The following is a 429,674-nucleotide window of genomic DNA, read 5'->3' on the forward strand; positions in this document are numbered from 1 at the left end:
CAAGATGTCAGCACGGAAAACAGGCATATTACGGTGAGTGAGATTGCATCAGAGATGAACGTTAGTATCGGATCAGCCCACCATATTGTTCATGACGTAGTGTGCGCAAGGTGGGTTCCAAAACATTTGACACCAGAAATGAAAGAAAGGTGCATGGATGTGTGCTGGGAGCTTTTGCGACAGTAGGATGATGAAGGGGAGGTATTTCTTCACCCTATTGTCATGGGAGATGAAAGTTGGGTACATTTTTACGAACCTGAACAAAAAAGGGCTACAATGGAGTGGCGACATTCTTCATCTCCAAAACCCAAGAAGGTGAGGGAACAATTCTTGAACATTACACACCGAGAGGTCAAAATGTAAACAGTGTGACATAAGGAAACCTTATGCGTGAAAATTTAAAACCAGCAATTTTGAAGAAGCGACGTGGTCTGGTGTCCAGTGGCATCCTGTTACTGCATGACAACGGGAGACCACACACTGCTAGTCACATTAGCTACTATCAATGACCTAAATTTAGTCTGCTTACCCCACCCCCCGTATCTGGCACCTTCAGATTATGACATTTTTGGCCCACTTAAAGATGCTCTTAGTGGCTCAAGGTTCGAGGATGATGAAGACGTCCAGGCAGCAGTGCATGACTGGTTACGCACACACCCAAAGTAATTATATTCATGTGGAATTGGGAGGCTTGTCGAGCGCTGGCGCAGGTGTATTGAACTTGAGGGGGACTACATTGAATAATAATCATGTGTTGTATTCCATTCTTATAACAGATTCTGTACAAAAAAATATTTCCGGTTATTTATTGAACGAACCTTTTACTTTCATCAGAATGCAATTCATAAACTGCGTAACAAGTTAAAAATCTCCGAAACCACGCTGATTTTTATGCCATCAACATCAATTGTTATTCAAGCAGGCAGTTGAATCACACAGTAGTGCTAGTCAGTAGCCTATTCCTTATCTAAGTGAGGTGAAAACTTGCTTACAGGACAAATGAGCATTGATTGTTGACCGTCAAGTAATTGAACCATCCCTTTGCTCACCAAGAGCTCAAATACTTGACATGCCCCTTCATACAATACTGATTGGACCACTGCAACTCATAAAATTTAAATAGAACATTTTCTTACTTCCACTATTGTTTAAACCTTTCTAAAAAAAATTAAAATTACTACGTATTCACTGACAGTAAACATCGAATTGGAGATACACCTTTCTGGTGTCGATAGCATAATAAGATTTTAACCACTTACCCACAGGTAATACTTATTCCTTTCTCAATCTCTGATGAATAACCTAGGTGGGTTAAAAAATTTGGATCATTACACTGGTCTACAAATTTTCATGAACTTTCTGCTTATGTATATTTTTCAGTCTTATTTTTATAATTTGGACCCGCTGAACACGAATATGACATTGGTTTTACAGTTATGTCCGTTTTTCGGACAATATGGGTCGTTTATTATTTCATATTGAAAGTGCAACGTGTAGCCTATGTGTCATATGTATTATGTAAAAAAAACATAAAATTACAAACACAGTACAGTCAGTACCCAGTAAATTACATATATAATGAACAGTATAACAACGAAAAATAGCTAAAGCAATACAATGAAATGAACAGAATACAATAATATTACTCATCAGTTCCTTCATTTAGTTCATCTTATGTGACAACATGCTCAAGAATGAATATTTGTTGTTCGTTGTCTCTTTGGGGAAACACTCCCTTCTCCTTCGTCACGAACTAATCCCCAAATGTAATCACCCATCATAGCACAGTCCCATCTTCCCTGGTATCTGCCTTCCATGAATTGAATGTTCTTTTGAAAGTGTTCGCCGTGTTCTTCGCTTATCTCTCCCAAATTCTGCCAAAGAAATCAAGATGCAAATGAAGCATGTGTAATTTTACAGATATTCTACAGCTCAGTGCTCTATATCTATCAATTAGTCATCTAGCTCTTTCTGGTTCAGTAAATGAGGTTTCTTGCTATCCTCATCATCAGTAACATGGTCAGCAGAACTGTCCAAATCACTACCTTCTTCTGCAAACATGGTTTGGATTGGAGGCGATGGTATAGGAAGATCTTCACTGTCAGGGACAGGTGCTCGGGAGGATGGTATGTCAAGGTACTGTAGCTGACGCCTGTTCTTCCCTCTCCTGAAATGTGGCAGGTCGATCATGCAAAAGTAACAATCATCATGATGATTTGTAGGTTCCCTCCACACTCGCAGAATAGCAAATGGCAGGCATTTCCTGCTACCATGCAACCAATGTTCCATCGTCGACCTGCAGTTACCACACGTAATATGTGGAGTTCATGGTTTGTCCAGATCACCAACAGCCATTCCAAAGTACGCTTGCTTCACAAAATTTTGTCCCTGGTACAATGACATGTTTAACTTGCTTGGGCCCAATATAGTATCCACATACATAACAGAACGAGACTGCATGTAATTTGCACTTCCGACCCGCTGACATGCTGTTCCATAACAAAGCAAATGAACTTAACGCAGATTAACACACATCCAGACTAAAGTAGTAGACATGGTGGCGAAGAAACAACCTTGAAACACACAACCACAATCCCCAAGTAGGAATTCAGGTGAGCGCTTCTATTCTTCAAATTTCCTACGCACCGATAAAAACGCACACAAAAAATAGATAAACCACACAGACGGGGTAGACATGAAGGGGGAGTTTCGAACCTTTACACGAGTTAAAATCAACAGCAACTGTGCTTCCATCTAGTGACTGTAAGAGTAAATACATCCATATTGCTGTGGCTAAGGCAGCAGTGCGAGAGAACAAAACATGCTAATATCTTTCAAAATGTTGATATTTCGACAAAATCGTTGCCGGATTCGTGTTTAGTGGGTCGAAATCTATAAGAATTCATCACAAAACAATGATAAGCAAAATCTTGTTGACCAGTGTTATTTGAGGTATGTGGAGACATTAATCTTCCACACTATTTCATGCTGAGAAGTTGTGTGTTGTCCAAACTGAAAGGAAGTCCTCCTGTCCAAAGAAACAGGCACAACAGTGTATTGCTCTTTAGTTGTACACCCCTCGAGCATGGTCAGAATTTTTCAATACTGACCGATGTAGGAAATGTTTAAGTTTTCTCTCATTGTAATATTTTCAGATACTTTTCCGTATTCTGTAAAAATACAGTGTTGAATTTTCATGGAATATAAATATCCTAGGAATTATGCAAAAATGCAGAATTCTAATTATTTTTACGTTACCCCACTCTCTTCCGATGTGAAGAAGGGACCTAGAGTCTGCATCAGAAGAGAATGACGCCTGGAAGAGTTAGGTACCTCCATACCTGCAAGTCCTTCCTAAGATGCAACTCCCATCATAAGCTATTAGGATGCCCTCTCTCTTTATTCCTGGAAACAAAAGATTTTTTGTTTTGTTTCTTGAGGATGCACAAGTAGCACCAACATCCCTTGGTACGCCCCACGGGGTGCAATACAATTTGAATAATAAGGCAAAACGTAAAACTCTGTTTTTTTTTACTCAAAACAGCGAATTTTAGCCAATTTGCATATTATTCATAAAATTGTTATAACTCTGACACTATGGGACCAATCTACTTCGGATAACTTTTGTTTTGCAGCTAGAACATCAGCGCATGCAACCATGTAAAATTTGGATGCCCCAACCACGGGGGGGGTTACAGGCAGGGGCTGCATCTCCCGAATGTCAATGAAAAAACAAAAATGTAGAGTTTGCCCCCTCTTCTCCAGCTACTTTGGGGAGAAAACCCAAACTTTTTTTTTTCTTTCAAAGAATGGACCTTTCGCAACATAATGAAACTTGTTTCATGTTCCTAGCTGCCATACAAAGTGAAATAAATTGCAATATGTGGAACAATGCAATGACTAAAATATTATGTTGGGTTACAATATTTGGCAAACCGTTCGAAAAAGAGACATGATCGAGGGCTAGTTAGTTATATATAACACAGCAAAATAATTAGGGTCATATAAATAGCTACTCACCATCAATTGTACTGTGTGATACTCCTCGACACAGGGATCAATGTACAGATAAACGAGACACTTCTTGCACTGAAAGGACGGCAGGCAGTAAACTTTTTTCTTGATGCATCTCATGCGCTTACTGGTCTTTCTAGGCCAATGCTTGCTAGCAGAAACTTCCAATCTTACCATCTCAGGGGGAGGTCGATGATCAACAAGCAAAGGTCTAGAAGGACCAGCCTGCTCGATAGATCCCTGCCGAGCCAGCTCTTCGTACAACGCTACGAAGTCTCGATGTCTGCGAGTCCGGGAGACCTGGTTGAGGAGGACGTGTGCATTGAGGATGCTTTGGTTTAGAAGGTAGAAAAACAGTTTGTTGGTCCACTTTATCGTCCTTCTATCAGTCAGGTATGTACATGTCATTCTGTCTGCCTTATCCACATAACCAACAGTATATCCCAAAGCATTACAAAGCAAGTACAGCTTTATGCCAAATCGCTTGCTTCTTTGGGATATATTGCTTGAAGAGCACCTCTCCCTTGAAAAGAACAATAGCCTCGTCAATGGCTACGTGTTCTTTCGGGTGATACATGTCGAAGTAACGTTGTCTCAGATGTTCTAGAACCTGTCGCAGTTTCCAAAGTCGATCGGAGTGGTCTTGAGGAGGGGAAGATTTGTCGGCAAAGTGCAGGAAACCTAGGATGTGTCGGAAACTGTTGCGTGACATAACATGCCAGACCCAAGGTGTGTGGAAGGAATTTGTCTGCCAGTAAGAGTCCATGTAGTCGTGCTTGTTATGTCCAAAATAGATCCAGAGGGCAAAGAAAAGGAATAATTGTCCAAGGGTGATGGGGAAACTGTCAGTGTTTCAACCTCAATATACAAATATAAGTGTGGCAAACCCTCGATAATTGTATCCAACTGTTTGTTGCACATCTGCAACGGTGGGGACAACGGACATATTTTTTTTTTTGTTGCATGTCTGCAACGGCGGCAGACTAAGGGTTAAAACACTTGGGCCAGTTTAACTCTCAACATGAGTACTTGCTTAACCCTTTCTTTATCAAGGATGATTTATTGTTTTATGCAGTTTCTGTCTCACAGTGAAAAAGATATTCTGAAGGTTATTTTTTTATATATATGTAAGTAAATAGTACAAAGTAAATAGCATTTTTCATGTAAGAAATTACACCTGTGTTCTGTCCGAGACAAAAACTCATAGTAGAATAAGTGATATGTCTGACCACTAGATTTGCTGTTCTTGCATTAATAACAAAGATGGGAAATTGTTAAAAGTCATTCCTTATGTACATGCATGTTACTTATGTTAGTTCTATGATTAATTATTTCATTTGTGATTTGTGACGACTTGGCACAGTTACGAGCAAAAGTCAATTTTACTTGTGATTGTGTCTAAGCATTGAAAATTTTCAACTTGTTCCAAGTTACATACATTCCACCAGATATTTTGTTTCTCTGTTAATATGCACGCCCCATTATTGTACCAATGTTACTGAAGTCATTATATTAGAAACATGTTATAAAACTCTAGTATTACATGCTACCCATACTTCGATCTCTTCAAGGTCAACAACCTGCTAACGATAGTTTTTCCTCAGGATGACATATTGCATAAAAAATTGTTTTCAGAATTAATTAGATTGCAGACCATTTAAAATCTCTGAATATCACTACTGAGTCGTTCCATGTCAAATCACCCAGAGGTGGTTGCTTGACCATTTTGTTAATCTTTTATATTTTCACCATAGGTGGTCTTGCTAGTGACCTGCTCAAAAAGATTTTTTTTTAAAAAAAAAATCTTCCGCCATCTTGGATTTCTGCTCATTTTTCATCACTGCGGGAAGCAAAAATGAGCGTTTACAAGGGTTTTGAAAAAAGGTTGCTGTGTGATTTCTATTACAGATGGAATGTTCTAGTTTTCACTGCCTGAAAGTAGAGATTCTGGCCTTTCAGAAAATGTATATATATGTAAGGTAAGATTTAAGTAACTGGGACTTTAATGGGTTTCAATATAACCACCGTAACGGGAAATTTTGCCAATTTTAAAGGTCTGTAAAATCAAAAGGGCTTGAAACCACAGGATGAAATTCTTTTTGCAAGAACTATGGGTGGAAGGCTTTTCAGCCATGGTGAAACAAGTCCGGGGTTGTAAGCCCTTCTGTCCGATTTTTAGTTCCGAAATCCGAAAATTTCCAAAATTTGTGAATTTCAAGGTCAAATATCTCTAAAGGGGGACCTGCCAAAAATTAGAAATTTTGGCCATGGATACTCCTACTAGTACTTAGTAACACCTGTGAATTTCATTTTGGGGTTCACACTGATGTTCATGTTACAGGCTGTCAAATATCTCTAAAAATGACATCGTGAAAACATAATAATAAATAGGCTTAAAGTGACCTGATTTCCATTATTTTATAATTAGTTATTTTATTATTTTAAACAGAAATTAAAATAGATAAACTAGTTAGTTACTAGTTGATATATTTCAATATATACTTAGTGTGCTTTTGTTAATAAAAATCAAATCAAATCAAAATCACTTTTTGGATTGAGAAGACAAATGTTAGTAAACAAACAAGAGTACTATTATGTCAGTAAGTATATACAAGTTGCATGCACATGTTTCTTAAAGGTTTATGAATATCCAATACTATCAAACCTTACTCAATACATCCACTCTGGTACATAACAAAATTGTATGCGAAATATAATATAATATATACAACAATTGTCTGCGAAATATAACATAAGCAAAAAAGGTAAAGTGCTCCGCTGTGCATAGCACCACGCCATGAAGGCATATAGGGGGTTTGGGGGTAACGCCCCACACTTTCTTGATCCGGTCGTGAGTGGGGGTGATGTGATCAGCATCACGCCCCTGACCGCCATTACCCCCCAGGGTTTTCCCCAGGTATCCATGTTATTCGATGCTGGGTGGGCGCCGGGGCCGCTTTGACCGTTAGAAAAGTTCCCAGATTTGAACCGGCTGGGGATCGAACCCGGGACCTTTAGCATGGTAGTCAGACGCGTTACCGACTGAGCCACCGCGGCCATTTTAAATATGACAAGCATTTAAACGCTTGAGAATATACGTATTCAAGTTCTTCCTCTATTTTTTGTATCCCAGTTACATATACACTGTGATATACACAGTTTACAATTACAATTACACAAGACTTAAAATTACATGAACTGAATCCTGATTTGGACAATTCTGATGATGACGACGAGAAAAAAATTACTTACAAACAATGGATAACAACAGATCGTTGCAATTTGATCACTGTTGTAGAAACAATTTCAGAATTTAAAGAAAATTTAGCTTCGAAGTTACTGCAATTAAAAAGTCACCACTTTATTGCTCAGAGTCAATCAGAATTTTGCAAAAGAACGAAAGAAAGTCTTTCTCCGGATGAATGTGTAGTGATTGGTGATTGCTCTGAAAACTTCACATTTGTTGTACAAGACGAAATCCAGAGTTACCACTGGATTAACGCTCAAGCTACTGTCCACCCCTTTTTGCGTCTACTTTAAGACTAATTCTTCAGATGATCTATGCATCAAAAGTCTTTGTATTATAAGTGACTGCATTGTACACCATACAACTGCTGTTTACGCTTTCCAAAAGCAGCTGATTCCATTGGTTCAAACGTTCGGTAAATATGCGATAACGCCCGGACACCTTTCACTCATTTATTTCCTTAATTTAACCACTTGTACTTACCTATTTTGCCTTGCGGAACATTCTTTAAGGTGAAGTTATGCCTTTTTCCATAAAATACTGTCAACTTTTCATATTACGATTGATTATTTGTCTTACTTGTTCCGCTTCTGTAATAGACAATATGGCGTGCACTCGTAATGGATCATCACGCGTCATGACGCACCACCTTGTGTTTTGTTGATTTTCAGTGTACAAGCTGTGTTTCAAACCTTCATGACGGAAAATTATGTACTACTTCGATTTTTTTTTCATGTTTACCTCCACAAACCATGCACGTTAACCCCAAAAACCAGATATTTTTTATCTTTTTTTTCATGGCTCCATGGATTAAGAGACAGACAACATCCCCTGTAACTTTGAGGTCCATGTGTAGATAGTGTATATCTATATATATATATATTGATGTAATGTTGTATTATGTGTAGTGATATATGGAATTGTAAATGTCATTGTGATGTAATATATTGAATTGTAAACTGTGTATATCACAGTGGTATATGTAACTGGGATACAAAAAATAGAGGAAGAACTTGAATATGTATATTGTCAAGCGTGTAAATGCTTGTCATATTTTACAGGTATCTTATGTTATATTTCGCAGACAATTGTTGTATATATTGTGTTATATTTCGCATACAATTTTGTTATGTACCAGAGTGGATGTATTGAGTAAGGTTTGATAGTATTGGATATTCATAAACCTTTAAGAAACATGTGCATGCAACTTGTATATACTTACTGACATAATAGTACTCTTGTTTGTTTACTAACATTTGTCTTCTCAATCCAAAAAGTGATTTTGATTTGATTTGATTTTTATTAACAAAAGCACACTAAGTATATATTGAAATATATCAACTAGTAACTAACTAGTTTATCTATTTTAATTTCTGTTTAAAATAATAAAATAACTAATTATAAAATAATGGAAATCAGGTCACTTTAAGCCTATTTATTATTATGTTTTCACGATGTCATTTTTAGAGATATTTGACAGCCTGTAACATGAACATCAGTGTGAACCCCAAAATGAAATTCACAGGTTTTACTAAGTACTAGTAGGAGTATACATGACCAAAATTTCTAATTTTTGGCAGGTCCCCCTTTAGAGATATTTGACCTTGAAATTCACAAATTTTGGAAATTTTCGGATTTCGGAACTAAAAATCGGACAGAAGGGCTTACAACCCCGGACTTGTTTCACCATGGCTGAAAAGCCTTCCACTCATAGTTCTTGCAAAAAGAATTTCATCCTGTGGTTTCAAGCCCTTTTGATTTTACAGACCTTTAAAATTGGCAAAATTTCCCGTTACGGTGGTTATATTGAAACCCATTAAAGTCCTAGTTACTTAAATCTTACCTTACATATATATACATTTTCTGAAAGGCCAGAATCTCTACTTTCAGGCAGTGAAAACTAGAACATTCCATCTGTAATAGAAATCACACAGCAACCTTTTTTCAAAACCCTTGTAAACGCTCATTTTTGCTTCCCGCAGTGATGAAAAATGAGCAGAAATCCAAGATGGCGGAAGATTTTTTTTAAAAAAAAATCTTTTTGAGCAGGTCACTAGCAAGACCACCTATGGTGAAAATATAAAAAATTAACAAAATGGTCAAGCAACCAATTGATTTAAAATTGGGTGATTTCACATGGAATGACTCTACTTACATAACAGGGTGTTTCAGAAAAAAATTAACAGACTTTTTATTTTCTCCGGTTTTCACATACATAAACTGATGGATGCACTTTTTATGATTTTCAATCATCTTAAAAATACATGTTAACTGCTAACATTATTGAGAATATACTATGCAAAAATCTAAAAACAGTAAATGAGAGAAAGTTATTGGCAAGGAATGCATTCAGCATGCTTCAAAAATGTAAGTACTCGAACATATTAGGAGGTTATTACCTGCCGATTAGTACATCAGAATTATAACACAAATTCAACTTTTTAAAAGATTTTTGATCACTTTGTATTAGGAGTAGCATTAAGCAACAGTCGCCTTTGTAATTTGCAAGTTATAAGCAATATTACTTTTCACAGCCCATATTTACCTGGTTAACTGCTAGTGAAGTTTTCTATGTACAACGCCGTATTAATAAATGTAGACAATTTTTTTTCTTTCACACAATTCCAAAGTTCACATACATGATTGTATAAGCCCTAGAAATAAAAAATATTTGCTTTCTTAGAATGGCCAATGTGCTTTTTGGCTGTGTGGTAAGATTCTGCACTACATGATCTAGTGAAAATGTACTGTTTAGCACAAGGATACCTTTGCTGCATTCACCTCTCAATCAAATCACATTTCCTACTCATTCTACACATGCACGCGCACAATGATTCCATGCAAAGTTCTTCCCATCACTGATATTAGTGTCTCCACCATACACAAACGAGTCAAAAAACCATCACGTTCAATCTCCAGCATTGCCTACTTTATTTATAAGTTCATCACAAATTGCAGCAAGTTCTGAGTTCTCCTTGTCCTTCTGCTCCAACATTTCTTCCAATGAAACAGTTTTCACTTCTGCCTTCTTCAGCATCGCTTTCAACTTTGCTATTTCACCTTGCTGGCTTCTCCTCACATTTTCCAATTCTTGATTTGCACTAAACAACAATAAATATAGGCATCAGTAAGAATATTGCTAAACTGTTGTATATAACAAGAATAAAATTTATCTTAAGGGGATAAGATACAGTTTTGCATAAGATGCACCTTAAATATTGCTTCAGCTTTATTGAGCTTTTAAGGTGCGCGTGCGCGCGCACACACGCACGCCCACACACACACACACACGCCCACGCCCACACACACACACACACACACACACACACACACACACACCACACACGCACGCACCACACACACGCACCACACACGCACGCACCACACACACGCACCACACGCACACACACACACGCACCACACGCACACACACACACACACACACGCATGCACGCTAAATGTAAATGTAATTCTGTATAATATTGTTATCATGAAGTACCCATATATATATACCTATATATATATATATATAGGTATAGATACAACAATATTATACAGAATTACATTTACATTTAGCATTAACAATACTACCATAAAATGTTATCAATAATGGTACAGTGGAACACCAATTTTACATTTTCCCACATTATATATTCAGTCTTGATGGTCCCAACATAGCAAAACGTTATAAAATTTTACATTTTACATTTTCCTGCATTGTAAGTTTTTCAACTTGGTACCCTGAAAAATGTAAAATCGAGGTCACACTGTATTTCTCTAAAACAGTGAGGAAAAAACATGATTATTGAAATTAGCAAATACTCCATCCTGTATTACACAAATGCCATGGTATATTTATACATATATATCAAGAATTCAAGGTAAAAAAAGGTAAAGTGCTCCCCTGTGCTTAGCACCACACCATGAAGGCATACAGGGGGTGTGGGGGTAATGCCCCACACTTTCTTGATCCGGTCATGAGTGAGAGTGATGTGATCAGCATCATGCCCCTGACCGCCTTCACCCCCCAGGGTTTCCCCCAGGTACCCATGTCATTCGATGCTGGGTGGACGCTGGTTCAAGATGTCATTGAATGCAAGGTGCACCTTAGATTCTAAGAAATAAGGTATTTCATTTGTCAAATTCGTAGAAAGAAAAGAGAACAGTTGGTCTATATTATGGATTTCTCTTCCCATGTACCTGTATGCAGATCTTTAAGATAATTATTAAGACAGTTAAAGCTTATTTACAATATATCTCGTGTATGGAAACTCTGATCCTTCAACTTTTCACTAATTAGAGCAACATTTTATCACATATCAGAAAGGCCAGTTCAACCATTCTTCAGTCTGTACACGTGCCTTGTACAGTTACCTTAAAAGCATTCCTAGAGTATTCAAAAAAGTAATACTTCCATAAGCAGCCACGTAAAATTCCAGCGCTGAGGTTCTTGTTAAATTCGTGCTTCGGGAAAGAAACTGTACCATTTGAGTATATGTGAAACAATAGCACACTTTGCATAACTGGCATTAGCTTTCCTATATTTTGTATATTGGTGCAATCACACTTTATTTTCGGGCACTTCATATGATAAGAAAAAAAAAAAGTTGAAATATGACTGCTAGGAGGGGTCTCCCCGATGCTACAGATCCATCATTTTGTATTAGTCTTGGGTTTGATACCCAATGGAGGCACATAAGAGGTTCGGATCCCACTTTAAACTGTAGGTCTAGTTCTAATTATCATAAAGTGGACTTTATGGTGATCTATGGAATCTTTTCACACTACATTTCATTAAGATGGTTTTGTTTGTTGAACAGTTTTGATTGTAATTTTTGTCATAATTAGTAAGTATGTGTATTACAGGCATAGCTCTCGCAACTTAAAAAAAATGTAGCATGTGAAGTCCTTCTTAAATGAAATGGAAGACAATTTAATATAAATTATTACCAACAGAGTAAATAAAAGATACATACTGTTCCAGCTGTGCTTCTGCATGGGTTTTCAATTTCTCATATCTCTGCTCCTGTTTCTTGACTGTTACTTGAAGATCTGCAACAGTAGCCTTCAATGTTTCTTCATTCTTCTTGAAACCTTCTATTACTGATTTAGAACGCTCGTACTTCCTACAAAATAAGATAAACCGTGCATTAGTCTGACCAACATATGTAACTATCAGTGGCGTAGCATGGGCATTTCGGGTGGGAACGCCAAGTCCGAAGGAAGGGTCTGCACTTTTTTGCTTAATAATTTACTTATGGTATTAGTCGCCACAGGTAATGTTTATTTTTTATTTATAAAGCATCATCCATGCATGTTTTAGCTAGAAAATGAGATGCCTCACTATGCAACAAATGTTTTGAACTCTGGTGTTTTATACCTTTCGGCATGACGCAAATCATTATAAAACCTACCTGAATCACTAGCGCCTCTGCACAACAGTAGACATCATTGTTGTGGATGATCCAACTACTGATTGGTTTGGTTTATTTTAATTCGCTTTGCTACCATTTTTGGTTAATCGCGAATATGAATGAGTGATGATATTGATGAAGGGACACTCACAAAGATCACCCGTGCTCACAACGGGATTTGAATCAAGGGCCTCTGTTATCTTGGTGCGCTGTGCAAAACACACTGACACGGAGGTGGGCGGATGATCCAACTTTCGTACACTCTACTAAGGTAACAGTGCCGATTAGTAATTCAGATCACTGTTTATTACGTCTTGAGAATGCTGATAAACATTTTAAAATAATTTTGTCCAGAGACCATTCGATGTTAAGAGTTTTCAAATGAATGCTAAACATTTCCATTGACACAATATTAAGCAGTTAGATAATAACGAAAAAAAAATAGATTTGCGGGTAAGTGGTAGAGCAGCCACAGGCTGAACTTCTACCACGAGGACTTCACCAACTTATTTGACAGAAACTGTGTTGATCTTTTAGTTTTTAATGCACATCACTGTTCGTGCGATAAATTATACAATGCAGTGCCCATTAAGAAGTGCTATATTTCAGTTTCATAAAGTTACGTCAGTCAATATTGCGTATTGTAGCAACACATAGCACGAGTGGCATGAGCTCGAAGAACCGGGTAGGAATTCTACCGCTGTCGTCTGCTTCAGAAGACAGGAAGGGTCACATGAACCAATCATGCACCATTTGAGCATTTGCGCACGTGCTTTAGAGATCCAAGCTTTTCCTCCAGAAAGGCAGCAAGGAATATAGAGTCCTTTATGCCGAACCTGCCCGGCATCTGGCCAGGAAAGGCATTGAAAAAAATGCTAGAACGAGTGTTGTAGTGGAGCGTTGCAAGCGGATCACGAAAAATAGCTATTATAAAACCATGAAGGTCAGACATATATGAAATTAGTCAAGATTTACTTTATACTTACAGCATTTACGCATTTTTGAAATTTTAAATATGGGAACGCTGGGCGTACAGAAGAAAACTACGTTAGAGAGCTATCACGGGGGTGAACACACATATACTGTACATGGCAGACCCATTGTGTCCAGCACAATTAATCTATTGAATCAGCATATTCATAATTTCATCGTGCTTGTGATGAACCCATCATTTTGACATCATCTGTCGCCTCATGCAGTTTGTTTTTTCATCAAAGTTTTATCACAATGGAGACAAAAATCAGGAGGCGGTGCTAGTCTGGTTTACCATACCACAGTAACCATTTTCCTGAGCTTCTGCTACATGACTTGAGCTGCAGGTCAAGCAAAAGAACAGGAGTTTATCACTCCACTGAAGCAATTATTACTGTTCGTAAGCAAAATTTACATCATGTACAACTTTTCCTGTGCTTTTTTGTCTCCTCCTCAAGTTTCTGTTAACTTTGTTAACAGAAAAAAATTTAAACTCATGATAGACTGAACACAAAACCTTAACATGTTGTATTTAGTTATTAAAGAGTATTTCTCTATAATTTGGGATGCGAAAGTTGTTCAATTACACAACCTCAAGCGATCTCAGATCAGATGCCATTATAGTACAATTTCTAAAATCCATCTCATCACCACCTATGTGTGATGAAAGTGGTGGACTGTGTAGAATGGTTGATGTGCATTCTGCACATTTGTTATTTCCTCTATGGAATCACCGATGGATCAATCACTCTCCCACCACCAACCTTCATGGTGAAAGTAAATTAATCTCAATCATTCAATGGTCTTTATTACAGTCTTACATACTCTAACGTTTTCAAAATAAAAGCATGGGAACAAAATATTTGTACTGCTAGGATGAAGCTCATACAAAAAAAAATGTAATGTGTAAACTGTGCACACACTAAATTTCTGTTGCTTTAAAACTCAATAATTTTCATAAGTAAAAAATAAACATTTTGTGCAGAATAACATACAAAATACTAATCACGTTAAACTGTAAGTAGAGTCATTATCTTTAAGCTCTAAATGAACATGGCAGCTGATAATATTTTGCGAACTAATCATTTAAAAAAATCGACAAAATAATTTAAGTTACAATTATATAGTACATCCAAAGTGTTTTATTTTTACTGGAAGAAAAGTTACTGAAATTATTATATAGTTTCATTAACACACTCAACAAACCTTTCTAAAGCAGGTTCATACATACAGAGCATGTGCAGTCGGTGTAAAATAAAAAAGGTAATCGGGAAATTATACAGCACAAACAATGCAGGGCAGGAACAAGACTTAACCTTTTGACACAGCACTAGATCAAGAAAACCCTCAACTTCTATGAAACTATGCAGGCAATCTTTTGCCACCAACAGTTCTTCACACTTCTACCTCCCGGCACTTTGGAACACAACTACCCTACCTAAAACTCTGATTTCACAATACCCATCCACGCCACTAACCTGTGGACATCGGAGAAGGCAATTTCTACATTGCTGAGATGCTCCAGGGCCTGGTCTCTATCCTTCATAAGCGACACTTCTTTTTGTTCAAAAGTCTGTTTCTCGTGCTCTTTTTCTGCAACCAGCTGAGAAATTGTTTTCTCATACTCTTCCATAATAATGCTGAAAAGGAAATCAGTAGATTTTATCGTGAAAATAAAAATTACTTCAATACACAGAAAGGATCTTGAATGTTTTGATGTCATCTGCTAAAGGTGTATTGGTAAAATTTGCTCACATTATAGTCAGTAAATAAATTCACCACTTTTCCATTCTTTTGATGAATGTAAAGCTGTAATTCACCTAGTTTTGTAAAATAAATTTCTATATACAATTTCTTTTTCTAATGCACAACCCATCAAAACCATCCATTGGCATTTAGCAAATTGTTTCAAACTAAACCAGCACCATGTGACAAGCAATTAACATGCCATTTCTTGAAAACTACAGGTGATATTTCAGTTCTGTATTCTAGTTCATTTACACACACACATGAAGGTATGGAAAACTGGATTGAACAATTTGAAATTCTGCAGATGTGCTCCAAATCTGAAGCAAAGAGCAACTGTGGAAAACATCTTTCATCCCTAAACTCTCTATAATTCCTCAGGTTTGACAAAAGGCTCATGTCCATGTCACTTATCTGGGGGGATACAAACTTCAAAAATATTGCCATAAATTCAACATGACCATACTTGCAATCCTTTGAACATGAAGCAAAATGTAGAAGGTTTCAAAAGACAATTGGAGTAATTATTTAATTTGAACACATTCTTCTTCTTCACTCATAGAGAACTGAAATGACACCATGCACACTACTATGAATCGAGTGGTGATGCAAGCTTATGAAGCTTTTTACGTGGATTTCTTTTAACACCAACCTTCAACATTTTACGACTGGGTTCCTCAGTTTCGAAGGATAAAACTGATTCTAATGGCTTGTTCACCACGTCATGTGTGTTTTATGTTTTGTAGCGTACGGTAACACAGCCAACTAGGAAAGAACTTTAGACCAATTAATATTTCGGTGTGACGTAATCTACATACCTCATTTGTTGAGCACCTTGTGCTTTCTCAGAAACTTGCTTCTTCAGGTTGTCTTGCAATTCAAGCAGTTCCTTGATTTGCTGCTGGAGCTGCTCTATCATGCTCTCCTTGTACTGAAGCCTTTCCACAAATGCATCCTCCTGCCTTTTCAGCAGTTCACGAGCAAAGGTAACGTCCTCCAGTTTGGGTTCTTCTGCTTTTGGCTCCTTTACAGATTCACTCTTGGAACTCTCCTTCGTGCTTGGAACTTTAGGTTCTTCTTCCTCCTGTGCAAGAATTCAAGAAAAATTGCACTGAGAAAAGTGTTCTTACTTCAAAATATAACAAAAATGACCGATAAGTTTCTTCACATAGAATGATATTATGAACTTAAGCCTCTTCAAAGGCGAAATTCTATAATATGCTCACAGTTTTGATGTATTGCATTTTACAGACATACTTTAGATAGTAAGTCTACTAAGTCACATTTTTAAAATGCTCACTCCATTTTCTAATATTCAATTCACATTGGCAAACTGCAGATGTTCAACAAAGTACTTTTCTGGTAGAATAATCAGCAATTTTACTAATTTTAATGGCCTGGTATCAATTAATCTGCCTCACTCCTAATATAGAATGTGCGATAGATTTAAAAATTTCAAATGTTTCAGTGCGTGTTGTTAATTTAAGAAAAATTTAATTGGGATTTTTAAGTCACTCTTAATTTCAAATTAATAAATTTCCCTGCAATCCCTTACCGTCACCTCCCATAACCTTCTAACAATCATCATCATGACTTAGTAGAATGTAATTTATGTACACTTTGCAACTTCTTAACTAATCCCCATGCCAAAGAAAAAAAAACACTGTATTGAAAGATATCAACACAAAAAACATCTATTATTAAGCTTTGAATTTTCCAACAGCACAATTCTTGTTTTGCCAGGGATGAGTGAAGAAAAGGCCTCCAGAATCTGCTACTGATGGGTGTATATCGTCATGTGGGAACCAGAAGGACATAACTCCGATTTTTCTAAATTTACAGGAGAAAGGAGGAAATAATGCATTCTTAGGAGTATATTTGACTCTTGAAAGGGGTCAAGTAAACTGGAGATACGCAACTCCAAATATAGCTTTCTCAGAGTTTATTTAACAAAACTAAAAACTGCATTTTTGGAGTTACAAGGTGTACAACTTTGCTTCTGCCGTTTTTCCCCAAAAATATGACGCTGTAATGAAAAACATTGCTTACCCAGGCATTATTCAAAGTATTGTCCATCACTGGCCACTACTTTCTCCCATCTTTCGGGCAGCGTACGAATGCCAGGTCTAAAAAATTGTTCATCTTTGGAGGCGATCCACGAATCGATCCACTTTTTGACTTCTTCGTAAGATTGGAAGTGTTGGTCAGCCAGTTCATGAGCCATTGATCTAAACAGGTGATAATCAGAGAGAGCGATGTCTGGAGAATAAGGTGGGTGGGGTAGGACATCCCATCTTAATGTTTCCAAGTACGTTTTCACCACTTTGGCAACGTGGGGTCGTGCGTTGTCATGCTGTAAAATCACTTTGTCGTGCCTCTCGCTGTATTGCGGCCGTTTGTCCTTCAATGCTCGGCTCAAACGCATTAATTGCGTTCGATAACGAGCACCTGTGATTGTTTCACTTGGTTTTAACAGCTCATAGTACATGACGTCAAGCTGGTCCCACCAAATGCAGAGCATGATCTTGGAGCCATGAATATTCGGTTTGGCCGTCGAAGTGGAAGCATGGCCGGGATATCCCCATGATTTTTTGCATTTTGGGTTATCGCAATGAACCCATTTTTCGTCCCCGGTCACAATCCAATGCAGAAATCCCTTCCGTTTTTGCCTCTGAAGCAAGCAACTGTTCACAAACACATTAACGCCGTTCAACGTCTCTTGGTTTCAGCTCATACGGGACCCAAGTTCCTTCTTTCTGAATCATACCCATGGCTTTCAGACGTTTTGAAATGGCTTGTGTGTCACTGCCAATGATCGTGGCAATTCTTCTTGAGTTTGACGCGAGTCTTCACTCAGCAATGTCTCCAATTCTGCATCTTCGAAAACTTTCTGTCTCCCACCACTATGCCGGTCTTCGACGTTAAAGTCACAGTTCTTGAAGCGTTGAAACCACTCACGTCAGGTTCTCTCACTTATAGCATCCTCACCATACGTAGTGGAGAGCATTCGATGAGCCTCAGCCGCAGTTTTCTTCATATTGAAACAAAAAAGGAGAACCTCCCGCAAATGGCGAGAATTTGGCTCGTACACTGACATTTTCAATCACGAACAACTTCACGATGCACACACCACTCGACTAATGTTTGAATGGGGTTATCTTGACAGAGGTCTAAGCTAACTGCGTGACGTCTGCGATCTGCTTCTTTCGACCGCTACTTCCTGTTGTTGCCACCTGTCAGAAAACGGCGGAAGCAAAGTTGTACACCTTGTACGTTCCTCATTTCACAATGAAAAATAAAATGAAAAATTATGTAATATGCATCCATCTACTTAAAATCTATTTGCGGTTTCTCTGGCAAAATTTTACTTATTTTTTGCACTTAAATAGACAAAAGTTTGCGCCTAAAGATATGGACCATAATAATTCTTACGGAAAATGTTAATATTAACTCCTTACCTGTTTAATCTCTTTCTCAACTTTTGAAACTGGCTTTTGAGGAGATGGTGTAAAAGATATAAGCTTTGAATCTTCACCTTCTGGATGAGTCACCTTCGGGGGTGTTGCAGAAGTTTCTACTGTGCTTGCATCCCCAGCACTGAAGGAAAGATTTAACCACTCAATAAGGAGTAATTTATATGATTACATTAGGGATAAATAAGTAGTCAGTCAATTACAATACAAATAGTAAGAATACCAAATAACTTACGTTATTCATTTCATAAAGTATACGTTACCAACCAGTAACAGTGCCAGAAAAAGAACAGTGTGTGGCGAGACAAGGGAATGAGGTGGGATCTGATTGATTGATTTGCTTTATTTTACTTTGCTTCTTGTGCCACTTTTGGCTAATTTGTGAAGATGGGGATGAGCGATGACATGATTAAATTGATGAATGGACACTCACAAACATTCATACCCAGGCTGTGATTCGAACCCAGGACTCCCGGCATCATAGCACGATGTGCTAACCACTCTGCCATGGGAGCTGGCATGAGGTGGGATCTGTTGGCTTTAAAAGAGTGATGACATTGACTGTCTCTTTTCTCCCAGCATACCTTATTATTTGTACCAAACAGATTCCATTGTGGTAGTACTGGCAGAGGCAATTTCACACAGGTAAAACAGCAAGAACAAAATTCAAGTGAAGCTAGGGTTGGCTCAGTAGCTCGGTTGGTGGAGCAATGGCACTGGTTCGAGTCCTAGTCGAGCCTGCATTTTTTTAATGGAATTTCTACATACTTTCATAATTGCATTTAAAGTGCTTCATTTTGAGGGGCCCCTCTCATCTTGGCAGTAGAATAGAAATTGAAGATTGATTGGTTTCATTTGCCTCTAGCTATAATAACCTAAGTAGTAATGCTCTGGATATGACAAAAGATGTGAATTTTCCATTGGTTTATCTTTCCCATATAGCTCTAAGGTCAATCCAGTCCTTAAGCCTTGTACACACAGAATTTCTAATGTTAAAAAAAAATATCTTGTGGTGAAGGATCTATCAATCTTTGGGTCAAATGCAATTCTGTTAATTATGTTCACACAGATCTTGACATAGGTCTGCGCAAATGACCCCAACATTGGGAGGACAACATTATTACTTAAAATAGTTCACCAAACAATGAGGCTGGGATAAATGTCTCCACAGGGTTTCTATTTATTTTGCAAAATAAAATTCCTTGAATTTTCTAAGTTTTCCACGTACTTTTAGATAACTTTACAATTAAAATAATGATGTGATGTACTAATAAATGTGTGTTCTGTTTTCAACTATGTAAATAAAATTTGTTCAATTAATGAAGATTATTCAAATGAAATTTTCCCTAAAGCTTTGCCTTCCTGTGCCCCCTGATCAAAAGAAAAATCCCTGGCTATTAAAGGCTTCTTAATGTTGATTGGAATTACAAAATATGTTACATAGAAAAGTTATCTGGTCCAAATAATGACACCAAATAAAATTACAAATATCACTATTACCTAACTTCAACAACATATTTATTCATGATAAGGGGAATAAACAACAGGGTTGATAATATAAGACGTAAGCGAATTACTAAAGTTATATCCGCGAAACTTACTTGTAAATTATTATTAATTTTGGTGGCCTCTGCCACCATCCACTTGGGAACTCGATGCTAAAGCTAAGTATCGCAGATATAACTTTAGTAACTTGCTTACGTCTTATAACATATTTATGTCAGAAAAAAAGAGAACCTTTATAATATAATATATTCTTCATTCCTTCTACCTCTTACATGTCACGTCACTCAAAGATGATCACCATGCTCTCCCCATAGTTGGATAAAGCACCTGTGTTTCATCTTACATTACATTCAACTGTGTACATTACAGTTCATCCTTAAAAAAAAAAAATAAACACCACATAGGTGAAGAATTGACAATGAACATTGCTGGTTGAATGCTCTATGCTTCTATTTCAATGCACTTTAAGAAATCTTTCCACTTAACCCCCTTCTCCCTAGTTGATAGAGCAAAATTATATAATTAATGCTGAAATAATAATTTTACGGGATATCTATCAACTATTTACAAACTTACCTTTTCTCTTCTATGCAAGGTGCTGGATGTGGTATGTTTTGGTCAGTAGTAGCCATGGCCCCTACTAAGGGGTCAAACTTCACATACAGTGATTGCTTTCTCAAGTCGCTGTGTATGTTGGAGCTTCCCAACTTGGCCAAGAAATCAAATGATGCTGCATCTTGGAATACTGAAACAATTGAAATCATTGTGACAAAGAGAACATTGCACAGTGTGAAGCACTGAGTAAATGTAAATGCTTGGGATTTGAACTCGGGACCAACGTTTTCTCATATCAGATGTAAACTGTTGAAACTGGGACAATAATCTCTTCTTGAAAATTAGGTAGACTTTGTTAACAATGTAAAAAAAAATCTGTTAGGGGTAATTTTGAACAAAAACTCAGGTCTCAGGAGTTGGCAAAGGCAATTTACCCCTTAGCCCACTCTCAGGTTCTGCACCTGCAAGTAGGTCATACTTTCAGTTTTATGTGGTTATGATGGTTATTAAAATTAACTCCTATAAATTGCGTAAGAGAAAAAAAATAAAAAAATAGCACCTAATGAAAACCAAACCATAGTATACAGCTACAGCAGAATCTACAGTAGCTAGCTCATGTAACTAATACGAAAAGTGCATTATACACTGAACAAATGAGAAAAACAATATTGTACAAAATCAATTTGTAGGCAATGTTAGGACCTATGATGGTTTAACAGTGCACACACATTATCTTTAAAGTAGACAATAAAGCAAGAACAAACAAGTTCTTACAAATCATTAGCAACAAATTATGGGTTCTACTATTTTTTAACAAATCATATATTCTTGAAAACCTAGACAGGATATTGCGGACATGCAAACCAAATTCACTGCTGGAAATATTACTCTGGTTTAAAAATATAACAAAGCAGTCTTTCACACAGACCTTCACACACATTAGAAATGGGAAGGGTTGCGTTTGAATCTAAATGTTAGAAAAGGTCTACTTTGTTGTTTGCCACTTTGCTAAATGAAAGCAAGTTAAGAAGTGAATTTAAAATGTATAATTTAAATGCTTACATAAATTGCAAGTTTTGAGGAAAGAGTATTGTGCATAATTTAGTTGGAAAAAAAAAAACACTGAATGAAAAGTAAAAATGGAAAGAAAGATACCAATCCCAGGTACGATCTTAATAGTATCTAAAAATTTGAAGAGTTCCCTGAAAAGAAGTGGCAGGCTTTGTTCTACAAAAATAATAAACAGAGATGAGACTTGATATACTGACCATGGATCACTCAACAAGACCTGCTAGGCCTGGATTCTCAAAGGGCTCCTATGCCATTCAAGAACGATCTGTTCAAAATGAATTGTTCTGTTAATGAACAAATGAATCAGCTGTGTTATATGCAAAAGTTGTTCACAGATCACTTGGAAACTAATAGGAGCAACATGAATAAATCAAAGTGGTGCTGTGAGAGTCAAAGAAGAGCCGTTACAGTGAAGTTGACAAAAATTATGAACAGCCTGAAGACTGAATGATGATGAGAATTATGTTGTTTTTACCTAAAGGGGAGAGGTTTTATAAGCGTTCACTCAATATCCTATTGCAATAGGAAGGGAATGGAAGAAGTGTTATCATGCAGTTAACTTGTTTGAACGATGCTTAAGCCTAATAAGCAGAGTTCAATGTAGTTTGCTGAAATTACTTGCTGGAAAAACCAAACATTATTTCAAATGAACCGTTAATGAAGTGGCTCTCAAGTATGACATTTATGTCTTACCTGGGCAGAGATGAAGTAAGCCCAGAGGTCCTATAAAAAACATGATTTGAATTAGGTAATGTTATTCCCACACGTTGCTTTGAAATACTATCCTGACTTCCTAGATAGTGCAGTTAAAATATAAAGTTTGAACATAGACTACTGTGAAAAAGTTAAATAGTAATAATAAAAATAATAATTAAAATCAAGATTGTAATGACTCCCTATGCCCTTCTTATCCAGTAAAGCAAAAAATCATTATAACAGAAGCAATCTATTTTCATCTTTAATCCATGAGCAACTAACTTAACTACAATTGAGTTAAATCATGCCAAGTATTTTCCCACAAGATCATTTGTTAATGATTTATGTTTGGGAAAGAAAAGATCTGGCTCTGACCCATTTGTTCATTTTCCTGTGATGAGACTTTCGTTGTGTCGAACAACTAGCATGCAACTTTTAGATCATTCATTCAATTAGTTTCTGGTTTGATAGAGACTCCTCATTCTTAGCTCATTTGGATGGCATGAACAATCGACAGACCCATTCAGTTTCACCACATGCCCCACTTGTATTAACTGCAGTTATTTTTGAGGTTTCAGAATCCTGAGTTTCTTACTATGCCATCATCTGTTTTAAGTGTTCTTGTTTCTCTCAGAAGAAAAATAATGTCATTACTATAATAGCATTTACTAATCTCTAATACCACTCTTCCCTCACAAAATGGTTTTAAATACTCTGTGTGTCTTCTCCCATTGGACAAAGTGACACACAACAAGGTCATCTTGACAATTCAAGTTATTTAAATTCAAAAGTCTAGTTGTTCTGCCCATCACTATATTTTTATATAGTCGCTTATACAGATAGGATGTTACTTTTGCACAATGGAAGTGTAATGCTACACACTGAAACTTGGAATCACAAAGCAATGTTCATTTGTCACGCAAATGTGATTCTTACCAAGAGTGAAATATTTGATTGATTGATTTGTTTCATTTTACTTTGCTTTTCTTCCACTTTTGACTAATTGCAAAGATGAAGATGAGTGATATGAAATTAATGAAGGAAAAACTCACAAAGAAAACCCACGCCCAGGCTAGGATTCGAATCCAGCTCTCAAGGTGAGCTGTGCTACGCACTCTTGCCACAGAGGTTGGTGTGAAATATTTGAGCAATACTACATGGAACCAACTGAATTACACTTCATACTAAATAAGGCAGCTGGCAAATTTGTTACTGTTATCATGACGATTTGCTTTGCTTTATTTTACTTAACTTTTTGTGCCACTTTTGGCTAACTTGCGAAGATGGGGATGAGTGATGAAATTGAGGAATAGACACTCACAAATATCCATGCCGCGATCCCTGACGTCGTAGCACAATGTGCTAACCACTCCACCATGGAGGCTGGCTCTATTAGCATGGCGACTCAGCATTGCTGCACGGTGGAAAAACTGTCACATCGTGTGCAATAAACAGTGATTCTTAACCTTCGCTCACTCTGCCTTTCTGCCTAATTCCACACCAAGATTGTATCATAAATGGCAGAACTGAACGTATGGATAAATCATATTAAAGACAACAGAAGAAACAATCCAATAAGTAAATGCTAATAAAATACCAGCATGCTTAAGAACTGGCCATGCAAGCCATGGAGTTCTTGTAAACTTGGATGGAGAGGGAGAAAAACAAGAGCCTTACCATCGTCTCCTTCATTCTCAGCTATATCTGGTCCAGCCTCACTGTGGTTCACTTCAGCATTGATAGATAACTCTTGACTGGCTGATTTTGGTGATGAAGCACTGTCTGAGCTTCCATCCTGGAAAGACAACATACATTCTCAAATGTAAATTATATTCACATCTAGTGAATCACAGTACAGTGGAACCTTGATTTTACATTCTGCAGGCGAAAATGCTGAAAAAACTTGAAATGCAAGCAAATGTAAAATCTGAAAATTTTATAGCATTTTGCTATAAATCATGAATAGGGAACGGATTTTAAGGTTCAGCACCTTATTCCTTCCTTTTCTTTCATGTTTTGTTGAAAAATTGGACAAAAAATAAATGATTTTCACTCTTCTTGAGCAGTTACATAAAATCCTATAGTCTCATTTTGTAGAGCAGAACAAGAGCTATAAAATGGTATAATATCATTGCAGTGCCAATAGTTCCCAAGATAATGTAGAAAAACCCACGAGAGAAAACACAACTTCAAAGAAACTTATTATTCGGCAGAACCCCAGTTCTCTACGTGGTTCGAGCGTATTATATACAGAAGGTGCAGAAAGAGAGAGAATTGAATAAAGGCATTTTATCAGCATTTTCTTTTTTTCTTGCACCTTTTTGAAAACATTTTTAGAACCTTTTATTTCCCTTTCCCGACCATAATTTTGCACCTTAAGATCCCTTCCCTAACCATAAAGATTGAATGTATAATGTGGGGTGAATGCAAAATCCGGGAACATAAAATCAGGATTTCACTTTATTGATTTTTCCTTCACAAATAAATTGCACAGTGCAAATCTGGCAAGTCTTACTTGTCAATATTAACATTATGTGCAAAGATCAAAGTGATGATATACAAAAAATGAACTTACTTAAAACACAGTCCCTAAATACAAAGGGAGTTTGTTTCAGATTGAAACTTTTCACCTGATCACCTTCAAGAATATAAAGGATAAACAGTTTGTCAACAACAGGATGAATGAAACGTTTGTACAAAGGTGAACTACAATATCTGATAATTACAGATAAATGGATCACATTTTCTTATCAGCATGTACAAAATGATAATACAAGGTGACCTTAAAAAGCTAATTTATTACACAAGGAATTACAATGTGGACACTTTCATACAGATACAGTTTGATATACACAATAGAATCATCAAGTAAGGTAATCATTTATGTAAGAACACAATTTTGTTGAAAATCTCCTTATGAGTTATAAAACGGGACTCATTACAGATATATTTATCATTTATCCATCTCACACAATCCACTTCTTCTGTTCTGCTTTGAATTAATGCAGCAACATGCTATCTTCCTGTGCTCTATTATAAGTATCTTAAGGTACAATCTATCAGTTATGAATTTGAACTCGTATAATATTCATACTATCAATGATACTTTATCCAATAATTTAAAAACAACCTTTCCATTCATACTTATTGTATACACCATCATATTATAATTTTATTTCATGTTCACTTGTGCTTACATATGAGAGAAATTCAACAAAATGTTTTAGTCAATTTTAGAATGACTGTTGTCAAGGCTTTTTCATACCATAAATGTTAATGTTTATGTATGAAGTCGCACATGTTGCAGAACATGTGTGGGAGCCAGCTTGTTTGCATGCAATCACTCTATCTTCAATTGGTGCAATTTCTTAAGCCCACGGCTTATCTGTGTGAAAGCAAGGGGGGGGGGGGGGGTATGGATGACTTCCTGGATCTGCAATGAGTCAACATTTCAAAGTGAATAGGCATAGAATCTTTATCTGGAGGGGGGGGCTGAAAATCCTAACCAAATACAACTAAAAAAGGATTCCCAAAGATCAATATTTCTTGCACAGTGCCAAACGAAATGTTTACAGGCCAATTCTGAAAAATAAACTGAGATGACGAACTGTTGTTCAGACATGGCTAAAGGACATTCTTCCACGTTCAGAATGGGTTAAGAACAGTTTTTCATATAGCTCGATCAGAATGGATAATGCCGAGGACTTGATATTCTCACCCAATGTGATTACTTTGGGGCATGTCAAGGACTTGTGCATGTGTGTGCAACCTCGACTTGCCAACATACCTCAAATGCAGGATTGCTGCAGCTGTCGAGACCATAACACAAGACATCCTAACCAGGATGTGGCAATTAAGACTTCACTGGGCCTATGGCTGACAGTAGTGAAGAAGTTCTTGTAATACCCTCGTCTTTTGAAAATCCAATATAATATTCCAAATTATGAAAAATTACATCGGCATAAATATCTTTCTGAAGCATTCCTGATAATCTTGTCACGGGCATAGATCATTTTATTAAGGGGTGTGATGGTTCTGCTGCAATACACACAGGCTATATTCATGAATTTTCATAGGGAACCATACAAAAACTAAAAAATTACGGATATAACTTTGGGTTCCTAGTGAGACAATCACAATTATTTATTTATTTTGCCCAGAAATTGCAGTTTCATCAATAAAATCTGTTCTAAGCAAATTTGGCAGCTTCCCCAGGCATGTATATGCTACCAGAAAAATGCTGTAATGATCGGGCTTCGAAAATTCACATGGAACAATGAGTTTAGTTTGTTCTTAAGCCTGCCTATGTGCAGAAAGGCCTGGGTTGGGCCTACAGTTTAAAGTGGGATGCACACCACTATGCTATCAGGAGCCACTCGTAAAATAATGACGAAGTTCATTAGACCAGGTATATTTTCCTGCATGTACAGCCAATGGCAGAGATAATGGTAGGCAAATTGTCCATCACTATAGTGCAGGAGGCCTTAGAAAGAGCATTTCGCAGGCTAACAGCAGACGTCGCTCGCACACTATTGCCGATACTCTCGCGTCGTCTGCTCCTCAGCCGAACAAACAGGCCAAGATAGCAAGAGGCAGAGGTCACTCACCCTTCCAGAAGGGTGCAGCGAGCTAGCTGTGGCAACCGGGCTCGCTCATTTGCGGACCTGATTGGTTCTCGCAGACACCCCCATATTGTCGTCTGCTGTAAGCCCGCGAAGCGATCTTTCTAAGGCATCCTGCACTATAATTTCATTCTTTTCTATTCTATATCCTGCGTCGTTCTTAGAAAAGGGAATTCTGTTCATGTGAAGCAGATGTTTTCCTCCGCTTATTGATGTTTTTATGTCAATTCACGATCATCATATTGTGGAAAACAGACAGGAGGAAAATGATGGACAATTCCCATACCATTTCTTTTGTTGTTGGGTGTACCAGCCAAACTGATATATAATGCAAAGGTAGACATTTTTCTCAGCACATGGTTAAGTTAATTAAAACAACACACAGATCCAAATTAGTACAAAAGATACAGTAATTACATGGTACTGCACATAGTTACTGGTATACACATTCCATACAGAATAGGAAAAGGTACCTCCAACATAAAAATAAATGCAATATCATTATCAGCATCATTAAAATTGCATGAAATATACAGCAAATATCACTAAATTGTGAAATAATTGTAGTTCTAAAATGCATATTTTAAAATTTTGAAATAATAAAATGCAATTTGATAATTCCCCAGGTTGCTGTTGTAGATTAAGAGTGAATCTCACATGGGAATTCCTAGCTAAAACAATCTTAAAGGTTACGTTAGGTGCCATCCCATGGGTTGCTATTTGTACTACATGCTGTAAAGGTTTTCTCACTGTGAAAACTGCATATTTAGATTCTGTAAATAACTACGATTAAAGACATGTTAGAATATTCATGGATATCTACATTTCACATTTGATTACTGCTGCAGATGGTCTCGTAATATCCTATTTTGTGAAGAAAATTTACATAGGATTCCTCCCAATTACTAGAGTTCAAGCAATTCACGATCAGAAAATGGTAGCTACATTTAATCTTGAATTGTTTAAAATGAAATTTTAGCATAATCACAGAAATATACAGTTAAAAAACACCGCAAATGGACAAATGAGGAAAAAAAAGTATATCGGGAACACAAAACCTAACAATATAACAAACGAAACAAATATTTACTTTGGGGAGGGAGACTGAATTTTACTATCAGAACACCACAAATGAAGGAAATAACTCAATTAACAAAATGTATATATTATGCTGAAGAGTCAAACAAACAACTACTGTACATCAAGGGGTGCCAGGTTCGATATCTGGTGGAGGTACATAGTGGTTCAGATCCCACTTTAAGCTGTAGGTCTAGTTTCGATTCGACTTCCTGTCCATAAAGTGGACTCAAACTCAATAAACAACTGCAACAATTATTTGGAAAAGACATTAGAATTAGCATACGTTACAAGACAAAAACATACTTGAGCACATTGTCACGGGCTAAAGTACTTTCTGCCTCTTCACTGGATAGCAGTAAGTTTCAGATAGCCATTCTGCATGGGAGGTAGTGTGAAATAAATCAAGCAGAAAAAGTTATATATTGATACTAATTTAGACATAAAAACTGCTGTATTCTTTTATGGCACTGTATTACTATGGCTCACTATTATATGGCCAAAATGTAGAGTATGCATTTTTCTAAAGTATGGGCTACAAAACATTTTAACAAGTTGCTTGCCTATGATCATGAGAATGTTAACAGTTATATGGTGGAAAACTTAAAATTTGGGTTTTGCTGTATCACACCTGGTCATACAAAATATTTAGTGTTCAAATAACAGTGCTCCTAGTGGCATCCAGGGAAACATGAACTGGAAGCCCATCCAGCAATGAAACAACAGTGGGGGCAGGGGTCATCGAAATTAATAGAACCACTAAAGTAAGTCTTGCAGATCAAGTTAGTAATTTGCTTATGTGTATTTATTGTACTACCGCATCTGTTATTCCCCAAACATGAATTGACTAACTTCGTTATCACAGAACACATTCTGTAGAAACATTATCTTCAGAGAAAAACAAATAAAAATCAATGATTTTTTACATTATATATATATATATACACACAAATAATGAAGGAGACAGTAAACACTTACCACACGAATAGAAATAATTCAATATTTCGCGATCTGAGTCGCATTTTCAAGAAGGTAGATAAAAGATCGACGACCCTATTCCTGTGTTATGTGGCTACAAACAAGCAGAAATGAAATTCCCTGACTTTTCCAGGTTTTCCAGGACAAAATTTACATTTTTCCCTGACAGTTACCAATTAAACTAAATCGATGTTTTTGCAAATGGAAATAATAAACTCAGACAGATCCAGGTATGGATTTGTTAAGTACCAATATTATCTTCTATGACACTGAATTAATATCTCTATTCTCTATGATTTGAATTCAAACAGCAAAATAGGGAATTGAAAATTATTACAATTCACAAGCTAGGGAAGGATTATGGAATTTTATCATACAGAGTAAGTTTAAAATAAAATACTTGATTATTTTTAAAGTTACGACTAAATGAGATTAGAGTGAATAGTGATTGATTAAGAAATACATTTTGTAATTTATCAGTCTCCTTTATCCATTCTCGGTATTATATGCTGATATTTCCACTGAGGTTTGGAACCCTCTGCTTGCAAGAACCATGAGTGCGGACTCATTTTTCGATGCATACAGCTACTTCTCTCTTCTCTGTAAAGCAAACAACTTAACTCTTGCATATAAGTGAAACAATTGAATTGTACAAAAGAAAGTGTCATATTTCTTTACATTATCAATGGGATTTCTGCTTCAGTACAGTATATCCAAGTGAAGTACTGTGAAACTGACAACATGCAGTTATACCAGTATTTTTTTTTTTCCTTGTATATACGCATTGCTTGCATGATAGAATTATTTTCCTGTAGTTTACGGTTATTACAATAGAATCATACAATACAATCCCAGTAGAATCATGGGAAATGGTTCAATGGTTTACTGTATGTGCAAATTACAATTACTTTATATTTGATGGCAAAATCTATCAGCAAAATAATGGTCTATCAATGGGAAACCCAGTATCCGGAATCATCTCCAGCATTTTCCTTCATTACATAGAATCTCCAATTGTTAATGCGATAGGTGCGGATATCAAACTCTACATCAGATATGTAGATGATGTGCTAATTATTGCTAAAAATGAGAACACCATCATGGACGTATTTAAATCGTTAAATGAATCACATCGTTGCATAAAATTCACTTGCGAACCCATGAATAACAATGTAATTTCTTTCCTTGATCTGCAAATTAAGACAACTGACTCAACAATTCAAACATCAGTCCATAGAAAAAAATTAGCGGGGGAAAAATACATCCATGCCAAATCAGAACATTCGCGTATAACAATGGATAACATATTTTTAAATTTTTTCCTGAGAGCACAAAGACTATGTTCTAATAATGAGGATATCAAAAATGAAGAAGAAAGGCTCTTTAATATAGCAAAAGAAAATGGCTTTCACACTAACAGAATAAACCAAATCAAAAAACAAGTTGCAAGAAAACTAAAGGAAAAGAGAAATACAGACAAAGATGAAAAATCTGTTGAAAAGAAATTTGTGTGCATTCCATTCCACAAGGCATTCTCACATAAAATTGCAAAAATTTTTAAAAGTTTTAATTTCAAAATTGTTTTTAAATCACCAAGAAGTTTGGAATGTACATTTAATGAATTCAAAATGAGAAACTCGCTACCAGATGTGGAAACCACAGGAATATATAATATAAGTTGTTCATGTTCAAAAGATTATGTGGGACAAACAGCAAGGAAAATGGCAATAAGATGGCATGAACATGATTTGGACATTATAAATATAAACCCAAGAACAGGTTTGTCAACTCATATCATCGAAGAGAAGCATTTGATTAAAAAGAGAAGGGTTTTAAAAAGATTAACGGGAAACACAGAGTTGAATGTCTGGGAAGCCTCGTTCATTGCAGAAGAACACTGGAATAAATTAAATAATGAAAATGGTAACATAGATCCAGTGTGGAGTTTTCTTTTTCACAAATGGAGTAAGCCACCATCTTTAAAATTTAATGTAACAGAAAACATCAAGAGACTTTGTGAAAACAATGATGAATTTGAATTACCTGATGATATTTGGGATTCATAATTTAAAAAAAAAAAAAAAAAAAAAAAAAAAATCTAAAATAAAAATAAAATAGACTGCTTTTTTCAGTCAAGTTGCTATATTACAACAATGTAACATTGACAACATCCATTATATAACAGATTCTTTTTGTTTAAAAATTACTAACCATTGTTATAACTGTATCTTTAGTCAAAATGAAAATAAATGTCTGATGAAAGGAGCGTGTGTTCTCCTGAAACGTCACAAAGAAAAAACTGTTTTCTTATGCTTGTAATAACCGTAAACTACAGGAAAATAATTATACCAGTATTGCTGACGAAAAGGGTATGTAGATATTAGAAATTTAACGCAAGCAATTTATAGAATTGCATTGTATAGGTAGGTACCTGATTTAGCTAACCAAACATTAAAATAGGAAAACTATGTTAATAACAGCTTCTGAAAGTTCATATAAGAGGGGCATCCTGAAAAAAGCTCCAATGGTGCGTGTACGCAGCACCAGTGGCCGGAGAGCAACACACACGTGGGCAGGAAGAAGTGGCATGTAGCTGTAATCTGGTAGTCACAATGCAGCCATTTTAGGACAGTTCTAGGTTAAAGATAGCAGCTCTCATACAGTCTGCCACTGACTGCGATGTACCCTACATGTAGTAATCAGATTTTTGCAAGCTCAGAATTTGGCACAGAGCCACCAGCAATCTTGTGAGGTGTGCAGACCCGACGTCGTGAGTGACCAAGTGGTCAGACGATGGTGCAGACAATTCACAGAAGGTCAATCGAATGTGCACAACCCCATACAGCTGAGTACACGTGGGCCCTTTGCATCATTTCAGGTGAGATATCTTTGATCACTCCCCTGTACAGCCCTGGCATTGCATGTACAGACTTTCATCTCTTTGTTCAACTGAAGAGGTTTCTGGCAGGACAAGGATTTGACAGCTACACTGCGGTAGAGACAGTTCCAGTCTTTGCTGTCAGGCACATATGCCATGGGCATACAAAATTTAGTACCATGCTACAACAAATGCCAGAACAATGGTGGTGATTATAAGTGACCATAAGTGGCGATGCACCCAAAAAATTTAAATCAATCAATCTGACATGACTGATATATTATGGCACCAAAAATTGGCATTAACTTCTTTTGACTTGTTAGTGTTACGTTTCCCAAAAATCATGTTTTTGTTTTAGAACATTTTTCTGCCAAATATACCAAAACTTAATACTCCATTGTGCTTTTAAACTATTATTTTAAATTGTAAGTCACATAGTCTACGTATTTTCGTGACAGTTTGATATGTTGGAACAAATTTTTGCTGAAGAAAAAGTAAAAGTAAATTGCTACCCTGCACTTTGCCATGAAGGTGTATAAGGGTGTGGAGTTTAGAGCTCCACACTTTCTTGATCACGGCTGAAGGTGGGGGTGATGTGATCAACACCATGCTCCTGGCTACCTATCCCTCAAAGTTTCCTCCAGGTACCCACTTGATATAACGCTGGGTGGGCAGCGGAGCAGTTTGATTAGGTGGAAAAGATCCCGGTTCTCGCCTGCAGGTGATCGAGAACTGGTCTCTCGCATGGTAGTCAGATGCCCTAACAACTGAGCTCCATTATTTCTTGATCGACAAAAATCGTGGGAAATACATGATTTAATGTGGCTGTCCGAATTGATTGATTGATTGATTTGTTGTTTTAAGTCCACTTTATGCACAATCAGGCTAATCGGGACTGGACCTACAGTTTAAAGTGGGATCCGAACCACTATGTGCCTCCACCGGATATCAAACCTGGGACCCTTTGATTACAAGGCGACAATGCTACCACTGCACCATCGGGGAGGCGGATGTCGGCATCCATGTATAACAAGCATTATAGTTTACTCTTGAATAAAATATTGGAAAACTTGCACATTCTATGTACACAAACATGGCCTAGAAAAGACAAGAATGTTGGATTTCACGGAATTTTTCGTTGTTTTAGAACATTTGTTTTAAAAAATTGCTAAAAACACCAATTTGCATTTTATGCCAAATTCGCATTATTTCGATATTTTGAACGGGCAAAAAATGTGTCTAGACATCACTGCACATTCATAATTCGCAGCAATTGCCATTTTTCACGGTTTTCGCGTTTACGAAAAATCAATGTTCATACTAATTGGAAATTACCTTCTGGCCACCCCTCGTATAAATCAGTAGATGGAAAGTGAAAATTTAGCAGGGCTGGCAGAGAAAAGTCAATTCTTGAAGAAAGTGATTTGCTTTTATGATTGAATGATTCGAGTAAATATGATATTAAAATATTTACGTATTTATTATTAGTATTTTTTCATAATATTGGACATTAACTTCACTCAGTGAGAGATTAACTTTACTCAGTGAGAGATTAATGACCATCTCTCACGAGTTTAAACAGACAGGAGAGATAGTGGCGTTAATTTCATTGCAATACTAAAGTGGTTCCGGCGAGAGAAAGGACTTGAAAATTATATTTTTGTCTTTTCCATCGAAAGCCAAGGAGGGTCACATGAACAGCTGAAACATTCGGCTTTGTCCACTTGCCATGGGGAGGGGGAGTTCTCCTGATTTTCTGCGTTACCAAATCTTTCATTTTGGGTCGTTTTCGAAACAGGTAGCACCCTCATCAAAGCATAATGATTGCCACCACGTAGAAAGCAAATGGGTCTCCGATTCCCTGCCTCTCCCTGAAATGCAAGCGAAGGGGTCTTGTAGACAGGAAGAGGTGTTGTGTAGGAAGAGGTGTTGTGTACGACTGGACAAAAATCAGGCGTGTAGCAACCGGTAGCAACACCGCTTCCCACGCCCCCCTTAAACTGGAGGAGGAAAGTCTGGGTTTCCTCAAGTCCATTCTCTCGCCGGAACCACTTTTTTCTTTTTAGTGTTGCAGTAAATTTGAGGTTGGGAGCATGCACTTGCCAATTACTATAACGTTTACCAAAGCAGATTTATGATTCACTTTTTCGTGATAGTATTCAATATATATCCCGTTTTGTTGGATTCTTCTTGATATATAAGAATACTGCAATATCATTGTAACAGTTTGTTAACTTGTGCGAAATCAGTAATACGTCAGGATGATGAAAGAAAACCTTCATAAGCACTGCTACATAAATAAGGTGAAGTGAGCCAGAAGAGGAATAAAATTCCAGCAGCATATTTGCAGTCTAAAGCTCTTCTTGTTTATGCAAACGATTTTTGTTGGATGTTGCAGTCCAAAGACATCCAACAAAAATCAATTCCATACGAGTGCCATGCATGCATATTCGACAAAAATCGCATGTATCAATGGAGCCTATTTATTTCCATGTTCCTGCAGTTTGTCCAACAACATGCCTTACTACCATGTCCTACAACTATCGGACGGCGCCACCTGCTCCCATCTTCTCCATCTGTTCGACAGTTCTTTCAACTTACTACTCCCATACGGACAAGAAAAAATGACAATTCAATGCATTTTACACGTAATATTTAGAGGCGTAACACATTTTTCTGCCCCTCTGGAAATTTCTCTCTCTCTCTCTTTCTCTCTCTCTATTCCTGCCATCTGCCATCACTGGTTTCTGGTGCCGTTGTTGTGTTGTGCATAAAAGGGCCCTCAACGTTAAAGCCGAAACTTAGCAACAAGATTTCCTGTTCCCGTGCCGAGTTCCATAACTGGGGGGAACAAAATCCCTGACTTTTTTGGACACCTCAAATTCCCTGACTTTTCGCTGTTTTCCAGGTCTGTCCCCACCCTGATATATACAAAGTATGCCACTTTCAATTAGAAAATTGTTTGCTCTAATGATTACAGACGAGTGAGTGGAACCAAAAGGTATTTTGTACAAAGGTAACAAAATAATCACAACTACTGCTTGCACACTTAAAATACCTCAGTCACTACCATCATGATATACATATAATAATTTTAAAAAAAAGCCCAAAACCAGTGCACACAAATACATGCATGAAGAACTACTTGAATAAGCTCTGCAGGATAAAGGAATACATACACTACAGTAACAAAAAGACATGTAGGAAGCTGGTCAAATGTAACATATTGCATTTACAATATATCAGACATAACAAAATGGAAAAAGAAAGTGTTCCCTTACAATTTTCTACTATGAACATACCTTCTGTAAATTTCTATCAGGTGTACCACATTGGAAAGTTGAGTTTAAAGTCCTGCTCATGTTGACCGAATTCCTTGCCACATCACCACCACTTGCTGTATCCTTGGGAGGAGAAGTGGACAGCCTGTTCCTTGGTTTAAAAGGATCTTCAATTTCATCAAAGTTCATATCTTTCACGCAAGAAAACTTCGATTTAGACTTCACAGAATCTCTGCCGTCCATTGCAGCATCTCTAGCACCTGGCACCACCTCTTCTGCAATGTCCTTTCTCTTGGCCTGTTGAAGTTTGTTTCTTGTCACGTTTGGCGAAAGTTTACCAGGAGAATGTTTTTTAACAAAAGCTTCCAGATTTTTCAATTCGTCATTGGCATTTTCTAACCCCTTCTTTGGGGTAGAATGGCTCGGAGTCGATTGAGTTCCACACAAATTAGTATTTTCGTCCCAAGTCCCATCAACCTGCTTTGTTTGAGATGAATGTAACACACCATTTCCTTCTTCGTCTGCCATTACGGCCTGTGCAGAAAATGTATTATTTAAAACCTTACTTTCTTCTATCTGTTTGTTATCTGTTGGCACCTCGTCTTCTAAATCAGCTTCACTCAAAATCTGTGAAGCGTTAATGATCTCCTGCGAAATTTTAGCTGCCTCAAGAGCTAAACTTTCATCAAACTCATCAAATTCTGTTTCTTCTTTGTAAGAATTTGTCAGCAAATCACTGTGATTCTGCTCAAGCTTCAAAGACAAATTATTCCCAACGGCACCAATATGCTGGAAACTATTATTTTCGCTTCTTTGTTCTAAAGCAATCAAATTTTCACCAAAACTTAACTGCTGCTGAAGATTCTTGTTGTCCTCTTCCTTTGCTAATTTTATATATTCTACTTGCTCTGTAGATTCTCTCCTTAAACCTGAAGCACACGCATCAGGATCTTGTTGCAATGCAATGGATCTTTGATCTGATTCGTGGCTTACAAGAGTACTACTAAATTCTTGATTGCCTGAAAGATTTTCTTCCACACGAACAGTTTCCTCAGATTTCTTATCTACTTCAGTAACAGTCACTTCTGGTTCTTGTTCTGCTGTGCAGACAAGTGCTTCTGACCCTTTCTCTGCTCTGTGGACTATTATGTCTGTTTCACAGACAGATGTATGTGCTTCTTTCTCTGATATACAAATAGTTGTTTCTGCTGCACAGACAGCTGTTTCTAATTCCTTTTGTGTTGCACAGACAGCAGTTTCTAATTCCTTTTGTGTTGCACAGACAGCAGTTTCTAATTCCTTTTGTGTTGCACAGACAGCAGTTTCCGGTTCCTTTTGTGTTGCACAGACAGCAGTTTCCGGTTCCCTTTCTCTTGCACAGGCAGCTGTTTCCGGTTCCCTTTCTCTTGCACAGGCAGCTGTTTCTGGCTCCTTTTCTGTTGCACAGGCAGCTGTTTCTGGCTCCTTTTCTGTTGCACAGGCAGCTGTTTCTGGCTCCTTTTCTGTTGCACAGGCAGCTGTTTCTGGCTCCTTTTCTGTTGCACAGGCAGCTGTTTCTGGCTCCTTTTCTGTTGCACAGGCAGCTGTTTCCGGCTCCTTTTCTGATGCACAGGCAGCTGTTTCTGGCTCCTTTTCTGTTGCACAGGCAGCTGTTTCTGGCTCCTTTTCTGTTGCACAGGCAGCTGTTTCTGGCTCCTTTTCTGTTGCACAGGCAGCTGTTTCTGGCTCCTTTTCTGTTGCACAGGCAGCTGTTTCTGGCTCCTTTTCTGTTGCACAGACAGCTGTTTCTGGCTCCTTTTCTGTTGCACAGACAGCTGTTTCTGACTCCTTTTCTGTTGCACAAACAGCTGTTTCTGACTCCTTTTCTGTTGCACAGACAGCTGTTTCTGACTCCTTTTCTGTTGCACACACAGTTATTTCTGGCTCTTGTTCTGTTGCACAAACAGTTGTTTCTGGTTCTTCATCTGTTGCACAGACAGTTATTTCTGGTTCTTTTGCTGTTGCACAGACAGTTGTTTCTAACTTTTTCTCTGCTCCACAAATAGCTATCTCAGGTTCTTTTCTTACACTGCAGACTATTGCTTCTAGTTCTTTTTCTGAAGCACAGACAACTGTTTCTGTCTCTCTATCTGTTGTACAAACAGTTACCTCAGGCTCTTTCTCTGCTCCACAAACAGGCACGTCTGATACTGTTTTCAGTACACAAATGGAGCCGTTAAGCTGCTGCTGTTCCACAGAATCTGTTGCTTCACATCCGTTCTGTACAGTGGATAATGTTGATTCATTTTTAATTTCTACGTTAGGAGCATATACTTTGGATTCATCTAATACAGAATCTACAGTTTCTAATTGATTTTCTACAAGCACTGAGTTTTCACTTTTCTCCTTCAAAATATCTGCATTATGTTGACTTTCCTGAAAGTCATTGCAAATCTCATTACCAACAAGATTATTTACTTCATCTGAATGAAGGTTGTCATGATTAAATGCTGGTATGCTCGTGTCACTTTCTGAATTTACTTGTAACTTAGATAAATCTTGGCCACCTTCAATCTCTTTTCTTGGTGAAACTGCATTGTATTTATCAGTGGAATCACTTATTTCACTACCATTGAAACTTTCAAATGCCTGAAGTTCTGCTTTAGCATCGGTTTTGTCTGCAGTGTGATTCTCTGAGACAGAACTTATCAAACACTGTTCCGAACTGCACTTTGTTTCACTGCTTGCCAAACACTGAATTTCTACTTCAGATCCTTTTTCGTTATTTGCTGTTGAAGAGTTTAGTTCTACAGTTTGTGGATGGGGACTTGGGAAGACCAAAAATTTACTATTCTCAGCTTCAACATTCAAATCAGTCTTCAGTGATAGTGGAGAAACTTCCAGACTATGCTCATGTGCAGCTTCTTCACAAAGCCCATTTGCAAGCTGTTCTTCATTCGAGAATTCAGAATCCTTAACACTTGTATCCTTGTCCTCTACCACACTATCTTCAGGTGATGAGATCTGGACCTCCTGCTGTGCATCTTGAAAACTCCCTACAATGTCCTCAGCAAGAAAACTACCAGTCGGAGACAGAAGGTCTTTAGTTTCACTTGCTGGTTCAGTGTCAGCAGCACTCTCATACTCTGTGGTGTCAGTATCTGAAAACAAAAATACAAACATGAAGCATGTAAATTCGCTCAATTATCAGCCAGTAGATTTTTACAAAACAAGATACTACGAAACTTTCATTTTCATTTAACTGCACTCAAATGAATTCTCTGCTGAAATATAAATTTCTACATTCTGAGTCATAATTCATAGAGTACTACCTACTATGAGCAATTAATACATATTAAACGTAAGAAAAATTAATAATATTAATTACTGCAAAATAAATCATAGTCCAATTATTGTAGAAGCTAATCTGCAATTACTGACACATTGACATCCATTTTAGCAACAAACTACATAATTCTACTCTCTCATAGCACATATGGATTACCTCAGTATTTAGCATGATCATTTCGCAAGGAGAGGAATAATATATTTCATATTTCTTACTATAAAGATTGCGTATCAAAAAGTTTGGGCATCCTTGGATGGAAGGTGCTAAGAAAAAGAACACAGTGGAGGTTTGACCCGTTTTAAGAGTTTTGTGAACAACAGCTATGGGTAATATGGGATTAGGAACAACTGGATAAGGGGCAACGTCGATTTATCCTCAATGTTATTTGATTCAATATCTTTAAATTATATTACTCAGATAAATAGCATGAGCTTCACTCGCATCTGCTTATTTAACAACAACTTTATGTATCCCACATAATAAAGGTTAAAATGAGTGCAGAGGAAGGACTAGGGGCCTTTTTCATGATCAAGGTGCAGAAAATAAATAGCATGAACAACCCTCCCCCAATTTTCCTCCCTGTCAACTTAATGTGCAACTTTCAGCGTTAAAAACAACTTGGATTTTGTTAGGTGAATAATAAAGTTTTAAAAATTCCCTAACAGGTTTATGTGGGTCTCTGGATATCAATACCATGATAAAAATTCACCCACTTAACCTGCAACTTAATGGGTGAAAAACAACTGATTATATTTATGATAAAGTATTATTTTATTAAAAAAAAATGAAATTACTTATAGGATGACCCAAAAATAAATAAAAAAAAACCATTAGATTGGTTACCACATACGAATGAAACTTTCTGAAAGCAAACCATGACATGAAAGGTAATTGTATAATTACAGAGAAACCTCGATTGTATGTTTTTTTTTCTGGGGACCAAGTTGAAGAAACTTAAAATGCAGGCAGAAAAAAAATGCTGCATTTGGACCACCAAGATTGAATGCACAGAAATGTAAAATCTGGGTTCCACTATATTAGTTCCAATTTTTGTTGCTGTTTCTTACCTCAACTATACTATAGAATCTATAAGTACAAACAAATAGTGACAATAATGAAATGCATATAAAATTATTCTATACTTGTGATTGTAATGAAATACATATAAAATTATTCTACACTTTTAACGTCTAATATCTTAATCATCTTATGACTAAATGTTTGAATCAGCTGTATGTCTATGGTACTGCAAACAGACCTGATACAAATTCCAAATGTTGCTGCTTGAAAATACCTTATTGGGGTATCAGTGATTGAGAATGGCAAGAAGAAAATCAGGGTAGCTACGATTTTTTGATTATGAAATTCCCTGACTTTTCCAGGTTTTCCAGACCAGAAATAATTTTTTTCCAGACATGTTTGTCGTCATGATATTTGCTTTTGAACCTCATGTTTTTCAATTAAATATGCAGGCACGTTAATTATTATGAATATGAATATACACAGTTATTAGCTGAAAATTTACCGAGTGATTAATATAATGCTATTCAATGAAAAAATAAATAACTATTGTACTTCCCAATTTTCAGTCATTACAATTTAAGTGGTGTAAAAAAATCAATAAAAAAATGTGGCATTTATCAAAGCTTTACAATGTAACCTGTATACAACCTCAATTAGCCTACATCAATACAAATGAGAAACAACAGAAAATTAGGTCATGTACCTTTAGAAAATATGCAATAAGTTTAATGATTATATTTTTTAATTTATTGAAAATAGTAGGCTACATATATTATGGAAATTCAGAACTTGAATGGGGCCGGTGACCAACCATACACCTAAAAAAAATATATACGCGGGCCATACTTTGGAATCAAATATCTCCATTATTTGAGTTTTCCACATGCTGGAACCAATTTTATATTACGGAAAACATCGAAATCTGTCTTCTAAAAGGTAACAGTTCCGAATGTTTTATGATTTTTTTTTTCACATTTTCCTAGCAGGAAAACTAATTATCATGTAATTTTTGCAATCATTGTGACACGAAATTTGAACCTTCCTTAAAATCATGAGCACTATTTGGATTCGAAAAAGTTATTTATGTTGAAAAAAACCTTCAAAATGACCTTAAAATAATCCAATAGCGCAACAACCCAATATTGGGCCAAGGCTTACCTACTGACTGCTGGCCTCCCTCCCACGCGAGCCACCAAGGGGGCGTGGAGATCTGCAGCCAGACTAGGGGGACGGGTGGTCAGCCCAACCGACCCCCAGCCGTTGTAGTACTTCGCGACCGGATTACGCTCACTCACTCGGAGCTCCCCAATTTCCTCACGATAGTGGGTTGCCACTGGCCCTATACGTAGGCCGAATAAACCAAACCTGACATTCCTAACCTAACCACAAAAGCATATATTAACAAAATCTTAAGTAATCGCTAAAACTCTGCAGTATGTGTTAACAGACATACATCAAAATCGAACCATGTAAAAGTTGCATTTGTAGCATGATGAAATCGTAATAAAACAAAAGGAACTTGGGCTCATTTTCACCACTTTTCAGCATAATTTCATTCTACACGCGAACAATACGTAAAATTACTATCGGCATGAAACCAACATTCCTAACCTAACACCGACGTGTGACCAGTGTACATATATTCGAATATTGACGTCACTGATACTGCATAAAATCACTAATTTCTCGGGTGTAACACATCTCTGCAATGTAAAAACTACGACAACGAGCAAATGAACTAGTTCATCAGGTTGCTTCTGAACGGGTCGCAAACGAAGGACTCAAATTCACAGAACGGGTTCAAGGGGGAATGAAGTAGTGAGTCCCTTTGTTTTTACTCGGCGTCCGCACCCATCCAGTGTGACGTCAACCACAGCCAGTTACGTGAAATTCTGCTCTTCAAGCTTTATTGCAGATCCAAAACCAATGAACTGTCCGAACACCAACCTGCTCCGCTTCACGTATCAAAAGAGAATGGGTTCCGAATGGGTGTGTTCTTGAAGAAAGGAAATTTCCTCACTACACACAAAGCTAAAGCAACATTTTTTTCCGCAAGAAATTCTGAGGATGGCTGGTGCGTAGGTTTCGTCTTGAGTAGCTTGTTCTCTAAGGAAAAATCTCACGCCTCACCAAATTCCGGTCTTGAACAGGTTCACAAGAACGAGTCGCAAAATGAACTGATCCAAGAACCTAGATCCGAGAGTGAATAAATATAGAATTGAAATACGAAGAAACCATAATTCTGTACGTAACAGACTAGAAGTCATAATGACGAGAGGAACAAGTTTCTGAACTGAATCTTTTGGGGGGACTGGAATCACAAGAACCGAATTCGGAAGTGGAAATGAACCGTTCGTTCATTTTTAACTGGTTCTCCTGCTACTCCAAAATGCACGTAAATTCCAGAAAATATGCAAAATTCCCTGACTATTCCCTGACTTTTCCCTGACCAACCAAATTCCCTGACTTTTCCCTGTTTTCCAGGTTTTCCAGTCGCGTAGCAACCCTGAAAATGATACAAGTTATTATGGACTAGATCAAGAAAATGATCATTATCTTTTTCTTAAAATATACCCTGCTTGAAACACTTCTTACTCAGTTTCTTTGTATGCCCAACATATTACTAAACAAGCTTCATTCTCATAAGGCATATAAATGTTTGGCCAGCTACATAAAATAGTGGTTGTCATACTGTATCAGTTACCTAAAAGTCCCAGGTTTGAATCTTCATCTGGGTAAAATTGAAGAAAAAATAGTTCACCTGAAAAGTACACCTGAGTATTGTTACTCGAGCTATACAGAGTTCTTGAAATCTGCATGTTCTTTTGTTTCTATTGAATTCTCTCTCTTTATATACAACTGCAATGCTACTTTAATATACTTGACTTGAAAGACACTTAGTAAATTCATTGCACACATATGTGGAATTAAGCCTCAAGAAATGTTGTATTTACCTTATCAGCAATTAGAATATACATGACACAAAGGCAAATCAACAACAGTGTGATGCTTGATTCAGAAGTTTTCTGCTCCAGGGCAGCAAATGCAATTGTAACAAGGTCAAATGACAAAACTAGAGTATACAGGACACATACATTTCTATGATTGTAGGTCACACACTGGATTAATTTAAAATATTCCTTTATTTTCACACTGACACTTATCTTGCAATGTGAAATTATTTGGATAGTATATTGCTTAGATAACCTGTCAATATGTTCTCCTTCAATATTTGACAGAGAAGGGACACAATATTTTGTGTTGAAAAGCTAACTGTTCTAGATTCCAATCCAGTCTACGATATTCTTTGTGGTTGTTCTCCTGTATATTTGATCAAGTATTCATTTACACATATATTTAGGATGAAATCAGCAAAGTATAAAATTGGTTGGCCAATGACATGTACAATAATCCAAGCTCCAGCATTTAAAAGATTCGAACAGTTGAGGAGTAGCGAGTCGGCCGCCAGACCAGTTTCAGGTAGAGCCTGCCTCGGAAAGGGAATGGGAAGACTTCGGTCTTTACTCCACCTCCCAACTACCCTCGAACTCTCCAGCCAGTGAAGTGGTTGAAAGCCCATGCTTTCAGGTACCCCAGTCTATCGCCTATATAGAGTGATAAGAGGACTGGTTTCCCTCGATTCCCTTTCATTTCACCCAAGAAGCTTGAGGTAGTAATTCCAATATTTACATCACAAATTTCACGCATTATATTTTTGTATAATAGTGTGTTTCAAGTCCTATTAATTATAAAGTGAGAAAGTGAGTATTTTGTGTGCAGACGAATTACTGGAAACTGTTCCTTTTTTTTATTATTTTTTTTCCACTAACGAATAAAATTGTTAAAAAAAAACTCTCTTTCATTTTAGTAGTATTATCTTTAAATACACTAATTTCTTGTCCACAAGTACGAGAACTCATCAATACATTGATAAGCCTAACACTCTGAAATTTGTATATTCGTGGTGGGGTGAGGGTGGAGGTACAGCGCCTAGAATAACGTAGTGGAAAACGGCATGGTTTTACTCTCTCTCGCTGGTTCCACTCGAAAATGAAATCCGCTAGAGGCGCTGGTGTTGACACCGGGGTACAGCGCTCGACTGCTTATAATGGAAGTAAATGGGGTTTTTGCTGCAACGTCTGATTCTTTTCTTTGTAACATTTCTTTGCATCAGAAAATTGTTATGATACTTGGTACAGTAATCGCGAAAATATTAAAGAATATTATGAACCGTCTATCATGACCTGTCCTTGAGTTTTTTATTAACAATACGGAAGAAAACATAGGTATGGATTGTAACACGTAACATGACAATTGCTGCAAGAATTAGTATTGCGTATGCATTATCCTGAAAGGTTCATTAATATTGTCATTGTCACAAATATTATTTTTATGTAAATTCACACAGACAATACTCGTTTATTTTAATTAATTAATTAATTTTATTATTAATTAATTTCATTAATTTGCGGTTTATTTTCATCAAGTACAAGGTAGACATTTTACAGCCAAGTCACGAGTAAAAATGCACAGTCCTTAACACCAAAGTTCTACTTACCAATCGACACGAATGTAAAGCAATTTGTTGATAGAGATGACAAGGTACATCGTAATCGGCTATTGCAACTCCATGGAATATGAAATTAAATTCTTTCGAATATCTGCATTTCGGGAAAATGACTTCATAATATGTACGCCACGAAACATTTTTTCCCCTTCATGACACTATTTCAATTTTATTAGTATACAAAAATAAACTTGTGTACACAATCCAATGTTTGACGTCCAGCCTCACATGCGATATGTTGATGCTCGTGTTGAGTTGCACATAAAACGTATTTATGTTACTTTTCTGTGTAAATTAATACCATTTCGTGACTGCAAATCACTCCACAAATATAACCGTTTCCATCAATTCACTTACCGCCTTTCTAGAGAAACAAATCTACACAATATATTCCAAAAACTAACTAAGCCGCATTACTTTCATAACAAAATTAGCCGCTGTGTCGAATCGCACTGCCATCTACTTGTCATCGTCTCGGGGAACCAGTTTCTTGGGTCGTTTTCCACACTACGTTATTCAAGGCGCTGTAGTGGAGGGTTGGTGTATTGTACTTTGTCAAAACTACAATGAAAAACTGTGGGGGGTTGGTGAATTGTACTTTGTCAAAACTACAATGAAACACTGTACAAGGGTCAAATTATGTACACGAAACCTCATCTGTTTTCTCGCTGTGCTAATTTACATTTTTGCCATTTCACATTGCACTTTTCTGGTTTTTGACCTTTAATTATGATGCGACAATAAATATGGCTAACAAACTCATGTCATAAACATTCACACTGTACTCAGAATTTGAACTCAAGGCCTTTCTTCCAAGTACTTACTCATTTCAAAGAGTGCTTTGTGTGTGTGTGTGTGTGTGTGTGTGCGTGTGTGTGTGTGACATTCTGCATTCGAACTGCGAATGAAAATTTTGATATTTTTGAGGAACTCATTGGCTTTTACGAGATTCCGAACACTGAGGCCAAAACTTCAAAAAAGGGAGGGAGTGAGTCATTCATTAATTTATTTCAGTGATCAGCGCCCCCGAATAATTTTGACCATCTGCTCTTTACACTTGGCTGCATATTTTTGAAATGCAAAAATCAAATCATGCCGGGTCCAACGAAATCCACAATCTGCTCTGGAAAGCATCTTGGAGGACAGGCCAGAGAAATTGTTTACAATGTTGCAACATATTTGCGAAATCAGAAGGAGTTACATAAACTTAGGTATAATGTTGTCGAGTCCACAAGCAACGCGACAGGAGTATCTAAATGGATGGTTTTTCAAGTTTTAAAAGAATTGGATTGGGATTGATTTGTTGTTTTAAGTCCACTTTATGCATAGCGAGGCTAATCATACTGGACTTACAGTTTAAAGTGAGATCCGAACCACTATGTGCCTCCACTGGGAATCGAACCCGGGATCCCTTGATTACAAGGCGACGACGCTACCACTGTTGGTAGAGTCGTTGGCGAAAGGTCAGCTGAAGTTCTGTACTCCAACAGGTAAAAAGAGCCCAGGAAAAAGCTAATACAAATTTCTTTGAAAATTCTCAGACCATTCCCCTCCCTCCAGGTTGCAGCACTGCAAACCAACCTCACTCCGAAAAGTGGAGTGGGGAAATGTGGTATGAGCTGCACAACAGCTATTTGCAGCGTCTTGTTTCTAAACTTGTCAAGTATAACGGGCAAAATTTTTTATTGTATTGGCAATAGTAATACCAGTTTCAAACAATTAGTTGTATTAAATAAAATTTTTACTGTGCAGGCTTCTGCCAAACAAATTACAAAAATAGAGAATTGGAGAAATAATTTATGGATTTTTAATGTATTTTAAGGGATAGTATTTTATTTGATTAGGTATGTTGTTTTGAATATTTGAAAGTATGTATTGATTTTTGGGAGTGTATATATTTTTAAAGGGAGTTATAAAATAGAGGGTGTTTTGAGAAAAATTATAAAGAGGTTTGTATAATGTTTTATTTTTGGTGTTATATATAATGTTAGAAATGGATAGAGGTGTAATGCAAGTTTTTTTTGTAATATTGAAAAGGTAATGGTTTAAAGTTATATGCAATATAATTTGCAATTTGTGTATAAGTGGTATTTAACAGCTATTAAAGCAGTTGTGAAATTGATAGTATATTTTATTATTTGTTTTTTGGATTATAGTTTTTAAGTGATTTTGCAATAATTGAAATGAAATTAATGAGATGTGGAATTTTATTTTGGCAAGAGGCAGTAAGAATATGAAATAATTTGGGTATGTTGTTTAGGGGTAAATTTTTAATAGTAATCCAATTTTATGCTGGAAAGTATTGTATGCGGTTGTAAATTTTATTAATGTTTGGGTTTTTTAAGAATAAAGTTTTTATGTGTGTTTCAGTGGTTTTAAAATAATTTCATTTTTGTACTGCTGGGTTAGTTAAAATGGAAGTATTTTTAGTGAAGCGGGTATTTTTTTTTAATTTAGATAGACTGAAGTGATGGGAGTATACTGCAATTGATAGGCTATATCAAGGGAATTGAAGTTTTATACAGAATGGGCGAGTCGAATTGATTTTTATATAGGCTAGAAGATATAAAAGTTTTTATGGTTAGTTTATTAATAGTGGTGGCGAGAGATATTATAAGGAGTAAATGTACGGTTAGTTATGCTGTTATGGTTAAATGTGCTGGAATGTGTTTAGGATTGTGTGTATGTGGAGCAGGTTTAGGTATTGGTTTCTTTTTAGTTGGAATATGGTGTTTAGGAGTTTTGTTGTTTAACAACAATAATAATTTTTTTTGCTAAACTATATTTTGTTATTTAATTGTATTGTTTATTAAAATAAAAATGGTATTTTTTTTTTTAAAAAAAAAGTATTGGATTCGCTATTTTTGTGGTTGTTTGGCAGAAGCCTGCACAATAAAAATTTTATTTAATGCAACTAATTATTTGAAACTGGTGTTACTATTGCCAATACAATAAAACAATTTACCCGTTACACAAGTTATACTAGATGTTCCGATATTTGTAAGGAACAAGTCATATTTTGATTAAAGTTGTTATACTAGGTTCTTCAATTTTGAAATTTATCTGATAAACTCAAATATTTATAACAAATATTTCAGCACACTGTTGCCAATGTCGTGCTTCCAAAGTTATTTTCAAATGGGTTGAAACGATAGTGAAAACAATAGAGCAATTTTAATAATGATACATTATAAACTCTACCATACCCTGGAAAAAAGAAAGAAAAAGTATTGGCCGAGTGGAGACTCGAACATGAGATCAAAATGTGAGTTTATAAGTAGGATGCCTTAACCACTTAACCAACTACTTTTTTTCTTTCTTTTATTACAAAGTAATACTCCTATGTGGTAGTATTCCCCATCTTTCACACGATTTTCACTCAAATCAATTGGACTAATTTCTTTGTTTTTCTCAGGACAGACAAACACAAATACCCATCCCATACCTGGGACTCTAACCCCTGGCATCGTAGCATGCTGTGCTAACCACTCCACCACGGAGGTTGGCTGCTACTCCAGCTCTCTCTCTCTCTCCCCTCAACATGCTCTTCAATGCTCGCTCGGCAGATACCATATGGCATGTTTCGTCCAAGAGGCCTGTTGACACATTTCTCCCATAAATTACAGTTTGGTTTGTGGCCATGAATATTTTTATATCCTTACGTATGATTGTTGTGGGAATGTAACCAGCTCCTTCAAGCCAAAAGCTGAGCCGGGAAAACTGCCACATTGATCGACAGTGTTGCAAACTGTGAAGAACTCTGACCATTTACAGTTTCATTTTTGACGTGGTAGGACACCTAGTTAAGAACATCACACGTGTTTATATGACCAAACATCCAATTGCTATTGTGTTCATTTGTGGCTATATGTGTGTTTTGTGCGTGCATGTTTGTGTATTTTTTTTTCATCTTATGCAAAAATTCAGCACGTAATGTTTATCAAGACGAAAATAAATATTTTTAATCTTTTTTTTGGAACCAACATACCAATCATCTTTCACATATTCACAGACTTTCCGAAGACGGATCCTTTAAGTTATCTGCAGCCATAGCAATGTTGACGAATGAAACAGGAGCAAAGAATGTGTTGTGAAATTTATCAATTGTTTAATAATTTGTAATTATTAGTCAGAAATAAGTAAATACATCAATTACATATCTGTTGTAGCATCACCAAGACTACGACATCCTGGCGATGCTATTTCCTTGCATGTGAGGTTTGCTACACTGCCCCACCTTGTCACATCCTCTAGATTTAGACTAAAGTTTCGAGGGTGAGCGGGTTTTTTTCGCTCAAGAGTGTACATGTCAGCCAACCGCATGAACTATATTTGGGAACACCTGCTCAATCTTCCCTCCTAGTGAGAATAAAGATAGAGAGGTAACAGAACTTAAAAAAAACATGCAAAAATATTGGAACATTCAAAAGCTACATATCAAGTGGAGAAATTGCTCACAATGTAGGAATAGTGAATGATTCATATAATACAATTCTTAATCACAGCATGATTGAGGAAACTAAAGGATTGGTGTGGCATTCAAATGAACACACAGCTAAAAAGAACTGATTTTATAGACTGCTTCATTAATGTTCATGATGTTTCACACATGAAGAAGTACAGAGACAGCTTGATAGTTGGAATGAGAAAATCAGAAAAGCAGGAATGAAATTCAGTGCAGAAAAGAGCAAGCTGCTAATAACAAGAAACAGAGCCAGGAATGTACAAAGAATAAAAATGGACACTGAAAAGTTGATGGTAGTGGAGAGCTTCAAATATCTAGGAAGCATAATTGAGAGAAGTGGAAGAATAGATGAGGAGGTAAACAGAAGAGAACAAATGGGTGTTGGACTCTATCGAAGCATTCAAAGATTAATATGGAACAGGGATGTACGTATGAAATGCAAGCAGATAATACATACTATGTACGTATGAAATGCAAGAAGGTAATATATACTATGTTCCCATAATTATGTATGGAGCAGACAATGACTTGGACAATGACAGAGAGAGAGAAAAAATAGATGCAGGCAGTGGAGATGAAATTTTTAAGGAGTATATTGGGGAAGACTAGAAGGGATAGAATAAGGAATGAGGAGGTATGACAGACAGTGGAGGTGGTGAAACTTCAGGACAGAATAGATCAGGCACAGATGAGATGGTTCGGACACATGAAGAGGATGGGTGCAGAAAGACTGCCAGTAAGAGCTTACAATGCACAAGGAGTGGGAATAAGGCCAAAGGGGAGACCCAAGATGTTGGTGGAAAGAGCAGATAGTGGAGAGTGTTAGGAGAAGAGAACAAGATTGGACCAACGTTGAAAGATAAGAGTGGAGGAAGACCAGAAGAAAACTGAAAGGCTTGACTTCTATGCCGACCCAGTCAGAGGCAGGAAACTGTGAAGGAGGATGATGTTTCACATAATGAACAATTCCTCACTAGTTAATGAAGTGGTCCCAGATGTTCTGTGGAGAGACACACATTTCGCTGGTTCACATTCTACTTGAACTGTAGGCCCATTCTTTATTAGCTTATCTGAGCATAAAGTGGGTTTAATCAACATGTGACAAATAACTGACATGACAAAAATATATATGGTGACTAGTGTGTGTTATATTCTGGTATTGTTAGATTGAGAAAGTTCTGAAAACTGGAACAAAATATCACTGTGTTATACGAGGGGCATGTAAAAAAAAAAAAAAAAAAAAGGAAGGCCGATTGGTTATTGCAGAGAATAAAATCAAGCGAGAAAATTTTTATTTTGATGCTATACAAGTGCATACCCTGCAAGTCACCATGGCACTCCAAGCATTTTTGGTACCGTGGAACAAGTATACGAAGACCCTTTGCGTAGAATTCGGCCGCCTGGGATCTCAGCCATTCGAGAACTGATATCTTGAGAACTTCACTATCATCAAAATGTTGCGAAGCAAGCCACTTTTTGAGATGAAGGAAGAGAAAGTAATCACTTGGGGCAAGATTGGGACTGTATGGTGGGTGATTAAAATGTTCCCATTGGAATTTTTGAATTGTCGCAACATTAGAGTCAGCTGTGTGGGCGGGCGTTGTCATGAATAAGCAGAATTCCAGACCGTAACATTCCTCTTCATCTGTCTTGGATGGCACGTCGCAGATTAGACAGTGTTTGGCAATACACATCTGCTGTGATGGTTCGTCCCGGTTCCAGGAATTCCACAAGGATTACACCTTTTTGATCCCAAAACACGGTTGCCATGATTTTGCGATGTGATTGTGTTTGCTTGAATTTCTTCAGTTTCAGTGAACCGGAGTGACACCATTGCATGAATTGCTGCTTCAACTCACCAGTGACGTACGATATCCAGGTTGTGTCTCCAGTCACTATGTAAGAAAAGGCATCACCATCCTCTCACAGCAGGCCAAAAAATCATGTGCTGATTTCATTCTTTCATCTTTGTGAGTGTTTGTCAACATTTTTGGCACCCACCTTGCACACAGTCTGTGATAACCCAGACTGTCCATTACAATTCAGTGCAATGTTTTATCAGACACTTCAGGAAACTCCTTGCCTAGATCAGTAATGGTGAAACGGCGATTGGATCGCACTTTCTCATCAACACGTTGCACAAGATCATCCTTCTGAAAACTAGGCCTGCCGCTCCGCTCGTCATCATGAACATTTGAACGTCCTTCCCGAAAATCACGGCACTATTGTCTTTCCTTCATTCATTACTGTAGGTCCTTCAATGTCACACAATTCCCGATGAATGTCATCTGCACTCAAGTCCTTTTGCGTTGAGAAATCTAATCACCGACCTCACCTTGCATTTGGCGGGATTTTCTATTACAGCAGCCATTGCAACTTCCTGCTACTCGCACGTACACACCTCCACACTGAGAAATATACCTCTGTTGCAGGCACAGAATACTAAAGCATGCTTCCATGCACATGCAGCTTCGTCAGCGTTGCCAGTCCCAAGTAAAAAATTATCGGCCCTTTTTTTTTTCTTTGACGTGCCTCGTAGTAATAAATAGGACTTTCCAAATATAATTACTGTATTTTGTTATATTTCACATTGATTGTACACACCTTTCAGAACAAGATTTTCCCCCTGTGGAGTTAAATTCTGAGAGACCAAAAGTGGCAGTGTATGGAATTCAGTTATATGGCCAGAAGCATTTATTCACTACATTCATAATGTCTGCAAATATATCTTGTTTAGATATTTGCATTTTATTGGGAAAGGAGAAGACAGCTTCTACAAGCATACCCCCAACTCCTCTTGGCCAATACTCAACTCTTAAGAAAAAGACATTGTTATAAACTTGAACAAGCAACTCATTCAACTGTGTAATATGAAAAAAGTGTAAATTACAATGAAGCAGAAACTTCTGAAGCAACTCACTGTAAATCAACGCAAAAGCACTTGACTTACTTTTTTATCTTGTTATTGAAAAATATTTATTTATGCACCATACTAGTAGCTTTGCAATAGCAAAAGATAAATAAGAAATAATACATAAATTTATTACCTGTATCTACTAAGGAATGCCGTTTGTAAACTTCTTCTGGCTGAAGAAGATCTGGAAGGTACACATTGACTTTTCCTGGATCTGCAGGACTTTGTATATTATCTTCTGGTAATGCTGTTAACTGACTTGTAATAGAATCTGTGTCTTCAACCGATTGCTTGAATGATTTCTCTAAGCTATAAAAAAATACCATGCTGTTAAGTGCACATGTAAGCCAACTAAGTCCTACAGTGAACAAAAAATTTGACGAAAAATCAAAAACACATTTACCATGCTTGTTCAATGTGCACTTCTTTCTTTAAGTCCCAGGAACAAAAAATTTAAATGGCACAAAAAATTTAATAAAGTAAAATTTAGCTGATGACTACTACTTCTAACTGCTGCACGTATAGTCATACACACAGATGAACAAAAATGACATCAAGCATGTAAAAAAAAAGTTCAGTTGAAGCATGTCTACATTTATTGAAAAAAAAAAATGTTTAAGCTTCTCGATTCCCAGAACTGCAAATCTCTTCATGTGAGAACTAGCATGTTATGCTACTTACTGGTAATAAACCACAGAACTGGAGTTATTTACATGATTTGTGTTCTTACTGCTACAACTTTAATGCACAGCATATTATTCAAGTAAACAATTTATTTAGATCAATTGCATCAAACAGAGAAGTCTCTGTTAAACTGTCAAATACAGTGATTACACTTTAACTGTTCATACACCAAAACACAAAAGTTCACCATGACAAGACAGTTTTCCAATATACATCTCAGATTACAACATAATAAATCCTGATGATCTTCCAAAAATCCTCACTAGTGCTAAAGAGGAATTATTAACTAATCAATAATCCATTATCAGTTTACACTTTTTATGAACAAGAGCAAACTACTGAATTCATTATAAACCATATAGCCTAGTCCTAGGCTGGATATTCCCTCTTCAGTGTTACAAATAACAGGGAATAATTACCTACTGGCCATGATTAACAGATCACAATGATGCCAAACCAAGAAGCAGATACTGTAATATTAAATTTATATATAAAAGAATACAGCTTAAGCAAACCTCACAATCTTGAATTTGTCAATTGTAAGAACTTCCTTAAACAAAGATTGATAATATTTGGAAAAACTATAGGAATATTTAAGGAAATTCAGTATTACTTCCCAATATATTGATTAATTTTACCAAAGTTTTATTATGCAATGGCCATATTAATTTTTACTTATCAGATTATGAAACGTACTTTACCTTATTTATAAGGGCCTAAAACAAAGATTATTCATAAGACTGCATTTGCACTGCTATCAGATAGAAAGCACCAACCTTTTCACTTGTGGTGTAATAAGACAGCTATGGAAATTTATTTTTGAGTTTGTGTGTTCAGAATCCCATTTCTCACTTTCTTAAAGGTTTTCTCCCTACCATTAATAAAGAACTCCCACCTGCGTTATCTACAGGCTTCAATAAAAATGTTTGCACTTGCCATTATTAACGTATCATCATTTACAACTAATGTGTCAACTAAATTTAATGTAGAAATTGAGTGAAAAATGGAGCCTGACCAAAACCAGTGGATGAAGTTAAAGGAAGTCTGGCCTTATCTTCTTCACACTCTTAACAAGACATGTGCCCACCACATGTCTCGCTAACGTTGTCAATTCTTGTTAAGAACATCCACATGAAAAGAACAGTGCTAGTAATTGGAAATTCACTTTGGTACAGGAATTTCAGAGGGAGGACATGGCTGAAACACAAAATAGAGCAGGTTGTAAAGAATTCCTGCAATGGCATTTTTACACTTGAGCATCTAATAGTTCGCACTAGATGGCATACAAAATTGACAGCTCCTTCGATCAAACAGGCAAAACTATCGGTATACGCTCGAAGCCCAGGAGTTCACATATAACTGCAATTTGTCTGTGGTAGTGTGCCCTGAAATATGGACCATGAAATGAAAGATGCAGTGAAACAAACTTATGTGAACAATGTCATCATCTCCATCTTAATATGTAGTTTAGACTATCCTACCAATACATAGCAAAATATGAAAATTAATAGATGATTAAGGACTGAAACTACCAGGGCAGATTTTTACACATATATTTCTATGATTATTGTCACATTGAAATAATATTTGATTCTATACAGTCAAGCATGGGAGACTCGAACGGGTATGATCGAGCGAAAGTGGTCCCACGCAGTGACCATAACCACGTGCTATGACAGGATTTTGTCAAAATAACCGTTCTGCACTGTGAATGGGGGCTGGGAGATAGTGTGGCCCGGGTATAATATTAGAATTAGAATTGAAATAACCTTCAATTATAATCCGGTCTATTAGAAATTACTAATAAAGAATATAATCCCTCATCTGAAATAAAAACTGACATTTCCTTCATTGCATTGTCATATTTGTTGATATCTAATTTGTCACATGACATAATGAACTTAACTGGTCCAATGTTCTTAATTATCTGGCTGCATTCTATTGTATTCAACTATACTGCAAGTTGCTATAATAAAAATCTTTATCATTAGCAAGTCAAGTTTTCACTACCATTAACAAGTAACACTTTTCCAAAATCCACTCTAGACCACTGGAGGGTACTGAAGAGACAAACTACAAAGCCAATCTGATTGTATCTGTAGGTTGCAGGTCAAGGTACCCAGATACAATGTATGTGTTAATCCAGCTTCTCATTCACAAATTGTTTAAATCAATGTAGGTGCAAACACATTCTGTCACAATAGTATTTTAATTGACTGATGTGAGAAATGGAAAACTTGTAACCACAAATATTTATTTAATTTATTAAATTAAAAAGAGAGGTACAATTTATTACATAAAATGAATTATATTCAATTCGATTATAATTAAAAACAATATCACGAAAATTTCCCCCTCAATAATTTTTCTCACATTCCCCAAATTATATAGAACACAATTCCTCCCCCCCTCTAAAATTGCCAGGTTCACAATACTTACTGATGTGCAGGTATGTTCTCAACTATTTCTTCAACGAACTCCCGTGCATACTGAATGTAAGCTTCATGTTCAGGCTTTAGGAGAACAACGGTCCTTTCCTTCCAGTCTTCTGCACTCTTCCGTGATGGCACTGGGCCAGTACCACTCTATAGCCAAACAGAGAAATGTTTTTACTACCAACAATCTTTTGAAATGATTACTGAGATTACTACCAGTGATTATGTCTATGAGGGCCATTTCAAAAGTTTTGGGTGCTGGAGCTTATCATTTAAAAAAATTGTATATTTTACAAAATACATTTACAGGCATTCAAAGAAATTTCTAATTTCTTATATCATAGTGGCCGACATTTGCGTAAGTGTTGTATTCCTGTCAGGATGATCACGTATCTAACTACTTGAGTCCACTAATCAGAAACACCTGAGTGGTGCTGAATTGTTTCCCATGGAGCAATTACTTTAGTTTTGGGAACAGTGTGGATGGGAACTGCTTTCCTCACCGACCACACACCTTCACAAAACTGAAAAAAACATTCTTTAGGAAACAATTCACTGTTATGCAGGTTGTTTCTGATGAGCAAACGAACTTGCCCAAATATTGCATTGTGGCAAAGGGGAAAAAGCATGGGAGATTTCTTTGAAGGCCTCTCAATGTATTTTATGAAATTAGTTTTTCTTTTGAAAGAGAACATACAGTTTCAAACTTTTGAAACAACCCTCATATTTTGCAATTTAAGCTAAGAAAAAAATTAGTATGAGTAAGTAATGTAAGTGATTCACCCTTTCCTACTTTTGTTGGTACTTTTTTGCTAACAACATAAGTGGGAAAAATCACTTACATTATATATTCATAACAGTGTTGGAACAAGAAGTAAGCTATGCATTAATTAAAACATTTAGTGTTGTTAACTTGTTTGTTATTTGGTTATTCAACAAAACATTAATTTATCAGTATGTTAATTTTAGTAAAAGGAAATGATGATGAGAAACACCTTTGATTTGAAAAAAAAAAAAACTCAAATCTGCATGCTATACACTGTACTATAGTGGAACCACGAGCAAAACAACCTGCGCAGACCCGCAACTCCTGTGCACCATACCCCCGAGAGTAGGGGAGAAGGAGAGTGGACCATGCTTCCTTATGGCCCGAGGTAGAGGAAAGAAGGGAAAGTTGCACGGGGACTTTTCGTCCCAAGGTTTTTTCCCTTGTGGTCGATCTATAGTGTTTCTCGGGGTACTGTCCAATGTAGTATGACATGTCACAAGACAGTTTAACATTCACAACAAATGGATCTCTTTAGCTGATGTAATTGGATTGATCCATTAAATACTACACACAAACCGCACTGAAAAGATTAAAATTGGAAATGGCTGACTGCATGCTAAAAAAAAAAAAAAAAAAAAAAATACTTTCAGCTAGTAGATAAGATTTTTACATATGTTACCTCCACCTGTTTAATAATTCTAGATAAATTGATAGTGGTTCAACCATTCAGAACAGAAAATAGAGCTCAAATATATTTTCTGTCGCTGTGTGCTCCTTTAGAAATTCCACCTTAATTACGTATTTTTACAGTGTTGTTTTAATTGTCTACACCTAAAGGAGCTTTCAGACCAAAGTGACAAGCGACACATTTCTCTTGGAAATTCCCTCTTGGTAATCAATGGAACATATCGAAATGAAGATGGATTGATTTGGTGTTTTAAGTCCACTTTATGCACAGTAAAGCTAATCGGGACTGGACCTACAGTTTAAAGTGGAAACCAAACTATGTGCCTCCACCAGGTATCGAACCCGGGACCCCTTGATTGCAAGGCGACTACGTCGAAATGAAGAGACAAGACAAGCTGCACATGATCAGTGAATACTTGCTTATAGACTGAAGGGGCCTATGTCGCTTGTCACTTCGGTGTGAACCCCCACGGTTGGATATCACTTTGGTCTGAAATCTCCCTTTCAGTGAACATCATGCAGTGATGAAATCATATTCCCTAAAAAAGCCTGCACAAAATGTCAGATCATCATCCAATAATGACTTTGTGCAATAAAAATAATACATTAGCTCCACTGAATCAAAATTGCCTCATGATTTATGCGATATTTGGAAATCTATTTTATTCAAAAATGCAGGCACTTCTTTCTCATAGATTCCTCTCACCATCCAGCATGGAAACCTGGTCACAAAATTCCTCAGTATGCAACACTGATGTTTTGTTATGCAGAATTGAATAAAATAGTACAATTCTTTGTCAGTGGCAAACACTGCAGATCATATGCCAAGAGTTTTCCTCCGTAAAACCATATTTAGAGGGGAAGGGTATAGATCAGGAAAACTATCTTAACTCAGTTAACAAAAAATAATTTATATTATCTACATATACGTATTTTGTATTTGTAATTCTTTTTCTTAACTTTTCAAGAATTTTAATTGAAATTGATCGTTTTTATTATTATTATTATTATTGTTGCAAAATGAAGTTTCACAAAGAAATATGTTACGTCACATAATACAAATAATTTGGCCCCGAATTTATAAAATTGCTACAGGAAAATTATCAATGGTAACTGTACGGGTAGGCTAAAATGTATGAATTAGTCTGATGATTCTTATTCAGATTTTACGCAAATTAGGACAGGAAAAATCAACAATCTTCTGAGAAACAGACAATTTCATTAAAATTCGGCACATGACTGTCTTCATTGATTGATTGATTTGCTTTATTTACTTCGCTTTTGTGCCACTTTTGTCTAATTGCGAAGATGGGGATGAATGATGAAACTGATGAATGGACACTCACATACATCCATGCCCAGGACAGGATTCGAATCCGGGACCTCTGGTGTCGTAACGCGATGTACTTACCACTCCGCCACGGGGGTCGGCACATGACTGTCTAGTTTACAAATCTACGTGAAGGCTAAATTTACACTCAGACACACAAAAAATCGCAACTGCTGTAGAATGTTGTGTTGAACAGAAATTTAACGCATTAAAAATATAAAGTACCGATAGGAAATCCAAGGGCCTATCCTATGTATGTATATGGCGCAATGCACCATTGCGATTCCCTTAGGTCTTCGGTTCGATACTGGGAAACTGCACTCCCTGCCAAGGTCTTACTTTTCGTAACAGCTAATCTCGTCGGGCAAATGGCCAGCGTCGAATCCTTGCTCGTAAATCTCAGGCGCTACGCGGAGGTTGTAAACTGATGCTGTGTGTTTTGTCATCCACTATAGAAAAATAAATTATTGCCCTGGCGTTATCCTCTTGATTCAGGTAAATGCACGCGTGCGAAAATGTAAATTTACAGTAAAACTGCGTCACATTTAATTCCAAATTTCTGAAAAACACAAGTGTGTCGTGGTGGACAAAACAACTGCGTGAAATATTTTTAGTTTCCTTGCGTATAGTTTGCACTACTCCTCAAGTGTGTTTGTACAGAAAGATGAAAAGTTAGCAATCGAGAGGACATTAAAATAAACTTAAACATTGGACGTAAATAAATGGAATAACGTATTGTGAGTACACGTCTCAACAGCCGAGTGAGGCTTGAATCACAACTACTAGGGGGATTTGAAAACCGGTTCAAATTTTGTGAGGCAATTTCAACATCGATATAATTAAGAAAAAGGGTCTCAACGAGATACAACTAAATTATTTTGAGTTTTATTACAAGTCCATTTTTATTCACAGATAGTCCAGGTGGGACTGAAGCTATAGTTAAAAGTGTGATACGAACCACTATGTCTCTTCACCGGGTATCGAACCCAGGACCCCTTGATTACAAGGTGATAACGTTACCACTACATAATACCTAAATTAATAGAAGAAAGGAGAAAAGTGCATTGATCAGAAGGTGCTTGGAAAACTTGAGCCGTAATCGCAAACACTATCCTAAGATAGAATCTTACTCCCACGCTAAGCGACAAAACAGAACACATACAAACAAACCTTCACAAAGAGTTTCTACGACGGCCTGAACACTAACCCTCCCTCCCCTTCCTGTCGAAGCAGCAGTTTATCCGTCAAAAAGTTGCACATGCAACTGTTCCATTGACAATGTGTTGGCGTCTTCCTTTAAGAAACCTCTAGCTGTTAAAACTGTAAAAATACCTCAAATTCTTCATTGAGAATTCACCATCAGTAAGTTAGTTGGGGTTAGTGAAATAGCGTGTTATTACATTTCACAAAAAGTTATTTTGGTACTGTACCTTCGATGTGCCTTTGAGAAGCCGATTGAAAAAATCCATTTCTATAACGCTGGATATTCTGCCGATCGACGACGTAGCAGATCATGCGAAATCTGGCTTCCCAAAATACAGCCGCTGTCCACACACATCTCTCTGGTCAAGAAAACTGCGCCTTGGCGAGCTTGAAACGAGGCCAGATTTTGGTGCCAAGCTGACTCGAAACATCCACGTTGCTCCATTTTACCACAGTTTACGAACATGCAGCCAAATCACAGACATGCAAAATTACGCAGAAAAATATGTCCGTGGAACTGTTTACGCAAAGCTGACGAAAATGAAGGAAACGCTGCGTTTGGTCTCCGCACCTGCGACGTTCCGTCCCTTACATTAACCTGCATGTCATTACTCGTTCGAACGATCACCTGACACAAATGCAAGAGCACGCAAAATTATTGCAGGCAATTTGCCATATCCCCTAGGCACGCGGGTACAGGCTTTTAAAATTGTACAGTCACAGACACTGTCGGCTTGTAATGAATCCACTGACTTTCAATAGAATCGTTACAAGCCGGCAGTGTCCGTGACTGTACTTAGTCAATGGAGGAAAACAATATGGTTGGGTGGGGGAACATGTTTAAGTTGAATCTTGCCCATAAATAAAGAAAATGAACCAAAAAGAAAAGTTCTTGCTCTTTTAAACAGCTTTATATGCACGATTTCATGCAAATGACCGTCTTAAATCGGTCCACTATACTCTCCCGCTTTTTGTTTAGTTTCAGATCAAAAACACAATGCGATATCATATTCTGGAATTTAAATCCTCATAAAACTGTTCACCAATAAAATCTGTCACACCCGAACCCCTACAGTTTAATGTCGTGCCAGCCACTCTCTAGGCTTCCCATCCTCTCGCACCCTGACACTGATGTTGACGTCGGGTGGTTCTGTCGGTATTCTGACTAATTATATTTACAAACAAATATTAACGTGCGACGAAGTACTGCTCAAGATTTCCACGTTTCCACCATATCAACTCAGAGACAGCATCAGAGGGCGGTAACTAGTCCTGTTTTATGCATGGTTGGGTTTAGTAACTAACAGCTCTAAACCTGGCCCTCCTAATCTAACCGCTCATGCGAAATTGTTAGGAGGGCCAGGTTTAGAGCTCTTAGCATTTAGTTTTAGCGTTTGTTGCAGGCTGGCTGTGCCCCACACCAGACCCGTACATGTTTCGAAATCCTGAAAGTCATTCGGTGCGACTGGTGGCGAACAGGGAAGCTTTTTATTTTCTTTTAGTGCTGTTTTTCTTGTAGTCTCGCGGTAATCTATCCCTGCAGGAGTAGCATTTCGCTCTCCACACACAGAAATGCTATTCACCTTTCATCAGTCTCTTCCACTGCGGAGGCTGCGACAGTTCGGTGAACCTGCTGGGTAAAGAAAACATACAACTGCTCCCGTTTTACGGTATTTGCTTTTCTTCGGTCTCCCGCTTCCAAATTGCTTACACAGGGTGGCTACACCATAATTCAAACATGGGAATCCTGATACACACATTTTCTGCTCGATCATGAAGAAACTGTGCAGCTATAGGGTATTTAAACTGAATTATATGCCGCCGTATGCACTTCGAGCGCGAAAACTAAGAACTTACCATGTATTAAGGAAATGTTTGCATAAATTGCATTAAATCTATTTTACCTCGCTGTTAATCGCGACGATGAGGATGAATGACGATTTCATGAAGTAGATGAGAAAAACAAGAACAAAGACTGGAACCTTCGGAACAGGCCAAGATTTATTTGGAAACCTGGGGCTAACAACACCGCGAGGTCCCTAAAATAAACAGATACGTATTATATGTGGAAAATTTTTCATGTTCTCATAACTATTGGTAAAAGGTAAAAAGGTAAAGTTCCTCGTGCATAAAGCAGCCATGAAGGCACATTTATGGGATGTGGGGGTAGGGTCCCACACATTCTCGATCTCTGCCATTTTAGGCGATGTGATCAGCACCACGCTCCGGTCGTCTTTAGCCCCAGGTACCCATTGATTTGAGGCTGGGCAAACTCCAGAGCCGCTTTATGCGGGAACAAGGCCGTAAAAATTCCGACATTACATCACCCACCCCAGGAATCGAACCAGGGTCTACGCGTAGCAGTCACACGCCCTACCGACTAGATCACCGCAGCACTATTAGTACCAGTTTTGTCGGAGTATTAGTTGTTCCTATTCCATGCTAGAATCTCGTTCACATTGCTGATGCATTTTACACCAGATTTTTATTGTATCTATTTGGCTGACGTCGTACAAGAATAACTATAAATTAATGTCTATTTATTACAGGGAGCTTTCCGTGTTGTTAACTCCGGATTCCCAAACAAATATTTCCTTGTAAACAGCGAAAAGTCAGAGTTCAAATTTTCTCCATAGAGTTCACATTTTCTCCATATACTTAACAATAATTCGCTAAAACCTTATTCGGAAGTTAGTGAAAGATGCCATGTAGATTGATTTGTTTATCAAAATCACGAACTCCTTGCAACTCTCACCTAATAAGAAAAACCAAATTCATTCACCAAATCAAAATAGAAATGACCAGACTCCCGACTTTTACGGAAAGCGAAGTCTTATTCAAAAACAGTATAAGGTACATGCTATTACATAGTACGTACTAGGGAACCCAGCAACGAGGACTGGTTGTGGGTCTAGGTGTCAGAAACTCGTTAGTCTCTGGGCCTCCCCGATGGCGCACCGTTAGCGCCGTCGCCTTGTAATCAAGGCCTGCACTATGTGGAGGCACATGGTGGTTCGGATCCCACTTTAAACTGTAGGTCCGGTCCCAATTAGCCTTACTGTGCATAAAGTGGACTTAAAACCAGGGGCTTTAAAGGTTCAGGAACCCATACATTCTATTGGGTTCCGCTGCGGGACCGGAACCTTTTTCTCACACAATTTAAATTCGGTGCAAGTTGCGTATTGTTACATTGAAAAAAGGTTCCTGGACCGTATTTAAATTGATCCTGGAATAAAGGTTCCCGGACCGAATTGAAATACTTTACAGATAAAAAGGTTCTTTACGGTCCAGAACCCATTTACGGTTGCTGATTTTCTCTCTTGGACCGGAATTGAATTTATTTAAAATTCCTGGACCTTTAACAACCATGCTTAAAACAGCAACTCAATCAATTGTTAGTCTGCAAGAGTGAGCTAAAGGAACAAAGCTTGACGCTTCTTAAGTGTCTTTCAAAAAGGCCAACAATTGCACACCAGGTGTTACTGAGATCTACGGTTTGAAACAATTCATACGTTTTAAACCCACTTTCTGTGGCTATAGGTTAATCGCGACTGGTCCTAGTTTAACGTGGTATCCGGACCGTTATGCACCGGGAATCAAACAACGAACACCTCGATTACAAGTTATCCGCTACGCTATAGGAAAACTGCAACACTTGGTAGCCGCAGAAACTCACTGTGCATATACACACACACACACACACAAACATACACATATATACACACACACACACACACACACACACACACACACACACACACACACACACACACACACACACACACACACACACACACACACACACATATATATATATATATATATATATATATATATATATATATATATATTATAAATAAGCTTTTTTATGGAAAACTAATTTAAGCGTTGATTTGACTGACCTCTAATAATATACTCCTCACAAAAAGTTTGTAATTGTTATATTAGGCAATAGGTGATAGGTAAGGTGGCACGGCGAACGTCAAGCAGACAGACAGATACCATGTGCTGTTGAATTCCAAGGCCTTACCTATCACCTATTGCCTAATATAACAATATTCCAAACTTTTTGTGAGTAGTGTATGTAATTAAAATATTATAAGGGACGATTACACTTTTGCAAGGCTGACCTTGTTTATACGTGTTTATCTTCATTGGTACTCCTTGTTCATGCAAGCCAATGAAGAAATTCTTCGCAAGAGTCTAGCACAGGGGTTTCCAACTGGCGGCCCGCGATGCCTTTTTCTGCAGCCCGCGAAGCCAGTTTGCAAAATACATTAATTTTATGTATTTTTATTAAAATACGTTTTTACTGAAGGAACGGAAGCTCTGTGAAGAAAGACAATATCACAGGTAGAATTGATTTTGCAGTCAATAATGATCATCAGAAGGATCTAAAATAACGCAACTTTCTTTTCACACCATGCATTCCACCCCTTCGCTATGCGGAATGTACTCGTCCGCTTCCCACCTCTTCGCTGGAACACAACTGGCAGTTTCAGAGTATGGACTTCCTTAAGCAACTGGCGTTTCTAACAGATATCACAGGTCATCTTAACGAACTGAACTTGAAACTGCAGGGAAGAAACCAGCTGGTATCAGATTTAATGGGAAATATAAATGGGTTTCGTAATAAACTGAAGATTTTCAACGTTACTTTGGAGAGGAATAATCTGGTCCATTTTCCAAGCTGTCGGTGGCTAGCAGAAGATGAAGAAACACTGGATGACTGGACTTTTCTGAATTCAGTGCAAATACTAAAGAAATAATAGAGGAGTTTGACTCCAGATTTAATGATTTTCAATAACTTAAAAGCAGCATCCAGCTATTTAGCAATCCTCTTGGCGTTAACACCGAAGAACAAGAAGCTTCTCTCCAACTTGAATTGTGTGATTTGCAAGGCGATGTGTTCCTTCAAACTAGGCAAGAAAAGGAGCCAGAGTTTTTCAAATACCTCTCAAAGGAATGCTTTCCAAACCTTCGTAGTTTTGGGCAAAGAATGACATCGATGTTCGGCAGAACATACACGTGTGAAAGCGTTTTTTCTTCAATGAAGTTCGTCAAGAACCACTACAGAAGCCGACTGGCAGATTCTTCACTGCTTTATCTTCCGAGACTTTCAAATACAGAAATTGAAGTGGACATTCCAATTTTAATAAAAGAAGTAGATCGGCCTCAATTTTCACATTGAACACTTACTATGAAGGATTCTTATTTGTATGGTGTGTTTTTCATTTCTTTCATTTCATCCATAAGTATTGGGTTTTTGTGAAATAAATTGTAATTATACAATTTTGATTTGTGATTCCATTGTTTTTATTGCCTCATTTTATAAATTTAGGTCATGCGAAAGTACTACACTTTCGGTTCAGTACTTACAATTTTTGTAATTTTTAATCCCCCAACCCCCAAAAAAATGCGGCCCACCAATCAACTGCTGGATATAATTTTGGCCCTCGGACCTTTTGAAGTTGGAAACCACTGGTCCAGCATATGTCTACATGTTAACCACACATTTGCAATCACTAGACGGTTTTTGATCACACAGGTTATTGATTTTGTATCCACTGTGACAAATTAAATAGAGAAAGCAGATTGGTAGTCAACTCGACACTAACAAAATGAATTAACAGGATATAATAGGACCGAACGTGAGCAACATTAGTTTTCTGATTATCACGTTTCACTGACCTGTTAAAATCACGTGTCTCCAAGCACCTAAGTGTTGTTCAGGACTGAATCTCTCTTCTACTCATACTTCTTTTTGTTTGTGTCGTGAACTAGTGAGTCACTGATTCGTGTTCACAAGTTACGCAATACTACTCTGACTAACAAGTTCCATCTACACTATTTACAACACAGTCGCATTATCAACCTCCAAACAAACCAAGCAGAACGTCTTCGCCCAGACCATCATTGTCTACATGTTTCACAATACGCAAGATATAAATCTTGCTTATCTCCAAAATATAAATTCGTTGGTTGAGTGGACGCACCCCTTGTCCAGTTACCATAATGTTAAGGGAATGAATCACAACAGCTTTCGCCCGAAAAGATCAGGTGTAACACAGTCACATGAAGTCAAATTACCATGAACTTTATGCATTCCTGTGTTGTGCCAGTAAACTTATAGAAAAGCTTAGTACTTCTACTAGCGTAATATAATTTCAACAGGTTTGATCTCTTAGAAACATCGGATTAGAAACGAACAAACATCAGATGTAAATATGAACAGAAAGATGCAGCAAAATGATGTTTCGCCGCTCCAAGTGATCAGGATCTTTTATACATAAGCGCAGACTGCAGGATATTTGCCATTGTACTCTGGTTATGTATGTTTGAAGGCCATTGCTACATCCGTCACAACGCAAACACTTACGTAGTTGCAAACTGTTAAAATCGCGGTTTACTAGAGATTTCTCCCCGCTGTTCAACACTATTTCAAAAAGGAAAAGTGCAAATAGCCACAGAAACACGACTTGCACACACAATGTTAATAACGTTATCCATCATATCCTGCTAAAAAATCGGAAAATATGACCAGGCCTTCTACAAAGTAACACATTTCGGTTGTATCATGCTATTTGGTGTCATTTCCCTTTCACTTTTGGCTAATCGCGACAATGAGGGTAAGTGGACCTCTGGCGTCGTAGCGGGCTGTGGAAACCTCTCCGCCACGGAGGTATGCGAAGTTGATGATGTGTGTTTGAGATTGTTTCAGGTCCACTTTATGTACAGTTAGACTAATCGGGACTGGACCTACAGTTTAAAGTGGGATCCGAACCACTATGTGCCTCCACCGGGTATCGAACCCGGGACCCCTTGATTACAAGGCGATTACGATACCTACCACTATACGCCATCGGTGAAGCTCATATTGTGATTTTTTTTTAAAATCAAAGATAACACGAAAAATGTTATTAAGTTTTGCATAAGAATCACATTTCGTGTGATTCAATCACACACACGAGTAAAGCATAGAAATAACCTACTAGCCCATGGTTTGAATCTCACACACAAGATCTGTTTCGTCGGTTCAGTTATGTTGATTAGCCTGTAGGTCGAAAACTGCGTGAGACGATTCAATAAATCAACTACAACGAGTGCGCTGATTTGCAAGATCGTGAATTTTAAACATGGAACAAAAAATACATCAAGTGCTTCACAAAGTAATTGTGAGAGATTTAATTTTATGTACTGCACTATCAAAATTTCAAACTAAATTATTTCCAGACGCCTAATTGCCACCCTGCTTTCAGAACGCAACGAGCCCCCCCCCCCTTTTCGTTTTCGGGTTTCGTTCGTATTCAACAGTTCACAAGAAACAGTAGGAGAATTATGTAGCAAACCAAGATCAGGTCAGAAGACAGGGGTGGAATCAGAACACGTGTTGGCGAAGTTATATTTGGAACTTGCCACACGTTCTAGAAAGAAAACCAGAAACACCCTCCCGAATCCCCGACGTAGGAAATTTGCTCGTCTGAATCGCAGTTCTCAAGTTCGCACGAACAGACTGCCTGGCTCATGCATTTACGATTCAATGCTTCACGGAGAAATTTTTATGACTCCGCCTCTGGTCGCATCGAAAAAAATGAACTTGATTTTTGCTTTACCTGAACCGCGGCACCGTTAGAAGGTTTCCGCCAAGTGGAGAAAATGCAATATGTGGATGACAAATACGCTGCACAATCAAAGCAGCTATTATCTTCACAAAACGTATCGCTGCTTCCGTTAACTTTGATAATTGGAATGGAATCCGCCACGCGGTATTACTACCGTACTTCAGTGCATGCTGAATAGTTCCTACTTATTTACTGGCCGTGGCGATACCTTTACGTACGCAGTCCTTGCCACAATGCTACGGAGCTTAAGGGAACCCCGTACAGTCAGGACCAAAAATATATGGACACAAATTCTCCATCAATATTTTCAATTCCGCTTGTTTTAGCCCATTGCAGTTCTCGAGTAATCGCAGACTGTCTCGTGCCGTCAAAACCATACAATTAGATCGCATCTCATTTCGCCTAAACCGGTTGGACGGGGAATATTACAAAGGAGGAAAAATTTGACGGTGATCAACATAATTACCAAACAATTCGAGGTAAATTACGAACAGTCTCACGAGCCAAATATTCAGGTGAAATACTGAAAACAAAAAAATTGAAGCAACACGAATAGCTACTTACACAAGATATTCTATTCTTTACGACGACAGTAGTTTTGCTTACCGATAAACTATTGTTTATTGGTAAGCAATTCACAGCAAACGTCATCAGTTGACAGAAAACTAGCCTACATCGAGGAGAGCTCAGGATGAATTAACAAAACAGAGCATATATCTTCCTGTTGAGACACCATTAACTTTCCCTCATTTCAAATATTTCCCTTTCAACCAGTTTAGGCGAAATGGGATTTGATGAAAGGGGGATCGGTCATAAATCACATTATCTTGTGCTGATAGGTGAAACATGATTTTTTTTTGTGCGTAGGCATATCGCCAAAAAAACATTCATTTTCATAGCCTACATGGTTGATAAAGCTCTGAGATGATTAAGATTTTTCTCTGAGGAAATTAGAATCAGCACATTCGAGAAGGATGTGCCGGAATTTAAAACGACATTACAGACTAGGCTAGAATATTGGACGTTTGTATCAGTTAGTGTGGTTAGGATTCTCGGGAGAATAATACTGCAAATAACAGTTACATAAAAGTATTTTTGAACTCGAGCGCCTTCCACATTTCGTATTGATTTGTGAGGACGATATAATTTTGCTTGACAGGAGATCCGAAGAGTAATTCTAAGTTGGAACTAAATGCAATGAAGATCGAACAAAATGCTATTCGGTTTAGGGTGCAAGATCACTGAATTGCTTTTATTATATCATCACTCCTATCGACCTATCTTCCATGTTTCAAAAGCGACGGTCTTCGACAGTTTCTCGCCACACCTATGGCGTTTCCTTCAGACGCTTCTATTACCACAGTAAATTCAATAGCTACATTTGTATTTAGCGTTGCTTTTCTGTCACTTTTGGCTGATCGCGACGATGAGTGGTGTGCTGATACTCAAAGAACACCCATGCCCAAGTCGAGACTTGAACCCTGGAATTTCGGAGGCGAGATCGAAAGTAGTGTCTCCCGATGGCGCAGTGGTAGCGTCGTCGCCTTGTAATCAAGGGGTCCCGGGTTCTATACCCGGTGGAGGCACATAGTGGTTCGGATCCCACTTTAAACTGTAGGTCCAGTCCCAATCAGCCTTAATGTGCATAAAGTGGACTTAAAACGAAAATCAATGAATCGAAAGTCTACCACTTAACGCGCTCGGTCACCAAGTCGCTATATCGTATGATTTTCTAATATTGTTAGTGTACTTACAGACTGAATACAATTACTATGTAATCTTGACCGTAGCACGCAATCAATGACACCAAATTAAAAAGGAAGATTGAATATTCTATTTCAAACGCACACACATTCAAACCCCTCCCCCTTTTCTTTCCTCTCTTCTCAAACTAAGTTTGTTGTCCGCGAATTGGATTACGGAAGAAAATGGAAACTTAATTTCCTCCAACGTATTTTAATGACGAAATATGAACCCAAGAGTAAGCAATTTCGTTTCTAATTTAGAGCTTAATGGAAGATATGAACCGTCCGCTTCAGTAGTTGACAGATGAACATGTGGCATTCAATTAATTCCACGCCCTCTTTTGGTCAAAGTGAAGGAAGCAAATGTGATCGCCATGGTATTGGGTAAATACTGGAGTCAGTATAAGTTTGTCTTCGAATGATAGAGTTGCCGATATTGAACAGCACGCAAAAAAACTATCAAAGAAAATGTCAATCTTCTGAAGGGCCATTTATTAATATGTATGTATGTATGTATGTATGTGTATGTAGCACATATTACCACTGTCATACGACAGACTTTAAAGTGTTGTACCCATTTAAATATTCACTTTACCTTCAATTGCCCACGAAGATCAAACTAGCAATAAATAGTAAACCGGAATTTGGACCATTAAACCAACTTCACAGAATGAAAAACGGTTCAGAAATATATTAACGATTGCAATTGGACTTCAATTTATCCCCAGATAAATCGACGTGACCATACAGTTCAAGTAAAGCTCGGAAAATAAATTGGGGGTTTTGGTAAGAAGTTGCGACGATATTTTCACTTGGGCATGCTAATCGATGTTAATATCTAAGGATAAATTTGATTTTTTAAGGGGGTACTAATCGACCAATAGACATAAAGTAAGTGAATTATTATTAACTGAATTATCCATATACTAATATATATTATATAAAGATTTTTCATTTATGTACTAACATGTCATTTTGAATCTCATACGTCACGGAATACTTGACGACTTGAACACCCAAACAAAGATCCTTCTAAAAAGGTTCATACAAAAATATTTTACGAATTGGGTCAGAAGTATGCATGCAGCAATGGGTGCGTTAACTAAAAGTTTGATGTTTACTGGAACAACAAGAAGAAACAGCTGTACACATGCACCACCGAGAAAAGACCTTGCAGAAACGTCCAGCCGCTGCTTGCACCCACCGAGGCCATGAGGATATTTTTAAAGTGTGCATCACAAGAGCCAATGTATTAGCACTGACAGTAGCAATATAGCCTTGTAAACTCGACAGTGACAATGCAATTTTGCCAACTTCCTTGCACAATGAGGATGCGACTTTAACCTCTGTTGTTGAAAATTGGTGCAGCATGAATAGAAAAAATATTATTCAGAATGAGCATTCCGTCCAACCAACAAGTAGGCTTATGATGAATTTTGTAACGAAGCCGTACGTTGCCAGCAATATGATTTGCTAAAAACTTGGCAGCTATTCAAGTCGAACTGGCTTGCCGACTCGTGCAAACATTATGTCATTCTCTTCCGCTACTAACGTGCATATAAAGCATGCCTATTCACACCATTAATTCAGTTTGCAATTCTATTCACAACATTACGTGACAAAGTTATTAAACGCTCGAGTATAATGAATTCTTAAGTACGAATCAAATGCCACTTACAAAACTTGCGAACTTTTATAAAAGAACTTGCCAGTGTGTTCTAACCCGAAATTTTGCAGCGCTGAGTTGAACGCTGGTGAATGTTAAAACCCGTTTGAAGAACTGTGTTATACTTTGTATTTCTACACTAGTAAATAACATGGAGAGGGCGGACTAGTCAACTGGAAGCTTCCCCATTGGCGTAATGGAACAAAAATAGAAGAATTGCGTCATCCACATCGTGATGTTCTCTCTGGGGGAATTTTTTTTTCCGAAATGACAGGAAAGGCAAAAAAAGGAGAAACATCCAAATATGTGTAAGAAACGGAAATTAGGCGTCACTACATAATTGCTTATTTCTGACTCACGGTCGCTTCTATTTTTCCTCTTCTATTGAAATATAAGTGCCTGAAATATATTTCGTTTCAATCTTAACTCAACTGATGATTTATTATGAAAAGTGTACTAAAAGTTTAATTAATAGTGAAGACTCAAGGTAAAGCAAATTTTGTAAATTCAAGATAAATTAAGTACATAGTACAAGATTTATCCCCCCTCCCAGTTTACATACCAATCATTTTGGGGGGACATGCACCCATAAGTAGTCACAAAGGCCTAATTTGAAGCTAAATTTGCCTCCACATCACCTAAAAATCGTTCGCACACCCTCCTAGATGGAAATCTCGGGATAAATTCTCAATAAGTGTTTCTCTTGAATTTATTGTTTGTGAGGGAATTTTAGGGCGGAAAAGGGGAATTTTTGAGAAAAGGATAAGGAAATTTCCCTTTGGGCGAGGAACATCCCCTGTCCATATCGAGATGGTTCCTTGAAGCTACAGAAGGTTGTTCGGGATCTCTGGTGACGATTTTGAAAGCCGCTGGCGGCGCTGTTACGAATGTCAGTCTGTCCAAACGGTGCATGCTGAGTCACGTCAGTACCGAGAATGCGTGTACAGTGTGTTGTGCCATTTACCTACAACGATGCCGAAGAAAATTGAACCATACTGGGAGGGCTACATAACAGCCCTTTCCGATGCTAAATATAGCTATTCGGCAATCAAAGGAATGTGCAAGAAGCGTGGTTTTGTGACATCGAAGAACGGGATCGGTGCGGTATTCAACGAAAAAGGCAAAGGCCGACTGGGCCTAATTCCACAGGGGAAGAAACAGGCAAATCCACGAGCAGCTACGAGTCGTACACCGCCTTGTGTCAGGTGGTAGCCCTGCCCCCCAAAGGAGTATCGCACGTAAGTTGAGAACGTCTGTGTCAACAGTGAACACCATAATCAAGAAGGACCTGCAACTAGAAATGCGGCATAAGCGGCGAGTTCACAAGCTGTTGCCTCGTCACATTGCGGAACGTCGCACGAACGCTAGAAAGCTCTATGAGACCTATCTTGCAGGGGAGAGATGGAAAAATGTGTGACATTAGACGAAGCATATGTCTACCTTAGTGGCTGTCACAAACCCCGCGCGATTTACTACCGCCCTCGCGACAAAAGCAATTATCACACATTGTATCGAGAATGCCAGGAAAGTTTTCCACGGGGTTTCATGATCATCGCTGGATACTGCTATAATGGCAAGCTAGCAATTCGCCGTGTAGCTAATAATGTGAAGGTGAACTCCACGTACTCTCAGGATGAGGTTTTAACACCCATTTATAACATAGATATCCCGGCACTGTATGGGGGGGAGGGGGGCAAAAAACCTGGTCTGGGTGCACCAATATAAAGCATCCAGCCATACCTCCCGTTCGACTCGTCTGTTCTTACAGCGAATGGAGGTGGAAACTGGCATCCGTGCAATTCCTTACAGCGACATTCCGGTCAAGACGCCAGATGGGTCACCCATGGACTTCTGTGCATTTGGACTCCTAAAACGGGCCTTAGGAAAGATACGTCCACGCACTCTCAATGGCCTCTGGAAAGCCTGTCAGGAGGAGTGGGAAAAGTTGGACATGATAACTCTTCGGAAAAGTCTGTTGCAATGGAAATTACGTTGTCGGGCTATAGCGCGGAATGCTGGTTTTCCAATTGAGCATGATCGTTGGTGGCAACATGGGTTTTCATGAACTTATCACCCTTCCAACATTGTCCTCAGAGATCCAGAACGACCTTCTGTATAATAATAAAAATAATTTTAAAATACATAAAATGTATTTCAATGTGGGAATACAATATTTATCTCACGACATAGCATAGATATACACTGCATATCAAGATTTGTAGATGGAGAATATATAAACCTGACAAGATGCTATCTGCCGTCCCCTCTTCCGCGCCAGAACACGTAAGGAATGTAAAGCACAGCAGTGAAACATGTAGACGCATACCTACAGTCAGTAATTGCACATTCTCAGACTTCAGCCGTCATTCCAACAGTTCTGGAAAGGGAGTGGGGAGAAAGAAGCAAGCGAATTTGGTTCTTGGTAAAGTGTTCCATACGACTGAACGACATGCTATGCACGGTTGCATGCACACAAAGCTCAACTTCACTTGCTCACTGCTACAGAAAATAAAGAAACTAGAAATAAGATGCAGAAAGTCCACCACTTATACAGTATATGTAGCGGGCTTCCTGAAACATCTTATGTCTGATTTCCCCTTCCTTAAACACAATGCATCGGGGGCAATATGGAAAAGAAAAGACGCAATCTGAATATATGCATACGAGATGCTCCTAGTATGTCACATTTACCTATGTCGAAGGTCTGTCTGTACTTTGTGGAGGTGATGTTAGTACGTGTATAATACGTAACAAAAAAACTTACTTTCCATTCGCTTTTTCTTCTTAGTAATTCTTACGGATTTCTACATTTTCCCCGCGCGATTTACTTGCACCAATTCCTAATCATTTTCCACAGTCGTATTACAAACAGTGGACTGCTTCTCGCATCATACACACATGCACATGCATATACAGGGTGAGTCACCAAAAATACCACCGGGAATATTTCGTTAACAATAATAAATACTGAGAAACTGCTTTCGCAGATATAAAGGTATGAGAGGGGCTCATGAAATTAGGTAAGGAAATATGATTGTCAATACAAACGTAGTATTTTATTTTTTTATTTTTTTATGGAAACCATTTTAATTTTAGCTCATTTGAAAGTACGGAAAAATAATTAAGAATGGCGTTTGTTACATTGTAATACGTCGAGCAGTTCTCAAGTAATTGTAATGTGAATTGGAGTGTGAAGGCGCATCCCCACTATGTCTGTCGGCAGAGCCGAGCGCAAATGCCGTCGTTCATAGTGCATACAGCCTGCACGCTTGTGCTGCATTTTTTCTACACTCGCCATAGATAAGTATCATCTCTGCCTTTTCTGAATTTGAAAATATTATTTTCTCAGCAACGTTCTGACGTACGTACACTATTGCAAACGTCTGGTTAATCAGTGTACTTTGTTACGCCCTTTCTTTATTTGATAAATTGGATAAATCAATTTGAAAGAAAGAAAGAGAAAATGTAATAAATGAAACGAGAAGAGTTGATTGTTCCGATGTACCAAAAATTATGATGTAAATGAATGAACGCCAATTAAAAATTAGAAAGATGTTAATGTACTAACCTTTATGTATGTAACTGATGGCGGAATGTTTAAAATTTATACTTTTTAATGTACAAATATTTGTTAACTCAGAAAGATTTACCAGAACCTTTTAGGTAATTTGTCAAAGCTTACTTATGTATAAACTACACATTTTACTGTAACCCGCAGTTGTTGGAACGTAACAACTTTCATAAACACAAAGCATAGTATGAAGAAGAGTAACATGTTTGTTACGATACACGAATGGCGTCAAAAGGAGGACATGTATGTTACGACACACGAATCAACTTGTGAGACTGTTTGTTTCAAGCGTCAACTTGAGGTTACAATTACTTGAGAACTACTTGACGTATTACAATGTAACAAACGCCATTCTTAATGCATTTTTCGTACTTTCAAATGAGCCGAAAATAAAATGGTTTCCATAAAATAAACTAAGTTTGTGTTGAAAATCGTACTTCATTACGTAGTTGAACGTGTTGCTTACTAATTTTACGAGCCCCTTTCATACCTTTATATCTGCGAAAGCAGTTTTCCAATATTAATTGTTGTTCACGAAATATTTCCGGTGGTAATTTTAGGTGACTCACCCTGTATATCTTTTATACACAATACATACAGAGTTAGTCAAAATAAATTGAACGATTACAATAAATTCTCTTCGTAATAAGTTGAGCACAAGTTACAATTGAGGGGTTCAGAACCCAAGTGGCGTAACTCCATTCAAGACAGTTTTGAAAAAAATAAGTGAGTACTATGTTTATCTGTTGGAGCACAAACATAGTGAGTGGTGCCTCTATGAGTAAGGATTTGTAATTTAGGAGAGACTTAAATGTTGATACTTCACACTTTAAAGTTATACATGTAACTTCATTTCCACGAAAAGTGGAGTTACGCCACTTGTGTACTGAACCCCTCAATTCTTATAGACGTGTAACGTTGGTACTAATGTTTACCCTATACGCCTTAAGAGTTAGATGTGTGCTATACAGCAAAAGCAGCATGTCTGCGATTCATCCAAAATCTGTTCTGTGGGAAGGACAAGGGGTGGAAGGACATTCAATAGAATCTGCCCCACTTCAAGAATAACATTGCAATTAGTAGCAGTGGAAACCACTAATGCTAATATGCTTCAAAGCACTTTGCAGAAACCAGATTTTCGCGCTTGCCTTTACAAAGCGGTCGTGGGGGATTCTCAGGTAAACCTTCACTTACTTTGCACATGTGCACACGAACTGTAGCCTTGTGTTCCAAATAATCGTGTGTTGAAATAGTTTCGTTACTTTTTTTTTTTTACCCTGTATGCATGTTCAGACCACTGTGATTACACAGCCAAATTATCTTTATATCTGATAAAGTATATATTATATCGCAATGTTAGGACTCATGTTTCGCAAACATGTACCGAAGCAATATACAGCCAAAATGAAGGGGGTGTCAATAATGCAAACATATTAAAGAAACACCAAAAATATATTTAACGAATTAATTAGGAACTTTACCCTTTTATACACATCGCAAGAAAACAAACAATCCCCGATGAGTCAAATAGCTTTATGCAAAGAAAAACTTTATCTCTTACCAGAAGAGATGCGTTGTCCACGAAATGTCTGCCTCACGATCGAGGTTAGCAGCTTACCTCGCTCATAACGAACACGTATCTCAATATTTCATTCTTGTTTCCTTTTCTTGCTAATATGTAAACCCAGGCATTCAGGTACACTCACTGGTGGTTTTCTCAATTATGGTATACACCTATCGTCTGAAAATATGTCACTTTCTAAACTCCACGTAGCGTTACAGAATATATGTAACAAATCACATTTGTTATTCGTATTCTATATATAAATAAGTACAATCGTGAATTTTATTTCGGAAACTGTGTTCCTTCGGCAAGCTTTGTCCAAGTACATCTTGAACTTCTCGAGAGGAGAGAGAAAGAGAAGTACATCATTCACCTCGCTTTGTGTTTACATGCGCACATCTCTGTAGGAAAGCAACGACGCAATTTTTCGTTCCTATTGGAAGAAACAAATAAAAGCATAAACGTACATTATTCGAAGGTGGTTGAAACGTTTGTCTGACATCAACCAACGTAGGATCGTAAAGTATACTTAAATATGCGCATCTACATACGCCGGTAATTTTGACGAAAAAGTTAACATTGGGTGAGAAATGCACCTTAGTTTTTCCCGTGGTTAAGAAGTTGACAATGTCAGTAGCACGGGAACAAAAAAAATAAAGGCATGAAGGAATATTACTAAAGGAATTTCTGAATTAAGAAAAAAAAGTAACGTTCTACTTGAAAAAATGTATTTTATTCACGTTTCGCTTCCTGTCACCGCTTGTGAATAGACATTGCCATTTTCTGGAAGTGTTTTGAGCCTGCTGAAAGAAGCCTTGATGGTGATGCCCTGCACGTCTGTTTACGAAAAAAACAATGTACACACGAGAGATTGCGTTTTTTTATTTCCTCGTGCAGGTTGGCCTGACGACGAAGTCACGTGTCCGAGTTCCGCGTCGAGAATCGATTTTGCTCCGTCGAGCTCAGCTGACGGAACAAGAGGTTTCAAGCAATTTTCGCCCCCTTCATCCTTCCGAAATTTTCGGTCGCCCACAAACGCTTCGACACTGCTGATAAAATTACAAGTACTCACCCGATGGAACACATTTCCCATGTTGAAGGCCGATGATACACCTCACCGCTGTAAGGGCAAGGAAGCCCGGGGCTCGCACTCTGGCAGAATCGTCGCTTCATCCCCCTCGACACGGCGAGCCGTGCGGGGTCTCAAAGGCGCCGTTCACCTACAACGCTGGATTACTGGTGCCGGTGCATTTCCTGTCCGCAGCACAACAGCCAAGGAGAAGGACGTGATGCACAACATCACCATGACTCGAAATCGTCTGCTGGAATACTGAGCAGCCTGTCTACGGCGGCTGCAGGACTGCGCACGCGCCCAATGCGCCACTATAACCCACGAAATGGGAAGTAGCTCCGGAAATGAGAGATGGGAGTGGGACGTAGAGACGAGAAATTCAAGCAATGACCCCTCTCCCCCTCCCCCGCTCTCCGCAACGTGAAAATGTTTCCGAGCTACAATACAATATATTCACGCTAGAAAACTTAAAACTGTAGGCACAATTACAATTTTCAAGTAAAAATTCTGCCCGGTAACATTAAATTACCATTAGCAAGGTCATGAGTTAGCGATAAACTGTAAAAAACCAAAACGCAAATCTATAAAATATGCAACTGAGATTGATCCACACGCGAAAAGCTAAAGTTTATCTACCTGCAAAATTGACTAAATATCAGACATTCAATTTTAATGATATTTCATGTTGAATGAATATAAAGTATCTTAAGAACTGGATTGATTGATTGATTGATTTGCTTTATTTTACTTCCCTTTTTTTTGACACTTTTGGCTAATTTGCGAAGATGGGGATGAGTGATGATATGATGAATGAATGGACACTCACAATACCTGGATTCGAACCCGGGACCCCTGGCGTCGTAGAGCGATGTGCTAACCACTCCGCCACGGGGGCCGGCGCTTAAGAACTGGAAGCTACTTTCTCAGTTACTTGTAAGTTTTACGAGTCCTTGAGAATTTGAGTGTACGGAATATTCTCTTTTTGAAGGCACGTTTGTGTAGTACGCATAAACGTTGCGGTTCGAGTTCTAAAAAGGGGCAAAATTCCACTGTCAAGGTATGCCGTTAAAAAAAATCGAATATGTAAATATACGTAAACTAACATCTCAAGGTAGTGATTTTAGGTCTGGTCGATGCCGTAGTCGCTTTTTAATCAAGGTGTACCGGGTTCGATTCTCGTCCACAGTGGTTTGGTACCACTTTACACAATAGGTCCAGTCCCGGTCAACCCATCAAAACATAAAATGGACTTAAACAAGAAGTCTTCTTTGACTACAGTGGGCGAACTTGGCAAAACATGTAATGCGGCAGTCTTCTTTCATCTTTGATTGCTTACTGCTTTGTAACTGATTATGACTTTGTTGAAAAATCCGTAATTATTAAGTCGCACCAACACCTCTTCATTAACATCTTCAAGTAGTAGTATCAATGAATTATAACGGGGCTTGGCGCAACATGTTAAACATCAAAATACGTATTTTTATTCGTGGTGTGCTCAGTGAGTGTCAGCGGGGGCCATATATCTATCCTCTTTAGGTTTAGATTTTCCCAAAAAAGAACACCATTGCAGGGAAAGATTGCAAATTGTAGGAGACTGCTTCAATAAGGTCTACCCGCAGCCTTCCGATCATATCCCCCCCCTTAAAATATTTTCCTAACATTTATCACAAAGGGGCAACATATGATGATTTTGGCATTAAGTTTACCCTTACACCCCTTAGATGGAAAACTCTGGATAAACCCCCTGGTGATGGATATTCTGGCGATGGGAATACAGCCCACGACAGACTAAGAAATATATTTTTATCACCATGGAACTCTGATGTATTTTAGAGGCCGAGGGCAGGGTTCTAAGTCAATATACAGCCTAATCAACACTACACTGCACCCACAGTTCATAGTCAAAATTTGTTTTAAGTCCACTTTATACTCGGATGGGCTAATCTGGACTGGGTCTGCAGTTTTAAAGTGGGAGCCGACGCACTTTAGACTGTACTTCCACCGGGGATAGAACTCCGGGCCCCTTGTTTATAAGGCAACAGCGTTACCACTGCGCCACAGGAAAGGACCTACAGTCCATTTGGAATCAGAAACATTAAATTGTAGGTGTGAAATATATCCCTCTACACTTAAACATTCAGGGCAGGTGCGATAATTGGCAAGAGATTTGGCAGCAAATTCTAAATTCGAAAATATGATAAGAGGCAAAAACATATTTCTCCTTACTTGCTCCTAAAACACGAGCAGTCTGCTCTCTCTCTCTCTCGTTCTCTCTTCTCTCATTTTCTTCTTCAGTGTATTTCGTTGTCTTCTTGAAGTGCATTTCCATTACAAAGTTATAAAAGATCTACTATGAGGACTGCATTAAATGTAGTGATTATTACCTGTACGTGTCGACTACAGTTGCATAATTCAAACCACATTAAAATATCCGCCGATTACAATTAAGGTCGAATTTCAACATTAAAGGTACATCAGGATATTCATGGATTGACCGTATGGCTGAAGGGTGGTTCAACAATCTAGTTTGGGTACTTAATAACCGCATCAAGTGCAAATTTCGTTAGGCAAACACAAATCATTAATTTTACGATCTTCTCCAGTTGGGATAGTTTCTTCCCTTCATTGCTTGAAGAGGGGGCTGATGCGTTGGATGATATCCCCCACTTTGGAAAAAGAATATGGAAAGTATCCTACCAGGAGACTTGCTGTTACCATGTCAAACCATACATCATCCCACCCACATCCAAGCCTTGAAAAAATATCCAAGCTAGCAATGTCCACTTTAGCACTGTTCTCTATGGATATTAAGTTACTGATTCAAATGATTTTCTGTCAATGAGACGTCAATTTGAAAGGTTGTAATTTCATTTTAAACCTTTCTAAGTGGATCTGACAGGTATGCAATCCTGCATATTTGCACTGCAATGTGAGTTGCCTGCCTATCAGGGTGCATATTGAGTTGACCTTCAGGGACAGTCACATCCCGAGTCTTAAAACGCGATATATACGCCTTTAATTTTTTCAGTAACATCACACACACACACACATAAGCACGCACAAAATTTATACCTGCTGCCCGTTTTTACTTGCAAAACAATACCTAGTTGAGATTTTTGGAGTAACACTCAGGAAATTTGGGCTATTATTTGGCATTAAAAAAGTTATTATTTGGTATTAAAAAGCTTAAAATACTAGTCAGGGCTCGAAATGGCATTCCGGTTCGTGAATATCTACCGTGCGTTTCGATCTTCAGCCGAGAGATCGGGAGAAGCGTGGCGGGCGGCGCTGACGGAGATGCCGACATTTGCGGCCTGTAATACCCACTTATTTTTATGGACGAATGCAGACATTTATATAAATATTGCAAAACGAGCACTAACCTGTGTTATAACACCCAAAAGTTATTCTGTAATTCATCCAAGTTCTGCACTTATATACACAAATAAATACGCTTTAGAAAGGATGTTAAGACCCACAGATAATAAAACATTTTAATCATAGTTTTGACCAGTAACGTCCTGCTTAAATTTATATCCTTGAAAGAGTTTTGTGTCGATGGGGATCGTTTGGAGGTTTCGAATGTGCAACACTGTATCAAGATTATGCTGCAGACGAAACCGTTAAAAGTCAATAGTTTTCGTGAGCTTCCTTGGAATCCGAAATCACGAGCTCGAGTTTTTTGTTCCTTCGCGACTAGATGAAGACAGAGCTTTGAATATAGTGGCGAGCAGATGTAAAGCAAGAGCGTGTTAATTTCGTACTGTGCACAAGAGTGTTATTCTTGGTTACTTGCCGTTACTTTTTGTGTTATTGCATTGCATTATGTATGTGTGTTGTGTCATTGAGACGATTGGAATGCCAGCCACAAGGTTCACGTTAGAACAAAGAACTTTTATGTATGACACTTACGTGAAAATAGACTCGTGTCGAGACGTGTGTAGGCAATTTGTACAGAAATTCCCAGGCGTTTCACCTCAACATAGAGATACGGTTAGACATCTTGTCCTTAAATTACGAGAAACTGGATCGTTAAATTTAAAACACCTAAGCAAAAACGACGGATTCTAACCGAAGCAAAACTCGATGAAATTTGTGCAGCGTCAGAACGTTCTCCAAACAAACCTCTACGCCGTGTTTCATAGGAGATGGGCATGTCAAAATCATCAGCACATACAGCCACTAAGCTACAAAAATTAAAACCGTACTCTTATAACACAGGTTAGTGCTAGTTTTGCAATATTTATATAAATGTCTGCATACGTCCATAAACATAAGCGGGCATTACAGACCGCAAATGTCGGCATCTCCGTCAGCGCCGCGCGCCACGGTTCTCTGGATCTTTCGGCTGAAGATCGAAATGAACGCACGGTAGAACCCTTCTGTTCCGTCTCGTCAGAAATGGCAACAGACCGTTCCAATTCGTTATTTTTTTTTTTGAATATTTCACTATTTTTCTATTCAGTGTGAACTAAATTGTTAATACTCTTTAATAGTACATATTCTAGTATTCGTACAAGCTTACCATCTACGTGGAGATGCATTGCTGCGGGGCGGCTTAGTAGAATATGATAAAATGACGTCTATGTTGCCATCATCTTTTGGTGCCTTGTGGTTATAGTTTTCGTTTTTTTAAAATTATTATTATTACTTCGATTCGATTGTTCTGACAGCGGTGTCCTCCTGCACAAGATCTTTACACACATTCGGATTCTCCTATTACATTAAGTCTTTTTCTTTAATATCTTCGTCTTCTATTTTCCCCGTTTAATGTACTAAAGTCAAATTGTTTGTGCGGCATGCTCTTTATATTTCTGGTATAAATATTTTAACTCAACTATTATTAATTGCAATACAGCACGTCATGTCCAAGTTGCTAATCTCGTCGCAGAAGTAATCAGGAAAAAAAACACCACCCTGTTAACGAGAGTAAAGCATTCCGTTTAGTGAAAATTTCCAGTGATTCTTTGGGAGTGATGGGGGAGAAAATGTGGCCATGCATTTTGGAGTTTTGAGCTGGAATTTTCTAGCTCGTTTTATTATTATTATTATTATTTTGTTTTCTAAACCCACTTTATGCACAGAAAGGCTAATGGGGACTGAACCTACAGTTTAAAGTGTGATCTGAACCACTAAGTGCCTCCATAAGGTATCAAAGCCGGGACTCCTTGATTACAAGACGACAACGCTACCACTACGCCATCTGGGAGGTCCCACCTTGGAGAGCTGGTCTGGTATTGAATTGTAGAGCGAAACCGATTAACGTGTTTGAAGACGACGAGGGGGAAAGAGTTTCTGTATTTTGCGCGCTCTGCAAATTTTGGGAAATGCGCTGCACCTAGATACTGTGGAAGATACACTTGCTCCGGTTGATGGGCGCAAGATGCATTGTCCTAACGATACAGATAATTATTCTAAAATGTATATTATATGTATACATTAATTTGCATCAATGTAAAAACACCGACACTTACTTGTCTGTGGTAAAAGGTTCCGCAATTTCCAGATTATACTTTACAATTGAAGGTAAAAAAAATGGACACATTTTAAATTCTAGGATAGTGTTATTTTTAATCCAAACCTTTTCATTGTTCTCAATATTTCAAGTTGTAGTGCCTACATCGTATCTTTTACGAAGATTGTATAATGTTTATTTGTCTATTTTTTCAGTTCCTAGTGTTTTTAATCGTTATGGAACAAACAGGCAGAATCAGGAATGGACGAAATAGCGATACCAACATCAGTTTTTCAAACGTAATAATATCAGAAGTAGAAATATGTTGATAATAAAACACAAAGAAACAGCATTTCGATACCATTAACTTTTCGCCAATTTTATAATCTCGATCAAGAGTAAGTTCACGAATTAGTACAGCCTCCTGCACGGATGACTTCTGGAACTTGCAGCATGTTGCAAATATATATTATTTAAAATTACGCATGATTACGCAATATCAATATTGACTAAATAATGTATCGAAATTCACTGTCTTAAATGAATAAACAACTTACGCGCTTTTCCTTGAACAAATATCGTAGAATAAAATCAATTGCACCGAATGCACGATTCATTTACAGAAAAAGAACCCCACATTTTTTCGAAATCAACTTTCATAAAGGTTTGGCCACAACTGCACTACGGCGTTCATTGGTCTCTACGATCCAATCATATCCAGTCAAGAACTCTGTGTTTTTTTCTTTGATAATGACGGATGATGCTGTTTTCTTAAACTGGCAAACTGAGTTTTTAGGGGGGAGAGGGACAATTTCCCCTAGGTCCTTCTCTCGTCGGCAGCTTCGCTCTTTTGGAACCAGATCTGGTTCTTTCGTGCACTCGTTTGGCTGTGAACTATGGCACCCACCCCTGCCCCACTATGATGCCATCACTGACTCCGGCTTACATAGACAACTTCTGTCATAAGTATACATTTTGCACGTGACGTGATAGTGTTATATTGGCTGCGTCGCCCCACCACCTCTTACATCCCCAGCTACTTTTCTTTAAAGCTAACTGTAATAACAGCGCCCCCCCCCACTCACACCCACACTCATTTGACACCTAAAATTACCCCAGCAGGCACTTTATCCAGTTTCGTAAATCTAGCTCCTTGAAAGTTTTTACTCTGTTTACGGTGAAATTTAGCTCTTTTATGTGCATCAGGTTTGGCAACACTGGCAGGATGGCCGTCCGCCCCTAGGCCAAACAAGCTCTGCCGCCCCCCCCCCATACCGTGTATCAATAATGAATAAAAAAATCATTCTTTTCTGTATTACAATTTTTAATATTAACGGCATGCAGTATTAATTAAATTATAGTTACATACAAAGATGTAACAAAGCGATATGACAAATTATATAAATTACATTTTAACATTTACCTTGATTTTCAGAAAATACTTTTTTTTACTTCATTTAAGTGATAGGACAGAACACACACTGGGCTCATCAACGGCACTTTCCTCACTTTTTTCCTGATAACATTTCTGTATAAAAAAGAAATGATTTTCGGAATCTTCTTCAGAAATGCTTTCTGCTATTCAGCTTTCTCCGCTTTTCTCTTTTTGTATTGTGACCCACTGAGTCTTCCTCTTTGATCACTCATAATGAACGTAATGATGTTTTAAACTAACCCCCAACAAACGCACGTCGGACACAGTGTTACCACAATATGATGGCACAATTTCCCTTTCCAAGGGGCAAAATTTCCCATTTTGGACCAATTTTTCCCTTCACCTAAGCAAATTATATAATAATAATTAGTAGTAGTAGCAGCATTATTAGTGATGGAATTATTCGTTAGAATAAAAAATATTTTTTAAAAATTTCACATTTCAGTTTCATCACTTCCTGACCAGATGTCCCAGGTTTGAATCCTTGTCAGGAATCTATTTAATCGTTAATCCTCATCGTTACTATTTATCCAAAGATGCATAAAAGCAACGTACAATAAACTTAAAGGGGCAGAAACAAGTAGGAATAGAAAAATAAATAACATAAAAAATGTGGATATGAAATTCGAAATTAACATAAACTGTAGTAATGTAGTCAAATGACTTTAAAATTTCCCTACAATTGTGGTATTTTTCATCGAAATTACCTTTTGGCTAAAATTTCGGTCCGAATTTCCCTGCAAGATGGCAACACAGGTCGGACACCGACACACGCGATACGCCATCTGCTTCTTGAATAATATTCTCAAGCAACTAATAGTAGAATAGTACAATGCGAAACCCCTTTAATATGCTTGCGCCGACAGTTTAATTCTCAACAATTCTACGCGAATCACATGCTTTTGATATGCGGCCAATGCTGGCAGTAACAAGGAACGGCGTTCCTGGAACGCAGCCAAGCAGAAGCCGGTGTTGTCTTCCAAAAGCAAGCGGCAGGCTCCACGTTCTTGCCGCAAGCGCCGACCCGGCTCAGCACAATACTGTACATTCGAAACAACAATGTTGGTAATTAAAACAACAAATTAGTAAACTAGTTCCGAGCCCTGCCAGCCTATCTCTCTTAAGAAACATTCGTCGTAAACTTATATTTACAATACAACTATACGAGGGTCACTATTTATATTTTGAGCCTAACAATGAAAAAACAGGAATTTGGCATTGAAAACTGCTTTATTGTTTTTCGAAGTATTCTCCTTTATGGTCAATACACTTTTGCATTCGTTCGAACCATTTGTCAAAGCAGTTTTTCCAATCTTCTTGAGACACCTCCATAATATGGTTTTTGAACGCATCAACGGTGTCTTCCGCCGACGAAAATAGTTGTCCACGCAATTTATTCTTGACATTCGGGAACAAGAAGAAGTCATTGGGTGCCAAATCAGGACTGTACGGTGGATGACCCATCAATTCGATTTTTTGACTGTTCATAAAGTCGGTTGTTAGACGAGATGTGTGACAGCTGGCATTGTCTTGATGAAGAATGATCCGACGGCGTTTGTTTGTTTTCCGTATTTGACCGAAGACCTCTGGCAAACAAATTGTTGTGTACCATTCAGAGTTGACCGTTCTACGTTCCTCTAAAGGCACAGTTGCCACATGACCAGTTTTCCCGAAAAAACAGGCGACCATTTGTTTCGATGTGCTTCGAGCGCGAACAACTTTTGTTGGATTGGGTTCATCTTGAAACACCCATACAGTCGACTGCTGTTTACGTTCCGGCTCATATGCATATATCCATGATTCGTCACCTGTTACAATCTTATATACGTCTTTTGAAGCACCACGATTGTATTTATTGAGCATTTGTTTGCACCAATTGACGCGAGCGTCTTTTTGAGTTTTTGTCAAATTGTGTGGGATCCAACGAGAACATACAACCTTGGTGACAATGAAGTTCGACCAGAAAGGAATACGTGATTAAATGCACAGAGGCATAGGCGGTGGAATGGGTGACCCGCAGAAGTGACGCATGTGTGTAAGAGGAGGCGTGTGAGCAGGCAAGAATCGTGATCCCAGCATGTTGCACCCAAGGTCACGTAAAGAACGAAAACGGGGAACAATACGCGTGACATTGAACTTCGACCAGGCACCAGACCCATACGGAAAAATTCCAGATAGTGGCGCATTCGACGGAAGCATGACGTCACGGACACGATAAGGGAGTCCGCCGTATATAAGCGCGTGCTGTGCACCGAGGAACCGCAGTGCATCATCACCATGGCCAGGCGAAAATCTATTGACAACACCGTGAGGAGAAGAGTGGTGGAGTTGTAACGGGATGGACTCAGTGAACGGGAAATAGGGCGCCAACTGACCTTACCAAAGTCAACCGTCCACTGCATCATTAATCACCACCAAAATACGGGTACTACAGAGCCAGGTAAGACCCCCGGTCGAAAACGCCTGCTGAGCGTGAGTGACCTACGGATATTTAGGCGCTATATCCAGACCAACTATCATGTTTCTGTGGCCGAATTACGACTGTGGACTCGAGAACGCTTTCACATTGAAGTGTCAACCAGAACCATTCGCCGTTACCTACAGCGATGCGGTTACCGAGTGTACAAGGCGAAACGTAAACCCTTCCTTTCCATGTTGAACAAAGGCAATCGACTACGGTGGGCACGAATGTACCGGGGATGGACATTTCGGCAGTGGAACAGGGTTTTGTGGACGGACGAATCCATTTTCAATGTTGTGTACGGGAAAATACGGAAAACAGTCACTTGTCGGAAGGAGGAACAGAATGAAGCAAAATGTTATGCACGTCGGGTACAGAAACCTGCGTCAGTGATGGTATGGGGATGCATGACGGCATCTGGGGTTGGCCCACTACACGTCTGTGAGGGCATTGTGAATGCACACGCTTATACACGCATACTGGAGCGGCATCTTCCCACAGTGCGAAGGCACCTGTTCCACAGGCGGCGTCTCATCTTTCAACACGACAATGCCAGGCCTCATACAGCGCGGCTGACACGAGAATGGTTGACTCGCCATCACGTGCGAACTCTGCCATGGCCACCATCGGGTCCCGACCTCTCGCCCATTGAGAATGTGTGACGTGTTCTTAAGCGACGTGTGCAACAGAGGGGACCCACGACAGTGGCTGCTCTTATCGCCTGCCTACAGGAGGAATGGCACCGCATCGATGTGGAATATCTTGAACGACTCGTCCGCAGCATGCCCCGACGCATTGCCACAGTTATTCGCCGACGGGGCGGCGTCACACCATGGTAAACAGGATCCCCTCTAACAGTGGTCGAACTTCAATGTCACGTGTAGATGGACGAAAATGTTTTATTTTGTGTGGACACCATACATTGCTGCGTTGCAGCGGAAATTTATGTTTTCCTTTGTTCCATGTAGCCTGCTGAATAAAATATGTTCAGCACATGCATGTGTTCTCCTTCTTTCACAACGCACTCCTATATTTGTGACTGGTCGAACTTCATTGTCACTTAGGTTGTACCTTTCTCACAGCTAAATGATCATGTAATATTTTATATATGCTGGTGGAACTAATGCCTATGGTTGCCTCAATCTCACAGTATGTCACATGACGATCTTGCAGTATTAGGTTTTGCACAGCATCAATGTTTTCGTGAACAACAACTGATTTTGGACGACCTTCGCGAATCTCGTCGGTGAGCGAATGGCGGCCACGATTAAATTCGTTATACCAGCGTTTCACAGTGGCAAAGGATGGGGCTTCATCGCCAAATGTGGAAGTAAGTTGATCGATGCACTCTTGTCTTGATAATCCACGTCGAAAATCGTAAAAAATCATCGCACGAAAATGTTCACGAGTTAATTCAATTTTATTGTTGTCGCGCAATCTCCAAGGCAACATAAACAACACAAATCAAGCTATTGACAAAACATTTGAAGTACGTTATGGTCAATAATGCCAGACGATTCCGCGCAAACGTCAAATCGCGCCTAACTTCAATCAGTGTTGCCAAGGCTCAAAATATAAATAGTGACCCTCGTATTAAGGCGAAGAGGGACAATTACGCACCAGGCATGCATTTATTCCAATATCGTCGGAATGAGCAATGCTACTAAAAATAAAAAGATCTCCGCCAGAAATGAAGAGTATGAATTTCTCCCCCATGTGGCAAGTGGAAGCGGTTTCCTAAGTTGATTATTAAGCTTACACGATTTTTGAAAAATATGATGAATTAGTATTTACCGAATCCCATGTATTCCTTATGGGACATCAACTTCAAGTTACGGCTCATCAAATGGGAATTTCGACTTTTCCTACTACTATGACATAGTTCAACGTGTCCTTTTTCCGTCCATGTATTTTCTACGTCATCGGATATTTGATATTCCCGAGAGAACGAATAAAATAATGGTCCCATAAGCCTAGTGCATTTCTCCTTGCCTCCTACGGCCATCCTGGCAGTGTTGCCAAACCTGATGAGCTAAATTTCACCATTAATATAGCTAAAGAGGACTTTCAAGGAGCTAGTTTAACGAAGGCTGCATAAAGTGTCTAATAAATTTAAAACACAATTGTGCCGCCCCTACCAAAGTGCCGCTCTAAGCCCGGCCTTGGGCCTATGAGGCCTATTGGGGAAATCCGGTCCTGTATGGAAGTATTATTTTATTTATGTGTTCTCTTGGGAATATCAAACTTCCCATGGCATAGAAAAATACATTAAAGGAAAAAGGACAGACTGAAGTAGTAATTGAAAGGCGGAAATGTCGAAACTTCCATTTGATTAGCCGTAACTTTAAGTTGAAGCTGATTCCCCATAAGGAATACATGGGTTTCTGAACATTTTTATTCAATCGTATTTTTCAAACATCGTATAGCTTAATAATCAACTTTAGAAAACACTTTCACTTGCAACACGTGGAGAAATTCATGCTCTATTGAACACCAGCTTTTCCCCTCAGTAGCACTGCCCATTCCGACGATATTGAAATAAATGCACAACTGGTGCGGAATTGTCCCTCATCCCCTTAACTGGGTTTTTGGACCGTGTATCTCACAATCAGTTGACATGAACACTCATTAGAATTATAATTTTCTTTCGATACGTCGCTCTTCTGAATCTACGAGGTTTATTATTTTTAATTAGGGGCCGTTTTGAAATAAAACTAACACATGCAAAGGAAGAAAATTAATTACCTCTGTGGATGTTCATATGTACATTCAGCTACTTCTCAACGTAGTTCTCATAGTTGTTGAGACACTTGTCGTAGCGGTAGATCGAGCTTTTGCAGACCCTCATGAAAGAAATTTGTCGCCAGGTCAGCCAGCCAATCCGTCAAGGTCTGTTAGGCTTCATCGGTGCTGTTGAATCGCTTCCCAGCGAGGAAAGTCTTCAAATGGAGGAATAGGTGATAATCGCTGGGGGCGAGATCTGGACTGTGCGGAGGGTGGTCCATCCGCTCCCAGCCAAATGAGTCAATTAGCGACTATGTGGCAGCTGCAGTGTGTGGCCGTGCGTTGACGTGCAGCAACATGATACCGGAAGACAGTATTCCTCGTCGTTTATTCAGTATTGCTCGGCGAAGTTTCTTGGGAGTGTTGCAATACACGGCTGCATTAACTGTTTGTCCATTCGTAGAAACAGAGAATACCGTAACCACAAAAATTGACTGCGCTGGCTTATTCATTACGTGCGTGTCTGGATATTTGTTATAAGCTTTCAACAAAGACTTTACAAGTGTAAAATGAATGATTCTGATAAACGAAAATATGTTTAATTATCATCTAGTAAAAAGATAATATGCTGAGAGTGATTATCAACAGGCAAAACAAAATAATAAACTGCATGTTTTCGCGCTAAATTTTCCGTAATTTATGCCGCAAATTCATTGTGTACATAATTTTCCTGGAACAGTAAGAAAGTTTATTTATATCTGTTAAAGCATTCTTGCATAGCCTATGTCAAACATATGCACTGTTCGCGTTTCCGGTCTGCGATTCACAAGTGACACAAAAATATAATTGAATGGCTTATTGCAGAAAGGGACCTGAGTCACTTTTGCACAATTCCGAGAAAAACAAGAAAAATCGTATAATATTGATAGTGTACGAAAGAAATGTACCGTTGTTCAGCATAATGAATAGTTAATTTTGCAACCCTCAATGCGCCCACCTGCAGTATACTGTTAGAGACGGTGGAGATGAAAAAGTTGTGACTCCGGTACCTTTCTGCAATAAAAGTGAAAACTGTGAGAAATAGGACGAGAAGTATCCTACAAACGCCTGTTAGTCGTTGCCACATAAGCTTGGTTAGGTTATGTTAAGTTATACATGTCACAGAAAATTATATTATAGATTCATCAATAAATGACAGTGTACAGCACTTTCTGGACTTTATTGTCGGTGTTTGAAGTACAATTATGTAGGAGCTCATACATGCTTGTGTTACTCTACATCTGAGTGTTTCGTTGGCGCGTGTAGTGGACCACTGAAGAATATCTTCATAAAATAGTTTGAGGTCGTCTGGTACATACGACAAGGCAGTTCGTATGTCCTTCAATTTAGGAAGCTTGATCGGCATACGTGCAACTGGAAACGTACGTGGCGTAGGAATTACATTTTCTTGAACCTTTGGACAGATAGAAGGTGTGAGACGTCAAACCTTTGATGAATTCGGAAACCTTGACGGTACCCTTATGTTCAACAAAGTATTCAAAGTAATGATACTTGGAAATCTGAATACACTGCCTATTCTTGTAGGAACACATGGTAGTTTCCACAGATGCCACATTTTTTGTAGACATGAGGCCATCACGTTGCGAAATCAATAATGTTACCGGTGTCAATAAGTTTGACAGTATTTTTATAACCCTGAGCTGCATTACGGATTAGCGTACACAGTTCGTACAACGTGAAAATATGGCTACAACGTCTGATCACACTGATCAAAATTTCCCTTAAAATACTTGTAGTAGAAACTGTATTTTATTCTGGACGTAGGATATTTTTCTTTATACAGTTCATACATCTTTTGAATTGACAGGTTTTCATGTAGGTATCTGATGTCTGCATAATGTCAACGTTTAGTAGGAAAAGACGCGATATGTCCATGCACTGCCTGTATATCCTCAGCCTTAATCATATTCCCACTTTTGCTCTGTCCGCGCATATCATGAGGTATTTTGCCCTCTAACAGTAACTTTCGCAAACGCCTTATTATTTTCTCTGACACATCATAAAGTCTGCAAAACGCCTCACAACACACTTGTGTTTTGCTACTTGCCAGTAGTACGTGGTACCTAAACGACTTTTGGTGTAACGTAGCATCTTCTTTGCGTGGACGATGTGTCTTAACATTTTCAACGTGGATCATTCTCTGCAAATGTATATCCTGTTCATCTTTACTTTGCATTCTAAACAATATGTCAAAAACTACACGTTGTTCGTCTTCGTTGAATTGTTCATAACATTTTTTTTTGGGCACTTACAAGGCGACCGCACTCTTATCGCAGGAGTTGTAACACCCCTGTAGTTCACATACTCCTGTCCATTCACCCTTGCACTTCTAACCACATTTCTGGTATATGTTTCCGGATGTCGAATTTCTTTCCGACGTTTCCTTGGACTGTCAACGCTCACGTCGCTAACACTACTCTCGTCCTGCATATCTGTAATACAAGCAACAAAACATCTCACAACAGTTGCCACCGCTCTGCACTAACTCATATCACCCTCTACAGACCACGGCTACAGACGCACTATTCTTACGGAAATCGCTTCGTCACTTGTTTCAGAGTTGCCAAGTTTATTTTCCACACAGTTATTTTTCTTTCTCTGTGGAAAGAGTCCCGGGTTCGAATCCCACTCGGGCATGGTTGTTTGTAAAATGTCCATTCATCAATTTCATCATTTCATCACTCATCCCCATTTTCGCAAATTAACCAAGAGGCACAAACCGCTAAGTAAAATTTTTTAAAAAATCTCTGTGGAAAGGGACCAGTGTCCGTCGCTACAGAGTAGCTAAGTTTATTGCAGAAGAGGACCCGAGTCAGTGACTCAGGTACCTTTCTGCATTAAAGTACACTTTCCACTGTGCATTTTCTTGGCTGTAGTCTCGTATGACTGACGTCCTTTCTGCACTAAAAGATGTGTCTGTAACTAGGAAAATCAAAAATACCATTAACTCCGATACCTCAAAAATGTGACTCAGGTCCCTTTCTGCAATAAGCCATTCAATTGTAAAATATGAGATGGAGATTTTTAACAAATGTCCACCTGTCGTTGGTATGTGAAACATTTTGTGTTTGTGTTGTACGTAAACACTAAAGCAGATAAGATAAAGCTGTTTTAGATTTTTTCAGTGAAGTTTTTTGTTTTCGAAGAAAATTCTCACAATTCCAGAAATTTCGGTCCGTCAACACCAATCATTTCACGTTAGTGTCCTACTTCACATGACTGCTTCTTAACTCAACTAATAACATGTTTATGCAAATTTGCAGAGAATATCTACACCACAGTAATAATATATACATAACAAGCATTACTGGAATTATGTCAAATAAAATCTATAGTTGTAAAAACTCTATATAAGACGAGACAACGTCAGGAATTAGAGGAGAAAGGCCTGAGTTACGTTTTAAGTCAACTTTATACACAGAAGGCAAATCGGGACCGGACCTACAGTTTAATGTGGGATCCGAACCACTACGTATCTCCACCAGGTATCGAACCCGAAAGAGAAGGAAGCCTTTACGCAGAAAGCATGGAGAGGATATATTTTGCAGGACAGAGATTGATATCAAGCTACAGTGCCTCAGAAGAATCTGGAAGCTCTTCCACATTCACGAATGAAATAGAAAATATCAACCGTAGTTTATTTCGGTGGTTATCGACTGAAGTCAAGAGGCTCCCGCATTATTTGCGGAAGTGGACATAGTTGAAGAAAGCTTCGTCATGGAAAAGATCAGAAGCTGTCAACAGTATACACCCCCCCCCCCCCCGACTTTTTCCAACAGATGAACAGGGGAACATAACTCTGGGCTAGGATTACCGTGCTGCTACATTTTTGTGTGTCAGTTGAACCCTTCCCTCTTCCGTCTCCTCCTGAACTTTCCAGACCAAAGTGAAGTCACTATTGGCCTTTCCACATGGGTGTTCTTACAGGAACTGGCAAGGAAAATGTGATTTCAGGGCAGATGGTTGCAAACAAAACCAGTACTACGAGTCAGCAATTAGCATGCCTTTCTCGAAAACGACAAATTTCAGTTCTACCTTTTTTGTGCATTTTTTATGCATATGAAGGTATGACATACTGTTACTATTTTTAACAACCGTATTTTGAAAATGACTATTTTTCAAGAAAAATTATGCAACGTTATTTAAAACAAACGTAAGGATGGGGTATTTCTTTTCAACAACAGTTTATTGCTGATGTGTTAATAACAACAAAACGACACAACGTGCGACAATTAGGAATCCAGCAGGAGACCCTTCATTTCTAAAAATTACCCAACAATTACGGCTTCTTCTCGTTAAGTGCAGATTTTTTCTTTAAAAAAAATGGGGAACCAGGATTAAGTGCCATTGAAAAGTGGTGTTTTGTCATGCTTCCTTGCAGATTTGATGCACCCAGCTGGCGTTAAAATCAACTTTCCGGATATCTATTCAGGGTGGCCATTCTAGGACCATGATAAATTGAAAGTATAATTCCCGGTTTTCAAGGAGAACTTTCCAAGAATTCAAGGGTACAATGAGATGTTTTCTCTATTTCAACCTTACGTATTACCGCATCTAACCACCTACACACATATACACACAAATATATTAACAATTTAAAGGGTCTGCGTGATTCCAACGTATCCAAAAAAATATATTTCAATTCAACTAAATGGTATATATAATTAAAATATTTAATTTAATGTGCGGAATATACATTTGCCATTTCATATACTCAAACTCTAACTAAATACATCTACAAACACAAGTCACATATGTTACTGGATATACTAATCTACGAAAAAAATGTTAATTGTACAAGAATTTCAACCTCAAATTTACCTAATCAACTTCAAGATATATTACCTTCTAATCATCTTGTCTCTCAGATAAAGACTGTTCTGCAAAGGACGCTAACAAAGTAAACGGATTGAGAAAACTCTCCTTTATTTTCCACGGTGTTTCCTTTTCCTTCCTTGATAAAAATAAAAACTAAACTGTGAAAAATATACCTCAAGGCAGATATAAATATATATTAATTACATCTGACTGGACTAATAAAAGTTGTAATTTTTCACGTCTACGGAGAAAAATTCACTCATAATTCCCGAAATTCAAGGAATTCCCGGCGAGTAGCCACCCTGCTATTCCATAAGATCTGGCTATTTACAATGCAACTTAGCACGGTTGTAAGAATGTGCCACTGCTACAAACTACAATTCTTCATTCACTTTAGTATACGAGGAAGTATTGAGACTACCCAGAAAAAATGAGTTAGGAGGCTGAGATTTGCACCGTGTATTGGCCATTTTTCTATATGTAATGGTTCAAAAATCAACGATTTTGGAGTGTTCAGGAGGCAACTAATGCTGCAAATGAGTGGTTACACCAACAGTCGGAAGACTTATTTGCAGGGACTTAAGAAGCTGCAGAACAGATGTCGCCAAGTGACTTCCTGGGGGAATATGTAGAATAGTGTGGTAGTTACAGCTTCCTAGATCATTTTTTTTCTGGGTAAGGCTCGTACTTTCCCCTCGTATCGCGGTGGTCACAGGGGGATGCTGAATACCAATTTTTGTGCAAGATTCTATTTCCCTTTCATTTTTCACTCTGTGACAATTAGCTCTCTTGCTATGGCCTTTTTGTGTATGTGTGTACTGTTTGAAAAGCTTGTAGCCAAAAAGTTCTGTCCCGAGAGGCTGACAGGCAGGAGAGCCTCTCCTCCACTGGACCTATAGTTTAAAGTGGGATCCTTTGGTTATTCCTTAAGAATAGAAACCGAGACTTTGAGGTACTTTCGAAGAGATTGGGGGTACTACACAAGTACAGAAAAATTGGACTGTCTTCAAACATAGGTTTACTCATGGCTGGCTGGGATAGAGATGAAGTGAAGTGGGTTCTACGTGGGGAGAACAGGTTGACACCTGGCAGATAAGTTCATTGTTGGACCTGAATCTATTACTGCATACAGTATTCAGGACTCCAAATATGAGTGGGGAGAGTTTAAACAGCAGCAGCTGGAAAAGACAAAGATTTCTTGGATCTGAAATAGACGTTTGTGCTTTACAGCAAGTTCCAGGAAACACACACATAAACAAAACATTGTCTTACAGGAAAATAGTCTTGATTTATTCAGTAATTCTCATGTTTGTTCCATATATTAAAAAGTAGAGTGAAATCACCTTGCATTTGCATCCCACATAGTAATTTATTTATTTTCATATTAAAGGACATTGATAGTAATATACAGTGTCTGACATTGATAGTAATATACAGTGTGTCTGAAGTTCTCGTACCTCTAGATTACATTACATAGTACATTACCCCTCCCTAGATATATTTGACATTTATTTATTATAAATAGGTACAATTGAACCTGAGGTATACGTATATCAAGTTGAAGAGAAAATAATATGTATAACGGAGAATTACTTACAAATCTGATTTGGGTACTATGCCACATCATTATCAAAATACTGTAATTGTATCTATTTTGAGGAACAAGATATACATAATACAGGTTATTTTTGTCACGAAGTGGTAAATTAACCCCTTAACCACGGTGCGACTATATATAGACGGTGTTTGAAAATTAACAGCTGTTGTATTGCTGCAAGTCATATATATAGACCCCTCTTTTTAATGTTTTTACAGGTCTGTGCAAGCAGTTTGCAAGCAAACAGTCCATTTTTTATGCATTGTTGGTACCGAAAAAAACAAACTTTGTATTGTTTGTTTTCCTGCATTTTACCATTGTTACTATATGGACTCTACTGATTATCGTATACTGCTTTGTGTTTGGTGGCTTTTCTTTTAGTTCGAGAGCTGCTTCCCAAGAGGAAGTTTCGTTAGTTAGTGGTGTCCATTGTGCAATGGTATATTTTTATTTTGTGTATTGCAAACAGAATTTTCGCAATGGCGGGGAGAAACCTCAGACGTACTGATATTCAGCATCTACTGGACCATGACTTAGATGAAGGTTTTTCTGGATGAAATCTCTGATGTTGAAAGTGAAAGTACTTGTAGTGAAGATATTGTTTCAAGTGATGAAGATGCTCAAGACGATAGGACAGGAATTGAAGAAGATGGTAAAACTAGCGGCAGTGAGTTGGAAGATGAAACTGCATCTGATACATGGACTGAATCTTCAATGGTAAGCAGAGACTCTTTCCCATTCACAGGTGACAGTGGTGTGAAGTTAGTGCTTTCGAATCCACAAAGTCCATTGGAAATATTTCAGTCTTTTTTTGATAAAGTTCTGATGGAATATATTGTGAGCGAAACAAATAAATATGCTAGTAAAGTAGGAGATGACAATAGAAGATCAGGTAAAATGAGACGGAAAAGCAGAGACCTTTTATGGAAGGACACAAGTGTTGGTGAGATGTACGCCTTCCTAGTTCTTATTATTCTGCAAGGGATTGTCAGGAAGCCGACAATCGAATCTTACCACTCTACCAAAGTGCATTAGTAGGGACAGGTTCAGCTTACTTATGAAATATTTGCACTTGTCTGATAAAGTAGAACAAGATGTGCTAAACCATAAAATTTCGAGATGTGCTAGACTTTCTTCTTGGAAAATTCAAATCCCATTACATTCCAGCGAAAAATATAAGTGTTGATGAATCATTGCTCTTGTGGAAAGGAAGACTGACGTGAAAAAGATACATCCCTCTCAAGAGAGCCAGGTTTGGCATTGAATGTTACATATTAGCAGACGCAGAAACTGGGTATGTTTGGAATCTTCTAGTTTACACGGGTAAAAAAACGACTTATCTCAGTAATATTCCAGGAATATCTGAAGAAATTAGCGAAGGATTCATCAAGCCAACGAAGATAGTTTTGAGTCTTATTGAGCCATTATTGAATAAAGGATACACTCTTGGAATAGACAATTTCTATGCCTCTCCTGAGCTTTATGAGATTCTTGTCACTAACAAAACAGATGCCATAGGAACAGTGTGTTTCACGAGGAAGAACCTTTGCAAGCAAGTAAATGACAAAGTAAGTAAATGACAAAGTGTTGAAAAAAGGCGAAACTATTGTTAGGTTCAAGAGTAAGCTCATGCACATGAAGTGGAGAGACAAGAAATATGTACATATGCTGAGCACAATTTATGATGACACGAAGGAAGAAGTAAAGGTTGCAGGAAAACCCAATAGCAAACCCACAGTATGTGTACAGTATAAAAGGTGTCACATGGGAGGAATAGATCTAATGGACCAAATTACATCTGCTTCCTCGTCTACAAGAAAAGGAGTTAAGAAATACTACAAGAAGATATTTTTCAGATTGCTTGAGATAACTCTTCTCAACAGCCACATCATTTACAGGCGCAATGGAGGTGGAAAGAAATGTCTTGATTTCAAAATGGATCTTGTTGAGCAGCTCATCAGTGCTTATGGAAAAGATGTGTACTGGATTAGAAAACCAATAGGTCCCCTCACCTTAGGAACATGTCCCACAAGGCTTACAGGAAGACATTTCCCAGTCGAAATTCTTACAGGTGATGCACCTGGTCCCAAGAAGCAGCTTCAAAGAAGATGTGTGTATTGCACACTACAAAACAAAGTTAGAAGAAGTATCTATTGATGTGACGTATGCGAGTTGCCATTGTGCATCATACCATGTTTTAAAGAGTATCATACAGTGGAGAACTTACCAAAGTAAATATGAGCCTGAGAAAAAAAGAAGGACTATTGAAAGTGACATTATATATTGAATGTAGATCACAATTGCAATTGTTAGTTTTTTAATTGTAAGTTAGGTATATACTGACTATAGCAACAAAAGTTTTTGTGGCATTCTATATTGTAATCAAAATATATAAAATTTCACTAATATTAATTTTGTAATTACGTGTATTTTGTTTGTTATTGAAGAAATAAACAAAAATTTCGATAAACAAAAAAACTATTACACATTTTACCCTATGAAAATAATTAAAAGTGCAAATTAAAAATATGTGCATTTTAAAAATATAAAAATAAAAATAATTTATGAATCCAAAAATTAATATATAATGGTAAATTGCGGCAGTCTATATATAGATTGTTTTGATTAACTTCATTTTGCGGAGAGAGTAAATATAGTTATTATTTATGAAGAATTTATTTTGCAGTGGTGTCTATATGTAGACAATCTTTTTTTTGTCGAACTTCTCTTCAAAGCCGCCCCGGTAAAGGGGTTAACAAATCTAAAAGTTTGGTTCTTAAATACATTACTTCATTACTGAACACTTCGGTGCTGAAATACTGGAGCAGACACTATAGATTGACTACCCAATTTTAAATAAAGCGTCAAATATCATTTCTTTTACTAATGACTGTGCAAAGTGTGGTTGGTATAAGTGATGTCTAACTCTCCTGCTATTTCAGTTTTAGTTTCATATGGATTAGCATCCACTTCCTGTATAAACTTTACTTTCTGGTCAAGCATGTAACTTTTTCTTTCTTTTCTCCATGGCCAACCAGTAGCTACTGAAATCTGTCACTTCTGTGACATTGTTGTAGCTTGATTATGTACAAATCAACTGTATTTTATGGAAATTAGTTAAGTATAACACTGAATTACGTATAAATGCATTACATACAAATAAGGTTTATAATATGTTTTTAAATTATATTTTGCAGGAACTTACAGTAATTTACGTATAAAACAGAATTAAACAGTTATGTACCTAGTGTTACCATAAATACTGTCACAAAGTTTTAAGTAAATTGACACAAAATGCTGAGAGATATTTTAATATCTTAATAACATTACTGAAATGGATGCATGACAAATCAAAATCACAAATCATTATTGAAAATGGCCACGCTTAGCACGCACACATTCCGTAAGTCTTTGTGGCCATGCATCAATTGAATTACGCAACACATTGACTGGAAAATGAACAACTGCCTTCAGAAGAGACCGCTTTAAACTTTCAATATTGGGATGTCTCTTCTTGCAAGCCATCTCCTGAAGTTTGGATCACAATTTGTAGTCCAAAGGGTATATTTCCGGACTTGCAGAAGGCCAATCCGAAGTGGAAATTAAGTCTGGTACATTTGCCTCCAGCCACTGCTGTGTTGTTCGGGCCCCATATGTTGGAGCTGAATCCTGTTAGAAGCTCCAGTTCTGACCATGGAAGAGAGTGTTGTTGACATTCTTGATTAGTCTCTCAAGCACTGTCTGCTGGTACACTTTGGCTGATGTTTTTACCCCTTTTTCACAGAAATGGAGCGTGCCCTATTAGCAAATGTTCCAGACTTCATTTCCACTTCAGATTGGCCTTTTGCAAGTCCGGACCTATACCCTTTGGACTATAAATTGTGGTCCAAGCTTCAGGAGATGGCTTGTAAGAAGAAACATCCCAATATTGAAAGTTTAAAGCGGTCGGTCTCTTCTGAAAGCAGTTCTCATTTTCCATTCGATGTGTTGCGTACTTCAATTGATGCGTGGCCACAAAGACTTACGGAATGTGTGCATGCTAAGGGCGGCCATTATGAATATTGATTTGTGATTTTGATTTGTCATGCATCCATTTCAGTAATGTTATTAGAATATTAAAATATCTCTCAGCATTTTGTGTCAATTTACTTAAAACTTTGTGACAGTATTTATGGTAAGACTAGGTATAAAGTAGAGTTGGAAGTGGTTGGAAAAAAACTGGCTTTTTTGGTTGGGCATTTTTCACAAAAGTGTTTTAAATCAATGAAAATACAGAAGTTGGCAGTATTTTTCCTGTTCCATGGTTTTTGTTTATCTCCCTACTGTAAAATAGACACTAATTTCTAAATATAAAATAGAATTTACAATATGAAATTCGTAGCTAGACAAAAAGCAGTGTTTTCAAGAAAGCTGGCTTTTTTGATGGGTGGTTCAATCTTCATATTTCAGTAGGCTTATTAAATATATATATGTAGTATAAGCACATTCACATAACTAGAGTAGTTTTGTATGTGTTTTTATAGTATGATTAGTATTTGATATGATTTTCAATGTTTGAATTTGTTATATGATTATGTACATGGAGCAAAAAATAAAATACTGCTCTACCTTTTGAAAGTCTAGTATCAAATATCTTTACATTAAATTTTGTGTTCAGTAATACATATTTGTATTCTGGCTTTCCACTACATCATGTATAATTTGGTGAAATGGTCGCTAAACCTGATCATGGAGCAACTAGTGATGTATTTTAGCTGCTTGTTCCAGTGGTTCTCGACCATTGTGAGACCACAGTAAATTTATTTCTTACAAGTCGATGCCCTGATCCCTACAATTTCACTCATAAATACATTTCTGAACTTTAAAGTGTATATGGAAATTAATATGCAACCTTAATTGACATTAATATATCGAGTATGGCATATTCAGAGTTCAAATATGTATAGACTTTATGTTAAATATAAAATTAGTTTTAAATTTGCCTTCAACCCCTGGGTGCAACGGAACTTTTGCGGCCCGCCAGTTGAAAAACACTGGCACTAAAACTGAAGTAGAAGCAAATAAGACTGGTCGCAAATGGGGAACAAAAATAGATAAAATAAATCTGGAGTGGACCTACAGTTTGAAATGAGATCCGGAGCCCTCTGCCTCTACTGAGTATTGAACCTCAGACCCCCTCTTATTACAAGGCAACAGCATTACTTTATTCCACTCCAGAGGCTTTCATGATGATAAAAGGAACATTCTAATAAAAAAGCAGGCCTTTTCCATCAATAGTACTAGCAATTGTTCTTGGTGATATACAGGCTAAATTAAATCTTAATCTCTGATGAAGTAGCTAGCAATCTTGTGAAGTATAGAGAATATTCAGACGGAAGCAACACATGACAGTGCGGGGGGAGGGGGAGGTCACATTGAGGTGACAAAGGCACCTTCATCCTGTAAGCAAGCATCCACCATGCATGCACAAACAAGACTAAGGTGACATGATGCATGGCATTGAAGGAGCTTTCAGACTGAAGTCACAGATGACAAGCGACACAGACTTCTTCAGTATAAAGCAAAACATTCATCGTGCATGTAAAAACAAAAGACCGATGCAACCGTGCATGATGCATGCCATTGAGAAAACAGTATAGTCCGAGCAACATGCAAGTGACATGTTTAGCTCATTGTCGCACTTCAATTCAAAGGTTGAATGGATTACTGATTCCAAGTGACACATGTCACTTGTTGTTTCGGTCTGAAAGTTCCCTGAGAAACCGGTACAGGCCAAGTGACAAGTGACACTTGCAACTTATGTTGCTTTGGTTCGAAAGGTTGCATTTACTTCTAGGGGTTGGTTTCCAAGAGTCACGTGTCGCTTCAGTCTCAAAGCTCCGTTAAACAGGATATATACACACACATTCATTTAATACGTAGCTATACTTCTGCATGTGTTGTGAACAGAAAAGATTTTTAATTGTCCCGAAACATCTAATATTTTGATACTAACATTTGTTTCATATTTTATGAAAACATTTAAATTGAGATCCAAACATGTAAAGGCCTGTTTTAAGTCGATTTCATGGTCAGATATACTCAATAGGACTTCACGTTTAGCTTTAACCCTAGCTGACCCGCTCCATACGAGAAACTTACATACCGGGGGTGGCTCACAGTCCACACTTTGTTTTATCACTAAATTTCAGGAAACCATTTTATAATTGAATCACTGCTTCCTTTGCTGATTATGTATGTGCAGATATTTATTAATTATAATAATTACAAAAATTACTATCATAAATAAAAAATAACCAATTATTTCATGGGTCTCTTGCATATGTATTATCATTCACTAAAACTCAGAAAATCCATAATAATTTTTATTAATGTTTTTTAGTTTGCAGAAGCGCAGCAGTTTATTAAATATGATAATTACAATAATTACCATCATAACCAACCAATTGTACACTGCCACTGGCATGAGTGTCTCGAATGAGACACATTCAAAGATGGCGGCTGATATGTCCACCAAAGTGAATTTTGACTCCTAAATACATTAAGTACATTTATGTTTTTATAAACAAAAGTAATAAAGAAATATTGGCAACATCCTAGGAAATGAATGTAATTTATTTTCAAACTATTGTAAAATATAAATAATAGAGGTTTTGTGCCTGCAAGGCTCTACCCAGTAAGCTCGGGTTAAAATTGTATCTGAACCACTATGCAATGTGTGTCCACTGGGATTGGCCAATATCTGCTTCTTTACTGCTACATCATGTAAATTTATTTTAGCTAGTTGTAAAATATGTCACTACAAACCTGTAAATCATAACAGTAACTTCAAGTGAAATAGGTTGGCTGTAACTGATAAAAAGCCAAAATTTCTGTTTATCCCCAAAAAAGCTGGCTTTTTATCGAAAAAAAAGTCCCTTCAAAAAAGCCGACTTTTTTGCAACTCTAGTATAAAGCAGCGTCAACTGTATCTAATAATTTTTCATTAATATATCGCCGAACTTTACATTACATCACTTGCTCCACACATTCCCATTCTAATGTTCCTCAGCACTGTAACTATGTCTGCTCAAATGGCACTTCAACTGACATACGAATTTGAGCGAGCATTTTATGTGACCAATCATGGAAACAATAATTCTCAATAAAAGAAATGCCAGCCAATTTTCAACATGGTAGCAACAGGATACAAGCAAATAGGGGTAAGAAGACTTCTCAGATATTCTGTACAGCACACTTTCTATTTCTATGTACATCTGTGTTGCCTGTATGTTACTCCTAAAAAAGTTTCTCCGGCAGGAGAGCTTTTTTTAAAATATGTAAAAAGATGGGAACAAAGTTGCCAGAGTGGTAACAGGAAGAGATATAACAGTACAGATCATTCCCATTTCGCCTGCATAAATTCATCTTTTGCTATATCACATTCCATAATTTGAACACTGCAATTTTGGCACACTAACTATACAAATATTATTAAGAATAATTACATCAAAAAGACTTATGTGGGCGGGCCATGTGGCACAAATGGGAGAGGAAAGAAGAGTTTACAGGAGTCTTGTTGGGAAACTTGATAGTAAGAGGCCTGTAGGAAGGACAAGATGAAGGGATAACGTTGAGATGGACCTAAAGGAAATCTGTAAGGATGGAAAAGATTGGATTGATCTTGCCCAGGATAGGGACAGATGGAAGGCTTGTGTTGCCTGCAGCCATTGACTTGCACCTTAAAAAGGCTAGAGTTAGTTAACTCTACAAACATCAGTCACATACTGTGAGAGTAGCATGTGTGCAAGGTGATAAATCAGATATCATGCAGTTTACAGTTAACATTAACAAAGCTTTTGCACTGCATCGTAAACCATAATTTTCGGTTGACTAAAGATCTCGTTTGAAGGTTAGTAAAGTCGGATGTAGATTCAGGTAGTCCATCACACACTACTACACCATACACGGCACTAGGGCCAGAAATTATATATAAGTGGTTCACAGGATATTTCCATGTATCTGAATATTATTTGCAAGTAATGAACAATATTGCATGTTGAAATTACATACATTTTCCAGTGTCCTTTCAGTTTTCCCAATGAAAAAGAAAAGGCGTATTCGTGGAAGATGGTAAAATATGAAATGCCTATTCAAAAAAGAAACATAACCCTTTACTGGAAATTAAATGGTAAGCTAACAACTGTAAAGCACCTTGTACATGATCAAATGAATCATGAACAAGTCGTTGAATTGAACGCAAATGAAAGGCGTTCCTATTGGAAATCTTGAATGGTCTGAAATTGCTCATGTACACGATCAAATAAAAATTGGGCAAGTTCAAATTTGACCAAAACGTGGCAGTAAGTACAGCATGAAAACAAATAGACAAGTGATTAGCTGTAACGAAGATAATTTTATTTCCAAAGGAAGAAGTAAGACATATTAGAAACTTGAAAGGAGTGTGATGTTGATGTATTTTCTAGAGTCTGCTTTAGACGGAAGCATTTCCTTGAACATTTCAGGTAGCTTTTGAGATTGTATAATACATACAGCACGAAAGGCACATCGAGTTACACCATCTATGGTAAGTGCATATGTGTATAGCTCATGCTATAAAGTATCTATATAAGCAGCCATTATTTTGTACCTAAAACCATTTGATGAGCATTGAGAAATGATGATGAACCATGGACAGTGAAGTGTACAATGTCTTCATTATTAATGCATATGGTTTTATTAACCGAAACAACATTTTACACAATCACAATCCGTGCATTCACCATTCTTCACATTACAGACATTTCTTCAATCAACAGAATATCCCCTGAAAACGTGCAAGTTGTCTTCTTCTTAACAGTGTAATATAAACCTATCACCATTTAATACAAGGCATTATTCCTCTCCGCTGAATAGATTGTATTTTAAAAATGTGAAGTGATAAATTGTTTACATCTCACACAGCCACCATTACATCTGCACTCGTGACCTAGAGGTCACTTTCCAATAAATAGCATGTGCTCTGATTGGTCGACAGTCAGGCTTGGATGGTGTTATTTAGAACTGTTCCTAATTAGAAAGTATTTGACCTAATCTTGGATCCAATGAGAAAAATTACATTGTCTCTGGCCTCATTTTCTTTTATGCGCTCAATTCAATGACTTGTTCGTGGTTTATTTGATCTTGTACAAGGCACTTAAGTGTTAATTGTGCACACTCCAGTCTCTCTTCAAAACTCTGATTTACCCAGCTTTACACTCTTATTATAATAATAAAAACACATTCAATGGTTAGAGAATAAAATATCAAGATTTCAGTACAAAAACTGAGCACATTTCAGGATCAAAAGTGGAATTTAAAATGGCAGTTCAGTGTTAATATAACCTTATATTTGATATAAAAACTCTGCTTATTACACAAAATAAACTTGTCCCTTCTAATAGCACATTTATGTATTTGTCAAAGATTTTTGTTGAAAGGGGTTCATATCTGCTTTTCAATTTTGCATGATTTGCATAACTCACTTCAAAAAGGGTCAAGTCAGTAAATAAACTCTAAATTTTGTGTTTAAGAGTTTATTTTGCATCCTTTCATGACAAAACACTTTAGGAAAATGCATTCACATCTTTCAAAGGTATGCAAAATAAACATTACAGTGTATTATTTCACATTTTGTGTTTCCATTATAAACGAAATATGCATGTCTCTAGCAATGGTATAAAGTATAAACTATAGAGTGTACAGCAAATATTGCCTGGGTTGTAAATGTATTTTTGATACTTTACATTGCTTTTCTGGCACTCTTGACTAACTGTGATGATGAGGATGAAATTGAAGGGACACTAACAACGAACACCCATGACACAACTCAAATCCAGAAACTTTGGTAGCGTAATCAAAAGTGAACCACTTGTCATGTTTGGACACCAAGGCAACTGTAACACTATGAATTCACCCTACAAGTGTTTATGTGAACCTTTATAGTCATGTTTCTGATTGTGTAATGTATTTTTCACTTTGTAGAGAAAGCCAATTAATGCATTTAGAATCTGGAAATGGTATTAAAGTTAGTTTAAATTTCAGAGAAACCAGTTTGAGCACTTTAAAGATGCTGGAATTAGTTTTATCCCTTCTCATGGAAAACATTGTGCATGCAGGACATGAATACCAGCATAAAAAACACTAAAACAATCAACTCTTGCAATCATAATCTACTAAAAGTGTATAACTAGTAACGTAGAAATCAAACAGGAAATGCAATGAACTCCAAAATTGGCTTACCTAACCTGCTCACATACAAATATATCAAGCGGGAGTAACACTTTGCCATGGCATACCCTTGAAAGGAACTAATCACAAGGAGGGTGAGACAGGGGGGAATGAGCTGACCAACACTCTGACACATGCACAAAAAACTGTCACACCAGTGGCGTATTCTGAAAATTTCACCAGTCTTGTTTACTGTATATATTTATTATACTTAGATATAATGTAAATAAAACAACAATGCAGGCATGCAAGTAAGACAAAAACAGAAGTCCAACATCTTCAAATTTTCCAGCAATTTCTAAAAAAAAATTGAAAAAAAAAGTTGCCAGCAGTAAACCAGATAACATGCAAGAATACGCCACTGTCTCACACCTGCCATTTTGTATAATGTAGACTTCTGTAGTGCTGGCATCAGTGGAAGTCTCTCTTTTCCGTTCTCTGGGCAGAATGCATACACGTGCAATCAAAATCAGTTTGATTTACATATTCCCTCCATTTACTTCCTGTGAAATATTATTCCTTCATGAAAATGCTTACTTGAGTTGGTTAGGCAATTTTGATTTGATTCTTTAGAATTTCTGTACTTTCTCTTATTTATGTCCATGTGTGACATTTTAAAACATGAAGAAAAAGAAAAAAATCAAGTGGTCAAAATTTACGAGAATGACATTTCTGCACAATTAATACAACTTCCCATTCATTTTGCCAAATCAAAGTCTTCAACCAAGCATGCTAACAACATGAAACAAGTTTACTCAATATTGTTGAACATAAATGAAGAAAAATAACAGTTTTACACGAAATATCAGTGAATTATAAGCTTCAGAAAATATGAAAATCTATTTCCGACACGCTATTGCTGCCGCCGCCATTTGCTTTCTGCACGAGAGCACAATACGCGCTATTGCTGCTTTTACAAGATGACGTGTCGAGGATGCATCGTGAAGTTGTTGCCGGGTGTGGAAGATGCCGTGGAATTTGTAATTCAACATGGAATCTTGAAGAAAGAAGTGGATTGCAGGACGTGGAAGGTTAAAATTAAAAGAATTCTGTGTATTTTCTTTCATCGAGAAAAACCGATGTTGTCCGTATATGCTGAATTGAACGAAAGGAGTGCTAATGGAACCTAACCTAACAGGCCTAACCTAACCTAGTAGGCATACCTCGTCCCCGCGATGGTTCGTGGGGCTATCGTGAATTTTTGGGGCTAACGTCAATGGTTTTTGGGGCTACCCGTGGATGGTTTGTGGGAAATAAGGAACAACAGTAAGTACTCGTAAAAAAAAAAAAAAAGGACATTATTTTCGTTAAAAATTCATTATTTCACCTATAGAAATGTTCCGCAATGCAAAATAGTATGTTAGCAATGTAAAAAATTGTGAAATAAATCATTGATAGGTGTCTCCGGTATAGTAAAGTAGTACCGAATGTTTTTCAGTCTCTGATCCTGGACCAAAACCACCAAATTTTCCATTTATTAAATATTTTTCCACCATTTTTTGCACGTAAGCTGATTTACTCAACACTGACAGGATTTCCAGAAAAGTGAAAATCCTGAAGTTACAGCATATTCTACAGACTACAAACATTAGCTTACACTCACATAGAAATGTTTTCTCCATACTCCCATAAACTTTGCAAAAATCATCTGGCATATTGAAGTCGGATGCATTATACCAACCCAATATTCTGGTAGCCATGATATGCATTATTCTGAACTTGTACTTTTGTCAATTTTGCTCCTCGGAGCTTCGGTTCTTTCGCTATAAGAAGAGCAGTTCCGCATTGTATATTTAAAATTGCCCTTCAAGCAAGCCTACATCATGTGATGATTTACGTTGGGTATGAAGCCTAATGATTATGTTTAACTTTTCACCACTGCAATGATTTGGTCCAAGTAGGGTGGTAGAGCAGAGTGGGATCTCATTTGTTTGTGGAGATAAATATATTGTTAATATATTGACTATACAAATACCGTGCATTTGTTTTGGCTCCTGGCTGAGACAGCACGTGACTGTGAGGTATGGTGTGGATGTTGGCATCTTAGACCCATGATGTCCTGCTTATTTTTATGCACATATAGCTTGCAGAAATTTGTATTCATATTGTATAGCAAGTACTAACCTGTGTTTTAAGAGTTGTTCAAAGTGATAGCCAACTGCCTTTACACATTCCTGGCATAATTTGATCAAATTTTGATTGACATGCAAAAGTTCCTCTTCCGTAATTTTTGTTAAATTCTGTTCTTATATTGTCTTTCAGTTCATCTGTATTGTGGGGATTGTTTCTATAGACTATTTTTAGGGGTCATCACAAATATAAAATTGCCTACAAATATCTTAACGTGATTTGGTTTTCACTTAAGTGTCACACACAAAAATTGTTTGTTTTAACATGAATTTTTCGGCCATTCATTGAAATGGTCTCACAATCTTATTAAACACACACTGGGATTACACAGAAAAAACTAACACTGGTGTGATCTATGAGACTGGACAAACGCACACACACTCACTTACATTAAACAGAAAAATACACCTCCACACTAAAATGAACAGAACTCAACTGATAAGTGAGCAACAATTTCGCCTGCAACGCGATCTTCAAACAGCTTGTGCGCTCTCCCAGTGCCTAAACATACAACTTTTGCATGTCAATGCGATGGCATTTTCTTTCACAGAATAGTCAAGAATAACAACAATGTAACTGCACTGACAACTTGAGTATAGTATTTAATGCGTAAGGATGCCCGCATGGGTAAAACTCTTTCTAATTTTTTGTCAACTTTATCTTTGCATAATGAAATAAAAATCGGTTAATCATTGAAGAAGATATTATTTACATGCTTTGAAAGAATTAATATTTGAGCTTAAGAAGCAATTTTCTGCTGGCATCTTGTTGGGTTAACAATGGCAAGAAAACAACTTGCAAACAGAACAAATCTGTCAATCAAAATTTGATCAAAATATGCCGGAATGTGTGAATGCAGTTGGCCATCACTTTGAACAACTCTTATAACATGGGCTAGTACTAGTTATACTATATAAATACAATTTTCTGCATGCTAAAATAAGCGGAACATCATGGGTTGAAAATTCACACTGTGCCTCGCCTTTCTGCAGTCACACACAATCCCAGCCAGGAGTCAAAACGAATGCACGGTAAATCTGCACCTCATATTAGGGATGGCCAGATCCGGATCCGCGGTTGGTTCCAAACACATATTTTTTCCTTTGGGCTGCTCTATACACCTGCCAAGTTTCACGGAAATCCGAGGGTTACACAAAGGTCAGATCCCCACTTCAATTTGTCCTCATCTTAACATTTGGGGGGGGGGGTGTTGCCCCCTAAAACAGTTTTTTAGCCGAAACAAAAAAAACACGTATTTCTTCCTTTGGGCCCATCTATACACCTGCCAAGTTTCATGGAAATTGGAGGGGGACACTTACATAACATCCCTTGTTAGTCTTACACTTTGTAATTATATAACACTGCATATGTTATAATGTTTTATTTTAATTTGTAAAACTGTAACTGTAGAACAATTGTATAATTTTTGTGTAACATTTCTATTTTGTTAAATGTGTTAATGGTTTCATCCTGGAATGGAATGTCTCACATTTATGTGTGTTTCCATTTCCAATACATTCGAATGAATACATATTCGTTTCAATGGAATTTACAAAATCACCTCTGACATTTTATGTTAAACAAGTAAGATTATTTTTGTGCACAAGTGTGTTAGCCAATGAGTAGCAAATTATTTTAGGAACAACACTTGAAAAAAAATCTTTTAGGACTAACAAATGAAAAATTTCTTTGTAATCGAAGATCATAATACCTTTTAAGTTGTGGTAATATTATAATGGAATTGAGATACGAAACTACGGTATTTCGAACCTGGATCCGGATCCAGAACTTTCGAATCCGGATCCGTTTGGCCATCCCTACCTCATATTTGTGATTTGAAGTATTTCATTTCTTCACATGCACACCGAAATAGATAATCATAATACTGTCCTCTGTAACAGTTCCAAATGTTTAATGATTTATTTTACAACAAGTTTTATAGGAGTCTTAGGAAGCTTCACTAATTATTATTTACTGGAATAACTATGATTTGAAAAGTAGAATTCACCATGGACTATGGTTATCTCACATATGCAGTTCAGTTTGATTTTCATGTAAGGTTAGATGGGAGTTTTTGTGCTTGAGACCAATATTGTGTGATCAGAAGTACTTTCGAATCCAGATCCATTTGGCCATCCCTACCTCATATTTGTGATTTAAAGTATTTCATTTCTTCACATGCACACCGAAATAGATAATCATAATACTGTCCTCTGTAACAGTTCCAAATGTTTAATGATTTATTTTACAAGTTTTATTGGAGTCTTAGGAAGCTTCGCTAATTATTATTTACTGGAATAACTATGATTTGAAAAGTAGAATTCACCAGTAGTTGTTCTTGGACTACGGTTTTCTCACATATGCAGTTCAGTTTGATTTTCATGTAAGGTTAGATGGGAGTTTTTGTGCTTGAGACCAATATTGTGTGATCAGAAGTTGGAAGCACTTAGGGACATTATTTTAATATGAAGATACTCAAATTTGACCTACCTAACCTAAGAATTATAGATTTTAGGGACTAATACTCCCTCATACCCCACACACAGGAAGTAGATGGCAGCAGCAGTTCATATCCAAGAAGACAGTAAATGAATGACTGCTCTCAAATAATCCCAGATTATATGGAAGGGAAAAATTGTTCTCCAGAAAACACAGTAAGTAATCACTAAGCCTCCTAAATGTATGTCTATAAGCAAAAAGAGAAATCGAACCATGTAAAAAAATGTCTATGTATCATGGTTAGTTCGGAAGTAAACAATCAGAACTTAGGCCTCCGCTTCAATCACATTTTATCATGGCTTTCAACTCTATAGCTTATCATGAGAAAACTGTTGTAAATCGAAAATTTGAGGTACTTGGCAAATGTAGAGAAAGATCCATTCTAACAAGCAAGCCCAAAATGTGTCTGGTAACTGAAATCATAATGAAATGCATACTGCGAGTAAATATATTTAGTATAGGGCAGTCCACTCACTTTTTCTTGTATTTCATAATGTATTTATTTGTGCATAGACTTTGCTACTTTCAGTCGCTCAAATAATAAATAAACGCTAAGTGTTGAAGAGAGCATTTTCCAAGCATATCACTACTACGGTAACATAAAAAGAATGTTTTATAATTATTATTATCACATAAAGTACGTCAGTTTTAAACATTCACGATATCTATGATATAAAAACTACATTGATGATAATAACCAACTTTCAATTTTTCCTCTTCGATTAATTTCTTCATATGTTGGAAAAACAACACACACATTTTCTTCTCCCAGAAATGTAATAAACTAGGGGCTAGAATCTACTTGCCGTCCTTTCTTTCCTTTTCGGTGGTAAGCGATGGAGGTTAACAACAATGCAGGCTCGTGTTTGCGTCTGCATTGTGAATGTGTGCGCTTCGCTTGTTTGCGCTCGGGGTGGTGATTGGTTTTTTTGCGTTTGTTGTGCGTGTGTATTATCAGAATGACGTATGTCTGGTTGGATGGCTTCTGAAACAGGAAGCGCTTGGCAATTACTTTTGGGACCAGACACAAGTGTTTGACATGGTGTGAGGAAAATGGATTGTTGAAGGAGGACAAGATTTGCAGGATACAAAAACGTCTAGACTCTACTTTACGTCCTTATTGCCTTTTGGTGGTAACCGATGGGAGTTAACAACACTGCAGGCTCGTCTTTGTGTCCGGTTGTGAATGTGTGTGCTTTGCTCGTTTGCGTTCTGCGTGGTGATTGCTTCTTTGTGTTCTCTGTGCGTTGTGCGTGTGTATGGTGCATGAAAAAGAACAGGTTCCAAAAACTTGTAGATAGTGTAAAATACCTTTATCCCCAGTAATAATTTAGTGCATCTTTCAAAACCGTGCTTGCAGACAGCCGGCATCTCTTCAGGTAAGTACCTTTCTCTTGTTACACTTTCTGTTCACGATAGCCCCACTAACCATTCACGTTAGCCCCACAAACCATTCACGTTAGCTCCTAAAACCATGTACAGGTAGCCCCACGAACCATTCACGGGGACGAGGTATGCCTATGAGGTTAGGTTACGTTCCATTAACACTCATTTCACCCCTAAATATGTGCATCATCGAAAAATTTCCTCAGTACGTTCAATTACGCTTATCCGGACAACATCGGTTTTTATCGATTTCCTCCTCCAGGTAATTTTTCCTCACTTTGGGATTTACGTTGTTGAATTCCTTATACAATAAGCTTTCTAACGATGCATGACACATATTCCTTAGGAAAAGGACGTAAAGTAGAGTCTTACCACAAAAACTTATAGATAGTGTAAAATACGTTTATCCCCAGTTACAATTTAGTCCATCCTTGAAAACCCTTACTGCGGACTTATTTCCAGACTGTGGCATTTCTTTTGGTAAGTACTTTCTTTCCGGTTTCTGTTAACGATAGCCCCACGAACCATTCACGTTGGCCCCAAAAACCATGCACGGGTAGCCCCACGAACGATTCACGGGGACAAGGTATGCCTACGAGGTTAGGTTAGGTTCCATTAGCACTCTATTCATCGAAAAATTCCCTCGTACGTTCAATTCCGCATATCCGGATAACAACGGTTTTCCTCGATTTCCTCCTACACCTTGATCTTCCTCGCATCAGGACTGACGTTTCTTAATTCCTTATACAATAAGCTTTCCAACGATATAAGACACGTATTCCTTAGGAAAAGCATCTAATATAGACTCTTACCAAACTAGGTCTATACATATTCTGCACGTCTCATCATCTTTTTCCAAACTGACTGAACATAGTGTAAAAAAATCAATCAACTTCGTCAATTAAGAACCGTTATTTCACACCTGCTACAAACATGTGTTATTGATTCTTCCCACCACCTTGCATTCGCCCCCGATACATTCTATTGCGAAATACTCACCTTAGAAGAATATGGTAGCAGACAAGTCTTGGGAATCGACCGGCTCTTATTATTAATGTACTTCTGTTGAACTAATTGTGGAGCACAGAACGAACTAGTTTACTCGATTATCATTCCGTCACGCACGGTTTATCGAACATTTCACGAGAAATCATTGTTGCACGTAAACGTCACACAACCTAAATTTGGGCAGACAGCCACTACCACAATCCGTACTGTAAATTTCTGCTAATACAGATTTTTATAAATACATTCCCGAACACATGTACACGTCACTGGCATTTTAAACAGTCGATCTCACCCTTAGCATTTCATCACCAACACCGATATATCATTGTTTTGGGTATCAAAATGCGGGAAAGGCCAGTTGCAGTTCCAACTGGGATAATTCGGTGGTCATAACATTAAATCAAGTGAACTTTGACCACACCAAAACAACCGCCTACTCGACCTAAGATTTGCCAATCAACGAGCCAAGAGGCAGACGACCCACTTCTTAAGCACGACGCCATGCCATCGACCGTCAGACACTAACCTCCTTCCCCCACAATATAACGATTGAACTTGCGCGGGCGCTCTGAAAATCCATAATATATTATCCTTCCCATGGCCATGTCCATCGAGACATTCTATACCCGCTAATCCCACACCTTCTAGGCGATATTTCGATCTTTTCGGTAAGTCATAAAATTTCCTCAACACATATTTAAACAGGTTTCCACAAGCGATCTATCTTTCAGTTTCGTGCAGATTTATCCTAATATGATTACGCTCTGTGCATGCAAATATTGAATCTAGTGCTTGCAAAATACATCCAGTATGTTTTATCACGGAAAAAATGAGCTACACGCGTTCGTTATCTACGTAACACTACTGATCATCACAGCAATCACTAAGATTCGTCTACGTATATGCTCCTGTATTATTTTCCATTCGGATTCCTATAATTTATCAGAAGATGAACACGTCTTTTATCATCAGCGCGCCACAAAATATATAAAAATATTTTCGAACTCTTCCTAAATAATTACTGCCGGCAATTTTTGTACAATAACAATAAACAGGTAAGTATATAGAAATATATTTGAGGGGGGAGGGGTCCGAAACAAGTAGCAGAGAAATAATAATATAAATATTTAAATACGTTAATATAATTTATAGCTATTAATAATAATAATATGTAAATCAATTAATATTCTGTTATTCTTACATGAACGAGTCAAGTCTGTACATAATCGAGATGTAACAGCGCGTATTCACTATCTAGCTTTACATGGAGTTCAAATCGTCAAAATTTGTACAAAAGCAACTGTCCTGGCAAGGAAATTAATGTCAAAAAGATAACTGAATATTTATTGAATAACAAAAAGGATGTTAGATTCAGTTGACGAAATATGCATATATAAGTGAATGTGTATAAATCTTTGGTACTGTCATTCAAAGCCGTGCGATCCCAATCTAATCTTTGCCTTCCGGTAAGTTCGTCGGAAATAAATAACCGTCGATTATACAACAAATGCTAATCAATTATATTTTCATTATTTAATTTGAGTACTTGCCAAGGTTTTCAGAAGGAGTGAGGGTCTTGACCTCCCTAAATACGTCCTTGACAAATTATTTTCGATACTACACCGACGAAATTTAGGAAAATGCATGTTTTTTATATAATAAAAAAACTAGTTTATTTCAGTTTAAAAAAATAAAATCAGTTTAACCCAAGACATGGAAAATTTATAATTAACAATTGCGATAATTTATATAATCAATAAAATATTTTAAGCAGAAATTAATAGCTGCAGTGGCATGTCCAAGAGATGTTGGTGGAGATTACGACCCCTCTGTCTATAAAGAAGGAACATAGTACAGAGCATTTACCTTGCACAGGAGAAGTGGTGAAACATTCATTTGAGATGGAAAAAGTCCTCACATTGCACTGTTGTTGCCAAATGTTTGGAGAGGATATAATTTGTGCAAGAACTTGTGTTTGTCGATGACCACCAAAAGTTAAAAATGATGACAGGGTACTATGGCAATAGCAGCTTCAGCCCTAATAGAACTTTAATCTTCCGGGGGGGGGGGGGTGCGACCCAGCCCCCATTATTCACCTCAAAGAATCAGTCATATGAACACCAGGATTGTAGCGCAGCTCCATTTCTAATACCACAAGTTAGTTGGTTAGTTAGTAAAAATATTTAGAATTAATGATATATTCTATAATGAGGCATTACTAGAGAGTACTTACCTTGGTATTTCAACAATTAAAAAAAAAGAAATTGCTAGAACTTACCTTTGCATATGTTGTCTCATGTGCTTGATTGTTAACATTTGTGTTTAGATCTTTCAGAACCACTCTAGTACCAGGCTTATTAAAAACCTGGTGGGGAGTCTTTTTCACCTGTGTGAATGACTCACTGATATTCATAGCCTGGTTCTCCTCAGTAACCATCATAGGGATGTGATTTTCATCCTTCACTACAATGGTTTTGCCAGTTTCTGAACTACTCTCCATCTCAACTGCATTCATGGACCTGCAAATATATCAACAATTCATACATTGACTATTTTCAATCATCTATTATTTTACAAATTAACTCGTACATACACACTGATGTTGAATTTTTTGTGTGAAAGTTCCAGCATCTCTTTATATTATACTGTCAATAGAGAGGAAATAAATGCAAATAAAATACTGGAAGCTTCATTTGCAGCTCAGATGTCTCCTGTGTACCAATCAAAAAGGCTAATTAATATAATGTGTGATATTTCTAAGTTGTATCAGAACATAGGTGTTCACCCTCTGGAAGTGATGGTAAGGGCAAGCCATGAGGGTGAGATATATAGCTAAAAGTAACAAAGAAAAATCTTTATCTGAGGACACTGAACCACAGTTGTCTAAAAGATATTGCCATCTCTTTATCAGCTACAGGTTTAGTTGTTGCACTTGGAATAACCATACTCTTGTCACAAACCACAGGCATGCTGGACAGACTGGGTATGAAATTGGAATACCCTGACGTATTCACCATCTGGAGCAGTGCACGGTATGAGGGTGGATGCGGGAGAATTGTATCCTCCCCGCTAGTAAAATTTTCACATTAAGCATCCTGCCAGCTGCCTCAGTCACCATTTAAACCATAGGAGCATCCCCCAGCTAACATCAAGGCTTGACCAAACGTTCCCCCCAGCAAACATTTTCCATTTCAAATGCTGATGTGGATGGTGACCCTCAGGGCAGACCTCACACTCACCCTCTGGAAGACTTCTGAGGGTGATGGTGAGGAAGGTTATTAAAAAAAAAAACTTTGATCATAAAGACCTTAATTTTACTCAGATGTTTTGGAGCCTTGATTTATCTCTATTTTGGGGGTAGGTTATTGTATTTATGCACTCATCTGTTCCACTTCAGTGTGATGTACAGTCTCAAAGAGAGAATTGTTGTTAGGGACTTGTTGAAAAGCACACACTGAAATTCCTACAACTTACACTCTATTATGAAAAACAACATTCCATCGTGTATTGCCTACTGATTTTTACTTACCATTGTCTGGCTTATGAAGAGTTTTAAGAAAATTTCATATTTAAATAACTTAGTAATATTTTCAGCTGTTGGAGCAAACATAGTGGTGCCTCGATGAGCAAGAATTTGAAACTTAAAAGGTACTTACTTGTAGCACTGAAATGTTGATAGTAGTTCAAAATTCTGAGTTATACATGTAACTCAATTTTCACGAAAAGTGGAGTTACACCACTTGTGATCTGAACCCCTCATGTGTACATAAAGTATGAGAATTTTAGTGTGTTTTAATGATTCCATATCAACAGAAATCTTCTCTCGACTATATATGTATCAAGGATTGGAATACACACTTACATGAATTCATCAAAGTACCTTATTATCCACATAGTAGCCCCCAACACCGACCACTTTGTAAGATGGTGTTAGAAACAAGGCCACATGCATGACTTGGTGCCAAAAATTGCACTCACCGTGGCCTCAGTAAGTACCATCTTCTCACTGCCATTTTTCTGCAGCTCAATACATATTTGAACAGCAAATTAAGAGTTTTGTTTTGTATGTACGTTATGTACATCATTAGTTTCCTTGCTCATTCTACTCATAGCAATTACCTTGAAGGGTATGTAAAGGAAAAGCTTTAAAAAAAATACAAACTAGCAGGGGTGCCCACAGTGGGGGTTCATGACATGCCTGCATCATGGGAATTTTTGGGGGGACAAAATTTTATAGTTTAGCTACCATTTCTATATACCTTCACACAAAAATGGGGGATCGTTTCATTTGATTGAATTGTTATCGATTTTTAGTTATCATTATTATGTACAGTTTTTCTACCTACCTGTTTGTGATCACGGCAATGGGAATCGGTTTGGAAAGGGGTGGAGGACGTGCTGCTCGCATTAGGCTAATACAAGGTTAGTCAAGCAGACAAACTATTGTGAATAAGGTTCTCACTAACAATGGTAATGAGTTATTTTCCTGTAGTTTACGGTTATTACAAGCATAAGAAAACAGTTTTTTCTTTGTGACGTTTCAGGAGAACACACGCTCCTTTCATCAGACATTTATTTTCATTTTGACTAAAGATACAGTTATAACAATGGTTACTAATTTTTTAAACAAAAAGAATCTGTTATATAATGGATGTTGTCAATGTTACATTGTTGTAATATAGCAACTTAACTGTGAAAAAAGCAGTCTATTTTATTTTTATTTTAGAATTATTATTATTATTATTATTTTTTTTTTTTTTTTAAATTATGAATCCCAAATATCATCAGGTAATTAAAATTCATCATTGTTTTCACAAAGTCTCTTGATGTTTTCTGTTACATTAAATTTTAAAGATGGTGGCTTACTCCATTTGTGAAAAAGAAAACTCCACACTGGATCTATGTTACCATTTTCATTATTTAATTTATTCCAGTGTTCTTCTGCAATGAACGAGGCTTCCCAGACATTCAACTCTGTGTTTCCCGTTAATCTTTTTAAAACCCTTCTCTTTTTAATCAAATGCTTCTCTTCGATGATATGAGTTGACAAACCTGTTCTTGGGTTTAGATTTATAATGTCCAAATCATGTTCATGCCATCTTATTGCCATTTTCCTTGCTGTTTGTCCCACATAATCTTTTGAACATGAACAACTTATATTATATATTCCTGTGGTTTCCACATCTGGTAGCGAGTTTCTCATTTTGAATTCATTAAATGTACATTCCAAACTTCTTGGTGATTTAAAAACAATTTTGAAATTAAAACTTTTAAAAATTTTTGCAATTTTATGTGAGAATCCCTTGTGGAATGGAATGCACACAAATTTCTTTTCAACAGATTTTTCATCTTTGTCTGTATTTCTCTTTTCCTTTAGTTTTCTTGCAACTTGTTTTTTGATTTGGTTTATTCTGTTAGTGTGAAAGCCATTTTCTTTTGCTATATTAAAGAGCCTTTCTTCTTCATTTTTGATATCCTCATTATTAGAACATAGTCTTTGTGCTCTCAGGAAAAAATTTAAAAATATGTTATCCATTGTTATACGCGAATGTTCTGATTTGGCATGGATGTATTTTTCCCCCGCTAATTTTTTTCTATGGACTGATGTTTGAATTGTTGAGTCAGTTGTCTTAATTTGCAGATCAAGGAAAGAAATTACATTGTTATTCATGGGTTCGCAAGTGAATTTTATGCGACGATGTGATTCATTTAACGATTTAAATACGTCCATGATGGTGTTCTCATTTTTAGCAATAATTAGCACATCATCTACATATCTGATGTAGAGTTTGATATACGCACCTATCGCATTAACAATTGGAGATTCTATGTAATGAAGGAAAATGCTGGAGATGATTCCAGATACTGGGTTTCCCATTGATAGACCATTATTTTGCTGATAGATTTTGCCATCAAATATAAAGTAATTGTAATTTGCACATACAGTAAACCATCGAACCATTTCCCATGATTCTACTGGGTTAACCTTCATCTCAATAAGCCATCTGTGTAATGCATCTGTGGCACCTTCTATTGGGACACTAGGATATAAATTTTCAACATCAAAACTTGCAATACGATACTCACTATTCCAAACAATATTTTTTAGTTTCTGTTTCACTTCATATGCATTTTTAACACTGAATGGTGTTTGTTGTTTAATTATAGCAAGTCTTTCAACTAAATATTTGGATAGTTTGTATGCAGGATGTGTGAAAGTTGCAATGATGGGTCGTATTGGAGTTCCCGGTTTGTGAGTTTTTGGTAGTCCAAAGGCAATCGGCAGGGTTGAATTTTTGACAATGAGTATTTTCTTCATTTCTCTTGGTATCGTGATACTGCTTTCAATTACTTTCTTTACCTCATTTATTATTTTAGTTATAGGGTTTCGAGAGGTTTCTGTGAAATTGTTTAATTTGAAACATTCTTCCATTTTTTCTTTATAGTCCTTAATTCGGATAAGGACAGGTTTATTTTCCTTGTCCGATTTTATTAAGAAAATGTTGTTTTCTTTCAACCAGATCTTGAAACCATGAACTTTTTTTCCCAACCTTATATGCTCTTTCTCTCGTTCTGTGTATTTTGGAACTCTGTTAGTTCTTCTGTTGTATTCAAAACTTAAACGTTCATCAAGAGCATCATGTGTGAGACTTCGTAATTTTCTTTTTTCCTCCTCATCATCTAAGAAATTCAGTGCTTTCTCTATTGAAATCACGAAATCTTCCTTGTGTATATAAGCACTACCAACTGAAAATTTCATTCCGAATTGAAAAATTTCTATATACTCATCAGGTACCTCAATATCCGTAAGATTTATAAATAATCTGTTGTCAATGTTCTTAGTTTCCTTAATAACCGTAAACTACAGGAAAATAATTCTATCATGCAAGCAATGCGTACATACAAGAAAAACTATGGTAATGAGACTGAGCAGTTTTGTATGTTTTATTTTCTTTGTTCTTTTAATTTCAACTGCAATGAAAGGTTTTGAATGTCATGCGCCTTTCGATTGTCGGCATCTCGGCCAGTGGCTACAACTGACTGGATAATTGTAAAAAAAAAGGTAAAGTGTTCCCCTGTGCATAGCACCACGCCATGAAGGCGTATAGGGGGTGTGGGGGTAACGCCCCACACTTTCTTGATCCGGTCGTAAGTGGGGGTGATGTGATCAGCATCACGCCCCTGACCGCCTTTACCCCCCAGGGTTTCCCCCAGGTACCCATGTTATTCGACGCTGGGTGGGCGCCGGGGCCGCTTTCACCGTTAGAAAAGTTCCCGGATTTGAACCGGCCGGGGATCGAACCCGGGACCTTGAGCATGGTAGTCAGACGCGTTACCGACTGAGCCACCGCTTGTCTAAATCTTGCTATTGTTGACTATGTAATTTTAAAATGAACAGTCATGCCAAAAAAAGTCTTACAAGTAGAGTTGGAAGTGGTTGGGAGAAAAAACAGCTTTTTTGAAAAGAAAAAAAATGGGAAGTTTTTTTCCGTGGATCAAGAAAGTGTAGGGCGTTACCCCCACACCCCCTATACGCCTTCATGGCGTGGTGCTATGCACAGGGGAGCACTTTACCTTTTTTTTTTTTTTCCGTGGCTTTTTTCACAAAGTGTCTCAAATCAATGAAAATACAGGAGTTGGCAGTATTTTTCCTGTTCCATGGTTTTCGTTTATCTCCCTACTGTAAAATACACACTAATTTCTAAATATAAAATACAATTTACAATATGAAATTCGTACCTAGACAAAAACAGTGTTTTCAAGAAAGCTGGCTTTTTTGAATGGGTCATCCGAGTGTCATCTTCATATTTCGGTAGGCTTATTAAATATATCCATGTAGTATAAAACATATTCACATAACTAGAGTAGTTTTGTATGTGTTTTTAATAGAACCTAATAGTATGATATTTTCAATGCTTGAATTTGGTATACGAACACATACATGAAGCAAAAAAGAAAATATTGCTCTACCTTTTGAAAATCTAGTATCAAATCTCTTGACAACACATCATGTGTCCAGGGATTGCAATGTGATTTAGTACAGAACATTCCCTGACATTCGCTACGAGACTTGGCGGCAAGCAGCCCGGCGCAAGCGCTTGTCTTTCTCGGTGAACAGGGTTCGCGACAATCGCTAGAGTCGGCTATTAAAATTACAGTGTTCATATTGTGTACTAACCTGACTACAGAAGGTGTTGAAAATGATGTCCCTCTGCTGCAACACATTCCTGGCATCTCCAAAGGAAATTGGATTTACACGTGCAAGTTCGTCTACTGTGATTCTCCCAATTTCTCATACAATACTCTCTTTTAACTCACGGATGGTGTGCAGATTATCTTTGTATACTTTATTTTTTAGATTTCCCCATTTTTCTTTCCACTTTTATTCAGAACTGACCCTGTTACTCTAAACTTTTTTACGAGGTTTAATATAGTGGTCCTATGTGGAACGGGAATGCCAGGAAATTTCATTGCAAAACGTCGTCGCACTTCTCCACAATTCCTCTTTCCGAAGTAACACTCAACAAGATAAATCTTTTGTTGCAATGTAAACTTTTGTGGTACCATATTAAGCCACAATCTTCAGCACACAGACACGACACAACTTCCGAGGGAGGATTATACTGACATCAGTCTGCAACGTCAACAGAAAGGGAAAGAGAGCGAAAAAAACAGACTGTAGCATACGACTGTCGCAGACCCCGTTCACCGGGAAAGACATGCACTGACGCCGGGCCGCTTGCCCGGCGAATGTTGGGGAATGCTCTGTAGATCACACACTACCCTGAAGACTGAGGCAGAATCAGCCTTCGAAATGTTGGTAATTTTAAAAATATCACAGTGGGTAAAAATCCAAAACTAAGAATGAATGAATCACCACTGATTAGCTACAAAGAAGAATTAAATTTTGTGTTCAGTAAAATATTATATTCTGGCTTTCCAGTACATCATGATAATTTGGTTAAATGTCCGCTAAACCTGGTCACGGAGCAACTAGTGATGTATTTTGGCTGCTTGTTGCAGTGGTACTCAACCTATGTGAGACCACAGCACAGTAAATTTATTTCTTACTAGTCGATGCCTTGAACCCAACAATTTCACTCATAAATACATTTCTGATCTTTAAAGTTTATATGGAAATTAATATGCAACCTTATTTAATATTAATATATCAAGTATGGCATAATCATAGTTCAAATATGTATAGACTTGCTGTCAAATATAAAATTAGTTTTAAATTAGTCGTCAACCCCTGGGTGCAACGGAACTTTTGCGGCCTGGTGGTTGAAAAATACCGGCACTAGAACTGAAGTATAAGCAAATAAAGACTGGCTACAAATGGGAAGAAATATCTATATAAGAAATGTGGAGTGGACCTACAGTTTGAAATGAGATTCGGAGCATTCTGCCTCTACTGAGTATTGAACCTCAGACCCCTTCTACTACATGGCAACAGCATTACTTTATTCCACTCCAGAGGCCCTTTCATGATTTTAAATGGAACATTCTATCAAAAAGCAGGCCTTTATCTTGTTACGTATTGAGAATATTCAGACCGAAGCAACACATGACAGTGCAGGGGGAGGGGGTGACAAGTGACATTGGCACCTTCAAGCAAGCATCCACCACGCATGCACGAACAAGACCGAGGTGGCATGTGTCATGCCATTGAAAGAGTTTTCAGGCTGAAGTCACAGATGACATGCGAGACAGACTTCTTCAGTATAAAGCAAAACATTCACCGTGCATGTAAAAGAAACAGACTGATACAACCATGCACAATGCATGGCATTGAGAAAACAGTATAGTCTCAGCAACATGCAAGTGACATGTTTAGCTCATTGTCGCACTTCAGTTCAAAAGATTGAATGACTTACTAGATTACTGCTTCCAAGTGACACATGTCAATTGTTGTTTCGGTCTGAAAGTTCCCCGAGACAACGGTACAGGCCAAGTGACAAGCGACATTTTAAGTTTATATTGCTTTGGTTCAAAAGGTTGCATTTACTCCTAAGGGTTTGTTTCCAAGAGCCACGTGTCTCAAAGCTCCGTTAAACAGGAAATATACACACACATTCACGTAAGATGTATACTTCTGCATATGTGTTGTGAACAGTAAAGATTTTTAATTGTCCCGAAACTTCGAATATTTTGATACTAACATCTGTTTCATATTTTATGACATCAACATTTAAAAGCCTGTTTTAAGTCAATTTCATGGTCAGATAAGCTCATTAGGAATTCACATTTAGTTTTAACCCTAGCTTACCCATGCCGTATGAGAAACTTACATACCGGGGGGCGTCTCACAAGCCAGACGGTTTTATCACTGTTTCAAGAAACAATTTTATAATTGAATCACTGCTTCCTTTGCTGATTATAAATGTGCAGTTATTTATTAATTACAATAATTACTATCATTAATAAAAAATAATAACCAATTATTTCATGAGTCTCTCGCATATATTCTATCATTCACTAAAACTCAGAAAATCCATAATAATTATTATTAATGTTTTTTAGTTTGCAGAAATGCAATTGTTTATTAAATATGATAATTTCAATAATTACAATCATAACCAACCAATTGTACACTGTCACTGGCATGAGTGTCTCGAATGAGACAAATTCAAAGATGGCACCTGATATGCCCACCAAGTGCATTTTGCCTCCTAATTACATTACATTCATGTTTTTTTATAAACAAAAGTATTAAATAAATATTGGCAACATCCTACGAAACGAATGTAATTTATTTTTAAACAGTTGTAAAATGTAAACAATAGAGGTTTTGGGCCTGCAAGACCCTCCCCGGCAAGCTAGGGTTAAGATCGTATCTGAACCGCTATACAATATGCATCCACTGGGATTGGCCAATATGTTACTACAAACCTGTAAACTCATAACAGTAACTTCAAGTGAAATAGGTTACCTATAATTGGTAAAAAGCCAAAATTTCAGGTTTTTTTTTTTTCTTCAAAAAAGCTGGCTTTTTTGCAACTCTACTTACAAGGCAGTTCAAACACAGGTGTATGGAGTACATGTGTAATACCATTCATCGCCAGGATAAGTGGAAGAAACACTGTGATCTTACACATGTACATAAAAGTAAAAATAATTTTCCCATAAAGTACAAAATTGTGGAAGTGGACCTTGGAAAAATTACACCAATGATGAAAGTGCTTGAGGTACAGGTTCAGGGCCAGGTGATCAAAATTAGCCTAATGATGTGAGCCACGAGAAACATGAAACGTAATTATTTTAAAACTTTTTAATATTATCCTTCCTGTTCACATGATTGGATTGTAAAGTGTTTTTGAAGCTTTGCAATGAGAAACATTATTCACCTTCAGGTATTTAACGTAGCTTTTCTACCTTGTGGTTAATCTCGACTGGGAAGATAGGATTGAGAAATGGATGGTATTCAATTTGACGTCATCTGCCCATTGCACTGAGGGAAGTTAGCACGTGAGTTCATCCAGTTCCGGCAAACAAATGATCAGCTGTACCGTACGAATGCTGTGCAAGATGATTTACGGAATCCGTAGTTTTGATGCAAGCACCAATGTTTAAGCCTAAACGTAGTTTTGATGCAAGCACCAATGTTTAAGCCTAACTTTTTGGCTTCCATAAACCACCGTCTGGTTGTCCAGTTTCCGACCTTTCCAAATTTGCAGGTATTGTATATAATTCTGATCTCCGTATGCAGAACGCACAATGAGTGTGTGTCGTAAGAATTATTAAAAACAGACTACGTTCATGCATGGCTGATGAGTGGTTAATATCTACCTTAATTCCATCCTGCGAGTCCAATATTTTAAAAGTGGTGCAAAATGAGGAAATTATCAATAAGTTTGCTGCAACAACTTTGCAACATCAGAAGTTATTATAATTTATGTAAAATGTTATTTCAATCAATGGCAAAGTAAAATACAATATACATGTAAATGTCTGTGTTGTAAACAATACCTAAAGTAAACATATATTGCTTAAATATGTCTATTATATTGTTGTGCAAATTTTATCTGACCAAAACAATGAGAAAATAATTCGGTATAAGGGGGGAAATGTTCTACCCTTGGGATGGGGGGGATGGGCACCCCTGCAAACTAGTAACTATGAAAGAAGAAATATGTTTCTTTGAACTGCATTTTGGACACCCTCCACACTGAAGCAAGGTGGATAATATTTTTTTTATTTAAATCTGATTTTATTTTAAAAAAATGTAGGAGACATTTATTAATGAAAGCCCAAAAACTGTTGTAGAGTATTATATGTGTGATATCAGGTAGTAATTTTCCAACAATGTTCCAGCATAAAATGGCTGACCCAACATAGGCCCTATCTTCTTACAGTACGTATCAATATACTCAGCGTAAAATGGCTGACCCAATGTAGGCCCTATCTTCTTACAGTACGTATCAATATACTCATAATTTGGAGCTTCCATAATGGATAGTTGCTAATGTTTCAAAAACTCATGTTTTCTTTTTAAAGGCACTTATTGCATGGCAGCTGGTCACATGCTAAGAAACTTGAAGGAATACCCCAAGAAACACTTGAGATCTACATTCAGTGTTTGGAATATTAAAGTGCATGCACACTGTCAGGAAACAGAACACACAGTTGGTTATGTACAAATGTACTCCAAGTGCATGTGAATCTTGTTATTTGTATTGGTTTTACGTTCTCCTGTTTGCATCAATATTGCCATGGCTGACTAATAAATGCTGCAATTGCATTTGTATCAGGGATGTCAACCTTACAGCTCTTAATACACTAGTGTATCACATTTAGTATTACTAAATGAAACAGCAAGTATATTGTCAAACCATTTTCTTTCAAAATTTAACTACAGTGCGTGCTCTCTTAACCAGCCTCTGTTCAACCAGTCTTCAGTTCAACCGGCCGCTCAGCAAGAAAAAAATATTAATTTATTTTATAATGCAGTACAACCTTGTATTTTTAAATATGTAATGTACAATTGTTCAATTTTAAAAATTTGTACATACTGTACAGTGATACATATGTAGTAGTTTTCTGAGCTTTTTTTTCTCGCTCATCTTGTGAAGTGATGTTTACTGTATTCCATTACATAATTCGGTTTAACCTGCCATTTCGTTATCTGGCCAAGGGTCCAGCCCCATGGTGGCTGCCCACTGTATTACATAATCATTTTCCAAGGTTTAGGTCTCAAAGTATAAAATGAACACTTTTCCCTGGTTCCCTTAATTTTTTTCCTTCTGCAGGGATATATCCAGCTTCAGAAGACAAACTCTGTGAGACTTCATTATACTCACAATTTAGCATAAAGCACTGGATTTTACAAGTGTATTGTAATAACATTCGTGTTCCCATTTTTTTTTTTTTTCAAATATAACTTACGAGGAGCATGCCGAAAGTTTTTAGCAGCGCAATAATGTAACATCGCAGCAACTGTGCATGTGTGGCATTTGACAGCCTGTTTATTGACCTTGAGCAAACAATGATTAGAGTGAGTCAGCGATAGTGGGGTGAGAGGTAAGAGCGATAAAGCAGCGCACGTCGTCCATTGTTGTTGTTAGTCATGGAGCTGTCAAGACGTGACTTTCGTGCCATGATTTTGTACGATTAAAAAAAAGGCTTAACCGCAGAGCAGTGCATTGAAAGTTTAGTGAATACTTTAGGAGAATCTGCCCCTTCACGAGCCAGTGTTGGAAATTGGTTTCGATCATTTAAAAGGGGTCGTGTGTCACTTGAAAATTAACCTTGTGCCGGACAGCCTAACACTGCAGTGACGCCCGAAAACATCAAAGCTGTGAGGCAAATGGTGAAAGATGATCCCCATATTTCTTTTTTGAAGATAGGAACGACTCTCAACATTGGGTCAACAGCAGCACAGGCAATTGTGCATGAACACTTGGGTCTCAGGAAAAGGTGTTCTCACTGGGTCCCACATTCACTCACGGAAATGGAAAAAGAGGGGAGGGTGGAGTGGTGTGAATTTATGTTGGAGAAGTTCAACCAAGGTGCAAGTCATGATGTTTACAACATCGTCATGGGTGACGAAACGTGGATTTACCATTACGATCCACTTACAAAGCAGCAGTCGCGAGTGTGGTGCTTCGAGAATGAAGAACACCCAATGAAAGGGAAGAGTTGCAAAGAAAATAGTGGCATCTTTTTCCTCACGGAAGATACATGTTGCGACAGTTGCACTTGAAAATCGGCGTACAGTGAATTCTGAGTGGTACTCAACAGTTCGCCTTCCCAATGTGTTCACAAAATGGAAGGCCCAGCACCCAAGATCAAAACTTGGTCATCTGCTGCTGCATCGTGACGATGCAAGTTCCCACAGTGCTGCAAGAACCGTAGATTTTTTCAGCCGCCAAGGAGTCAGATTGTTGCCACATCCACTTTATTTGCCGGACCTGGCCTTGTGCGATTTCTTGTGTTCCTCCAAGTGAAGAGACAGTTGCGTGGATGTCGCTTTTCATCTGATGATGATGCCATTGCTGCTTATTTGGAGGTTGTGAACAACATTGCCAAAAGTGTGTGGAATGAACAATTTTCTAAGTGGTTTCAAAGGATGCAAAAGTGTATTCGTGTCCATGGAGAGTACTTTGAAAAAGTGTAAATGTCTGGTTTCAGTTGGATGATTTTTGTGGGCAGAGCTAAAAACTTTTGGCATTCCCTATATTGCAAAGCTATATAGAAGGTATAACAATGATCACACTTGTATCATCTATCTTGGTAAACAATGAGTTTTGCTGAAGAATGGAAATAAAATGGTTCAAAGATCGAGATATGCTAACAAGCCTGTAAGAAGTTGATGTAAGACTTTTGGCAGAGAGATGTTTATTGATACACTGTTTAAAAATACAGCCATGTCACAAACGAAACTCATTCCAAAGTATTTTACTCCAATAAGTGACTAGTATATTGCAATAGACTCATATCCACTGGTACACATAAACGGAACTTCTATTAAACAGTCATGGGTCTATTGCTGACAAACTGCAAACATAGGAAAACTTTAAATCTGATAAATAATATTAACATAGTGATCTCTCCAGACTAAGATTTAAAATATATATATACAATGAAGGAAACAAAGTTTTCACTTTGTATTTTTATACACTCCTGGTGTGTAAAAATAATGTAATTTCTAATTACACTCTTAAATTATTGCATTAAATTTAACAAGCTAAAAACTTTCATTGGTCTGAAACTCTAAATCACATTTTTCACACTCTAGAAACTGTTCAATCTCATCACTAACTTCTGCCAGTTCACAGTCACTAATTTCACAGGAGTCAAAGAGACCACAGTCCTCATTTTGTGATGAACTTCGAAGCGGCATTCCACTATCTTCAAAAATACCTGAAAGATTAGTTTCACAAGTTGCACAAGCTTCTATTTCTACTAATTCCCTATCACTTATTTCACTAGAAAACAGTGTGTTGCAAGCATTATCAGTATATTCTACTTCTGCCAAATCAGTGTCACTAATTTCACAGTTGTCTAAAAGATCAGAATAATTTTCAATTCTTACACTTGTCTCGAATTCATTATCTTCAACACTGTTAATGTCCAAGGAAAAAAGGACTTCAGGGGGTAACTTCAGTTCTGAGGAGCGAAAATTCACACACTCTGGGTCGTGGCACTTTTGGTAATATGCACCACTTATGAGATCAACAACGTACATTACATTGTTACTTCGGTGTTCACGTTGAATGTTACTGCAGTACCTGTGCCCATTGATATCATACACTATTCGACTGCTTTGACTGAAGTACCACCATCTTCGTATAAAACCTGGCGCAACTAGTTCTGTAATGAAATTATCAACAACAGGATAGATGGATCTCGAGCTTGATGCCGAACCTGTACCTTCTGCACATGAACGCGTAGCTTTGCAAATTTCATTCTCCTCACCAAACTCTAGTATTTTCATACCATCTTTGTTCTCTACATATGTAACCAATGAATCCAAAAACATTGCTTCATCATCTGTCACGTCCAGTCCCTTATCTCTCTTTTGATGCTTATATCGATTTTCTTTACTAAGTATTAGTGGAGTATTCTTCTTATATTTAGTGGATAAATATAGTCTGAAATTCCTGTTCTTTGTATAAACACCTTCGTCACAAAATAAAGTTTGTTTACCTTTACTGTCTACTATAAATAAGTCACAAATATCCTGATCAGTAACACTACAATAAGAACACATTTCCTCCACATTGCTTTTCTTTGTAGAATTTGTTGATTCACCATTTATCACACTGTATCGTAAATGATTGCACACATTTCTCACAAAGTTCCCAACACAATAATTGTTTCTAAATGCAGCATTAGGTAGATTAAATATCAAATGCCTGCTAAATTTCTTGTCATTACTAGAGTCTAAATCAAGGATATGTTCTCTTGTACAGGTGATTTTAAAATACTTGTGCAAAAAGAACACAACGATCTTAGTAAAAATTTCAACCAATTTGACAGCAAATTTATTGGGATTTAAATGCCTATCATATTCAAGATCTAAATATAATTTGCAAACAGTTCCTTCTGGGATTACTTCATACGAACACCTTTCTTCTGGTTTCCTTCCAGCATGGTAGAACCAGAAAAATGATGGATGGGCAACAAGAAATAGTCTTTGCCCTGTCTGTTCAATTCTCTTTTCAAAAGCAAATGTCATTAAACCGCTTTTGCTATTTTTTGCAAAATTTAAAGCATCTTGCTGTTTACTAAACACTTTCCAAACTAAAGAGGGTCCAAAGAGGCCTGTCAATCTCCTAGGTATGGGGGTGTCTATAATTTCTTGTTGGATAGCTGTGATGTCTCTATCAATAGTGTGTCCTTTCTTCTCTTTAATTTGCTTTGTTCCATAAAATGTGCCAGCTGGGAAACCATCCAAAGTAGAATTCTCTCCCCTCATGTTTCTATTATTTTCCAAATCCGGAAGATCATCTACAGTACAAATGATATCCCCTTTTGATCCCTAAAGTATAAAAGAAAAAAGTCTTAGATCTTTAATCAAAATAAAAACTTCCAAATCACAAAGTGTAAATCCCTTCCATACTTAATCTTGCTTAAAATTTCGGAAATTAAAGTCTTTGCATGTAATGGATTTGATTGCAAATGCTATTAATATGCACAAGAAAAAGCATATTTCCAGCATGAAAAGTGGGTGGGTGGGTGAAGAACCTACTTTCAATTCACAAAACCAATATTTGACCAATTTTACACTTATGCAAAGCAGCACTGTCAAGGAGTTTTCCCTTAGTGTCCTAAAATATCTTCTCATGTCCATAAAGTATTATTTCGCATTTTTCTACTTTATGCACAGATAGGATAGTCAAGATTAAAAGTATAGCCTGAACTACGATGTGTCTATTGTTTGTTTGTTTATTAAAATTTAGAATGAATGCATGAGCACTTTAGGCTATTTGCACCCATCTTAAACAACCAGGTATTGAACCTGAGATTCCTTGCTTACAATACTCGAGGGGGGGAGGGGGCTAAAAATCATTCTTCACTGGATAAGCATGGCTGCCTGATCGTATGTAAGGAATAAATTCATATGAACTTAAAATGCCTAACCTTCATGCAGCAACAGCCTATCAAGGGGGTTAGTTCGTTTATATTTTCTAATGGAAGTTTCCTTTAATAATGCACAGAGGTTAAATTGCAATAAGTCCTTGCAATATACCAGATTCAAAAAATGGCAACAACATTTGCTGTTTTTTCACAAAAGTGGTTATATAAAATTACAATATAGGTACAAATGGTGGAATTTATTGAAAAAAATATTTTTCATCATGCAGAACTTGTTTTGCCTGAAACTTTTTCCTGGTGAAACAGGAATAAAAAACCTTAAACCTGACACCATTTTCAAATATGGCAGCAAAAGCTCAACTCTGTATTTTTGGATCTTTTAGTATGTTATACTGGGCAACATTCTGAACATCTCTGCAAAAATTCAGCTTTGTATGATTTTTCACCTATTTTATCTAATTTTAGTGGGTTAAATTGATTATGCAATCTGTGAAGCTTAGAGAACATAATTATGGCAACAGATCTATTAATTTTGGACATATTTGCTTCCAAAAAGTAAGTCGTGGAAATTACTGCCCTTAAGGCTTGGCATGACTTTTGGCCAATGCCAGAGCAGATTTTTTCTAAGCTTCATCTCCTTGCGAAAAGTAGTTATCGGTGTACTACATAGTGTAATTTGAGAGCAAGTAGAAATATCAACATTCAGTGTAACTACTGTTTTTTCTTTCTTCTTTTAATAATAATGGTAACATAAGGTAAAGTTCCCTGTGCACGAAGGGGATGTGCGGGTAGGGCCCAGACATTCTCAATCTCCCCTATTTTGGAGGTGATGAAATCAGCACTATGATCCAGCTGCCTTTACCCCTCCCCAGGTACCCATTGATCTGAGGATGGGTGAGCCCCGCTTTGCAGGGACAAGGCTGGAAAAAAACAGACCTTAGATCACCCACCCAGGGAATCGAACCTGTCTCTCCCACGTGGCAGTCAGATGCCCTACCAACTAGACCACCGCAGCTCTTCATTATTATTATTATGTTCAATTTCCATATACTCATGACTATCACAACTTATATATACTCAATCAATTACAGACTTACGACTTCTTGGTATGTGTAACCTGTCAGCATTTATGAACTCTAATATATTATCATTTTTATAGTAAAAATATTATTTTCTCATGGGTGTCCGGAAGGGGGAGCTACCCCATCCACCTCCGAAAATGAATGTCAACCTAAAATAACATTTTTCACACATATAATTTCATATCAGTCTCAGTAATTTAGGGGAATTATTAGGACACTTCAGGAAAATGATAAATTCAAACTGAATTAGTGTTTTTTTTCTTGAGGGTGCAACATCATTATAGTACAAAATATTCCTAGTCCCCCCCCCAAATCAGATTGCTTACCCCCCACCTAAAAAAAATCCTGATCCATGGTTTTTATCACGACCCTCACCTACAAAAAATCCTGATCCATGGTTTCTATCACATAAATCAGCATTGAAGTTTGGAACATTGTGCTGACTGCAATGCATATTAATAACAGTTTTTATACTGGTTGACAGAAATATTTATCAATCGTGGTTGAAGACTTTGTAATGATTTTCGCAAGTTGTAGAGGAGCATGAGGAATGCAGTTGCAACACTGGAAATTGTTGTGGAAGTAAGCTTGATGTTCAGAGAAAGTAATTTGTGCATTTTGAAGATGCACAAAGTACTAACTTGTCGGCAATCATGTTGCAAATCACCACTGTTCGAAGCGTTCTTTTCACATGAAAACATATACACATGCAGGATATGAGAGAAAGTATGGAAATACAGGAAAGCCTCTATTTTACATTTTCCAGGAGACATACTGAAATAAAACTTAAAATGCAGTAAAACGTAAACTCGGGGGGAAATATTCTAACACTTTGCTATGTTGTGACCATCAAGCTTGAGTGTATAATACAGGAAAATGTAAAATCCAGGAATGTAAAGTTTGGGTTCCACTGTACGTATAAAATCAAATGTAACTACACAAATAAATAGTAACATGGTAAGCACATAGTAGTGTAATTATGATTCTAAGAGAACCAAACCTATTCATATAAGCCTATAACAGCAAGATGTAAAACATTGTTCTGCACAAGATATCTTCTCAGTGCTTTTAGACAGGTATAGAATTCAAAACACATCTGTGTCATGATATCGGAATTGCACAATCGAAATGTGTACCTAATGATGCATCTGCAAGAAACCAGGAATATTAAATACCTCTAAATACCAGACTTCCCTTGATTGGAGCAGTTTTTCTATGTGCTTTACTCTGAAGAATGAGGTTGCATCATATATTATACTTTTTGCCACAGTATATATAGTGTCTATACCCATTACTCTTCTTGCTGAAAAGACAGTGCATGCCACGGTTGACAACCGAAAGCATTGCCACATCTTTTCTCCTTTCTTGTCTATTAGCAGCCAGGCTTCAGACACGAATGTTAAATAAAAGAGAGAGACTGCACCAAATCTTTCGCGACCCTCGAAAAGTGTTCAAGGAAACAAGGTAAGAACCTCCACCTGCACCACCCTCTCCCTGTCCTGTTTTATGGCCGAGAGTGCCAAGACACTTGGAAACTTCGAACTAACCTTCCTTTGTTGGTCTGCACTACACCCCTAGATTTATGGGTGTGGTTCTCTCTCGGATTGGAGAAATGAAGGTCGTTATGTCACGAGCTGGAAATATCACATCACAAAAATGCCAGCCAGCTCCCGGGTGACGAGAGGTCACCAAGGGGAGTCTGAAGAGAACAGGCAAGGTGAGTGGTTGGTCTAAGTGGTGTGACTCGTGAAGTGTGTACACACCGTCAACGGACCTCACAGTGCCGACGCGACCAGATGAGGTACAGTGATGACACTAGTAATTTAAGTATCAGTACTTAGTCGTTCAAATTCGGCTCAGGCATGTTCACCTCCTCACCTCTTCTGCCTATGCATAATAAATTGGTGAAATTGAGCATTAATCATTCTGCCTCCTGACATATGAATACATCCTCTCGCAGCTAAGCAGTTTAAGCCAGCGAACGGCCTAAACGTAACAGTTATACATTGACAAAGCGACTACACCACCATTGGAGAAAATAAATTGTCTGAGAAGTACAATTTCATAGTTAAAGTACACAAAAGTCAGATACTATTTCAAAGCTCCACCTATTTAAGCAGCAGTTCAGGATTATTACGTTCTCGGATATTTTGCATGGGAAACTTTATTGCACATAATTATGTAACCCTGATAGACACACACTAACAACACGTCATTGGCTCAAATGTGATCTACCTTATGGCAAAAAGGTGAGGAAGGGAGCTCCAAGACATTCCTAGTCTTAGGAAAGTAGAATACATTACATAACTTTAGCTAGAACTGTGTGCAACAAAAATGCAATTTCAGCCATCTTTGTGGAATAGACTGCAGAATATGGGCTGCTTAGGAGGAATGTGGTTCCTAATTTTATGGTAATGGTTTGAAGTTAGTAATCAGAAAAAGTAACTGTCAAGGTGCGGAAATGTGTAATTTTCGAAGAAAAAAAAAACTAGAAATACGAGTTCAGGTTAGGCACTTTTGAAATCGTAGCAACGAAGGAAAAAGTGACATGGTGCTGCACATTCCTAACAGGCCTAACGTAATCTTGTAGGCATTCCTCGTCGAAATAATGAAAGAAACTGTGCATAAACAATATGGACGCAAACAAATTGAGATTTAGGCCGAGAAATGCATTGCTTTTAGTAGCAGGAAAAACATTTTTACGCGCAAAAATATAATAGTAATCGGAAAAATAACATGGGAAAATGGAAGCAGAATGTACATACTTTCAGGGGATATAAATTTTGTTTGTCTATGTAGAGGAAAAAAGCAGCCCATGTTCTGCAGTGAGACCATAGAACCATATGTGCGAACATTTTGTTTGGATAGGCATGCATTTTGAAAGGCTATTTATTAAATGCTGAGAGAGTACAGTCATTGCTGTATGCAAAGGGTAATAACTTTCTGTAGCCCTAGGGCAGTCAAATTTCAATACATATAATATTAATAATAACTACTCCCTCTGTCCCATAACTATTGTCCAGTACACCTTTGTTTGTTGTCCCATAATAATTGGTAATCGGCTGGGCGGTATTTGTTGCTCGTTGCGATAAGGTCACGTTGTTCCTCTTCACAATCTTGAAGAGTGATCTACTGTGCCTCTCCTCATGCGTGTGCTTTCCATCTGCCTCTTCGTCTGTAATTCCTGTACTACAATTTTGGCATACCGGACTATAATTATGGGACAGAGGGAGTATTAATTATGGATGGTAAAACTTCGATAGCGTCCCAACACCTCTCACTCGTTTATTTAGTCATTTTTAACATTCGTACTTACCTATTCTGCATTGCGAAGGATTCTTCAAGGTGCTATTTTGCTTTTTTCACGAAAAAAGTTCAATTTTTGACATAAAGATTAATTATTAAACCATTGACATTAGCCCCAAAAACCATCCACGGGTAGCCCCACAAACCATCCACAGGTAGTCCCAAAAACCATTGATGTTAGCCCCACGAAACATCATGGGGACGTGGTATGCATACGAGGTTAAGTTAGGACTGTTAGGTTAGGTTCCATGAGCATATACGGACAACATTGGTTTTTCTCGATGAAAGAAAATACCAACAAGAACTTCTAAATGCTACAGAAACTCATTTCGGTAAGTAGTTTCTTGTGTAAAAATGAAGAAATCCTTTGGGACGCTATGGAAGTTTTACCACAATTTCAATATGTACACTTAGTGGCGTGCGCAGGATTTTCGAAAGGGAGGGGTTATGTATACTTTTCTTGGTAGTCAGCCCTCATTTTGTCATTTTCCTACCTTTGACGTTCTTTTTTTTTTTTTAAAGAATACTGGGCGACAGGTGGGTTATAACCCCCCTTGGGCACGCCACTTCTATTTTTATTTCCAAATCATTCAGGTTATTTATCTCTTGAAAATGTATACGATTATAATACTTAGATTATGAATAAAATGACTACTTGAACATAAAATCATTGTGTAGGGGGACCATCTATAAACCATAAGTTATCATTTTAAAAATGATTCAATTAATATATTATGATTTCAAACAAATTTTGATCCACTTATGCAATGCAATTAATGGAAAACCATTACTAATTCAGTAGGAGGGGTTCGGGCTCGTGAAATCCTTTCATTATTTACAGCTCTTAGTACAGTATACGTGGAACATAAATAATCGTTCAAAACAGCTTTCTACAATACTACATAAAATTGACTGATATTTTTCTTGTGACATTCGAATTACGAACACGTATCGTTAAAACCTCATATCACACCGTAACTAAAATTTCGGAACGAAGTTGTCAATGGATGCAATTTGTGTTTCAATATTACTAGTACAATGTTAAAGTTTCAAACGAACTGTCTATTAGTAAAATTTTGCAAGTTCATACTTACATACGAATGGTATCTTCAAAAAATCTTCTCACTAAAGTAATCACAAGAAAACTTCCTGCTCAGAAACTTCAAATAATGCAACAAACTTGTTTTTTGAAAGTCACGTGACAGAACGTTCCATCGCTGTTGCCAGTCATGTAGTTTTCAAGCACTTTCCAGAATCCGATATCACCAGCATTTTCTTTCTGGTGACACGCACGTGTCAGCAGTAAGAATAGACAAGCTTCAAATTTATTCCTGCCACGTAATTTGTCTGCTAAGAGGATGTTACAAATCTTAAGAACAGATTGAAACGAGAGAAATGCAAGTTTATGATTAGTGGGAATGAATGTACAGGTAATTTAGAACCTTTTTCTTTAGAAAGTATTTAGCGATATTATTTTAATGCTAACAGAACCTAACCTAACTACGAGAGCATTTAGGTTTATTATTAGAAGAACGCTAAGGGACATAATCTTAAAACATTTTTGTGAAAGTAATCGCTACAACTTCACAGTAAGTCTGCTGCCACGCGCATCTTTTTTGAGGTTCCAGCAGAAAAAGAACGTGGCAGCAGACACTACCTTTATTTTATTACAGCGAGTATGGATATGGAATATCCGGAAAGTTCAAAAGGTTTATTCTGTTGCTTCATTGATTGATTGAGTTTGTGTTTTAAGTCCACTTTATGCACAGTGAGGCTAATCGGGACGGGACCTACTGTTTAAATTGGAATCCGAACCACTATGTGCCTCCACCGGGTATCGAACCCGGGACCCCTTGATTACAAGGCGACGACGGGCTTATTCTGTTGCAAAGAACGAAGAGGTAAACAATGCCTGCAATTCTAATTCTGTCGACGGAGTGGCTTACCTATGAAGGGTTGGTGGAGGCGGAATCTTAATGCTATTACCCGTTTGAAGGGAAGACGTTGTCTCTGCTAAATTTGATTCTTGTATATACAGGGTGTCCTATAAAAATGCATGCACACGTTACCAGAAACATCAAAATCAAGTGTCCATTGCATTTTGAAGCATTGGAATTGTAAGATAAACAATTTCCGGAATTTCGCTTCTAGCGTCGGCTCTATGGACGCTGTGCCGTCTCCCTATTTAGGGGGAGAGATGGAAATTACTCAACATTTTCGAACGCATGTTGATTGATTCATTTGCTTTATTTTACTTAGCTTTTTTTGCACTTTTGGCTAATGGCGAAGATGGGGATGAGTGATGGTATGATGAAATTGATGAACGGACATCACAAACATCCATGCCCAGGCCGGGACCCCTGGCGTCGTAGCGCGATGTACAGTCAACGGCAAAGATAATGATAGGCAAATTGTCCACCGCTATTTTCATTACCTTTTTATTCTGCATTCTGTGTTACTTTAAGGAATGAAACTATGTTAGTTCGAAGCAGGCATTGTTCTCTGTATATTGACGTCTTTATTTCAATTCATTATCATCACATTGTGTAATTCAGACCAAATGAAAATGGTGGTGGACAATTCGCCTACTGTTTCTTTCGCCGTTGGGTGTACCAACCACTCCGCCACGGGGACCGGCATAATTATCGCATGTTCTTAAAATGCTCTTTGGTTCTCATTATTACATGTAAACGTGAAGTATATAAAAAGAAAGGGGGGTTAAGGAGGAGGCCCTTCTATAAAAACTATCCCATAATACAACAGAGGGAAACAAAGGACTTTTCCAAACGCCGCTTGTTAATGATAGTAGTAACAATGGATGTATTGTTTTGTAATTCGAGTATGTCACACCTTCATGTGTACTAATGAACAAAATAGACAACTGAAATATGTAGGAGTTTTCAAAAAATGATTGATTGATTGATTTGGTTTATTTTACTTCGCTTTTCTGCCACTTTTGGCAAATCGCAAAGATGAGGATGAGTGATGATATGATGAAATTGATGGAGACACTCACAAAGAACATTCATGTTCAGGGCGGGATTCGAACTCGGGACCCATGGTGTCGTAGCACGCGGTTATAACTACTCCGCCACGGAGGTCGACAGTTTTCAAGAAATGACACTTAATTGCTAACTACTTGGTGCACCTTTCCACTACAGCCAGTGGAAAAAAATTCCCGTCCGTCCACCAAAGTTAATAACAATGACAATAATAAATTGACAAAAAGTAGTAGTATTGATACTATTATAAACCCGAGAAAGTACGAGCCCCCCTCAAGCAGATTTGCTATACTTAAAACAGGCTCAACATGCCCATATGAGCTTTTTGCTCAAGTGTGGAACCCTTGCCTAATCCAAGATTTTTGTAAAAATGCCCTCATGGATTCCATGAGAAAGTACGAACCCCCTCAGATTGATTTGTCTATACTTACAAAAGGCACTTCTGTGAGATTGTTGTCCATAAACCTGTCAAAAATATGCCCCTCTTGGGCCATACTTAAAACTAGGCTATACCCACCTATATACACCTACACCCACCCACACCCACCCACGCATATTCACTTCCGGTCCACTTCCGGTCCACTTCCGGTTCACTTCCGGTCCACTTCCGGTCCACTTCCGGTCCACTTCCGGTTTGCCTACTTCCGGTCCACTTGTGGCCAAGTTGTGGCCTATTTCTGATATTTTTATCCAGCATAGAGTTTTGATTTGAACCCCAAGAAATTTTTATATAATATAGATACCTGAACATGCAAACATATTTTGAAAGAAGAAATATTGCAAGATATATAAAATCAGACCACCTGTTGGATTGTTTTAGGGAAAAATTTGAAAATCTATCAGAGTATGATTTTTTTAAAGTGCAAAATGAAACAGAGGCAAGATGGGTACTTGACAGTGATGTTGGGTTTGGGTATGTGAGCATAGAATTGGGTTCTGAATATGATGAATTTGAATCCAATACATACTGGCATAGAATTGATGCATACCTGTTGCATTGTTATTGGGGAAAATATGTTGCTTTTTTTACAAAAAGTACTTCAAGTTTAGAAAAATTTAGGTTTTACAAATTTTTTCATGATCATAGAATTTATACAAACAGCAGGTGGCCTGTTGATGACATAACATGGGACACAACAATTTCCATACTTGATGAGGCAGGAAAATTGGATGTAAATTCTTTTAATGAGTTGATTATGTACCTGCTTAAAAACAATATCAATTCTGGCTCATTCAATACAAGATGGACTTAAATAATTACACAAAATATTTTTTTTGTAGATGGAACCTCCACCAGATTATAAGTTAAGTCCATGGATTCTGTCACACCTATTCTAATACAATTAATATCACAAGTACTATTACAAGGCACGCACCGCATAAAATCATAATTCCAAGCGATGGCATGGATTCCACGATTCCATATCATACATACTGCAATTGGAGCTTCAGCAGTTCGGGACTGTGCAATATATTGTCTACAAATGTAGGATTGTACGGGTTGCAAACAAAACTCCCAAAGCTTATGTATTTCAGGTTTCTTAAATTTGAAACAGAATCCAAACTGTCTGGAAGTTCATAAAAGTGAAGCTATTCTACAAGCTGGTCTTTCTCAGCTTCTGCATGATATATTTGAGCAAGAGGTGATGTGTTTATAATATTTGTTGGTATAGAGGTTTGTTCTGAATCTTATCAATTATGAACAGCTCTGCTGCATGTTGTGATGATGAATATCTAGTCCCTAAACCTAACAGAGCTGTGCAGTGATGTTGTTATTGGGAACAGGATTCAAATCCTACACAGATTTATGGAAGAATTAATTTTTGCTATGAAATTATATCTAGATCCCTGTGCAATAATGCTGTTATTGGGAACAGGATTCAAATCCTACACAGATACAGATTCTTGCTGAGCTTAATAGGTGATTGTCATGGAAGATACTCAATATTTCTGCTGTTATTAGGTACAAAATTCAATTATACAGACACAGATATAATATCTAGATGCATACAGAACTATAAATCTATACTCAATATCCCTATACCTGACAGCTGTGCGGTGATGCTGTTATTGGGAACAAGATTCAAATCCTACACAGAAACAGATTTTTGCTGGGCTTAGAACTATTATGGATAGGTGATTGCCATGAAATAATATCCCTATACCTGACAGAGCTGTGCAGTGATGCTGTTATTGGGAAACAATTTTAACAGAGCTGTTGTTTCCATAAATCTATACTCAATATCCCTATACCTGACAGAGCTGTGCAGTGATGTTGTTATTGGAACAGGATTCAAATGCTAAACTTAGAACTATGCCATGAACAAAACTGTGCGGTGATATAATTATTGGGAACAAGCTTCAAAACCTCGCACAATGCTGAGCTTAGAGTGAAGATACCAGTGATATAATTATTGAGAACAGGATTCAAATTTTGGATAGGTGATTACCATGAAGATACTCAATATTTTTGTTATTAGGTATAAATATTATTTTATTCAATTCTTCACCTCCATATCTATAACATCTCTGTGTAATTCCATAACAGTTCCATGATCAGCTCTGTGTCTGTGTGAGGCAAGCACAGCTCTGTTAGAGATAGGGATTAAAAATTATTTCATTCTTCACAAATCTAACAGTTCCATGCTCAGCTCTGTCTGTGTGGGGATTTGTGCCTAATAACATCAAAAACAATACAGCTCTGTTAGTTCAATTCTTTACATCCACGTCCATAACATCTCTGTGTAATTCCATAACAGTTCCATGCTCAGCTCTGTGTCTATGTAGAGCAGATAGGGATATTAAGTATAAATTTAAATTCTTCACAAACAAATCTCTTCTAACAATTCCATAGCAGTTCCATGCTCAGCTTGTATCTGTGTGGGATTTGTACAGCAACATTAGAGACAGAGTAGATGGGTATAAATATTATTTTATTCAATTCCTCACCCCCATATCCATAACAGCTCTGTGTTTATAATCTAACAATTCCCATAACAGTTTCATGCTCAGCAAGGCTCTGTGTCTGTGGAGTTTCATAACAGTTCCTGTGTGGGATTTGTACAGAGCACAGCTCTGAGATAGGGACTAACAGTTAGGGTATAATTAATTCTTCACATCTAACAACTATAACAATTCCTCCTATCTATTGAGTGTCTAGATGTTATTTCATTCCTATGCCAAGACAGTTTCAACTCTGTATTTGTGTGGGATTTAAAGCTTGTCCAATTCTTCACATCTCCCAATGTGTGGCATGAAATTGTGTTTTTTGCCAAAAAATCTCAGCATGGCCCTGTGTCTGTGTGAGATTTGAGGCCTGTTCCCGGTATAGGTAGATTTGAAATAGGATCTGTGCCTCCCGGCTTGAGAAGAAAGGGACTATGCATATTGTTTTGAGGTGGGATCTGAATCTCAGCAAAAGCCCTAATTACAGCGGGGCTGTGTCAGGGATCATAATTGATAGGATATAATTGTATTCAGAACAAACCCCCCTATAAGATATGATAACTTTCAAGCTCTGCTGTTACAAACACTTCCCTGTATACATACTGGGCTATCACTATAATAATATTTGCCACATGTTCTGTGATCTTGTAATAATTATTCCTGTCGGTGATAAAAACATTGTTCAATTCTAACTAGTTCAATTCTTCACAATTCCATAACAGTTCCATGCTCAGCTAGCAGATAGGGATATTAAGTATAAATTTAAAAATTCACAAACAAATCTCATCTAAATTCCATAACAGTTCCATACTCAGCTCTGTGTCTGTGTGAGGCAAGCACAGCTCTGTTAATAAATTTTATTCTTTCCAATTGTATAATTGAGCATAGCAAAAAATCTCAGCATGGCCCTGTGTCTGTGTTTGAGGCCTGTTCCCGGTATAGGTAGGTACAAATCTGGCAATCACATAGGATCTGTGCCTCCCGGCTTGAGATATGTACATTGTTTTGAAACCCCACTGGGTGGGATCTGAATCTCAGCAAAAGCCCTAATAAAATATAATTTGGATGTGTTTCTGTATTTTTCAAGCTCTGCTGTTACAAACACTTCCCTGTATACATACTCTGCAACATATGGGCCATCACTATAATAATATTTGCAACATGTTCTGTGATCTGTAATCTTGTAATAATTATTCCTGTCGGTGATACAAACATTGTCACAAATTTCCTGTCTTGAGGAAATATCAACAAGGTTCATTCTTCACAAACAAATCTCATCTAACAATTCCATGCTCAGCTCTGTGTCTGTGCGAGGAGGATTTGTACCTAATAACATCAGTACAGCACAGCAGCTCTGTTAGAGATAGGGATGATTTAATTATATTATTATTGAAACATCTAGAAATTATTCTTCACAAACAAATCTCATCTAACAATTCCATACTCAGCTCTGTCTCTGTGCAAGGATTTGTACCTAATAACATCAGTACAGCACAGCTGCTCTGTTAGAGACAGAGCAAATAGGTATAAATATTATTTTATTTATTTCTTCACAACAGCTCTGTGTCTGTGTGAGGCAAGCACAGCTCTGTTAGAGATAGGGATATTGAGTATTGAAAATCTAGAAATTATTTTATTCTTCACAAACAAATCTCATCTAACAAATCCATGCTCAGCTCTGTGTCTGTGTGGGGATTTGTACCTAATAACATCAAAACAACACAGCTCTTGTCAGAGACAGAATATTCAATTCTTCACAATTCCATAACAGTTCCATGCTCAGCTCTGTGTCTATGTAGAGCAAAACTGTTAGAGATAGGGATATTAAGTATAAATTTAAAAATTATTTTATTCTTCACAAACAAATCTCATCTAACAATTCCATAACAGTTCCATGTTCAGCTCTGTGTCTGTGTGAGGCAAGCACAGCTCTGTTAAATATAGGAATATTAAGTATAGATCTAAATTTCATTCTTCACAAACAAATCTCATCTAACAGTTCCGTGCTCAGCTCTGTGTCTGTGTGGGATTTGTACAGCAACATAGCTTTGTTAGAGACAGAGTAGATGGGTATAAATATTATTTCATTCAATTTTTCACCTCCATATCCATAACAGCTCTGTGAAATTTATTCTTCATATCTAACAATTCCAATAATAGTTTCATGCTCAGCAAGGCTTTGTGTCTGTGTAGATAGGGATATTAATATTACATTCCTTCATAATAGTTCCTGTGTCTGTGTGGGATTTGTACAGAGCACAGCTCTGAGATAGGGATTAATAGTTAGGGTATAATTAATTCTTTACATCTATTGAGTGTCTAGATGTTATTTCATCCCTATGCCATGACAGTTTCAACTCTGTATTTGTATGGAATTTAGAACTTGTCTGAAAAGTGGCAATCAATGCCCATTGTTTCTATATAAACGTTTCAACGTATGTTCAACATAAGTGGCAATCAATGCCCATTGTTTCTATATAAACGTTTCAACGTATGTACAACATGTTGAACATACGTTGAAACGTTTATATAGAAACAATGGGCATTGATTGCCACTTATGTTGAACATACGTTGAAACGTTTATATAGAAACAATGGGCATTGATTGCCACTTATGTTGAACATACGTTGAAACGTTTATATAGAAACAATGGGCATTGATTGCCACTTTTCAGACAAGTTCTAAATTCCATACAAATACAGAGTTGAAACTGTCATGGCATAGGGATGAAATAACATCTAGACACTCAATAGATGTAAAGAATTAATTATACCCTAACTATTAATCCCTATCTCAGAGCTGTGCTCTGTACAAATCCCACACAGACACAGGAACTATTATGAAGGAATGTAATATTAATATCCCTATCTACACAGACACAAAGCCTTGCTGAGCATGAAACTATTATTGGAATTGTTAGATATGAAGAATAAATTTCACAGAGCTGTTATGGATATGGAGGTGAAAAATTGAATGAAATAATATTTATACCCATCTACTCTGTCTCTAACAAAGCTATGTTGCTGTACAAATCCCACACAGACACAGAGCTGAGCACGGAACTGTTAGATGAGATTTGTTTGTGAAGAATGAAATTTAGATCTATACTTAATATTCCTATATTTAACAGAGCTGTGCTTGCCTCACACAGACACAGAGCTGAACATGGAACTGTTATGGAATTGTTAGATGAGATTTGTTTGTGAAGAATAAAATAATTTTTAAATTTATACTTAATATCCCTATCTCTAACAGTTTTGCTCTACATAGACACAGAGCTGAGCATGGAACTGTTATGGAATTGTGAAGAATTGAATATTCTGTCTCTGACAAGAGCTGTGTTGTTTTGATGTTATTAGGTACAAATCCCCACACAGACACAGAGCTGAGCATGGATTTGTTAGATGAGATTTGTTTGTGAAGAATAAAATAATTTCTAGATTTTCAATACTCAATATCCCTATCTCTAACAGAGCTGTGCTTGCCTCACACAGACACAGAGCTGTTGTGAAGAAATAAATAAAATAATATTTATACCTATTTGCTCTGTCTCTAACAGAGCAGCTGTGCTGTACTGATGTTATTAGGTACAAATCCTTGCACAGAGACAGAGCTGAGTATGGAATTGTTAGATGAGATTTGTTTGTGAAGAATAATTTCTAGATGTTTCAATAATAATATAATTAAATCATCCCTATCTCTAACAGAGCTGCTGTGCTGTACTGATGTTATTAGGTACAAATCCTCCTCGCACAGACACAGAGCTGAGCATGGAATTGTTAGATGAGATTTGTTTGTGAAGAATGAACCTTGTTGATATTTCCTCAAGACAGGAAATTTGTGACAATGTTTGTATCACCGACAGGAATAATTATTACAAGATTACAGATCACAGAACATGTTGCAAATATTATTATAGTGATGGCCCATATGTTGCAGAGTATGTATACAGGGAAGTGTTTGTAACAGCAGAGCTTGAAAAATACAGAAACACATCCAAATTATATTTTATTAGGGCTTTTGCTGAGATTCAGATCCCACCCAGTGGGGTTTCAAAACAATGTACATATCTCAAGCCGGGAGGCACAGATCCTATGTGATTGCCAGATTTGTACCTACCTATACCGGGAACAGGCCTCAAACACAGACACAGGGCCATGCTGAGATTTTTTGCTATGCTCAATTATACAATTGGAAAGAATAAAATTTATTAACAGAGCTGTGCTTGCCTCACACAGACACAGAGCTGAGTATGGAACTGTTATGGAATTTAGATGAGATTTGTTTGTGAATTTTTAAATTTATACTTAATATCCCTATCTGCTAGCTGAGCATGGAACTGTTATGGAATTGTGAAGAATTGAACTAGTTAGAATTGAACAATGTTTTTATCACCGACAGGAATAATTATTACAAGATCACAGAACATGTGGCAAATATTATTATAGTGATAGCCCAGTATGTATACAGGGAAGTGTTTGTAACAGCAGAGCTTGAAAGTTATCATATCTTATAGGGGGGTTTGTTCTGAATACAATTATATCCTATCAATTATGATCCCTGACACAGCCCCGCTGTAATTAGGGCTTTTGCTGAGATTCAGATCCCACCTCAAAACAATATGCATAGTCCCTTTCTTCTCAAGCCGGGAGGCACAGATCCTATTTCAAATCTACCTATACCGGGAACAGGCCTCAAATCTCACACAGACACAGGGCCATGCTGAGATTTTTTGGCAAAAAACACAATTTCATGCCACACATTGGGAGATGTGAAGAATTGGACAAGCTTTAAATCCCACACAAATACAGAGTTGAAACTGTCTTGGCATAGGAATGAAATAACATCTAGACACTCAATAGATAGGAGGAATTGTTATAGTTGTTAGATGTGAAGAATTAATTATACCCTAACTGTTAGTCCCTATCTCAGAGCTGTGCTCTGTACAAATCCCACACAGGAACTGTTATGAAACTCCACAGACACAGAGCCTTGCTGAGCATGAAACTGTTATGGGAATTGTTAGATTATAAACACAGAGCTGTTATGGATATGGGGGTGAGGAATTGAATAAAATAATATTTATACCCATCTACTCTGTCTCTAATGTTGCTGTACAAATCCCACACAGATACAAGCTGAGCATGGAACTGCTATGGAATTGTTAGAAGAGATTTGTTTGTGAAGAATTTAAATTTATACTTAATATCCCTATCTGCTCTACATAGACACAGAGCTGAGCATGGAACTGTTATGGAATTACACAGAGATGTTATGGACGTGGATGTAAAGAATTGAACTAACAGAGCTGTATTGTTTTTGATGTTATTAGGCACAAATCCCCACACAGACAGAGCTGAGCATGGAACTGTTAGATTTGTGAAGAATGAAATAATTTTTAATCCCTATCTCTAACAGAGCTGTGCTTGCCTCACACAGACACAGAGCTGATCATGGAACTGTTATGGAATTACACAGAGATGTTATAGATATGGAGGTGAAGAATTGAATAAAATAATATTTATACCTAATAACAAAAATATTGAGTATCTTCATGGTAATCACCTATCCAAAATTTGAATCCTGTTCTCAATAATTATATCACTGGTATCTTCACTCTAAGCTCAGCATTGTGCGAGGTTTTGAAGCTTGTTCCCAATAATTATATCACCGCACAGTTTTGTTCATGGCATAGTTCTAAGTTTAGCATTTGAATCCTGTTCCAATAACAACATCACTGCACAGCTCTGTCAGGTATAGGGATATTGAGTATAGATTTATGGAAACAACAGCTCTGTTAAAATTGTTTCCCAATAACAGCATCACTGCACAGCTCTGTCAGGTATAGGGATATTATTTCATGGCAATCACCTATCCATAATAGTTCTAAGCCCAGCAAAAATCTGTTTCTGTGTAGGATTTGAATCTTGTTCCCAATAACAGCATCACCGCACAGCTGTCAGGTATAGGGATATTGAGTATAGATTTATAGTTCTGTATGCATCTAGATATTATATCTGTGTCTGTATAATTGAATTTTGTACCTAATAACAGCAGAAATATTGAGTATCTTCCATGACAATCACCTATTAAGCTCAGCAAGAATCTGTATCTGTGTAGGATTTGAATCCTGTTCCCAATAACAGCATTATTGCACAGGGATCTAGATATAATTTCATAGCAAAAATTAATTCTTCCATAAATCTGTGTAGGATTTGAATCCTGTTCCCAATAACAACATCACTGCACAGCTCTGTTAGGTTTAGGGACTAGATATTCATCATCACAACATGCAGCAGAGCTGTTCATAATTGATAAGATTCAGAACAAACCTCTATACCAACAAATATTATAAACACATCACCTCTTGCTCAAATATATCATGCAGAAGCTGAGAAAGACCAGCTTGTAGAATAGCTTCACTTTTATGAACTTCCAGACAGTTTGGATTCTGTTTCAAATTTAAGAAACCTGAAATACATAAGCTTTGGGAGTTTTGTTTGCAACCCGTACAATCCTACATTTGTAGACAATATATTGCACAGTCCCGAACTGCTGAAGCTCCAATTGCAGTATGTATGATATGGAATCGTGGAATCCATGCCATCGCTTGGAATTATGATTTTATGCGGTGCGTGCCTTGTAATAGTACTTGTGATATTAATTGTATTAGAATAGGTGTGACAGAATCCATGGACTTAACTTATAATCTGGTGGAGGTTCCATCTACAAAAAAAATATTTTGTGTAATTATTTAAGTCCATCTTGTATTGAATGAGCCAGAATTGATATTGTTTTTAAGCAGGTACATAATCAACTCATTAAAAGAATTTACATCCAATTTTCCTGCCTCATCAAGTATGGAAATTGTTGTGTCCCATGTTATGTCATCAACAGGCCACCTGCTGTTTGTATAAATTCTATGATCATGAAAAAATTTGTAAAACCTAAATTTTTCTAAACTTGAAGTACTTTTTGTAAAAAAAGCAACATATTTTCCCCAATAACAATGCAACAGGTATGCATCAATTCTATGCCAGTATGTATTGGATTCAAATTCATCATATTCAGAACCCAATTCTATGCTCACATACCCAAACCCAACATCACTGTCAAGTACCCATCTTGCCTCTGTTTCATTTTGCACTTTAAAAAAATCATACTCTGATAGATTTTCAAATTTTTCCCTAAAACAATCCAACAGGTGGTCTGATTTTATATATCTTGCAATATTTCTTCTTTCAAAATATGTTTGCATGTTCAGGTATCTATATTATATAAAAATTTCTTGGGGTTCAAATCAAAACTCTATGCTGGATAAAAATATCAGAAATAGGCCACAACTTGGCCACAAGTGGACCGGAAGTAGGCAAACCGGAAGTGGACCGGAAGTGGACCGGAAGTGGACCGGAAGTGGACCGGAAGTGGACCGGAAGTGAACCGGAAGTGGACCGGAAGTGGACCGGAAGTGAATATGCGTGGGTGGGTGTGGGTGGGTGTAGGTGTATATAGGTGGGTATAGCCTAGTTTTAAGTATGGCCCAAGAGGGGCATATTTTTGACAGGTTTATGGACAACAATCTCACAGAAGTGCCTTTTGTAAGTATAGACAAATCAATCTGAGGGGGTTCGTACTTTCTCATGGAATCCATGAGGGCATTTTTACAAAAATCTTGGATTAGGCAAGGGTTCCACACTTGAGCAAAAAGCTCATATGGGCATGTTGAGCCTGTTTTAAGTATAGCAAATCTGCTTGAGGGGGGCTCGTACTTTCTCGGGTTTATAATAGTATCAATACTACTACTACAAAACAATTATTCTTTGATATCAGTATATAATAAAAATATTTTATCATAATTGAAGACTAAAATTGGCAAACGATGTAAGTGCCAAAATAATTCAATCAACGTTTTCCACGTTAAACTGTGAAATGTGACATGCTTTATAATGTGGTAAACGTGACAAGTGACTGGTAGCCCTCTAAGCAGTTCAAAGGGCGTGTAAAGAGGTCACTAGTATGAACGTTCTTACGGGCTGATGTGCGGAGGAACGATGCGATTTCCCAACACTTTCGCTTTTGGCACTTACAACGTTTACCACTTTTAGTCCTGAATTACTATCCTCGTACTGAGTTTTCTGTCAAATGCCTGTCTCCGGTCCGGCTAGGCCCATGATCTAGATGGTTTTATTTTATGTAGTATTTTCCTCTTCGTTGTTAACATAATTGTAAAAAAACAAACGACATTACTGAAATCAATCAAGGTCATCATCACTCATCAATATATGTATACTCTATCACCTGTTCACGCACTGAAGAATGAAAATGTTCACCTTTGATCCTTTCCTCAGAAGCAGGGAACGCACCAGAACTGTGTTCTGGCAAATTAGTTTGCTGCAGGAACTCAGTTCCTGCTGCAAAATTGGTTTATTTAATACATTATACACAAAACATCCATCGTTTGTTACATTAATTCTCGTAAACAATAGATGAACGAGAAATATGTCTCCTATTGGTGAGCGGTCCGGAAATTTAGAAAACGACCGTAATATATTTCTGTCTGTGCTATTCGTTTAAGATGTAAATGAGAACGTAATTTTCGGAAATGCCAGACGCGATAGATCTTACGATTATATGTTTACAAGTGTTTTTTTTTTTTTTTTTTGAGGCAATCAACTGTACGTCGTACCGGCATCTTTTATAGGTGAGACTAAAACTGAAATTATTTTATGTTAGGGGAAGAAATGTGTGTGTGTGTGTGTGTCTACTTGGATGTACCATAATTTATGAGCATATCATAATATTTAGAGTAGATCTTATGATGAACGTGAACACAATAAATAGGATAATAACAACAAACTAACTTGAAGTGTACAGAAACCAGGAAAGAAGCACAGATAATAATAATAACAACAATAAATACCATTGTTATTTTAATAAGCATTTATATTATTGTTAGTAGCAGTAGTAGTAGTGGTGGTGGTGGTGGTGGTGGTGGTGTTAGTAGTAGTAGCATGGGCGTATTTCAGACGGGTTCAACAGGTCCAACCCCCCCCCCCCTCAGGTTCAGTAAAATTACAGATTACCTGTTCTATCCGCTATGCGCAGAGACTTGTTCGTAAAAATTTCTTCAGACTTATTTTGTTCTCATAAATTACAAGCGTATAGAGCGGGATACGGATGGGGAATTAATTCCACACACCAGATGGGACTGCAAAGCAAATGTCTGCAATTTCCTGATAGTTTCGGACTTTCTCTGGAAAATACTCAGAAAACTGACATTTCACAAATTCTATAATGCCACATGCAATTTCTGCCAGAAGCAGCTGCTTGTGAACTTATAGCGCGAAGATTATAATTACATTAGAAGTTCCCGATATGGTTTGTTACTATCCAAGATTTAAGTATTCCTTAGGTTCTAATTTTTTGATAATTTGAAATTTTCCAACTGTTTGATAACCCCGAAAGTCGATAAACCATTTTCCAAACTCTAGATCGGAATGGGAAACTGGTCCCTATTGGAGATTGTAACTTCATCTGGGTTAGCTTCAGCTACTCTCTCTAGGTTGAGTGGGTGTGGATTTTCTTTTTTTTTAAACTTAGTGAAGAATATGATAGTGCTGATGTAATGGGTGGTAGAATTAAGGGAGTGAGATAGATAGATAATTTCAGAGAAGTGTCCAGAAGCAATTTTTGTACATTCCTCAGCACATATTTTAACCCTGGCTATGGCCCATTTCTGTGGAATTTCTGCGATATTAAGACTGTCAAATAAGTTATAATTTTTCCCCTCGAGTCTTCTCAAAGGAGCATCCCCCGTGGTTAGCATATCGTGGGTCCCGGGTTCGAAACACGGAATGGGCATGGGCGTTTGTGGATGTCCATTCATCAATTTCATCATGTCATCACTCATCCCGATCTACGGAAATTAGCCAAAAGTGGCACAAAAAGCGAAGTAAAATAATGCAAATAAATCAATCAATCTTCTCAAAGTAATTTGGTTGTACAAAATGCAGTGCAAGATAGCTAGGGAAGTTCTGTAACGTTCTCAAGTTGTTTGACACAAGATGGACAGAAAAGTATCAATACTCAGTAGGGTGACTTGTGAAATCATATACACTAATAGTAGAAACTTTACTGTTGTCCAATTTTGGACCATTTTGTAGTAGAAATGAACCCAAGTTTCTCTGAAAACAGTCAACACATTGAAAAATTGCAACAACTTGTTCCAATATGAAATGCCTATTCCTCATTTGAACAGTGTGTCAAAATGTTGGATGGCCTAGTTGATATTTTTTTACATTTTCAAATCTGAATGAAAAATGTGGCAAACAGTAATTGAAGAGACATGTCCAGGGTCTGCATTGTAGGCAGTAGAAAATTGTGACAAGCTCTTGTACTCAAATATGCACAAATTGTTGGTGATCTTAGCTACACTGCCAGTTTCATCTTCAACACCAGAGAGGATGTGTTTAACATTAAGCAGGTTGAAATAATGTCCTTGCAATTCAACGGGAGATCCTCGACTAATGGACCCTGCACTGTTTAGTGTACATACATACAAATGTTAAAATAACACCGATGATATTATTTTCAATTCTGTAGCAAGGAGGAAAGACTAATTCTAACATTGTAATTCTTTTTTAATGAGAAGCTGGGTTTAGCTTTTTCAAATCATTTTCTGCTCATTTTATGTAGAAAAGTTAGAGGTTCGTAGATAGACTTAATTTAATAAATGTGTGACCTTTCATGTGGTGGCAGAGTGAATTTTGATAACCAGATCATACCTAGGGACGCTATACGTCCAGGATTTTCAGGGACAATCCCGGAATGGTATCATTTGTCCCGGTTTTCCGAATAGTTTCTTCGGGATGCACAAATGTCCTGGAATCGGATGGGAAAGAAGAAATGATTAAGACTATATTTTCCTGAACTTTTTCTTATATTTAAATGCGTGGACGTAATTTTAAAATGCTCATTTTACAAAACAATCTAACTCTACATTGAATCACTCCCTCTCCACAATATAAAGTTAACGAGATACAGACGGTACTGCAAACATCTGCTAGCAGTGCTGAATTTCAGTTACGATTCTCTTCCATTGTATAGTAACCTACTTACTATAAAGAGTACGTGCTAGGGTGCTTATCTGTTCAGTCCGCAGTTCTCAAATAAAGTTTCCACACAATGTGTGATGTAAATTACAATTATGTAGTACATACATACAACTTTAATGGGCCCAGCCCCCCTCCCCCTCCCCTCGCTCCCTAACAAGCTACCGGTCAATAGTGTCCCGGATTTTCACTTATGAAATATAGGAACCCTAATTGAACCAAAAGTTGAACTCCCATCCCTTACGTGAGCTGTATATACGCCCATGAGTAGTAGTGTATAAAGTATAATCATTTCAAGAGTCAGGGGAAAAAACAGGTAGGTAAGTCAGTTTTCTGTTTTAAGCGAGGTAGTGGTGTTCTTTCGATCTAAGAAGAAGAGATGCATAGCTGAGAGGTATGTAATGGGGAAAGAAGCATACAACTCATTACCAACCAGTGGCGCAACCACAGGGGGAGCATTGCCGCCCCAACCTCGGACGGAAACCAATTCTAGGGGGGCAAAGCATTGAAATAAAGAAAAGCAAGGCTATCAGAATCTAGCTGGAGAAAATATACTCAAGATGGAATTCGTTTTCATATATTTCTTGCATTTCAACAAGGAGAGATGATATCAAGAGGAAGATGAGGAAGAGGGATCGTTACTCTTCAAGTTCTTGCTACAGTTTCCTCTAGTTCTGATGAAACTGAAACTAGGAAAATTACAAAGCCCTGGAAGAGACATAATAATGGAAAGTCTGAGAGATGGAAACAGGATGAGATATCTCGTGCCCAGGCACGTATCCAGGAATTCCTTTCGGGGGGGGGGGCTGAACACCATTTTTTTTAAAGGGGTATAGATAGAACCTCACAATTGTATGTTTAAGGCCAGTGGTGGCAATTTGGTTCCAAAATTGGGGGGGGAGGAAAGTTTCCTTTCTCTTGGTAGGCTATAGTGTGATAGTGTGGAGGAAAAAAAAATGGGGAGCAACTATCCTCTAAATCATCGCCACTGTTTAAGGCTGTGAAAACGTGAAATCGGAACATTTTCTACCACTCAACTCCTCTGTTTTCATGCATTAACATTGTGTGCCGGAACCATCTTAGTATGTGTGTTTGTCCATTTCTTCTCATCAGGCATCAAACCATCTGTGTACCAGAAGTGTTTTTACGAAACTGTTACACATGCACGGGATACACAATCCTTTCGACAATGCGAGATTCAAAGTGTGTGCTGGGAACTGGACGCAGACAGTTCTCGAATATTTCTCTCTGATTCGAGCCTGAACACCACTAATGTGTCTTGTCCTCCCATGTTTGCAGCTCTTACAAAGCCGAAACCCACCAAATTGTTCATATTCAGACCTAAGCACTCGCAAGTGTTCAAAATTGTCTGTTGAGTGTGTGTCGAACCCAGTAGGCTTAAACTAAAATATTTTTTTTATGCAATGAAATTCTCGGATTGCATACACGAAATTTAGTCCTGGCACAACTAAATAATCACTCAAAACTTTTATTTTCAGTTGATCTGTGCAGCTTATTTCTTATTTAATAAACCGCTCCAATACCCCGTACTGCTGAAATATTCACTTTAGAGAGAGACCTTCAATCTCTTCGGCCCTCGACCCGAACTACTCGTAGCACTACACTGAAGCTCCGGACTTTCCGCGGTCATCAATGTCTTCAGCTTTGGCTCCGAACTGGAACTAGTAGTAGACTTCGTTACTTTACGGTATTTAGTCCTTTTCATTTTCGAATCACTAGATCTTATAAAGCAACCAATGGACACTGACTGATCACTAATCGACTGTATGAATTGTCACACTTACCTCTGAAGTCTAAACCGATTCTGTTGTACAGATCAACCGAGAAATTGAAGCCGCGTATTTGTATCCTCATTACATTCTAGAACGTTCCGCAGATAAAACGATTCGTAAATATTGCCAGTAGTTCGACTCCTTCTCTTATTCAAGAACTTTCCCTCTCGCACCTTCCAGAGAATAAAAATTTCAACGAATCGCCCTAAGTGCTACGTGGCGCTACCTTTGTTGTGCACTTTCCAAATGCTGACAAGTCTCTACATAGTGCCCAAGTTCGCTGCGACAACACTGAAAGCGCAAGGAAAGTTTACGTAGAATATTATTAACAACAGGGTTATAGAACATTTTCCGTCTTGCCTTGATAAGTATTTCTCTTCTCAAAATATTGTCACATTATTCAAGAAGACAAAAACCTAATTTTATCTAGTGTAAACTGAAAAAAACCGGGGAAGGGGGCTCGAGCCACCTGATGCCCACCTTGGATACGCGCTATTAACAATAACAGGGTTATAGAACATTCTCCATCTTGTCTCGATAATTATTTATTTCAAGTTATCATCATTCATCACATTATTCAAGAAGCCAAAAGCCCCCGCAATTTTATCTAGTGTAAATAAAAAACAATTTCCTGAAGAGGGGGGTGGGACTCGAGCCCCTGATCCCCACCTTGGATACGTGCTATTAACAATAATAGGGTTATAGAACATTCTCCGTATTCTCTCGATAATTATTTATCTCCTTAAATCATCGTCACATTATTCAAGAAGCCAAAAACCTAATTTTATCCGTGTAAACTGAAAAATTTCCTGGGGGAGAGGAAGGGCTCGAGTCATCTTATCCCCACCTTGGATACGCGCTATTAACAATTACAGGGTTATAGAACATTCTCCGTCTTGCTTCGATAATTACTATCTCTCTCAAAGTATCATCACATTATTCAAGAAGCCAAAAATCTAATTTTATCTAGCATAAACTGAATTTTTTTTGAAGGGGGATTTCGAGCCCCCTGATTCCTGCCTTGGATACGAGCTATTAACAATAACAGGGTTATAGAATATTCTCCGTCTTGCCTCGATAATTATTTCTCTCCTTAAATTAACGTCACATTATTTTATTTAACACCACAAGAAACAAAAAGCTCATTTTATCTAGTGTAAACTGAAAACTTTCGGGGGTGCTCGAGCCCCCTAAGCCCCCCCCCTCTTTGGATACGTGCCTGCTCGTGCCTACAAATCTTTTCGCATGTCTGATGTTAACGCTCTTTCAAAATTTACTGGTGAGGTTAATACTGTCTCTGCTAAGAGGTATTTAAAAGAGCTAGTAACATACCTGGATCTAATGAATGTCCCTATGATTTTTAGATTGAAGTTATTGCCCTCTCTTATGGTAGGAAAGGGTAAGGCGTGGTCTGTTGCAAATGAGAAGAGGTGGAAGACTTTCGAACATTTTTGTGCTGCCTTCAGAAAACATTATGCCTCTGCTGATGCCAAGCAAAGAGAAATGCAGACGCTGAGAAACAAAAGGTATTCAAGGAGCTGTGGCTTATCACTTGAAGAATATTGCTGGGACACATATGGCTCGTATTGTAATCTTGTGGATATTGTTGACCAAAGCGAAGTGCTGAACTTGGTTATTAGTCAACTTCCGCTGCGAGTGCGTCAGTTGGTACCTCGGAGCAACTCGAGGGATGGAGGACAGAAAACCCGAGATTCGAGGACAGAAGACCCAACCAAGCTAGAGTTAGGCAATTGACGTTCTCCAGAAATCAACCCGATTCGGCGAAGGTGCCTGCAGGTAACGGAAGATCTGATAATGAGAACTTTCAGTGGTAGAGCTCGACAAAGTAACAATCCTTCAGGCGAGGAAAATAGAAGCGGGTTCTACATAAGAAGGAACTGCGAGGGATCACAGCCAGGCACGTATACAGAGGGGGGGGGGCTTAGGGGGCTCGAGCCCCCCCGAAAGTTTTAGGTTTACACTAGACAAAATGAGGTTTTTTGTTTCTTGTGGTGTGAAATAAAATAATGTGATAATAATTTAAGGAGAGAAATAATTATCGATTCAAGATGGAGAATGTTCCGTAGCCCTGTTATTGATAATAGTGCGTATCCAAGATGGGGCACAGGGGGCTCGATCCTCTCCCCAGGAAATTTTTCACTTTACGTTAGTTAAAATTAGGTTTTTGGCTTCTTGAATAATGTGAAAATAATTTAAGGAGAGAAATAATTATCGAGGCAAGACTGAGAATGTTTTATACCACTATTATTGTTAATAGCACGTATCCAAGGTGGGAATGAGATGGCTCGAGCCCCCCACCCCCTTAGGAAATTTTTCTATTTACACTAGATAAAATTAGGATTTTGGCTTCTTGAATAATGTGATGATAATTTGGGAGAAATAATTATCAAGACAAGACGGACAATGTTCTATAACCCTGTCATTGTTAATAGTACGTATCCAAGGTGGGGTTGTGGTGGCTCGAGCCCCCCCAGGATTTTTTTTTATTTTTCACTAGATAAAATTAGGTTTTTGGCTTCTTGAATAATGTGACGATGATTTAAGGAGATAGAAAATTATCGAGGCAAGGCGGAGAATGTTCTATAACCCTGTTGTTGATAATATTGCACGTAAACTTTTCTTGCGCTTTCGGTGTTGTCGCAGCGCACTTGAGCACTATGTAGAGACTTGTCAGCATTTGGAAGCTGCACAACAAAGGTAGCGCCACACGTAGGGTGATTCGTTGTAATTTCTAATCTCTGGAAGGCGGGAGAGGTTACGTTCTTCAATGAGAGAAGGAGTCAACTACTGGCAATATTAACGAATCGTTTTATCTGCGGAACGTTCTAGAATATAATTAGGATATAAATACGCGGATTCAATTTTTCGGTTCATCTCTACAAAGAATCGATTAATGATAGTGATTCGAAAATGAAGACATTGACGACAGGAGAACTTCCGGGGCCTTGATGCAGTGCTAGTTCGGGTCGAGGGCCAAAGAGATCAAGGCGCCCTCTCTCTCTCTCTCTCTCTCTCTCTCTCTCTCTCTCTCTCTCTCTCTCTCTCTCTCTCTCTCTCTCTCTCTCTCTCCCCCTCTCTCTCTCCCTCCCCTCTCTCTCTCCCTCCCTCCCCTCTCTCTCTCCCTCCCTCCTCTCTCTCTCTCTCTCTGTGAAGTGAATATTTCAGCAGTACCGGATATTGGAGTGGTTTATTAAAACAGAAATAAACTGCATAGATCAACTGAAAATCAAAGTTTGCAGTGATGATTTAGTTTTGCCAGAACTAAATTTCGTATATGCAGTCCGAGAATTTCATGGTATAAAAAAATACTTTTGTTTGGGTTCAAAACACATTCAAACACTTAACTACCATAAAGAGACAGCCAAAAATTTTATAAATGTCGAGAAGAGAAACAAGATGATCCATATGTAGACATTTTAGGCGGAAATTGCAGGCTCTACCAGGACCCGAATCAGGGCTCTACCAACTGAGCCACCAGGCCATCCTTGACTTCAACCGATTTCTCGTTAAAATGTCTACATAGTACATGTCCTGCATATATCAAATCGTAAGGTGTTGCCTGTATAGTGAACAAGCACAGAAAATATAGGAGAGAGAAGAAAACTGAGGAGCATTCCCACCGGTTGAGGAGAATTTTTTTCTTCTGTGGTTAACAAGAGCTACTACTTCGAGGTGACAATGACAGTGGCCTAATAAGGGAGATTTCACAAGTCGAAATTAGGTTTGTGCGGCCTTTTGTGTCGCTACGGTGTGAAACGTTGCTGTTGATTGGCCCATTCCATGTATCGCGTGTTCCTTTCGGTCTGAAACCTTCCTAGTAAGTCTTGAAAATCCAAGTCACAAGGATGGAAAATTAGGGCCTTGTTAAGGTTAGGTGTGAAGGCAGGCAGACGACAGCACCCTAAAGGATCATAGCCAAACCTGCAGGAAGAACGCATCTTACTTTAATCTCCAATACGGAATGATAAAAACTTCTGGTGAGTTGATTTTAAAAGAATGTGTCCGAGATAAAGAGTGGCGTGCCCAGGATTTTCGGAAGGGAGAGGGGTTACGCATACTATTTTTGGAGGTCAGTCCTGATTTTGCCATTCTTTCCTGTCTTTCACTGGAGATAAATGAATAAGCATTTGATCATACTGGGAGACGAAACATTAGATGTGTTGGGAACGGAAGGGTTTTCACTGTGCATTAACTGTTTCGTGATCCAGCTGTATTCGAGAAGACTTCCTTTGTTTCGTGCCGATATATGACAAGACAGCGGAAGCTGTGACAGGCATTTTTGAACCCTTGTGAGTGCTAAGGCCTGAATCTGAACAATTTGGTGGGTTTCGGCTTTTATAAGAGCTGCAAACATGGGAGGACTAGACATGTTAGTGGCGTACAGGCTCGAATCAGAGATACATATTCGAGAGCTGTCTGCGTCCAGCTGGCAGCCCACAATTTGAATCTCACGTTGTCGAGTGGATTGTCCATCCTGTGCATGTGTAACAGCTTCGTAAAAACACTCAAAGACACCATAGATATTTTTATGCCTGATGAGAAGAAATGGACAAACACACATACTGAGATGGTTCCGGCACACAATGTTAATGCATGGAAACAGTGGTAAAAAATGTTCCGATTTCACGTTCTGATTAAATTGACAGCCTTACAGTGGCGACGATTTAAGGGATAGTTGCTCCCCATTTTTTTGCCTCAACATTATGGCCTCTTAATGTTAAGCCTTGTTTACCAAGAGAAAGTAAACTTTCCTTGCACCGCCCTCCGCCCCACCCCCCTACCTGTTTTGGAACCCAATTGCCACCACTGGTCTTAAACATACAATTGTGAGTAGATTTGGAATGAGATAGAACCAAACAATAGACCCTTTAATTGACATTAATGGCTTTTTTATTCATTTTCGAGGGGTGACGCTATTGTTAATTAATCTAGCGCCACGTGGCGACACGTGTCGGGGGTGGAGGAGGAGATGAGTCATCGATGACTCATGCACACGTGTGAGTTTGAAATTAATGGTTTTCCATTAGTGCACAAAAGATACTATTATGTATTCCGTTTTTGACCTAAGCTAACCTTTTGTTGTATATTATATATGCGTTTCTGCCGGATATGAGTCACAGATGATTTATACTGACGTTGGAGTTTGGAATTAATGGTTTTTCCATTAAGGAACAAAAGACACTATTGTGGATTTCGTTTTTACTCTAACCTAACACTATTGTTGTATATTATATATGCGTTTCTGCCGGATATGAGTCAGGGGTGCTTTATGCACACGTGGGAACTTGGAATTAATGGTTTTTCCATTAATGTACAAAAGACATTTTCGGCCATTTTGGCGTCGGTGGTGAGTCATATTTGGTATAATTAAGGATCCGGATTTACCCGAATTCATCCGGTGTCGACGCGTTCGATCGGAGGTAGAAGATATTATAACACATGTTCGCTTTAAAGGCGAAGAAATTGAACGATGTATTCTATATGCAAACGAAGTATGCGAGCGGAATCCATGTTAATAATATTAACCTGTTACGGAAGAACCTGTTATGTGGTTGCATTCATCGGCACCCCCAAACCGCGCGCGTTCATGGATACGCGTGGGGGAAAAAAGGGTCGCCATTGTTACGGTCCCCTTCGCTTGGTCTTCTTCCGAAGTTGAATGGAAGGCAAGTGTCGCCAAATTTTTACACATGAGTATTGATTTTCTTTGAGGTTCCAATTTTATTTGGTGGAAGTAATCTACGCGGTATTTCTGCCGCCTTTCGTAACATTGCAAAGACTATTTGACCAAAACCGTAAGGAATTTGGCTGAACTAAGAACATTCAGTTCCAGTATCTACAAGTTAAAGTGGATGGTATCCACTATTTGCCCTTATTTCGGGGTTGCGAACCACGGACCATTTGATTATTGCCTTATATACATCAGGATTCACGTAAAATTGACCAGATGTTTTTACTGTTAGGGACAATATTTCGCATTATTTGTGTATTTTTACTCAGAAAACGCTATTTGAACGATTCAAGCAAGAGTTCGCATGGCAATTTAGACACACAAACTGTGTTTCTTCAACTTTAGCTGAAATTTAGGTTTATTTTTTACTCTAATATCACAATTTCTTCTATTCAGACAACATTTTTTATTAAATTTTGGACTCACAAAGACATTTTTCAACTTTTAACTTGTTATTTTAAAAGTTTATTTCCATTTTTTACTCTAATATCACAATTTCTTCTATTCAGGCAACATTTTTTATTAAATTTTGGACTCACAAAGACATTTTTCAACTTTTAACTTGCTATTTTAAAAGTTTATTTCCATTTTTACTCTAATATCACAATTTCATCTATTCTGGCAGGAGTGTTTATTCCAGTTTAGACTTGCAAAGATAATTTTTTCAACTTCTTTTATTAATTTTTCTATTTATTGCCTTTTGTATCTTATATTTATTAATTCTTAACTTTGAGTTTTGTTCTTTATTTAAAGAATTTCTCTAACCACTAAGGAAGAAGTACTTTTAAGTAAAACTGTACCCACAAACTTTATTATTACTATTATTATTAGTATTATTATTATTATTGTTGTTGTTTTTTGTTTTGATGAAGTTGTTGAATCTTGTTGTTGTTGTTAGGGTTTATTGACTTCCACTACGGTATTTTTGGTTTGCTTCGTAGGAAAGTTTGTTTATTTTAGAGTTTCCTCGGTATTTTCTTACTGTTAGGGTAGGTAAAGTTTCCTAAATATATGAGTAGGGTTCCATATATTCTTGTTCTTGCATGTTTTTCATATGATGTGATCACCACAACTCTCCAAGTGCTTTTACTGCATGTTTCCATTTTTTATTGAGGCTTAGTGATTCCTAGAGCCACTTTATGCATGAGAGAAAGCTTGAAAATTTTGATCTCAGATAGCCGTCAACCTTATGTCAGAGTATTTTCGAGTATATTTTAGTCTTATTATGGCCCACTAGAATATCACGGCTTGCTTATTTTTTAAGTATGTTGCGCAGTTATTGTATTTTTGCTTTTGCTTTCTAGATAAACTGTATGAAATGTTTAATATTTGTACTTTTTGCACTTATAAGAGGCCAAACTTTTACTGTAACTAAAATTATTATGTCTCTAGGCACTGAAACCCCTTTACCAAGAGTACTATAACTGCATGTTTATTAATATTGTTTCTTTCATCCCTCAAATATAACAATTTAACAATATAATGACTAATCACAGGACAAGTCGATGTTAGCAGATGACTACGTGGCTCTTAAGTCCATCTGCCAAACTTTTCTTACCATGCTATTTACCCTTATAGTTTTTTATTCGGGGTACATTTCAAGTACTATTAAATTTTTGAGTGTTTGATTAACACCAGGGGTTATTTGTATCTGTTATGCTTTATTATTTGAGGCTTCTTTTTTTATTCTACAATCACTATATGTCCCTGAGAACTAAATTTCCGCTGACTGAAGCTTAAAGCTTACGCTCTGCAGCATGTTGAATGGTTAAGCACTGGTCAATATGAATTTTACAGAGGCTAGTAGGAGGCATAGGAACACACGCCAGAGCCTTATTAGCATGCAAGAAGCATTTTCAGGGAGTACTACGAGGAAACGAAGTTGATTTTTTTGAGTGCTTTACCAGTTACACAGCCAATATTTGCTATTTCAAGTAACTACATGTACCAAAACATTTTACAGCCCAACACTAACTAGACTTCAATTTATATTTTATTTGGTGCTAAATGTAGCAAGAACACTGATTGTACATATTTTTGAGAATCCAACTATATCAGGATTTTTTCTATGTAAGTATATTTTTATTGATTACTAACTTTAACAGACCAATCAGGAAGACAACAAAATTCACTAAACTTAGTACTATAGTGTAGGTGAGTGCCTACTGTAACGGAAGTAAGTATCTTTCCTTCTTGTGTTGATGTTCTCGTGTAGGTTTCCTATTTTCGGTCAAGTTGCAGTAGGGAACTTAACAGTTTTTTATGTTATGAAGCAGATTGTTGTAGAATATTTTGCATGGTCTTTTGTGATATTGAGTGGGTGCTGTAATGGTAGTAAGTATCTTTCCTTTTTGTGTTGATGTTCTTGTGTAGGTTTCCTATTTTCTGTCAAGTTGCAGTACTTAGAATAATCGCTATTGTCTTATTGATCTACGAAGCTCCTTTGAATAATCATTTCCAGGTGACCCTATACTCCACGCTGTACTTTGTTCTGGGAGCTATCTTTTGAAGCCTTGGCATTCTGCTAGTACAGCATTATTATCGTAGAGGTAAATTAGTTCGTGAAAATATGTATTTTTCTGATTAACTATAGTCGCTTAGTTGTTCTAGCAGGTATAAGTAGTTACTGCTGATGTTGTTAATTTTCTATTCGCAGGGGCTATGTATGATGTAGCGTATTTGTGTTGGCTGTCCCTTTTATTCCTATGTTGTTGAGTTTCTCCATAAGCATGTCCTGTTTTACTCTATTCTATGCCTTGTTGCTGCTAGATATCTGAGGTATGTTGCTGGTTCATATCCGAGCTAGCTTGTTTGACTATCTATTATTTTTGCTATGGCTGTGGCTATTGATGTCCCTTTCTGAATTCCATGTTGGTTTCTGTTTATCCTTGTTGCTGCTTGTTATCTGAGTTAGGTTGTTTGACTTCAGGACTATCCTTTTTTAACATTATTGTTGATTGCTGTTTTGTTTATTTCCTTATTTGTTTTTATTTGTTTACTGAATCTATTTGTTTTGTGTCTTGTAATATTATTTACTATAGTAACAAAATTATTTTTAAAAATTGATATTTATCAACATACTTGTATATTTCTTGTTCAGTATTTGTCAAAGTTTAATTTATTTTGTCCGCTATCTTTAGCAAATAACACTATTTTGAAATTTAATATATAAATTCATGAAAATTTACTGTAATTTTATATCATCTAACATATTTATTTTAACAACAATAACAAAATTGTACAAAAGTTCAAATAGCAGAAGAATTGTACTCTTAAATTATTAACTTTGAAAGAATAGTATTTTTAAAACATTAACTTTGTAAAAATTGTACTTTTAAAACATTCACTTTGAAAAAATTGTACTTTTAAATTATTAACTTTGAAAAAATTGTACTTTTAAAACATTAACTTTGAAAAAATTGTACTTTTAAACATTAACTTTGTAAAAACTGTACTTTTAAAACATTCACTTTGAAAAATTGTACTTTTACACCAGAAATAATCAAATATATGGGAAAGAAGGAGAAGTTCTGTTGCTCAGAATAATAAATGTGGGATGGAAGGAAAATAATTTTGTTACTATAGTAAATAATATTACAAGACACAAAACAAATAGATTCAGTAAACAAATAAAAACAAATAAGGAAATAAACAAAACAGCAATCAACAATAATGTTAAAAAAGGATAGTCCTGAAGTCAAACAACCTAACTCAGATAACAAGCAGCAACAAGGATAAACAGAAACCAACATGGAATTCAGAAAGGGACATCAATAGCCACAGCCATAGCAAAAATAATAGATAGTCAAACAAGCTAGCTCGGATATGAACCAGCAACATACCTCAGATATCTAGCAGCAACAAGGCATAGAATAGAGTAAAACAGGACATGCTTATGGAGAAACTCAACAACATAGGAATAAAAGGGACAGCCAACACAAATACGCTACATCATACATAGCCCCTGCGAATAGAAAATTAACAACATCAGCAGTAACTACTTATACCTGCTAGAACAACTAAGCGATTATAGTTAATCAGAAAAATACATATTTTCACGAACTAATTTACCTCTACGATAATAATGCTGTACTAGCAGAATGCCAAGGCTTCAAAAGATAGCTCCCAGAACAAAGTACAGCGTGGAGTATAGGGTCACATGCAAATGATTATTCAAAGGAGCTTCGTAGATCAATAAGACAATAGCGATTATTCTAAGTACTGCAACTTGACAGAAAATAGGAAACCTACACAAGAACATCAACACAAAAAGGAAAGATACTTACTACCATTACAGCACCCACTCAATATCACAAAAGACCATGCAAAATATTCTACAACAATCTGCTTCATAACATAAAAAACTGTTAAGTTCCCTACTGCAACTTGACCGAAAATAGGAAACCTACACGAGAACATCAACACAAGAAGGAAAGATACTTACTTCCGTTACAGTAGGCACTCACCTACACTATAGTACTAAGTTTAGTGAATTTTGTTGTCTTCCTGATTGGTCTGTTAAAGTTAGTAATCAATAAAAATATACTTACATAGAAAAAATCCTGATATAGTTGGATTCTCAAAAATATGTACAATCAGTGTTCTTGCTACATTTAGCACCAAATAAAATATAAATTGAAGTCTAGTTAGTGTTGGGCTGTAAAATGTTTTGGTACATGTAGTTACTTGAAATAGCAAATATTGGCTGTGTAACTGGTAAAGCACTCAAAAAAATCAACTTCGTTTCCTCGTAGTACTCCCTGAAAATGCTTCTTGCATGCTAATAAGGCTCTGGCGTGTGTTCCTATGCCTCCTACTAGCCTCTGTAAAATTCATATTGACCAGTGCTTAACCATTCAACATGCTGCAGAGCGTAAGCTTTAAGCTTCAGTCAGCGGAAATTTAGTTCTCAGGGACATATAGTGATTGTAGAATAAAAAAAGAAGCCTCAAATAATAAAGCATAACAGATACAAATAACCCCTGGTGTTAATCAAACACTCAAAAATTTAATAGTACTTGAAATGTACCCCGAATAAAAAACTATAAGGGTAAATAGCATGGTAAGAAAAGTTTGGCAGATGGACTTAAGAGCCACGTAGTCATCTGCTAACATCGACTTGTCCTGTGATTAGTCATTATATTGTTAAATTGTTATATTTGAGGGATGAAAGAAACAATATTAATAAACATGCAGTTATAGTACTCTTGGTAAAGGGGTTTCAGTGCCTAGAGACATAATAATTTTAGTTACAGTAAAAGTTTGGCCTCTTATAAGTGCAAAAAGTACAAATATTAAACATTTCATACAGTTTATCTAGAAAGCAAAAGCAAAAATACAATAACTGCGCAACATACTTAAAAAATAAGCAAGCCGTGATATTCTAGTGGGCCATAATAAGACTAAAATATACTCGAAAATACTCTGACATAAGGTTGACGGCTATCTGAGATCAAAATTTTCAAGCTTTCTCTCATGCATAAAGTGGCTCTAGGAATCACTAAGCCTCAATAAAAAATGGAAACATGCAGTAAAAGCACTTGGAGAGTTGTGGTGATCACATCATATGAAAAACATGCAAGAACAAGAATATATGGAACCCTACTCATATATTTAGGAAACTTTACCTACCCTAACAGTAAGAAAATACCGAGGAAACTCTAAAATAAACAAACTTTCCTACGAAGCAAACCAAAAATACCGTAGTGGAAGTCAATAAACCCTAACAACAACAACAAGATTCAACAACTTCATCAAAACAAAAAACAACAACAATAATAATAATAATACTAATAATAATAGTAATAATAAAGTTTGTGGGTACAGTTTTACTTAAAAGTACTTCTTCCTTAGTGGTTAGAGAAATTCTTTAAATAAAGAACAAAACTCAAAGTTAAGAATTAATAAATATAAGATACAAAAGGCAATAAATAGAAAAATTAATAAAAGAAGTTGAAAAAATTATCTTTGCAAGTCTAAACTGGAATAAACACTCCTGCCAGAATAGATGAAATTGTGATATTAGAGTAAAAATGGAAATAAACTTTTAAAATAGCAAGTTAAAAGTTGAAAAATGTCTTTGTGAGTCCAAAATTTAATAAAAAATGTTGCCTGAATAGAAGAAATTGTGATATTAGAGTAAAAAATGGAAATAAACTTTTAAAATAACAAGTTAAAAGTTGAAAAATGTCTTTGTGAGTCCAAAATTTAATAAAAAATGTTGTCTGAATAGAAGAAATTGTGATATTAGAGTAAAAAATAAACCTAAATTTCAGCTAAAGTTGAAGAAACACAGTTTGTGTGTCTAAATTGCCATGCGAACTCTTGCTTGAATCGTTCAAATAGCGTTTTCTGAGTAAAAATACACAAATAATGCGAAATATTGTCCCTAACAGTAAAAACATCTGGTCAATTTTACGTGAATCCTGATGTATATAAGGCAATAATCAAATGGTCCGTGGTTCGCAACCCCGAAATAAGGGCAAATAGTGGATACCATCCACTTTAACTTGTAGATACTGGAACTGAATGTTCTTAGTTCAGCCAAATTCCTTACGGTTTTGGTCAAATAGTCTTTGCAATGTTACGAAAGGCGGCAGAAATACCGCGTAGATTACTTCCACCAAATAAAATTGGAACCTCAAAGAAAATCAATACTCATGTGTAAAAATTTGGCGACACTTGCCTTCCATTCAACTTCGGAAGAAGACCAAGCGAAGGGGACCGTAACAATGGCGACCCTTTTTTCCCCCACGCGTATCCATGAACGCGCGCGGTTTGGGGGTGCCGATGAATGCAACCACATAACAGGTTCTTCCGTAACAGGTTAATATTATTAACATGGATTCCGCTCGCATACTTCGTTTGCATATAGAATACATCGTTCAATTTCTTCGCCTTTAAAGCGAACATGTGTTATAATATCTTCTACCTCCGATCGAACGCGTCGACACCGGATGAATTCGGGTAAATCCGGATCCTTAATTATACCAAATATGACTCACCACCGACGCCAAAATGGCCGAAAATGTCTTTTGTACATTAATGGAAAAACCATTAATTCCAAGTTCCCACGTGTGCATAAAGCACCCCTGACTCATATCCGGCAGAAACGCATATATAATATACAACAATAGTGTTAGGTTAGAGTAAAAACGAAATCCACAATAGTGTCTTTTGTTCCTTAATGGAAAAACCATTAATTCCAAACTCCAACGTCAGTATAAATCATCTGTGACTCATATCCGGCAGAAACGCATATATAATATACAACAAAAGGTTAGCTTAGGTCAAAAACGGAATACATAATAGTATCTTTTGTGCACTAATGGAAAACCATTAATTTCAAACTCACACGTGTGCATGAGTCATCGATGACTCATCTCCTCCTCCACCCCCGACACGTGTCGCCACGTGGCGCTAGATTAATTAACAATAGCGTCACCCCTCGAAAATGAATAAAAAAGCCATTAATGTCAATTAAAGGGTCTATTGTTTGGTTCTATCTCATTCCAAATCTACTATTGTGAGGTTCTTACTATACCCTATAAAAAAAATGGTGTTGAGCCCCCCCCCCGAAAGGAATCCTGGATACGTGCCTGATCACAGCGATCTTCTGGAGAAGAAAGAAGAACGCCATTCCGAAGAAGAAGTTCGTATGGCAATAATAATTTCTCCCCACATCGCGATAACCGGTATAGAGGTAACTACAATTGGAGGAAGAAAGAAAGTGCTACACAGACGGAAGATTTCGACAGTGGAGAAACTAGTGTTAAACAATTAGATGTTACCACTTGGAATACATCTGCCCTGTCCTACAGTCCAAGAAACTGAGAAGAAGTTGTTGAGTTGAGTGGATGGCCCTAGTGTTGCCCACGGGACGAGACGGGACAGGCTTTTAAAAATTCGAGACGAGACGAGATTGATCATGTGTCCCGAGACAAACGAATATTTTCGAGACGAGACAGCATTTCACAGCATTTCCACGAGACGAGACAGGCCAAAGTCTCGTCTCGTGGGCAACACTAGATGGCCCAGAGTTTTGAAAAAGAAAATTTACTCCATTTTCATTTTGCTATTTTTCTTTTTTGTTTGTGGGAGGATGCCATGATACGCACCCACTTAATGTATCAATTTTAGTGTTTAATATGTTAAATGTCTATGACGTCATAATCGGTTTTGTTCAGTTTGGTAATCTGTTACAGTGGTTATGGACTAACCTTAAGACATTTGAGTGTGGATTGCTAGGTGAGATGTGTGATAAATGTAAAAGATTGATGTAAGTGATTTTAAAACAGGCATGGAAATCATATTGTCAGTCTCTTGACCTTAACGTGCCAATTAGTATAATTTGGCGGAAATTCAATTCTCTCCGACATCCCCATGTTTCCCATCCACGTCCAATTGATACTTCCTGGGAATCAGATTTTATGGATCTTCTCACCCCCGCATCCGTCCCTATGCCTTCCCCCTTTTATGACCGTGAACCTACCGAATTTACTGATGACTTCCCAGCTATTTCAGTTAAAGAACTAAAAAATATCCTTGATAAAATCAAATCCACGGCACCTGGCTACGATGGTATTACCTATGAAATTCTAAAGCACTTACCAGTTCAAGGGTTCGAAATTCTTGCTGCGATTTATAATTATGTATATCGCAGAGGAAAAATACCACGTGGCTGGACCCAACATATTGTGATACCTATTTTAAAACCAAACAAACCAACCATGCAAGCCTCTTCATATCGACCTATAGTTTTGATACCAGTTATGGCTAAACTATTCGAACGTACACTCCAACATAGAATCGTTTGGACACTAGAAAAACGCCAATTTTTCCCATCCACACAATTAGGATTTCGCATCGCTCTTGGTAGTCAGGATGCTATTGCTACACTCACTGTTGCTATTCAAAATAGCCAACTCCTGAGACAATTTTGCTTCAGCTTATTTGTTGACATCGCTAAAGCATATGACTCCGTTGACATTTCAATATTATACAATCTTCTTGATTCAATAAACATTCACCCGATTGTGGCTAAAATAGCTTGGAATCTATATCAGGAACGTATTCTGGTCTTCTGGTTTCATAATGATGTGAAGGGCCCGAGACTGGTTCGGAGCGGAATACCACAGGGCTCCCCTCTGAGTCCCCTCCTATTTAACATTTACACCAAATATATACATCAAATACCAAGGGCCACTCACAACATCATTCAATATGCTGACGATTTTTGTTTTTATCAAAGTACATCAGACACCACACAAGGAATTTTAGAATTGCGCAACCTGATTCATACTCTACGTGTTCAATTATTATCTCGCGGTTTATCTTTTTCTGCCGAGAAATCAAAAATTATAATATTTAACCCTTATACATCAAACCGACACCCTAACAATCTGACACATATACTACAGATTCCGGTATTATCTTCCTGTACTTACCTGGGGGTTTCCTTTGATAGAAAATTAGATTGGAAAGTCCATATTAACAAACTGCTAGCAAAAGGAAAACAAATAATCAATATTCTAAAAGGTTTGGCGAACACGAAATGGGGTGGACACCCCTCCATTATGACTTTGTTCTACAAAAATTGCTATCGCTCTTTATTCGAGTATTCGGCACCCGTTTATGGTGGGACGATTGATACTTGGGCCGATAAAATAGACATTTTACAGAGACAGGCACTCCGTGTTTGTCTAGGATTAATGAAATCTAGTCCAAATATTAGTGTCTACAACGAGAGCGCTGAACAGGCCCTTTCATTTAGACGCCAGTATTCTACTACGAAATTTCTATTTAAAATATGGGAAAGACACAACCATCCTTTCAATAAAGCATTTTCAATACAACGAAAACTGGGTGAAACTTTACCCTTGGATAGATCATGTTCTAGATATTATTTTTTGTATTGTTACAACATAGATAGAGAAGCATATCACTTAAGTTACACTATAGAAAATCCCTTGATTTACACTTTGAGGAATCCTACCGAGTCACCTGTCAATGTCAATTATGTTGATTTCGGTCGACATGAATATTATAAAGAAATTTGGCCAGACTATGACTTCATATACACTGACGGATCAAAAGATGACGAACATGTCGGCTGCGCATTCTACGCACCCTGCCAAAACATAGTCAGACAATTCTCCTTGCCGCAAGACATGATGTCCATATTTTCGGCAGAATGTTATGCCATACACCAGGCATTGCTCTATGCCCGTGGAGCGGGATTTAAAAAAACTCTAATTCTAACTGACGCAATGAGTGTTTTATTTACACTCGATCGTTGTGGAAAAGATGCATACCGCATGCCCATTCTCCCGTCCCTGATCTTACAAACTACATTAAATCTCCGCCAAAATGATCAACGAGTGCAATTTACGTACGTAAAAGCTCATAGCAATCTTAATATATATCAGGATTTAGTGGACCAATACGCAAAAAAGGCAAAGAACACTCCTTTTCCTACTCCCTTTTGTTTATCCTATACTGATCTTCTACCCCGAGTTAAAATGAAACTTAATTCCCAATGGGAAGCTCGGGCACTTAATCAAATTGCAAATACGACCACTTATAAATGGTACGCAGAAAAAGTAGTCAGTCGACCCTGGTTTCATAAACTGAAACTTCCTCGTGAAGTGATAACTTTCACACTTCGCCTACGAACGGGACACGTTTGCACAAACGAACACCTAGCAAGACTGCATCAAAATCCCTCCCCTGCTTGTGATTGCGGAGAAAACAAACAAACGCCAGTTCATCTCTTCTTCCATTGCCCGTTAAGAAGCAAATACAGACACGCTCTTTTTAACTGTTTACACAGAGCCAAAATACCATTTCCCATATCCATACCATCCCTATTATCGTCTCCTTTACCGCGTACGATGTGGATATTATATAGTTTTGCCAGACAGAATGGTATTCAATTTTGAAATTTGTGTGTATGTTCAAGCTTCTGATCAGTACTAAAATACAGTGAAGTGTAATATTACAATATCTTTACGACCACAACTTACTATGACTTCGATTCAATGGTACTTCTGCTCACAAGTGTACTACATCGCAGACCTTTGACCATAACTGCCATATACCCGGCGGTAAGGGTCACGAAGAAGAAGAAGAAGAAGAAGTGATTTTAAAAAAGTAAATGTGTTAATTAATAGATATGGGAAAAACTGCTTAGCGGTAATCCCAAGTAAAATGTAAATAAATAAATGTGTTAATTTGTGTACTCGAAGAACAATTTTGATCTTAATACAGTTTCCTTTGTAACAAGAGGTTTTATTTCGAGTGCAAGTGTGGGATATTAACATCAACTGACACTTAAAGGTATTTTAGTGTGTGAGAGTTAGTATAATTTTACGTAAGCATACCCGTAACTGTTTCCCACATCCTGAGGGCTTCATAGTAGGCTGATTAGTCTCATGTTCGCCGTAGTGGATTGATAGTAAGTAGATCCACTGAGTATACAACGGGAACGTAACAGGTATTAAGAACTAATGAACAGAAAATAAACATGACGCTTCTTTAGATTTTGAACGTCCTTCTACTTATATAAATTCATTTGTCACACCTGTTGGACCTATTCCGAAATATAGTGATTCGATTTACAGAGGCTACTAATTGTAATTGAGCATATTTAGCTGTAATGTCAACAACAATCAAAGAACAATCTCACATCCACTGAATACGTCCACCTACCAGGCAGGCAGCAGACTTCGTAGCAAGTTTGGCGACTCGTGATTGGCCAATTCCTTAGTACAAAATGATCAGTGGCCCCTTAATTTTTAAACACACTGTAATAAAGTAACGTACGAAAAGAATTATATTTGTCATTTTTGTCTGAAAAATACAGTTTGTGTGCTTGTCTTCCATTATTACCTAACGTGAAATTTAACGTGTTGAAAAAAAAACAACAGAAAAAATGCCAATAATAATAATAATAATAATAATAATAATACTTTCTGACCTCCCCCTTTACGTAATGGGACAAATATTATATATATATATACAGGGTGTTGCAAAATACCTGTTACAACGCTTGGGAGGTGATTCGACAAGTAAAAACAAGGAAAAAATGCCATGTGAAAAAATGTCGAAATCGGCACCGTTTTCGAGTGACAGGCGTGCGAAAATCGCCTCACACCATGTTTATGGCACAATAACTCAAGAAGGAAGAAAGATATCAATGTCGGAATAAAATAATACAAACAAAATCGTACCTGGCGAATACAATGGTGCATCAATTGAGGCCCAGTGTAAATTGCGCAAGGGGACTCTCAAAGAAAGTGGGGAATCCTCTGATGGAAAATACAAGAAATTTACTACTATCTTCTACATAATGTTGAGATCGGAATGTAGCCAGTAAAAAAATTGCGACGTATGTCCACATATCCAACTACTGCTGGGACACCGTCCCACACTCGGGAAATAGGAAAATAACTGCAAATCTCCTGTTGTACACGGTTCACATTGAGGTACGAAGAAGAAAATAAACCAATTTGTTGCATGTCTCACTACTGCTGGGACACCATCCCAAATGGAAAAAAAATACGGGAAAATCATAAATAAACGTTTTCAATCCCTTAATGTTGACACACTACTTTGCAGTATGAAAAACAAAAGTTAAACAATGGCCACATGTCGTCAGTCTGTACATACTACAAGAGAGCTCCCCAAAGAAAGTGGGTAATCCTCGAAGGATATGAAGACAGAGAATGGCGAGAAAATGCACACAATGGCATGTAACATTTCCAGGCACAGCACATCTGGAAGGGATTCCACTGAGAAGCGCACAACCTCCGCACATGCAGATCGACGGTATGAAGTACAGCAATATCCAGCATCTTCACTCGCACCTTTCACTAAAGGACACTATGCGGTGCTGATAGGGGCTCACAAACACCGGTATACTCAGAGAGGTTGTTGAAAATGTCCGCCATTGACTTCAAGACAAAGATGGCATCGGCGAAGCACTGATTGTCTGGTACGCACTGGACTTGTCTGGCATGTCACCAATTGTCCCAGCAGCGGCACTAACACGAGCAACGAGGTCCTCAGCACTTTCCACATGGGTTTCATACACGAGCCTTTTCATTTCTCCCCACACAAAGAAATCCAGTGGTGTGAGATCGGGGGAACGAGGTGGCCACGGTAAAGGTCCATCCCTGCCAAGCCAACGATCGCCGAAAATATCGTTGAGTAAGGCTCTGACTCCCCGGTCGAAATGTGCGGGGGCGCCGTCGTGTTGAAACCAGATACGTTGTCTACCTGCCAGTGGCACGTTTTCCAAAAGTTCAGCTAACACGTCATGTAGAAACACCCGATAATTCCCACCACACAAAGTACCACACAAAAATTTGTATGGGTGCAATCCCTCCTCCTGAAGAACGCGGAATACATTGCTATGGTAATTTTGTTGAGTACGAGCAATGACACGTGTGCTGGTGTCAGGACGGTCTCGTATCGCGTCCAACACGTCCTCTTCAAATTGCACAGTGCGCACAGTGCGGGGTCTTCCACAATCCCACCTACGGGGTAGTAGAGATCCAGTTTCACGCAGTCGAGCATCAAGTCTTTGAAAGAGTGCATGTGCTGGTAACCGCCTATTGGGAAATCGTTCGTGATACGAACGCCGTGCTTCACGGCTGTTTCGGTTTGCCTCTCCATAAACGAGATGCATATCAGCAAGCTCGTGGGTAGAGTACTCCACCATTGTCCTGTTCGAGAACTGCCCAGCAACAGGGGCACTTTCCCTCCGAGTGACGGATCACAACTACCGTGATTAGCACCCACGTAATGTCACACAGGTGTCCACGCAGTTGTTGCAAACCGAGAAAGAACACGGGAATACGTACTCTACGTACAATATTCCTTGGCGCAATTCATCCATACACACACGCCAGACTAAACTCCACGCTGCGAGACGCAGAACAAGACAGGAAAAACAACGGCCGACTACACTCTCTACGTAGTATCCACCAACACTAATACGTAACAGGTGACCTACACTCACAGCGCCTCTAGTGGGGCTTTCTGTATCAATTAGCTGAAATCAATCTGAGCGTAATTTGACGGCATAGCGTCATTTTCGAGTGAATTTCCTATTTCCCGAGTGTGGGACGGTGTCCCAGCAGTAGTGGGACATGTGGACATATGTCGTCATTTTTTACTGGCTACATTCCGATCTCAACATAATGTAGAAAATAGTAGTAAATTTCCTATATTTTCCATCAAGGGATTCCCCACTTTCTTTGAGAGTCCCCTTGCGCAATTTACACTGGGCCTCAATTGATGCACCATTGTATTCCTCAGGCACGACTTTCTTTGTATGTTTTTAATCCGACATTGATATATTTCTTCCTTCTTGAGTTATTGTGCCATAAACATGGTGTGAGGCGATTTTCGCACGCCTGTCACTCGAAAACGGTGCCGATTTCGACATTTTTTCACATGGCATTTTTTCCTTGTTTTTACTTGTCGAATCACCTCCCAAGCGTTGTAACAGGTATTTTGCAACACCCTGTATATATATATATATATATATATATATATATATATATATATATATATATAAAGTATTGTTTATGCCAACTTTGTACCCCAAAATTTATTTTCAGTTGCCGGCCTGGCCTCTCTCTGTTCATCTTGGATCGAAAGAAGACCTCTCATAAAACAGAAAATTGACTTACCTTCTTTGAGCCCCCCGTGTTTAAAGATTAACATCTTTAAAAATGATCTCACCTTTTTGATGCACGGACACTGGAATTGCCTGTCCTTCGTCTTTTGAATGGTGACGAACGCCATTCTTTCCTTCTGCTTCTGTCGTTTTCTTTGCTCTTCCACTGTCTCACCCAGCTGAAACAAAGGCCAAAATAAACACTACATTTTACAACACGCATCTTGAGGTTTCATGCCGGAGAAAGCAATGACCACTGGAGCTAACGTAAAGGCCACATTATGCAGTGAAGTCACGATGTCGGAAGGAAGTTGTGTTCGAACGGTTGGTATTTGCACACCATGTCAATGAACGAACAATCCTTCTTCGAAAGGAACTACCCTTGAACAGTAAATCCTAAATCGGATATGTAATGAATATGAATATCATAGGGTATTTGCATAAACTGGAAAGTTCTTGAAATAAACTTCCTTATTGCGATCGCATTAGGAACGATGTTCTGTTAACAGTGGCGTACCAAGGGGCGTTGGTGGTGGCTAAAACTGTCCCATGTGGTCGAGCATTCCTAAAACAAAAGATGGAGAATGAGGGCTGACTACTAAAAATGTATATACGTAACCCTCCCCCTTTCGAAAATCCTGGACAAGTACATTAAGATTACTTGTAGATTGTATTTGTATAGAACTGTTACTGAAGGTTCCTCGGAACCAGGCCCGTGCCCCGTATTTTTTTGAGGGAGGGGCAAGATCCATATATATATATAAACAGGGCAGCTATTTGGGGGGCCTGGGAGGCAGTTGTCCCCGACTTCTTTACCACTTTTCCCCCATACTATGGCCTCTTAATACTTGTCTACCAAGAGAAAATAACTGTCCTTGCCCCCCTCCCCTTCCCCAGTTTTGGCACCCAATCGCCGATACTGGTCAGAAGTATTCGAATAGTTCTGAGTTTCGCAAATTAAAAATGTTTTCAAATTTCCTATATTTTCTTATACCAGAACTATTGAACAGCCACGATAATTCTATGTTTAGAAAATAATATATTATTTATAAATTAAATTATACGCATTAGCAATGATTATTACAATAAATAATTCTAAATGTGAGTTAACCCAAAGCCCGCTACAAAGAGTCGTATCGAAAAAAATAAGAGAGAGAGAGAGAGATTTTCACCTGGTAGCCTTGTATCAATGGTTATAAAACAAAAAGTACCCAATATCGCAGATTGTAGACTTCTGGAGACATCCTCTCTACACAACAAACATTCATTTATGCAAGGACAAAATTGAAATTTTTACATGTTTGAAAAATCGTCGATGTTATTTTCATAGCTTTTTATGGGTTCACATTTAAAAATTTCATGACACGAGGGGGGCATGGCTCCCATGGCCCCTCCCCTGGGTACGGGCCTGTTCGGAAATATTAAAAGGTTAGATACATATTTTCAGACTGTTTGAAAGAAAAAAATGTGTCCCGTCCCAGCGACTTCCACGCACAATACCTCCCCCCCAACACTACACACACATACGTACAAACATTTCTTGCCTGCATTTTTACATGCCCTAGAGGAAATTTTACGTTAAAATAGTTTAAAATCTCAATTTTAATTTTAAAAGCCAAGAATGGTTACCGGGGGTCTTTTTAAGGGTCTTTCATTTACCACTTCCAGAATTGAAGACTAAAATTGGTAAACGTTGTAAGTGCCAAAATAATTCAAACACAGTTTTCCACGTTAAACTGTGAAATGTGACACGCTTTATAACAGTGACGTGCGGTGATGTCGACACTTGGGGTAGCAATCAGTGGCGTGCCCAAGGGGGGGTTGGTGTGGGTCATAATACCCCTCCCCCCTTTAGGGCCCAGTATTCCTAAAAATAGAACGTCAAAGAAAGGAAAGGATTGCAAAATGAGGAAGGACTACTGAAAAGAAGCACGTGTTAATCCCACCCACTTTCTAAAATCCAAAACATGTTGATTTGACTATTAAGCCAGAGATCCCGGGTTCGAACCCCGACCTGGGCATGGATGTTATTTGTGTTTGTCCCTTCATCAATTTTATCGTATCATCTTGACGATTAGCCAAAAGTGTAGGAAAAGCGAAGTAAAACAAACCAAATGAAACAATCAATCAATGATTTGATTTATGCTACTAAGGGCCGGTTTTTCAATGTTCAGTTAAGGTTCATGTTAGCACGTAACTGGAAGTTAGTGAAAATTTCGGTTTTTCAATGTACAGTTAGCTCGTAACTGGAACTCTGGTGGCGATTATCTTTACTGGTACTTCTTCTTGCAGTTACCAGCCTAACTGGAAGTTACGAAGCAACATGGATGCCTCGTGCAGCTATCGATGTTCCACACTCGCAACTTCACTGTCAGATTAAACAAGATATGATTCACAAAACTTTTAAATTCCTACAGAAAAAGACTTATTTTGTTTGGCAGAGCTTACCAATGTCCATGCAAATATGTAAATTAAGCAGCGCAGTTACTAGAATTCACTTGGCAAGGTTGTGTTAAAGAATTTGTGGCCAGGATATCTAGTCTACCAGGCGGAACAACCTAGAAACAGTAATTTGGTGTAATGGTTAGCGGCACCACCTTTCGGAGCGTGTTGTTTCTTTTTCTAATACGAGTTCGAGTCCTGGTCACGTGTATTTTTTTTTCTTGTCAATTATTTATTACGTGTGTTACCTTCAATTCACGCTTTATTGTTGAATGATCTTCTGGAATAAATATTACAGTAAATTTTAAAATTATTTTTAATCGTACCTTCATATTTTTAAAAGTTTAGAAAGCATACTTACTATTAACATGTTGTTTTTTCGCTCAACAACATGCATAGAGAGGTACAAAGCATGCAGTCAAATGTACAATATTTACATATTAATAATAATAATAGTGTTTATATCAACAAACCGTTATTATTAATGTCTCGACTTTCGAGTTCTTCACGCTTCTTCTACAAGAAAGTATCTGCGCTTGCGCCTCATAACATCATTTCCCCGACGTGGAATTGGCCTTTATTAGAAGGAAACCAACCAAATTTGTAGTGCTGTCTTAAGTTAATTTATGTCGTAAGCGTACAAAATGGATACGCAGCCATTGTTCCTATCATTTCACAATGCAATAACGTGCTTTCGAGCGCGGCGTGCTTGTAGTTCTATATTTAAACGCCAGGCTGTGTGCCAGTCGACGCGGTTTGAAACTATACTAACAGATGGCGCGCAGATCGATTTCCTGTAATTTCCGTGCTTCAGAATTGCCAACACACTTTTTCGGGGAACGAACCATGGTTTAGTTAACTGGCAGTTACTTTCACATTGAAAAACCCGGTGCTGGTTAAGACTGGCTGTTATTCCCAACTGACAGTTAGTTAACAGAAAGATTAACAGGACATTGAAAAACTGGCCCTTTTAGGGCCGTTTTTTCAATGTCCAGTTAAGGTTCATGTTAGCACGTAACTGGAAGTTAGTGAAAATTTCGGTTTTTCAATGTACAGTTAGCTCGTAACTGGAACTCTGGTGGCGATTATCTTTATTGGTACTCCTTCTTGCAGTTACCAGCCTAACTGGAAGTTGCGAAGCAACATGGCTGCCCCATACAGCTATCGGAGTTCCACACTCGCAACTTCACTGTCAGATTAAACAAGATATGATTCATAAAACTTTTAAATTGGTACAGAAAAAGACTTGTTTTGTTTGGCAGAGCTTACCAACGTCCATGCAAATATGGAAATTAAGCAGCACAGTTGCTAGAATTCGCTTGGTAAGGTTGTGTTAGAGAATTTGTGGCCAGGATATCCGGTCTACTAGGCGGGACAATCTCCAATTGGTAATTTGCTGTAGTGGTTAGCGGAACCACCTTTCGGAGCGTTTTGTGTTTTGTAATACGAGTTCGAGTCCTGGTCAGGGGTATTTTTTTTCTTGTCAATTATTTATTACGTGTGTTGCATTTAATTCACGCTTTATTGTTGAATGATCTTCTCGGATAAATATTAGAGTAAATTTTAAAATTATTTTTACTCGTACCTTCATATTTTTAGAAGTTTAGAAATCATGCTTACTATCAACATAATTTTTTTCGCTCAACAACATGCATAGAGAGGTACAAAGCATGCAGTCAAATGTACAATATTTACATATTAATAATAATAATAGTGTTTATATCAACAAACCGTTATTATTAATGTCTCGACTTTCGAGTTCTTCACGCTTCTTCTACAAGAAAGTATCTGCGCTTGCGCCTCATAACATAATTTCCCCCACGTGGAATTGGCCTTTATTAGAAGAAAACCAAATTTGTAGTGCTGTCTTTCGTTAATTTATTTCGTAAGCATACAAAATGGATGCGCAGCCATTGTTCCTATCGTTTCACAATGCAATAACGTGCTTTCGAGCGCGGCGTGCTTGTAGTTCTACATTATAACGGCAGGCTGTGTGCCAGTCGACGCGGTTTGAAACTATACTAACAGATGGCGCGCAGATCGATTTCCTGTAATTTCCGTGCTCCAGAATTGCCAACACACTGTTTCGGAGAACGAACCATGGTTTAGTTAACTGGCAGTTACTTTCACATTGAAAAACCCGGTGCTGGTTAAGACTGGCTGTTATCTCCAACTGGCAGTTAGTTAACAGAGAGATTAACAGGACATTCAAAAACTGGCCCTTAGCGTCGCTGTCACATTTGGTTAATCGCGAAGATGGTACAATACAATTAATGAAGAGATAAACACAAAAAACACCAATGCCGAGGTCGTGGTTCGAACCCGGAACTCCTGGTGTCATAGCGTGCAGTGATAACCACTACCCCGCGGTTGGTTGATTTGGTGTTTAAGTCCACTTTATGTACATAAAAGCTAATCAGGACTGGACCCACAGTTTAAAGTGGGATCCAAACTACTATGTGCGTCCACCTGGTACCGATCCGGGGCCACTTGCACTCCCCCACGGAGGTCGGCCGACAACAAAGATGAGTGGAAAGCTCTAACTATTCGGATACTTGGGTATCGGTAAAGCAAACTGCGTATTTACTCAGTTGTACATAAATTTCAATTGGATTTTTGAAACAGTATATTTGCATATGATTAACGTTTTTCCAAAAAAAATTGCATTGCTTGATTTCCCTAATTTCTTCATATCACGATCTCGTTACTGAAGGATCCGGGCTCGAGCCCTGGCCTGTGCATGAGTGTTCCTTTGTAACCACTTTTCATCCCTTTAATTTAATCAACGTTCATCATCATGGCTGAACTTAGGTAAAGTGATGGAAAAGCAACGCTAAAGAAAGGAAAAAGAAAATACAAATAATTTCCTCCCAGTGCATCTGCAGGGCACTATGAAATCAGGAGTCCAGAGTTCTCTCTTTACGATTGTCCCTCGTGACGTCCATAAGCTCATTAGCTACTTATCGCGATTAAATCTATACAGCTAGAAAAAGTGATGGAAGGTGGCAAAAATTAAATATATTAGAGGGGATGAACAGGTAACAACCACACTTTTTTGTAGTTTCTTCAACAATATTAATTTGGCTTTTTTTAGTTCTGGGATACATTTTACATTCCAAATTATTTCATTATTCACTGCAGAGTATAACACATAGGAACAAGAATGCGCGCTCGTCACGGGTTCGAATCCCGGACTGAATTGTTCTTTGTGAGGTCCCTTCATCAATTTCATTATATCCTCACTCATCCTCATTTTCGCGATAACCATATGTGGCAGAAAGGTGAAGTAAAATAAACCAAACCAACAACAACAATTAGAACGCACGTTTTCTTGCCCAAATTAATACATCCGTATTTATGACTGTTTAGCTTACCCATTTTTTATTGGAGGTCAAATGCCGCTGCCACGAACGTGGGTGGGGATAAATAGTGGGCGAGTTGTTTTCATCCAATCACACTCAACCTTCAGCCTATGGGCGCAGCTGTCATTCTGCTCCTCTACTCTAATTGGAGTCTCAGTCACATGACTGCGGATGTGCTGGTGCCGTACTTTACAACTTCAATGTGGAGACTGTGGAGGGACAAGGTGGCGTATAGTAGATGTGTGGCAACACTGTGCGTTGAATGTGATTATTGCAGTTGGTGGGCGCGCTCCGTGGACTTCAAAGCCAGCCGGTTGTTAACGTAGCTAGCACGTCAACTATACCATCCTAATAGTGTTTAATGAAGCTATAAAACCTAATAAAATTGTTAGGTTTACAGTGCGATAAGGTCCAATTGGCACTTCTATGAAAATAGAGGTCGGCCTGCTCGCACTCGGCATGCACGACAGGGGTCATAAGTGACCCACGGACACCATGGATCCGCACGGATAATCCATGGATATTTTAAGTTATTTTTAGAATGCTTAAAAAGCTTAACAGATCCATAGAATTACCGCACTCGGCCTTAAACGTCATAAAAATTTAAGGCCTAGTCCAAACATTTAATTGCAACTTGCGCTTTGTCATTTATAATGTGTTACACAAAATGCTTGATATATACTTCAATTTTAGCAGCTGTCGCTTTGTCAGTTAGTTGATATAAATACAGATAACATCTTAATAATTTTAATCTTAAAAATTTGGCTATGTCTACTGACTGATCCATTGCTTCAGTGGTTCTTAAAATTCTGTCGTCCATCGAGACATATTTGATTGATTGAGTTGGTGTTTTAAGTCCACTTTATGCACAGTAAGGCTAATCGGGACTGGACCTACAGCTTAAAGTGGGATCCGAACCACTATGCGCCTCCACCGGGAATCGAACCCGGGACCCCTTGATTACAAGGAGACGACTGTACCACTGCGCCATCGGGGAGGCCATCATGACATATTTCTTCTTTCTTTTCACCCCTTCTAATTCAGCTCCATTCTTACAATCTATGCATCTGAATGTTCTACTTCTTTCTTCAAATACATAATCAAATCTTTCACTCGGGGGTGTGGTTTACCCACGACTGAGTTCAATCGGTGGTTCCACCCTTCAACCTCGTATTTGTCCTGTGTCTCCTTTGGTGGCAGTTCCACATGTCAATTGAAACCTGTGGATTTTCCAACTACTGGTCCACAAAGTAATCGAAAAATTCAGTCATTTTTTCCTTTTTTTCTGCCTCACTGTGGATATGAATCCATCCTTCCTCCACTACCGTTGGCTTTAAGAATGCTAAGGCAGCAAACATCCTGATGGAGTTCCGAACTTTCTGATTGGATTTGTACATGCTTGTAAGCCCAATGTTCTGTACACTGACGAACTTTAAAAAAAGGTCTCCCTCCTCTTAGTTAGATTGGAAGGCAGTTGGAAACACTTCATTACTCCTGTATTGGATAAGAAAGTGGGGGAAGGCAGTTGCAGACAAGGCCATCACTACCCTATGCACACGTAAACTTGTTTCCGGAAAGCTATCTGTTGGAGTCCTTGTCAAGCATGGTCTGGGCAGTTTGTGGAGGATTTTTGTGTTCCTACCGCCCCCCCTGTGTGTGTGTGTGTGTGTGTGTGTGTGTGTGTGTGTGTGTGTGTGTGTGCGCGCGCGCGCGCGCGCCGACACCTGTTTATTTTTAAGTTTGGCGTATTTTTATTGCATTGACTAATTGCTATTATGGCTGGGCATGACCCAGGTTAGCAATGGTCAAATAAAAAAGGATAAAAAATACCAAAATTCCTGGCATGAGTAGTTGGTAGTAGTAAAGGATAGGTAATGTTCCTCGTTCGTATAGCAACGTGCTATGAAGGCACATTTAGGGGATGTGGTAGTAGGGCACCGCATATTCTCGAGCTCGGCCATTTTGGAGGTGATACGATCAGCACCACGCTCCAGCCGCCTTTTTTCGCCAGGGTTGTAGTAGAAATGAGAAAATAGAAATGTTTTGCATTCTGCGTATGTGACAGTATTCTTTGAATATTAGTTGAAGGCCGCGAGTGGTTCCTGAGAAGTAATGAACATATCATAGAATGCGCAATAGTTTAGCTCACGTTTCTGGGGGGGGGAGAATGATATACAAATTTATTCTACGAATGCTTACGTCATTGTGACCATGGAGTGTATTTTGCAGACCAACGAGGATCGGGCGCCTAGGCACAAGGCCAGTATAATGGTCTGTGGAGTTTGGGCTGTGTCCTACGTTTGTGATTGCCTTTCACAAATTTCATCTTAACACACCTTTCATCCTTATCAGTGGCGATTTCTCTGGGTGTGTAAGTCGTGTGTCAACGGCCAAAGAAAAATGAAATAAAGATGAAAGTATCTGTACTTTTATAAATTACGATTTTGCGCGTTTTTCTTCAATTGTCAGTCTCGAGCGCCCGGTAGTTTTCGAACGCGGCGCAGCGCGCAGTGGTTGTCAGGTAGGCAGATCGGTCCGTGAAGGGCAGGGCGTTGCGAGAAAATCCAACGTCTTACCACTGCCAAAACATAGGATGAACGCGCATGCGCACCCTGCCACCCACCAGCATGGTTACCTTCTCAAGGCGTTGTATTTGTTCCCAACGATTTGGCTTTCATTCACCCCGCGTTCCGCGTTGTTTTGCTCGTGATTGTTGTGCATTATTTTTTAAACGTGTGGTGTGAAGTGATGTGATTATTTTAAGATTGAGAATAGTGAAAGTGTTGTGCAAAAGTATTTAAATAATTCATTTTCTTCGCTTTCGTATTCAGAGAAGAAACAAGTGATTGACAATGGTCGACCGAATCTCACGATGTCAACATGTGTTAAAGGAAAAAGTTGTGCTGGAAAAGGTTTTGAGAGACATTTTCAAAAAGAACTATGAAATTTCAGACTGGTTTTGCGGGTGTGATGTGGTGAATAAATTTTACTGTTGTACATGTTTATTATTCTAGACTAAAAAAGGTGTTGGGAATTATCAAGGGTATGCGGATTTGAATCATCTCAATACTGCAGAGAGAAAACACAGCGAGTCTGAATTGCATCTTTATAGTTTCTTTAAATTTAGTAGTTTTGTTGCCACCCCTACTAGAATTGACGTTCTTTTGAATACTCAACGAAAAGCTGAAATAGAGCTACACAATGAAAAAGTAAAAGAGAACAGGGAAATATTAAAGAGGTTGATTAACGCCGTCTGCTATTTAGCAAAGCAAGAACTGCCATTCCGAGGCCATGAGGAAAATGCAGCATCTCTAAATAAGGGTAATTACATGGAATTCCTTATTGCAAGTGCCGAGTTTGATCCCTCATTAGGTAAAAGAACATTTATTAAATTCTACAATTTTTTCGCGGTACTTCGGCAGACATTCAAAATGATTTAATAAATTGAGTTCCGGATGTTCTGAGAGATGAAATCTACAATGAAATTCAAAACACAGACTTTGTGGCTATCATGGTCGATGAAACATCAGACATTAGCAAAAAATCTCAGATGTCAACAGTATTACGTTTTTTTTCGGCCTCAGAGAAAAAAGTCATTGAAAGGTTTTCTTGGATTTCATGAAATGAGCGCCGATAAAACTGCAGGAGCTCTTTTTAGTCACGTGACTGAAATAATGGATAAGTATAAGTGTGGGGATAAATTAATTGCACAGACATACGATGGATATTCTGTAATGAGAATGGCCTTCAAACTAAAGTTTTGGAAAATTATCCGAAAGCTTTTTTTACGCATTGTTATGCTCATATCATGAACTTGTTGCTGCAACAATCGTTAGAATGTAACAAAGAGCTTAAGGTGTTCTTTTGTGGTCTTAAATCACTTAAACCTCATTCTCCAAAGAGGTTACACGAACTTTCTGCTTTCATGTCCTACCAGATGAAATTTTACCTCTAGGCTAGTGTGGACAGTCAATGACAACAGAGAAGCAATGCTTATGTTTTTTGAACATGTTAGTGAAAGTGGAGACTTCGATCATTTGACTGCAATGACTCCAAGAGGATTTTCTAGCTTCCTGAAGGACTTCGAAAATATATTTTAAAAAAAGGCTTTATCCAACTTGCTTGCCTTTTCAGACGTATTATTCAGTATATTGCAGTCTAAAAATGTTGATATTTTGTATTGCAGTAATAAAATAACTGAATTTCAACAACAGCTGCAAAAGGAAAGTGAGAATTTCGAAACACTATGGAATTCTATAACTGGTGCAGTAGAAGAGGAAGAGATTGTTGAAATGAAAAGGAGGCGACTGAACAACGAATCACAGAACAACCACTGCCGGAGGCATTACTTTGAAATCATTGATAATATCAGCAACCAGATAACAATTAGATTCGCATCATTTAAAAAATTGCAATATTTTGATTTACTAAATCCCACAAAACGGGGCTACTTGAATAAAAGAGAAAACTTTCCTCACCATCTCGTACATAAATTGCAGGAAATTTATGGCAGTCTGTTTAATTTAATCAAACTGCAGAATGAACTATATGTTTGGTATGCTTCCACTGAAGGCTCAGAGAAAACACCAATTGAGATTGTAAATTATCTACTGGACACGAATCTAGTGGGTGGGTTTACGGAAATATATAAATTAGCAGTGTTGATCGCAACAATTCCTTCCACGACGTCATCTGTCGAGACATCGTTCTCATCACTGAAGAGGATCCACACATTCTGCCGATCTACTCAAACTCCGAACCGAATGACGAATTTAAGTCTTATTTCCATCCAGAAAGAATTACTTTCCAAGCTGCGAGAAGGGGATAAATCCAAATTTTATGAGGCGGTGATCAGCGCATTTCTCTCTAAAGAAAGAAGAATAGACTGGAATTCAAGTAACTATAAGTAATGAGCAGTTGATTTTTCAAAATTTACTTTTTGGAAGGATAAATGAAGGGTAAGGGGAAAACTGGGAATGTGCATTTTAGCGATTTTTCAATGAACGGGTCATTCTTATGTCCACGGTGTTTTTTTTATGGGTGATAGGTAGGAGTTCCACCAACTCCTCTGGTTGCAAACTCGTGCTTTAAAAATTGATTGTATGGCGAAGTATTGAACATAGTATATTAATTTTCTCCTTACCCTTCAAATATATTAATACTTTAAATGAAGTATTTACTTCATTTAAAATAATTTATGTAATTTAATGTTTTTCTAAATATTTATAAAATTACACCACAAAGGTACGGAGAAAATTTGTAATATTGGTTCACAGAAATGAGAGGGGGAGGAGTTAACATTCCTCCTTTGACAACGCCTGAAGTTCAGGATCAGGAGACGCCACTGATCCTTATCTATGTGATTACTCAAAAGTGAAAGAAAAGCGAAGTAAAATAAATAAATCAATTGGTCATTGTGTCCCTGCGTTTTTCAATATTTCTTTCTGATCGAAAATTAATGTTCCACCGATGTAATGCATCACTATAGTCATGTGTATTATTATTTTCCGTCATCATAGTGTGCTTAATCATTCCTTAAAGCATAGACTTTAACGCTGTTGTCCTTAGCGTAAACGATCTTAACTGTGTGGAAGTTTATATGTAGGAAAAAAATGGTTAAGAGTAAATCCCAATTGATTGTTAGAAATTTAAAGTATTATAACTCTGACGTGACGCATATTACCTGTTCTTGGTTCGCTGTCAAGGAACGATTTCTCCTAACTAAAAAGGATTCCGGCCTCCGTGGTAGAGTGGTTTACGCAGCTTGCTTAAACACCGGCCTTGGCATTGTGTTCATTCGGTGTTCATTGTGAGTGTCCCTTCATCAATTTCATCATTTCATCGCTCATTCTCATCATCGCGTATAGCCAAAAGTGGCAGAAAAGCGAAGTAAAATAAACCAAATCAAACATAAATAAGAATCTGAAGGGAAAAATATTTCATTACCAAAAAAAAAATATATAAAGATACAGTAATTACTTTGTTGACACTGCAGTTTTTTTTTTGGCAGTGTCTTAGGGTCGTATGTTCGAATTAGCCGACCTAAAAAAATACGAAGAGTGAATGATTAATGGAAATGGGGATGCACATTTCTATTACTTTAGTAAGCATTCAGTCGTAAATCCTGTGGAAACAGTGTGATTTTCGTGCAAGGAAGGGTTCCTGGGACATCAACTAGTTCGACGTTTACTTATAACATTACGAGGGTATGGATTTCTCTCAACAAGTGCAACAAATCTTTATGGTCATGAAAATTATTTATACAATTTGTTTGAGTAACGTCGTTTTCTACCTCTTGAAATTAATGGTGACTGGAGATGAAAAGACACACGTGGCAGATTGTAACGTGCTTTGAAGACAGAGGTCTTAAGTTCGAACCATGATTAAGGCATGTTTGCCCCATCACATCCATGTTATCAATTGGTCTTCATGGCCGAGTGCTTTGCATACAGCTCTATGAAACCGGAGACCCTATGTTCGATTGATTGATTGATTTACTTTATTTTACTTCGCTTCTTGTGCCATTTTTGGCTAAGTTGCAAATATGGGGGAGGCCTCCCAGATGGCGCAGTGGTAACATCGTCGCCTTGTGATCAAGGGTTCCCGGGTTCGATACCCGGTGGAGGCGCATACTGGTTCGGATCCCACTTTAAACTGTAGGTCCAGTCCCGATTAGCCTCAATGTGCATAAAGTGGACTTCAAACACAAACTCAATCAATCAAACTCAATCAAATATGGGGATGAGTGACGATATGATTAAATTAATGAATGAACACTCAGAAATCCATGCCCAGGCCAGGATTCGAAGGCGGGACCCATGGCGTCGTAGCGTGATGTGATAACCACTCTGCCACTGGAGCCGGCATCTATTTTCGAAGCTTGGGTAATATTTAAGAGCTTATTGTGTTTCTTCATTTTTTTCGGTCACTCCAACATTCGTCCTTATCGTTGAAAGTAAACGAGAGGGATATATTATGGTCGTAAAAATAGCAAAGTTACCACATGCCTGTTACGTGCCGAAAGAAACGACCTTCTTTGCTCGTTTTCTTTTTATATTTGTTTTAGAGCTAATGACAAAAGATAGAAAATAAACGAAAAAATGAGCAACCTATTTTCATTCATGAAGGAAATAAATGGCCAGCTGAGAACCTGATTTCTTGAGAGCTCAAAATGGACAACAAATATTTCTTCCGAGGCCGAATGACCACAGAAAGAAACACTGTGCTAATTCCTTGATGACTCATGGTTAACGTTGCTCTGCTGTGTGGTGTTCACGACTGACAACTGTGCAGCTCTTCCTTATCTTGCATAGAGTTTCGGCATTGAAGCTGCAGTGTTTCCAATTCAATATCGGTTTTTGTTTGTTTTTTGTTTGTAAAAGGTGAGGCCTCAGTGAGGCCTTACTAAAGAATTACACGGTACCTTCCTCCACAGACTTTGTGAAAAATGGAAAAAACAACCTTGTACTTTAGCTCTTGGAAAGGCATGTTTGATTGCTTCAATAGCTCATCATCAGCCAGGCTCGGACGAAACGCAACTCATTAAACCATCGTGGACGAACTGTAGCATTTTTCTACGAATTTCGGTTTCGGACGAACTGCAACTCGGACGAAACGCCACGAAATCCTCAGTTTTCTCACGGTAGTGGGTAGCCACCAGTCCCATAAATTTGCCGAAACCTCAGAAGAAAATTTGTTATGCTTCCCTCCAGGAGACTCGAACCAGCGTACGTCTCTTAGATGGAGCCCAAAGCCTGACGGTCATGGTGTGGGACAATACAATAGGTTAGAAGAAGATAAAAGGAAATAGAAGGAAAAAGAGAATGCACAACTGCATTGATATTTGCATAAATTATATATGCATACAAAATTATACAGATCATAATTCAAAGAAAATAATAGCAGAAATATACGAGGGCTATTTTTTTTAACCTCCGATATGGCATAAAATCAAAACCACACTGAATAGCAAAATGGGTTTATTGACAAAACTTACGTACATGTATAATCGACTTTTCAACGTAATCACCAAGAAGATTCAGACATTTATCGAACTGATGCACCAGCTTTCCAATATCCTCTGTCTGTTGAGCCAGGTATGCACGGTGCCCCGAATCTCCTCATTGGCGTGGAAGTGCCATCCTCCCAACCACTTCTTTATCACCGGGAAAAGATGGAAGTCAGTCGGTGCTAGGTCTGGGATGTAGGGCCAGTGATTAAACACTTCCCAGTGGAATCGTTGAAGAAGGTCTTGAGTTTGACGCAGCAACATGTGGCCGGGCATTGTCATGAAGCAAGTCAATGAAGACAGCATGCCTCTCCGTTTGTTCTGGAAGGCTCTGCGTAGCCTGCGCACTGTCTCACAGTATGCAGCCGCATTGATTGTGATCCCCGGCTCCATAAAGTCAACCAGTAACACACCTCGCACTTGGCGGGAGAGTCGATTGTAGCAGACATCTCTACTTGCCCTTCGCTCAGCTTCAACTGAAGCGTTGGCCTTGTCAGTGGTGGTGGTAGTGGCAAGGGGGACGCCAATCATGCTGCCTGATGCCCCACTTCCTAGTGCTTCATGGGCCACCTGGTGGCGTCATAGGGGGTTGAAAAAAATAGCCCTCGTACATAAGTATAATATTAGCATAATTAGTAATATGGCAGTATTATCCAGTGTATATTGATTCACTTATTTATCACTCTTTGTGAACATGGTTAAGCTTTCTCATCTTCATTGATAAGAAAGAAAAATAGCTTGCAGGAAGATACAGAAACTATGACTTTGTCATAATCCAGTCATGTAAGTTGAATTGTATCTTTTGCAAATACATTGTATAAAGAAGTAAACTGCCAGAGTACTAAGTGAGAGGAGGGAACTAATAAAATGACATGTTTTATTTTCTATAATATGCATTCATTTGCATCTTCAAGTATTTGTGTGAACCATTTCTATTTTTTTTTCAGATAATATGTCTGATACTTCATGGAAGTTCTAGCAGTTCAGAACTCAGGCAAATGTGACGAAAAAATGACTGAAGACTTGGAACTAATACCTGGACGTTTCATTGGAGAACACCATCCTTGCTTTATTATTGCTGAAATTGGTCAAAACCACCAGGGAAATATTGACATAGCAAAGAAACTCATTCAAGTTGCAAAGGTGATAATGACCCTACATCTTAATGAATCATTGTGCAATGTACCTCCCTTCATTACAAGGCAATAGCATAAGCCACAACAATATTGGATCCTGCACCATGGTCTTGCGATATAAGGTGTTAGGCTTTGGGCTTGGGCTAGGGGATACATATTGGTTCAAGTATCCTGGAGAGGAAGCGTAACAGTTTCTCCTGAGATTTCAGCCAGTATATGGGAGGTGGCAACCCACTATCGTGAGGAAATTGGGTAGCTACGAATGAGTAGTGTAATGTAATGGAAACCTTCAACAACCACAGGGGGTTTGTTGTGTTGACCACACGTGCTCTCATAACTGGTTGGATGATCGCCCACCTCTGCTGAGGCATGTAGGAGTGCGGCTGGCAGTCAGTAGGTAGAACCTAGTCCTCAGGTGCTGTTGCATCATGGGTTATTATTGTTAGTACAAGACTGTTGGGGAAGTCCCTAACTATGTAATCATAAATATTTTTATGCTGTCACTTTTTGTAGGTAAGATTCTTATTTTTCAATTTTTCATATCACTTCCAAATAAAATAATATGCAAATCTACATGCACTAGAAGAGCTTCAGTGATTTGTAGCTAAATGTGTTGTATTTATGAAAAATGTAGGCCTACAACAATTACTAATTTAAACATTTTTTTCAGGATTGTGGGGCAGACTGTGCCAAATTCCAGAAAAGCTACCTTCTAGAGAAATTTAATCATGTAGCTCTTGCAAGGCCATACAATTCCCCAAATTCTTGGGGTCCAACTTATGGAGAACATAAGAAATTTCTTGAATTTAGCAATGAAGAATTCTTAGAATTGCAGAGATATGCAGAAGAAGATGTGAAAATTGCTTTCACAGCTTCAGCTATGGACATGGTAATAACAAACGCAATACTATTACATTTACATACTGTGCAGTTAAATTTTAATGGGAGAGTATTTGTATTTCCAGTGAAGATAGTAGAAAAAACAATTGCAATTCATACACTTTCCCTTATTTTGTTTACAATTTTAAAGAAGGCAGCTAGAACAATTCCCATCTGGTAATTTATAAAAAAAATGTAACAGAATATCAAATAAAACAGATTCATATAACAAATCATAGTATGCAGTGGCGTGCCCGATAGGTGTTGGTAGGGTCATAACACTTGTCCCCTTGGTCCACTATCTCTAAAGAAAAAAATGTCAAAGATGGGAAAGGATGGCAAAATGAGGAATGACTACTAAAAAAATGTATACATAACCCCCCTTCCCTTTGTAAAAATCCTGGACATGACATTGGTAGTAGCAGTTTAATATGTATATTTTTACTCATTGTACTTACTGTAGCTTTTTAAAAATTGCACTTTTATTTGAGTGACTCTCACGTGATCGACTGGCATGAAAGTCTGCACCTTTAATTTCTATCCACATTTGCTAAATAGTCAAATCTTTGCACTTTTCCTAATTCACTTCTGTCTTTCCCAAAATAGGTATCAGCTGACCTCCTAGACAAAATGAATGTTCCTTTTATGAAAATTGGTTCTGGGGATACAAACAATTTTCCTTTTCTAGAATATGTGGCACACAAGAATAGGCCCATGGTTATATCAACCGGTAAGTTTGTTGCAAATGTAAACAAATGAGTTAAAATACTTAGCAAACCTTTCCCCATGACCTTTTTGTTTTGGAATACTTATTTATACAAAAAAAAAATAACATACAATGTATCTTACTGTCACATGGGAGGCCAGGGTTTGATTCTCAGGATTTATGATCTCGTGGGAATTTTTCCAACACTATTCCTGCATAAAGCTGATCTAGAGCTGACCCAGCATCAAATCAGTGGATATCTGGGGGCAATTCTAGGATGTAAAGGTGGGAGAAGCATACCAGGTGTGCCGGTTAATAATTCTTCATTGATCCGAAAGAAAACAAGTGTATCTGGGGAGAAAGGTAATAAATGCTTTATTCAAAGTATGCACCATCGCTAGCTATACATTGTGCCCATCTGTCCGTCAAATTGCGGATGCCCTTCCAGAAAAATCGTTCACATTTTGAGGTGATCCAGTCAGCAAGCCATTGTTCGACATCTTCGTAATTGTTGAAGTGTTGCTGGGAAAGTAAGTGAGACATCGATGAAAACAAGTGGTAGTCCAAAGGGGCTAAGTCTGGTGAGTATGGCGGGTGGGGTAAGAATTCCCAGCCAAGTGCAGAAATGGTGTCTCTGACGTCTTTCGCTGTGCGTGATGAGGCATTGTCGTGCTGCAAAATCACTTTTCCGTGTCTTGTCGCCCAATCTGGGCACTTTTCGATCAATGCATGGTTCAAATTGATGAGTTGTTGACGGTAGCAAACGGCATTCACTGTTTCACCTGGTTTTAGAAGCTCATGGTACACCACACCCTTCTGATCCCACGAAATGCACAGCATTGTCTTCCTTCCGAAGCAATTCGGTTTTGTGGTCGATGTTGAAGGTTGTCCTGGTCAACCCATGACATTTTGCATTTTGGGTTCTCGAAGTAGATCCATTTTTCATCCCCAGTCCGATGCAAGAAAGACTTTCTTTCATGCCGAGAAAGCAACACTTCACACACCGTTTTTCGCTTTTCCATTTGTCTGTCGTTCAGATGATATGGGACCCATTTTCCTGCCTACTGGATCTTTCCCATGGCATGAAGATGATCAGATATGGTTTGGCGACCAACATTTAACTTCTCGCCAGTTGTTGTTGCATTTCGTCTTCGTCCAACAGTGCTTGCAATTCGGCATCTTGGAATTTTTTTCAGCTGGCCCGGGCGATCTTTGTCTTTCAAGTCGAAATCACCACTTTTGAATTGTCGAAACCAATGCACACACGTGTCTTGCGTTAGGACATTGTCACCGTACATTTCCACAAGGATACGATGGCTTTCACTCACGTTTTTCTTTTGATTGAACAAGAAAGCAGGATGTGCACCACATGCTCCTTATTTGGTTTGAAGGTCAACATGTTTCGCACACAAACCCAATATCACGATCACTCGCACTCGGTTGCACATCCACGGCATTTTAACAGGTACAGTCCTGGCAACACACTGACGTAACAGTTGAGACTGTGCACCAACCCTTGCTTCCAGCGCCATCCAGCGACAAAATTCAGAACTATTAACCGGCACACCTAGTAAGTGTAGTCAAATTTCAGTAACAAATACTTTCTTCCTCCTGACACTAAGACACCTGCCTCAACTGCCAAGTCGAATTGCACGGTATTGCTGTAACCTAATATTTTGGCAAGTGAAGAAAAGGTTTCTTAGTGGAGCAAAATGAGCACTCAGGTACCTGATACACTCCTGGTGGATTATTTGCAGAGTAAGCTCCATCTCTATCTGTGTATGTATTGCCTGCCGTGCTATGCCTAGATTGTGGTGCATCTTGATTACTTTTCTGTTTCTCATTGTTATGGTAGTTGTTATTATATCAAATCTGAATATCTCATTACATATTGCAAATATTTCTTTGCTGAAATATCAATGATATGAGTCAGCAATTGAATATTTATTCATCGATAAAATGTTTAGTGACAATAATCAATGTTTAAGAAGAGGGAGTATTTTTTTTTAATACTACAATTGAGTAAGGAGATAAATCTGAAATAAAATAAGTAAGTCATAATTATTTGTTATGTTAATTTCACATATTAATTAACTGTAGAAATGTGATTATACTATAAACATTTTGTGAAATTTGAAGTTTACTTTCTATGCAGGTAAACTAATTGAGTTTGAGTTTTTAAGTCCACTTTATGCACAGTAAGGCTAATCGAGACTGGACCTGTTTTTTTTTTTTTTTTAAGTGGGATCCGAATTAATATGTGCTTCCACCAGGTATCGAACCCACGAGCCCTTGATGACAAGGCAACAACATTACCTCTATGCCATTGGGAAAACCCTTAATTTAATTGAGTGAGTTTGTGTTTTAAGTCTACTTTATACACAGTAAGGCTAATGGGGATTGGACCTACAGTTTAAAGTGGGATCTGAAACACTATGTGCCTCTAGCGGGTATCGAACCCAGAACCCCTTGATTAGAAGGCAACAAGCGACAACGTTACCACTATGCTATCAGGGAGGCCCCTAATCTAATTGAGAGTAGAACTAAGCTCCTAAAGGAGATAAAAACTGTGTGATAAATTGTGTATCGTAACATATAGTAAAAATAGTTCATTAAGTAAATTGTGTACATTAATTTTCAGCCTATTCTGAGATAATTCAATACGACCAAATATTTAATTCCCTTCATAAGCAGAATGAAGGGTCGCTAATTGTAGTATAAACATTTAAACATTATTATGTGAAGTCCAGTCTCTGTTAAATATGCAACAAACAATTCTCTCGTTAGGAATGCAAATGATGTCAACAGTTCAGGAAGTTTATCGAAGAGTGAAAGCTATCAACCCACAGTTTTGTCTTCTCCAGTGTACCTCAGCTTATCCAACTCCTCCAAATGATGCTCACTTGAGAGTTATCACCACTTACAAGAAGGAATTTCCTGATGTTCATATCGGATATTCTGGCCATGAGCATGGAATTTCTATTTCTCTAGCAGCAGTAGCACTTGGTGCCAAGGTACTTTTTTAAAAATTTGTCTTTGTATTTTTCATATTTTGAATCACTTTTCTATCTTGGTTAATTGTGACAATGAATGACGTTGAAGGCACATAGACAACTCAATACTCATGGACCCAGCAACCAAGACCAATTAGTGTCAGGTTAGCCTCCCTTGTGCAATAGATCCAGTAGCATGCCGTGAATGGTGTGAATAGGCTTGTCTCCTTATTCTTTCATTTATTTCATCAGTTTATCATTGCTGTTCATTGTCACAATTAACTTAACTAGAGCAGTGTAAAATAACTAAAAATAATAATAAATGTTGTCCAAAAGAAATGCAGGATTTAATTTAGAAAAAAACATTTTATTTATTTATTAGTTGGCAAAGTTATTACATTATTTGAAAGGGTAAACATTGCCATTAAATGTGGAATAAGATATCTGACAAATGTCCTCCACGACACATTGTGCTTTTTGAAATGTTCTGTTGCAGTGAGCGATGGTGTACCGAGGTTTCGGGACACTCTGCTTCACTATTGGTCACAGCGTCAAAGTTTTCATCTGAGCGACCGATACGGGGTCGACCTGTTCTTTTGTTGTCTCCAACCTAACTTGTTTGTTTAAAGTTTTCAACTAGTCTTTCCACAGTTGTTTCATTTGGGACGTTTCTCCTACCAAAAATGTCACGTAATTTCCACACAGCGAAACATTCTCCATACTTGTAATAAATTTTAATGATTGTAGCTCGCTCCTCCATCGTGTAGTGCTCCATATTGCTTAACAGTGAGGTGTTTACTAAATGTGACCTCGTAGAATGCTGCCAACTGACAGGAAAAAAAAATAGTGCACAATTTAAATCCTGCACTAATTTTGGGACACCCTTTACTTTTAGTGTTGAATCCTGGACATAACTTCACTTATCTTATGTATATCTGTAAATATCATCTGATATTTGGTTCTGCAATGACCAAGGCTGTGCCTAAATTTGCAAGGATTCTATTATTATGTTCTTATTTGTCGATTAAATAGCAGAACAACACAGATTCTGCATTTTCACAACAGGTGTCAGTTCAAACATTATCAACCGACCTCCATGGCAGAGTGGTTAGCACAGCATGCTATGATGCCAAGGGTCCCGGCTTCAAATCCCTGTATAGGCATGGGTGTTCTACGGTAAGTGTCTCTTCATCAATTTCGTCATATCACTCATTCTCATCTTCGTGATTAGCAAAAAGTGACAGAAAAGTAAAGTAAAATAAACTAAATCAATCAATCAAACATCATCCATGATGTTCTGGAGCACAGGTAGACAACAAACATCAATCTGCAATCCAACAAGAAAATATCCCAGAATAATATAAGGCACTCACTAGACTTTACACCTATTTACTATTCAAATAGAAAATGAGACATGCTGTATCTTTTAGATCTTCTTACAACGTTATTAATAGAATAGCCAACTAACACCAGTGTCTATTCTATAATTTATAATTTGAATATTGCATACATGGCTGCCAAACATAACACTACAGCAAGTCGAAACATGCATTATAGTACTTCCCACCTATCCCCATCAATATTGCAATGGACTGGAATTCTAGAAATGGAACAGTCCTTTGGCATCTGAGAATTTGAAGTTGGCACTGGCTGGTGGCAAGATTATCAGTTTGTTCATTACTTGAACATCACTTTTCTACCTCTTTTAAATTGATCATGATTATGAGCATGAACAATGATTATATGACACAGAGACAAAATAAACACAAGCATCAATGCCCTGACTTGATATCGAATTAGAACCTTTGAAATTGGGATCAATCTCATCAAGGTGGCACAAGGTTGTGAATCAAAAATTCAATGCATTAGGTCACCAAGATGGTAGAACATGATTGGAATTTGCAAAAAACTTCATACTTGTTAAGTCACTACTAACATAAGAACTGACATACTAATCCTCTTCTATTGCAGGTTCTTGAGAGACATATAACGCTTGATAAAAACTGGAAAGGCAGTGACCATAAGTGCTCTCTTGAGCCAGCTGAATTTCAGCAACTGGTGGAACAAGTGAGGATAGTAGAGTCTGCTCTTGGAAGCCCTCAGAAAACAAGGCAGCAAAGTGAAGAGCCTTGTTATCGAAAGCTTGGCAAAACTATTGTAGCATCTAGAAGACTTGACAATGGAACAGTGTTGCAAATAAATGATTTGAAAATAAAAGTTGCTGAACCCAAAGGGTGGAGTGCTGAAAAACTTGATAATTTGATTGGCAGAAGAGTAAAACGATGTATTGAAGAAGATGAAAGCATATGTGAATCTGATATGATATGTGGTGAGTGGTTATGACTGCTAAAACATGGATAATTATAATTTCTTTCGGGTCTTGTGATGATAATTGTATTATCAGATACTTTATATTCAATTCCTACTATGGACTACCAGCATGAAGAAGGGAAAAGTACAGTACACAGGGTTTTCCGTTGTTTTTTTTAAATGGATATTACTAAAAGTCAGAGAACATGTGTGTGTGGAAATGCTTGTTCTTTATGTGACAAGATGATACTGGCAATATTAACGTTTGTTTACAAATTTACATTGTTTCAAAATATAACACTTATTTAATTAAGAAGTTTTATAAACAAACTGTCAATCCAAAAACCTGAAGAATTTAACTTCCTGGAGAGAGGAAAAAGATGATATATAATGAAGTCGCACACAATGCTGGGTGCAAAATCCCCAAAGTCGCAAGCAATTAAGAAGCCTTATCCAACTGCAGTACTATTTTTTTAAAATCGAACTTAATTTGCTATAATTTGCACTTCTTGGGTTCCTGGATGATTTTCACAATGATGATAATGTTGCTATTTACAAGGAACTGTGACAGAAAATTAAACTAAGTATGTCAATGTTGTTCTTAGTGTACTGGACTAGCCATATAAAGAGAGGGTGTGTGTGTGTGTACTGTTCCTCCACAGAGAAGAAAAAGTGTCACGAAATGAAAATATAACACTGGAATTTGACAAAAATATGAGAAAACCACACTAAACGATTCCAACCAAGGAAGGCGAGTTTCCGTATCATATTTGTTGTTGAAAGTTAATGTGTAGTTGCAGTTCAATCTCATGCAATGCTAGTTTTCATATTCTTCCTTATTTTTCAAGTTGCTTTTTTGCATCTTTTTATGCTAATCGCAATGGCAAGAGGACTGCATCTAGGATGAAAAGCATGCAGATATACTAATCCTTCTAGACCTAAGTAAAGCATTTGACAGTGTACAACATATATTTTTATGTAACTTAACTCATATGTAGTTTTATGGTTCAATTCATACCTTACAGATGCATCAAAGAATACAAATGCCTAGCAACATGCTATCATACTCCAGTGGCGGCTGGCCAAGTGCAACAAGTGCAGATGTTTTCACCTAATTTTCAAATTAATATTTACATTTTTCATTTGCTTGTTAAATTAAACTATTTCCCAGCAGAACGCACACGATAATACTCAAATAATACGCCGCTCGGCGCTACGCACGTGAAGAGTTCGTCGTAGCATAAACAAACCAAGAGCAGGTTGCGGAAGACTTTAGCCGGTTGTCATGGCAACGGTGACGTCACCTAGCGTTGGAATTGAACGGGTGTCGCCATCTAGGTGCACCAGTTCTCTCGTCGACAGAAAACATTGCATCCAGTGGTTGTGGCAAAATCGTTGCGGTCTCGCGAGATCTTGTTTCGCGTTTCCTATCGTGTGTTGTGTTCATGTGTTGAGCTGTGGTTTCTACAATGAACCCAGTAAATGACTTAGTGTGTAATTTGTTGCAAACACCATTTTCCAGATGGACGGATGAAGACAAAAAAGATGTTTTAAATTGGGGGGGGGGGGGGCACTGACACTTACTATTTGTTTTTCATTGCCTATAAATGTACTTCACCTGTTATTTTAGGCACGAGTCGCTACTGTCATACTCACAAAATCTACTTATAAAAGGTACAGTACTTAACGGAGCAGAGACTAAGACAATGACAGAGAGAGACAAAAGCAAGATGCAGGCAGTGGAGACGAAATTTTTAAGGAGTATATTGGGGAAGACTAGAAGGGATAGAATAAGGAATGAGGAGATCCGACACAGATGAGGTGGTTCGGACACATGAAGAGGATGGATGCAGAAAGACTACCAGTAAGAGCTTACCATGCGCAAGGAGTGGGAATAAGGCCAAGGGGGGAGACCAAAATGTCGGTGGAAAGAGCAGATAGTGGAGTGTTAGGAGAAGAGGATAAGATTGGAATACCGTGGAAATATAGGAGTGGTGGAAGACCAGGAAAAATGGAGAGGCTTGACTTCTATGCCGACCCAGTCAGAAGCAAGAAACGGCAAAGGATGATGATGAGTACTTAACATATAAATGCTGAGACCACTGTTTACTTAATTTATGTACTGCAAATTTATATAATTTCTTTGCTGATGACACCTAGTTATACTTCTCAACAAGAGAAAAATCAGTCAGATGCGATATACTTACGAAATTCACAACACCAGCATAATTTTTTGTGCTTGTTTTTGAAATTCTAGTTATTCGGAACATGTGAATATCTATATCTAGTGCAAACCTAGAAAACATGACTGAAACGTAGGCTAAAATTGAAATTGCTGTCCTGAATCTCGTGGTGGGTCATTTCAAGCACCAGTAATTTCTGACTGATTTGATTTGAATTTAAAATTTTGGGTGCGTCAGCAACTAGGCTATTTTGCACCCGTCACATTATACGGGGGCCAGACCTTTACCATTACAAATAACTCTAACGTTGCATAACTAAAATCTTAAAATATTCTGACTTCTGTTAAAAGCTGAGGCTGTAAACAGGCACTCTGCACACACAAGGACAAAAAAACAGGACAACACACACAAAATTATACTGGCCATAGTACCAGTCGCCAGAGCCTCGTTCGTCTGCAAAATGCAGCCCAGTAATTTCTGACTGAAATTTACACCACTCAATCAATGAAATGGGGAGCGTTTCCTCCATTGGGTGATTTTGTAAATTACAAAATCAGTGAAGAAAACTTTAGTATGATGATTGTAAGCCATTAAGATTAACAACGCCAAGTACATAAGAAAAATAATTTTTATTAATTCAATTAATGTTACATCATTACATTATGCACTTTTTTACAATAAAGACTAGACACTGACTAAAACAAGTTAATTTACCACACAAGTTTCATCTTATATACATACACATTATCAATATAAAATAATTTTGGCAACATCCACATGAAACACACACGGTCCAATATATCTAGTTCAACATGAACAATATTGCAGGAAGAAAAAATTACGGTAAAAACAGCTGTTAAGAATGCCACTCCCTTTGCCTGCTAATAACAAAATAATTAAATCTTCTGCTAAGATCTTCTAAAACAGTTGTGATATGAATCATCAACTAATACAAAAATGTGTGGTGGAGTGCATGATTCAGTGTTTCTGTATGTATTTATAAGAATTTGAAAAACATCTGGAAAAATTAATGTACAAATTAAGATTTTTCAATATCGTTTCAATAATAACTATTGGTGTTCTGACAAAATGTTTAAGGAACTGGATCTAATTCTCAGACAATGCATTTTAGATTTGCTGACTAGCAAGTTAACAAACAAAGTTATGTTGTCGAAATATAACAAATTGAGCAATATTTATAAACACTGTTCTTATGATTTCAACTATGATAATATAACAATTGTGGTATGTTTAAGCATTTTATGCATGGAACTAGATTTCATATGCTACTTGCTTTCCAATCGGCTGGGTAACTACTTTTGACTTATGTACTTAATGCCAATGATGGGAAGAGCCAATCACATCCAACCTTCGATCACTTTACAAAGATGATGAAGGAAGTTTATCCAGTTCAAGGCTTTGCAGAAACAAATCACTGTATATACTATTTGTTGATAATATGGATTCATATTATTATATCTTCAATAAACAAACAGCACTAAAAAACTTTCAAAATTCCCTTCGACATTTCAGAAACATCATATTTCTATATCCAGGAACTAAAGGTTTCAAAGAGTGAAAATAAAAAAAATTAAAGGAGGAATACATATGTTATACACAAAGGATAATATCAACAGTAATTTGTGAGAATTTGGAGACTTTCATTATTCTTCGGTGCCTACAGTGTAGCAAACACAAAAATCACAAGAAATACTTTTCAAGCAAATGAACACTAACAAGGGACATGGTTACATTATGATATCATATTCTTCTTCCTGTGGATGACTGACTGCCTAGTTTAAAAAAAAGGCAGACTTTTTTAAACACCTGATTTAAACAAGCCCCCCCCCCTTTCCCTCTTCTATGCATCCTATGAGAAAACTAAACAACAGTAACACACCTAGTCTGTCCAATCCTTCAGATTTCTATTTTTCAATTTTTTTCTAGTGATAATTATGGTAGGTCAGTCATTAGGGTGTCTGACTACCATGCGAGAGGGCAAGGTTCGATCCCCGGTGGGGCAGAACCGGGATATTTTCCACCTGTTCAAGCAGCTCCAGCACCCACCCAGCATTGTATAAAGTGAGTACCTGGAGGAAACTCGGAGGGGGGGGGTAAAGGCAGCCAGGAGCATGGTGCTGATCACATCATCCCTACCTTTGGCTGTCATAAAGAAAGTGTGTGGCCCTAACTCCACACTCCCTATACGCCTTCATGGTGTGGTGCAAAGCACAGGGGAGCACTTTACATTACTTTAATTATTCTTATATGAGTAAGGCAGGTTATGTTTGGTGCTTTTGGTAGCCCATTTTTCTGACGTGTAAAATTTTCTTTTAGCCTAGTTTGCATATAAATCCTTCTTAGTTCCTGAAGATGCAAATGTGATTTTCAAGAAAATTTGAAGTGCTTTAGTGCTGTTTATTTCCTCAAGATACATAAATATGTTCACTCCACAACATGCCAAAGTAGTGCATCTTTTAAAAAAAATATTCATTTCATTTTCACGCCTTGTCAAGTTGATTAGGAATTTTTTTTAACTTCACAAAGAATCGAAGCCTAACTGCACAAATCAAGCAGAAAATAGAACTTCAATGCATCGTAACTAGTGTCGTAGTAAGTAGTGCAAGTAACAAAAACTAATAGCTGAGTAGCAATTTGTTACCTAGTCAGAGGACAGAAGCCTTAATCAGAAATGTACTTTGTGATGAACAGGCACAGGCTTCATTGTGATGTCTCCTTCTCATGGACATTTCAATCCATGGTTATGACAAAGAATTTTTTTCAGGGATTTTAAAATAAATTTCGAAGACTTTCTGTAATGGTTCAACTTGCTTCAACTACTGGTACTCTGTATATTTTCACAAGCAGCATGATTAAAAAAAATGCACAAGTTGTAGCAAATTAATGTAAAATATCCATTCACAGCATGAATAATTATCCAATAATCCTGATCAATTGGATGTAAAAGAGTACTGAAATGTATTTTTTAAAAAAGGTTATTCTGCCAAAGAATCATGCTGGACAGGTAGTTTGAAATTAACAAATGCTGTGGTTAATTTCAATACTGGGTCTCCTCAATGGCTTATCTATTCCCTTACAATGAATATTTGTGTAGTTTGATATCTGAGACTAAAATTTTGTAATTTGCATCCCTTGTGCACTTAGAACAAACTTTGACAACATATGAAACTTCATATTTCAAGCTACCAATTTTGCAACATTTAAGATTTTAGTCAAAAGTACACACACTTCAAATACAAAATGCAATACATATTTTTTTTTCCACAAGTGACTAGTAAAACAAAACCCATAAAAATATACTTATTGTGCAGGAAAATATATATGTGCATAAAACTCAATTGTTACAAAAAAAAATACTTTTCCATATAAACAACTTACTTATAACTTGGCAACATAACTATAGTTTTTGTACTACAATTTTAAACATTTAGCTCCTTAATACTATTAAAAAACAATGTTACGAATAACAATCACTAATTTTAAATGGAAAGGTGTTTCAATGTGTTACAAAAATGAAAATCTCAAATTCCATTTTTTTCTCTCAAATTATGCATACAAGTAAATATAAAATAAAACTAAATATGTAGCAATAACAAAAAATTGAAGTATGTACAGCTCAATTACATTTTTGCAATATTGCAATATAAACTCTGGAAACTTAAACATAATCAAAACACACTAAAATAAAATATACTCAACATTAAATAACACTACATATTAAACTTAATTTACAAATTACATGTGCAAAGATCAAAAACAATACTTAAATCAAGATTACAAAATATGCCTTTTTCTTGATTTTAAGAACTTTTAAACCCATGGAACCATGAATGTGCATGAAATAAAATATATTACCCAAGTGCATACATAGTTACTGGCCTGAATAGCAAATATAAGTTAGCAATGGGAATATGAAATTAGTTCAACAATACAAGCATATGAAGACATTCTTATGTTATTGATAGATGGAGAAGTTTTCAAGTTTTTGAGAGTTAAATTACTCCCACTTTCATGGATGCAACGTTAGCTCTAAAAATCTCAGGAATAGGTACCAGACATCATCCAGTCTATAACACGAGAAAATCTCTTCACTGTATTTAATTTTGGTCCATTTCGAAAGGATGAACATGATATTTTTAAAATAATAAAGTTCACTTATTACACAATCGGGAAAGAGAGAGTGTGTGTCCTGTACTGTGGGAAGGACAAATGGGAGATTAGTTAATTGGGAATCTAATTAAGTAATGCAATGTTTAAAATGTTAAATTTAAAAAAAATACTTCTTTCATATTATTACACCAATCTGTCGTGACACAATGCTCTAATACTAATGAATGGTTATTGACTAACCTGGAAATTTATAGGGACTGTTATGTCAGCTGATTCAAATCTACGGTTTCTGTAGTGTAATTCAAGAAAGGTTTTCGAGATTTATGTTGTTACTTCCCGATTCCATGTTTTCTTTGTAAGTGTAAATTATGTGGAACTAACATCAGTGGAAGTTGTATTTTGTGTTGGCTGGCAGGTACTGTGGATGCTTGCGATATTTCATCCACTGTCTGAGATGGCCTCATCCAAGTAGGCTGGTAACGTCTTGATGTTCTCCATGGAAGGAGTGATGATAAGTTCTTTAAAGTGATTAAAACAGGGCAATGTACAAGCAATCTATCCAGAAAGCCATAAAAAATGTGACAAGAAAAGTCAATGGACTCACTGATGGTCACTCGATAAGCATGGTGATGTATGTAAATTGCATATATATACATCCACTTCCTTCTCATTATACCTAGGTATATACATACAACAGAAGGTTGACTTGATATTTTTCAGGGGACAAAAGTGAAAAAAAATTAAATGAGGGGAAATGTAAATTCTGGCAAAATTTTATAACAATATGCTGTGGTTGTTATCAGGATGACTAAATATACAATGAGGGAAATTGTAAAATCAAGTACATATTATGTAGTGTGCAGGTGCACCACTACATGAAATTAATCATTGCTACATAAGATTCTTAATTTTAAATGAAAATGGGCTAGGTTGATATTGTACCACTTTTGGATGTTAATGTATAAAAAAAGTACTGATGGCATTTATTGATACATTTCTGAGTCCTGGTCGACTGTGAGGGGTATAAAATGCAATCCATCACTTTAGAGTTTAGATTTCACAAACATATAATAATAATAATAAAAGCAGCAGCCAGAAATGCTATGCATTTTGTGAAAAAATTATGACAAGAATTGCATTGTGTTTTGTTTAACGCACACAGCCATTGTCCTTGGGTGATATCCCAATTCGTGTCTACTCTTATAAGTATTTTACATATTGCTCACCCCTTGCTGTTCAGATGTGAATTCTAATGTTGGCGTCTCCCAAAGACTTGCTGCCTTTCAGAACAAAGGGTTCCATAACTTGCTAAACCCAGTTCTGTTGGCGGTTGGTTTACAGGAATAGAGATTTTAGTGGCTCGTGTAAGAAGAAGTAGTACGTTTGTCCAGGGTAGCTGGGTTACATGTGGTTACATGCTGCATGTGTTAGATAATTATTGACTGCCTTTGGCATTCTGCATGTAGGGGCCAGCAGAGTTAATCTACAGGGATAGTTAGTTTTCCTGTAAGATAATCTGCAGCAGCAGGGGATACGTTTTTGCCATGGTTGAATACTTAATAGTGACAGTATTATGGTAAGACCTTTGTGTAGGATCTCCTATGCACTAAACTGTGGGAGTGAGTTAGTGCTACATGGTAAATAGTGCACTTGTAGCACAACGTAAGTAAATTGGACTTTCCAAAATAGGGCAAGAGGCAAGCTTGATTATGGATCCACTCGTCATAACTGGCAACTTGTAAAATAGAATAAACTTCATAAAAACAAATAACTTTTATAATACTGTATAATGTTAATAACTAAATATGAAGAACTCTATAGAACAATTCTTGATATTGTGCTTTGCTTCTTAATGTAACTAATATACAATTCAATACAAATAAAACACATGTTTGAACAATTACTTCAACAGAACTCTTTCGAAAAATCAAGTGGACACTGTGAAATATTAACACTTTTTAAAACAATTATTTAAAATTAATATAACAGATTTTTCAAAAGATCTGTGTTAAAGTAAAGGAGCATTGTTAGTCCATAATTGTAAAATCATTTATACGAACAAAAGCTTTCTAAATAAAGCTCAAATATGGCTATTGAAAAAACATTTTAAAATGTTTCCTGTGCATTAGTAAGTTTAGAACAAAATTCTATATGATTGATGATGATTAGGCAGGAAAGATCTGCCTAAAATGAGTTTTCATGTAGTTAAAAGTTGGAATATAAAAATTTTCTAAATTTCACACAGAATTTCACAGCTCATCTAACAAAATGTTGTTTTAGTTAGTACATAAACATTGTATTACACTACAAAAGCTATTCTGGTACAGATAACCTATTTAAATCACAATATTTCACGGCAGCCAAGAACAGAATCATGTCAAGCATGAAACAGCAAGCTATATGGGATTGTGGATCAGTGTTATATTATGGAGAATTTCTTGATACAACAGTATAAGACCATTTTTTCTTTAAAATCTTTTATGCAATGAAACATCACTTGAATATGATGTTGAAATTACTTATCATTGAGTATAATAGTTTCAGCCATAAATAACCAAGAAATGAGATAACCAAAATAAAAATAAGTAAATACAGAGTAATTATAAATGATTCATCGGGTTTTAAAGTGAAATATTTCCAAAACTATTAATATAATATGTGTGTGCTAATCATGAAACGAAAGAACACATCTGCAAGTTTAATTTCTCATATTTGTAACCTTGGTGCCTGACGACAGATGGCAGCACACACCTAGTTTCCAAAATGGCATCTATGCAGCAGAAAGCATTCTGTGTTTTGAAATATGAGAAGTGTTTTTCTGTTGTTACCGTACAGCGTGCATTTTGGAGACAGTTTGCAACTGCACTGCCAGGTCACCAAAGCATTCTGTGATGGCATCGACAGTTTAAGAAAACTGGTTGCCTGTGTAAAGGTAAAAGCACAGGACATCCAGTCGTTTCTGATGAAACAGTGGAGCGAGTTAGGGCGAGATTTGTGTGTAGCCCACAGAAATCAACATAGCGTGCCAGTCAGGAACTTGATATTCTGCAGCCAACTGTCTGGAAGGTTTTGCGAAACCCGATTGCGACTGAAACCGTACCACATACAGTTATTGCAAATGTTACAACCAGACGACCTTGTCAAAAGATATGAATTTTGTAATTCCATGCACGACACTATGGAGGATGATGGTTTTCTTGAGCTTCTGGTGTTTAGTGACGAGGCGACATTCCATTTGAGTGGTAAGATTAATCGCCATAATGTTTGTATCTGGGGTACTGAACAACCACATGCTACAGTGCAACATGAACGAGATTCCCCAAAAGTGAATGTGTTTTTTGCTGCAGTGTCTAAATCAAAGGTGTACGGTCCCTTTTTCCTCGCAGAGAACACTGACGGGTATGTCATTCCTTGATATGCTGCAGAGTTGTTCCAACTTGATGGGGCACTGCCCCATTGGCACACTGAGGTCCATTGCTACCTGAACAAAGAACTCCCACGTCGTTGGATTGGGTGATGTGCTGAAGATGATTTAGCGCTTTTCCCATGGTATCTCAGATCTCCCGACCTAACGGTTTGTGATTTTTTTCCTTTGGGGGCATGTGAAAGACAGTGTATCAGCCACAACTACCAAAAACTTTGGTTGAGCTGCAGGATCACATTACAGCTGCATTTACGACCATTAGTAGGGATATGCTAGAGCGTGTGTGGGGTGAACTAGACCAGTGGCGTATGCTGGTTCTAACGAGTGGGTAATCTCCGACCCTTGATCATCAAACTCCAAAAGTTTCCGTGCATTTTATATCAGGATCCATATGGGATTTAGGAATATTTTGTGGGAATGTTTGTCTTATTGTGGCGGCCACAATCAATTAATTCTCATTATTGCAGTTTAATATACGTGTAGAATTTCAAATAATAAAACAAGACAGTATTATAAAGCAAAATAAAAAAAAAACTGTGAAATATAAAATGAAAGACATACACTAGTGAAATAGAAACCCTCATTATTAATTTAAGTGAAAAATTCAACTTACTCCAGGACTCAGAATGAAATTCCCTATGAATGATAAAAAAAAAGTTCCCTTTCCGAGCTCCAAATTCCCTGCGATGACAGGTTTTAAAAGTTCGAATCAGTGCAGGCCTGAGCCAGAAATTTATTTCGGGGTGGGGGTGGAGAGGAGGGTACTCATCCTTTATTAGCAGCCGCCACGTAAAGTTGAAAAAGTGGGGGTAGAAGTTCTGAAGATAAATCTCAGATAATTACAACGTATTATACAAGGTGTTTAATCTGCAAATGAAGTAAAATTAATTACCACTATACACTTTTTTAAATTAGATATGAATGATTTCGGGGAGGGGATTTCAGCTCCCCGAGTCCTCCGCCTGGCTACGTGCCTGATGTGTTTGTTCCTTATGTTTTAGTTGTTCATCTTCATCACTATTAATCTAAAAAGGTGGAATAGTAACTTAAATAAACTAAAATATATGTAATTTATTTATATCTTTTCCTTTAAAAAATATTCAGTTCCGTGAAGGAAGTACTCTCGCTGCTTTTGAAGATTAGAGAGAAGAAACAATCACTATTTTTGCAAATACAAGACTGGGGGGGGGGGGAATCAGGTTATAGGTGCATTAATTGCTTAAGTTTTGAATTTTAATTTAGTTTGCTTCATCTTCAATATTTAAGCTTTTTCCTTTTGATAAATTTCTATGTAACAGACATCAGCAAGACAGAAGTAAATGTATAGTGAAAATTAGCGTACAATTGGCTTGCCTATGTTATTCATATTTTCCTGTTCTTCGCACTTTACCGGGTATGTTTTACCTTACAGAAGGCAATTTGTGGACCCAAAATTCCCGTTCCTGAGAAATGTCCCTGCCATTAAAAACACAGTTTCTATGTTTAGCGACGACATAGCCTTCGGGAGAGAATTGTGGAGGAGGGTTGTAGGAGGTCAATGGTCGCCAGCGGAGGGAAAGGCAAACTCTAGGGGTTGAGACCGGTGGACTCTCACCAGAAGGAGCTTACCCTGGCCACGGAATCGCCGCGCCTGAGAAGCAGAGTTTCCTCCCCCTCTTTTCTTTCTCTTCTCTCCTCGCCAAGGGTTGTAAAGGAAGCGGGTGGAATGACGTCAGGGTGAGATTCCCTAACGTCATTCCACCGGCTGGAGAAAGGTTCCCGGACATTCAGCGCCAAACGGTTGGAAGCATTCGCGGCGCGCTGGAAGCAAAGAAATGTATGCATCGAAATTGGTTTGGAAGAATATTGCGAAGAAATGTATATATATATAGTTTTTTTTTTTAAAAAAAAAGAAAGAAATACAGCCGGGTCATCTGCGATTACCTAGATGACCCAGAGTATACGCCGCTGAACTAGACTATCACACAGATGTGTGTCATGTGACAAAAGGAAGCCACATTGAACATTTGTGAAAGTATGTCTGAAACTTGGATAGTTTCTGTTTATTTTCATGTATCATTCTTTATTGTGTGTGTTTAATGCAGCCCTTTCAAACCAGATGAATCATATATAATTACCCTGTATAATAAATTAATGTAGTTGTAGAATACCAACATTTACAACTTAGATGAAATATAATATTATCTCAATATAACTTGTACATGGATGCACTTTTAATGACGACTAGAAGTAAACTCCATGCATAAATTCAATATGATGATTTTGCAATTCAAAAATTAACAAAGAAAAATATGTATTTTATCAGGTGGAAGGTACTGCAAATCAAATACTTATATTACCATTTTTGTACTGAAGCAGTAACGACAGGTATTGTAGGAAAAACCATAGATTACTAATGTTTACCAGTATTTCCTTCATCATTCGAATATTAGAAAAAGGTATGAAAAATACTACTGAATCATCAGTATAAGCTGAAAATGTGATTCATTCTGCTTACAATGTGCTAGGAATTAATGAATTGAACACAATCCTTCTGAAAGCTGTACAGTCTTTCTTATGAACTATTACATGTAGTAAATTTGTGCATAAAAAGAAGGGCTATTTGTGAATCCATTCATACTGATTGCACACACTTATTTTTACGATTGTCAATTTGTAAGCAGCTTAGTTTAAAACAGCAAAAACTGTTTCCGGAATCAGTTACTCTTTAACTTTTAGGGAGCTTTAGGACCAAAGCAATGAAGAGCACTTGTCACTTGAAAAAGGACCTTCAAAAATAAATGCGACCTATCATACTGCAGTGGCATAACAAGCTGCACATGTCATTCACATTGGGCATTTCATCAATAGCATGAAATATTTTTATTTTCCTTTTTTCAGACTAGAGGGGGAATGTCTATTCCAGTATGTGGCCATGTTGCTTGTTGCTTTGGTGTGAAAAGTCCCTTACTGTACATATATAATTCCACATTAGAAAACCCAAAAGGATAAAATGTGGGTTGAAACAATGTGAACAAATCTCAAATTAAAATATAATTGAAAAATTGCATGCGGTTGTAATTCTTTTTCCCTGTATCCTTGCAAGTAGGGAAGATGGTAAAAAAGAAAAATTAATCTCTTTAGTACACACTACTTTCCTATAAACATTTAAGGAGCTCCATCTGCTAATTAATTAGTGTAAAATATGTACTTACTACACAACAAATTTATTAATTCCTCTTCGTTGAATACTGATATGTTCTGCATTAAGTTTGATCACCATTATACACTGCTTTTGCATCTGTTGCTCTCTTGCTTTGTTCAGTTTGTTTTTTTATTGTATAATGTGTTTTCTCATCTGTTGTGACCTTCCTAAGGAAGCATGAACAATTTTGCTTTAATTGTGAAAAGATGATATATGCCGAAAAGAGTGTATTATTACCTGGGTTGAAATCAGGGTGAAAACCATCATAAATCGCACAGCATGAGAATTGAAACAATGTTTCTGAGATATTCCAGCCTAATCGTCAAAATATAAAGGAAGAGAAAGGCAAGAAGCACATATATTAAAAACTATGACATTCCCAAAATATCATTTTAAGGGTTCTCATGCTGTGTTGCTTGTGGTGTTTATATCCCACTTCAACCCAGGCAAGAATTTTAAAATGTTTTTTAGAAACACAATTACTTTCTGATGCATTACATGTAATTGGCATTTGCATACAGAATTTTCTTTTAGAAGAAACTGACATGAACATATTTGACAGCAATTGAGGTAATGGTTTTGTTGGAAGAACGTGATTTTTTTTCTTTACCAGTAACAATGCCCCAGGCTCATATAAATGATAGGTAAAAGGTAAAGTTCCCCGTGCATATAGCACTATGCCATGAAGGCACATTTCGTGGATGAGATGGAATGTAAGCAATTGAAGAGAAATGTTCCCAATCACATTTTCAAGTTATAGTCAATAAGGGACTGATTGTGTTAGACTGAATTGAAGAGAAAAAAATCTATGCAACACAATTTTCCTTCCTACTCATTTTCCAGCAAAATAAATGTACTTATTGACTTCAATGCTTGTAAGCAATAATATCCTGCATTATACTCAAATTATCTTTTAACAGATATGCTTGTGTTACAGTGAACAAACATCAACATACATGTGAGGATTGAATTGAATTGAGTTTTTAAGTCCACTTTATGCACAGATAGGCTAATTGGGACTAGACCAACAGTTTAAAGTGGGATCTGAACCACTATGTGCCTCCACCGGGTATCAAACCTGGGACTCCTTGATTTCAAAGTGACAATATGACCACTGTGGCATCAGGGATGCACTCTGTTATGAAAAAGTTGCACCATTGGAAAATGGCATATAAAGAAAAGAAAAATACCTTATTTAAGAGCTTAAAGTATTTGAGAAAATACAGTATTGTCAACTTGCACTCGCCATTCCAATATATTCCTATTCTTAGAACAGAATGAAATTCACAGAAGGACCCAAGTGTATCACATTCACAGTTTAAAATCAAACCCCATAAATGAAGAGAAGATGGGGTAAATTTCTTTTGCTCTCCCCCTTCATTTTGTCCTTACTATGTGCAATGTAAAAATTAAGCATAACTGTGCATTCTTAAGTGACCAACAAATAAATATATCAAGAAGTGAACACCCATTTATCATAAAATGTGCCATTTAATATAATTAATTATTCAGCTTGGCTGTTTGGCACTACAACAAAAGTCTGGTTTTATTCTTAACAGGAAACTGCTTGTGGAAGTCAATTTGAGAAAATTGTGCATGAATGGCAAGAGATACCAAATTTGTACTATTCATAGTTAGAAATAGATGCCTTTCCACAAAAGTTGATCACTGCTAGCATAACAATGAAGGTCTTAAAAAAAGTCATAGAAGCAACTTCACAATACATGGTTCTACAAGTCTCTAATTAAATAAACAATTTTTATTTAGTGTTTATCAATGGAAATGTTACCATTAATATCACTTCATTTATCTCTAATTACAAAATAACTTTGGGAATTATAATACATCCATACAGTTCCACTTGGTTGAGGGTAAAAAATACTATCAGATCACATTGAAAAAATTGGTCTGAAAAATATCAGCACCTGAGAAACATACAATTCTACATGTGCTGTCAAACCTACCTTTGATATTTATCACAGAATCATCTCACGACACAGAGTTCTGTCTTTGGCTGTACTTACGAACCATGCATAGAAATTACTACATGGGAAAATAATACTCATTTCCTGCTGCATTTATACTTGGCGTTCCTAAAATATTTCAACTGCTATGAGGAGTGGTGGTACTTAACGAATGTTATAGCAGCCAGCTCTTTGCAGAATTCTTCCAACACAATAAAACTCTCAAGAAGTGTGTTACTTTCCTCCCTGCAAACAAATAAATTAGTACTTGTTAGAAAAATTATCTTACAATTACTATATCTGTAAACAAAATTATAGAGGCCCATATATACTAGGGCTGATACCTAATACTGAAGGTACTGGGTTGAATTGTAAATTCATTTGGCTTTATTTTATATGTATATTTTTCAATGGATACTATAGAAATTTAAGTGCACATGGTGAAAAGGTATTTGGAGTTAAGTTTTTACATGCACATGAATATCAAGAGGTAAGGGGGCATTTCTGCTAGGAATTGGGCTCTCTGTTAATCTTTAGAGCCCAATTATAGTGCTATATATTATAACAGGTATTTTTTCTATTTTTCTTACCTGTATAAAATTGGGTCCTTAAAATAAAACACAGCACAACACACAGTTAAAAAACAATGTACGCGGTGGCTCAGTCGGTAACGTGTCTGACTACCATGCTGAAGGTCCCGGGTTCGATCCCTGGCCGGTTCAAATCCGGGAACTTTTCTAACGATGGAAGCGGCCCCGGCGCCCACCCAGCGTCGAATAACATGGGTACCTGGGGGAAACCCTGGGGGGTAAAGGCGGTCAGGGGCGTGATGCTGATCACATCACCCCCACTCACGACCGGATCAAGAAAGTGTGGGGCGTTACCCCCACACCCCCTATACGCCTTAATGGCGTAGTGCTAAGCACAGGGGAACACTTTACCTTTACCTTTACTGCCAACTTGTGCACTTCTGGTTCTTCCACCTTCCTTACCCATGTTTACCTCAGAATTCCACTGGGAGGCTGGTGAAACATAGATTTCTTTCTTTTTAACTATTTGTGTACTGTTTTATTTTATGAACCTGGTTTGGCAAAGGTACGTAAGAAGCAGACATGGACTGATACAAAATTTTTACTGATACTGAAAAAGGTAAAGTTCCCCATGCACTTTTTGCTCCATGTCATGAGGCACATATAGGGTGATGTGGGGGAAGAGCCCTACACATTCTTCTATCTCTGCCATTTTGAAGATTATGCGATCAGCCATCTTTACCCCCCAGGGTGGTCCACAGGTACTCATTTATTTGAGACTGGGTGAGCCCCAGAGCTGCTTTATGCAGAGACAAGTCCGGAAAAATACGACCTTAGATCACCCAACCTGAGAATCGAACCTGGGTCTCTCATGTGGCAGTCAGATGCCCTTCTGACTAGACCAACTCAGCTCCAATACTGATAAAAGTATCAATATAAAGTTTACCGGATATTCTACTGATCCAATATAAAATTGTAAATGTTCATTGAATAAATGAATGGTTCATTAACCTCCTTAATTAATGTTTGCAAAAATTAAATGCATGCAAATTAATGTTCGCAAAAAATAAAATTAAATATACTTTTAATTTCTTTTAAATATTTTTAAAAAAAGTACTGATACATTGGTATCACTTCAGCCCTACTTCAAACCCATTTTAAAGTATTTAACCCTTCCACATTTCATTTGTTTCTCTCATCTCTGAAGGATCAAGGTTGATCTGAAAATTCAAACAAGACAATATGGTACATGTGATTACTACATGAATGAAATATCACCTTTTTTAAAATCATGTTCTTATAGAGAGAGTTGACAGTATTTCAAGTGACTTTCAACTATGAAAAATCAGTCTCTATAAACTATAGAATCAAACAAGAGGAAAGTTAAAAGATTTCTAACACATATTAGTCTGCATTATACTACTTACAATGTTGGGTTCTCTGCACCATCTCCAAGTAAGCGATGCCGAGTCTCGCACAGCTGTCCATGATAGTTTGGCATCTGGCGAATCCCCAACATCATTCTACCAACAGCGATCTCCAGAGAAGAAAAAAGAGTCCGTGTTCCGGAAAACACTGGGAGCAAAGGATTGAGTAGAAACTCATGCAAATACGGGTGTGGCAAAAGGGCCAACCGAGACACAAGAGATGTCAACTGCAGGTTGATCTCGTAAGGCTGAAGGAAAGAAAAAAAGTTTTTGAAGACGTGAGTGGGAAAATACTACACAATGCAAAGCTGAACGAACACTTCTAGTTTCATGCTTTTGGCTCAAAGAAATTGGCTTGGTCCTACATCAATATAGAGACAGACAGCGTCAAGTTAAACTTGTAATGGAAGGTGACAATTCTTCTGTGTACAGTAACCCCCGAGTTACGTAAGTAATGTGTTTCGTAAACCTTTACGTAACTTGAATTTTACGTAAGTCGAATTTGTAAATTGCTTAAGTGTAACTTCGTAAGAAACTGCAATATTTATTATTATTTATATATGTATGTATGTCTATATATGTATATTATTTACACAGCATTATTGTATAAATGAAACATCATACAGCAGTATTTACTCGGATATAAACTATAAAAGTATGAATAAATATATAAAAGAATACGAAAACAAACTGAAATCACAATTTTCAAATAAAAAAAATGACTTGTGACAGCTACGTACAGTTATTACGTAACTGCAAATTTACGTAAGTCGCGTATTACGTAAGTTGGGGGGTTACTGTATACCTTGCAAAAAACAGCAGTACAGTAGTGTCTCGCTTATCCGAAATAAACGGGCCGGCAGAACGTCGGATAAGCAAAAATGTCGGATAATAGGGAGGTGTTAAGAAAAAACCTATTAAATGTCAAACTAATGTTATAATTTTACACATTACGAACCTAATACAGTAATCATGTTTTACAATATTACAGAAAAAAATAACTGGAAAAATGAACTTACAATTACAGAATTGTCTGAAGTTAAACACAGTACGTACATACAGTACTTCAAAAGTTCAGTCCTGTGATGATTGAAAAAAAAATTTGATCGTAGTCTGCTTTCCTGATGATTGCCGTTTCTTCGCTGCCAAGTCTCGCCATTTTTGCAGCATCATTATGTAGATTCCTGTAGCTTCTTCTTGTTGCTCAATGTATTTAATTGCAGTTTCTAGAGCCTTAACTCCGTCGTTGTGTGAAATTCTGCGAGGCTCAACAGTTGGTGCTTGATCTGGATCTTCAATTTTGTTGTCTTCACAATTGACAAGAGCGACAATTTCTTCATCAGTTATTTCATATTGATCACCATCATTCATCCAACTTTCGATTTCCTGAACTGTGTAAACCAAACATACAAAGCTTCACTAACTTTTCAAAGTCACATTTTTTCATAGTTTTTCTTTCTTTTAATACACCCTCCGTAACTCTTGATGCACACCATTTTCCTATTTCTATTCGTTTTCTTTTGCAGTCTCCTAATGTTACCCGTCCAATGCCAAAGTCGTCAGCTACCTTCTTCATTCTCTCTCCCTTGTCCAGTCTCTTGATTGCCTCAAGTTTTTGTTCCATCGATACCACAACTTTCTTTCTTTTTGTCGCCATTCTGTACTTGCGTAAATTTCAACTTTTAAACAACACAACAACGTTTGTCAAATCAACACACACACACACACATACACATATAACAGACGATAAACCGATCCGCATACAAAGATAAACTGCACTGCACTGAGTAGCGAATGACAGACACATAAGTCATAGTGTAGGCGGGTGCGCCATGTGGTAGTTGGGAGAAATTAAAAATAGACTACGCTCACAACATGCAGTTCTTGTTGCCGATTGATGATTTTTTTTTCCGGTGGTATGTCGGATAATACGGAATGTCGGATAAACGAGACTCTACTGTATTAGGAAAAAGCGAATACAGTGGAAACTCGAATTTATGTTTTTCAAGGTGCAAAGGTGAGAAAACTTTCCACAAAAATGTTGAATCTGAGAAAATTTTATAACATTATGCCCTACTGAGACCATGAGAATTAACTATATAATGTGACAAAAATGATAGACATCTTAAAATAGTGGTTCCACTGTATTTCTGGTTATTGTTCATCAAATTCATTGCTTGGTAAGTCACTTACTGCTTCTCTAAATCAACTAGAAATAAATCACAGAAAATTTCAAGGACAAATTGCTTATTGCTGTTTCAGCAATTATACAAGGCTTTCAGGTTAAGTGGTATTAATTCTTACAAAAAAAGATAACAATGCATCTTGCCCAACAATAACTGAAGAAAAACATTAAAATACAAGATTAATTTATTTATAGAACTAAAAGGAGTAACATTGCATGACAAACTAACAATAGTCAATTAAAGAAAAGAAGCAAAAAGCTACAAAACCTGGAAGAGTCATATCAGGTTATGAGACTGCAAGGAACACATGAAAGATATGACGGAGGAAGGAAAGATGGAAGAATGAAAATACGAGCGAAATACCTAGAGCAGGGGCATTCAAACTTTTTTTTCCATGCTATGCCAGTAACTACTTGAGTAATTGGTTGAAAGCCATATTTTATTTCACTCACAGTAAAATAATGAATCAAAATATAATGTGAGGTTTTATAAGTAAGGCCCTCAAAAATAAAAAAAAATGAGTTTGAGTTGATGTTTTAAGTCCACTTTGTGCACAGTAAGGCTAATTGGGACTGGACCTACAGTTTAAAGTGGAATCCGAACTACTATGTGCCTCCACTGGGTATTGAACACGGGACCCCTTGATTACAAGGTGACGACTTTAAAAAAAAAAAAAAGCTGTGGCAGCCTGAATGTGGTCTGCCAACTGTAGTTTGGATGACCCTGATCTAGGGGAACAATAGTTGACTGACAATTTTCACTGGAAATTTGTCAATTAGATGATTTCTATGTAGTCATGTGACAATTATTGTTAGCTCTGAATATGGGCTGAAGGACTGCAAGCACAATCTGTGCTTGAGATTTCATGCAGTTATTCACTTCAGTTATTTAAAGAACCAGTAAGCATTTCTTTTATGGTCTAGCTAATTATATACATGTTTATATGTCCTTAAATTAGGCACACACAGGAGATGTACTACATAGATTTTTCAGCGAAAAATGCAGGCTCAACCAGGACTCGAATCGGGGTCTCTGGCATACAGTGCCATTGAGCGGTATCCGAGTCCTGGTCAAGCCTGTATTTCTGTTTATATATGCGTTAGGCATGGATGTATGTAGATGGAATATATAAAGGCAAACAATTGATACTGACTTAAATATTATATTAGTAGAATAATATTCCATGCAATAAACAATATTGCTTGTTTCATAAAATGGCACCATATATTGGCATTATAGGTGAGAGACAAACTTTATAATACACAAATCAACCCCTAAATGCTCAAATGCTTATGCACCCTTATTTGTTCAGCAATCAAAATATACCACAAAAGCAATATTTCTTGCATGACCCAGTTGCATGATGAAGGCCAGGATATTAACACAGGTATGGTGACAAACAGTGTTCGGTCGATACAACCTGACTTTGCGTGACTCCTCTATCACATTGTAGATAATTGTTAAGAGCCATTATTTTGAAATTCGAACAAAGTGAGATAGTTGTATTTTTTGATTGGCTTGATTTTTTTATATGTTGAAGTAGGTCATGAGAAATTAATATTGTGCAATTTTGAGACCTTGAAAAATTTTTCCCTCCCCTGTAGAAAATATCAAAGTTCAAGGTCAGACCGCCCAGTTTTCATGAAAAGTGAAACATGGGTAAGTTCGGAGTGCTGTATCTTTGGAAATCAACAACATCCCAAACTTTTGCTTTGATATACTGTTAATACAAGACTGTTTGCTTATATACATTCAATTATTTTAATGGGACATTGTTGCTTTCCATTGTTATGTGGCAACAAAGAGGGTCCAAAATGCAGTTTATTCCTGTTTTCAGCCCTTAATATCTTTGTCAAGCAACAGTACCCCAAAGATTTGTTAACTGGGCATTGAAGCTCACTATTACGACAAGCTACCTGATATAGCACATTGCTTGGATAGTGATGCTGTTAGCAGATATAAACCTTTTGAATACTCAAAAATTGCGAAATCTGCAACTTTAGAATTAAGACTTATCTCAAAACAGCATCAAGCAAAAAATCAACTAAGTATGCCATCTTGTAGCTGAATATATTTACTATCACATGGAAATGAGAAAAATTTGGGGCCTCATCCCATTTTCGAGAAAAAAGAAAATAAAATGTTAAGAAATGTTAATGTAAATTATCACACTTCCTCCCCTATCAAAAAGTGGAACAGCTCTTTCTCCTACTTTCCTTGGTTCCAAATGGAACAGCACTTGTCTTGACAAGTTGTGGGACAGTTTCAGTTTTTTTTTCTTTGAAGGATAGCGTAGTGGTAATGTCGCATCCTTGTAATCAACAGGTCCCGGGTTTGATGCAAGGTTGAGGTACAAGTTGTTCGGATTCCACTTTAAACTGCAAGTCCCCAGTCCCGATTAGCCTTCCTGTGCATAAACTGGGCTTAAAAACAATGCTCTACTAAGCTCTATATACAGTGGCATGCCAAAGACTTTAAAAAAGGGATGGGGATCTATACATTTTCTTAGTAGGCAGTCATCTTTTGCCATATTTTCCTGCCTTTGACATTCATTTTACTGGGCCCAAGGGGGAGGGGGGTTATTATCCGTACCAAACCCCCCCCCCCCATCCCTTTAGGCATGCCAGTCTATATTGCGAGAAGAGTGCATTTGCAAAATATTCTATATTATTGTACAAAGAAAACTTAACTTTCTTGTAAAAGTCTTTACAGTAGCACTATGCTGTGTGTGCGAGGTTCCCAAAATAAACGATTTCAATTCAGATAGGCCTAAGAGCGGATCTTCATGGTGGAGTGTTTACCACAGCATGCCATGATGCCAGGGGACCTGGGTTTGAATCCTGGTTTGGGAATGATTGATTGTTCTTTGTGAGTGTCGCTTCATCAATTTCATATCATCATTCACCCTCATTGCCGTGATTAGTCAGAAGTGACAGAAAAACGACAAATAACCCAATATCAATCTCAAATAGGCCTAGGAAAAGCAGGCTTAGGATATTTCCATCATGTTTAATATTGTTACTGCAAATAACCAACGTGCTTTTTTTATGATCACGGCATTTGTTAAAATAAATTTTAGACTATCAGACACCAATTTATATTTTCGGGTGATTCACCTTGCAAGCAAAATGGGGTATTCCAGATGTGCTGGGGTTTTCTTTGAATTGGGGTGCTGACAAGCCTTCAAAAAGGGATCAGTTATCTGTCTGACAGAACTAGATGACAAAACGTACAAGTATTCCACAAAAGGTGAAACTATTTGGTCTATCCAAAGGTAAAATCAATTTTCTTCACAAATCATTGAAAGCCACTTAACGATGAATAGATGGGAACCTAGTTGAATTCGTTGAAAAAAGGAACTGAAGACCTGAGTAATACAGATTGTTCCTGAATCTTTCAAAATAATAGCTGTAATGAGGAAAAGTTGATGGTTTGTAGAAATTACTTATGTAAAATTCAGTATCACTACAATTAAATGAACTAAGTGTACAAAAATATACATGAAGAGGAAACTATAGTAGCATCCAGATGGAATGGCAAAACAATTACTAGAATGCAGAGCTTGAAGTGGAGATTTTTAGATGGGAGGAAATTTGATACAGAATTCTGACAAGCTGAGTGTTGGGGAATTTTGCTAACTGGGGGATACCACTCCCTGCATACTCCTTCACTTATAGTACTGTTTGAATGTTCACATCAAGATGGTTGCATGCTTTTCTGGAATGCTTGTTGTAAGTCTCATCATCTAGTTCTGTCAGATGGAGAACTGATCACTTTTTGAAGGCTTGTCAGCACCACAATTCAAAGAAAACCCCAGCACATCTGGAATACCCCATTTTGCTTGCAAGGTGAATCACCCGAAAATATAAATTGGTGTCTGATATTCTAAAAAAAAGCACATTGGTTATTTGCAGTAACAATATTAAAGATTTATTTTCCTGTAGTTTACGGTTATTACAAGCATAAGAAAACAGTTTTTCTTTGTGACGTTTCAGGAGAACACACGATCCCTTCATCAGACATTTATTTTCATTTTGACTAAAGATACAGTTATAACAATGGTTAGTAATTTTTTTTAAAAAAAAATCCATTATATAATGGATGTTGTCAATGTTACATTGTTGTAATATAGCAACTTAACTGTGAAAAGAACCAGTCTGTTTTATTTTTATTTCAGATGATTTTTTTTTTTTAATTTTGAATCCCAAATATCATCAGGTAATTCAAATTCATCATTGTTTTCACAAAGTCTCTTGATGTTTTCTGTTACATTAAATTTTAAAGATGGTGGCTTACTCCATTTGTGAAAAAGAAAACTCCATACTGGATCTGTGTTACCATTTTCATTATTTAATTTATTCCAGTGTTCTTCTGCAATGAACGAAGCTTCCCAGACATTCAACTCTGTGTTTCCCATCAATCAGGGGCGTGATGCTGATCACATCACCCCCACTCACGACCGGATCAAGAAAGTGTGGGGCATTACCCCCACACCCCTATACGCCTTCATGGCGTGGTGCTATGCACAGGGGAGCACTTTTTTCTTCTTTGTTTCCCATCAATCTTTTTAAAACCTTTCTCTTTTAAATCAAATGCTTCTCTTCGATGATGTGAGTTGACAAACCTGTTCTTGGGTTTAGATTTATAATGTCCAAATCATGTTCGTGCCATCTTATTGCCATTTTCCTTGCTGTTTGTCTCACATAATCCTTTGAACATGAACAACTTATATTATATATGCCTGTTGTTTCCACATCTGGTAGAATTGTCATTTTGAATTCATTAAATGTACATTCCAAACTTCTAGGTGATTTAAAAACAATTTTGAAATTAAAACTTCTAAAAAATTTTGCAATTTTATGTGAGAATCCCTTGAGGAATGGAATGCACACAAATTTCTTTTGAACAGATTTTTCATCTTTGTCTGTTTTTCTCTTCTCCTTTAGTTTTCTTGCGACTTGTTTTTTGATTTGGTTTATTCTGTTAGTGTGAAAGCCATTTTCTTTTGCTATATTAAAAAGCCTTTCTTCTTCATTTTTGATATCCTTATTATTAGAACATAGTCTTTGTGCTCAAGAAAATTTTGAAAATAAGTATTCCATTGTTGTACGTGAATGTTCTGAATTGGCATGGATGTATTTTAAATATTAAAGATGATGGAAATATCCTAAGCCTGCTTTTCCTAGGCCTATTTCAGATTGATATTGGGTTATTTGTCGTTTTTCTGTCACTTCTGACTAATCACGGCAATGAGGGTGAGTGATGATATGAAATTGATGAAGCGATACTCACAAAGAACAATCAATCATTCCCAAACCAGGATTCAAACCCACTGGCCTATCTGAATTGAAATCGGTTTATTTTGGGAACCTCGCACACACAGCATAGTGCTACGTGTAAAGACTTTTACAAGAAAGTTAAGTTTTCTTTGTACAATAATATGAATATTTTGCAAATGCACTCTTCTCGCAATATAGAGTGGCATGCATAAAGGGATGGGGGGGGGGGGTTGGTATGGATAATAACCCCCCTCCCCCTTGGGCCCAGTAAAATGAATGTCAAAGGCAGAAAAATATGGCAAAAGATGACTGCCTACTAAGAAAATGTATAGATCCCCATCCCTTTTTTAAAGTCTTTGGCATGCCACTGTATACCGCGTGAGGCACCTAAAAGTACCACCTGAAATAGCGAAGAAACCAGAAACAGTAGCGATGTGAGGTTTGCGGGAAACAATAATATCAAATGGGGCTCGTAAATTGGAGGTATGGGGTGGGTCGAAAAATATCGACAAATGGGGCATCTGGAGCAAAGTCATATTTTTTTAAATGGAACGATATACAATAACATGCATAATATAAAAGAGCACACGCAGAGAAACACAACGCCATTGGTCTCATGCATCTACTGAACATAGGAACGAAGATATGGCCATGTGAAAATATGTAAACAAACTAACAAGTGGCCCACTTGACCGTCAGTACCACGGCATGTACAAGTATGAGATGTCGGAAGCCATTGGACAAGATGAAGACAGAACGTGTTAAAGGAAGAAAAAATACAGTAGACATCGTCAGCACCCTGTATTTGACAGTGTTACAGCATAATGAAAATGACCATGACAGTATGACGAAGAACCACTGCGTAAGAAGCGAAAACCTGTCAAAGTGTGTGTTTCCACACATGCTGTAGCACGTCTTGCACTGTGAGCTGGGCACCCATCATGTTGGTACCACATTTCCCTCCTTGTCTGAAGTGGTATGTCCTCCAATAGTACAGGCAGTTCATGTTGTAAAAACTGTATGTATCGGTCAGCATTCAGTGTCCCTTGGATAAAAAAAGGGCCAATGAGATGTTCACCCACTATACCACACCACACGTTCACACTCCATGGGCGCTGGCGTTCCACTTGGCGAAGCTAATGTGGATTTGTCACCGACCAATAGTGCATGTTCCTTAGGTTGACATTTCCATTGGTAAAAGTTGCCTCGTCAGTGAAGAGGATACGTGACAAATCGGGTGTGTCGTGTCGTAACATCCATGTGCAAAACAGAACACGGTCCACAAAATCATTCCCGTGAAGTTCCTGATGGAGGGAGATATGATATGGGTGAAACTTGTGTGTGTGTGCAGAATGCGCAATACACTTCGCTGACTCATCCCAGCATCCCTTGCAATTTCACGGGAGCTAACGTGCGGATTCACAGCAACAGCGGCGAGAACATTTGTTGCACCTGCCTCACCTGTAGTTGGCTTGTTCCGCACACGTGCTCGTGGTGTTACACTTCCGGTGTCTCTTAATTTAATAAATAACTTACCAAACAGACGTCGAGATGGCTGTCGTCTGTCCGGATATCTCTCTGCGTACACACGGTAGGCTTCTGAGGCATTCTTTCGTCATTCCCCATAAATCAGGATCATGTCCGCTTTTTCTATGTTTGTGAACACCATAATCTTCGCTCTTACCACTACGACTGTTTGCTATCAACTAACACGATCTCGTGGACCTGCTATCAAAACTTGCTCTGCGTAAAGGCAGTTCTGTCAGGCACCTGAGAAGTCTTACATGCCGTGGTACTGACGGTCAAGTGGGCCACTTGTTAGTTTGTTTACATATTTTCACATGGCCATATCTTCGTTCCTATGTGCAGTAGATGTATGAGACCAACGGCGTTGTGTTTCTCTGCATGTGCTCTTTTATATTATGCATGTTATTGTATATCGTTCCATTTAAAAAAAATATGACTTTGCTCCAGATGCCCCATTTGGCGATATTTTTCGACCCACCCCATACCTCCGATTTACGAGCCCCATTTGATATTACTGTTTCCCGCAAACCTCACATCGCTACTGTTTCTGGTTTCTTCGCTATTTCAGGTGGTACTTTTAGGTGCCTCACGCGGTATAGAGCTTAGTAGAGCATTGTTTTTAAGCCCAGTTTATGCACAGGAAGGCTAATCGGGACTGGGGACTTGCAGTTTAAAGTGGAATCCGAACAACTTGTACCTCAACCTTGTATCAAACCCGGGACCTGTTGATTACAAGGATGCGACATTACCACTATGCTATCCTTCGAAGAAAAAAAACTGAAACTGTCCCACAACTTGTCAAGACATGTGCTGTTCCATTTAGAACCAAGAAAAGTAGGAGAAAGGGCTGTTCCACTTTTTGATAGGGGAGGAAGTGTGATAATTTACATTAACATTTCTTAACATTTTATTTTCTTTTTTCTCGAAAATGGGATGAGTCCCCAAATTGTTCTCATTTCCATGTGTTAGTACATATATTCAGCTACAAGATGGCATACTTAGTTGATTTTTGCTTGATACTGTTTTGAGATAAGTCTTAATTCTAAAGTTGCAGATTTTGCAATTTTTGAGTATTCAAAGGTTTATATCTGCTAACAGCATCACTATCCAAGCAATGTGCTATATCAGGTAGCTTGTCGTAATAGTGAGCTTCAATGCCCAGTTAACAAATCTTTGGGGTTCTGTTGCTTGACAAAGATATTAAGGGCCGAAAACAACATTTGCACATTTGTCCTCTTCTTGCAATTTCTACAACTGTCAAATTGACCTGACTTTACTTCCCCTGCCCTTTTTTCAAAATAAATTCTGTGATTTTTTTAAAGTCAAAGGTTTGTAATATTAATGTTATCGTTCATGGTGCAAATATATATTTATATGCATTTTTACCTGATCCGGCAATTGCTCAAGCCTGGTAAAGAGCATTCGCAGGAAAGCCCCCTCATAGAAATGTCGTGTGTGATCAGCTTCAGGACGAGAGTCTGAACTGGAAGTGTCGGATGGAGTCTCTGGAAAAAGTGCTTCCTGTGGCCAATTGTATGCACAGCACTTCACAACACATTCCAAATACTGTTTGTGAGCATCTTGCAAATACTGTTCATATCCACCTTCCTCACTATCGTCTGTTGAGTGCACTTGCTCAGGAAGTAAAAACAAAAAACTGGAAAGTAAGTAAAAACATGCCTATCAAAATATGCAACCTCAGTCTACTTCCTCATGATATGAAGATGTTATAGAATTAGTATTGAAATGGCATTTGCAGTTGTGTCTGTTCTGCTATTTCACAACTTTGGGTACTTAATGTAAACAGTAGAAATCAATTTAATGTGATTATAATAAATTCTGTAAATTGCTTCCTTACATGAGAAAATTACAAAAATACACGTTATATATGTTGAGTAAGTACTTTGCACAGATCATTTTTAAAGGAAGAGTTTAATTCATTTTTTTTTTACTACAAGCAAATTTATTAGTAGTATTATTGTTGCATCAAATATGAAATTTGAACTCTCTCTTCTGTCAATTTTTATAGTTTTCCATTTCTGGCAATGTTTAGGTTCTCTATTCTGATTATTTGCTGGAGTGATGTACGCAAGTTCCAATAAAATTTATACTTATCTGGGAGTAGAGCTATGACAGACAAAATACGGGATAATGTGGTTAAATTACTTACTTACCAATTAATTATTTTGTTAATGTTACTTGGTGCTAATGTCCGACTCACTGGAGATGAACCAGGTGATATATCTAACTCTGGAAAGATAACACACATGTATAGAGGTACTGAAATAATTTTGATTGATAGTTACAAATTATCACTATACAATGAACTGATTTTACATTTTGTGAAGAGGGATTTCTCACAGCAGCACGTTTCTCCTGGGTTATCACTTATTTTTGTCTTACATATTTCCCCACCTTGTCTGTTCTCTTCTTTTCATTACCTAAAGATCAGATATATATACATATGCTAGTTCTACAAACCCTGGCTAATGTATGAAACAACTTTTGTCTTTGTTAAAGAAACTACAAAGACATTTACCAGTAAAAATTAGGATACATATTTTTGTATTTATTTTTGTCAAAGTAATAACAAAATGGCAGAATTTTGCACTAAGTTACAGGTTATTTATGGTAATATAAGATCAGTAAAAATAATCAAATTATTGGAAATTTTACCAATAAACTGACATGCTTATTTTGTTAGCAACATATAAAATCATTTACCTTAAAATGGAGAAATTTATAATTTGAAATAACTTCGGGCATACACAGTAATTACTTATTTAAAAAGTTGACGAAAAATTATGACCTGACCAGGACTTGAATCTGTGCAAATTAGTGGCAATAATATATTAAGTATCAGACCAAATGTTTTGTATATATTTCAATGTATAAACGTTTTTCATATTGTCATAAAATCTGAGAAAATTTGGCAAATATAATTTCAAGCACACAGAATGTTAGAGCCTGCTGTGGTAGAATCCCAAGCTTCAATTGATTCATGATATCCATTCACTTTCAAACAGCAATTACAACTTCTCCTTGTGCCAGAAGTTGTTTCATATTCAACTTCAGACTTCAACCTGACACTATTCACCATTTTGTTGAACTGCAGGCACCATATTTTGAAATGAGCATCTTTGCAGTTACTAAGAATACCAGTTACACAAGAGAATTATACCTGAACCGTCTCTTCTCTTTTCTCGTTCATCTTCCTCATCACTCCAGCTGGCTATGAGAGAATCAGAAGCTAAGCTATCATAGTAGCCTCTACCAATCAGGTACGTCAAAACCAACGTGTAAAGTACATGTTCACCTGGTTTCTCTAACAATACCTGAAATAAAACAGCCTCTTGTAGAACACTATAACAATGTTTGCTCTGCATATTTTTTAATTCATTTTGATTACGGCTAAGTTGATGTTGATATTATTATTGATCTGTGCTGTTACTGATAACAAATTCTGCAAATTTAAAGTTGTTCACATATAAACCTTTATATGCACAGCACAAGAATTACACACAATAAAACATTATGGTTTAATTCCAGGCCTTTCTAACGTTTTGCAATGATTTCCAGTTCCTGCTTCAGACTGTCCAGGAAGACATTAAGACATTAAAAAGGTTTACAAACGGGAGGGGGAACAGAATCATGTTAACAGTCCTAGAAAACAGGCAGATCAACAGAATGAGTGTGTGTGTGTATGTTTTTGCTTTAAATGAATTGTTTTTTTAAGACCACTTGATGCACAGATAGGCCAACCAGGACTGGACCTACAGTTTAAAGTGGAATCCGAACCACTGTGTCTGTGTGTGCCTGAACCAGGTATCGAACACGGGACCCCTTGATTACAAGGGGATGACGTTACCACTAAGCCACCAGGGAGGCCCTAGTGTGTATGTGGATGTTGTGCTTCTAATGGCAAGCAAATACAACCAAGCAACCTAACCTGAAGTATGGAAAATGAGGAGAAAGCTGAAACAGGACATCACTTGTCCTGTGCATTCCATCTTTCAGCGTAAGATCAGTGGCTCCAAATGAAGTTAGTCTTTTTCATAAAAAAAATAAGTTCATTAAGAGAGATTGTTAATATTAAAAATGCACCTGCAGTACTTACTTCAAACAGTCTTAATGTCTCCAAACTGAGCTCATCTTGCTCATGCAAGCAATTGTCTAGCAGTTGCTGCTTCACTGGAAATGTAACAACTCCACAAAGTTCAGCGTCTCGATTTTCTCCAACTAACCAGCTACAAAATTCTGTAAAGATAATGGGTAGATATTGCAAGTGCTTTCACCTGAGAAGTTGAAAAAGTAAACACAAAATTATCAATTTATCATCTTCATATTGTGCTCTATTACTTTCTATGCAGATTAAGGCACACAAATTAAAAACAGAATAGAATACATTATAAGGCTGATATTTTGGGTGTGTATCATGGACATTATCAAAGAAAATAAAAGTAAAAATATGAACTAACAATAAAGCATGATGTATCCTCTATTACTCAAAGTTTTGTTTCAAAAAAACCTTGAAACTCATGGCCTTTTTATAACTGGGCAGTGACAACACAAACTACAGGTAATTTAAAATTCTGTTTATTCCCAAAGCGTGAGTTTTTATGAGATTACTAGGATTATATGTTTATTATTTTCTAGCTATGTAACACTATATTTTGTTGAGGAATTGCTATTATATATTTTCACTTTGGGGATTATGAAGGATGAACATTTTTAATATTTTGTTGCCATGGCAATACGGTGATAAGGTCCAGCACTCATCTAAAATACAGTTTTTTGAAGAATACTGGGCAAATGATCCTGGTGTTTCTTTTTTCTCTTTTAATAATTTCCCTTATAAAGCTTAATTTTGAGGAAGAATTGGCCAATATTTTTTACTCTTTACTACGCTGATATGTTCTTTACTGATATGCAATGCTTGTTTCATGAACAAAATTTGGCAATGTTGGTTTTAGGTACACTTGACGTTTATACAGGCTAATTGGCATTGGACCTACAGTTTAAAGTGGGATCCAAACCACTGTGTAATGTGTCTCTGCCAGGAATAACTTGGGTATTCTTGATTACAAGACAACAGTGTTATGCTCTTTGCCATGGGGGGCATCTAGTTTTGTGAAATTTGTGGTCTCAACACCTTCTCAAAAACCCAACTTATCACAGACTACTGATTGCATGCTGCTAACTTTGTGGGAAGCTTAAATACTTTGGTTGAACTGTAGCCAATTTAAGTTTCTGCAACAATGATCTGACAGAAAATATGCAAGTGAAACAGTTAAGTTGAGTTGGATTTTTTGTTTTAAGTCCACTTTATGCACAGAAAGGCTAGTTGGGACTGGACCTACAGTTTAAAGTGGGATCCGAACCACTAAGTGTAGGGCCATTGGGGAGGGCCCTACAAATGAAACACACTAAACAAATCACATGAGAGCACTAATGAAATCAACACTACAACTACCATGCAAACATGAATTACACCTGTACCGCATTAAAGAAATAAAAAAAAAAAATACTGTTAGCATGCTATCAATGTTTGTGAAAATGTAAAACCATCTATCATCTACCTGAACAATACACTATATAAAACCTAATTACCTGTTAACAAATATGGAGCTGTAACTTGCTTGAGGCATTTGGACATGTAAGCAGTTACAAGTACTTTATTGCTACTCTCATCTTGAAGCAGTGCAGGTTCCAGAACTCCTTGAAGAAAATGTATCTTAACTGCTTGAGCAAGTATTTCTCCTATAATAGGGTGAGCCTCACGGACCAACTGAAAAAAATTATAATATTGTAATTTAATTTAGTGATAATTTTATAATGCTAATTATAGCTATATAGTGAAAATAAAGCACTACATCAGATATATTTGCATACAAGGTAATATGAATCAGAGGCATATTCCTCAATAGTCACACCATAAATATATTTTTATTCTATTTGCAAAAGATGAGCACTGTACCATATCTTCAAACATGCAGATGAACTCACATCTACCTGCCTCCATGATGGAGTTGTCGGCATAATGAGTTACAAAGCCAGAGGTCACAGGTCCAGACCTTGGGTAAGGCATGGATGTACCATTGTGTTTGTCCAATCACACATTTCATCATTCATCCTCATTGTTGCAATTAACCCAAGAGGTAGAAAAGTAAATGCAAAATAACTAGGGTTGAGTTGATACTGGTTGCTTGGAATTTATACCGATGCTTCTCTGGAGTTAGAGTGCTTCGCTAAGTCTGCAACACTTTCACGCAGTCTAAATATCCTGAAAATTACGTAAAATGAATAATTTTCATCGTTTTGGCAACAACATTGTGGAGAGAAATGAATTAGGTGATTAAATGATTATTTCATGTGAAATAATGAAAATTTTATAAAGTAATAATGTAGTTCCATTGGAATACTTGCATATTAACATTAATCAATATTCTGAACTGCTTTGAACTGTTACAATTGTCAAGTATTGGCATTGGTATCAGTGGGAATTGGAGTTATCAACATTGGTAACAGTATCAGTTCAAAGTAGTACAGAGTCAACCCTAAAAATATCCCAAAACAGAAATACATCGGATCTATCCAGGTTGATCAACAGTTAGTGTGAATTCATATTTTTAGTGTGATCTTCATGAAATTTCTCCAGAATACTCTTCAATGGAGGTTCACAACAGACCTAACTTTCCCAGAAAATCAAAAGACATTGTTGATACAGGTTTCAAAATCCAACTAAACTCTAATGTTGATGTATTTAAATTTCCAGAATCTCGGTTAAATATTTCCTGGAATTAGTCTCTTGCAATACTTGCAACTGAGATAAAACTGTACTACAAATAACTTTTTACATTAACACTATAAATACATATTATATAAATATATATAAATACATATATTTTCAATACAAATACAACAAAAGAAAGGAAATATACTGATTATACCTGATCACAATAATCCAACCATGCCAGAAAACTTGAAACTTGTCTACAACCTGGAAATTTAGACCCATCAGCCCACTGAGGTGAATCTAATCTGAAAGATAGCATAATAAGCATTCACATAACTCATACATCCATTGTTCTCATTTTAACTTCTAAGTTACGAATTTATTTACTAACATACAAAAATATACCTTTCCCAGGTATATAAGGCCATCGGTAGAGAAACATGATATAGTCTGACATAATTTGGTAACATCTAGAAAAACAAATTCTGTTTTGAAATTACAGTTTTGAGAGTAAAATTTTGTACATCGTCCTTCAAAATATGAATATAATTAATATTATCACAACAAGACATTTCATCCTCTATGAAACCTAAAGACCTTCCTTGTTCTATCAGAATTATTGTTATTATTATTTTTTACATTTCTGTGTAGCCTGGATTATGTAGACTTGAATTAGGATGCATGCAACGTGGCTGAACCAACCTCATTATTTTGTATTACTAACACACACAAACAATGGAGAACAAAAAAAAGATGAAAGTTACACATTATAAAATCAAATGTCCAGTCATGCAACATGGTATGTGACACCAGTACATATCACACCGTAGACGTGAGTCGAACCTAGGACCTGGGCAGCATAAATAAATAAGCTAATCATGTTATAAAAAGGGTCCCGCTGAAGCATTGGAAAAGAGCTTCTTAAAAGGTAATTATGCCAGCGACATTCAGTGGAGTTGGAAAAACTCCGCTGACATTGCATTAGGCCGGCTCAATATGAAAATCAGAAAATCAGCATTTCTCCTCAGAATGGCCATTGCCAAAGGACGCGATTGAGTCAACTGTCTTCACGGTCGATAGTTCGAATTTCATTTAAATAGGTCGTGTGAGAAAATCTCTTTCTTAGTTGTCTTCCGTTTTCTGTCAGATGAAGTAGTCGCGAGAGAGCTACATAGTTGCCATAAGTTTAGAAAAAGGAGTGAATGAATGATCGGGAAGTTGAAGTTAATCGTTTAGAATATCTGTCTACGAAAGTACAGAGTTTGGAGCCTAGAGTTGCTCCCTCGTCCGTTTTATTACAGAGTAGGGCCACATCGCAACGAGGACCAGCAGAGAAGAGATTGCAGCAGAACTACAGGTAAATGAACATTCCTTATGTCTTTCCTCACCCTGCCTGTTCAGTCAAGTGTAGTGTTTTTAAATAGATGTCCGTGTGTTGTTATTTCACGGGGCTAGCCCCCTTGCTGTTTGAGTGTTGACGTAGCTCTTCAGAGCTACCCCCTTTCTCTTACAATGTTCCACTCGCTTAGCAAGCGAGTGGCCAAAGGCTGTCGTAACCTATCTACGATCCCCTAAGACTTAGACCTTAGAAGAGTAACTATACCATGGGAGTCTGCTTCAGTAAAGTCGCTCCATTAATTATAACTAATATGGATGGCCCAAGTTGGTAGGAAGGCTGACAGCCACGTGGGTTTGATTCCCGGTGTGGGTGATCTAAGGTTAATCCAGCCTCAAATAAACAGGTATCTGGGGGCAACCCTGGGAAGGTAAATGCAATCAGAGCATGATGCTGACCACATCACCTCGACAAATGGCCAATATGGAGTCCTACCTCTATATCTCTCCTAAGTATGCCTTCATGGCAAAGTGGAATGTGAACGAGGAACTTTAATTTTTTTTTAACATGGATGGTCCAACATAAATTTTTAATCATTGTAAAATACTGATATTCTCTAATTACCCGAGATTATTTAAAGTTTATAAATATATACACATTGATTTTTGAAGACTTGCCTCTATTTCTAAAATAAAATGGAACACTGACACTATTATGCCTGAAGATATAATTTAAAAATGTTTCTCTTAAACTGCATTACAAATTAATTGGTGGGCTCAAGCCTCACTAGTCCATGTAAGTTGGCACCACTGCCTATATAAACATGCTATTAACAAGCCCCAAACAAGTTCTTACATTACTCCATTTACACTGTAAGATAATCCACTGCAAAAGTACTTCAACTACCAGCATTCTTGCAAAATTCCAAACTACCCACAACAAAACGTACGTCCATCAAACCCAATCCCACATGCAGAATGTACCCTTTTCGACAAACAAGATAATCTCTGACTCTAGGAACCTGTTCAAACTTGTCTAATACACACACACGACGCACATGAACTACGGTAATCCAAATGGTTATTATTGACTAATTTATTTACAAACAACACATCGATTGCTTTTATAAAAGGTAATGAACCTCTCCTTTGCAGAATCAGTTCGAAGATGGTTAATTATTTGTTGTTGACAAAACACAATCTCACAGTATTAATTATTTTTATATATTTTAACACTTATCACATCATTACAAATGATAATAATACAGGTATCATGAAAATACACAATCAAGACAGTAAAATCAAGTGATAAATGTTAAGACATGATATAAAGTTACAGGTTACTAACAAAAGAGCAGAATTGAAGTTGCAGTCTACTAGGATTATATCACATTGGTAAAAATGTCGGTAATTTTTCAATAAACAAATACCGTATTCTCGCGTCTATTAGCCGCACGCGTGTATAAGCCGCACCCCCTTTTTTGGCCTTAGATTTCAGGAAAATAAAATTTCTCGTGTATAAGCCGCACGATTGACCTTTTTTTTTTTTCCTAGGTAGCCAATTTCAAGTAAGTATTTTAAAAGTATTTTAACCTTTATTTTAGCGCAATGATCTACATATTAATACCGTATCATTCAGTTTGAGTCCTTACTTACTTACTTACTTAGTCGATCCTCTTCTACCTTGCGGTGTTGAGGTTTCCCAGAGGGTCTTCCATCGGATTCTGTCTCGGGCCAGCTCCTTTGCTCTCCTCCACTCTCCTCCTCTAGCCTCTACAGCTGCCTTCACATCTTCTTCCCATGTTCTTCTGGATTTCCCGCGTGGTCTTGCTCCTTGCATCTTTGCATTCAAGGCTTGTTTAGCTATTCTGGAGTCTTCCATTCTTTGTATGTGCCCAAACCATCGTAACTGGTTCTGTTCGATTCTCTCAAGCACTGGTAATACGCCCAGGCTAGCTCTAATGGTCTGATTCCTAATTTTGTCTCTTCTTGTTTTCCCTTCTATTTTGCGGAGAAATCTCATTTCTGAAGCCTGTATTTTACTCCTATGTTTATTTGTCAATGTCCAGGTTTCACTACCATAAAGTAATGTAGGTAAATATATCACTTTATACACACGGATTTTCGTATTTTTGGTCACTAATGGATTATTTAGGAAATTTCTCTTTAGCGCATTAAAGAGTCTCCCTGAGGCTTGGGATCGAGCTATAATTTCACCATCTATTCTACCATCTTGCTGCACTATAACCCCGAGGTATTTAAAATCTGTAGTCTGTTCTAATGTCCTTCCATTATTCAAAGCAATCTGATGTATATTTGGCTGTCGTGCCATCATCATGGTCTGAGTCTTTTTATCATTTATCTTCATACCCCTCTTTTTTAACTCTTTTTCCCAGATTCTCACGTTCTTTTGTAAATTACTTTCGGAATCTCCCAAAATTAATATGTCATCGGCGAAGGCACAATGGTTTATATATATTGGTTTTAAAAACCTATACCCCAGCTTGAATTTCTGTACCTTCCCATTGCATGATTTAATAACATCATCCATTAAGGTGATAAAGAGGAGTGGGCTAAGGATACATCCTTGTTTAAGTCCTACTATAGTCTCAAACTCTTGAGACTCTGCATTGCAGGTGCGGACATAGTTTCTACATTTCTTATACAGACTCTGCGTTGCTGTAATTAATTGATTGCTAACCTTTCTTTGTTTTAGTATTTTCCATATTTCATCCCTCGGAATGGTGTCGAAGGCTTTCTCTAGATCTATGAAAGCCATATGTGCCTCTTTTCCATATCTCATCAGTTTTTCACTGATCTGTCTGATGGTAAATATGAGGTCTTGTGTGCTTCTTCCTGGTCGGAATCCGCACTGTGCCTCGTCTAGCTGTGGCTCTACCACTTTCCTTATTCTATCTTCTAGTATCCTCGCATATACTTTCCCCGGCACACTCAATAGCGATATCCCACGATGGTTTTTGCAGTCTCTATTATCTCCTTTTTTAAATATTGGCACAATGACACTACACTCCCATTCAGCTGGTATCTTCTTTGCTTTCCAAATTAGATTAATAATCTTGAGTAGTATGTCTTGACCACTTTTGCCCATGAATTTAAGCATCTCAGGTGCTATCTGGTCATGTCCTGCCGCTTTGCCTAGTTTCATTTTCTTTAGTGCTCTTTTTAGCTCCTCCATAGTTATTTCTTCTTCAGTTTCTCCCTCCTCTTGGTGTTGCTGTTTTTCTTCCTCAGTCTGTTCTTTCTCCTTTTCTCCAATTTCCATATTTCCTCCAAGCAGTTCTTGGAAATATTCTTTCCACCGCTCCATAATGTCATTTTCACTTCGGAGGAGGTTACCACTTTTGTCTTTTATGAACTTAAGAGGACATTGCTTCTCTGTTCGCATCGATTTTAATACTTTGTAGAACAGCTTTTGGTTATTTTGTAGGTTTCCTTCCATTGCTTCTCCAAATTTTTCCCATGACTGTTGTTTTGCATCTTTCACTATATTCTTCACTACTAATCTTTGATGTTTATAAGCTTCATAGTCACTTAAATGTTTTGTGAGTAGGTATTTTTTCCACCGTTGCTTCTTTTCCTTTACCATTTCTTTTATCTCTTCCGTCCACCATGCTGTTCTTCTCTGTTGTTGCTTTCCGCTGGACTTTCCGCAGATTTCGGCCGCTGCTCCTAAGATTGCCTCTTTATATAAACTCCATATTTCTTCCAATTTATCTTCTCTCATAGTGGGCCATTCCAATGTTTCCAGCCTTTGTTTCACAGCCTCTTGATAGTCTTTTTGTCTTGCCTCTTCTCTCAATTTATATACCTTTATTCTTTCTTTAGGTTTCCTTTTGTTATCACCAGGGTCATTGGTCTTGATATTAACATGTAACTGCATAATTACTAAATAGTGGTCACTTCCAATCTCGTAACCTCTATATGCTCTTGCATCTAAGATAAATCTCCACTGTTTCCTCTGTGTCAATATGTAGTCAATAATAGATTTTTCCTTTCGGCTGGGGACTTCTCTTGTATATCTATGTGTTTCTTTATGTGGGAACATTGTGTTCGTAATTACAAAATCATTTCCTGCACACATATCTAGTAATCTTCTCCCATTATTATTCTGGTGCGTCTCGCCGTATTTCCCTAACAGCCCTTCCATTCCTTCTATGTTATTTCCAACTCTGCCATTAAAGTCACCTAATACAAAGACAGCTCCCATGGTGTCATCCACTGTCCTCTGCAGCTCTTCGTAAAATCTATCTTTCTCTTCTGCTATATCATCTTCATTTGGTGCATATATAGCAATAAAAGTAGTGTCTTCATTTATGCTACTGTTAAAGGTTAAAGTTACCAAGATTATTCTTTCATTGATGAATTTCCAGCATTTAACATAATGTCTGTAGGCCTCGGAGATTACTATAGCCACTCCTCCTTTTGCTCTCTGTTCTTTGCCTACGCCTGAATGAAACATTAGGAACCTTTCACCACTATTTGGTTCTATTATTTGTTCATATCCATTTCCTTTTTTCTTGGTCTCTGTCACCGCCAATATATTCAATTTTGCTCTCACCATTTCCGTCATTAATTCAAACTCCTTTCCAGCAAGTCCACGTACATTCCAGGTTGCCACTCTCATTATCCTTTTCCCTCTCTTGGTCGTCAACAGTTTAATCAGTCCGGTTTCTCCTCTGTAGTTTCTTTTAATAATTTCATCTCGGACACTCGGGTTATCAGCCCTAGTTCCAAAGCCTTGTGGGAGGGGCTGCCTCCCTTATAGCCCTCGGCCTGCTAGATTTTCTTTTAGGGTTTCTTCCCTTAGCCTTTGAGGTTTCTCCCTCTCACTGCAAGGCAGCAGTTTGCCTCGGTCCGGGACTGCTTATTCGGGTTTCCCCTTATTCGCAGCTAACCCCCATATCTGGGGGCCATTCGCTATCCGCCACCTGCGACCCGCCCAGTAGCTGAGGCTCGCCCAGTTTGAGTCCTAAAAGCCCTTATTCACTGTCGTTGCTGCTACTCATTGAAATATTTTCTGCAGAAGAGGTATTGTCATCTTCATCACTAACATCATCATCCCACAACATTTTATCCTGGGTACCATCTAGGACATTGGATATGCCGCACTTCAGAAAACCCTTCACAATTGTCTCCGACTTTACACTTTCCCATGCTGCCAGAATCCATTCACACACTTGCTTGACAGTCGGACGTTTGATATTTCCTGTTGCTGTAAGCTCGTGGTTTCCTGCACTAATCCAGCCATTATACAGACGCCGGAACGCAGCTTTAAACGAGCGAATTACACAAACGTCTAGGGGCTGCAGTACAGACGTTAGACCCCCAGGAATCACAGCTACATCCGTTTTCAACTGTTGCAATTTTGTCTGTATTCTGTCTGTTAGGTGACCACGAAAGCTGTCCCACACCAGCAAACTATTTTTCTTCAGCAATGCACTAGACCTTCCATTCCACACTTTGTCTATCCAGTCCAATACCAGTTCTTCTTCCATCCATCCTTTCTGCTGGGCACGTATGATAATACCCGGCGGAAATGTCTCCTTTGGCACATTCTTACGCTTCAGCACAACATACGGTGGCAGTTTCCTTCCATCCGCAAGAACACCCAACATTATAGTGCATCGTTGTTTCTCTCCACCCGTGGTCTTGATCGATACGGTGTGCGAGCCTCTCGGTCCAACTGTGCTGGGCATAGGCATGTCCCAGTAAATAGGTGTTTCGCCCGCGTTGCCGATCTGAGACAAGCTATAATCATTGGACTTTCGCATTCGAATCACGTATTTGTGAAATTTAACAATTTTCTGATCAAAGTCTGCAGGGAAATGTTGTGCAATTGTTGTCCTACGGCGAAGCGATAAACTTTTCCTACGCATAAAACGTGAACACCATCCCGCACAAGCTCGGAAAGCTTGACGACTGATGCTTTGAAGCTACTTCACGAGCTTGAAAACGTATCATGTCTACGGTTACAGCATAGCCAGCACTTCTTCTCTCATTTACAAAGGCCAAAACTTCTTCTACCTGTGGAAATTTGGCTCCTTTTCCACGAAATGTCTTTCTCTTGCCACTTGTTGCAGCAAGTTGTTCCTTCTGATTTTTTTCATCGACGAATGTTAGACTCGTCCACATCGTAATATCGCGCTGCAGATCTGTTGCCGTTTCCTTCAGCATATCGTATCGCTTGAAGTTTAAAATGAGCATCGTAGCTGATTCTTCTGCCAGACATCCTCCCTTTGATAGTACCAAGCTTGACCTCAGGCCCTCAACCTTCTTTAACAACTTCACTTTACTGAATGGTTTCCGAATCAATACGATAGTAAGGATGATTCGTGTTCAAAGATAAGATATTATCATATTGTTGCAAAAAATATTTAAAGATAAGATATCATATTGTTGCAAAGCCTGCTACAGATGCATTGTTGTTGGATTTGCTGTTAATGAATCCGTTAAGTGATAAAGATAACAAATCAACGTACGTATTTTAGTATCCTAGCAGTAGCTGCACTTTCTTTCATTCGCGTGTATAAGCCGCACATGCTTTTCTTATCATTCGCGTGTATAAGCCGCACCCCATTTTTTGGTCCACTTTTCGGGTAAAAAAAGTGCGGCTTATAGACGCGAGAATACGGTATGTATGCCTAAATCAACCAACAGCGACAAGAGTACCAACTCATCTGTCCCAGCCCTATGATATAAAATATTAAGATGCAACCTGTACTGAAATCGTCACACTATGCTTAGTTGCTGTAGTTTGTACACAAATGATCATTGGTCAATTGTACTGATCAATGCCTGTACGATCATCATACAAAGTAAGAGAAAGAAGAAACTACAAAACTCAAAAAGGCCAGTTTTATGTCCTTTCTACAATTCACCAAGGGTAAAAAAGAAAGATTAGAGATAAACAAAGATATAACAAAAATATATTTTAAGACTACTTCTATGAGAAAAACTACCAAACTCCAAGGAACTTACCCCCAATTTATCTGTATATCTTCAAAATCATTAGGATCAAGGTCTTTAGGTATTGCACAAAATAATGTAACAAGTCGAATAGCAAGGGTTGTGCAAAAATGAGAATTGGTTACTACAGAGCGAGCAATTTTATCATCTGGTAAAGAAGCAAGTACCATTATCCCCTCACAAGCCTTTACAGTAATTCTACTATCCTACAATAAACAAAACAGTGCTATTAGTAATTACAATTGTTACTTCACAATAATTTTTGTTACCTACAAACAGGCCCGTAGCCAGGATTTTATTTGGGGGGGAAGGGTCATCACTTATCAGCACAGTTGTCGCCAGAAATATTTGTAGCGGGGGCAGAGCACTGATAAAAACTTCATTAGTAGAAATAATAATGACAATAATAATTATTACCATGGTTATAATTGTTATTTTACAATAATAACTATTGTAAGTTATTAAAAATAAACCAATTTTAATCCAAATTTATTATTATTATTATTATATAAATGGAGATTTTGCTACTCGATCCACCGAATTAGTGAATATCCAACACAACTGTTTTGAACAGGTGTTCTCCGGTTACCAGCCAGGTTAAATTGGAGTTGGCTTCCAACATCACGTCGCCAAGAAAGCTCCAATTCCATTATTTTCTTACATTTTGTACAGTTAGTGTACTGAAATTCGTAGTTATTGTATTTCGTTATTAACTTTTAGACATTCCAGTAAAAAAAAAAGGCTTTAAAAGTTAGGGCCAAATTTTACTCATAAAGTTCATATTGTGTGACTTCTCATAAAGAAAACTTCAATATCTAATTTTTATAGTGTATAGTGGTATCCAAAGAACAAATGGATCCACACGTTCCAAAATGCTATAATATAAGAATATATCACCTGGTTCCTTTATTATACACTAAACTTTTTTCGATCTAATGTTCAATCTTGCTAAGGAAGTTAAATTAATTATCACTATACACTATTTAAATTAGATATTTCTATGATTTCAGGGGGAAGGCTTCACCCCTTAGTCCTCCCACTGGCTACGTGCCTGCCTACAAACCATCAATACACTAGAAACCACACCGTAGTCCACCATAACCTCCACAACTTACTGTGTACCCGACTAGAAACCATAACCTATAAATAATAATACTTATTTGTACATGCTTATATGTGCTTTCAACAATAGTAAACATCATATTTGGCTATATGGATGCATTTTCTAGGGGGGGGAAAGTCTTTAGTGATCACAATAAGAAAGAAACAGTCTGGGTAAGATAATGTTTAAATAAATACAATTAAATCTTGTTCTTTTTGTGTAAGTTTACTTTTCTTTCAGTTCGACAGGTGCCACTACATTTAATTACACAGAACTAATTCATCACCAACGTAATATAAAGATCAGTAGTTTCAGTGGGGAGCGTTTAAACTGTGTAGTGTCATTTTGAAAACCAATGTTTTATTTTTGTGTTTGGTGATGTGTGTAATTTTGAGCGATTTTATAACAATATTCTTTACTGGCTTTACGTCAGATACTCCAGTCAACATGGAAGATTAACATCCAAAAATTTATGAGAGCACCAGCTTAAGAACTATTGTCTTGAAAAACACAATATGTGTTTCTGAAATGCTGGCTACTGATTTTATATATGGTGATTGTAGAGTATGCATACTTAAATCTGGCTATAAATTAAAACACAAATGAAGAAAGGTATAATTATATCAAGTAAATAACAAATTTCTTCGTGGGCATTAGAGGGGGTAAATGAATGTTAGCACAAAATTATCAGGTGATCAAAAAAATCCTGCCACCTTTCAGATGATAAATAAAAACAACAAAAGAAGTGTAAAGCAAAGAAATTTATTGATCAAACTAGGCACCATCAAATTCGACAATCTTTTCCCAAAGAGATACAAGTTCTGATTGCTATCTTTGTCAATTTGGAACTGACGATCATGTATGTGCTTGTCCAAAGCACAAAGGTAAAAGGTAAAAATTGCTTGGAGAAATGCCACGAGAATAAGGGGGATGAGTTACTAGTTCGTACGCTGAAGCATTAATCATGATGTAGGTCACTTTAGCTCGATGAGGTCTGGCATTGTCCTGTAGGAACAGTATTTTCTTGTTCGCCAGCGCTGGCTGTTTCTGTTTCTGAAGCAATAGATCTTACGCATTGGATTGATTCATTGAATTGCTGTTTTAGGTCAACTTTATGGACAGATAGGCTAATTGGGACTGGACCTAAATTTTAAAGTGGGATCCGAACCATGGTGCAATGTGCCTCCACCATATATCGAACCTGGGACCCCTTCATTACAAGGCAACGATGTTACCACTACTGCATTAGGAAGGCCTATAGATCCTGCACATGTTGCAGTTGACAAGTGCAAAGCTGTGGGAACTTGTGATGCACAATACTGACCACAGTCCACGAGACACAAAACAGGAGCATCTTTGGATCCCTGGAGTTATAGCATGGTGTGAAAACCACTCCGCCATGGAGATGGTAAAAATATATGAAGAAAAAAAGACTGATTATGTGCATAGCATAAATAAAAGTTGATCATATGGTGGTGATTAATAAAAATGAAAATGATCACATACGGATGCTTTAAGAGGATTCAAAAGAAAAGTATTGAAATTTGAGAGAGATAATTTATGAAACAGCAAAGAATACTGCTCACACATATGGTAAAGAATGCTAGGAATTAAACACAGTTAAGATTAACACCCCTCCAAACCACTTACTGCACTCTCTAAGTAAGTCAATAGAGCGTCAACTAATGGAAACCCTTCAGGATTTGTCATGATCGGTTCGAAGTCCAACTTTGGAAGGAGCAGTTGGATTTCCTCACTTTCGGAGCTGGTGCTACTTGTGCTGCATGTGCTCTGCCTTCTATCACATGGTTGCTAAAAGAGAAGAACGGACAATGAACACACTGAAAACAAAGAAAGATGGATGCATACTTTCACTTCCTCTGTGTAAAAGTATCAAATGTTCAATTATTTAGCAGTTTTCAGAACAAGTGTGGGACAATTACAGTGATACTTGAACAATGTAACAATTTAAATTTGTTAGAGATATTTATATGTGTTTCTCTCGCTCACACAAACACATAGACATATGTACTACCATACATGTCACATTAAGTTTGAATTTGAATTTTTGTTTTAAGTACACTTTATGCACAGAGAGGCTAATTGGGACTGTACCTACAGTTTCAAGTGGGATCCACTATGCAATGTGACTCCAATGTGAGACTATGTGTTTCTGTGTGTTTTGTCTGACCTGACACCTCTTTGAAACCACACCCATGCCAATAGTCTTCAGATTCCCACTGACATCGATGCATCAAAATTGGTACAATTTGTTCAAAATATTGATTACTATAGGTGGGTAAGTATTCCACTCCAATATAAGTATCAATTTATTTAAGTCTTGCCTCAAAATATTCAGGAATTACATCAGAATATTAAAATACTTATGTAATCATAAAATAGTTATTCACACAATATTGGTGCAAAGTAAATGGAAACTTTAAATTCTGCACAATACCTAGTCTTACCACAAATACTGTCACAAAGTTTTAAGTAAATTGACACAAAATGCTGAGAGATATTTTAATATCCTAATAACATTACTGAAATGGATGCATGATAAATCAAAATCACAAATCAATATTCATAATGGCCACCCTTAGCACGCACACATTCCGTAAGTCTTTGTGGCCACGCATCAATTGAATTATGCAACACATCGACTGGAAAATGAGAACTGCTTTCAGAAGAGACCGACCGCTTTAAACTTTCAATATTGGGATGTCTCTTCTTACAAGCCATCTCCTGAAGCTTGGACCACAATTTGTAGTCCAAAGGGTATAGGTCCGGACTTGCAGAAGGCCAATCTGAAGTGGAAATGAAGCGTGGCCATTTTGAATAATAATTTGTGATTTTGATTTGTCATGCATCCATTTCAGTAATGTTATTAGGATAATAAAATATCTCTCAGCATTTTGTGTCAATTTACTTAAAACTTTGTGATAGTATTTATGGTAAGACTAGGTAATTAGACTCTGCAAAAGTGTTGTGCAGCATCTCTCGTGAAAGACCAAAATGCCGGAAAAGTATCAGCCAGTACATTCGCATTGGTATCAGCTCAGCCCTCAGACCAGAAATTTGATTTTCAAATATCCATACATTCACATGAGATTATCGGACTATAGATATTCATCACTCCCCTTCCTACAGAAAGCACATCTGAAAGTGCTGTACCTCTTCTTGGGTTTCATAACTAAAGTGCCCTGGGTGTCACTGAAACACCCAGCAACATAAGGTATAAGGACAAAGACAAAGGTTGAAAAAAATATATGAAAACTAATGGACTACACTGAACATTTTAGCAAAGCTCATGGGAACAAGAGGAGAATATCCATCCATGCAATCCTCCTCCAGCCCCTCCTGTGCAATGGAGGGAGTGAGCACTACACCTCCAGATATACGGTTGTATTTTCTCATAGGATAGGGGAGATGGCAAGGAGAATACAAAAATATTTCCCATATGTAAAAATATCACACACACTCTACCTTCGTGAACAACGAGATTAAACTGTACCTCGTTAAAAAAATTTATGAGATAGGAATCGTTTCTTATGACCGCACACAATGTACACAGGAAATGGATTTCTTCACTTTCACTAGGTGATGCCTTCAGTTCTCTACAGAGCCCAACGAGTCTCTGAAAATAAAACAATAAAGTGCATGCAATTTATAGAAACATACAAAATACACTAAATTCACAGAATATGCAAATGAAAAAGTAGAGTTGCCATGGATGGGCAAGACAAATTCCTACAATATCAGGATCATCAGATATAGACATACCAGTATCAGTAAAATTTTCTAATAATAAAACCAATGCAATATTTATATAAATATAGTAGGGATGGACTGACATGTAATATTTAATAATACCAACAAAATGACCAATGACATCACAACAATCCAATAGAAAATGGCAAATGCTCCATGAAGAATCCATAATACTTTTATTTACACCCTTGAATAATGTATGTAACCACATGATTATAGTAGGTTTAGTATTACAAAATTTAACTGCACATTTAAACATTTACTTTATAAAACCAGAACATGGCAATTATGCCTTATATGCATATAAAATATACAAAAAAGCACATTTCTTGCAATATTTAAAGGTAAGTCAGATCAGTCAAATTATTGACAATTTTACTGACAAACCAATACACCAGGGACAAGCAAATTACAACAACAGACTTTGGACAAAATGTGATACAGTATGCACTGAAATAAGCTCAACATAGTCTAAACCTGACATAATTTTCATAATTCATCATTTAGAGATAGGCACTCAATAGACTAGACTCAAAACAAACAGATAAGTCACAGCATAACTCACACCAAATGCCAAGGTTTCCACACAAGTAATGGCCCTTTTTGGTACATACCTCCAGTTAAAACAAGAAAGCAGTTGCCCTGTCATGGAGGAGTGCACATCATGACAGAGTAACTGCTCTCTTGTTTTTACAATACCTAACTACCTTTTATCATGTTTTAAGACCAAACCTTGCCCAACCTCCTGAATGGTGAAAGCTACAGGTGAACAGAGGTATCTGAGAAAAGTGACCCTTACTTGTGTGAAATCAAACAGCGTTTTATGAACAGCGGTAATAATCACCACAGTCGAAAGATGAAAAAAGATATACATCTCACAAATTTGGTGTATATTTCTTTTTGTTTACGTCTCCAATTTGTCCTTGCTGGACAAATTCTGACAGATTTTTATATCATTCTTGTATTGATTGCAATTTATTTTTATCTATCAATTCCATGGTACCTCTGCCCTCTCAGGAAACCAGAACACAGAGAATGACATGGGATATTATAGTAAAGTAAGTAAGTAGTAAAGTGTTCCCAGGACCCCACACTTTCTTGATCACGGCCGAAGGTGGGGGTGATGTGATCAGCACCATGCCCCTGGCTGCCTTTACACCCCAGAGTTTCCTCCAGGTACCCATTTTATACAACGCTGGGTGGGTGCTGGAGCTGCTTGAACAGGTGGAAAAAATCCCGGTTCTCTCCCACCGGGGATCGAACCTGGGTCTCTTGCATGGTAGTCAGATGCCCTAATGACTGAGCTACCCGGGCTATGGGATATTACAGCCATTTTTTAATATACACCTGAAATCCTTATATTCTGAAATATACAATTCCAATTTCTCAACAGCTAAATTGGACACACAAAATAGAGCTATCACCAGGATGTTTGGTCCCACAAATTACACATCATAATGGCAAAATTGCACGAGTAAGGCTTCGAAATGATTCTTTGTTCACCTTATTCCATAGACATGGGCTGTGTGATTGGATTGGTGGGAAGAAATTGTAATGAAATGAGGGTGTCATCAATGCTGCCAATAATTACTTTGCTGTTTGACTATTTTTTTTAACAGGAAACTCATTGGACTAAGGGCATAGCCCTCGATGGTGATTATGTTAGGAAATAACATCGATTTCTTTTAAAAATTAGTGATTAATTTGCTTCTCTACCAATCTTCTCCAAGAACCGTGGTAAGAGCATGCTCATACAACTATTAAACCAATACAACACACAACTTACCTGGATTGGTACGTAGACACTAACATGAGGAACAAGTGGTTGCTTGATTTGAACTATTAGCCTGGAAAAGAAATTCAAAATATACCGCCTCATTCCAGGAGGGCAATCTGTCAAAGCCAGGGTAACCAGGAGATCAGGCAGTCGATGTTCCAGGAGATACTCGATGGAAGGTCCTGTGCTTCCAGCTTGCAAGCTTTCTTCCTCCTCAACAAGAATCTGCAAGTTGTCAAAGCAGTGTGTTTAATTATAACAGGGTGATACAATGTACAGTACTGCACTGTACTTGTACTCATTCGTCGAGCATGCAGCACTCTAGCATTTACAATGGAATGTCATTTTAATGTGACAATAATCATAGACACACATATGTAAAATATCCTCCTTGGTAGTTTCAGGTCACAATCCCCTATCTCATTTTCACATATCACTGTGTATTGGTAACATAGACTAAACTACATTTTAACATGGAGATGATGACTATGTTCTCTTAAGTATCAATTTCAATGCATCTTTCACCTCACAATCCATATTTGAAGAGCCGCTATCACAGACAAATCATCTTTATACGTGTACTACTGGACTTCAAGTGTATACCACTCATTGCCTGTTCGAGCGTTATTCACTTGAGCGAACCAGCTATAAATTTCATCACGATCACGCGTCGTCCATACAAACTATTTGACACTTGAGCGAAATCCTCTCCTTGCGGCACTCTAGTGCAATGTAACATATTGATAACAACTTTTCTTTGTAATATTTAGTTCAATGATGCCTTGTTTGAATGCTTCAAACCTCAAAATACATAACTTTTTCCCAGTGCATATGCAACCATGCAGCACAGATCCATGGTTGCCACTGACAGTTATTTTTTCATCACGACACATAGAAACAGTGATAGTACAATACAGGGACAATAACATGCCAAAAAAGATAATTGCAGGGTGAAGCCACAGGGAACAAAAGAATGTCTTCATGTGATTTGAACTGAGGTATTCACATGCCAAAGGGCAACTCTTGCATTAATTGCTTACCCAGTCTGTTTATATCCAATTAAAAATTCAGTCATTTTCATCTACAGAAAATATGTAAGTGCCAACCAGGGTTCGAAACTAAACTCTAACACCTAGGTGCCATTTGGCTTCTAATGCATTAAACATAGTTGTGAGGTCACCAAATTATTTTTGAATTAAAAAACAAAAATATCATTGTTTGAAATACACAAACATATTTCTTCACTTTGGTAGATAAAAAAAATATAAAAAATAAATGAATAGCAATCGTAGTATATTACAACTCCCTAGCAGTGAAAAACTCACATTGACATAAAGCATGTCTCAAACTACCCCTATTTCAAGATTGCATAAAAACGAGCAATACAATGTCATTTTCTTGTAAAAATTGGTGGATACTTGTCATCTACCTAGCACCACCACGAAAGGCTTAATAAATGTATACTTTTAGCAATTTAACAGCTGAATTCACAGACAATTATTTTCAACTGTTATCATGACTATTATCTTTAAAAACAAATGTTCCTCAACTACTCTCTCACCTTGAGAAGCTGGTCTAGATGTGCTGGAATGTTTGTACTTTCAATTGGAGTTTTTGTGTTGGAACCCTTTTTTACATAAAAATTCATAATCATCTTCCAGTGATATTTAAAATCTTCTTGCAATGGTACAGGTGGAGCAAGCTGTAATACAGGGATAAAAAAGTTTAATTGAATAAATGCTGCAAAAAAATACATGATAGATCTAACCTTCAATTGCCGGATGCTAATCTTGTCGTTATTAATGTGCATGTTCAACATCTCATGAATTCCCTGCATGAATTATACATATGTATGAAGGCATAATTAGTACTTAATGTCTATTTTTGCAAAACAATATTTCTATCCCATATGCTATCCCCGAAGGCATAGTGGTAATGTTATTGCCTTTTAATCAATGGGTCCTGCACTCGATACCCAGTGGAGGCAAACATAGTTACAATTGTTTTTTAAAATTAGAAAAATATTTTTTTTTGGGTTCGAAAACCCCATGAACCATGCACGGCAAGGTTAGGTTAGGTTCTGTTAGGTTAGGCAAACATAGTTAAATTTGTTTTTTAAAATTAGAAAAATATTTTTTTCGAGTTCGAAAACCCCACGAACCATGCACGGATAGTCCCACGAACCATGCACGGCAAGGTTAGGTTAGGGAAACATAGTTAAATTTGTTTTTTTAAAATTAGAAAAATATTTTCTTTCGGGTTCGAAAACCCCACGAACCATGCACGGATAGCCCCACGAACCATTCATAAATAGCCCCATGAACCATACATGGCAAGGTTAGGTTAGGTTCTGTTAGGTTAGGCAAACATAGTGAAAATTGTTTTTTAAAATTAGAAAAATTGAAGATAATTTATTTCAATATAACATGTAATCTGGGTTTTTGGACATTCCAATTCCTTCACAATTCCATGGTGAATTACAAATTCTACTGTATCTTCAACGCCATGCAATTTCACCACGTATCCTGTGCACGTCATGTTGTCGCAAGTTCTAATCAGAAATGATGAACAGTAATGCACGTTTATTTACATTCTACAACTGTTATACAGTTACAAAACCACGTATTTGGAAACACTGACCGGTCGTTACGTCATGAAATGCATGCAAAAATTTGGTTCATGTAGTAGACGGACATCAAGGGAACAGCTTTCGTGCATCGGAGTGAAATTAATGTCGAAAATTACATGATTTACCAGCAAAATAATTTCAGCGAGGGGAAAACACACTTCCAAGACCTTTCTAAAGTATAAATAAACTCACTTCGGTAAGTACTTTCTCCTGTAAAATTGAAGAAATACGTTTTGCGGAAACGAAAATTTTACCGTAGATACTTTTCAACAACTTTCAAGTCTTTAGTAAAAAATAATAAGTGATAAATCTTCAAATTTGCATCTATTAAATGAATGAAGTTTATTTAGCAACCTTGAAAATAAATTAACAACAATGTAAGAACATTTTTATACAAAATATCTCAATCAAAAAGTCAATTAGAAGAAGCGTCTCTCGTCGCTTCTCTTCGTAAAGTAAAAAAATATTAAAAAACATTAAATTTCCATGACCTTTTCAAGTTTCTAAATATTTTTGTTAATAAAATTCCGTTTTTTTATAAACATTAAATTTCCATGACCTTTTCAAGTTTCTAAATATTTTATAACTTGGTGGGAAGTCTGACAGAAATAAGGGCCCAAGTTCCTTTTGTTTTATTGCTATTTCATCATGCTACGAATGCAATTTTTACATGGTTCTATTTCGATGTACGTCTGTTAACACATACTGCGGAGTTTTAGCGATTACTTAAGGTTTTGTTCAATATATGCTTTCGTGGTTAGGTTAGGCAGGTTAGGTTTGGTTCTCTTAGCATTAGAATAAAGTCCGTAAATACATTCTACTAAGGTTCCGATTTACTTCTACATTCATTCCCACGCTTCTACGATATTTACTGTCTCTTGTTGATGGAGAATATCTTGTCCATGAGAAGTGCTTAAGGCGAGGAGGAACAATTACGCCCCAGTTGTGCATTTATTTCAATATCATCGGATTGGGCACTGCTATTTAAAAAAAAGGGGGTATAATTTAACAATACAGGGAATTTCTCCAATTTGTTTGAATTTTCGGTTACTTACTAATTTGGGTCTCCTAATCACGAATCTGCACTTAAAATTTGGCGCTCACGTATAAATTTGGCGCTTATTTGGGGGCAGGTGAATCCGGCCACTTTCTAACATGCCCTTAACAGGGAGTCTATAGATATAGGCGGGGCCGCGATAGCGGTTGGGGGCGGTAGGTCGATTACCCCAGGGGCGGAGCCCGGAACCGGCGGGAAATTCGGAAATCGAGGGTGTGGAAATAAGAACTTAATTTCGATTATTTTGCTATTTCCACGTGTGAGCGCCAAATTTTGACTGCAGATTCGTGATTAGGGGGCCAAAATTAGTGAGTATGCCGAATTTCAAACAAAATGGAGAAATTCCCTGTATTGTAAAATCGCTCCAAAAAGGGTTTAGTATGCAAGAGAGCATGAATTTCTCTCCATGTTGCAAGTGGAAACTATTTTTCAAGTTGATTAGTAAGCTAGACACGATGTTTGAAAAATATCATTAATAAGTATTTTCAGAATCCCATGTATTCCTTATGGGACATCAACTTCAACTTATGGCTAATCAAATGGGAGTTTTGACTTTTCCTACTACTATGACATAGTTCAACGTGTCCTTTTTCCGTTCATGTACTTTTCTACATCATCGGATGTTTGATATTCCTGAGAAAACGAATAAAATGGTCCCATAAGCCTAGTGCATTTCTCCTTGCCTTCTACAGCCATCCTGGCAGTGTTGCCAAACCTGATGTGCATAATAGAGCTAAATTTCACCATTAATATAGCTAAAGAGGACTTTCAAGAAGCTAGATTAACGAAGGCTGCATAAAGTGCCTACTAGGGTAATTTTAGTTGTCAGGGGAGTGGGGGTGCTGCTATTACCGTTAGCTTTAAAGTGATGGCAATTTATTCGTAGTTTTTACAGCCTAGATTCGGCAGCATCATCCAATGATGTTAATATAAAATCGAAAATAAAGGGTTCCCAGATAACAAAATTGTCATCTTCATCTTAGCCACAGCGCTATATATAAAAATACATGGGGAGGAAAGAAGAGGTGGGTGACGCAGCCTATAGCTATACGAATATCACGTCACGTGCAAAATGTACACTCATGGGCCGGAGCCAGTGGTGGCTTTAGTATTCAGCGGATTTAATATTTAAAATGTTCAGTTTTCAGGAGTTCATGTAACAAATCAGTAAATGAAGTGAAATGTTATAAAAGTGTAACAGTTCATACACACAATACAAACACTGTGGCACGATAAACATAAGTATTTGTAGAAAATAAATAACTTACAGCGTCCACAGCATTTTGTAAGGCAGCTGAAAACCTGCTGAACATTTCAGAAATCAAACTAATTCAAAATCGGATTTCAACCACAAAATCTCCCATTTTTTTCTCGAAATTCTTCAAATCCGTCTGCACAACAACTCGTTACGTAGTCAACCAACTAACATTTTCGCAGTCACTTGTTTGTTCAATGCACCAGATCAAAAATGAAAATAATGTAATATCGTTCCAAAATTTCATTTAGTATCTCACATTGAGATCTTGATACAGAGACTATTAACTGTTTATTCTAACTGCAAATCAAGTCTTACATTCTTTATTTAATTGGTGGGCTTTAAATGTCATGCTGATTATGGAACAAAAAACAATATTTATTCTTTAAACTTTGGTACTGATCTTGTTACTGTACTGGCAACACTGAACATAGTTAAGATGGCTGAAATACGTAACATCTGGTGTGGAGTATTTCTTTGATAAATAAAGTTATTTTTTGTAAGTATTAGTTCAAATGGTTCAGTGCACTCTATAATTTTATTTCTTCCCCTGTCTCTTTTAGCGGCCGAACAAGTCACTGTATGGCTTTGCTCGAATTTCAATAGAAATAAAGTATTTAAATAAAATGAATACCGGTATTCTAGCGAAATGAAATACAATAAAAAGATATTGATACAGTTTTCGGGTAATGATTTGGTTATTTATGATTGCAAAAAATTACTTGCACGCGCACACACAGTTTCAATCCAGAATTTTTCGTACTCCGCCCTCATTGATTTGTTTACATGTGATCTATATATTATTTAACGAATCAGAATTTTCAAATTTTAAGAACATCAAACAACTGCGATAATCGGCTAGAAGTAGCTTTATTTCAACTTTACGAAAACAATGCCAACATAATGCTGAAAGTTTTGCCGGCTGTAGTTTCTGAATATTTTTTTTTGCACGGATGAAGTTCTATTTACGGTTAGAATAACATATTCAAAGTGCTAAATGATTGCTTTATGCGCCTTTTGTGGAGACCTGGGAGCCGTTGACCCACTGTACCCCCCCTCGAGAATTATGTTGACTTTTTTTTTAATCGACAGATTTCGATGTGGAGCGAATGTAGAATATAGAGAATGTCTCTAATTTCGTTAATATTTGGTATACTAACTAATTTGGCCTTCTAATCACGAATCTGTTCTTAAAATGCCGTGGACACGTCTGGTTATCGTGAAAAAACTTATGTAAGTTGAATTTTTGGTAAATTTCTCGTAAGGTACAGACAGCTGAAATTTGCTAGTTCATTTAATTTGAATATTCGTACTTACGTATTCTGCATTGAGAAACATTGCTGAAGGTGGCATTTCACTTATTTCACGGAAATATGCTCTATTTGCGACATATCGAGTAAGTTTTCTTCGTTTCTTTTTTTTGCCTTCGGTAACACACAAAATGGTAGTTTCACTACTGTACTCGGCATGCAGTGTTTCCACCCCACTTCAACAAAAAATACCTACATAGCCCCTCGAACAATTTCCGGTAAGGTTCGGTTAGGTAGGGTCACGTATAGGTTACAATAGTTAAAAATTGGTTTCGAAAAAAATATGCGTAGCCCCACACACCATTCTTGCATAGCCCCATGAACCATTGACACACAGCCCCACAAACCATTTGCGGAAACATACCTTTTTCAGTTACAAATACACATGTTTGGAAACACTGACCGGGATTACGTCATCACACACAGGCTACATCCACCTGGAAGTAAATGGATGCAAGAGCTTTCGTGCATCGGTCACACATTTATATGGAAAAATAGATATACTTCCCCGAACTTCCGGAAGTATAAAGCAACTGCATTTGTTAAGTAATTTCTCCTGTAAATTTGATGAAATCCGTCTGTCCCTTACGAGAAATTTACATTTTTTTTTAAAAAAAAACCTTTCCCGTTGCTTTACAAACAAAATTTTAACTATGCTTACCTAACCGAACCTAACCTAACCTTGCCGGAAATGGTTCATGGGGCTACCCGAGAATTTTTACACGTGTCCGCAGCATTTTAACAACAGATTCGTGATTAGAAGGCCAAATTTAGTTAGTATATCAAATATCAACGTAATTAGAGACATTCTCTATATTCTTCATTCTTACCTTCGATGTTTAACGTAATCTAAGACTGAGTGACCATCTTCACCAGGTGAGCTATTTTCACCAGATTTTAAACTGTATATTTGCATAATCTACACCCTGGCCTGGCCTGTTACACAGATGTGTGCATTCTTTAGTTTTTGGATGTGCCAAGCTTACGTCAGTGTGCAATTATTTTTGTGTGGACAACAGGTACACAATGGAGTTGGAAAAATACCGCAAGGTATGGACTGGTGCTGCTATAGTGGAACCACAAGCAACACTACTCCTGTGCACCGTACTCCTGCTAGGAGGGGAGAGGGAGAGTGAACCATGCTTTATGCCCCAAGTGGAACTGAAGGAGGGAAAGCTGCGCGGGGACTTTTCGTCCAAGGTTTTTTTCCTTGTGGTCGCTCTATAATATGCCATCTGGTGACAGTAGTAGTCGCACCCATTTTTAATTTAAATGAACTACTTAGCAGTAACTTCAGCAACACTACTAATGAATATAATAAAATATGATCAAATACAATGTTATGATTTGATTCAGGTAATTACTTTTATTGGTGAAAATAGCCCCATATGCTTATCTCAGCACCTGGTGAAAATATGTTATTTTTTCCACCTGGCAAAAATAGTCGTGGCCAATTTAAAATCGGTTCCAATGCATGGAATACACAAATAAACGGATATATTTCATCCCACCACTTTTTATTAGTAAAACTGCTTGTATGCACACTCAAATAGCTAGAGAACATGTGCAAAATATCACACCAGCAAACTTAGCACTCTTAACTTGACAACAGCATCAAAAATTGCTATCAGAACCAAACCAAACCTAAGAGCATAAAAAAATATAAACACCAATAAACCTAACACTCCTAGCAATAGTTTCACTTCTATTTTGGTTTCATAGGTTTTTAGTCATTCATGTTTGATTTACTTTTATTTTGTAATACATTTAAGAAATGGTAGTCAACGTCCGATCTGCTGTTGTTGTGGAGCATCATGTTGGGTGCTATATTCAATTGCGTGAAGCCTTCATGCTGTTCTGCTTCACTCTAAGGTAACAGACGTACTTTACTTCACAATAACACATTTCCGCAAGCTGGAAAGAACTAAAAATGCACATAAACAACATACTTTTCATGAACATTCAAAATATTTCACTTTCTCGAGGTTTTACACAGGGTCAAGGGTAACAGGAAGGAGTTTTTCGTTCCATATTTGGAAGTCAGAGAAAGTATTAATTTGTTCACAAGTGATTGCACTCATAGATTATTTTATGTTTTCATGCATGTGACAAACTCTTCCATTGTGGGATTGACCTACCATAATTGTGACCCAATGCCATGTAATCAGACACAGGTAGCCCACAAGAGATGCAGACAGATTAAAATTCCCATCCATGTTGGTAAATTGCACATTGTTCAGTGCTCGGAGAGAAGTTCCAATTTATCCAAATTTATTCTGAGAGTTATTCAGTTTTCATAATCAGTAGGCTCCAGTGGGCCTGTCGAGCTCGAGTCCACCCCTTAATTTACCTGCTATATTTTAGGAATCAAGTCCCTGTGCCTAAGAAAAGAAAAATGTTTCATTATTATACACTTAAAGAATTCTCACAACTTAATTAAACTAAGTGTTATCAAAATGCTACATCTCCAATATGATACTTCTCAGTGTCTTATATTATTTACACTATCCATGGTCACATCGTTATTAAGAAAGTGAGGTAGGCAAGGGGTTAATCAGGATGAAAAATAATAGGCACAGAAGACACGCAAAATAGGCAGGCAAAAACACTTAAAATACAAAATAGGCACTAAAATTGATGAACGCTTTTCATCATTTTTCTGGATTTGGCACTTAAAATGCAGTTATCTTTGAAATAGGCACTTATGATATGAGTGAAGTAGGCAACATCACATAGCAAAATAAATGGTATGTTCTTTTCAGAAATGATCTGAAACTGATTTTAAATCCCATTGCCTACATTTTCTAAATGGGAATAAAAAGGCAGCCAGCAACACACGCTGCATCTGTCATACACAACCTCTCTAATGAATGAGGGGTTAGAGCTTTGCTCTTTCCTTCACTGAATATGTAAACCTACATGTGATGCAAGCCTACTTTTTTTGACCAAGGAACAAAAAAAAAGGTATTTTAGGGCAAATCCTCAGCCTGCATATGGCATATGTTATTGTATAAATTAATAAAACAAATCTCGAAGTTCAGAGCACCCATTGCTTTTCAAGAGTTGGCACCACTGGTAGGCTCAGCCCCAATTAGTGCATAGTGCAGATATACAGGATGTCTAATAAGTCAATACTTATTTTTAAATTGGTAATACAAATTGTAGAAACCATTGTGTAACGGTAACTATCGCAGGGAATGATAACTAATTCTGTACCATTCATGTTGCAGGTACGTTGGTTCATGCCACCAACGTTTAGCACAGAAGAACAAGCAAGAATTGCTGCAAGGTATTAGGCATGGACATCGGTAGAGGATTATCTTCTTTCCATCTGCCCATGATTTCTGCAAATTCCAAGTGGTGGTCACAGTCCTCGGGAAAGAGTTGAACGGAAATTTAGTTATTTTTTCAAAACAGTCTCAATGTTAGCTCGCTCTCTCTGCTGGCCTGATGGATGGACTTCTTAGTGTTTCTTTCAAACATTTCCTACACGTGTGCAACATTCTCTTCTGATTGTGATGTTGATGGTCAACCAGTACGCCGCGCATCCAACGCAGAACCTATTCTCATCAATTTACTGTGACATTTTTTGGATTCAGCGTTGCATTTCGACCATTCTCAGCTCTTCACCAATGCTGGACTTGAACCATACCTTGTACCTTGCAGCAATTCTTGCTCGCACAGTGGTGGCATATTCAGCTACCTGCAACATAAATGGTACAGAATTAGCTTTCATTCACTGTGATAGTTACCATTATACAATGGTTTCTACATTATGTATTACCAACTTAAAAATACATATTGACTTATCAGACACCCTGTAGTTTCCTATCACATAGGCAACTGAAAGGTAAAGGGATAAAAGTTGTCAGAAAAAGGTATTGATCACAGTACTCCCTTACATAATAATATTAAATGTTATATATGTGTGTTAATCACTTTTTATAATCATTGTTTTCATCTGCCTCTGTGGCATAGTGGTTAGCATAGTGCCAGGGGTCAAGGGTTTGAATCCCAGTTTGGGCATGGGTGTTCTTTGTGAGTCTCCTCATCATATCATCACTCATCCTCACGATTAGCCCAATATGGCAGGAAAGCGATGTAAAATAATCTACTTCAATCAATCAATCAATAATTAGCATTTTTAAACTTCTTATTTATCATATAGACTGACTTGATCATAACCAACTTTGCTTAAAATCTATGTTATCGCATGCAACTTAATAAAGTTGAAATTAATTGCAGGAAAACTAGATCCTTCAATGAAATGCAAGCAGACATAAGACATCAAATTGAGCACACAAATTAAGAACGTTGTATTATTAAAGTTGAGCTTCAGTTTGTACCATCCTCTTATCTTGCATATTGATTGGTCTCGCCTCTATCCCTTGGTATTGAATTTTCATGTTGACCTTTAGGTACAGTGTGACATTTAAAGGGAAAAGGGATGGGTAGGCTGACATTTTGTGCCCAAGTTGGGACATTTTGGACAGTTCCATTGAAGTCTCTTCTATTTGGAAAGATGTGGGGATGTGCAGGTATATTTATGAAATTGTAGAGGTTCCATTTGTTGTTTGTGATGTTGATTGTAATTTATGTGCTGATTGCAGCTGTGTTATTTGTTGTTTGCAGAGTGTATATATCAGATGAAAATGGGAAGAAAGAATGCAGTATCCTATTCACGTGTGAATTATCAGAAGTTGTCACAGTCAGATGAGGGATTTGATGAAACTCAGGTTAGTTGAGTGTTATTAATCAGTGGACTCTTTTCTTCTGTTCAGATTGTAATTTAAAATGGTGATTTAAAATTAATTTATATTAACAGTAATTTATGTGGAGATATAATTATTATTTGGTTAAGACAAATGCAAAGAAATGTCTCTTAGCATTTAAAAATTGTGCACTTATAGGTTCATTTTAAGGATGAAATATGCCTTTATTGATTGTTGGCAAAATGCTTGATGGCCAAGCACAATATGTGATTGATTTTCAATCTCACGACTGAAGTGCCTGGGTTCAATTCCTGGCCTGGACATGGATATTCTTTTTGAGTGTCTCTTCATCCAATCATCATTCATCCTCGCTGTTGTTATTAATTAAAAGTAGCAGAAAAGTAATGTAAAGTAACAAAAGTACAAGATTATTGGCAAAACGATGTAGCTACTAGCTAGGCTATTTCTATCAATCACATAAGAAAGACAAGCATCCTATCATGACCACAAATGTGCCAGTTCAATGAGTGAGCGCATTGGAGGAATACCACCAATGAAGTGTGTGGGTTCAAGTCACACCTGTTTCATCTAATCACCATTGTCGTGTTCAACCTAAAGAGTCAAATATAATACCAAAACAGATACATTTAATACCTGTTTGGTTAGGGTTACCCGATTACTATAAGCAAAAAATAATAGTATATGTTTTCCTGGTGGTTAAGTCATACAATCAAACATTTCTGAGTTTGAATTTTGATTCAGATCTCTCACAAAATTGTATTTGTATTGTTATTTTATGTTGCTTTTTCCTGCCAGAAATTCTAGTTTGTTATAACTAGAGCCCGGAAGTTTAGCAAAATGCCTCTTTTTATCTACTGCATATATTGATAAAATTTTTCCGGATATACGTTTCTTATGTTGTTTCGAATGTTTTGGAAGCCTTTTCATTTTGCCTATTTGGGACCCCACTGCCTATTTTTAATTATAATGCCTTTTTTTGCCTTTTTCAATGAAATTTGACATTTTTTTAAAAAAAATGTGTATATAAATTATTTTTCTCCCAAAAACCGTTGTTGGCATTTATTTTTCTTCCGTTTATTATGTGAATAATTTTCGCCTTATTTAAGTAATATTGAACTCACGCATGTTTCAACATTGCTGAAGGAGAAAAGTGTGAGAAAAAAGTATTTCATGCTGAGTCAGGATATTGCCTTTCGGTTAACATTTCTTGTGAAGTGGACAGGTTGATTTCGAACACAAAGGAAATATTTCTGAAATCTCCCTCTCGAACCCGAAAATTTCAGGAAGTTGCGATTGAGCTTAGTTTACCTCAGCAACCAGTCTTGATGAGATAGGGAACCTGGATATCAGCAGCTATATATTATGCTAACAACCTTCAAAAAATCAGTGAGGTGATCGATGCTCTTCCAGAAAATGAAGCGGCTTCAATTCGTGAAGTGAAAAAACTCCTGTGCTATTCAAGTTTACTTTTGCACATTATGGTGCATTGCGAGAGACAATTACAATTATAGCATCCATGAAAATCTTCGAGGAATCTATGCAGCAGATGATGGAAGTGCCAGGAGAAAAGGGGTGAGCTGTTGCGGAAAAGTGCTAACGGGTAGTGAGTGCAAATGAGGACTTGAAACAACTGAAAACAATTTGTGATATTCTAAAAGGTGAAAATGCTGTTACCAAAATGAGTCCAGCTACATTAGCTTGTTATATGTATGCTCCAATAACTTCTGTCGAAGTAGAAAGATCATTTCCTATTATGAAAAACATTCTCTCTGACAGACGACTATCAATGAATGTTTAGAACTTTAAAAGCACCTTGTAGTTATGTGCAATCAAGACGGAGAAAATTGAAATGCTCTTCCCAAATTAGATTTTAACATTTTGCCAGAAATTATAGATAAAAGTAAGCGACTTCTAAATGTGCCTTTTTTCGGTTTATTTTCCCTTTTTTTTTCATTTTTAGTGCCTATTTACCACATTATAATTGCCTTTTTGCTTGCCTATTTTAACAAAAATAAATGCCTGAACTTCCGGGCTCTAGTTATAACAAGTTGTCCTCATTGATTAGAAGTATCTAATAGTAATAACTCATGAACCAGCAATTACACAGTAATCACACTGCAGCAACTTGTTTCCACTAGTAATAAAGTTATATAATTTTGTATCTTTTTGTTTTTATTCAAACAGCCAAGGCTGTTGCAGAAATTATTATTTAGCCCCACTATTAATTCAGTATAATCATTTAGTTCCAGAAACCACCACAGAAAATTCCATGGAGAGCTTTGACGCTAGCTGTGTTTTTATGTATTGGTGGAACGTGTCTGCTGGTTGTTGGTAGCCTTCTTGTAAGTGGACACATTGACTCTAAGGTAAGTGACTGCTTTGTTTCTAGTATAAGAGATATTTTAGTGTAACTAGGGTGGTCACCCAGGGACCATGATAAAATTCAACTATAATTTCCAGTTTTCAATGCGAACTTTCAGAAAATGCAAGACTACAAGCAGATGTTTTTTTCTATTTAAAGCTTATCTATTACAACCTCCCCCTCCTTCCCCCAACACACAAATATATTAACAATGTAAAGGGTTTGTCTGATTCCAATAAAATTATAGACATATTTCAAATATTTAATTTAAGGTGTGGAGTTTACAGTGTGTCATTGCATATACTTAGACTCAAAATACATCTACAAACATGTCATAGATGTTATGGGATATACTAATATACGAAAGGTTGTTAATTGAATAAGAATTTCAAAATCAGATTTACCTAATCAACTTATATTGCCATAATCTTCTGTCGGTCAGATATATGATAGATTGTTCTGCAAAGGACACTAACAAAGTAAACACAATGAGAGAATTCTATTTTATTTTTCACACAGCTTTATTTTCCTTCCTCTATAAAAATAAAAGCTAAACTGTGAAATACTCGCCTCATGGTATTTATAAATATGTATAAATTCAATAGGATTTGGATTAATAAAAGTTACGATTTTTCACGTCCATGGAGAAAAATTCACATAAAATTCCCAGACAAATGTAAATTAAACTTTACATGCATAAAACAATTACATAAAAACACACATAAGTGTTGGAATTTACAAATGTATGGACATTAGACAGGTGCAGTAATTGTACTCACATTAACTGGGGATTACAACTACAGACTTCTTTCTGGTGATCAAAGAAATCAATGATATCCTTGTTGCATGCGCTTTTAATAATTCACCCTCAGTACAAATCAGATAATGATAATTTAACCTCTGCTGCCCCAAAAAGACTTAAGAAATTGCTTAAATTGTTCACTGGAACCTGCGATGCACTACTTATAAAAACTACACGTGGCACATCTTCTCAGTCATGAGTTTCTTTGCTTCCTGTGAATTCTGTTGTCAAGTTCAGTTCACTTTCACTCCTAGAATGTTTTCTTCATTGGAACCGACAGGCCTTTCTTAAGAAGTTGCGTCATTTCTGTCCAAAATCCTTGTCATATTTCTCTCAGCTTGGGGCCCGACCCTGTGGCCGAGTGGTTAGCACATCGCGCTGCGACGCCAAGGGTCCCGGGTTCGAATCCCGGTCGGGCTTGGTTGTTTGTGAATGTCCATTCATCAATTTCATCATTTCATCACTCATCCCCATCTTCGCAAATTAGCCAAGAGGCACAAAACGCGAAGTAAAATAACCTAAATCAAATCAAATCAAATCTCAGCTTGGGCAGGCAATGCTCACAGGACATGATTATTCAATAGGACAACAAAAATGTGTCATTTATTGCCCAAACATTTTGTATTAAGTAGTGTTTGTTTGAGTATGGAGATTTGTGGGGTTTCAAAGTGTTCTCTCCATGTTACAGATGGTATTCACCATTGCATCAGAAGTTGCAACCTTAATTTCCCACCAAATGTTTGTAGTTTATTGCGAGTCCATGGCTTGTTGTGATCCCTTCAGCATGCTCCATAGGAAGCAATCAGGCAGGGTGAGGTCAGGCAACTTTGGTGGCCAAAGTCCATTAGAAAAGATAGGATCTTCAAGGAAGAAAACCATTTCAGCCATATTGACATTGGAAGTGTGGTAGGTGGCACCATCCTGCTGAAAATAACCAGTACAGAGTTCCTCGTCAAACCGTGAAAAATTTCCATATAGAAGTTATCCACCGTCCTATGGAAGAAGATGGGGCTAATAATGTGGCACCAGGACAGAGCACACCACACCCCAATTTTTTCATCGTGAAGAGGTGTTTCACACTGATAAGATTCCCACTAACAAATACGTATATTCTTGGAATTGACTTTCTCACTTAGGTGGATCACCTCGTCGGAGAACCAGGTGTAGTCCAGTATTCCCGGATTTGCATGAACAAAATGGTGGGACCAGTAACAGTAAACAAGTTTCTTCTGTTTATTGGGAGATTTCAATTATTGCACAACAATAACACAATATGCATACAGCTGTAATTTTAATTGTAAGTTACGTTATATTAACATTTTCTTTGTCTCTTTTTTCAGTATGCAGATCGTACTTGGCCAGTGATCATTTTGGGAATAATTATGTTTTTGCCAGGAGCATATCATGTGTGGATTGCATATTGTGCATACAGACAAATTCCAGGATATTCTTTCGATGACATTCCAGAATTTAACTAATGATCTCGCTTCTTTAAGTGCTTACTCTGAACTTGTAGATGTTTCAGTATTTTATGACAAGAAACACAGTGAGGATGATATCTCTCTAAGATCATAATTAGTGAATATGTACACTTGCCACTACGGAATTGATCATACATATCATTGATGGTGTTCACTGCAATGTTGTAAATATGTATATTGTGTTCTTTTACACATTCACATCATGTATATTTGATTTATAATTGTTTATTTTTGTTTTTCATTTTTAAATAAAATTTATTAGTTACTGAAATAGTATTTACTGTATCCATACATTATATTCTCTCAACCTCCAATACACATTTCTGGGTTGGCAAGGTATAAACATGGTTAAGAGATTCTCTTTTTCGTTTCACGGCACCCTTAGTTTTTCAAGGTTTTTCTGTAGTGCCCAAGTCAGAATGTAGGCCTATCTTATACTTGCAACTCTCAATTAGTGTGGTTAGGTTGCTTGCAACACATATTTCAAATTCAGAAACAATTTGTGTAAAAAGTACTAAAACCATGTGTAGACTAACAAATAAGTTTCTTTTTTGTGAAAATATTGGAACATTTTGCGGTGCCCCTGTAAGAGAGCCATGGTGCACACTTTGGAAACCACTGGTCTACAGTCTGTCCTGGGAATCTCTGGAGCAAGTGAATGAAAGCAAGTCTGCACAAGGAGTCACTTCAAAGGGGCTCGACCAATAAACTCGGGAGAGGCAAAGAGAGTGCAGCATGCAGAGCTTTGCTCCACCAACTTGCTTTCTCCCCTTCTGTTCCATTATGCACTACGACGCCAAGAATCCCGGCCTGGGCATGGATGTTTGTGAATGTCCATTCATCATTTCATATCACTTATCCCAAAAAGCGAAGTAAAATAAAGCAAAACAATAACAATCTTCCATTATGCGCAACTTTGCTCCAGATTCCAGGGACAAAGATAGGTAAAGTTTCCTATTTTTTGTTGATTTGTCTAGACACTGCAAACTATGTTAATGAAGGTAGTGGTCCTTCAAAATTAATTGGATAATTCAAATATTCATATTTGGAATAGCTCAAATATTAGTAGTGTATGCAAGAGAACTAGGTAACTATTAGCAAGCAATTACATAATGATTGTGTGTTATCAAATTGAACATATTTATTTCATAATAATTTGGTTCGTATTAGGCGATATGAGTACAATAGTTGAGAATTTGCGTTCACAAGAAACATCTGATCTGCTCCCACAGAGTATGCTTAGTTCTGAGCAAGAACTCTTCTTTTAACCTTTTTTGTATAGTCTCTCACGCATGTGTAAAGCATCTCTGAAGGAAGACTTTTAAAGTGTGTGCTTTTCAAACTTGCCGCCAAGTACAAATAAATATTGTAACTCAAGAACTAATTGTTGTAGAGATATGATCTTTTTTTGTTCAGAATGACAGGGCTTTTAGTGGAAGTGAAATTTATACATTGTACAGTGAACGGCGAAATAATAGTAGATACATTGTCCATCCATATTATCATTCTACATCCCGTGTTGTTTCAGGCAATGTAATTGTGTTGATTCAAAGCAGATGTTGTCCTCTACTTGTTTACATTTTTATTTCAGTTCTTTATTTATTTACTTATTGAGAGAATTTCAGATACAGCAACTAGCCATTTTACACTGAAATCATCAACAATGAAAAGAACAAAAATAAAAATATAACAAAGAATTAACATAAATAAGTCAGGATAGCACAATTAAATATTATTTAGCAACATATTTTCTGATCTAGTCTGATAGGCGTACTCTGTGGAAAATACATCAGCACTTGATGGGAGGTCTTTATATTGGGTGGGAAGTCTCTGAAAGAGCGATCTATTTTTAATTTCCAGTCTGGGCTTTACTGTGTAAAATAGATCTGTGTTACGTGTTATGCGCATGGGTAATTGAAAGTGAAATTCCTGGATGAGCATGTTGCAACGGATTTTGCCATTGGCAAATATGTATAACTAATTGAAGTCATTTAGTAAAGGGCGCTGATAGGGAGTCTGTAAGTGTAGATAGGACAGGAGATGTGGTGTTGAAAAATTGTGTAATGAGGGAACCCTGTAACAAACTATAGCCAGGAAAAAGTGAAGGACAGGATCTATTATTGGGGAAATGAATGATTTGTAGTATAAGCTGAGGGCTGAGATAATTTTCGTCAAACGATACAGTAAACCTAAGAGAGACACAGCCTTTTTTGTCATGCCTGTAGTATGTTCTTCAAATGTTAGTTTTTGGTCAAAAACAATGCCAGGTCTTTGAGAGGATACTGCTTTGATGTTATTGCCAAAGATGGAGTAAGATGACTTTAACAGGTTCTTTTTGAGAGAGATGGTGAGAGTAGTACATTTTTCAGGATTTAATGTAAGTTTCCATGCCAGACACCATGAAATAAACGTTGTTATGTCATTCTGGAGAAGATTAGTATCGTTGGAGGTGGAGATTTCTCTGAAAATTTTAGTCATCTGCAAAAAGAAGGTAATTATTAGAGGCAGTTGTGAGATGGTCGGCAAGGTCATCGACGAATAATATGAATAAGAGGGGTACTCCAGAGCGGACAGGAAGAAAGTTAGATAGAGTTCCTGGAAGGACTACATGTTGTTGGCGATTGCTTAGGTAATCTGTGAGCAAGTTAAGAAAGCTACCATGAATGTTGAATCTATTGCTTAATTTATGAATCAAAAGATGATGATTGACAGTATCGAAAGCTTTGGCTAGATCAAAATATATTACGTCCACTTGTGAGTTGTTTGAAATACATTTCATAGCATGTGAGAGAAAGACAGAAAGGTTTGTAAGATTGGAACTACCAGAAAGAAAACCATGTTGATTTGAGATTAGGTATGGAGAGAGAAATTTATATAGCCTGTGTTTGATTATTTTTTCACAAATGATGGACAAAGGAGAGAGTAAGGAGATTGGCCTATAGGAAGAAGCAAGGTTTTTGCTGCCACCTTTGTGAATGGGAGTGATGTTAGCTTGCTTCCAAGCGTAAGGAAAGATGCCCTCCGAGAAACATCTATTCAGAAGAATGCAGAGGGGATAAGACAGGGATTCTCCAGTTTTCTTCAAGAACATGGTGTTGATATTGTCCGGCCCTAGGGCACGGTGAGCTGGGAGAGAGAACAATAGACTTTTCACTTCATCAGTTGTAGTGGCAAGCTTTGTTAGAGAGGAGGAACAGACTGATCTTACGTTTGGCAATGTTGCAAGGGGGGAAGGTGGACAGAAGTTACCGTGGAAATAAGCATTTAAGAGTTCAGCCCTTTGGTCACCTTTCGCACTTTCACTATTATGTGTAATTTCAAGAGAAATTCTGCTATTATTTCTTCTCGAGTTTATTAGACTGAAGAAGTTCTTTGGATTTTCCTGGACTGTTGCATTGATATTGTTTACATATTCTTTGTATTTGTTTCGAAGAAGGTAATTTGAGTGCCGTCACACTGGAAAAAAACTGAACAAAAATGGTGATGGACAATTTGCCTACAGTTTCTTATGCTGCTGGGTGTACCTTCCTGTAATTAGATAAAGGAAGAAGAAAATCAAAATTTAAGAAAGTGGTTTTTGGCATGCCCCTGTGCCACCACAAAACAGGGGGAGTGAAGGGACAATTTCCCACAAAAAAAAAAAAAATCACTGCTTTTACAATATTTTTTTCTGGAAGAATCAGCAGCAAGTGTGCAATTCTTGCCACAAGAATGGAATAGATATTGGTCAATATGCAGATACTGTTTTGAACCTTCGCATTTTGGGATTACCTATATGTGGGCCCGACTAAGTTCAGATTCTATTTAAAAAATATTTTTTTACTTTCATCATGTTCTACTCGGTAAAATAAAATTTCTTTTTTTGGGGGGTGGACAACAGGCTTGTAGCCTAAACTATACTGAAAAAAGAACTATACTTTTTAACTCTAGCATTCATTGTTACAGAGACAAATTTGTATTAAAAACCTTGCGCAATTTTAAACTTCCCGCTGAAAATGTGCTCAGCATTAACCCTTACATGACCGTTTCTCCCCTATAGGCGACAGCAGGTATTTATTGTATTGTTCCCCTATAGGGAATCTGTAGTATTGGACTGTTGGGACATACTGTGACTCTGTTTTTGTTCGGACATACGTGTTTTTAGTTCTGCATGAGTCTTGAGGTATGTGATAAACAATCAGTAAAGTTTAATTTCATTTGGGTTGTATTGGGGTTAGGGGAAGCCCTCCGAAAATCTCGTTACATTGTTTTTTTAAAATTTTATTATCGTTATTTTCTCAGTTCTGGGATATACATATCAGGCAATGTGCTGGTACAATTTTCCACATTTACATCGTGCCGTCGCCTCATAGGGGCCCGCCGATTTTCAAATTTTGTAAATATATATATATATATATATATATATATATTTACTTACTTTTATTTGGGATTACCGCTTAGCAGTTTTTCCCATATCTATCTATGTACTGTACATAAACTTACATTTTTTAATACATTATTATTAAAACAAACACTATCAATAAAAGTTTTTTCTACTAAATTGATAAGCTACATTTTCTAAAAAAATATAATAATATATATCCAACTGTAACGTTAGGTTCACAAATCAAAGTTTCCAAACACTGAGGAAGAGGAATTGCATTTTTACAGAATGTCTCTCTTTCTTGTGTGTATCTATTACACTCAAATATGATATGGTGTATATTTTCCTTATTGCCACATGTACAGTTTGGGTTTTGTACAATCCCAATCTTTTGTAAATGACTTTTAGTAGTTGTATGACCTGACATAATACGATTTAGCAATACTATCACATTCCTTTTACCTTGAACTTTTGTAAACCAAGGCCTGATTCTATTGAAATTAGCTATCCTCTGATAAAAACTGCCTGCATTTTGAAATTCACCTTTGCACCATTCCTTCCAATTTTCCTTCAACTTTTTCTTGACCCTAGAAGGTCTGTCTACCAGGTTTTTCAGAGTTAAAATAAAATTAATGTACATGCACTCAAAAAAACTCAGGTGCTTCGCATTGGAAAATATTTTTTTCCTGGAAAGTATCTCGAATATGTGCGATTTTTTGTACAATAGTGCAAAACATATCAGGCAATGTGATGGTACAATTTTGCACATTTACATCGCCACGTGGGGCCCGCCGATTTTCAAATTTCGTTAAAAAAAAAAAAGAACAAGTTTTTCTTCTTCTACCCGATAATAGAAAATTTGGTTTTTATGTCATAAGCTCATAGCCACATCTGTACTGAACAAAACGAGGTATAATTTGTAACTCCAGAATTCTTAGTTCCAGAGATATAAAATTGTATATAAAAGCATGGGGAAATTTAAAATTCTCGCTGAAAATGCCTAGGTCGTTCGTGCATTTACCGGGAAAACTCGCTCTGTCATCTAAGGGTTAAGGCACAAGTGTTTAAGCCTCAGCTGTTCCCTTTCTATCAACAGCTGAAAACAGGTCCTCCTCCTATTGAAAAAATCTTCCAATGTATGCTTCCAATTTCTGTGATACTCTGCAGGACTTTTCTAGAAGGATGCATGATGTGATGTAATTTATCAACATTGAATTTGGGTTCTTGTTTGGCGTACACAAGATAGTAAAAATAGCATTTACGGTGTGTGAAAGCAGCTTTAATTGGGGCGTTTGAAGAGTTTTAAAATATTATACCATTTAAGTTCAATATTGTGGATCTTAATGTCGTGAATTTATATTGATAACCTAATATTTTCAACAAAAATAACAGTTTTACAACAAAAAAAGACTTAGGTCTGTTGTCACGGGTTCTGAAAATTCGAGGATTTTCCACTTATGGCGCTGCTGTCGCTTCTGGGCAAGGAGGGTTTCACACCGCAATTTGTAAACTTATCTTGCTTTGACATCTGGTTTATGTTTTGTTCGCGCAAAGACCTTGGAGACTCGGGGAAGTGCATTCATTCCTTCAGTGGCTACTTTCAAAATACAAGAGACAGTCTTGCAAGTCGAGGAAGCGAATCGCCATCAATTATTATCCTTTACACAAATTACATCTGTTTACAAGTCGGATCCAAAACAAGAAAGTCAGTTACTTCGTTGACTTACTCTGTGCGTGATGCTCTCCGATTTTTATACATAACTAGGTTATGCATCATAATGGGAATTGAAGAAAATGTAGGATGGGAGAGATATTCCTATTTTCACATTTTGATTTTTTTTTTCACCTAATACAATTATAAATACTTACTAAATCTTTTGCGCCGTGGTAAGACCCAAGAACTGATTTATTTTAATTTCTTGAGGCTCGAAGTAAATAATAAAAGAAAAATTTAAATTAACATTCATTATATTATTATTATCATGATAATATGTATTATTATTATTATGATACGTATAAAGCACAAAATTTAATAGGACGACAATGCTTTGTATGAATTTGGTGTGGAGTAAGAAAATTTTAATAAATTTATTTCCAAACCATGAATTTCATCTTAAATTAATGATCTCCCCGATCGCACCTTGTAATCATGGGGTCCCGAGTTCGGGTACCACTTTAAACTGTAGGTCCAATCCCAATTAGCCTATCTGTGCATAACATTGGACTTACTACAAAAAATCAATGTAATATTTTGTGTAAAAATCGACAATTTTGACTGACGTGTCGGCGTTGAATGAACCTAAAAATTAAAAGACAAATTATACAAAATTAACAGAAAATTTATGAAGAGGAAAATTTATTTTACTGGTTGGAAGATGTAAAGGCTGTTGAAAATGAGACAGGAGACACTTTCCCGGAATCCCCTTCAATTTGAACAGTGACTTGACATTGGTAACAGCAACTAGAAGCATTCATTCATTAACTAACATTCGAGCCTATAGGACGTATGACTTTGCAGTGAATCACAATCAGAAATCTGGCGAAACCTTAATATTCAATTTCAAGTGGGATCCAAACCTCCTTCAGGAGCGGTGTGCCTTCACCGGCTATTGAACCCTGGGCCCTCTGATTACAAGGTGTTACCATTAAGCCATCTGGTAGGCCCTCCTTGGTAATGGTGCATAATATTTGAATACAATTGAATTGTATTCCTTTTCCAGCAGTTTAGCGAGTAAAATTTTAAAATTTCGCTTGCACTCGAAACAAGGGCAAATTTTTTTTTCAGTTTGTTTATCGCCTCATTTGAGCTGGAATGAAACTTCGGAGCCTAGAACTTGTAATACAGAAAACTCCCTTTTATTTCTCTCTGTGTTTAAAACCATAGTATCTTTTTCACGATTAGGTGAAAATTTTCCCTCCTGCGTTCTTTGCTCTATCTCCCTGGCTCTTCAGATATAGAGCTTCCTTCATTTCTTGCCCTTCTCTTTCTCTCTCCCCCTACACTTGTTCCTTCTATATTTCGCTTTCTCCCTTTTGCTTCTGTTTCTAATTTTCTCTATGCCTCTCTTTTTGTTTCTCTTCCTTCCTTTATCTCTATCGTTCTGTAGTTTTTCTTTGTTCCTTTCCTCACTCTATCGTGAGAAATGTTTATCTTCAATTCTCTCAATCCACCCTCCCTCTGTTATTATACTGTTTTGGTTGGTTTTCCTCTTCCTTTTCCTCTCTTTTAGTCTGTCTTGCCTCTTTTTATTTTCACTGGAGGCACATGGCACAGTGGTCCACTCCCGATTAGCCTTTCTGTGCATAAAGTGGAGTTAAAACCACAAATCAATCGATCAATCTTTATTTTCACTTTCATTTCAAGCATCACGCTCCAGCCTCCTTTAGCCTCCCCCTGCCCCAAAGGGTGTCGTCCTCCACTGGTACCTATTTATTTGAGAATGGGTGAACCTCAGAGCCACTTTATGCAGAGAGAAGGCTGAAAAAATCCAACCTTAAAAAACATGCCCAGAAATCGAATCTTAGTCTCCTGCAGGCCAGTGATATGTCCAGCCGACTTTTTTTTATATATACAATGGAAAAACTTCCCTGTTATTCTCCTTCAATACTTTTTTTTCTCAAATCAACTTTAATCAATTCTCTATTTTCTCATTTAGGACAAACACAAACATCTGTGTCTTACCCGGGAACCTTGCAATCGTAGTACTATACTAACCATTCAGAAACAGAGGTCAACTTGACTAGACCATTGCAGTGCCCAAATGATTTTTACACTAATGAAAACATGAGGAATGCTTATAACAACATTATACTAGGGACGTTCAATATATAAGTTTCCCTGTGCTATAAAATATTGTATAAAGCAATGCCATTAAAAAGAAAAACATGGTTGACAAGCGCCATCCTTCGTCTACAAGGAGCAACAATCGATTCGTTATCAGACGTGAAGGCGCATGCGCTCAAGGGCGAAAAGTAAATGCTTGTTCGGAAAACACGGGCTCGCGTCATAAGGAGTTCAGAACCATGGATGCTAAGGGCGTTCTGCTTATGGACTTTTTGGAACGAGGAAGAACAATTAATGCTGACCGTTATTGTCAAACATTGGATAAACTGAAAAACGCAATTCGACATAAGCGACCAGGTCTCCTGTCAGCTGGTGTCATTCTTCTTGACGATAACGCTCGCCCCCACTCAGCAGTCCAAACACAACACAAAATTGAAGAATTGGGGTGGGAATGGCTGCCTCACCCTCCATACAGCCCCGGTTTAGCACAGAGTGATTTCCATCGTTTTCCGGTGTTAAAGTCTGAATTGCAAGTTTACAGTTTCGAAACAGATGAAGAAGTGAAGCGTAATGTGAGAATAGTGCTCAATAGCCAGAGCCCTGATTTTCTTGCAAAGGGTATGGACAAATTGGTGCAACAGTGGGACAAATGCCTGAATCTCTATGGGGATTATGTGGAGAATTGAGGAAGGATCCTCCTACACACGTATGTATAGTTTTCTAATGTATCTTAAAAATATTTTTTTTTTTACAGCATACGGAAACTTATATATTAAATGACCCACGTATATTGTTGGCATATAATTAGATGTACAAATCAGATTCTCTAATACCGGTGTGCTCAAATTGTTTGAGGCGGATCAGTCTAAATATTGTGTTCTGAACTAGGATATAGTGACGTCATATGTACGTGTTATTCCAAAAAGAATCATTTCGGAGAATTAGAGATTATAAAAAGGAATTCACCTTGGCTTATCTGTCACTTTTGAGCCGAGGACTATTTAGGGGAGGGAGATCCAGAGGGCACTGGCATACACAGAGGGGATGCTGAAGCAGATACCCCCCCCCCCCCCCCGAAATATTTAGAAAATAAAAATTCAAATGAAGGTAGTAATAAAGTCGAAAAAACTTATAATGACCCACAATAACCATTTTCGTGTTTGAATTACTTTTAAAACGAAGGTTTAAAATGGTAATTTGAGCTCATATCAAATGAAAATAAAACACAAACACTGAAATTGAATTACGGCAATATATTCTATGATTCAACCAAATATTTAATCTCACTCTGTTCAGTAAAGGTTACATTCATGGCACGGAACCCGCATTCACATTCAGCTGTAGATATTGATACAATTTCAATTTAATTCACATAATCCTTGAGTGAGGTGAAAATGTGTTTTGGCTGACATGACATGTTTCCATAAAACACACGTTCTTAATCATCTAAACGTAGTGTGTGTGTGCATTTAATAGAACTACATGCAAAAATAAACGTGTCTTCGAAGCGGCTATTCATATTGTGCAACGAAGATTGAAAAACATTCTTTCAAACGTATGGTTTTCCTCAATTGGGGACCACCTCGACTTATTTTTATAAAACACAACAAAACACTACAGATCTCAACAAGCTCTCGAAGAAAATTAAACGACGAAGCGACTCAACATACATCAGAAACACCACCCAGTTTTAGTGTTTGATACAAGAGTACTTGTGAAACACCAGAAGTCTGAAAAAATACCAAATAATCTAAAAAAGACAGCCAGGGGTGCCAATTTTTCAAAAACACTGGGCTGGCTCAAAAATTTGACTTATAAGTTCACAAATCACATAAAATATTGGGTGGGCTTGGCCCCCACAGACCCATATAAATTGGTCACTGTCATGGACGTCCGCAGGATTTTTGCCAGGGAGGGGCAAGCAAGGTAATTTTTTAAGGGGGGGGCAAGGGGACATAATTTCCTCCAAAATAGTGATGCCCTCTCAAAAAACACTTTCAGTTTGAAATTATCATGTTTCTTCACCGATTTTATAATAATTAACATAAATTACTGTGATTGAAATGAAATTAGGCGTGAAATATATAATTTTTAGGTACACATTCAATTCCCAGGGGGGGCCATGGCGCCCCCTTCCGGACGCCCATGGTCACTGTATAGTCACGATAAATTTTTGTATGTAGCTATGGTGTGGGAAACTTAATTGAATTCAAATTGAACACCATAAGTATGATATAGTTTACAAGTGGGTTGGAAATAATGATCCCCGGTTGAGATGTGTCACTCATGACCAGATATTTGATGTTTCAAAACAAGACGGGGGGAAAATCCCTCCTATTGTCCCTTCAAATGACACCCTACATTAAAATAATGTATATTCGCTACTTTCAAATGACAAAATTCTGATTTTCCATTTCATCCTCTTCCAAATGAGCACAAAACGAGCTTTATGTGTTTCGGAATTATCTGTTTTTAAAATAACCATAAATTCTAAAAAAAAATTAAAAAAAAAAATATATATTTATGTAAAAAACCAGGAAATCTGTGTGCGGTCTTCTAAAATGGAATTTCCAATGCCCCAACTTTATGTGTGTGTGTGTGTATAACACACACACACACACACACACAAACAAAACATATATAATATGGAGGACGAATTTGTATCTTACAGATGAAAAATGTTCCTGCACCACTGTTTATGCACCATCCAAGTTCACAAGTTCAGCCCCCCCCCCACCCAAAAGAAAATATAATTATCTAATTCATCCTATGGCAGTGCCAGAGGGTATCAAGTACTGAAATTAAATAATGAAAATATAAGTTTTTAGTATTTGTTGTATAATCGAAGCTCATTTATTTCTGCCGAACTTATTGGAAGGCAACGATTATATTGGGAACATATGGTTGTGAAGGCCAGTATCAAAGATGATTTATGCAATGCTTTTTGTTATTCAATAAATATTAGATTCTTGATCTATTCGACATTCATTTCCCATTTCATTTTTTTGCGATATTAACTACACCTAAGCTATGATGAATACGTGCTGTTATATCCCCGTTCTTACAGTCTTTTTGCCTATTCAAGTAATAATAATAACAATACATTATGAATTAATTTACATATTTATTTAATGTCATTAATCTAATGTGAGTAGTTTAATTTCATGATTTATATTATTATTGTTTCGGAGACTTGGTTCGGACTCACCCCTGAAATATATTTCTTGATATGTGCCTGCTTTTGAATAATCTTGATTGATTGATTTGTTTTAAGTCCACTTTATGCACAAGAAGGCTAATCGGGACTGTACCTACAGTTTAAAGTGGGATCCGAACCACTGTGCTATGTGCCTCCACCGGGTAACAGACTAATCTTGAGTAATAGTGGTCCTGAGTTTGGCGGTTATTTACAGAATGGTATTTGAAAGGGAAGGGGAAGTCCTCCATCTGCTTACTAATATTTGGTTATTGTGAGGAGACTATATATGTACAATTTATAATATATCGATGCTTCATGAGTAGTTGCTGGAAATTTTGCAAATATGTACCTCACTCTTTACGTGCATCTATTCATTTTGGACACTTATCAATATCTCCAACTATTAGAGCACAGCCAAAAATAATTGTGAACTGGTAGTAAAATGTTTGTTTGTTAAACTTGTTTTAAGACCAATTTATGCACAGAAAGGCAAATCGGGACTGGCTGTATAGTTTAAAGTGGTAACCAAGCCACTACGTGCGTCCACGGGGTATTGAATCCGGGGTCCCTTGATAACAAGGTGACGACGTCACCACTACGCCATCGGGGAGGCCCTGATAACACAAAGTGTGTAGTTTCTTGAACGAGACCAGTAACAACAGAATCCTAATTCCAAAGCAGAGAATTTATATTTTAGCTATTTTACTACATAATCTATGTTAGTTGGCCATTTTACTGTAACGAAATGAATGTATCGACGGAAACAAAAATAAACATGCAGCTTCACAGGGACGATGTGTAAGCTTTCTTTCTACCAAGGAAAGGAAAACAGTTATTCTTCAGGGTTCCGGCACATTTGTCAATGGCCAATGGGCACGACCATATAATTCTCCCCCTCCCTGCCAGATTGTAAAAGCAGCGAGAGTCGGGTTGCTCAAACTGTGTAACCATGGTAAGAATATGGGAGGGTTTGTTGTTGGAATAAAGGAGAATTTCTTGAAAGCGACGTCAGCGCCTCCCTCGTGTTCCCTCGGTACTGTTGTTAGAACAGAACTAACGACACCCTCGAAATTTGGATTTCTTTCAACATCCAGCCAAGGCTTAAGGATTAATATTCTGATAATCTCATATCTGATACTAGGATATTTTAAAACAAAACTAGTATATTAACATTTATAAATATCTGGGACAACTATAACTTGTATAACAAGTACCAAATCACTTAAGTTCCACTCATAAACTAAGTGTACACTTTAACTGATAAAAGGTAGGTGCAGACTACTTAACTTTGACTTTTATTTACTGCTTTTTCAACAAAATGATCTTTTTTCACCACTTTTATATACCGAAATTGTAACTTTTTAAATGCAAAATTCATGAATTTTATTTACCATAAATCAGTGTCCCTACTCATAGTTATAAAATTGTGGAAAATGATACAATATTTTGTAAAAGACAACTGACAATGCAAAAGTAAAAAATATACCTTTATTGTTGTACATTTGTTTGCACTTTGAGTTCCACATAAACTTCAAAGTATAGTACAAGAAAAATAATAATAGGGTGAAAAATTCACTGTAATATATTTTATTTACACAGCTGTGCTTTCTAACACTTCAAGCACGAGGAAATGAACAATTACCATGTAACAAATGTTGGCACAAAAAGTAACATCTTTACATATCTACTCAGTTGCTCTATTATGATTACAAAATTTCATTCAACATATCTGTATCAAGACAAGTGATAACAATGATATATTGTGTCTCGTGAATTAAATTCCTCAATACGGAATATCTTTCTTCTCAAGTACCACATGACGGCATTTAGTAGAACAACATTCAACAAGTAAATGCATGGTATATGAATGAAGAGGGAGTGATATTTTGCAATTAGGATCACTTTTGTACAAGTATCTTAAAAAAAAAGTACAAGTAAATGAAAAAAAAAACACTTCATTAATAATAAACTAATTAACCATTACACTGATTGTTTCCATTTTTTATACAAAGACTGAAATGGATTTTATCTGCACATTAACTCGCACAGGTATATTTGTTGTTTTTTTATCTTTGTTTTATCACAGTGAGTGTGGTAATGCAACACTCGCCAAGAATTTTCATATTTATAATGTGGAATACAAAATACTTCAAACATAATTAGCAGAACAATTATTTATAGCAATGCACATATGCATTCATGAAAGTTGAAAAATGTGAATAACACTGCCTAGTTTTGGAATAATACAATATTTCTTGCTTGTGGGGTGGAACAGAGCCAACATTAAAAAATCAACCTGGAGAAAAACACATTTTATCACAGTAGAATTAAATATAATTATTCAAATTCAAGCAGATTGATCTGAAATCCTTCCTGTTGGTTCTATAATCTAACGAACTTTCTCGCAAGATCTATTCCCAGCTTTCAATAAAAACTTTGCATTACCACAGTCTTTGCTTAGCTTCAATTTGAAGTAGGATTGAAACTTGAACAATGGAAAATACATTATTATTCACTATACCCTTATAAACAGCACAGTGATGATTTTATAGTAAGTAATGCTTCACAAACTTTACGTTCGCATCATCAGACCCAGTTAAATAAGAAAAAAACACAGATTGTTGAATCAGTTCCAAAATATACTTAATTGTTTTCATGATTAACCATCTTGGAACTATTTCAACAAACTGTGAAATACAGAAGTTTTCCTTTCTTGTGGTTTCCAATTCCACTAAGGTAAGGTAAAGTTCCCCATGCATATAGCACCATGCCATGAAGGCACATTTAGGGTATGTGAGGGTAGGGCCCCACACATTCTTGATGTTAGCCATTTTGGAGGTGATGTGATCCAGGTTCCCCATTGATTTGAGGCTGGGTGAGCCACAGATTTGCTTCATGCAGGAACAAGGCTGGAAAATTCCCGACCTTAGATCACCCACCCTAGGAATCGAACCGGGGTCTCCCACGTGTCTTTCCACAAGGTCTCATAATGCAAAGAAGTAGTTTGTGAAATATTGCCGTCATAAAATAATCAATGTGCTGTTTATAACCACTACATAGTGATTGAAACATTTACAAGTAAACATTGCCAACTTTTAATTCCAAAGTTTTCTCTGAAGCAACAAAATAATCTTATTACAGATACATTAACAGGGAATCACACCATGACTGGTTCCTGTTTGTTAGGAACATACATATGTATAGAGTGCTTATTTCTAAATATATTGGCTTGGTAGGTACATGCAAGATATAATCTATTCTACACAACAGTCATTGTTCCATGTAAAAGTTTGGTATGTGATCAATTTCGTCACCTTTCTCAGGCATATACTGAGGAAACTGCCAAAAAAAAGTGGCAGAATTGAATGCCCCAAAGGTTCAGTGCCATTTTCTTTCCATTTAGCAGGTAACAATTCTCGTGTATGTTTTGCTATGTACGTACAACAGAAGAAATGTTTAAAAAATGAAAGAATGAAAAAATAATGCAGATTTACAAGGCATATTAAATTTGAAAGAAAGGAAAAAGAACTTTCACTTCTTGTGTCTCTTCGTTCTTGAATTCTAATCAAGACTTAACCTGGATTCAAAAGGATGAATGTTCCCATGTACACGTACAACAACGGAAGGCACGGCATGAAGTTATATCATCACTACTTCTTAGATCACTACGAGACAGAGCTGAAAAGAAAGGAAACATATAATGCAACAGCTGCACATAGAACTATATAAATCAGTCAATGGTAGTGTCTTCATTTCATCAAAACTGTGGGATTGTTAATACATCCACTGTAAGTACTGCAATGTGAATCTTTCAAGTATGGAAGCAAAGTGCAAAGCTCTCAGTATTAATTCTTTAACACGTTATTCATACAGAAAAATATATTACTCTACAACATTACTGCATGCTTAATTCACACATTTAGATGAAATTGCAACTATTCATACATGTAACAGTTGGGCTGAAAAGTTCATAGGCTGACTCATAGATGGCGTTACTAGAATTAAATCCATGTGATTTTTACTTAGTACTAACCTTCAAAAGATACGTGTATAAATTTCACAGCTGCCGGATAATTAGTTCGTGAGATATAGCATTGTGAGTGAAGCAGCTTTTGTTATTGTGAAAAAATGGATAAAAAATAATTTCGTGTGTTAATAAAGCATTGCTTTTTGGCGAAAAAAAATACTGTTGAAGCCAAGGCTTGGCTTGATAAACATTATTCGGACTCTGCACCAGGAAAATCAACCGTTGAGAAGAGGTTTGCTAAATTTAAACGAGGCGAAATGAGCATCGAAGACGATGCACGCAGTGGACGCCCCAAAGAGGCTGTTACCGACGAAAACATCAAAAAAGTAGTCCACAAAATAATTTTAAATGATCGTAAAGTGAAGTTCATCGAGATAGCTGAGACTTTAAAAATATCAAAGGAACGTGTTGGACATATTGTGCATGAATATTTGAACATGCGAAAGCTGTGTGCAAAATGGGTGCCGCGCGTGCTCACAATCGATCAAAAGCAACAACGTTTTGATGATTCGGAGCAATGTTTAGCGATATTCAACCGTAATAAACACGAATTTTTCCGTCGATATATTACAATGGATGAAACATGGCTCCGTAACTACACTCCAGAGTCCAATCGACAGTCAGCCGAGTGGACTGCACGTGATGAACCAAATCCAAGGCGTGGAAAGACGCAACAGTCGGCTGGCAAGGTTATGGCATCAGTATTCTGGGATGCGCATGGCATTATATTCATCAATTACCTCAAAAAGGGCCAGACCATCAACAGCGATTATTACATAGCGTTGTTGGAGCGTTTAAAGGATGAAATCACGAAAAAACGGCCCCATTTGAAGAAGAAAAAAGTGGTTTCATCAAGACAATGCACCGTGTCACAAATCAATTAAAACGATGGCAAAATTATATGAATTAGACTACGAATTGCTTCCCCATCCACCATATTCTCCAGATCTGGCCCCCAGTGACTTTTTTCTGTTTGCAGACCTTAAAAGAATGCTCGCTGGAAAGAAATTTAGCACTGATGAAGAGGAAATCGTCGAAACTGAGGCCTATTTTGAGGCTAAAGAGAAATCGTACTATAAAAATGGCATCGAAAAATTGTATGACCGCTATAATCGTTGTATCGCCCTCAAAGGCAACTATATTGAATAATAAAATCGAATTTTGTCAAAAAAATATTTTTTACTATGTTAGCCTACGAACTTTTCAGCCCAACTGTTAAATATAAATGAGGATGAAGCAGGTAAAACAAGCTTCCATGATAGCATAGTGGTAAAGTCATCACTTTATACTCAAGGTATTCCAATTAGCCTATCTGTGCATAAAGTGGACTTTTTGGTGAGAATGACAATGCGATGAAGTTAGAAGCTGATGAAATTTTATTCTGAGTGTGTTTCATCAATTGAGCACAATACAAAATAAAACAAGCAAATTTCCCACCTTTCACTGACCATACAAAACATCCACCATGCCAAATACTGTAAAACTCTTTCATGTTCTTGGATTTTCCCACATACAGTCTATTGCATAGAAGTTCTTTAGTCTCAGTTCTATGGAAAACATAAAACTTCCACTGCCCCTCCTCCCCCCAAACATAATAAGCTGTCCTTTAATAAATATGAAACAAAATTTTACACTAAAAAGATCATAATCTACAAGGTAACCAAACAATACGTACCACCCCTAACTGATAAAAGTACAGGTATAAGTAGGTTATCCAGAAATAAAATATTTACAAACCATTTACATTGCACTTAACAAACTAAAGGTTAAAAGATTAAAAATCAGTAACTTACATGTGTGAGCATGAGATTTATCAAACTACGTTTCGAAGGTTATACTACCTCCTTCTTCAGGTTGAAACGATGTTTTCAGACACCTGACATGGTGCCTCGTCGAGAAAGTGATGGTTGAGGATTTAGGTTAAAATGGTATAGGAAAGACACTTTCTAAAAAAAGAATGTAAAATACACATACTAAAACCGCGCAATACTCTATAAAAACAAAAGAACGTTCAAAGCTGATGACGGCAAACTGCCGATCGGTGCTCGGGGTAGGCAAATGCACGGTGTCAGCTCATACCTGGAGAAGGAAAACTCCTCCCCCCCAGTCTTTCCTCAACTGGGGACCGTGAGTCACCAATCGAAGGTGAATTCAACTTCCACCTCAGCGGCTTTCCTAACCTCAGGGGTAACATGGAAGCCCATCTCGTCTCTACTCCCGGCGGCTTTATCCCATTTTTTAAAAAAGTTTATCCAGCCGTCTTCCAAATTCCCATCATCCCTATTGAGTTTATTCCTATTATCCGCGCATATGTAGGCTGCCTCATACACATTCCTGTCCAATTTATTGTTAATCTTCCTAATGACTTCTCTTTTGGCGATCTTATGCCGGTTAACTAATACGTGTTCAGACAATCCTGTCTTGGGTATACCCTCCTTTACATCTTTATCGCGCTCGCCCCACCTAATTTGCATACTCCTCCCGGTCTGTCCCACGTATTCCTTTCCGCATTCACATACTATCCTGTACACTCCCTTTTGCTCTTCAGGGTTATTGCCCCTATCTCCCCTCCCTTTCTTATAAAACGTGAAGTGTTTTTCAATGCTCCGAGGTGCTCTCACACCACATTTTATCCCGTATCCCCTTACGGATTTTTCAATTTTCTTGGGAACACCCTTAAAATATGGAATCCCGACAAAATATGTGTTCTTTTCACCATTTCCTACCTCCGTTTTATCTTCATCTTCAACTTTATCCTTTTGTGATAGTTCTTGTCTAACAATCTTTTTTGCTTTCCTAGCTACTTTTTCCATGTCGCAGATTGTATATCCATTCTTTATACCCACCTTCTTTATCCATTCTTCTTCTTTTTCTTTCTCTTTTTCGTCATTGCACAGTCTTTCGGTGCGAATGAAAAAGTTAAAAACATTTAACTTAGTTCTATTCGAATGTTGGGATCTCTTACGGAGGTACAGCTTGCCAGCCAACGGTTTATGAAAGACCCCGGTTACAATCCGTTGTCCAGTTTTAGTAAGGCACAAGTCTAGAAAGTGAATCTTTCCGTTGGCCAGATCTTCTCTGGTAAAACCAATTCTGGGATCTTGCTTGTCCAATTGGTTGAAAATGCTATCAAGTTTGGTTTCATTCCCTATGATGAGGATGTCATCTACGTATCTTCCATAGTATTTTACCCCCCCCCCCCCCCCCCCATATTTGGAATTTGGAAGACCGCTGGATAAAATTTTTTTAAAAAATGGGATAAAGCCGCCGGGAGTAGAGACGAGATGGGCTTCCATGTTACCCCTGAGGTAAGGAAAGCCGCAGAGGTGGAAGTTGAATTCACCTTGGAATGGTGACTCACGAGCCCCAGTTTTGGAAAGACTGGGGGGGAGGAGTTTTCCTTCTCCAGGTATGAGCTGACACCGTGCATTCGCCTACCCCGAGCACCGATCGACAGTTCGCCGTCATCAGCTTTGAACGTTCTTTTGTTTTTATGGAGTATTGCGCGGTTTTAGTATGTGTATTTTACATTCTTTTTTTAGAAAGTGTCTCTCCTATACCATTTTAACCTAAATCCTCAACCATCACTTTCTCGACGAGGCACCATGTCAGGTGTCTGAAAACATCGTTTCAACCTGAGGAAGGAGGTAGTATAACCTTCGAAACGTAGTTTGATAAATCTCATGCTCACACACGTAAGTTACTGATTTTTAATCTTTTAACCTTTAGTTTGTATTTAATTGTGAGCAATCAGCACATTATCAGTATGTATACATTGCACTTATGATATGCATACCATACACTACTTTTTGACATAATAATTACTACTATTGTTGAGGCACTTGTGCCAGTTTTTATATCCCATTACCATAGGATGATACTCATTGTTTCCATGGAACCACTATCCAGCAAGGATGGATTTCACATGCAGGAACACATAAAGAACACTTGTATCTATGTCTGGGATGTAGGTGAGATGATTTCAGTTGTTCAGAGCAAAATGACATGATGAGATCTTGCTTTGCAGTGACAGTGTGTAGGCAGGCGTTGTCATTAATCAACAGAACACCCTGGTTAACCCTAGAACGGATGCGACAGACCCAGGTGGTAATATTTCTCTGAATCCCCGATAAAGTTTTCAACATACTATGCTGTCGCTCTCAGTACCTTTGGTTTACATTCTGTAGATGTCACTAGTTGTATCATCGAGACTGCCATTGCATCAGCTATTCTGTTACATGTGTTGAAACTCTGTCTGGGTCTATTTATTAGGATACCCAGCCCATCCACTCAAGGTTTTTTTTTTTTTTTTTTTTTTTTTTTGGTGCAAGTTCATGAAACTACAGTGGTGGCCAAAAGTCTGGAAAATCATCAAAATATTCAATCATTCATACTTTTTAATTGATGAAATTTTACATTTCATTTTTAAAATGTATACTATAAGATTACTTGAACAAATATAGATACAGATTATCATAATTTCCATACTCTAGTATTTTGTAGCATGTCCTTTGTTTTTTAACACTTCCGATATCTGTTTGAGCATAGAGTGCGCCAAGCGTTGACAGTAATCTGACATAATTTAAATGACCCATACTTCCTTTATTTTTTGTACCAGGTCATTGTATGACGTTGGGGACTTCTCCGAGACCTTCATCTTCATGATGGACCATGCATTTTCTATGCTGTTTAGATCTGGTGAACTGCCTGGCCATGGATGGAGCAACTGGTAGTCACGCGAGGTTAGCCATGATTTCACTTTCTTAGTACTGTACCATCTTGTTGAAAATAAGTATACTGATGAATGTCCATAACAGCTGGAAGCTTCTGTTGAATGATCTGTAGATACACCTCTCCATTTATGGTAGTGTTCCTTGGTATTATCCATAGTGAATCACGTCCTTTTGCGGAAATACAACCCCAGACCATCACTTTTTCTGCTTGTTTCACAGTAGGAACGACATAACGTTGGTCATACCTTTTGTTTTTGGGGCGTCTTACATATTTATTATAATGGAAAAACTGACTAAACGTTGATTCATCAGAAAACATCACTGATTCCCAGTCCTCTGCTGTCCAAGCCATGTCACGACGACATGAAGTCTCTCCTTCCACTTTCAATTTTCAAATCCCACTAACAAGTGTTCAGAATACAGCTGTACCTTCTCAATTCACAGATATCCACTGTTTGTTTCGCAACAACAAATAAAGCCAAAAATGTTGCAACAGAAACTTCAACAATAATAATACCCTTATAATATTGTTCGCTACATCAGAATAAGCTTTGAAGTCATTGATAAAATTATATATAGTTCAAATGAGAAACCAACCTTTGCATAAGAAGAAGAAACATATAATATTATTTACAGAAACCATTGATATACCTAGTCATATCATAAATACTGACACAACATTGAAAGTGAATTATGACGATAGTGTTAAAGATACTTTAATGTCCTGATTGTATAGGTTACTTACAGGTCTACGGAACACATAACACCAATCATTTTTCAAAATGGCCATCTTTGGCATTCACACAGGCCTGAAGTCTCTGCGGCCACTCATCTACAGCATTACACACTGTCTCCGTAGGGAAAGTCGCCACTGCCTTCACCAGGGACCGTTTCAGACTGTCAATATTGGCATGCCTCCTCATACAGACCATGCCCTCAAGCACTGACCACAATTTGTAGTCTAACGGGTTGAGGTCAGGGCTGCTAGCGGGCCAATTAGCTGGAGCAATGAAGTCCGGGACATTGCTCTTGAGCCACTCCTGGGTAGAGTGTGCCTTATGGGCTGGTGCGGAATCCTGTTGGAAGGTCCAATGTTGGTTCCTGAACAAAGTGTCACTCAAAGGCTTCACAACAGAGTTCAACACAGTATTTTCGTACACTCTGGCTGACGTTTTCACCCCTTTTTCACAAAAATGCAGCTTGGTGGTGCCATCATACGCCACGCCCCACCAAACCATGACTGAGGCCGGATGATGACCTCCTCTGGATCTTCGGGGCTTTCTCCCGAGCTTCGTGGGATGTTGACGCATACACCCGGTCATTTTGGCGATTGAAAGTTTCCTCAATGTTGAATATCTTTTCATCTGTGAAAAGAATTTTCCTGTGGCCATTGTTGGCGTAACGCTGCAGGAGGCATTTTGCTTTTATCACCCTCTGCTCTTTCAGATGTGCATTGAGGAAGTGACCTGTACTTCACCGGTAAGCCTTCAACCCCAAGTCACTTCTTAACACACGAGACACTGACATTTTGGGAATGTTCAGCTCACGAGCAAGCACTGCCTGCTTTCGTACAGGATTTCTCCGAATACGGGCTGCCACTGCTTGCACTAACTTTTTGGTTCGTACGCTGCGTGGGTGGCCTTGCCTTGGGCGATCATCAACTGTCCCAGTCTCTGTGAATCGCTTGATGGTCCGATACACGAAAGATTTGCTGATATTCAACTTTTTAAGTGTTCTGAATATCATGGGGGCTGTTTGACCCACTTTATGAAGCGCTATTACTGCCACACGATTTTCGTAATCGCCCCACTCCAAAGCTACACTTTTACGAACACACTTCCTCTATGACAGCTCAACTCACAATGGCCCACTCCAGCCTCTTGCACAGGAAGGTTGGCCGCGACCTTGAAAACCGGTTGTACACACTGCCTCAAACTTTATGTCAGTATTTATGATACGACTAGGTAATATCCTGCCACTTGTATGAATGTGTAGGCTAATAGAAAACAAAAGAATAGAAGGACATAAAATTTATTTGTATGTGAAAGCCAAAAAAGAGATTTCTTGAAGAATTTTTCCGACTGTAGATACGTTTTCCGAAAGAAGAAGAAATTGATGAACTTTTGGAGAGTGACTTCTGGTGGAAAAAAGTAACGTAAGCAAATGGATTGGGTCTCACAGACCCAAAATGAAATTTTTGTCTAAAACAATATTATGATCTACAGGGTGGCTCAAAAAGTCACTGAACACCCTCGGTACAAGGCCATTGCAGCACGCAACGTGGAAATGGTGATGACTAATCGTTATCAGGCCAAGGGGGAACCGCATTGACGCCACCCGTGCGGTCGGCAGCCATCTTGATGTCCGCAATCTTGAATTCAACTTCAGAATTTTAAATGGGAAGGGGGTGATATGATATATCAAATCAGGCTAGAATTTCACGAGAAATGCAATGGTGAAGATTTTTTCGACGTATCTTTAACCATTAAAAAGTTATGACTGAATTATTGTACCAATTTGCTCCTTTTTGAGGTGTTAGAAAAATGCCTTAAAATTTGTTTAGCGCATCGGTAATGCATCGAGATCAAAGTGATGTCTAGAGAGAGAGGTTTGCCTGCCATTGCACACGATTTTAATCAGATACATCCACGAAGAGCTGCGCATTATGAATGGTTGTCGCGAACAATTACGATGTGATGCTTCCATTAAATGAAAAGTCTTTCACAGTGACAAGGCTAATGTTTATGTTCATAAGGAAGTTCATAAACAGAATATTCAATCCTTTTTATCTGATAAAACATTTTCGACAGATCAAAGCTGAATGGTTAGTGCTGGTAAGTTAATGGTGTGGCGTGCTGTGTGGAACACGATTGGTTAGTCAATTTTTCATCAACGGAATCTTAAATGCTTAGGGCTACTTAGATTTGTTAAATAAACAGGTTTTTTCATCCTTGCTTATGGAAGAAGGTACATTTTACAGAGTTTTTTTTTAATAGGGAGGAACACCAGAACACTATGGGAACGTTGTGAAGCAGTTTCTGTCCAAAGTTAGTTATCAGATGACAAGGGTCGCATATTCTGTTTATGAACTTCCTTATGAACATAAACATTAGCCTTGTCACTGTGAAGGACTTTTAATTCAATAGAAGCATCACACTGTAAATTGTTCGTGACAACTATTCATAATGAACAGCTCTTCGTGGATGTATCCGATTAAAATTGTGTGCAATGGCATGAAAATTGCTCTCCCTAGACATCACTTTGATCTTGATGCATTACCGATGCGCGAAACAAATTTTAAGGCATTTTTCTAACACCTCGAAAAGTAGCAAATTGGTACAATAATTCAATCATAACTTTTTACTGGTTAAAGATATGTCGAAAAACCTTCACCATTGCATTTCTCGTGAAATTCTAGCCTGATTTGATATATCATATCACCCCCTTCCCATTTAAAATTCTGAAGTTGAATTCAAGATGGCGGTCATCAAGATGGCCACCGACCGTGCGGGTGGCATCAATGTGGTTCCCCCTTGGCCTGGCAACGATTGGTCATCACCATTTCCACGTTGCGCGCTGCAGTGGCCTTGTACCGAGGGTGTTAAGTGACTTTTTGAGCCACCTGTATATTATACACTTGTAGTAGTAAAATTGAAATAAAGTTTTTTATAAATTTCTAAATCGAATATTTCACTTTGGGTCTGAGAGACCCAACCTGTCCGCTTACTTTACTTTTTATTACCCATCCAATTTAGGGTTAAGCATGCCCGATCACTTCTGGTTTGGACGATGATGCAATTTATTAAGCATGTCGCAATAGTCACCTGTGTTGATTGTGTAGCCTTGAAATGGATTACAGCCTGCAAGCTATAAACACACTGCATGGTGCACACATTCTGTTTGAATGTTGACAAATTTCACATGTTCCTTGATAAAGAATCAACAAACTCTGTTCCAACACACACCATCATAACTGCAGCATTACAGTAACAATATTTGCAGATTTTGAGTATACATATATCCTTCCTATAATATATTGATAATGAATTATATAAAATTGCAAATGTTCTACGAAGAATCCAAATAGTTTACCTCCTCAATTAATACAATGTAAATGATGTAATTTTCCATAAAGCTGTACACGTGAGAAGTGATTTCCTATTATTATTGAAGATAGTGATAGATTTGCAGAAGAAGCAATCTTGTTTCACAAATCGGCAAAACATGCCCACACATGCCAAATGTGGTGAACGGAATAAAAAAAAAACATTAATTTATTATCCGTTCACCATGGCCTCACTCGCTACTAAAGTGTGCAAGAGAGTGAGAATTGTGACACCAGTGCATATTTTAGAAATCATTGCCGATTTATGTTTATATGTGCAGACTGGCTTCCCGATAGATGGCTATCAAATCGAGAACTAGCTTGCACATGTGCCTTTTCATTCACCGAAGTACGTGAAGTTCTTTCACGGAAAACCATGTATCAAGTCCCTTGTCTCGCCTTTGTCCTGGATTAGTGTGTGTGTACGGATACACCAGTGTTACCTCCCCTCCAATACTCGCCATCGCCTGCATGAATCCACCTTACTGCTATGCACGTGATAAGGTTGGAAGGAAGTTGCCACTCAAACCAGCATACAAAGTGCTTGTCAAGTAGTTTTTTTTGGCGTGGCATTAAATGTGAACAGTGAACAACACTTTCGTTGCACAGATTCTTCAATTATTTAAAACTTCAGTTTGAAATAATACATGAATGTTTCATTATAGCATCGTCGTTTTGTTTATTACCTGGATTAATAGCGACGACGTGCTAGAAACACAATGGTGAAATGATTGAAGAATGTGAGTACAGTGAAGTGTTCAATTGTTAAGTATATTTCACATCTATGTAAATTGTGTTTGGAGAGAGTGAGTGTATGAATGCCTGTCTTATTTTTGGTGAGTAGACCAAGTCATTTTTGTATATACTATATAATATTTCACATCAGGGCAAAACCTTAAAAATTAAATTAGGAATTTATGAGCAGCATAATTTTAAGACACACTTGGTTATCGTTAAAATAGGATCACAAAATGTTCCTGATACAATTTATGCCTTATAATCTATTGTGCGTTGAATCAGACAGAGAATAATATAAAGAGTATATTTATTGAAGTCAATCATAGTTTATCTGTGTAAAAAAATTCAAATTTTCGTGATGGTATCACATCTTCAGGAGTAGAGAGACGTTGTATAATTAAGTGACTAGAGGGAAGAGTAAGCATGACCTGCAGTTTTGCCAGGTCCTGAAGGAAAAAAAGTGTTGACAGTACCACAAATTTTTTTTTTAGTTCTTTCGCCTGGCTTGTCGAAAACTGAGTGGTGGGGGGGGGGGGAAAGGTGGTGGTGAGGGTGAGGATAGGGGATGAGGGGCATTACTGGGTGGCCTTGTTCAGGCCTGGAGGTGTGGTTGCATTCATGGTCGATATGTAGGCCCTCTCCCATCTTCTACGTATTGAGGTGTTGGTGGATTGGGGCAAGGAGTGGACGATCGCTACTTGGAAGCAGTCATTAAAAGGAATATTGTGGTGATTGGTGTGAATGGCAACAGCAAAGTCCAGGTTTTGGGTAGAGGAGTGGTGCTTGTTGATGCGGAGGTTCAGGGCTGTGGATGTTTCCCCCAGGTAGAAGCTCCCGCAGATGTTGCACGTGAGGATATAAATTAGGTTAGAGCTGTTGCAGGTTCCTTTGGGGTAGAGGGTGAATTTGCCGGTGGCAGTGTGGATCTGGAGGGTGCGGGAAGTGACAAATATGGGGCAGGTTTTGCACCTTGGGCAGTTGCATTTGTGGGCAGGTGCGAGTTGGTTGTGAGTAGGTGGATTGTGGTGGACCAGGATGTTTTGGAGATTGGGAGGGCATTTGAAGACAACTCTGGGCTTGTCGGGGAAGATATTTCTGGTGTCAGGATCACCGTGCAGGATGGGAAGGAGGGAACGTAGAGTGTGTCTGATTTTGTTGAGGTGGGGGTGATATTGGGTGACAAGTGCAGGGGGATTGGTGGCAGGTTTCTTGGTGGGAGTGTATGAAGCAGCTCGGGATATTTGTTTGGTGACCAGGGTGGAAGGATATCCACGGTTGGTCAAGGCTTGGTGTAAGCGGAGGTTATAGTTCTGTCGGGAGGTGGCTGAGGTGTTGACCTCTGAGCGCCAGGGAGAATGGGATGGCTTTCTTGGTGTGGAAAGGATGGGAGCTGAAGAAGTGTAGGTATTGCATATGGTTGGTAGGTTTGATGTGGATGGAGGTTTCCATGGTGGGAGAGTGTTAATTTTCTGAAGGAAGTGGCTGGTGTCCCAGAGGTAGGAGGGCAGAGCTTTAACAAGAGGCTGGAGGTGGTAGTCGACAAAGGCTGAGATTCTTTCAGAAGGTGAATTGTAACTGGACACAATGGGTCTGCCAGGGTTGCAGGTTTATGGATCTTGGGCAGCAGGTAAAAAGTGGCGGTGCAGGGGTTGTCTGGGATGAGCATGGATATGGTGGAGGCTGTCAGGCCCTCCGGGGAACCTCGGGTGTGGATAAAGTCCTGGATTCTGTTGAGGTGTGTGGCTGAAAGGTCGACCGTGGTGGTTTTGTAGGTGGAGGAGTCGGCCAGCTGGCGAGTGACTTCCGCCAGGTAATCTTGAGAGTTCAAGACCACCGTGGTGGATCCCTTGTCAGCTGGGAGGATTTTGATGTGGTGGTTCTGGCGGAGATCTTGAAGGGCTTTATTTTGAGAGGGATTCAAGTTGGGTTTGTTGTGGAAGTTGTCAAGAATTGAGCTGTCAGTGATAGTGGAGATTATGGCAGTGATGTATCTTTCCAGGGGGTGGTTGGTGGGCAGGGGGGGTGGGTCTTGGGAAGATGGTGGGCAAAATTGGAGGAGGCTTGAGTGGGTTTCATTGGTTGTGGTCTGGGGGGAAGGGTTTTTTGCCCAGAAGTGTTGCCATCTGAGGTGTCTGGCAAAGGTGTGGATATCGAAGAGGAGACGGAATTGGTTGTGGGGAGTTGTGGGGGAGAAGGTGAGGCCTTTGGATAGAATATCAATTTCGGTAGGGGTGAGATTGTGGTTGGACAAATTTAGTACACTTTGGTTGTGTTGAGGTCGGTTAGGGTCGTTGGTGACCATGGGTCTGGTAGGGGTGGGTTTGTCCGTGGACTGGTTGTTTACCAAGGTGCGAGAATTGTGGGTCCAGCTTTGGTGTTTGTGCGGTTCTATTAGTGGTGCTGGAGGAGGGGCAGTAGAGGGCATGTGGATTTGGGAGTGAATTGTGGTGGGAGTGGAAAGGGGAGAGTGCAGCCAGCCTGATGCGCATCAATAACCACCGCTCCTCCACTCACAACCTGGACTTCACTGTCGCCCTCCACACCAACCACCACAACATCAGTTTCAACGACTGCTTCCGGGTAGCGATCATCCATCTCCTACCCCAACCAGCCTATACATCGGCCATGAGTGCAACCACTCCTCCTGGCCTGAACAAGGCCACCCAGTAATGCCCAACCCTCACCCACCCTCCCGCCCAACTCATCCTACACACTCACAGTTTACGACGAGCCTGGTGACGAAACAGTGTTTTTTCGTTCTACGCACCGCTTCTTCTTCGATGGGGACCTGGCAACTCTGCAGGGCCCCAACTTCCGGTTCCGTCTATTTCTCCTCACACCGATGATGCTATGAAATTAGCGAAAATTTTGAATTTTTCTACTGTCCGGTGAGTGTTTCCTTTTACCTTCTTTGATTTATATATATATATATATATATATATATAAAAATGATGAAGGAGACAGTAAACACTTACCACACGAAGAGAAATTATTCTATATTTCTCGATCTATGTCGCATTTTCAAGTTTAAGAAAAAAGATCGGCGTTACTAAGCGAAGAGGCACAATTATATATATATATATATAATTTATATCCGACTTTTTATGCTGAGGCAAATTTTGAAAAGAGATTCCATCGACTTTGCATGCAATTATTTCAGTCCACTAATATTTCAATCCAAAGTAGTGTGTGTGGCAGATCTGTGTCAATGATGGGAATTGTGTATATTTCTTATGTCTTACGGAAGTCGCTAAAGCAGGGCACTAGACGATTTTCAACGTTTTGGCCAGTTCCGTTATGCACATCTGTGCAGTTAGGATATGTACGTGTTTATGAATCTGTTTTTCTATGGACCTCGTTTTGCCAGCTCTCTAAGAATGTATTGTAGTGAATCATTTTGGTTGTCGATTCAATTTTTGAAGACCAGACCATTCACTGAGTTGTTACAAGGAGAAAATACCATCCCTGTTACAAAATATGCTGGTGCAGCATAGACATCGTAACACCCCTTGTTACAAAAAGACTGTAGCAGACCAGAGAGAACGTGGTACCGTTACACAACCTCCTGTTTATTTTGAATGTCTTTTGACATGAAAGTTAATAAAAGGGGGAAAAAGTTCCATTATACCAACTGATGGTTCATAACAGGTAACATTATGCTAAGATGCCAGGGGTCCAATCCTGGCCTGGGCATGGATGATTGTGAGTGTCCTTTCATCAATTTCATCATGTCATCATTTATCCCCAGCTTCGCAAATTAGCCAAAAGTGGCACAATCAATCAATGGTTCATAGCAGGTAAATTTACAAAAGTACAAATATGTGAATAGTGGAACCTCGATTTGACATTTTTTTCAGGGGACTACGCTGAATAAACTTAAAATGTAGGAAAATATAAAAACATTTATAACATTTTGCTATGTTGCGACCATCATGATTGAATATATAATGCAGGAAGATGTAAAATAAAGTAACGAGTTCCACTTTATTAACAAGTAATCATTATCAGGAGCTGTATTGATTCCTAAGAAGATATATTTGGAACAGCATACCTGTGAGCCAATGAGGTGAGGTAAAAAACTACTGTTCTTGGTTCTAGTTCCAGAACACGAGATTTCCATTTGTTGTACTGAGCATCTGAAGAATCTCTCAGCGTTAATGGCTTCAATTTGGATCTAAGTACTTGTTTAAGTCGTTGTCTCACTCCATCCACTGTAATGTCTGCATTTCTTAAGAATGGCGGTTCGATGCAATCAGCTGGCGTCTTAGGTGCTTCTAGCCGCTGTGGATAGAGAGAGAGAAAAAGTCAGTCAACAGTGTCAGTAACTGGTATGCAGTTGTATTTTCATTTAAATAAACAGTGCGATGATTCCAATGTACTGGTCAAATATCTGAATCAAAGTAAAATGACAGAAGGGAGGGTAGTCACAACTAAATGAAACAGGAAACATACACTAGATGAAAAAAAAGGGTGATACTTTGCAGCCTAGCCACATAATCAGTCAACATCATAGGTCACTGACGTCAGATGATATGTGTCATTGAGGAACAGACGTGTTGTATCAGATAATACTTACTCAATACAGATATCAATGCCAATACTTGGAAATCGAAACAATTCTAAGTACGAGGGCCACTATTTATATTTTGAGCCTTCGCAACACTGATTGAAGTTAGGTGCGATTTGACGTTTGCACGGAATCGTCTGGCATTATTGATTGATTGATTTGTTGTTTTAAGTCCACTTTATGCACAGTAAGGCTAATTGGGACTGGACCTACAGTTTAAAGTGGGATCCGAACCACTTATGCCTCCACCGGGTATCGAACCCGGGACCCCTTGATTACAAGGCGAAGACGCTACCACTGCGCCATCGGGGAGGCCCTGCATTATTGACCATAACGTACTTCAAATGTTTTGTCAATAGCTTCATTTGTGTTGTTTATGTTGCCTTGGAGATTGCGTGACAACAATAAAATGGAATTAACTCGTGAACATTTTCGTGCGATGATTTTTTACGATTTTCGACGTGGATTATCAAGACAAGAGTGCATCGATCAACTTACTTCCACATTTGGCGATGAAGCGCCATCCTTTGCCACTGTGAAACACTGGTATAACGAATTTAATCGTGGCCGCCATTCGCTCACCGACGAGATTCGCGAAGGTCGTCCAAAATCAGTTGTTGTTCAAGAAAACATTGATGCTGTGCAAAACCTAATACTGCAAGATCGTCAGGTGACATACTGTGAGATTGAGGCAACCATAGGCATTAGTTCCACCAGCATATATCAAATATTACATGATCATTTAGCTGTGAGAAATGTATGTTCTCGTGGGATCCCACACAATTTGACAAAAACTCAAAAAGACGCTCGTGTCAATTGGTGCAAACAAATGCTCAATAAATACAATCGTGGTGCTTCAAAAGACGTATATAAGATTGTAACAGGTGACGAATCATGGATATATGCATATGAGCCGGAACGTAAACAGCAGTCGACTGTATGGGTGTTTCAAGATGAACCCAATCCAACAAAAGTTGTTCGCACTCGAAGCACATCGAAACAAATGGTCGCCTGTTTTTTCGGGAAAACTGGTCATGTGGCAACTGTGCCTTTGGAGGAACGTAGAACGGTCAACTCTGAATGCTACACAACAATTTGTTTGCCAGAGGTCTTCGGTCAAATACGGAAAACAAACAAACGCCGTCGGATCATTCTTCATCAAGACAATGCCAGCTGTCACACATCTCGTCTAACAACCGACTTTATGAACAGTCAAAAAATCGAATTGATGGGTCATCCGCCGTACAGTCCTGATTTGGCACCCAATGACTTCTTCTTGTTCCCGAATGTCAAGAATAAATTGCGTGGACAACAATTTTCATCGGCGGAAGACGCCGTTGATGCTTTCAAAAACCATATTATGGAGGTGTCTCAAGAAGATTGGAAAAACTGTTTTGACAAATGGTTCAAACGAATGCAAAAGTGTATTGACCATAAAGGAGAATACTTCGTAAATAGTGACCCTCGTAGTACAAAAGATTTATAAACTTTAAAAAATATATATTTTTGATTGGGACTATATCTTGTCAGTCAAACTGCCAAAATTTTGATTTAAAATATTAATAATTTCATACCTTTATACACATAAACTATGTACTTTAGCATCCCATGCACGTTTTCCAGGAAATATATGCACAATACATTCTGTGTCTAAAAAGTTTGGTGAATGGTCTGATATCACAACGGAAACATGGACAACGTGCACTTGCATGTACAAAGCTGTTCACACACGTCGAGAAGCACCAGCTAGCGTGGAGTACACATGGCCCTCGGGGTAAACCCGCTGCAGGCAGTCAAACATAGTCAGCGTTTGAGGTAGTGTCACAATGCAATGGAGCAACGAGTAAACATCAAGTTCTACCACAAATTATGGAAAATTGCAACAGAGACCATGAAATGTTGGTGCAAGTGTACGGGATGGAAGCCACGAGCAGAAAATGTGTTTACGACTGGTTCAAATGCTTTCGTGATGGGAAAGAAACGAATGAGGATGAGCAACGTTCAGGTTGACCGTCAACAAGCAGAACCCCAGACATGATCGAGCGAGTGAGACATATGCTGGCATGAGATCGGCAACTGACTCTTCGATTGACGGTGGAGAAACTGGGCATTAGCAAGGACATGATACACACCATCGTCCAATCCAAGAATGTGTGACAAAAGTTCTGTGATTGATTCCTAAAAAGAGGCATTTGCTGACAGTTTCCAGAAACTTTACAAATGTTGCGAAATGTGTGTTGTGGCAGATGGCGATTATTTTAAAGTCCATTAAAGGTAATTTATTTGTATCTTTTGTTTTGTTTGTTTTCTGATATCATTCACTGAACATTTTAGGCACAGGGTGTATATTTCAGTTAATTATCATGCCAACACAAAAAATTCCAACGTACCTCAAAATTAACCATTACTCTGAAATTCTCAGGCCTGGTTTCATCCTCAATCAGTAATCGTGCAATTTCTTCATCATCAACCATGGCTCTCATATATGATAAAATAGTGATGTGGATTTCTTCCATTGTCCAGTATGACCTTATTTTGATTGTGCGAGGTAACTTGTCTACCTGTAAAACAAGAGACAACATGCATATGCACAGTCAAATGAAGAAACAACTGCATGCATTTAAATTATGTTTACAAACTCGGACAAATCCAATGCTTGCCCAAAATGTGAATATCCTACCACAAGGTCTGCCAAATTGTGATGAAATTTGTGAAAAATATTCCACAAGGATAAACACTATTTTCAAATGCATTAATAATTTAATTTAATTGAAAAATAAAACCGCACCCGAGCTGATACCACTGTGGAAAGAGACATAGTGGTTGCAAATTCTCACCAAAATCAATACCGATGCTTAAGGATTGTTACAATTAAAAGCAGTTCAAAATATTGATTAGTATCAATACAGCAGAACCTAAATTTTACATTGTCCGACATTATACATTCAATCCTCATGGTCCCAGTGGAGGATAATGTTATGAAATGTTCCCAGATTTTACTTTTCCTGCATTTCAAGTTTTTACTTATTGATTACCTGAAAACGTAAAATCTGGGGTTCCACACTACAACTATTCCATTTAATTATAACTAGGATTGCCAGACGTCCGTTTTTTCCGGACATGTCCTACATTTTAACCTTTTATCCGGCATCCGGGGAGGAATTTTAAAAATATCATAAATGTCCTACATTTTGAGCGTCAGATAATATTAATTAGGAAAATACGGGTTTCAGTTGAACAAAGAGAATCATGCATGTTACAAAACAAGTCTATAGACTGCGCTCCCAAACTCAAGTGAAATTAATTTTGAATTGGAGATTCCCCAAAAAGAAAAGTTTGTCCTGCTAGAACAAAACCGGAAGCAATTTATGAACAATTCTCTTGGTCTATGTTCTGATGATGTCGCTGGGGGAGGGAGGGAGTGGGAGGGAAGTGGGGGAGGGGGAGAGGGAGGGGGAGAGAGAGAAGGGGGTTCTTCCCCTTTCACCAAGCCAGGGTGAAATGGGAAGGACCTGGGAAGATATAGTTTGACCGTTCAGTCTCTTATAAATACGTGACCTCAAATTTTCCTCTGTGAAGTACCATTTAAAACATGGAGCAAGAAGTGTATTGTTTAGTATTGATTACAAGTTTTGAAATTTTGCATTTAATGATTCATTATGAAATCATATTATTTTAAAACTGAAGTGTCAATTTTAAATTACTTTCTAACGTGTTATAGAAATGTGTATTATTTATTGCGAATGTTTTGTCTCCTACATTTTGGGACATTATGTCCTACTTTTCCCTTGTAGCGATCTGGTAACCCTAATTATACTACATTAATTTTGAACAGTTTTGCTTTAAAATAATAAAATCAGAAGACTAAAATAGCACTTATTCAGTAACAAAACATTTTTTTTTACATATACTCCACAATGGCATTGATGATGATTTAATTGGCAGTGTCGAATATTGGCATACTTGCTACTCTCCCTTTGTTTTTTCTTTCTTTTCAAGACTGCTCTAGACAATGGTAACATCAAGCAACTTCTATGAAACTTGAGAATACATAATGCTTAGTCACTAACCATATTCCAAAATCTAATAAAGGTTAAAAATCAGTAACTTACGTGTGTGAGCATGAGATTTTTCGAACTACGTTTCGAAGGATATACTACCTCCTTCTTCAGGTTGAAACGATGTTTTCAGACACCTGACATGGTGCCTCGTCGAGAAAGTGATACCAAAGACCCATAAGAAAGGGATACCCCTCAGACCCATCATCCCCATGTATACGCATCCAGGTTATGGTCTAACTAAAGAAATGATTAAGAGGATGGGGAAAATTAATGTGGACACTCAGTTTAGTATCAAAAACTCTTTTATGGTCAAAGAAACCATTGAAAAACTTACCATAGAAGAACGAGACACAATCTGTAGTTTCAATGTTATTAATCTGTATCCCAGTGTCCCCTGGGACAAAGCCGGGGATTGCTTGTATAGATGGTTAATAGACCAAAATGTTGAAATCTTGGTCGCCTGGGAATATGTCAGGTGGTTTTTTCTCATTACGGGGTACAATTACTTCTACGTTAACGATAAAATCTTCCGACAAAAAGAAGGGTTGGCCATGGGTAACCCCATTTCCGGCCTCGTATGAAACCAAACTTGATAGCATTTTCAACCAATTGGGCAAGCAAGATCCCAGAATTGGTTTTACCAGAGAAGATCTGGCCAACGGAAAGATTCACTTTCTAGACATATCCCTTACCAAAACCGGACAATGGATTGTAACCGGGGTCTTCCATAAACCGTTGGCTGGCGAGCTGTACCTCCATAAGAGATCCCAACATTCGAATAGAACTAAGTTAAATGTTTTTAACTTTTTCATTCGCACCGAAAGACTGTGCAATGACGAAAAAGAGAAAGAAAAAGAAGAAGAATGGATAAAGAAGGTGGGTATAAAGAATGGATATACAATCTGCGACATGGAAAAAGTAGCTAGGAAAGCAAAAAAGATTGTTAGACAAGAACTATCACAAAAGGATAAAGATGAAGATAAAACGGAGGTAGGAAACGGTGAAAAGAACACATATTTTGTCGGGATTCCATATTTTAAGGGTGTTTCCGAGAAAATTGAAAAATCTGTAAGGGGATACGGGATAAAATGTGGTGTGAGAGCACCTCGGAGCATTGAAAAACACTTCACGTCTTATAAGAAAGGGAGGGGAGATAGGGGCAATAACCCTGAAGAGCAAAAGGGAGTGTACAGGATAGTATGTGAATACGGAAAGGAATACGTGGGACAGACCGGGAGGAGTATGCAAATTAGGTGGGGCGAGCACGATAAAGATGTAAAGGAGGGTATACCCAAGACAGGATTGTCTGAACACGTATTAGTTAACCGGCTTAAGATCGCCAAAAGAGAAGTCATTAGGAAGATTAACAATAAAATGGACAGGAATGTGTATGAGGCAGTCTATATATGTGCGGATAATAGGAATTAACTCTATAGGGATGATGGGAATTTGGAAGACTGCTGCAGTAACTTTTTAAAAAATGGGATAAAGATGCCGGAAGTAGAGACGAGATGGGCTTCCATGTTACCCCTGAGGTTAGGAAAGCCGCCGAGGTGGAAGTTGAATTCACCTTGGAATGGTGACTCACGAGCCCCAGTTGAGGAAAGACTGGGGGGGAGGAGTTTTCCTTCTCCAGGTATGAGCTGACACCGTGCATTCGCCTACCCCGAGCACCGATCGGCACTTCGCCTTCATTAGCTTTGAACGTTCTTTTGTTTTTATAGAGTACGAGGGCCACTATTTATATTTTGAGCCTTGGCAACACTGATTGAAGTTAGGCGCGATTTGACGTTTGCAAGGAATCGTCTGGCATTATTGACCATACCGTACTTCAAATGTTTTGTCAATAGCTTCATTTGTGTTGTTTATGTTGCCTTGGAGATTGCGTGACAACAATAAAATGGAATTAACTCGTGAACATTTTCGTGTGATGATTTTTTACGATTTTCGACGTGGATTATCAAGACAAGAGTGCATCGATCAACTTACTTCCACATTTGGCGATGAAGCGCCATCCTTTGCCACTGTGAAACGCTGGTATAACGAATTTAATCGTGGCCGCCATTCGCTCACCGACGAGATTCGCGAAGGTCGTCCAAAATCAGTTGTTGTTCAAGAAAACATTGATGTTGTGCAAAACCTAATACTGCAAGATCGTCATGTGACATACTGTGAGATTGAGGCAACCATAAGCATTAGTTCCACCAGCATATATAAAATATTACATGATCATTTGGCTGTGAGAAAGGTATGTTCTCGTTGGATCCCACACAATTTGACAAAAACTCAAAAAGACGCTCGCGTCAATTGGTGCAAACAAATGCTCAATAAATACAATCGTGGTGCTTCAAAAGACGTATATAAGATTGTAACAGGTGACGAATCATGGATATATGCATGAGCCGGAACGTAAACAGCAGTCGACTGTATGGGTGTTTCAAGATGAACCCAATCCAACAAAAGTTGTTCGCGCTCGAAGCACATCGAAACAAATGGTCGCCTGTTTTTTACGAAAACTGGTCATGTGGCAACTGTACCTTTAGAGGAATGTAGAACTTTCAACTCTGAATGGTACACAACAATTTGTTTGTCAGAGGTCTTCGGTCAAATACGGAAAACAAACAAACGCCGTCGGATCATTCTTCATCAAGACAATGCCAGCTGTCACACATCTTGTCTAACAACCGACTTTATGAACAGTCAAAAAATCGAATTGATGGGTCATCCGCCGTACAGTCCTGATTTGGCACCCAATGACTTCTTCTTGTTCTCGAATGTCAAGAATAAATTGCGTGGACAACGATTTTCGTCGGCGGAAGACGCCGTTGATGCGTTCAAAAACCATATTATGGAGGTGTCTCAAGAAGATTGGAAAAACTGCTTTGACAAATGGTTCGAACGAATGCAAAAGTGTATTGACCATAAAGGAGAATATTTCGAAAAACAATAAAGCAGTTTTCAATGCCAAATTCCCGTTTTTTCATTGTTAGGCTCAAAATATAAATAGTGACCCTCGTATTGCACGATTTTAGTATGTGTATTTTACATTCTTTTTTATAGAAAGTGTCTTTCCTATACCATTTTAACCTAAATTCTCAACCATCACTTTCTCGACGAGGCACCATGTCAGGTGTCTGAAAACATCGTTTCAACCTGAAGAAGGAGGTAGTATAACCTTTGAAACATAGTTCGAAACATCTCATGCTCACACACGTAAGTTACTGATTTTTAATCTTTTAACCTTTAGTTTGTATTTAATTGTGAACAATTAGCACATTACCAGTATGTTACACTACACATGAACTGATAGTATGGAACAGTGATCTTTAGCTATACCAGGGAAAGAATAAAAACTGAATTGAAAATTCTACAAACACCATATACTATTTAGTAATATAAGAGTATCATTCATATCCTCTTGCTTTGTAATGTACATTTATAAATATGAAGTTGGCTTTTCAACACAAAGCCTACTGCAACTATCTAATGACTAGAGCCCGGAAGTTAAGGCATTTATTTTCGTTAAAATAGGCAGGCAAAAAGGCATTTATAATGTGGTAAATAGGCACTAAAAATGACAAAAAAAAGGCAAAATAAACCGAAAAAAGGCACATTTAGAAGTCGCTTACTTTTATCTATAATTTCTGGCAAAATGTTAAAATCTAAATTGGGAAGAGCATTTCAATTTTCTCCATCTTGATTGCACATAACTACAAGGTGCTTTTTAAGTTCTAAACATTCATTGATAGTCGTCTGTCAGAGAGAATGTTTTTCATAATAGAAAATGATCTTTCTACTTCGACAGAAGTTATTGGAGCATACATATAAGAAGCTAATGTAGCTGGACTCATTTTGGTAACAGCATTTTCACCTTTTAGAATATCACAAATTGCTTTCAATTGTTTCAAGTCCTCATTTGCACTCACTACCCGTTAGCACTTTTCCGCAACAGCTCACCCCTTTTCTCCTGGCACTTCCATCATCTGCTGCATAGAATCCTCGAAGATTTTCATGGATGCTATAATTGTAATTGTCTCTGGCAATGCACCATAATGTGCAAAAGTAAACTTGAATAGCGCAGGAGTTTTTTCACTTCACGAATTGAAGCCGCTTCATTTTCTGGAAGAGCATCGATCACCTCACTGATTTTTTTGAAGGTTGTTAGCATAATATATAGCTGCTGATATCCAGGTTCCCTATCTCGTCAAGACTGGTTGCTGAGGTAAACTAAGCTCAATCGCAACTTCCTGAAATTTTTGGGTTCGAGAGGGAGATTTCAGAAATATTTTCTTTGTGTTCGAAATCAACCTGTCCACTTCAGCAGTCAATCATGCACAAGAAATGTTAACCGAAAGGCAATATCCTGACTCAGCATGAAATACTACTTTTTTCTCACACTTTTCTCCTTCAGCAATGTTGAAACATGCGCGAGTTCAATATTACTTAAATAAGGCGAAAATTATGCACATAATAAATGGAAGAAAAATAAATGCCAACAACGTTTTTTGGGAGAAGAATAATTTATATACACATTTTTTTTAAAAAAAATGTCAAATTTCATTGAAAAAGGCAAAAAAAGGCATAATTAAAAATAGGCAGTGGGGTCCCAAATAGGCAAAATAGGCAAAATGAAAAGGCTTCCAAAAAAAATCGAAACAACATAAGAAACGTATGTCCGGAAAAATTTTATCAATATATGCAGTAGATAAAAAGAGGCATATTGCCAAACTTCCGGGCTCTACTAATGACATACATTAATTAAGGAGGTGAATGAACCATTCAGGTTCTTTATGGAACATTTGTAATTTTATATCACTCAAGTAAAACATCAGTTACTGGTATCAGTAAATCATATATTGGTACTTTTTTTGTTAGAACTGGAAAAAATATCATATTGGTACATCCCAAATATCTAGAAGCCTGAGGTGAAAAAAATAATAAAATAAAACAAAACACTTACCATAACCAAATTATAAACATTATCCATAGCAGCAACATTATACAACTTAAGAGCCCCTCTTATGTCGTTCTGCATAACCATACCTACTAGTAAAGATCTGAAAGTTATCTGTTCTATTGAGTAGACATATTCAGCAGATCTGTTGTAGAGTTCGATGGCATCTTTTTTACACCTTGCCATAGACAAGAGTGACGTTACAATCATGTTAAAATGACCTTTCAAATCTGAAATGCAATTAATATAACATTATTAAGTTCAGTGAATAAATATAACAACTACAAAATACACTAGACTCTCGCTAATCCGGCCATATGGGTGCCGGATTATTGAGAGGGTCGGAAATTACGTACTACTATGTAGTTTAAACACATAGGGACGATACAGGCTGTACTTTATTAAATCCAAAGACACTGTACATTCATTTAAATAGAAAATTTAGTTGTTCAGTGTGTACATATACAGTAGTATCACTCACTATGAAACATGTCATGAATTTTTAGTTAGACCGCGGCATGCCTTATCACGCAAACGCTATTGAACACGATAATTCATTCAGGTCGGATGTGGGCCGGACTACTGAGAGGGCGGACTATTGAGGGCCGGATTAGCGAGAGTCTAGTGTATAATATCCACATCCATATCTTTGCTAAGTCTCGCACAGAAATAGATTGCACAACAGCACACAAGTAACGAAAACAAACTTTCTGGTAACTAGGTGCCACTTAACCCTTAGTACGTCACGCGGTCTGACGAAAGTAAGCCCAGTGTCGCCGAGGCTTTGAGCGCAAAATTTGAATTCGTATACATAATGGAGAAAAATCGTAATAACTCTGGCACTATGGGACCAATCTACTTCGGATAACTTTTGTTTTGCAGGTAATACATCGGTGCATGCAACCATGTAAAATTTGGATGCCCCAACCGCGGGGGGTTACGGGCAGGGGTTGCATCCCCCGAATTTCAATGAAAAAAACATAAAATGTGGAGTTTGCCCCCTCTTCTCCAGCTACTTTCGGGAAAAACCGGAACTTTTGCTTTTTTCTTCTTTCAAAGAATGGACCTTTCGCAACAGAATGAAACTTGATTCATGTTCGTGGGTGCAATACAATTTGAATAATAAGGCAAAACGTAAAACTCTGTTTTTTTCCTCAAAACAGCGAATTTTAGCCAATTTGCATATTATTCATAACATTGTTATAACTCGGACACTATGGGACCAATCTACTTCGGATAACTTTTGTTTTGCAGGTAGAACATCAGTGCATGCAACCATGTAAAATTTGGATGCCCCAACCGCGGGGGGTTTACTGGCGGGGGCTGCATCCCCCGAATTTCAATGAAAAAAACATAAAATGTGAAGTTTGCCCCCTCTTCTCCAGCTACTTTGGGGAAAAACCGGAACTTTTGCTTTTTTTTTTTTTTTTTTTCTTCAAAGAATGGACCTTTTGCAACATAATGAAACTTGATTCATGTTCGTGGGTGCAATACAATTTGAATAACAAGGCAAAACGTAAAACACTGTTTTTTTCCTCAAAACAGCGAATTTGCATATTATTCATGAAATTGTTATAACTTGGACACCATGGGACCAATCTACTTCGGATAACTTTTGTTTTGCAGGTATAACATCAGTGCATGCAACCATGTAAAATTTGGATGCCCCAACCGCGAGGGGGTTACGGGCGGGGGCTGCATCCCCCGAATTTCAATGAAAAAACATAAAATGTGGAGTTTGCCCCCTCTTCTCCAGATACTTTGGGGAGAAAACCCGAACTTTTGCTTTTTTTCAAAGAATGGACCTTTCGCAACATAATGAAACTTGTTTCATGTTCCTAGCTGCCATACAAAGTGAAATAAGTCTCATTATGTGGAACAATGCAATTACTAAAATATTATGTTGGGTTACAATATTTGGCAAACCGTTCGAAAAAGAGACATGATCGAGGGCTAGTTAGTTATATATAACACAGCAAAATAATTAGGGTTATATAAATAGGTACTCACCATCTATTGTACTGTGTGATACTTCTCAAAACAGGGATCAAGGCACAGAAAAACAAGACACTTCTTGCACTGAATAAACGTGCGGCGGAAAACTTTTTTCTTGTTGCACACTTTGCATCTCATGCGCTTGCTGGTCTTTCTAGGCCAATGCTTGAAAGCAGAAACTTCCAATCTTACCATCTCAGGGGGAGGTCGATGATCAACAATCAAAGGTCTAGAAGGACCAGCCTGCTCATTAGATCCCCGCCGAACCAACTCTTCATACAAAGCTATCCGGAAGTCTCGATGTCTGCGAGTCCGGGAGACCTGGCTGAGGAGGATGTATGCATTGAGGATGCTTTGGTTTAGAAGGTAGAAAAACAGTTTATTGGTCCACTTTATCGTCCTTCTGTCAGTCAGGTATGTACATGTCATTCTGTCTGCCTTATCCACGTAACTCATATTCCTATTGTAGTCAAGTATGATCTGGAGCTTCAAAGGGTTGCTGTGGTCGTCAGTGAAGTTTCCTTGTGTGGGGGGTTTGTGAAAATTTGTGAACACACAGACGTCACGTTTGTCCTTCCAACGTATAGCTGCCAGGTCCCCCTTTGTATACACGTCCAGGTCACCACGTTTGGTCTTCCCCATTTTCAAGTCAGTGGGCATGGAACGCCGATTCTTATTGACAGTTCCGCAACATTGGGTGCCCTTTGTTGCGAGATCATCAAAAAGTTCGGGAGAGGTAAAGTAATTGTCCATAAAAAGTTTATGACCAATTCCTTGTACTCTCTTACTTAGTTCCATGACTAGGGCATGGGTGGCTGTCACAGTTGGAGTCTGTCTGGCACTGTCCTATCCAAGGTAAACTAACATATCAACAGTATATGACAAAGCATCACAAAGCAAGTACAGCTTTATGCCAAATCGCTTGTGCTTCTTTGGGATATATTGCTTGAAAAGCACCTTTCCCTTGTAAAGAACAATAGCCTCGTCAATGGCTACGTGTTCCGTCGGGTGATACAAGTCGAAGTAACGCTGTCTCAGATGTTCTAGAACCTTTCGTAGTTTCCAAAGTCGATCGGTGTTGTCCTGAGGAGGGGAAGAGTTGTCGGCAAAGTGCAGGAAACCTATGATGTGTCGGAAACGGTTGCGTGACATAACATGCCGGACCCAAGGTGTGTGGAAGGAATTTGTCTGCCAGTGAGAGTCCATGTAGTCGTGCTTGTTATGTCCAAAATAGATCCAGAGGGCAAAGAAAAGGAATAATTCTCCAAGGGTGATGGGGGGTTCTACCCTGGACGGATTATTCTCATCGACAAATTGCTGGTAGTATCGGTTAGATTCTACCAGAATAATGTCGAGACGAGCATCCGTCCAGAATAGGCAGCAAGAATCGAAAGGTGAAGAATCAGGAGTCAAATCTGAGGTCTTGGGTCCGGCCGGCCAGTAAAAGGTAAAGGAGTTGGACCCTGAACAAGAGAGGTGCGCGGGCCCCAGGTTGACGAACTTGATGACGTCGATGATGATGCCGTTGGGAGAGGAGAGTCATTTTCATCCGAAGAAGAATCAGATATCCCCCCACATCAACATCATCATCAAAGTCATCATCTTGATCAACATCTGATCCCATGCTCTCACATTCATTGTCCGTATCATAATATAAAAGCTCATCGATCTCCTAACGCATAATCGTTTCCTTCCGGACATATTTCCACAAAGAGCCGAGTCAACAGGGAACAAATGGATTCACAGTAGCTACACAAGATGCAAGTGCGAACAAAAAAAATCAGAAGCACATATCACAAAAAAATTACCCAACACAAGTTCAACACAGCTCAGGGGACACACAATCGGAAAGCACAAAACACGGTCTTTCACAGCCACTGCTCTGAACGTCTATGGCGAGGCCTTTCCTAAACAGAGGAGGGGAGGGAGCCTTTGCAATCCTTTGTTTTGTCTATACTTCTGGATAGACTCATGACTCTTGGCTTCTGGCCTCGGGTCATTGCATTTCTAACATAGAGGCGACAGAAAGCTGACACCGCTAAACCTCTTCCAATCCAGCCTCTCCTTGACCCCCCCCCCCTTCTACTACTTTCGGCTGGATCACCAGGTCTAAACACAAAGAAGAATGTGTGCCTTATCAGTACTAAATCACAGCGTTGGAAGCTTGGAGGAAAACAACATCGTAAATACCAAGCATTCATTGTGTCTGTCAAGTGTGAGCCCAAACGCGTGACATATTCCGAGAAAGGAGGGGGGGGGGGATTTGGAATTTTCGTAAACACATGTTCTCGAACCGAACTGTCAGTGTTTCAACCTCAATATACAAATATAAGTGTGGCAAACCCTCGATAATTGTATCTAAAGCTGTTTGTTCCATATATGCAACCGCGGCTGACAGGGACATACTTTTTTTTGTTCCACATATGGAACGGCGGGGGACTAAAGGTTAAAAATATTTGAAGATAAAAGATGTATGTATGTGTTATGGCATCTATAGTTTGATTGATCTTGTCCATTTTATTTATCTTTTCTGTCACTTTTGGCTAACCACGAAGATGAGGATGAGTGATATGTTGCATAATTTCAGATTTTCTTCAATTGGGGGATGGGCCATACATGTCCTCTCCTCAAAGAGTGGTCTTGTTTTCCTGCAAATTTGCCCCCCCCCCACCACCACCACCACCAAGAAGTAGCAGTCGATTATTTTCAACTTAACTTTGCATGGTTACAGGAATGTACCACTATTACATACTACAGCTTTTTTCATTCACTTTCGTGTTTTTTGATAACCTCTATGGTGTTCTTCTTCCTTTAATTTTCATTATTGGGAGGGACAATGTACAAATTTCACCTTCGATAAAGCCGTCACCCTCCCCCCCCCCCCCACCTCTGCAAAAAAGACTATCTCATTGTGATAATTACTTCTAGAGCTATGATTTTTTTGTACACTCCTGTTCACATAAAGTGGCATACTCCACAGGGCTGAACAGTTGGAAGGATGTGACACTGTATCTGAACACAAGTGTACATCGCAGCAAGTTTGAAAAGTGCATGTGAAAAGTGCGTGTCCGGAAAGGCTTACACGTGGGAGAAGCTACTGTCCACTCAAGGTTAAAATATTGGAGCATTACATCAACATACAGGGTGCACACACAATTGAATATGGGAGTTTTAATACTTCCATATGGTTCTGTAACTTCAGCCAGTTGTCTCCTCCATGTGATGAAAGATCAACTGTGGAAGTTTTGATTCTACGTGCCCAAATTTGTTTCCAAACTCTGCCACATGAGAGTGCCAGTTGTAAAGATGGCAGTGGCTCCTGATCATAAGGCTTTTTGTGTCTTGGAATTCGGAATGTCTAATTCAGTGATTACAGTCCAACAGTGCTTATGAAAAGAGGGCCTATTGGTCAAGATCTGGATGACAACAATATTCGTAGGTGGTGTAACCAATTCCAGATGATGGGGTGCCTGTGTAAGGGGAAGAGAAGTGGGCGACCGCGTGTGTTAGATGAGAACACGGAATGTGTCAGAGCAACTTTGTGTGTCCTAGGAAATCTGTACGGCGGGCAAGTCTAGAACTATGCCGACCATGACAGTGTAGAAAGTGTTGAGAAAACAACTCTGACTGAGACCGTAGCACCTCCAGGTGTTACATACCCTAAGCCTGCAGATCATGTGACCTGTACCAACTTCTGCGAACGAATGCTGGATGAGGAAGATGATGGCTTTTTTAGTCATGTGATTTTCAGTGATACATCCACAAAATGTGTTATGAAAACTAATTGAGTTGCTCCTCCATCTATCAGGTACAATTCATTACTGTATTGTGCATCGCAGAGAAAAGTACACATGCTTAAAACTCAGATATTAATTTGTGTACATGAAAAGAAGGGATAAAGGAAGTGACATAACGGTGAATGAACACTGAATGAAGGTTCTCCTCGAACTATAGCACCGAGGAATGAGTAACAATTAGCAGTATTATAGCCATATATTCCTGGTTTTGAATTTTAAAAAAATAAAAATAAAATGTGACTGAGAAGTTACGATAAATCACATAAATAGAAGATATTGTTGTGTGCCAACTTAAAAGACTACGAAAGCAGAGAAGTGTATGGATAAAAACAAACTTCTTACCAACAGGTTCTGAACTGTTTCCTTGCATCTCTAGCAAATCAAGGAAAACTTTCTTTGCTATCACTGGCTGTTTAGCATTCACTGCTTCTTTTAACAACTGGCCAATAAGATTAGCACGGATACTTTCATCTTCTTCATCATGGAAAAACTGATAATTTCTTGAGTATATACCATGTTCTGCAAAATAAAATAATAATAATACACACACACATTTTTCCATTTCAGAGATTTGGGGGGAAAAAGTTCACATTTTGAAGGACATTCAACAGAAACAACCAAGTTGTTTCACCTGACAAAGAGCATCTAATAAATTACAAAGTAATGCAAAGAATGAATTAAGAATTATAAAAACCCAAAATAACCTAAATGATGATAAAAGTGAAGAAAAATGTTCTATCAAAGTAACACCTAGTGACAGAAGATTAAAATATGATTGCAAGCAGAAAACCTAGTAACTATGAGATAACAAGTTTTGTCACAACAAAAGACCTTCAGGTCTCTTGGATCTTTTAACACTATATAAGAATTTACAGTTCATTCTCTCCTCTGCCTCCCTGTTATCCTTTTTTACAACACATATCCTGAAATATTCACACTGAGGAATGCAACCCTTATTAGCATACTAGCATACTCAATGGTACCTACCCTTTTTTTATGTTGGTGGTAAGTGATGAATTCTTTTTGTGTTACATATGTATCTCGCTAACTTTCCATTGGGGTGGGGTGTTCGTTACCTAATGTCACACAATTACTTTTACAGGGTCCGGCAGAATGAATAGTAGGATATAAAAAGGATAGAACGTCGAAACAAATAGAATAATTTATTGAAACACACTTTGAAAACAAAGAATAATAGATGCCATTACATACCATATACGCCATTTTACTTTGTTTTGAAGATAACACCCGACAGATGGTTGCCATCATGTTCAGCGCATTCTTTCAGGCGGCGAACAAAAGCTCGCATCACCCGCTCCAGCATGTCCAATGGGATCGCCTCCACAGCTGTACATATCCTTGCCTTCAGTTCAGCTACGGTATGAGGACGTGTAGCGTACACTTGACTTTTCAGGTAGCCCCACAAGAAGAAGTCAGGGGCAGTCATATCGGGCGACCGTGATGGCCAATGAATGTCCCCAAATCGGGAAATCAATCGACGAGGAAAATGACGCCGCAAGACAGTCATGGACCGGCGGGCCGTGTGGGCTGTTGCCCCGTCCTGTTGGAACCATATGTCTCTGTTCACCCTTGGAAGGAGAAATTCATGTAACATTTGGACATAGCGATCGCTATTAACCGTTACCGCACGTCCATGAAGATCCTCAAAAAAAATGGACCGATGATGCCAAACGATGCCACACCGCACCACACCGTCACACATTCACTGTGCAGGGGTTGCTCATGCAGCCAACGAGGATTAAATGGCACCCAGTATTTGTAATTATGTTTATTGACACCACCGTGCAGATAAAAATTAACCTCATCCGACATCAGTACGTTGTTTCGCATCTGCGGCTCAGCTGCTAAAAGTTCCAAGCAACGCAACGCAAAGGTTCGTTGGGCATGTTTATCTTGTTCGGTTAGTTTCTGTGCGACCTGCATTTTGTAGGGGTGGAAGTGGAGGTCTTCATGGATGATGCGCCGCAGGGAACGATCTGACATTCCAAGCGCCAAGGCATGTCTGGCAGCAGAACGCCGAGGACTTCGGATCAGTGCTTGACGGGCCTCCTCCACTCGCCCCTGGGTCCGTTGTGTCTTTGGTCGCCCCGGGCTTTTCTTTTTTGCACACAATGCATTAGTCCTGAATTGTTGCGCCCACCGTCCATCGTCCTATGACCCGGGACGTTCTGATGTCGGCCCACCTGGAAATGGCGACGAAAGAGCCGCTGCACGGTGATTGGAGACTCGTTATTTTTTAAATATGCCTCAACTGCGAATGCTCGATGTTCCGAACTCCACAAGGCCATAGTTACAAATGGCAGTCCTTATTCAATCCAGCGCGCACACACGTCGTTGCGCAGGCGCAACGCCGTACTACGTGACTCAAATCAGGCTATTCATTCCGCCGGACCCTTTACGAGGAACAACAACCCAAGAGATCAAGAGGGTACCAGGCAATCAGGTCTGATGTTCCCCTCCCTTTTTACATGATTATTTTTACAACTGAGGTGACCACTCATGGTCTCCTCTCCACAATGCAGTCTTCCTCTTATCTTACCGGTTATTGTCTTCATGAAGGACTCAGCAGCTCTGTCTCGTCCAACGGATATCTCACGTGAAGGTCAAACCGAAAGCTAATTGTCGTAGAGAGATGAAACTGCCCATTGAGGGCCTGGGCCTACCTACAGACTGCCGGCCTCACTCCCACATGATTCTACTCACTCACTCACACGAGGTGGGAGATCGATTGATTTGCTTTATTTTACATCACCTTTTGTGCCACTTTTTTTGGCTAATTTGCAAAGATGGGGATGAGTGATGATACGATGAAATTGATGAATGGACACTCACAAACATCCATGCCCAGGCCAGGATTCAAACCCGGGACTCCTGGCATTGTAGCGTGATGAGATAGCTCCTCCACAGGGCTGGCCCAGGTGGGAGATCATCCAACCAGTTGTGGGTCACGTGGTCAGCACAACAAACAAACACAACGTTTTCATGATCCAGTAATGCTACGCTACTCATACGCAGCTCCCCAATTTCCTCATCATGGTGGGTGGCCACTGGTCCAATACACAGGCCAAAATCTCAGGAAAAAAGCTGTTATGCTTCCCCCCAAAGACAGGAACTTGCATGTGTCCCATAGTCGGAGCCCAAAGCATGACACATTAGACTGGACTCATGACAAGGCTTTTAGTGGAGGTAAAATTTATACATTGTGCCTTCCAATAATTAGTGTTAAAGAAAGAAGAAGAAAAAACTAATTTTAAAAAAAATAGGCACCTAAGAAGAAAAAGATTAATCTCATATGGAAAGAACTGGAGGAAGCACTGAAGAGAATGAAGAGAGGTAGAGAACCTGGAATAGATGGAGTGTCAGTGATTGGTGTGCAGTGTCCGTACAGAGTGATGAAAACAGTGTGGCAAGAGAGAAAGAAGTGCCAAGAGATTGGATAAAGGGACTAATAGTTCACATATTCAAGAAGGGGGGACAGAAAGGAATGTAAAAACTACAGAGGAACAACACTAATGTGCCACTCAGCAAAGGAGTATGACAAAATATTAGAGAAAAGAATAAGGGAAGTAACAGAGCTGAACATGAGAGAGGAACAGTATGGATTTAGAAGAGGCAGATCGACATTGGAGGCAATTGCAGGAAAGGCAGTAGGGTATGGAAATGATATGATTATGGCATTCCTAGATATAGAAAAGGCATACGATAGCATGGACAGAACGAAGATCTGGAAAGCTCTAGGAGAGGAAGGAGTCAAGGTAGAAATAGTGTGTACAGTGCAGAGCACATTCAAGGCTAACCAGAGCTGTGTGAAGACACCAGTGGGAAGAACAGAGTGGTACGGTATAAGTAAAGGACTAAAACAGGGAAATGCTCTTTACCAACTGCTGTTCATAACTACAATGGATGCAATTAATGAAGAACTTTTGCGGAAACCTGGATGACAATGCATTAAGCAGCTTCACGATCTGTTTTGCTTTTTTATGAAATGTTACAGGAAACAAAGAACACGTTTTGAATGAAAGCGGTTACTGGAAGTTGTCGGCTACAAGGCCAGGAGTTGCTCACTCACGGGAACCTGCTGAACTCTAGGTCAGAGCTGGACAGATGGACCAGACTTCCAGGCAACACACGTCTGTATTTTGGAAAATTCCTGCGATCTTATCTCTCATTTCTCAAGGTGGTGTATTTATTGATGAAAAAGCTTAACCTGCCATACACATTGACAAAGACTGCAGGTCTAGCAGTCATTTCAGGTTGCTCCCCCTCCCCCCATGGGACGTCAGTGGCTCTTAGGACAAGGAAACAAGTCAAGGTCAATTTAACATCCAAGAACATTCGATCTTCGCTTTTCGCGTATCCAAGAGCAAGTGAAATCACAATGGCAAAACAAGTGTGGTGTGGTAGTGTCTATTTTTAGATCAGACCCTCTTGCAAGAGGTAGAGCACTTGTGAAGGGAAAGAATGCGAATGAAATGAGTGCAAGAAAATGTATTTTTTGGGCGATTTCTTTCCATTTTTCAACTTTTTTCCAAAATTTTCACGGTTTCTGGGAAAAGGGTCATTACTTCGAGAAGGTCGTTATATCCAGGGTCGTAGAATCAAGAGCCGACTGTATTCTAAATGTTGACAGATAATACATGAAAAATCCTACCAAATTATGTTTGTGTATAGTCGTAAACATTTCCTTTGGTAGCATCCTAATCGCAACACTCTGTTATAAAATTTGAATTAATATGCCACTTAGGCACATTGTCATTCTCAAATACTATACAGTAGTAAACATAACTCCTAGAGGTAACACTGGTATCAAAATATATCAAATGGCGAGTATAGTGAAAATAAATAATGGATTATATTATGCCTTTTTTTGAATATTCATATGGTTGCGTTAACCTTTTTATTCAAAAGTAGCGCACAGGAGATGTAGTGGCCTACTTTTTGGTAAATGTAGCTGCAGCTGTAGCGAAGCTATTTTTAAAATGTAGAATACTCATCCCTGGTTGTACCACTAATTTTTCCGTCATGAGAATAAAATTATTAATCATTACAGAAATGTGAGTAACATGTAAATAAAGACTCAGGTTCTAAATTTAACTGCTTACCTTGTAATATTGCCACAGCATTCTCAACTAGGCAATTTCTTAGCAGAACTTCAGCACATACCATGATAACACGAGTTGGGGTAAATCCAAGGAAAGTCTAAAAATAATATGAAGGATTAATATTTTCACAATGTCAACTATTATTTTTTTATAATTTTCAGTTCTAGATTACATGAAAAAAATTCACACTAGTGTTCAATTTGATAGTACAATCTGGGAGTTATTGTACAAAACTGATTTTTTAGTAATAAAGGCAGAAAGAGAAGTCATCCTCTTACACGAACTTTACAATTGAGAAGAATTTTTCTTCAGGCAAAAGGAAATTATTTGCATTAGCATATATTATTATTTTACATCACTTTTATGCCACTTTTGGCAGATGATAAGGATGAGTGATGATTTGATGTAATTGATGAAGGGACACACAAAGAATACACATGCCAGGATTCGGTGGTGAGATCAAAAGTTAACCACTAAATGCACTCAGCCATATATCCTGTATCAAAGTAGATATGTTAAAACTATAGATGGTGTTTCTTTTTCCTTAACCTTCAGCTGCAGAACAGTTGAAATTTCGAACGCCACATGTGAACCCCTTAATGCCGGATGGTCGATATTTCTACCAGTAGCACGTGGCAGCAATTAACGTGTAATTTCTTAAAAAGTACACACGATATGTCAGTTCTGTCTTTTTCATCTTTAGTATACATATGAAGGTATGGTATACTCTCATTTTAAAACAATATATCCATTGTTACTACTATTAACAAGCAAACCTTCAAAAAGTAATTCGTTTCCCTTCATATCACTTTGTTACCACCATATTATTATGGGATCAATTTCTTAAAGTGGCTATAACTTGTTAACTACTGCACCCTTTTGAAAACTTTAAATTCTACAAGCAAGTATGAGTTAAAAGCAACATTTCAAGCAACATCCGACAATTAAGGATTGAGGGAGGGACGCAGGGGCACAGGTCAGATTGTCGAAATTTGTCCCGATCACATGTTAGCATATGGCAGCAATTATCGTGCCATTTCATAAAAACTATAACTATATTTCAGTTCTGTCTCTTTTGTTCATTAGCTTACGTCTAAAGGTAAGATATACTTGAATTACAAAACAATACATCCATTGTTACTATTAATAACAATGCAGTTTTAAAAAGCCCTTTGTTTCCTTTTTGTCCTATGGCATAAATTGAAGATAAAAGACTATAACTGCTCAACCACTACATCTTTTTGAACAATTTAAATTTTAAAGGTAAGAATGAGTAAAAAGCAAAATTTAAGGGTATAGGGGATTAGCGGTGGCAAAGGCCCAAAGTTCGAAATTTTCCATAATTATGCAAAATTGCCGAACCCAGTCATTTTTTTTTCAAAGTTGCATGACATATGCTTATAGAATGGTCTCTTGTTGTGCTTCCCTCCAAATTTGGTCCTTCCAGGATCCAAAGGGCTAAATCTAGAAGCAAAATTCTGGAAACACTGCCACTTAATATAATGTTATTTTTTTACTCACGAAGTATCAGTCTGATTTCAACGAAACTTTGCATGGTTGTACGAATGTACCATCGCTACATACTACTTTTTCTCATTCACTTTGGTTTATGTATAAGGGCACAGGGGCGTACGGTATTTTTTTTTAAAAAAATCAACTATCTCCTTCATTGTTTAACAATAATTATTGGGAGGCACAATGCATAAATTTTACCTCCCCTAAAACCTATGTCTTTATGAAAAACAAACAACAGAAAAAAATTCATCTGTCTATGACATTAGTTCTTGAGATGCAATTTTATTTGTACTTCGCAGCAAGTTTGAAAAGTGAGCGTGAGGTCTGGCTGCTAAAGGTTGTCAAATATAAAACATGAAAATAAGTGCAAAACTAATAGTTTTTATAAGTTCCAAAAACAAACCTTGGTTGGAAAAATTTGTAAATACATTTCATGTTTGTACAAAACTTAAATCTGCATCTACTACAGAGGTTGATCACTTTATATCAGATTCGGTGCTGCCACCTGGCATATCATGCTGGAACTATGGGTCTCCTGGCGGGAGCAGTGTTGTGTCTGACCTTGTAGGTGCGCGAGTGTTGGTAGTGAATATTATCAAATGGCGCCGAAAATCAACTGGTATTGGGAGGGTTACGTAATGGCCCTTTTCCATGTAAAGTTTTCATACGTACGCATTGTGAAACTGTGTGGGTTAACACTCGGGGTGACTACTGCGAAAGCTATTGTGGTCCGTTACACACAACAGGCTCTCCTTGCCAAACATTCTGCCACGAAAACCACCAGGAGAAGGGCTGCAAGCAAAGTGTCACCCGTAGTGCGAAGGGGGATCCGTCGATTGGCGTGCCAAGAAAACCCCCAGACTCAACGTGATATGGCACACAGATTTCACCTCGCACAGTCAACTGTGAACAAAACAATTCACAACCGCCTCAGGTTGAAGTGTGTGCAGAAGGCCCATGTACACCACCTTCTATTGCATCACATTGCCGAACGTAAGACGAACTGCAGGAAACTGTATGAAAAGTATCTGGCGGGTTCCAAATGGAAGAAAGTTGTCACAATGGATGTATCATATGTCCATCTCTCTGCTGGTGGTCACATACCATGACATTGACAGCAAGGGGCCCAGCAACTTTGTTCGTCAGTGCAGGGAAAGTTTCCCTCGTGGCTTTATGGTTGTGGCGGGATTCGGATATGAGGGTAAGTTGATGATACGCAAGGTGGACAAAAACGTGAAGGTGAATGCCAGATACTTCCAAGACTCCATTCTGACACCTATCTATCGGAGAGACATTTCACAATTGTATGGAATGGACGCGAACCAGGTGATGATCCATATGGACAAGGCTTAGAGTCATACTGCCAGAACATCACTACTTTTTTATCAGGAAATCGCAGAGGAATTAGGAATTCGTGTCATTCAGTTTGAAGACATTCCTGTGAAAAGCCAGATGCCAGTCCAATGGATTTTTGCGCATTTGGACTGTTGAAACCTTGTCTTCAACATCGCCGCCCGCTCACCCTGGATGGTCTATGGAAAGCTTGCAGGGAGGAGTGCGACAGAATTCACATGCCTGTCCTGCGCCGGAGCTTGCTGCAATGGAAACTGCGATGCCGGGCGATAGTCCACAATGCTGGGGGTCCAATAGAACATGAACGGTGGTGGCGGCACGGTATCTCTTAAGGTGAGTACCCGTCAAAAATGGTCGGATATAAAGCAAACAACCTTCTGTATAATTGCCAATTTTAAATTGATATAATGTTTAATTATCGGTACCAGTAAAAAATCGTAACAGTGACAACATCAGTAAGGAGGCCAAGGAACAAGGTGGGTTATGAATAGGCACGTGAAGTTTTAGTTTTATTTTCACCTGAATTTCAATGTTATTGTTTACTGCAATTTGGTATTATTTTTTGCAGTTTAGGGCAAAATTCAGTGTTACTTTTAGATGCATTTTTACTGTTCCTTCTGTGCTTAAGATTTTCACATTGCTTTAGTTCTGGAAAATTGAGACAAATTTTAGTTTTAATGAAATAAAATAAATTTAAGGCTTATCTTTGTGAGAAATGACCAGATTTCTTCCATTTGGAAAACTATTTCTTCTCATCAGACAGTAAATATGAAATGTTTATCGAATGATATCACCCAAATCTTTGAAAATAGTCATACATATCAAATTTCCCTAACAATGAAAAAAAAATCCGGCTGCGAACTCAAAACATCGTTTTATGTACACACATACATACACAATCCCCCTTCCACCCGAAACACAACAGGTGATTCTCCCTGAAAATTTTACCCTTCCTTACAAATTTCCCTCCTGGGAAGATCCCCTACCGAGCAAATTCTATTTTAGGAAGAGGATAAACATTGTCAGTCATGTCTGCACCAAACTGCAATAATTTAATTAAAGCATGGCAATTTCTTTTGAATCGAACTTTCACCAGCTAGACTAGAAACAACAGATCATATAGCACTTCAGGTAGTTATTTTTGAAGAAAAGAAGTGTTATCCCTAGTTTATATTGCATATTTTGTGGTGTTTTTCACGTTAAAGTGCAAAATGCGATGTTATTCTAAAAAATGCCATAATTTGCGATTCCTTAACATAGAAATCTTGACTTCTTTAGTTACCCAAATACATTTTACACACTTTATTGTGCTTTCCTCAACTTTTCGGTGTTATCATTAAAACTAAAACTTCACCTCCCTAGTTATGAATGGTGATCCGCATAAGTATTGATAAGGCTACAAAAATGTCTCGCAGATACCGAGTTGTAGATACTGCTTTTGGTATTTGTTGTACACCAAAAATATTGATATATAGGGTGTTTGAACTTCCCCCCCCCCCTTTCTTAACATTTATTTGATCGCCCCCTACTTAAGTATAGTTGCAAAATTAAGAAAATAGATATTTTTATTCAATGAAAAACCCCTACCACAAGGTCCATTAAGATGAAAACACAAGCTGTATTTTAACAAGAGATTTAGACTTGCTTTAATTATTAATGCACGTAAAAATTAATGCATGGGGAATGGCCACATTACTTTATTTAATATTAAAACATCATACAAGAATGTCATTTTTAAGAAACGAAGTGAACAAATCTGAACCACACTAAATACAATTTTATATTTCCAAATATTCAATTTTATCAAATTCCAGTTTAAGTATATAACACTGTAAATTCACTGTACTGTTAAAAATAGGAAAAATTCTTGACCTCCCTGTTGATTTCCTGTATTTTTCTTGAAATTCTTGTCTGGTAAAACACCCTGATATACCAATATATCAGAAATAAGAGCTGCAGTGGTCTAGTCGATAGGGTGTCTGACTGCCACGCAGGAGACCCAGGTTCGATTCCCAGGGTGGGTGGTATAAGGTCAGAATTTTTTCGGCCCACATAAAGCAGCTCTGGGGCTCACCCAGCCTCAAATCAATAGGTATCTGGGGACAACCTTGGTACCGATCACATAATCTCCAAAATGGTGGAGTTCAAAAATTTGTGGGACCCTACCCCAACATTCCTTTCATGTGCCTTCATGGCCAAACCAGAATGAAATTTACAGCCCCATATTTCTTTTTCTTCTGTCTGGTGCCGAGAAAGGTTGTGTTGCATCTGACAAGAGATCTTATCTTACCAGTTAATCCTGTAACGGACAATGCTCTAGTAAACTCGTATAAAATCCAACATTCATTTTGCCCGATTATCTCCCGACTTTTGCTAATGCCAATGTGACTGCTGTCAAGATTCTTCGAGTTTTCCTTGCAATAAATGAGAGGTCCGTAGGTCGCGGTGCAAACGGGTTTATCACGAACTAGAATTGTAAGAATTTCGTGGAAGAGCAATGATTGTGCACAATTGAAATGCATCCTGTGCATAACAAGTGGTATAACTACAGAGGATAAATGGTGTTACCGTCTCCTCCGTGCCCTCATTTTGTGCAACGTTTTTTATAGTTCCTTTCAAACTTACAATATAATTATGTAGTATATATAAAGCTTATTTTGTGAGCTATTACCAAGTATAAAACATCCGTTATGGGGGTAATTTATAACGTAATTTATTTACACCTGAAAAACAAATGCCACCTTGAAAAGTTTGAATAATTCGAAGTTGACATTTTCTGGGCCCTTGAACTTCGTATTAACGAGATTTTCCTGTATATGTGGGATCTATAACCAAAATTTTCCAGATGTCTGAAAATAATCAAATTTTTGTTCCTTAGTCTGAAAAACATTATTACAATTAATAAACAATTTATATATTTATATTTCATATTATTAACCAAGATCAATTAGCAGAACATATTGAAAGGTTAAAACCAAATGGGAGGCTAATAAGAGTCTAAAGTAGTGTCCCCATGTGAACGAAAGAGTTATATTAAGTTCTTGTGAATAACTGATAAAGTCCGAAGCAACAAACTGAAGTTTACAACCTTTTTAACACCTTCTAACTCACTTAATTACAAGTTTTCTGTCATCCGAACAATAATATGTACACATTTTTTTTTCAATTCTAAACTTGCCAACTGTTTGCTATTGCTGTTGTAAAACATTTGAAATTCCTGTTTATTTACAATTATTGTTAACAATAGAGAATGAAGCTCAAGTTGATGCTGGTTGTTACAAACGTTATTTTGGCAACTTTGGAAGTGTGTTCCATGTCAAGCAGCACCAGAAGCAATAATTTTGTGGCACACGTACGGAATTCGCTTGTGAATTCTCTTCAAGACAGTCATGGTAATAGTTACAGTGCAAGAGTGTAAATTATGCAGCTGTTTAGTGTCCTACTCATATATTATTAAAAAGTATTTTTTCATAATATTAAGTCCATATTTAACTCGATATTTTGGTGAAAATAACAAAATATGTATTTACATATTTAGCACATTTTTACTATATATAAATCCATTCCTTGATCATAAACATACCCCGTCATCTGGTGAATCCATGTCAGGTATTTTCATGCCATCAAGCGGGTGCATTTTGTACAATTTCATATTTTGATAGATACCCAAGGCATCCCTCCAGGAGGGTTTTTCCATTTGAAGCATTTGCATTATTAAACTAATGCCAACAGTTGCCATTATTGCATGCAAATCAGGATCCAATTTCTTCCCATTCCTACTGCGGCCTTTAAAATATAAATATAAAAGAAATTAAATAAAGACAAGGAAAAACACCCTGCACATTTAGACCACAAAAACAAAAAAATGCTATTCTTCCATGTTCAGAAACAAGAATAAATTAATTATATCTTTACATTTCAACCCTGCTTTTAGAAATATAAAATTGCTATAATTATTGTACATTTTACCATGAGCAACTTACATTTACACCGCGTGAGGCACCTAAAAGTACCACCTGAAATAGCGAAGAAACCAGAAACAGTAGCGATGTGACGTTTGCGGGAAACAATAATATCAAATGGGGCTCGTAAATCGGAGGTATGGGGTGGGTCGAAAAATATCGACAAATGGGGCATCTGGAGCAAAGTCATATTTTTTTAAATGGAACAATATACAATAACATGCATAATATAAAAGAGCACACGCAGAGAAACACAACACCGTTGGTCTCATGCATCTACTGCACATAGGAACGAAGATATGGCCATGTGAAAATATGTAAACAAACTAACAAGTGGCCAACTTGACCGCCAGTACCACGGCATGTAAGACTTCTCAGGTGCCTGACAGAACTGCCTTTACGCAGACCAAGTTTTGATAGCAGGTCCACGAGATCGTGTTAGTTCATAGCAAGCAGTCGTAGTGGTAAGAGCGAAGATTATGGTGTTCACAAACATAGAAAAAGCGGACATGATCCTGATTTATGGGGAATGCCGAAAGAATGCCTCAGAAGCCTACCGTGTGTACGCAGAGAGATATCCGGACAGACGACAGCCATCTCGACGTCTGTTTGGTAAGAGACACCGGAAGTGTAACACCACGAGCACGTGTGCGGAACAAGCCAACTACAGGTGAGGCAGGTGCAACAAATGTTCTCGCCGCTGTTGCTGTGAATCCGCACGTTAGCTCCCATGAAATTGCCAGGGATGCTGGGATGAGTCAGCGAAGTGTATTGCGCATTCTGCACACACACAAGTTTCACCCATATCATATCTCCCTCCATCAGGAACTTCACGGGAATGATTTTGTGGACAGTGTTCGGTTTTGCACATGGATGTTACGACACGACACACCCGATTTGTCACGTATCCTCTTCACTGACAAGGCAACTTTTACCAATCATGGAAATGTCAACCTAAGGAACATGCACTATTGGTCGGTGACAAATCCACATTGGCGCTTCACCAAGTGGAACGCCAGCGCCCATGGAGTGTGAACGTGTGGTGTGGTATAGTGGGTGAACATCTCATTGGCCCTTTTTTTATACAAGGGACACTGAATGCTGACCGATACATACAGTTTTTACAACATGAACTGCCTGTACTATTGGAGGACATACCACTTCAGACAAGGAGGGACATGTGGTACCAACATGACGGGTGCCCAGCACACAGTGCAAGACGCGCTACAGCATGTGTGGAAAATACATTTCCAAATCGTTGGATTGGACGTGGAGGGCCTGTCAAATGGCCGGCTCGTTCCCCAGATTTGACACCGTTACACTTTTTCCTGTGGGGAAAGCTGAAGGACATTGTCTACCGGGATGTGCCAACAACTCCAGAGGATATGCAACACCGCATTACTGCGGCCTGTAGGGACATTCCCTACGAGATGCTACATTCTGTGCAACAATCTTTGCGTGGGCACCTCGTTGCCTGTATCGCAGCTGACGGCCACCACTTTGAACACACACTTTGACAGGTTTTCGCTTCTTACGCAGTGGTTCTTCGACATACTGTCATATTCATTTTCATTATGCTGTAACACTGTCAAATACATGGTGCTGACGATGTCTACTGTATTTTTTCTTCCTTTAACACGTTCTGTCTTCATCTTGTCCAATGGCTTCCGACATCTCATACTTGTACATGCCGTGGTACTGACGGTCAAGTGGGCCACTTGTTAGTTTGTTTACATATTTTCACATGGCCATATCTTCGTTCCTATGTGCAGTAGATGCATGAGACCAACGGTGTTGTGTTTCTCTGCGTGTGCTCTTTTATATTATACATGTTATTGTATATCGTTCCATTAAAAAAAATATGACTTTGCTCCAGATGCCCCATTTGTCGATATTTTTCGACCCACCCCATACCTCTGATTTACGAGCCCCATTTGATATTATTGTTTCCCGCAAACCTCACATCGCTACTGTTTCTGGTTTCTTCGCTATTTCAGGTGGTACTTTTTGGTGCCTCACGCGGTATATCTATATTGTAGGTACCAACTGAATGCCAGTCCTTGCACATTACTGGACTGCTCATTATTTTGTGAACATAACCAGAATTATTGTTTCAGCAATGAAGAGAGGCTACACAGTAAACTACATTTCAGTAAAAGAACACAAAGGAATTGTCTTTTCTTTGAAGTAACCACCACAAGCTTTGATAAATTTGTGTTCTTGTTTTTAAGTTCACTTTATGCACAGAGAGGTTAATCAGGACTGGACCTACAATTTAATGGGATCCATCCTACTACGTGCATCCACCGTGTATTAAACCTAGGACCCCTTCATTACAAGGCAATGATGCTACCAGTACACCATAAGGGAGGCCCAAGCTTTGATAAATGCTTCACACATTCTTGGCCAATTTGTGGAGTGTTTCATAAAGGAAGTTTGTTCCATTCAACACACACAACCTTCACATTTGCAATTCAAATCTTCCTTAACTGTGTTGTGAAAGTGAATCCATCCCAATTTAGTTGCACTCTATATACCAAGGGGACTGGACCAGATTTTTCAGGATGCTTTCTCTCTACAGCAGTCCCCTCCCTCCAAAAAAATTATTGAAAATACATAATTATACTCAATTTTGGATAAACATTTTGTTGCAAAGTTGTGAATTTCTCAAATAATAACTTTTTTTTATTCAGATTTTCTCTCATGAAATTCTTCAAATATTTGAAAGCTATACAGATGTGTTTTAAGTGCAACTGAAGATTAATATTAATAATTATCATGTACACAAATTTGAATATTTATACAATGTTAAAGGATTTGTATCGGAATCTGTGGAAACTAATAATTTTCGGCATTAGTAACAGTATCAGTTCAATCCTAGTTGTAACTCAGACTACATGTCACCTAGCTTATTGGTCTCACAATACTTCCAGCTATATGACCGACTTACCAACCAAGTGCGTCCTCACAACACAATGATTGGGTTGTCTTTTGTTTCCATTGATTTCTGCAGTTATCTTGGGGTATCACCTGACCAATGTCCTTGCGTTTGGTAGCATGAGGTAATGAGGTATGGATGATGGTAGTGTTTGAAGAGTGTTCAAAGCTAACATTGCCTGATTTCTTACGTAGCCTACTGCATGGCTCATGTACTTTCATTATTCCAAGCATTAAAAGCTTAAACATTTCCTTACTCAACTAAACTATGTAATGGCAACACACTGCTCATGGGAACGAGTAATTTTATCATTTGTATCAGATAGCTTGTATTAGGGTGGATCAAATGAAAACAAAACAGTGGATGTATTGTGTGTGGCGAGACAACCCTGTGTAGAGGTAAGAGCGGGAGGTAAGGAAGGAAATCCCTACTGCATAATGGACTGGCCCTAGATAGTCGTGCATGAGCAGGTGATATGCACAGGTGGTCGGGCAGCAGTATCGTCTGAGAAGGCAGGCAGACAGGCAGGCAGTCAGTCAGTCAGTGCTTCACCTGCGGCAGCGGAATGTTTGCAGAGTTGTAGCAAAGTGATGCTGACATGTTTTTTTGATCATGAATAGAGCCCGGAAGTTTGGCAAAATGCCTCTTTTTATCTACTGCATATATTGATAAAATTTTTCCGGATATACGTTTCTTATGTTGTTTCGAATGTTTTAGAAGCCTTTTCATTTTGCCTATTTGGGACCCCACTGCCTATTTTTAATAATAATGCCTTTTTCTGCCTTTTTCAATTAAATTTGACCATTTTTTTTAAAAAAAATGTGTATATAAATTATTTTTCTCCCAAAAAACGTTGTTGGCATTTATTTTTCTTCCGTTTATTGTGTGAATAATTTTTGCTTTATTTAAGTAATATTGCACTCATGCATGTTTCAACATTGCTGAAGGAGAAAAGTGTGAGAAAAATGTATTTCATGCTCAGTTAGGATATTGCCTTTCGGTTAACATTTCCTTGTGCATGATTGACTGCTGAAGTGGACAGGTTGATTTCAAACACAAAGAAGATATTTCTGAAATCTCCCTCTCGAACCCGAAAATTTAAGGAAGTTGCATCTGAGCTTAGTTTACCTCCGCAACCAGTCTTGACCAGATGGGGAACCTGGATATCAGCAGCTATATATTTTGCTAGCAACCTTGAAAAAATCAGTGAGGTGATAGATGCTCTTCCAGAAAATGAAGCGGCTTCAATTCGTGAAGTGAAAAAACTCCTGTGCTATTCAAGTTTATTTTTGCACATTATGGTGCATTGCCAGAGACAATTACAATTATAGCATCCATGAAAATCTACGAGGAATCTATGCAGCAGATGATGGAAGTGCCAGGAGAAAAGGGGTCAGCTGTTGCGGAAAAGTGCAAACGGGTAGTGAGTGCAAATGAGGACCTGAAACAATTGAAAACAATTTGTGATATTCTAAAAGGTGAAAATGCTGTTACCCAAAATGAGTCCAGCTACATTAGCTTGTTTTATGTATGCTCCAATAACTTCTGTCAAAGTAGAAAGATCATTTTCTATTATGAATAACATTCTCTCTCGCAGACTACTATCAATGAATGTTGAGAACTTAAAAAAACACCTTGTAGTTATGTGCAATTAAGACGGAGAAAATTGAAATGCTCTTCCCAATGTAGATTTTAACATTTTGCCAGAAATTATAGATAAAAGTAAGCACTTTCCAAATGTGCCTTTTTTGGTTTATTTTGCCTTTTTTTTCTTTTTTTTGCCTATTTTCCACATTATAAATGCCTTTTTGCCTGCCTATTTTAACAAAAATAAATGCCTGAACTTCCGGGCTCTAATCATGAAGGACCCCTTCTCCTCGAGTTGACCACGGTCAAACGATCAATGCTGCTTTACTGCAGTACCCTCCACTGTATGTGCGCAGCAATCAAGGCCAATTGGCCCGGCCTGTTGTCTTCTGGAGTGGTTTTGCTGCATGACAACACGCAGCCACATATGTCAGCTGTTACAAAGAACACGTTGGTGACGTTTGGGTGGACAATGTTGGAACACTCACCGTATAGACCTGGCCTATCGCCATGCGCTTTCCGTATCTTTGGTCCATTGAAAAAGGCATTGAAGGGGCGGCACTTCCACTCGAACAATGTTCCCAACTGCTTCTGATCTCAGCCAAAGGAGTTCTACAGGGTGCGGCAGAACCGACTAAGCAGTTTCTATCGATTACCGCGGGAGCTGTGGTGGGGGTAGACAGTTGCACGTGGTCTGCCTTTGTTCAGGCGTTGACCCCATTTCAGTAGCTAAGATGGTCTGGACCGGTGCACATCGTGGTTTTGCCGTTCGCGTGTATTATGAAAACAACAGATCTGTGATCGCTACACAACGAGCTTTTCGGCGCCAGTTCAACATTCCACGCAACAATGCCGTTCCTAATGCAAACACAATCGTGGGTTCGGCAGTTGGAGGAAACTGGTAGCACTCTAAGAAGAGATACACATGGCTGACGCAGATCCATCAGAAAATGTGCAGCGGGTGAGAACGGCAGTTCAACAATCGCCGCAACGTTCTGCTCGACGACATGCTGTTGTATTGGGGATTTCAGACCGCAGTTTGAGAAGGATTCTGCACTGCGATTTGAAGTTCCATCCTTTCAAAATAATGATTGCTCAAGAATTACGCCCAGCAGACTACGCCAACCGTAAAAATCTGTGTGAGCAAATGCTTGCTCAGATCCCTCCGAATGCAGCTTTTTTCAGTAGTGACGAGGCACATTTTCATCTTTGTGGGTGCGTGAATAAGCAAAACTTTCGCTACTGGGCTGAACATAACCCCCGCATTATTCATGAAAGACCGCAACATTCTCCTAAAGTGACAGTGGGGTGTGCCATATCACAATTTGGCGTGGTAGGCCCTTACTTTTTTTGAGGAGGAAGGAGTGACAGTGACTTCCACATGTTATGTTTCAATGTTGCAAAATTTTCTGCAACCCAGAATGGAGGAGATTGTTGAAGAACATGGACTGGGGGACTTGTGGTTCCAACAGGATGGAGCTACTGCTCACACAGCTCGAATTTCACTTGATGTTTTGAGAGAAATGTTTCCGGGACGCCTCGTCTCTTTGAGGGGTGATGTCCGGTGGCCTGCGCGGTCACCAGATTTGAGCATTTGTGACTACTTTCTTTGGGGATATCTGAAGGAAAAGGTTTTCAAAAGCCGCCCTCACACCCTACCAGAGTTAAAAGAGCGGATTATTGACGAAGTGAATGCCATACCCCGCAATATGTGTGCAAGAGCTGCTCGAAACTTCAGGAATCGTCTACAACAATGTATTGATGCTGACGGCTGCCATCTTGAGGACATTATTTTCAAAACTAAATGAATGTAAAATGGTATATTGTACTAATTTAGAAAACAAATACATTTTTTCTCTATATATCCAGATTTACTTTTTATTGCTCCTTAAAACTGCTTAGTTGGTTCTGCCGCACCCTGTATGAGCAGGGTATATTCACTGCTTGGTGAAACATTGGGACAAGTGCTTGTGTAACTTTGGAGATTTAAGTTTGAAATAAACCTTGTTGATTTCATTATGTGGCCCCTGTTCAGTTTTCATCTGCTCTACCCTTACATTTGTCTGAGGGCTAGTGCTACAAATTTTAACAAATTTGTAGATAATTAGTAGTAGTGTCATTATTAATTTTCTGTGTTTCCCATATGCTCACTTACTTGTTAATGTTGGTAATGAGCACTTGTTAATCCTTACATTAGTTATGTGTATACAAAGAAAGAGACATTATATCACAAATAACTTCAATTACTCAATCATTTGTTGGAGTAGGGCTACTTAATGAACATAAAATTTGAAAAATGCATAAATAAAAACAGCATTGAATGTATTTATGACACTTATTGAGAATTTACACCTACCCTATTTTATTGTACAATTCTTCCTACTGAATATTAATTTATCATGTTAAGGAGTTAAGAATTTTATGAAGTGTAGCTTAATATTTTTTGTGCTTGTTTGCATAAATTGAGCAATCTGGATACCACTGCCAAGCTACACTTAATGTTTTTGATCATCATTATTAAATTTGACTTCTGCCAATGAATAAAACAGTCACTGGACTACCCAAATAAGTTATGTGAATCTTATGCTATGTAAATTTGAGAACAGTTTCTGAATTGCATGGTAGAGTTCTAATCTTGCCTTGCTACCAAAGGTAAATTGATTTCAGGCCAGCATATATAGGGGTCCAACCAGCATTTAGAGATTTGTGTACCCTACGTGCAATTTGTAGCCCCAGTATGACTTTCAACTTTTTTATAAATCTAAAATTAACAAATTGCACGAAGAGTTACAGTCGCCAGGTAGTATGGCACCAGGCAGAAAGTTCCACTTAACACTTATGCTTATCTTAAGTTGAACTTAGTTAAGCAAGACTTTGGGTGGAGATGGTGAAATCTCCTGAGAAATGCTATGCCACAAATTGAGGTAAGTAAGAGGACGAGATGAAAAATAAACAAAAAAAAAAAGACATGTCACTTACCTGTATGTTGCAGCAATTTGCCAAAACGTACTCTAACATCTGCATGATATGGTTGTAATGCCTCGTGGATAATTGAAGCTAATTTACATACAATTTCGGGTCTACGTCTTACTTTCTCAATTGCATTAACAGTTTTTGCAAACTGGTGTTGCTGAATAGTAAAAGAAATGTCTTTACTTAGTTCCTCAAGAGTCACGGGAAGACTGCGGGTTCTTTTGAAGTCACGATGAACCTGTTGATTGTATGGTTTTGGATGTCTTAAGGGCACAGGAGCAGGACACTTAAACACATTATCTGTTTCATAAGTAAAAGAACGTTCTGCACGGAATGGCATTTCCGGAGTGTTCATCGCCTGGGGCACAAATAGCTCGGAGATTGATTTTGACATCAACGGTGGTGGCTGCTTGTACGGTAATGGCAGTGTATTTGAAGGTGGTGTTATTTTATTAATTGGTGGAGGAATCCTGTTCATCTGTGGAGGCATAATGTTCATCCGTGGAGGCATACTGTTCACCCATGGAACAATGTTGTTTGCCTGTTGAGGCATATTGTTCATTCGTGGAACAATGTTTGCCTGTGGAGGCATATTGTTCATTCGTGGAACAACGTTATTTACCTGTGGAGGCATATTGTTCATTCGTGGAACAATGTTTGCCTGTGGAGGCATATTGTTCATTTGTGGAACAATGTTGTTTGCCTGTGGAGGCATATTGTTCATTCGTGGAACAATGTTGTTTGCCTGTGGAGGCATATTGTTCATTCGTGGAACAATGTTGTTCACCTGTGGAGGTGTATTATTCATCCGAGGAACCATATTGTTCATCTGTGGAGCAATGTCATTCATGGCACTGGGAATGAAATTATTACGTTGCACATTTGTCACTTCCATGTATGCATCGGCATTAACAAAATCATTGTATCCTGCATCAGCCAAGCACTGAACAAAAGTCTTCACAAGAGACATATCAATATCTTTCCTGGTGGCAGGAGGAACATTCCTGAATAAACAATGCACCTGCTTCAAACATCGCCTTTCCTGGACTGCATTTTGCATCACTTTACGAAGTACATCTGGTGGAAAGTATCCTTGCTCACGAGCAACCTTTATCAGAATATCCCATTTACATTCCTCATTCTGCAAATCCAGTGACAGGTTCACAAAATCATATAAATTTGTTTTAAAGGCACCAATGTTGACGAGATATATGAATGTATGAAAAATCAGATCATCATTCCTAATGGGACAACGTATGATTGCTCGTATAATGATCTCCCAGGTAAGGCTATATTTTACATGGTTTCTGTGTAGAATTTCCAACAGTGCTTCCAATGCTGCGGAATTTCTCTCGGCTACAAACTTTTCGCAACAATATTCCATGACAATTTTTAGGATGAAATCAGTATAATGTTTTCTTGCAAGGAAGGCTACTAAATTGAGTATCTTTCTTGGATTTTCATGGAGGATTCTCTCCTGTAAATTTATTGGTAACTGAAATAAAAAAGAAAAATTTTCACTGTAATATTTAATAGTATGTGTGTAATTAACACAGTCAGTACAGTCAAGGACAATTCACGTAGCATTGACTCAGAAATGTTAGTGACTTTATCATTACAGTGAAAGCCTGATTCTCAGTTGGTAGATTTTAAATTTTTGCATTTTATACATGTAATTTTCCCAGTCCCCACACAAGAAAATGCAATTATTTTATCCTGGATACATTTTAGTTCCTTATCCACAGGTCACAGGAGGCCCAGTGCTGAAATAAGTGAGGTAGATGTTGCCCCTAGTTAAAAATGTAAGGCAAGGTAAAGTTCCCAGTGCATATAGCACCGTGCCATGGAGGCACATTTAGGGGATGTGGGGGTAGGGCCCCACACATTTGCGATCTTTGCAATTTTGGAGGTGATCACCTCTAGGTGATCTGATGTGGTCTCCTCTAGCCCCAAGGCACTCACTGATTTGAGGCTCGTTGAGCCCCAGAGGTGCTTCATGCAGGGACAAGGCCAGAAAAATCCTGACCTTATATCAGCTCCCGAACACAGGTCTCCTGTGTGACAGTCACACATCCTACCGACTAAACCACCACAGGTCTCTAGTGAAGAAAATATGCATACAGCATCCCCCCCCCCCCCCCAACTCACCCACCCACCTATCCTGAAACTAGATCAAGCATACCTACACCTAGAAATTTTCATTCAAGAACATATAACCAGGGTTCCACTGTAAATAACAAAAAGTACGAACAATATACATACACAGGGTTTGTCCAATAAGTATTGGGATTGATTTTGTCCGGCCAATGGGAAGGGGTGCAGGGCGGTCTTGCGGGATCACGTGAGCTAGGAGACCCAGCTCAGTTGCCTCCGTGGTCATTGGTGTGTGTGTGTGGGTCGTGCCTGAAGTGAAAGTGCTCGCGTTGAGAGTCAAAATGCAGTGAACCATCGAGCAGTGATGTGCCATCAAATTTTGCGTTAAACTGAAGAAATCTGCTACGGAGACTTTCGATATGACCATGAGGCTTACAAGGACGAAGCCATGTCCAGAACCCGAGTTTTTGAGTGTCATAAAAAATTCAAAGATGGCTGGGAAGACTACATCGATCCGAAATGCTGAAAATGTGGCCAAAGTGCGAGAACTTCTGAACAATGATCGCCAGTTAAGTGTTTGCTTGATAGCACAGGAGTTAAACTTACTGAAATCCACTTTGCATTCAATTATGACCGATGATTTGCAAATGCGAAAGGTATGCACGAAGTTGGTGCCGAAGGTTTTGTCAGACAAGCAGAAGGAACACTGTGGGACGATTTGTCGTGAACTGTTGGAACGTATGGAGACCGATCCAAATCTTTTGAACAGAGTAATAACCGGTGACGAAACCTCGATTTTTGAGTACGATCTGGAGACCAAAAGGCAAAGTGCTTAGTGGCACACAAGCACCTCTCCTCGACCAAAAAAAGGCCCGCATGAGCAAATCAAGAGTGAAATTGTTGCTCATAGTCTTTTCTGACGCAAAAGGTGTGGTGCTGGACAAACAGTGAACGGGAATTTTTACGCAGAAGTGCTTGAACTTTTGAGGATTAGGGTCTGCCACATCCGAAGGGAGATCGCCGATTCCTGGCTGCTGCATCATGACAATGCACTGAGTCACACGTCGCTAATTGTGAGGGAGGCACTAGCCAAACACAATTTGGCAATGCTGCCGCAAGCACCCTACAGTTCCTCGGCTCAAAAGAAGCCCGAAAGGACATTGTTTCGGAACAACTGAGGCGGTCGAAGTGGCTTCGACAGGGTGCCTGAACAGCCTTGCGGTTGCCGACTTCCAGGGTGCGTATGAAGAGTGGAAAAAGCACTGGTAGCAGTGTATTGATGCAGGAGGGTCATATTTTGAGGAATATTAACACACTGTAAATATATCTCAATAAATTTATTTTTATGACTTCAGTCCCGATACTTATTGGACAAACCCTGTATATTTCTGATTTTGAAATGAAATAAAGGAAAAAGATTTTGTGAAATAACATGTGACGGAATAGCACATGTGTGATACACGAGACCGCATCTGTGGGAACAAAGCCTGGTAGACTTCAAAGGAACTTCTATGGGGATAATTTCACGTTACCCTTGATTTGCAAGATACTTGACTGCGAGTCTTATCTGCGTATGGATTCTTTGTCATGTAATTGCTGTTCACCTAACTTGAATCCACGTTTAACTAACAAATGCAAAATACGTATTTTTCATTTTTTTTGAAAGCCAAAGGTACGTTGGAAAAGGTAAATGAACCTTTGAAAAGGAACAAATTTTGGTTTTCGTCAAGCTTCTTCAAAGATAATGGTATCGGCTAATATCAGTGCAAAAATATCAACCGATGTATCAGGTAAAGGTAAAGTGTTCCCCTGTGCATAGCACCACGCCATGAAGGCGTATAGGGGGTGTGGGGGTAACGCCCCACACTTTCTTGATCCGGTCGTGAGTGGGGGTGATGTGATCAGCATCACGCCCCTGACCGCCTTTACCCCCCAGGGTTTCCCCCAGGTACCCATGTTATTCGACGCTGGGTGGGCGCCGGGGCCGCTTCCACCGTTAGAAAAGTTCCCGGATTTGAACCGGCCGGGGATCGAACCCGGGACCTTGAGCATGGTAGTCATAAAAGGAAACACTCACCGGAGACAGTAGAAAAATTCAAAATTTTCACTAACTTCGTAGCATCATCGGTGTGAGGAGAAAGAGACGGAACCGGAAGTTGGGGCCCTGCAGAGTTGTCAGGTCCCCATCGAAGAAGAAGCTGTGCGTAGAACGAAAAAAAAAACTGTTTCGTCACCAGGCTCATCGGAAACTGTGTGTGGGCAGGATGGGTCAGGAGGGATGAGGTATGTTGGAGGGTGGGATGAGGTGGGTTAAGGTACGGACGGTACTGGTTGGCCTTGTTCAGGCCAGGTGGAGTGGTTGCACTCATGGCCAATATATAGGCTCTCTCCCATCTTTTGCGAAAAGAGGTGTTGGCTGGTTGGGGTAGGAGATGGATGATCGCTACCCGGAAGCAGTCATTGAAAGGGATGTTGTGGTGGTTGGTGTGGATGGCGACAGTGAAGTCCAGGTTGTGGGTGGAGGAGCGGTGGTTATTGATGCGGAGGTTGAGGGCAGTAGATGTTTCCCCCAGGTAAAAATAATCACATATGTTGCAGGTAAGGATGCAGATTAGGTTTGAGGCATGGCAGGTCCCTATGGGATGGAGGGTAAATTTGCCAGTGGCTGTGTGCACCTGAAGGGTGTGAGAGGTAATGAGGATGGGGCAGGTCTTGCACCTGGGGCGGTTGCATTTATGGGCAGGGGGGTGTTGACGAGAACATCTTCATGCTCTGTACACATGGAGAACCATCCTTGTCAGTCTTTCTGGACCAATTTAACCACTTCCGTCCCCTAAAATTCACCTGGACATACTCCCCCAACCAGATCACCTTCCTGGATGTGGATGTGCACATCGAGGGAGGACACCTGACTACCTCCATCCACATAAAACCCACCAACCAAATGCAATACCTACACTTCTCCAGCTCCCACCCATTCCACACCAAAAAAGCCATTCCATTCTCTCTGGCCCTCAGGGGACAGCACCTGAACACTTCACCCACCTCCCGCCAGAATTATAACCTCCGCCTACACCAGGCCCTGGTCAACCGTGATTATCCCTCCATCCTGGTCACCAAGCAAATATCGCGAGCTGCCTCACACACCACCACCACCAAGAAAACTGCTGCCACCAACCCACCTGCACTCATCACCCAATATCATCCCCACCTCAACCAAATCAGGCACACACTACACTCTCTTCTCCCAATTCTCCACAGTGATCCTGAAACCAAAAACATATTTCCCAACAAACCCAGAGTGGTTTTCAAACACCACCACCCCCCCCCCCCCCAACCTCCGAAACATCCTGGTCCACAACACTCCTTCACCTCACATCCAACACCCCCCTGCCCATAAATGCAACCGCCCCAGGTGCAAGACCTGCCCCATCCTCATTACCACTCACACCCTCCAGGTGCACACAGCCACTGGCAAATTTACCCTCCATCCCAAGGGGACCTACCATGCCTCAAACCTAATCTACATCCTCACCTGCAACATCTGTGATGATTTTTACCTGGGGGAAACATCTAATGCCCTCAACCTCCGCATCAATAACCACCGCTCCTCCACCCACAACCTGGACTTCATTGTCGCCCTCCACACCAACCACCAAAACATCCCTTTCACTGACTGCTTCCGGGTAGCGATCATCCATCTCCTACCCCAACCAGCCAACACCTCTGTTCGCAAAAGATGGGAGAGAGCCTATATATTGGCCATGAGTGCAAAAACTCCACCTGGCCTGAACAAGGTCAACCAGTAACGTCCCTACCTTAACCAACCTCATTCCTCTGTCCCTCCCAACCCAAACTGCCCACACACAGTTTCCGACGAGCATGGTGACAAAACTGTTTTTTTTTTGTTCTACGCACAGCTTCTTCTTCGATGGGGACCTGGCAACTCCTCACACCAATGATGCTACGAAGTTAGCGAAAATTTTGAATTTTTCTACTGTCCGGTGAGTGTTTCCTTTTACCTTCTTTGATTTTTATATATATTTGTGTAAGCTTGTTTTTCCCTTCTTCTAAGTAGATACCTAAAAAAAAATCTCCAGTTTGCCTCTTGGCCCGCAGAGTGTAAAATATTAAATATTTGGCCCTTTACAAAAAATGTTTGCTGACCCCTGACATATGGTGTGAAATACCCATTTTTGATGATAAAGTATACTCATCACTTAGTTGTCTGCATGTTAGTGACAATAAATCTTCAATCAAGGGATATGCTAGATTAATGACATACAAATATTACATGCATTAACTATGCAAAATGTAACTGATAGAATACCTCATGAAGTAAGTTGCAGCCTGCTACGCTGCAAGGATCTCCACATTTCAAGAATTTCAGACAGTATTCATTCACGTTAAAAATATAATTCCTCTCATGTACAGGTGGAACTGAAAATAAGGAAAGAAAGTTATTGAATATCATTTATTAATGTGTAATAAAAGAAACGAGAGTGGTTAGCATTTAAAAAAAAAAAAACTACTACTTTGTTAATTTATTTTAAGTAAAGTAGTGAAATCTCAGGGAAACTCCAGATGATTGAAATTTTTCATGATGTACAGCAATCTGTTGGGGGGATATGCCCACTCAGTGGCATTTTTGTCATTTCATTTTGGCAGTTAGTATGCAAATATGTATATAGGCTTGTCATTCTTTCTCTCAACTGGCTCATCACTCTCTTCCCAAACCGGCTCGTCTAGTTCCGGTCTAAAAACATAGCTGTTATTTTTTTTACAAACATTTGTTTACATTAAAACCTGGTAGGTCGAATAGGAGAATGAAACAAGTGACAGAGAAGAGGCGAGTACAAAGGAGAAAAGACTCCTGGCTTCCCTGAAGGTGTCATCCTAGTGATTAACGTCATAGTCTTGTAATTTAAGAGTCTCGGGTGGAGAACAAAACATAAAACTTAACCATGAGAAATAATATTAGTGGTAGTGCCAGAATTTCTGGTGTGGGTAGGGACACATTTTGTAACACACACACACTTATCTGAGAAGGGACATTTTTGGTTTCCGGTCATCTGACACAGAGGGTTTGCTATTTTTTACGAAACAGAAATTTTTCACTTCAGAGACTATGTTTAAAATTGGTAACAGTTTCATACATCGGAGACACATTTCTTCAATTTTACACAAGAAACTACTTACGGAAATGAGTTTCTCGAAGGTTTACAACGTTAGTCGAGGTATTTTCTTTCATCGTGGAATATATTTGACCGGGAAATCATGTATTTTTCAAGAGAAATAGCTCACCGACGCCCAATTGCCATTGCTTTCATTTGCTTGCCCTACGAGAACCACATGCTGCGTATGTTTGATGATGTAAGCCCCTGTCAGTGTTTCAAACCCCCATTTTTTTTACTATGCTTGCCTAACACAACCAAACCTAACCTAACCTTATCGGAAATGGTTTGTGGGGCTATCCATAAATGGTTTGTGAGGCTATCCGTCAGCTACCCGGGCTATACGTCAGCTACCCATGCATAATGTATAATTTCCACCAGTGACGAACTATCGGTGAAGAAGGTTGAAACACTGCATACCCACAACTTGAGTCAAGATGTGCCCGCCATATTGTGTGTTCGGAAGCAAAAAAAGGAATAAAAAAAAGCACTCAGAATGTGAAAAATAGAGTTTGTTCTCGTGTAAAAAGCATAATGGTATCTTGAACTATGTTCCGCAATACACAATTGGTAAGTACGAACCATGTGAAACACAAAATATCCGATTTTAATGTGTCTCCGATCTATGAAACTGTTACCTTAAAATTTAAGCTACTTTATCAAATCAACTAAGAATTACATTTCCATTAACATTCTTTGAAATTGTGCATGTTACATACTGTTCATTTAATTTACTTGAATTTGTTTATGTAAGCATATTTCTTCTGTGGTATATTGTAAGGTACGGTATAAAAATACACACTCCTAGCATGGTTGAGTACATGTTTGCTGAATACACGGACATGATCCTTGTGTATGGCGCAGCAGAAGGGAATGATATAGCAGCTCGTCGGCTGTATCAAGAGTGTTATCCACAACGTGAGACTCAATCGCATACTCTTTTTACGCAAAGTCGCTCCAAGAACAAGGTACCTTTACAGCCGACAGGAAGGACTGTGGTGCTCCAAAGAGACGCCGCATGCCCGAATTGGAAGAGGCTATACTGCACCATGTTGAACGGACCCGTCAACAAGTACGTGAATGATTGCGCATGCAATGGGTGTTTCTCGCAGCATTGTCTGGGAGGTTATGCATGAGCAACACCTACATCCTTACCATTACCAAAGGTACAGGCTTTGAGACCAGCCGATTTTGTACCACGTGTTAACTTCTGCACTGCTGCATCCACGAGCCCGAGTTTCCATGTCGAGTTCTGTTCACAGATGAATGTAAATTCACTAGGAAGTGTGTCCTCAATTCTCGAAACAGCCATATGTCTGGGCAGACAAAAACCTTCATGCGACACATGTCCGGGGATTCAAGCACAGATTTGCTATCAATGTGTGGGCAGGTCATGCGATCGGGCCGTACCTTCTTCCAGCCAGGCTAACGGGTGCCGTGTACTTGATCTTCCTACAGAAAGTATTGGCCCTGTTCTTGGATGCTGTGCCATTGAACGTCCATCGGGAACTGTGGTTCAGCACGATGGTGCACCGCCTCACATTACACGTGAAGTTCGGAGCAGTGGTATATGCTGAGTCTAAGACCTGGACTAGCTCATTATGAAACCTGGTTCTAGGCTATGGAGAAGGGGAGAAGACTAGGCTCAATCTTGACATCTTCAAGGAAACCACGTTGTCATCCCAACGCTAGTCAGGTTGCAAACTTATAAAAATTCAGGTTGCCAACTCCTAAGAATTCAGGTTACCAACTCCCAAGAATTCAGATTGCCAACTCCCAAGAATTCAGATTGCCAACTCCCAAGAATTCAGATTGCAAACTCCCAAGAATTCAGATTGCAAACTCCCAAGAATTCAGATTGCCAACTCCTAAGAATTCAGGTTACCAACTTCAGAATTGCTATTATCTTCTTTTTGAAATCAGGTTAATTCACACAGTTTCTAATCGATTCTTCTTCAGTATTTTACTTTCAAGGTTTCAGGCTTCGCAGATAGCCTAGCGAGCCTGGAATATACGCTCCTGGTTCGGAGACATCTTAACCGAAGATTCGGGTGAAGATGGATAGCCCGAGGTGGTCCAACCGCATGGCCCCCACGATCGCCGGATTTAACGCCATTGGACTATTTCTTGTGGGGTCGTATTATGAAGAGTATGGTGTACGAGACTCCTGTAGAGACAGAGGAAGAACTGCTGGCTCAAGTTATGGTCGCTGCACAAGAGATTGATGGGACACCAGGTGTGATGGAGCGAGTGTACCAGAACATGATTCATCGGTACAATGTGTGCAATGACGTTGGTGGTCGTCACATCGAGCCACTGTTGTAGTTGAGCAGTGCCGTATGCGACAAATCCAGTGCTGAAGACAGAAACAAATTCTTGTGTTCTACTGTCGACACAAGTGTTATTGTGATCAATGAATAGTAAGTTTCATTTTCATTCCCTTGGGATTGTTACCAAATAAATTTGTCTGTATTATGTATTGAGTCACACGTCATTCAATTCTGGACTTTACGTAACACCTCATTTGACATGGTTGTAATAAATGATTACACTTTAGGTCATCAGGTGATCATCTGACATCATGTACTGCCTACCCGGTTGTATACCAACACAGGCACATCCGACACATTGTCATGGTTGTAGCATGTAAAGGGTACGTTTCTGGACATGGGTTCCTCTTCCAAATATTGTCTACTCAGTCCCCTCTAATAGCCCTAGGAGTTTGTACGGGGAATTTCCAAGCACCCTGTATATAAACAATATAGCTCTTGAAAAAAATGCATGTTTGAAGGATGGATATGTCAAGAATATATTAAACTTGATTTGATATAATTTGTTATTTGGTGTCACTTTTCTGCCACTAGTCATCAAAACAGGTCAATACCATAATACACTCTCAAAATCATTAAATATATGTATATGTATGTATAGAATCTCCTATTTTATTTTTCTTATATTGTATTTGTATTTATGTATGAATATTGGAAATTAAAAAGGCAGGGGAACCGTTTAAATTCAGGAAACTGACATCCTGGTTTATTTTAGGGCACCAGGACACTAAGTGTATAGCCTCGAATGTATGCATGTAGAGGCAGGCTTACTTCAAGGGTTCATCCCCTCCCTTTCTATTCTGTTGCTTGGTCAATCCCTAGAGGCATGCATATTTTGTTTTTGACAAAAACACGAAATGTGAAATAACACATTCTAAATAACACATTCTAATGTTAATTTTTCATGTTTCTGAAAGGTGTGAGGTGCATTTTTCCTGCCCTGTTTTGTCATGAAATAATGGGAAATTAACTGCAAAATGCGAAATAAGACTCTAAAACATGAAATTTTGAGTTTCTTAACCAACGCGACACTTTCTGAAGTCAGAATTATCCTGCGAGTCATGCAATTTATGGAAAATTGATAAATTCTGCTGTAAATATTTGAGAAGCAAAAATGGACCAATTTGTACAGGAATAAACTTAATATTCTGGTAACAACATAAATGTGCTATTAGAATGAATATGCTTATTTTGTGTAGTAAGTGCAGTTTTTATATCAAATTTGGGAATACATTCACATTTTTAAAGCTAAAATGTAATTTTATATACTAGGCCTTGAGCCAGGCAAGTTGTTGGTACCACTCGGGGGGGATGGGTTGTAATATGATTTTTTGGTAAGGTTGGGATGCCTAGAGATGGAAAATAGGTGATAGCATGTCATAACTCTTTGGCTTCTGTGTGTTATCACTCCATCTCCCAGATACCTTGATGTAAATAGAAAGTTGTGATAATTTTTAATATTTTGACTTTTACTATTAGAAATGACAATTACAGTAATTCTGATCTAATTAAATAATGAGGATGATAATAATTAAGTTTAAAATAATTACACTAATTAAAATGTGAATATTTTAATAATATAATTGACAAGTTGGATGGGAATTAACACCATTACTGGATTCAATTGGCTATTTTCCCATCATTAATGCAGATATATCTGAATTGAAAACTGAAGTGTGCAGCTGTGAGAATGACAGTAGCAGTTCAAGGACAGTGTAAGAGTTCATTAAGGAACGTGGGCAAGTGGTACAATGCCTCTACAGTGCGATTTATCTGAATCAGTAGCCCTTGGAGTGTCTCAAAGTGACATTTCTCGCCTGTAGATTTGGTTCCAAACAACTGGAAATGCATGACGAATGCAAGGTCAGTCAAGTTCGTTCCCAAGCAACAACAGCAAGAGACCACGGGTACCTCTTGTAAATAACTGATTGGAACAGACGACAGAATGCAACGAAACTACACATGCAATAGGGCGCGGGTGTCATCTCAAACAGTCTGCAATCGCCTTCTTAAAGAAGGCCTCTATGCATATAGACTCATGGAGTGTGTTCCATCACCTTACAGTTTTCAGGCTGTAGAAACTTGGCTGAGGAACATCGCAATTGGGGCCACAATAAATGAGATTGAGCACTGTACTGCGATGAGTTGCGGTTCATCCTCCAGCCTTACAATAGACATACTTTATCTGGAGGGAATGTGGAACACGATATAACCCTGCGTTTGTGCAAAAAACATTCTATAATGGAGGTGGTGGACTGATGGTGTGGGCTGGAATCAAAAATGTGGGACGTACGGACATCCATGTCATCAAAAATTGTAGTTTGACAGCCCTTAGATATGAGGACGAGAACCTCAGATCTCTTGCCATGTCGTGCACAGATGCAATAGGTGATAGTTTCCTTTGCTCATCCTCACAGCATTCTGTTAGTGCACAACGTGCCCGAGGACGAGGGAATAGAGAGCATGGAGTGACCAGCGTGATTACTGGACTTAAATCCCATAGAGAATGTCTGAGATGCACTTGGCAGATGCATTCTAGGCAGGATGTCACCTCCCTCAACTCTTCCAGAGCTGAAATTGCCCAAGCTCTCATCGAGCCCATGCCACACAGATGTACAGTGGTGTTGGCAGTTTGATATTACACACCATACTAGGGGTGAGTTACTGCTGTGACCCTGTCCGTTTCTGAGCTGTTCTATTGATAGACACATTGCTCTATAGTGACGCACATCATGTGAGCATTGGTTCAGGCGACTGTAGGGTCTTTCTGTTACCTGTACTAATCCATACTCTACTGTATCTGTTCTCTGAATGTTCTTTCAGTTGCATCAACATGGTTTTCGTCTAGTTCTTCCTGTTCCTCTCTTGATTCAAGACGAAGGAAGTGGATAGTAATGGCAAGTCAATTATCAGACAAGGCACAATTTGGATGAATTATTGTGACAGCACAGAATTGGAATCTTCAAACGGGCTTTCTCTTAGAACCATTATCATGGTCATTAGATACATACTTGCAGAAAAATGTTATCCCCCCTGAGGAAATATCTGGAAATTTAGCCACGGCGATAGATGGTATGGCTCTTATTCAGAGAAAAAGAAGAGTCTGTTTTGATTGATTGTTGTTTTAAGTCCACCTTATGTACAGAAAGGCTAATCGGGACTGGACCTACAGCTTAAAGTGGGATCTGAACCACTATGCACTTCCACAGGTATCGAACCCGGTGGATTGGATGGAATGGCAGTCAGCACCTCAAACTATTTTAGATCTACTAGCTTGCAACACCATTAGAAACTGCCTCCCTGAGGTGCAGTGGTAGCGTCAACACCTTGTAATCAAGGTGTCCCAGGTTCAATACCCGGTGGAGGCACATAGTTGTTCGGACTCCACTTTAAACTGTAGGTCCAGTCCCAATTAGCCATACTGTGCATAAAGTGGACTTGAAATACCAATTCAATCAACCAACTAATCCATTAGAAACTACAAACTGCCAACGTGTGTCTTCTGTCTAAATAACATCAGGTGCACTGACAAGTGCAGACTACCCACATGCAAAAATCAATGAGTGATGATACCTATTCAGAAGATTATGATGATGATGAATGTAAATAATAAAATTTTGTTAAATTATAACATAAATGCATATTTAAGATTTAGCCACTATTATTATTGAAAATTGTAAGTAAAACTTATGACTTTAATCTATGTCAGTATATAAGCAATATATTAAAGTTTTATTATTATTGTATGATTATATTAATATTATTACACTTTTAATTATAATTATAAAATAACATTGAATTTAATAAGTCTGTTGAAATTAAATTTATTTATTCAAATATTGTGATGAATTTACATGCTATTCAAAAAAAAATATGAAAAACCATTATTTTTAAGTTATTGTTACTAATTCAATAATATTAGATAAAAAGCAAAGAGTTATGACATGCTATCACACATTTTCCAGCTCCAGGCATCTAGACCTTGCAAAAAAATCATGAGAACCCGTCCCCCAGAGTGGTACCGATCACCTAAATTTGATTCCTGACTCATGGACTATACTGCATTTTCACCGCTATAACAGTGAAATTTTATTTTGTTTACTGCTTTTGAACCCGAACCTGACTGTTTCTGTATCAAATTTTTGCTTTTTTATTTACCAAAAATATGTGCCTCTATCAATCCCATATCCTTGAACCATCTATTTGGGAGATATGTCCTCCAATGAAAGCTCAAAGGAGCAAATAACTTCCCTACTTCCCTTCCAAGTTACAGTTCAAACTAACAACCCACTTAAGAGTTGAATATAAGAAACTACAAAAAAAAAAAGTAATAAAATCGTTACTTATACTAAGTACACAGGTTTGATACAGCTGCACCCACAATATTAGTTGTTTTTTTGGTCTGATTTGTTGTTTTGAGTCCACTTTGTGCACAGATAGGCTAATCGGGACTGGGCCTACAGTTTAAAGTGGGATCCGAACCACTATGTGCCCCCACCGGGTATCGAACCTGGAACCCCTTAATTACAAGGTGACAACGTTACCACTACGCCATAGGGGATGCCCCACAATATTAGTAAACAAGTATCTAAATAATTAGCATAATAATAACAATTATACGAAGGACATTCCGAAAGTAAGTTTAGTCATTTTTTTCACAAGGAAGTTGTATTACAAAGTGAAAACACACTGCCATAAAAAAAGACAATCTTTCCTGGCGGGAGGAGCGAGAGCAGTGAAATGCACAGTGGTGCATGTGCAGTGTGCCAAAGAATAGAGATAAGCAGACCAACGTGCCCGAGCGCATTAGAGTGCAAACCAGTATGGCAGAAAGACGTGTGCTGGAAACGTGGTCAGAGATGGAAGTGTGGCATGCTATTTCCACACACTAAGCAAACTGAAGTCCGCCATTCGACGCAAGAAACCAGGGCTCTTGAGTCGAGGGGTTTTGTTCTTGGACGACACCCAACACAGCAAGGGTCACTGCAGAACACATTCATTGTCTGGGATGGGAGAGATTGAATCACTCGGCCTACAGCCCCGATCTTGCCCCATCACACTTCCACCTTTTTCCTGCGTTGAAGTCAGCACTATCGGGACGTCGATTCGGAAGCAATGAAGAGGTGCAACAGGCTGTGAAGAACTCCCTTAAATCGCTGGGCACAGATTTTTACCAGGAGGGTTTCTTTAAATTGATTTCACGATATGACAAATGTATCAATGTCAGTGGCGACTATGTGGAAAAATAGCCAAAATAATGTATTTTGTTATGACATTGTATTCTTCTGTTTATAATAAAGCTTCCCTGTGAAAAAAAATGACAAAACTTTCTTTTGAAACGTCACTTGTAATAAGAAAAACCCTTTTGACTTGAACTGGGGGCAGGGTAACAATGTTTCAGAAAATATTAAAAACATTAATTTGAAGTAGTTTCTCTTACCATTAGATGCAACTTTCTTTTCAGAAGTATATTTTATCCTAGTCTTATTGGTGGGAGAACTTAATACCTTCGTAGTTTCAGTTGATATTTCTTCCCTACTTGTAGGCACTGGTGATCCAGGTTGTTCTACATGCTGAAACATTATGAAGGATTATTTTAATACAATGTACACAAACACTTTTCACAAATTAGATATATGTGCATTGATTTTTCTGCCAACATTTGAATGTGAGGCTCGTATGCTAAGAAAAATTAAGAATTATTATTATAAATGGAGACAGATCGGTTAGAAAACAAAAGTTGATATACCTACTACAACCAGTTCTGGCTGAAAAGAAACATAAGTATTTAATAAATATCTCTACAGTGTGTAAACCATTTCAAGGTTATTTTTCGACACTTCCAGGTTCTGAAATACATTGACTCACTCAAATGCAATGAGATCAGTCAAGGGACTGGCTGGATACGTAAATTTTCCCCTTAAAATGCTGCTGTAATCATAGTCACAATATTGGTGACTTTCTCCACTTTGATTTCAGAGGTTGGTAATATGAAAGTTGCGAGCAAAATATAAGGTCTAAAAAACATTCATGCCCCAATTCAACTGGAGATGGTACTGAAACTAGACGATACTTGGCAGTTCTTTTTTTTTGTCTCATCTCATGTATGAAGAAGTTTGTCTTGTTCTCATCTCAAGCTGTAAATGGTTGCCTCCACTGCATCAATCAAATTATTTGAAGGGGAGAGGTACAGTTTGGATGAAAGCACTTAGGAGGGGTACTGTACCACAGTTCAAAAATTTAGAGGGTACATGTACTCCTGTACACCCATGAAGTTCTTCCTTCTCTTTGTACATTTAGATATATCATCTGAAACTAGGAACATCTTCCGTGACCAAACTGTACGTCTGAAACAATAGGTTTTTTTTCCAGTGGAGGGGAATTACTAAGCACAGCATGAAACCTACACAGATACAGCTTTCAAATGGTAAGGCCTTTCTGGCTGTAGGGAGGGGGAACAGGCTAATGGTGTGGGCTGTTGATTTGCATCCAAGGACAAAGATTTGCATGTAAAAAATGTACTTTTCTTACATTCAACATTTTTGTTTTTCTCAGAAAGAAAAAGTAACAAATAATCAATTCTTTTTCTGAGAGAGAAGGCTGTAACAGTCAATATTTGTAAAACTAAATATGCTGACCAAGGCAGTAATTTATTTTATTAAAAACATAAACAAAAGTACTTTTGTACTTGATACAGAGTCTGAAGAAGACCTTGCTAGAAGGTTGAAACAAAACGTTAAGTTTAGTTTATGTTTTTAATAAAATAAATTACTGCCTTGGTCAGCATATTTAGTTTTTCATAATCATGGAAACAAGGCTTAATGGTGTTATAGTCAATATTTAGACAGCATTACCAGCCTTCAAGCACCAATGTTGTCTATGGAAGATGAAGCAAAAAATTTTTCGTGGAAAAAAATATATTTCTTCATACTTCATTTTCTTTTTACTTGCTAAAACATGTGTGTCTTTCATGAACATAATATTTGAGTACAATCTATGTTGAATTGTTTCATTTGGATCATTTTACTTCACATTTTTGCCACAGTTTGGTAATGGTGAAGATGAGGAAGAGTGATGATATGATGAAAATGATGAACGGATGCTCACAAAGAACATCTATGCTCAAACTGGGATTCAAACCAAGTACCCTTGGCTTTGTAGCACACTGTACTGACCTCTCTGCCTTGTGCCAGCCAATATATGTTGAACAAAAAAAGGAATGATTCATAACTCTATTGTTCTTAGTGTACGAGATACTAAATTTTATTTAGAGCAGATCATTACAAATTTCGTCCTAAAACCAGGTGTGGCATTCAAGTTAATACTGGAAAATACAATCTCAGCATCTGAGGATTAATTTCACTTTTCTGAACTCTTGACATAAAAGCAAAGCAGTGTTGTCAGCTTAAGGAAGAATTCCACAAAATTGCTTCCTAGCGATGCTGAATGGGCCAAATTTTCATGGAAGCAGAACATAAGACCACTATATGAGGACATGTAATTTCCCACAATATAATCTCCCAATTTAAGAAAAAAAAATATATATCCAAACTGTAATTTTCGGAAATTTTTGTATGTTTCCCACTGGACTCCTAATAGAGGCACGTGAACATGTTCTTTCATTTTCATTATTACAAGTAAAATATATCTGCAAAAGTAGGTTGTGGAAGAGTAAATACAAATAACCCATTTATAAAATATATCCCATATGCATTGAGGGAAAACTAGACATTTTCACACCCCTTTTGTTAACAATAGTAACAATGGATGTATTATTTTGTGATTCATGTCAGGTATGTCATAACCTCATCTGTATAAATGTGAATAAGACAGAACTGAAATATCATGTGTAACTAACTAACTAACTAACTCCCTAGCCTTCTTAAACCCGAAGGTTCATGGCTGCAGCAACACAGGCCTTCCATCTTTCCCTATCTTGAGCAAGTTCTATATACTCTTTTCCATCCCGACCGATTTCCCTTAGGTCCATCTCAACGTTGTCCCTCCATCTTCGTCTTGGTCTTCCTACAGGTCTCTTACCATCAGGTTTCCCAATAAGAATCCTGTAAACTCCTCTTTCCTCTCCCATTCGTGCCACATGGCCTGCCCACCTAAGTCTTCTTGATTTAATTATTCTAATAATATCTGGACATGAATACAAATTATGTACTTCTAAATTATGTAACCTTCTCCACTCACCTGTCTCCTCATCCCTTTTAGGTCCAAAGATTTTCCTAAGGATCTTATTTTCAAATACTCTCAATTTATGTTCCTCTTTCAATGTAAGGGACCAAGTTTCACATCCATATAATACTACAGGCAAAATTACTGTAGTTTTGAAGAAATTACATGTTAATTGCTGCTATGTGGAGATGGAAACATAACTGCGACTCATCCTTTGCAGGAAGGTTGCTAAAGGTTAATACCTAATTGATACTTTTTTTTAAAAAAGAAAAAGTAATCTCATTGCTCCTCCTGTATAAAAGTAGCATCATTGTACTTACCGTGCTAGACCCATGATTTGATTTAGATGAACCATCACTCTGTTCATGCACACTACTGGTAGGCTTGCATTGAGATTCCATTATAGCAACCCGAGTAGAAGTAGTATCCTCCAAGTTATCTTCCGCAATGTTGTTTTCCTGAACTTCATCATGGCTACAAAATTCCATATCCACCTCCTCCTCCTCTTCTCTTTCTTCACAATCGTCGTCAACCTCTGCTGAAGTGTCGGCCTCATAATCCAAAGGTTCCTCTGAAACATTGTGTGTGACTGGACTTTCCCTTCTGTTTTCTGGAATAGTGCTAGTATGTTGAACATGGGATAAAGGTATCTCTTCTTCGCCAGAAAAGTCAGTTTGATTTTGAAAACTATCCAATGAATTTTGAGTTTGGTCTTTTTGATTTAACATCATGTCAGAGGTATGAGGTTGTGGAGGATTTTGCCCAAAAGTTAAGTAACTATTTCGACTAAAATTTATATTGTGGGAAAGTGTAATGGATGGTGCATCACAGTCATCACTGAAAACAGAATACATAAAAGTTTTAGAAACAAAGTCACAAAATAAATGAAGCACAATCACATAAGAGTTTGGTAGCTATTCTGAAACCTACAGGATATAGTTTGTTTTTTTAAAAAAAATGTTAAGTACTCCCCTGTGCTTAGCACCATGCCATGAAGGTGTATAAGGGGTGTGGAGGTAACACCCCACACTTTCTTGATCCGGTTGAGTGGGGAAGATGTGATCAGCACCATGCCCCTGACCACCTTTATCCCCCAGGGTTTCCCACAGGATATAGTGGAATTATTTATTATAATTTTGTATTGCTGTTCTGGCACTCTTGGCTAACTGTGACAAGAAGAATGAATGATAAATACAAAAAAGTTTATACAGACTCACAATTTGACCAACGAAGGTTCAGGGTTTGAGGCCAGGCTACGTATGAATGCTCCTTGCGAGGGTTTTTTCTTGAACTTCTATCAAATACAAAGAAAGATATCAAAGGAAAACAATCTATACCCAAAGTAAAATTAATAAACCATTAATGAGTGCAGAATTGCTACAATTGCAGAAAAGGTGACATTGCTGCTGAAAAATGAATGATAAAGAAATAGACAACAACGTGTTATACTTCCTGGAACTAATTCTAACTGGCTTCCTGTTATATCTGGTGTGCCGCAATTCTTGGCCCTCTGTTATTTGTATTATATCTGGATGATCACACAGACCTCTTTAATTCCTCCATCTGAAGCACAATTCTAATTTTCGCTGATGATTGCAAGATTAGGAGAGAAATAAAACAGCCATCAGACATGCAACTTCTCCAAAATGACATAAATAGATTCTCTGAATGGTGTAAGCGATGGAAACTGACCACAAACCCTTCGAAATGCTCTTACATAACAATTTCATTGAAGCAAAACATTCTTGAAGGTAATTATACACTCACCGACATCACTCTAACAAAAGAAGAACAACACCGAGATCTAGGTATCCTCATAGATTCTAAACTAACTTTTGATAATCACATATCAACCATCACAAAAAAGGCAATGCGTATGCTAGGCTTACTTTACAGATTCACCGAAATCCATAACCCGAAAGCACTTTCCATTTACTTCAAGACATTTGTGTCCCCCATTCTAGAATATTGTTCACCCATCTGGAACATGGCTGCCCCTTCTCATACCTCCAAGATCGACAATGTTCTCAGCTTTTTCCTCTCCATCGTTCGATATAGAGTGCCGGCCCTGAGACACTAAGAGAGATCTGCTTATAAACTTAAACATAAATACTCTAGAATCACGCAGATACGTTGCAGATATGAAATTACTACATAAGATAATTAATGGAAACCTAAGATGCAGCATCCCACTCCACGAACTCTCCCTCAGAGTGCCTAGACACAAAACACGGAGCAAGGAAACTTTTCACACTGCAACTCCAAGACTCTCACTCATTCAACGTTCACTATTTCATAGGCTACCAAATCAGTTCAATGTCATCTCAAACCAAACCGATATATTCAGTTCATATCCATCTTTTATCACCAACATAGAAAAAATTGTATATAAGTAATGCTTTTGTGAAACACATCTGTTTATCTTGGAACTCTCTCGACTTGTTTATGTTTATATTTGTTTATTTTATTTTATTTTATCTTGTTTCGTGTGTTCATTTTAACACTAGTGTACTGTTTTACTGTTGTTTCTTTCCGGTTTAAAATGGCTTCTGCTGTACTGGAAATTTCAATAAATAAATAAAAAAAAGAGAAAAACATTGATGAAATGCTCAGATCTTTACTGAATAAAAAAATGTTCGAAATGGGATGAAAACAGGTGCAATAATTGCAGAAAATGTGACATTGTGCTTGATGTTAACTACTAAAATTGATGGGATGTATCAGTTTCCTGATGCAAGATGAAGGGACCAAAACAAGATGTTAACTAGTGTTTCACTCACACCAATGGTACAACAAAGGATACGGAGATGAGCCCTATGCCTACAGTAAAAGCTAAGTATAAAATGATGTCCAGGATGTACAATATAGGACGTTGCAGTAAGAGGAGAAACGGGGGAAGCACTTCAGGTGATCAGCATGATGTGATTCTAGCCTAAAATGGTGGAATTTATAAAACGTATACGATATAAGAACTAGCTGTTCATGTGGAGTGCTCCAAAACACCCTTAACACAACCAACATATTTGGTGTCTCCCACAATGCGTAAGTTATAATTTAATTGCACAATATTTTAACACGTTTAATGTTAAAATTATATGCATAAGTTGTTAAAGGAAGAAGGTCCAAAAGGAGTATAATAAAAATTATGTTCCCACTATTTCTTACCTACATCTGAAGATGCAGCCTGGAGTCAAGGAAGTGTTAATAATTCCAGTGTCTGGTGAGTTTCTTATTTACTTCTGTGGCCTTCCTTCCTATTATCTACTATACATATATATTAGGGCTGAGTCCATACCACTTTGAACTGATGGTGATGCTCTTACCAATTCCAACTGATACTGATATTTCAAAATTGTAACAATTAACCTTTAGTTTCCCAAGCGTCTCCATCGAGATACCCAAATGTAACCCTCACGGTCCCAAGCTTCTCGATCGAGACGCTGTGTCAAGGTCGTAGTTTTTACGTTATAACTTTTCTATTTTTGGCTAGAATTTCGATTTTTTTTATATTGTTCCTAACACATGTATTTAACAGAAATGTTTTTTTACATTTTTTTTGTCTTCATGAAAATGGAGGGGAAAAGGCGGGAAAAGATACTTCTCTTTTGCATCTCTTTTCAAGGTCAAATTTTTGCCGACAAAGAAAGACCAGCTTTATTGTTCTAAAGCAATGCTTTTTTTTTTTTTTTTTCCACTCCCTCCTGTTAACTGCATTCGAAGGAAGCTTGCTTATCAGTATCCGATGTCAAAATGAAAGTTTACCGTGAGGGCGCAAGCAGGGGGAGGGGGAAGACTGGTTGTTGAATGTGCGTTGTGAGAATGGAATTTCGAAGCACGCTGAAGGAAACCTTTGTTTTTTTTTTTTTTAGCACAAGTGTCCACAAGTTGCAACAGGGGCTACCCTGCATTGTCTAAAAATATAATTTCAAGCAGCTGCAAGAATCGGCGCTCATTTTTCAATGCATTCTAGCTTTTCGTTCGTGAATGTTGCGCGTAGGTGTCGTTTTGTGCCCAAGTGCGAGGACATTTTTTGGGTGAAGTGACAATTATTTAAAATAATTTTTGGGGGGTTTTCTCCCTTCCCCCTCCATATATATGCCAAATTTGCATAAATTTTGCATTTTGTGCATTTTGACATTTTTTTTCGGGGGGCAGGGTGAAACAACATTTTTTAAAGAAAAGTATTTTTAAGGGGATTTCCCCCCTTTCCCCCTCCATATGTACGGCGAATGTGCATAAATTAAAATCGTCTGAATCTGTGATTCATTCTGCGTACAATGGTATATCTTTCATATCTCTAGGGCATTTAGTTTCTGAGCTATAGTCATTTCAAGGTACCACTGCATTTTGAAGCTTGAATCAGTTTGGGGGTACAACTCAAGTTACATTGGTCATATGATAATAATGCAAATATTTTTGTGTTCCTTACATGTCAGCGATCATTTCCATGTGCATGTCGACACTGTCATGTACTTTTTTCTTGAGGGGAGGGTGGGGGAACCAAATTTTTTTTCCCCTAAATTTTGGAATTTTGAGTTAGCCCCCTCCCCCCCCCACCACATATACGCCGAATTTGCATAAATTTCATATAGTCTGAATCTCTGGTTCATTCTGCGTACAACGGTATATAACTCATCTCTCTAGGGCAATTAGTATCCAATCTACACTCATTTAATTGAAACTCTGCAATTTGCTCAAAATTGGCTCGGGACCGATAGGCTTACATGTGAAAAAGGCCTTGGGACTCAAACGTTAAAAGTTGTTGAAAATATTGATTAATATAAGTATTTCACTCCAATTATATGTATAAACTTCCTTTAAAATAGAACTGTGACTGTCTAGTCGGTAGGGTGACTGCCACATGGGAGACCCGGGTTCAATTCCCAGGCTGAGTGATCTAAGGTTGGAATTTTTCCAGCCTTGTCCCAACATCAAGTAGCACTATGGGTTCACCCAGCCTCAAATCAATCAGTACCTGGGGGCAACCCAGAGGGCTAAAGGTGGCCAGAGCATGGTGCTGATCACATCACCTCCAAATTGTAAGAGATGGAGAATGTGTGGGGCCCTAAATCTGTCTTCATGGCACATGCTATATATGCACGGGAAACTTTACCTACCTTACCTTACCTTGCTTTCAATATTTGAGTATTACATCAAAATATTAAAATAACTAGTATGTAAAGAAAAAAAAAAACAATTTCCCCCCACAATGCTGGTAGAAAATGAATCAAACTTAAAATTTGCATGATTTGATAGACTCAGTGATAAAATCAGAAATGACTTTTGCAATTCCTGCAAAAGATGAAAATGCTGAAAAGTATCAGCAGATATTGATTTTTAAATTTCAACTGATACTAATACATCGGCTCGGCCACATTTTACATGGAAGAATTTTGTTTAAAATTTTTGCTTCCAGAGAAGACACTACTCGAAAAGAAAGCATTTCTTACAGAATTTGTGATTGTGAAGATCGAAAAATAATGATTATGTGTAATATTTAAAAAAATAAAAGGCCTCCTGTATTACACTAATATATTATGTGACCTAAACACAAACCAACTCAATGGACACACAAATGAGATATTGGAAATACTACAATGATTTTTCACCCTTACATTGTGGTATTTTCCGAGTAGCACAAATTTCAAACGTACTGTACTGTAATCACATGTTTAGAGATCAAATAAGGAATATGAGGATTTCAAGACCTGGGGATGCAAACAAGAGGTATATGAAACACATGAAACAAAGTGTTTCAATTTCTGTGCAGGTTTATCTAGGTCAGTTAACAGTTGGGCTGAAAAGTTTGTAGGCTGACTCATAGATGGCGTTACTAGAATTAAATCCATGTGATTTTTACTTAGTACTAACCTTCAAAAGATACGTGTATAAATTTCACAGCTACCGGATAATTAGTTCGTGAGATATAGCATTGTGAGTGAAGCAGCTTTTGTTATTGTGAAAAAATGGATAAAAAAGAATTTCGTGTGTTAATAAAGCATTGCTTTTTGGCGAAAAAAAATACTGTTGAAGCCAAGGCTTGGCATGATAAACATTATTCGGACTCTGCACCAGGAAAATCAACCGTTGAGAAGTGGTTTGCTAAATTTAAACGAGGCGAAATGAGCATCGAAGACGATGCACGCAGTGGACGCCCCAAAGAGGCTGTTACCGACGAAAACATCAAAAAAGTCCACAAAATAATTTTAAATGATTGTAAAGTGAAGTTGATCGAGATAGCTTAGACTTTAAAAATATCAAAGGAACATGTTGGACATATTGTGCATGAATATTTGAACATGCAAAAGCTGTGTGCAAAATGGGTGCCCCGCGTGCTCACAATCGATCAAAAGCAACAACGTTTTGATGATTCGGAGCAATGTTTAGCGATATTCAACCGTAATAAAATTGCTTCCCCATCCACCATATTCTCCAGATCTTTCCCCATCCACCATATTCTCCAGATCTGGCCCCCAGTGACTTTTTCCTGTTTGCAGACCTTAAAAGAATGCTCGCTGGAAAGAAATTTAGCACTGATGAAGAGGTAATTGCCGAAACTGAGGCCTATTTTGAGGCTAAAGAGAAATCATACTATAAAAATGGCATCGAAAAATTGTATGAGCGCTATAATCGTTGTATCGCCCTCGAAGGCAACTATATTGAATAATAAAATCGAATTTTGTCAAAAAAATATTTTTTACTATGTTAGCCTACGAACTTTTCAGCCCAACTGTTATAGATACATAAAAAAATGACAAGCTTAAGGCTTTGATCTAGAAGGGGTCTAGAAAATGAAAAACAGTAAATAAAGAAATACTTACGCATACAGTGACTCCGTGCCTGCATCTAATTCAAGAATGTCATCCTCATCACTATAATCTTCAAAGGTATCAGAATTAGTGTCCTTGCAACTATTACTCGCACTCATGTCACGAACTTCTGAATCTGAAAATTCCATGGAAGCATCATCATCTGGATTATTTTCAATATTGTGTTGTGTAATTTGGAAACTGCCTTCCCTTCTCCTGGGACTATAACTACTCTGGGTTGATTCCTCCAGTCTCAAAGGCTGTCCACTTGATGACTGGCTTGAAAACTGGTTGTAATTGGCAACAGATGTTTCACTCCTATTGTTTCTTTTCCTGTCCAACTTGTCTCTTAAATCGTGGCAATTTATTTCCCCAGCGAAGTTGGTTTCCTCACTCTTTCTAGACCTACCATGTGGGGAACCTTGCTGCTTATTGATAGGCTCAGAAGAAGGGAAACCAATTCTGGTATGGAAATTGGATCGAAAACGTCCTACAGTCTTAGACGTAGACTTGGTTTTCTCTTCTTCCGCAGAAGACACCGACTCTGATTTATTTTCTTCGGGTGTTTTACTACGTGTGCTGGCCGTACATGTTACAAAGTTGTTACTTGAATGTGGACTTGCTGAAGAATTTGCCACGGCATTTAACTTAAGAACAGATGAATCTTTCGGAGATATTTCAACTTGCGTATTTCTTTGGAGAAACATATTGTAGTTTGGTTTCACTGTTTCAGTACCCTTTCGTTGTGTTGGTGGCAAAGGCTCAATACCTTCAACACATATTTTCCTTTTCGCGTTAGTTGAAAGAGATTCTACATGTGATGAGCTGGTCGGGGGAAAAGGTAATTTCTTCAAATTTCTATCTTTTACACTTGTTACACCATTAATTAAAGAATTCTTTTGAAAGCAACTTCTTGGATCTTTCATACAATTAACTGTTGATGGAAATTCCTTTGAACTGGAAGTTGTTACCACATTCAAAATTGGATTTGCAGCACAAGTTTTCTCAGGTTTTCTAGTCTGAGGACGTATGAAGTCTTTAACAACTGATGTATTGCTTTCCTGTGCATTTGTTCCTTTCCCAGCTTCACTGTTGACAACATTCAATGATACAAACTTCAACCTTTTCTTTGGTGGAACTCCGGAGCCTGGCGATCTTTCTGCATCACTTTTGTTTGGTGAGGTATTTGCTGACTTGCTGGGAGTAGAAGGTAAAGTACCTTCACCTGTATTATCTGAGGCTTTTATCTCCACAGAACTTATGGTAGATTCATTGTGAATCCTAAACGGTGAAATATTCTGACTACTGTCATCAACAAATGGCTTTCCCGTCATGAGTTTATGCAGATCTGCATTTATCGGGGTGCTTGTAACTGGTCTGCACAGCTTTTTGCGAGTTTCTGGTAACACAGAGTTTGTCAAATTGGGCACAATATCAAATCCATCTGATAAATTTCTCTTTGCTTTACCTATTAGTAATGCTTTTCTGTTATCAATTCTGGTGTTCACAATTTGTCTTGATGAACCTGCTTCCAAGTTATCTAATTTGGCAAGTGTTACTTTCTGTACACCTGTACTTGTGGCACTGTCCTTGTGCACTTTTGTTGGAATTTTGTACACTTTCAGAGCATTATCAGATGCCAAATTCTTGGAGCAATTACTCTTTTCATTAAGGCTCTTACTTGAATCTACAATACATTTATTTTTAACGGTGCCACCTTTTGGCTTCCTCTCATCGCAAAACCCTCTAGAATTAGTGTTTCCAATCAAACTGTCTAATGATGAATCCCCGCTGCTGTGTTTACTGCCAGATGTATGCTTGGTTCTTTTTGACTTGTCCTTTTTTGATGATGTACTTTTACTTACCTCTTTTTTGCTACTGTGATCTGTGTTCAAGCTATCTTCAAATGAGCTCTCATTCAGTGAAGAAATTGAAGATGCTAAAGGCATTTTAAGTTCAATGTCTTGACTCAAACTTTCATTATTCGAGCGGCAACTATTTTTTTCATTAAGGTTCTTATTTGAATCTGCAACATGCTTATATTTAACGGTGCCATTTTCTAGCTTCCTCTCATTGCAAAATTCACTAGCATTAGTGTTTCCAAACAAACTGTCTACTGATGAATCTCTGTTACTGTGTTTACTGCCAGATGAATGCTTAGTTCTTTTTGACTTGTCCTTTCTTGTTGACATGGTTTTATTTGCTTCCTTTTTGCTACTATAATCCGTGTTTAGACTTTCTTCAAATAAACTCTCCTTCAGTGAAGAAATTGAAGATGCTAATGACATTTTACGTGAACAGTTGTGGCTATATTCATCTGCATCCCTGTTGTATTGTTGGTTTGTTTTTGCACTTTTATTAGATTTAACCTTAATATTGGAAGATTCTGATGCCAATGGTAATGAAACATTATCACAGACAGTGCTATCCTCTTCAGGGGGATCAGTACTAGCATCTATTTCATCTCTATTCTTGGTAAAATCTTGGTTAATATCATAAACCTCCTTTTGCTTCCATTTGTTAATTTCAAGAGGGGATAACCTTATTAATCGCACAGTTGCTTCTGGTACTGTCTGCTTTAAATTATCCTGATTGCACACACCTCGTGGAGAAGATAGTTTTGGAGATAGGGTGATCTGAATATTAGGTATAGAAAGACCAGTTGACTCATCACTTGCAATCATTTTCACTGACTTTGCAGGAGATTTGTGTACATTATGGGCTGCAACCCTCATCACTGAATTAAGATCTTTTGAATTGTTTAACTCAGTTCCGTTTCCATGTTGAGCCTCCAGAGGAACTACAGAAATATGACTATGCTCTACGTGACTAGGTACTAATGTCTTTCCAGCAGGAGAGCCTGCATCCAACGATGATGTATATGAATCTCGTGTTGCTGCAGTCTTTTCTGTGGAACCCTTTTCACTATATCTATCTGAACTGAATTCACTTTTTCTTCTCTTTTTGTCATCACGTTCTTTTCTTCTTCTTGACCAACTTTCCTTTGAGTCCCTTTTACCATCTTTCTTTTTACCCACCTCTGAGGTTTCAGTCCTGTCACTTCTGGTTGGTGATTTGGTCTTTGTAACTTCAATGTTTTCTGAACAAACTGTTTTTATATTTTTGCTGTTGTCTTTATCAACCACCTTCTTACTGCTTTCTGGATCAGCTTTCTTTTTACTTCTTTTCTCATCAACCATCTTTTTATAACTTTCTTGAGAACTTTCATCAATTTTCTCGACATCTACATTCTCTCCACTAGAATGACTTTTTTTGCTAATAGATTTTGAGTTTTTCTGACTAGTATGTTGAATGTGTTTCTTACATGTATCGCTCTTAAGCAGTGAATCTTGACCTTTAACAGTGGAAGCTGTACTCTTAGTATTAGTTCCATCAAGATTACCTTCAGTCTTGTTTTTAGGATTTGAATTATTATGAGCAATGTTCGCTTCTGCCGGTGAATGATGTTTCTTCTTAGACGAATGCTTTGATTCTTCCTCAAAGTTTTGTTCCTCAGAACTTTCTTTTCTAGAACTAACACTTTCCGAGTGACCTTTGCTCTTTGCAGAGCTCTTGTGTTTCACACTTGACTTATGGCTATGAGATTCTTTATTATTCCTAGTACATTTCGTTTCACTGCGTCGCTCTGCTCCATGTGTGTTTGGCAAGGAATGTTTCTCATGATCTCTGCTTTTAGATGATGATTTGGGATATGTTGGATCCTCTAAATCTTCAGATGATGTTGGTCTCTCTTGCAGACTGCATACATCCTGTTGGCTTTTGGATTTACATGAGTGCTCTGAAGATAATTCCAAACTAACACTTTCCTTCAGTGATTCCACATTAACACTTTCCATATGTCCCTTGGGTACCTCACTGTTGATAGCTCTGGAATTACCACTCATAAGACTCATAAGGTCATCACGAGAAAATGTCGTTGCATCACTATTTAACATTGCAAAAAATTTCTGCATGTCAAAAAGTGTCACTTCATTACTTGCAATCACTTCACTGCTGTTCTCAAGGTTAGTTTGAAGTGCACCATTCATTTGAGGAGAAACATGGTTTAAGTTTAAGATCTGCTGTGTGGTAAGTTGAGGTGTAGCAATGTCCAATAGATACTTGTCTTCATTGACGCACTTGGTTTCCTCCAACTCTTCATGACGTGTTACATCACTATCACTATCAACAGTCACACTATTTTCCTGAATTTTCAATCGTTTACTACATTTTTCCTTAGCATATTTTTGTTTTCTTTTCCTATTAGAAGCCTTGCTTTTGTTTTCATCTGATGCATGATTTTCTTGTCTAGTAGAGCCATCAGCTTTGGCTGCTGGTGATAAATTCTCTACTTTGTGGCTAGAGCCCTGACGAAAAAATTGATCACTTCCATCAATAACCGACTGAGCAGGTATTTTCTCTGAACTATTCTTTCTTTCACGTTTGTAACCACTGACACACTTATCATCATCTGTAACACTGACTGCACTACTATCACATTTCAACTTCTTGGGTACAGTTTGACCTTTTGTCTTTAGCAATGCCTTCTCTGTTATTTCACATTTTGACCGTGGACTGACGCCTCTAGGAAGGTGGTCATCAGAAGACAAGGTGCTTGCATCAGTTTCGATTTCCTTAACTGTTTTTGATACACTGCAAGCACGGAAGAGTTTTGGTGTCTTCTTAGTATCACCTTTTTTTGACACGTTTGTGGAACGTCTACTTCTGGGGCTTGCCAGTTCACACTCCACTCCCGTGCTATGAACAACTGTTTCTTCTTCAGATGCACTTGTATCATTTATTGAATCAGTTTCCACACAACTCTGCCGGATAGGACATTCTTGTTCAGAGTTAGATGAAACATGAGATTCACTATCTTCAATCCTCAGAATAGCACGACTTACACGTGGAGAGTTATTAGTCTTACGAGAGTTCCTAACGTTTACTGGAGTCCTTCCTTGTTTAGGGGGTTCAACTGAAAGAGGAAACAAATATTTTCAAAAACATAAAATTTACAATGTGGTGAGAAATAAGAAATAAATTATTCACGTTTATCAGCCAAACTTTTTTACATCTTAAGTCTCTTGAGACAGGGGTTCAAACACATGCTTTTCAAATGTACAGTAACATGCAAAAAAAAAAAAAAAAAAAAAATGGAGGAGCAGCTGAAATTGGATTTGTTTTATTTCAGAAAGAATCAGGCTCTCGCAGTAAGACAAATTTTGAAATGCCTTTCCAGTCAGCACAGAAAGGAATATAAATTTTACAGAAAAATCCCTCTTTGGCAAGTCATGATCCCCACACAATGTACCAAAGTCTACCTTAGGCTAAGATAGGCCAATTGGGACTGAAACTACAGTATAAAATGGAATCCAAATCACTGCATAATGAGCTTCCACTGGGGAGTACAAGGTGACATGATGCATGCATAAGAGAGACATGGAGGTTAATGTACTATTTATGCTCTTCAAGGAACATTTTAAATTTTATCATGGCAAGTAGAATATCCATTACCAGTATTGGTTAACTGTATATTTGTACTTTATAAGTATCTTCAATCATTTCACATTGTTCAATTTAAATTTGTGTAATACCACATCCTACTCTGACAAGTTTATTGTTTTTCTCTATCAGTATATAAAAAAATCACGTCAGTCCATTCCACACACGCACACACATACTAAGTAAAAGAGGAAAGCCAGATATAGGAAAAAAAAATAATTTTCGTGGCTGCAAGCCATATTTTCAGGTGCAGAAACAAAAAGATGGCTAGAGAACCACATTTTTTTTTTTTTTTGCACCAGCTACAACTTTATTTCTGGACCTGATAACCCTGTAGTTCAAACTATGACTTCCTAATCATCACTTTGTTTCTACACCTGAGGATGATGCTCTATTACTTGGTATTTAGCCCTTTGACCCTCCTTCCTTTTATCCACTACGTGTGCGTGCGTGCGTGCGTGGACAGTGCGTGTAACACTAAGGCAAGCACACAAACACCTTGTGATAAAGTTGTGAAGAAATGAAGATATTTTGATATTCAACTAAAAGCTTTCTCTTCTAGTTTCTAAAAAATACCCAAGAACAAGAGTAATATAAATTCTTCATAACACCACCACTACTAACTGCACCATCATCTAAACTTCCATGCAAAATCCGTCAAATCTAGGTACCTTGCGACATTCATGTCCACACATGCCACTACCAGTAAATATAGCCTACCCCCAAATTACCCACCTACCAAATACAGATCCTTTATTCCATTTTCCTATTCTTCAAACAAGTGTTATATATAAACTTATCAGTTTGCCTCACTACTGGAGACTAATAATAAATATATTCCTATAAATGATATATGAAATACAGCGTGTCCAGCTTAAAGTACAATAAAAGAAAAAATCATTACGTGTAATATTTAACCAAGAGCACCTTAAGCTTTACGTAGTTTGGAAGAGAATCTCAAAATGTTTTTTTACACACTTGCAAAACGTCAGCACTCATTGGAACTGAACTGGATCACTAGCCATGTGGACTCCGCAGCAGAAGGCATGGTGTGTTCTTGCTCTCGCCGAGTTGAAGTCCGTTAAGCTAGTTGGGGTTTTGTAAAGTCACAAGTGTATTAGACACGAGTTTGTAACCTTCCTGATCTAAGACATTGCATTTGTGCTGCAATCCGAAATGTGACTCCAGTAATGCTGAACAACACATGGGTGGAGCTTGAATACAGGTTGGACATCTGTAGAGCAACTAATTGTGCTCATATTGAGGTGTAGTAGGTATGTACAAAAACTTTTTCAGTTACTCTATAGGTAGAAGAAAACTACGGAAATATCTTAATAAACTTAAAACTTATAAATTTTATTTTATTGTACGTTTAAGCTGGACATACTGTACAACACATACTATGTGACAATAATTATGTATGGAGCAGAAACTTGGACAATGACAAGAGAGAGTCAAAAGAAAGATGCAGGCAGTGGAGATGGGGAAGAATAGATGGGATAGAATAAGGAATGAGGAGATCCGACAGACAGTGGGTGTGGTGAAGCTTCAGGACAGAATAGATCAGGCACAGATGAGGTGGTTCGGACACATGAAGAGGTTGGATGCAGAAAGACTACCAGTAAGAGCTTACAATGAGTAGGAGTAAGGCCAAGGGGGGAGACCAAGATGTCGGTGGATAGAGCAGATAGTGGAGAGTGTTAGGACAAGAGGACAAGACTGGAACACCATGGAAGAGGAGTGGTGGAAGACCAGGAAAAAATTGAGGCTTGACTTCTATGCCGACCCAGCAAGAGGCAGGAAACGACGGAGGAGGAGGATGATGAAATCAGTTGGTGGTTATAAGAAGAAAATCTACTCGAAAGAACTTACTCTTTGTTCCATTCAAAGGTTTAAGGCATGCTTGTTTTCGTCACCTCCTCTGGCAAGATTGTACTTCAAAAATTTACATGGAAAATGGGCGAGTCATTTGGAATACAAAACTTAATAAATATTTCTAAACTTTTGTATTTTACTTACTGTTCTATTATTGGATTCAGTGTTGCCTGAATTTAAAATTACTCACACCGATGTAGAATGTATCAGAAGGCTCCGGTGTATACAGTCATTCCGTGGCAATCACAAATACTTATACTGTACAACACATACATACACGGTGAAACATACCTTCACAGTATGTCCAAATGGTCAATTAGAAGACTGAAAGAATAACAACTACAACCACAACCACTATATGTTGTCTTGGTATATAAATTATTATATATTTCTTTATTTATTAGTAGTGGAGTTAGAATGCATGCTGCGATCAGAAACTGAATCAGCATATATGTTTAGAACACACTACAAGCATACAAATACAGGGTCAGGCAGAAACAATGTACCAGTTTATTATAGTTCCTAAAGTAACACTACATAGGGAATGTAAAGGACGAGAGTGGTAATTAATAAATAACATAATGCCCTTTTATGACAATAATTATTTTTTGAAAATCACATCTGTGAGATAACCACCATCCTTTGTGATGCACTGACGGAGTTGACGAAGGAAACTGTCCATTACTTTCACCAGCATTTCAGGTGGAATTGCCTTACCTCTTCACTGATGCGACGCTTCTGAATCTCTAAGTTGGGGACACGTGATGCAAACACTCGGCTCTTGAGGTACCCCACAGAAAGAAATTGCAAACACTCAGATCTGGGGATTTCGCTAGCCATGGTACGTTCCCAAAATGTGAGATGATTCTGCCCGTGAACACCATACGTAATGTTGTCATCGTGTCTCCAGAGGTATGCGCAGTTGCACCATCTTGCTGGAAATAAACTGTTGACAAATCAACGCCCTGTCTCTGTATTTCAGATATCAGGAAACTCGTCAGTAGGCCTCTGTAACGTTCCGAATTGACTGTGACTGCGTTTCCGTTATGATCCTCAAAAAAGTAGGGCCCAATAATCCTGGAAGCCGAAACAACGCACCAAACCGTGACCTTTTCACTATGGAGTGGTTTTTCGTGGAGTTCCTGTGGATTCACATTACTCCAGTATCGCATGTTTTGTTTGTTGACATGGCCTGTCAGTTCAAAGTGTGCCTCATCCGGCATAATCAGGTTGGGAAGAATGTCCCTATTCTCGTCTAATAGGTCGATAAGGTCTGTACTCAACTGTTTCCGGGAGGAATAGTCACGGTCGGATAACTTATGGGTCACCTGTATTTTGTACGGATGATAACAAAAATCGCTGTGCAGAATGCGACGCACACTTCTGTCTGACAAGTGTAAAACTACAGCATGTTTGTTTACTGAACGCCTAGGACTCCTGTCAATAGCATTCCGTACCCTCTCAATGTTTTCTGGTGTCCGCACTGTCCTCGGCTTTCCCGGTGGCTTCTTATTCGTGGCACTTGCAGTAGCACGAAACTGATCAACCCACCTCCAAATTGTGTGCCATTCTGGTACTCTTCCATGTCTCCCAATGTTGAATTGCTGTCGAAACTTCCGCTGCGTAGCTACCACACTGTCACCACTTTTGAAATACGCTTCAATCACAAAAGCGTGATGCATCTTGGTCCAACGCTCCATTGTAACTAAAATGGCATCCTTCCTGCTACACTCTATCCTGTTCGGTTTTATGCTCACTGCGGAGCCGTACGAGCTACCAACCGTTCAAAGTGGTAGATTGTTTCTGCCAGACCCTTTACTTTTCTCCATTAATATATATATATATATAGGGTGTCATTTTAATGGCGCCCACAGACTACAGATTCGTATAGAAGACATCAAAACAAACAACTTTCCTCAATAACATTTTTCTCGTTGGTACGTCGATTCGACGCTACAGCCGTTCAAAAAAGATCATTTTGCCACCTGGTTGCTGGCAACCCAACACAACATTTGATCGTATCTGTGACGTCATTTCATGCGGCGAAACTGTGCAGAGCAGGGTTGCAAGGAACACACAAGTTTTGTGAAAATTCACAAACTACCAACCACATGATTAGGTGTATAACAAATAGAGAAACACGTCCAGTAGACCGAACATCATAGCCTACCAGTCAGAAGATCAGCAGTCATCTCAGGGGAAGGGGGAAGTGAACCAACGATATGATAAATGGTAAAAACATATTCAAAATTAATTGGCAATATCGGATTTAGTCTCAGCCTACATGTCAAATATCAACAACAATACATTTTATTGAACTTACAGCTTACATGTGGCTGTTTACGCCCAGCTACATGTCAAATATTTGCAAATCTCTTTGCAAGGTTGATATCTACAGGTTTGTGTCCAGAAGCCTTGTGGTACTTTTGTGCTGATAAAAGAAGTATCCGAGGTTCACGTTGTTACATTACGACTAAAACACTGACAACCACAGTAACAACGTAATGATGAATCAGTAACGAATATACTGCCCTGTTCACAGTTGCACACTATTACACGTGTATCCGGTGCATAGATAAACACAGTCGTCGGGGAGCTTGTTTTACTACCATTTTCTATTTTGTCATCTGCTCAGTGTGTCACAGACAACTAGTATCAGAAGGACGAAGTGGATAGACTAAATTGTAGATGCCAACTTGGTAACTAGATTTGCAAATATTTTACATGTAAGCTGAGACAAAATTCGATATGACCACTTCCACTTGAATTATATTTTCTTTCTACCATTTTTCGTATCGTTTGTTTACTTCCTGTTAGGTTACAGAATGTGTTTTCTAGTTTTGTTTTACGGTACATAATGTGGCTGATTGTAGATTGTCATTTTTCACGGAATATGAGTGTTCCTGGCAACCCTGGAATGCATCGCTTCACGATGGGATATGACGTCACAAATGCAATGAAATGTTGTGTGTGATTGCCAGCATTCAGGTGGCAAAACGGGCTTTTTTGAACAACTGTAGCACCGAAATGATGCAGCAACGAGAAAAATGTTACTGAAAAATGTTGTTTGTTTTGATGTCCTCTATACGTTTCCGTGGTCGTATGTCGCATTTTCAACGGAGAGGAAAGATAGATCGGCGTTACATAGAGTAGAGGCACAGAATACTGACCATAGCGTCTCTACGGTCAGCGTTGCCAGAAATAGTCGATAGGAAACAAAAGTACTTTCACCAGTGTTTACTGCAAGGTGGGTGGGTAGTTTCGGGGAGGAGAGGAAAGGGTTACTGGTTGGCTAGGTTGAGTCCGGCGTGTATAGTGGCGTGCATGCCTGCTATATAGGCCCTTTCCAATCGCCTGCAGAAAGACGTGTCAGAGTGTGGGTTCCTATAAACTATTTCTGGCAACACTGGCCGTAGATATATAAATATATATATATAGATAGATAGTATATATTTATAAACTGGAAAAAACAAGGTTTATAAATATACATGAATTAGAACACCTGAAAAAGAATAAAAGAGGGCCTGAAAAATGGATGAATTAAAATGTAACAAAACACAAAATAAAAATGTCTATATTTCACAGACCAACAGCATGTTCACTCAAGAAACAGAAGATGTAGCCAATGTAGCCAGATGATGGGAGAATATAACAATAGCCACTGCTATCTTCCCCCATCATCTGGCTACATTGCAGTACAATGCAGTATTTGTTTCTTCAACAAACATGCCACCAGGCTGGAAAATATAGAAATTTTCATTTTGTACGATGTTTACTGGTTCCTTCAATATTTATATGTGAATAATAACATATTTTCCAACAAAAAGCACAAGGTAGCTTCTAGTTCCTATTTTTTTTGGAACTAATGAGGAAAATTGCAGTGATAGTCGAGACTTCTCACAAGCTATAGTTTGGTTGGTAAATTGTAACTCAACATAGGATGAAACCCTGAAAACTGGCACTCCAACTGTACTTCTAGACAACTTCTGGCTTGAAAAACGTTACTTGATTACAAATTTACATGGTTTATCTACAAATTTAAGTTTACGTAGTTTGTTCAGTTTCATTAGTTCCATCAACTGCAGGTAGATGGCATTAAGGTTTGCTTGACCAAGGGTATCCAATAGTAAGAAGTGCCGACCTGAAATCAATGAGGTAACAGTCGTAGGGTGGTTAAAGTGGTTTCCCACCTGAATAAAACTGACTGCAAAGTTGTGACTTGCTAACAATCTTGAAGGGACCACTGAAGGAACTATGTGCTCTGCTTACGCAGTTGCCAAGTTCGTAGTTGCTGGCCTTACTGGACAAAGCTGATTGCTAGCAGAAAGAGTACAGCACGATAATGTGCAAATTGCTTCAACACACGGCAATTAATTTATTTTTTTCACCAGTCTCCCACCCCCCCCCCCTCCTCCTCCACCCAGGTTTAACTTGGAAATCATGAGGAGTCTGAATACTGAAGACTCATGTTCAATCCCTGGTTGAACCACGATTATTGCATATCATTTTCAGTAAGGTAAATAAATCTTTGATGTGTCAAACTATTTTACATAGTTGGTTCAGTTGCATTTCTTGTGCAAACAAAACTTGAGAGGCAACAAAGGAACATTATTCAGTTGATATGTGACAATGTAGGGTTGAAAATTAAAACCATAGTCTCATGCTGTTATAATTTCAAATTAAATTTGGCATTTTTATGAAATATGACATGATGTTCATTTGGGCATTCTATTAAAGGTAGGATTATCTAAATGCCACAATACTGAAAGGTTGGAATTTCATTGCAAACAGTGTCTTTAGCATACAACACTGATCACATGCGAACATGCCCTCAATAACAGGCAGAGTTAAATGAAAACAGAAGTATTTTCATTGAATATTTTACAAATAATTGTGTTAGTAATACACAATACTGTATATTTAAAAAAGTAAAGAACATGATAGGCATAAGAATAGTTAAAATTCACTTACATTAACAAAAGAAATGTTTGCAACAAAATTCTGTGTATTAAATTCAGCTGACAATTTCACATAAATTAATATGCAAGTCAAGTAATTTAAAAAAAAAATACTACAGTTGCTGACCCAAGGCAGTTTTGTTACACACTAAAAACACTTCGGACGTGATGTTTCCATCCTATATCTGAGGAAGATCCTGGTATAGGGTGGAAACCTCACCTGTGAAGTGTTTTTAGTACATAATGAAACTGCCTTGGTCAGCAATTGTAGTGTTTTTTTTTTAAATATGGAAACAAGGCTTAATAGTGTTATCAAGTTATTTGTATAAGCAATGTAGAATTACTGATTTTGCTTTATCAGTGAAAGAAGGCAACTTTCGTACTTTACCTTACACATTCTTCTACAACTCTGCATCCCATGCATTAACTCTCAATTTAATTTATATTTTAGAAAAATCAAAACTTACCTTCAGACTCAGTAGAACTGTCATCTGACGAGGAAAAGTACTTGGGGTCTATTCTCTTCCATCTACATCTACTATTTCTACTCTTTCGTCCATTTCGGTTCTTCACATATTCACACAGACTCTCTACATCTGAAACACTATGGGACTCATTGCTCGAATCAGTGTCCTCACTCTCGAGTAAATATTCACTATTACCTGATAATGATCTGCTACGCAATTTTCTCATGTTACCAGATGACTCCACCGACACTAGTGTGTCATCTTCAACCTTTTCTTTCTTCTTCGCCAATGAACGATTATCGACATTGCTTCTTCGAGATTTGTTCCGATTCTCAACATTTCCTGCGGACTTCTTGCAACTGCCTCCTCCTTTCTTACCCACTTGCTTCCTTCTTGTGGAAGGCATTCAGGCTGGGCACTGTAAATCAAGATACACATTTATTAGATTACGATATACAGGGGACTCTTCTTAATTCAAACTTTGAAAATTTGAATTGCTTTGTAGAAATTCGAATGAAAGTATATTCCCCTCGAAATTCCTATTGAAACCAATGTTAAAGATTCATGCATACTTTGAATTTTCATACCTTTTATTTGGATAATTCAAAGGCAGCTATCCAGAGACAGCAGTAGGAAACAAAAAGTTTGTTTGTTGTTATGCAGCCTCCACCCTCTCCTCAATAATGTGGGATTGCCCACCCCTTCTGTGTGCATATGTTCATTCTTTAACCTCCCCCCCTACAAGCCAATGATTTGTGAAAGTCCTCTTGTCCGCCCTCAGTTGCCAGTTGTGATTAGTTAGTGTGCGATGTTCAAAATGTCAAAGTATGGTAGGTGTACTAGACACTTGTTTCATGCAATAAATGAAATTGAAGATTTTGTTAAGCTTGTAAAAACAAACATCATGAACTTCTACAATTAAGAACAGGTAGATTGTTCCATGTATACGTGATTTGGGGTGTTATTATAGTGTACTTACTGAAACAAATCATTTACTGGTATAGGTATTTTCTACTCTTACGGCGGCTGATCCTACTATGCTGGCAAGGGAAGTGGGGAGCAGGGAAATTACCAATCCAGAACGATAAGAAACACAGCAGTCTATAGAATGAGGTTCATGTAGTACTTCTTGCTGCCGCATCGTAAATCTCGGTGCCACCGCTGTTGTCTGGTTGGTCTGTGGCGTAATCCCTGCTCCCAACTTTCCTTGCCAGAAAGAGGACCAGCCACAGTACAAGTAGAAAATACATATAGCATAGTTATTATTGGGAGAGGAATCGTTTCACTATGTAGACATGTAGAAAATACGGTAATTTCTTTTGTCAGGTCCACTGCATGTTCAATATTGTTATTTATACTGTAGTACAGATTTTTGTTTTATTGATTTTCTTTACCAATGTATGTTTTTGTTAGTTCGAATTTTGGACAATTCGATTTTTTCGTGATCTCGTGGAGTCTGATTTAAAAAGGGTCCACTGTTTTACAATTAGCCTTCCTTGTAGCGAAATGGCTAGTGCTCTGGCCCTTAATGCAAGTTCCTTGTAGAAAACCTCAAAATTTCAGTGTTGGTCCAGCATCATAAGGGGGATTGGGGAACTACTACAAAAAAAAAAGTATCGAAACTCATGTTAAGATATGTTTTGTACCATGAACTTATTTTTAATATGTATTACAATTAACCAGCAAATGGAGATTACTTAATAAGGCACTGTGTTTTCAGCATTTAAATGTCCTTTCCTTTGACTGTTGCCTAGATATTTGTGATAAGTTTCATGGTACCTTAAGGTTATTTCATCATCACAGACAACAGCGAAAGTAAACCACATGAAAATTCGCTTCAATGCTCTAGAAGGAACTTAGAGAACTTACCCGGTGGAGGCACAAAGTGGTTCGGATCCCACTTTAAAACTGTAGGTCCAGTCCCAATTAGCCTTACTGTGCATAAAGTGGACTTAAGACACCAAATCAATCAAGTTAAGTCAAGCATAAGGATGTTAAGATAACAAGTAATGCACTCACCACGCGGGGGACAGAACTTGGGAGGTGAATGATGAGAGATTGCCTCTGATTAACATGGAAAGCAAATACATGCAACAACCAATAAAGAAAACAAGCTTCCTACTTTATGGAACTTGCTGGTTACCCTTGTGTGCCCAAGTATAGGGACGGTATCAATATGATACAAGAATACTTGGCAAAGATTTGGTCTCAAATTGTAAATGATTATTTTCCTGTAGTTGACAATTTCAAAATGAAAATAAATGTCTGATGAAAGGAGCGTGTGTTCTTCTGAAACGTCACAAAGAAAAACTGTTTTCTTATGCTTGTAATAACCGTAAACTACAGGAAAATAATTCTATAATGCAAGCAATGCGTACATACAAGAAAAACTATTGTAAATGATTGTCTCATTCTTGCTCTTGCCTCAATATACAGTATATACCCAGCACAAAATATTTTGTAATAACACTTTTCTGCTTGATGCATAGTTTCGACGCTACGAGCAGGCACACCTCCAGAAAAGGGAGAGACAAAACTTCAAATTGAAAGATATAGATGTGTCGGTATTGTCTGGATCATCTACATCTGTATTTTCGGTATATCGACTCAATATTGATATTCAATCGATATAGAAAAATCTATAGCGCACAGCCCTGTATGCACCATGGTTTCCTTCATTATAAGGTGACAATGTTACCACTGTGTCAGCATGCTTTTCTTTCATCATTTTCTGCAAATTTGTCTCAACGTGCGAAACATAGGTGGAAATTGACAACACTGACTTTTTGGAAAGTTTCCCAAGTTGAATAGTATGTTTCACATGACACCCTAAACTACAATCAGTGGGTGCAAGGCAAGTGCTGCATTGGGTAACACCTGATCAGCGCATCAAGTCTCATCGCTGCTGTTTTTTCTGGTATTCGAGACCAGAGGCTGGTACTTCTATTCAACTAGCTCCCCAATTGTCTTCACAATGTTGGGTAAACACCAACATTTGGGGGGCTCCCACCAGGACTCAAACTTGGGACCACTCACAACAAAGGTAAAAGTGGTATCCATTTGGCTATGTGGGAGCCCCATATGACACCCTTACCACTTACAAATTTTGACTCAATATGGCATATTTCATGATGGTTTCTGGGGCTATGCATATTTGGTCTTTGGGGCTATGCGGGAATGGTTTTCGGGGTTCTGCGGGAATTTTTCTGTTAAGAAGGTTGAAACACTGATTTGCAGTTTGAAACACAATGCTAGTCAAGATTTGTCCGCCATTTTGCGTGTTCAGGAAGCGAGAAAAGAACGAACAATAATTACTCGTTATGCCGACAATAGATACTAATTTCGTTAAAAAAAAAGAAGCAAAATCCCTTGTTAAACAATCTTTCGCAATGCACAATAGGTAAGTACAAATGTCAACAATTACAGAATAAACGAATTACAGACATTTCCCGGCTTTGATAGTTTTACCGAAAACTGTTGTGCAAGCGGAGTGGAATAAAATAAGCTCTGAAACATGTCGGAAACTGGTTAATTCTATGAAGAACAGGTGTAAAGCAGTAATTAAAGCCAAAGGGTACGCATCAACGTATTAGAACTGTTAGTCAATTTGCTCTGAATATACTTTTATCTTTTGGTATCAGTTCGTTACATCGGAGACACTTTAAAATCGGATATTTTGTGTTTTGTATGATTCGTACTTATCAATTGTGTATTGCGGAACATATTTGAAGGTGCCATTAAGGTTTTCACACGATTAGAAACATCATTTACACTAGAATAAGCCATTTCTCGAAGTGTTATGGAACGCACATCATGGTGCGAGCCCCACAAACCATTCACGGACAGCCCTCAAAACCATTCATGAATAGCCGCAAAAACCATTTGGGATCGTATAACCATCCACGAATAACGACAAACACCATTCCTGGATAGCCCCACGGACCATTCACAGAAGGTTAGGTTAGGTTCAGTTACGTTAGGCAAAAATAGTTAAAAAATCGCATGGCTGAAATAGATTGAAAGATGAAAGAAAATACCTCGAAGAACTTCGACAATGCTACAGAAACCGATTTCCGTAAGTAGTTTAAGAACGAGTTTACAATACCGGACCACTCTCCAATTTATATGAAATTTTGTTTACTCAGAACTCCTAATCACGAATCTGCATGTAATAATTGGCAGTAGAGTATGGAAATCGAGAAAAAAATGAAACAAACTATGTTTTCTTAGCGTAACGTGACCCTACCATAAGAACAGTAGCTCCACGGAACACGCCATTTTCACAGAATGGGTGTCACTTATCGCACAACACTTTAGCAACATAGTGTTCTGACGTAACGGGAGAGAGCTTTTTCATGTTAGGCAAGACAAGGTGTAGTTCTCGTAGCCAATATTAATTTTTCTTTGTATTTATGCTAATGGTACCTAACCTAACAGGCCTAACCTAACCTCATAGGCATTCCTCGTCTGACGTCAATATTCAAGGTAGCAAGATTGTTGTGTGTAAAGGAAGACCATTAATGAATTGCGAAAGAAAGATGGTTCCCAATTGCTGTGTATGGACAATGACCGTGGTAGCTAACACGCAAGGTTATTTTACAAGTTCTACACGTAAATGTACAATTTTAACAAGTGACCACCAAATATGAACTACAGATACGTCATCAGGACAATGAAATTAGCAAGTAGACGAAATTTTATAGAAATTAGAGAGTGGTCTGGTATTGTAAACTCATGCCGTAGTTTCTCCTGTAAATTTCAAGAAAAGTGTCTCCGATATAATAAACTGTTACCTTTCTTTTATATTATTAAGTGTACGAATAGAAAAGTTGTACAAAAATTGCATGTTTCTCTTTCAGTTTCATATAATTGGAACGAGTTTACAATAGCGGACCACTCTCCAATTTATATGAAATTTCGCCTACTCACTAATTGTGAACTCCTAATCACGAATCTGCATTTAATAATTGGCGGTTGAGTATGGAAATCGAGAAAAAAAATGAAATAAACTATGTTTTCTTAACGTAACATAACATAACATATTATCGCACAACACTTCAGCAACATAGTGTTCTGACGTAACGGGAGAGAGCTTTTTCATGTTAGGCAAGACAAGGTGTAGTTCTCGTAGCCAATATTAATTTTTCTTTGTATTTATGCTAATGGTACCTAACCTAACAGGCCTAACCTAACCTCATAGGCATTCCTCGTCTGACGTCAATATTCAAGGTAGCAAGATTGTTGTGTGTAAAGGAAGACCATTAACGAATTGCGAAAGAAAGATGGTTCCCAATTGCTGTGTATGGACAATGACCGTGGTAGCTAATTTCGCCTACTCACTAATTGTGAACTCCTAATCATGAATCTGCATTTAATAATTGGCGGTCGAGTATGGAAATCGAGAAAAAAATGAAATAAACTGTTTTCTTAACGTAACATAACCCTACCATAAGAACAGCAGCTTCACGGAACACGCCATTTCCCCCCCAATGGGTGTCACTTATCGCACAACACTTTAGCAACATTGTGTTCTGACGTCATGGGAGAGCTCTTTAATGTTAGGCAAGACAAGGTAACGTGTCTCTTAGTGAAAATATTAATTTTGCTTTGTATTTATGCTAATGGAACCTAACCTAACCTTGTAGACATTCCTCTTCTGACGTCAATATTCAAGGTAGCCAGATTGTTGTGCGTAAAGGAAGACCATTAAGGAATTGCGAAAGAAAGATGGTTTGCTGTGTATGGACAATCACCATGGTAAATTGCAAGGTTATTTTACAAGTTCTACACATAACTGTACAATTTTAACAAATGACCGCCAAATATGAACTACAGATACGTCATCAGGACACCGAAATTACTAAGTAGGCGAAATTTTATAAAAATTGGAGTGGTCCGGTATTGTAAACTCATGCCCATTTAATTTATTGTCATTGGTTATACAGAATTTGGGTAAGATTTTATGTTCCTAATGATACTAGTTATTGAATTGTAAAGAAACAATTCCAAAAGAGCGCATTTCCTTTCAGATATTAAAGCATTTTCTTTGAAAACTCGTGTGTACGAATAAGAATGTTACATACTCTACCAAATCCCACCTTAAACAATGTTTCGCAATGCAGAATAGATAAATACGAATGTGACTAAATAAACGAGTGAGAGGTGTTCTCCCGAGATGAAACAGGTCCCCATCAACATCAAATTCGAAACAAAATCAAAACTCGAACTGGACAAAATGGGAGTAGGATTTTGCGAGCGGGGTATTGTAGATTACCTCTTTCAAATTTATAAAGAACAACTGCTGTGTACCTACAACGTACCAATCACAAATGTGTTCAAACAATGCCCATTATTAATAAAGCAGAACTTGACTTTCGACATAAAATATAAAATTTCAACGTGTTCTGTCAACATAATATATGGTCACAACGTGTTCTAACTTGTTCGTAACTCTCATCACTATTCAGCGTGTAAATACAGTACTCTCTACATAACATAAAGTAGTAGTAGTAGTACCTACAGATTTTTCTACAGTATTTACAACTTGTAAATTAGCATTAAGCAAAAGAAAACGGATTTTCCTCGAGCACACGCATTTCTTTACGTACATAAGAAAAGCGCTACTTCAGATATCCTCCATTGTTCATTTGCGCATTGACTTGACAATTGACTAAACGTACTACAACTTCATTCTAGCCTATCATGTTTTTTTTATTGAGTGTGATCAAAAATATATTGAGGAAGAATAAAAGAATAAATTAAACTGTCTAAAGTGATATAATGCCATAATAAACGTGAACATGAAATCAGTGGTAAAATATTTTACTAGTAGAGTTAGAGAATTCGTCAGGAAAGGAAGTTCTAATTTCATTATACAGCATAATGTTCTCAGTTTCATGCTTTGTAAACCCAAATCTTCACGAATAAGAATGATAGACTAATTTTATGAAAGAATGGATGGCTAATCAAATAAGAGTCATATGTAGAAAAATAAAGAGCAGCCACAGGCTGGCTGAACTTCGCCCATGGATAAAGAATTTCTAATTCTAATATTATTGAATTTTAGCTTGTGCAAATGCGCCGTATGAAGAGACATATAAAGATCTCCCACCATGGGTCTGCCTTGTTTCACTTCACTTCTGCAACCTTGTGTTCTGACGTCAGATGAGGAAATCGTACGAGGTTAGGTTAAATTCCATTAGCATAAACACGATGAAAAATGATTATCTAAGCCAAGAGAACTAAACCTAGCTAGCCTAACCTAACACCGTAGGCATGCATTTATCCTAAAATTAAAAATATTTCTCCCGTAACGTCAGAATACAATGTTGCTCATGTGTTGTGCGATAAGTACACCCTCTATATCATATCACAGATTAGAAATAGGTTTCATATGCTACTATGTAATCTGTGCTGCTGGAGAAGTGCCTAAACAACATGGCTGATAGTTACAGCGACGAGGACGATACAAGTTGGGTGTTTTATAAAGACAGACCTGATTGGAAAGATGTAGATCCTGTTCCACAAGATGATGGTCCTCATCCTGTGGTTGCAATAGCATACTCAGAAAAATGTAAGAGTTTGTTTGTTATGGTGCGATTCACGGGGGGTGATAGCGTGTAGGTGTAGCCCGTCATAAATTACTTTCTGTGCTAACTGCTATATACAGAGCATTCCCTGACATTCGCTAGGAGACTCGGCGGCAAGCTGCCCGACATCAGCGCTTGTCTCTCCCGGTGAACGGGTCAGCGACAGTCGCTAGAGTCGGCTATTAAAATTACAGTTTTCGTATTGTGTACTAACCTTTACAGAAGGTGTTGAAAATGATGTCCCTCTGCTGCAACACATTCCTTTCCTGGCATCTCCGAAGGAAATTGGCATTTGCACGTGCAAGTTCGTCTACTGTAATTCTCCCGATTTTTCGTACAATACTTTCTTTTAACTCACGGGTGGTGTGCGGATTGTCTTTTCTTTCCACTTTTATTCAGAACTGATGCCGGGTCGCTTGCCGCCAAGTCTCGTAGCGAATATCAGGGAATGCTCTGTATAAGTAAAGATGTAGAACCGATCTCCGTGGCGGAGTGGTTTTCACAGCATGCTACTACTCCAGGGGTTCCAGTTGGAATCTCAGCCTGAAGAAGGATGTTCTTTTATGAGTGTCCCTTCATTAAATTCATTATATATCTTTGCGATTAGCCAAAAGTGGAAGAAAAGCGGGTATAATTACAGAATACCGGGAGTATCTCGGATTGATTTCAAAGTATGGTAAAACTGTAATATGCGGGAAATCGCTCTAACTCGTTTGGTAAATGTCTGTTATATCGGAGACACATTTCTATCGGATATTTTCAGTTTCAAATGTTTCGCTCTTACCAATTGTGTATTGCGGAACATAGTTGAAGGTGCCATTATGCACGTTTGGAAACACTGGCGAGGCCGCGTGACTTTCGATGCTCACGCCATCTGCAGGTACATAATGGAAACAACGGCATAATGTTGTCACTTTGCACAAAATGCAAGTTAAGTTTATTATATCAAAATTTCTTATTTCTTGTTTTGGAGCATTCTACGGTGAGAGAATACCTCCACGAACTTTCAAAATGCTACAGAAACTCATTTCCGTAAGTAGTTTCTTCTGTAAAGAAGAAACGTGTCTCCGATATAACAGACATTTACCACTCATTTATTCTCTACTTTTTTACATTCGTACTTACCTATTCTGCATTGTGAAAGATAGTTTAACAACTGATTTAGCATTTTTCAATGAAATTAGTATCTATTGTCGACATATTGAGTAATTATTGTTCGTGAACACGCAAAATAACGGGCAAATCTTGACTAGAGTTTTGTTTCAACCTTCTTAACAGAAAAAATCCCGCATAGCCCCAAAAACCATTCATGATAGCCCCACGCACCATCACAGTGAGGTTAGGTTAGGTTACTGTAGGTTGGGCGATATAGTGAAAAAACTGTGTGTTTGGAAACACTTACCGGGGATTGCATCATCAGATGCTCGCAACATCTTGTTCAATTACATGGATGGAAATGCAAGCAACAGCCTTCATTCATCGGACGGACATTATTATAGAAAAATACATGATTTAGCAGCAAAATAGTTTTAAAAATGCGAGAAAACACTTCTATGAACTTCCGAAATTACACAGAAACTCAATTCCATAAGTACTTTCTCCTGTAAATTTGAAGTAATCCATTTCCCGCATATGACATTTTTACCAAATGTGAAATACCGTGCATACATTACCGCCATGATTGTCGATACTGATGGTCGCCATGTTTGATGATGGAACAAGTGAAGTTTGGGTAACGGTTCCGATTGTTTTATGGTTTCTCCTAGCACAAAGACTAATTATCATTAAATTTTGGAAATCATTGCCACACGAAATTTGAACCTTCACGGTTTGGACTCGAAGAAAAAGTTATTCATGTTGAAAAATGCAACTTAAAAATTACCTCATGCAAGCATGCACACTTCCCATGGACAAGATATTCTCCGTCGACAAGCGACAGTAAATATCATAGAAGCGTGGGAAGCTTTAATAAGGACGATTATTATTATCGTGGATTATATTATTATTATTATGGGAGAACCGGGATGTTTTTCCACCTATTCAAACTGCTCCGGCGTCCACCCAGCATCATATGAAGCTGGTACCTTGAGAAAACTTTGAGGGATAAAGGTAGCCAGTAGTGTGGTGCTGATCACATCACCCCCACCTTCAGCCGTGATCAAGAAAGTGTGGGGCCCTAACTCCACACCAAAATTCCATTATCTAAAATCCTTACCTAAAATTAATAAAGGGGTATGGAAAATAACTTTCCCAAAATAACTTCCATTTGTGTTTATTTTGTGTAGTAGTTATGCTGTCTAATGTGTTTCTGTTTGTCTTGTGTACTATCAGTGGTGTGTATGTATGTGTCTTGTGTTGTAGTTGTGCTGTCTAGTATGTTGGTTTTGTCTTGCGTAGTAGTTGTGCTGTCTAATTTGTTTGTGTTTGTCTTGTGTAGTAGTTGTGGTGTGTTTGTGTTTATATTTTGTTATAGTTGTGATGTGTTTGTGTGTGTCTTGTGTAGTAATTGTGCTGTCTAATGTGTTTGTCTTGTGTAGTAGTTCCTCCATTCATATTGGGGGTTAGGCGTAGAGCTGACAACTCTGCACTGTAAAAACACATGTCAAGAAACAACAATATAAGGCCATGGATGTTCCCAAGGTAAAATATTCCGGAGGCAAAATAGTCCCCCGTTCGGATCTCCGGGTGGGGACTACTTTGGGAGGTCTCTGGACCAAGGATAAGATCTACATTAGGAATAAGGATATTAAATTAGGCACCTGGAATGTTCTGAGCCTTTACCGGCCTGGGGCATTTCAGTGTACAGTTAATGAGATAGTGAAGTATAAATTAAATGTAGTAGCTGTCCAGGAAGTTAGGTGGCCAGGAGAAGGGAATTGTAAAACTAAAAATTATACTTTTTTTTATGGTGGTACTGAAAATCATAATTTTGGAACAGGCTTTTTTATAAATAATAGAATTATCTCAGCTCTTAAAACAGTAAAATTTATTAATGATAGGATATCATATGCAGTTTTACAGGGTAGGTGGTGTAAAATTATTTTAATAAACATACATGCACCAACGGAAGATAAAGATGATAATACTAAAGATGATTTTTATACAGAGTTAGAACAGGTCTTTGATAAATTTTCTCAGTATGATATGAAAATTCTGTTAGGTGACTGTAATGCACAGATTGGCAAAGAAGAGACATTTAAACCCACGATTGGTAAAGAAAGTCTTCATGAATTAAGTAATGATAATGGTATAAGATTGATTACTTTTGCAACCTCAAAGAATTTAATTGTGAAAAGTACCACTTTTAAACATAAAGATATCCATAAATATACCTGGTCTTCTCCAGATGGTAAAACTCATAATCAGATAGATCATATTCTCATTGATAAGAGAAGGCATACTAGTATAATTGACGTTCGTACACATAGAGGTGCTGACTGTGCCAGTGACCATTATTTAGTAATTGCTAAATTAAGAGAAAGACTCTCAGTGATAAATCATAAGCAACAAAATCTAAAAGTTCTAAAATTTGATACAGGAAAGTTTACTGATGAAAGAATGAAGAAAGATTACCAAATTAAACTGTCAAATAGATTTGATGTTTTGCAGGATTTAAATGATGATGAAAATATAAATGAAACAGACGTAAATAAGAATTGGGAGCACATACGTAATGCAATAGAATCAGCAGCTAAAGAAAGTATAGGATACCATAAACCGAGAAAAAGTAAGCCATGGTTTGATAATGAATGTCATAATCTAATAGAAGTAAGAAATCAGGCTAGACTTAGGTGGTTAAATAACTCTGATGATACAAATCTAAACAATTATAATAGAATAAAGCGAGAAGTTAATCGCACGTTTAGAAGTAAAAAAAGAGATTACTTGAAAAACAAAATCAAGGAAATTGAAACAAACAGCAAAAATAAAAATATCAGAGATTTATATAAAGGTGTAAATGAGTTTAGAAAGGGGTGGCAACCTAAAGTAGACTTGATAAAAGATAAAGACGGTGATTTTCTAGCTGACCCAAGCGATATTCTAAATAGATGGAAGAACTACTTTAATGACCTTTTAAATGTCCATGTAGGAGATAAATCAGAAGTGAATGAAGTACACACAGCAGAACCTTTAGTTCCAGAACCTAACTTGACTGAAGTTAAAGATGCTATTAAAAGGCTAAAGAATAACAAAGCACCTGGCATTGATTTAATACCAGCTGAGTTAATTAAATATGGTGGAAATTCATTAATATGTCAAATTCATAAATTAATTTGTTTAATATGGAATAAAGAAGAAATCCCTCAACAGTGGAAAGAATCCATAATTGTTCCTGTGTTTAAAAAAGGTGATAAAATGAACTGCAATAATTACCGTGGAATTTCTCTACTCTCAACAACATATAAAATATTATCTAACATTCTTTTAACAAGACTAACCCCATATGCTAATGAAATTATAGGTGATTATCAATGTGGATTTAAACGTAACAGATCAACTACCGATCAAATTTTTCACATCAGACAGACACTTGAAAAAAAGTGGGAATATAATCAAAATGTCCATCAGCTATTCGTTGATTTCAAAAAAGCATATGATTCAGTCAAAAGAGAGAAACTATATAATATATTAGTAGAGTTTGGAATACCTAAGAAGCTTGTTAGTATGATAAAAGTATGCACCAGTGAAACAGAAAGTAAAATTCGTGTGGGTATTAATATGTCTGACAAATTTACAATTCATGATGGGTTAAAACAAGGAGATGCATTATCTCCATTGCTCTTTAATTTTGCCTTAGAATATGCTGTTAGGAAGGTAAAAGAAACTAAAGGAGGACTAAAATTAAATGGTGTGACTCAGTTGTTAGCATATGCAGATGATGTAGACTTACTGGGGGATGATGTGAATACAATTAAGAATAATGCTAAAATATTTTTCAAACCTGCTAAAGAGATAGGTTTGGAAGTTAACAAAGAGAAAACTAAATATATGCTTACAGGCCGAAACCAAGTGTTAGGTAATAATCAAAATCTAATTATTGATAACAACTCGTTTGAAACAGTTTCCAAATTCAAATACTTAGGAGTAATATTAACAAATGAAAATTATATTAAAGAGGAAATAAAAAGTAGACTTAATTCAGGAAATGCATGTTACTTCTCTCTTCATAAACTTTTGTCTTCTCATTTAATATCTAAGAAACTAAAAGTTAAAATATACAAAACAGTAATTTTTCCTGTAGTATTATATGGATGTGACACTTGGTCCCTTACATTGAAAGAGGAACATAAATTGAGAGTATTTGAAAATAAGGTCCTTAGGAAAATATTTGGACCTAAAAGGGATGAGGAGACAGGTGAGTGGAGAAGGTTACATAATTTAGAACTACATAATTTGTATTCATGTCCAGATATTATTAGAATAATTAAATCAAGAAGACTTAGGTGGGCAGGCCATGTGGCACGAATGGGAGAGGAGAGAGGAGTTTACAGGATTCTTATTGGGAAACCTGATGGTAAGAGACCTGTAGGAAGGCCAAGACGAAGATGGAGGGACAACGTTGAGATGGACCTAAGGGAAATCGGCAGGGATGGAAAAGAGTATATAGAACTTGCTCAAGATAGGGAAACATGGAAGGCCTGTGTTGCTGCAGCCATGAACCTTCGGGTTTAAGAAGGCTAGAGAGTTAGTTAGAGAACCAAACCTAACCTGCCTACCCTAACCACGAAAGCATATGTTGAACAAAATCTTGAGTAATCTGTAAAACTCCGCAGTATGTGTTAACAAACATACATCGAAATCGAACCATGTAAAAATTGCATTCGTAGCATGATGATATCTGAATAAAACAAAAGGAACTTGGGCTGAAGTTTTCTATCCGTTCCATGGAGTGTTGCTTTACAAGTGACAATATGTCGTCTTCAGTAAATTTGGAAAACATACTTGCTGCCCGAACCATTCACGTAGACCTACGAACCATTGACGTAAGGTTGGGTTAGCAAGCATAGTTAAAATTCAGGGTATTCATAAACATAGTTTTTGAATGCTAATCATTGCAAAAAAGTGTTGTTTCCTTCATAAATCACCGGTGTTTACTTCGTTCACTAACCCACTTATTTCTACTTATTTCGCATTTTCTTGATGTGACCACCAATTTTTCGTGATTAGGACGCCAAAGTTAGTGAGTATTCTGAATTTAAAAGCAATCTGAGATACTCCTGGTATTCTGTAATTGCTCCAAAATGCGAAGTAAACCAAATCAATCAGACAAGCCAAAGATGTAGATATCTTATGAAATGTAAGGTTGGTTTTAATTTTCAAATTCCATGACTCATTCCTTACTTTATAATCTGGACTACGGAAATATGTATTGTTTTTATAAAAGTACTCTTCCCCTTCATGAAAATTGTACCCCCTCCCTTCCTCATTTGCCTGCTCACTTCCTATTTTCTTCTACAAACAGAACATGTGCTCAAGCTAGCTTTTATTCTATTTTCACCAGCTTACATGGATACACACATTCTTTAGTTGTTACTGTCAGTGGTAGCTGTTTCATACACCGGAGACACATTTCTTCAATTTTACACAAGAAACTACTTACGGAAATGAGTGTCTCTAAGGTTTCTAACATTCGTCGAGGTATTTTCTTACATCGTGGAATCTATTTGACTGGGAAATCATGTATTTTCTAGAAATATCTCACAGACGCACAATTGCCATTGCTTTCCTGCGTGAACCGGAAGCTCCATATGTTTGACGACGTAACCCCCTGTCAGTCTTTCCATCCCCCCCTTTTTTTTTAACTATCCTTGCCTAACCAAACCTAACCTTATCGGAAATGGTTCGTGGGGCTATCCTTCAGCTACCCGTGCATAATGTACAATTTGCACACGTGACAAGCACGATAGTAGGTATTTTTTGGTGAAGAAGGCTGGAAACACTGCATACTCACAACAGTAGTCAACCTGTGTCCGCCATATTGTGTGTTAGGGAAGCGAAAAAAGAAATAACAAAAACTACTCTCTATGTGAAAAATTGTGTAAAAATGAAGAAATGTGTTTTCGATATACGGAACTGTTACCAAAATTTGTGTTTGTTTTTGTGTAAAAGGCATAATGGCACCTTGAACTATGTTCCACAATACACAATTGTTAAGTACGAACCATGCAAAACATGAAATATCCGATTTTAATGAGTCTCCCATATAAGGAACTGGTACCCTGAAACTAAAAGCAGGATATCCATGGATGCGTACAGGGATAATTGCAGCTATAACTAAAAGAGCAAACGGTCAAATGCAAACCCTCTCCTCTGTTTGGAAAAGGAAAAGTCATCCTGCTTACATATCTCCTGAAATATTACACAATTCTCTTCAATCTGTTTTTTTCTTGATTTTAGTTATTTAACTTCCTCTCACGTTTGACTAATTTCATCAATAAATATGAGTGATGATGTGATTAAATTCATGAATGGACACTTGCAAAGAACATCCATGGCCAGGACCCCTGGCTTTCTAGTATTCAATCACTCCGTCAGAGAGGTCTTCCCCTCTTGTATATTTCCCTTTTCGTTCTTCCTCTTGCTTATCTTTTTAATTTTACAGATTAATATTCCTATATCTCTCATTTTTTCTTTGTTTTTGTGTGTGCTTTTCCTTACTTTCTTACCATGAAGACATTAATTCGTTGTGAAATAATATTAAAAATATTAGTCAATACTGAGAATATATTTGTCTCGTGCCGCAGCTGTAGTAATCATCTCATCAATGCATCAAGCATGCAAATCCCCAGAATTGGGCTATTTTCAATGTATATCATTAACAAACTGCATGCAATATCTGCTTCTAAGCAATAACTATAACCTTTACAGTAAGATTAAGGTCACGAGCATGAACATTTTTAGATCTAAAAGTATTTCTTTGCAAACTAACAATACTATTAATTTAAAAGGCACTAACTGTTTCACAGAGGTAAACAATTCGTCTGGATGTTTTTCAGGACACTGTTGAAAAATAGAACATATTTGGTTTTTTGGAGTAGCATCGCAGGCTGCAGGTCATGACTCTCAAAAAATGAACTGTCATGCGAAAATCAGGACGTCTGATCACCCTAGTGACAAGTCCTTTTTTTCCTCAACACCATGGGGTTGGAAGAATACCGTAAGGTGTTCTGACATGGACTGCTACTCCTAATATGTTAATTGACGTAGTGTGAAAGTCTATTACATTCCTAAATGCTCTCGTTGTTAGGCTAGCCAGATCAGGTTTAGGGTTATTAGCATTAAAGAGTCAATTGCCTTAAGTCCATCTCTAATGGGGCTAGAACTTGTGTGCATGTGTTTTGTTCCTTTTATGCGACACATTTGCCAATGAATAAATTATTAATCTTGTACACATTATGATCTAAGCCCTAAGGAATGGAAAATAAATAAATCAGTCTCGTTTTGTGCAGTTGCAAAAAAGCTAGCTGTTTTGAATTAACGATTTTCCTGATAAAAAGCCAGCGTTTTCGCTATTGCAGTTAACCTAGTTTACGTGCACGTTCAAAATTATATATTTATATTGTTATATTTATAACTAGCTAAATAGTCTTACATGGTGTAAGTAGCAGCTAAGGGACAAGATATTGACCTTGTTTCTACATCTACGTTTATTTTCTTTTTTATTCTTGTACATGTGTGCAAGTTCAGTCCTTGGATGGAGACATATTTTGAGAGACATCATATTTATTTTGCTTTTGTGCATAATCCGTGTTTCATGGAAAAAGTTCAGGAACTTGACCAGCAGTACCCCCTCGATAATTAGATCATTTTTTTTTTTTTTGTATAAATTTTAATGTTCTATGTAACATAGTTTAAGAGTTTCAACCACAAATATATTTTGATCCCAAGGTATGGTTCGCATAAGTAAAGAACCTCCTATCGTGGAGCATTTAACACCATTTTTATTGGTAAAAACTGGTTGTATGCACACTAAAAAAATCAATAAAGAAAGCTACAAATACCATGCCAAGAGACCAATGATACCAAGGGCTCTGTTTTACTTGTTTATTGTGTTTGGAAAAGGTTTCTGCAAGCAAAAGTTTTAGGTTCCAAAGCCAATAAGTAATCTGGATTGCATGTCCACCCCCTTCTCCCCCTTCCCTAAATTTTTGGCACCCATTCGCAGCTTCACACTTTATGATTTTAACCATGTTCTCATCCCCCAACTTATCTTCGTTGAGTCTTGAGAAAACATCCAAGAGCCATAGCAGTCTCAAGATGTAGAGACCTCCTATGAAAGGTGGTTCAGCAAGACAATCAATGATGTTACATTTTTTAAGTGTAATAATATTTTACTTGTTTCAGTTTTGTACATGAATTAATTGTGTTTGTTGTTTATTGTAGTTAAAGATGTTTACGACTACTTTCGAGCAGTGTTGAAGTCGAAGGAGAAGTCAGAGCGTGCTCTCAAGCTTACAAAGGATGCTCTGGAATTAAATCCTGCAAATTATACTGTATGGCAGTACAGGTTTGTGGAATACTTGATCAAGACATAGACATGCATGTAGAATATAATCTTCTGCTTTGGCTGGCATACGTTAATTGGTTAGATGATGGATCTTTACTAATATCTTTATTAAGTGGACTAAAAATCTTAAGATATCAGAGTGAGTGACTGAGTGAGAGAGAGAGTCAGAATCACATTAGTGGTAATAATATTGGCAATAAGTAGAGACTAAGTCCTGCACCATACCCCTGCAGTCTAAGGCATCAGGGTTTGAGCGTGGGCTACCTGACATTCACTGATTCAAGTCTCCTGAGATTTTGGCCAGTATATTGGTGCCTCCCCACCATCGTGAGTAAATTGGGGGCTATGAATAAGTAGCATAATCCAGTCATGGAAACCTACAAGGGCGACTAGGGGTTCGTCTTGCAGACCAAATGTCACCTTGTAACTGATTGTGTGATCACCCACCTCTGCTGAGGCATGTGGGAGTGAGGCAGTTAATAGGTAGACCCTGCCCATCATGAGCTGTTGCACAGGTGTTATTATTATGTAAGTAGAGACATATTTATGATCAATAAGAGAAATGATTCAAAGCAAAAATGGGAGCTGATTTTAGAGTTCAAATTCGGTACATAAAGTTCGATTTTGGTGTTATGGTGAATAAAATCACAAATTTGATGTAGAAACTTTACACTTTTAACACTACCAAATAATACACTAACACATCCTACTGCAAACCTTCACGTTCTTCACCTTCAAGTTATCAAGTGGTAAGTCAAATCCTTGGAATATTATGATGTGCATTCCTTTCTAAAGAGATTTTCCCTTGTAACATTTCACTACAGTATTAATCTTTTTTCTGGGAATTTTGCATATAATTAGCAGGGTAATGACCTATTACAGTATTTTGCCAGCAAGTAAATTGTAAATTTTGTGTTTGATTATTTTGCATATAATTTTGCTTCACACCCTGACAAAATATCACAGAAAGATGCACTTCTCACCTTTCGAAATCATCTAAGATGAATATTATAATGTGCATGCAATATCATACAGGGTCCTTCTTTCCCCTTAGGGCACCTGACGGCAGCTTAGTGGCTGCCCGGACGTCAACTCCCATCAAATCGCGTGCGATATCTTCGCTATGTAACCGCTAGCTTCGAAATGACTTCAAGTTCTCAGGATTACAGTTACAAATACAATCAAAATAAGCACGCTAATTGTCATGGGGGATGTTGAAAATGTTGTCCTCGTGCATCCACTCGTTTTTTTGCATGGTTTTAGGAAATTTGTAGGCTGATCCCAGAGATTTGTTTTAAATTTTATGCAATAATAGGCTAACGATTTGCCTTTTCTTGTTCCTTGGCCAGATAATGTAGGCGTTTATGTTTAAAATCAGTCTCATGGCATTCATTGATTGAGTTGGTGTTTTAAATCCACTTTATGCACAGTAATGGTAATCGAGACTGGACCTACAAATTAAAGTGGGATCCAAACCACTATGTGCCTGAGTGAGTGGTATTCATGTTTTACAAGTATAGTGTTCTTTTGTGACTGTTTTAGTTCAGTCTATAATGATGAAAACTTTTCTTAATTGCAGAGACTTTATTTCTAAAAAGAAAATATAACAGGCAAATTATTGTGTGGGTTCTAGCCCCACACGCTCATTTAAGTTGGTGTCACTAGCACTGTCCCCTATTTTTGTTTAACTAAACTACAATAAATTCTTTACGCTGGGTGTACTTCTGGCTTCATTACAATACTTGCATCGAAAGCGTAGGGATGGGGGGGAATGCCCATTAATAATTGAGAAAAATTATTTTGGAAGGTGGCAGATCTGACTCTCAGAGATGCCAATATTTACTGTAATGACATACTATGTTATGAAAATTATTGCAAATTTATTCCTGCAACAAATACAGTTAGAATCATTAAAATGTCAATTACAATCAAAATAAGCACGTACCTTGTCACAAGAGATGCTGGAAATTGTGTCATCCTGCATCCACACATTTCTGGCATCTTTTCAGGAAATTTTCATTTGCATGCAACAGTTCAGCTTCTGAAATTGCTTCAGTTTCTCTCCTGATATTCTCCATCAGTTCTTCTAATGTGTGGGGGTTCGTTGCATAGACCTTATTTTTTAATTGTCCCCGTAGATAAAAAATTGCATACGTTGAGATCAGGGCACCGTGGGGGGCCACAATCCTTTGCTAATAACCCGGTCTTCAAAAATTTCCTGAATGAAATCCAACTCCTCTTCAGCTGTGTGCGAGGTGGCAGAGTCTTTTTTGGAAAAACCTTGACTGGCATTAAATATCAGTTAGATCAGTCACATCATAGAATGGTGTGAGTATGTCGTCAGTGTATCTCTGTACATTTATGATATTTTCATAAAATATAGGCTCTGTAACTCTGTATACATTTCATTTACTGCGCACCAAACACCGATTTTCTGGTCATGCAAAGGAGTTTCGTGTATAAAATCAGGTTTATCTGAGCTCCAATACCTGTTTCTGTGACGCAACATGGCCCCTTAAATGGAACCATGCTTCGTCAGAGAAAAATATTAAACGTGGATCAATTACCCCACCATTAACATTTCCAAAATTCCAGTTACAGAAACTTACCCGACTCTTGTTATCGCATGGTAGCAGTTTCTGGACAACAGTCACCTTGTACGGTTTCAGTTTTAAAAATTTCTATCTCGCCATGCTGCTGTTACAGAAATTGTTATTTCCTGTGCAAGTCGTCGGAGCAATTTTTGAGGAGTATGTTCTAATGTTCCTCCGACTTTGTACAATTTATCCTCGGTAAGTACACGCCATATTTACCATTCACTTCTTACCGAGAATAGATCCTATTTCCCTGAATTTGTTCACAATGTTTCGCACGGTATTTCTGTGTTGAACAGGCACACCTGGGAATTCTGTTGAAAATAGTCTACGAATGTCCCCGCAAGAATTTGTAATCACATAAAAACCTTTGTTGTAATCTGTACGTATGTGCCATTATTTTGGATTGGATTTGATTGATTTGGTGTTTTAAGTCCACTTTATGCACAGTAAGGCCAATCTGGACTGGACCTACAGTTTATAGTGGGATCCGAACCACTATGTGCCTCCACCGGGAATCAAACCCAGGACCCCTTGATTACAAGGCGACGACGCTACCACTGCACCATCGGGGAAGCCATATGTGCCATTATTGAAACTATAGCAATACGGAAATAGCACTTAAGAAACACAAAATATAGAAACACTTGTAACACGTAACCACTTTAAAAATATGACTGAACTGAGATTGCAAAGTTACTGAAATGGACTGGGTTTAAGAAAGAAATTCATAAGTTATGCACAAAGCCGTGTGTTTCAGTTGTCACTCTTGCATGACGCGAGCTGTTAGGAAATTTCCTTTTAGCATGTCTTCTTACCAAATCTCTGCGAAATTTCCTAAAAACATGCCAAAAAGGTGTTGATGCACGAGGACAACATTTCCAACATCCCCCGTGACAATTAACGTGCTTATTTTAAATGTAATTGTAACTATAATTCTCAGAACTTGAAGTCATTTCGAAGCTAACGGAGATATCACATGCAATTTGGCGGGAGTTGGCGTCTGGGCAGCCGCCAAGCCTGCGTCCATCAGGCACCCAAAGGGGAGAGAAGGACCCTATATTTTATAGTCATGTCTAGTTCGCTGCACTCTTTTTGACTCTCTCTGCACTCACATGTTTAGTTTGTTACTAACTGCTACACTTTCTTGATTTGGGGTCTGCTCTCTTTTTCACTATGTTCTTGAGCTGTGTATATTGTGATACTTGCGGCATGTGGTCCTGTGGTCCGTGCTAATCAGTCAATGGCCATTGAAAGCAGCAGGAAGATACCTATTTGTTGAATCTTCTGGACTTGAAAACTACTTTTCTTTTGTACAGCATATACTTGGTTGAACACGTTTCCTTGCACCAGCCTGACATTGGGATGCACCTGCACCACACCTAGTGTCAAAAACTGCAGCGAACTGGACAAGGCTTAGTGTTCATCAAAAACAAATTATGCATGACCCTGAATAAAAATTAAAAATGATAGCAATACATAAGTACTGTTTCACTTATGAATAGTTGTTTTAGCAGTGCATCATGAAAGTAAAATTTATGTTGAAGGCTTGCTGCAATACAAAACATGAAATAAAAGGAATTATGATTCTAAACAAATGTCTGTTATTACACTCATGTTACTTGTTTGTTTGATTGGTTTGTTGTTTTAAATCCACTTTATGCACAGAAAGGCAAATTGGGACTGGACCTACATTTTAAAGTGGAATCTGAACCACTTTGCCATGTTACTCCACCAGCTTTCACTCAGGCATACTTCTGATAGTCAATAAGCAGATAAAATACAACATTTCATTCTCACAAACTAAAATCTTCACCACGTAAAGTAAAAACGGGAATGTTAAGAGCCTCCGATCCTCTCCAACTTTTAATATCCTCCCTTTTTACTTTTGTAGGAATAAAACATTGGATTTTACCTGCTTCTTGATGATGACAGATGCATCTTTATTTCTATTTTATTAAATTAATTGTGTTTTCAATTTAATTGACTGTAACAGGAACTAACACTGTAAATCCAATTTGTAATTAATAAGGATCCCTGTCGCAGAGGAAAAACATAGTAAACATTCAAAACAGTATCCTGAAAAACATCAACAAAATTAGTCATATTTGACTTACCCTGATACAGGTAAAATAAAGGATGTAGCACAAATAGAGGTAAAACTTTAAAACCGAACTTTTTCACCCAATTCCAGTGGTGTGAGCTGGTATAGTTTCAGGACAAGCATCAATATGCTGTTCTTTCCTCTTCCAACCTAGATGCAAACTACACTGATGGTGGCTTGATACCATAGTGAGTGAGGGTTGTAACTTGGTTTTAAAGTTTTATCTGCATTCATGCTGCATCTTTTATTTGACCTCTTTCAAGGTAAATTGAACACAGAAATATGTTGTGTTTTTTTTTTTGCAGGAGAGAACTACTGAAGCATCTGAGCAGAGATTTAGAAGTCGAATTGGAATATGTGAAGCAAGTTATAGAAGATTATCCAAAGAACTACCAAGTGTGGTAAGTTTTCATTTGTCTTCATCTTCAATATTGCACATGTGTTGGTTCAGTATTTTATAGCCTCGTTCGGTGTGCCAGACAACTTCAGGTTATATTGCAAGTTTAGTGCCTGGCAATTCAGACAGCTTACAGTCACCTTGCAGCCAGAGCAAGTCAAGGAAAACTTGTCTTGTTTCATCTGCACAAGATCTTGCAAGATGTCAGGGGCCGTGGATATGTATGCGGTTTGGGATAAAGTTCTTGTAGGGATGACTTACGGTTATACAACATTATTTGTATTCACCATAAATAAATTATACTTTGAAAATGTTTAAATCTTGGTTTGAACTGTAAGGAGAGAGGAGTTTATTGTTTTATATCAAGACCACATGCACTGAATATCATTGGCTTAAACAACGAAGAGCAGGGCTTCAACGCATGATTTGTACAATACAATCTGCATTAATGAATGCGAAGTATATATTTCTCATGAGACCTAATGTAACATTTTTTTCTAAATTCACAATAAATATTTTGGTTGAACTCTGAATATTATGAATATGAAAATGAACTCAAAATTGGTTTTAATTACTTAAATTGAATTAAACGTATGGCCAAAGTTATTATAGAACTTGTGTTCATCACTGATTTTCCCCTGAATGCAAAAATCACACGTTTTCCAGAAGATATACTATATTTGTCACCTTTCCGAGAATACCAGCTACTTTTTTTAATTTTTTCCTAAATATATTTATTCTCCCTAGTTTTTTCCTTTACAGCATGTATGTTAGTTGTTGCATTGACTAGTTTCATCCGCAGACCACTTGTGACTTGTTTTATCGTTCAGTGATTCAGTTAAGATGATTTTAAGCTGGAAGTTAGTAGTGATGTGTTTCGTCTCAGATATATCTTGCAGGTGTCTGGCTCGACGAGCCCGGCATATAAATTCCTTGTCCAACCTGGTTCATGAAGGTGGTTGCAGTTGGAATGCTTTTCGGTAGTTGCAGGTAATAAAGCAACCCAGTTTTGAAGACATTGTTTTGATAACTCATATGATGCATAAGGTACCCACTTTTTTTTTTTCAATGTGAAACAGCTTCATAAGTTCATTCAGTTGGCATAGTAATCTTCATAGCAAATATACATTCACATACTATGAAAGTTCAGGATTTGTAATGTAAACATTGTGAAACAACTGTGTATACCTTTTGCATCATTCGCGTTACAAATATATCACTTAATGTCCTGCGACGACACCAACCCCTAAGCTCTGATCACCCAATACCATCCCCACATTACGAAAATCAGACATACCCTCCACTCCCCCCTCCCCATCCTGCACAGTGATCTTGACACCAGAGACATCTTTCGGGATAAACCGAGGGTCGTCTTCCGTCGCCCACCCCAACCTACAAAACATCTTGGTCTGAAACACTCCCACCCCTTCCACACCACTCCCCCCAGCTCACAGGTGCAACAAACCCAGAAGCAAGACCTGTCCCATACTTATCACCTCGCCCACCCTCCTGATCCCCACAGCGGCAGGTGAGTTCACCCTTCACCCTAAGGGTACCTGCCACTCATCCAACCTGGTTTACACCCTCATCTGCCAAATCTGTGGCAACTGCTACTTAGGCGAAACCTCCACCCCCTGAACCTAAGGATCAATAATCACCATTCCTCTACCCAAAACTCCGATTTCGCAGTTGCCATCCACACCAACAGCACCTTGAATAACTGTTTCCGTGTTGCCATCATCCATCTTTTACCCCCCCCCCCCTCACTCTGACACATCTTTCCCCAGGTGATGGGAAAGGGCCTATATAGGAGGCATGCACGCCACTATACCCCCCGGACTCAACCTAGCCAACCAGTAACCCTTTCCTCTCCTCCCCAAAACTACCCACCCACCTTACAGTAAACACTGGTTAAAGTACTTTTTGTTCTCTGTCAACTGTTTCTGGCAACACTGACCATAGAGACGCTACTACAGTGCCTTGAATAACGTAATGTGGAAAACTGCACGGTTCTGCGCTCTCTGGCTGGTTCCACTCGAAAATGATCTTCTAGAGGCGCTGGTGTTGGACCCGGTGCTTGGTATTCGTCTGCTTATAATGGAAGTAAATGGAGTTTTCACTTCAACGTCTGATTCTTTTACATGAAGCATTTCTATGAATGTGATGATTGCTATGATATTTGGTACAGTGGTCGCGAAGATATTAACGAACATTCTAGACAGTCGACCACATCCTGTTATCGTCATATTTTCGTTAATAATAAGGGAGAAAAAATACGCGTGGAATGCTCTTGGCAACTAAATTTTTGTGTATGAATTAGGTCCATTATTATTATCATCATCATCATTTGTTTTAAAGATATACACACTGAAGAATTTGTATTTTTGATATTTACTGTCTCTTTTTTTCCGCTTTAAACTAATCTCGGCGATGATGATAATGATGATTCCATGAAACGACAAGGGGAACCCCACAAAACTTTCTTAGTGCCATCGACATGAGTGTAAGGAAACTTTCAAACCAATGGGACAAGCGACACGGGATGTTTACACTGATGTGACTAGTGACACGGACACTTCCAGACTGTAAAATAGTATTCATTGCACATGAGGGTCCAAACAGCAAACGACACGTTCATATGGCGTATTCGCGTGCTACTTGTTATTTCGGTCGGAAAGCTCCTTAAAGGAAGGGTGCTCAGACTGAAGCGACGCGCTACAGGGAGAGTTCCCAACTAAGTGACAAGCGACATGGTGCCTTCAGTCTATTGGCAAGCGTTTGCTGCTAATTGTGCGAACAACAGATAGGCGACACGACAAACCGCACATTACAACAACAGATCTAGGCGACACGACAAACCGCACATTACAACAACAGATCTAGGCGACACGATAAGCCACACATGTCGCTCAAACGGCTATTTCCTCAATAGCTTGCAACATGTTGCCGTGGTTTGTTGTTCGCGCATGCGGGATGCAATGAGTGTCTTGCTTTAGGGAGATTGCGCACCAAAGCGACAAGGGGCATGCGACACTTATCGCTTGAAGATTTCACCAACCGAACGCTGGCCTGTGCTTCCCGTCATGCCGCTATGATGTGAAATGTTGCACTTGATTGGCTCGTTTCTAAGCAACATGTGTCGCTTCGGTATGAAAGTTGCCGTGGACCGAAGGCCCTATGTCGCTTTGGTGTGAAATCCTCGTATCGTTTGTTGCGTGTCGCTTTGGTGTAAAATCTCCTTGAGGAAACGGTGCAGTCAGAGCTTGTGTCCCTAACTTTCGAAAGGCTGCATTGATTACGGACTGCTCGCTTTTACGCGACACTTGTGGTTTGTTGCCTCGGTATGAAATATCTCTCAGGATACTATTTATATTCTAATAACATAGAAAAATAAAACTCTAGTACACAATCCAACACCTGACGTCCGGAATCACTTTGCGATGTTTCTTCTTGTGTTATGCATGCTATTTATTTATTTATTTATTTTTCTTTTCTTTCCAAATTAATGTCATTTCGTGACTGCAAATCACTCCACAAATATAACTTTTTCCATCAATTCGCTTACCGCCTTTCTAGACAAACAAATCTACACAATATATTCCAAAAACTAACTAAGCCGCATTACTTTCATAACAGAATTAGCACCTGGTTCGATCGCACTGGCATCTATGTTTGTCATCCGTCTGGGGAACTAGTTTCTTGGTTCATTTTCCACACTACGTTATTCAATGCACTGTAACGCTACGGTCAGTATTCTGTGCCTCTATTCTATGTGACCTCGATCTATCTATCTTCTACGTTGAAAATGCGACATATATCACGAAATATAGAACTATATCTCTTCGTGTGGTTTACTGTCTCCTTCATCAGTTGTATACAGGGTGTTACTAAAGTTTGTTTCCAATGCTTAGGAGGTGATTCTACAACTGAAAATAATCACAAAAGTTCATGTGATGAAATGCCGAAAATGGCACCCATTCGGAGTCATTGAAGTGGGTAAAAGTGGGAAAATTATGTTTACAAGGAAATATTGGCACAACGGCCAACCATATGACTGCGGCGAAGAGCGTTCCACAAAGAAATTCGGCATGCTCTATTCAAAAAAGGACATCGCAGATGTGTGAAGTTGATGCGCAAGGGATTCCCCAAAGGAAGTGAATGGGTCTGTCGAAGTCATGGGGGGTAGGGAAGGGTTTAGCGAGATGTGAAGAAAGTGAATATCCGTAGTGGACATCACCATTACGTAGAAAAACAAAGATGGTGGTGGTGCTGCGCTAGGTTGCATATGTGTCGACATGTTCACTGTGTGCAGAGTGGAGGTGCCGACAGAACCACATCACAGACGATGTTCAAACTGTCTGCCATTAACTTCCACGCAGAGATGACAATGCTGAATCAACGATTGTCTAGTGCGACCAAACAACCCCACGGTGTCTGCTATAGTCGCTGTGGCGACATTAATGCATGCAACGAGATCCTCGACTGACACGACAGGTGTTTCGTTTACGAGGCATTTCATCTCTCCCCACAGAAAAAAGTCCAGGGGAGTGATGTCCGGCGATCTTGCTGGCCACGGCACAGGCCCACCCCTACCAATACACCGATTGTGGAACAAGCCATTGAGGAAGTGACGCACATTTTGGTCGAAATGTGGTGGTGCACCATCGTGTTGGAACCATAGTCCTTGCCTCAGTGCCAAAGGCACATCCTCCAACAGTTCAGGCAAAGCATCATAAAGAAATGAATGATATGTACCACCAGACAGGCGAACAGGGAAAATGTACGGCCCAATCAAATGGTCATGCACTATCCCACACCTCACTTCAACTGCAAATCTGTGCTGATGTTGTGCCATGAGAATTGCATGTGGATTTGCAAAATCCCAAACGTAACTGTTTTTACTATTGAACATGCCTGTTTTGGTGAATATTGCTTCATTGGTCCACAACACCCTATTCACAAAATTCGGGATGGTTTCCATGTGATGCAAAAACCATTGGTAAAACACCACACATGGGTCAAAGTCCTGAGGTAAAAGGTCTTGTACCTTTTGGAGTTTGAAAGGGGACATTCCCTATTCAGATAGGATGTGCCACATGTTAACATGGGAGGTGGTGTGGGCACTGGCTATAGCGCACGTACTGGTGTCAGGACGATCAGGACACCGTAACTTCACATATCTGCCATGTGCTTTTTTGAATAGAGCATGCCGCATTTCTTTGTGGAACGCCCTTCGCCAGCAAGATTGCCGGACATCACTCCCCTGCACTTTTTTCTGTTGGGAGAGATGAAACGCCTCGTATACGAAACACCAGTCGTGTCAGCCGAGGATCTGGTTGCACGCATTAATGTCGCCGCAGCGACGATAGCAGACACCATGGGGTTGTTTGGTCGCACTAGACAATCGTTGATTCGGCGTTGTCATCTCTGCATGGAAGTTAAGGCGAGGAGATACAATTACGCACCAATTGTGCATTTATTTCAGTATCGCCTGAATGGGCACTGCTACTAAAAAAAACCCTGAGCGTATCCAAGAGTATGAATTTCTCTCCATGTTGCAAGTGCAAACATTTTGTTATGTTGATTATTAAGCTGGACACGATGTTTGAAAAATTTGGTGAATAAAAATTTTCGGAATCCCATGTATTCCTTATGGGGAATCAACTTCAACATCAAGTTACGGCTTATCAAATGGAAGTTTCGACTTTTCCGCTGGTGAAATTCATCTTGAAACTGCCCTCTTCCCGTTGACATCTCTTTCTATTCCATCTAATCATACTCCCATATGATCAATGCTTTTTTCCTTGCCTCCTGGCAGTGTTGCCAAACCTGATGGACATAAAAGAACTAAATTTCACCTTAAATGGAGTTAAAACTGACTCTCATGGAGCTAGATTTACGATGGCTGGATAAAGTGCCTTCTAGGGTAATGTTAGTTTTCAAAGGGGTGGGGCACTGCTATTATCGTTAACTCTAAATTGATGACAATTTATTCTTAGTTTTCAACATCTAGATCCGGTGGCATCGCCCATCTCAATAATCCACCGATGGTGGTATGAAATCGAAAGTAAAGAATTCCCTGACGACAATATTATGTCAATTTTACGTCTAGCATTGCGCTATAAAGAAGTAGCTGGGGAGATAAGAGGGAGTGGGGCGATGCAGCCAATATAACAATATCACGTCACGTGCAAATTGTAAAATTATGACGAAAGGTGGTCTATGTGGGTCGGAACCAGAGATGACATCATAGTGGGGCACGGGGGTGGGCGTCCCAGTTCACAACCGAACGAGTGCACGAAAGATTGATTGATTTAGTTTATTTTACTTCGCGTTTTGTGCCTCTTGGCTAATTTGTGAAGATGGGGATGAGTGGTGAAATTTATGAATGGACATTCGCAAACAACCAAGCGCGAACGGGATTCGAACCCGGGACCCTTGGCATCGCAGCTTGATGTGCTAACCACTCGGCCACAGGGTCCAGCTAGAGTGCACGAAGGAGCCAGATCTGGCTCCAAGAGAGCTAAGTTGGCACTCTGCCATGGACGGAAGGGCTTGGAAAGACTCCCGTGGAAATTGTATCGCATGCCCTTAATGGTAGACAGTTTGAACATTGTCTGTGATGTGGTTCCCTCGGCACCTCCAGTCTGCACAAAGTTAACATGTCGACACATGCAACCTAGCTCAACACCACCACCATCTTTGTTTTTCTACGTACTGGTGATGTCCACTATGGATATTCGCTTTCTTCTTAGTTGTCATACTCCACATATCACTTTCCGTGGATAACACATCTTGCTAAACCCTTCTGTACACCCACGACTTCACCAGACCCATTCGCTTCCTTTGGGGAATCCCTTGCGCATCAACTTCACACATCTGGCATGTCCTTTTTTGAATAGAGCATGCCGCATTTGTTTGTGGACCTTGTGTGACTTTCGCCATGGTCATATGGTTGGTCGTTGTGCCACTATTTCCTTGTAAACATAATTTCCCCACTTCAATAACTCCGAATGGGTGCCGTTTTCGGCATTTCGTCACATGAACTTTTGTGTTAATTTTCACTTGTAGAATCACCTCCTAAGCATTGGAAATGAAGTTTAGTAACACCCTGTATATACACTAGCGGCAGAAAGTTTACTCACCTATGAAATTTATTTTTTAAATGAAAATAAAATGCTATTAGTGGAAACCAACCATCATAGTGCATATACGCGTATTTGAACTTGTATTGGTATGTTACACACCAACCTACATATAACACTGTATAGAATACACCAATTTTTCACAAAAAGTTAAAAATGTTAAAAAAAAAAAAAAAAAAGGCATGAAAATGCATTTTCATCACACTGCCTGTTCATCAATGTGTCCTCCCTAACAGCTTTACGTATGCGTGGCATTGCTGTCAGTTTTTCTAATGTGTCTGTGTTCATACCTTCCCAGGCTTCCAGTAGACACTGCCACAGCTCCTCCACAGAGCTTGGGGTCCTTGCTTTTGCCTTCCTGTCAAGTTCCTCCCACAATAGCTCAATTGGTGACAAATCAGGTTATTGGGAAGGCCAGATCACTACTACTCGACCAAATAATGCAACCGCATGCAGACGATTTTTTACTGTTGTAACAGACACTGGTTGCTCTCTTGTTTTATTTATTTCTGCGCATATGTCCACTGCCGAACACCTTCTGTCACACTTACTGAGGATGACAATGTGGTTGTCCTCAACGATAGACGTCTTCCTTCGACACCCACAGCGTGACCAATCCTCATGACTGCCAGTTTCTTCTCTTCGTATAACTGGTCTATGGACACTGCATTCGGAAATGTTTAATTGTTTTGCTATTTGTTGATTTGACCATCCAATTTCCTTATATGGATTATTAGGCCTTGGCCCTAATTTCTTGGCTTATATTAGCCTTTTTCCCCATAGTTGATGGTAAATGCGAACTTGTTCCCACCTTTACGTCCAATTGGGCACTAATACTTCACAAGGTTCAAATACAAATAGTACGACAATAGCAGGTACTGTAGGTTAAAATTACGCACAATCACTTCTGGTATAAGTACCACTGACCCCACAATAACTGGTCAGTAGGCTGATGCAACCACTCACAATCAGTAATATCATTGCAACGATGAAGATTAACATAGAGAAAATGTATTAAAAGACAGTGAGAACTTGTTAAGAGCATACCGATAACAGAGGAAAAAGTTTATAGAAGAGGACTGCACACTGATATTACATAAACATCATTCGATAAATAGATTAAAATTTGCAATACATATCAAAACAGCTTTAAAAAATATCAATAGTGAAATTCCAGCATAGTAGTCCTGCTGTCACATTTTAAACTTTACTTTCAGTGAATTACAAATTTTTACAGGTGAGTCTAAACTTTCTGCCGCTAGTGTATATATATACAAATGATGAAGAAGACAATAAACACTTACCACACGAAAAGAAATAGGTTGATATTTCACGGGGTTTCTTTTCTGTTTACTGTCTCCATCATTTGTATTTATCCACCTTTCTGGCACTTTTTCTCATCCTATATACTGGTTACTGAGAAAAAGGGGCTGGCACCTAAATTATTTTTAGTTTTGTCTACCCCTACCAATGTTTAAGTCCAAGAATTGCAACAGTGCTGGTGCATTTGAAGAAAATTGATAAGAGTATCTAAAGATATTAATTTGGTGGTTACGCAGAGAGCGATAATCCATTCTAATCCACTCACAGTTAATTTTTCCATGTAGGTGATCAAAAAACTTTCAATTTTACAGTCTGTAAATTATCAAGTGTTTTGTCTTAGGTGAAACTATCGAGTGACTTTACCTTTACTGCACATTTTATATTTGTATTTATGTATTTTACAGGCACCATCGTAGAGTAGTTGTAGAATGGCTACAGAATCCTTCAAAAGAATTGCATCTGACAGAAATAATCCTTAATCAAGATGCCAAAAACTATCATGCATGGCAACATAGGCAGTGGGTTGTTCGCACATTCAAGTAAGAACATTACATATTTCCTGACCTAGATAGTTAAAGTAAGACAAAAAGTGTGCTTACCATGAGTTCTAATTATGGTAAACTTGCATTGCTCCATTGTTTAAAACATCAAGAAAATATGAAAATCTGTACTTACAATTTGAAGCTTCAAAAGTGTGTAGGAAGTCTGCACACTCATTGCATTCATCTAGATCAGGCCTGTACCCAGGATTTTTTTGAGGGGAGGGCCAGACCCATAGTCGAATTTTAAATAATTCTCTCATATTATACACATATATACACTATCTGGCCATTCGTCACCGGACACCTGGAACGAGTACTTTAAATCCGGTTTCAGGTGTCCGTCAGTATCGTGTGGGGCCACCTTTCGCAGCAAGTACAGCCGCAACCCTCTGAGGAAGACTGTCCACCAAATTGCGATAGGTTTCGACGGGAATCCTGCTCCATTCCTCTTGCAAAGCGGCGAACAACTCTTTAGTGTTTTTTGGGCAGTGTGGCCTGGCTCTCAACCGGCGCTCCAACTCGTCCCAAAGATGCTCAATCGGGTTGAGATCAGGACTTTGGCAGGCCAATCAAGTTTTTGCACACCCATATCCTCGAACCACGTGTTGATCACACCTGCCGTATGACATGGGGCATTGTCGTGCTGAAACAGATAAGGACCACTACCGAATTGTGCCCACAATGTCGGTAGCGCAGAATTGTCCAGGATCGTTTTGGTATGCATCTGCATTCATGTTTCCATGCACTAACACAAGAGGACCAAGACCATACCAGGAGAAGCACGACCACACCATGATGCCACCTGATGGGGTGTCCGGTGACGAATGTCCAGGTAGTGTGTGGGAGGGGGTGTATAAGAGAGTGTGGCTAGAGAAATTCGCTCATTTTGTTACGAAATGTTGAAGAACAGCATTTTCTAACCTATATGTATGCAACAACGTGACAAATATTTGCAGTTGACACTGACATTTGTTTCTGTCAGAGAGCGAAAAAAATTGTATGATAGGGGGTATCTACATGTATGCATAATGCAAACAATTCAAATAGCCTACAAAAAGCAACATATGTGTGTGGGATTGATAGATGAGGGTTCACACCCACTTTGCAAAGTCCCTCACTTTTCCAGGTATTTTACTTAACTGAGTAATGATTTAAAATACTAAAAAATAAGAGTTACACTTCAACTTTGTAAGTTAATCAAGTGAATCACGTGTGTTGAACATTTTTGAAAATAAATAAAAAAAAAAAGGTAAAAAAGGTAAAGTCTTCCCCTGTGCATAGCACCATGCCATGAAGGCGTATAGGGGGTGTGGGGGTAACGCCCCACACTTTCTTGATCCGGTCGTGAGTGGGGGTGATGTGATCAGCATCACGCCCCTGACTGCCTTTACCCCCCCAGGGTTTCCCCCAGGTACCCATGTTATTCGACGCTGGGTGGGCGCCGGGGCCGCTTCCACCGTTAGAAAAGTTCCCGAATTTGAACCGGCCGGGGATCGAGAAAGAACCTTTTTATAAGCAATATTACTTAAAAAGGAAGATTGTTGGGAAGATAAAACAAAACATATTTCCGGTTACAAATTCTGACTTTCAAGGTCTTGAAAGCTTTTTGAAAAATTATTGTTTCCAATGACCTCAGTCTTAGCTTTGTTTTCCTGACTCCTCCAGTTGTCCAGGACTTTGGAGTCAGTGCAAACCCTGTAAATAAATTATCTGAAGGAAACGGCTAAGTGACTTCACCCTGGCAGTGTGTGCTGGCATAATATTGTTTCTATAGTGAATTTTCGCTTGTAGAATCTTATATGACAGTAAAAATAAATACCAATGGCAACCAAGAAGCTATTAAATGGGGTTGCATACATGTGGGATAGAAAATGCTATTATCAATGGCTCGTAGCATCAATTTTTTTGGTCTTGATGTCCTCTGCACACTGTGAAAGTTGTCTGTTGTACGGTCACACCACAAATAACAATATATGTTAAAAGTACTTCAGACAAATATCTAGCAACTATTCTGCTGTGAAGTGGATTCTCCTATTTACATAATATTAATTAACCCTAAGCCATTGAGTGGCAGAATGGACATCAGTTGCAGAAAAGCTCTGATGTTGGAGAAAGAAAACAAAGTTTTTTTATCCTTCTGCTCAGTGGTGGTGAAAAGGGATCACAAACCTTGCAGTGCGGATGGAGAGCTAAATGCCCCTTATATGGTTGGTTTTGTGTTGCAGTCATTGAGGAGCATTTCTTCCATAATGTAAAGAGTATAGAAAATTCCCCTCTATTCTAATTATGTGAAACATTTGTGACCAAGCCGAGGCGAAAATGTTGGTATATGAATTAAAAGGAATGGATTATCCAGACTAAATCGGAACGTCTGATAGCCTAGCATCAATGGTTATAGAACTAAAATAGCACAATATTGCAGACTGCAGACTTGTGCAGCCTGCCTCTGTCCAGAAACAACCTATTCATTTGTGCAAGGACAAAATCGAAATTCATGCAAAATTTATAAAACCATCAACGTAATTTTTGTAGATTTTTATAAGTTCAAATTAAAAATTTTCATGGCTCGAGGGTGGCCATGGCCCCCCTCCCTTTGTTACAGGCCTGACCTAGATATTTCAGTTAATTAAAGATGTGAACGAATGTTTGCCTTTTAATATTGGATCACTAGAGAGACATGTTTATGGTGACTAAAAACTCAAGATTTCAGTATTTCGGGGTCCTGTGTTCGAATCTCAGCCTGGGGATTGGGTGTTCTTTGTGAGTATCATTTCATGATGTAAAAATAAACCAAATCAATGAAGATTTTGGTACATTTATGCAGTTGTTGGAGTTTTAAAAATTTATAGCTTAATAAATTAGAATATATTTTCATTTCAAATTTAGTTGCAGAAGTAGTTAATGCATGGGATTTATTCATAGCTCCCATGATAAATTAGGCTGTGTATTATGTATTTATAAATAAAATCTGAAGTTTATGTTCAAGATTTTATTTTGCATTTTGCCCTTCATATTGTATCATGTCATGACAATATATGAGAGAAAATGTACTTCACATCTTTCAAAAACATCAAAAATGAGCACTATAATGTGTAATGTTATATTCTTAGTTTTACTCAAAATCATAATGTGCATTGCATGTCCTTATGGATCTGTAGAATTATCAAGATACAAATTCAGAGAAACCTAACATCTCTTCCAAATAAACAACACTTTTTTCTCAGGTTTGCCTTTTGGTCTACATATTTGAGTCAACAGACTCATATACAAGTTACATAACTTGCAATATCTCAGACTGCAAAAATAAATTTTGCTGATTTTACTTTTATCATCTTAATTGTACAATGGGATGTAAAAGTTTTACCAGACAAGTTGTCCATCACTTGTCATCACATCAGTTATCCATCATAAACACAAAGGAATTCCCATATCCATGTTGGAGCTGGTTACGGATTACTGACAACTTAGTCTATGTAGTTATGCTCCAACTGGCACATTGTGTTGATGCTTGTGCAAAGTTTGGAGAATGATACGATTTGTCTACAGCAATTTACCTGTGTTGAAATCAATTAGACATGTAGCAGCTAAAGGATTGAAACAAGGAAATTCAGAGTCATCCGTTTTCTTTTTGGCACATTTCTGTAGTTTTGCATAATTTAGAAAAACATGTGTAACATGTCATGATGTAAAATCAAGATTTCTGGATTTGTTTGTGTTTTATATTTTCTCATTTTCATAACTTAATGACATTGAAAAGCAAACATGAATGAAATAAAAATTTTATTGTATTTAAAAGTTCCGATTTGGTTGTCAGTCGAAAATGTAATTTAAGGTTTTCCTTCTGTTTTTAGTTTATTCCCACAAGAGATGGAATTTGTGGAAAGACTTCTCATTGATGATATCCGTAACAACTCTGCATGGAATCAACGATATTTTGTTATCATGAACACCACAGGCTTTACTCCAGAAGTTGTGCAACGTGAAGTAGAATTTACATGTAATATGATTGAGAAGGTAACGAACAATGAGAGTGCCTGGAACTACCTTAGAGGGTGAGTGTGCATACTTTGAAACGTATATGTATTATATTTGGTATTCATTAGTTGTATTATATTTACTAATAATAACTGAATAATGCTGCAGTGAACGATGAGACTCGCTCAAGTACACAGACTCCTCTCAGGTACAGATGCGAACTTTAAAGAAAGGTCCCCCTCCTCTTAGTTGGAGTTGGAAGGTAGTTGGAAACACTTCATTACTCCTGTATTGTTATAAGAGAGTGAAGGGGAGGAAGGTCGTTGCAGACAGGGCCACTTGTACACCGAGGCACGTAGTCTGAGATGTAGGCTTTTGCAAGTAAACTTGTTTCTTGCTTGTTTTCTATTGGAGTGTTGTCAGACATTAACTGGGTAGTTTATGGAAGAATTGTGTTTGTCCCTGCCTCTGTTGTACGGGGATAGGGGGAGAGGGTGCGGGTCCCGACACCTATTTCTTATTTAAACGTATTTTTATTATTCCCCTCGATTAATTGCTGTCATGGGAATAATCTAGCTCATCAATGAAAATGAAGGAAGGATAAAAATATCAAAATCAAAATTCCAGGCATGAATAGCTTCCCTACTCTTGTCAGATTTTGCAGACTAACGAGGCTCTGGCATCTGAACGCACAACCGGTATAAAATGACCTGTGGAGCTTGTGTTATGTCCTGTCCATTCATGTTTGTGATATCCCTTTCCAATTTTATCCTACCACCTTAAATCCTCATCTCTGCCATTATCCAAAAGTGGCACAAAAGCGCAGTAAAGTAATAAAATAAATCAATCAATCAGTCATTTTTTTTATTGTTTCTTCCTTATTGAAAAACATTCATATATCCATAAGAATTATTTTTCATCATCATCGTGCACTTAATCAATCCTTAAATCTCACATTTAATTGATGCTCTGCGCTGTCAGTTCTTAGTGCCATCAATGATAATTATGTGAAAGCTTTTACATAGAAAAACACATGGTTAAAGAGTAAATTACAATTGTTTGTTCGAATTTTAAAATATAGCTCCGACGTGATGCAAACTGACTGCTCTTAATTCTGTGTCAAGGTACGAATTTCTCTTATACATTAAAAAGAGGGTGAAGGTCACATATTTCATTACCAAATATAAAATACAATATTTATAAAACACAGTAATTACTTTGTTGACATATCAGCCGTTGTGAGTAGCTATCTTAGGGTCGTAATTTCGAATTAATTATAGCGCATGCATGTGTTTTGTTTTTGTCCCACTATTCGTTTTACTAATTCACCACTTATCCTTGCCATCACGTTTATCCTAGAGGTAGAAAAATGAAAATACCAAAAACCCTGTTACCATGAAATTTACGAATAATGAATGATTAATGAAAATGTGCATGCACATTTATATTACTTTCAGTAACCGTTCAGTTATAAATTTTTGTGGGCACTGTGATTTTCGTGCAAAGGAATGTTTCCAGGATATCCGCCGGGTCTACGTTTACGTGAACGTTTCGAGTCTACCTTCAAATGCAGTGTATGTGTCCATGCTTATAGGAATTGTGATCCTTTCTTTTGAATTATAAATCCTTGTTTTATGTGTGTTTTATTACAATTAATTTAATTCAGTTGCATCTACAGATGCTATATGCTGGTGGTAGTACCTGTTGGTCTCAGTCACCAGATGAAGGAAGATAAAAAAGTCAGCGTAAAAAAATCCAGGGGAGAGGAATTGTTGTCAATATGGCAAGCCTTCAGTTCAGTCTGTCCTAGGAAAGGTTGTAGGTTGGGAGCGTTCCTTCCAGTGTTGCCAGTCGACAGGAGATGCAGGAGGGGAGGGGGTGCGTGTGTCACGTCTTTGTGACATATCATCAGGATCAGATTCTGATGATATGTCAGAGGGAATGTCAAGTTGTTCGTCTTCCCACTCGGAGTCCGTGTCCATTTCCTCAAGCTCATCTCGAAGTTCATCCGAACGGAGATCACTTGGAGAAGCCATGGTCGACTATAAGCCTTTTGGAAACACGCAGGCACTATTAGCACTAATGGTACTTGAACAGCTCGTTCCTACAAACGCACACACTCAAACTAATTGATGAGGTCGTATAACAAACTTTACACAAAAAAGGCCAACTGATGCATGCATGAAACCACCACCGCTGAGCTACAGGATGTTGCTAGAACGATAGCCAGGAAAGGAGTGCCAAATCTTCCCCTTTCTTGCATCTGCGGCACCTTTCTATTTTTAGACAATGCAGGTCACATTGCAGCAACTTGAAAAACATGTGCTTGGCAACAAAGGCCTGTTTTCATCTTGCTTTCGAACTTTTCTTTGTAATAGCGCAGTTTTCCTCAACCCCTCTTCCCCCCCCCCTGCCCCTTGTGGCACCACAGGGAAAATTCCTTGTGATCTTGGGTACCGAGAAACAAACTTTTCACCTGCCTAGTTTCCAGTGGTGGAATGAAAAGAATTGCTAACAAATCCCACCATTGTTTGTCGGAATTCTTTTTCCTTTGTGAGGAAGCCGAACAAAAAAAGCTGCCATTTTCCCACCTTTTTTGTTCGACACCAAGATGTGCAAAAGTCATATTTGTTTAATATGTGTGTTAACAATAATGTAAAAGAAGAAAATCGCAAATCCAGCCAAAATTACCGACATTATAACGTAAAAACTACGAGCAGGCTAGAGGATCTCGATCGAGACGCTCGGGATGCAAGGGGTTACTTGTAGGATCTTGATCGAGATGCTTGGGATGCAAAAGATTAAACCAGGAGGCGAAAAGGTAACGTAATATAACAGAAATAGATTAAATGGAGACAGACAATGAAAGTATACAGAGAAGAAATAGGGACAATATTAGAGAAAAGAAGAATCCCAGGAAAACTCATTCGAGTAATAAAATCTACATATAAAAGAGTAGAGGGAATAGTAAGATTGGATGGAAAGATGCCAGACACATTGAAGTTGGAGAAAGGAGTGAAACAGGGCGATAGTTTGAGCCCGCTACTCTTTATAGTATTTATGGATGAAGTTCTAAAGATATGCAAAAGAAGAACAGCAAGAACAAAAGTGGGTAATTGGAATATGAGACCGATACATTGCCAAGCATTAGTATATGCAGATGACATAATACTAATAGCAGATACAGATAAGAAGCTACAAGAGGCGGTTACAGAATGGGCAGAAGTGCTAAAGGCTAAAAGAATGACTGTAAATGCAAATAAGACCAAAGTGATGCAAATAGGAAGAACGAAAGAGGTAATAGAAAGAATACATATAATATGCAATGAAATAGAACTGGAGTAGACAGAAAGATACGAATACCTGGGAACAATCATAAACCAGACAGGAAGAATAGAAGAGGAAGTGATGAATAGAGTAAGGAAATCTAACAATGCATACTACCAACTAAGCTAGACCATTTTTGGAAAAAGGGAAATAAACACCAAAACTAAACTACAAGTGTATAAGTCAGTAGTGGAACCAATTCTACTATACGGAAGTGAAAGCTGGCCAGTAAGAGGAAAAGAAATTAGACAAATAACGACAGTTGAGATGAAATGCTTATGTAGAATAGTTGGTAAGACGAGAAGAGATTGAGTACGTACTGAAAGAATTAAATCCGAAGCCAATAGAAGAGAAACTGACACAAAGACAATTAAAATGGTTCGGACATGTGGTAAGAATGGACGAAGATAGACAAGTAAAACAATTTATGGAAGCTAGAACAGAGGGAAGGAGAACAAGAGGTAGACCCCAGAAGACATTCAAAAAAGGAATAGAGGAAATAGGGCAAAAGAAAGGAAAAGGAATAAGAGAATTGAAGAGGATGGCAAAAGAAGGGGAGAGATGGAAGGAGTGGATAGAGGCAACCCCAATGCTATGAGGCAAAAGGGGAAAGAGGAAGATGATGAAGATGAAAAAGAAGGACGTAATTGGCTATCTACATATCAGGGATATCTCATCTCCATTATCAGGATAAAGGGTAAAAACCTCACAACAAGCAGGAAACTAGGCAGGAACTGAGCTGACTTTGGGTGTCAGATGTAGTTGATGCTTACATCAAGGCATCAATGCAGGTTTTTTTTTTTTTTTTTTTTTGTGACCAGGATTGATTTGTATAATTCTCTGCATTTTTTCAAAAAAAGTTTGACTGTGGGGAACCAAGGGAAAATAAAATTGGCCAAAAATCTTGAAGATTTTTTTGTTAAATAGTAATAGTAATTGTTATACCTTGCTTTACATTTATTTTCAGCTTGAACTTAGTATTGGCAATTAGTTGCAAACGGTTGTCAGCTATGGAGTTTTCGGCTTCAATAACATTCTTCGAGAAACTAGTCAGTGCTTCATTTTCTTTATGTAGAGTATGTGTTCAGAGGTCTGATTTTTTTTATTGAATGCTTGGTCTGTTCATTACACTTCCTACATAAGCTGTTAAACTGTAGATTCCAGATTTCATCAAAGGGCCTTTATAATGTTTTTTTTTTTTTTAGAAGCTGAAGGTGGAAGTTTGATTTCTATTGCTGAGTGGGTAGTCAAATTTGTAACCATTTGGTTCAATGAGTTTAGATAGTTTTCTGGATACACCTTCTACCTAGGGCATGGGCATATGAGGTGTGTTAAAAAAAAGACCGAACTTTTGTAATAGCGTGCCTACGGTTGCAGATAGCGTGATCCGGCTACCGTTCGCACCTAGCAGCATACCTTGGTAATAGATCGCCTTTAACTGGGTTCCGATCTATGCGTTAGTTGTCGAGTAACAGCCAATTGAGTGAGGTTGTACTAGAATTGGAAGAGGTTGGGGAAAAAACTGCTTTGTTAGTTTCTGCAGCTTTTTTTGTTGAGCTTTTTTCAGCTTTTTTCACAAAAGAGAGTCAAATCAATGAAAATACTGGAGTTGCCAGTATTTTTCCTGTTCCATGGTTTTAATTTATCTCCCTACTGTAAAATAGACACTCATTTCTAAATATAAAATACAATTTACTATATGAAATTCGTAGCTAGACATAAACAGTGTTTTCAAGAAAGCTGGCTTTTTTGAATGGACGGTTCTTTCCGATTGTTATCTTCATATTTCAGTAGGCTTATGTAGTATAAACAGATTCACATCACTTGAGTAGTTTTGTATGTATTTTTAATAGTATGATATGATTTTCAATGTTTGAATTTTGTTATACGAACATGTACATGAAGCAAAAAGAAAATACTGCTCTACCTTTTGAAAATCTAGTATCAAATCTCTTTACATTAAATTTTGTGTTCAGAAAAATATATATTTGTATTCTGGCTTTCCAGTACATCATGTATAATTTGGTTAAATGGCTGCTAAACCTGGTCACGGAGTAACTAGTGATGTATTTTGCTGCTTGTTGCAGTGGTTCTCGACCTTTGTGACACCACAGCCCAGTAAATTTATTTGTTACATGTCGATCCCCTGATCCCAACAATTTCACTCATAAATACATTTCTGATCTTTAAAGTTTATATGGAAATTAATATGCAACCTTAATTAATATTAATATATCAAGTATGGCATAATCATAGTTCAATTATGTATAGACTTGCTGTCAAATATAAAATTAGATTTAAGAAATAGTCATCAACCACTGGGTGCAATGGATCGTTTACAACGTGGCTGTTGAAAAACACTGGCACTAAAACTGAAGTAGAAGCAAACAAGATGGCGCAAATTGCGAAAAATAATCTATTAAAGATATGTGGACTGGTCTCACAGTTTGAAATGAGATCCGAAGCACTCTGCCTCCACTGAGGATTGAACCTCTGACCCCTTCTTATTACAAGGCAACAGTATTACTTTATTCCACTCCAGGGGGTTATTCATGATTACAAAAGGAACCTTCTATCAAAAAGCCAGCCTTTTTCCGTCAACAGTACTTGCAATTTGTTCTCTTGTGATTTACAGGCTAAATTAGATCTGATGAAGTAGCTAACAATCTTGTTAAGTATAGGGAACATTCAGAACGAAGCAACACATGACAGTGGAGGGTGTCACATTGAAGTGACAAGGGCCCCTTCAGTCTAAGCAAACATCCTCCACGCATGCCCAAACAAGACCGAGGCTACATGATGCGTGCCAATGAAGGAGCTTTCAGACTGAAGTTACAGATGACAAGCGACACAGTCTCCTTCAGTATAAAGCAAAACATTCACTGTGCATGCAAGAATAACAGACTGAAGCGGCACAATACACACCATTGAGAAAACAGTATTGTCCTGCTACTCTTCAATTCGGCTAGCCTTGCTTTCTTTTACTTAAATGTTGCCCCCCCCCCCCTCCCTAATTGATTTCCATCCATTGCACCCCTTTACCCCGTAGTTGCTTTGAACATTCATCAGCTTGAAAATATAATATCTTTTAATAACGGCAATAAGATTTCTCTACACTAAATTTCTAGGTGAAAGTATAATACAGGGGAATGGACATCTTGAAGGGGGACAAAGATGGCCACACTTCCCCCTTATGCCTTATGAATGTCAATCTAAAAGTATATATTTCACACGTGTAATTTGATTTCAGTTACAGTAATTTACATTAATTAGTATAATGGGGATGCGGGAATGCAATAATTTCAAATTCAAGTGGTGTTTTTTTGAGGGAGTAACACTATTATTGGGGTAATATGCCCCATGAAAAATACCTTGATGGTCCCTCCATGGAAAAAATCTGCGGACGTCCATGATTGGGGGGGGGGGGGGGGGGGCAATTTTTTTTAGAATTTCCCGTTTAGAATACTGACATATTCACAGTACCCCTTTTGAGGTGCCCAACATAATCTTGCACTGCATGAAAACAATTTGGTTAGAACAAGTGAAGATGTTTCAAACTCCCCACAGGTTACACAATGAAGAAACTGAAGAGCTTGCTGAAATATTTCTCTTCTACTACAGGGAGGTTATTTCAGTAGTTTACCGTGAGAGCGACTGCCGCTCAGCGGCCCCTTCATGCAACGCTCCTTCTACAACGCTCCTTGTTTTTCAGGCTCCCAGAAATCTACAACAAACTTCCCCTGAATGTAGATATTTTCCTTCCAGAACGAAATTTTTGTATATTACTGACCAAGAACATGTAAATCTATACCATCTTGTTATTGTTTTTATCTTTCGTTATTTTTTGTTTCTACTTTATGTTGTTTCAGTGTAAAATGGCCAAATAAGACTGTATCTGAAACTCTGAGTAAATAAATAAATAAATATTACTTTTGTATGCTGAAATTTTCACATATTTGCATTTTGAACTGCATTTTTAATTTTATTTTCCATGCTTTCTCCAGAATTTTGCTGCATCATGAAGGAGGTTTGAGTCAAGATTCAATAGTGGCCGAGTTTTGTGAGAAGCTCTATGAATCAGGCAATCGATCACCATACTTACTTGCATTCCTTGTAGATGTCTGTGAAGAGCACATTGAAAAATCAGCTTCATCTGGCAATGAATACGTGCTACGAGCACTAAAGGTATTAACATTTTAAAGTTTCTTACCATAGTCCATGCAAAATGTGACAGTAAAATTTCCAGACTGGTGCTATGAAGACCCAAAGACAACTGAGAGAGTGGAAATATTTGTTTTTATTCTTGAAAGTGATTCCCCATGGCACGAATGGGCCTTATTCATCTTTGATGTAAAGCATCAAAACTTTTATGATAGTCCTCTTCTGGAATATTGTGTAGGAACTTTGTCACACTCTTCTGAATGTCCTTAACAGCCTCAAAGGCAGTTTTCAACTTGGATAACAACATGAAGTCAGCAGAGCCTAGATCTGGGGAATAAGGGGGATCAATAAACTCGGCAACCTCTTTTGTAGGCAAAATCTGCTTAAGGCGTAGGTGGAACTTTGGTCAATGCCAGAACATCTGTTTTCGAATTTTCCTCCTTTCGACAAAAGCTGATATTCCAAAATCTGAAAAATTACATTTGCTTAGAATTCCTTCCAGAGCATTCACATGAATCTTCACGTGATTTGCTTTTGTTATTTAGATGTTCTCAATAGTTTTGTGGCTACATTAGTCTATTAAATTATTGCTGGCCCCTGTGGTGGAGTGGTGCTACAACGCCAAAGGTCCCAGGTTCGAATCCTGGTCTGTGCATGGATGTTTGTGAGTGTCCATTCATCAATTTCATCATATCATCAGTCATCACTCATGCCCATCTTCGCAAATTAGTCAAAGTGGCACAAAAAGCGAAAAATAAAGTAAATCAATCTATTAAATTATTGATAATCTGTAGACAACGGTGAAACCAAATGAGATTCACGTGAATGCTCTAAATGGAATTCTTTCAACATGGGGTATTGTTGTGCAAACAACCTCCAGCTGCCCAGTTCCCTCTACTGAGGTATATCCTGTCAGTTTCATTTCAAAAGGGGAGTAACAACTTGCATGTAATACGTAGCATTGAATTAATCCTGCTAAATCTAGAAATGTGATTAACATTGTCTTCACCTTTAATTTTTGCAGGCAAACTATTTGTGTGTATATATATATATATATATATATATATATATATATATATATATATATATATATATATATATATATATATATATATATATATATATATATATATATATATATATATATATATATATATATATATATATATATATATATATATACATACAAATATATTTTATATATATATAAATCAAAGAAGGTAAAAGGAAACACTCATCGGACAGTAGAAAAATTCAAAATTTTCGCTAATTTCATAGCATCATCGGTGTGAGGAGAAAGAGACTTAAAAGGTTTGGGGAATCCTTTGAGCACTACTGCATATTCTGATATTTGGTCTCAGGGTCATATTGACAACACTGTAGACAGTTTTTAATGTCACATATGTTCCTGATGCAGTTTCCCGAGTTTTTAGAGCAGAACTTTATATTCATATGTTGTGTTCTAAACTTGCAATGAACAAAAACAAGTTGGATTACAAAAGCAACTATTATGTTGGACCAAACAATGCTACTGTTCAACTAATTATTTTACATACTCAGTGGGATATCTTAAATGATGAATACATATATAACCAATTTTATTGTCAGCCTCAAAACTTCACATAAACTTCAGTCTAACATATTGTAGATTGGTGCGTATTACTCAGTATTAAAGGAAATCAATACGTTAGATAGTATTAATAAATTTAACTACTTACGTGAGTGAGTATGGAGTCTTATTAGGACAACGTTTCGGAGGTCAAACTGCCTCCTTCATCAGGTCATCAATGTTTCTAGGCACAGAGCATTGTGGCTAGCATTTTCATGCATTTTGTGGAAAAACCTGCTTTAGAACAAACAGGGTGCACTTTAAAATATTATGGGAGGTACGTCGACGATATTTTAATAATCGGAAATGAAAAAGAGCTTGATATTGTTTTTGATGAATTATTAAAGCAGGATAAAAGGATTTGTTTTACAAGGGAAAACCTTGTCGACGGGAAGATCAAATTTCTAGACCTAAGCATCACTAAAACCGATACAGGAATAAAAACAGGGGTATTCCATAAACCTGTGCCTAGAAACATTCACGACCTGATGAAGGAGGCAGTTCGACCTCTGAAACGTTGTCCTAATAAGACTCCATACTCACTCACGTAAGTAGTTAAATTTATTAATACTATCTTAACGTATTGATTTCCGAAAACTTCAGTCTGGAAACTTTATGATCAAATCTTGTATTATTATTATTACTATTAACTGCTAGTGGGTGGCTGTAGGCTGTATGCACCTTGAAGAATGCTGTGCCACTTTACAGTAATTAACGTATTATCCTATTTCAGTTCTGTTTGTACGTATGTATATGTTTATGTGTGTTTGTACACAAGAAAGTATAACATACTCAAATGTCAATGCAATACAAGTATTGTTTGTCAAAGCCTCATTTTATTTTTTTGTTTTTTAAGAATTTTAAAGCACGGTCTTTATAAATTCACAGATTTTTTTAAAATTCATAGAGTGGGAACTATTTGTTATAAAGATTTGAAATCTCTCTCTCGTGAAGTTTTTTTATTTTGGATGGAATAACTAGGGCTTTCACAGGAAGCCATGTTGACATTCCATCATGTCAACTCAAGAAGTCCATTTTTGGGGAGCCCATGTACCTACAATCATGCTAAGTAATGTTCCCATAGTTTATCATAAAAAATATGTATTATTCAGTAGCAAAGAAATAACGTGACCATCTATTGCTACGTAGTTGAATGTTTCAAGCAATTGCTATGTAACGTAGTTACTTAAATTAACATACCACAAAAGGCACACTGTGGAGAAACTATTACTTTTGTGATTTTTTTTAAAAAAATCTACAATAATTATTTTTAAAAAACAAGATTTTCTGGAAAATGCTTTTTAAAAACTTTTTACTTACAATTTGGCACACACAGTCTATGTACTATATAGAAATATCCACTGGAGTCTAATGACCTTTTATTATGAAAATAACATGTGTGATTTTACTACTAACATGTGTTTTAGTATAAGTGATTGAATTTTATTTTCTAACTTTGTAATTCTTTTATTTCAATGTAAATTGGTCTTGTTAGTATGTTTTATCATGTAGTACACTTATTGAATATTTTTATTGTATATATTGTTTATATGTCATTTATACACTATGTTGCCATTCGTCACTGGACACCCCATACCAGTATGTTAATCCGGTCGCAGCACCACATCAGTATCGTGTAGGGCCACCTTTCACTGCAATGACGTCCGCAACCCTTCGAGGAAGACTTTTTACCAATTTGCGATATGTGTTGACGGGAATCTTGCCCCATTCCTCCTGCAAAGCGGCAAACAGCTCAGTGGTGGGCGGCATGGCCTGGCTCTCAAGCGGCACTCCAACTCGTCCCAAAGGTGTTCAATGGGGTTGATATCTGGACTTTGGGCTGGCCAATCAAGTTTTTTCACACCCATGTCCTCGAACCACGTGTTGATAATGCCTGCCGTATGACATGGAGCATTGTAGTGCTGAAACAGGAATGGGCCAATACCGAATTGTTCCTACAATGTTGGTAGCGCAGAATTGTCCAGAACGTTTTGGTATGTATCGGCATTCATGTTTCCCTGAACTAAAACAAGAGGACCAAGACCATACTACGAAAAGCAGGACCACACCAATATGTCACCTCCGCCGAATTTCACTGTGGGTACGATACAGTCCTGTAAACAGCGTTCACCGGGCATATGCTACACCCACACACGTCCATCGGACCGCCACATCTGGTAGCGCGATTCATCACTCAATAGGATGGATTTCCATTGTTCGAGAGTCCAATGGCGGCGTTCCTTGCACAAGTGTAACTGACGGGTCGCATTGCTGGCTGTGATGTGCGGCTTGTGAACTGCTGCGCTACCATGAAAACCAAGTGCGACTATCTCCCGGCGGACAGTACGATCACTTGCAGCACTACTGGAAGCCGATCGAAACTCCTGTGCCACCATCTGTAACGACGCCTTCCGGTTTGACTTCACCACACGTTTCAAGCATCGACAGTCACGATCTGTTAATATTTTCGGTTTACTGGGTCTGGGTCGGCATGTCATGACCGCCTCTCGCTTCCACTTCACTATAACATCACTCACTGTCGACCGGGGTATCTGAAATTTGTCTGAAATCTCACGGGTCGAATTCCCAAACCTGTGGGCTCCAATGATCATCCCTCTTTCCGCCTCACTCAGTTCGCGTCGTCTGTCCATATTGACTGCTGTAGCTGTTATGAGTGTATTCTCAACCGGCAACGCCTTTTATAGGTTGTATGACGTGTACAGACGATCCCGAGCACTTTTTGAGGGGTGTCCGGTGACGAATGGCAACATAGTGTATATTGTAATAAACTACTTTATAAGGCTTGTATGCTGTTTTTCAGCAGTATAATCCAATACTTAAATAAATAAATAAATTCAGTGAAACATGCAGGCTGGACCAGGACCCGATCCTTGGTCTCTGGCATACCATACCATTGCTCTATCACATGATTTTTCTATGTTAATGGTTTGCTTGTGTGGATTTGTCTTTGTCAGTCCTACGAGAATGAGATCTGTTGCATGTGAAACACCGATGACATCGAGGCTAATTGTATCTGTTCAGTTGGTTTGAGATAAAAAAATAGTAAAAACGTTCCCATACCTACTTGGTGTTGTAAATGACAACAAAAAGTCTACCAATGTTCTATCTGCGGGCACACACTGCAGCGAACCAGTCATGAAAAGTGATTTGATGGTGCTTATTTTCTCCCTGCATAGAGTTGTGTAAATCACATTATGATTTGGCACACACACACGAGATGTACTATGTAGACAGAGACACTTCCACATGGGTAAACCAGCAACAGTGAAAATCAGGTGAAACCAGGTCTGTCTTGATAACAGGGACCAAGGTTTCAGTCATGGTCAAGCGTGCATTATTTGTGAATATTTCTGCACATTTTGTATTCAATGACGTATCAGTACAGAGACAAAATAAAATTATTTTCTTCACCAAATAAATTACCATGCCAACTGTGGTCCTCATCTTGTGTGTGGATTATCAGTATGTCTTAAATCATGTTTGTAGATAATTATTACAATATATAGGTTCCAAATTTCTGCTCGATGCTTGCTCTAATACAAATAAAATTAACAGTTCTTTTAATGGAAATTCCTATTTATTTTTTTAGCTTTGTGAATCGTTAGCAGAACAGCATGATACCATTCGTCGAGAGTACTGGAAATACCTTAGTAGAAGTCTAGCCCAACAGAATTTCAAACTGAGCAATATTGATGGTAGTGGTGAAGCTCCACCATTGGTTGAAGAAGTGGTGAACACAGACATCAATTCAGAGCAGTAAGATAAATTTGAAGCTTACTTGTGCATAAAAGAGTCCACTGTAAGATACCTTTTGTATATTTTATGTAATAAAATTCATTATTATCTGTAACCTTAAAAGATGATTTTTCAAGGTTTTTTCCTTACGAAGAAAGTAAAAAATACTGTTTCCACCCAGCTCCTTTTTTCTTCTGAAATATTCACACTGCAGTCACCTCGCCATGTCACGAATATATTACCTCCTTCAGTTTGAAAATAATTGCAATATTTACATGATATTCCTCACTTAACCTGCCTCCAAATGTTGACATATTCTTGCCAGAACAGTTTCCGACAGATGTGAAGAATGTATGTAACTTACAAAAAAAATTTCTGTACTATCTTGTATTGTTTTTATTTGTTTTTTTGTGATCAATTTCATTTATTTTACTTTGCTTTTCTGCCAGTTTTGGTTAATCACTAAGGTGAGGATAAGTGATCATATGATGAAGGGGGACACACAAAGAACACCCATGCCCAGGCTGCAATTTGAACCTAAATATGCATCACCCAGTGTAAAAGTGCATGGCAGGCCCTGGCCCTCAGAGGACTGTTGGGCCATGGAGTTTAGTTATTAGGTGTGTTAATCGGAAGGTGTGATCACTAACGACCAGTGGCGTCTCCTGACCCTGAACTTCAGGCGTTGGCAAAGAAAAAATGTTAACCCCTCTCTCTCTCTCATTTCTGTGAACAAATATTACAAATTTTCTCCGAACATATTTGGTGTAAATTTAAAAATATTTAGAAAAACGTTAAATTTTTTTAAATGAAGTAAATTAATATATTTGAAGGGTAAGGAGAAGCAAGGACAGCCTAAGAACAGTTAAGCGAGAAAATTAATGTTCAATACTTCGCCATACAATTAATTTTTAAAGCAGGAGTTTGCAACCAGAGGGGTTGGTGGAACTCCCATCACCCCCTACAAAAAACACCCTGGACATAAGAATGGTCCGTTCATTGCAAAATCGCTAAAATGCTTATGCACATTCCCGGTTTTCCACCTTACACTTCATTTATCCTTCCAAAAAGTAAATTTTGAAAAATCAACTGATCATTACTTACAGTTACTTGAATTCCAGCTCTATTCTTCTTTCTTTAGAGAGAAATGCGCTGATCACCGCCTCATAAAATTTGGATTTATCCCCTTCTCGCAGCTTAGAAAGTAATTCTTTCTTGATGGAGATAAGACTTAAATTCGTCATCTGGTTCTGAGTTTGAGTAGAGCGGCAGAATATGTGGATCCTCTTCAGTGATGAGAACGATCTGTCGACAGATGACTTAGGGCAAGGAATTGTTGCGATCAACACTGCTAATTTATATATTTCCATAAACCCACCCACTAGATTCGTGTCCAGTAGATAATTTACAATCTCAATTGGTGTATTCTCTGATCCTTCAGTGCAAGCATACCAAACATAAAGTTCATTCTGTAGTTTGATTACATTAAACAGACTGCCATAAATTTCGTGCAATTTATGTACGAGATGGTGAGGGAAGTTTTTCTTTTATTGAAGTAGCCTCGTTTTGTGGGATTTAGTAAATCAAAATATTGCAATTTTTCAAATGATGTGAATCTAATTGTTATCTGGTTGCTGATATTATCAATGATTTCAAAGTAAAGCCTCCAGCAGTGGTCTTTCTGTGATTCGTTTTTCAGTCGCCTTCTTTTCATTTCAACAACCTCTTCCTCTTCTACTGCACCAGTTATAGAATTCCATACTGTTTTGAAATTCTCCCTTTCCTTTTGCAGCTGTTGTTGAAATTCAGTTATTTTATTACTGCAATACAAAATATCAACATTTTTAGACTTCAATATACTGAATAATACGTCTGAAAAGGCAAGCAAGTTGGATAAAGCCTTTATTAAAAATATATTTTTTTGAAATCCTTCAGGAAGCTAGAAAATCCTCTTGAAGTCATTGCAGTCAAATGATCAAAGTCTCCACTTTCACTAACATATTCAAAAAGCATAAGCAGTGCTTATCTGTTGTCATTGACTGTCCACACTAGCCTAGAGGTAAAATTCCAACTGGTAGGAGCTAATGATGGCAGCTTTCTGGACATGAAAGCAGAAAGTTCTCTTTGGAGAATGAGAGAAAAACATAGGCAGTGATAAAAACACAAAAGAACACCTTAAGCTCTTTGTTACAGTCTAACGATTGTTGCAGCACCTAGTTCATGACATGAACATAACAATGCGTAAAAGAAGCTTTCGGATACTTTTCCAAAACTTTGCTTTGAAGGCCATTCAAATGGCCACTCATCCGAAGATCCATCATATGTCTGGGCAATTAATTTATCCCCACACTTATATTTATCCATTATTTCAGTCATGTGACTAAAAAGAGCTCCTGCAGTTTAATTGGCACTCATGTCATGAAATCCAAGATATCTACCAATTATGGTGGCTAGACTGATGTATCATTTGGCTAAGGAACCTACTTCCAAAGTTTAATCCACTTACGGTGGCTAAACTAATGATGGAAAATATATGTAGCATTTGGTAAAGCCAACCCCTGTTTTAAATCCCCAAGTTTCCCAATTAGCAAAAGATTTGCATTTGTAAGATATTGCCGAGTCGCATCATAATGCCTTGCGGGCTGAATGAGGATGCTGCGTAAGGAAACGCAAGACTAGTCGGAATATCAATTAAGTCGAGGGTAGGCCACAGAGATAGATAGGCTAACTCTGTGTTAATGAAAGTACCAATGGTTAGACCATAGGTACGCCTTTTCTTGAATTAAGGAAATTGGTTGATTATGTAAATACACATATGGAAACTCTTTGTAAATATGTAAATAATAGCAACGTATAATAAATCCATATAATCCTACTAGAAATGTTATGATTTGCTGAATTAACTCAAAGAATTACAGTACTGTCCATTTTAACCCAAATATTTATTCACTTTCTGTACATGTGTAACGAACCAGGGACTAAAAAATATAAATGTTATGTGAAACAACCCTTTCGTAATTCCGGCTTTATTATAATCTGCTCGCTTGGCACCCAGTGTGACGTGGAAGGAGAGATTGAAAGGATAATACAAGGGAAGTAATCCAGAGGGCCGGAATTAAACCAGGGAGTGGGGGGCCGCATTATCACAGACACACAGAACAAAGATCTATATGCAGATGAAACTCATACTTAAAGTGAAATTATACCCATAGGAGTTGGCTACTTCTGTTTAGTTCTCTTCAAAATCTACCAGGCTTTTTGTTCGTACAGATGCGGTCTCATGTAACAATAACTCCAATGAGGTCCCGAAAGTCAACGATGCATCTGTGGGTAATCCTTCCACTTTCTTTGGTGTTTGCGAACATCTCTCTTTAGAGACTTCTCGCAGTCAAGAAGGCCATCGCCCATGAAAGTGGTGCACATGTCTCGGACATAAGTCTATATGACCCCTCGCCAGTGACGAAACAATTCAAAAACTTATATAATAAGTAAATTATCACCTACCAGTAGAAGTGGTAGATAAGTGGTTGTTAGTGTTACGGCTTCACGCTCTGATGGTATACATAGCATATTCTTAGAAATTGAAATACCTGGGATAATCCCCCTTTTCCTTTCCAACCGTAGACTTTCTTTGTTCCGATCTGGATTACTGGGTTTCAGCAGGCGTGTTTTGGCACAGGGAACGCACCAAGGGAATAATTTTCTAATTTCTTTGAACGACAGATGATGGCAGTTACTTTCTGGGAAGTGTAGTGATGGGTTTGGATTTTCTTCCACGCCGAGGGATAGAACTATGCATTTATTTGTTTTTAGAAATAATTTGCCGAAAGTATATGTATCGAAAGCAAAGTCGTCCGAATATCACTGTACTGAAGTCAATCGCCTGATATCTAGAAGTAAGAGACTGGTAAGTTTTCATTCTGTCCTTATTTGGATTACTAATTTTTATTATCTTTGTTAAAGGACAAAAAAGAGACGATATTGGTTTTACATTACAGCTTTACTGTTAGTTTTAGACATTGTGTCCGGGGCTGGTAAATCGCTAATTATTCTTGTGTTCACAAATGATTTAATGTTAGTTTGGGAAGAGTGGTCTCTTTATTTTAGAGCTGGTTGAAGAGGCATGATATCATTTTTCAACATGAGGGGGTTGGGGGGTGACGACACTATTATCTCGTTCTTAGCTGCTCTTAATAATTTTCTAATATTTGAAACATTTGATCGATTGTCACTGATCTAAAAAAAGACTTTAAAGTTGAGATGCATCGTTGCAACGGAGCATCATTTGGTGGGTAAATTTGTTCATCGCCCTTCGTCAGAAATTCATACATATAAAATGTAATAATAATAATTACACACACAAACATACATATATGTATATAATATAACCTTTTTTATTTTAAATTGAAATTATACAGGTATCGGTGAGAGTATTGGTATCAGTATTAGCTCAACCCTAGAAATTTCCCTTGTTACAGGGAAATCTAGGTCCAGTTGTAAGTAAAAAGAGAGATTTGATGGAAAAATATAGAAATTGTGAGGTTCTTGGACTTCTGTTTTTGTTTTATTTGCACGCTTGCATTCGTGTTTTATTTCTATTACATCTAATTAATTTATATGGGATGTATAATACAATAAATAAGAATTATTATGGTAAACTAGGTCAGATTTTCAGAATATTCCAGTGTTAAGCCCCTATCACACGGAACTAAATTTCTAGTAGGAATGCCCTAGTTGGCGCTGAACTGACTTTCTAGGTAGAAATCATGGCCGCCTGGCTGACTGCTTGACTGGTTTTGAGGAAAAGGACATGTTCTAATTGCTACTAGCTTTCCTCGACTGGATTCTGTTTAATAGCCAATCAGAGCAAAGTTTGGCCATGTGAAGATAATCTGTGAGTTTGCAAAGGACCGTTTTTTTTTTGTCTGTGGTTTCCGAGTGCTGGCTGTTTATGTTACGTTTCTCGATAAAAAAATAAAAAAAGTAAAGTGATGACGTGCAGTGCATTCGTGTTCAGTTCATTAATATTTAGGTATTTATGCAAAGCGATTAAATGTGTATGTGACAAATATGATTAGCTGAAAATGAAAATTATCATTATTACAAGTGTATTAATAAATGTTTTACTTCTTTTATTTGTGAATGAATCCTGCGAATCTGATGTATGAATAATGCAAACCCGAGTTAAAAAGCTTGTTCGGTACGCATTGATTACCATATTTTTTTTCCAGCCGATCTCTAGTTCATACTTTTCCTTTTTTAATAAAAGCACAAAGCAGTAATTCTCCTACAACATTCTTCAAATTTTCTCGTCCACCTTTAAGCCCGCTTTAGACGAAAGCATTTCCATTGACATTTTTGCTAGCATAAATGCTTCCAAAAATCTTATAACAGATAGTACTTTACAGTTTTACACCAAAGCATTTCATGGATCATTTCGGTTAGCTGTTCCAATTACAATGTATAATACATACAGCACGAAAGGCACGTCGATTTACACTGTCTATGGAGAGTGCATTGTGTTTACAATTGAAGAAGCTACAATATTCTTCCATACGTGTACAGTAAACGTTGTAATGTGTGTATTTTATCAGCGCCATTCTTCTCTACCTAACACCATTTAATACGAAGCGATATTCCTCTCGGTTGAATAGTTATCACATTGCGTAAACCATGAAGTTTGAAACGCCCTCCCTTGCCCAGGAAAACAAATGCTACCACTACCTAGATAGCGGCGGCAAAATCTCCCTTGGACAAGTGAAATAGCGTTACGGTCCAGGTTAAGTTCGTGTGTAGGAACCGGTGACCAACAGTGCATAGTGATTAGCCATATCGAATAGAAAACAAAAACATATATACTTTCAAATTACCACCTCTTTACCTGTAGCCGGGAAGCAGCTATCTGCATACCTGAAAATCACGGGTAGCGACATGTGTACGAAATGATATAGCCCAAAATTAACATGAAAATAAAAAGTATATTCTATTCATAACCAACAAAAATCAATTTACTACATCTCCCCCTCTCTCGCTCTCACTTTCATTCACACATTCAGTCAATACAGGGTCATCAACACAAAATGATACATGAAATGTACGGGTCTTATGACAACAAGCCCTGATTATTGCGTTCTCGATTAATATTACCTTAATTTTTGTCTAATCAGGTCATTTGTGATTCTTGCTCCAGTGCTACTCCAACTCATTAGCCAGCCCTTACTTAAGTTCACCTTTTAAAAAAAACTAGGTCGGTGCGGTGACAATACGTTATTTGTCCAGCATAAACAAAGGCGTCTCAACAGCAATTACACTCACGTGGGCGGACGTTTTCCTTTTACATGACCTCACGTGGTTCTAAACATAACAATAACCTCCGTTGAGTGACGCAAACATATACTCTCTAGCAGGCGGGACTTAAACACTTCGCCGCGACGAGCAATTCATATTACCAGGCAAATACTTTAACAAATAATCACATACGCGACCTGACGTAGCTAGCAGCGACACAGCGCTGACACACAAAAATGAACAAACCTCAAATAGACTAAACAATTAAGCGGGCGGCGCTTTACTCTAATAGTACGCACTTTAAACAAATACAAAAGGAGCACAAACAACAACGAATTTAAGATCATTAAAAATAAATCACAAGAAATAAGTAAAATTGACCTGAGACAAATAAATTACAAATGACAAGCGCAACGGGAGTTCGGTATGAAGTTCGAGTTGAGTGGGCGTTTTCAAAATGTTGACGAATTTCTAGGGCGTTCTCTAAATATCAATCGAGCCGGTACGTGTTGACATAGATGAATACATTACCAACTCTCAGGTTTCACGGTGCATCCTGGCGTCTTTATTGGCGATTGAAATCACTTAATAGTCACACGAAAGGTTTTCCTATTCTTCCTCGGTCGCGACGATGAAAATGCGAAGAGCGTTCGTACATCTGGTTCCTCGGCGTCTCTTCCTCTCGGGATCGGCGAACATCTCCGCGGTCAGGCGCGATTCGGACGTCGCATCTGGGCGGTCGTTCTTGGCTCGCCGGCGTCTTCTCCATCACCGTCGGACGATCTCACGCGTCGGGACGTCAACAGGGCAGCGTTCGACATCTCTCTCTCTCTCTCTCTCTCTCTCTGTGGCGGCTGGTAGACATCGTCAGCGCGTCGGGACATCAACAGGGCAGCGTTGGACATCTCTCTCTGTGGTGGCTGGTAGGCATCGGGCGGCGTAGCTCGTCGTTTCTTGGCATGGGTCGTGGTCTCGTCTGGCATCGGGCGAATCGAGGATGACGCCCTCATCTCTCTTCTTCTCTTAGCCCGCCATAATTTTCGATGTTCCTCGTTTCACAAAAACTATAAACGGCGTAAGGTTATCACGGAAACACAGTCTCGCTTCAACTTCCTTCAGCGGTTGAGGTAAGCGCACTCGTGTAGACTTACTGCCTATCCACACTGATGTTCGTGAAGCACAACAAAGTCCACTGTATACGGAGAGGTAACACGGAGGTGCTCTCGCTACAAGAATCGCGGCAAAACGGTATACGGAGAGGTAGCACGGAGGTGCTCTCGCTACAAGGATCGCGGTAAGACTGTATGTCGAAAAACCATGTCCTTCGTTTTATTTGGATTTCGAAAAAGGACGCTCGGCGCTCGTTGAAGGGACGCTTCCGGAGAGGCCATTCCACTTCGCTCTATTGTCTCCCAACCTGAACGGGTCGTGCTCGAAGTTTGGTTTCTACGGATTAAGCTTCCGCCTTGCTGTCGCCCATAGCTCAACTGCAATCAGTGCCCATAAACTGATCGATTACAACCAATTTGATCTGGCATCCGTAATTGTTGCTTGATCGCGACGAAACTCCACACATCCGTCCTTGCACACATGCTGCTGCGCTGATAAAAGTTTCACATAAATCTGACCGCTGGAAACCGAGATATTTAAATGGTTGTCATTACGGTCGAATTTCCTAAGCTTTAGACGCATAACGTGACCTTTCAGGTGCTCGCCCTTAAGACACGCGAACGTCTCCTTCCTCCCGTTGGATTGGTGCATCAAATATATATGTACATACAATTAAAGACACTCAACACCTTGATTAAGCACATTATTTCACCGCTATGGACATGAATAATAATAATAATAATGACGGTAAACCTTACTGTCACAAGTTCTACTCGCTAAATTACATAGCATGTGGGTTACTGATACACTTGGACCTCTTCTTTTATCCATTTATGTAATGGACTTGCATAAAAATCTCTCAGATGCTCAGTATCACCAATATGCTGATGATACTCCGATTTACATACACACAGGAGTAAAAGAATACTCAAGTACGATATCCCATCTACAAAAAGACCTCGATGCCGTTAGTAACTGGACACAATTTAACCTGTTAAAACTAAGTCGAAATTCATCATAATAGGATCCAAATTTATTGTGAAAAAGCTAAGCGAGAGCACAGATCATATGATACTTGCTAAATTGAATAACTACACATTAACTTTATAAAATAACATTAATGACCTAGGCTTTGTCCTGGATTCCCACATAGAATGGTCAGATCATATTTCCATGCAGATAAAGAAAGCCAACAAATCTCTTCGAGCCTTGTACCACTTAAAGAATATTGTAGGCACTGAGGTTAAGAAAAAATTGTGCGAAAGCCTAGTTGCTTTTAATGCAAGCAGCTCCATATCTAATAAACTACAAAAACTACAGAATGCATGCATGAGCTTCATCTACAAGCTCAAAAAAATGGACCACATTTCAAAATACTTACACCGTTTGAATTTGCTAATCAGGCCCGTAGCCAGGAATTCTTTGGGGGGGGGGGCGAAGTCAATCATAGAGGGGGCAATTTTTTAATATACGGTGTCGCATTGGCAGATATAGCAGGGTACACAGAGGCACTTGCCCCCTCCCCCAAAAGAGATAAGCAATATTTCGATAATGACCTTTCCAGATTGCCAAAGAATATAAAGTTTAACATAAATAGGCTAATACGGACTGTATCTACTTGATATTTACAGGTCGATAATTTTAATAGACGATTAATATGTACCAACAGCTTTGGACCTCTCTGCAGAACTGATTAAGGGAGCCCTTTATAAGTCATGCTTCATAATGATTCCCTCTAGTTTCCAGTATGCAAGATTTTTACGCACAAAGAATCTAACGAGAATCCAACAACACCAGTGTTGTGTTATGCAAGAAAAATCGAATTAATTAAATAATAATGGTTACATTATTATCTACACTTTGATGAATTGTGTAAACATTTGTCATTTTTTTTGTACTTGCTGCTAAAACATTAAAACATAGGCCTAGGCCCCTTAGTCCACCACGGATTCTATTTTCTTCAAAGGGGACAGGGACGTCGGAACCAGGGGGACAGGAAGGGAAAGCCACCCACTCATCAACGAGGGGGGAGCAATATGGTATTTTTGCCCCTCCCCCTTTCCCAGTCGAGCCCTAAGAAATGAGATTATATTTTTCTAACTTATTTTTGATTCTGAAGAAATTTTGAGAAAATATTTTTGCACTCGTTAAATGAACCTGGACTCTAGTTTCTGCTTGCTAACAGCAAGAACAGGAAGTACGTGACTTTCAGATTTCTAAGCAGATTACGAATGGCAGTTTGGTCTCTTCAAATAAAGTGGAACGTGAATTGTCTCCCCCTCCCCCTAGGAATTTGCTACTTCTGTTTCGAGTTCCACCAGGTTTTGTACAGGTGCGCTCGCGTGTAACAATACTCCGGGGAGTGGGGCAGAGGTCTGTGCACTCAGATAACTGCCTGCAGTTCCTAAATAGATACTGCCTGACACATTTCTGCGAAACAGGTGCCGTGGAGGAACCAAATATCCTTTGACGAATTCCTGTCCTCCCTCTCTCTGCATGCCTCGTGCCCGCAACCTCTTTGGCAGGAGAATAGGAAGGTTAAGGAAAAACAGATGCGCGTTTCGCACGCTTTGTCTGGAACTTTTCAGTTGAAGTTTGGTGTTAGGTTGGCCAGTTCCGGTCAGTTATCTATGGTGAATCGCCCCGGTGCATCGAAACAGTGCGTCCGTCGACCACCACGTCGTATCATTATTAATAGTCAAATTTTGATTACGAAAAGGTAGTTGCAGGGGAAGAGTCGAAGAACCAGAGGTCTTTTTTTCGACCACCACGTCGTATCATTATTAATAGTCAAATTTTGATTACGAAAAGGTAGTTGCAGGGGAAGAGTCGAAGAACCAGAGGTCTTTTTTTTGAGGTAAGCACTAAGCAGTAGAATAAAAATTTCCTTGATCATTTACATGAGAGGAAGCGATTGTAGTAAAACCGCCAAAATTAAAAACTTAACAACAAAGTTTTCGATTTTCGGGGAAACACACACATGATTCCTTCAATCATGATTATCATCATCGTATCCTAGCCATTGCGCAAACTTCAGTAACAAGTTCTACAGTGATCGCCTCTGTGTGAACGTAAGACATTTAAAACGGAATGTAAAAATGTCATCGCACGATGCTCTGCAACACATCGCACCAGCTGGAGGGAGGGGGTGTATTTCGGGCACTCGCCTGAGGTCCAGCACTTCAGTGTGTCCCACGCCAGATAAAAAATTGTGCCCAGTTTATTGCGGGTTTATATGATCTTGGCTTGGTGGTTCTATTAAACCAACTAATTGAGTACTAAAACTGGTAAACGTTGTAAGTGCCAAAAGCGAAAGTGTTGGGAAATCGCATCGTTCCGCACATCAGCCCGTAAGAACGTTCACACTAGTGACCTCTTTCAGTGCCGGATCTAGCCCCCCAGCAAAATATTACCAATGGCCCCCTCTACCAAACTACCTTCACACACACATACATTATGTGTGTGTGTGTGTGTATATATATATATATATATTATTACACATATATAATATATGTGTGTGTGTAATTCTTGACCCTTAACCCTATAAAAAGTAAAGGAGTTAGGCTGGGTACAATTGGTCATGTAGAAACAGGTCAGGCTTAGGGTAAACAACATTGGTGTGCACCAGTACAAAGAAAGACACTCAAACTGAGTGGTAGTCCCACATTATTGATTCTGCTCATTTCAGAGCAGAATCCTACGAAATTTCCCACCTGTTGTGTGCGAAGTTATGTCATATATTGAAAGTTATACATTGGATTGGACCCCTATAGGGCAGCCAGACGAGAACTGGAGGGACCTGGACCTCCCCCTGCCCCCCGGTTACGGCGCCCTTGGTGATGTGATATATATGTATATGACACTGTTTTCTAACACCAGGAAAATGATACTTGTTACAATCATGCAGTGGTAACTTTTTCCTGATTAAAGATAAGTTGAAGAAACCTCCACCACTGCATTTCTCGTGAAATTCTAGCCTGATTTGATTCTAGAATGACTGACACGTAGAACACCCCGAGGTGGGTGATCTAAGGTAGGAATTTTTCCGATTTTGTCCCCGCATAATGCGGCCCCAGGGCCCACAGCAGCCTGAAATCAAATGGTACCCGGTGGGAAGGTAATGGCGGCCGGAGTGTGGTGTTGATCACATCACTTCCAAGATATCAGACATGGAAAATATGTGGAGCCCTAGCTCGACATACCCTAAATGTGCCTTCATGGCACGGTGCTATATGTAGGGAACTTTACCTTTACCTGTATATATTGTATTCATTTCTGTCCCCCTGAGTAACTACGTTTATTTTTTTACATACGCGAACCCCAGGCCCGTAGCCAGGAATTCTTTGTAGGGGGGGCAAAGTCAATCCTAGAGGGGGCAAATTTTTAATATATTGTGTCGCATTGGCAGATATGGTAGGGTACACAGAGGCATTTGCCCCCCTCCCCCAAAAGCTATAAGTAACAGAAAAGGGATGGTATCTTGAAACTGCAACGAAAAAAAAAACCTTCGATCAACATCAAATAGCAATATTTCGATAATGACCTTTCAAGGTTGCCAAAGAATATACAGTTTAACATAAATAGGCTAATAGGGACTGTACCTACTTGATATTGTAATTGATTGATTTGGTGTTTTAAATCCACTTTATGCACACTAAGGCTAATTGGGACTGGACCTACAGTTTAAAGTGTGATCAGAACCATTATGTGCCTCCACCCTACTTGATATTTACAGGTCGATAATGTTAATTGATGACTAACAACAGCTTTGGGCCTCTCTGTAGAACTGATTAAGGGAGCCCTTTATAAATCATGCTTCATAATGATTCCCTCTAGTTTCCAGTATGCAAGATTTTTACGCACAAAGGAATCTATCGAGAATCTAACAGCACCATTGTGTTGTGTTGTACAAGCAAAATCGGATTAATAACATAATAATGGTTACATATTATATGCACTTTGATGAATTGTGGAAAAAATTGTAATACTTTTTTTGACCTTGCTAAAACATTAAAACATGGGTCCCTTAGTCCACCACGGACTCTATTTCCTTGAAAGGGGAGACTCTTGTATCACTACAGACAATGTTTGCCTACTGGTTACGTTAACCAGTTTGCAAAATTATTGTATGAATTGTATTATATTATAGTTGAAATACATGTTTCGACACCTGACAAAAAAATAGGAATCCCTTGATTGATCAATGACTTCTTGGATTACAGTGTCATCATTAATATTTGATATTAAGTTTCATAGAAAGAAATTCTTTTTAACAGGGCGCAAATAATTTTACGGGGGCTACCAGGGCCGACTCCCGCCGCCCCATATAGCTATGGCTCTGAACTTGGACTTTAAGAATAGGACAAATTGCGAGCGAAGCGAGCAAGAAAATTTTACGAAATATATTTTTATTTGTATAAAATTTTAAATCTAAGGGGGCAATTGCCCCTCTATGCCCCTTGCAAGTACCCTTGGACGTCTGGAAGAAAAATGCATGGAACACGTCCTCCCCGATGGCGCAGTGGTAGCGTCATCGCCTTGAAATCAAGGGTTCTCGGGTTCGATACCCGTTGGAGGCACAAAGTGGTTCGGATTCCGCTTTAAACTGTAGGTTCAGTCCCAATTAACCTTACTGTGCATAAAGTGGACTTAAAATACCAAATCAATCCAATCCAAGGAACACGTAAAAACTAATTCCATCATGAGTATCCAATTGTCCTGCTATTCTTCCGTGTCTTGTTTTTTTACTTCAACGTTTGCTTCCCCTACAATAAACTTCCATCCAAGGTCGGTAGGGGGAGATATGGCCCCTGCCACCTGTGGTTGCGGCACTGTCTGTGAGTGTCTCTTCATCAATTTCACGTCGTCATTCATAATTGCGATTAGCTAGAAGTGGCAGAAAAGCAACGCTAAGTAACAAGATTCAAATATCCACTCCCTCCCTCTACCACATGAATCACTATTATCAAAAGGTAGACTTGGGAAACAAAAATTTAAGCAGTTCCAAGTTCATAGCATCACATCCAAGAAAAAAACATCGGAACACATTCGGCACCATTAATACAAGACTACTCAAAATGTCACAACTGTTCTAGATACTGAAAATTGTGAAATCATTTCCCGAAGTTTGAATCTGGAAAGGAATTTGCCCCCCCCCCCCCAATCCTGATACCACATTACACAGAATCCCATACACCCTAATAAATCACAAAATTAATTAGTGTCTTTGTTATGTTGCTAGAGTAACACATGATATAATTTTAAACATTAGTGAGAATTTCAGGTAGGAATGTGTTCTGTATTTTTCACAGGGGGGGCAAAGGAGGCTCTCAGGGGGGGCAGTTGCCCCCCCTGCCCCCCCTCTAGCTACGGGCCTGGCGAACCCTCTACTGTGTCAATGGCTGAGGGCCCCCTTAAAGGCTTACTTGTGTCCGGGGGCCCCCGCACCGCGGGGTTTCGCGGCTTGTAGATCCGGCACTGCCCTCTTTACACGCCCTTTGAACTACTTAGAGGGCTACCAGCCACATTTCACGTTTACCACATTATAAAGCATGGCAAATTTCACAGTCTAACGTGGAAAACGGTGTTTGAATTATTGTGGCACTTACAGCGTTTACCAATTTTAGTCTTCAATTTCTTTTTTTCATAAATTCCTGGGTTTTTGACATACTTAAAAGTATCCAAAATTACTTAAATCATATTGTAAACAAGTACTAAATTAAAATCGTGTATTTAAATCAACTATAGTTCATATGCAATATTCGTTTAATTATAGTGTGAAGTCAGGAAGTGGAAATGTTATTTTATTATGAAAAAATATAAATTCGCCACAGCATAAAAATTCAATGAAATGTAAACCAAAAGGAATTATGATAGAGAATGTTATTGTATATGATTAAAATTTGCCACATTCATAGGTATAACAATAGTTTGATATTGAACACACAGAGTTTTGTAATTAAACATAATGAACATCGAACCATGAGAAGAAACACCAATTTACAAGCTCACATAATTCTTGGTTTTAACCTTCAACATGTTCTGCTTATTGCTCTTAGGTAGTAGCACGAGTTTGTGATTTTATAGAACACCTGTACTTTAGTCTAAGGAACAAAAATCTCTGATTTTTTCAGACTGCTGAAATATTTTGGTTGGTTTTGGTTGTATATTGTATGCCCCCACCTAGGGCTGGCCCTGGAAGGAGTTAAGATTTGCTTTAGCAGCCTTTCCAAGAACCATGTGGCTATTAGAGATTTTGAAAAAAGGAACATAGTTTTTAAAGAGAATTAAGACTATTTTCAATGGATTGTATCTATCATCCTTTAACTGTTTATTTGGAATAATTTAGTGACGGTTCCGAGAACAATTTAATATTACAAAAACTGGCTGTTTACCGTCGATAGCGTAGTGGTTAATGCAGCCGTCTTATCATTAAAGGGACAGGGTTCGATTCCTATGGAGAGGGAACATTTCACCGCTTCGGAACTGTATATACCCAGATCCAAATAATATGTAATGTTGACTACAATTGACAATATCTGTGACATTCTTGAAAATCCATGTCAGTTTCGAAAAGGTTTTTCTAACGTCACTTATTTATAAAATCAGATTAACCGCAACGGCGACTGAAAGCAGTAACTCTCTAAAAAAGGGGCGAGGAGGTAGGTGACGAGCGAGATTATTTTGTGGGTGGAGATCCCAATTTTATATAGCCTATATTCCTAAATATCACAAGCAAATTTCTCTTTTGCGAACGAAAGTTTATTAAACTACCAGGTTATGTACTACTGGAGTCTTCACTGTTGAAAAACCGACAATGAAACTGGAGAGAAATGCCCTTGTCTATTAATTATTAAAGGTGCAACATGAAAGTAAAATATAACTGAACAGCCTGGCATCTTTAATCACCCGAAACCATCGGCAGCAATTTAGAACGATTGTACCCATATGCAATGTGGTATTTAAGAAATTTCCAGTGGAAAGGGGGGGGGGGGGTTCTACTGACTGTCTAGGGACAGCATGAGATAATGACTTTATACCATATAACATCCCCCCCCCATGGATTAAATTTATCAAGCAGAAGGAGGTGACACAAATACCCAGAGGGGTAATCCCCCCATCCCCCCTACAAATACCACCCTGCCCATATGGAATCTTACAACCTGCCACTCATGGAAGCATATACAATACCTGCAAGGTAAAATGCTATTCACATGTCTGCCAGTTACATTATCCCCTCTTCTACATGGAATATCAATGCAAAATTGAAACCAGGCAATTTTTTAATTTTAGTTCTTGCGTTTATGATTCGCAAAAAAATATATAACAGTAATTCCACTTCAGATTTCTTGATTTTAAGTAGTGCCGATAAGAAACTTCCTTAAGTTCAAACAGTATAGCTCTCATGAATTTCGAGCTTAGAAAATGCATTCTTTTTATAAATGATTTGAACATTTAAATGCCTGTACACATAGCAAACTGCTTGTAAGGGACATGCTTTTAATGCCTGCAAGCAAGAGTTTGACTTCCCTTGCGCTTGGATCTGACATTTTGAAATCGGGGAGGGGAGGTTTCAGGTTCGAATCCTGGGTCATTCATGAGTGTGTTATTGTTGTTGTAGCGTTATCTACTTAATCTAATCATTATTCATTCTCAATATCGCGATTAACTCAAGAAATAAAAATGCGACAAAAATTGAATAAAAATTTAATTTCCCCCTGGATGTCGACCAGGCTAAATAAATAGGCTTTTGAGAGCTAGCTCCATTCTCACCAGGCCCGAAAACTTCATAACATTCCCACAACGATATCTCGAGATAATCAACATCATTCAGCAGCATAAGACTTCAAGACGTATTTTACGTAACACTTTTCTTTGTACCGGATGTACCTAAAATTTCTTTCTTTATTTTAATACGATAATCGGGAGTAATGCTACAGTATAAATTGGAATATTACAGTACTTCTCGCTTCTCACTGGCAAGTTCTTTCACCTGCTGTTGAACCAGGGACGATTTAATTACAAGGTGATATCTGCAGAGCGCCCAAAGGGAAGTTCAAAGGTAAAATGACTTCCTTGACTGCCCTACAAGGAAAAATTACGGCAAACTTTTCCCAAGAAGAATCTGGCGCCTGGTCCCACAGCCATTATAATCCTCTATGGGGTTATGTGTTGTCCTTACGTGTGCTGAATGTCCCTTTTACAGTTTCAGATTTTAGCAAAGATTTTGAGATTTTAAGAAAGTTTTATGGGTTTTAATCTTGGTAGGGAGTTCATCTCCGATTGCCTATGTACTCGTATGTATGTATGTATGTATGTATGTATGTGTGTACACACACGCACGCACACACGCACACGCACCCCCCCCCCACACACACATATATATATATATATATATATATATATATATATATATATATATATATATATATATAATATGTGTAGGAAAATAGATTGTAGAAATTGGTTGGTGGATTTAAGAACTTGCCCCCCCCCTCCACTCCGAAATAAGTTCCGACGTCCCTGATAGGGGAGACTCTGGAATCACTACAGACAATGTTTGCCTGGGTATGTTAACCATTTTGCAAAATAATGTGTAAATTATAGGTGAAATACATATGTTTGACACCTGACAAACAAATAGGAATCCCTTGATTGATCAATGACTTCCTGGATTACAGTGTCATCATTAATATTTCATATGAAGTTTCATAGAAAAAAATTGTTTAATAGGGCGCAAATAATTTTACGGGGCGCCATGGCATTCTCTTTAACATTTTTCTTACATATGGATCGTTTGGCTTCCATGGCCGACTCCCGCCGCCCCATAGCTATGGTTTGATTTGATTTAGTTTATTTTACTTCGCGTTTTGTGCCTCTTGGCTAATTTGCGAAGATGGGGATGAGTGATGAAATGATGAAATTGATGAATGGACATTCACAAACAACCAAGCCCGACCGGGATTCGAACCCGGGACCCTTTGCGTCGCAGCGCGATGTGCTAACCACTCGGCCACAGGGTCGGGCACCCATAGTTATGGCTCTGAACTTGGATTATAAGAATAGCAGACATTGCGAGCGAAACAAGAAAATTTTACGAAATGTACTTTTACTTGTATAAAATTTGTAATCGAGGAGGGGGGCAATTGCTCCTCTGTGCCCCTTGCAACTGCCCTTGGCCGTCTGGAAGAAAAATGCAAGGAACACGTGAAAACTAATTCCATCATGAGTATCCAATTGTCCTGCTATTCTTAGATTCTCCTAGTATTTGTTTCTTTACTTCAATGTTTGCTTCCCCTAGAATGGACTTCCCTCCAAGGTCAAGGGGGAGGACAATACTCTCTGTGGTTGCAGAACTGTTTATGAGTGTCTCTTCATCAATTTCACGTCATCACTCATTGTTGCGATTAGCTAGAAGTGGCAGAAAAGCAACGCTAAGTAACAAAAATCAAATATTCATTGCCTCTCTCTACCACGTGAATCACTATTACCAAAAGGTAGACTTGGGAAAGAAAAATTTAAGCGGTTCCAAGTAACACATCCAAGAAAAACATGCGGACACATTAGGCACCTTTAATACAAGACTACTCAAAATGTCACTACTGTTCTAGATACTGGAAATTGCGAAATCATTTCCCGAAGTCTGAATCTGGAAGGGAATTCCCCCCCACCAATCCTGATACGACATTATACGGAATCCCATACACCCTAATAAATCACAAAATCAATAAGTGTCTTTGTTATGATGCTAGAGTAACATATGATATATAATTGTAAAGAATAGTTAGAATTCCAGGTAGGAATGTGTTCCGTATTTTTCACCGGGGGGGGGGGAAGTAGGCTCTCAGCGGGGGGCAGTTGCCCTCCTCTAGCTACGGGCGGCTTAACACAAATAATTTTGCTAAATATCAGTTACTAACTTTAACACATAAATACTAAGCAGCAAACAACCTGGATATCTTTTTGAGAAATTGAATACAAATTCGAGCAGGCATCAACATGTAACGCGACGGAAAAATTTATTCTCAGTCCCAGTTCATAATACAAAAACCTACGGATTATCGTACACCGTATCTGCCACCAAAGAATGGAATTTCCTTCCAACCTCTCTAACATCCATCCAGTGTCATAAGCAGTTTAAAAAGAAACTAAAAAATCATCTACTAGCAAGACAGCTAAGCACATAATCACGAGCAACTTTTCTGTTATAAATATACATATCCATTGTAATAATTGGCAACTCTGTTCATATAACTTGTTATAACTATTCTAATTTTCATAATTTTTGTTCTGTCTTTTCAATTTATTATTATTATTATTATTATTATTATTATTGCTATTGCTGTTTCATTCATTGTTCCAGCTGACATTATACATATATATGTAAAGATGAAAGCGACGAACATTAGTTTATACATATAATCCTTTTTTCTTTCTTATTTTTATTCAATTTGTATTTTTGTATACAATGTTCATCCATCATACATGTAATCAGGATATGTTCATATATTCCATTTTATTCCATTTGTACTTTACTTTTACTTTACTTTGTATTAATCACCTAGACAAGGGTTTATTATAAGAGCGGCCCTCGAGGACAAAACACGTCCGCTATAATAAAGACGATTTTATTATTATTATTATTATTATTATTATTATAGTTTAATAGACTTCCCGGAAGTCTATTCACTTCCGTAATCACGAAACTATTGAAAATATCTAGACAACAGGGAAAGCTAACCACACGAAAATTCACGTGAATAATCTAGAAGGAAATTGGGAAAATATACTTTAATGAAACTGAAATTTTTTGGAAGGCCACGTCCCACCCGGTTCACCTCACAATGCACCTCTTCTCCCCCCATCAACCTGGTTTCCGCGTTCATTTACATGACCCATTGTAGGCGTTATGATGGTCCCACCGTGACTTACGGGAAACCCTGTAGTATGGGGGTTATTCCTAAGTAAACAAAAAATAATCGATCAGACAATTCGATTGGGAAAGAACTTCCGGTTTGGGCAATTTTCCAATGTAAACAAGTGGAATACAGATCGTCACCGAGCTTATTTTCTTATAGAAGATCGGATACAAAATGGATCACTTGAAATTTTTGAGTGATATAGAGAAACAAACGTACGTAGAAAAGATTTGCAATTTTCCGGATCCTTTGGATGAAGATTGACGGAAAAATAGTAGTCTTTTTCTTTTCCAAGACAATGTTGATCTTCTACCAACAGTTTCGTGTTAAGACTTCTGCAGGTTGAAATAAAGCTTACATAAATTATAAACATTGAAATACTTCAATTTTACAACAGTAAAATGTATAATTTTCGACATTGTGTAGTCAAACACAGCCCCTTTAATTTTATCATATGGCTTAGAGAGAGCGTCGTCAGAAATTTTTGTAGGGGGTAAAGGCCAGTAATAAAATTAGAATAGTAGAAATAATGATAATTATAATAATAATTACAACTGTTATAAATGTTATACAATAAATAATTCCTAAACTAATGAAATAAACAAATTTTATTCTAAATGTAAAAAAAAAAAGTGTAAAGTGTTCCCCTGTGCTTAGCACCACGCCATGAAGGCGTATAGGGGGTGGGGGTAACGCCCCACACTTTCTTGATCCGGTCGTGAGTGGGGATAAAATGTATTATTATTATTATTATTATTATTATTATTATTTATTTATTTATTAATGCTATTCGAGTGCACATCCAACACAACAGTTACTATACTGAAATGCACAGTTATTGTATTTTATTATTAACTTTTGCAAGTGTCGTTCAAGGAAAGACTTTATTTTACTAATGAAGTTTACATTGATTACATTAAATTATAAAATTATATTTTTTGGAATTCTGGATGATTATAAACAGTTTCAATTTTTAAATATAGTCAACACATGTGCGTTAGACAATTATGATTTTCGAAACACGTAAAATATTTTCATTTGAATTACTCCGGTGATGTAGTGTCGACTATAGAGCCTATTCCCTCGTGTTTGTGTCCAGTCTTTTCGCTTTACTGCCTGAATTCACTGATTTTTCCGTATCGGATCTGCCTGAAAACTATGTATACATACCCGAGAAAAATATTTGTTCCCAATCTCGTGTTGCAACCAAAAGCCACACAATGTTTGTCGCCTTTTCTTAAAACACTGCCTTTACACCTTTGAACCAGGGACGGCGCTACGAGAGGGTTAGGGGGGCTCAAGCCCCCCAAAACAAGTCTCAGTCCCCCTGTAGCCCCCCTAGATTTTTGTAGTACCGTGTATGCATTTCGACCGAAAACTTAAAATTTAGAAGTTTCCATTTTCCATTACAAAACTTCCATTGGAGCAAGTGTACAATGTCCATCTACATTTTCTGGTTGGGTTTGATCGCAAGGCAACTTTATTACGATGTGTTCTAAAATCAAGGGGGAGAGGGTGCAACTGCAGATATGTCTGGAAAACAGTGGCCACTGATCATTTGATACTAGTAATCGACCAATCATGCAAGCACGTAGCCAAAGGGAGGGCTCGGGGGCTGGAGCCCTCTCTCAAAATCCTACAAATATCTAATTTAAATAGTGTATAGTCGTAATTAATTTGACTTCCTTAGCAGGATTGAACATCCTTTACAATAAGTTGAAATATACTGAGAAATCATCTTCAGGGCTTCTACCTCCCCACTTTTTCGCCTTCAGATGTCAGCTTTCGATAAGGGATGAGGCCCTCCCAAAATAAAATTCTGTTTACGGGCCTGCAATCATATGAGTCGCCAAACTTGTCGAAATCTTCTGCCTGCCTGGTAGGTGGACGTATTCAGTGGTTGTGAGATTGTTATTTGATTGTTGGCACCAGTGGCGGCTGCTTAATACGTGCTACCGTGCTATAGCACGCTACTCAATTTACTAAAATGAAAAGAAAGAAAGGGGCACATTTCATAGATTGAAGAAGTTTAATAAAACACTGCAGTGAAATGAAAATTCTCACTTTAAGAAGCTCAAAAATTTGCAGCGCGCTATGTATTTTCCTCACGCTCTTAACCTACAACGAATACCGTGCTATTGGCTTCATAGCACGCTTTCGCCACCTCGCGGCGCGCCGGATCTGGCCGAATGCCCCTCGGTTCTACGGGGGAGGTAGGGTCGGAGCCAATCAGCTCGGGAAATTCGTCTGCTAGCGTGCTACACAGATCCACAGCACGGTAAGTGTTGTCATCTCAGTATAAGAAGAAAGTTTGCGGATAGCTTTACAGAAACACACAAATTCTTTTCGCGCTGTTCATGGTCATGCACGTGGCATATGGAGCAGTCATTGTAAAGGAGAGTTGTTCCAAGCAGTGGCGTACGAGAGGTTGGGGCTAGGAAATTGATGGGTGGCTACATCCCATCTCCAAATTTTGAGTTTCGGACGAAAGCAGCAAAGAACTCGGAAACAAAGAACCGTGTTAAATGCAAACACCCCTTAAAATAATCTCCGATTACCATTTTTGTCTTTGAATAACTTAAAATGAAGGCTTAAATCGGTGATTGCAAAATATTTTATAGTTTATTCCGGCCGTACGTAGAAAGCAGCTATGTGATACAGACCTTTACAATTCCAGACCCCCCGGGGGGAAAAAAAAACCTGCGTACGCTAGCAACTCCAAGTGAGTGTGTAAATGTGTATGTGTTTTTGGGGGGGGGATAATTGTAAGTGCAAGAAACAACATCTACCTGTAGCACGCATCTGTGAAAAGTCACGAGCCGCCGCTGGTTGGCACGTACAGCTAAATGTGTGCAATTAATTATTAACTTCCATAAATCATATCACTTTATTTCGGAATAGATCTAAGAGGTGTGACAAAAGAATTTTTATAAAGAC

General features: G+C 38.0%; 8 protein-coding genes across 9 annotated transcripts; 4 read left to right on the plus strand and 4 right to left on the minus strand.

The window, feature by feature from the left end:
• Window positions 1-9,389: 9,389 nt before the first annotated feature.
• Window positions 9,390-173,309, minus strand: LOC145998877 (uncharacterized). The gene is made up of 13 exons (XM_083135577.1): window positions 173,282-173,309; window positions 114,275-114,515; window positions 54,951-55,096; window positions 51,961-52,136; window positions 35,552-38,670; window positions 24,372-24,489; window positions 22,692-22,721; window positions 20,949-21,117; window positions 18,852-18,990; window positions 16,212-16,477; window positions 15,126-15,287; window positions 12,238-12,387; window positions 9,390-10,362 (listed from the first exon to the last, which is right to left on the minus strand). The coding sequence occupies exons 2-13, from the start codon at window positions 114,509-114,511 to the stop codon at window positions 10,170-10,172; spliced, it is 4,905 nt and encodes a 1,634-aa protein (XP_082991703.1). The 5' UTR covers window positions 114,512-114,515; window positions 173,282-173,309; the 3' UTR covers window positions 9,390-10,169.
• Window positions 112,518-195,259, plus strand: NANS (N-acetylneuraminic acid synthase). 2 transcript variants are annotated; one of them, XM_083135605.1, is made up of 6 exons: window positions 112,518-112,664; window positions 187,976-188,171; window positions 188,835-189,053; window positions 189,650-189,773; window positions 192,537-192,763; window positions 194,714-195,259. In XM_083135605.1, the coding sequence occupies exons 2-6, from the start codon at window positions 187,995-187,997 to the stop codon at window positions 195,083-195,085; spliced, it is 1,119 nt and encodes a 372-aa protein (XP_082991731.1). In that variant the 5' UTR covers window positions 112,518-112,664; window positions 187,976-187,994; the 3' UTR covers window positions 195,086-195,259. The 2 variants fall into 2 exon arrangements, with proteins under 2 accessions (XP_082991731.1, XP_082991741.1); XM_083135615.1 differs by lacking the exon at window positions 112,518-112,664 and having other exon boundaries at window positions 187,860-188,171.
• On the plus strand, window positions 125,804-126,199 carry LOC145984848 (uncharacterized). The gene has a single exon (XM_083118235.1). The coding sequence runs from the start codon at window positions 125,804-125,806 to the stop codon at window positions 126,197-126,199; it is 396 nt and encodes a 131-aa protein (XP_082974361.1).
• On the minus strand, window positions 126,833-135,117 carry LOC145998883 (DNA-directed primase/polymerase protein-like). Its single transcript, XM_083135591.1, has 2 exons — window positions 135,020-135,117; window positions 126,833-128,980 (listed from the first exon to the last, which is right to left on the minus strand). Exon 2 carries the CDS (start codon window positions 128,915-128,917, stop codon window positions 127,184-127,186), a length of 1,734 nt encoding a protein of 577 aa, XP_082991717.1. The 5' UTR covers window positions 128,918-128,980; window positions 135,020-135,117; the 3' UTR covers window positions 126,833-127,183.
• Window positions 195,260-206,744: 11,485 nt separating the features above from the next.
• Window positions 206,745-247,689, minus strand: LOC145998896 (FHF complex subunit HOOK interacting protein 2A-like). Its single transcript, XM_083135629.1, has 14 exons — window positions 247,550-247,689; window positions 244,157-244,297; window positions 242,605-242,820; window positions 240,562-240,684; window positions 238,698-238,859; window positions 235,958-236,151; window positions 227,838-227,928; window positions 226,498-226,675; window positions 225,005-225,144; window positions 224,069-224,222; window positions 223,062-223,137; window positions 222,274-222,544; window positions 211,896-212,143; window positions 206,745-210,184 (listed from the first exon to the last, which is right to left on the minus strand). Exons 1-14 carry the CDS (start codon window positions 247,592-247,594, stop codon window positions 210,085-210,087), a joined length of 2,139 nt encoding a protein of 712 aa, XP_082991755.1. The 5' UTR covers window positions 247,595-247,689; the 3' UTR covers window positions 206,745-210,084.
• Window positions 247,690-247,959: 270 nt separating this feature from the next.
• On the plus strand, window positions 247,960-258,489 carry LOC145985699 (transmembrane protein 230). Its single transcript, XM_083119767.1, has 4 exons — window positions 247,960-248,035; window positions 253,479-253,582; window positions 255,823-255,945; window positions 258,084-258,489. Exons 2-4 carry the CDS (start codon window positions 253,493-253,495, stop codon window positions 258,219-258,221), a joined length of 351 nt encoding a protein of 116 aa, XP_082975893.1. The 5' UTR covers window positions 247,960-248,035; window positions 253,479-253,492; the 3' UTR covers window positions 258,222-258,489.
• Window positions 258,490-271,061: 12,572 nt separating this feature from the next.
• LOC145998900 (uncharacterized) lies at window positions 271,062-366,031 on the minus strand. The gene is made up of 14 exons (XM_083135644.1): window positions 365,912-366,031; window positions 359,392-359,809; window positions 346,602-351,564; window positions 340,101-340,617; window positions 337,037-337,169; window positions 328,423-328,532; window positions 322,005-323,493; window positions 314,122-314,324; window positions 307,671-307,767; window positions 302,890-303,066; window positions 296,762-296,985; window positions 290,131-290,301; window positions 287,225-287,454; window positions 271,062-273,248 (listed from the first exon to the last, which is right to left on the minus strand). The coding sequence occupies exons 2-14, from the start codon at window positions 359,795-359,797 to the stop codon at window positions 273,236-273,238; spliced, it is 8,733 nt and encodes a 2,910-aa protein (XP_082991770.1). The 5' UTR covers window positions 359,798-359,809; window positions 365,912-366,031; the 3' UTR covers window positions 271,062-273,235.
• Window positions 366,032-366,784: 753 nt separating this feature from the next.
• Window positions 366,785-407,538, plus strand: Fnta (farnesyl transferase alpha). The gene is made up of 7 exons (XM_083119826.1): window positions 366,785-366,964; window positions 376,365-376,488; window positions 381,492-381,587; window positions 390,456-390,590; window positions 394,445-394,645; window positions 401,900-402,080; window positions 407,276-407,538. Exons 1-7 carry the CDS (start codon window positions 366,829-366,831, stop codon window positions 407,444-407,446), a joined length of 1,044 nt encoding a protein of 347 aa, XP_082975952.1. The 5' UTR covers window positions 366,785-366,828; the 3' UTR covers window positions 407,447-407,538.
• The last annotated feature ends 22,136 nt before the right edge of the window (window positions 407,539-429,674 follow it).

This window comes from Lepisma saccharinum, chromosome 1, assembly GCF_977018435.1.
Source record: "Lepisma saccharinum chromosome 1, izLepSacc3.1, whole genome shotgun sequence".
Classification (NCBI taxonomy): Eukaryota; Metazoa; Arthropoda; class Insecta; order Zygentoma; family Lepismatidae; genus Lepisma; species Lepisma saccharinum.

Bases quoted from the DNA above. Each gene is read 5' to 3' on its own strand.
- LOC145998896 (XM_083135629.1), bottom strand. From the start codon at position 247,594: ATGTTCAGCAGGTTTTCAGCTGCCTTACAAAATGCTGTGGACGCT. The intron at 227,929-235,957 runs GTAAGTTCCTTG...GCTATCTTTCAG, and splicing joins GATATACAGATAAATTGGGG to ATTAGATTCACCTCAGTGGG. The intron at 222,545-223,061 runs GTAAGTAAGTAA...CTTACTTTCCAG, and splicing joins ATTAACAAAATAATTAATTG to TTTTTTGTTTTTACTTCCTG.
- LOC145985699 (XM_083119767.1), top strand. From the start codon at position 253,493: ATGAAAATGGGAAGAAAGAATGCAGTATCCTATTCACGTGTGAATTAT. The intron at 253,583-255,822 runs GTTAGTTGAGTG...ATAATCATTTAG, and splicing joins AGGGATTTGATGAAACTCAG to TTCCAGAAACCACCACAGAA. The intron at 255,946-258,083 runs GTAAGTGACTGC...CTCTTTTTTCAG, and splicing joins GTGGACACATTGACTCTAAG to TATGCAGATCGTACTTGGCC.
- Fnta (XM_083119826.1), top strand. From the start codon at position 366,829: ATGGCTGATAGTTACAGCGACGAGGACGATACAAGTTGGGTGTTTTAT. The intron at 376,489-381,491 runs GTTTGTGGAATA...TTTTTTTTGCAG, and splicing joins TATACTGTATGGCAGTACAG to GAGAGAACTACTGAAGCATC. The intron at 394,646-401,899 runs GTGAGTGTGCAT...TGCTTTCTCCAG, and splicing joins GCCTGGAACTACCTTAGAGG to AATTTTGCTGCATCATGAAG.
- LOC145984848 (XM_083118235.1), top strand. From the start codon at position 125,804: ATGGTGAAAGATGATCCCCATATTTCTTTTTTGAAGATAGGAACGACT.
- NANS (XM_083135605.1), top strand. From the start codon at position 187,995: ATGGAAGTTCTAGCAGTTCAGAACTCAGGCAAATGTGACGAAAAAATG. The intron at 189,774-192,536 runs GTAAGTTTGTTG...TTCTCTCGTTAG, and splicing joins GCCCATGGTTATATCAACCG to GAATGCAAATGATGTCAACA. The intron at 192,764-194,713 runs GTACTTTTTTAA...CTTCTATTGCAG, and splicing joins CAGTAGCACTTGGTGCCAAG to GTTCTTGAGAGACATATAAC.
- LOC145998877 (XM_083135577.1), bottom strand. From the start codon at position 114,511: ATGAATGCAGTTGAGATGGAGAGTAGTTCAGAAACTGGCAAAACCATT. The intron at 24,490-35,551 runs GTATGTTCATAG...TTGTCTTTCCAG, and splicing joins CTGATAGAAATTTACAGAAG to GATGGAAGCTCAGACAGTGC. The intron at 21,118-22,691 runs GTAAGACATAAA...CAATTGTTTCAG, and splicing joins CTTACTTCATCTCTGCCCAG to TATTCCAAGATGCAGCATCA.
- LOC145998883 (XM_083135591.1), bottom strand. From the start codon at position 128,917: ATGAGGGGAGAGAATTCTACTTTGGATGGTTTCCCAGCTGGCACATTT.
- LOC145998900 (XM_083135644.1), bottom strand. From the start codon at position 359,797: ATGCCTTCCACAAGAAGGAAGCAAGTGGGTAAGAAAGGAGGAGGCAGT. The intron at 296,986-302,889 runs GTAAGAAGTTTG...ATTGCATTTCAG, and splicing joins AAACAGTTCAGAACCTGTTG to ATTTGAAAGGTCATTTTAAC. The intron at 287,455-290,130 runs GTACGTTGGAAT...CTCTATCCACAG, and splicing joins GAGTAATGGTTAATTTTGAG to CGGCTAGAAGCACCTAAGAC.